The sequence below is a fragment of the Tamandua tetradactyla genome, chromosome 25 (genome assembly GCF_023851605.1).
Source record: "Tamandua tetradactyla isolate mTamTet1 chromosome 25, mTamTet1.pri, whole genome shotgun sequence".
NCBI classification, from domain to species: Eukaryota; Metazoa; Chordata; class Mammalia; order Pilosa; family Myrmecophagidae; genus Tamandua; species Tamandua tetradactyla.
This window is the reverse complement of record NC_135351.1, coordinates 20,844,703-21,348,043: the sequence shown is the minus strand read 5'-3', so window position 1 is coordinate 21,348,043 and position 503,341 is coordinate 20,844,703. Positions and strand designations below refer to the sequence as shown.

The 503,341-nt window shown below is 38.5% G+C and overlaps 4 protein-coding genes and 1 pseudogene across 19 annotated transcripts in view; 3 read left to right on the top strand and 2 right to left on the bottom strand.

Moving 5' to 3' along the window:
- The window catches only part of KDM1B (lysine demethylase 1B), a 59,879-nt gene extending 30,622 nt beyond the window's left edge, over positions 1-29,257 (bottom strand). The window contains exons 1-7 of one of the 5 annotated variants that reach the window (XM_077143459.1): positions 29,165-29,257; positions 28,807-28,847; positions 24,452-24,551; positions 23,453-23,580; positions 20,704-20,793; positions 20,065-20,176; positions 11,128-11,244 (exon numbers count right to left, since the gene is read on the bottom strand). In XM_077143459.1, the coding sequence (XP_076999574.1) occupies positions 11,128-11,244; positions 20,065-20,176; positions 20,704-20,793; positions 23,453-23,580; positions 24,452-24,538 (534 nt within the window). In that variant the 5' untranslated portion in view covers positions 24,539-24,551; positions 28,807-28,847; positions 29,165-29,257. The other 4 variants (XM_077143458.1, XM_077143462.1, XM_077143461.1 and 1 more) reach the window with 4 other exon arrangements.
- Positions 29,258-29,501: 244 nt separating this feature from the next.
- Positions 29,502-53,026, top strand: TPMT (thiopurine S-methyltransferase). 9 transcript variants are annotated; one of them, XM_077143453.1, is made up of 11 exons: positions 29,506-29,580; positions 32,059-32,181; positions 35,121-35,201; positions 36,486-36,668; positions 38,356-38,448; positions 41,107-41,239; positions 43,732-43,784; positions 44,473-44,547; positions 49,768-49,853; positions 50,748-50,792; positions 51,755-53,026. In XM_077143453.1, exons 4-11 carry the CDS (start codon positions 36,529-36,531, stop codon positions 51,868-51,870), a joined length of 741 nt encoding a protein of 246 aa, XP_076999568.1. In that variant the 5' UTR covers positions 29,506-29,580; positions 32,059-32,181; positions 35,121-35,201; positions 36,486-36,528; the 3' UTR covers positions 51,871-53,026. The 9 variants fall into 9 exon arrangements, 8 of the variants coding, with proteins under 8 accessions (XP_076999569.1, XP_076999568.1, XP_076999571.1 ...); XR_013168598.1 differs by lacking the exon at positions 32,059-32,181 and adding an exon at positions 50,202-50,370 and having other exon boundaries at positions 29,528-29,580; positions 51,755-51,820; XM_077143456.1 differs by lacking the exon at positions 35,121-35,201.
- Positions 53,027-73,721: 20,695 nt separating this feature from the next.
- Positions 73,722-78,868, top strand: NHLRC1 (NHL repeat containing E3 ubiquitin protein ligase 1). Its single transcript, XM_077143449.1, has one exon. It carries the CDS (start codon positions 73,722-73,724, stop codon positions 74,907-74,909), a length of 1,188 nt encoding a protein of 395 aa, XP_076999564.1. The 3' UTR covers positions 74,910-78,868.
- A 93,336-nt stretch (positions 78,869-172,204) lies between these two features.
- On the bottom strand, positions 172,205-172,781 carry LOC143668942 (glyceraldehyde-3-phosphate dehydrogenase pseudogene; annotated as a pseudogene).
- A 59,664-nt stretch (positions 172,782-232,445) lies between these two features.
- On the top strand, positions 232,446-500,561 carry KIF13A (kinesin family member 13A). 4 transcript variants are annotated; one of them, XM_077143437.1, is made up of 40 exons: positions 232,446-232,554; positions 232,850-232,940; positions 333,841-333,853; positions 372,521-372,581; positions 387,739-387,831; positions 389,182-389,362; positions 402,900-402,987; positions 404,787-404,921; positions 405,586-405,698; positions 422,840-422,951; positions 423,328-423,540; positions 425,681-425,791; positions 428,483-428,617; positions 430,793-430,923; positions 434,258-434,344; positions 434,441-434,607; positions 442,379-442,592; positions 446,499-446,661; positions 447,674-447,814; positions 448,499-448,648; positions 451,287-451,448; positions 452,407-452,580; positions 454,428-454,579; positions 455,735-455,867; positions 456,043-456,189; positions 460,519-460,557; positions 462,148-462,247; positions 463,619-463,745; positions 467,339-467,394; positions 470,541-470,665; positions 470,928-471,104; positions 472,023-472,115; positions 472,266-472,418; positions 473,429-473,506; positions 476,240-476,287; positions 477,039-477,150; positions 485,443-485,594; positions 486,097-486,201; positions 495,637-496,428; positions 499,169-500,561. In XM_077143437.1, the coding sequence occupies exons 1-40, from the start codon at positions 232,500-232,502 to the stop codon at positions 499,187-499,189; spliced, it is 5,400 nt and encodes a 1,799-aa protein (XP_076999552.1). In that variant the 5' UTR covers positions 232,446-232,499; the 3' UTR covers positions 499,190-500,561. The 4 variants fall into 4 exon arrangements, with proteins under 4 accessions (XP_076999552.1, XP_076999553.1, XP_076999554.1 ...); XM_077143438.1 differs by lacking the exon at positions 460,519-460,557; XM_077143439.1 differs by lacking the exon at positions 486,097-486,201.
- Positions 500,562-503,341: the final 2,780 nt, after the last annotated feature.

The following is a 503,341-nucleotide window of genomic DNA, read 5'->3' as shown; positions in this document are numbered from 1 at the left end:
CTACAAGAATGCATCTCAAAAATGTCATGCAAAAGAAGCTAGACCCAAAAGAATACACACCATATAATTTCATTTATCTAATATTCAAAAGCAAGCAAAAAAAAAAAAACCTACAGTGTTGTGTGTCAGAATAATAAGTGAGTAGTTACTGTAGAGAACTAAGCAAAGGAGGTTGTGACCGGAAGGGGGCACAAGGGGGCCTCCCCATTTTCCGGGGATGGAAAATGTTCTATTTTTTTATTAGGAAGGGGCTCCAAGGGTATAGTCACTTGGAAAATTCACTGAGCTGTCCATTTTTTTTCTTCTCTCTCTCTCTTTTTAAAACTTTTATTGTAATAACATATATTCAACTCAAAATTTCCCACTGTAATCACTTTCAAGTGTACAATTCAGTGATCTTGACTGCATTTAAAATACTGTGCAAACATCACCAGCATCTATTGCCCAAACTTTCTCATCACCGCAAACACGCTGCACCCATTATTGAGCTATTCGTTTTTATTTTGTGCCTTTTCTGTTTGCATGTTATACTTCGATAAAAGTTACCTAAATAAACAGAAGAATGGAATAGCATGTGGCCTAACAATTCTAATTCCTGGAATATTTCAGAAAACTCTTATGTGTGCACTAGGAGCGAGGTGCGTTTATGCTCCCGGGAGCACTGCAAACAAGAGCAAAAAACCAGAAACAACCTTTATCTGATGAACAGTACAGCCACACTGTCACACAATGCCATACCAGACAGCAGGAAACAAATGAACTAGAGCTTTAGGCATCAACTTGGATGCACCTCAAAAACTTTAATTTTGAATGAAAAGAAAAAGTTCACAGAGAATACAAATAATGTTATATAATTCACAGCCAATATAAAAATATGCAAAGCTTAACATGCTCCTTGGGGTTTCATAAATATGTAGAAATTCTGTAACAAAAAAATCAAGGGAACAATACATACAAAATCCAGAACACTGTTTACCCTTGTAAGGAAGGGAGAAGATATGCCTATTGAGGGGTGAGCCATCAGCAGTGCTCTATTTCTTAAACTGGGGAGAGAGGGTAAATGAGTTTCATTGTTTATTTTTAAAGAATTGTAAGTTTAAAGAAAAATCATGCATAAAATACAAAGTTCCCATATAACACCCTATTATGAACACCTTGCATGAGTGGGGCATATTTGTTACAATTCATGAAAGAACATTTTTATAAGTATAGTCTAACGTTTACAATAGTTTTTTACAATAGTTTGTTTTAATTCTTTATTCCTTACATACAAATTATTAATTCTCTTTTGTATTTATGATTTCATGTTAAAACAACTGTATATATTGACACAGAAATTTCATTTGTAGGAACTGATGTAACTAATATACTAAAAAATAACATACGAAGCTAATCACTGCACCAGTTTTAGTCATAATAAATGCTTTAAAGTACCCTAAATTCCCTTCAATAAGTATATTGTATACTTCAATAAGTAAATTAAGTATACCCGTCCAGTCAATGGACGTCATTAAAGAAAAAGAGAAGGTCTTTGTGAATTGATATCAAAACAACTTGAAGATCTTTTAAGTGGCATAAAGCAAACCCCAAAACAGTGTAGTTGCTTGCTACCATTTGTGAAACAATTTACGTTCTTCATGTTGTTCTACTAATACATCTTCCCTTCGTCCCTGAAAGAACCAAACTGAAAACCTAAATGACTCTAGATCAATAAACATCACTTAAATGAATATTTTACACTTGCGGCTAAGGATAGCACCCTATTCAGGCCGGGGCCAAAGGAGTCGTCTCAAATGAGGGTCTGTATGGATAGAGGGGGAAGAATGAATGCGACCTGATACAACCTTAGAAGCTGGAATTCAAGAGCCTAAAGACTTGAAGGCAGGGTGGGGCAAAGAAAGGCAATTAAGCTTTCAAAGCCTTAAAGAACTGACACCTCTGAACCCCTGGGGGAGAGGGACGTGTTAAAATACAGCCAACCAAGTGGGGAATCAAAATAAAGAATTTGGGGTAGAAGAAAGTGTGGTAAGAGAAATTCTAAGAGCAGTAAATCCTCATCAATATAAAAGTGAGAGTGAATCGCGGAGGTAGCATGGTTATAAAAAATAAATTACATAAATCTCAGAAAGCCCAAACCAAAAAAAAGGACATTAACAAAAGCTGGGAAGTAGGATAAAGGAAAGTAGACTCAAGAGTGATGAAGTTTACTCTTTTCTCTTTCACGGCAGTGTGACCAGGCAAAGACGTTGGATTCTTTTGCCCAATGTGCTCAATGACCAATTCCTGCGACGGGAGTTTCAGAGAGGAAGAGTTTATTGCTACGTGCAAAGCAGGTGCTCAAAGGGCCTATGGACCCCAAAATCGGTCTCCCCGACCTGCAGTCATCCTGATGGTTTTATTAGAGAGAAAGATGTGCAGGGTTTCGGATAATGAGCACAGTGGCCCCAGATGATGTAATTAGAAGTGATTTAATTATTGGGCGTGCGCAGACTGATGACACGCTTAGTCACAGAATGTGTGTAAGAAAATGTCAGCCTTCACATGATGATGGGCGTGATTTTTAGTATTATAGACGTATGGGTCACTGATAGGCTAAATTCTAAGCTACTGCCCTTGTCAGGTGGGCCCATTTTGATTAAATCCAGCTTAGGTTATCAAGATAATTTTGGACATGAGGTGGGTTAGTTCTGGGCTGACCCAAGACCCTTCTTTAATCAAAATTGGGGGCTGTTTTTGTGGTCACAAGACTCCAAAGTCACAAAACCCAATAAAATGGGTACAACTGAGGGTTGATCACAGGATTTTACAATCATAAGAGCACAAAATAAAGGCTATACAATCATCAAAGATCAATGCAACCCGATGATAGCTTGACGACTTCAGATATTCTCTTCTGGTTATTCCAAGATGCTTAGAAAGTAAAAAGAAATATCTATATAATGATTTAATAATCATAATCATTTGTTAATTCTTAACTTTTCGGTTACAACAGGGAGTCAATAAATACAGTCAAAAATTGAAATGTGAAATTTTTGAAAAGAGTGATTCTAACTTCTTAACATTTTCATAAAATATTTTCTTTCCCTTTAAGGGTTTTTTTTTTTTTAAGAGGCCACTGTTTCTTGATATGAAGAAATAATTATCCTATGTTCAACAATTGCCTAATTTTCTTTGGTTTCCTTTTCTTAAAGCCAGTACGTATAATACTATTCCTGATGACGAAGTTATTTGTCAAACAGGCCTTTTCCCTGTACACATGCAGGAATGTTCTCAAATGAACCTCACTCGATGGTCATTTCGTGATGATGACAAGAGGGAATTTTTTTTTTTTTTGGTAGCATCTTTTTTTCTTTCTATATCACTTGAATTGTTCAGTGATGAACACATATCCTTTGTATAAAAACAAAGTCATTCTAAAGAAACCTTAGACTTCTCAAAACTCACTTGAAGTTGGAGAAACTGAAAATGATCACCTCCAAATGAAAAAGCAAGAGGGGCATGGAAATTTAAAGCAATTAGTAGAGATGAAGTCAGAGTTGCAGATTCAATTATCATCAGGTAAAAGAGAGGAGAGATTATAGATCATTCCAAATCCTGGTTGCACCAAAGCTAGTCAAAGCACAGCACAAACTGATTTTCATATAAACTTATCACTTAAAATCATATCTATTATTACTAACATAATACTGCTTATAAATCATCCAAAACATTTTTTTTTTGGAAAATTGCTTAGCACCCACACACAAAATCACATAAATAGGTTGAGTTAAAATGTCCCAAAGGTAAGTTCCATTAAAAAAGTCTACTATTTTTTACTGCAACTTGGCTGAACTTACTTTAAATATTATAATGAAATGTCACTGAGTCTACTTTTCACTTGATAAGTAATCTCGGGCACAGCTGTCGATTAAGTTCATTACAACAAGATACTGTTTCTACTAACTGGACAGGATCTTCTCTGCCACAAAAGCTCAGAGTATCTTCATTACACAAAGCCCAGTTGCCATCAGAGCACCCAACCCAGCTTGCAAAGTGAAATCACCCACCCCTTCAATACTAGCCCTCCCTTGTTTTTTTCTTATCTACTCCTCATAAAGACCTACTCTGAGAGTTGAGCTAAGAATCAATCTAGGGCTAAACTGGGATTTATTATGATGATTTTTTTTTTTGGTGCATGATCCAGGAATCGAACCCAGGTCTCCCGCATGGAAGGCGAGCATTCTACCACTGAACCAGCCATGCACCTGGACTAGATTGAGATTCTTAAAAAAACCTGTCAGCTCCACAATCTTGGTCAAAGTCTCAGATCTGTGCTTTCCACCTCACATTCCCAAATTACTGACATCAAGAATAGAAGAAAAGGACACAGTGCTAAATCCCACAGGCATTAAAAGGAAAGAGTACAAAGAACCTTAAGTTGACAAATTTGATAATGTAGATGAAATAAACATTATTTGAAAATTACAAACTACCAAAACTGACAGAAATAATAAAACACCTGAACGGCCATTAACTCTTAAATTGAATTTGTAATTTCAAAACTTCTCACAAAAATTACTGGCTGAAGGGTCTCAATGGTGAATTCTACCAAACACTGAAAAAGAAATACTATCGACCTTCTATAAATTGTTTTTAAAAAAACAGAGAAAAAGGATGTATTTTTCAATTTGCTTTATGGAGCCAGCATAACACTAATAGCAAACTCTGGCAAGGATATTACAAGAAGAGAAAATTACAAACCATCCATCATTAATAGAGATGCAAAAATCCTTAACAAATTATTAGCAAATTAAATCCAGCAATATATAAAAAGGATAACATATCAAGAACAAGTGGAACTTTTTTCCAGGAATGCAAATCTGTTTCAACATTCCAAAATCAGTGTAATTAACCACATTAACAGAGTAAAGGAGAAATGCCATATGGTCATTATAAAAAATGTAGAAAAAGTTTGTGACAAAATCCAACATCAATTCATAATCAAAAATTCTCAAACAGGAAAAGAAAGGAACTTTCTCCACCTGAAAAAGAAAATCTACAAAAAACGACAGCCAACATCACTCATAATGGTAAAATATTGAACACGTTCCTCCTGAGGTCAGGAATAACGTGAGGATGTCTGCTCTTACCACTTTTATTCAATGCTGTACTGCTGGTCCTAATCAATAAATAAGATTAAATTCCAGTTTCTCACTGGAAATCATGGAGACCAGAAGGCAGTGGGTCAAAATACTTAAAAGTGATGAAAGAAAATAATTGCCAACTAAGAATTCTATAGCCGGCAAGACTGCCTTTTCAAAACTGAGGGCGAGATTAAATCACTCCCAGATGAACAAAAAGCTGGGGGAAGTTGTCACTGCTAGATCTGCTCTACAAGAAATGCAAAGGAGAGTTCTTCAGATCGCCAGGAAAGAACACTAGACCATGGATTAAAGTGGCACCAAGAAGTAAAGAGCTCACAAAGGCAACCCTAGGAGTAATTATAGACATCAGTACCGTCATATTCATTTCTTTGTATGGAACTCCACTTTTTACTTCTTACAGGTTCAAAAGTGCAAATGCATAGAAAGCAATAATGAAACTATGGTTTTGAACATACAATGTATAAAGATATAAAGATGTAATGTATAATGCGTAAAACAAAAAGGTGGGGGGAATGGAGGGTCACAGGAACTGTTAAATTGCTATAAAAGCAAATGTGACTGTTATAAAATTAGGATGTTATATTTAAGTTCCCTGGTAATCACAAAGAAATTTTCTGAAAAAATATATGCAGAAGGAAATGAGAAGGGACTCAAAGGGACTTCAAAAAATAAATAAATGTGAAAGTAGGCATTAACAGAAGAATTGAGGGGAAAAGGCACAAGACTTACAAAGATCAAACAGAAAAATGGCTAAGGAAAGCCTTATGATCATAGTTCTTTTACATGTAAATGGATTAAACTCTCCATTCAAAGGCAGCAATTGGCCAAATGGCTAAGAAAACATGACTCAACTGTATGCTGTCTGTAAGCAACTCACTTTGAATTCAAAGACATAAGTAGGTTGAAAGTAAAAGGTTGGGGGAAAAAATTCCATGCAAATAGTAACCAAAAGAGAGATGGGGTATATACTAATATCAGACAAAATAGACTTTAAGTAAAAAGCTATTACAATGGACAAAGAAGGACACCATATATTAGTAATGGGGTCAATTCAACAAGAATACATAACAATTTTAAATATATGTGCACTTAACAATAGCACCTCAAATATATAAAACAAATATTGATAGAACTGAAGGGAGAAACAGAAGTTCTACATCAACAGTAGGAGGCTTCAATGCACCACTTTTCACAATGGTTGAAACATCAAGACAGGAAATTAAGCAACTATACCTAACAACATAAACAGAGCACTACAACCAACAAGAGTAGAATACACATTCTTCTCTAGCATAAATGGGTTGTTTTCCACAATAGAACAGGTGCTAGGACTCAAAATAAGTCTCAATAAATTAAAAATTACTGAAATCATGCAATGCATCTTCCCCAACAACAACGAAATAAAGCTAGAAGCAATTAACAGAGGGACAAGTGAAAAATTCACAAATACATGAAAATTAACATGCTTAAACAATCGGGGGGGGGGGTTCAAAGAAGAAATCACAAGGGAAACTAGGAAATATATTGAGGTAAATGAAGATAAAAACACAGCACTCCAACATGTATAGGCTGCAGCAAAGGTAGTGCTGCAAGGCAAATTTATAGCTCTCCATATTTACACTGAAAAAGAAGAAAGATCTCCAGTCAGAGATCTACCATCATAAATGTAGGAACTAGGAAAAGAAGAGCAAATTAAATCCACAGAAAGCAGAAAGAAGGAAATAATGAAGATTAGAGCAGAAATAAAGGCAAAAGGGAATTTAAAAGAAAAGAGAAATTAAAAATTGGCTCTTTGAAAAAATCAACATCAACAATTAACCACACTGACAAAGGAAAAAAGAAGATGCAAATTGTATATTTGCATTTATATATACAATTGTATATTGTCTTGTATATACAGTTGTATATTTGAAAGTGGCTAAAAGGGGGAAATTTTAGGTTGTATATATGTTACTAGGATAAGAATAAAAAAAATAGGATTTACTACACGGAGAACTCTAATAAACCATGGATTATGATTAATAGTACAATTATAGTAATATTCTTTTGTAACTGAGAAATTAGGATTTAAGGGATGATTTTGATTGCTAAATCATTATACAGATATTCCTTTTTGCTTTCTGGTATACTGGAGTAGACAAAAGGAAATATCTGAAGTCTCTAAATTATAATCCAGCTGCCCTGATCTCTGATAATTATTGTATAGCCTTTATCTTGTGTCCCTGTGATTATAAAAATCTCATGACTAACCTTTATTTATACCCAGTTATCCAGTTTTTCAACAGTAGGGCCTTGTGATCACTAAAGACAGCCCCTCATGTGGATTAATGAAGGGTCTTGGGTCAGTCCAGAACTACCCACCCCAAGTCCAAAGTTATCTTGATAACCGAAACTGTATCTAACCAAACTGGGCCCACCTGATAAGCGCAGTAGCTTAGACTTTAACCTACAAGTCACCTCTACCTCATTATAATACTAAAAATCATGCCCATCATTATATTAAGGCCAACATTTTCTTACATATGTTCTGTGACTAAGCATGTCATCAATCTATGCATGCTCCATAATTAGATCAGCTCTAATTTACATCTACTGGGATTACTGTGTTCATTATCCTAAACCCTGCCCACCTTTTGATACTATAAAACTATCAGAATTACTGCAGTTTAGGGATCCACATTTTGGGGCCATGTGATATCCTGCTATGCATCTAGTAATAACATTTTCTTCCTCTGAAATCCCAGTGTCTCAGGAACGGATCATTTAAGCGCATGGGCAAAAGAGTATATGGGAATTATGCACAATTTTTTCTGTAAACCTATGACTGAGCTAAAAATATATATATTTTAAAAAGACCTATTAAGAAAATGAGAAGGGAAGACATAGACTAGGACACATTTTCAAAATACATATCATATATCCAGATCACCTACAGCACTCCTACCAATTAATAAAAAGACAAACCCAATTTTCAAAACTAGCTTGGAGAGATATTTCTCCAAAGAGTAACTATGAATGGTCAATAAGCACACAAAAAGACACTTAACATAATTGGTCATCAGGCATATGCATATTAAATTAAAAGGACAGTAAGATATCACTATGTAAGCACTAGAATGACTAAAATAAACATAAACCAAACAAACTGCACCATTGCAAAATGCTGGAGAGAACAGAATCTCCCATACATAGTTATCTGGAGTGTTTTATGGCACAACCATGGAAAGCTGGCAGCCGCTTAAAATAAACAACCATATACCCTATGACTCAGCAATTCTATTCCTATATATTTACCTGTAAAGAAAGAAAACAAGTCCACAAAAACAGGTCCATGAATGTTCACTAGCATTTTATTCATGAAAGCAAAAACATTTTAAAAACGTTAATGTTCATCAACCAGAGAATGATTAAATGGTGGTATGTTCATACACTGGTGTCTGCTCAGCAACAAAAAGACACAACTGACATATGAAGCACCATGGATGAAAGGCAGAAGCAATTTTACTCAGAAAAAGAATTCAGACACAAGAGAATAAATACTGGCTGGTTCCATTTTGTACAAAGTTAAGGGCAGGTAAAATTAATCTATTGGAATAGAATTCTGAAGAGGTTGCCTCGTGGCGGGGGGGGGGTGAGGGGGTGTGCTGGTTTGAAAGGATCATGTACCCGAGAAAAGCCAGGTTTTAATCCTGATCCATCTCGTGCAGGCAGCCCTTTCTTTTAATCCCTGTTCAGTACTGTAGGTTGGAAACTTGATTACATTATCCCCACAGAGATGTGAGGCACCCAAATGTGGGTATTAAAGTTTGATTAGATGGAGATCTGATTCTACCCATTCCAGGTGGGTTTTGATTAGTTTACTGGAATCCTTTAAACAAGGAAGCATTTTGGAGGGAGAGAGAGAGAGACAGAGAGCCACGAGAACCACGAGAGCCCATGCAGCCAGAGACCTTTGGAGATGAAGAAGGAACTCACCCCTGGGGAAACTTCATGAACAAGAAGCCTGGGAAGAAAGCTAGCAGATGTCGCCATGTTCACCATGTGCCTTTCCAGTTGAGAGAGAAACCGTGAACGTCATCGACCTTCTTGAACCAACATTCTCTTTCCATGGATGTCTTAGATTGGAACTCCTACAGCCTTGCTTTAATTTGGACATTTTCACAGTCATAGAACTGTGAACTAGCAGCTTAATAAATTCCCCTCTTTAAAAGCTGCTCTGTTTCTGGCATATCGCATACTGGCAGCTAGCAGACAAGAACGGGGGTGAGTGCCCCCAGGATGCACTCTGGGCTCCAGGTCACCCTGATCACCAGCACTGCACGTGCTCAGGCTCAAGTTCTCAACCCACCTGCACATCCCCCTTCACACTCCCTCCACGCTAGTGTCCCTGCGGAAAATCAGAACAAGGGGAACAGAATCCTAACTGTGGGGGGGCGGTGTGTGACAGAAATGTTGTATACAATTGATTGACACTTGTCAAGACACAATGAACTATGCCTTTAACATCTGTGCATTTTAAAGTACACAATTATACCTCAATAAAAAAAATTAAGATGGCTATTTTACATCTATTAAAAATACTATCACTCAGCATAAGTCAGGTTTTGATATTATGATTACTCTGGGTTATGGGTCTTTAAACCTTTAAGAAGTAGTGTGGATATTTATCTCAAGACCCTTAAAAATGTGTCTACAAAAATATGTAATTAAATGCATAAAAAATGTTCTAGTAGGATACACAGATTTTTAAGAGTGGCTACCTCTTAAAGGGGGAAGGAGGAGATAATTAAGAAAGACTTTTACTTTTGCATATTATGTTTATATCCAATTTTCTTTCTTAATATCCCAAGATTATATTCATGTAATACTTATGTAAAACTTTAAAAAAATTGAATTCTCTTTTTTCTCATCTCACTTTATCATATTTAACAAATTATTTTGAGTTGCTTTAAATAATTTGTTATTTAAATCAGAGGCTTTAAAAAACTTGATCATAAACTTTATTAAACTTTCAATTCATTTTTAAAAGGGAAATATTTGAAGTACAAAAGTATTTCGATGGTGACAACTGTATAACTTCGTGAACATACTAAAAACCACTCTGGGATTACAGTGATTCTACTATTCTTTAAAGCACTGATGTATTACTGACATTTGTACAGACTCACGCCTTTAACACACTAAAGCAATTACACATTTTTAAACACTATACAATTTCCAAATCTCAAAAAGGCAAAATATCAACTATAGCAGATTCCTAACTGCCAAAACATCTCCACTCATTCCTTCTTCCTTACTAACGGGATCCTGGTGTTTCTTGGTGTTGCAAGATGCTTGTTCATAAAGTATTTCCTTTCTTTAGTGTCATTACAGCTCAAGGCAGCTAAGCAATCCTGTTCTGTCCAATGAGATGGAAATGGAAATCCACCTGCTGGAACCTCCCAGAGAGCTTGTTTCCCCAGTATATGACTCAGTTGGCACAATCCCTCTTGCCCTTTGCCCTTCCCCTTTTTTCTACCTGGAACTTAGTCATGTTGTCTGGTGACAAAGCAACCATCTTGTGGCCTTGAGAATGAAAAATACCCTAAAGGTGGCTGAAATGGAAGTTAGAAGGAGAGTAGATCCTCTGACTTCCTTGAGCAACTATACCAACCATGGATTGTCTATTTTCACAAAGCATGTAATGAGAGAAAAATAAAACCCATTTGGTTAACTCATTGTAGTTGGGTTCCGTCACATGCAGACAAATATAATCATGATAAAACACCAATACAATGGGCGGGCCATGGTGGCTCAGCAGACACAGTTCTCGCCTGCCATGCCAGAGACCCGGGTTCAATTCCCAGTGTCTGCCCCAGCAAAAAAAAAAAAAAAAGACCAAACAAAAACAATACGACAAATGAAAAACATATACCATTACCATTTATTGGCAACTAAATTAAATGTACCAGTTGACTAAAAAAGTAACCAAGAGTGATCTTACCTTAACAGTAGTATTTGGCTTCATACCACATCGGTAAGTCTTTGCTATCTGTGGAGTAAGCTGCATTTCCTTTGTAAGTTGCCTCCATTTTCTACACTCAGGTTTTGTACATTGAACCTAGATGGCAAGTAATAAGTCAAGGTCAATATGCCAGCGAATCTACCATTTCTATCCTCCACCACTCACTTTACCATCTTCTCCAAATGGTTTAACCAACCTTTTGGCAATCCTAAGTATTTTCCCTCTCCTTTAAATTTCCATCACTCTTGATAATCCATTTTTACTCCATTGGTATAATTTCTGGTTCAATACTAAATCAGGTACCAGGAAATTTCAAAAGGGATCTAAATACTATTAACAGAAAGGTTTTTCAAGTCTAGCCTTAGGAAATAATTATAGTTACAGTTAGTCAAAGCATATGCACACTACAAGAAATGTGGTATCCTGGTTATGACCCTGAAACAGTAAATGTATGCTAGAGAAAAAAAAAACAAACTAAAATCCAAATAAAGTCTATACTTCAGCTATTATCACTATACCAATATTAATTTCTTAGTATGACACATAACCATGAAAATATGATGATAAATTTAAGGGGAAACTAATTTAATTTGCACATTTTAACAGTCATAGGATAATGGATATGGGAGCTCTCTGTACTATTTTTGCCAACTTTTCTGTAAATTTAAAATTACTCTAAAATGAAAAGTTTATTTTTAAAAGAGTGAGTGGATATTCACATACAAAAGAATGAAGCTGAAATTCCACCTCCCACCAAATGCAAAAATTAACACAAAATGAATCAAAACTTAAATTTAAGAGTCATAACTATAGAACTAAAAAGAAAACATAGGGAAAAGTCTTCATGACCATGAATTTGGGAAGGGATTCTTAGATCAGAAGAATATATAAGAAAACAAAAAATAGGTAAACCGGACTTCATCAAATTTTAAAACTTTTGTTCATCAAAGGATACTACAAAAAAATGTAAAAAGATGGGCAGGCCATGGTGGCTCTGTGGCAGAGTTCTCCCCTGCCATGCCGGAGATCTGGATTCAGTTCCCAGTGCCTGCCCATGCAAAAAAATAATAATAAAAAAATAAAAAGACAAAACAAAAAATGAGAAAAAATATTTGCAAATCCTTTTCTGATAAGGACCCAGGATATAGAATATAAAATAAACTCTTTCAACTAAAAAACAAAAAAGACAAACAACCCAATTAAAAAGTGGGCAAAATCGTGGGATCCACAATTCCAGGCTGACCAAAAGGGGGAAAAGAAGTGTAACTGATAAAGTATCAGTGGCAGAGAGAGTTCAAATACAGCCAAGAGGTTACTCTGGAGGCTGCTCTTACACAAACTTCAGTTAGACCTTGCTACCTATCATAACCTACCAAACCCCAACCAGGACCATTCTAGTCAATCCTAAAGAACACCTAGGGCGATATATGAGATTCCACAGGGGTTCCATGCACTAGAGCAACTTACCAGAAATCTACAACCTCCAGATGGGTCCCTGGATAAGTCTTGAAACCTAGAAGGCCCAGCCTCTCCAGAACATCAGCTAGTTCCATCTCCCTACCCCATATTAGTGACAGCCCCTTCCAACATGAAAAATTTAGAATGGCCATAGCCCAAACACCCCTAATGAGCGGGACAGAAAAATCAAAGGTGATGGTGGAGTTATACAGAGAAGGTAGGGTTTAACAAATGACTATGAATGCTGAATCATTAAATTGATATCTCTTTTAGTCTCCAGTATCTTACAGCAGCTGGAAAAACCTAAAATTGTGGAATTGCAACCCATGTCAAACTCTGAAATTCATTCTACAACTAACTGTGGTGCTGTGCTTTGAAATGTATAGTTTTTTTGTATGTAGGTTACTTTTCACAAAAAAAAGAAGGAAAAAAGTCCTTTTTTTTGTGATGATGAAAAAATATTTAAGCCTACCCTCTTATATTCTGGAGCAGCAAGAAGGAAAAATATGAGAGGATCGTATGGTAGCCCATGACAAACTCTGGGATCTGTCCTGTAACTACTTGTTGAAGAGTATTTTGAAAACTATTGCTTTTTTCTTTGTTTGCTTTGTATATATGTTATATTATACAATAAAAAAGTTAAAGACAAAAAAAGTGGACAAAGCCTTGGAGAGTAGCGTGGTGGTTCCACAGGAGACTAGGCGTGGGCTGCCTACCATATGATCTTGAAACCTCAATACATACCTGGAGGAACTGAGTGTGGGGACAGGAATGGACATTTGCACACCGGTGTCTCTGGTGGCAGTGTTATCGATCTACAATGGATGGAGGTAGCCTAAAGGTACAATGATTGAGGAATGGAAGGGGGAACTATGGTGTATGCATACAATGTATGTATACATACTGAGCAGCCACAAGAAGGAATGAAGTAGTGAGGCATGTCTGCCAGTCTGAATCTGTGGTGGACCCCAGAAAAGCCATGTCCTTTAATCCTCATTCAATATGGCTGGGTGAGAGTATTTTGATTGTTTCCATGGAGATGCGACCCACCCAATTGTGGGTGTTAACTTTTGATTAGATGATTTCCATGGAGGTGTGTCTCCACCCATTGAAGGTGGAGTTGCTCACTGGAATCTTCTAAAAGAGGAAATATTTTGTAGTGAGTCCCTTTTTGTAGAGTCACAAGAAAGCCAGCAGATGCTGCCATGTTTGCCATGTGCCCTTCCAGCTGAGAGAGGAATACTGAACTTCATGGGCCTTCTTGAACCAAGGTTTCTTTCCCTGGATGCCTTAAATTGGACATTTCTATAGATTTGTTTTAATTGGGACATTTTCTCAGCCTTAGAACTGTAAATGAGCAACTTATTAAATTCCTCCTTTTAAAAGCCATTCCGTTTCTGGTATATTGCATTCCGGCAGCTAGCAGACTAGGATAGCATGCAGCTAGGCAAATGAACCTTGAGGACTGTAAGCTGAATGAAATGTCAGGAACAAAAAGACAAATATTATCATGTCTTCATCATATGGACTAACTATAATATAAAAACACAGTGAACTAAAGTCAAGAGCCTGGGTTATGAGGTTGGGGCCTAAACTGTCAGCTCTTTCAGCAGTCACATATATTCAGGAGGTGTAACTGTTAATTCTAAATTCTGAGACACTGAGCTTTTTGTATATAAGCTGGTCTTTTCCAGAAACTTCAGGTACTTATGTGACACCTGAGACTCAGAGTTAGAGCTCTGCAGCTATGAAAGTCAGTAGTATCCCATACAGGACCTGCTGAAAAAGTGATCAGCCTTCGAATAGAGATATAAATGAAGCTCATCTGGATAGGACTAAGGTATATCAGACTACAGGGTAAAGGATGATATCATCCATATCTTAAAACTTCAACTTCTGTGTGAGACTAAAGGGAGAGATGTTTATTGGGTGCAAAATTTATGTGCTGGGTAGTGCATTTCCTAATTTAACTTGTATGGTCAGTTCAGTTGAACACCCTAAGTACATGGTATCTTGAATACGGCGTGAGATTTTCTTGGCTTTTCCAGGTTAGTGTGATGCCCCAATAAATCCCAGAGTAATTTGGGCAGAAAATAAAGAAGTATTTGCAAGGTCCCCTTGGGGCACTGAGGAGAAAGGAAGAAATATTCAACTTCCCCACTTGGAGAGTTTCTGATATTCTCCCAAGCAGTGGGGACAACCAGATCAACAGGCTGAGCCCTAAATCTTGGTGTTCACCCCTATGAAACTTATTCCTGCAGAGGATAGGCTAAGCCTAAATAAGCCTAAGAGTCGCCCCCAGAGAACCTCTTTTGTTGCTCAGATATGGCCTCTCTCTCTCTCTAAGCCAACTCAGCAAGTGAACTCACTGCCATCCCTCCTACATGGGACATGACTCCCAGGGGTGTAAATTTCCCTAGCAATGTGGGACAGAAATCCCAGAATGAGCCATGACCTGGCATCAAGGTATTGAAAAAACCTTCTTGACAAAAAGGAGGAAAAGAGAAATGAATAAAATAAAGTTTCAGCAGCTGAGAGTTTTCAAACAGAGTTGAGAGGTTATCCTGGAGGTTATTCTTATGCATTATATAGATATCCTTTTTCAGTTTATGGTGTATTAGAGTGGCTGGAGGGAAGTACCTGAAACTGTTAAGCTGTGTCCCAGGAGCTTTGATTCTTGAAGACAACTGTACAAAGGTATAATGTTTATAATATGACTGTGTGATTGTGAAAACCTTGTGTCTGATGCTCCTTTAATCCAGATAGAGAAAAAAATTGATGGAAAAAAAATAAATAATAGGAGGAACAAAGGGTAAAATAAATTGGGAAGATTTATTTTACTGCTGTTCAATGAGAGGGAGAGGTAAGGTGTTTAGTATGTATGAGTTTTTTCTTTTTCTCTTTCTGGAGTGACGCAAACATTCTAAAAAATGATCACGGTGATGAATACACAAGTATGTGATAATACTGTGAGCTACTGATTGTACACCATGTATAGAATGTATGTGTATGAAGATTTCTCAATAATAATAATACAAAAAAAGTGGGCAAAGGACATGTACAGACATTTCAAAAAAGTAGATACGACATATAAAAGTCAAAGAATACAGATCATATGGTAGCCCATGACAAACTCTGGGATTTTGTTGAAGAGTGCTTTGAAAACTATTGCTTTTTTATTTCTTTGCTTTGTATATATGTTGTTATACTACACAATTTAAAAAGTTAAAAAAATTGAAAAACACAAAATAAAAAAAAAGTCAAAGGATTCAATTGCTGAAGTACTGCCTTTACAGTAATAACACTGAATGTTAATGGATTAAACTCTGCAATCAAAAGACACAGGTTGACAGCATGAATTTAAAAAATATGATCCACCTATACGCTGTCTATAAGAGACTTACCTTAGACCAAAGGATACAAATATTTTCAAAGTAAAAGGCTGAAGAAAGATATTCTACACAAAAGTAACAAAAAAGGAGCTGAGGTAGCTATACTAATATCAGAGAAAATAGACTTTAAATGCAAAAATGTTGTAAGAGACAAGGAAGGACATTATATATTAATAAAAGGGGCAATCCACCAAGAAGGAATAACAACTACAAATATTTATTCACTTAACCAGGATACCCCAAAATACATGAGGAACATATTAGCAAAACTAAAGGGAGAAATAGATACAATAATAGTTGGAGAATGTAATACACTACTATCATCATTAGATAAAACATCTAAGCAGAAGATCAGCAAGGAAACAGAGAACTTGAATAAAATGATAAATGAATCAGACCTAACAGAAACAGAACACTGCACCCCAAAACAGCAGGATAAACATTCTTCTCAAGTGGTCATGGGTGATTCTCCAGGATATAGTGCATATTAGGTCATAAAATAGGTCTCAATAAATTTAAATTGAACTTATACAGAGCACTTTCTCTGAACATAGTGGAATTCAGCTAGAAATCAACAACAGGTGGAGAACAGGAAAATTCACACATATATATGGAAGTTAAGTAATCAGTGGGTCAAGGAAATTGCAACAGAAATTAGTATTTCAAGAGAACGAAAAAGAGAACACAATACATCAAAACTTAAGGGATGCAGCAAAGGTAGTGTGAAATTTATAGCCCTAAATGCCTACATTAAAAAGGAAGAAAGAGCTAAAATCAAAGCCTAACTGCACACCTGGAGGAACTAGGAAAAAAACCCACCACGATCAAGTGGGTTTTATCTCAGGAATGCACAGGTGGTTCAAGAAAATCAATCAATGTAATACACCATATTAACAAACTGAAAGGGAAAACCACATGATCATATTGATTGACTCATAAAAAGCATTTCATAAAATCCAGCATCCTTTCCTAATAAAAACACTTCACAGGATAGGAATACAAGGAAACATCCTCAACATGATAAAGGGCAAATGTGAAAAATCCAAAGCTAACAGCACACTCGATAGCGAAAGAATGAACACTTTCCGTCTAAGATGTGGAACAAGACGAAGATGCCCACTGTGCCCACTCCTACTGAACATCACGCTGGAAGTCCTAGCTAGAGCAATTAGATAGAAAAGGAAATATAAGGCATCCAGACCAGGAAGGAAGAAGAAAAACTCCCTATCAGAAGATGACATGATGCTATATTACAAAGTCCTAAAAAACCTACAACAAACCTACTAGAGCTAATAAATGGGTTCAGCAAAGCGGTGGGATACAAGAGCAATAAGGAAAACTCAGTAGTGTTTCTATACACTAGTAATGAGCAATCTGAGGAGGAAATCAAGAAAAAAAATTCCATTTACACTGGCAACTAAAAAAATCGAATACCTAGGAATAAATTTACCCAAGGATGTAAAGGAACTGTATTCAGAAAACTACAAAACATCACTAAAACAAATCAAAAAGTTAAATAAATGGAAGGACATTCTGTGTTCATGGATTGGAAGATTAAATATCATTAAGATGTCAATTCTACCCAAACTGATTTTACACAATTCCAATCAAAATTCCAAAGGCCTATTTTGAAGAAATGGAAATGCCAATTATTAAATTTAGTTGGAAGAATAACAGGCCCCAAATAGCCAAAAATATCTTGAAAAAGAATGCAGTGGAGGATATATATATTGCAAAGCTACAGTGGCCAAAACAGCATGGGACTGGCAAAAAGACAGGTGCACTGATCAATGGAACTAAACTGAGAGTTCAGAAATAGACATGCACAATTACGGTCAATTGATTTTTGATATGGCTAGCAAGTCCACTCAACTGGGACAAAATAGTCTCTTCAACAAATGTTGCTGGGAGAATTGCGTATTCAAATTCAAAAGAATGAAAGAAGACCTCCATCTCACACCTCATGCAAAAATTACCTCAAATTGAATCAAAGACCTAAAAATAAGAGCCAGGACCATAAAACTCCTAAAAGAAAATACAGGAAAGCATCTTCAAGATCCTGTGGTAAGCAATGTTTTCCCAGACTTGACACCCAAAACACAAATAACAAAAGAAAAAAAACCAGAAAAATGGGACCTCCTCAAAATTGAATACTTTTGTGTATCAAAGGACTTGTCAAAGAGGTAAAAAGGCAGCCTGCTAAATGGGAGGAAATACTGGGAAACCACATATCCAAAAAGGTTTATTAACCAAAATATGAAAAGAAATCCTACAACTCAACAATACAAAGACGTACAATTGAATTAAAAAATGGGCAAAAGATTTGAATAGATACTTTTCCACAGAGGAGATACATATGGCCAAAAAGCACATGAAAAGATGGTCAACATCACTAGCTATTAGGGAAATGCAGATCAAAACCAAAAGTAGATATCACTTCAGACCTACTAGAATGGCCACTATTAAACAAACAGAAAACTACAAGCACTGGAGAGGATGTGGAGAAACAGGAATACTTATTTACTTCTAGTGGGAATGTACAATGGTACAGCTGCTGTGGAAGACAGGTTGACAGTTCCTCAGGAAGCAAAGCACAGAACTGCCATACGATCAGGCAATTCCCCGATTGGAACCAGGGACACAAACAGACATTTGTACACAGATTTTCAGGGCAGCATTACAACTGCCAAAAGATGGAAACAATGTTAAGTGCCCATCAGTTGATGAAAGGATAAACAAAATGTCGTGTATACCTATGACGGAATATTCAGAGAAGGAAGGAATGAAGTCGTGACACATGCAACAATATGGATGAGCCTTGAAGACATTATGTTGAGTGAAATATATCAGATACAAAAGGACAAATATTGCATGATCTCACTAATATCAGCGAATAATAAACTCATAGGGTTAAAATCTAGATTATAAATTCCCAGGAGATAGAATGAGGGTAGAGAATGGGGAGTGGATGCTTAATGTGTGCAGAATTTTTAATTAGGTTGAAAAATTCTGAACATAAAATGTTCAGAAACAGATAGTGGTGATGGTAGCACATTACGGTGTACAATTAACAGCACTGAATTATGCGTGTGATTGTGGTTGAACAGGGAAACTGAGGGTCGTGTATGTCACTAGAAGGAAAGCTAGAGGATAAAACACGAGACTGTATAACCCAATGAACCCTGTCATGGACAATGACTGTGATTAACAACACAAATGTAAGAGGCTTCTTTTATGACCTGAAACAACTATATGCCACTATTACAAGAAGTTAATAATAGAGTGGTAAATGGGGAAAGTGTACCTAATGCAAACTATGGACTATAGTTAACAGTAATATTTTAATATTCGTTCATCAACACTAACAAATGTACCACATCAGTGCTAAGGGTTAATCATAGAGGGAGGTAAGGGGTATGGGATTTTTCCTTTTGGAGGAACAAAAATGTTATAAAATTGATTGTGGTGATGACTGCACAACTTTGTGATTATTACAAGAGCCAGTGACTGTGTACTTTAGATGGACTGTGTGATGTGTGAATAAAAATGTTAAAAAAAAGTATGCTCAGAATTATTTAGAATATCAAAAACAGAGAAAATAATCTATTAAATTTTGGAATATTTATATATAAAGTCTCTAAAATATATTTTTAAAGAATGGCTAAATGGAAAAATGATAATATAAAGTTCAATTAATTAAAAAAAAACTCTAAAAGTTAAAAAAATAATTATATCCAAAGTATGGTTTTAAAACCTAATTAGAATTTATATATTAAGGCACGAATTATGCTTAAAATATGCACAGAAAAATATAAATAGGAAAAAAATCAGAAAGACATGTACCAAACATAACAATGGTTATCACCACCTGGTGATGAGTCCAGTTTATGTTGAAACATGGACACTTTTTACAAAGTAAAAAACGTGACTTGCTTTAATTGTCACAGAAAGAACAGTAAATGTACTACAGAAAAGATTTCCAAAAAAATCAACATTTTCAGCCATCCCACTTGCTTTTAACTCCACAAGTGCTTTATGGAACAAGTAACACCATCATCCTTCTTACCCAAAAGGGGAGTTGCTGGTCTGCCATGAAAGCTTTGGGACTAGGTTCAGTTTTGCCATTGCTAGTCCATATTTTTTTCCATGTAGTATATTTGTCATATCCATCCTTATGGCTGCAAACAACAAAAATAAATAATATCAACCTACAAGATAAGTAGGTTTTCAAAACAGGAGGCCAATCAGTAAATCTCATGCAAAGGACTTAACTAGCCATATTATAAGAGGAAATTCATATGGCACTCATAAAACAGGCTCTCAGGATGGGTTCATTTCTTCCAGTCTTTTATTCTAAAAATTAGTATAAGAAAGGATGGTTACCAGTCTATCTACGCTCTCCAGTAATCATCATTCTCCCCACAAATCTCTGCACCCCACCGGGAGGAGCTTCTCAATTTTTCAGAACTTGCCAACCAAAAAGAAAAGAGTACACCTGTCTCATGCAGGTATTTCCCAAGCCCTGAGCACACATGCATAAGCAAGTACACGCAAACTACAGCGCCAAAGGCTGGTTCAAGTCCCTGTCATTTGGGGCATGGCTAAAACCTTCCACGAATGCAGTAAAGACCTGAAGCTAGCCTCACGTGGATGCAACCCTGTCGCCACCACTCTCTGCCACGAAAACCTCAATTAGCGAACAAACCTTCTGTAGTAGTGGTCAAAACATTCATTACAGAAGTGCTCCCCACAGGAGAGGTGGTACCACCGGGATGTGTAGCCATTTTTGGCACATCTGAAAATAACAAAAATATGTAGTTTTGGTAACGAATACAAATGTCTTCACACATTTTTTCTTTGGTAATGGATACAAATTTCTTCTCACATTTTTTCTTTTTTTTATTCACATCAAATGCCTTCAACGCGCCCATTTTGAATGATCTCCGCTTTGAATTTTAGCTAACATCAGGGGAAATGGAAAGGATGACGGGTACATAAAACAAGGTGATGGCGTGGACACTTAGGCCAGAGGTACCTGCCCCTCGCCAACTGCACATAAGAAGGCATGAAGCTTACGCGACTCCTTGAGCAATGAAAGGGTTTCATGACATGAAACGATGGATGCCACGGTTACTGCAAGTTCCATATGTGTGAAAAAAGCAGTCTCCAGTAGTAAGGTCTGCCCAACAGTGAATACTGATTGAATCTGGCCAGCTATACTTAGACCATCAAGCAGGTCATGTGGCAAATATAATCGTGTAATTCAAAAGTTAGGATGTAAAGGATGATTGTGATTACTGATCTTCCTTTTTACTTTCTGGTACATTGGAGTAGACAGAGGGAAACACCTATAATCTTTTTTTTTTTTTTTTAAACATGGGCAGGCACCAGGAATCGAACCTGGGTCCTTGGGCATGACAGGTAAGTACTCTTGCCTGCTGAGCCACCATGGCCCACCTGAAATGTTATACCTATAATCTTTAAACGGTGAGCCAGCTGCCTTGATTGCTAATGATTGTACAGCCTTTATCCTGTGCCCCTGTGCTTGTAAAAACCTCATGACTGACCTCCACTTGTACCCATTTACCCAGTTTTTCCACTTTAGAGTTTGTGATCACTGAAGACATTCCCTAATATTGATTAACGAAGGGTCTTGGGTCAGCCTAGAACTAACCCATTCCACATTCAAAGTTATCTTGATGACCAAAACAGGATCTAAGCAAAATGGGCCCATTTGACATGCATAGTGGCTTAGACTTTCAGCCTAAAAGTCGCTTTATCGCATCACAATACTAAAAATCACAACCCTCATCACATTAAAGCCACCATTTTTTTTATGAAAGTTTTGTGACTAATCATGTAATCTTTCTGTAACAATTAGATCACCTCTAAGTACATCATCTGGGGCCACTGTGCTCATTATCCTAAAACCTGCCCATCTTTTAATAATATAAAACTGTCAGAATTACTACAGGTCTGGGAGATAGATTTTGGGCTGATAAGCCATCTGCTCTCCTACTACATGCCTAGTAATAAACTCTTCCTCTCTTTGAAACCCTGGTGTCTCAGGATTGGTGTGCTGGTTTGAAAGGATGTATGTTCCCCAGAAAAGCCATGTTTTAATCAAAATCCCATTTCACTGAGGCAGAATAATCCCTATTCAATACTGTATGTTTGAAACTGTAATCAGATCACCTCCCTGGAGATGTGATTTAATCAAGAGTGGTTGTTAAGCTGGATTAGGTGATGACATGTCTCCACCCATTTGGGTGGGTCCTGATAAGTTTCTGGAGTCCTATAAAAGAGGAAACATTTTGGAGAATGAAAGAGATTCAGAGAGAGCAGAGCAGAACAAGATAGTCATGAGAAGCAGAGTCCACCAGCCAGCGACCTTTGGAGATGAAGAAGGAACACGCCTCCCGGGGAGTCTAATGAAACAGGAAGCCAGGAGAAGAAGCTAGCAAATGAAACTGTGTTCTCCATGTGCCCTTCCAGATGAGAGAGGAACCCTGACTGTGCTCACCATGTGCCTTTCCAGATGAGAGAGAAACTGACTGTGTTTACCATCTGCCCTTCCACTTGAGAGAGAAACCCTGAACTTCATCAGCCTTCTTGAACCAAGGCATCTTTCCCTGGATGCCTTCGATTGGACATTTCTATAGACTTGTTTTAATTGGGACATTTTCTTGGCCTTGGCCAACTAGCAACTTATTAAATTCCCCTTTTAAAAGCCATTCCGTTTCTGGTATATTGCATTCTGGCAGCTAGCAAACTAGAACAATTGGTCATTTGAGTATATTGGACAAGAGAATCCACCACCTTTGCTCACTGACAACCAGGCAAATAGTCAATCATAATGAATGAAAAGTAATGCCATTTATGAACCTGCTACCATCACCATTTAGTGTTTCAGAACATAAACGGGATTTTCCAGGGGTTTTTTTGTTTTTTTTTAAATCTTAAGGCTTAACAGAAAATATTCCTCTGGAAGTAAATAGGGCATACTTGTGTCATCTATTCCCAAAGGGCATGACTGCAGTTAACTACACAGTTTCAATGAGAAACATACATGTATTATTAGGGAGATGAGAGGGTATATGAGGCAGCAAAAAAAAACAGAGAAAAGAGGCTACAATGAGCTCAAGAATTCTCCTAACTGAGTCACCACGCCTTTGACCATCCACCCTCACCTCCCAGGGGAGGTACAGCTTCAAGGACAGTGTACTGGCAACTGTGCAGAGCTGTCTGGGGAGTGGCCTCGCCAGGAGGCTGGGTTCAACAGGGAGCTGACCTGGGAAGGGTGTGGTGTGTTGCGGAATGGAGACGTCATAGCCAACACCAGATACACATCTACTATGTCCATCTTTAGGACAACTATCTTTGAGGATGCTGTTCCCACAAAGAAGGCTCTTCCAGGCAGGACTGGGGAGCCAAAAGACGCTGTCCAAACAGACCTTTCAGAAGCACTTGCAAAACACACGGGACACGCTGCTGTACAGCCAGCCTTTTCACACTTCCTATACTTTTTTTCTGACCCAGTGTCTTCATCCTCATCTGTGGTCTCCGGTGCTTTTTTCTTTGCCTGGGGAAGAACCAGCTGAGGTTAAGCTTTTGCCAGAACAGCTGGGAGGTGGGGGAGGGGGGAAGATGGAGGGAAGGTTCACTATGGAAATCACTTCAATGTATGATTTATACACATGAATGCCAACGACACACCAGCAGTAGGTTAGGGCCTCACAACATAGTGATTTTCTTGAGGCTGTTCAAATAATTCACTAACTTGCTAATAACAACAACAACAACAACAAAAAAAAACAAGAAAAGAAAAGGCAGGGGATAGCACTTTATGTACAGGTAACTGAGGAGAGAACTAAAATTCACGTGAGCCTTTTTTAGGAAAAAGTTAAATCAATCAAAATAAAAGAGTCACTTTCAAATTAAGATTTTTTTTTTCTTTCTTTACTGAAAGCAGTTACAGGACTACAGATAGAACACTAGAAAAATTCTAGAAAAGGAATTATATCCTTCCATATATTCTTTTAAAAGAAAAAAAAATAATAAAAAAGTCTTACAAAGAAGACTGGAGCAAGTAACTCCCCAACAGCCCCAACCAACTATAAGCTAAAATTCAAATTCCTATGAATGGCACCCTAACCAAAAATGCTCTGCCCCCATCTCATATTCTGCAAGCAACCACATGGCTGCTATTCTTTAATCCCACCCTCCTGACCCCCCCCCAAAGCTGATTTATTCTCTCTATCAGATCACATCTTCTACATTCTATCATACTTTATTACACTCTAATGAGATTATCTTGGAGAATTTCTCAGCAGACTGCAAGTTCCTTGAACACTGGAGTTTTTAATCTCTAATTCTTCAGCTGCAACCGTAATAACTCAGGAAGGGTTTGTTGTACTCAAAATGGGTTTGTGGAATGAACATGTCAATGATACCTGCCTACCGGAGCTCCTCAAAGGAAGGTTATCTGGAGACTGGTCAAAAGACGCCTTCTTCTTTGTTCTCCCACGTGGGGTTGCCATCGTATTAGAATATCTGCAAAAAAAAAAAAAAAAATTACTACTAGCTTCTGCTAACATTTTCAACACTCTGGAGAGAAGTTATGATTCAGTTTAGCAGATAAGAGTGTACGCTTTGCAGTAGAACTGTATGAAAGTAAAACTACCACCTGAAAGGAACTTTCACATTACTTATACTCTCAGCCTCAGTTTCTGCATATGTAAAATGGACATAGAAAGAGTACACCATAATATTGGCATGAGGATTAAATAAGATAAGCTATTCGATCATGAGGCTTACTCTTGTGAAGCTTATGTAGGTAGTAGAGAAGCTTAGACTACCTATAGGCATGCCTAAGAGTTACTTCCGGAGGACCTCTTTTGTTGCTCAGATGTGGCTCTCTCTAAGCCCAACTCTGCAAGTGAAATCACTGCCCTTCCCACTACGTGGACATGACATTCAGGGGTGAAAGTCTCCCTGGCAGCATGGGAATGACTCCCAGGGATGAGTCTAGCCCTTGTACCATGGGATCAACAATTACATCCTGACCAAATGGGGAAAAGAAGTATAATTAATAAAGTATCAGTGACAGAGAAAGTTCAACTAGAGTCAAGAGGCTACTCTAGGAGGTTGCTCTTACGTAAGCTTCAGTTAGACCTTGCTACCTATCAAAACGTGCCAACCTCCAATCAGGACCATTCCAGCCAATCCTAAAGAACACCTAGGGCAATATATAAGATTCCACAAGTTCCCATGCACTAGAGTAACTTTTCAGAAACCTACGACCTCCAGATGGGTCCCGGGTCCAGGTAAGTCTTGAAACCTAGCCCATCCTCTCCAGAACATCAGATAATTCCATCTCCCTACCCCATATTAGCGACAGACCCTTCTAATATGAAAAACTTAGAATGGCCATAGCCCAAACACCCCTAAAGAGAGGGATTGTTTTTAACAAATGAATATGAATGCTGAATCATTAAATTTATATTTCTTTTAGTCTCCAGTATCTTAGAGCAGCTAGAAGTAAAAACCTAAAATTGTGGAATTGTAACCCATGCCAAACTCTGAAATAGGTTCTACAACTAATTGTGGGTGCCGTGTTTTGAAATTTATTGCTTTTTTGTGTATATGTTATTTTTCATAAAAAAGGAGGAAAAAAGTCTATTGTGATGATAAAAAAATACTTAAGCCTTCTAGCCTCCTATATTCTGGAGCAGTTAGAAGGAAAAATCTGAGTGGATCACATGGTAGCCCATGACAAATTCTGAGATCTTCCCCATAACTACTCGTTAAAAAGTGCTTTGAAAACTATTGTTTTTTTATTTCTTTGCTTTGTATATATGTAATACTACACAATAAAAAAGTTTTAAAAAATTAAGACAACCTATTTAAAGCACTTAGTATCAGGTCTGGCAGACAGTACACACTCAGTAAATGCTACCCATTAGTAGTATGCACATTAAAAAAATAAAACACTTAAATTTGTGCCTATTATGGTTCTCATCATCTCACTATGTCTTCTAAGCAGTTTCAGAAATAACCTTAAAAAGAAAGCTCATTCATTCCTGTATTGTAAAACTCAACAATTCCACCCCATGTATAAGTTATCTAGACACTACTGTATCTAGAAGTATGGATAACATAGAAGCACAAGTCTCTTCCACTGGAAAAATTTTATCAAACTAGTCTAATAATAGCATGGCTAAATTAACATTAAGAACCAAAGGTCTACAAGAAAAATATGCACAGTAATCATGAAAGTTTAAGATCCACCAAATCAGTATGTTTTATATTTAATTAGATAAGGAATGTAAAATGCTTAGCAAGTCTACCATTATCATTTCTCTCCTTTCCTGATCCATCACATTTACCTCCCTACAAACACATGCAAAATGAGAGAATGATAAATAAATTGGACATACCTATGCATGAGGAATTTGATATTGGAAAAGTCACATCATAAGATACAAATTCCACATTATAATTGTAACTTTGGAGAAAATCTTTGAGTGGCTTGTAATCCTATTGATTCCGATCTGTGAGTACCACCCTTCATAAAACTATCTTTCATGGATTATTAATATCATGTGGGAAAACTTTCAGTTTGCCATCTACATCAACTAAGAAAGCTTGACATATTACTGAAGAGTTTCCCTTAATTTATATTCTTCACTTTCTCAGAACTGATATTTTCTTAGTTGTAAAAATATAAACTCTTTATAATCTGAAATACATTATAGTTACTTAAAGTATTAACTTAGTCACCATTTAGTTCCTAGAGCAACCAATTTTCACTGGCTAAAGTACTAATAATTTTAAAAGCTCTATTATCTATTTATAATTGCTACATCCAAAGGAGACTTTCTAAATACCATTTGTATTTTCAAAATGCAGAAAAATTATAGGCTGTCCAATTTAACAAAGCTCTTTATATAAAATATATATCCCATATTTTTCATAAAATGAATCAGAAATATAGTACATTTACATATTGTAGCAAAAATATTTGAAGCCCAATATGGGGCTTAAGAACATAAATGAAATCAGCCTAGGCTCATGAAAATGTGACCCTGACAATGCAACCATTCCTAAAAGAGAGCAGTTTCTAGAAATTTCACCAAATATTTGTATTCCAGAAAATATGTACTGAGGCAATAAAATATATAATTCAAGAAATAGAGAAAGTAAAAACGAGCTATTAATGAATCCGCACTGTCTTGGGAAAACCTGGTTGAGGTGTTTGGGGTAAATTTCCAATTGCAATTAAACAATTCAGGGTTATGTATCCCCATATATATATATATATATATATATATATATATATATATATATATATATATTTTTTTTTTTTTACTTTTTATTTCGAAGTCATTTCAACGTACAAGTCAGTTGCAAAAATAATACAAATTACATACAAAAAACTCCAACATAACCCCAAACCCTATCTTTACTATAATTTCTCTTTTTTCACTGTTGCTAGTTTCTCAGTTTTCAAAATGAAGGGAAAAAATTTAAGATGAAAGAACTGCAGTTCTGCTTTCAAATATAATTTCAGAAATATTGACCAGTGTCATTAAAGCAAATTACTACACTGAAAGTGTTTCCCCACCTGATTCTTCAAATAAATAAACACTCCTAACTTTAAATCAACTTGTTTCATATTCAACATAATTTTAAATTCACAGTTTTAGTTTTCTTTTTTATGTGACAAAAAGGAAAAACTATTTTGAGGGGGTTTGTTTTCGTAAACATATAAGTAATTATATCAATTACTAGATTTCTATTTTAATAATCCCTGAGGCTTTTTTCCAAAATAAACTTTTCAAAAACAGAAAACGCAAACATGCTCACATTCATAAAAATGTATAATTTTTCATAAGAATTTGAATCAAAAGAAAAGATGGGAATAAAAATGTGTCATGAAGTCAGCATAAACCTAAAAATGGGACAAACTACTAGAAACTTCTTCAGAGAAACAGAAACAGGAATTTCCCTTTGGGCCACTTCAAATAAGGTAAGATTAGCACCTTAGTACTCCCACACTAATTAAATTTCCAGAACTATGGATCCAGTTCAATTGCCTGTATGTCTTTTGTTGACTTTCTCTGCCATTATTCATGGTAATTTTCTATATTACCTCCAAAGAAACCCTCCCTTCCGCTCGACCTCATTCTGTTAAAATACTAGATTAAACAAACACAGGCACAAACCTTGAGTCGAGTGTATGCATGCGAGAAGGGGATATCTCCCCAGCTGGAGGGCTCTAGTGTTTCTAAAAGAAGTCCTGCACGCTCCCTCAAGGGAAGACCGGGCCTCGATCTGGATGGGCTCCAGGTCACTAAACCCTAACTTTCTACAGCTGGGCCTGCCTCTTCCTTCCTCTTTCACCTGCCAGCTGCGAGGCTGTAGACTAACAGCCACCATAACCCGGCCGCCCCCGCCCGGGTTCCCAATCCCGGAGTTGTTACCCCAGCAACCTGGCGATGCCAAAAGCGTCTCAACGTGCGGTGGCCGGGCTGGAGAATTACTACAGCACCTACGCGGCTGTGCGGGGTCCTCGTGGCCACCCCATCCGCCGGGAAGAACAAGCGAGGGAGTTGCCAGTCCCAGACGTGGGCTCCCCCACCCCACCCCGCAAAAGACCCCCCCCCCCCAAGAGGTAGGGTTTTTGACAGTCCCCAGGTGGGAGCCCCAACGCTTCCCGTGCCGGCTGCAACCGCCTCGCCTTCCGAGAAGCTTTCTGGTCGAGTCTCCTCCGAAATCGGAGAAGCAACGGCCCCCCGGGGCTCACCTCTGAGCTGAAGTGCAAGGAGAATCCGGGAGAAGGCACCCCTGTACGGAAGGGAAACATTGAAGGGGGTTAGGAGAGACCCGCAGCATCACGACGAATCCGAGGGGTACCCCGCAGCCCAAAAACCTACCCCGGGAATTGCCCCCTGCTCGTCCAGGGGGCTCCTTCGACCCCACCCCGCACCCACCTCAAACCATGCGGGTGATACCAGCCCCCGGGACACCCGCCACCTCCCAGTCCGGCGCAGCAGAGAGAGAAGAGGGGCTTGCACCCCAAGCCAAGCTGCTTTGTGCAGCGCTGTCACCCGAAATCCGCCGCCGCCGCCCCCACACCCGTCTCGGGAACAGTGCGCCCCCACCTCCGAGCGCGGCCGAGACGGTGCGAGCCGCCCCGGGCTGGGGGCGCCTCTCCCGAGCTGCGAGCCGCGCGCACAGGTCGGCAGGATCCGCGCCGCGAGCCGCAGCCCCCGCTCGGCCGCCGCCGCCGCCGCCGCCGCTTCCGCCCCTGTCACGGCGTGAACCGGGGTGGGAGGAGCCGGCGGGACCTGGGAGGAGTAGGGGCCCCGCCTTCGCCTTCGCCGCCGCGCTCGCCCCGCCCTCGCCATTTCCGCCGCTGCGCAAGCCGGGGCGCCCAGGGAGGGGGCGGGGTCTGCGCGCCGCGGGGTGGGGCGGGCCGGGGGCGGGGGGCGGGGAGGAGTCGGGGGCGTGGCGATCTCCCGGCGTCTGCTGGCTGGTCTGAGACGGAGGTAGCGGCAGGCAGCGGGCTCCTGGAGAGGTGAGTTTCCCAGGACGTCGAGGAGGTGCGGGTGTGAGATGGAGCGGCTTTCTAGGAGCGGGTGAGCTTGTGACAGGATTCCGGGAGATGGGCTTCCTGACGAGCATCGACAGCCTCACAGTCCTCATCCTGAAATGGTGAAGCGGGAACTGGGAATAATGGAGGACGGTACACTGATCTTTTGAAATCCAGGATTTAAACTGCTCCCAAAGCATTGTTGTGTGGGAATGATTTTTAGGAAAAGAGAAGTGTCTGCTAGAATAAGTATTTTCCAGCGAGGGCATCGGGAGCGGGATGGAGAGTGGGTATGCCGCAAAGATTCTAGCCTTTCGTTGGGGGGGGGGGGGTCATTTGCAAAAAAATTCATTATACAGAGGTATGCATTCGCAAAAAGTTCCCTAAGATTTGTGCATTTGATAAGTAACTCCTCAGTTTAACACAATTTAAAAATAAAGCAGAACCTATCATAACTTGCCAAACCCCAACCAAAACCATTCCAGCCAATCCTAAAGAACACTTGGGGGATTATATATAAGATTCTGCAAAGGTTCCATGCACTAGAGTAACTTTCCAGAAACCTACAACCTCCAGATGGGCCCCTGGACGAGATAAGTCCTGAAATCTAGAGGGCCCAGCCTCTTCTCCAGAACATCAACAAGTTCCATCCCCCTACCCGATATTATTGACAGCCCCTTCCAACATGGAAAAGTTAGAATGGCCATAGACCAAATACCTCTTAAGGCTGGGATAGAAAGATCAAAGGTGATGGTGGAGTTATACAGAGAAAGTAGGATTTAACAAAGGAATATGACTGCTGAATCATTAAATTGATACTTCTTTTAGTCTCCAGAATCTTAGAGCAGCTAGAAATAAAAACCTAAAATTGTGCAATTGTAACCCATACCAAACTCTGAAATCTGTTCTACAACTAATTGTTGCAATGTGCTTTGAAATTTATTGCTTTTTTTGGGTATATATGCTGTTTCTCACAAAAAGGAAAAAAAAGTGGATTGTGATAAAACAAAAAATTTATACCTTCTAGCCTCCTGTATTCTAGAAGGAAAAATCTGAGATGATGGTATGGTAGCCCATGACAAACTCTGGGGTCTGTCCTGTAACTACTTGTTGAAGGGTGCTTTGAAAACTATTGCTTTTTTCTTTCTTTGCTTTATATATGTGTTATATTATACAGTTTAAAATGTTTAAATAAGGAAATAATGCTGGAAAATAAAATAAAGCAGAAACATAACAAAAATAATAGGTTGGTGTAGAGAGCACGCAAACAGCCTGAGAAGTCGGGCAACCATCCTAGTTCATGTTTTATTTCCTTGTGTCAACAGTGGTAAATTGGGAAACTTGCCTTTCCTAATTCTTTGAATTTACTTTTTTATCTTGTTATTAGAAGAAAACTTTTTCTTTCTTCAGAAAGGGATATGCAACAAGTTGAGTACAGGATGAGAACCTACCAAATGATTGTTGTGTTTCATGATGCTATTCTGATTTAGCTATACTGTTAATTTAAGCTATCATTTAATGGAGGCTATATCAAATCAGGGGACTCATAGATACATGGAAAAGGTGTTTGGTTCAGGGGTCTGAAATTGTAATTTTAATTTACTCCCTGTTGGTGAACTTAATGTTTGCTGAGATAAGTACATTTATTTTCCCAATTTCAAAACAGGAGCCATCCCCTAAAGTCCTAAAGAAAATGAAACCAAATTTTGCAACAAAATGAGAACGTTTCTTGAATACCTCCTTTGTGTTTGCTCTTCTCATGGATGAATCACTAACTCTAGATCCACCAATCATAATATGCTAGTATAATGAAACTACATTAGTTTAATGATTTAGGGGAAATGCTCATAGAATAGTGTTATATTGTTAATATTGTAATATTGACATTGAGAGCACATTTTCCTCATTCATTTGGATATATTTGTAGTTATGTTTAGTGGGTTTTTCTCTGTTATTTTTGCATGCATTTTCCATGCAAAAGAAAGACATAAGCCATTAGGATTATAAGGATGGGATAGGAAACAGCAGCAATAAACATTTGGAAGTTAGAAGGCAAGTGATAAGGATTTAGCAGATTTAAGAAAGCTGAATTCTAAACCCTCAATGGAGAAAACCAATCAGTAACCACAATTTCCATTATATTATCTTCCAGAGCCTCAAGAATTTTCCATACCAGATAGCCCTAAGAGATGAAAGGGTGTGGCTGAAACTAGGAGAATTGCTTGGGAGTCTGGTTCCAAAAAGGCTAAATCGTCATCTCTCTTTCTCAGCTCCTGGCAGCCACTCCCCACACCAGCAGAGCTCTGGGGCTTTAGTCATTGCAGAGTCACTGGACTGGGAAGATCCAATGCACAATTGGGAGTGGGCGTGCCAGATTGAAAATATGGGGATTAATTAATCATAAGCAAACTGAATACTGCGACCTTCCCCCACCTCTGTCTTCCTTTTCTCTTGTGGTTATAGATCAGTCGCCCCAAGAATGCAATTCTTAACACAAGAATTGGAAGATCCTTCCATGTTAAGTCTGATCAGCCCAAAGAAAATAAAGAAAACGACCTCTGGGCTTCTGCTACCCATCGAAAAGCGGTGAGTTCTTTGCCCGGTGAGCTCAAATGACCAATTCCTGAGACCTCAGGGTTTTGAAGAGAAAGCGTTTATTGATAGGTGTGAATCAAGAGATCACATGGCCTATAGGCCCCAAAATTTGTCTCCCTGAACTACAGTAATTCTGATAGTTTTACGGTCTTAAAAGATGGGCAGATTTAGGATAATAAGCACAGTGGCCCCCGATGATGTAATTAGAGGTGACCTGATTTATTGGGCATGTACAAATGGATTACATACTTAGTCACAGACCGAATATAAGGAAATGGCAACCTTCATATGATGATGGGTGTGAATTTTAGTTTTATAATGAGATATTGGTGATTTATAGGTTAAAATCTATAGCTTAAAACAGGTGGACCCATTTTGGTGGCTCCAGTTTAGGTTACCAAGATAGCTTTGTATTTGGGGTAAGTTAGTTCTGGGCTGACCCAAGACCATTCATTAATCAACATTAAGGGCTGTCTTTAGTGATCACAAGACTGTAAAGTCAAAAAACAGATAAAATGGGTACAAGTAATAGTCAGTCACAGGTTTTTACAACCACAAAGGCACAAGATAACGTCTGTATACAATCGTTATCAGAGATCAAGGCAGCTGGATTACAGTTCAGAGACGCTAGGTATTTTCTTGTATCTACTCTAATATGCCAGGAAGTAAAAAATGAGTATCTATATAATTCAGAAATCATAATCTTCCTTTAAATCCTAATTTCTCAGTTACTTTTCCATATGCAATCCACTCAAATAATCCTTCAGTGAGGTTTACAGGCAAAAAGTCCCTATATATTTAAATTTCTAATCAGCTTTTGGGAGCGTATGAGTAAATATGATCAGATAAGAAGAATCACTAGGCATTTGAAGAAAATCTCTAATTTGAAAGATTGAGGCCAAAACAGACCAACAGAAAGTGCAGCTTCAAGAATCTGTCCAGAATTTAAAGACATGCGCTTCCATATTAAATGAACTCAGCCAAATGGATGGAAATAGACCCAAAATAAGGCATAGCATCATGAGGATGCAATAACTTAAGAACAAAGAAAAGCTTCCAGTGGCAGGGAGCAGGGCGGGATGTCACTTAGAAAATGTCTTCGGACTTAAGCAGTATTCCTGGAAGTGAGAAGATAATGAGACAATTCCTTTCAATTTTTTGGGAAATGGTTTCTAACCAAGAATAATATACCTAGCAGAACTATAAATCAAGTAGAGGGAGTAGTACAAACACATTTTCATACATGCTCAGTCACATTCACCCTTTCCCAAGAAGCTGCTGGAGTTGTGTCATCAACCTAAGGGTGATATCCAAAAAGAAAAGAGGAAAGCATGGGATAAAAGAAACAGGAGATTCAGCAAAAGAGAAGAGAGAAAACCAGAGTCCTAACTGAGGAATTAGGACTTAAGGGATGATTATATAGATATTCCTTTTTGCTCTCTCGTATATTGTAGTTAATGTAGGGAAATACATTGTCATCCAGCTGCCTTGATCCCTGATAATGGTTGTGTACCCTTTTCTTGTGCCCTTGTGATCATAAAACCCTTGTGACTAACCTTCACTTGTAACCATTTATCCAGTTTTTCAACAGCCCCTAATGTTGATTAATGAAGGGTCTTGGGTCAGCCCAGAACTAACCCAACCCAAATCCAAAGTTATCTTGAAAACCCGGACTGGATCTCACCAAAGTGGGCCGGCCTGACAAGGGCGGTAGTATCCCTCATTATAATACTAAAACTCAATGCCCATCATCGTACTAAGGCTGCCATTTTCATACATATGTTCTGTGACTAAACATGTAATCCATCTGCACATAGTCAATAGTTCGATCACCTCTAATTACGTCATCTGGAGCCACTGTGCTCATTATCCTAAACCTGCCCATCTTTTGATTCTATAAAACTGTCAGAAGTACTGCAGTTCGGGGAGACATATTTTTGGACCATAGGCTGTGTGCTCTGCTTCTAACTAGCAACAGACTTTTTCTTTGAAACCCCCTTGTCTCAGGAATTAATCATTTGAGCACCTAGGGAAAAGAATCCACCGCTTTTGCTCAGTATCAGGAGCATGATAAAGAAATCCCAGAATACTAGCTGTATACCAGAAGTACAGTACAGCCAAGTCAGAAGGCCCCAGGGGTCTTCTTCAAGAAATTGACATTGATAGACTATCTGATGATTGAAGAGAGTAGGAACACTGTATGTTAATAGGAAAAGTGGCCAAATAGCAGAGCTTAGAGTTGAGCTAGTGATAAGTAAATAGAAATCTAAATAAATGAAAAGCATGACAGTTACAAACTACAGAGGGGAAATGTTACATAGGAAAGAAAAGGTAATCAAGAATACTACGTGGCTTAACTGTGAAAAGCATGTACCTAGTCATAGTAAATGCACTCCAAATATTTAGTAAAGGAGAAAAAAGCTGTTGTTATATCAAAATGGTAGGAAAGATGAGAAGGATGGTGTGTGTGTGTGTGTTGGGGAGTTGAAAAAGAGCTAAATACTTATTTTCTATATATGTGACTTAAAATTTAAAAATCCAAAAAGTGCCAAACAAGCGTGCTATTTTAAGATACAGAGGTAGATTCCAAGTCTCACATAAGTGTTTGGAGACGTTTACCTTTCTCATTGGGAATGGAGATTGCTGTTTCATAAGATGTCTTGTTCTTGAGCTATTTGACTCTAAGCTGTGTGCATTATAACACTGATGAAAAGAAAATCTAACCATTTTAAGAGAATTTAAACATTAATGATTCATGTCAAAAATTAGGGACACCCAAATCAATAGGCCAAGCCCTTGATCTTGAGGCTTGCTCTTGTGACGCTTATGTGTGTAGTGGAGAAGCTTAGCCTACCTATAGATATGCCTAAGAGTCACCTCTAGAGGACCTTTTTTCTTTTCTTTTCTTTTCTTTTTTTTTTTTTGCTCAGATGTGGCCTCACTCTCTCTCTAATCCCAACTCTGCAAGTGAAATCATTGCCTTCCCCACCTACATGGGACATGACAACCAGGTATGAACGTCTCCCTGGAGGCATGGGAGATGACTCTCAGGGATGAGTCTGCCCTAGCACCATGGGATGAGCAATGCTGTCCTGACCGAAAGGGGAAAAAGAAGTTATCAGTGGCTGAGAGAGTTCAAATTGAGTTGAGAGGTTACTCCAGAGGTCACTCTTGCACAGCTCAGTTAGATATTGCTACTATTATAACTTGCCAACCCCCAACCAAAACCATTCCTGCCAATCCTAAAGAATACTTAGGGCGTTATATAAGATTCTATGAAGATTCCATACACTAGGGTAACTTTCCAGAAACTACAACCTCTAGATGGGCCCCTGGACCAGGTAAGTCCTGAAATACAGAGGGGCCAGCCTTTCCAGAACATCAGCTAGTTCTATCCCCCATCCCATGTTATCAACAGCCCCTTCCAATATGAAAAAGTTAGAATGGACATAGTCCAAATACCCTTAAAGAGTGAAAGAAAGATCAAAGGTGATGGTGAATTTATACAGAAAAGGTTGGGTTTAACAAATGAGAATGAGTACTGAATCAGTATATTGATACTTCTTTCATTCTCCAGCACCTCAGAGCAGCGAGAAATAAAAACCTGAAATTGTGGAATTGTAACCCATACCAAACTCTCAAATCTGTTCTACAACTAATTGTTGCAGTGTACTTTGAAATTTATTGCTTTTCTTGCATATGTGTTTTTCACAAAAAAAAGAAAAAAAGAGAGAGAAGGGAGAGTATAATAGAGAAGATAGGATTTAACAAATGAGTATGACTGCTGAATCAATATATTGATATTCCTTTGGTCTCCAGTGTCTTGGAGCAGCTAGAAGAAAAAATGAAAAATCATGGAACTGTAACCCATACCAAACTTTAAAAGCTGTTTTATAACTACTTGTTAAAATGTACTTGGAAAATTATTGCTTTTTCGTGTATGTGTTATCTTTCACAATAAATTTAAAAAAATGTTTAAAAAAAGATTTACAGGAGAGAAAAAACTAAGCTTACAGGTTATAAAGTGTGGAATGTGTGTTTTTTTAAAACCTTCCCCTATTAATTTAAACCTCTCTACTCTGAAGTTAAGATATAATTCAATTTGAAGATCTATTCTATTGTGCTACATTAGGTATATTTGCACCACCAGACTCACTGAAAAGAATTTTTTGTATGACTTTTCCTTAGATGTTGAACTATTTTTAAAAACCATACTCTTAAGGATAAAGGTAGTGGTTGTTTTCATTCAGTCATGAATAGAATTGTAATGCCCTTAAATGATGCTTCCCATTTAGACTTGAAAATATCTGCTTGTGAGGCAAAGGTGTCTACAAAACTATGAATGATACAAGAACTTTACTGGAAATTAATGAGTACCCTGATAATGAGGTACAGAAAAATCGAGTACTAACTCTGGAAGAATGGCAAGAGAAGTGGGTGAGGCGCAACATTTCATTCCATCAGGAACAAGGACATCAGTAAGTAAGTTTTGTTATATAACTGAGAAATGCTCCATTAGAAGCTGGCTTTGGAAATAGAAGTGATGTAGATACCCATTATTTGACTGATGAGTTTTCTTCACCACAGTTTAGCATCCCTGAAGTCAGAATGCATCTGTGGAATGTCATACTCTGATTGGCCGTGTTTCTTGTTATCACCATGTTTAAACAATGGTGTGACTTAGGCTTGTGAAATACCTCTTTTTTCTTATCTGTGAAAAGAATTAAGTATCTTTGTATAGATCATGCATCTTTACACGTGTAACAGATGCTCATTCAACATTTATGATGTTGTTTTGGCTTTTGTTTTCTAACAGCATATGCTCAAATGTTCAATTATGACCTATATGGTGGAAGAAGAATGAGAGAAATGAATAAGGGAGCTAGGTGGTTGAGCAAAGTGGTAGTAGAAGTCTTCATAGCAACAATAAATCCTGGGGCCAGTGCTAAGTAGAGGGGCTGGTACAGACTTTCCTTGTTCCTGCAGGCAGCCCTCCAACCCTGACTTCCCATGAGATGCCATAATTACATTTGCTCACCAAGGAGTGGTTAGGGCTTCCTTCCAGAACCCCACTCTATGGGTTATTTCGCTCATGTGTATGGCCTTACAGGAGCCAAGTCTTTACAGAGAGGAACTAATTATAACAGTTAAAACTCTTCCGAGCTATTTCTGAATACACATTCAGAAAACTTACAGAATGAGTATTGAAATATTCAGGATTCCAGAGGATCCCACCCGATACCACACACACACACACAAAAAAGCACAGTGGCTGAGAGGCTACTCATGTGCAAGCATCAGCTAGATACTGCTAATAGCCACAGTTTGCCAACCCCCAACATCATTCCTATTTAACCCTAAAGAATGCCTAGAGCTGTATCTGAGATTCTACCTGTATCTGAGATTCTACAAAAGTTTCATGCACTAAGTTTATTTTCCAGAAACCTATGACCTCCAGCTGGTTCCTAGGCCAGATAAGTCCTGAAACCCAGAAGGGGCTGCCTCTCCAGAACATCAACTAATTCCATCCCCCTATCCTGTATTGTTGACCTGTTTTTTCAACATGAAAAGAATTAGAATGGAGCCCCCAAATCCTTAAACATTGGGAGAAGGGGGAAAGGAGAAGGAGGAGTTCTAACAGAGAAGATGGGACTTAACAAATGAATATGAGTGCTGAATCATTATACTGATATTTCTTTTAGTCTCTGCTATCTTGGAGCAGCTAGAAGGAAAAATCTGAAATTGTGGAACTATAACTCATGCCAAACTTTGAAATCTGCTGTACTTGAAATGTATTGCTTTTTTGTATGTATGTTATATTTCACAATGGAAAAACATTTAAATATATATATACATTCAAGGAACTAATCAAGAGTTTTCAAAACATCCTCCCCAAGAAAAAAATCTTTTTAAGATTTTAATCGCTAATCAAGAGCATCCTAGGTTTATCACTCACTAGCTGTGCAACTTTGAGCAAGTTACTTAACCTTCCTGTTTCTTCATATATATACACATTGGAGATTTTAATTATTACCTAGTTTTTAAGGTTATCGAGAATATTAAGTAAGATAATGCATGAAAAGCACCTGGTATTATGAAATTAGAGTCCTTTCCTCTGTGCTTTGGGCTTATTAAAAAAAAAACCTTTTCATTTTTTCTTCCCAGGTTATTAAAGAAGCATTTGGATACTTTTCTTAATGGCAAGAGTGGACTCAGGATATTTTTTCCTCTTTGTGGAAAAGCAGTTGAGATGAGATGGTATGAACAGATGCATATAAATATACTTTCTTGTCTGATAATTTCTTTTGGTTAATATTTAATCAAATATAGATTAAAAATTCCATTCTCAGGAATCTCAGGAATTCTTTACTTTCAGGAGACTATATATGAGTATATAATTATATTCAAACAGTAAGACATGCAGAAGTAACAGAAGTGTTTCTTTATTGAATTTTGAAGAAAAAGAATTAGTTTGGAACCAATGGAGGGGAAAACCCAGCGTTCCCTCCTGTATTTCCTAGAATTTTGTGTGCTTTGGTTTTTGTAGGTGGTTTAGGAATCTTAACTTAATTTTACATATTTGAAATAGATGAAGACAGAAGGATGCAAAATATAATATATACTGTCTTTTTGGCAGGACAGTATAAGGAGTTAATCTAGTTCACAATTCAGCTCCACTCTCTCCCTCCACTAGCATGTAGGTGTTTTAGTTATGCTGACTCATGTTATAAAACCAGAGAAGGTATTAGGATTTCTTCTTGTGAGTAATTCTCTATGAAATGAATTCACTTTAATTAACAAGCCACTATTATTATGGGTTTTCTAAAGTAGGAAACAAACCTGGAAATCACTTTCTATACTGAACAACACAAAACATACCATTAATTTATCATCTTAAATTTTGGGAACTCTGGTCATTATGCGAGAAAGAAAACTAAAAGCATGTATTTTAAAAAAAGGGTAGTATTAGTTTTTTTGGTTTTTTTTTACTTAGGGCAACCTATTTCAGAAAAATCCAGCCTCTGACAGGCTATAGTAGGCTCTGCTTCATTTTTCCGTATGTTAAATGGAAATAAAAATCTATATAGGTGGTTTGGATAAGATAATTTTGAACTCCTTGATCAAATCTGATATCTAAAATTCAAAGGATTCTTTTTGCTATCTCAACAATGTAGAGAATATATAGAGAAATGAAAAGCAATTTTTTCCCCTAAGTTTTATTTTAGGGCCGGACTCTTACCTTCACATCTTAGATTTTGTTTTTATTATACTTCAAAAAAAAAAAAAAACAGGAAACAAGAAATATTTCCTGTATGGGGTACACGAGTGGTTCAGTGGTAGAATGCTCACCTTCCATGTGGGAGACCCGGGTTCGATTCTTGGACCATGCACCACTCCCCCAAAAAAATCAAACCTGGGTCTCCTCCAAGGTAGGCGAGTCTTCTACCACTGAACCACCCATGCACCCAAGACAAGTTTTTAGTGTATTGCGTTTTTATACTATAAACATTTCATGCTCTGGTCACTTTGAAAGTGTATATTCTTGTGTAGATAAACAGGTACTGGCAGTTCTGCTATAATGCTTGCTTTGAAAATGCAAATTTGTTCCAGCTCAATTGATATATTAGGGAACAATTTGAGCATTGTGTGAATTTCTTGAATTTTGCACTTGCTTCTGGGTGGAAGATTAGGTGAATGCAGTAAATTGCACCTAGCTGAACTTAACCCCAGAGGAATGCACAAAATGGCACACCCACACACCACAAACATCTCCTAGCTGCCTTAGTTTACCCCATGTAAACCATAAGCCAGGTTTGTCCACAACTGCCATGTCAATATTCCATCTCATGTCAGGTTCCTCCTTCCACCCCTTCTTAATAACTCACAAGCTGCAACCCTTCCAGTGCACACTTCCACAAGGAAATGTCAAGTCTTTTTAAAAGTAAAGTGCCATGTTATAGTATTTATCTGTTGCTTAACCATAAATTATGTGTAAAAGTGTGTTACCATTTTTTTTAGGTTCCTACCTTTTTTTTTTTAATGTGTCACTGACAAAATTTTTGAATCTTATGCCCAACTCCATTTTTCCCATAAGTCTTATCAGTGCAGGATTTTACATAGGTAATTTCTAGGAAAGGATATATTACATTTCAGCAGAACTAACTATATGCTTTTATTTAATGTGACATAAAATTGTTACCATGACCAGGTTGTTTGTGCCACTGACGCTGTTTTTTCTTGGGTCCAAGACCCCAAGAATTCAAATTCTGTAGTTATAAAACTTACCAGGAAAATGCCAATTATGGCAATAAAATAAATGTTTGTCCAGTGTTTATTTTAAGTAAATGAAAATTACAAGATTATCATGGAAGCGGATACTAATATTCTAGAGCTGAGGGCTCCAATATAGCAACTACTTGCCGTATGAGGCTATTCAAATTTAATTGATTAAAATGAAATCTAAAAATTCAGTTCTTCAGTCACACTAGCCACATCTCTTGGATCACATTGGCTCAATAGCCATCCACACTGCACAGCACAGAGACATTTCCGTCACTGTAAAAAGCTCTAATGGACAGTGCTGATTAAAAAGCAATCTAAAGGTAATCTAAAGGTGATTTCAAATCAGAAATTCCTAGTCAAATTCCATGTATATTAAATCAACATTTTTAAGATATAAATTTCCAAATTCTTGATTTTTTTTCTAAGGTCAAGTCAATTTTTTGGAATTCCATATAACATGAGGTCTAAGACTGTATAGCTCTACTTTCCTACGTGATCTGTGAAACCCCGTGAAGTTAGATGCATATAAATTCTTTTAAATTAAAAAAAAATGTATGCTTATTGGGGCAGAACCCTTAATTAATACTGTATATGCAATAAAAATTTTAAATATAAATGTATAATTTTATGCAGGTTTGCAGACCGGGGAAACAGCGTAGTTGGTGTGGAGATCAGTGAAATTGGGATTCGAGAATTTTTCACAGAGCAGAATCTTTCTTACTCAGTAGAACCAATTGCCGAAATTCCTGGGACCAAAGTATTTAAGGTTTGTTTTATTTCTGTTACATAATTGTTACCATAACCCCCAGAAAAGTTTTTCTCAGCATATCCCAGTTGCAGGTGGACCCCTCATCAACACAGATTCTCCATAACTTCTGAGTATAAGGAGCTAGGCCTTAAAAAATATACAGTTAACAGGGAGATGCTAGCTAGCTATGGAGACGTGCATATCTGCATAAATGCACACACACACACACACACACGCACACACACACACACAGAGCCCAAGGTCAAAGCCTGTCTGTACTCCTGTATGTTGGTTTTTGTTTGTTTGCTTTTTCATTTATTAACCAGCATTTTCTGAGAACCTATCTTGTGATCTTGTGACAAACCCCGCATAAGACATGGAAGAGAGAGAGATAACCCGGTCCCTGCCGTAAAGAATCTCTTAGCTGAGGGGAGAAGAGAAGCGTGGGGAAAGCTGTGTGTAATACCTGGGCCAAATGTGATGACAGGACATTGTGGAATCAGAAGCAGAGTTGCCTCCCAGCCTGAGACTGCCTCCTGAAGCTTGGGGGAAAGGCGAGAGCTATGAGGATTTGAGAAGCAGCATGGCATGGACAGATTTTTTTTTTTTTTTTTTAAATAAACCACCTTTATGGTCCCATGGGAGGTAAATTTGAGTGGCACAAGCTTCGTAACAAAGACAAGGTCGGAGGCTGTGGGCCATGGTCCCGGAGAGAGTGGAGTGACCTGAACAAGGAGAGTGGGGGGTGTGCAGAGGCCCAGGTGGATTAAAGCAGCAGTTAGGAAGTCTCACTTTGGGATGTAGTAATGAACTGATCAGGAATTAGGGAATGGTGATTTCACATTTCCAGCTCCGAAGACTGGCGGGATGGTAGAGAATGAAGGAAAAGCAAGTTGAAGAGCACAGAAAATGAATTTTATTCTGGAGATGATGAGTTTAAGGGACTTGAGGAATGATGAATGGATTTCGGGGTTGGAAATAATAGATTTGGGAGTTGTCTTTGCCTTGTGATCTGAATGCACCAGTGGAGCTGCTTCATGAGCTAGCGGGTATAAATGTGGGATTTGGGTGGAATACCACCCAAATGCAAACAAACGGAGGCTATTTTTCAGAGTCAGCTACTTGCATTCGGCAGAGGGAGGGGAGTAGGAAAGCCTGAGAGTGGCGAAAGGAAAGGCTCAGGTGTGCTCTGATGGGAGGCTGTTGGCATGGGGAGGCTGGAGGCGGGCTGATCAGAAATGGGGCATCCTATGGGATTGGTTGGGGGGGCATACTTGGATCTCCCTGATGGATTCTGAGTAGTAATGGAGTGGGGAGGGCCAGGCTGTCAGTCCGTGATCCAGTCCTGCCCGTTCTGGGCCAATGGCCACAGAAGCTTGGTTTGGCTTCCCAGGCTGCTTGCTGGGAAGCAGGGACCTAAGAGTCCCTGTGTGGCAGAGGGACCTGTGTGGTAGACAGCACGGAGGTGCCCTTGTCCCTCTTAAACAAGATTGTTTGAGTCGGCCCCCTCTTCTTCTGCCACACTGGTCCAGGGCCCTTCCGCTCCCCTGTGGGGTTGGATGAGATAACTCAGGCAGCAGCTTCTTGGCTACTCTCCCTGAATCCAAGCCCATGGTCCCTGGGAGGCCTGTCATGATATTTCCACACTGGTCTTCAAAGATCCTCCCACCTCTATTTGTAAACCTTAGCTGGTGCCTCATTTCAGAAAAGAACCCCTTGTATCTCACTCCGTAATGCACCTCTCCTGTGCTGCCCTACACCCCCTACCCCAGTTCCCAGACTTCTCACACTCACTGGACTTGACCGTGTCCATGTCATGCACCCCCCCCTGGAGGGCCCCCCACCAGCCCCGCAGTGTTAGCAGGTGCATCACACCTGGGCCATCCCAGGTTGGTCCTTTCCGACACTCCCGGGCAGCTTACTGCTCTGTCCCCTCAGGTTCTCGTAATTCTTGGCCACGCATCCCTGATGGTACAGGCTGTTCTGTGTGGGATGTCGCTGTGCCCCATTGCCTGTCTGGTTGGCTGGGCTGGCCTCGCCATCAGCAGTGTGGCAAGTTCACATTCATCATCTGGGACCCAGGACGGTCCCGTGCTCAGTACATTCTCATTAGCCAGATGAGTGAAAGAGAGAGAAGAGGGGTCCTCACAACTGTACTTTTCATGAATAACTTGTAAAAAATCTGACCTTCAGTATATCAACATATATTTATCTTTAGCAGAGTCGGAATATCAGGGCTTCTGAAATAAATACTGCTAAAATTTTAACAAGCTCTGACAGGGGAGAAGAGCTAACTGCTCGTCAGTGATTTTCCTCTTTGAGTTGACGCAAAAGAATCCTATACAGGTTTAGCGGGGGAAAAAGGTGCCATTAAAGTGCAGTACAATTATTTACTTTGTTTACTATGCATTCTCTCTGAAACCTTTGCTTCACGGGGGCTCACATTTCTTTCCTTGACCATATAAGTCTCTCCTAATTAACTAGAATGTTTTTTCCCACTTTTTCATTAGAGTTCTTCAGGGAACATTTCATTGTACTGCTGCAGCATTTTTGATATTTCCAGGTAGGACTGAATTCCCCATGGGAACTTTTAAAAATGAAAGCTTGTGAGGGCTTCATGGGGTGGGGTGGGTGGGATGGGGTGGAGTGGAGGGGAGGGCGGGGTAGGGCAGGGCAGGGCAGGATGAGGTGGGGATCCCTTCACCACTCCCATCTCCTTGCAGTAGCCTCTACAAAGCACTGATTTGAGTCTTATTCTGCAGTTACTTTTACTGCATCCTTAATATATTTGTCTTTTGGAAGCCCCCAAACTATGACAGCATTGTTGTGACCCTAGGCAGGCAGGGGAGAGGAGGGAACACAGGACAGTGTCTCCCACCTCACACCTGGGCCTACCACAGAAATGAACTACAGGATGGAGAGCGAGGCAAGAACATGAGCTGAAAGTCCCTGATACCTGAGCCAGGGGCGGGAAGCTGAGTCATCACACACTGTCCTTTCTTTCTCCTTCAGGACCCTAAGTTGTTTCAGAGGGGGAGGCTGCTGCCACAGACTCCTAAAAGGAGATGACAGCTCCCCACGTCCATGTCTGCTCATCCCTATAGACTCTGTAAAAATGCAGAAGCAAATGAGATCCCAGGCCCTTAACTGTGACGCAGCACAGCAGGCACCTTGGGGAAAGCTGTCCTTCTTGTTAATGATTTGATTTTTCTTACATAAAATGTTGCACTTTTTTTTTCTTTCTCTGGTAGAGTAAATATTGGCGAATTTGACAGGATTTGGGATAGAGGAGCCTTAGTTGCAGTTAATCCAGGTGATCAAGAACGGTATGCAATTTGTTTTCTTTGATTATGCTGATATTCCTTTTTTAAGCCTCTTTTTTTCTGGGTTTCAGAAAATTAACTAGACTTTGATTAGTTGAAAATAGTTTATTATAATTGCAATTAAGAGGCCTACATCCAATACCAGCTTGGTGTCTAAAAAGTAAAGGATTTGCCTCCAGAGGATCTGGTTCAAGATTTGGGGCTCCATCACTTGCTGGGTGTGTGGCCTTGGTCAAAGTACTTAACTTCTCTAAGCCTGAGTTTATGCATCTTCAAAATTGGAATATTATCTCCTAACACCACCATCGCCAGCTCTACTACCAGTACCAGGTAACACTTGTTGGCTACTTGCCATGTGCCTGGTATTGGTCAAAGTACTTACATGGATAACCATATCTAGTCCCCTAACAGCCCTGTAAGGTATATGTTACCATCATCCCATTTTACAGATGAGCAGACTGAGGTCAAAGATATTAGGCTACTTGTTCAAAGTTAAGCAACTAATACATGACAGAGCTGAGATTCAAACCCAGGGAGTTTGGCTTCAAAGTTCTAATACTCATGATCCGTACATTAGATTACCTCAAAGGGTGATTGCAGGGATTAAAAGAAGTGACATGTGAAAAGTGCCTTGCCAACTCTAAAGTACTGTGTAGATAGCAGCTATTATTAGTGCCATAGCATTTGTTATCGAGGTTTTTGGTGACCATTCTTGTTCCTATTCTTGTTTATTTATTAGAAAATAAAACTAAAATATGAGAAGGCAAACTGAGTAAAATGTGGCCACCTTTATGTACTTCCCAATTCAAATAATATCATTCACATATTTGGGTACACCACATAAATATGGAATTATTTAATTATATGGAGGCAGACTCAACACATGGCAAAAAGTTGCATCAATGAAATAAATTTTTTATTATTTTTTAGTTGTTTCCTGAGTAAGGCTTGTTGCCAAGCTGAATCTTTTTAATTAGACCATGCCACATCTTATTTTCCTTCAGTGATAATGATAATTCATACTCCTATTTTCCCTTCTCTTTCTGTCTCTGTTCCTCCCTTATCTCTTTTTTGGAACATTTAACTTCTTTATCTGCTAAAAGTCATCCATCTCTAAGAGACCACCCTCAGCTTTGCTTTTCTCTTTTAAACTTTCTCCTTTCAGGTGATTCTGTTTTCCTGTTAATGCCACTCATTTATTCAACAAATATTTATTAAGCTCCTACTATATTCCAAATACATACCCTACTGGGTGTTGGAGACAACTGAACAAAATGTGCATGGTATCTGTGCTTGTAATTTTTATATTTCCAGATTTTTGCCCCTAGAAACCCACATCTCATTTCCATCACCTGCTTTGCATTACCTCTGTGACATCTGTCTCCTTTATCAGTTCACCTATCACCTGAGACCTCTGTGTCTCAGTGAAATGCCCTGTTTATACTAATTTGAATTCAGCTGAATGTGTCTATCTGCAGATGTTTCCTGCTGTCTCAGCATGTTCATCCTCCTCTTTGAGCTTAGTCCCTTCTGGGGCTTTGGTTTACATGGTTTGGTTTACATGGTAGAATCTACAGGGCAGTGTTGACGCAAGCACATTGAAAGGGCAGGCCATGCACATTTTGTTCATTTAGCGCCCCAACACTTGGCAAAATATGTTTTAGTACATAGTAGGAGCTTAATAAATATTCGTTGAATAAGTGAATGAAAGTAAGCTGGTCTCAGAGCAAGGGAAATACACTGTTTTCCAGCCATCTCTGCCTCCTTTCTCTTTAGAAATAAGGGCCATCTAAGTATCTGAACTATAGAAGGTATATTTAATTTATGATTAACAGAATAGCAAAGCCTTTTCCGCAGTTTTTATTTAGAGAATCTAGTTCTAGCTTTGCTACAGCCTCCAGTCTTCCCTAGTTTCACCACTCTTATCTCTTTTACCTGTCCCAGCCCTATGTGTGTGTGTGTGTGTGTGTGTGTGTGTGTGTGTGTGTGTGTGTGTGTGTGTGTCTGGTGTCACAGCTCTAAGCACATCTGAGAACGTTGTGGCTACTGCTTTGAGCCCAGTTCAAGGATAGATTACTTTGTAGTAAGTCATTAGTACTGGGTGTCTTCCTGCTTGCACTGCACATGAGCAAGTGGTGATTAACATTTTCTGCTCTTTCTAGTCTCTCACTTAACACACCGCTCTCATTTTCTGGGTTTTTAGAAACTGGCTGAGAAAGAAAGTCTACATTGTTCTAGTCTGCCAGACCTGCCAGAATGCAACACACCAGAGATGGATTGGCTTTTAATAAAAGGGGATTTATTTTGTTAAAAACGTATAGTTCTTCAGAGGAAAGGCAGCTAACTTTCATCTGAGGTTCTCTCTTACACAAGAAGGCACAAGCCCATCTCTGCTGGCCTTCTCTCCAGGCTTCTGGGTTCCAGCAGCTTTCCCCAGGATGATTCCTTTCTGCATCTCCAGAGATCTGGGCCGAGCTGTGAGTGCTGAGATGAGGCATGCTTGGGGTGTGCTGCATTGAGTTCTCTCTTTTAAACTTCCCATGAATTAAATTAAACATCATTCATTGAGGAAGGCTCTCCCCTTAGTGACTGCAGATGTAATCAGCCATAGATGAGTTATACAAGCTAATGATTCAAATCCACAGTGACAGAACTAGGCACCATCACCTGGCCAAGTTGACACCTGAACCTAACTACCAAAGCATTCTAAAAGGACTGAAGCCTACCTGTCATGGGAAACCCTGCCAAACCAGTATGGCTGATCACCTTCGTGGAAACAGCAAGTGCCTCCTTTACCTCTTCTGAAGGGTGGGGCCCAGCATCACAACCTTTGCAAGAAATGAAGGTTTCAGCTTGAAAATTTGGTTCTGAGTCTTTGGCTTGCAAGGAAGAGCAACCCACTCAAGCTAGGTTTTAGGAGGAGAGTTTATGTTGGGGATGCAAAGAGAATACCAAAAGCTAACCTCCATGGAGCACTTACCCTGGGCTGGACAACATTCAAAGCACTTGATGGGTATTAACTCAGAATTCTCATTGGAGACCTGTAAGGAGGGGGCTAGGCTTACCCCAGTTTTACAGATGAGGAAACTGAGGCACAGAGATGTGAAGAATTTGTTCAGACATATATAGTCAGTTTTCTAATTTGTAAGCTGCCGGAATGTGATTTACCAGAACTGGAATGGCATTTAAAAGGGGGCAATTTAATAAGTTAGAAGTTTATAGTTTTAAGGCCATGAAAGTGTCCCAATTAAAGCAAGTATATAAAAATATCCAAATAAAGGCATCAGGGAAAGCTACTTTGGCTCAAGAAGGCCAATGACGTTCAGGGTTTCTCTCTTAACAGGAAAGGCATGTGGCAAACATGGTGACGTCTGCTAGCTTTCTCTCCAGGCTTCCTGTTTCATGAAGCTTCCTCAAGGGTATTTTCCTTCATCTCCAGAGGTCTCTGGCAGTGTGGGCCCTGGTAGTTCTCATGGCTATCTTATCATTCTGAAGCTTTCTCCAAAATGTTTCCTCTTTTAAAGGATTCCAGTAAACTAATCAAGACCCACCTGGAATGGGTGGGGTCACATCTCCTCTAATCCAAGGTGAATACCCACAATTGGGTGAGTCACGGCTCTGTAGAGATAATTTAATCAAGTGTGCAACATGCACTAATGAATAGGGATAAAAAGAGACAGTTGCTCCCACAGATTGGAACAGGATTAAAACATGGCTTTTCTAGGGTGCATAATCCTTTCAAACTGGCACAGCCAGGAAATAGAAGAGCTGGGATTTGAGCTCAGGAATCTTCCAGAGCCTGTACTCCTAATCCCTACACTATACGGTCTCCCTAATTTCTCACAGAACTCAGGACAGGAATCACAGTCCAGCCAGGCTCTGTGGAAACTGGTATGCAAAGAGCCCAGGCTCCTCCCCCAGGGCTCGGCAGTTTGTCCTTTTTTTTGTCTGTCTGACTCTCACTGTCTCTGACCTTCTCTGTGTCTCCTCTCCTTCCCACTCAGCTTCTTCTGCTTATTCCATTTCTGTTCCAGCTTCGGATACAACCACCACAGCCAAATTGAATTTGGGTCTCTTAATTTCCCAGTGGTGTGATCTGATTGGTTCAGCTCGTCATCCTGTACTGGGCACAGCCCTGGCTCCAGGTCAGTCCAGTGACGAGCCTCCTTCCTTAGGTTCAGGTCAGGACCCCAGACCAAGCGGACATGGACTGCCTTGCTCCCTGAGGCAGGCCTACAGCACCTGGTGCCCCGCACTTAGAATTTTAATTTCATACTGTTTTGTATTTTTGCTTGTTCATCTTAGCTCTACCAACCAGATAGAGAAAAAGGACTGCCTCTCTCATGTGTCCCTGGGGTGTGCCCAGTATTTATTGGAAGTGTAGTACTGCAGGCCCCACAGCAAACCTACTGAATAGGAGTCCCAGGGATTGAGCTTGTTTCGGTTTGCTGAGGCTGCTATAACAAATACCACAGACCGAGTGGCTTAAACAACAGGGATTTATTGTCTTACCCTTTGCAGGGTTAGAAGTTCAAAATCAAGGTCTCAGCAGGCCTACTTCAGTGGTGGCCTGCCAGCCGGCTGTAGCCCAGTCTCTGTCTCTGTCACGTGACAGGCTGTCTTCCTTCTCCTCTGTCCTACTCCCGTGCCCATAGTTCCTTTGCTTTTAAGGGCTCCAGGAGTATTGGATTAAGGTCCACCCTGATTCATCTTGGCCTCTTCTTCATAGGATCTTCAAATGAGTTCACCTCCACGGGGTCAGGGGATAGGGCTTGAGCATGCATAACTGGGTTCAAGCATCCTTTCTTTTAGCAAGGACTCAGGTGACTTCACTATACCACCAGGTGTGGGAACCACTCTCCTAGAGCATGCAGAGACACAGTCAACCTCCAGGAAGTACATGTTCAAGGTCAACACGTCCCTGAGTCCTCCCCACGCTTGGAAGGAGCCTCTGCCCATCTTTCTGTGAAGCCTTCTGGTCTAGTGGTCTCTACAAGTGGCCTGAGTTTGAATCCCATCTTTACCATTTCCCAATTGATGACATAATTTGCTGAACACATTTCTTACTTTTAGAATAAGAATCCACTTCTTATGAATGTTATCAGAATTAAACTAAATAATGTAGATGAAAGTAAGTGCTGGTTTCCTTCCGTGCCTCTTACCCCTTCCAACCTGTTCCTGTGTAGAGAAATATAACATATTCCTTTTTGGGTTCTTTTTTAGCTATGTTGATATAATGTTGTCCCTAACAAGAAAAGGGTTCCAGTACCTCGCATCTGTTGTTTCTTATGATCCAACTAAACATGGAGGTAAAGCTTCTTCTCTTTTTCTAGTTGCCTCTTTTTAAAATGATGATTTAATTTTATGACACAGCATTGTTTTCTTCTAATTTATCATACTAGGAAGCCTACTGCTTGTATACATGATGATAATTCTATTCTAAATTTGTAAAAAAATCCCCTTTTTAAATTTTTAATTGAACTTCTTTTCAAGTGCCTTGTTTTATCATTCTTTACATGTGTTAGTACATATTTTATTTCTGTATGACTAAATCAGATCTTAGAAACTCATTAAAAAATGAGAGCCAGTGTCCATAATTAATAACTCCGAAGCAGGTAGATACCTACTAATCTAACTGAAATTCCATTTGTGAACAGGAATCCTAAGGAACAAAACAGTAGCAGGTTCCGTCTGAGAGTGGTGACTCAGTATACTGCTCTGGAAAAGGGGCCGAAGCTGGACAGTTACCATGACAGTGTGGAGATCAAGGTGCTCCCTAGAAAGCGCACGTCCAGCAGTAGAGTGGGAGGAGGATGTAGAGTGTAGGTATGTGCTGGGGACCTTAGAAAATCAATTCCCCAGAAGATAAAAGGAAATCCCTAAAGCATGTGCCGGTATTGCATTCTGTATTGCACACTTCCCAACAGCCATGGCTGGCTTGGCTAGTTCATCGAAGCTGGGGATGGACAAGTAACATTGCCGTCCCCTGAGTAAGCCAGCTCACTACTTTGGAATTTACTTCTTTGATATGAGATGTAAAAGAAAAGAAGAGGGATGTCACATCCTACTACTTGGATATCAAGTTGTGTAGAAAATAAGTACACCTAGGTACTTGGGAATAAGCTGAGACATGAGACTCTGTTTCTCTTTAGGATTGGAAGAGCTCTAGAAATTATTCTTTACCACGTGTTTCTTTTCCCCAGGCCCACCATTCTATATTCCAGACACTGAAATTAAAAGGCTGTTTGGTAAGTTTGCTATAACTGTTTTGAGCTGCTAGCTAACTGTTAATATCTAGAAGTATAGAAAATTTAAGACCATTTTATTGAAGATTATTTTATCCTAGAAAAGAAAACAGTCTCCACCTTTTTAGTTGTATACTTATTGTTAAAAACATTTGAACTTTTCTAGAGAGAAGCTCTAATAATTTTGCTCTTGGGAGTTATAAGTGATAATAACAGTTCAGAGTTCAGAAAATTTGCCTTTAACATTTCCTCCCCTTTTATTAAAAAGGAAAAAAAAAAACAACCCATAAGACTGTACAACAGAAACAGTGAACCCTAATGAAAATTATGGACCATAATTAATAGTACAATTATAATTATATTTTTTCATCACTTGTAACAAAGGTGCCATAGTAATCAAGGTGTTAACGTGGGGGGTATTTCAGAACGTATTTTCTGCATGATTTTTCTGTAAACTTATAGCTTCTCTAATAAAAAATTAATATTAAAAAAATACTGCAAGGAGCTAATCAAATGGTATATAAGTTAGTGTTTAATATTTAGAATTTAAGAAGTTTGCTATCTGAATATGTAGATTTATTCCTTGTTGCCTTAATTTTAAATTGGTTTATGAAACTTACTACACAAGTACAAGTTTTACAATGATTATATGGATACTTATTTAAATATGCCTATGGTTAAGCGAACTAAGATATCCATTCTTGGTGGCTCTAAGTATGTTTGTTTTCTTAAATAAAAAATATATTTAAAAAAATACTGTAAGGAAAAAGACTTATGAAAGAAATAGTTCATTACAAACTGTTCTAAAATCATTTGGAGTATTTTTAGAAACCTTTGATTTCATTTGCCATAAGACTTTTTTGCCCTGCCCCCCATTTTTTGCCATAAGGTTTTTTTATTTTTTTTGCATGGGCAGGTTCAGGGAATGCCATAAGATTTTAACTTACCTTTTCTTCTTGTTTCAGGCACAAAATGCAATATTCATTGTCTTGAGAAGGTTGATGCTTTTAAAGAATGTCATAAAAGTTGGGGAATTGACTACATGTTTGAAAAGTTATATCTATTTGTAGACAAAGTCTAGCACATCAGCATGTTTTTGAGCAACTGAAAATCATGCTTAGGCATGAAAATATAATGAAAGACTAAAAAAAATCATTTACCAATTACATCATAGAACTTCGTTCAAAAATGCATATAACTTTTTAGAGAACAACATAATAAAATGTTTTAAGTGACTGTCTTTTAGAGGAAAGTGTAATTAGTGGTATAAGCAGACTGTACTAGTTTGTTTTAATTACAGAATATAAAAAATTTTTTACCATGAGCATGTATTGCTTGTATAGTTAATATTTAAAAGAGAAATGCAAAGCATATAGCAAAGAAATACAGGAGAGAAAAATTGACATATTAAATTTTAATATGGTACACGGTAAAAAGAAAATAGTCAAGAAATTATATAAAATAATTTTTACTATAAATACTCCTTATGCAGCCCTTTTCACATTTTGTCTCCTTAGGTAAAAAGTTTATATGTAAGATAATTAAGAAACAACTTTAAAAGTTTAGTTAAATGAACTAATTTATATGGAACCAAGTGTTTTCCCAAAACTGTAAAAATTTTACAGGTTTTTAAATTAAGCTTTCTCCTGAATTTGGAAGATTTTTGTTTCCTATGGGTTAATCTTGTTTAAATGATAGTCTCATGAAGTATGGTGTCTCCAGACTCATGATTATTCACTATGAAAGTTTAGATTCAAATTTGTTTTTCATGCGAGTGCAAGGGTAGTTCAGTGGCAGAATTCTTAACCTGCCAAGTGGGAGACCTGGGTTCAATTCCTGGTCTGTGAACTTCCAAATTAAAAAAAAAAAAAAAAAATCAGGAAATGGTGCTGCAGTAACAGGATACTCACATGGAAAAAGAATGAAAATGTGACCCCTAGCATCCAGCCTGCAAGAAAAAAACAAATCTTTTTCATTAACACTCACATTTTATTAAATCAAACACTACCTTTTAATAGTACTACCTAATATCTAATAGGTTGTGATGGTTTAGCTCGTGTTAATAGAATGGTGAGTTTATTAAAAATGTTTTATTTGTGTGCTGTGCGTGTGTGTGTGTATATATACTGGATTAATGGTGGTGGATTAATGGGTCCCTTTAATTTTTTTTTTAAATACCAAAAAACACGTAACAAATGCAAACATTCCTCTTTTGATCATTCCGTTCTACATATGTAATCAGTAATTCACGATATCATCACATAGTTGCATATTCATCTTCATGATCATTTCTTGGAACATTTGCATCTATTCAGAAAAAGAAATAAAACGAAAACAGAAAAAAAAAATTTATACACACCATACCCCTTACCCCTCCCTTTCATTGATCACTAGCATTTCAAACTAAATCTATTTTAACATTTGTTCCCCCTATTATTTATTTTTATTCCATATGTTCCTCTCATCTGTTGACAAGGTAGATAAAAGGAGCATCCGACACAAGGTTTTCACAATCACACAGTCACATTGTGAAAGCTATATCATTATTCAATCATCATCAAGAAACATGGCTGCTGGAACAGAGCTCTATATTTTCAGGCAGTTCCCTCCAGCCTCTCCATTAGATCTTGAATAACAAGGTGATATCTACTCAACGCGTAAGAATAACCTCCAGGATAACCTCTCGACTCTGTTTGGAATCTCTCAGCCATTGACACTTTGTCTCATTTCACTCTTCCCCCTTTTGGTGGAGAAGGTTTTCTCAATCCGTTGATGCTGAGTCTCAGCTCATTCGGGCCCCTTTAATTTTGATGAAAGTTAGGGATGTTCTCCCCAAAGAGTGTCTTCAACATAAATTTTGCACATACTTCTTTAGCATGCAGCGTTGTTCGCCTCTCCACACCTCTGTCTCCAGTTTAGAAACTGCACCCCTCAGTGATTTTCACCCTGATCTTACTGTGAGATACTGAGAGGGCTGGTAATTTGGAGCATCTCCCCAGTTCACAATGATTCTTGATTCTCTGGGTCCTGCCTCCAGGCCACAGTGTGGACTCCCAAAAACCATGGCTACAGGACCCTGCTTTCTTAGCCAGTTGAATGGCCCAAGACTGGGCAACTGGCCAGAGCTGGGTCCATCAGATTCTCTTCAAAGATTTTCAGAATTGAGGTAAGAAACATGTTGGCTAGCCTGCTTTGGGTGGGTGACACTAGCACATAAATGCAAGCACTATGGGGCAGCCATATTCTACCCTTTGGATCTAAGAATTAGAGAAGGCTGATCTCCAGAGGCGGGAGCTAGGAGAGACCACAGTTGTCCTGAAACCCCCAGCTGCACTGGGTGGAGAACACCCTGTAACCCTGTGTTATAGACCTCCTGAGTCAGCTAGGATTGACTTCTGTAACTTGCCCCTTAGAGTCTCGATACAAATGAAATATCCTATGTAATGGATCTTTTATGAATCATGTGTCTGTAGAGGGAGAGTACTGACCTTTTTTAAAGTCTCCAGAAGGGAAAACCACTGCATATAAATTATTTTACAGCAACTACTTTGAGAATTCTCTAAATATATCTTTTATGGTAGGTTGAACTATGCACGTCATGAAAGACATTTTCTTAATCCTGCGTTCCTGTTGGTGTGAACCCATGGACCGCCAGATCTCTTGAAGATGGTATTTTTAGTTAAGGTGTAGCCAACTGGAATGGGGGTGGAGCTTAGTCCATATTCCTGGAGGCCTAATCAAGAGACGAAACTGGGAGCCAGAAGTCAGACGCAGGAGGAACCAGTAACTGGATGGCAGTCAGCAGAAAAGCAGTCCAAATAAAGGACAGCACCACGTGACGGGAGGCAGAGACAAAGCCAAGAAACCCTGAGGGGTACTAGCAGCCAGCACCAGAATGCCACAGACTCCAAGGAAAAAGCAAGCCCTAACAATTGTCTTGCTTTTGGACTTCTAGCTTCAAAACCCGGAGCCAAGAAATTCCTATTGCATGGTAGCAGCTCTGGTAAACTGAGACATCTTTTATTTATTTGTTGCCATTTAAATAATGGATTAGCTGAGCCTCTGTGCCCTGCAGGCAGTGTTTTATTAAATGCATTGTCCTGTCTAAACAGCAGGTACAAATGCACGTAGCACTTATATTTTTAAGGTTATCAGTGGACAGGAAGAAACAAAAGTATGTAATAATTCGATCTATTTAGATGAATGTAGAAAGAAAAATTTAAAAATATAACCAAAAACTTTAAAACCAATTTGTGTCGGACTGAGACTCAGACCCCTAAAAGGTTAATAGTATTTGGGACCATAGAAGAAGACTTGAAAGTTGTGTCTTGTGGGAGAAAGTCCCAAATGAAAGCAGATTCTTGGGCAGAAGAATGAAGTGGTAAATAGAAAACTGACCCATCAGAGAAGTTGGTCTGGGAGTAATTTTACCCATTCACAACTTTAGTGCCTACCTATCAGTGTTTTCTTCTAACAGAAGGGGGTAACTTAGATGTGTGTACATACATATATGTACATAGGTTCAAATTTCTACTGAATGTTTTTAAAAATAAGCCTTGTCTTAAATCCTTACAGCTTAGACATTCCATCTTTTCCCATGTGATTTATTTCTTATAAAGCAGTATATTGCAAATTCATTAGAGTGGCTGAGTTGGGGACAGGATAGAATCCACTGTATATACGTTAAGCACAGTCACTGCTAATTAGGGGCAAATAATCATATCCCAGATTTATTACTTATTATTCGTGCCATTAATGTGCAAACTAAAATGTATGTCTAAAAATCTGTGATCCCCTAACAAGTAGATATTAATAGAAATTCGATTCAATACTGGTGTTAATTCCCAACAGCAGATTGGAGGAGGATAATCAAGGGAAGTATCCACAGATAAAATATACCATAAAAATATTGACATTTATATTTAATTAATGCAAGATAATACTTTCTTATTATTGAAAATTTTGAAAGTCTAAAACAAGCACAAAAGCATATCCCAAATACCCTAAAGAGTGGGAGAAAGATCAAAGGTGATGGTGGAGTTATACAGAGAAGCTAGGGTTTAACAAATGAGTATGATTGCTGAATCATTATATTGATATTTCTTGTAGTCTCCAGTATCTTACAGCAGCTGGAAATAAAAACCATAAATTGTGGAATTGTAACCCATACCAAACTCTGAAATCTGTTTTACAATTGATTGTTGTGATGTAGTTTGAAATTTATTGCTTTTATATATATGTTATTTTTCACAAAAGAGGGAAAAAAAAGTCAATTATGATGATGAAGAAAAAAATTCCTTCTAGCCTCCAGTGTTCTGGAGCAGCTAGAAGGAAAAATCTGAGATGAAGGAATGGTAGCCCATGAGAAACTCTGGGATCTTGTTCTGTAACTACTTGTTGAAGAATGCTTTGAATATTATTGCTTTTTTCTTTCTTTGCTTTGTATATATATTATATTATAAAATTTTAAAAAGCAACCAAAATTCTATCAGTAGAGATAATTACTGCTAAAATGGTAATGCTTTCTTCTCATCCTTTTCCTATGCTCAGACGTGTGTGCTTTTGTAAAGTTGAGGTCATTACATATACAGTATATTTTACTATTATTCCGTGTATTTCTTCAGCCCTCAAAAACAAGATTCTTAATAGCTTGAGGTCATTACATATACAGTATATTTTTCTATTATTCCGTGTATTTCATCAGCCCTCAAAAACAAGATTCTTAATAGCTACATAATATTCTATCCTGTGGCGGTACCTTAATTATTTCATCTTTCCTCTGTTATTAAAGTCAGCATTTATTCAGCAAATGTTGGATATGCTAGAAGGTAAGGATTCCATGATTATTGAAGTCCTGTTCTCAGGAATCTTGGCTTCTAGTGGTAGAGGCTGAACTCTGAACATTACAACATTGTGTGGTAGGGCTGTCAGAGGTACAGGCAGGGAGCTGCCAGCTTATAAGTGATTATATAAATCAAGAGTTAGTGAGGATGCCAATATGACTGTGTGTTTGTGAAAACCTTGTGTCTGATGCTCCTTTTATCTACCTTGTCAACAGACGAGTAGAACATAGGGAATAAAAATAAATAGTAGGGGGAACAAATGTTAAAATAAATATAGTTTGAAATATTAGTGATCAATGAAAGGGAGGGGTAAGGGGTACGGTATGTATAAATTTTTTTTTCTGTTTTCATTTTATTTCTTTTTCTGAATAGATGCAAATGTTCCAAGAAATGATCATGATGATGAATATGCAACTATGTGATGATATTGTGAATTACTGATTATAGATGTAGAATGGAATGATCATATGCTAAGGATGTTTGTGTTTCTTTCTTGTCATGTATTTTTTAAAATTTAAAAATTAAAAAAAAAAAAGAGTTAGTGAGGATGCACATTTATATAGATATCCCCTTTTTAGTTTATGGTATATTGGAGTGGCTAGAAGGAAGTACCTGAAACTGCAGAGCTGTGTTCCAGTAGCCATGTTTCTTGGAGATGATTGTATAATGATATAGCTTTTGCAATATGACTATGTGATTGTGCAAACCTTGTATCTGATGCTCTTTCTATCTAAAGTATGGGCAGATGAGTAAAAAATATGAATAAGAAACAAATAATGGGGGAACAAAGGTTAAAATAAATTGAGAAGATTGAAATACTAGTAGTCAATGAGAGGGACGGGTAAGGGGTATGGGATGTATGAGTTTTTTCATTTTTTCTTTTTTATTTCTTTTGCTGAAGAGATGCAAATGTTCAAAAAAAATGATCCTGGTGATGAATACACAACTATGTGATGATACTGTGAGCCACTGATTGTAACCATGTCAAGAATGTTTGTGTGTCAAGAATGTATGGTTGTTGTTTACAATAAAAAATATTTTAAAAAATTTAGTGAGGATGACGTTGTAAAGGTGGGAAGAGAAAAAGACCACGGATGGTGGCCTGATAACATCCCAAAGTGATCTAATTTGAGAAACACTGAAATTTTCAGACCTCTATTGCCAACCATACGTCTCTACCTGACTCTTCTATAGGCACTCAAATTCAAAACCAAACCACTCTTCCTGCTCTCCCTGCCAAAGCCCTCACCCTTGAAAGTCAAAAACATGGGACAAGAAAGAGAATTAGGAAATTAGATAGGTGGTTAGGATGGAGGCTAGGAAGACAAAACACCCCAGGGGGCATGATGGGGGCATGGTGGAAAGGGGCTGGGGGTGGCACCCGAGAGCCAAGCCAGAGTCCAAGGAACCACAAAGGATGGAGATAAACCTGGGCAGGTAGTGCCCCAGTGGCTGGCCTGAAACACAAACCTGACACTCAAGAAGGCTTCCCTTTGGCAGAGAGCAGTTTTATGCTCCTTGTGGACTCACAGACCCATGCAAAAGCGCCCACTGTTGTTGCTCCTTCTCTTTTGAAAGGCTGTATCATTTCCCAGATTGAGAGGATTCTAGCCTGCATGGCTTGCTTCTCTTCCTTTCTCTGAAATCATTGTCAGGTACAGTCTGGGATGTAAGTGTCTCATTAGATTTGTTCTGAGATTCCTTCTCAACTGCCTGTGTCTGCACACTTGCAAAACCCAGAGCCCACCTTCCTAAACCCTGCCTCTGACCTGTTACTCCTCAGCCTGTGCTCCCTCCTATATCCGTCTGGAGCTGGGTCTCCATTTTCCCTCTGCTGTGGTGAGGTACTTTGCATATAGGTCAACCATCCACTGGAAACCGGAAGTTCTACCCTTCAGGCCATTTGTTCCCACAGCCCTCAAGGCTTGTTCTGGGTGGAAGCAGGAAGAGCTGGGCATGCTATTCCAAGACCCTCTAAATAAGGATGTTGGAGGGGAAAGCAGTGGGGAAATCCATGAAGGCTCAACCTCAAGGAGAGGAAAAGAGAGTGATAGGAAACTTGCAACTTCAGAGTTATAATCTGGGTATTTTTTTATAATCAATAACGTGTATAGATGTGATAAGGATTACATGCTATAAGGTATTTGAGAGTTGGCAGATAAATACTGTTTTCCCAGCAATGACCCCCATAAGCACTAGAAAACCATGAAAGAGAAGGCATAAACATTGATGCTTGCTGCTTGCAAGTAGTAACCTCTTAAGTTATTTTGTCATTCATTCATCAATAAATCTTCGTTGAGCTCCTACTGCGTCACAGGCATGGGCTGGGGACTAAGGACAGCGTTGAGCTCATGCGGACGTGGCTTCTACTCTCCCGGAACTTAATTCACCTCTTCAGAGATGGAATCAAAAGAGAGGAAGACAATAAAGAGCAACTTTAAGAATGGATAAAAGGGAAGTGGACTTCCACGTACTTGGTCAAGTAGAAAAGGACTAGCGTTCTAAAGGAGAGAGTGCCTGGGATGGGTTGACGGGAACTGGAACAGAATAGTAAGTGTGGTTAATTCAATAGGGAAGCAGCAGTTAATGAAAAAAAGGATTGCCAAGCACAACTGGGGGCCCAGGCTGGATCTCCTGGGTGTGGGGATCTTAAATTGTAAAATACTCAAAGCTAGTTTCTTTTTTTTTTTTTTTTTTAGCTATGAAGCTTTGTGTAATTGGGAAAGAAAAAAAAACTTTAACTCCCTATCAAATGCCACAGTTATATTTCTGTACTTTAAATTTACCATTAGGAAATCATTAGGGTAGAACCTCTGTGTATGCTCACAGCACTTTCGGACCTGCTGTTCTGTGTAACTATCAAGTGGTAGAGCAGAGCAACTACTGTGAACATTATTAAATATGTTGGATTTACTGCATCTGTTCCTGGTTTACCTCCTTTAAACACCTTCCCGCTCTCTGCACTCCTGTGGTACAGCTGCCCCCAGAATACAAGGCACAGTGTGAGTGCTTGCCCACAGGGGCAGCAAAGGGTCAAGAAGAAGGGAAGATTATCTCCAGCTGCTCTCCTGAGTCAAACAGGCTGGCAGAATATCACTGCAGGGTTGAAGGCCAGCAATAAGTTAAGATTTTGGATCAGCTTAAAACAACTGGGGCACCGACAAGTTGGAAGCAAGTCAACGATCAAGGAAGTCAGTCTGGGCAGGGTTTTGAGAAGGCAATACATTATAGCACAGAGTTGGTCCAGATCTGGGCTGTGCATGGAACAGCCACCAGCCATGGGCTACTGAGGGTTTGAAACAGGGCTGGCCTGAATTGGCAAGTGCTGCAAGGGTAACGCACACTGAATGCTGAAGACTTTCTAACAACAACAACAAAAGAGGTGCAAAATAGCTCATTCATAACTTTTTGTAGTGACTACATATTGAAATGATAGTATTTTGGATGTTTTAGTTGGGTTAAATAAAATATACAATTGATTTCACCCACTTCTTTTTACTTTATAGAACAGGGCTACTAGATCTGGGATCTGTCCTGTAACCACTTGTTGAAGAGTGCTTTGAAAACTACTGATTTTTTCTTTCTTTGCTTTGTATATATGTTATATTATACAATTATTTTTAAAAGTTAAAATAGGGCTATAAGAATTTTTTTTTTTAATTTTAGTATGGTAACATAAAAACATCATAACATTTACCGTTTTAACCACTTTTAAGTAAACAATTCAGTAATGTTAATTACATTTGCAGGATGTGCTACCATCTTTGCCGTCCATTACCAAAACTTCCATAACCTCAAACAGAAACCCTGTACCACTTAAGCATTAACTCCCATGCCTTTTCTTGGTGCCTTATAATCTACTTTCTGTCTCTTTGAATTTGCATATTCTAGTTATTTCATATAAATGAAATCCAACAATGTTTGTCCTTTAGTTTCTGGCTTATTTCACTCAACATAATGTCTTCAAGTTTCATCCATGCTATAGCATGGATCAAAACTGCATTCCTTTTGCAGCTGAATAATACTCCACTGTGTGTATGTACAACATTTAAAAAAATCTATTCGCCCATTGCTGGATACTTGGGTTGCTTCCACCTTTTGGCTGATGTGAATACAGCAGAGACGGACACTAATGTTCTAATATCTGTACAAGTCCATCTTTCAGTACTGTGGGGTATATATCAAGAAATATGACAGCCGGGTTTTATGGCAATTCTATACTTAACTTTCTGGGGAGCCGCCAAACTGACATCTACAGCAGCTGTACCATTTTACAATGCATGAGGATTCCTATTTCTATTTCTAGTCCTATTTCTCTGCAATACTAAAAATGTAATATTTCATACATGGCTCACATTTTATATCTACTAGACAGCACTGGTTTAGATCTAAATACTAGTTTACTACCGGTTTACCTGAAGTGAAGGGGAAAGGAAAATATTAAATGATGTCATCGAAATGCATAGAATAGGAAATTCTACAGAACAAACAACACAATAATCTTAACAAAATAGATTGTCAAAGGGGGGGAGGGGTGAAACTAAAAAGAAAAGAGACATTAGACTGCACTTATGGTGGTTATATAAGTGAATATCCTTGTTCTTAGGAAATGTACATGCAGTATTAAGTGCTCACGGAGCATGATGTATACAACCTGTTTCAGTTTGTTAAAGCTGCCAGAACGCAATATACCAGAAATGGAATGGCTTTTAAAAAGGGACTCTATTAAGTTGCAAGTTTACAGTTCTAAGGCCATGAAAATATCCAAATTAAGGCATCAAGAGGAAGTTACTTTCTCTAGGAAAGGCTGATACTGTCTGCAACAGCTCTGTCAGCCAGGAAGGCTATGGCGAGGTCTGCTAGCATTCTCTACCGGCTTCTTGTTTCATGAGGCTACTCCAGGGGTGTTTCCTTCTTCATCTCCAAAAAGTTTTGGCTGTGTAGCTTCTGTTGGTTCTGATGCTTTTTCTAAAACAGTTCCCTCTTTAAGTGCTCCAGTAAACAACCCACCTTGAATGGGTGGAGACACATCTCCATGGAAACCACCTAATCAAAAAGTACTACCCACAATTGGGTGGGTAACATCTCCATGGAAACAATAAAAAAAGAGCCCACCCAGAATTTTGAATTAGGATGAAAAAACTTGGCTTTTCTGATATACACAACAGTTTCAAACCAACACACAACCTATAGTTGAGTGTCCAGAAAGTGGATTGATAAGTAGATAGGCAGACAGAACTGATAGGTGGGTAGACAGATGGACTGACAGATTGATGGACAGAAAAAAGTTATGGCAAATATGACAAAATGTTAAAATTGGTGGATCTGGGTATCTGGGGGGAATAGTGGTATGATGGAATTCTCTATATGGAGTTTGTATTATTCTGGTAGCTGTAATGTCAATTTGAAACTATTTCAAATTTTGAAAGTTTAAAACAAATTTTTAAAAGATTGAGAAGAAGTAAGAGATCTATTAACCAAATACAGTGTTTTGACCTGGTTTGGTTCCTCAGTTGAACAAATCACCTACAAAAAAGCATTTCCTGGTCAATGGAGAAATGTGAATAATGCCTGGATATTAAGGAATTACATTAAAGATAGTAAGGAATTATTGCTACTCTTGTTTGGTATGATAACATTCAAAATTTTCATTTTTAAAAGACTTGTCTGTTAAGAGATTTACACAGAAAGCTTTTAAATATATTTGTACCAATTACTTATTCCCCACTCCCAACACCCCACAAAAACATTTTTTTTAAATAAAAAGAAAAGTAACTGGAATTTTTTTTTTCTAAACCTGAATAAAATAACCACTTTTTAAACAGGTAGTTAAAAATGGTTACAAAACAAGCAGGCTGTCAAGGAGTTAGGTTGTGGGAACGGGGAAAGACACTGCAACTGGAGCTGCGAAGGCTGTGTCGCCCCTCCCAACATGGCTTCTGGAACCGCCCCTTCCAGACACCTGACTTCCGGACCTGATGAACCGCCCCTTCCGGACACCTGACTTCTGGAGAACCTCCCCTTCCGGACCGCACCTGACCCTGTTGCTTAAAAACTGCTCACGCCACCAGCCTGGTGCTGACTCACCTCCCTCCATCTTGGATTTGGTGAACTCAGCCCATGACCGCAGAAATAAACCCGCCCACTTTAAATTTCCCGGTCTACCTTCCTTCTTTCTCACCCTTTCCTCTCCTAAACCTTTCACAAGATTTCCTGATTACTAAAAACGGCGGCTGCGGATTTTCTGGTTTCCACTGCCTCTCAGTGACAAGGGGCTTTAAGTTCCGTGTCACCCTGAAGCAAAGCTGTATCCAAATGACGATGCCGTCCAGCAGTTAGCAGGCGTCATGAAGAGGCTGAGGTCATGGATGTCCATCTTCTCTTGGATGATCAAGACACAGAAAGTTTTAAGGATGAAATGATATAATGTCTGCAAGTTGCTTTAAAATAAGCCGGGGGTGGGGGAGCGGGGGCGGGGGCGAGGGTGGCTCAGCGGTAGAGTTCTCGCCTGCCATGTGGGAGACCGGGTTCGATTCCCAGCCCATGCGTTTCCCAAAACAAGCAAAGAAAGAAAAAAAAAAACGCATACACAAAAATTCAACAAAGGGTGCTCTCATAACGGGATACTCACATGGGAAAAAGAATGGAATGTGATCCCACCAGACAGCATACAAAAAACAAACAAAAAACAACAACAATAAAGTAAAATAAACGAGAGGGTACAGTGGGCTAGGGTGCACGTGAAACAAGATTTGCCATATGTTGATAATTTTGGAAGCGGGTGATGGGTACAGGGTTTCATCAGGTTCTACTATTTGACGCATGTTTGACAGTTTCAGAAATAAAAATTTTTAAAGAGCACAGGGTGAGGGGATGATTACAAAGGGTACCATGAAAGAATTTTTTTGGGTGGGGGGTCGAGTGGGGGTGATACTTATAAGTCAACTTGGGCAGGCTCTAGTACCTAGTCATTTAATCCAACACGAATGTAGGAGTTGCTGTGAAAATATTTTGTAGATGTGATTAACGTCTATAACCAGTTGACATTAAGTAAAATTGAGATTATCCTCAAAAAATATGAGTGGGCCCTCATACAATCAGTTGAGGGCACTAAGAGCAAAAACTGAGGTTTCCTGGTGAAGAAATTCTGCTACAAGACCACAGCATCAAATCCTGTCTGAATGGCCAGCCTGTCAGGCTGCCTCGCAGATTTTGGACTAGCCCCCACAATCATGTGAGAGACTCAGCTCTCTGCTTCTGCTTAGACAGCTGTAGCCACACCAACTGATGACACCGCCGTCTCTGTATTTCTGCTTTCCATGGCATCTACTCACAGCTTTTGTTTCCTCATAGCTTTTGTTGTATTGTCTTCTCCCTCTATCTTTTATCCTCTGCTCCCTCTTCCAGCTGATTAACTCACTCTTATAACCTCTGATTTAAATTCCTGCAGAACCTTCATGGCTCCTGCTTGGGTGAAGCCTGCAAAACAGACCTCTGCTCTCCCAGAGGCTACTGGCTGCCCATTGTTGGGTGGACTGCCTAATTATACAGCTGTGGTCAAGGAGGCAGGTGATGGGCTCCCAACACAGGCACAACCCCCCCTCAGCAGGAAATCATGAACAAGGTTCCCTCAGAAAGAGATTGTGTGAGAAGTACATGGAGGTCTGACTTTAAGGTATCACAACCTGATTGAACATTTTTAGTGTGATGCCTAAATACAGAAAAGCACCAGGCTATTTTTTTAAATTTTATTATTATTATCACCATAAATATTATTGTCCTTCTTCCCTATATGGACCCAACAAGAAACAAAAGATCGCAACAGATAATTCCAAGGAAAGACAGTGAATCAGTAATCAAACACCTCTTAAAAAAAAGAAAGCATGGACCAGATGACCTCAGAGGTGAATTTTAACAAATATTCAAAGAAGAATTAATACCTGTCCGGCTCAAACTCTTCCAAAAAATTGAAGAGGAAAGAACATTTCCTAACTCATTCTCTGATCCAACAGCTCCTTAAACCAAAGCTAGAAAATGGTACCACAAGGAAAGAAAATTACAGACAATGTTCCTTATGAATATAGATGCAAAATCCTCAACAAAATACTAGCAAACAGATTCAGCAGCACACTAAAACAATTATACACCATAATCGAATGGGATTTATTCCAGGTATGCAAGGGTGGTTCAACATAAAAAAATCCATGGAATTAGGACAAGAAAAGGATGCTAACTGTTACCATTATTCAATATTGTATTAGAAGTTCTAGAAAAAGCAATTAGGTAAGAAAAAAAGTGGAAGACATCCAAACTGGAAAGGAAGAAGTAAAATATCCTATATTTTCAGATAATATAATCCAATATAAAGTACATCCAGAAAAATCCACAACAAAGCTATTAGAGCTAATAAGTTCAGCAAAAGACAGGCAGGGTTCAAGACCAACATGCAAAAGTGTTGCTATACTCTAGTAATGAACAACTGAGGAGAAAAATCAAGGAAAAAATTCATGCATAATAGAAACTAAAATCAAATAGGTAAAAATAAATTTAACCAAGGATGAAAAGGACTTGTACACAGAAAACAGCAAAACATGGCAAAAAGAAATCAAAGAAGACCTAAATAAATGGAAGGACATTACATGCTCATGGATTGGAAAACTAAATATTGTTAAGATGTCAATTCTACCCAAAGTGACTTACAGATTCAATGCAATCTCAATTAAAACTCCAACAGCTCTTTTTGTAGAAATGCAAAAGACAATCATCAAATTCATATGGAAGGATAAGGGGCCTCAAATAGCCAAAACTATCTTGAAAAGACGAACTGAGCTGGAGTTTGTTCCCAATCTTAAAACTTATTACAAAGCCACTGTAATCCAAATAGCATGGTACTAAATGAAATCAGAAGGAAAGATAGATGATAAAGACTGAGATGGTATAATCTAGGAATGCCTGGAGTATAAAATGATAGGGACCAAATGTACAAATTAAAAAATGTTTTTGCATGAGGAAGAACAAAGGAATGTCAATATTGCAGGGTGTTGAAAATAGATGGTAATTAATATTTTAAAACTTTAACTTATGTGTGAGACTAAAGCAAAAAATGTTTATTTTGTACAAAATTTATATTTTGACTAGTGCATTTCCTAATAAAACTTATATGGACAGGTTAATTGAACACTATAAGTACATGGAACCTTGAATAGGGCATGAAATTTTGTAGGTTTGTCCAGAATGATGTCCCCATAAATCCCAGACTGATTTGAACAGTGAATAAAAAAGAATTTGTGAAGTCCCCTTGGGGGAATGGCAAGAAAAGGGGAAAACTCAACTTCCCCATTTGGAGAAGGCCTGATATTCTCGCAAGCAGTGAGGACAACCAAATCAACAGGCCAAGCCCTAAGTCTCAGTGTTTGTTCATATGAAACTTATCCTCACAAAGGCTAGGCTAAGGCTACTTAAAATTTAGGCCTAAGAGTCACCCCCAGAGAACCTCCTTTGTGGCTCAGATGTGGCTTATCTCTCAGCCAACAATGCAAATAAACTCACCACCCACCCCCTCTCTATGTGAGACATGACTCCCAGGGGTGTAAACCTCCCTGGCAACGTGGGACAGAAATCCTAGAATGAGCTGAGACTCAGCATCAAGGGATTGAGAAAATCTGCTCAACTGAAAGGGGGAAGAGAGAAATGAGACAAAATAAAGTGTTAGTGGCTGAGAGATTTCAAACAGAGCCAAGAGGTTATCCTGGAGGTTATTCTTACGCATTATATAGATATCCGCTTTTTAGTTTAAGGTGTATTAGAGAGGTTGGAGGGAAGTGCCGGAAACTGTAGAGCTGTGTTCTAGTAGCCATAATTCTTGAAGGTGATTGTATAATGATATAACTTTCGCAGTGTGGCTGTGTGATTGTGAAAACCTTGTTCTGATGCCTCCTTTTATCTATGGTATGGACAGATGAGTAAAACATATGGATTAAAAATAAATAATAGGGGAAACAAATGTTAAAATAAAAAAAAGGTATGTATTTTCAGCACACTCAACATGCCTTGTGGAATTAACAGATTAATAGTTTAAGACAAAACAAACCCTACAATAAGCTTTACCAACAGTCTTATTGTACAAAACACAAATAAATAAACAAATAAATAGGGCGGTGCAACGGTGGCTCAGTGACAGAATTCTCGCCTGTCATGCCAGAGATCTGGGTTTGATTCCTGGTGCCTGCCCATGCAAAAACAACAACAACAACGTAAAAATAAATAAATAATAGGGGGAAAATGTTAAAATAAATTGGGTAGAGGGAAATACTAGCAGTCAATGAGAGGGAGGGGTAAGGGGCATGGTATGTATGAGTTTTTTCTTTTTTCTCTTTATTTCTTTTTCTGGAGTGATGCAAATATTCTAAGAAATGATCATAGTGATGAATATACAACTCTGTGATGATATTGTGAGCCACTGATTGCACACCAAGTATGGAATATTTTTATGTTAAGAATGTTCACGTTTTTATCTTGTTTGGTTTTATCAATAAAAATTTTTTTAAAAATAGCATGGTACTGAAACAAGGACAAGGGCAGACATATAGACCAATGGAATTGAACTGAGAATTCAGAAATAAAACCTCACATCGATGGCCAATTGATTTTTTAATCTATCTACTAGCCTATCAATCATCTCCCATTGAGGCATATATAATTAGGTTTATTTATTTCTGTTTATAATCAGTTTTAGAGTTTTTTAAAATATCTTTGCTGATTTTTAAAAATATAAAACATAAACAATATAAAATATATGTCAAAACTAGATAACAAGGTGTTCTTAGGGCAGTCTCAAACTCTTCCACCCTATTTTCCTGACCTTTTATGGGTAAACAAATACATTAGATTCTGGTTTATCTTTATGGCCAATTGATTTTTTTTCCCAACTAAGCAAGCAAGTCATTCACTTATTGGCAAATCAAGGTCTGACATACACATTTGTCTTACTTTTGTCTTCCTCATTAACATAAAAATATGAAGTAACATGCATATTGGAACTATACTCACTTGTCTGATGCAAGATAGTTTCACTACAGAAATATGAGCATTCAGTAAAAGCAAAAATTAACAAAAGCCTTCTGTGAGAATCAGCTGGCTATATGGAATGCACAAGAAAGAGGACTGCAATACTACATTTTATTATCATTTATAAATTATGTGCTACCCATCTTTTATGCTGGTAAAATTTATAATAAACTTATTATGCATATACCTGCATTTACAAGAAAAAAACTGGTTAGTAAAAACATATACTGCCTCCTTGTCAAAAACTAAACTTTCCTGTAGACTTTATAATTATTTGTTTTCTCTACAAACAGTAGAATAATTTTAGTCAATGAGGAAGTACAAGGAAATGACTGTATTAGTCAGGGTTCTCTAGGGAAACATAAGATATCTGTAAATATGGACTTTTATAAAGGGGCCTCATGCAATTGTGGGGATGCATGAGTCCAAATTCCATAGGGCAGGATGCAAGCTTGCAACTCTGATGAAGGTTTTTTGTTTTTTTTTTTTAACTTTTTTTATTAATTAAAAAAAATTAACAAACAAAACATTAAGATATCATTCCATTCTACATATACAATCAGTAATTCTTAATATCATCACATAGTTGCATATTCATCACTTCTTAGAACATTTGCATCGATTTAGAAAAAGAAATAAAAAGACAACAGAAAAAGAAATAAAATGATAACAGAGAAAAAAAAGATTATACATACCATACCCCTTACTCCTCGCTTTCATTTACCACTAGCATTTCAAACTAAATTTATTTTAACATTTGTTCCCCCTATTATTTATTTTTATTCCATATGTTCTACTCTTCTGTTGATATAGTAGCTAAAAGGAGCATCAGACACAAAGGTTTTCACATTCACAGAGTCTCATTGTGAAAGCTGTATCATTGTTCAATCATCATCAAGAAACATGGCTACTGGAACACAGCTTCACATTTTCAGGCAGTTCCCTCCAGCCTCTCTGCTACATCTTGAACAACAAGGTGATATCTACTTAATGCATAAGAATAACTGCCAGGATAACCTCTCAACTCCGTTTGGAATCTCTCAGCCATTGACACTTAGTCTCATTTCACTCTTCCCCCTTTGGTTGAGAAGGTTCTCTCAATCCCTTGATGTTAATTCTCAGCTCATTCTAGGGTTTTTCTCAGTCCCTTGATGCTGAGTCTCAGCTCATTCCAGGATCTCTGTCCCACGTTGCCAGGAAGGTCCACACCCCTGGGAGTCATGTCCCACGCAGAGAAGGGGAGGGTGGTGAGACTGCTCGTCATGTTGGCTGGAGAGAGAGGCCACATCTGAGCAACAAAAGAGGCTCTCTTGGGGGTGATTCTTAGGTCTAAATTTTAAATAGACTTGACATATCCTTTGTGGGGTTAAGTTTCATATGAACAACCCCCAAGACTGGGGGCTCAGCCTATAGCTTTGGTTGTCTACACTGCTTGTGAGAATATCAGGAATTCAACTTGAGGAAGTTGAATTTCTCCCCACTCCCACCATTCCCCGAAGGTGGCTTGCAAACACTTTTCTAGTCACTGATCAAATCACTCTGGGATTCATCTGATGAAAGTTTTTGATGAATTCCCCAACAGAGGCTGGCTGGCTGAAGGGGAAATGAAAATTCTCTCTTCTGACTACTAAAGTTATCACTTCTCCTTTAAGAACCTTCAAATGATTGAATTAAGTGTCTGTCGTTGTGCAAGACAATCCCTTTAGTTGATTGTAGGTGCAATCAGCCATAGATGCCATCAGCTTACTGATGATTTAAGTTCACAAAATGTCCTTGCAGGAAGGGTTAGGCCAGCGTTTGCTTGACCAGACAAGAGGGCACCACTACCTGGTGAAGGTGACACATAAACTTAACCATCCCAGTGACCAATCCTAAAGATTAATCTTTAGTTTGGATAATTTCTTACTTGGAAGAATACCGTTCAAGTCGATCAATTTTCTGACTGGCCCCTGACTGGCTCTGGGTTGTCTTTCATAGCTCAGGTGCAAAACTGCCACAAGTACCTTCATCAGAGTTGCCAGCTTGCAGCCTGACCTATGGAATTTGGCAGGAACGGTTTTGTTTGGGGTTTGGCAAGATACGATAGGTAGCAATGTCTAACTGAAGCTTGCGTAAGAGTGACCTCCAAAGTTGCCTCTCGACTATTTGAACTCTCTCAGCTACTAATCCAAGGGCATTTTCTTTCTGCATCCCCAAATGTCTCTACATTGGCTGTCTGGCCAATTGATTTCTGACAAGGCTGCCAAATTCCACTCAATGGGGAAAGAATACTCTAGTAAAAAAAACCAAACAAACAAGGTGCTGTTAAAATTTAAAAGTGGGAAAAGAACTTGAATAGGTATTTCCCCAATGAAGATATACAACAGGCTAATAAGCACATGTAGAGATGCTCAAAGTCATTAGCTAAATGAAATGAAAATCAAACCACAATGAGATACCATTTCACACACATAGAATGACTACTACTTAAGAAACTGAAAATAACAAGTGTTGGAGAGGATGCACAGAAATAGAAACACCCACTCATTGGTGGGAATGTAAAATGGTGCAGCCAACAAGCAGTGTGGATAACCAAAACTATAGGCTGAGCCCCCAGTCTTGGGGTTTGTTCATATGAAACTTAACCCCACAAAGGATAGGTCGAGTCTACTTCAAATTTCGGCCTAAGAGTCACCCCCAAGAGAGCCTCTTTTGTTGCTCAGATGTGGCCTCTCTCTCCAACCAGCACAACAAGCAATCTCACCACCCTCCCCCTGTCTATGTGGGACATGACTCCCAGGGGTGTGGACCTTCCTGGCAACGTGGGACAGAGATCCTAGAGTGAGCTGAGACTCAGCATCAAGGGATTGAGAAAACCTTCTTGACCAAAAGGGGGAAGAGTGAAACGAGACAGAGTTTCAATGGCTGAGAGATTCCAAACGGAGTTGAGAGGTTATCCTGGAGGTTATTCTTATGCATTAAGTAGATACCATCTTGTTCTGCAAGATGTAATGGAGAGGCTGGAGGGAACTGCCTGAAAATGTAGAGCTGTGTTCCAGTAGCCATGTTTCTTAAGGATGATTGAATAATGATACAGCTTTCACAATGTGACTGTGTGATTGTGAAAACCTTCTGTCTGACGCTCCTTTTATCTACCTTGTCAACAAACGAGTAGAACATATGGAATAAAAAGAAATAATAGGGGGAACAAATGCTAAAATAAAAAAAAAATTTAAAATGGTGCAGCCACTGTGGAAGACAGTTTGGCAGCTCCTCAGAAACCTAAGTATAGAATTACCACAAGACCTGGCAATCTCACATCTAGGTATATACCCCCAATGAACTGAAAGCAGGGATTCAACAGATATTTGCACGCCAATGTTCATAGCAGCATTATTCACAATTATCAAAAGGTAGAAGCAAGTGACCAGCAATGGATGTGTGGATAAGCAAAATGTTTGTATTCCATACAATGGAATGTTATTTAGCAATAAAAAGGAATGAAGTGCTGATACATGCTACAACATAGATGAACCCTAAAGACATCATGTTGTATGAAATAAGTCAGACACAAAAGGACAAACATTGTATGAGCTCATTGACATTGAATAATTAGAATAAGCAGATTCACATTGCTAGAATTCTACAAGGTTTTGTGGTAAGGAATGGGGAGTTAATACTTAATTGGTAAAGAGTTTCTCTTTGTGCTGAAGTAAAAGTTCTGGTAATAGATGGTGGTGATGGTGGCACAACATCGTGAATGTAATTAACACTGCTGAATTAATATATGAATTAGGCAAAAGGGAAATTTTAGTTTGTATAAATATTACTAGAATAAAAATTTTAAAGAAAACATAGGACTAAAAAAATTATTGTTCTTGGTTCAGTGGTAGAATGCTCGCCTTCCATGCAGGACACCGGGTTCGATTCCCAGACCATGCACAAAAATATATATATATATATATTGTTCTTAATTATTTAATAGAAAATTTAATCAATAATTAAACCATCTGAAGTAGCCAGACATCAGATCCCAGAGGTCAGGATGGTAAAAGTGAAAGGTTAAGGTATGGTCTCCCCATGCAAACAATCTGGCTCCTCATAAATCTAGTCTCCACATTATAACTGGAATGATCTGTCACAGGAGAAAATCATGTTGTATCTATCCCCATCCAAAGTTTCTCTTCAAGAAACTTAATAGCTACATGGTTTCCTCTTTAGTGAGGGAAATATTTTGGTACTAGATAGAGGTGATGGTTGCCCAACGCTGTGAATGTACGAAATGCCACTTAAGGTCCCCAGGCCGCAGTTTCTTTATTGGTCATGAGGATGAAATTACCTGAGGCTTCTGAAGCATTTAGCTGACACATGGTCAGCCTTCATGGGCATTTTATTCTGCTGCTGTTAAATCCCCCCATGGCAGTGTGCTACATGTTTTGATTGGTTTTATTTATGTTTTAGCTACAAAATACTCCAGTTTTGGTGTCCAGAATGTATTTCATGACTTCAAAATTACTTCAGAAAGAAGTTTCCATATCATATGGTTTTACTTGGTTATTATTTCTAATGAAATCGTACTGTAGCCTGAAATTTTACTTTTGTTAATGTGCCACAATACACGATCTTTGAATCGTGCAACACTTGATAAGGAAATGTTCTTTCTTATCTTACCTTAAAGCTCTCTCTAAGAGTTTTAACAGGACATAAAATCCCGTTTTTCCAGGAGTCTAGGTTAGAGGGTGAGTGATTGCGATTCTAATCTCCAAATGAAGAGAAATGATCTGATGTGCAGTGTTGCCAAACAAGATGCTCATATTATGCCCCCCCCCATATTGGGGGGAGAGACTCTGAAAATGAGAGATTTTGGTACCACAGTGGACTCCTGAGAGAGATTATGCTATCTCTTGTTTGAAGATATTTGAACGTTAGGTAAATTCTCTTTGCTTTAGGTCTTGACTGAGTTTGGGAGAACTGAACCTGGTGACATGTGAAGGGATGAGGACAGTGCAGGGGTTCTCAAACTTGGTTGCATGTTATAATCACCACCAGGGCTTTTAAAAATCCCAGCAGCCAGTCCATACTCCGGACATAGTAAACCTCTGAGGATGAGACCCAAGTGTTTCCCACGTGTAGCCAAGGGATAGGGTACCAGAGACTGTGGGCTCTGCCGTTGAAGTGTCTACCTTCAAAATCCCAGCCACCACCTAGTCCTGCTTCCTGGGTGAGATACTTAACCACCCCAAAGCGTTCCTAAAGGGTTCCCGGGTTGTTGAAAATAATAGTATCCTTACAGGATTTTTACGAGTTTTTAATAAGGTAGTCTATGTTTATCACTTAAAACAAGGCAAGCATGGAGTAAGTTCTATAACAATTGTTATTAACTAACAGCTTTCTTATTTCATATTAGTTCCTCTTGGAGATATTCCCAGGCATGGCTCCCCCCCGACACTCAGTTACCTAGCAGGTTTCTTGTATTCCCCTATAACATTCCTTCTTTCATACATATGAATTTATTTTATAAGTCTTTATTAAGCATCTCGTTTACTAGAAGTGTGGGTTAAGAAATATAAAAGAACTATGAACAACTGCCTCACCCCCTTAGAGTTTAACTTTGCTCGTGTGTTTTTGTTCTCTCAGTCAGATCATAAGCATCAGGAGTTGAGGCCACGTTTTATATCTCGCCAGTCCTAACACCCAACACCCAGCACCCAGCGCAGCAGATTGCAAAGACTGCTGGGCTCCAGGGTTGAAAGGTTCGGTTCCAGTTCTGCTTTGCCACATGCCGGCTGGGCTATCCCCATTTGTCCTCCACAGATCTTGTTTCCTCACCTGTAAAACAGAGATAACCCATACCTGAATCTTGTGAAAATGACTGAACGCCCCAGCCCCCGCCGAGGAACCAACTGCCGCGCGCGCCCACCAGGGGGCAGCAGGTCGCGGCCCCGCGGCCCGCCGCGCTGGACGTCAGGGCCGGCGCCCCGCCCTCTGGCCGTGACCGTGACCGTGACCGCGGGCGGCGTCGGGACCTCGTCGGGCCGCAGCCATGGAGGCCGAGGCCGCGGGGAGCGGGCCTGCGCTGGGGGAGCTCGCGCGCGAGGCCGAGACCAGCCTGCTCGAGTGCAAGGTGTGTTTTGAGCGGTTCGGCCACCGCCAGCAGCGGCGCCCGCGCAACCTGCCCTGCGGCCACGTGGTCTGCTTGGCCTGCGTGGCCACCCTGGCGCACCCGCGGACGCTGGCCCTCGAGTGCCCCTTCTGCCGGCGAGCCTGCCGGGGCTGCGACACCAGCGACTGCCTGCCGGTGCTGCACCTCCTGGAGCTGCTGGGCCCCGCGCTCCGCCCGCCCCCGGCCGCGCCCCGCGCCGCGCCCTGCGCCCCGGGCGCCCTCTCGTGCCACCACGCCTTCGGCGGCTGGGGAACCCTGGTCAACCCCACCGGGCTGGCGCTGTGTCCCAAGACGGGGCGGATCGTGGTGGTGCACGACGGCAGGAGGCGGGTCAAGATCTTTGACTCTGGGGGAGAATGTGTCCATCAGTTTGGAGAGAAGGGGGAGGGCGCCCAAGACATTAGGTACCCACTGGATGTCACCGTCACCAACGACTGCCACGTGGTTGTCACCGACGCCGGTGACCGCTCCATCAAAGTGTTTGATCTTTTCGGCCAGATCAAGCTCGTCATTGGGGGCCAGTTCTCCTTACCTTGGGGTGTGGAGACCACCCCTCAAAATGGGGTCGTGGTGACTGATGCAGAGGCGGGGGCCTTGCACCTCCTGGAAGTGGACTTTCCGGAAGGGGTCCTCCAGAGAACTGAAAGGTTGCACGCTCATCTGTGCAGTCCCCGAGGGGTGGCGGTATCATGGCTCACCGGAGCTATTGCGGTTGTAGAGAGCCTCCAGGCTCCGGGGACCAAGACCTGTAGCAGTAGGGTGACGGTGTTCAGCGCAAGTATGCAGCTCATCGGCCAGGTGGATACTTTTGGCCTGAGCCTCTTCTTCCCTTCCAAGATGACGGCCTCCGCCGTGGCCTTTGATCACCAGGGCAATGTGGTTGTCACGGATTCCTCCAGTCAAGCTGTCCTGTGCTTAGGAAAGCCCGAGGAGTTTCCAATGCTGAAGCCAATGGTCACTGAAGGTCTTTCGCATCCTGTGGCATTGACCTACACCAAGGAGAATTCACTTCTTGTGCTGGACGCCGCAGACCATTCTATAAAAGTCTATAAGGCTGACCGGGGTTAATGGGGTGCTCCTTGGATCCTGGGGCCCGGAAAGTAGAAATCCTGCCACTAGTGAATAGTTGAACCCTAGATAAGTCACTTAATCTCATCTGTCCAAGAGGGATAAGTATAACTGCCTAACAAAGCTAAAAAAGTTGGAGCAATTATTAAATAATAATTCAAGAAATGGTAGCTTACTCCCTGTGCCAATTTGCAAACCCTAGCTCCTTTAATCCTTGCAACTACCCAGTGAGGTAATTTCTATTTAAATCCCATTTTAGAAATGGGAAGGCTGAGGCCCAGAGAACTTAAATGACTTCCCCAAAGTTACATTTCCCGACTGTAACAGTCACAATTTGGACTCAATTCTGACTCCAAAACCTGGTCTTAGATAAGGTAGCAGCTGTGAAAACGTTTGTGAAGGCACAATCATTAGTTGCTGCTATGTGTGCCTTTTTAGAAGTTGCTAATTTATTTTAGTTGGGTTGCACAAAGAAAAGAGACTTTTTAGAGGATTGAAGGGGAGAGAGATTCTATCGTGGGCATCACTTTAGTTTAACTTACAACTCCTCTGATGGCATGTTAGATGGAGTTACTATTAACGCTGCATTATTTGGATACGAAAACCAACTGAACTGCTTATTATTTAAAAGGTGAAAGTGTCTTTTTGGTACCTGTATCTCCTCCACTGTAACACTCAGAAAATACCACGTGGTTGGTTGCTTGAAAAAGGCGTGTGTTGTCCTAAATTCTAAGCGACTGCAGAATTATTCTACATATTAATGGCAGAGGGTTGGATTATACTCCTTTTGTACAGTTTTGTAAATAAGAACATGTCACCTTAAGAGGTTCGTGGTAGAGATGATTTTGCCTGTGTTTTTATAATCGGTGATAACCTGAAGTATGTTGTGAGAGGATTTTTCTTGGTCCAACTTTAGTTTGTCCCATTTCTTACTAACACTGTGCTGCTGGTCAGCCGTTGCCCTGATTGTAAATCAGACATTAGGGCAGTGATAAATACTTCAATACCTATTAAACTAGAGGTTAGCCACAACCAAGATAGTGCCTGCTGAATGCTGCAGCTTCTTAAGCGACTAGGTAGAAATTCCAGGCAAAGTGGCCAGTACTTTACCAGTAGAATGTTTTGAACTAGTGTCAGCATTTTAGAGTTTAAGACAGTTTGAATACTACCAAATTACCAGGACCTCATACACGGCAGGAAAAATATTCTTTCTTAAAATTTTTGTTTGTATTAGAGTACTTGTAGGTTTACAGAAACATCATTCCCAAAGTACAGAGTTCACATGTAGCCCTCCTCCACTGCATTAGTGTGGTAACTTTGTTACAATTTGTTAAACAATATTATTATAATCATGCTATTAACGTCAGCACACTGTTTACATTAGGATTCACTCTGTGTTGAACACTTCTATGGGTGTGTGTGTGGAGGGGGTAACGTTAACTCCCCATCCCCCACCCCATTTGGCCCCCGCTAACCTGTATTCTCATTTCTGACTTTGTGGATATGCATATTCTTATTTCAGATAAGGGAGATCATGTATCTAAGTATCTGTCCTTTTGTGTTAGCCTTCTTTCACTCAATGTAATGTTTTCAAGATTCATCCATGTTGTGGCAAGTATCAGAACTTCATTCCCATTTACAGGCAGATAATGCTCCATTGTATGTATATACCATACTTTGTTTATCCATTCATTGGTTTATGGACATTCAGATGGCTTCCACCCTTTGGCAATTGTGAATAATGCCACCATGAACATTGGTGTGCAAATGTGTGTTTGAGTCCCTGCTTTCAGTTCTTCTGGGTATAAACCTAGTAGCGGCATTGTCGAGTCATATGATAATTCTATACTTAGCTTCCTAAGGAACTGCCAAACTGTCTTCTACAGCAGCTGCACCGTTTTACATTCCCACCAGCAATGAATGAGTGTTCCTATTTCTCCACATCCTCTCCAACAGTCTTTTTTTTCTTTTTGCTTAGTTGTAATAGTAGCCATTCTAATGGATGTGAAATGTTATCTCATTGTGATTTTGATTTGCATTTCCCTGATGACTAAAGACTTTGAGCATCTCTCTATGTGCTTATTGGCCATTTGTGTATCATCTTTGGAGAAATGTCTATTCAAGTCTTTTTCCTGTTTTTTAGTTGAGTCATGTGGCTGTTTGTTGTTAAGTTGTAAATGTTCCTTACATATTCTCAATATTAATATATAGAGTAGACCACACTTTGCTGAATTCGTTTATTAGCTGTAGTAGCTTTGTTGTGGATTTTCCAGGATCCTCTATGTATAGGATCATGTCATCTGCAAACAGGGAAAGCTTTACTTCTTTGTTTCATGTCTCGATGCCTTCTATTATTTTTCTTGCTTCATTATTTTGGCTAGAACTTTCAGTATAATGTTGAATAACAGTGGTGACAGTGGGCATCCTTTCCTTGTTCCTGATCTTAGAGGGAAAGCTTTCAGTCTTTTACCAATGAGTATATTAGCTGTGGGTCTTTCCATACATGTCCCTTTATCATGTTAAAGATGTTTCTTTCTATCCTTAGTTTTCTGAGTGTTTTTATCAGGAAGGAGTGCTGAATTTTGTCGAAGCCTTTTTTTTTTTTCTTTTTTGTCAATTAAAATGATCGTGTGTTTTTTTCCTATGTTATATTTATGTGACCCATTACATTAATTTATTTTCTTATGTTGCATATCTGAAATAAAAACCTCTTGATTATGGTGTATAATTCTTTTAATGTGCTGTTGAATTTTATTTGCTATATTGTGCCAAAGATTTTTGCATCTACATTCATGAGGGATATTGGTCTGTACTTTTCTTTTGATAATCTTTATCTGGCTTTGGTATTAGGGTGATGTTGGCCTCATGGAATATGTTGGAAAGTATTCCCTCCTGTTCGATTTTTTTGGAAGCGTTTGAGCAGGATTGGTATTCATTCCTTGGATGTTTGGTAAAATTCACCATTTATACTGTCTGGTTCTAGGGTTTTCTTTTGGAGGAGGTTTTTGATTACTGATTCAGTCTCTTTGCTTGTCAACTATTATTGGCCTGATGAGATCTTCTGTTTCTTCCGGGTAATTTGTGTGCTTCTAGGAGTTTGTCCATTTCATCTAGGTTGTCTAATTTCTTTGCATACAGTTATTCATAGTATCCTCTTATAATCCTTTTTATTTCTGTATAGTTGGTACTAATGTCCTTTCTTTCATTTCTTCTTTTGTTTGTTTGTTTGTATGCTGTACGTGGGGGTCACAATTCATTCTGTTCCATGGGAATATTCTATTATTAAAGCACCATTTTTTGAATGTGCTTTTGTTGTGGTGGTTTTTTGGAGTGCATGGATTGGGAATTGAACTTGGGTCTCCAACACAGCAGACAAGAATTCTATCACTGACCTACCTATGCAGCCCTCTTTCATTTCGAATTTTTAGTTGTGTCCTTTCTCTCTTTTTCTTTGTCAGTCTGGCTAAAGTTTTATCATTTTATAGATCTTTTCAAAGAATCAATTTTTTTTTAAAGGAAGCAGCTAGAATATTTATTAGGTACACGTGTGAGAGGATATGCAGGCACTCTTGCAAAGACAGAGGTGAGAAAGGTGAGAGGTAAGGGCCAATGTGGGGCCATTTGCTTTTATAGATTAGCTTTACTTACATCCCATTCCCCCTTCCTTGTTCAGGACTTTTTCTGCTACCCTCCCTTCTCTCCAAGCCAGTGCCTAGTGGTAGATAGTGCATCTGGGTGGGTTGGTTAGCTTTGTCCTTCTCTCTAGATGACTCATTCAGTGAGGGTCCTTTGGCTCCAGGTGGGTCTGCTGCCCCCGGGTGTTTCCTGTAAATTGGTAGCCCTGGGCGAGTTTTCTGCCCGGGACATGGGCCTCATGACTTTGATGAACTGTTCTTGCTCAAGGGCTCCTTCACGGTTTTATTTTCTCTCCCCTCTCCTCCTGTTCTAGGCTGCCTCAATTCCCCCCCCCTTCAGAGAGTTCTTGCCCCTTAATTTTTTAAATGCAAATTTATTGATATATTATATAGTCACGTACCATATAATCGTTCAAATTGTACAATCAGTGGTTCCAATATCATCATGTAGCTGTGCATCCATCATCACAATCTATTTTTGAACATTTTCATTACTACAAAAAAATAAAACTAAATGAAAACGAATACCCAAAGCATCCCATACCCCCCTCCATTATTTATCTATTTTTTGTCTTGTTTTTTTCTTGTTCATCTGTCCATACACCAGATAAAGGGAGTGTTAGTTACAAGGTTTTCACAGTCACATGGTTGCACCTTAAAAGCTCTATCATCATCAAGAATCAAGGCTATTGGATTACAGTTCAACAGTTTCAGGTATTTCCCTCTAGCTACTCCAGTACACCAAAAACTGAAAGGTGTAGCTATATACTATACAGAATAACCTCCAAGATGACCTATCAGCTCTGTTTGAAGTCTCTCAGACACTGAAACTGTATTTTGTTTCTTTTCTTTCCTGCCTTTTGGGCAAGAAGGCTTTCTCATTTTCACATTGCCAGGGAGATTTACACCCCTGGGAGTCAGGTCCCACAAAGGGGAAAGGACAATGCTTTCACCTGCTGATGAGGCTTAAAGAGAGAGGCCACATCTGAGCAACAAAAGAGGTTCTCTGGGTGTGACTCTTTAGGCATAATCATAAGTAGGATTAGCTTCTCCTTTGCAGGAATGAGTTTCATAAGGGCAAGTCCCAAGATCAAGGGCCTGGTGGATCAAATTGGCAGTCCCCAAAGATTGCAAGAACAACAGGTCTTCACCAGGTGGGAATCACCCTTAATTTTAAGGGTTGTTGAAGGATGAGAGTCAGAAACAACCTTTGATTTTGTTGATTCCCCCATTGGTTTCTTATTCTCTGTTTCATTATCTCTTATCTGATCTTTCTTATTTCCATTCTTCTGCTCACTTTAGATTTAGTTTGCTCTTCTTTTTTTTCTAGTTCCTCCAGGTATGCAATTAGGGCTCTGATTTGAGCTCTTATTTTTTAACGTATGCATTTAGGCCCATAAATTTCCCTCTGATCACTTGCCTTCACCGCTTCTCATAAGTTTTGATATGTTGTATTCTCATTTTCTTTTGTCTCAAGATATTTCCTGATATCATATGTGAATTCTTTTATGACCCATTGATTGTTTAAGAGTGTGGTATTCAACTTCCATGTATTTGTGGGGCTTCATTGCATTTTGTGGTTAGAGAAGATACTTTGTATAGTTTCCATCTTTTAAAATTCATGGAGACTTGTTTTGTGACCTAACATGTAGTCTATCCTGGAAAATGATCCAAGTGCACTGAAAAAGAATGTGCAACCTCCTGTTCTGGGGTACAGTTGTTCTGTATATGTCTGTTCTGTCTAATTTATTTATAGTTTGTTCAAGTTCTGTGTTTCATTACTGATCTTCTGTCTAGATGTTGTATTCATTGATGAAAGTAGTGTATTGAAATCTTCAACTGTTATTGTGGAGGTGTCTTTTTCCATTTATTTTATCAGTGTTTGCCTCATATATTTTGGGTCACTTTGGTTAGGTGCATAAATATTTATGATTATTTCTTCTTGGTGCATTGACACTTTTGTAAATATATAATATCCTTCTTTGTCTCACATGACAGTCCTTTACTTAAAGTCTGTTTTGTCTGCTATTTGTACAGCTTCCTTTTGCTTACTCTTTGCACGGAATATTTTTTTCCATCCTTTCACTTTCAACCTATTTGTGTTTTGGACCTAAGGTGAGTCTCTTGTAGACAACATATTGTTGGATTGTGCTTTTTTTCTATTCTGCCAATCTGTGTCTTTTGTTTGAGGAGTTTAAGCTGTTTATGTTCAGTGTAATTACTATTAAGGCAGGACTTACTTCAGCTATTTTGTTCTTGTTTTTTATATGCCATATCTTTTTTGTTCCTCTTTCTTTTATTGCAGCCTTCTTTCATATATAATTGATCTTTTATTATGTAACTGACAGATCCCTTTCACATTTCTGTTTCTGTAAATATTTTAAATACTTTATTTGTGGTTTTGCTGGGGTTTGTATTTGACAACCTAAGTCTATAGTTTACTAGTTTGAAAAAAATACAAACTTAACTTTATTAGCTTACACAATGTCAGCTCCAGCGTCCCTTTGTTTCTCCTCTTTATTTTGTTTTTGTCACACATTACCTTTTTAGTCTAGGAATCAAACCTGAGTGTCCCACATGGAAGGCAAGCATTCTACCACTGAACCATCCATGCATCCCTATATTTCTTATATGAAATAAGGAGTAGAGTCATATACTGAGGATGCAGTACTATTGGGTTTTGCATCCACCCATGTAATTCTCTTTACTGGACATCTTGATCACTTCATATTGCTCCAGCTATTGTCTCCTGTCCTTTCCTTTACCATTTCTAGCAGCACAAATATTCTTAAGAAATTTTCTCAGGGAGAAAATATTGACTTTGAATGGTGAGAGTTTGCTCTAGAAAATAGCCAATGCTTTATGAACAACAGGATTCCCAGCTCATGGCAGGAAATTCCAAGTCCCCAGAGCGTAGTCTTGAAGTGGGCCATGGGCCCCAGGAGAAAACATCTCCTCAGCCCTTTGGGCTCCTTGTGCCTTTGGTAGGGTCATGGTTTGAAGAGCCCAGGTCGGGGCTATGCCTGGTCTACAGATGGAACTCTCCACCGTAAGAAAAACTCACCATGGTGTGATTCTCAGTGAGGTTGCAAGAGTGGAGTTGTGAATGCCAGCCCAGGTAAAGTATCAGATCCACTGTGGATGGAGTTTTTGCTCAATTTTAAGGTGCTCATTTTAAGAAAGATAATGACAAGCTGGAGTATGTTCAAAAGGTTTGGGGGAGGGGTGGAGAAAGCTATGAGGAAAATTCTAGAAAGCATTTTTTTTTTTTTGGCTGCTTCCACCATCTAGAATGAAAACTCATGAGTGCAAACATATTTATTTGTTATGTTCACAAGTATATTCACAATGCCTGCAACAATGCCTGACACATGGTAGACATGCCAAAACTATTTGTTGGCTTAATTGCATGTTTTTCCAAAGAAAAATTTCTATACTATATGTTCCTTTTGCTGATGAAGGGGGAGTGGTATAGGTAGCTGGGTTGCTGGGGGAAGCTGGTTGAGAATCAAAACAATTTATAGTGGGTTTGGTGAGTGACCCCCAAGAAGTTAGAAAAGCATTATGGTTACTCTGGTTACCTAGTGTTCTAGTTTGCAAGCTGCCAGAATGTGATATACCAGAAACAGAATGACTTTTAAAAAGGGGGAGTTTATTAAGTTGCAAGTTTACAGTTCTAAGCCAATGAAAATGTCCAAATTAAGGAACCACCAAGAGGCTACCTTTATTCAAGAAAGGCCGATGAAGTTCAGGGTTTCTTTCTCAGCTGGAAAGACACATGCCAAATATGGCAACCTCTGCTAGCTTTCTCTCCAGGCTTCTTGTTTCTCTGACACCCTCTCACCGCCCCCAACCCCGCAGGGGCATTTTCCTTCTTTAACTCCAAAGGTCTCTAGCTGCATGGGCTCTTGTGGCTCTGAAGCTTTTTCCAAAATGTTTTCTCTTTTAAAGGATTCCAGTAAACTAATCAAGACCCAACTGGAATGGGTGGAGTCACATACCCCCTAATCAAAGTTTAATACCCACAATTGGGCACACTATATCTCTGTGGAGATAATCTAATCAAGTTTCCAACCTCCAGTGCTGAAAAGGAATGAAAATGACTGGCTGTCTCCCCAAGATGGATCAGGATTAAAACCTGGTTTTTCTAGAGTACATAGTCCTTTCAAGTGGGCACACCTGGGTTGGAATTGCTGACAAACTTAGTGTTTTTCATCACCACATTTCCATCTTCACCCAGGCATATCGGACTCTGAAGTTGCCTGAGTCTTCATGAGTGACGTCTTTTGTCTAACGATGAAGAACATATATGATAACAATATTCCAGCCCTCCCATATCAGGCAGCAACATCAACCTCAGCTGGAGAGAAGAGAATGAACTGTAAGTATTCCTGGATCGCTCACCTGGCTACATGCTTGGGGCATTGTTGAAGTCATCTCAGGGTTAGTAATTTAGATTTTCTTGTTGGAAATAAAGTATATCCAAACAAAGCTTTTGGCATGAAGAAAAGAAAAGACTTATGGTAGTAGAAAAGAATGATGTAATAGGGGACTAATTTCCTGATCGAGGATGCCGGTCAAATCAATTATTGGTTGACTAACAAAGTCATAAAAGTTGCTACAACCAAAATCTAGAATTACTTATAAAATGATAATATGGAATTGTTCTTTGAGCCAGAGAGTTTTAGGACTGGAAGAAAACTTGTAAGTTTTCTACTGCAAAGCCCTCAAATTATAAGAGCAGAAGCTGAGGCCTACAGAGGTAAAAGGACTGGTGTAGGTTATACCAGTAGTTAAGGACACATCCTGGGTTATAAAGCAGATCTTTTCATATTCCACAGTGATCACTACAAAGGGTCATTTTTTTGTTTGTGCTGGTTGGAAGCTGTTATGTGCCCCAGAAGAGGCTATGTTCTTCTAATCCATTCCTATGGGGGATAGACCTATTCGGGTAGGTACTTTTGATTAGGTTGTTTCAGTTGAAATGTGATCCATCCAATTAAAAGTGGGTCTTAATCCTTTACTGGAATCCTTATGAGAGGGTAAAAGACAGAAAAAAAGCCCAGAGAACTCAGAGAGAAAAATACCCAGAGAATGCTGAAAGAGAAAAGCTCGGAAAAGCATGCAAGGACACATGGAAGCTGAAAGCAGCGGAATCTGGAGAGAAGGACCAGCAGACACTGGCCATGTGCCTTCCCAGCTGACAGAGGAACCCTGGATGCCAGCAGCCTGTCATCAGAGAAGGTATCCTCTTGTTGATGCCTTAATTTGGACATTTTCTAATCCCCATTGTTAAAAGCCTGGTCCATTTTTGGTATATTGCATCTGGCAGCTTTAGCAAAGCAAAACATTACCCCTCTAGGTTGTCTGTGGTGCTTCCAAAATGCAAGAGAAACAGATGTTCCCAGACAATTCTTAAACCCAGATGTGCAAAAGGGATGGTGGGAAAAGGCTGGGAATACACGTGTGTGCGCACGTGCACACACACACATATACACTGGCACTTGATCTTTTACTGGTGAAGATCTTTTTTTAAAGGTTTTTAAAATAACATTTTCTTTAAACTTTTAATTGTTCAATATAGAAAACTGAAAAGCACAAGAAGCAAACAGCAAAGAAAAGTCATCCAGAATCATAAGCGGTTTATAGTTTGACATACCCTTTTATGTCTTTTATGTGTATACACACAACTGAGCATACATTTTTATGCGGTTGAGATCACACAGATTGTATCATGCTTTTTCATGAATATTTGCTAATTCAAAGTCCCAAAGCCATGAATATTGTGATAACCAAGAATGCATGACACCAATTCAATCGGGGAAAAATTGTATTTCTGTCTTTCTTGTGGACAAAAATTTCATAAAAAACAAAAATAGCAACAGCCCTCTCTAGATATTGGCAGAGTTACAAATATTGCATTCCCTTAATGCTCATTTTAAAATGAGACATAAAGCAAAGAGTACAAGAAGTATAATGCATCTAAGAGAATTCATTGTCAGAGCTATATCAAAATAATTACAAGGTATGTTTTCATTGAGTTATTTAGCAACATTTTCCTATAGTACAGCAAAGAAATTTGCACATACAGTGTTTATTTAAAAGTGGAAATATGAAGAGCACAGGTTGTTCAGTGGTAGAATTCCTGCCCAACATGAGGGAGACCCTTGTTCGATTCCCAGCCCAGACACTCCTGACATTCACCTCTCCCCCCCAAAAAATTTCAACAAATGATGCCGCAATAATGGTATATTCACATGGAGAAAGAATAAAATATGATCCCCACCACTCAGCATACAAAAAAGAAAGAAAATAAATGAACACACCTGCATACATCCCTTCCCCTGCACTTCGTTCTGCCCCTCTGCAGCCAACCTACTGAACAAGTGTTGACGCATACAGCTCAGACGTGGTCTGACAATTCCATGTCACAGATGCTTCCATTAACAACAATATATTTATACATTTGTTAATTCACGAGCTCTACTTTTTAATTTTTTTCATTTTTTTTCAATTCCTTTTTATCATATGTTGTCACCTCAAGATATCTAAGAAGCTTAGATGTGAAATAAAGACTCTTACCCACAATAAACACAGGTATTTTACCAAAAAAATGCACATAGAACTATGGCTATAATCTAAAATCATCTTCTAGATATTGAGATACTAGCAAAGAGCCCTTCCTCTTCCACCACTTCAGTGACTAAGTACTGAAGTACATCTAGCTCCGAGAGATGGATTAGCAAGGTCACTCCCAGGAGACAGTCCTGCCTATAAATGGACACCAGGCATTTCTATAGGGACTATTGTTCTACCTCTATTTTTAATACATTTTGGACATTAATACTTTAATACACAGCAGTAACTAAAATACCTATATAGAACAATGGTCAGATGATCTGAATATGTCTAACAACTCATGTGCAAAGAACCCTTTCCTCTGCAGTTCCTTCCCTGCCCCCCAACCCCCTCAGCATATTGTTCCAAGACATCTGGTTTACCAAGGCCATTCCCATGTATTAACAGAAAAAAAATTTTAAGTGTTATTTTACACTTTCTACTTTTAACATATGTTGTATACATCTAAGCATCTAGAAGGACTAGATGTTTCAAATAAGGACTTATATTTGTCCATGATACACACAATAACATTGAATAAACCATACACGTGTAACAAAAGATATCATCTGAAAGTGTCTTCTAAATAGGAACATTTTGGCCTAAAACCCTTCCCCTTCTCATCTCTATCTACCCAGTGGTCACATCTGCAATGCTTAGAGGTATTTTAACAATTTTGCATCCACAAGTAAAATTCCATTGTTTTCAGAACAAAGTCTTCCCTATAACTTTTTTTTATTAATTTAAAATTTTTTAAAAAAGATGACAACAAAGAAGCACAAAACTTCTTAACATATAATCATTCCATTCTACATATATAATCAGTAATTCACAATATCATCACATAGTTGCATATTCATCATCATGATCATTTCTTAAAACATTTGCATCAATTCAGAAAAGAAATAAAAAGACAACAGAAAAATAAAATGAAAACAGAAAAAAAAGTATACATACCATACCCCTTACCCCTCCCTTTCATTGATCACTAGCATTTCAAACTAAATTTATTTTAACATTTGTTCCCCCTATTATTTATTTTTATTCCATATGTTCTACTCGTCTGTTGACAAGGTAGATAAAAGGAACATCAGACACAAGGTTTTCATAATCACACAGTCACATTGTGAAAGCTGTATCATTATACAATCATCTTCAAGAAACATGGCTACTGGAACACAGCTCTACATTTTCAGGCAGTTCCCTCCAACCTCTCCATTACATCTTGACTAACAAGGTGAAATGAATTTTAACACAAAATGTATTAGTTTACTAACACTACATCAACTTCTTTAACATCTAGGAAGACTAGATGATAAAAAATTAGGACTTGTTTGTCCACTATATACCCTGTATACACATTAAAGTAAAACAAAATGCACAGAACATATAGGATGATGGTTTATCTTGCCCAACTATAAACTTACTGGTAAAGAGTCCTTGACGCATCTCTCTTCTGACTCCCTGAAACAGCACAGAGTATGTGCTGCTCAGGAGGTGGTTTGATCATTCCATTTCCAAAGGATATTTCATTTGAATTTTAACAAAACAATATCTACAAAATGTGTAATTTTACTACCCCAACTTTTAACAGACTTCGTGCACTTATAAACATCTATAAAGACTAGATGTTTCAAATAAGTACTTAAATTTGTCCACTATATACACAGTAGCATTGTGTCCTCTAGGCTAATCCATGTTGTCACATACTTCAGGACCCTTAAGTCTAACTGCTGTGTAATATTCCATCATATGTTTGTACCACTGTCATGGTCAGGTTCATGTGTCACCTTGGCCAAGTTGTGGTACTTGTTTGTCTGGTTGGGCAAGTGCTGTCCTGCCTGTTGCAATGAGGACATTTCATAGAATTAGATCATGATCACGTCAGCTGCATCCACAACTGATTCCATTTGTAATCAGCCAAAGGGGCGTATCTTCTGCAATGAGTGATGCTTAATCTAATCACGGGAAGCCTTTTAAGGAGGATTCAGAAGAGACAGATTCTATTCCTGCTTCGGCTGGTGAGCCTCTCCTGGGGAGTTTGTCCAGAACCTCCATCGGAGTCGTCGGCTTCATAGCCTGCCCTGTGGATTTTGGACTCTACATTCCCGTGGTCACGTGAGACACTTTTATAAATTTTATATTTGCGAGTGTTCCCTGTTGATTCTGTTTCTCTAGAGAACCCTAACTAATACAACCACGTTTTGTTTATCCATGCATATGTTGATGGGCACTTGGATTGTTTCCATCTTCTGGTAGTTGTGAATAATGCTGCTATGAACATTGGTGTGCAAATGTCTGTGTTACTGTTTTTAGCTGTTCTGTGTATATACTGAGTAGTGGTATTGCTGGGTCATAGGACAACTTGATATTTCTAAGGAACCGCCAAACTGTCTTCCATAGCAGCTGTACCATTAAACATTGACACCAGCTGTGCATAAGTGTTCCGAATTCTCCACATCCTCTCCAACATTGGTAGTCTCCTGGTTATTTAATAGCAGCCATTCTTATAGGTGTAAGATGATATTTCATTGTAGTCTTGATCTGCATTTCCCTTAAAGCTAATGAAAATGAGCATGTTTTCATGTGCTTTTTAGCCATCTGTATTTGCTCTTCAGAGAAATGTCTATTCATATCTTTAGCCCATTATGTAATTCTGTTTGTTATTTTGTGTTGAGTTGGATGATTTCTTTATGTATGCAGGATATCAAACCTTCATCCAATGTGTGATTTCCATATATTTTCTTCCATCGAGTTGGCTGCCTCTTGACCTTTTTGACAAAGTCTTTTGAGGCACAGAAGTTTTGATTTTGAGGCATTCTCATTTATCGACTGTTTTTTTTTTTTTTCATTGCTTGTGCTTTGGGCAAAAAGTTTAAGAAGCTACCTTCTATTACTGGGTCTTGAAGATGTCTCCCTATATATTCTTCTAGGAGTTTTATGGTACTGGTGCTTATATTTAGGTCTTTGATCCACTTTGAGTTAATTTTTGCATAGGGTGTAAGGTAAGGGTCCTCATTCATTCTTTTGGCTATTGATATTCAGTTCTCACATGCATTGAAAAGACAGTTTGGTCCTGTTCAGTGAATTTGGAATCCTTGTCGAAGATCAGTTGGCCATAGATTTGGTGTGTTCTTAACTCCATTGGTCAAGACTTCTATCTTTGTGTCAGTACCGTGCTTTTTAACTACTGTGACTTTATAGTAAGCTTTAAAAGCAGGAGCTTTTAAGCTCCGCAATTCATTCTTCTTTATTAAGATATTTTTAGCTATTCAAGATCTCTTTCCCTTTGAAATGAATTTGATAATTAGCTTTTCCACATCTTCAAAGTAGATTGTTGGAATTTTGATTGGTAGTACATTGAATCTGTAGACTAATTTGGGTAGAATTGACATCTTAACTACATTTAACCTTCCTATCCATGAGCGAGGAATGTCTTTCCACCTACTTACTTCTTCTTTCATTTCTTTTAACAATGTTATGTAGTTTTCTGTGTACAAGTCCTTTACATCCCTAGTTAAGTTTATTCCTAGATACATGATTCTTTCAGTTGCTATTTTGAATAGAATTTTTTCCTTAATTGTCTCCTCAGTTAGGTCACTGCTTGTCTATGGAAACAACTGATTTTTTGCACATTAATCTTATATCCCACCACTTTGCTGAATTTGCTTATTAGCTCAAGAAGCTTTGTTGTAGATTTCTCAGGATTTTCCTAGTAACATGTCATCTGCAAATAATGAAAGTTTTATTTTTTCCTTTCCTATTTGGGAGTTTTTATTTCTTTTTCCTTCCTGATTGCTCCAGCTAGAACTTCGAGTACAGTGCTAAGTAATAGTAGTGACAGAGGGCATCCTTATCTCATTCCCAATCTTAGGGGGATTAGCTTTCAGTCTCTCACCATTAAGTACGATGCTGGCTATGGATTTTTCATGTATGCCCTTTATCATATTGAAGAAGTTTCCTTTGATTCCCATCTTTTAGTGTTTTATCAGAAAAGGATGTTGGATTTTGTCAAATGCTTTTTCATCATCAATTGGGATGATCATGTGATTTTTCCTTTTCAATCTGTTAATTTGCTGTATTACATTGTTTGATTTTCTTGTATTGAACCATCCTTGCATTCCTAGTATTAACCCTATTTGGTCATGGTGTATAATTCTTTTAATGTGTTGTTGGATTCAATTTGCTAGTATTTTATTTTTTATTTTTTTATTTTTTATTTTTTTTATTAATGGAAAGAAAGAAAAAAAAGAAAAATAAAAAAAGAAATTAACACAACATTTAGACATCATACCGTTCTACATATGCACTCAGTAATTCTTAACATCATCACATAGATGCATGATCATCGTTTCTTAGTACATTTACATAGGTTTAGAGGAACTAGCAACACAACAGAAAAAGATATAAAATGTTAATATAGAGAAAAGAAATAAAAGTAGTAATGATAGTAAAAAACAACAACAAAAAAACCCTATAGCTCAGATGCAGCTTCATTCAGTGTTTTAACATGATTACTTTACAATTAGGTACTATTGTGCTGTCCATTTTTGAGTTTTTGTATCTAGTCCTGTTGCACAGTCTGTATCCCTTCTGCTCCAATTACCCATTATCTTACCCTGTTTCTAACTCCTGCTGGACTCTGTTACCAATGACATATTTCAAGTTTATTCTAGAATGTCCGTTCACATCAGTGGGACCATACAGTATTTGTCCTTTAGTTTTTGGCTGGACTCACTCAGCATAATATTCTCTAGGTCCATCCATGTTATTACATGCCTCATAAGTTTATCATGTCTTAAAGCTGCATAATATTCCATCGTACGTATATACCAAAGTTTATTTAGCCATTCTTCTGTTGATGGACATTTTGGCTGTTTCCATCTCTTTGCAATTGTAAGTAACGCTGCTATAAACATTGGTGTGCAAATGTCCGTTTGTGTCTTTGCCCTTAAGTCCTTTGAGTAGATACCTAGCAATGGTATTGCTGGGTCATATGGCAATTCCATATTCAGCTTTTTGAGGAACCACCAAACTGCCTTCCACAGTGGTTGCACCATTTGACATTCCCACCAACAGTGAATAAGTGTGCCTCTTTCTCCGCATCCTCTCCAGCACTTGTCATTTTCTGTTTTGTTGATAATGGCCATTCTGGTGGGTGTGAGATGATATCTCATTGTGGTTTTGATTTGCATTTCTCTAATGGCCAGGGACATTGAGCATTTCTTCATGTGCCTCTTGGCCATCCGTATTTCCTCTTCTGGTAGGTGTCTGTTCAAGTCTTTTTCCCATTTTGTAATTGGGTTGGCTGTCTTTTTGTTGTTGAGTTGAACAATCTCTTTATATATTCTGGATACTAGACCTTTATCTGATATGTCATTTCCAAATATTATCTCCCATTGTGTAGGCTGTCTTTCTACTTTCTTGATGAAGTTCTTTGATGCACAAAAGTGTTTAATTTTGAGGAGCTCCCATTTATTTATTTCTTTCTTCATTGCTCTAGCTTTAGGTTTAAGGTCCATAAAACCACCTCCAGTTATAAGATTCATAAGGTATCTCCCTACATTTTCCTCTAACTGTTTTATGGTCTTAGACCTAATGTTTAGATCTTTGATCCATTTTGAGTTAACTTTTGTATAAGGTGTGAGATGCGGGTCTTCTTTCATTCTTTTACATATGGATATCCAGTTCTCTAGGCACCATTTATTGAAGAGACTGTTCTGTCCCAGGTGAGTTGGCTTGACTGCCTTATCAAAGATCAAATGTCCATAGATGAGAGGGTCTATATCTGAGCACTCTATTCGATTCCATTGGTCGATATATCTATCTTTATGCCAATACCATGCTGTTTTGACCACTGTGGCTTCATAATATGCCTTAAAGTCCAGCATCGCGAGACCTCCAGCTTCGTTTTTTTTCCTCAAGATGTTTTTAGCAATTCGGGGCACCCTGCCCTTCCAGATAAATTTGCTTATTGGTTTTTCTAATTCTGAAAAATAAGTTGTTGGGATTTTGATTGGTATTGCATTGAATCTGTAGATCAGTTTAGGTAGGATTGACATCTTAATTATATTTAGTCTTCCAATCCATGAACACGGTATGCCCTTCCATCTATTTAGGTCTTCTGTGATTTCTTTTAGCAGTTTTTTGTAGTTTTCTTTATATAGGTTTTTTGTCTCTTTGGTTAAATTTATTCCTAGGTATTTTATTCTTTTAGTTGCGATTGTAAATGGGATTCGTTTCTTGATTTCCCCCTCAGCTTGTTCATTACTAGTGTATAGAAAAGCTACAGATTTTTGAATGTTGATCTTGTAGCCTGCTACTTTGCTGTACTCATTTATTAGCTCTAGTAGTTTTGTTGTGGATTTTTCCGGATTTTTGATGTATAGTATCATATCGTCTGCAAACAGTGATAGTTTTACTTCTTCCTTTCCAATTTTGATGCCTTGTATTTCTTTTTCTTGTCTAATTGCTCTGGCTAGAACCTCCAACACAATGTTGAATAATAGTGGTGATAGTGGACATCCTTGTCTTGTTCCTGATCTTAGGGGGAAAGTTCTCAATTTTTCCCCATTGAGGATGATATTAGCTGTGGGTTTTTCATATATTCCCTCTATCATTTTAAGGAAGTTCCCTTGTATTCCTATCTTTTGAAGTGTTTTCAACAGGAAAGGATGTTGAATCTTGTCAAATGCCTTTTCTGCATCAATTGAGATGATCATGTGATTTTTCTGCTTTGATTTGTTGATGTGGTGTATTACATTAATTGATTTTCTTATGTTGAACCATCCTTGCATACCTGGGATGAATCCTACTTGGTCATGATGTATAATTCTTTTAATGAATTTGCTAGTATTTTGTTCAGAGTCTTTGTATCTATATTCATTAAGGAGATTGGCCTATAGTTTTCCTTTCTTATAGCATCTTTACCCAGTTTTGGTATTACAGTGATGTTAGCTTCATAAAATGAATTAGGGTAGTGTTCCTCTACTCAAGTTTTTTTGATGAGTTTGAGCAGAATTGATTTTAGTTCTTTTTGGAATGCATAATAAAATTCCCCTGTGAAGTCATCTGCCCCTGGGCTTCTCTTTGTATGAAAGTTTTTGATTGAATCTCTCTATTTGTGATTGTTTTTCTGAGATCTTCTATTTCTTCTTGAGTCAGTGTAACTTGTTCATGTGTTTCTATGAATTTGTCTATTTGCTTAAGTGTCTTGTTTGTTGGCATACACTTATTCATAGTGTCCTCTTATGATTGTTTTTATTTCTTCAGGGTCCATGATAATGACCCCCCTCTTACTTCTGATTTTGTTTGTTCACATCCTCTCTCTCTTTCTTTGTCAACCTAGCTAGGGGAGCATAAATTTATTGATTTCCTCAAAGAATCTACTTTTGTTTTTATTAATTCTATTCTTCTTTTGTTCTTCAATTCTTTTAATTCTGCTTGAATCTTTGTGCTTCTCTTCTTCTATTTGCTTTGGGGTGAGTTTGCTGTTCTTTCTCTAGCTCTTCTAGGTGAATAGTTATGGCCCTGATTTTTGTTTTTTTTTTTGGTATGCTGTATGGCAGGGTCACATTTCATTATTTTTCCATGTAACTATCCCATTGTAGCAGCACCATTTGTTGAATTTTTTTTTTATTGTTCCTTTGTTTGTTTGTTTTGGGAAGTGCAAGGACTGGGAATCAAACGTGGGTCTCCCACATGGCAAGTGAGAATTCTACCACTGAACCACCCTTGCACCACCCCCCTCTTCTTTCTTAATGTAAGTATTTAGGGCAATAAATTTCCCTCTCAGCACTGCCTTTGCCACATATCATAAGTTCTGATATGTCATATTCTCATTTTTATTTGAATCCAGATAGTTACCAATTTCTCTAGCAATTTCTTCTATGGCCCACTGGTTGTTTCAGAGTGCACACAGGCCACAGGGGTGGGGGGAGGCACAGCACAGGTGCACGGGTGAGGGGGCATGGGTGTGGGTTTACACATGCACAGGGACACAGAATGGGGCAGGTCATGGAAGTGTGCATTTGTTGGGGTGGACAGGGGTGGAAGGGTTGTGGGGCAGGGGTGTGTGCATATGCGGGGCGTTGGGGGGTGGGGCACAGTTGTGGGGGTGGTGCACGTGGGCATGTGGACATGAAGTGGTCAAGGGGCATGGCTTGGCTTGTCTCCTTGTCCCCGCCTTCCTGTCCGTGCACTCATCAGGGCTCTGGGCCTCCAAATGGAAAGGTGTGTAGTAGGTTCAGTGCATTAGATGGATGGTCTCTATGAAAAGGGAAAATTCGTTACTGGCTTCTGGGTTCGCCAAGGGAGCTCTGGGCTGCAGAGGTGAGGGGTCTGAGATCTTAAGCTAGCTGCAGGGGCTGCAATTCCCTGGATGCTGCCTCTTGTCCCCAGTGGAGTCCTAATGGAGCCACTCACCCAGTTCTCTGCATCTCAATTCCTCAGTTTTTTCATCCAGGACCTTCTTATATAGGTCAGAAGACCCTCTCAGATCATTTGTACCCTAGAACCACTGTCCCAGCCATTTTTCTCACTTCTCTAGCTGTTCCTTGGAGCAGAAGTGAACTCAGTCTATCCTATTCTGCCATCTTCACAGAAGTCCCCTGAAGATCTTCTTTATAAATAGACTCTTTTGACTCTACTTGGCCTTAAGTCAACATTTATTTGATGTTTCATTGCATTTGCTGGGGTCCCTGTTTTTATCTCAGATGTCATCCAGGTTTGTACCCATCCACGCGGGCCCAAGAAAACACTAGAGAATTTACTAATTGACCTGTTAAACCATAAATTATAGGGCCAGTGTCTTCAATCATTGCATATGTAAGTCCTAATGAGGCCAAAGTGATGAAGTTCAGTCCCGATAGGGTCCAGGTAACTTCTTTCTGTTTCTTGTTCAAATGTATTCCAGTGGTGCCTGTACTTGTTATACACAGGTGCCCTTGGTTACAAGGGAGGTGGGCTGAAGAATGTAAACATAAAAAATATTTTCACAATTTTATTATGTAAATTATATTATAAATTATTGTAAATTCTTTCATAAAGCTGTTAATTTATTTGATCCTTATGACACTGCTTGAAGTAGACAGTGCATGTTTTATTAAGCTATTGTTACAGTTAAAGAAGCTGAGACTCACAGAGATAGACTGGCTTGTCAAGGTTATACAACTGAATCCTGGTGTTTTAGATTGGTAGAGAGCAGATACTTCTTAAAATCTTCGCCAGATGATTCTATGTGCAGGCTGAGTTTGTTACCTCTGTTCTAAAGAAGAAACAAAAATGGAAATCCTCTCATTGTCATGTTATCGCCACTTGTATGAGCGATACCAGGCAATTATTCTTTGGAAAGAAACATTTATCTCCCTTCCCAGGTTTCAGAGCCTCAGCTCACAATATGGACAGATCCTGTCAATTTCTGACCACGGCTTACCCCACTCTATGGTCCCTTCTTTGCTGTGCTGTGACCTGAGTCCACAGTTACAACAAAGGTTGTGACTGGGTCTTAGGAGAGTCTGAGTGATGGGAGTCAAGTTTTGATGTTTCCCTTAGATCAAATGCTTTTCTTAAAGGAAAACAAAATGTACTTCTGATTTTCAGAAATCAGTAGATGTAATTCTTCAGATGACTAAACCATCATGTATCTCTCTCTGATCTGATGTCCAGAATGTAAAGTATGACTTAATTCACAAGGTAGGAAGGGGCTTCAAGAGTTGACTGCCAAAAGGCCCATAAGAGGTCATGCTTTCTAAACATACTACAGCCCCAGAGTTCTCTTCCATTTCACTCTCCTTTGCGTGCCATTTCATGGTGGTTTCTCTGTAATTTTTTTTTCTAGATTATAGTAGTAATATATAGTCATTGTAGAACTGGAAAATGTAGATAGGTATAAAATGTTTAATCACTTTTGATCATAGCAAAAGACTATTACCATTTTTAAATTAAGTTGACTATTATTACTGTGGAATTAGTATTCCTGGAAATCACTTCATATATCTAAATTTTGTAAAACAATGTATCAAATGAAAGGCATATCATCTTCTACCAAAAAGAAATATTCATGGTATTCAGTGGAAGCTCAAATTTGGATATCCCAAAACATGGGAAACCAAAACTCTATGGTAGAAAGAGTGGTACTCATCTTTGCCTCCACTTTTCCAAGCCCCTTGTTCTAGTTTGTAAGCTGCCAGAATGCAATGTGCCAGAAATGGAATGGTTTTTAAAATGAGGAATTTATTAAGTTGCAAGTTTACCATTTTAAGGTGTGGAAGTGTCCAAATTAAAGCAAGGCTATAGAAATGTCCAATCCAAGGCATCCAGGGAGACACCTTGATTCAAGAAGGCCGATGAGGTTCAGGGTTTTCTCCCAACTGGAAAGGCACATGGCAGACATGGTGATGTCTGCTAGCTTTATCTCCAGGTTTCTTGTTTCATGATGCTCCCCCAGGGGTATATTCCTTCTTCATCTCCACAGGTCTCTGGCTGCATGGGCTCCCATGGTGCTTATGGCTTGCTCCAAAATGCTTCCTTTTTCTTAAAGGATTCCAGTAAACTAATGAAGACCCACCTGGAATGGGTGGAGTCACATCTCCCTTTAATCAAAGGTTAATACCCCTAGTTGGGTGTGTCACCTCTCCATAAAGATAATATAATCAAGTGTCCAAACTACAGTACTGAATAGGGATTAAAATAATGACTGCTGGGTGGACCACAGTGGTTCAGTGGCAGAGTTCTTGCCTGCCATGCCAAAGACCTGGGTTCGATTCCTGGTTCCTCCCATGTAATAAAAAAAAAAAATTAAAATAAATGGCTGCTTTGACAAGATAGGTCAGGATTAAATCATGGCTTTTCTAGAGTATGTAAATCCTTTTAAACCAGCATATCCGCTTTATGTTAAACAGAGGCATCTTGACTAGCTCTAGCTGTGAATAGAACCAAAGATGAGGCAGTAAACTTTCCTTGAGATGAGAACAAAGAAGGAAAAAGTGACGAAGGTATAGATAGATTTGGAAGCAAAGTAGAGAACTTCAGTTTCGGAATGAAAGTATAGCAATCTACAGCATTAAAGTATTGTACTCAGATGTTACACATTAAAAGATAAATGAACTCCTAGTTTTTCCAATCATACCAAAGTTTGCATTACAACCAGGAAAGTTCAGTTTAGCATATGTATTCAGGATTTAAAAAAATAATCAGGAGGGCAATCTGCACTTGCTTCTGTATAAAGGGGGCTCATATAAATATGTGAAATTGAACATTAGTAGCAGGGCCATACTCTGTGTGGGACACTAGGCAGCTGCGTGGTGAGGTTTTCAGAGCAATCTCCTGATCAGATTTCTTCACATCAGCCATTGTACCCTCTCCCCAGTCCACGTTCTAATGAGCAAGTTGTTCCCAAATAGACTTCAGCTTAATGATCTTTCTTCCGAGATATCCAGCCTCCTACAATCTATTTCCAATTTCAAACCAGTAATTGAAATGATGGATTGACTTTGCAATTGATGATAAAGGATTCCAATCCTATTATATTTTGGAGCTAATTAGTGTCCCTAGTAGATCCTAAAATATAAATCTTAAAATTAGTATTTCTCAAATTCAACTTCCCCAAGTTGAATTCTTGATATTCTCACAAGCAGTGTGGACAACCAAAGCTATAGGCTGAGCCCCCAGTCTTGGGGTTTGTTCACATGAAACTTAACCCCACAAAGGATAGGTCAAGTCTACTTAAAATTTAGGCCTAAGAGTCACCCCCAAGAGAGTCTCTTTTGTTGCTCAGATGTGGCCCCTCTCTCCAGCCAACACGATGAGCAGTCTCACCACCCTCCCCCTCTCTGCATGGGACATGACTCCCAGGGGTGTGGACCTTCCTGGCAACTTGGGACAGAGATCCTGGAATGAGCTGAGACTCAGCATCAAGGGACTGAGAAAAACCTTAGAATGAGCTGAGAATTAACATCAAGGGATAGAGAGAAACTTCTGGACCAAAAGGGGGAAGAGTAAAATGAGACAAAGTGTCAATGGCTGAGAGATTCCAAACAGAGTCCAGAGGTTATCCTGGAGGTTATTCTTACGCATTAAGTAGATATCACCTTGTTGTTCAAGATGTAGTGGAGAGGCTGGAGGGAATTGCCTGAAAATGTAGTGCTGTGTTCCAGGAGCCATGTTTCTTGATGATGATTGAACAATAATATAGCTTTCACAATGAGACTCTGTGAATGTGAAAACCTTGTCTGATGCTCCTTTTAGCTACTATATCAACAGAAGTGTAGAACATATGGAATTAAAAATAAATAATAGGGGGAACAAATGTTAAAATAAATTCAGTTTGAAATAGTGGTAAATGAAAGCAAGGGGTAAGGGGTATGGTATGTATAGTCTTTTTTTTCTCTATTACCATTTTATTTCTTTTTCTGTTGTCTTTTTATTTCTTTTTCTAAATTGATGCAAATGTACTAAGAAATGATGAATATGCAACTATGTGATGATATTAAGAATTACTGGTTGTATATGTAGAATGGAATGATATCTAAATGTTTTGTTTGTTAATTTTTTTTTAAATAATAAAAATGTTTAAAAAAAAAAAAAAAAGAGACGATGCATTTTGGAGAGAGAGGCAGAGCCGTGAGCGAGTTCTGAGAACCGTGAGAACCATGAGAGCTCATGCAGCCAGAGACCTTTGGAGATGCAGAAGGAAGACATTCCTGGGGGAGGTTCATGAAACAAGAATCCTGGAGAGAAAGCTAGCAGATGTCACCATGTTTGCCATGTGCCTTTCCAGTTGAGAGAGAAACCCTGAATTCATTGGCCTTTCTTGAGTGATGGTAACCTCTTGTTGGTGCCTTAATTTGGACATTTTTACAGACATGCTTTAATTTGGATATTTTCGCAGTCTTAGAACTATAAACTAGCAGCTTATTAAATTCCCTTTTTAAAAGCCATTCCATTTCTGGTATATTGCATTCTGGTAGCTAGCAAACCAGAATGGACAATAAATTCATGTATCATTTTTGTAATTAATTACAATTAGATAAAAAGACTATCAAATTGTCATGGCTGTTAATATAAATCTCTTTTTTTTTAAAGTAAAAAAACATTAGTATTTCTCAGATTGTGTGAAAATTCAGAAATGGATAGCACAATACTACCTATGGATTTTGGACTCTTCAATTCCCACAATTGCGTGAGACACCTTTATAAATCTTATATTTACAAATCTCTCCTGTTGGTTCTGTTTTCCTAGAGAACCCTGGCTAACATCCAAGGCATTTTTTGGTTCTGTTTTTCTGGAGAACCCTGGCTAACACACAAGGGATTTTTTCATTTAACCTACATTGTTGAATTTGTTGGAAATAGAGTTGCTCATAATATGCCCTTTTTAATCCTTTAAATGTCTATAAGATAGAGTCCGTGGATCATATCTCTCTAAGAAGACTACGGTTTTACTGGAGGTGGAAATCTTGACCCAGATTTTATGTTATTTACCACTGCATAGTTACAGATGCTCAAATATCAGCTAATAAAGATTTGCTATGTTGAAACTAAAAAAAAAAAAACTGCAAATCTAAAAACAATACTACCCGGTTCCCTTCAGGTACTGTTCCTTAACATATGGTCTGGCCTCTTTCTTTCACCTCACTTCTTACCATTCTCTCTTCTGTACTCCCTTACCTACCAAAATAAATCTTTTCTCAGTTTCTCTAATAAGCTTCTTCCTAGTTCAGGATTTGAAACCTGTTTTTCACTCAACCCCTAGCTTCAGAAGCTGGTGACTTCTCAACTTTAAGTTTCAACTTATCACCTTCAGGCCATTCCTAATAGTTCTATGTAAAATAGATTCCCTACCTTTTGTCTACTTTTTGCCTTCCTTCATTAAGATAAAGGTTAAGGAGGGCAGGTGTCATGTTGATGCTCTCTGCTATATGCCAGTGACTTGAACAGTGCTGAAGTGTTCGTAATTCAATGAATGTTTGCTAAATAAATGAATAAATGAATGAATAAAACTTAGTTTACCCCCCCCCCAAAAAAAGTCTATAAGATCTGTAGTGTGACCCTGCTCTCATTTCTGATGTTGGTAATTTGTATTCTTTATTCTTAATTGGTCTAGTTAGGGGGTTCTCAATTTTGTTAATCTTTTCAAGGAACCAGCTTTTGGCTTAGTTAATTTTCTCTATTTTTTCTCTGCTTTTCTAGTTCATTGACTGCTTTTCTTATTCTTTTCTTTCTGTGTACTTAGGGTTTCTGTTGCTCTTCTTATTCTACTTTCTTAAGGTGGAACTTTAAATCATTAATTTCAGACCTTTGTTCTTTTCCAATGTAATCACCAAAGGCTAGGAATTTCCCTTCCAGCACAGATTTAGCAGCATCTCACAGATTCTGATATATTTCTGCTATCATTTTTTCAAAATATTTTGTTTAAGACAGGCCACGGTGCCTCAGCAGGCAGAGTTCTCGCCTGCCATGCCAGAGACACAAGTTCAATTTATAAAGGTGTTTATCTGGTACCTGCCCATGCAAAAAAAAACATTTATTTTTGTTTAATTATCTGTGTGATTTCTTCTTGGGCCCACAGATTATTTAGAAACGTGATTTAATTTCAGAATATTTGGAGTCTTCCTAGATTACTTTGTAGTGCTATCTAATTTAATGGCCCTGTTGTCAGAGAACATATTTTGAATGATTTCGATCCCTTTAAATTTATTGAGATTTGTTTTATGGCCCAGCAGATGGTTTCTCTTGGTGAAAGTATTATGTGCATTTGAAATAACATATATTCTGAAGGATAGTAGTGTTCTACAAATAATTATTTTAGCCAATGTGGCATTGTTTATCTTACCTATATCTTTTCTGTTTTTTTGTTTTGTCTAGTTCTATCAGTTGCTGGTAAGGATTATTAAAACCTCCAGTAATGATTATGGAATATCTATTGCTCCCTTTAATTCTCTTAATTGCTGCTTCATGTATTTTGAAGGTCGAGTTTTTGGGCACATACACAATTATGAATTCTAATGACTTCCTGATAAATGGTCCCCTCTACATTATGAAATGTCCCTATATGTTATTAATTAATTTATTTTTTTTACATGGGCAGGCACCAGCAATTGAACCCGGGTCCTCTGGCATGGCAGGCAAGCATTCTTGCCTGCTGAGCCACCGTGGCCTGCCCCCTGTATATTATTGATAATGCTGTCTTAAAGCTTGTTACTTGATATTAATATATTGTCATACCAGGCTTCTAAAGGTTACTGTTTGCATGATACATCTTTTCCCATCCATTTACAGTCAACCTATCTGTGTGTATATTTAAATTGCATCTCTTGGAGACAGGATATAATTGGGTGTTGCTCTTTTTATTGATTTTGACAATCTGTATCTTTAATTAGAATATTCAGTCTATTAATATCTAATGTAATTATTGATGTGGTTCGATTTAGGTCTACCATTTTTGTTATTTTATGTTTGTCTCTCTATTCTTCCTTACCTGTTTTCTCATGGATTAATTGAATATTTTTCAGATTTACATTATCTATTGGATTTTTAGCTATATGTGTTTGTACTCATTTTCAGTGATTGATCAAAGGATTATAATATATATCCTTAAAAAATCTAGTTAGGATTAATATTGAACTTCTGCATGTAAAATATAGATACCTTGCAATCATATTGGTTCGTTTATATCCCTATGCTTTATGCTTTGGTTGTTATATATTTTACATATAAGCCTCATATGACAGTTATAATTTTTGCTTTAAAATCATGTGTTTATTAAAGAAATTAAGGGGCAGAAATAGTCTTTTATATTTACTCACATATTTACCATTTCTAGTGCTCTTTGTTTGACTCCAAATAACTGGGTTTCCAAGTGGTATCATTTTTTTTTCCTTTTTCTTCTCTTTAGAGAGTATTTTTTCCTTTATTCAAACTCTAATTTATTTTCCATAGTATTTCTTCATTGCCTTAATTCATAGTTTAGGTATATCTGTACTCATACTTTTATCTAGTTTTTCTTTTTGATATAGTTCATTTTTTATATCAAACAAACAGTTAATTTGAATATTTTTAGTGTATAATAGGATATACAATTTATTCCTAACTAGTAACTAAATTTTGAAAGTATTTTTCTGAGTAATACTTTTTCAGTTCAATGACCTGCAGTGCAATTTTGCTGCTAGTACTTTCTAAGAGTTAGCATTCTGCTAGAGTCATGACCAGAGCCATGCCTTCCATTCCCATGGCTATGGCCAAATTAACCCAATCTCTCTCCTTTTCTTAATTATATTTGTTCTGGATTATGGTACTAGAAACTTCTAGTGTTTTCTTAAAATAGTATTTAATAGATTAATATGTAGTTGTTAGCTCTAAATGGGTCATACCTTCATAGGTTGTTTCTGACTAGGGGATATAATATGCCACATATATGGAATAATCAAACTCTAGCGCCAAGTGGTATCATTTTCCTTCAACCTGAAGAACTTCTTTTAGCATTTCAGGTTGAAGCAAATTCATTTGATTTTCTGGAAACTCTTAATTTTGCCTTCCACTTTGAAGAATATTTTGACTGGATACAAAATTCTGGGATATCTGTTTATCTTCAAGCACTTTGAAGATGTTATTCCACTGTCTTCAGTTTCCATAGCTTATAGTGAGCATTAGCGGTCATTTCAATCATTGCTTTCCTCTTTGTAATGTATCTTCATCTTGCCTGCTTTCATAATTTTCTCTTTATATTATAGTATGAACAGTTTGACAATGATATTCTTGGTCTGGTTTTTATCCTACTTTGAGTTTCATAAAATTTGGATGGTTTTGGCCATTATTTCTTCAAATATCTCTTCTGTCCTGTTCTGTATCACTTCTTCCAGGTCTCCAATCATATATATGATAGACATTTGATGCTGTTACTCTTTTAATAGCTCGCTTCTTCATAATGGAGAATTCTATTTACCCATCTTCAAGTTCACTTTCTCTGTTATCTCCATTATACTGACAAGGCTGTCCAGTGAATTTTATTTTAGATGTCATACTGTATTTTCTAGAATTTTTATTGGTTCTTTTTAATTGTTTTCATTTTCTCTGCTAAAATTTCCTATTTTCTCATTCATTACAAATGTATTTTCCTTTATGTCATAGCATAATTAAAATAACTGCTTTAAATTTCTTGTCTGCTAATGGCAGTATCTGGATTACCTCAGGGTTGATCTAAATTGATCACCTTTTCTCTTGAGAATGGGTCACATTTTCCATGGGAAGAAGCCAGAGAGGAGAGACAGAGATTACCATGCGATGGAGGACTGCCACCCACAGAATACTGTAGCGTCCAGGAGAAAGCATGACCAGGCCTACATGTTGATTTTTTATGTCTAGCTTTCAAAACCATTAAACAACACATTCCTATAGTTATGCCAACCAATATGTGACATTTGCCATAGTAGCCCTGGCAAACTGAGAAAATGATAAATAGGGACTTATCCCAGGTATGCAAGAAATGGTCAACATAAGAAAATCAATTAATTTAATATACCATATTAAGAGAATGAAAGGGGGAAACCCACATGATCATCTCAGTTGACACCAAAAAGTCATTGGACAAAATCCAGCAACTCTTTTTGATAAGAAACACTGAGAAAACTAGGAATAGAATGATACTTCCTCAACATGATAAAGGGCATACATGAAAAGCCCATAGCTAACATCAGACTCAATAGTGAAAGACTAAAAGCTTTCTCTCTAAGATCAAGAAGAATACAAGAATGTCCACTATCACCACTGTTATTTGAAATTGTACTAGAAGTTCTAGCCAGGACAGTTAGGCAAGAAAAGGAAATAAAAGCATCCAAACTGGAAAGGGCAAAGTGAAAGCATCCCTTTTTGCAGAATACATGGTCCTATATAGAGAAAATTCCTAAGAACCTACAAGAAAGCTACCAGAGTTAATGGATTTAACAAGTGGCCAGGTACAAGATCAACATATGAAAATCAGTGGGTATGAAATTTATGTGTGTAAAGATTTCTCAATAAAAATATATACATTTTTAAAACAGTGCGATTTCTATACACCAGTAATGAACAATCCAAAAAGGAAATCAAAAAAACTATTCCATCTACAATAGCATCTAGGAGAATCAAATATCCAGGAATAAGTCTAACCAAGGAAATAAAAGATCTGTGCATAGAAAACTACAAAACATTTCTGAAAGAAATTTTAAAAGATGTAAATAAATGGAAAGACAGCCCAAGTTCATGGATTGGAAGAGTTAATATCATTAAAATGTCAATACTACCTAAAGTGATCTACATATTCCAATGGCTTTTTTACAGAAATGGAAAAGCTGACCCTTAAATCCATATGAAATTGCAATGAATCCTCAATAGTGAAAACTATATTGAAAAAGAAGAACAAAGTTGGAAGACTTAACTCATACTTTCCAATATCAAAAGTTATTCCAAACTATAGTGATCAAAACAATGTACTACTGGCATTAGAATGGATATATAGGCCAATGGAATCGAATTGATTCCCTACACATCTATGGCCAATTGATTTTTTTAATTAATTTTAAAATTTTTAAAAAAAAATATAACAACAAACAAACACAAACATTCTTAACATATGATCATTCCATTCTACCTATATAATCAGTTATTCACAATATCATCACATAATTGCATATTCATCATCATAATCATTTCTTAGAACATTTGCATCAATTCAGAAAAAGAAATAAAAAGAAAACAGAAAAAAATTCATACGTACCATACCCCTTCCCCCTCCCTTTCATTGATCACTAGCATTTCAATCTACTAAACTTATTTCAACATTTGTTCCCCCTACTATTTATTTTTATTCTGTATGTTTTACTCATCTGTTGATAAGGTAGATAAAAGGAGCATCAGACACATGGTTTTCACAATCACACAGTCACACTGTGAAAGCTATATCATTATACAATCATCTTCAAGAAACATAGCTACGGGAACACAGCTCTACATTTTCAGGCAGTTCCCTCCAGCCTCTCCATTAAGTCTCAACTAACAAGGTGATATGTATTTAATGCGTAAGAATAACCTCCAGGATAACCTCTCGACTCTGTTTGGAATCCAACAGCCATTGACACTTTATTTTGCCTCTTTATTTCGCTCTTACCCCTTTTGGTCGAGAAGGTTTTCTCAATCCCTTGATGCTGAGTCTCAGCTCATTCTAGGATTTCTGTCCCATGTCGCCAGGAGGTCCACATCCCTGGGCATCATGTCCCACGTACCCAGGGGAAGGGCAGTGAGTTTGCTTGTGTTGGCTGGAGAGGGATGGCCAATTGATTTTTGATAAGGGTGACAAGTCCACCCAAAGGGGAAAAATATTTTCTTCAACAAACAGTGCCCAGAAAAAACTGGATAAACAGAGACAAAAGACTGAAAATAGACCCATACCTTCCACCTGTTTTAGTTTGCTAATGCTGCTGGAATGCAATACACAGAAATGGACTGGCTTTTATAAAGGGTATTTATTTATTTATAGTTCCTCAGAGGAAAGGCAGATAGCTTTCATCTTCCTCTGTCACATGGGAAGGCACATGATGATGTCTACTGGCCTTCCCTCTTGGCTTCTGAATTCAAACAGCTTTCCCCAGGGTGATTCCTTTTTGCATCTCCAAATGTCTGGGTCTGAGCTGCTGAGCTCTCTTACTGACCACTCTCTTTTAAGCCTCCAGTTAATTAAATTAAAAGTCACTTATTGCAGAAGGCACTCCCCTTAGATGACTTACAGATGTAATCAGCCAAAGATGAATTTCACATGCTGATGATTTAAGTCCACAGCAACAGAACTAGGCACCATCACCTGGCCAAGTTGACACCTGAACATAAATAACTACTACACACCATATACAAAAATTAATTCAAAATAGATGAAGTACCTAAAAATAAGAGCTAAACTATAAAACTCTTGAAAGAAAACATAGGGGCATATCTTCAGGACTTGTATCAGGCAATGAATTTTTAGAATTTACACCCAAAGCACAAGTAACAAAAGAAAAAATAAATAAATTGGACTTCAACAAAATGGAAAACTTTTGTGTATCTAAGGGCATTATTAAGAAAGTGAAATGACTACTGCCCTAGTTTGCTACTTGCCAGAATGCAATATACGAGAAACAGAATGGCTTTTTAAAAGGGGAATTTAATGAGTTGCTAGCTTACAGTTCTAAGGCCAAGAAAATGTCCCAATTAAAGCAAGTCTATAGAAATGTCCAATCTAAGGCATCCAGATAAAGATACCTTGGTTCAAGAAGGCCGATGAAGTTCAGGGTTCTCTCTCAAGTAAAAGGGCATATGGCGAGCACAGTCAGGTTTCTCTCTCATCTGGAAAGGCAGTGGTGAACATGGCATCATCTGCTAGCTTCTTCTCCTGGCTTCCTGTTTCATGAAGCATCCTGGGAGGCATTTTCCTTCTTCATCTCCAAAAGTCGCTGGCTGACGGACTTACTTCTCGTGGCTATGTCATTCTGCTCTGCTCTCTCTGAATCTCATTCTCCAAAATGTTTCCTCTTTTATAGGGCTCCAGTAAACCAATCAAGACCCGCCCAAATGGGTGGAGACATGTCATCACCTAATCCAGTTTAACAACCACTCTTGATTGAGTCACATCTCCAGGGAGATGATCTAATTGCAGTTTCAAACATGCAGTACTAACTAGGGATTAGAAGAAACGGCTGCCTTTACAAAATGGGATTAGAATTAAAACATGGCATTTCTAGGGTACATCCTACATACAGTCTTTCAAACTAGCACAACTACTTGTAGAATGGGAGGAAATATTTGAAAACCATGTATCTGATAAGGGTTTAATAACCAGAATATATAAAGAACTCATGCAAGTCAACATCTAAAAGATAAACAACCCAATTTCAAAATGGGCAAAAGTTTTGAATAGACATTTCACCAAAGAAGCCATAAATGGCATTTTAGCATATGAAATGATGCTCAATGTCATCAGCCGTTAGGTAAAAGCAGATCAAAACCACAATGATATACCACTTCACACCTAGTAGGTGGGCTAGTATTTTTAAAAATGGAAAATAACAAGTATTTACAAGGATGTGAAGAAATTGGAATGCTTTTGCATTGCTGGTGGGAATGTAAAATGGTGTAGCTGCTGTGAAAAAAGTCTGATGTTTCCTCAAAAAATAAAGCAAAATTAGTATGTGACTCAGCATTTCCACTTCAGGGTATATACCCCAAAGAATTGAAAGCCGGACATAAGTAGATATTAATAAACTAATGTTCAAATCAATATTATTCACAGTAGCCAAAAGGTGGAAACAACCCATATGTCCATCAACAGATGTACGTGCCTTACAATGGAATATTATACAGCCATAAAAAGAATGGAATCATGTGAATGATTGAAACACAGTCCAGAATAAGAAAGAGATCCTTTAATCCTGTATTGAACATTGTAATGCCTAGATACATCCTAGAGTATATTAAGCAGATAATCAAAAAGTATTGACAAAGTCCCCTGAGGGATGGAAGAAAGAATATGGAACTATTAAACCTTACCCTCAGGGAATCCCCTGACTTTAGGGACAAACTTTAGGGACACCCAAATCAATAGGTCATGCCCTCGACCCTGAAGCTTACTCTTGTGAAGCTTATGTAGGTAGCGGAGAAGTTTAGACTACCTATAGGCATGCCTAAGAGTTACTTCTGGAGGACCTCTTTTATTGCTTAGATGTGGCCTAACTCTCTCTAAGCCCAACTCTGCAAGTGGAATCATTGTCCTCCCCTCTATGTGGGACATGACATCCAGGGGTGAAAATCTCCCTGGCAAAATGCTGAATCATTAAACTGATTATCTCTTTTAGTCTCCAGTATTTTAGAGCAGCTAGAAATAAAAACTTAAAATTGTGGTATTGTAACCCATGTCAATCTCTGAAATATGTTCTACAACTAATTGTGGTGCTGTGCTTTGAAATCTATAGCTGTTTTGTATATAAGTTATTTTTCACAAAAAAAAGAAGGAAAAAAGTTGATTGTGATGATAAAAAAATATTTAAGCCTTCTAGCCTCCTATACTCTGGAGCAGCTAGAAGGAAAAATATGAGAGGATCATATAGTAGCCTATGACAAACTCTAGGATCTGTCTTGTAACTACTTGTTGAAGAGTACTTTGAAAACTATTGCTTTTTTCTTTCTTTGCTTTGTATATATGTTATACTATGCAAAAGTTTTTAAAAATGTGAAAAAAAGTTGTGCCCATTTTGAACAAAACCCATGAATAGTAAAGTCAAGTAGTTCCCACATTAAGATATTTTATAAGTTTCCCCTTTTTTTGTCCTCTCCCATCATTCTGACAACAAAAGATATTATTGGAGGAAGAGTCAAAAGGAGATAACAGTTATTTCCCTAACTCAGAGATGTTTATCCTTTTTGGTGTTTGTTTTAGTTTCCTTGACTGCTTAAGCAAATGTCATGCAATGAGTCAGCTTAAACAATGGGAGTTTATTAGCTCATGGTTTTGAGGCTAAGAGAGAGTCCAAATTGAGTTGTCATGAAAGCAATGCTTTTTCCCTAAGACTGGCATTCTAGGACTGTGTGCCAACAATCCTTGGTCCTTGGCTTCTCTGTTGCATGCCAATGTACTTGGTGACTTCTCCTGACCTCTCCATTTTCTTCTAGATTCTGTTGAATATCAGCTTCTTGTTTCCTGTGGCTTTCTCTCCCTGTCTGTCTGAATTTCATTCCATTTATGAAGACCTCCAGTAATAGGATTATGACCCATCTTGACTGAGGTGGGTGTTTTAGTTTGTTAAACTGCTGGAATGCAATATACCAGAAATGGAATGGCTTTTAAAAAGGGAATTTATTAGGTTGCAAGTTTACAGTCTAAAGCCATGAAAATGTCCAAAGTAAGGCACCAACGAGCAGTTACCTTCACTCAAGAAAGGCTGATGCCATGTGGAATACCTCTGCCAGCTGGGAAGTCATGTGGCTGGTGTCTGCTGGGGCCTTTGTGTTCTGCACACCTCTATCAGCTGGGTAGACACACAGTGATATCTGCTAGCTTTTTCTCCTCATTTCATAATCTTTCCCAGGGGTGCCTTCCTTCTGCATCTCCAAAGGTCTCTGGCTCTGTGGACTCTGTTGATTCCCTCTTAAAGGGCTCCAGTAAACACCTCACCTTGAATGGGTGGAGACACATCTCCGTGGAAACCACCTAATCAAAAGGTACTACCCACAATTGTTTGGGTCTCATCTCCATGGGAACTTTAAAAAAGATCCTACCCAGCAATATTGAATGAGCATTAATTAATTAATTGTGTATCTGGGGTACACAACAGATTCAAACCGGCACAGTGGGTTACACCTTACCTTAAGTAACCTCATCAAAAGGTCTTATTTACAATGAGTTCACACCCACAGGAATTGATTAAGTTTAAGAACATGTTTTTGCTGGGGAAAATACAGCTTCCAAACACCATAGTGTTTGCCTTCTCCTTCTGTGCTTTTGGCATCTTTTGATGTTCAGCATCTGGCAGTAACACTGCCAACAGTGAGAGATCAGGGTTTTTCTAGATACCTCGACCCTGAGAGTTTCACTTGGGTCTTCCCAATGCCTGACTTTGGTAACTCAGGTGATAAAGCTCCTGCACATTAACCAAGGGACCAAGTAAAGGCAAAGTGTTCAAGACACTGAGATTGCAAGCTGGTTGCCCTGTCTAATTGATTGGGAACTGCATGTTAAAAGATGTCAGGGGCGGGCCGCGGTGGCTCAGCGGGCAAGGTGCTTGCCTGCTATGCCGGAGGACCTCGGTTCGATTCCCGGCCCCAGCCCATGTAACAAAAACGGAGAAACAGAATACAATAAAACAAGAAAATGTTTAAAAGATGTTTCCCTTTCTTCCTTCCTTCCTTCTCTCTGTCTTTCCTTTAAAAAAAAAAAAAAAAAAAAAAAAAAAAAAAAAAAAAAAGATGTCAGAAACATTGACTAACTTAGAAAAATAATGTGGGAAAAATATGAAGCCTTGAAAAAGTTTTGATTCCAGACACCCATCACCTGGTCGGGAAGTCCAGAATAACTTCTGCATTTCCAATGGAAGTCATACTCAATAATGTGTTGCTTTTGTGGGAAATTTCACAGCTCAGTTATGAAACACTTTTTGCCAAGGAGCATGTTAAATTTTCCATGTTGTGAAACTTGCCAAATAATTTATAATGTTTAATATCCATCTCTTTATGCAAGCATCATCAATGAAAGGCTTCCTGTTAGGAGATAACCTTCGCATAGGTTTTATACACTCTCTTCCAGCCAAGTTAACTCATTACCATCTACTTCTTGGGGATTATGTGCTCCATCTGCAGCTCCCCTGCTGACACTCTCTGGGGCTGGCTCCTGCCCCAGCAGGAGCAGTGCAAGAGGCTTCCAGTTAAAGGCTTTTCTATTGGCTCCCTGGTGTCTGCTGTCCAATGCACAGACCTCCTTACAGGTGGCTAGATCGACATCCTGTACCTGGTTCTTACTCTCAGCTCCATCTTCCCAACATGGATACTACATTTTGGTTCCAGCATTGCCCTAGCCCTAAGGCTTTGGACTTCCTACCCTATACCCTCAACTGTGATTGATTGTGACACTTTCTATTGTATCAGAGACCATGGTATGTATGAAGGTGAAAACTTTTGGACCCTTATAGGAAAGAGGCAGAGCATAAGAGAATGATAAAGGGAAAGGGTTCCAAGATTTATTGGCTTCTTCTTGTGTGCGGTGTCTCTATGTGGGGTACCAACAGTCTAACATATACTTATCTCCACAATGTCCTAGGAAATAACTGCTCCTGGCATTTTTAGAGATAAGGACACTGATGCACAGAAAGATTACATAATTTGCCCAAGGCTATCACATACACGAAAGGGGGTAAGTTATTTAATCTCTCTGGGCCATACAGTTTTCTGGTCTATAAAAATAGAAATTTCCTACTTTATAGAGTTGTGAAGACTAAATAAGTTCATACGTGCACATTAGAACTGTGCCTGGCATGTGGTGAATGCTCAGTAATTCTCAGAAATTATTATTCTGCTTGAAATATTTGTAGTAAGGCACTACTTTTTTTATGCATGGAAGCCAAATACCATGAAGCTTAGAGGTACAGGACACATCTCTGTTACAAAGATGAAAGCAGAGCTGAAAGGTGGAGGGAGACAATCTCCATGTCACATTATTTGGGTCCCCAGATCTTGTTCCCAAAGCTATATGCGCCCCTGGATGTCCTAATTATTTGAGTCAATAAATTCCCTAATCTCCTTAAGTAAGTTTGAGTTGGGAGTCTTTGACTTTCATCCAGAAGAACCTTAAGATTGAGTTCAAGACAGGGACTTCTAGATAACATCAAATATTGAAGAACGTTGCTTTACACCTTAAGTCAAAGCAGCACAAAGCTGGTTTTCGTCTGTCCATGTTCAGAGTTTCACAACAGATGAAAATATTTTGGTTCTCTTGATGTGTGAGTGGGAAGTCAAACTATTAATAAGCTATTTGACCTTTTCTTATGATAAGTGGGAGGACAGTTGCCTGGTACTGATGAAAGGATTTTTAAATTTATTTATTTTTTAATTATCAGAGCTCCTTTGATACATTATAGATTTAATGTTTGACATGGCCACAGAGACCCTGATGTCTAGCTTCCTTCACTTGATAAAGGAGTGAATTAAAGTCTGGAGAGGTTAATAAACCTTAACAATGTGATTAACTACTTAGGACAAATATAGGATTCTATTTTTGAGTTAAATTGATTAGATGGGCTTCACTAATGCAGTACTTCTCAGAGCCATTAATAAGCTATTTTGTATTATAAGTCATCAAGGTGGGTATATATAGAATATGATATTTTCAAACCTTATTTGACTGCAGAATTAGTGTTCAGAAAATGCTGTTGGAGATATGAATCTTCACATTTTTTTCTGAGCCTGAGCAATGACTTTTCTCCACAGTTAAGTTTAGCCCTTTTATTTGATGTTCTTTTTGGATCTCCATTTCTAACTCTCACCTTCAATTTTCAATTCTCATGCTCCCTTTCATCTATTTCTGCAAGTGTCTAAATTTGGTTGCTTATCTGATTATGGGTCTCTTTCTTAGTCTTTTTGTGAGTGGCCTTTGTTAGGTGGTGAAGAGAGTTGATGAGACAATGTCTCTGGTGGGTTTTATTTAAGAAAGACAAGCCTGGGTTCACTCAAAAGGGCACAATCGGCCTTGACTTAATTACATATCAGTATTCCTAAAGTGGGACATATGGATGCATTCAGAAGCTTGCCCAGAGTGCTAAGAAAGCCACTGTCTTACATCATAAGCCCTATTTATCTTTCCAGGCACAAATCAAGTAGGGGAACATCTCTGCAAATTACCCAAATATCAGAAGCCCTCTCTTGACTTTAACTATTTCACAAGCAAGGCAGCTCCAGGTTTGTATTTAGCCTTTTAGCTCCTGACAAGCTGAGACTGTACAGGATGGCACTTATGTTTTGGCTAGAAGCATCATCATCCCTAATTAACGTTTATGGTAATCATCAAGTGTGGTGTTGGGTTTTTTTATATCTAAAGTGTTTTGTGTTTTCTACATTAGCGTTGTCATGTCCTTGAAACTACAGCAGAAATTTTGCAAACATTTACCAATGAATGGGATTTATCTTCATTTATAGTCTTCACACTCAAAATCCCTTTATTTATTTATTTATTTTGTGGGCATGGGCAGTCTCCAGGAATCAAACCCAAGTCTCCAGTTCGCAGGTGAAAATTCTTGCCAGCATTTGCACTGCCCTCAAAACCCCTTTTTTTGTAAAGTTCTTCCCGAAGTTGGTACCATCACTGTGCTTCTTCTGTAGCTGAGCATTTGGAACCAACGTTAATGTGATCCCATTAAAAACAAATACCCTGCAAAGCCCCTTTGGGGGAATGGCGAGAAAGGGGGAAAAGTGAACTTCCCAATTTGGAGAACTCCTGATACCCTCTCAAGCAGTGGGGACAACCAAATCAATAGGCTGAGCCCTCAATTCTGGGGTTTGTTCATATAAAACTTATTCCCACAAAAGATAGAGTAATCCTACTTTTTAAAATTAGTCCTAAATGTCACCACCAGAGAACCTCTTTTGTTGCTCAGATGTAGCCTATCTCTCTCTCAGCCAACGCAACAAGCAAGCCCACCACCCTCCCCCTCTCTATGGTGGGACATGACTCCCAGGGGTCTAAATATCCCTGGCAACATGGGACAGAAATCCTAGAATGAGCTAGGACGCAGCATCAAGGGATTGAGAAAACTTTCTTGACCAAAAGAGGGAAGAACGAAATGAAGCAAAATAAAGTGTCAATGGCTGAGAGATTTCAAACAAAGTCAAGAAGTTATCCTGGAGGTTATTCTTATGCATTATATAGATACCCCCTTTTCAGATTAAGTATTAGGCTAGAGGGAAGTACCTGAAACTGTAGAGCTGTGTTCCAGTAGACATGTTTCTTGAAGATGATTGTATAGTGATATAGCTTTCACAATGTGACTGTGTGATTGTGAAAACCTTGTGTCTGATGCTCCTTTTATCTATGGTATGGACAGATGAGTAAAATACATGGATTAAAAATAAATAAATTAATAAAACAATGGAAACCTACAATAGTAGATTTCAAGAGACAACATAGGATTAGTGAACTAGAGGGTGGAACATCTGAAATCCAGCAAGAAAAAGAAAATATAGGGAAAAAATGGAAAAATATGAGCAGGGACTCAGGGAATTGAAAGACAATATGAAGCACACGAATATACGTGTTGTGGGTATCCCAGAAGGAGAAGAGAAGGGAAAAGGAGAAAAACTAATGGAGGAAATTATCACTGAAAATTTCCCAACTCTTATGAAAGACTTAAAATTACAGATCCAAGAAGTGCAGCATACCCCAAAGACAATAGATCCAAATAGACATACTCCAAGACATTTACTAATCAGAATGTCAGAGGTCAAAGAGAAAGAGAATCTTGAAAGCAGCAAGAAAATAGCAATCCATCACATACAAGGGAAGCCCAATAAGACTATGCACGGATCTCTCAGCAGAAACCATGGAGGCAAGAAGACAGTGGGATGATATATTTAAACTATTAAAAGATAAAAACTGCCAACCAAGAATTCTATATCCAGCAAAATTGTCCTTCAAAAATGAGGGAGAAATTAAAACATTTTCAGACAAAAAATCATTGAGAGAATTTGTGACCAAGAGACCAGCTCTGCAAGAAATCCTAAAGGGAGCACTAGAGACAGATATGAAAACAGAAGAGAGAGGTGTGGAGATAGGGTGTAGAAAGGAAGACTATGAGTAAAGGTAAAAGGAAGGAAAATTAGATATGACATATAAAATCCAGAAGGCAAAATAGTAGAAGAAAGTACTACCCATGCAGTAATAACACTGAATGTTAATGGATTAAACTCCTCAATCAAAAGACATAGTCTGGCAGAATGGATTACAAAACAGGACCCATCTATATGCTGTCTCTACTTAAAGGACATGAGGGCAAGGACATAAATGGACATTTGCACACCAATGCTTATAGCAGCATTATTAACAATTACCAAGAGATGGAAGCAGCCAAAATGTCCATCAACAGACAGTTGGCTAAACAAACTGTGGTATATACATAAGATGGAATATTATGCAGCTGTAAGACAGAATAAAGTTATGAAGTATGTAACAACATGAATGGACCTTAAGGACATTATGCTGAGTGTGATTAGCCAGAAACAAAAGGACAAATACTGTATGGTCTCACTGATATGAACTGACATTAATGAATAAACTTGGAATATTTCGTTGGTAACGGAGACCATCAGGAGATAGAAATAGGGTAAGATATTGGGTAATTGGAGCTGAAGGGATACAGGTTGTGCAACAGGACTGAATATAAAAACTCAGAAAAAGACAGCACAATATTACCTAACTGTAATACAACTATGTTAAAACACTGAATGAAGCTGCATGTGAGAATGATAGAGGGAGGAGGGCTGGGGCATAAATGAAATCACAAAGGAAGATAGACGATAAAGATTGAGATGGTATAATCTAGGAATGCCTAGAGTGTATAATGATAGTGACTAAATGTACAAATTTAAAAAATGCTTTTGCATAAGGAAGAACAAAAGAATGTCATTACTGCAGGGTGCTGAAAATAGATGGTAATTAATATTTTAAAATTTCAATTTATGTGTGAGATTAAAGCAAAAAATGTTTATTTGGAACAAATTTGTATTTTGACTAGTGCATCTCCTAATATAACTTATGTAGATAGTTGGTTGAACAACATAAGTACATGGAACTTTGGGTATGACATGAGATTTTGTTGGTTTGTCCAAGTGATGCCCTGATGAATCCCAGAGTGATAGGATCAGTGAGTGGAAAAGTATTTGCAAAGTCCCCTTTGGGGAATGGTGATAATGGGGGAAAACTCAACTTCCCCAAGTTGAATTCTTGATATTCTCACAAACAGTGTGGAATCAAAGCTACAGGCTGAGCCCCCAGTCTTGGGGTTTGTTCATATGAAACTTAACCCCACAGCGGGTAGGCCAAGCCTACTTAAAATTAGGCCTAACAGTCACCCCCAAGAGAACCTCTTTTGTTGCTCAAATGTGGCCTCTCTCTCCAGCCAACACAGCAAGCAAACTCACCACCCTCCCCCTGTCTACTTGGGACATGACTCCCAGGGGTGTGGATCTTCCTGGCAACGTGGGACAGAGATTCTAGAATGAGCTGAGATTCAACATCAAGGGATTGAGAAAACCTTCTTGACCAAAAGGGGGAAGAGTGAAATGAGACAAAGTGTCAATGGCTGAGAGATTCCAAACAGAGTCAAGAGGTTATCCTGGAGGTTATTCTTACGCATTAAGTAGATATCACCTTGTTATTCAAGATGTAATAGAGAGGCTGGAGGTAACTGCCTGAAAATGTAGAGCTGTGTTCCAATAACCATGTTTCTTGATGACGATTGTATGATACAGCTTCCACAGTGTGATTGTGTGATTGTGAAAACCTTGTGTCTGATGCTCCTTTCATCTACCTTGTCGACAGATGAGTAGAACATATGGAATAAAAATAAATAATAGGGGGAACAAATGTTAAAATAGATTTAGTTTGAAATGCTAGTGATCAATGAAAGGGAGGGGTAAGGGGTATGGTATGTAAAATTTTTTTTCTGTTTTTGTTTTATTTTTCTGTTGTCTTTTTATTTCTTTTTCTGAATTGATGCAAATGTTCTAAGAAATGATCATGATGATGAGTATGCAACTATGTGATGATATTGTGAATTGCTGAGTGTATGTGTTGTGAATGTTTGTGTTTCTTTCTTATAATTTTTTTAATTAATAAGAAATTAAAATAAATATATAAATAAATAATAGGGGGAACAAATGTTAAAAATACAAAATATATATATTGAATTAAAAAAACCCTATCACTTCTCTCCTCCTCATATTTTTTCCCCAAAATTTTCACATTCATTTGAAAACTAAGATACATTTTATGTAAAAAGTCTCTCTTTTAGGAGTTTTGGGAACATTTGTGTGGGTGTTTGCCTTCACTGTAGAGACCATAAAGCCAAACAAGCAATTTCAAAGGCCAGATGTGAAGTATTGATGGGTACAGAGCTGGCTGTGGGTTCCAAAGTTCCAGAACACACTTTACAAAGTTATGCTGGGTTGAAGCTATTATTTACCCTAGAAAAGTCATGTTCTTTTAATCCTGATTCAGTATTGTAGGGTGGGACCTCTTGATTAGGTGTTTTCCATGGAGATGTGACACACACAATTGTGGGTGTAATCTTTTGATTAGATGCAGAGGTGACCCTGCCCATTCAAGGTGGGTCTTAGTCTACTGGAATCTTTAAGAGAGCTCGTGGAGAGGGAAAGAGTTCAGAGCCGACATAGACTCGGATATTTGGAGTCACCTGGAGTGCTAACAGAGATACTTGAATAGCCAATACAGAGAAAGCTGAGATGCAGATGTTTGGAAATGCACGAGCCCCAGGAGAGACCAGGCGCTGAGAGAGTCAACAGAATCTAGGCAGGAAGCAGAACCAAGCAGACATCACCATGTGCCTTTCCATGAGATGCTAAGCAAGCCAGAACCTGGAGAGAGCTACAGGAAGCTAAGAAAGAAATCCAGAGTTGCTACCAAGAAACTAAGAAAGGACCAGCAGATGCTGGCCATGTGTCTTCCCATGTGACAGAGTCAAGGTATCTTACTCTTATTGTTGCCTTAAATCGGCCTTTTTTTTTTTTTTTAGCATTTTTTTAATTGATATATAATATATATTTACATACCATATAATTAGCCAGTGTACAATGAATGGGTCACAATATCATCATATAGCTGTGCATTTAGCATCAAAACTGACTTTTTTTTTCTTTTTTGTGAAATAGAACATATATATCAAAAAAGCAATAAATTTCAAAGCACACCACAATTAGTTATAGAATAGATTTCAAAGTTTGGTATGGGTTACAATTCCACAATTTTAGGTTTTTACTACCGCAGCTGGAGACTAAAAAAAATCAATATAAGGATTTAGCAATCATAATCTTTTGTTAAACCCTCCCTTCTCTGTATAACTCCATTGTTATACACCTTTGATCATTCTCCCACTCTTCAGGGGTATTTGGGTTATACCCATTGTGTTAGTTTGGAAGCTGCCAGAATGTGATATACTAGAACTGGAATGGCTTTTCAAAAGGAGAATTTAATAAGTTACAAGTTGACAGTCCTAAGGAAGTGAAAGTGTACAAATTCAGGCACCAACGAGAGGTTACCTTCACTCAAGAAAGGCTAATGGGTCAGGGACCCCTCTGTGCACTGGGTAGTCACGTGGCTGGTATCTGCTGGTCCCTTGTTCCTGGGCTCCGTTGCTTTCAGTCTCTGTTCCTATGGAGGTTCCTCACTTAACTTCTCCAGGGCTGACTTTCATCTCTTGACTTCCCTCAGCTCTCTCTAGATTCTGACATGCTTAACATCTCATGGCAATGTCTGCCGGGCTCTAAGCATCTTCCACCATCTGTGTCTCAGTTCTCCATGTGTCTGCATCTGTGTCAGCTCTGCTGTGAAGTGTCTTTCGGCTCTGAGGCTTCTGTCATTTCTCTATGCTCTGTTGTTTCTGTCATTTTTAAGCTCTCTCCAAAATGTTTCCTCTTTTAAAGGACTCCAGTAAATTAATCAAGACCCCCTGGAATGGGTGAAGTCACATCTCCATCTAATCAAAGTTAATACCCAGAATTGGGCATGTCACAGCTCCATGGAGATAATCTAATCAAAAGACTCCAACCTACAGTACTGAATCAGAATTAAAAGAAACAATGGCCTCCACAAGATTGAATCAGGGTAAAAACACAGCTTTTCCGGGGTACATAATATTTACAAACTGGAACTCCCATTCTAACTTTTCCATGTTGGAAGGGGCTGTTGATATTATGGGATGGCGGATGGAACTAACTGGTGTTCTAGAGAGGGTGGCTGGCCCCTCTGCATTTCTTATCTGATCCAGGGACCCATCTGGAGGTTGTTAATTTCTGGAAAGTAACCCTAGGGCATGGAACGTTATATGTAGAATCTCATATGATGTCCTAAGTGTTCTTTAGTGTTGGTAAGAATGGTTTTGGTTGGGGTTTGGCGAAATATGATAGGTAGCAATGTCTAACTGAAGCTTGTGTAAGAGTGACCTCCAGAGGAGCCTCTCAACTCTCTCAGCCGCTGATACTTTATTCGTTACACTTCTTTTCCCCCTTTTGGTCAGGATGGCATTGTCAATCCCATGGTGCCAGGGTCAGGCTTATCCCTGGGAGTCCTCTCCCATGCCGCCAGGGAGATTTTCACCCCTGGATGTTATGTCCCATGTAGGGGGGAAGGCAATGATCTCACTTGCAGAGTTGGGCTTAGAAAGAGAGAGGCCACACTTGAGCAATGAAAGAAGTCCTTTAGAAGTAACTCTTAGGCATACCTATAGGTAGGCTAAGCTTCTCCACTACATACATAAGCTTCACAAAAGCAAGCCTCAAGATTAGGGGTTTGGCCTATTGATTTGGGTATCTAATTGGGATATTTTTAAGGCCTTACAACTGTAAACTTACAACTTAATAAATCCCCTTTATAAAAGCCCTTCCATTTCTGGTATATTGCATTCTAGCAGCATTAGTAAACCAAAACAATACCCATCAATGTTCATTTCAAACTGTGATATGATCTACAAAATAGATGAAAAAATAGATTCTGAAAGGCTAATAGTAAGTATGCTTTTGATATTTTTCACATCAGTGGCTTTCCTAGAAACATAAATGCCCTTTTCATTATTTTATGTTAAACCAAACCTTCCTGCGGCTCGTTTTTGTCCCACATATACTGTAAGCTAGCAACTAATTGTGAAACATTATCATTTTTTAACATTTGGTTGTATCTTGGAGTTTGTTCATCTTGACTATATGCTCTAATTGGCACATAGGCAGAGAACTGTGCCCGGCCAACAGAATATCTCATGTGCCCATCCCCCAGCCTTGCCTTGGGGCTTATTGAATGGTGATATCCACTGGCTGCTTATAAGCCACCCTTACAGGTATAATTGAAAAAAGACAGTAGCAGAGATGAGTCCTTGTCTGATAACACCTAGATCTCTTCCAGAGAAGAAAAGGCTAAAGAAGTCCAGCTATAAACCTGAGAATCCTGTAACCTGACAAGTACTCTCTGGCTGGCCGTCAGCTTAAATAAGTTACCTGTTTGGGCTCAGGTATCACATCAGGGTGTTCAATTTCATCTCTAAAGACTTAAATGAAGTAAGTCTCATGAGCACATCTTTCCCTTCTCATGTTCATCCAAACCCTATAACTGACCCAGACTTAATGACTTGGCCTAGACCACAGGGCAAGTTGAGGCAGAAACAGGATTTAATTTAGGAATATCTCCAGTTCTAGTTCAGCTGTTGATTGCACAGCTTGCTCAACTTTCCTGGTTTCCTGTCTAACCAGGTATCTGAATGAATCCTAAAAACATTGAGCAGTAGAGGTTCAGAATTTCAAAATGAGAGTCCAGGGTTTAAATCTGTTCAAGCCAATGTTTAGTTCCTGTCTTCCATCATTAGAGATACTTCGTAAGGATAGCCCTGTGTCTTCCTGAAATTCCCAGCATGCAGTAATTGTATCAGTTGGGATACATCCAACTGTCAGCAACAGAAAATCCAATGCAGGACAACCTAAATAAACGTTTATTATCTTACATCAGAATACTAGAGGTAGGGTGGCTCCAAGCTGGTTCAAATCAGCATTTCAAAAACATTATTATCTACTCAGGGTCTGTTATGGCTTTCTGCTCTGACACCTTAAGGCTGGCCACTCTCACAGTTGCAAGAGAACGATCCTAGCTCTAAGAGTCATGCTTATTGGAAGAAGAGAACACATTTCAGCCCATCTCCCACCCCATCTGTACCTCATTTGAAGTAAAGTTCAGTCTTTCCTACCTATCACGTCACACTGGCTAGAACCAAGTCCTAAGACAAACCTAACCCAATCACTGATAAAGGTAATAGGACCTCTGCGACTGGTTTAGACCCGTGGTTCACAATCCTGGCTGCATATTTGAATATCTGGGACGAGATAGGAATTCTAAAGATACCAATGCCCAAGACCATCCCCAGACATTCTGATTTAATTGTTCTAGGGAGGGAGGATCATAGGTATGTTGAAAAGCTATCCCAGGTGTCATTAATTTGCAGCCATAATTGCAAACCACTGACTTAAACTAATCAGGATTACCTGTGAGTGATGTAAGGCAAGACAAGGGTTTAAACAAAATCAGAGCTCAGCCAGCCTGGAAGAGAGGAAATGGCTGTTGGCCAAGCAACAGGTGATCAACAAACATCCCTTGAATCCTGAGAATTTGTATCACTTTGCTCTACCAGTGGGCAGGTGTAAGTACTGCAAAGGCGAGGAAGTTACACGGGACAGCACAAGAGCCTTGAAGCATACCTTGAAGACAACAAATCATATTTCTTTAAGAAAGGCAATAATTTCCAAATTCCAATGATGTTTATAAATAGGGCAGGACAGGGATGGAAAATGAGAATATGGAGGGAAACTCCAGGAATAGCCCACATCCAGTTAGTTACAATACCTTGTTGGAGCTCCTGTCAGGTGTTTGGCAAAATGCCCCTGCTGAGCGCTGGGGCCCTCCCACGGCAGGTCTCTGTGGGCTTCTGCAGAAGGCAAGCGGAGCTGATGTCTTCTCATCTCTCAATTTTCCACCCAAATGAATCCTGCAAGGACTGGACAATCCAAAACGAACCAATGATGGTAAGTCTCCTATATTTGGCTGTGGGATATGTGTGAGAACTGATGCTTGAATTTGCTTAGGTCTGATGTAGAGGGAATTTACCAACCTTAATGTAATATAATAAAGCCGTGCTTCAAAACTCGGACTTGGTATATGCTGGAGGACTCCAGCCCCTCCTGTTCCCCTCCTGCACCTCCACTTGCAATATAGGCCATCTGCTCTGTTTCTCCCTGAGCCCCATGATCATGCTGTGTGGGAGTTCATGCTCTGCAGGCCGATGAAAAACACCAACTTTCCCCATCCCCACCATCTCTTCTCTACCACCTCCTCCACCCCCGCAGCTTACTGTCTGTTTTTCTCACCACTTCCCAGGATGGAGTATATAATGAAATATTTTGGCTTAAAGAGGTTTTTCTTGGGGCCATTGCTGATGAAAGAAAAGTAGTCTTAGTGTTAACATAAATAAAGACTGTAGTTTTACAATCACAGTTCTGGAGGTGCACAATGTGACTCAGAATCACCTAGGACAGTTGTTAAAAATGAAGCTTCCCAGGTATTGTACTCAGAGCCCGCACCAAAAGCTCTAGGGGTGGGACCAGGAAGCTGCACGTTTGAATAAGAATCCCAGGTGATTTTTAAGCCTTTGAAGATTGAGAACCATTATCAGAGCTCAACTGCTGTATGCGTAGTCCTGGGCTAGATAAGTGTGGATGTGAAAAAGGAAATTGATGAGCTCCTTTGGGTACCTTGTTTTTAAATTGTGTCATTAAACTTCACAACGATCTTACATTATTAGGTATATTATAATCCCTACTTCAAAGTTGAGGAGTCAGAGACCGAGCAATGTAACAAGGTGACAGTGACAGCTCTAAGACCGCTACGAAACTGGAATTTGAACCCAGTTCAAACTCCAGAGTACATCAATGTGTGTCAGCTTCCAGAATCTGTCCACTTTTGTATCTGTCAGTAAAGGCTAGAGGATGGTAAAGTGATGAAAACCAAGTGCTGTCTGATATTTATCTTCAAGCACAGAATTTATTTAAGTCCGTTATGCCAAGAGATCGATTATGAAATTCCTTCATACAGAAAGAGGTCCAGAGACCGTCTGGGCACATTCTTCTTTCTTCACTTAAGATAGAAACAAATAACTCCCCCTTATGGGGTGTAGTGTCTGGCAAAGGGGAGAGACATACTGTTCTAGTTTGCTAGCTGCTGGAATCCAACACACCAGAGACGGATTGGCTTTTAATAAAAGGGGATTTACTTAGTTAACATATAGTTCTTCAGAGAAAAGGCAGCTAACTTTCAACTGAGGTTCCTTCTTACATGGGAAGGCACAGGGCGATCTCTGCTGGCCTTCTTTCCAGGCTTCTGGGTTCCAACAACTTTCCCCGGGGTGATTTCTTTCTGCATCTCCAAAGGCCTGGGCTGAGCTGGCACGCCTCCTAGCCGACTGCAGATGTAATGAGCAACAGATGAGATTCACGTACCATTGACTTATGTCCACAGCAACAGAACTAGGTACCTTCACCTGGCCAAGTTGACAACTAACTATTACACATACCCTTGAATTAGTCAAGTCCAAGGGTGTGGAATGATTCCAAATGTTCCTTTCCAGATCACATTTGGCCTCTGACCAGCTGCTATTTTCTTTCACCAGGAAGCGTTTTTCCTTCTGATTTCTTTGTGTAGCTACTACCTTCGCCTTTGCCTCCACCTAGGAGACGCTCAGGTGGTCAGGGTTCTTTTGGGAGGACATCCTGTATTCCAACAAGCAGTAAGCCAACAGGATAGTCATTCCAGAAAGGTTTAGGAAGCTGCAACTATGGGTAAGGGTTGAAGGTGAATAAGGCAATACACCTGCCACCAAAGAGCTTAGAATTAATTTAGTAGGGGAAGCAGATGACTACATAGCCTGTTTGGTTTGGAAAAAAAAATTGGGACATGGGCAGGCTCTGGGAATCGAACATGGGTCTCCGGCATGGCAGGCAAGGATTCTGCCACTGAGCCACCATTGCAGCACCCTTTAAAATTTTTTATTGTGGAGAATATATCTAATGTAAAATTGTCAGCTTAACCACTTTTAAGTGTAGAAGTCACTAATTACATCGACAATGTTGCACTGCCAACACCACCATCCATTTCCAAAATTTTTTCATCTCCCCAAACAGAAACTCCATACTCATTAATAACACTCCTCCTTCCCTTGCCCTGACAACCTCTAATCCATTTTCTGTCTCTATGAATTTGCCAATTCTAGATATTTCATATAAATGGAATGATTAAAATATTTTCCATTTTTAGACAAATAATAGTGATAGATAGAAGCACATGCATTTGGGAACACCATGGCGGTTGCTTAAACATAGCAAGCCTCTCTGGGACTGGGCAGTGGGAAAGGGCAGGGAAGGCTTCTTGGAGGGATTCATGTCTATACAAAGGCTTAACAGGGGAGAGTAGGAGAAACCAGATGCAGGAGGCATGTCAGAGGAAACAGTGTGTGCTGGTTTGAAATTGTTATGTACCCCAGAAAAGTTATGTTCTTTTAATCCTGGTCCAATTTTGTGGCGGCAGACCACTTGTTAGGCAGTACCTCTTCATTAAGTTGTTTCTATGCAGATGTACCCCACCCAGTTGTGGATGGGACCTTTTGATTAGGTTGTTTCCACGAAGGCTTGATCCCATTCATTGAAGGTGGGCCTTAATTAGTTTACTGGAGTCCTTAAAAGAGTTCACAGAGAAGAGAGAGCTCAGACGTGATACATACAAAGAGCAGGTGCCTAGACACAGACACTGGAGATGCTTGGAGAGCCGACAGATCCTGGTTATATGGAACCAGGAGCTGAAAGCAATGAAACCCAGGAGTAAAGGGCCAGCAGACGTCACCACATATCTTCCTATGTGACAGAGTAACCCCAGAAGTGGTCAGCCTTTCTGAATGAAGGTATCCTTTTGTTGATCTGTTAATTTGGACCTTTTCATGGCCTTAGAACTATAAATTTGTAACCTAATAAAATCCCTTTGGTAAAAGCCAAACCATTTCTGGTACATTGCATTCCAGCAGCTTTAGCAAACCAAAATTCAGTGCAAGCAAAGGCAAGGAGGGACAAAATCACACAGTGTTCAGGACAAAAGAATGAAACTCTACAGCAGAGACCCCAGCAACCATTTCCTTATGGCTAAATCCACATTTGTTTTTCAGCATAAAGTACTTTTGGCTGTAGATGTTTGTTCTTTCCATGATCAGGATATCAATTCTAAAATTAGTAGAGGCTTAAGGTCCAGTGGAAACTTATGTGTGCTTAAAACATGGACAGTTCTAGTATGTGCCTCCTGGTAAGTTATATAAACCTTCTGAACCTGACTTTCTTTATCTGTATAACATGAGAGCATTAATACCTTCGTTAAATTAACGAGAGAATGCTTGTGGCAGATGCCTAGCCCATATTAAACCTGGGTAAATGCCAATTGTTATTTTTAGGTCTATTCACATTCATTGGCATTAAATTTATCATTCATTACACAACAAGGTCAAGTATGAATAAAATAGGATCATTTATCACAGCAGTTTATTCACCATCTAGAACAAAATCTGGAATCTTAGCGTTAGAATGGAGCTAAGAATCATTTGGTCTACCTTTGCTTCCAATGCAAAAAAGCTAATTTTTTTAATTTCAAGTTTAAGAAGTTCAAGTTCCACTTTCCACCTGCATTTAATAATTCCCTGATAGTTAGACATTCAGCTGGAGGGATATTTTTAGTTGAAAATGCTGAAACAGTCTTTTTTATTGTTGGGATATGAGAGAAAAGGAGAGATATTCTGTGTGTTCACAGAATATAAGGAAAGTACAGACGTTTAAGTTGGTGTGCTGGCTCTCTTAGTGGAGGGGAGATTCCCTGTTAATGCAAAACATAGCCCTCTTGAGCAGTGTGATAGGTGGGTTCAGGTGTCAACTTGACCAGGTGATGGTGCCCAGTTGTCCAGTCAGGCAAGCAATGACCTAACCATTACTGCAAGGATATTTTGTGGCTTGTTGCTAAACCAGAAGGTTGGTTTATTAAATCATCAGTCAGTTGATTGCAGCTATAGCTAATTACATCTACCGTCAACTAAGAATGTGTCTTCTGCCATGCGAGAATCCAATTAGCTGGGTTTAATCCAATCAGTCAGAGACTTTTAAGGGAAAGAGAGAAGTTTCATTTTTATTTCAGCCAGCTAGCCTCTCATGTGGAGTTCATCGAGAACCTTCAGTGAAGTTGTCAGCCTCATAGCCTACCCTACAGATTTTGAACTCTTGGATCCCCTTGGTATATGCACACCTTTATAAATCTCATATTTATAGATATCTCCTGTTGGTTCTGTTTCTCTGGAGAACCTTGACTAATAAAAACAGTTAAGTATGTGTTAATTTCTTTTTTTTTCTTTAATTAATAAAAAACATTTAAAAAAACAAACAAAAAAACAGTTAAGTGCTTTGGGTTGGCTCACAAAAAATGGGGAAGAGTTCCTCTTTTTGCGCAAGACTGAATTTTTATCTCATATTTGTCTTTTAGGACATGTCCAACTCCACTGAAAGCATCTCCCACATTTTTAAATCATTTCCTCATAAGCACAGATTTCTGGGGTTTGAGCCTATATTAGGACAGAATATGATGAGAAAACAGAGGAATCTGAACCAACTGATTATTCCCATATGAAATGCCTCCACACATTCAGGAATTGATTTAAAAGGCTGAGAAAAGTGATAAGTTATGGGAAAAAATCTGCAGGGAAATAACAGTCTGTAGAATTGCAATGATGAACACATGTCAGGTGGGGCATCGATGACACCATATTACAAATCTAACAAGCTCTCTTTGGAACTTTAAGGAATAATCACAATTCAAGCTATGTGATAACTGGTGAAAATCAAATCCATAGCCCAAAAGGCAAAACTCAGTATTTTTTGAGTTTTCAGTCATTAATTTTTAGTAAAAAGATGAGCCATTATTCCAAAAGCCAAGAATAAAATAAAAGGTACTAAAGATTCCCACCCTAAATGGAAATGCTAGACCACTGTTTTAGGCTGGGTTCAGGACTGACTATGTAACTTATGGAGCCAAGCACAAAATGCAAATACGGGGCCCCTTGTTCACAAATTATTAATAATTCTAAGATGGCAACAGCAAAGCATTAAACCAGGTGCAGGACGCTTCTGAGTGTGGGGCTTTATGGGACTGCGTAGGGCACACGCCTTTGGTGCCATCCTAAGGTGGCTTCCTGCAGTTGCAGACAGTTTTGTTGAAGGAAATTTCAAGTTAGTGTCAGTAGGAGGAGTAGGAAGGTGCAATAGAGATGTGTAACAAGCCAATTTAGGGTGCATTAATTAGCAGCTATAACCCAACCCCATGGGAACCTCTGGAAGGAAGATTAGAATATGCCTTGGGGGTTTCCCCAGGAAGAAGGCTGGTGATATAATCACCAACTACTGTTGGTTGGGGGTTACAACCAGGTGTGTTAACTTCCAGGCACTCTGGCTTTCCCTGCTTCCAACTTGATCATGTTCTCCCAGGCAGGGAGTCACAGGTGCTTGCTGCAGGAAACCATGGATGGGCAACCAGGAGGGCTGAGGGGCAGTGCACCAAAAACATCTGTTGCAGACATCTCTACAGAGTATGCTGAGAGATTTTAAAACAGGGACTGTTTATACAAGAATTCAGTCCAAGTTTATACAAGAATTGTGGTTGAAAAGGCTTTGGGAAATGGGATCTTTTGGAGAAATTATCAGTGTGCAGTGGTTTCCAATACCCCCTCCAAAGAGGAGGCCAAAGGGCTTCACCACATTAAGCTAAATGAAAATGGGACTTCAAGAGGATTAAACTCAAAGAACTTGACATGTTTCCTGGAATTAAGAATCACAGAACTGGTTTCTAGAACATACCTGAGAAGGCTAAAGGCGAGTATCCAGCTGAAGCTGGCAGACCCAGGAGGAGCTGCACTGGGAGGGAGTGGCACTTCTAACCACTACAGGGCAATGACTCATGTTTCCCAAGGGCTAAATGGGGACCTGCAGAAGAGAGCTCAGCCTTATCTTATCATAAGTAGATACTGCCAACGGGTCACTTAGAAGAGCAGAGAACCTGCAGCAGAGGTCGGAGTGGAGTGGGTCATTCTCTATAAGCCCAGGGATTGAGCTGGGAGCTCAGCTGGAGGGAAGGATCTGCCTGAGGGGCAAGTGTCCTCATGGACAGCCCCCTGGTATTTCTACCCTTCTGTAGTTCCCTCCCATGTTGTATAAGATTTGACTTGTGCAACCAACAGAAATGTGACTTCTGAAACTAGGTCCTAAAGAGGCATCATGGCTTCCTCCTTGCGCTCCTCTCAAACCACTTGCTCTGTGGGGTGGGGAGGGGGCAGGAAACAACCCCGAAAGAGGGCCATGTTGTGGGGAATTGAGGCCTCTTGCCAAAATCCAGAACTAACTGACAAGGGCTGTGAGAGAGCTGCCTTAGAGGTGGATCTAGTCCCCATTTAGACTTCTGATGACTGCAGTCCCTGCCAAAGTTTGACCGTAACTTCTTAAGAGATCCTGAGTCAGAATGGCCTAGTTAAACACAAACTGGATTCCTGATCCACAGAAACTCTGAGAGTATAAATGTTTCTAGTTTTAGACCACCAAGTTTTGGATGTGTATCAGCAGAGCTGATACATAATGATAGAGGTCACTGATAGGTTTTTCGATGGAGAGGGAGGAGAAGAGACCAGAAGTTGATCAAAGGAGCTTTATTGTGAGGCTGGGCATGGGCGGGCTGAAGCCTAAAATGGCAACAGCCCTGAGCAGGGGAAGAGGTACAGGTTATATAGGATGGTTGGTGGGAAATAGAGAAAAGGAGCTGGTGGATTTTCATTGTCTATTTTGGATACGGGAAATGAGCATGATCTTGTTGGTTGATTAAGAAGCGGAGGGCAAAGTGGGGAGTTGGCAGCTTTTCACTGGCAAGGATTAAAATTTATTTTCTGGCACTCTACCTATTATTGATTTCCAACTTCATTCCTTTATGATCTGAGAAAGTGTTTGTATGATTTCAATCTTTTTAAATTTATTGAGACTTGCTTTGTGACCTAGCATATGGTCTATCCTTGAGAATGATCCATGAACACTTGAGAAAAAGGAGTATCCTGCTGTTGTGGGGTGTAATGTTCTATAAATGTCTGTTAAGTCTAGCTCATTTATTGTATTATTCAAATTCACTGTTTTGTTATTGATCCTCTGTCTAGATGTTCTGTCCATTGATGAGAGTGGGGAATTGAAGTCTCTACTATTATGGTAGATATGTCTATTTCTCTTTTCAATGTTTGCCTCATGTATTTTGGAGCATTCTGGCTCAGTACATAAATATTTATGATTGTTATGTCTTCTTGTTGAATTGTTCCTTTTATTAATACATAGTGTTCTTCTTTGTCTCTTTTAACTGTTTTACATTTGAAATCTAATTTGTTGGATATTAGTATAGCTACTCCTGCCCTTTTCTGATTGTCATTTGCATGGAATATCTTTTCCCAACCTTTCACTTTCAACCTATGTTTATCCTTGGGTCTAAGATGCGTTTCCTATAGACAGCATGTAGATGGGTCCTGTTTTTAAATCCATTCTGCCAGTCTATGTTTTTTGATTGGGGAACTTAATCCATTAACATTTAGTGTTATTGTTAGTACTTTCTTCTACCATTTTGCCTTTTGGATTTTATATGTCATATCTCATTTTTCTTCTTTTTACCTTTACTGATAGTCTTCATTTCTATACTCTTCTCCACACCTCTCTCTCCTGTCTTTTCTTATCTGTGTCTAGTGCTCCCTTTAGTATTTCTTGCAGAGCCCGTCTCTTGGTCACAAATTCTCTCAATGAATTTTTGTCTGCAAATGTTTTAATTTCCCCCTCATTTTTGAAGGACAGTTTTGCTGGCTATAGAATTCTTGGTTGGTAGTTTTTCTCTTTTAGTATCTTAAATATACCATCCCACTGTTTTCTCACCTCCATGGTTTCTGCTGAGAAATATACATATAGTCTTATTGGACTTCCCTTGTATGTGATGGATTGTTTTTTTCTTGCTGCTTTCAAGATTCTCTCTTTCTCTTTGACATCTGACATTCTGATTAGTAAGTGTCTTGGAGTACATCTATTTGGATCTATTCTATTTGGGGTATGCTGCACTTCTTGATCTGTAATTTTAAGTCTTTCATAAGAGTTGGGAAATTTTCAGTGATAATTTCATCCATTAGTTTTTCTCCTCCTTTTTCCTTCTCTTCTCCTTCTGGGACACCCACAACATATATATTCGTGCACTTCATATTATCATTCAATTCCCCAAGTCCCTGCTCATATTTTCCATTCTTTTCTCTATATTTTCTTTTGCTTATCAGATTTCAGATGTCCTATCCCCCAGTTCACTAATCCTATCTTCTGCCTCTTGAAATCTGACATTGTAGGTTTCCATTGTTTTTTTCATCTCTTCTACTGTGTCTTTTATTTCCATAAGTTCTGTGATTTGTTTTTTCAGACTTTGAATTTCTTCTTTTTATTCACTCCTTGCCTTCTTTATATCCTCCCTCAATTCATTGATTTGATTTTTGATAAAGTTTTCCATGTCTGTCCAAACATTCTGAATTAATTGTTTCAACTCCTGTATCTCATTTGAATTGTTGGTTTGTTCCTTTTCCTGGGCCATATCTTCAATTTTCTTAGTGTGATTTGTTATTTTTTTGCTGGTGTCTAGGCATTTAATTACCTTAATTAGTTTATTCTGGAGACTGTTTTCACTTTTTTTTTTCCCCTACGATTTTCTTGCTGGATGACTTTGTTGTCTATATGTTCTCTGACATTCAGTTCAGGTTATTCTAGTCCTCCAGCTTAGGTTTTGTTTAATAGATCAGAATTTTTCAGTTCTTGTTTTTTGTTTCTTGCCCTGCCTGTATGGTGCCTTTTTCCTCCCACCCCTTAGGAGGGTCTACTTAGGTATTATAGACCTGAGTCATATTTTCCCAGACCAAACTGGTCTCCTCTCAGGAGGAAAGAGTCACCTGTATCAGTTTTCCCTGAGGGTGAGACCCAGCAGATTAAAAGGCTTTCCTATGAAGTCTCTGAACTTTGTGTTTTCCTATCCTGCCCAGTATGTGGCACTTTTCTGCCTGCAGGTCTCACCAGCATAAAGCGATGTGGTACCTTTAACTTCAGCAGACTCTCCCTGCTGGGGGCATGGTGGAGACAGAGGAGAGGTTATAGGATGGCTTTAATTGTTTCACTTTTCCAGATCCCAGGATCTGAATTCCTTGAGGGAGGGATTCCACCTGAGCTGGGTTCCACCCTTCTCCTGGGGAAGGCACTGGCTCCAGACAAGCTCTCAAACAAGCTCGATTCTGCCTATGCCTGGGGCAGTGGAGCCCAAGAAGCCTTGCAGAGTTCTAGGGGAGCTCACAACCAGTTCAGCTGGTCCAGACAGGGGTATACTGTGTGTCTGGTCACTGACGTGGCCCAGCAGTTGTTCTGTACCATTCCTGGCTATTTACTAGATGCTCTGGAGGATGAACTAAATCCCACAACTTGCTAAGCCACCATCTTGCCTCACAAGGTTTAAAATTTAAATGCTGCTATAGTCAAGTAGTGTTGCAACTGCCGGAGGGTGGATGGTGGGTAAGGGGAGCTTATCCCAAGATTACAGCCGTCAGAGGGCAAAAAGAGTTGTATGACTGTTGCATGGGCTGGGGTAGGCTCGGTGGGTTTCCTGGGAATCATGGGTGGGGGGCCTCTTGGAATATTTGCAAGGGGTTGGTCACATCATGGGGAAGGGGTTCTGCCTAATGGTCACCAGAAGGGGATCGCAAAGGAACTGGAAAGCTGCCCACAGCTGCCCCACTCTAAAAGGGCACCAATGCAAGGCCACAAATTACCCAGCCACTTACAGCTGTGGCCTTTTCCATGAATCTTCTCTCCCCGCTGTCTCTGGGTCTTATCTTTAGGGGTGGGGTGAGGTATAGCGGTAGAAGCAGACTCAGAAATATCCCCTCTCCAGTAGGGAAGAAAGCGAATGAGGAAGACAGAAACCTCATCTGTTTCCCATGTAGTTTCCTATTCTAAAGCAAGTTTCAGCAGAATGGGAGATGTTTTAACATTGAAAAGTTTTGGAGTTTTGATATTATACTGACTAGACTGGAGTTTTGTGATTATTAGGCAGACTGGATTCCAGGCTAGTGACCTGTGGACTTTTAATTCTCTAAATGAGAGGAAAAAAGTAATGTGATTTGTCAGAGACTTCCTTCAGGGATGGGGAAGAATGGTTCCACAGGCAAAATTTAATGGAGTGGGGTGATAAAAAGATATGTTGCTTATATCCATCCAATAAAATGGTTACGTTCATTTATTTATTATATACCTATTATGTGCCAAACCCAAAGCAACAGTGAAGAAGAAACCATCACTGCCCTCGAGCAAACTTACACTCTCTACAAGCCGAGGGGCATCTGGTTGTTCTTGTGCCTGGGGACAACTCTCTAAACTAGTGTTCCCTGAGGTGTATTCCTAAGAATGAAGAAAAATGTTCTGTAGTAAAACAAGCTGCAGAAAAATGCTGCACAATGTGGTTCTTTCATAGAAAATGATGGCCATTGTGCATTAGCATATTAAAGGCTCTGAGAACTCCTCAGGAAAGACACCTGTTCAGCTTTGTTTAACTTCACACTTTCCAAAGTTTTTGACCATGGAGCCCTTTTTTCCTTACGGATGTCTATTCATCTCCTGTGGATGTCATGCTTTGTGAAAACACTATGGAAACACAAATGAGGACTAGATGGAGAGAGGCTTGGTACTCCTGGAACCCAGAATCTTCTTCATTATTCAAGGAACTAGATTCTATTGGTAGCTGTTGAGTGGGACCAGAAATCAGTGTTTCCATTGTGCTCTGTTGGACCTAAACCTTGAAGTAAGCATTATTTCTACTCAAGTGGAAAAGATCCAGAGCTTTTCACTGGGGAAACCCTTTTCTTTAGTAATCTGTACATCCTCCTTGATTAGAGGTAGAATCCTGGTACAGGATCCCTCCCTTCCTTTTTTCTATAAACACTTATAATCATTTTATTGATTAAGCTGGACTTGGTGGAGATACAAACATAAAATAACTATACTTTTTCTTCCACTGTCTCTTCAAATTGTTCCATACTCAAGCTTTTCCTTGCCCCAGATGGGAACTTGGGCATGTCCATGACTTTTTCCAGTCACTCTCAAACAGTAAATGAAAAGCCTCTTGTTTAGGCATTAAAAAATAGCCTGCTTATTAATCACATAACTCTGATCTAGTCCAGTGTAAAAAGCTGAACTCCAGGCTTAATCCCATTAAGACTTCTGCCTGTCTCCAGTTTGGACATGGCCCAAACCAGCAGGCAGGGTTTGGGGTGTGGTCAGCTTTTCTGTTTCCCTTCACCCCTCGCTTCCCCAGTTACTGGCTGCTGTGTGTAACCCCTCTAGGGTTGGGTCCTGGGGAGAGGGGATTCAGGTCAAGGGCCCAGTCTCAGTCAGCTAGGCTGCTGTGCCCCTGCGGCTGGTGCCTCCTGGGTGGTGGGTGCATTCTCTCATGGTGTGCTTCAGTGGGCTCCTCGCAGATTTGCCTGCCTACTACCTCAGTGCAGACAGTACTTCTCCTCCATGTCGATCATGACCCATGAGCCTCCAGCATCCACCTCATTTGCCTGGGTCACATTGTCTGTCCAGACAAGCCTTCCGAGAAGGGTCACATTCCAGCAAATGCCAGGTGAGCTGACTTCAAATATAGTTCCCAGAAAAATGCAGTAGAAATAGAGCTATCTCTCCAGATACTCTGTCTTCATTCCACAGGCAGGGCAGCCCCAGCCATGCTTTCTCACCTTTAGAGGTCCTTGGTGTGAGTCAGACACTAGTCCCTGTGTCCCCCAAGGCCCAAGTTCAGCAAGTGGGCCTCTTGAAGTTCCTCCACCTTCACTTGAAGTGGGGATGGGAGAAAGCACATCCCTATTCTACTAGTGAGGTTGTAACACATAGCACACTAAAAATTCTCCCCCCAAACGACCTCCCTCCAGGATAGATGATTCAAATAAGCAGGTTGCATGGTTGACTAATGTTGGGACAACTAGTTGCTAAATCTTTTAACATGCTCTGTGTTGGGTAGACCAGAGCCCTTGTGCTGGTTTGAAAGTATTATGTACCCCAGAAAAGCCATGTTTTAATCCTGATCCAATCTTGTGGAACAGCCATTTCTTTTCATCCTAATTCAATAGTGCAGGGAAGAAACTTTTGATTAGATTGTCTCCAGGGAGATATGATGTGCCCAGTTGTGGGTGTGAACTTTTGATTAGACTCTACCCACTCAAGGTGGGTCTTGATGAGTTTACTGGAATCCTTTAAAAAAGGAAATATTTTGGAGAGAGCCAGAAATGACAGAAACCTCAGAGCTGACAGGGAGAGCAGCTGTAGATGCTTGGGGAACACTTGCTTCAGAGAACAGAGACATGGATGTTTGGAGATGCTTGGAGCCCAGCAGATGCTTTGCCACAAGATGTTGACCTGGAGAGAGCAAAGGGAAGCCAAGGGATGAAAGCCAGCCCCAGAGAAGCAAAGTGAGGAACCCCCGCAGGAACAAAGGTTGAAATCAGCAGAGCCCAGGAGCAGAGACCAGCAGATGCCAGCCATGTGACTTCCCAGCTGACAGAGGTGTTCCTGATCCATTGGCCTTTCTTGAATTAAGGTATACTTCCCTGGTTGTCTAAGTTTGGACGTTTTTAGAGGCTTAGAACTGTAAACTTGCAACTTATTAAATCCCCTTTTTAAAAGCTGTTGCATTTCTGATATCTTGCATTCCAGCAGCTTAACAAACTAATACAGCTCTCCTTTAGTGTTTGGGGAATATTTGGCACTATTGAATTGTTCTCAACTTTGGGAAGCTCAGCTGAAATCAAGACAGGGAGAGACTCATTTTAATGTCCTGTTATACATTCATTTAGAATTTTCTTCCTCTGAATGTCTTGCTTTAAAGTTTGAAAGCTTGCAATATCATTTCACATTGACAATATGCCAGATGTTAGACAACAGAGTCTTCCTTCGATGGAAACTACAAGGCTATAATCTCTAGAGACTTCATACTCTTGATTTAAGATGTCTTTAACATTAAAGACGTTCCATGTTGTTATCTTGGAGTATTTGATATTAATAAACATTGGTTACTGTTAGTGACACTAATTATTTTTTAGCATGTATCTTTCAACTCTTTGAACATTTTATTGTGGTAGCATATATATAACATAAATTTTGATATTTTAACCATTTTTAACTATACAATTCAGTGACGTTAATTATATTTACAAATTGTGTTGCCATTGCTACCATCATTCCTTAAAATTTTTCAACATGCTTACATGTTTACAAGGGTTTGATGAGGCTATTTCAGTTAAGATGTGACCCGTCTTGTTCGGGATGGGTCTCAATCCTATTACAGGAGTCCTTTATAAACAGAATGAATAGAGAGAGAGAAAAAGCAACAGAAGCAATTAGCTGAAAGCAAGGAAACCCAGAAGAAAAGGGAGAGACCAGTAAATGTCACCATGTGCCATGCCATGTGGCAGAAGAGCCAAGGAGTACTAGCAGCCAGTCTTTGGGAAGAAGGCATTGCCTTGATGATGGCTTAATTTGGACAATTTTCTGGACTCTAACTGTGAGTGAATAAATACCCATTGTTTAAACTGAACCGTTACATGGTATTTGCTTTGAAGTACCATAGAAACTGAAACATTGAGTCATGTGGTCGTTCTATACTTAACTTTCTGAGGAAGTTTCCAAGTTTCCAACTGGCTGCACCATTTTACATTCCCACCAATTCATAAGCAATCCAATTACTCTTCATCCTCACCAATACTTGTTATTTTCTTTTTTCAATAAGAGCCATTCTAGTGGGTGTGAAGTAGTATCTCATTGTAGCTCTGATTTGCATTTTCCTGATGACTGAGGATATTGAGACTCTTTTCATATGTTTATTGACCATCTGTTTATCTTCTTTAGAGAAATGTCTATTCAAGTCCTTTACCCACTTTTTAATTGGGTCATTTATCCTTTTATTGTTAGCCTGTAGAATTTCTTTATATATCTTCTATGTTGAATCTTTATCAGATATATGGTTAACAATTATTTTCTCCTATTCCATAGGCTGTCTTTTCACTTTCTCAATAATGTCCTTTGACATACAAAAATATTAAATTCTGATGAAGCCCATTTTATCTATTTTAACTTTTGTTGCTCATGCTTTTGGTGTCGTATCCAAGAAATCACTGCCAAATCCAAGGTTGTGAAAGTTCTCCATATGTTTTCTTTTAAGAGCTTTATGGTTTTATTTAGTTCTTACGTTTAGGTGCTTGATCTATTTAGAGTTAGTTTTTGTGTATGATATGAGGTTGGCATCCAACTTCATTCTTTTGTTTGTGGATATCAGGACCATTTGTTGAAGAGATCACTCTTTCCTTCAATTAACATACTTTCTCTCTTGTCAAAAATCAGTTGGCCATACATGTATGGGTTTACTTCTGAACTCTCAATTATATTCCATTGTATATATGTCTATCTTAATGCCAGAACTACACTATTTTGAGTACTGTGATTTTGTACTGAACTTTTTAATTTTTTTGGTCTGTGTGGGTTTTTTTAGTCACCTTAAGCCTTATGATAACAAAATTTACAAACTTGTACTGATCCTCTATCTCCTCCACCTAACTCCTCATGAGTTGGAAAAGCACCATGACCAACTGCACATAATTCAGCAGCTCTACAATTTTATGTGGTTTTGAATAGCAGTTTAAAGACAACCCGGAATTACAATTTAGTCTGACTTAACACAGTAAAGAATTTAAAAGTAAAATTTAACTTATCTTGTCACACTGACTTTTGGAAACATCCAGCCTTATAGATTATCTATAAAATGTGGGAAGTGTTCAGCATTCTTTACTTGCTATTGTATATAAACCATGCCAAAATGCCTTTGGTTAATTAAAAGGCAACATTTTAGATACGGGGAATTTTAATTAGATTTGCCTAGTTCAGACCAAAAAGATAAAGTGGCATAGCTACCTTATTTTCAGCACCTGCCTTTAAACAGGCTGATAAACACCAGTGGAAACCCAGGTGAGTTCTAGAAATCTAAATTTAAAACCAATCTCCTATAGGTTATGAGTTGGCATTCACTATCTTTGTGAAAAGTTGAACATTATTAGTTCAACCCAGGCTCAAGTACAATTATATCTTTAGAAGGGGAAAATAGTGATAGCATTTGCCAAACCATAATTACTATCAATAATCAGAAAGCTTGATTATATTCATTTAATAATAAGCTAATCTCATTTAACTCAGGATTATCCAACAAAAATGTCCTATCAGCCATTCATGATCTGAATTCTGATATATAAGATCAATTTAAATATGGTACATATAAAAAAGTCATAAGACACCTGTTTTATACTAAATAAGGCAGTGGCCAACTATTATTCATTAGCAGTTTTTTTGAGATAAACTACCAAGTCAGTCCTTTCTGTCCTCTTAGTGCCAGCAAAGATCATTTGTGTTCCAGGGATGTACTTCTAGGGATTCTCTAAATACTCCATCAGTGTCTCCTCTTCCCAAGTGATGCTTTTGTTCTTTTTTTATTTGTTTTTTTAAAAAAATATTTTTTATTGAGAAATTTTCACATTCAGTCTGTAAATGATGTACAACCGCTGGTTCACAATATCATCACATAGTTGTGTATTCATCACCATGATCATTTTTAGAACATTTGCATCATTCCAGAAAAAGAAATTTAAAAAAAACTAAAAACTCATACATCTCATACCCTTACCCCTCCCTCTCATTCACCACCAGTATTTCAATCTGCACAGTTTTTTTTTTTTTACCATTTATCCCTAGCTACTTTTTACTTATTTTTTTATCCGTATTTTTAAAATTCATTTGTCCATACCCTGGATAACAGGATCATCAGACCCAAGGTTTTCACAATCACACAGTCACATTGTAAAAATGATATCATTATTCAATCATCTTTAAGAAGCAGGGCTACTAGAACACAGCTCAACAGTTTTGGGTACTTCCCTCCAGCCATTCCAATATACCATAAACTGAAAGGGCATGAGACTGACCTCCAGGATAACCTCTCAACTCTATTTGAAATCTCTCAGCCACTAAAACATTATTTTGTCTCATTTCCTTCTTCCCCTTTTTGGTCAAGAGGCTTTCTCAATCCCATGATGCCAGGTCCCAGCTCATCCAGGGAGGTAGGTCCAACAGTGCTAGGGAGATTTATACCCCTGGGAGTTGTGTCCCATGTAGAAGGGAAGGCAGAGAGTTCACATGCTAAGCTGTCTTAGAGAAAGAAGTCACATGTGAGCAATAAAACAGGTTCTCTGGAGGTGACTTTTAGGCATAATTTTAAGTAGGTTTAGTCTATCCTTTGCAGGAATAAGTTTCATAGGAGTGAACCCCAAGATCAGAGCTCAGCCTATTGATTTGGTTGTCCCCACTGCTTGCAAGAATATCAGAAATTTGCCAAACAGGGAAGTTGAATATATCCTCCTTTCTCCCCAGTTCCCCAAGGGGACTTTGCAAATACTTTTTTATTCTCTGCCCAAATTACTCTGGGATATACTAAGCTGTACAAACCAACAAGATCTCACTCCCTATACAAGATTCCATGTAATTGTGGTATTCAACTGAACTGACCATACAGGTTTAATTAGGTAATGTGCTACCCAAAATATAAATTTTGCGCTAAATAAACATCTCTCCGTTTGGTCTCACACAGAAGTTGAAATTTTAAAATATGGACCGTATGATCACTTTTTCACCTTTTTTGAACAGTTCCTATATGGGGTAATGCTTTCATAGCTTCGGAGCTCTAACTCTGAGTCTCAGGTGCACATTAAATACCCAAAATTTCTGGGAATGACCAAGTTATATACAAATAGCTCAGTATCTCAGAATCTAGAAATAACAGTTACAACTCCTGAACATATGTACCTGCTGTCAGAGCCTACAATCTAGGACCCTTTACAATAGGCCTCAACCTGAAACCCATACTTTCAACTTCAATGCACCGATTTTGTTTATTATTGTTAGTCCATATGAGCGAGGCATGATAACTGTCTTTTTGTTGCTGACATCTCATTCAACATTCACTCCTTAAGATTCATTCACCTAGTTGCATGCCTCACAACTTCATTCCTTTTTGCAGCTGCTCAGTAGTCCACTGTATGTATACACATATTATATATATACGGCATATTACAATGTCACTGTTAACTATAGACCCTAGCTTGCATTGATTGTACTTTTTCCTGTATACCATCCATTTTCAACACCTTGTAATGTTGACATTTATTGTTGGTAGGAATGTAAAATGGGATAGCCACTCACTCTGGAAGGTAGTTTGGTGTTTCCTCAGGAAGCTAAGTAGCGAATTGCCATATGATCCAGCAGTCATTACTAGGCATATGTTCAGAGGAACTGAAGGCAAGACACAACTGGAAATTTGCACACCAATGTTTATAGCAGCATTTTTTTTTACGATTGCCAAGAGATGGAAACAGCCCAAATGTCCATAAATGGATGTATGACTAAACAAAGCTGTGGTATACACGTATGATGGAATATTACGCAGCTTTAAGGCAGAATAAAGTCATGAAGCATGTAACAACATGGATGAACCTTGAGGACATTATGCTGAGTGAAATTAGCCAGAAACAAAAGAACAAATACTGTATGGTCTCACAAATATGAACTAGCATTAATGAGTGAATGTTGAGAGTTGAAGTTAAGAATGCAGGTTATCTGGAGATAACCTGATAGGGTAGAGATTAGGCATTTGGTACTGAAGGAGTATAGATTGTGCAACAGGACTGAGTGTAAAAATACAGAAATGGATAGCACAATACTACCTGATTGTAGCACAATGATATAAGTACACAGAATGAAGCTGAATGTGAGTATGATGGAGGGAGAAGGGCTGGGTCATGTATGAAACCAGAAGGAAAGATAGAGAATGTCTTTGTTCTGCTTGGCATCTGAGTAAGATGATCCAGTAAGAGAATCTGACCTATCTTCTGCCAAAACAGACCATGCAGATTGGGCCCAATCTTGTGTTTTGCCTCCCTTTTTCACGGTGTGATATGGTGCACACTTCTGAACAAAAATCTTCTCTTCTCAACATCACCCATTTTGAACGTGCCTTCTTGTTGCACATGACATGAAGGTCCCTGCTCAGAAGCCCTACATCCCATTTTCCCGTGGTAAGCTTTTAAATAAAAAACTGTGAGAACTCCAGCTTTGTCCTTCTTCTTCAAAATGTATTTGTCTATTTGGGGCACCTGGTGATCCCATATAATAGCATCTCTCTTCTTTGGAGGATGCAACATAAAGCTTCTATATCAAATATCTACTGCTGAGTAACAAATTACTTAGTAGCTTTAAGCAACAAACATTTACTGTGTCAAGATTTCTGTTGGTCAGGAATGCAGCAGTGGCTTGTCTGGGTACCTCTGGCTCAAGGGTTGTCTTGAAGTTGCATTTGCAGTCAAGCTGTTGGCTGAGGTTTTGGTCTCATGTGAAGGCTCAGCTTGGGTGGAGGGTTATCAGTAGACCTCCATGCCTCACCAAATGGATCTCTCCATAAAGCCACCTCACAACCAGAAACTGGTTGCGTCACACAGAAAATTAATAAGATTGGAAGATACTAATTCTATTTTGTCTTAGACTCTTCCAATCATATTTATATAAATATACTGCTGATTTCTGGGAAAATTCATCTAGCCCAGGACCACAAGAAACCTTCAAGTTGAAAACTCAAATAACAATATTTTATAAAAGAGTAAAATATGGATTTAAAAAAATCCATTAAAATATTTTTCTTTAAACATTGAAAAAAAATAAAGAAAAAGCTTTCATTTAGGGTGGGCCATGATGGCTCAGCAGGCAGACTTCTCACCTGCCATGCTGGAGGCACTGGTTAGATTTCCAGTGCCTGCCCATGCAAAAAAAAAAAAAAAAAGTGAATCAGAAAGAACTTTCATTAAAAGAAATTTATTTTTAAAAAATAAACCATGAGAGGCAACGTTTCCCTAGTATTAAAAAAACACCACTTGGATTTTATGCTGAGACAAGACTACTTCTGAATAAACACTTCTTTTCTTCACTCACAAAAGGTTCACACATAAAAATGACTTCTATACTTCCTGGAAAAAAAAAATGCTTCTAAGCCTCATAATATGATTTGTTCCTTTAAAAATATACCATGTCCCCAAAGAAAAAGAAGGCAAAATAAAAAGCATTTAAGATGTCTACTATCTATGGAATAGTATTCGTTTTAAGAAGGAAAGGAACCCAAACAGTTTTCCTGTGACTTGATCCCATGATAAGAAATGAACTTTAGGAATTGGAGAGATTAATGAATTTTAAAGTATGACCCAAAAATATTCAGGGAATTTAATTCAATCAGCATTTTTTGAGTTAAAAAAAAGAGAAGAAAGAAGCCAAAGGAAATATAAGTTTGACCAGGTCAGTTTCTGCCACCAAGAAAATTAATATATGGTAGGGAGACCTGGAAGGTAGATGTTTGTATATGCCCCATTTTACACGTGCCAAAACTACAGCTTAAAGTAAATTGACCAAGGTCACACAGCTATGACAGAGCCAGGATTTGAACCAAGCCTGTGTCGTTATTGAGCCTTACCTTCTTACATATGTAATAACTAAAAGTCAAGGCAGGGTTTGAAAGTTCTCAGATCAAACTATTAGACGCATTGGAGAGAGAAAGATTGATCTTGAACTGAAAAGGTTTTCTGGAAGATTTGAAATTCACCCAAACTCTGGAAGTTGATTGGATTGGATAAAGAGTCATTCTAGGAATGGCAGGCCAGTTTGAGCAAAGAACTGAGAAAGCAGAGGAGTGGTGGCAGTACAATGAATGTAAATTATATGGGCCATGTGACATTGTAACAGGAGATAGTTCTAGAAGGGTATTTTGGGGTTGTACCCTGGAAGATTTTGATTATCTGGTTACATATCTGATATTCTATTCTATAGCAAATCGAAAGCCAGTGACTATTTTTTAACTAGAAGGTGGCATGCTGAAATTGCAGGCTTCTGAAAGTTATGATAAGCTTCAGTATCTCTAGGTTCTTTGGATAAAAGTCAGAGTTAAAATGTTTGCCTTCGTATGACTCATCTTGTCTGTAATGATTCTGCTCTACTCTGAGCTGAAGGAGAGAAGTGAAATGATAGAGTGGGAGTTATTCTGAGCCATTTGAAGGACAACAGACTGCTGAATTCAACGTTTAAAGAGAGTCCGGAGTGGAGATTCTGAGAGACAGTAAGAGATGTTTGGAATGATGGGTTATGGAGATGACAGTAGACCTAAAATGAATGTCAAGCTCAGTGGTATAGGCTTGCTGATATGGGCATTGGACAGCCTCCCTGAAGAGTTCCAAGTACTGACGAGATGAAATAAAGCTGTGACTAGAGAAATCAGATGAATTCATTTCAAACTAGGTTCTGTTTGTGCCTGCCTACAAACTGATTCATTAGTTACCCCTTTTGTCATTCAAGAAGCAAAGATTGTCCCTACTCCTAGTGAGTGCCCTTGGTTTTATGGATGCTGATGTACTTTTCATATTTCACTATTAGATTCCATTGTAGTTTTCTATTGCTGTGTAACAGAGTACCCCAAATTTTGTAGCTGAAAGCAATACCCATTTATTATCTCATGGTTCTGTAGGTCAGCAAGTCATGCCAACATCTGGTGGCACAGCAGGGCAGGCAGAGGAAACTGAAGGGGCAAAAACATTGAGCTGGGAGTCTGGTATGAGTAAAAGCCAAGCACCAGGGAGTAGAGGAGAGTGAGTAGAAGGGAAAGCGGAAAAGAGGAAACCTGGGAGGGACACATCACATGGGACCCTGTGGACTCTTATGTTGACTCTTGCTTTTTCCTAGAATATGACAGGAACTATCAGATGCTTTAGAGCAGAGAAAGGATGTGATCTGATTTCGGTCTTAAGTTTCTCTCTGCCTGCTCTGTTAAGTGCATGAAACAGCTTTGTTCTCTGCCCAGGTTCTCACAGGGCTGAAATCAAGGTGGTAGCTGGACTCAAGCTCTGGAGAAGAACCATAAGAATCTCCTTGTGGTTGCTGGACAGAGGTCCCCATTTTTTTGCTGGCTGTTGGCCAGGGGCTCTCTTAGCTGCTAAAGGCCATTCTCAGACTCTTGCCCTGTGGCTCCCTCTGTCTTCAAAGCCAGCGTCAGCAAAGCATCCTGGTGGGCAGTGCCTTCCAGACGTCAAATCTCTTCTTCAGGGACAGCCCAGCCCTTTTTAAGGACTCACCTGATGAGCTAAGCACCACCCAAGGAAATGTCCCTTTCTTACAATCAACTGTGCCATATACACAGGACTAACCACCCCACCATATTCATAATGCAGGGCATGTACGCCAAGGAGTGGGACTCTTGGGGGCTATCTCAGAATTCTCCCTACTGCAGATTCTAAGTCCCTCGAGGGCAGGGGTTCTGTAGAGAATCCTTTAGCATCTAGCACAGTGCCTTGCCCACAGAGAGAACTCAACAAATATTGTGGAGCTGAAGAAGTATATCGCTTACTATTCTATTTAAAAAACCCTCACCTCTGCCACTCAATGCCTTCTTACCTGCTTTTTCTTCTTAGCACCTATCACCAGTGAACACAACATATTTATTTGTTTATATATTACTTGCTCATTGGCTGTCCTCACCATTAGAATTAAAGCCCAATCGAGACATGGACTTTCATACCTGAAATATGATAGGCACCCCAATAAAAAATATTTGGTGAGTGAATGAATGGCTGAATGTCATTGTCAAATGTGCATATGTTAAAGAAAGTGCCATTTTAGGGCATAACATGGAGTTATGTGGGGAAATGCTCCAAATTTCAATTCAGTCAGAACTCGCCCGTGCTTGCAATTCTTACACCCAACCACAAACATTCACTGAACCCATGTTATGCACCCACCATGTGCTAAGGATTTTGTTTCATGCACTCAACAGAGCAGGCAGAGAGAAACTTTAGACCGAAATCAGATCACATCCTTTCTCTGCTCTAAAGCATCTGATAGCTCCCATCGTATTCTGGGAAAAAGCAAGAGTCAACATAAGAGTCCACAGGGTCCCACGTGATGTGTCCCCTCCCAGGTTACCTCTTTTCCACTTTCCCTCCTCCTCACTCTCCTCTACTCCCTGGTGCTTGGCTTTTACTCATACCAGACTCCCAGCTCAGTGTTTTTGCCCCTTCAGTTTCCTCTGCCTGCCCTGCTGTGCCTCCAGATGTTGGCGTGACTTGCTCACTTGCCTCTTTCAGCTCTTTGCTCATTTTCCACCCTTGCAATGAAACCTTCTATGGCTACTCTATCTATTGAAAATTGCAACCATCGCTCATCCCTCTCATGCAGAACCCCTCACCCAGAACCTCTTTGCTCTCCCTTGCTTTCGTTTTCTCTGTAGCACTTACCACCATGTGCCACTTGTGGTTCAAATATCTATTTTGTTTATCGGGTCTCCCCCACTAAAATGAAAGGGCAGGTGTTTCTCTGTTTGTTCACTGCTATAACCCCAGCATGTAGGATAGTGCCTGGCACATAGCAAGTCCTCAATAAGCATTTGTTGTAAATTAGAGAGCTGAATTTACACTTAACTCAATTAATTTTGATTCAGTTTTCCACCCCCCTCCTTAAATTCAGAAAAATTTAACTTCCAGAGCCTCTGCCTTCTCATCCCAACCAAATATACTACCCACACCCTACCCTTGGAACAATTTCTAAAATCCCAGGATCAAGAGCGTTCTTAGAAAAGAAAACTGGTGTTCTTATTCTTTTGAATAGGGCAGTGGTCAGCAACTGCTAGTAACATCTGAGCCTTGCATTGCCTGTGTAGTTGGCAAGGAGAAGTAGGTTAAACTAATTGAGATTTTTATCTGAGCTTATGAAGCACTTTGAGTCATTGTTTGCCATGGCTTGGCCCTCCTTAGGAGAATTGTTGAGCAAAAACACAAGGTGTCCTGGAAATTCTAAGGGAAGGTCAACAAAGGGTACCAGGGGGAAAAGGAGTATAGGAAACAGTGTGACTGTTATAGGGCCTGGACCTTCCTTCAGAATGGTTTAGGTTTGGACTGTGGAGCTGTATTTCAGTCTAAATACTGGCAGTTGGTGGTTGGTTCCCATTCTCTGCTCAGACCCTATTTTCATTTTATCAACCTTTGTGGTAACATAACACAACATTTTACGCCATGGAAGCTTTTTGAACTTCACTCACAGCGTGCCTTTATTCTAATCAGCTACTAACATGTAAGAGTTTCTAATCATTACTAAACAGTGGTTGAATAAATCTTCTAATTTTGGATTCAATAACGTAAAATAACCCATAGAGTCGTTAGTCCTACTGAGTCTCTCTTTGCAGTAGAGAAGCTCAGCACATACTCAGAAGCCTCGATACCTGAAGGACTAGACCCAGACATCAGTGTTTGCTCAAGATCTAATGCTGTTAGAGCTCCCTCTGGTTAGCTTCGATCCAGGTATCTTTCCCTAACATCTGGGCCAACCAAGATTTTCTTATTTAGTTATGAGCTAAAGCCATAAGAACTGAGGTCATTTGGGTAGCCTCAGGAGGTAGACAAACTAAGATAAGTGTTTTTGTGTCCTGGGGTAGAAAGAAAGAAAAAGGTGGGGGTGGGGGGAGGAACTGGTATGTTGTTTATAGAAACATTTCATATAAATGTCAACAATACACTTAAGAAAAGGCAAAACTATAGAGACAGAAAATAAACCAGTGAATGCCTGGGATTGGGGAAAGAGTAGGAATTGGTTGCAAACGGACATAAGGAGTTTTGGGGGTGTTACAACTAGATAGTGGATAGCGTTGCACAACTGTATGAATTTTCTAAGACTCATCAAACTGTACACTCAAAAGGGGTGAACTTTTAAGTTATACCTCAGTAAAGGTGTTTTTTAAAAAGTATGATATGACAAAATGATCCCATAATATTGGCTTTGATATTGAAATACATCCCCGATATCTTTTGACCAAGATTTTAAAACTCTTCCCAAGAAAAGTTTATAATTGTCTTTTTTAGACTAGGAAATAGACACATAATGGTGGGATTCATTTCTTCCTCAGTACTCAGGTTGTTCCCATAGTAACTGAGCTATGGAATAGATACTGTTAATAGTAATAGCTCATACTTACCGAGAGCTTACCATGTAAATGATTCTAGGAATTTTCATGCTTTAACTCATTTAATCCTTACAGCATCCCTGAGAGAAATATTCTTTTCTATCTCCATTTTAAAGATGAGAAAACTTAGGCACACTCTGAAAGTATCTAACTTGCCAAGGTCAACTAGCTAAGAAGATGTTGAATCAAGACCTGCATCTGGGTGGTATGAGATACAAGCTCAGACTCTGGACCACTTGGCTATATTCCATCCAGTTTGTGTCCTGTTCCAGGCCATGGGGAAGTAAAGTCTGGAGACTCGAGTGAACCACAGGTCTCTGGGGCTTTGTTGACATAGTACCTTCATCTCTCAACCACAAAGGCCATTATAATAACAGAAATCTCACATTCGTAGAAGTATGTAAGAGAGATAATTTGTTCTCCAATGATCACCTATAGTTCGTTGAAGAGAAAAGAGGTGAAAAACCTACTCAAAAAGCCTTCTTGGGTTTTTAGTCTAATGTGTCCTTTGAGGTTGACCAGGCTTGCTCTCCTACAAGCTTCAGAATCTCTGGAGTACTAGGAGCCTTTCACTGCATTTAAAGTTCTCTGATGAAAGAAAAAGAAAACTGTCTTAAGGAAAAAAAGACAGAGTAGTTTCATAGGTATGAGATAACTGGGTTGAGGAATAGAAGGGGGTGTAGAGAGACGTGTTCCCTGGTCAGGCCCTCAGTCTCCTCTCACCTGAATAGCAGCCTATCCTCCGCCTGGGCTCTATCCATAGTGTGAATCCATCCCACACTGTAACCAGGGCAATTGGTCTAAAACCAAGGGCAGTTCATGCTACCCTGCTTCTCCCGTCATCACAGTAAGAGGCCAGTGTTCAAGGCGTCCTGCAAACCAGTCTCACCGCTTTCAGAGCAGATCCCACAGTTTGCCTTTCTCCTGCTTGATCCATGCCATGGCACCTGTTGACTTTGACACCTGGAATGTTCTTCTTTGTCCACCTGGACTTGGGGATGTTTTCCTAGTCTCTCCAAGCAGGGGAAACAGTTGCTCTTCTTTACTTCCAAGATGATTCGTTTCTACCTCTAACACTATGCATCACTTGACTGGTATCATCATTTATTTGCATGTCTGTCTCCACCAAATTCTGAGCTTCATGACGGCAGGACTGGGGCTGTTCCAATTTTATACTCCCACCACCCTGCCACAGGTGCTTTGCACACAATAGGGGTTTAATAAGTATTGTTTGAAGGAAGGAAGGAATGGACAAAGTTCTTCACGGTAAGGAATGGAAAAGATGACATCACTAAATTATTTGACTAATACAGAAATATGACATCATTTTTGCCATAAGGAACTAGGAAGCCATTATAGGGTTATAACAGAAATTTATTATTTTATTACTATTATTGTAGTTATGGTTGCTGTCATTCCATGTATTTGCCTTCTTTTGTCATTGCCTCACCCTTACAATGAGCATTTACTATGTTTCAGGCACTGGGCTAAATGCTTTACATGGACTTTTATCATTTGACCTTGCCTCTTTAAAAGTAGCAGTTGGAAGATGATCAAGAAAGCTTTCTCTTAAGAAGAGATAAAATTAAAACATTTGAAGTATTACTATGGTTTAAAAATGGGTGATAGAAAAAAATAATTATGAGGGGAGAAGCCCTAAACTATAAATTTTTGCCTGGTAGCATTAATGGAGAGAAGTCTTCTAAGCAATAAAATGCTTGCCCAGAATGGATTTAGTGAGAGAAGAAATTTCTCTCTGTTGAAACAGTTTCTGGTCTGGTATGTGGCCAAAGCGCCAGAATTATGAAGATGGAAGACACTGGAATTTTTCACAGTCATAAATGATGACAATTATAAATAAAGGGCACCAATTAAAGCATTTTTCTTCTACTCATTAAAACAAAATATGCCCTAAAACACTGCCAATAATATTCAGATGTCAGCCAACAAATAACAAAATCACCAAATCTCTGCTACAGTTTATTTTTCACTCACATTCTTGCCAACTCAAATTTGTAGAACTTTGCATCTGCCATCTTTGGCTACAGAAAATTGTTCCCAAACTGATGATGGAATCTAGTGTCAGGCTCAAAGGGACACCTCTGTAGCTCATCTCGGGTCAACCATGCTTGAAGTCCTACTGAACCGAGAGTCATCTGCTCTACACAGAAAAACCATTCATTGAAAGAGTCTTACTTGTTTCTTGTTGCTTCTTGTTTTCCATGTTACAATATCCCTTCTGTAGGTTCCTAAGGGGTTAGGGATTACCTGAGAAGTTGGACATTTATTTCTTATTTGAAGTATCATTTTTATGTTTTGTCTGTTTATTATTATTTTTGCTATTGGATTTATGGAACCAGGCTAGAGTAGGAAGAGATGAGTCATTGGTCCTATCTAGCCACCTTACTTGGTTATATTTCCTATTAAGTTAACCTGGCATCCATGAAAGAGATGGTAAGATGGTGTTAGATGAGAAAAAGATTTATAAGCAAAATGCCTGTGGAAAAAAAAGGGGAGAGGAAATAGAAGAAGAATGGTGTTCTCCATTTTCATGACTGTGTCCTACCTTGGTCTACAATGCTGGTTTGACATGTGTGATGTGAAAGAGAAAAGGAGGGAGGATTAGATAGGAAGACCCTTAGACTACAGCACCCTGCGGGGAGTCCCCAGGCAGATACTGCCTATGAGAAAAGTTACTGAATCTATCTCAATTTAAAAAATAAAAGTAAAGGAAATACTTGAGGCAAAGCTGCTGTAATCCTTAAGGGATTTGCATTATGCATATGATATAAATTAGATTTATATATATACACATATACATACCATATATATGTATACATACACACACATACACATATACATATCTCACAACAGACATTTTATGAGCTTGCTTAGAATTCATTAAGACATGACTGGAATAACCATATAGCTAAAAATTAAGTTATTTGGTTCAAACTCAGCTAATTTTATTAATAAAACAAAAAGGAAGATATGAAAGCAAATCTGTAGATACAGAAAGTAGATTCGTGGCTGTCTGGGGCTGGGGATAGAAACAAGGAGTGACTACATATAAGCCTGACACTTCTTTTTGGAGATATGGAAATGTTCTAGAATTGGACTATGGTGATGGTTGTAACTCTGTAAGTTTACTAAGATTCGTTGAACTGTATACCTAAAACAAGTGAAGATTGTGACATGTAAATTAAAACCTCAATAGAGCTGTAAAAACAAAAACACAAAGCAATTGATCTGAAAAACCATTACTATATGTTCTTACATACTACATACACATACATAGGTACGTATTATATACATACAGAAGAAACGCTGAAAGGGGTGACATCAAAATTTTATTGATGGTAGTTTCTGGGTGGTAGAAAATATTTTTAGCTTTTATTGCCTTATTTATCCTTTTTGCTTTTTCTAAATTCTTCCATCTGTTTGCCAAGGAGGTATGCAATATTCTTTTTATGTGTGTGTTCTACTTCTCCAAATAACTTTCAGGTCTGTAAAATAGCTCCTCTGTATTGCTACATAGATACCTCATAATGGTTTTTGCAGCATAGATACCTCATAATGGTTTGCAGCGTAGATACCTCATAATGGTTTGAAGTTGATAATAAGAAAGAGGAGAAACAAGAGGAGAAAAGGAAAAGAAGGAGAAAGAAAAGAAGAAGGAAGGAGATATGCAACTTGGTTAGGACCACGTTATGCAATATGGACCTGAAATCCAGGAAATGATGCAGAGGATGGAGAGGAAAAAGGAGTGGCTCCCCACTGCAAGAGAATCAAATCCAAACTCCCTACAATGGGGGATCCCGTATGCTGGCTCCTGCCCACTTCTCTGGCCCCATTTCCTCCCACTGCACCCTGGCCTTCTTCTATCCCTCTTAAAAAGCCCTTTTTTGACCATGTATTTTTTTAAAGCAATTTTATTGAGATACATACCATACAATCCAGCCCAAGTATACAATGAATGGTTCATGGTATCGTCACATAATTGTGCATTTATCACCACAATCAATTGTAGAACATTTTTCTTACTACAAAAAAAAAAAAGAAAACCCAGAACATACCATACCCCTCCTGCCTCCCCATTGGTGACCTCTAGTATTGGTGTTCTACATTCATTAGTGTTGATGAAAGAAATATTAAGATATTACTGTTAACTATAGTCCAGAGTTTGCAATAGATACATTTTTCCCCATATACCACCCTATTGTTAACTCCCTATAATAGTGTCATACATCCATTCTAGTTAATGAAAGAACTTTTAAAAAAATATTTGTAGTTAGTCACAGTCATCGTCCACCACAAGATTCACTGAGTTATATACATTCCCATGTTTTCATCTCCATCTTTTCTTCTGGTGACATACATGACTCTAAACTTCCCCTTTCCAACACATTCACCCACAACTCAGCACTGCTAATTAAACTCATGATAATGTGCTACTATCACCTCTATCCATTTCCCAATGTTTAAGTTCAACTTAGTTAAACATTTTCCACATATTAAGCAACTGTTCCCCATTCTCTGATTTTTTGTCTACAAGTTTACAAATTATAATTAGTTCATATTAATGAGATCATACAATATTTGTCCTTTCGTGTTGACTTATTTCACTCAACATAATGTCCTCAGGGTTCATTCATGTTGTCATGTGCTTCAGGATTTCATTCCTTCTTACTGCTGAACAATTGTATGTATAGACCACATTTTATTTATTCATTCATTTGTTGATGGGCACTTGAGTTGTTACCATCTTTTGGCAATTGTGCATAATGCTGCTTTGAACATCAGTGTGCAAGTGTCTGTTTGCATCTCTGCTTTCAGATCTTCTGGATATATACCTAGTGACAGGATTGCTGGGTCGTAAGGCAACTCTCTATTTAGCTTTCTGAAGATCCGCCAAACTGTCCTCCACAGTGGCTGTATCATACATTCCCACCAGCAGTGAATAACTGTTCTATTTTCTCCACATCCTCTCCAACATTTGTAGTTTCTTGTTGTTTAATAGCAGCCATTCTAGTAGGGCTGAGATGATATCTCATTATGGTTTTGATTTGCATTTCCCTAATAGATAGTGAAGTTGAGCATCTTTTTATGTCCCTTTTACACATTTGTATTTTCTCTTTGGAAAAATGGCTATTCATGCCTTTTGCCCATTTTTAAAATTGGGTTATTTGTCTTTTTACTGTTGAGTTGTATTTATTTATATATTCTGGATATCAAACCTTTATCAGTTATATGGTTTCCAAATATTTTCTCCCACTGCCTTTTCACCCTTTTTGCAAAGTCCTTTGAAGCATAGAAGTGGCCAGTTTTGAGGAGGTCTCATTTATCTATTTTTTCTTTCATTGCTTGTGCTTTGGGTGTAGGATCTAAGAAACTACCACCTATCACTAGATCTTGAAGATGTTTTCCTACGTTGTCTACTAGGAGTTTAATGGTATTGGTTCTTCTATTTAGGTCCTTTACCTGTTTTGAGTTAATTTCTGTATAGGGTGTGAGATAGGGGTACTCTTTCATTCTTTCGGACATGAAGAGACTGTTCTGTCCCAGTTGATTGTATTGACAGCCTTGTCAAAAATCAATTGACCATAGATCTGAGGGTCTATTTCTGAACTCTCAATTTCATTCCATTGATCAATATGTCCATCTTTATGCCATTACCATGCTGTTTTGACCACTGTAACTCAAGAATATTCTTTAACGTGACCACATGTCTTAAGGTAAGGCTGCTCCATCCCAGTTACTCTATTGTCAAAAGTATTTCATATTTTCCTTAGCATTTCTCATTACCTGAAATTATTTCTATCTTTGTTGTTGGGTTGATGGTCGGTCTGTCACTGCAGAACAAAGTTGCCCAGAGAACTGGAGCTTTATGTTGTCTCACCACCTAGAACAGGACCTACAATAGCTGTACATACGTGGGGCTCAAGAATGATTTGTAATGAAATAGGTTCTCTTCTATACCCCATTTTACAGATGGGAAAACAAGCCTTACAAAGGATAGTAATTTAGCTGAGGTCATATGGCTTATAACTGGTAGAGCTGCAATTCCACACTGGATCCATATAGCTCCACAGTCTGGTTATCTTAACCCCTTCACTAAAATACTGCATAAATTGACATTGATCGGTAATTTTGAAGGTGTAAAAGAGGGGAAGGCTTCTGTGTACAACTATATCACTTAGAATTTCTTTCTTTGGTAAATCAGCCAAGGAGACCTTTAACTTCAAGAACAGTATGCATAGATCTCCCTGGAAACAGGTAGACTAAGTTAAATAGACTTATTTAAAATAGAGTTCTTAAATTCCAGCAAGCCTCAGAATTACCTGGTGGGTTTTTTGTTTGTTTGTTTTTAACTTTTTTTATTGTATAGTAAAACATATATACAAAGCAAATAAATAAAAAACAATATTGTATTTATAGTTTTCAAAGCACTCTTCAACAAGTGGTTACAGGATAGATCCCAGAGATTGTCATGGGCTACTATTTGAACTACTCACAATTTTCCTTCTAGCTTCTCCAGAATATAGGAGGCTAGAGGGCTTAAATACTTTTTTATTATCCCAATCGACTTTTTTTTCCCCTTTGTTTTTGTGAACAATAACATATACACAAAAAAGCTATAAATTTCAAAGCACAGCACCTTAATTAGTCATAGAACATATTTCAAACTTTGACATGGGTTACAATTTCACAATTTTAGGTTTTTACTTCTAGCTGCTCTAAAATACTGGAGACTAAAAGAGATATCAACTGAATGATTCAGCATTCATATTCATTTGTTAAGTCCTATCTTCTAAGTATAATTCCACCATCACCTTTGATCTTTCCATACCCCTCTTTGGGGTTGTTTTGGCTATGGCAATTCTAAATTTTTCATATTGGAAGGGTCTGTCACTAATATGGGGTAGGGAGATAGAACTATCTGATGTTCTGGAGAGGCTGGGCTAGGTTTCAGGACTTATGTGGACCAGGGACCCATTTGGAGGTTGTAGGTTTCTGGAAAGTTACTCTAGTGCCTGGAACCCTTGTGGAATCTTATATGTTGCCCTAGGTGTTCTTTAGAATTGGCTGGAATGGTGCTGGTTGGGGGTTGGCAGGTTATGATAGGTAGCCTTGTGCATTTTTTTAAAAAAAGACATCATAGTTCCCTACTCCCTCAATCGCCCCCTCCAACTTTTGGAGTCAGAAGATTTGGGGTAGGGCCCAAGAATTTGCATTTCTAATCCAGGCTCTGCTTTGAGAGCCATTGATGTTTAAAAAAAGAAAATGGCTTAATTAGTGATGGATAGATAAGTGTTAAAGCAAGTATACTAAATGTTAATAGACTTCAGGGGGGGAGTATATTAGGATGCACTGTAAGATTCTTTTTAATTAGTCTAGGTTTGAAATTTTTTATAATAAAAATTATTATAAATTTTTATTTATAGTAAAATAAAATTTATAATAAAAATTGCGCCTCCTGTGGGGAGGTGTAATAGAAGTTTTGACCCATAGTGGAAGGTAGGTAGCAAGTTGGCAAAGATTATGTTACTAGAGTGTTGAAACAACCTGCAAAGCAATGTGAAAATTAAAAACTGAAAAGTCTGTTTACACAGTACCGTCATCTAAAGACTTAATTGACTGCTTATCCAACATGACCTTTGCTTTCATTTGTGACAGGAAATGCTTAAAGAGTTTGCCAGTAAAAAAACATCAATCAATTCCCATTTCGTTCAGATTAAATCCTGTGCCGTAAACATAAAGAAGGACATTGTATTGCAAAGTGTTTTTTCAAATGCAGAATAAGCACTGACAAAAAAAGATTTGGATAATAAACAGAGATTATTCAGTAATCTTATACTGCAACTATGTTCTGTGGTGATTCACACATTTAAATAATCTGCCAACTATTTATTGGAAACTACCATGTGTGGGCAGTGCATAAGGTGCTGGAGATTTTTTTTTTTTTAAGCAGTCAGTTAAAAGTTAAAAATTCCAGCCCTCGTGGAGCTTACATTCTAGTAAAGAGACAGACAAAATCCAAACAAGTGAAATAAGATATGACACCTGGTGGCAAGCATGATGGAAAAAAATTAAAGATAAGGAAGAGGGTAAGGGATGTGTGCTGGTTTAAAAGGATTTATGTACCCTAGAAAAGCCATGTCTTCATCCTAATCCAGTCTTGTGGGAGCAACTATTTCTTTTCATTTATATTCAGTACTACAGGTCGGAAACTTGATTAGGTTAACTCCATGGAGATGTGACTCACCTAGTTGTGTGTGTTAACTTTTCATTAGAGTGAGATGTGACTCCACCCATTCCAGGTGGGCCTTGATTAGTTTAATGGAATCCTTTAAAGGAGGAAACATTTTGAAGAGAGAGTCTTGAGAGCAGCAGAGTCACGAGGCTGAGAGCCCATGGAGATGAAGAAGGTATATGTCCCCAGGGGAGCTTCATGAAACAAGAAGCTTGGAGAGAAAGCTAGCACACATCACCATGTTCGCCATGTGCTTTACCAGTTGAAAGAGAAACCCTGAACGTCATCGGCCTTTCTTAAGTGAAGGTAACCTCTTGTTGGTGCCTTAATTTGGACATTTTTATAGACTTGCTCTAATTTGGAGATTTTTATGGCCTTAGAACTATAAACTTGAAACTTATTAAATTCCCCTTTTAAAAAGCCATTCTGCTTCTGGTATATTGCATTCTGGCAGCTAGCAAACAGGATGCTGGAGTGGAGGTGGCACTGGCTTGCAATCCTAAATACGATCATCAGGAAATTATGTAACTTTGGAGCAAAGACCTGAGAAAAAGGAGTGAGCCACGTAGGACTCTGAGGAAAGAGCATTTGCAGCAGAGAAACCAGCCACGTAAAAGGCTGTCATGTGAGATCACACCCAGTGGGCTTGGGGCATAGCATGGAAGCCATAGGGCAGGATGAGAATTAGGAACAGATGAGAACAGAGAAGTGGGGATGGAGGCTGGGGGGATGTCACATAAGGCCCTGGAGCCCCTGTGTCCTCCGCAGAAGAAGGACATGATCTAACAGTAAACATTTGTGGGCTGCCTGTTCATGGTACTGAGATTGAGAATGAATGAGTAAGGTATGGCTCTCACCTGCCTGTGAGAGTTGACCCACTACTAAGAGAAGATGTATTCACAAAATTTATAACATAAGGCAGGATATGATGAATTATAAACTGGGAACCCAGAGGCAGGGTCGCCACCTCCAGGGAGATAATGAAAGGCTTTGCAGGGCATTTTTGAATGGACCTAGAGAGGTGGATGAGATTTTGGCTGGCAAAGATTAAAGGGGAACACATCAAGGGAAGGCATGGTAGAAGGAGGTGCTCGGAGATGAGAGCACAGTTAGCACATGGATCATGGAACCTGGAGTTTGGAGTGGTCAGGGAAGGCAAGACAGAAGGGGTGGATGCTTGGGACCACCTCCAAGAAGCCCCTGAATACTGTTCTAAGGAGTTTGAACCTTACAAAGTAGGAAACCATGAAAATCTATAAGCATAGAGTTTGATCGTCAGCTATAAAGTTAGACAACAGTCTGGGCAGTGACTTTATAATCCTATAGATTTTCCTCCTTCTCCTCCTACCTTTTCTTCTGCTTTTCTTCCTCCTTCTTTTTATTCTTCTTTTATAAATTGAAGTAGTTAGTATCCTCCAATTCCCTTCACCTCTTCTCATTTCAACCATCTCCATCTCTTACACCAAGTAGCGTTCCCCTCGCCTCTCCCATTTCTATGTTTCCAGAATCGGCCATAAAACACAGGCATTCAAGTTGGAAAAATTAGGAGGGGCTGATGTTTTTCCTTCCCCGCAAGTCACTACATTCCCCTTTACGTTCCGATTCTCATCAGGACAATTTACATAAGCTTTTCTTCTTTGCAAAGTCCTGTTAGCCCAATGTGTAATTTTTCGTATCATATTGCTTGTAACCAGATTTCTTTACCATAAAACCCTTCAGAAACCCAGACGAGAAATGCATTTTATTTGTGGTTCCTTTGAAAGTGAAAGTGGAGTCCAGAAGGAGCACCCAGCTTACCTTCTGAGCACAATCATAGCAGCCTGGCCAGAGTGTTGTTTGTAATGATCCACACTTACATTGTACCCCATTTTTATTGTTTCACTGTTAAGATGTGGGTCTCCAGTTGATTAGATAAGGGAACCTAAGCCAGGTGGTACAAGGGTGGAGGAGGAAGATGATAACATTAAAGGCTGTTCTGTATTGGCTCCAGCTCTCTGAGGCTTGCCTTCATCCTCCAAATTTCCCTCAAGGAGATACACTTAGTAACCACATCCTTGGCAAGCGTTGACCTTGTTTGAAAGTTTTCTGCTTTGAAAAAGTCTTTGATTTTTTTCTTCTGTTGTTTTTTTTTTTTTTTTTAATTGCTCTAGTAGAGTGCCCTGGGCCAAATTTTTATATGCTGGGTCACAAAGCAAGTCTCAATAAATTTTAAAAGATTGAAATCATACAAAACACTTTCTCAGATCATAAAGGAATGAAGTTGGAAATCAATCATAGGCAGAGTGCCAGAAATTTCACAAATATGTGGAAGCTCAACAACACACTCTTAAACAACCAGTGGCTCAAGGAAGAAATTATAAGAGAAATCAGTAAATATCTTGAGGCAAATGAAAATGAAAACACAACATATCAAAACTCATGGTACACATGAAAGGCAGTGCTAAGAGGGAAATTTATTGCCCTAAATGCTTATATCAAAAAAGAAGAAAGGGGGGCGGGCCGCGGTGGCTCAGCGGGCAAAGTGCTTGCCTGCTATGCCGGAGGACCTCGGTTCGATTCCCGGCCCCAACCCATGTAAAAAACAAACAAACAAACAAAATACAATAAAACAAGAAAATGTTTAAAGATGTTTCCCTTTCTTCCTTCCTTCCTTCCATCCTTCCTTCCTTCTCTCTGTCTTTAAAAAAAAAAAAAAAAAAAAAAAAAAAGAAGAAAGGGCAAAAATCAAGGAATTAACTGTCCACTTGGAAGAACTAGAGAAAGAACAGCAAGCTAACCCCAAAGCAAGCAAAAGGAAAGAAATAATGAAGATTAGAGCAGAAATAAATGAAATTGAGAACATGAAAACAATTGAGAAAATCAGCAAAACCAGAAGCTGGTTTTATGAGAAAATCAATAAGATTGATGGAGCTTTAGCAAGATTGACAAAAAGAAGAAGAGAGAGGATGCAAATAAATAAGATCAGAAATGGAAGAGGAGACATAACCACTGACCCCACAGAAATAAAGGAAGTAACGACAGGATACTATGAACAACTTTATGCTAATAAATACAACAATGTAGATGAAATGGACAGCTTTCTAGAAAGGCATGAACAACCAACTTTGACTCGAGAAGAAATAGATGACCTCAACAAATTCTACCCTTCTTTACTATTTCAATGGCAGTTGTGCCCATGTAACCAAGCCCTGAGTTGGATTCCATCACAAACATTTCATAATAACTTACATCTGTATACCATTTTATATTATAGAAAGTGATTGCATGCACATTTGCTCATTTGATCCACACAGACCCAAAAGCCGTGAATATGTAACAGACTCAGAGAGGTTGAGTGGCTAGTGCAAAGCTATGCATGGACAGATGAGATTCAAACTCAGATCTTCTGATTCTTAAAGCTGCATCAAGGAGGTTTTGGTTGGATGGTTGGTTGGTTGGTTTTGTGATTGTGGAATTATATATACACACAAATAGATCATTACTACAGTCCCATACTATGTACTGTGCTTTCAAATAATATGAAAAGTGTGGAGAGGCACATCATTAAGTGAAAATAGCAAATCTGTGAAATGCAGGACACAGGTAAGGAACCTGGCAAGAAAGCTTGGAAGGAATATAATAGACAGCAAATTACTGGAGGGCGGGGTCTGGGGCTTATTTATCTTCGTATTTTGGATCATCTCCAACGTAGCATCTTACACTTAGCGAATACTGCATGAGTGAGGGAATGAATGAATACACTTAACTAGAGTCCTAGAGTAAGCCCCACCTAAGGTTGGATGTAGCTGAGAGACTACCATTAAGTTCTCCCAAGGAAAATAGCTCCAACTGATTCACTGTAGCCTCTGCTTTTATGCAACCAGAGAACAGAGGAAGAGGAAGAAAGGTAGCTGTGACTATCCCTCCATCCCCATGAGAAGGATATGGTTAGTAAATGCAAAATTGGGTGGACACTGTGCTGGTTTGAAAGGATGTATGCCCCCTAGAAAAGCCATGTTTTATTCAAGATCCCATTTTGAAAAGGCAGAATAATCCCTATTCAATACCATGTGTAATTAGATCATCTCCCTGGAGACGTAACCCAATCAAGAGTGGTTGTTAGACTGGATTAGGTAGAGGCATGTCTCCACCCATTTGGGTGGGTCTTGATTAGTTTCTGAAGTCCTATAAAAGAGGAAACATTTTGGAGAATGAAACAGATTCTGAGAGAGCAGAATGCCATAGCCACAAAAAGCAGAGAGTCTACCAGCCAGCGGCCTTTGGAGATGAAGAAGGAAAACGCCTCCCAGGGAGTTTCATGAAACAGGAAGCCAGGAGAGAAAGCTAACAGATGACGCTGTGCTCACCATGTGCCCTTCCAGCCGAGGGAGAAACTGTGACTTTGTTTTGTTTTCCATGTGCCTTCTCACTTGAGAGAGAAACCTGAACTTCATTGGCCTTCTTGAACCAAGGTATCTTTCCCTGGATGCCTTTGATTGGACATATTTATAGACTTGTTTTAATTGGGACATTTTCTCGGCCTTAGAACTGTAAATTAGAAACTAATTAAATTCCCCTTTTTAAAAGGCACTCCGTTTCTGGTATATTGCGTTCTGGCAGCTAGCAAACTAGAACAAACACAAAAAAGAAAAAAAAGTCAATTATGATGAAAAAAATTATTTGTCCCTTCTAGCCTCCTATATTCTGGGGCAGCTAGAAGGAGAAATCTGAGGGGATCATGTGGTAGCCCATGACAAACTCTAGGATCTGTCCTGTAATTACTTGTTGAGGAGTGCTTTGAAAACAGTTGCTTTGTTCTTTCTTTGCTTTGTATATATGTTATATTTTATATATTTAAAAAGTTAAAAAAAGATTGGGTGGACAACTTGTGCCAAGAACTTCAATTTTTTTCTAATCCAGCCTCATTGTTTGAATATATATATATAGTCACATTAATGACCCACCAATTGATCTGAATATCTTGTAATCAAATGTGCTCATCTGGTACAGGGCCTTGCTGAGAAAATGTATTTCGTGAACATTATTGAAAGATTGAATGAATGACAGAAATTAAAAAGGAACCAACAAGAACAGCCTGGGGAAGCAGAGAGGCCTGTAGAAGGAGCAGCCCCATGCACTTTCCTCTATCACTGCCACTGAAAGTGGGCCCCTTGCTTTGGAGAAACAGCAAGCCTCCAATCATTCTCTCCTTTAGACCTAGCAAGGGAAAAAAACCTACAAATTACAAGACAAACCCACTGGCAAGACTTCCTTAGGGGATTGATTGCTAGTCCCATCACCAATGACATACACTGATGCTTCTGGAGTTCACTTTTCCAAATAGTTATAAGGATTTATGAAGGTTTCTGGTAAGGTAGATTGGAAACTTCTAAATGGAATTTTACTCTACATGTTTTGGGAAATCTGACCAAAGGAAACCTGTAACAATTCTTAGGTAAAATAAAGAATAAACATACTTCAATACACTGAAGAATTATTTTGTAGAATAAATAATCACTCCTTAAATTTATTGGTTTCTTAAGTATGTATTGTGATATATCCAGTTGTGTTTAAAGTAAACCTAAGCTATATTTTCCAAATGTTAGTTAGATACAGTCAATTACTAGTGATGTTCAGTCCCACAATATCCTTACTGTGCCAGTCTGAAAGGACTATGCACCCTACAGAAGGCGTGTTTTAATGCTCATCCATCTTGTGGATGCAGCCATTTCTTTTAATCCCTATTCAGTACTGTAGGTTGGAAACTTGATTATATTATCTCCATGCAGATGTGATTCACCCAATTGTGTGAATTAACCTTTGATTAGTGGGAAATGTGACTCTACCTATTCCAGGGGGGTCTTGATTAGTTTACTGGAATCTGTTAAAAGAGGAAATATTTTGGAGAAAGCAGCAAAGCCATGAGAACAACAAGAGACCACGAAGCCAGAAACCTTCATCACCTTTGGAAATGAAGAAGGAAAATGCCCCTAGGGGAGCTTCATGAAACAAGAAGCCTACAGAGAAAGCTATCAGACATTGCCATGTTCACCATGGGATACATTGGGGCATCACATTAATCTGTACAAACCAACAGACACAAGGTTTCACAATCACACAGTCACATTGTGATACTATATAGAATCGTCTTCAAGAATCAAGGCTCCTGAATAGAAATAGAGTAGTTATTGGGTATTTGGAGCTGAAGGGACACAGATTGTGCAACAAGACTGACTGTAAAAAATTTAGAAATGGATAACACAATACTATCTAATTGTAATACATAATATTAGTACGCTGAATGAAGTTGAATGTGAGAATGATAGAGGGAGGTGGCTGGGGCACAAATGAAATCTGAAGAAAGATAGATAATGATAAAGATAAATGATAGAGGGAGGCGGCTGGGGCACAAATGAAATCAGAAGAAAGATAGATGATAAAGACTGAGATGGTATAATCTAGGAATGCCTAGAATGTAAAATGACAGTGTAAATGTACAAAATTTAAGAATGCTTTTGTGTGAGGAAGAACAAAGGAATGTCAATACCGAAGGGTGTTGAAAATAGATGGTAATTCATACTTAAAAACTTTAATCTATGTGTGAGATTAAGCAAAAAATGTTTATTTGGTACAAAATTTATATTTTGACTAGTGCATTTCCTAATATAACGTAAGTGGACAGTTTAATTGAACACCATAAGTACATGGTACCTTGAGTAGGGCATGAGATTTTTGTAGGTTTGTCCAGAGTGATGCCCTGATAAATCCCAGAGTGGTTTGAACAGTAAATAAAAAAGTATTTGCAAAGTTCCCTTGGAGGAATGGTGAGAAAGGAGGAAAATTCACCTTCCCCATATGGAGAATTCCTGATATTCTCACAAGCTGTGGGAACAAACAAAGCAATAGGCCAAGCTCTCAATCTTGGGGTTTGTTCATATGAAACTTATCCCCACAAAGGATAGGCTAAGCTCACTTAAAATTAGGCCTAAGAGTCATCCCTAGAGAACCTCTTGTATTGCTCAGATGTGGCCTCTCTCTCTCAACCAACATGACAAGCAAACTCACTGCCCTCCCCCTCTCTATGTGGGACATGACTCCCAGGAGTGTGAACCTTCCTGGCAATGTGACACAGAAATCTTAGAATGAGCTGGGACTCAGCATCAAAGGATTGAGAAAAGCTTTTTGACCAAAAGGGGAAAGAGAGAAATAAGACAAAGTAAAGTGTCAACGTCTGGGAGATTCCAAATAGAGTCAAGAGGTTATTCTGGAGGTTATTCTTACGCATTATATAGATATCACCTGTTTAGTTAAGGTATAATGGAGAGGCTGGAGAGAAGTGCCTGAAAATGTAGAGCTGTGTTCCAGTAGCCATGTTTCTTGAAGATGACTATATAATGATACGGCTTTAGCAATGTGATTATGTGATTGTGAAAACCTTGTGTCTGATGCTCCTTTTATCTACCTTATGGACAGTTGAGTAAAACATATGGATTAAAAATAAATAATAGGGGGAACAAATATTAAAATAAATTTAGTAGATTAAAATGCTGGTGATCAGTGAGGGGTGGGGGAGGGGGTATGGTATGTATGAATTTTTTTCTTTTTTATTTCTTTTTCTGAATTGATGCAAATGTTCTAAGAAGTGATCGTGGTGATGAATATACAACTATGTGGTGATATTGTGTTGTGAGTTATTGATTATATACCAAGAACAGAATGATCATATGGTAAAAATGTTTGCATTTGTATGTTGTTATGTTTAAAAAAAATAAAAAGAATCAGGGCTCCTGGAATACAGTTCTTCAGTTTCAGGTATTTCCCTACAGCCACTCTAATACACATAAACTTAAAAGGGGTATCTATATAATGCATAAGAATAACCTCCAGGATAACCTATCGACTCTATTTGAAATCTCTCAGCCACTGAAACTTTATTTTGTCTCATTTCTCTCTCTCCCCTTTTTGTCAAGAAGGCTTTCTCAATCCTATGCTTTTAGGTCCTCTCTCATCCCAAGAGTCCTGTCCCATGTTGCCAGGGAGATTTATATCCCTTGGAGTCACGTCCCATGTAATGGGGAGGGCAGTGAGTTCACCTGCCAAGTTAGCTTAGTGAGAGAGAGGCCACATCTGAGCAACAAAAGAGATTCCCTGGGGGTGACTCTTAGGCATAATTATAAACAGGTTTAACTTTTCCTTTGCAGGAACAAGTTTCACAGGGGCAAGCCCCAAAATCAAGAAATTAACCTATTGAATTGGTTGTCCCCATGCTTGCAAGAATATCAGGAATTCCCCAGATGGGGAAGTTTAATATTTCCTCCTTTCTCTTCAGTCCCTCAAGGGTATTTTGCAAATACTTTTTTATTCTCTGCTCAAATTACTCTGGGATATATCGGGGCATCACACTAATCTGTACAAACCAACAAGATCTCACTCCCTATTCAAGATTCCATGAAAGTATGGTGTTAAAATAAGCTGACCACACAAGTTAAATTAGATAATGCACTACCAAAAATATAAATTTCGTACCTAATAAACATCTCTTCCTTTGGTTTCACAAAGTAGTTGAAGTTTTAAAATATAGACCATATCATTCTTTACTCTGTATTCTGATTTACCTTAGTCTTATCTAGATCAGCTTCATTCATATCTCTAGTCAAAGTCTGATCACTTTTTCAACTTTTTAAACAATTACTCTATGGGGTAATGCTGACTTTCATAGCTTCAGAGCTCTATCTCTGAGTCTCAGGTGTCAAACAGATATCCAAATTTCCAGGAAATGACCCATTTATATACAAATAGTTCAGCATCTCAGAATTTTAAAATAACAGTTACAACTCTGGAGTAGATAATCTAGAACCCTATACAATAGGCCCCAACCTGATAACCCATGCTCTCAATTTCAATTCTCCGAGTTTGTATATTATAGTTAGTCCATATGAGTGGGCATGATAATATGTGTCTTTTTGTTTCAGACATTACATTCTACATACTGTCCTCAAGGTTTATTCACTTAGTTGCAAGCCTCACATCTATTAGTTTTTGCCTCATGTATTTTGATGCTCTGTTATTAGAGGCATACATATTCAACATTGCTATGCTTTCTTGGAAAATTGCCACCTTTGTCATTATGTAATGTTCCTCTGTATCACTGATAGTTTTTCTTGTTCTAAAGTCTGCATTGTTGGAAATTAATACAGCTACTCCAGCTCTCTTTTGATTAGTCTCAACATAATATGTCTTTCTCTATCCCTGGGTTTTTATATTTAAAGTGGATTTCTTGTAGACAACATATAGTTGGTTCTTGTTTTCATATCTCCTCTGACAGTCTCTGTCTTTTAATTGGTGTATTTAGACCATTAACATTTAAAGTGATTATTGGTATAATTGGATTAATATTAATCATGTTTATACCTGTTTTCTATTTGTTGCACAAGTTTTTGTTTCTTTTTTACTTCCCTTTTTTTCTGCCTTCTCTGGATTTAATTGAGCATTTTTTATGATTCTGTTTTCTCTCCTCTCTTAGCACACCCACTATATATATATTACTTTTTTAAACTTTTTTTATTAGTTAAAAAAATTAAACAAAACATTAAGATATCATTCCATTCTACATATACAATCAGTAATTCTTAATATATTTTACTTTTATACTGATTATCCTAGAGTTTGCAATATACACTTACAACTAATCTAAGTCCATTTCAAATAACTATACCACTTCATAGGACTGCAGGTACCATATACTAGAGCATTCCCATTCCTTATTCCTGTCCCTTATAAAGTGGTTGTCATTCATTTCCCTTATCTACATGCTGTAATCACCCAATACATTGTTCTTGCTACTCTTTGAACAAAAAGTTATATATAATATCAATTAAGAACAAGAAAAAAATAATAAAATATTATGCCTTCATTTATTTCTTCTCTTATGGTCTTCCTTTCCTGATGTAGATCTGAGTTTCCTACCTATTTCATTTTCCTCCACTAAGAAGAATGTTCCTTATCATATCTTGTAGGCAGGTCTACTGGCAACGAATTCCTTCAGTTTTTATTTGTCTGAGAAAGTCTTTATTTCTCCTTTACTTTCTAAGGAAGATTTTGCTGAAATAGAATTGCGAGTCTTTCTTTTATTATTTACTTTTACCTCCAACAGTTTAAATTTCATTTTACTCTGCTCTCTTATTGCTTACATGATTTCTGTTAAGTCCAATGTAATTCTTATCCTTGTTCCATTACCAGACAAAGGCCATGATTCTTATGCCCAATTTGCTCGATAACCAATTCCTGAGACACCAGGGTTTCAAAGAGAGAAAAAGTTTATTATTAGGTGCACAGTAGGAGAGCACATGGCCAATCGGCCCAAAATTTGTCTCCCTGACCTGCAGTAATTCTAATAGTTTTATTAGAGAAAAAAAAAATGGGCAGGGTTTAGTAGGATAATGAATAAAATGGATCCAGCTGATGTAATTAGAGGTGATCTAATTATTGAGCATGAGCAGACTGATTATATGCTTAGGTCACAGAATGTACATAAGAAAATGGCAGCTTTAAGATGAAGATGGGTGTGATTTTTAATATTATAATGAGGTCTAGGTGACTTGTGGGTTAAAGTCTAAGCTACTGCACATGTCAGGTGGGCCCATTTTGGTTAGATCCAGTCTCAGTTATCAAGATAACTTTGGACTTGGGGTCAGTTAGTTCTGAGCTGACCCAAGACCCTTCATTAATCAACATTAGGGGCTGTCTTTAGTGATTACAAGGTTCTAAAGTTGAAAAACTGCTAACTGGGTACAAATTAAGGTTAGTCACAAGGTTTTTACAATAAGAGTGGCAGAAAATAAAGGCTATACAATCATTATCACAGATCAAGGCAGTTAGATTATAATTTAGAGATTTCAAGAATTTCCCTCTGTCTACTCCAATATACCAGAAAGCAAAAAGGAACATCTATATAATGATTCAGAAATCAAAATCATCCTTTAAATCCTGATTTCTCAGTTACAATTCCTTTATAGCTAAGCTGTCTTTTTTTAATCTGGCTTCTTTCAAGAGTTTCTCTTTCTCTTTAATTTTCTGTAGTTTGACTATGAAATGCCTAGGTGTAGATATTTTGGTATTTAGCCTGATTGGTGTTCTCTGAGCTTCCTGGATCTGTGGTTTGGAGTCTGTTGCTAATTTTGGAAAATTTTCAGCCATTACTATATCAAATATTCCTTTCTTTCTTCTTCTGCTATTCCAATTATATGTATGCTTCACTTTTCATAATCTTCTGACAGTTCTCAGTTCCATTCTGTGGTTTCCCTTATTTTTTCTCTGCATTTTAGTTTGGGAAATTTCTATTCTTGTATCTTCAAGCTCACTGATTCTTTTCTTGGCCATGTCCAGTCTACTGATGAGCCCATCATAGGCTTTCTCCATTTCTACTACAGAGTTTTTTATTTTTAGCGTTTCCTTTTGTTTCTTTCTTAGAATTTCCATCTCTCTGGTTATGTTACCCATCTGTTCTTGCCCTGCAAAGAAATTGTGTGAGAAAACTCTTTGACACAAACTCAGAAAGCAAGGAAGTCTCTGTCCCAAGAGAGAGCCAGAGCCTCGAGTTTATTTTCTGCTGGCTATTTATCGAGTAAAGGAACCATTTGGAGTTCAGCTATCCTTTGAATACCAGGGGAGGTTCCCATTTGCCTTGAGGAGGTATCTTTAATTTTAAGGACAAAGCAGGAGTTCCCACGAGTAGGAGGATATGTTCCAGAGAAGCGAACGTCACAGATAAACAAAGCAGACATATGCAAATGACACAGCAATGTAGACAAACATCTTAAGCTGTTTTCAGCTTCAAGTCTACAAACAGACAAACAGGCAGACAAGGGCAGTGAGTGGTTTTCCACTGCTTGAGGGCATGCAAACACAGAGCAAGCTTACAAATGCGTTAATCGTATCCTCCCCCATACTCCAGGTTAACTAATCTGGATTGTTAGCTTGCCTTGTCACCTCAATTCTCTGATAGATCTAAGAAAAGTCATTGATTTTCAATTTGCTTGGCTTTTTTTCTTGTTATGGCGATGGGTGTGATGGCTTCAAGCTCTCCACATGTCAGAGCTGAAAATAGACCTAGCCTATATTTTGAAAGATATCCACTGACCTATTTTCTCTTCCCTCTGGTAAAGAGCTGGGAAAACAAAGACACCAAGTTACTGGGGAAAGTGAGAAATGTTGGAATTCAAACGGCATCCTTCTTAGTTCCCAATTCATTCTGCTCTGAGCTGTGTGTGTCGGTCACATTTCTCCTTCACCTGGACTGGGTTAGTGATAGAATAAAATATTACCAGGAAAAGGGATTTGGAACAAGCTTCTCTACTCTGCCAAGGGTTTCATTTAAGCATGAAAAAAGCACTGTGTAGGTCAAGGGCCTCAAAATCTACAAGAGGGAATGGTAGTTGCCTTGTTAAAAGAGCCATTCGTGGAATATATATGATTAAAGACAAGAGGGGAGACAGTTGGCTAGATCTCAAGATTTGACCAAACCTGCTTCAGATGATGAGATTCCACTGTTTTCAGACAGAATAAATTGCTTTTCAGCAATTGACCTGGAGGCTAAGTTAACCTTGAGCCCAGGGGCACAGGGGCTTGAAGGGGGAGCAATGGGAGAAAAAACTGGAGGGTTTTACCTTTGGTATCCACATATGTTTTGATGATTCAGGCTGCCTTTCACCCTTCCTGGGTGGCACACCTGATACTGATGTCACTACTCTCTCCTCTGTCTCCCTAAAATATTTAGTATCAATTTTTAAAAGTCTAGTTCTCAGCTAGTGGTCAGGCACAGCAATCTTGACCCTTCCATTCCTACCACCTCCAGTTCTCAGAGCATGCAAAGATACAGCATTTATCAACAAAGTGTTTAAATGCTGACAAGGGATACCTTTTGTGTTAGTTTGCAAGCTGCCCGAATTTAGTAAGTTACAAGTTTACAGTTTTAAGGAAGTAACTAAGACATCCAGGGAAAGATACCTCAATTTAAGGAAGGCTGATGCATCTGCGACACCTCTGTCAGCTGGGAAGTTACATTGGTCTGTTGCTCCTGGGCTCCATTGCTTTTAACCTCTGTGCCTGTGGAGGTCCCTCACCTTACTTCTCCAGGGCCGGCTTTCATCTCTTGGCTTCCCTTGGCTCTCTCCAGGCTCTGGCTTGCTTAACATCTCATGGCAATGTCTGCTGGGCTCCAAACATCTGTGTCTCTGTTCTCCGCATGTTCACATCTTTGTCAGCTCTGCTGTGAAGTTTCTGTTGGCTCTGAGGCCTCTGTCATATCTTTGGGTTCTGTCCTTTCTGTCATTTCTGACTCTCCAAAATGTTTCCTCTTTTAAAGGATTCCAGTGATATCATCAAGACCCACCTAGCATGGGTGGAATCACATCTCCATCTAAACAAAGGTCACACCCACTGTTGGATGTGTCACATCTTTGTGAAGATAATCTAATCAGATGTTTCCAAATCACAGTGTTGGATCAGAATTAAAAGAAATGTTTCAGCAAGATTGGATCAGGATTAAAACCCAGCTTTTCAGGGGTACATAATAGATTCAAACCAGCAAACCTTTGAATGAAGAAGTGTTTAACATATTTGATAATCTAGAAAATGGAGGGTGTACCTCTGAAGCCACAACATTTTTTTGTAAGAATGATTTCATCATACCCCCTTTTCTTAGGGAAAGAGAGAGAGTGATGATCAATTAATCTCTTTAAAAGAAAAAAGCAGTTTTGAGAACATAGGGGGCGCACCAAAGGGTACAGCTCTGTAACAGAAAACACCAGGATACAAACCACAGGTATCATGCTTTTCCTTGCAAGGACTGCCAAATGCAGTTATTCAGGGGACACAACTTAGTATTTTTAAACTAATGGAGAAATTTCTCAGAAAAAAGAAAAACACAAGGGAACCATTAAAATCCAATGTACACCAATCGCACATCTCAGTCAGTCTGACTTTCCGGGGAACCAAGGTGGGAATTTACATGAAGGCAGGAGGTATGGGCTGTGTATCCAGATATACAGAATAAATATGCAGCAAATGAAGCATTCACTCTCCAGTTAGCAGTATGCAAAACCAATATATCCCTCACACCTTTCAGTAGTAAATAATCTCCTGGAAGATGCATATTGGGCATGTTGGAGGCAGAGATCTTTTCAAAACTACAGCTCACCTGAGCACAGAGACCCACATGCGGATCTGGTGGAGAAGAGTACACAACATGCAGAGATACTACATTTAGATCTGTAATCTGTGACTGGTAATCTTCCCAACCCCAAGAGAAGAATTATACTTTGTCTGAACCCAGTCATGATAATCCCTTTCTCCTTTGTTCCTTACTGGTAAACATGTTGTTATCGGACCTAGTTCTAGCCACTGATACATAAGTCAAATTTACTGAGGATTATGAAACAGGACTTCTTCCCTTATACAAGAAGAGCATGATAAAGGAAATAATAGTTGGTGTTGTTTATTAGTTTACTTTTTCCCCTCTCTTTTTATTTTGATACTCCCTTGGGCTTCTTTTGCATAAAGATGAGAAACTTGGAGCTGCGGCAGCTAAATTGTGACTATGAGAAGAGACATTGCTGATACAATGAAAATGGCAGAGCCAAGGACCCTGGATCTTAATGACATTTTTGAGCTACTGAACACCATTTTGGAACTGCCTATCTGCAGACTTCTTGATAAGACAACAAAAAGTTATATTTATCATTTATACCATTGTAAGTCAAGTTTTCTATAACTAGCAGCTAAAAGTATTCCTAACTGACATATCAACCCTTATGGGAATGCAGAAGAGACATGCTTTGCTTAAACATGCTATATACAAATGTTGAAAAATTACATTGGAAATGGTTTTGCATTGTTTATCCTTTTGCTTGGCCCATTAACTCAAGTTTCAGGCTAAAAGAAAAAAGTTCCAAGTAGGAAAGTTTTCTCTAACATCTGAAAAGATTTTTGGATTTGAGGTATCCCTGCTCTAGACTGTGCTATTTCATTAGGAAGCCCTCTTCCTGTATCTGAATGACCATCTGTCATGGATGCTACTGAAAGGATGTCTGTGCTGGCTGGGAGGTTTGATTAGATGACCTCTTCTACATTTTAATGCCTGTGGATTTCTAAGTCTTAAGACCATGGAAGTGGCCTTTCGATGACATAGGATCTTCACTGGGTAGGGCTTGGACAAATGACCTAGGTCCAGGCTTTGTTTTTTTTCCTCCAGTTTGTTTCCTGACTTTGAGAAAGTAGTTTCCCAGAATTTCCATTTTCTCTTCTATAAAATGAGGACTTTTTAATTTTTTTTATTAGCAGAACACTCCCTTTTAAAAAAGCATTTATTACGTGGAAGTCTATATTTAATCCCATTAAAAACGAACTGTTTTGGTCTCCTAGAGGCCAGCATGGGGGCTTGAGACTTTGGCTTCCCTCTTGTCTCAGTCTTCCTCTGCCAGCCTCTGTGGAACCAAATAGTCTCTAGAACAGTTTGAAAACCTCTCCTTTAGATGTTGCCAAGTCCCTTCTTACTGGAACCTTCCATGATTCTACTAGAGGGTGATGGAAGTATCAGAGCAGGAAGGAGAACACAGAATTCACAGCCACCATGAGAAGGCAAACTGACCTGTTTCTTTGTCTTTTCCGTTGTTGAGTTAATACTGCCTGAAGCCATTTTACCCACTGACCCACAAAAATAAACAATTTTTATCAAAAAAAAAAAATCCAATGTACAGTAACGTCCTGCTTTCCACCTTTTTTTCCTTTCTGTTTCGTTTTTCAAAACTAAACTCCCCTGCAATTGGGGAAAATATTAGAATTCAGTTTACTTTTTCTCTTATGGCTTTATTCTCTCACCCACCTCCAAAAGGACTTTGAATTGGGACTTCTGAATGTCAACCCTAGACAAAAGCTAATATTGTAGAAGGAAAAAAAAGAATCCATTATTTTTAACTAGAGAAGGAATTCCAAGAATTTTCGTCACTGAGCGGGGAAGAACACTGAGATGCTTGCCTTCCGTTTTGGCTGGGAGCCAAAACCTGGAAGGCTGCATGCAACCCCAGGTATCTCTCTTCTAGAAAGAGAACTGAAAAAAAGATAATTCAGGAAGAGTAACAATTTTAATAAGACTTCAGAGCTAGAGCTAAGGGAGAATATTAAAAGACATTTTTGATACCAAGGACTTATGTTTAATTAGTTGTTATTACTAGCATTGTGATTAAATAAAGAAATGTGAACATATTCTCAGATGTATATAGGAGTGTGTAGGGTGAAATTATATAACATTTGGATTTGCTTTAATCACTTCAGAAAAAAGACAAGAAAAAGGAAGGGAGGAAGGAAGGAAAGAAAAAGAAATAGATGAAAGAAATGTGACAAAATTGTGACTTTTGAATGGAGTAGTGGCCATTACTGTAATCGAGAAATCAGGATTTAAAGGATGATTTTAATTACTGAATCATTATATAAATATTCCTTTTTGCTTTCTGGCATGTTGGAGTAGATAGAGGGAAATGCCTGAATTGTGATCCAGCTGCCTTGATCTCTGCAAATGATTGTATAGCCTTTATCTTCTGCCACTGTGATTACAAAAACCCTGTGACTAACCTTAATTTATATCCAGTTATCCAGTTTTTCAACTTTAGAGTCTTGTAATCACTAAAAACAGTCCCTTATGTTTGTTAATGAAGGGTCTTTGGTCAGCCCAGAACTAACCCATCCCAAGTCCAAAGTTATCTTTATAACTGAGACTGGATCTAACCAAAATGGGCCCACCTGACATGTACAGTAGCTTAGACTTTAACCTACAAGTCACCTATACCTGTCTGTCACTTTCTTACACACATTCTGTGACTAAGATGTAATCAATCTGTACATGCTTAATAATTAGATCACCTTTAATTACACAATCAGGGTCCACTGTGCTCATTATCCTAAACCCTGACCATCTTTTTCTCTAAGAAAACTCCAGAATTACTGGAGTTCAGGAGACAGGTTTTGGACTACTGGGCCATCTGCTCTCCTACTGCACACCTAATAATAAACTCTTCCTCTCTTTGAACCCCGGAGTTTCAGGAATTGGTTATTGAGTGCGTCAAGCAAATGAATCCATAGCGTTTATCCAGTAACATTATGATGGATTGAACTCTATACCCCAATTTGGACATGTTCTTGATAATTATTCTAGATTCCTAGCTGCTAGAAAGCAAGATACCAGAAATGGAATGGCTTTTAAAAAGGGGAATTTATTAAATTGCTAGTTTACAGTTCTAAGGTCATGAGAATGTCCCAATTAAAGCAAATCTATAAAAAGTCCAAATTAAGGCATCAATAAGAGTTTACCTTCACTCAAGAAAGGCCAATGAAGTTCAGGATTTCTCTCTCAACTGGAAAGGCACAGGGTGAACATGGTGACATCTGCTAGCTTTCTCTCCAGGCTTCTTGTTTCATGAAGCTCCCCCCAGGGGCGTTTTCCTTCTTCATCTCCAAAGGTCTCTGGCTGCATGGTCTCTCATGGGTCTCATGGCTCTAAAAAAGGGACTCTCTCCAAAATGCTTCCTCTTTTAAAGGATTCCAGTAAATTAAGACCTACCTGGAATGAGTAGAGTCACAAATCCATGGAAGCCATCTAATCAAAAGTCACCACCCACAATTGGGTAGGTCACATCTCCATGGGAACAATCAATAGCTATATTGAATGAGGATTAAAGGACATGACTTTTCTGGGGTCCACCACAGATTCAAACTGGCACAGTCATGGTCTGCATTCTGGTTTGTGTGGACCCATTGTAACTAAACTCTCTTCAAGATGTTACTTCAGTTAACATGTGGCCCGACTGAATCAGGTTGGTCTTTCATCTGGATTGCTGGAGTTCTTTATAACCAAAGGAAATTGGACACAGAAAGAGAAGCCATAAACTGGAAGCCAGTGGAACCTGAAAGAGAAAGAAGATACTGTCATGTGATGGAGAAACCAAGGAACCCCAAAGATTGCTCGATAGTCCAAAGATGCCGAACCCTGGAAGAAGCAAGCCTTCTAGCCTCTGAAATCATGGGCCAGTAAATTCCTGTTGTTAAGCCAACCCATTGTACGATATTAGTTTTAGCAGCTAGGAAACAAAAACAGACATTTAGGGTGTATAATTTTCCTGTGGCTGTGTTTCATAATAAATTGCTACAAACTGGGTGGCTTAAAACAACAGAAAATTAATTTTCTCATGCTCCTGAAGGCCAAATGTCCTAAACCAAGGTGTTAGATGGCTGAACTCCTTCCAAAGGCTCTAGGAGAGACTCCTTCCTTTTCTCTTCCAGCTTCTGGTGGCTGACAGCATTCTGTGGCTTGTGGCTACATAATGCCAATCTCTGCCTCCATCTTCACACAGCCTTCTCTTTATGTCTGTGTCTTCTCTTCTGTCCCTTATAAGGACACTTGTCATTGGATTCAGGATCTACCAGATAATCCAGTATGATCTCATGCTAAGATTCTTAACTTAATTCCATCTGCAAAGATCTTTTTTCCAAATAAAGCACATTCACAGGTTCTGGGGATTAGACTGGATATGTCACTATTCAACCCACTTTAGAGCATATTGTACTCATACTATTCTTTCTATGTTTCCCTGTTTTAAATATTCACAGTAAAAAAGTTTTCTAACATTTTGGCTTGGGAGAGCTATATTTTGCTATGCTTTTAAACATGACAGAGTTCAAAGCAGAGAACTTCATAATCTGAAGCAGAAAGTATGGGGTGTGTTCAAGGAAGAGAGAAATATGAATTGATGAGAAATAACATGGAGAAGCAGTTCCCTTCCTCTTTGTCAACCAAACAGATATACAGATAAATATATATATATACATGTATATATACTGTACATAAAAGCTGCAAAGAAAGTATGGAATTCCTTTCCAGCCTCACCTGATTGCACTTCCAATGGCAATTCTTCTAACTTTCGAAAAGGGATGACAGAAAGTGCTGGAAAGGAAGGATGAGAAAACCTCATAGGTCTCTTTGTTGAACATAATTTCAGCCTCCTGTTCAAACCGTTTCTATCATGGGCTCCACTGATTCAAGCTGACTATCCTCATGCCATTGGTAGTTTGAAAATTCCTACACCAAGGGTGGCAAGACCGAAATTATACCGCAAAGTCAGATTTTTCTTCAATACGTCTTCCACTACGCTTTTTGACACCTTCATCACCCTGGGGAAAGAACCATTCCAGATCTGAAGTCAAGAGGCAGGTGGGTGACATGGACGGTAGTCAGGAGTCCCTCCATAATGCCAAAATTGTCATGGATGACCAGGGGGGCCAGGCAGTTGGTGGTGCAGGAAACATTGCTGAAGATCTTGAGGGAGTTGTCATACTTCTTACGGTTCACGCCCATCATAAACATGGGGGCATCAGCCGAAGGGGCAGAGGTGATGACTCTTTTGGAGCCATCCTTCAAGTGAGCCCCAGCCTTCTCCATGGTTGTGAAGACACCAGTGAACTCCACAACATATTCAGCACCAGCATCACCCCATTTAATGTCGATGGGATCTTGCTCCTGGAATATAGTAATGGGATTTCCATTAATGACAAGCTTCCCATTCTCAGCCTTGACGGTGCCTTTGCACTTGCCAAGGTGAAATAGTACTGGACCACGTTGACCATGCAGTTGAGGTCAATGAAGGGGTCATTGTTGGCAACAACCTGTACTTTGCCATGGTTTACTGCAGCCTTGGTGACCAGGTGCCAATACAGCTAAATTCATTTATCCCAACCTCCACCATTGTGCCTCAGAGATGTGGCTGGCATTGCACGAAAGGATGGGGCTGTCCATCGAGGAGGAGGAGCTGAGAGCCTCACTAATTTTTTTAACTATTTTTTATTGTATAATATAACATATATACAAAGCAAAAAAAGAAAAAAGCAATCGTTTTCAAAGCACTCTTCAACAATCAGTTATAGAAAAGATTCTATAACTTCTATAACAGAGTTACAGGACAGATCCCAGAGTTTGTCATGGGCTACCATACCATCATCTCAGATTTCAACTTCTAGCTGCTCCAGAGCACTGGAGGCTAGAAGGAATATGTATATTTTTATTATCACAATCAACATTTTGTGTGTATGTGAAAAATAATATATATACAAAAAAAACCAATAAATTTCAAAGCACAGCACAACAATTAGTAATAGAATAGATTTCAGAATTTAGTATGGGTTACAGTTCCACAGTTCTAGCTTCTCTAAGATACTGGAGACTAAAAGAAATAACAATTCAGTGATTCAGCAATCATATTCGTTTATTAAATCCTACCTTCTCTGTATAACTCCACCATCACCTTTGATTTTTCTCCCACTCTTAAGGGGTATTTGGGCTATGGCCATTCTAACTTTTTCATGTTGGAAGGAGCTATGAGTAGAATGGAGTAGGGAGATGGAATTAGCTGATGTTCTGGAGAGGCTGGGCCCGCTAGGTTTCAGGACTTATCTGGTCCAGAGGAGCCTCATTAACTTTTTTTTCTCATTAACTTTTAAGCGCTCATATTTAAAGCAGAAAGCCGTAACTCAGATTATTGATTTTATTCTAGTTGTCTATTGCATTTCATTGTTAATTTTAAATGGCCATTCCATATTTGGGAAGCCTTGTGGTTGACATCTATGTGATTAGTCAGATGAGCCTAAATGATCATCAAATAAGTTTAAATATTATTCTGTCATAAGATTTCATTACTTTAAGGTCTTAATTTGTAGGGTTTCCTTTTGGTCCTATGGTTTTATAATTTCATAAGCTATACATTTATAAATGTACTGGGGAGCATGTGAACCTAAGGATAGATGATGCAGTTTATTCCTAAATGCATTCAGTCTTTTTATTCTTTATGACATTGTTTAAATATTAACTAAAATAGTGAGTGCTTCTCATGTTAAAGCTTTGAATGTGTCATTAAAGAACTTAAAAAGCAAAAAAGAAGGTGCACGGGTGGTTCAGTGGTAAAATGCTCACCTTCCATCTGGTATACCCGGGTTCGATTCCCAGACCATGCAACCAATAAAAAAGAAAAAGAATAAAAATAAAGAGGCAGATGGGGAGTGAAATATACCAGACACAAAGGAACAGATACTGTATAATACAACTTGTATGAAATAACTATAATATGCAAATTCATAGAGACAAATTAAACTATAGATAACTGGGAAGAGGGAGGAGTTAATGCATAATGGGTGCAGAGTTTCTGTTTGAGTTGATGGTAAAGAGAGTCGCACAAGTTTGTGAATGTGATTGATCCCACTGAATGTGATTCACAAGTTAGGGGTGGCTGAGATGGGAAAGTTCATGCTTAATATGTTCCCTCAATTTAAAAAAGAAAAAGAGAAAGACTAAAGAGGTAATAAGAACTAAATGATCCTGAATTGGATGTAATAACAGAGGTAAATGCCCAAAAGGACACTATTGTAACAAATGATAATGGAATGTAGACTGTAAATTTAATATCAATGCTAAATTTCTTGAACTTGATAATTTTACTTAAGGTGATTACATAAGTGAATATCCTTGTTCTTAGTAAATGTACATGGAAGTATTAAGTGTTTAAGGAGCTTGATGTATATAATGTACTCTCAAATGTTTAGAAAATAGAAGAATATATAGGTGGTAGGTAGATGGGTGGATGGATAGACAGGCAGATAGGTAGGTGGATAAATAGACTGATACGGCAAATATGGCAAAATGTTAAAAGTTGGTGGATCTGGGTATATGGGTTAGGGTTAATTTTTTAAACTTATTTTTTTTTTTTTTTTTTTTTTTTAAAGAGGGAGGAAGGGAAGGAAAGACAGAGAGAAGGAAGGAAGGATGGAAGGAAGGAAGGGAGGAAGAAAGGGAAACATCTTTAAACATTTTCTTGTTTTATTGTATTTTGTTTGTTTGTTTGTTTTTTACATGGGCTGGGGCCGGGAATCGAACCGAGGTCCTCCGGCATGGCAGGCAAGCACTTTGCCCGCTGAGCCACCGCGGCCCGCCCTAAACTTATTTTTTTAAGTTCATTTTTTTAAAATTGGGTAGATGGAAATACCAGTGGTCAATGAGAGGGAGGTGTAAGGGGTATTGTCTGTACGAGGTTATTTTTTTTCCTTTTTATTTCTCTTTCTGGAGTGATACAAATGTTCTAAAAATTGATCATGGTATGAATAAACACCTATGTGATGAAATTGTGAGCCACTGATTGTACACAATGTGTGGAATGTACATGTATGAAGATTTATCCGTAAAAATCTTTTTTAAAAAGTTTATTTAAAAAAAAAGGAAGAGGGCGGGCCGCGGTGGCTCAGCGGGCAAAGTGCTTGCCTGCTATGCCGGAGGACCTCGGTTCGATTCCCGGCCCCAGCCCATGTAACAAAAAACGGAAAAACAAAATACAATAAAACAAGAAAATGTTTAAAAGATGTTTCCCTTTCTTCCTTCCTTCCTTCCTTCTATCCTTCCTTCCTTCTCTCTGTCTTTCCTTTAAAAAAAAAAAAAAAAAAAAGGAAGAGGCAGTTGGTGCATGCCAAAATTAACCTTCAGAGAGGCAGCCCTCTTACCATGTGCCCCGGACACACCCATAGCCCAGGGAGGATGTAATAGTCCACTGTGGGTCCATTTATAAGGAGGAGGACCTTTCTACCCTATAGAAAAGGTAGAATGGGCTGGAAAAGGTAAAAGGGCTGGAAAAGGGAATGGCCTGGGGGACAATGGTGGGACTAGGGTAAAGACAATGATGTGGAAAAGGTGCTATATAGAGTTGTGCCTTGCATAAAACACATATAAGGCATGCATGCTTGCTCGCACTGCATCACAGTAGGAGGGCCAGATAGGGATTCAGGGCTGCAGCAGCACTAAAGAATGTGCGTTTACTTTCTGTTCCTACCCTAGCCATCTATCTCTTGGAGAAGGCTGCTAAGCTATCTCAGTTTCCCCGGTTTATAGCAGTAACGTTGAAGCAAAAACATGCTCTTTGGCAATTTTTCGTGTAGGATCCCCACAGGGTGACTCACTTTGACTCAAGCCATGGAGGGGAACACTGGTAAAGTAGCTAAAATCTTCCCCTCTTTATTAGAGAAGCTGTGGGGTTACAGAACAATCATACATAAGACATAGGATTCCCATGTATCTCCCCACAGCAACACCTTGCATTAGTGTGAAACATTTGTTACAGTTGATGATAGCACATTTTTAAAAAATTTTTTTATTAATCAAAAAAAGAAAAGAAATTAACACAACATTTAGAAATCATTCCATTCTACACATGCACTCAGTAATTCTTAGTATCATCACATAGATGTATGATCATCATTTCCTAGTACATTTGCATCGATTTAGGAAAAGAACTAGCAAAACAGCAGAAAAAGATATAGAATGTTAATATAGAGAAGAGAATTAAAATAATAATACTAATAAAAATTATATATATATAAAAAAAGGAAAAAGAAAAAAACAAAAACAAAAGATACAAACAAACAAACAAACAAACAAAAAACTATATTTCAGGTGCAGCTGCATTCAGTGTTCCAACCTAGTTACTTTACACTTAGGTATTATTGTGCTGTCCATTTTTGAGTTTTTGTATCTAGTCCTGTTGCACAGTCTGTATCCCTTCAGCTCCAATTACCCATTATCTTACCCTGTTTCTAACTCCTGGTGGTCTCTGTTACCAATGATATATTCCAAGCTGATTCTCGAATGTCGGTTCACATCAGTGGGACCATACAGTATTTGTCCTTTAGTTTTTGGCTAGACTCACTCAGCATAATGTTCTCTAGGTCCATCCATGTTATTACATGCTTCATAAGTTTAGTCTGTCTTAAAGCTGCATAATATTCCATCGTAGGTATACGCCACAGTTTGTTTAGCCACTCGTCTGTTGATGGACATTTTGGCTGTTTCCATCTCTTTGCAATTGTAGATAATGCTGCTATAAACACTGGTGTGCAAATGTCCGTCTGTGTCTTTGCCCTTAAGTCCTTTGAGTAGATACCTAGCAGTGGTATTGCTGGGTCGTAATCCATTCTGCCATTCTATGTCTTTTGATTGGGAAATTCAGTCCATTAACTTTTAGTGTTATTACTGTTTGGATAATATTTTCCTCTACCATTTTGGCTTTTGTATTATATATATCATATCTGATTTTCCTTCTTTCTACACTTTACTCCATACCTCTCTCTTCTGTCTTTTCGTATCTGACTCTAGTGCTCCCTTTAGTATTTCTTGCAGAGCTGGTCTCTTGGTCACACATTCTCTCAGTGATTTTTTGTCTATAAATGTTTTAATTTCTCCTTCATTTTTGAAGGACAATTTTGCTGGATATAGGAGTCTTGGTTGGCAGTTTTTCTCTTTTAGTAATTTAAATATATCATCCCACTGTCTTCTAGCTTCCATGGTTTCTGCTGAGAAATCTACACATAGTCTTATTGGGTTTCCCTTGTATGTGACAGATTGTTTTTCTCTTGCTGCTTTCAAGATCCTCTCTTTCTCTTTGACCTCTGACATTCTAACTAGTAAGTGTCTTGGAGAACGCCTATTTGGGTCTATTCTCTTTGGGGTGCGCTGCACTTCTTGGATCTGTAAATTTAGGTCTTTCATAAGAGTTGGGAAATTTTCAGTGATAATTTCTTCCATTAGTTTTTCTCCTCCTTTTCCCTTCTCTTCTCCTTCTGGGACACCCACAACATGTATATTTGTGCGCTTCATATTGTCATTCAGTTCCCTGATCCCCTGCTCAAGTTTTTCCATTCTTTTCCCTATAGTTTCTGTTTCTTTTTGGAATTCAGATGTTCCATCCCCCAGTTCACTAATTGTAGCTTCTGTCTCTTTAGATCTACCATTGTAGGTATCCATTGTTTTTTCCATTTTTTCTTCTTTGTCCTTCACTCCCATAAGTTCTGTGATTTGTTTTTTCAGATTTTCTATTTCTTCTTTTTGTTCAGCCCATGTCTTCTTCATGTCCTCCCTCAATTTATTGATTTGGTTTTTGAAGAGTTTTTCCATTTCTGTTCGTATATTCAGCATTAGTTGTCTCAGCTCCTGTATCTCATTTGAACTATTGGTTTGCTCCTTTGACTGAGCCATATCTTCAATTTTCCGAGCGTCATCCATTATTTTCTGCTGGTGTCTGGGCATTTGATCAGATTTCCCTGGGTGTGGGACCCGGCTGGTTGAAAGCTTTTTCTGTGAAATCTCTGGGCTCTGTTTTTCTTTTCCTGCCCAGTAGGTGGCGCTCGTGGCGCTCGTCTGTCTGCGGGTCCCACCAGTAAAAGATGCTGTGGCTCCTTTAACTTGCCAATCCGAATCTCGCAGTCGGCCCGGGAAACCGTGCGTGGAGGGGGGGTCGCCGGCCGCCGCGGCTGGGGGAGTGCCGGTCCAAATTGCCCAGCTGGGCCGAGACGCCAAGCGTGGCGGGAGGGCCCCGCTATCCAACGTTCCCAGTCAGACCGGGGAGCCACGTGCGTGGAGGGGACCCCAGTCGCCAGCCGCCCCGGCCGGGGAAATGCACACCCCTCGGGTATCTCACCACAGCGGATTCTCCCTGCCCATTCAGCCGTTCCAGAATGGGGTACACTGTCTTTTTGGTCTCTGTCGTGGCTCCGGGAGCTGTTTCATATTGTTTCTGTTTCTTTAGTTGCTGTTCTGGAGGAGGAACTAAGACCCGCGCATCTTACTAAGCCGCCATCTTCTCCGGAAGTCACCATGATAGCACATTTTTATACTTGTACTATTAAAGTCTATGGTTTAACTGAGGGTTTACTGTTTGTGTAGTGTAATTCCATGGATTTTTAAAAAATTTTTATTCTGTTACCATATATACAATCTAACATTTCCCCTTTTAATTATATTTAGATATATATTTCAGTGCTGTTAATTACATTCACCGTGTTGTGTTACCATCATCACTATCCTTTATCAAAATATTTCCATCGTTCTAAAACACTTCCAGCATTCTAAAACATTTCCATTCATTCCAGGAAACCTGTACATTTTAAGCCTTGACTTCCCATTCCCTATCCCCCATAGCCAAAATCTTTACTATTATACTCATCATTACCTCCAGGAACAATAGTTCCGTGCCAACTGTGTTTCATGGAGCCTGTCCACTGATGTCCACTTGTCACAAGGCAAGGTCAGGTGGCCATGTTTTATGCCGGCCTCCTCTGTACATGGCTGATGGGACAAGGAAGTGGTCCATGACACAAATGGGTAGACTCCTCCATGGACTGGCCATGATGGATACCCTGGAAGTGGCCACCTTTCCCTGCCAGCAATTTGAAGTGAAGAGCAGTAAGAGAAGTAGTTAGGAGCAGGAATAGCAGAAGCCAAAGGATACAAAGAGTAATGTCCAAGATAAGTTGGGTCAAGATGGCACCAAGTCAAAGTTAAAAAAGAATAGAAACCATGAGGAAGCAGAAGAAACTTCCTGAGGAGAGAGGAGCAATTGTGAGGAGAGAAGCAGAGGGACCATATGTCCCCAAAGAGACCACAGGGAAAATCAGGCCCCTGGAACAGCCTCCATTGCTGACTGCTTTCCAGGTTCAGGACCAGTGCCTGGGTAGCTTGACAACAATTCCCCTTTTTCTCTTTCAAGGTCATTTTATTGCATCTTTCTTACATGTAAAGTATTCAAGCCAGAATAATCCTCCCTCAGCTCCATAGGGAGCTGGATGGTGCTTTCCTTGCTGAACCTAATTTCTGGTTTATTTCGGTAAAATACCTTCCGGTCCCACCTGAGACACCTTGACCTACAACAGAAATGGGACATTTGCGTGGAAGCCCACACTTTTGAAAAATTAATTTTTACCAATCTGTGTCCAGGTGGCTGTGGAAGGCTGGCTGGAGCATGGGTCTGGTGAGGGCAGGGAAGAGGGAATATCACCTGCACCTCTTGCCCTCACTTCCTGAGGGTCCACCTTTTCTCTCATTTCCAAACAAACATTGCTGTCAAAATAACGACAGTGGCAAAGCACTGAAGGTGATATAACCCAGGGAGCCTGAACCAGTGGGACTTCTGAGAAGCTGAAGTAGATTTTTATCTAAGAGACAAAGGTTTAAAAAGTTTGAGAAACTGTACCTTTATCTAAAGAGAAACAATGTAGATGCCACAAGTTCAGGTCTCAGCACAGAGCCAGACAAATGTCACTGGAGTCTCTCCAACCCCCTTATGTAGTGAATGCTCACTTCGGTTGCTTTGGCACAAAGTTTTCCTTACACTTTCTCCATGTCATCTCAATTTGTGAAATGATTTTCAACTGGGGATGCCTTTCCTTTGGATATATGGGGAGCAGGGTTTAAACATTTACAGGATCTCTTTCTTTTATTTTAATGACATTGGTTAACCTAAGAATGAAATATTTGTCCAAAATTTCATGTGAAAATTAGTAACGGAAGCTGTTGTTTGAAGCCAAGGAAGCACTAAAAATACAGCATTTGGAGGAACCAGATAATTTCAGCTGTCAAAGAATAAAAAATTCCTTATCAATCCAATTGAATTATGGAACTGTCCTCTATATTCTAACATCTAGTGATTGGAAATGTCATAAATCAACCCATGGTAATTCACTTGTTCTCTTTTCTCACATGTGGATGATAAAACTTTATTTTCTTACATGGCAAAAATTCCTCAAATTAGTCAACAATCATACTATGAATTTATATATCTCTTTTTTCTTGAAAACCAAAGACACTGTTCTAGTTTGCTAGCTGCCAGAATGCAATAAACCAGAAACAGAATGGCTTTTAAAAGGGGGAATTTAATAAGTTGCTAGTTTACAGTTCTAAGGCTGAGAAAATGTCCCAATTAAAACAAGTCCATAGAAATGGCCACTCTATGGCATCCAGGGAAAGATACCTTGTTTCAAGAAGGCTGATGAGGTTCAGGGTTTCTCTCTCAACTGGAAGGGCACATGGCGACATGGTGTCGTCTGCTAGCTTTCTCTCCTAGCTTCCTATTTCATGAAGCTCTCTGGGAGGCGTTTTCCTTCTTCATCTCCAAAAGTTGCTGGCTGGTTCTCTCTGCTTCTCGTGGCTATGTCATTCTGCTCTCTCCGAATCTCCCTCATTCTCCAAAATGTTTCCTCTTTTATAATATTCCAGTAAACTAATCAAGACCCAACCAAATGAGTGGAGACACACCTCAACCTAACCCATCTTAACAATCACTCCTGATTAAATCATATCTCCGGGGAGATGATCTGATTACAGTTTCAAACATACAATATTGAATAGGGATTAGAAGAAATGGCTGCCTTTACAAAATGACATTTAGGTTTATGATCCATTTTGAGTAAAATTTTGCATATGATATGGGGTAGAGATCCAAATTCATTCTTTTGCTTACAGATTCCCATTTGTCCCAGCTCCATTTAGTGAAAAGACTATTTTTTCTACAGTGAATTGACATGACACCCTTGTCAGAATCAATTTTGAAAATCTTAATTGACCGTATACACTAAAAGCATGAGCACAAAATAAAAAATTGATAAATTGGACTTCATAAAAAAAAGTTTGTACATCAAAGGAAATTATTGCAAAAGTGAAAAGACAATGTACAGAAGGGGGGAAAACCTTGATAAGAGTTTAATATCCAGAATATATAAAGAACTCCTACCACTCAATGACAGATAGACAACCCAGTTTAAAAATGGGCAAAGGACTTGAATAGACATTTCTCCAAAGAACATCTACAAATGGCCAACAGTACATGAGAAGTTGCTCAGCAATAATAGATATTATGGAAATTCAAATCAAAATCACAATGAGATACCACTCCACACCCACTAGAATGGCTATTATAGAAAATAACAATTGTCAGAGAAATAGGAATCCTCATCCACTGTTGGTGGGAATGTAACATGGTATAGCTACAGTATAGGTCAGTTTGGCAGTTCCTCAGAAAGTTGAGTATAGAATTAACATTTGATGGGGCAATCCCTCTTCTAGGCATCTACCCAAATGAACTGAAAGAACATACTCAAACGTGTATTTATACACTGATGTTTATAGGAGTATTATTCAGAATAGTCAAGTATCCATCAATAGGTGAATGGATAAACAAAATGTGGTGTGTACATACAACATGTTTCAGTTTTCTGGACTGCTGAAATACCATGAAATATTCGGCATAAGCAAAGGGAATTTATTCACTCACAGTTTTGAAGCTGGCAAAATGTCCAAATCAAGACACCATGAAGGCAATACTTTCTCCTCAAGACTGTGGCATTCTAGAGCTGGCTGCCAGAGATCCTTACCTTGTCACATGGCAACGCATATGGCGACATATCTTGGCCTTTCCCTTCTTTTCAGTGTTCAGCTTCTTTCCTCCTGTGACCTTCTCCTCTCTGTCTGAATTTCATTCTCTTATAAATGGCTCTGGTAGTAGGATTAAGACCCATCCTGATTGGGCTTTATCACATAGATCTTAACTATAGTAATATAAAAAAATGGGTTCACTCTCATAGGAATGACTTAGATTTAAGAACACCTTTTTCTGGGGGTACATACAGCTTCAAACCATCAGAAAAAGGAAAATTATTCAGTTAAATAAATGTATGAAGTTCTGTTATGTGACAACATGGAAGAACCTTGAAGATATCATGTTGAGTGAAATAAGTGAGACACAAGGAGGCAGATATTTTATAATTTCACTTATATGCACTAAGAATATGTAAATTCATAGAGACAAATAGTACATTTCAAGTCACCAGGGGTCAGGGGGTGAAGGTAAGAGGAAGTTATTAATGGGTGCAGAGTTTCTGTTTTGATGTGATGGAAAAGTTTGGGTAATGCATATTGATGGTAGCAACTCGATATTTTAAATGTAATTAATACCACTGGCTAGTACCTATGAAAGTGGTTCAAATGAGAAATTTTGAGTTGTATATATGTTAGTACAATAACAAGTTTTTTTAAAAAGTATAAATGTCATACTGCTAGTGAGCTCATCCATTATTTAGATTGGGGAATGTTGAGTTTTTGGCATTAATATAGCATGACTTCACCTGGGTGAAAGAAAAAGTACCATGACTCTGCAATGAAATACAGATTGAGGCTGTAGAACATTCCTTCCTCACCCTGTCCCCACAGACTAGTTATACCTAAGGTTTCTTAAATTAAAGATTTTGGAGAAGATTTGAAGAATTTTGAGGGGATTGGGAATAAACAGAATTTTAGAGGAACCCTAGGCTTCAACAGACTGTCCTCTCTAGGGCTCAGATTAATAGCAGTTTCTGGACTTCTTCTGAAGTCAGTGTAGACTCTGGCAAAACCAAGCTGAGCCCCTGACACCCTCCAACATGAACACCTTCACATCCAAGTGGTGTAGAGGAGAGACGGATGGGGAAGCAAAGAAGAATCCTATCATTACTTACAATGAGCTAGCATTAAATACATGTTAGTCATGTCTTCAATGTGGACAATTATTGAGAAAGATGACCAGAATCCAGGATTACAAATTCCTAAACCCTCTCCAGTTGCTAATGAAGCAGTGTCACCCCACGTTGGTTTCCTAAGAGAAGTTCATGTACAGCGACAAGCCTAAGTCAGGAATACTTTATGCCCCGAGGACTTTTTTTTTTTTAACAATTTTACTGAGACGCATTCACATACCATAAATCATCCAAAGTGTACAATCAGTGGTTCACAGTATCATCATATAGTTGTGTATTTATCACCATGATCCAAGAAAGTGTTGTGTATGATTTCAATCTTTTTAAATTTATTGAGACTTGGTTTGTGATCCAGCATATGGTCTGTCTTTGAGAATGATTCATAAGTACTTGAGAAAAATGTGTATCCAGCTGTTGTGGGGTGTAATGTTCTGTAAATGTCTGTTAAGTCTAGTTCATTTATCATATTATTCAAAATCTCTGTTTCCTTATTGATCCTCTGTCTAGATGTTGTACCATTAATGAGAGCAGGGAATTGAAGTTTCCAGCTATTACGGTAGAGGTATCTACTTTCCCCTTCAGTGTTGTCAGTGTTTGCTTCATGTATTTTGGAGCACTCTGGCTCAGTGCATGAATATTTATGCTTGCTATGTCTTCTTGTTGAATTGTTCCTTTTATTAATACATAATGTCCTACTTTGTCTCTTTTAATTGTTTTACATTTCTAATCCAATTTGTTGAATATTAGTTTAGCTGCCCCTGCTCTTGTTGTTTGAATATCTTTTTCCAATCTTTCACTTTTAACCTACTTTTGTCCTTGGGTCTAAAGTGAGTCTCCTGTAGACAGCATATACATGGGTTCTGTTTTTAATCCATTCTTCCAGTCTCTGTCTTTTGGTGGGGGGGTTTAATCCATTAACATTTAATGTTATTACTGAAAAGGCAGTACTTTCTTTTTAGCATGTTGCCTTTTGGGTTTATATGTCATATCTAAATCTTTTTCTTTTTACCTATATTTATAGTCTTTATTTCTACATTCTTCCCCAGGCTTTTCTCTCCTTTCTTTTCCTATCTGCCTGTAGTCCTCCTTAGTATTTCCTGTACAGCCAGTCTCTTAATCACAGATTCTCTCAATGACGGTTTGTCTGAAAATATTTTAATCTCCCCCTCATTTTTGAAGGATAGCTTTGCTGGTATAGAGTTCTTTTTTTTATTTCTCACAAAAGCAGTTTTTATTTGAGGCAAGAAGTTTGGCTGAAAGGATTATAATTCCAAACAATCCAGTCCCAGCTGTTAATGGCACTATAGTGACATTTTAGATTTTTTTCTCCTTGGTCAGAAAGGGGTATTCGATTTGGGTATCTTAGTTGGGAAAAAAAAGGAGGGGGGGAGTGGGCACAAAAAATGGGAAGAGTTTTCTAAACCACAGATATGACTCTTCATATCCCACCATCCAGCTGGGTTAGTCATCAGGCTGCTACTGAAATGCTGAGAACTTAAGTCACACAACACTTGCTAAAAAAAGGAGGCAGACCTCCCCCTCTGTACATGGGATATGACTCCCAGGGGTATAAATCTCCCTAGCAATGTGGGACAGAAATCCTAGAATGAGCTGGGACTCAGCATCAAGGGGTTGAGAAAACTTTCTCGACTGAAAAGGAGAAGAAAGAAATGAGACAAAATAAAGTGTCAGTGACTGAGAGATTTCAAAAAGAGCTGAGAGCTTATCCTGGAGGTTATTCTTAATCATATAGATATCCCATTTTTAGTTTAAGGTGTATTAGTGAGGCTAGAGGGAATTCCCTGAAACTGTAGAGCTGTGTTCCAGTAGCCATGTTTCTTTTAGATGATTGTATAATGATAGACTCTTTCCCAATATGACTGTGTGATTGTAAAAACTTTGTTCTGATGCTCCTTTTATTTATGGTATGGACAGATGAGTAAAAAACATGGCTTGAAAATAAACAAATAATAGGGGGAACAAATGTTAAAATAAATTGAATAGATGGAAATACTAGTGGTCAATGAGAGGGAGGGATAAGGAGTATGGTATGTATGAGTTTCTCCTTTTTTTCTGTTTATTTCCTTTTCTGGAGTGATAAGAAATGATCATGGTGATGAATGTACAACTATGTGATGATATTGTGAGCCAATTGATTGCACACCAAGTATGAAATGTTCATATGTTAGGAATGTTAGTCAAACATTAAAATAAATTTAGTAGATTGAAATGCTAGTGATCAATGAAAGGGAGTGGTAAGGGGTATAGAATAAAATAGAGGACATAAAGGCTAAAATATATTAGGTAGATGGAAATACTAGCAGTCAATAAGAGGGAGGGGTAAGGGTAAGGCATGTATGAGTTTTTTTCTTTTTATTTCTTTTTCTGGATTGATGCAAATTTTCTAAGAAATTATCATGGTGATGAATATACAACTATGTGATGATATTGTGAGTTATTGATTATATACCAAGAGTGCAATGATCATATCATAAAAGTGTTTGTGTTTGTATGTGGTTATGTTCAAAAAAACTTTTTTAATAAAAAAAAAATACAAAAAAAAAAGAGATTGGAAATTTTCAGTGATTATTTCCTCCATTAGTCTTTCTGCTCATTTTTCCTTCTCTTCTCCTTCTGGAACACCCATAACACATATATCCATGCTCTTCCTGTTGTCATTCAGTTCCCTGAGACCCAGCTCATGTTTTTACATTCTTTGCTCCATATTTTCTTTTGTGTGTTGGATCTCAAATATCCTGTCTTCTAGTTTGTTAATCCTTTCTTCTTCCGCTTCAAATCTATTGTTGTAAGTCTCCATTATTTTTTTCATCTCTTCTATTGTGCTTTCATTCCCATAAGGTCTGCAGTTTGTTTTTTTCAAACTTTCAAGTTCTTCTTTATGTTTGCCCAATGTCTCTTAATATCCTCCCTCAACTTGTTGATTTTTTGTTTTGTTTTGTGTTTTGGCATGGGCAGGCTCTGGGAATCAAACCTGGGTCTCCGGCATGGCAGGCAAGGCTTCTGCCACAGAGCCACTGTTGCACTGCCCAACTTGTTGATTTTTGATGAGATTTTTAATGTCTGTGCAAACATCCTGAATCAGTTGTTTCAATTCCTGTATCTTCTTTGAAGCATTTGTTAATTAGTTTGTTCTGGAGGTTGTTTCCACTCTTCTATGTAGGATGGCTTTCTTCTGTATCTGTTCTTTGGCATTCAGTTCAACTTATTCTAGACCTCAGCTCTGTTTAACTGGTCAGAATTTTTCAGATCTTGTTTTTCTGTTTCTTGCCCTGCCCATATGAAGCCTTTGTTTTTTAGGAGGGTCTCCTCAAATATTATCAACTCCAGTCAGGCTTTCCCAGACCAGATAGGCTGGTGTCTTAGAAGATAGTATCCAATTTCAAGTTTCCTTGATGGTGAGACCCAGCATGTTGTCAGACATTTCTATGAAGCCTTTAGACTCTGTGCTTTTCCTCTCCTGCCCAGCATGTGGTGCTTGTCTGCCCACAGTTTACCACTGAAGTGATGCAGTGTCTTTAATTTCAGCAGCCACTTTCTTCCAAGAGTGTAGTTGAAACAGAGGCTGAAATAGTAGGTAGGCTTTGATGGCTTCTGTTTTTCAGGCCCTGGGACCTGGATTTCCTGAAGGAGGGCCTCTAGTTGAGCTGGGCCCCACTCCCCTTTTCTTGGGGAAGATACATCCTTTAGAGAATTGTCCCCAGTCCACCTATTTACTTTGTCTCTCAGAAATGCCCTAATTCTGCCCTTGCCTGGGGCAGTGCTGGAACCTGACAGTTCTATCTAATAAGCTGTTAAGAAATTTAAAAGAGAAAGCTTTTTCAGAGCTGGACTGCCACTCCCTAGGTTTGCCCAACAAGAGCTGGTGTTGATATGTGGCTCTATGTACCCCCTTTTCTTGGGGCCCAGCTCTTTTCATCATTTTGTGCTGTTCAATTTAAAAAGCCTCTGTTGTTGTTTTTTTTATCAGCCCCACCCTGTCTGTGAAAACTCCTAGTTCCTTTAGTGCTTGCTCCAGGCTTATCTGTATTTGAGGCCTGTTTTCAGTAGTCAGAATTTGTTAACTAATTCTGCACTGGAGCTTGATTGAGTGAGGTCCTTGCTACTAATAACCAGCCTACTGTGCTTGTGCAGGGGGGTGCCAGCCTCCACAGCTTGGGAGACTTACCATTCTGTGTGCGATTTCAGCTATTCTACCCTTTCCAGACTGGTGTCCAGTCACCGATGTCCCCCCAGCAGTTGTTCCGTATGGGTTCCTGGCTATTTACTAGCTGCTTTGGAGGATGATCTAAATTCTATACCTTACTATGCCACCACCTTACTCCTTCCAATAAATATTTCTGAAGTCACTCAGGGAGATGGTCCTATCACAAGTCCCCTAAGTGGGTGTTTCATGAAGAACTGGAGCCCAGAAACGTAACTGCCACTCTCTGGGTCACCTGGCTATTCCAGAGGGAGCTGAGCTTTGAATCCTCACCTGTCCTGTCCCCAAACCTGAACCCCTGACCACTGGACACAGGCTTCCCTAAGTGGGATTCTCACTGCAGGCTCAGTATTGTCTTCAAGTGAGCTAGACTGTACCTTATATGTTGCGGCTATCTTACTTCTCTTATCCTTAAAGCAGGCGGAGTATCTTCTGCCTGGGCAGATATTATGAGTCCTTTGAAAACAACCCTCTAACTATGAACAAATAAGTGAGTGACAAACAAGTTGAAATCCTTTTGTCAACCCTGATAAAAGTCCTTATTTTAATATCAGTCCTCTGGATCTCCATGTCTCGTGCCAAGAAGAGTCAAGGAGAGACATGCCTGAGGAAAAGTGTACCAGAGAAAGAAGAGGGTTACATGTATTAAAGGCCTTGAACAAAGCCAGTCTAAACTGCTTGTTCTTAATTATCCAAAGGATCTCCTGTAGTGACAGACAGACCTGGGTGGGTCAGCTATGTAGGGGAACAGCTTTATTGCCTTTGCTTGCCATGCCAAAATTCCACTCCCTCACACAACGTGCACAATTATCCTCAGCCTTGGACATTCATATCAAGGTCCTCCAACTCTCCCCTGAAGACAACATTGTAGCAGACCAAATCATCCTCCAATTCAGACCTGTCCTTAATCTTAATCCACATTCCTCTGGTTGAGAACCCATTGTATCTAGAAAATCTTGATGATTCTATTTTAGCTAAGGGGTGGCCAAGTGAAACAGAGGTCCTTAATTCAGATTACTGCAGGCTTTAGAGAGAAGAAACTGGAAGTCATGGTCAGAGAAGGTCACAAGAAGAAGCTGGAAATCAGCAAGAAACCCAGAAGAGAAAGGAGAGGACATCACCATATGACAGGAAAGCCAAGGAAACCCCAGGATCGCTAATGGCTAGTACTAGAATGTACAGACCCCAGAAGGAAACAAGCCTTCTAGCCTCTGAAACCATGAGCCAGTAAATTTCCATCATTTAAGCCAACCTATCGTGTGTTATTTGTCAAAGCAGCCAGGAAACTAACACAAACCTAGACTGGGAATCTGATGACCTGGGTCTATTTCCAACACTTCCGTAAGAAGCTGAACATAAGACCCTGGGTGCTACTCATAATACTCCTAAGACTCATTGGTGATACAGTACGTGGTTCTGTGCACAGAAAGCAGACTGGGTGTAGATAAATTTGGTATTGATGGTGGCAGCATTGTTATAATATCAGAGTTGGCTTCTGCCTGGTCTCTGTGGTCTAACCAGACGCAGAAAAACATAATAGAGCTTGAGAAGACTAAAGGGGAAATGGAGGCAAGATGGTGACCCCATTATGGCCAAGTAACAGGTGCAAGGCTGGTGGGCAGGGCAGAAAAGTCTTCAGACAGTTCTTATGCGGCAGACTTTTTTGGATCTTGGTTAGTCCTATTGAACCTAACCCAGGCCTCATTATAGGTTCTTGGTCAAATCCTTCATTATCTGTGACCATTGTTTCTGAATTTATAAACTGAAATACATTTGTTAGAATTCTTTTGGTGTGATGTCAGAAACCTAATAGAAAATCACTTATATAGCCACCTTGTGGTCATATCTTTTTAACTGAACAATTGCAGAAGAAAGCAAGCTTCTGTCTCTAGGAGAGACAGTTCAGCAGGGATCATAGGCCCATCTCTGATAGAATCTCTGTGGCTGTTTGAGTCTATCCAGCTGTATTGTCAAGTCAGAGGAGATACTGTTAGTAGGTTTTCCACTGACAATGCATGGATTTAAGTAGAGTGATTTAACTCAAGGAAGGATGCTGATAAATAAAACCATGCTTACTACACAGATAATCTATTTCTTTTTACTGTTTGAACTCTACTGTACTAGCAGTCTATTGCTATGAAACAAATTAGCACAAAATTAATTGCTTAAAATAAAACAAATTTATTATCTCATAGTTTCTATGCATCAGGATTCCAGGTATAGATTAGCTGGGTCTTCTCAGGGCTTCACAGGCTGAAATCAAGCTATCATTTGGGGTTTGTGATATTATCTGAGGCTCAGCCTCCCCAGGGCCATTTAAGTTATTAGCATTATTCGGTTCCTTGTGATTGCAGGACTAAAGTCCTTATTTTCTTGCTGGCTTTTGGCCAGAGACCACTCTCAGCTCTTAGAGCCACCCACAGATCCTGGCCATGTGGCTCCCTCCATATATAGGTCATACCACGGACGTCTGCTTTCTTCCAGGTCAGCAGGAAAGATTCTCCCTAATACTTTACCTTGTTTTAAAAGTTTTGCCTGATTAGGTCAGGCCTACCGGGATATTCTGACTCTGGTTAACTAAAAAAAATCAACTAACTAATAACTTAATCATGGCAGTAACAGCCCATCATATTTACTGGTCTCACCCACAGCAAAAAGTAGGGAATTATACAAGAGTAGGGAATTATACACCTGGGGTGGGAATCTTGAGGTTCATCTTAGAATTCTGCCTTCCACTATTACTAAATGAATAACTTTTTTCAAAGAGAGGGAAGAAGTCCTTAAACAGAAAGACAGTAGAAGAGACAATAGTAGGTGAGAAATTTTTACAAATCTGTGTGCCTGAAAGTATGAGAGCTAAGGCTGAGGTTAGGTATAATGGTTGAAAGTCTATATAAGAAACACTAAGACATGCCCCAAGATCCTTCCCTAATCCCAAACTAACAGGTAAATAATACTCTCCCCATTGTCCCCAGATTCATTCTCTGGAGAAATTGAACCAGAATGGCTCTTGATGAGAACATCAGGTACAGTAGGGGAAGTGTTAAGTTAAAAAAAGAGGTAAAGCCTGCCAGGCTGGGGGCCAAGATGGCGGCTTAGCAAGGTGCGCATTTTAGTTCGTCCTCCAGAACAACTACTAAATAACCAGAAACAGTATAGAACAGCTCCCAGAGCCACATCAGTGACTGGACACACAGCGTACCCCAGTCTGGACCAGCTGGACCGGCTGCAAGCCTTCCCAAAACCATGAGTTCCCCAAACTGCGGCAGCTGGTGCCCAGCGCCCCTCCCCCACAGGCGGCTTCCCAGAGGGAAAGGAAAGAGACTCTAAACCTGGTCAAGGCGGAGTTCGCTCATTGGGCTCACGGAAAAAGAGGAAAGGGGAGGAAACAGAGGTTTTAGTGGCTGTGTTTCTACAGAGACTTGGCAGCCTCTGGATTCAGCGGCGGGACTTCTCTGGCTACAACTGCCCCAGGCATAGGCAGAAATGGGCTGCTTTCAGAGCTGTCTCCCACCTGTGCATTCCCCAGGGGAGGGGTGAAGCCCAACTCAGGTGGAATCCCTCTCTCAAGGAATTCAGACCCCAGGGCCTGGCAATTTGAAGCCATTAAAACCAGCCTACAACCTCTCCTCCGTCTCCACCACGCCCCCAGCAGGGGAGAGTCTTCCAAAGTTAAAAGTGCCGCATCATCTTTTGCTGGTGCAACCCGCAGGCAGACGCGCCACATACTGGATAAGAAAAACAGAACCCAGAGACTTCACAGGAAAGTCTTTTAACCTGCTGGGTCTTACCCTCAGGGAAAACTGATGCAGGTGACTCCTTCCCCCTGATAGGAGGCCAGTTTAGTCCGGGAAAACCCGGCTGGAGTCTATAATACCTATGTACACCCTCCTAAGCATGGGGAGGGAAAAGGCACCGTAAAAGCAGGGCAAGAAACAAGAAAACAAGAACTGAAAAATCACCCTCTGTTAAACAAAACCTAAGCTAGAGGTCCAGAAAAAGCTGAACTGAAGGTCAAAGAACAGATAGACAACAAATTCATCTAGCAAGAAAACCCTAGGTAAGAGAAGTGAAAGCAATCTCCAGAATAAACTAATTAAGGTAATTAAATGTCTAGACACCAGCAAAAAATAACAAATCACACCAGGAAAATTGAAGATATGGCCCAGTCAAAGGAACAAACCAATAGTTCAAATGAGATACAATAGCTGAAACAACTAATTCAGAATGTACGAACAGACATGGAAAACCTCATCAAAAACCAAATCAATGAATTGAGGGAGGATATGAAGAAGACAAGGAATGAACAAAAAGAAGAAATGAAAAGTCTGAAAAAACAAATCACGGAACTTATGGGGATGAAAGGTACAGTAGAAGACATGAAAAAAACAATGGAAACCTACAATGGTAGATTTCAAGAGACAGAGGTTAGGAATAGTGAACTGGAGAATGTAACCTCTGAAATCAGATAAGATACAGAAACTATAGGGAAAAAATGGAAAAATATGAGCAGGGACTCAGGGAACTGAATGATAATATGAAGCACACAAATGTACGTGTTGTGGGTGTCCCAGAAGGAGAAGAGAAGGGAAAAGGAGGAGAAAAACTAATGGAAGAAATTATCACTGAAAATTTCCCAACTCTTATGAAAGACTTAAAATTACAGATCCAAGAAGTGCAGCGTACCCCAAAGAGAATAGATCCAAATAGACGTTCTCCAAGGCACTTACTAGTCAGAATGTCAGAGGTCAAAGAGAAAGAGAGGATCTTGGAAGCAGCAAGAGAAAAGCAATCCATCACATACAAGGGAAACCCAATAAGACTATGTGTAGATTTCTCAGCCTGCCAGACTGGAGACCCGGGTTCAATTCCTGGTGCCTGCCCATGTAACAAAAAAAAAAAGAGTACAAACCTCTTCCTTTGCCTTGTTTCCAGAGAGCTGATAGCCAGGTTCATAGTCCTTAGGAAAAAGATTGGCTATTCTATAGAAAATTATCCCAGAAAAATGACTTCTAAAAACTGACTTTTGTGAGTTTTTCCAATGAAAAAGCTTGCTGAGCATATGGCCATCCCATGCTGAGGCCACCAGCTGAAAAGCAACATAAACACACATACACACACACACACAAGTAAATATTCACACCACTTCCAATCAGCTCTTTCTGGATTTACCTACCATCATATGGAAATCATATAGATAAGATTGACCTTGAGCACATCATGAAGCCACTGTAATTTGGATGTAATTTGCCATATACTCCTGCTTCATTGCTAGCTTTCTTCAACCCATACCAATGGGCCTCACTAGAGTTCCTAGTAAGCACAGACTGAGGAGGAAAAGTTCAGGTCTGGGTTTATAGATTGTTTCACACGATATGCTGGTATTAGCGACAGTATTCTGCTTGCATCAGGAGTGGCCACGGAGGATGGGGAAAGGAAAGCTTCCTGGTGGGCAGGACTTCAAGAAGAACATCTAGATACTCATGTTCGGATCTTAAACTGTGTTTCCTAGTTGCAGAAACAAAGTACATACAATTGGTTGGCTTAATAACAGAAATGCATTGGCTCATGGATTCAGAGGCCAGAAGACTTGCTTCTTCACAGGGCTGGTATCTTGTGGCTGGCCAGCAATCTTTGGGGTTCTTTGGTTTTTCCATCCCATGACAATGCATGTGGTGGTGTCTTCTTTTTCTTCCTGGTTCTGCTGATTTCCAGCTCTTGGCTGCTTCCCATAGCTTTCACTCTGTGGCCTTCTACATAAACTGTCCAGTTATAGGATTAAGACCCATTTTGAACCAGTTGGGCATGCCTTAACTGAAGTAAACTCTTTGAAAGTTCCTAATTACAATGATTCACACATGCAGGAAAGGATTAAGATGAAGAACTCATTTTTCTGGCGTACATAACTCTAAGTTACCACGATATCTATTCATGGGTAATGGGTACCAATCTGGGCATGAGTCCAAAACAAATGAACAAAATAACCCAGAATAAAGAGTCACCCCAGAGAACCTCTTTTGTTGCTCAGAAATGAGACAAAATAAAGTTTCAGTAGCCGAAACATTTCAAACAGAGTTGAGAGATTATCTTGGAGGTTATTCTTCCACATTATAGGATACCCCTTTTTAGTTTATAGTACATTGGAGTGGCTAGAGGGAAGTACCTGAAACTGTTGGACTGTATTCCAGTACCCTTGAAGACAGTTGGCTGGCCTGTATGGTGGGCGAAGATATCACAATAAAAATATATTAAAAAAAGATTTAAAAAATAATAATACAAAGGGCAGAACAAAATTTTTAAAAACAAAACTAGAATTAATCTAGGAGAAAGTACAAGGTGCTAAGAAAAAACTAAATTCAAAAACGGCTCTCAGAAATTAAAAAAAACAAACAGGCTAACCAAAGTTTTAAAATCCAATATAAATACTGTATAATAATGTTGGTAGAAATATCCCAGAATATAAACAAGATGGGAAATAGAAGTAAAAAGTTAAGAAAATTTGAAAATCATTCCAGGAGATCCAAGATATAATCAATAATTGAAAAACTAGAAAGGAGAAAAATTATCAGTGAAAGAAGGCATATTTCACAGAACTGCAAAATATAAATTTCCACATTGAAATGAACTACAAAATCCCTATGAGATGATGATGATGATAATCCACAATGAGGCACATCATCATGAATTCTCAGAAAATTGGGGATAAAGTGAGGATTTAGTTGATGCTGGGTACTCATCTTCAAAGATATTCCCTGATGAGAATGGAGATAACTGTGTCTAAGTTTTCTGCAAATGCTCTTATCTAAAGCCATTATTATTTCCCTTCCTTTTGTCCTTTGGATTCTGTTCCCCATAAAATAAGCCAAATACTTCAGTGGTTGGGGACAGCAACAAATTGCCAAAGAATCAGGGAATTTGTTGAGCAGAACTCTCAAAGGAAAGATTTAGAGGCCTGTGGAATCAGGCTTTAATAAAGTAGATGATGAACTCCAGTCCAGTGATGCTTTTAAATTCATAACTCAATTGGAATATAAAGGTATCTTTCTTTTGAAAGGCTATTTTTCAAACCCTCTAATGAAAAAGCTAGGGAATATTGCTATCAATTCTTCCTTTCCTCCCCAAGAAATAGCATTCCTCTGCCCTGGAACAGATGGGCCTCTGTGTGATAAATAGCCCAGTGTTTCAATCCAGCAGTGGATGGCACTGACATCTTGGCCCCAGTGTTTATAAACTGGGCTGTCCCTCCGCTTTTCTTTCCTTTAACTAGACTAGGGCAATGTTGAAGACTTAGACAATGCAAAAGCAGAGGTTCATTCCAGGCATCCTCACATTCCGGCCATTCTTTATGATAACGATGATTAGGGCGAGCAGCTTCTAGGAAGGATTTTGGAGAAGGTGGGCAGTGTGGCAGTGAGACAGGATGACAGAGCCTCGCGCTGCTGTACTGCTCCCTGATGCTCAGATGCTGACTGCTGCAGTTAATTACTATCCCCAGAGGATGATGCTGGTTTTCCATTTACTCCAATTTTGCAGATAAGAGAATCTGATGTTTCTTTAGGACATGGCTGATTTGAACATAGGGCAGTAAGACACCAAAGCAAATATTCACTGCTCACCAAACCAGGCAACTATAAATAACAACCAGGATGCATCCAAATGGAAATAGCTCTTCCTCACCCAGGCACAGCCTGATTATGCTGGCAGGGAAAACAATGTACAGACATCTCTGCTTAAAAACAAAACTGGAGGGAAACCTACAACCTCCAGATGGGTCCCTGGACCAGATAAGTCCGGAAACCTAGAGGGGCCAGCCTCTCCAGAACATCAACTAGTTCCATCCCCCTATCCCATATTATCAACAACTCTTCCAACACGAAAAAGGTAGAATGGGCATAGCTCAAATATACCTAAACAGTGGGAGAAAGATCAAAGGTGATGGTGGCATTATACAGAGAAGGTAGAGTTTAACAAATGAGTAAGATTGCTGAATCATTAAATTGATATTTCTTTCAGCCTCCAGTATCTTAGAGCAGCTAGAAGTAAAAACCTAAAATTGTGGAATTGTAACCTATACCAAACTCTGAAATCTGTTCTAAAACTAATTGTTGTGCTGTGCTTTGAAATTTATTGCTTTTTTGTACTTGTGTTATTTTTCACATGCAAAAAAAGTTGATTGTGATGATAAAATATATATGTATGTATGTATATATACATGTTCTGTGTGTGTGTATATATAAACAATACATATATATATACAATATACAATATATACACAATGTTCTGGAGCAGCTAGAAGGCAAAATCTGAGATGATGGTATGGTAGCCCATGACAAACTCTGGGATCTGTCCTGTAACTACTTGTTAAAGAGTGCTTTGAAAACTATTGCTTTTTTATTTCTTTGCTTTGTTTATATGTTATATTATACCATAAAAAAAGTTTTAAAAAAAATGGAGGGAAGGGGAGCAGGCTTGCAGCTCCTGTATATTCATCATGATGATAAATTTACAACTGTGTGATGATATTGTGAATTACTGATTATATATTGTTCTAGTTTGCTAGCTGCCGGAATGCAACACACCAGAGATAGATTGGCTTTTAATAAAAGGGGATTTATTTTGTTGGTTCTTCAGAGGAAAGGCAGCTAACTTTCCACTGAGGTTCTTTCTCCCGTGAAAGGCACAGGATGGTCTCTGCTGATCTTCTCTCCAGGCCCCTGGGTTCCAACAACTTTCCCCAGGGTGATTCCTTCCTGCATCTCCAAAGGCCTGGGCTGAGCTGCTGGTGCTGAGATGAGGAATGCCGAGCTGCTTAGCTGTGCTACGTTGCAATCTCTCATTTAAGCACCAGCCAATTAAGTCAAACGTCACTCATTGCAGCAGACACGCCTCCTAGCCAACTGCAGATGTAATTAGCAACAGATGAGATTCACGTACCATTGGCTTGTGTCCGCATCAGCAAGACTAGGTATGCTCACCTGGCCAAGTTGACAACTGAATCTAACTAACACATATATGTAGAATGGAATGATCATATGGTAAGAATGTTTGTGTTTATATGTTAGTATGTTTAATAAATAAAATAAATTTAAAAAATCAAATTGAGATTCCCCCCAAAAAAGAAAACATTTATTATAATCTTAGGCTTTGTTTTTCTAAAGTCCTTAAAAGTCAGATACATCTGAATTTCACTGCAGTTGGGTCTAGTTTCAAAATGGATTATCTGCAATCTGATTTACCTGTAAAATAAGGAGATGGGCCAGATTATCATTTCCCCCAACTTTTCTTCAAAGAATTATATCTGCAGGATGGTGGGACAGGTGTTATGCAAAAGGAAGATATGTGGATATATTAGCTGGGAAATGCTGAATTAACAAAAGTTAAAACTGGTTACTTTGGTGGTGGTGTTTTTAGGAACTTTATTTTGCTAATATGCATAGTTGCTCTCCAAGGGGGAAATATAGCATACAGCTTTTCTGAAACTTCTTCTGTTTTGTTTTTTTACCAGTTATTTACTGAGTGTCTGCTATGTGCCAGGCACTGTTTTAGATGTTGGGGAAAAAACAGTTAGTGAACTGCCAATGATATTGAGCATCTTTTCATGTGCTTATTAATCATTTATATATTCTCATCAGAGAAATATCTGTTCAACTCTTTTGCCCACTTTTTAATTGGGTTCTTTGGCTTTTTGTTGTTGAATTGTGGGATATCTGCATATATTCTGATTATTAAATCCCTCTCAGAAGGTGGGCCATGTTGGCTTAGTGGCAGCATTCTCGCCTGCCATGCCCGAGACTTGGGTTCGATCCCAGGTGCCTGCCCATCTGGAAAAAAAATCCCCATCGGAGAGATAGTTTGCAAATATTTTCTCCCATTCTGTGTGTTGTCTTTTTCCATTTTTAACCAAGAAGTTAGCATTTAAGAGATGATAATGATTACTGAATTATTGTATAGATATTTCTTTTTATTTTCATATTGGAGTAGACAGAGGGAAATACCTGAAATCTTAAAATTGTAATCCAGTTGCCTTGATCTCTGATACTGATTGTATAGCTTTTATCTTGTGCCCTTGTTATTATAAAAGCCTTCTGGGGTGGGCCACGGTGGCTCAGCAGGCAAGAATGCTCTCCTGCCATGCCAGAGGACCCGGGTTCAATTCCCGGTGCCTGCCCATGTAAAGAAGATAAAAAATAAAAAGCCTTCTGACTAACCTTCACTTGCACCCAGTTATCCAGTTTTTTTACTTTAGAGTCTTGAGTCACTAAAGACAGCTCCTAACGTTTATTAATGAAGTGTCCTGAATCAGCCCAGAATTAACCCACTCCAAGTTCAAAGTTAGCTCAATAATGGAAACTGAATCTAACCAAAATGGGCCTACCTGACATGCGCAGTAGCTTAGACTTTAATGTAGAAGTCACCTATATCTCACTATAATGCTAAAAATCATGCCCATCATCATATTAGGGCTGCCATTTTCTTATACTCATTCTGTGACTAAGTATGGAATCAATCTGTGCATGCTCAATAATTAAATCACATCAGATTATGTCATCTGGGGCCATTGTGCTCATTATCCCAAAACTACCCATCTTTTTTTTCTTTTATTTAATTATTTCAAATTTTTTTTTGTCATCAAAATAAACTTTGTGTGTGTGTGTGTGTGTGAAAAATAACATACATACAAAAAAGCAATAAATTTCAAAGCACACCACAACAATTAGTTGTAGAACAGATTTCAGAGTTTGATATGGGTTACAATTCCACAATTTTAGGTTTTTACTTCCAGCTGCTCTAAGATACTGGAGACTAAAAGAAATATCAATATAATGATTCAGCAATCCTACTCGTTTGTTAAACCCTACCTTCTCTGTATAACACTACCAACACCTTTGATCTTTCTCCAATTCTTTAGGGGTATTTCAGCTATGCCTATTGTAACTTTTTCATGTTAGAGGGGCTTTCGATAATATGGGAATGGAACTAGTTGATGTCCTGGAGAGGCTGGGCCCTCTAGGTTTCAGAACTTATCTGTACCATCTAGAAGTTGTAGGTTTTGGAAAATTACCCTATGCATGGAACCTCTGCAGAATCTTATATAACGCCCTAGCTGTTCTTTAGGATTGACAGGAATAGTTTTGGTTGGGGCTTGGCAAATTATGATAGTAGCAATGTCTAGCTGAAGCTTGCATAAGAGTGACCTCCAGAGAAGCCTCTTGATTCTCTTTGAACTCTCTCAGCCACTGATACCTTATTTAGCTACACTTCTTTTCCCCCTTTTGGTCAGAATGGCATTATTGATCCCAGGATGCTAGGGCCAGATTCATCCCTGCTGTCCATCATTTAATGCTATACAACTATCAAAATTACTGCGGTTTGGAAAGATGGATTTTGGGGCTGATGGGCCATCTGATCTCCTGCTTCATGCCTAGCAATAAACTTTTTCTCTCTTTGAAACCCTAGTGTCTTAAGAATTGGTCATTTGAGTGTATCAGGCAAAATAATCCACTGTCTTTGTCCAGTAAGACTTTCATGATGAAGTGTCCTCTAATGCACACAAGTTTTTCATTTCCATCAAGTTCCATTTAACTATTTTTTGTTGTTGTTAGTTTTGCAAAGTCTAAGAAACCATTGCCTAACACAAAGTCCTGAAGATGCTTCCCTATGTTTTCTTCTAGTAGTTTTATAATTTTGGTTCTTATATTTAGGTATTTGATCCATTTGAGTTAATTTTGTTTATGGTATTGTTTATCTTTTTTTTTTTTTGACATATAGATATCCAATTTTCCCAGCACCATTTATTGAAGAAACTACTACTCCCCCATTGGATGGACTTGGCACCCTTGTCAAAAATCAATTGGCAAGAATTGTGAGGACTTATTTATGAACTCTCCATTACATTTTGTTGGTCTATATGTCTGTCCTTGTGCTGGTACCATGCTGGCTTGAGTACTGTAGCTTTGTAGTACATTTTCAAATCAGGAAGTGAGTTCTCCAACTTGTCCTTCTTTTTCAAGATGCTTTTGGTTATTTGGGGTCCTTCCATATAAATTTGATGATTGGCTTTTCCATTTCTGCAAAGAGGGTTGTTGGAATTTTTATTGGGTTTGTGTTGGATCTGAAAATCACTTTGACTAGAATTGATATCTTAACAATATTTAATCTTCCAATCCATAAACCCGAATGACCTCCCATTTATTTAGGTCTTCTTTAATTTTATTTTGCAATGTTTCATAGCTTTCTGTGTATAAGTCCTTTATATCCTCAGTTAAATTTATTCCTAGATATTTTATTCATTTTGTTGCTATTAAAAATGAATATTTTTTTCTCGATTTCCTCTTCGGATTGTTCATCACTAGTGTATAGAAACACTGTTGATTTTTGCATGTTGCTCTTGTACCCTGCCACTTTGCTGAGTTTATTAGCCCTAGTAGCCTTGTTTTGGATTTTTCAAAATTTTCTACAATTAGAATCATGTAATCTACAAATAGGAAAAGTATTACTTCTTCCTTTCCAAGTTAGATGACTTTCATTATTTTTCTTGCCAATTTCTCTGACTAGAAAATCTTGTTAAGATATCAATTCTAGTCAAAGTGATTTTCAGATCCAACACAATCCCAATAAAAATTCCAACAACCCTCTTTGCAGAAATGGAAAAGCCAATATGGAATAGCAGAGGTGGAAGCAGGCATCCTTGTCTCATTCCTGATCTTAGAGGGAAAGCTTTCCATCTTTCACCATTAAGTATGTTGGCTGTGGGTTTTTCCTGTTTGCCCTTTAATATGTTGAGTAACTTTCCTTCTATTTCTATTTTTCTAAATATTTTCATCAAGAAAGGATGCTGGATTTTGTCAAATGCCTTTTTTGCATCAATTTAATGGTCATGTGTTTTTTCCCCTTCATTCTATTAATCTGGTGTATTAAATTATAATTTTCTTATGTTGAACCACCTTTATATACCAGGATAAATCCCACTTTATCATGGTGTATAATGATTTTAATGTGCTGTTGGATTCAGTTTAGTAGTATTTTGTTTTCAGTTTTTGCATCTATATTTATAAGGGACATTAGCCTGCAATTTTCTTTTCTTGTCTTATCTTTTTCCGACTTTGTTATTAGGATGATGTTGGCCTTATAGAGTGAGTTAAGGAGTGTTCCTCCTCCTCAATTTTGGAAGAGTTTGGGCAGAACTAGTGTTAATTCTTCTTGGGATATTTAGTAAAATTCACCAGTGAAGTCATCTGGTCCTGAGCTGTCCTTTTTGGGAGTTTTTGTTTTGTTTTTTTGTGACTGCTTCAAACTCTTTACTACTTATAAGTTGAGATCCTCTATTTTTTCTTGAGTCAGTGAGGGTAGTTTGTGTGTATCTAGGAATTTATTCATTTTATCTAGGTTCTCTAATTTGTTGGTACAGTTCTTCATAGTATCTTTTCTCTTTTTGTGGGGTCCGTAATAATGTCCCCTTTTTCATTTTGGATTTTGGGTATTTGTGTTCTCTATTTTTGCATGTCCATCTATCTAAATATTTGTCAATCAAATTGGTCTTTTCAAATAACCAACTTTTGATTTTGTTGATTCTCTCTATTTTTTTAATTCTTTATTTCTTTTATTTCTGCTTCTAATCTTTGTTACTTCCTTCCTTCTGCTCACTTTAGATTTCAATTGCACATCTAGAAAAGATTCTCCAGTTGTAAGGGTAGGTCTCTGGAGATCTTTCCTCTTTTTTAATATAAACATTTAGAACTATATATAAATTTCCCTTTCAGGACTGCCTTTGCTGTACTCCATATGCTTTGGGATGCTATGTTTTCATTTTCATTTGTCTCAAGGTAATTCCTAATTTCCCTGTGATTTCTTCTTTGACCCTGTGCGGTTTTGCAGCTATTAAGTATTCCAGAAAAGCCATGCCCTGTAATCCTCATTCAATATTGCTGGGTGGGATCTTTTTTTATTGTTTCCGTGGAGATATGACCCACCCAATTGTGGATGGGTAACTTTTGCTTAGATGTTTTCCATGGAGATGTGTCTCCATCCATTCAAGGTGTGGTCACATACTGGAGCCCTTTAACAGGGAACCATTTTGGAAAAATCTTTAGAGCTATCAGAACCAAAAGAACCCACATTGCCAGAGATCTTTGGAGATGCAAAAGGAGAACACTCCCAGGGAATTTTTATGAAATAAGAAAGCCAAAAAGAAAGCTAGCAGATGTCACTATGTAACTTTCAAGTGCTGACAGAAGTGTTCTGGATCCATTGGCCTTTCTTGAATCAAAGTATCTTTCCCTGGCTGCCTTAGTTTAGACATTTTCATGGCCTCAGAATTGTAAAACTTGGAGCTTAATAAATTCCCCTTTTTAAAAGCTGTTCCATTTCTGGTATATTGCATTCCAGCAACTTTAGCAAAGCAAAACAGACCCATTTGTTTAAATTTCCTCTTACTTGTCAACTTTCCACTTCTCTCTCTATCATTTCTAGCTTCATTCCATTGTTACTAAAGAAGGTATATTGTATAATTTCAATATTTCTTAATTAATTGAGTCTTGTTTTGCAGCTTAACATATGTACTATCCTGGAGAATGAGTCATGTGCAGTAGAGAAAAGCGTATACTCTGCTGATATTCAGTGAAGTGTTCTCTTTGTGTGTGTCAGGACTAGTTGGTTTATAGTATTGTTTCAGTCTTATTGAAACAATTGACATTATTGGTCATCGGTCTAGATGTTCTGTCCTACCACTGTCAAAGCTACATTTTCTTGACTTGGCACTTGTCCAGTTACTGCGACTGGAGCTCTGAGGAAGATGTTCTATCCGTTTTTGCTAGTTGTTGAAAGATTTTGTGGGGAAACAGCATCCTTAAGTGTCTTACATGGCCATTTTGGTTTGGAAATGTATTTTCTAAATCTACATATAGTGATGTTTATAGTAGCATTAAAAAGATTATTTAAAACTTAAATAATTGAAAAAAAAACTAAATGTTTAACCATTGGAATATGAACTACATATGAATTCTGTATTAAAAATAAATAGAGTTGTGAGGCATGCAACTAGTTGAAGGAATCTTGGGGGCAGTTATGTTGAATGAAATAAGTCAGAAATGAAAGACAAATATTTTCATACCTCATGTGTATGGACTAACTATAATATACAAACTCAGAGAATTGAAGTTGAAAGCATAGGTTATCAGATTGGGGTCTGTTGTAAAGGGTCCTAGGCTGTGAGCTCTTACAGCAGTCATATCTATTCCAGAGTCTATAACTGTTATTTCTAAATTCTAAGGGATGAGCTATTTGTGTATAACTTGGTCAGTCATTCCCTGAAACTTCAGGTACTTGTATGATACCTGAGACTCAGAGTGAGAGCTCTGAAGCTAAAAGTCAACTGTACCCTATACAGCAACTTAAAAAGTTGGAAAGTGATCAGACTTCACCTAGAGATATGAATGAAGCTAATCTGGATAAGACTAAGGTAAATCAGAATACAGGGTAAAGGATGATATGGTTCATATCTTAAAATTTTAATTCTGTGTGAGAACAAAGGGAGAGATGTTTATTTGGTACAAAACTTTTTAGGTTATTTATGTTTATTTGGTGCAAAATTTATTTTTTTGATAGTGCATTATCTAACTTAACTTTTATGGCCAGCTTATTTGAACACTGTAAGCTACATGGACTCTTGAACAGGGCATGATCTTGTTGGTTTGTACAGGTTAGTAGGATTTTCCAATACATCCCAGAGTAATCTGGGCAGAGAATGAAAAAGTACTTGCAAAGTCCCCTTGAGGGACTGGGGGAAAATGTGAAAATACTAAACTTCCTCACCTGGGAATTCCTCATATTTTCATAAGCATTAGGAATAACCAATTTAATAGGCTAAGCCCTCGATCTTTGGACTCACCACTTTGAAATTTATTCCTGGAAAGGAGAAACTAGGACTCCTTATAATTATGCCTAGGAATCACCCCCAGGTTACCACTTTTGTTGCTCAGATGTGGCCTCTCTCTCTCTCTAAACCAACTCCACATTGCCTTCCCCCTATGTGGGACATGATTCCCAGGGGTGTAAATCTCCCTGGCAATGTGGGACATGACTCCCGCTGATGAGTCTGGCTCTGGCATCATGGGATTGAGAAAGTTTTCTTGACCAAAAGGGGAAGAGAGAATTGGGACAAAATAAGCTTTCAGTGGCTGAGAGATTTCAAATAGAGTCAAGAGGTTATTCTTATACATTATATAGATATCCCTCTTTCATATTACAGTAGCTAGAAATAAATACCTGAAACTGTTGAACTGTATTGCTGTAGCCTTGATTCTTGAAGATGATTGTATAACTATATAGCTTTTATGGGGCAACTGTATGATCGTGCAAACCTTATGTCTGACACTCACTTCATGCAGGGTATGGACAGATGAGTAAAAAAATAAGGACAAAAAATAAATAAATGGGGGGATAAGGAATTTTAAAAATGAGTAGATTGCAGTACTAGTGGTCAATGAGAGAAAGGGGTAAGTGGTATGGGATGTATAGGATTTTTCTTTTTTCTTTTTATTTCTTTTTCTTGAATGATGCAAATGTTCTAAAAATGACCATGGTGATGAATACACAAGTATGTGACGATATCGTGAACCATTGATTGTATACTTTGGATGGATTGTATAGTGCATGAAGATCTCTCAAAAAAAATATTTTAAATATGATGGCTATGCCATAACAGTGTGATTAGTAAAATAGACAGAACACAATTATATATACTATGATCCAATGATCCAAGTATATGAAAGCTACATATAATATATATTTATCAGTACAGAGTGGAATGGATCTCACTGCTATAAATTAGAAATCAGTTAAGGTGATGTGATGATGGGTAGAGGGTTTTCATTTTCTTTATTAGAATTTCTTGATCATAACATTTTAAAATTCCTGCAATGGGTCATTGCCAAAGTCCTGGGGCAGTTTTGGAGGGTTGGTCTTTTCATGAATACTCTAGCTCATCTGTAGATGGCAATGCTTCTTCATGGTGTTCTCTTATGAGTAGTGGTCACTCAGGTATGAATAGCACTGGTTTGCTCAACAGGCCCCATAAAAAGGATAATGTGATAGAAAATTTAGTTTGGAGTAAGTATATCCCATTGATAATGGAGCATGAGGGCCAGGAAAAACAAATAAACAAACACAGGGTTGAGTTGCGCATCGTTTTAGTTGGGATCGTCAACAGATAGGAATCTTTGAGCCAACTCTGGTAAAATTAGTGGGGTAGATTCAGTTCTCCCTAAAAAAATTAGGACTGCATAATTTTTCACTCAGTAAATTCTGTTCCAGATCAACTCCACCCATATGTTGCTCATAATACATCCTCCTTTGCGCAGTGAAGGAGTCAGAAATTTTTAATGATGAGAGAATAAGTGTCTATAATTGACACATTAGGATCTGAGTCCTAAATATTAATCAGAGCTGCTGAGTAAAGCATTTAGAAATTCTTTTTCACACAAACAGCTCATCAGCAATGAAATGGACATGACTGATCTAGCCCCAAAAACACTCAAAGAAAAGACTCATTTGCAAAAGTCATCTCAGAGAAATTCGAAAATGATTGTACATTGCACATGTCAGAACATGAAAGGATTTGGTTAGCTGGAAGTCAACAGCTCTCCCATGAAATATTTCATGCTGGAAAAATAACAACGCTGATAATGTTATCTTGGCGCTCTGTGGAAGGATTAATGATTAAGCTTTATCCCTCAGATAACACTTGGTTTCTCCAGAATATCAGAGTCCCTGAAGATGAAAAGAGGAAGAAGGTTTGCAATTAAACTCTAGCACTGGAACTTCTTTGGAAAAGGTAGGAAGGGTGGATATTTAACCAGACTCAAGGGTGTGTCTATTCATCCTTGGGTGGATCAAGATGATGATGAACTAGTATTGCTTCACCTCCAGACAAAAGAGTGATCTCAGCCCCCAGGAAGAGCTCTGTTCTCTGGGTTCACCCTCTATGACGCTCAGGTTGAAATGATCACTTTGTATTATAAGGCAGACACCAATTGTTCTTAATATGAATATCCCATTCATTCTGCTTTTTATTTTTGTCACAACACACATTTATTATAAAACAAGGAAGATAGACAGTATGCAAAACATAACTACTTCAAAAACTTAAATGGAAAAGATAATAGTAGTAGAAATGACAGAAAAAAAGACAATTAAATTTTGTGGATACAGCCAAAACATCATTCTGCTTTTTGACCACTAAATTCTGAAAGTCCTAGCTTACTGATAAACATATTTTATAGTGTCTGACTCCATCTCTGGGGTTTAAGAGTCTGGATGCTCAACTGAGAAAAAAAAGATAGTCCTAATACATCACAGGAAAGTGAAAAGGGTGGTCAAGAGCCAGGGACCCAACATGCAGCTATTGCTATGATGGACATGTAGGAAAAGTACCAACAAGTACATTTATTGGCTTTAAGAACTGGAGGCATCTACATGGGACATGACTCCTGGGGATGAGCCAGGACCCAGCATCATGGGATTGAGAAAGCCTTCCTGACCAAATGAAGGGAGAGAGGAATGAGACAAAACAAAGTTTCAGTGGCTGAGAGACTTCAAACAGAGTTGGGAGGTTATTCTGTAGGTTATTCTTAAGCATTGTACAGATATCCCTTTTTAGTTTATGGTGTATGGTAGTAGCTGGAGGGAAGTACCTGAAGCTGTTGAACTGTATTCCAGTAGCCTTGATTCTTGAAGATAATTGTATAACTATAGTTTTTACAATGTTTTCATGTAACATGTTCATGTTATTATGAAAAACCTTATGGCTGATGTTTCTTTTATCCAGGGTAGGGACAGATGAGAGGAGGAAAAAAAGGACAAAAAAATAAATTAATAATAGGTCATAAGGAGTAGGACAGTATTGGGTAGATTGTAATACAAGTGGTCAATGAGAGGGAGGGCTAAAGGGTATGGGATATATGAGTTTTTCTTTTCTCTTTTTATTTCTTTTTCTGGAGTAATGCAAATGTTCTAAAAAACGATCATGGTGATGATAGTGTGAGCCACTGATTGTATACATTGGATGGACTGTATGTATGTGAAGATTTCTCAATAAACATTAAAAAAAAAAAAAAAGAACTGGAGGCATGTGTTTGTCCAGATCCCCCAAGAGCAGATGTCCAATTGGGATTAAACGCACAAGGATTTTACTAGAGGGAATGTCTGTACGAGAGAAGATGGAAAGTAAGTCGGGAAAGGCCTGGAGAATCGTCAAACCATAATGCACATCTGACCCAACGTGAAAGAGGAGGGAGGAACGGGTGGGTGGGGGCTCCTAGACCACCGTGGAGGCAAAAGAAGGTTCAGCAAAGCCAATGGGGAGACCTGGAGCTGAAGTTTGGCTGTGGGTGAGATTCCTGTCTCACAGCAATGACCTACAGTAGCAGTCCGGCAGCCCTCAGCCACTGGCTGGGAGTTGGGCCTCTGAACAAACACCACAATGGATTTCAGAACCCAGAAACTGGGGTCCTTGGTCACTTATAACGCCCACAGTCAGAGGACTGTGAGGCACAATCTCCTGGCTGTCTAGAAGCTACCTAAAAATCAAAATCCCCCTGGTAGTAGAAAGAGGATGATTTGTGGTACGGATATAAATTACAAACAGGGCAGGCCATGTGGCTCAGCAGGCAGAGTTCTCGCCTGCCATGCTGGAGACCTGGGTTCGATTCCTGGTGCCTGCCTATGCAAAAAAAAAGAAAAAAGGAAAAACAAACAAACAAACCATGCTTTAGGAAACAGTAAAAAGGTGAGCAGAAAATGATAGGATCAGTTTCTTACCCTAACTTTAAGCATAGTCCAACAACCCGCTAAATTGACCTATAGAAACAAACTAAGCTGACGCTATCCAGCTATTTCTCTATATGTGGTGGTTTGGAATTGTATGTACCCCATAAAAACATGTCCTCAAAGTTAATCCATTCCTGTGGGTGTGAACCCATTGAAAGAAGGAAATAAAACACCCTAATAAAAAAGTCAAGATTCAGTCACTAATACTGGTAATGATTATGGTTTGGATTTTAACCTCAACTCATAAAGCAGATTGGATTTTAGCAGATGTGGGATTTTAGAATATTTTCCTCCAAGAACAATTCATCTGTTGAATATATAACTATGGATAGAGTTTGAATAAATTTATACTAGAGTTTTGGGTACCTGCCTGTTTCATATTTTATAATACAAGACCAATAAAATATAAGCAAAAGCATCTATCTGAGATAGATCAGTAGAATCAAATGAAACACTGAGAAAAAGACCCAAGAGCAAATGAGAATTTAGTATATGATAAAGGTGACATTTCCAGTCAGTAGGAAAAAGATTATGTAATAAATCGTGTTGGAACAACTGGTAGCTAACTGGAAGCAAATAAACGTGGATTCTTACTATAACCAAGAAATTAAGATTTAAGGGATATACAAATATATATATATATATTTTTTAAACTAGGCACCAGAAATTGAACCCGGGTCTCCAGTATGGCAGGCGAGAACTCTACCACTGCACCACCATTGCCCGCCCAGGGATAATTTTAATAACTGAATCATTATATAGATATTCCTTTTTGTTTTCTGGTATATTGGACTGGTCTGAGGGAAATACCTGAAATCTTTAAATTGTGTTCCAGCTGCTTTGATCTCTGTTAATGATTGTAGATTACCTTACGCTCTTGTTGTAAAAACTTTGTGACTAACTTTCATTTGCACCCAGTTATCCAGTTTTTCAAATTTGGAGTCATGTGATCACTAAAGACAGCTCCTAATGTTGATTAATGAAGGGTCATGGATCAGCCCAAAACAAACCCATCCCAAATCTAGAGTTATTGTGATAACTGAGACTGGATCGAACCAAAGTGGGCCCACCTGGCACGTGCAATAGCTTAGACTTTAACCTAGAAGTCACCTAGACCTCTATACCCCATTCCGCCATTTCCTTACCCGCATGACCTTTGTCCAGTAACATTATCTTATAGGTTACACAGAATAAATTCAAGAAGGACTAAAGATTTAAATGCTAAAAACTAAAATAAAAGTAATGATGGGGAGACTTTTAAATCCTCTCTGAGAGGCAAAGGACTTTGAAAATGTGCAAGAAAACCAGATGCCATAAAGTAATAGAAAAATCAATTTGAAAAAAATTCATATGTATAAGTAATTTTGCATGCAAAAAATACCTTAAGGCAAACCTATAAAAAAAATTGCAACTCATATTATAAAGAGACCCTGTGCTGATTTGAAAGGATGTATGTCCCCAAGAAAGAAATGTTTTAATCAAAATCCCATTTCATAAAGGTAGAATAATCCCTATTCAATACTGTATGTTTGAAACTGTAATCAGATCATCTCCCTGGATGATGTGATTTAGTCAAGAGTGTTTGTTAAACTGGATTAGGTGACATGTCTCCACCCATTTGGGTGGGTCTTGATCGGTTTACTGGAGTCTTATAAAAGAGGAAACATTTTGGAGAATGGGAGATTCAGAGAGAGCAGAGAATGCTGCAGCACCACGAAGCAGAGAGTCCACCAGCCTGCGACCTCTGGAGATGAAGAAGAGAAATGCTTTCTGGGGAGCTTCATGAAACCAGAAGCCAGGAGAGAAAGCTAATGATGATGCCATATTCTCCATTTGCCTTTCCAGCTGAGAGAGAAGCTCTGACTGTATTTGCCATGTATCTTCTCACTTGAGAGAGAAACCCTGAACTTCATCGGCCTTCTTGAACCAAGGTATCTTTCCCTGGATGCCTTAGATTGGACATTTCTATAGACTTGTTTTAATTGGGATATTTTCTTGGCCTCAGAACTGTAAACCAGCAACTCATTAAATTCCCCCTTTTGAAAGCCATTTTGTTTCTGGTATATTGCATTCCGGCAGCTAGCAAACTAGAACAGACCCCCTACGTTTGTAAGAAAGACCATTAACCCAATAGAAAAATGAGCAAAAGATATGAATAAATACCTCATGAAAAAAGAAATACAGATGGTTCTAAAGTATATAAAAATGCCCAATTTCATTCATAATAAGAAAAATGCAAGTTGAGATTATACTAAAATAGGAAAAACAGAACTTAGTGGGATGCCAGCTTTCTCTCACAGTGCTAGGATCCACAATATGCTGCTGTAGTTAGGTCCCATAAGAAGCAGACATAAGATGGGATCAAACATGCAAGAGATGAATTTGGGGAAATTCCTGTGAAGAAAAACAGAGGGGAACTGGGAGGAGGCAGGGAAAACCTTCGGTCCATGATGCAGGAAGGAGAGAGGAAAGGAGGGAGGGTTGGACAGTGAGAATCTGAGACTGCAGGGTAGCTCTAAGAAAGCTTTGGCTAGGTGGATGGGGGTTGGGTGGGGGGCCTTGAGCTGAAGGCACCTGGCAGAAAGTTCTGCGTCTCCCCAAAATGACCCTTCTTTAGTTTCCCAGTGGCACTCAGCCAACTGGCTGGGAGCAATCCATGGGAAACCTGGCCTCAGTGCATACAGGGTGGCAGATCTGGAACGCAGCAGTCAGAACTTCCAGTTAATGACAACTTCTGCAGCAAGAAGTCTGAGTGGTACATTTTCAAGGCCGCCATATACACTTTATTAGCAAAGGTATGGAGAAAGTGACATTCTTGGTATAGTCTCTATGGAAGGCAAATGATATTCTCTGTGATATAACTTTAAATATCCTCTATGAAAATTTTAAATAAGCCAAAAATTTCCTAGACATCTGTTTACATGTATGAAATTGTATGTTGAAGGGTATGCATTTCTTTTTTCTTTAAATTTTTTAAATTAATTTTTAAATTAAAAAAATAACAAGAAACACAAACATTCTTAATATGATCATTCCGTTCTACACATAAAATCAGTAATTCACAGTATCATCACAGTTGCATGTTCATCATCACAATCATTTCTTAGAACGTTTGCATCAATTCAGAAAAAGGAATAAAAAGACAACAGAAAAACATTCATACAGGGTATGCATTTCTTAAGTCTATTTATAATTATGCTTGTCACCCCCAAAGAATCTCTTTTGTTGCTCAGATGTGGCCTCTTTCTTGAAGCCCACTTGGCAGGTAAACTCCCTGCTTTACCCCCTGCGTGGGACGTGGCTCCCAGGGGTGTGAATCTCACTGGCAATGTGGGATATGATTCCCAGGGATGAGCCTGGACCCAGCAGTATGGGATTGAGAAAGAATTCTTTTTTTTTTTTTATTAATTAACAGAAAAAAAGAAATTAACCCAACATTTAGAATGAGAGAGAATTCTTGACCAAAAGGGAGAAGATAAATTAAACAAAACAAAGTTTCAGTGGCTGAGAGATTTTAGAGTTGAGAGCTCATTCCAGAGGTTATTCTTATGCATTATAAAGATATCCCTTTTTAGTTTTCAGTGTATTAGAATGGCTAAAAGAAAATACCTGAAGCTGTTGAACTGTATTCCAGTAGCGTTGATTCTTGAAGGTGACTTTATAACTATATAGCTTTTCCAGTGTGACCATATGAGTGTGCAAACCTTGTGGCTGACACTCCCTTTTACCAGTGTATGGACAGATGAGTAAAAAAATAAGGACAAAAAGTAAATAAATAATAGGGGAGAAATAAGGAGCATTGGATGTTTTGGATGTTTTTTCACTCTTTTTTTTTTTTTTCATTTTTTTCACAGTGTTTTTCACTTGGGGGGTGTGCATGGTCTGGGAATCGAGCCCACATCTCCCACATGAAAGGCGAGCATTCTACCACTGACCCACCTGTGCACCCCTCACTTTTATTTATATATGTATTTTTTTTGAAATATGAAAATGTTCAAAAATTGTGGTAATGAATGAACAACCATATGATGATACTTTGAACCACTGATTGTACACTTTGGATAATTATATGGTATGTGAATTATCTTAGTAAAATTGCATTTGGAAAAAAGAGTATGCATTTCAGCATTGTTTGTGACAGTAAAAGATTGGTGATGTGCTGGTTTGAAAGGATGTATGCACCCTAGAAAAACCATGTTTTAAGCCAAATCCCATTTTGTAAAGGCAACCTTTTCTTCTAATCCCTATTCAGTTTGAATCTGTAATTAGATCATCTCCCTGGAGATGTGACTCAATCAAGAGCGGTTGTTAAAGTGGATTAGGTGGAGACGTTTCTCCACCCATTCGGGTGGGTATTGATTATTTTACTGGAATCCTATAAAAGAGGAAACATTTTGGAGAAAGAAGAGATTCAGAGAGAGCAGAGAATGCTGCAGCACCACAAAGCAGAGTCTACCAGCCAGTGCTTTGGAGATGAAGGAAAATGCCTCTTGGGGAGCTTCATGAAACAGGAAGCCAGGAGAGAAAGCTAGCAGATGACTCCATATTCACCATGTGCCCTTCCAGCTGAGAGAGAAACCCTGACTGTATTCACCATGTGCCTTTCCACTTGAGAGAGAGAAACCCTGAACTTAATCAGCCTTCTTGAACCAAGGTAGCTTTCCCCAGATGCCTTTGATTGGACATTTCTATAGACTTGCTTTAATTGGGACATTTTCTCGGCCTTAGAACTGTAAACTAGCAACTGATTAAATTCCCGTCTTTAAAAGCCATTCTGTTTCTTGTATATTACATTCTGGCAGCTAGCAAACTAGAACAGGTGACAACCTAAATGTGTATTCAGTAAGGAACTGTTAAATAAATTATAACATATTATTCAGATGTAAACAAAGGAGGACGCCCCCTCATGTACTGATACAGAGTAGTCTTCAAGACACAACATTAAGTAACAAAGCCAACATGAAGAACAGTATAATAACATGGTAAAATTTGTTTTAAAATTCTAAAAGGGGGGTAAGAATGTATACATTTGCTTATATGTGCAGAGGATATCTCTGGAAGGTGACATAAGAACAAGTGACATTTCTTGTCCTGGAGAGGGAAGCTAGGTAGGTGGCTGGGGGACAGAAATGGGAGTCAGTTTTCACTGAATATCCTTTTTCCCTGTTGAGTTTTAAATCATGTGAATTCAAAAGACAAATAAAAAATGTGAAAGAATTTAAGGATCTTTCTGACTTGATGTATGATATTCCTGTCTAAATGGTTAAAATTGGATATTGTGCACCAGCTCCAGTTTCTCAGAAAGTTAAATAAAGAATTGCTATATGACCTGACAAGTCAACATCTAGGGATATATACCCAAGAAATTTTGAAGCAGGGACTTGAACAGATATTTGCACCCTGACGTTCATAGCAGCATTATTCAAAATAGCCAAAAGGTGGAAGCAACCCATCTATCCATCAGCAGATGAATGGATAAAATGTGGGAGATCCATAGAGTGGACTATTATTCAGCCATAAAACAGAATGAAGTTCTGATACATGCAATAATATGGAAGAACTTCGAAGACCTCATGTCAAATGAAATACGCCAAAAGCAAAGAGAAAATATTATATGATCTAATATGAAATAAATAGAAAATGCATATTCATGGAGTTGGAAATTAGAATATATGTTACCAGAGGCAGGGGTGTGGGTGGGGGTAGAGAATGGGGAGTTATTGTTTAATTGATAGAGAATTCTATTTAGGGCAGTGAAAAGTTTTGGTAATGGATGGTGGAATCGAGCCCACATCTCCCACATGAAAGGCGAGCATTCTACCACTGACCCACCTGTGCACCCCTCACTTTTATTTATATATGTATATTTTTTTGAAATATGAAAATGTTCAAAAATTGTGGTAATGAATGAACAACCATATGATGATACTTTGAACCACTGATTGTACACTTTGGATAATTATATGGTATGTGAATTTTGACTTTAATCAACACAACTGAATTGTATATTTCTGTTCTAGTTTGCAAGCTGCTGGAATGAGATACACCAGAAACAGAATGGCTTTTTTTTTTTTTTTTCACTGGCAGGCACTGGGAACTGAACCCCAGAATGGCTTTTAAAAGAAGGGATTTATTAAGTTGCAAGTTTTCATGTTCTAAGGCCATGAAAATGTCCAAATTAAAGTAAGGCTATAGAAATGTTCAAATTAAGCCACCATCAAGAAGTTACCTTCACTTAAGAAAGGCTGATGAAGTTCAGAGTTTCTCTTTCAACTGGAAAGATACATGTTGGACATGGTGAAGTCTGCTAGCTTTCTCTCCAGGCTTCTTGCTTCATGAAGCTCCCCCAGGGGCTTTTTCCTTCTTTAGCTCCAAAGGTCTCTGGGTGCTGTTGGCTCTTGTGGCTCTCATGGCTCTGAAGATTTTCCCAAATGTTTTCCCCTTCTAAAGGATTCTAGCAAACTAATCAAGACCCACATGGAATTGGTGGAGTCACGTCTCCCCCTAGTCAAAGATTAAACCCACAACTGGGTGTGTCACATCTCCATGGAGTTAATCCATCAAGTTTCCAACCTATAGTGCTGATAGGGATTAAAAGAAATGGCTGCTTCCACATGATGGATCAGGATTAAAACATGGCTTTTCTAGGGCACATAATCCGTTCAATTTGCACAATTTAAAAGTCGTTAAAAAGGGAAATATTGTATTGCATATATGTTACCACAATACACATTTTTAAATGCAAATTTTGAAAAGGTTCTTTCTATTCATTTTATGCTGTTCCTGTCCTGAGTGAAAAATGGATACTGTGAACCTAGGGTTACTTATTCAACATACATTATCTCCCATCTTCTCAAAACAGATACTCTACCTCCTACAAAATCTGTATATTTAAAATTTATAGATAAATATGAAAAACTGTTAAATAAAATGTTTTAAGCATCTATCCTGAGAAATTTACCATCATCATGGCTTGGAAAGTTCAAATTTAGGATTTTTAGTTTCTCTAGAGTTTTAGTGAACAGTGTGAATGTATGGGGAGAGATGACCAATGGCCTGCCCCCTTCTTTTGCCATCTCCCACTCAGTCCTGCGTTGTGCGTGGCCTCACACACACATAAGTGAGCCAGTCTACTTGCCCAAATTCCATGTACACCTCTGAAAATAGCCATTCCTTGGTCATACCTCAGGACAGCATGATTGGTCCAAAGAAAGATGGAATCAGGAAAGAGGTCCCTGCAGGCCCTGGAAGTAGGGTGGGGGCTACTTGGGAATTTCAGGGTATCAGGTACTTGCAGAACCATCAAGAATAAGGGTGGTGGCTTTTTATTGTGTCACCTTGGTTAGGCCAATTACATTTCCTAGAATTCCCTTTCCACTAGGCTTCTTGTGGGCAGTGTGGTGAAGAAGTGTTTTAGTTTGTTAAAGATGCTGAAATGCAATAAACCAGAAATGGAATGACTTTTATAAAGGGAATTTATTAAATTGCAAGTTTACAGTTCTAAGGCTATAAAAATGTCCAAACTAAGGCATCCAAGGAAAGACACCCTGGCTTAAAAAGGCCTTTGGGTTTGGAACACCTCTGTCAGCTGGAAAGGCATGAGGTTGGTGTCTGGTGGGGTCCTTTACTTCTGGTTTCAAGCAACTTCCCTGGAGGCATTTTCTTTCCTCATCTCTAAAAGTGTATGGCTATATGAGGTCTGAAACTTTTTCCAAAATGGTTCTTTCTTAAAGAACTCCAATAAGCAACCCCACCTTGAATGGGTTGAGACACATCTCCATGGAAACCACCTAATCTCCATTTAAAACAATTTAATAAAAAATATCCCACCCAACAATATTGATTGAGGATTAAAGAACATGGCTTTTCTGGGGCACACCAGTTTCAAGCACATTCACTCTCTGGACCCCAAGAAAAAGTTATTGTCTTTCCATATAAAAAATACATTCATTCCATTACAATATCCCAAAAGTCTTAAACTATTTCAGTAACAATAAAGATGCAATACAAAATCAGAAACAGCAAAAAATCTCATCAAAATTTGTTACAGGCATAGTCTGTCCTAAGGCAAAATTATCCTTTGGCTCAGGATCTGTAAAACCCAGAACAAGTTATCTGCTGCCAGTGTTCAAAGGAGGGATAGTCATAGAATACATGCTCCCATTGCCATAAGGAGAAATCAAAAGGGACACGGGGGTCACCAGACCCAAAGTAATTTAATACTTGCTTAGAGCTTTGAAGGCTCTTGGTCTTGGCTAACCTAAGCCAAAGAGTTCCAAAAACCTACAGGGCAAATTCTATTGGATTTCAAAGCCTGAGAGTCATTTACCCTTGGGCTTTAGAAAACTGCAGTCCTGCCCTTTTCAAGGGCCTATGCAGCAGCCCTGTTCTCTCCAAAACCCTGGGGTGGTTGCGATCTTGGGGGATGTTGGGGAGACTACCTTTTTCCTCGGCTCCACCCTCGCCAAGCATGGGGGCAACACCTGGGCTCTCTGCAATTTCTGGGACACATGCTCAACCCCACCAGAACAATGGGGTGGCAGCAAGGTTCTCCCCAATCCCCAAGGAATGTGCTCTACCTTCTCTGAGGTCTGAGACCACACAACTCTTCCAGAACATCAAGGTGGAAGGCCCACCCTCTGTCTTCAGGGCAAATTCAACCTCTCCAAGTGCACAGGTGGGTCCATTCTCCTGGCCCATGGATTCTTTGCTTCAGACCTTAGCTTCCATGGTTCTGCCTTTGAAGTCATTTTCCCTTCAATCTGTCCCTGTTAGTCCAGATTGGCAGTGGTTCCATTTATACAGATCCCATAATAGTCTTGTTGATTTCTATGTAGTTTCCTTGGATCATATCTATCAGACAATAAGATGCCCCACAAATCCTTTCTGGATAACATTATCTCCAATCCTGGCTTGTCCTATAATAGCTGACTGGTTCTATGTTTGGTTAAATTTTCATGTGCGGCACTATTCTCTGGGATCTCTCATTCTGGAAACCCAGGATTTTTCAGACCATCAATTCCTGGTTTCTTTGTACCCAAGAGTTCAATTCTCAGCTCATCTCTTTCCTATTGCATTTCACTATAAACTGAAAGGAGAACCAGGATGCACTTTCCACATTTGATTTGGAAATCTTTTCAGCTAAGTGTCCCAGCTTGTGGCTTTTAAAATCTGCCTTCCATCCAAAACCAGTAGCCAATTTTGCCAGATTCTTTGCCACTTTAAAACAAGGATTGTTCCAATAACACATGCATCATTACGGTCTAAAGCCTCATCAGAGGTATTCGTACAGCCCACATTTCTGCCAACCATCTCTTCAAAGCATTGTAGGCCTTCTCTATCAAGAAGCTCACAACTCTTCCAGAATCTTCTCCTTATCCATTTAAGAAGCCGTTCCAACATGTTTGATATTTGCAAACCACAGCACCCCACTTCTCCAGTACCAAAATCTGTTTTGGTTTGTTAAGGCTGCTAGAATGCAACATACTAGAAAAGGAGTGACTTTTAAAACGGAATTTAATAAATTACATGTTTACAGTGGTATTGGACCAAGCGGAAAAGAATGTGAGCCATAAATCTGTTCTCCTGCAGATCCACTCGCCATGATTTCCACCTGATCTGGCTCTGTTGGTCTCTTCCCCCCTTGACTACCCATTGAGCTCAACTCATCACAGTTTGTCTCTGTCCCTGGACTTACCTTGAACTAACTGTAAAGGTCACTGCTCCTCTCAAGGTGCTTTTCTCTCCGCAACTCTCTCCATCTGCTTACAGTCATGGCTCATTCCTCTTACACAGAAGTATAGCCAGAACTCTTCCTAGCCCCAGGTTATTGCACTATCTCTGAGTTAGCCTTCACCCAACACACACCTTCATAAAAGTTCTACAAGTCTCAAGTCATCCTAATTCAAGGTGGCCCTTTGTTTCTTTTGGGCATCCCCCTGACTGATGAAGAATTAGAGCAAAACTTACTCTGTTCTATTCAAAATCCTTTCAATGATGAAGGCTTTTTTTGCAATTCCTTCTCTCCTCAGAATGATCTCTGTTGCAGGAGAGTCTTTAGTTTCATCTTCAAATATACATCCCTCAGGCTTGTCCTAATAAGCTTTCATAGAACATTCCTAGAGGTGGTGCCAAGGCAGTGGCAGGAATAAGGCTCTGGCTTAACCTGAAATCCTCACCAGAGTTAAATCTCCATGAAGAGCCTCCTGTCAGTGTGAAGTCAGTCATGAGGAAACTCTCTTCCATCAGCAGCATCCTCAGAGGCAACATGACCTGAGACGACTCCAAATCCTTGCAATAACAGCTTTCTAACGGGAGTCTCCTGTTCCATGTGTTAGATGCAAATGAAATAACCTCTCTCCCAATTTCTAGAGATTGTGTGACTCGGTTTTACTCTTCCATTAATGTAGAGTCTGTAAATTTAACTCATATATTAAAAATAAAATCAACCAAACGTGATGATATTACAATTACAGTTCACGTAAATTAATGAAAACAATTTTTATTACAAACTGTCAAAAAGATATTAAGACATACATAGAAAACACAGAAACATGAGAAAGGTACACACCAAACATAGGCATTTGATTATCTCTGTGTAATGAGTTTATATGTGATTTTTATTTTCTCCCTTACGTATTTCAGCATTCTCCCATTTTTCTACGGTGGCCTATTTATTACTCTATTTCCACCCCTTTAAGTATATACACAAAGGGAGAAATCCAAGAATACGAGTCAGCTGGGCATATTCTTGAGTTTTTAAGTTATTTTAAGAGGGCCGCATAATGTAATCCAAGGTAAGAAAAGAAACCGATGATTTCTAAGCAAAACAGTTTGAAGTTATGCTATTGGGGGAGGGAGGTATTAGAGTGGGAAGGTAGAAACAGTTGTCATGAAGACTCAATGGGGTTTTAGTGGTAAACTAGCTTTCAGTGCAAGATACGTGTACTATTTTCAGAGTATTCTAGGAAAAACAAATAAAATAAACAATATAAACAAACAAAAAAGGTATTAAGAAACAAAATCTGACTTTTCTTTCTCTTAACTTTTTTAACCAAAAGTGCATTTTGTGATTAGTGTGAGGGAAACATATTAAATATTATTTTAATCTTCTGATTTCTTTATCATGGTCATGCTTATCTGTTCAATACCATCTTTGTGTCTGATCATGAATTCTTGACCAAATTTCATCGAAAAACTTAATTTGCATTACAGTGGGTTTGCAAGCGACTACTGTGAGTTAGTTGGGTTTTATTTTTATTTGTGAAATGCATCTCATTTCTTTTGGAGAAATTACCTGTTGGTAATATTAGAGTCTTCCGTTTACATTTTTTATTTGTAATTATCTTCATTTTTAAAACATTCTATTCATAACATATTTGCAACATTTATAAATCAAGAGATTATTAAAATGAACCCTGATATATCCATCACATATATTATTAATTGGCATTTTACCATTTTTGCATCATCTATTATATTTATTTGCTAAAGTATTTAAAACAAATCCCAAGCATAATAATTTGCCCTTAACTTATTCATCTTTTTTTTTAAAAAGTGACATTTAATTACATGACCAAAATACTATTAGGGTATTTCACAAAATTAGCACTTAATTCCTTAATTATCACCTAATGCCCAATCCACGTGCAAATTTCTTTGGCCCCAAAATAACTGCGTAGAGTTTGTTTGTTGCAAGATCCAAACGTGGTCCACACAATGCACTAATTACAGGAAAAATTACTGGCACTCCTCTTCGAATATATGATGATATTCTGACCTTTTATAATAATGATTTCATAGACTGTGAGGGCAATAAATATTATATATAGCTAAAGCGTTTTTAAGGTCAATAGGTATTTGAACTTGGTTGAACTCTTTTTGAGAAGGCATTCACACAGCAGCAAGGCTCTTTCTCAATAGCCTTACAATACAAATGCTGTCTTGCCATCTATTTTTAGAAACACATGTGTCCACTGTCACTATGGAGCATTACTCCCACCACAAAAATGTGGAGTTTCCTTGTTCAAAAGGGAACAGGCATTTCTAAAGCCATATTTCTTCCACCCTCACAGAATTTTGGCAAGGTCTTTGGGAAAAGCCATACCTGCAGCCCTACCTGGAAAACTGAACCTCGAGCAGGAAATAAATCATCCAGCAGCAAGCGCTTTGTGTGAAAGCCTGAATTCCTCCTAGCTCACATGAAAGCACTTTCCCTGGAGAAAGATTTTGCAGGTTATTGTCTTCCTTTGTAGGAGATAACTACACTCGGTGCAGGCAAAGATCTGTAGAAGTGTATAATGAGGCCCTAGGAGGTTAAGGAATAATGGTTAAAAGAAGCAGATTCATATTCTCAATCTGAGGCAAAAAGGGGCTTTTTACTGCTACAAAAAAAGGAACTAACAATTTACAGCTACTTTTAACTGACTCCAAGCAAGATTAGTTTGATTTTTTTTCCAGGGAATTTTTACTAGTTGCCTTGATATTAAAGTGACTAAGGAAATTTTTATAAAACAAATAACTCAGTACTTCTTCACAGTCAAGAGCCTTGTCCTGACTGAGTGGGCATGGGGAGCACTGACTTGTAACCTGGGTGGCATGGAGCAAATTTTGAATTACAGGGACATTCCACCGCAGCTTTTTTTTTTTTTTTTAACCCAGTTCTCCAAGAGAATTAAGTCCTCACGCCCCAAGGCGTTCATTGCATATATAGAATTAACTTCTCTCCTAAGCATCTAGATAAATAAGATAAATAAGTCCCAATCCGCCCAGGAACTAACTTCTCTCCTATCTACCTAGAGTGGTGTTAGTTGAATCCCAACCTTGGGAGCATTGAGAAAAGAGTCACCCCAGTCATTTTCTGTGTTCTGTGCTTCAGAGGAATCTGGGTTGAGAAAGTCTACAATGAGGCAAACTAGACAGGGTGGGCAGAGAACCAGGCTGAGGCCCTGAAGCAAAGTGTCTATAGTTGAGATCAGATAAAACTTCCTAGGTTCTTCAGGTCTGCATGTTCACAGGAAGGGAATTTTCTGCCCTGGGACACTCCCCTTCAAGGAAGCCACCTTGGAAGCAGCTCATGCATTCTAGTGTTGACATCACAACACTTCTGGGACGCTTCTTTTGGCTTGTCTTCACTGCCTTGAGAGAAAGGCCGATTGGTTTCTTTTCACTCATACCACGTGTTTAAGCTAACGAGTGTTTCTCAGCTGTGCATTTCACCCATCTTACCTCCAGACTTAACTCCAAATGATGTTAAACTGTTTATAAAAATCAAGCCCATCTTCCAGGCTAGGTCGCTGAGCAGCTGTAAAAACTTAGCCACTTCACTTTATGTCTCAGGTGCTAATTTATCTGCCTAAAGCAAAGTGCTTGGATTAAATGAGCATATAATGATGTATGTGAACGTGGTTGAAAGGGGATGTTTTGGGTTGTGTATGTTACTAGGCTGGGACTGTAGAACACGTTGTCCTATTGTGGACAATGGACTGGGGTTAGTAGTGCAAATTTAAGAATGTTCTTTCATGAATTATAACAAATAGATGACACTCTTACAAGGTGTTAATAATAGGGTGGCATATGGGGAAAAAACACCTCATGTAAATAGTTGTAAATATTTACATGTAAATAGTTAATAGTACTATTTCACTATTCCTTCATCAATTGTAAAAAAGGTAGCCACTAATGCAAAGTGTCAACAATAGAGGGTTATATCAGAACATTGCGTTTTTTACATGACTTTTCTGTAAACTTACAACTTCTCTAATTAAAAACAATAATAACAATTTTTACAAACACCATGCATGGTGAAAGAAACCAGACACAAAGCAACACATGTTGTATGATTCCATTTATATCAAATGGAAATATAAATAAATCTGTAGAGATAGAAATAGACCAGTGGTTATGCTGGGGAAGGAGAGAGGGATTGAGAGATGACTGCTAAGGGTATGGGGTTTTTCTTTTTAGAGTAATGAAAATGTTCTAAAATTGACTGTGATAATGAATGCACAACTCTGCGATTATACTAAACGCCACTGATTGTACACATTGGATGGATTCTATGGTAAGTGAATGTATTGCAAGAAAATTGCTTTTTTAAAAAAAAGATCCCTACAATCCTTTCCAGCCCCCAAATCCCAGGACTATGTGATGGATGAAACGCTTCCAATATTAGAAATACTGAAGAGAATGTGCGTAAGGTTTGAAGGGAAAAAAAAGGAGACCTTGCATTAATCAGAGCATAGACTTCCATGCTGAGTATTTCGAAAATAACTTAGACCCAACAATTGAATTCATTCATTCATTGGACACTCCTTGAGAAGGTACTAGGTGCCAGGCACTGTACCCGGGCCAGTGACAGTCCGTTGAGTGAGGCAAATTTTCTACCAACGACAACAATGGTGATAATAAAATGGCTACCTTTTGTCGGGCTTCTTCTATGTACCAGTCACTTTATGCACATTTAACTCCTTAAGGAGCTCACGGCCCACTAGAGATAGACAATGAATGGAACCAGTGGATGAAGCTGCACTGTGACATTTATGGAAAGCTGCTGTGTGAAGGTGCTATGCTAGTCGCTTCACGTGGCTTCTGTCATTTAACCCTCACTTAACCCCATGAAGCAGTCCTATTATTAGAGCCATTTTGTAGCTGAGGAATCTGAAGCACAGGGAAGTTGTGTGATATGCCCAGGAACACTCAGCTGGTAGGTATGCAAGGTTAAAAATCCTACCTCTGGAACGTGGAATAGGAGGGAGAAAAGAGGCAATAAAGGGCTGGTGTTTTGTAAGTCTTTCTACACTGACATTTTAACGGTGTGAGCGTGGCATGGTGTGTGTGAATCACAAACCAAGAAACAGAGCAAGAATCCCTGAGGATGGAAGGGGGCAAGGGCAGCAGGTCAGTCCAAAGTGGACTGGGAGAAGCAAACAGGAGCACAGCGCAAAGCTGAGGGGTAGTTTTGCCAGCAAGGATCAATGGGTTGCAAGAAACAGCCTTACTCAAACTACTGAAGCAAAGAGGTAAGTGTATTGGAAAAATGCTTGTCCAGCCCCAGGTTTTCCTTGAGCCATTTGTCCCATCCTTCCAATTTATTGAGTTAAGATGCCAGGGCCTTCTACTCCTGGAGGCAGGAGATTTTATTTATTACCCACAGATGACAAGTCAGCTCAGAAGGGTCCCCCACCCCCATCCTGGGTTTTCTAGACCATTTATGGTTCATGGCCTCTGCTTACTCCACCACCACCGCAACCAGCAGCACTCAGCACTTAAAGAGGGCAGAAGTTCTGACCCAAGGATGTGTCAGTGTCCAATGGCCCAGTTTTTATCCCCCTGTGCACCTGTCCAAAATGGCCTTCTTTCTTAGACCAGCCACTCCTGTGGTTGATTTGTGTGGTTCACATCTAAAAGGAAAACAGCAGGCAGGATCAAAGGGACCGGAATCTGACTGAATGATTTCATGGTTGAAGGTGATGTCGAGATAACAACCAGTGTCTATTTTTCTGCCAAACTAAAGAAAATACCCTTTCTGGCTGAACCTCAGCAGGAGAGTAACTTCTGCCGGCCTAGGATAGTTAACTACCAAGCTCTAGCACACACGTAGGAACTGAAAACCCCAGATTCCATCCATGAGCTCCCTCTTCAATGCCCTGACCCCCTGACCATTCCCACGTCATAACTGCCCAGGAACAACCCCATACCCCCTCCCTCATCTCTGCTGCCCACGCCACTCCCCTGTCTCTCACCTCTTAGGCCCACATGATACAGCCTTTTCTTGAGTCTGTCAACACTTTTCGTTCCTCTTTTTCCCCTCCCCCTGCAACCTCCCCAAACTACCCCCTAACCCTCCCACCCCCACTATTTTACATTCTGGCATTTAATTGAACGTGAATTTATCCAAAAGACAAGCTAATACCCACTGCTCTGCCTGGTTAGTTGTTACTGGCAATTAGAGAAAGAAGGCCATAGACAAAGGGGTCTAAGGTGGCCATTTTTCATTATCTGAACAGAAAGGGAGACAAAGCTTGTCTGGAGAGAGAGAATAAATTAAAGACACGCAGAGAGAGGAGAGATGCAAGACCACAGGCCTGCAATGAGACAAGACGGTGACTTGGGTACCACTTTGCAGGCCCTGAATACAAATAGCCCCTCACGAGACTGGCAGGGTTCCCCTCTCCCAAAAGAGGTGCCTTCTTCCTACCTCTTTGCTTCAGTAATTTGAGTAAGACTGTTTCTTGCAACCCATTGATCCTTGCCTGGCAAAACTACCCCTCAGCTTCTAGACTTCAGCTCGAATGTACCCTCCCAGGTGAAGTCTCCTTTTAGGGTGGATATAAGTCACCACTTCCCACTGAACTGGGTCCACACAACCATGAGAGTGCTTCCCACTTTTAATTGCATCTAGCTATTCCCTGTTGCTCCTGGGCCTCCTGAAAGCAATGTCTGTTTCTGAGTCCCCAGCAACTCCCACAGTACCTCGTGAATGCAGTAGATATGTGATAAATGCATGGATTCTTTCATTGATGGGGGCAGGGGGCTTTTCAACTTTCCATCAGCCATCTCTATATAATCAAAACGAAAGCACACTGGTTTCTCCTTACTCCTTGAAAAGCAGATAACTGAGTAATTATCCATGCAACCTCCAACCTGAAGTCTCCAGATCTGGATAAATCCCTCAGGAAAGGCCTCCTTGTTTTGGCCTCTGTGTTAGAAGGAAAGTAGTCTTATCTAAAGAGATCAGGGAGGGGGCCACCCACACTCACGGTTTTGAAGTGGGGGTGTAGCCACACCAGAAAGATGACCCATGTGACTGCAGGGCTGGGACTTTGAGCCCTGTCATTATCAGCCCAAACTCTGGAGGAGGGGTGGGGACTAGAGACTGAGTTCACCCTCGTTGGCATCAATTTTAAAAATCCTGTAATGACGTCCGGTAGAAATTCTGGACACTGAGTGAGGCGCAGGTGAGCTTCTCTGGTTGGTACACATTGAACCCAGGAGAATATTGAAGTCTGAGGACATGGAAGGTTTGGAAACCTCCCAGAGTTTACCCTGTACACATCTTCCTTTGGCTGGTCCTAATTTATATCACATTATTACAATAAAACTGTAATTTTAAGTATTACACTTTCCCGAGTTCTGTGAATTGTTCTCGTGACTTCTTGAGCTGGAGGATTGCTGTAGGCACCCTGCATTTAATAGGCAGCTGGTCTGCAGTGAGGGTGAGCTTTTATTGTATAGAGATCACTGACAGAAGTTCGAAATGCCTCCTCTCACCCATTCATTTATCAGCTTGTGGGAACTGCTCCCTCCTTGTGGTTTGGCTAAATTCCTTTATAGCATTCTTCTCGCTCTTTTTTTTTTTTTTTGCTAATTCTAAATCAGCCCATGAGTTCAAGAACTAAGATTATACAGTAGCCGGGGACAGTCTCTCTCCCCTTACATCATGGGCTGCAGTCAGTGAGCCCGGGTGACACAGTTAAGCTATTCCTAGATGCCAGCCCAGGCATGGACTATTGCAGAATCGTCCCAGCCCAGACTTCCTGATTCCCTGTCTGAGGGAAGGATGTCCTTTAAGCAGGCTCCCAAGCCTGCTCAACGAGATTTGGGACCCACCAGTTGGGTTACTGGGTTTATGAGGCTGGGTTTTGCAACTGTGCAGAATGTTTTGATGAGCTCTGGTCCTGTACAGAAGAGGGCAGAGCAAGAGGCTTCTGTCTACCTGCAGTGTAGACAGAGACTTCCATCCATGGCTGTCTCTCGACCAGTCTCTTTCTCACCATTGTCCCTGTTCTCCCACTTCAGGCCCTCCTTACCTGTTGCTTGGAGAAGTCCATTCCCAGATCATTTTCAGTTATCTGCTTTCTCCTGTGGCCAACTCTTCCAGTGTACAATATCCAGTTATCTTCCTCAAGCACAGCATTTCATTGTCTTCTTGCCTACATGTTGTCTTCTGTTAATCCCTCTGCAATCGAATGCTCTTCCGTAAATATTTCCATTGAAATTCTATCTTTTCTTCAATGATAACAATTATAGTAATAATAACAAATACCATTTGCTGAATGTCATCGTGTATGTGCCAATCACTACACTAGGTATTCTATAACTTAATCTCACTTAATCCTCACGACAACGTTGTGAGATTGGCATTAGCGTACCCAGTTTACGAATAAGGGACTTGAGGCTTGAATAGCTAAAGTCAACACACCAAGTAGTTCCGGAGGTGTCAAACAAACCCTGGTCTGCCTGACACCAAGGTTTACTTTCCCTACTGTGCCCAATATCTGCAAATGCTTCTTTCTGCTTCCCAGATTACTGCTCCCAAAGGATTATCTTCTCTTTTATTTCCCATATTGTTTTTTTTTTAATTTTTTTATTGTATAATATAACACATATACAAAGCAAAACAATAAAAAAGCAATAGTTTTCAAAGCACCCTTCAACAAGTAGCTACAGGGCAGATCCCAGAGTTAGTCATGGGCTACCGTATGATCCTCTCAGATTTTTCCTTCTAGTGCTCAGGATATAGGAGGCTAGGGGGCTTAGATACTTTTTTATCATCACAATTGAATTTTTTCCCCCTCTTTTTTTTGTGGACAATAACATATATACAAAAAAGCTATAAATTTCAAAGCACAGCACCACAATGAGTTGTAGAACATATTTCAGAGTTTGACATGGTTACAATTTCACAATTTTAGGTTTTTACTTCTAGCTGCTCTAAAATACTGGAGACCAAAAGAGATATCAATTTGATGATTCAGCATTCATATTCATTTGTTAAGTTCTATCTTCTATGTATAATTCCACCATCATCTTTGATCTTTCCATACCTCTCACTGGGATTGTTTGGGCTATGGTGATTCTAAATTTTTGACATTGGAAAGGTCTGTCACTAATATGGTGTAGGAGATGGAACTATCTGGTGTCCTGAAGAGGCTTGGCTAGATTTCAGGACTTATCTGGACCAGGGACCCATCTGAAGGTTGTAGGTTTCTGGCAAGTTACTCTAGTGCCGGGAACCCTTGTGGAATATTATAAATTGCCCTAGCTGTTCTTTAGGATTGGCTAGAATGGTCCTGGTTGGGGGTTGGCAGGTTATAATAGGTAGGAAGGTCTACCTGAAGCTTGTGTAAGTAGCTCTCAACTCTATTTGAACTCTCTCAGCCACTGATACTTTATTAATCACACTTCTTTTCCCCAGTTGGCCATCCCATAGTGTTTTGTAATTCTTTTACAGAGGATACATATACTATTAAACTGTAAATGCTAATTTGAACATAGTATTATTATATTGCTCATCATAGTTTCTGTGCCAGAAAGTATAGACGAATCATGGAAAATCCATTTCCACCCTTAGGAAAGCCACTCCTGCACATTCCAATCATGTCTATTGGGAGTTTTATTTGGGAGGATACAGGTAAAGCAGTTACAACATAGTAGAAGTGAGGCTGTGGTTTTTGAAAACCAACATTCAAAACCCAAGGCCATCACTCACAGGCATGTGGCCTTGGGTAATTTACTTAAATTTGCTATCTTTGTGTTTTGCCCATCTTGTAATGAGGGATGACAATAATGGCAAATGCCTTGTTGAGAATTAAGTGTGATAACAGAAACTGTGCTTTGGTATTGGTCAAAGTTTAATGAGTTTTCACTCTTATTAACTACTACAAAGTATAAATGTTACTGTGACAGATTATTCTACCTGCTCCACTGATGTTAGACATGTCCATGTAGCTTGCTTTGTCCAGTGAAAACTGACCACAGGTGATGTGCATCATTTTGAGGCAGACACTTGAAGAGTCATTGTGTAGTCTGCCTCCTTATTATCCTTTCTCTCTTCTGAAAAATTGGTATTGCCTTGGCTAGGGATTGCTCCATCAGCCTCGGACCCAGATTGAAAATTATAGGAACAAAACACAACCAAACTGTGTTGGACAGGTCAGGTGAGTAGGGCATAAAACTCTGGTTTAAGGTTGTTGGTCATCATGATTTGAAGGGTTTTGGTCACCATGGCATAACACAGTCTAAGCTGATTGATACAGGTGTTAAATAAGATTTATAGAAAGTCTGTTATTTAAATACTTACCTGCTCCATGATTACTATTTGAGCCTCTGAAACTTTAAGCCATTTGCAATTTCTAGATTAGCCTGACAGTTTCTGACTTAAGTAGCTTTGGAACTTAGTCTCACAAAAAAACTGACAATCCCAGAGTCCCTGAGATATTTGCATTCAGTTGTTTTGCTGGTCCTTGAGAACCCATGGATTTCCAGTTTCTAAAATTCACAGATAGAGACATATCTTATGACTAGCACACACAGCCATGTATTTGGTTATAGTGGTCTTTGTGGTTGAAGCAGTTGAAAAGAATGTCTTGTCCAGGCCGTGTGATCAGAGAAGCCCCACCATCCTTTCTCTACCTCAGCCCCAGGCCAGAGCCTCTTCTCAGGTTAAGTCAGCTCTCCAACAGGCCTTTACTTTCACACAGCAGACCCACAACCTCAACCCACTGCCTGGCTGACCCCTGAGCTTATTTTACCTCAGAGATACTGTTCAGCTCCCAGATCTCTCCTTAGTGTCCCCTGAGAAAAGCACTTGCTTTTATTGCTAATCACTTCAAGCAAATAGGCAGGGATAGGAAAGGTGCCAAGCATGGGTAAATTAGAAAGTTCCAGAATGTTCTTAAGAAGTCTGTTCTGTTAAAATTCCTGGCCAATAGTGTATGACTCCTTCTAAGATGGATATCTACTTGGATGTCTGATTGAGGTTCCCAACATCTTCTCTCCAGCCCTTTGCAACTTTTATTCTAGGAAAGGACCCTGGAAATGTGCTATATCCCTCAGGCAATGTGTGTAATTTGCATTTCCAAGGAGATGAGATAGAGCTATAAACAGGAGGTTGAGGGATTACCCTCTTGGGGACTGTTTTAAGGAGGGCTATTCATTTCATACTGTGAAATACCCCAGGGACTTAAGGAATATGGTAGGATGGGGTCTACTGAATAATGTTGAGTAACTGGACCAAAGATGTCCTGGAACAATAAATAACAGTGACAGTGGTGAAGATGATAATGATGATGATGGTGATGATACGTTTAATCAGACTAAGTGTGTCTGACACAGCAAGACAAATATTATCATCATCACCATTTTAGAGATCAGGAAATGGTCATAGAGATAAGAGACTTGAATAAGGTCGCTTAGCCTGCGAGTGATAGAGCTGGAATTTAAATCCAAGCCCTGGGACCCCAATGTCCAGGCTTTCACTCTCTGCATTATGCTGCCTTTGGTATTCTATCATGCTTATCATCTATGATAATTCTAAATACCCCCTCTGAAACGAACTAATGACAGCTATGGTTTGTGAAATTTATTGACACTCCCCATGCTGACAAAATATAATAGCTACTGCTCATTGAGTCTTTTCCAGCTCCAGCCACCATCTGATTGCAATCTCGTGATAGAAACAGAGCCAGAATTGCCCAGATGAGCCCTTCTCAAATTACTGACCCACATAACCAGGATAGAGAATATGATTGATGCTTTAAGCTGCTAAGTTTTGGGGTGATTTGCTACCCCCAAATCGTAACCAGAACGGCATATTCTGAGAAACAAAAGTCTTCAGGAGGACATGAGACCTGTCTTCAAGTATGTAATGGGCTGTAGGCACAAGAGGAGTTAGACTTGAAGTGTGAAGCTTTAGGAGGCAGCATTAATATCAACAGGTAGCCTTTATAGGGAGGCAAATTTAGTTCTTCATGGAGGTCTTCAGTAAGTGTTGGAATTTTTAATAGAGCCACCTAACAGTTGTTTGGGTTCCTCTTCAAATCTGCCTGCTCTGCCACAAGACATATTTAAGCAGAGGGTGGGCAGCCAATTGGGGGGGGGGGGGGGTGGTGGTATTGTAGAAGAATCCAGAAGGCTCCCAAAAGACATCTTCCAACTCTAAAAATGAGATAAGGCAGGGATTGTTCTGAAGAAGAAATATTTAATAAACTCTCCTTAGAAGAGATGAGAACTAAGCTGGGTCTTTAAAATTAGAGATGGTTGGGAAGAGTGAAAGAAGGAAGGACCATTCAGCAAAGAACGATGGAAGATGCTTACATATCAGAAACACCAAATTACTCATCTCACCTCAAGATTTCTTCTTCTTCTCTATGGTGCCATCTTCTTACCAGGCCTCAGAATCACTTTCAAACCTTTCACCTACCTCAACCCCTAAATCCCATTGGATGCTCGTCTTTCCACTCTTATCTCTACAATGTCCTGCCCCTGTTGTGCTGCTCCAGTTGCACTTACAGGCTGAGTTCATGACTTCACTGCCTCTTCTCTGATGACTGTACCAGCCCTTTGCTTTGTCTTTCATAAGTCACTCCTACATAGAGTATTGCCAAATTAAGTAGCCTAAAAGAATTCTCTGAATGTGCCACTCTCTGGTAACCTTCATTCAGTTCCTATTGTCTTTAGCATTGGGATGACATTTCTTAGTCAGGCGTCCAAGGTTTTCATGATCTGGCAGAGAAAGAGAGAGAGGGAGGAAGAGAGGGGAAAAGAGGGAGGAGTGAGGGGGCAGGGTGAAGAGCTTGAGTCCTGTTTTAGTTTTCTAGGGCTGCCATAGCAAAGGACCACAAACTGGGTGGCTTAAACGCAATAGAAATGTGTTTTCTACAGTTCTGGAGGCTACAAGTTGGAAATCAAGGTGTTGGCAGGGCTTTGCTCCCTCTGAAGGCTCTAGGAAAGAATCTTCCTTGCCTCTTCCTAGCTTCTTGTGGCGTCTAAATATCCTTGGCATTCTTTTGTACAGATATCCTTGGTGTTCTTTGGCTTGTAGCTGCATCACTCCAATCTCTATCCCCATCTTCATATGACCTTCTTCTCTTGTGGGTATATCCATACTTTCCTCTCCTTTCTCTTATAAAGACACCAGTCATTGGATTTAGAGACCACTGTTATCTAGTATAACCTCATCTCAACTTGATTACATCTGTTAAGACACTATTTCCAAATAAGGTCACGTTCAGAGCCACCAGGGGTTAGGACTTCTATGTTTGGGGGGACACATTTCAACCCACTGCAATTCCCATTGGAAGAAACTGGCAGAACAACATTTACTATAGGGGACAGAATACTGTTTGTGAAAAGGTCCTGGAAGAAGTGAAGAATTTAAGGAACAGGAGGAGATAATCTCAAATAGGATAGTCTCTTAGGTTTGGGGAACATTACTTCCATAGGCTATATGTAGATTATTCTAATTTACAATAGTCCAGATGATCAGGCGAGTGTTTTGAACAACGAAATAGCATGCACGATCAAAGGACAACATTTTAATTTCGTTAAAATTAGTCTGGAAGCTGGGCATAGGAAAGAATTTAGGAGGTAAAGCTAGGAAGGCCAGTTAAGAGGATGTTTCAGTAACCCAAAGGTGAGGAAATTTGTGTAGAACTAGATCATTAGCTTTGTGGGACTGGTAATTTTGCCTCTTTTGTTTACATATATATCCCAAGAACAGAACAGTGCGACTCACATAACTGGTGCCCAGTACACATTTGTTGAAATGAATGAAGAGATGAGCTGGGATTGTGGCAGGATGAATAGAGGAAAACATGAAACAAACTTTTCAGAAAAGACCAACCCAGCTAATAGGGTAATTAATAATAACTGCAGGGGTGAAAAATGTAGCATCAGTTGGAACAGCACTTAAAGTCAAACCTTGGCACCTGTTGGACACAGAACGGAATCTCTCTCATACTACTCCACCATACACCGTAGAGCAAGCATCCCAGAGTCCGCAGGCCATTTCTCCCACCACAGCGTGTGCCTCCGGAGTATAGATGCATACCTTACAATCATGAAAAAAAATTCATGATTGTAACCTCCACCCCACCCTGGAGAGAAGAGACCCTCCATACAAAGTTTTAAAGTATGACTTTATGAATGAATGAATTTCCACATTCAAGCAAACTTGAGAGTCTCCACATCTAAGCTCTGGAGTCCAGACTTTGTTTGCACTCTTCAACATGCCTGGCACACAGCAAGAGTTAATAAGCACTTGGTGAACCAAGCAGAATAAATCAGATTCGCCCAGTTCCGCCCTGGCAGCAAGGTCTGTATTTGGCAGGACTACAGAATTCATTGCTATTAAATTCTTATGTAAGAGTTAATGACCCTCCCGGCCCTCTCCACATCACTCCACGACAAAGAGAAGTGGAAGGCAAGGGAAAGGAAGCGAGATGACTGTTGACAAATACATCTTTTGGTGGTAGAGCCGCAGATTAATTTCTAGCCTCGGTTCACCACAACGATCTTAAAATACAGCTGCAAGCTCTGTGCGAGGCAGCGGGGGGCGGGCGCCGAGGTTTCGGTTGAGGCGTCTTTAATTCCGTGGGTAAGGCCTGCCCACCTGGCACTGCGTGTCAGAACCCCGCACAACGCCCCGAGGCTGGGGTCTGCCGGTGACAGCGGGGCCAGAACGCGGCTCGAGTGCAAGTCGGGGTCCTTGGGGTCCCCGCAGGCGCCGGTGGCGGCTCGGCCCGGGAGCCCCCGCCCGGAGAAACAAATGCCTCCCGCCCGGGATTCCAGCTGCCCCTGAACCCCTCGCCGCTCGCCGTACGGAGCGCGCGGCGCTCAGGAAGGGCGCAGCGCGCTGCCCTTTCGGGCCTTCCCCAGAGCCACTACCCGGCCCCGGCGGGCGAGGCGCGGAAGATGGCGGCGCGGCTCGGCCCGCGGCGGCCGCGAGAGGCCGCGGTGCGGCGCGCCCGGCCCGGCCGGCGCGGCTAGAGCGGCGCCTGGCCCCGGGCGGTCCGGCCTCCTCCCCTCCCGCCGCCGCCGCCGCGCCCCGCCCCGCGCCCGCCCGCCCCTCCCCGGGCCGCGGCCGTTCCCCGCGTCGCGCTCCCCCGGGATGGCCCGCGCGCCTCGGCGCTGCCTCGCGGAGCACAGGGCGGAGCGGCTGCGGCCGCGCTCGGGGGGCGCGCGGCGGCGGCGGCGGCGGCGCGGCGTGTGAAGGGCCGCCTCGGGCCGAGGGAGCGCAGCGAGCGGCCCGGCGAGCGCCGCCAACATGTCGGATACCAAGGTAAAAGTTGCTGTCCGAGTCCGGCCCATGAACCGACGAGGTGAGGAGCTTTCCGCTCGTTTTGCTTTCTGGTGGGGTAGAGGGCGGGGGCGTGGGGGCAACTTTGGAAACTGCGAGGGTGCGGGCACGCGGGGCTGGGCGGCGAGAAGGCGGCCGGGGCCGGGGAGCCCGGGCAAGGGCAGCCCCCTCACTCGCCCCGGCGACCGGGACCTCCAGGTTCGCCGTCTCCCATCCGGGCCGCCTACCCGGAGAGAAGAGCCCCGCGCGGCGCGCCCAGGAGGGCTGGAGGACGGATGCTGGACTTTGCAAACGCTCGTTTTTCCTCTTGCTTTCAGAACTGGAACTGAACACCAAGTGCGTGGTAGAGATGGAAGGGAATCAAACGGTCCTGCACCCTCCTCCTTCTAACACCAAACAGGGAGAAAGGTAAAGCGGGCACGGGAAGGGAGAGGAGGAGGATCTCATCACGCAGTGTTCCTCCAAGTTTGAGCCAGGAAAAATGAGAGCGCTCTTTCCTATTGTTAGGAGGATGGCTTCAAGTTTGTCGCACGCTTCTGTCTGAAGCTATTGCAAGTCCAAGTTCCTCTCTCCTCCACCCCCTTCTGCTCCTCCCACCTAGAGCTCCGGCCCTAGGCCGGACTCGCTGGCCGGAGCCAGGAGAAGTCAGCTGTGCCCTCGACGAGCTTCCAGGCACCTAGAGAGTCAGGGGGCTGGAGGGAACCCGCGAGATGATTAGTCCAGCGGCCTCATTTTACAGATAAGAAAACTGAGGCCCGAGGCATGCAGGTGACCAGCCCATGGTCTTTCTGTTGGTGGACAGCAGCTCCCCTGATTCTTCCCACCTGCGCACAGTCGGTTTACTTTAGCAGAATTGTTGAGAGCTTGGGGAAAAGCACCCCCCCCCCCCCACAGTAAAGCAATCCAGTCTAGTACCGTGCAGGCTCAGGCCTGTAGCATTTAAAATCTGCTTTTTGTGTGTGTGTGTGTGTGTGTGGCTGTTGGGTTGAGATAATGCCTGAATGTAATGCGTGAATTTTGATTTCCTGGGACACAAAAGTATGCTCTGAACGGTGTATTCACTGGGTGCGGTGGGGAGGGGGGGGGCCCAGGGGGGATGTTTAAAAGGGGCCGCATTTACTAGATGGCAACATATTTGCATTTGAAAAGTGGTAACTGTTGGATCCTTATTAATTCTGCTGTTCCTTGCAGCTGTATGGGAAAATGCCCTAAAATAACTTGAATATTTGGCTTTTTTTTTTTTTTTGGGAAGCCCCTGAGAAGAAAACTGTTGAAATTCATTCAGTATAGCAATGCAGTAGTGTGTAAAAATACAAAAGAACAAGAGGGGGATTTTACAACATTAATTCTGAAAATAAACATGAGTTTGTGTTTCCAAAAGTCACCTGTTGATTGATGTCCTGCCCTTTAGTGAATTTTGCTCCTCAGAGATCTTGCACGGAAGACAAACTCTTAAATAGGGTTTGCTACTTTTTGGCTAAATGAAGCACGGCTACCACTCTATAATCATGCAGGTATTCAAGCACATTTTTGCTAGATTTTGGGGCAGAAGTTATGACTAGGTAAGTGTACCTGGTTGGGGATTCTATGCTGTTTGGGCTGAGCCTAACATGTTTCATATGGTTTACAAACATTCTACCACCTATAACAGTTTCTAATGGTGATAGTAAGTAGTAAGCTATATTTAAAAGTTGTGTTAAATGCTTTTCAGTTATGAATGTATCTTTGAATAGCATTTTTAGGTTCATTTATAGTATTCTTTTTAGAGACCTTTTTAGGGGTATAGTTGTTTACTTCAGGATGATAGTAAACTTGTGTAAATGAAAATATTCACAGATTAAATTACATGCCCACATTACACATTATTTTATTCCCCAACTGGATATTGTTAGAGTGTGTCAGAAAAAAAAAAAAATTCTCCTGGGTCAGATTCTTCAAAGTTGCCCGGAAAACAGGTAGAATATTTTAGCTCTTTTCATGTAGCTGCTGCTTCTGTTTTCCTTGCTGGTTTGACACCTGCTCCTTGTCACTCTCAACCATAAGAAGTGCTATGGTTTGCTGCTGGTTAAGGAAATGAAGCTTTGTCATTTGTGGAAAATAGCAGACATAATATGTTGGAATTTGGATAGAAATTATAACTGGACAGTTGGTTAGATGTGCTAAACAAACAGTTGATCATTTTTAGGGCTGTCATTATAGTTACTGATGAGAGTCTTTTAAGTCAAGATATATAGAGTGATTTCAGGATTTGTTTGTCTGCTTGCTTCTTGGAATGGTCTCTTATCTGGAGCTGTAAGAATAGCATTGAAATATGGGTGACCTCTTATTCTGTCCCTCTGACAGCTCTGATTTGTCCAGGGATGGAGGGGGCCTTTTATTTGGGATTCTCCCTATGTGTGGGTCATTCTGTTTATGGACAAACCGAGTGGAATCAACACAACAATGCTGCTTGTAGATGAGGATTACTGTCTTTGCAGGGATGAAGACATCAAATGCATTTTGATTTTCCTTATGCAGCTTGGTTTCATATTTCTGCACTGGGTTTTCCCTTAAAGCAACAGTACATTTAAAAATAGAAACAGTTCTTTCCATGGGCTCTTTGTTGATTAATTGTAGCAAAGCTTCATGTTATAGTTGCAATTTGTTTCTATTAGTTCTTTTACTTAGAACTCAGGGCAGGGAGGGGGTGGAAGTAGAAACCTGAAAAAATTGTTATATTGATTTTTTTTTTACCTTAAAGTTCAAAGGTTTGAAGTGTGAGAGGTCCTTTAATATTGGTAAGCCTGTGTCAAAATGAGCATTACTATTTTACTGAGAATTGCAAGAAAGTACTACTGTATTAGTCATGAGTGGAAGTTCAAAGTTACTGGGTGAAAGTTTTCAGTAAAAACAAGCAAGAATACAGTGATTTCTAGGAAAAGAAACAGGTTCAGCTTTCATTATTTTCCCTCCTTTAAGTACACAAAGCCAAGAGAACAGGATGGGGAATAGAAGATCACAGGGCTTGTGAAGTTAAAGCTATTCGTTTTGGTCGTAAAATTCTAGGATTATAATACACTACATAGACCCAGGTTAATAGTTGCAGTGTTCACTGACCACCGTTCTGAAACATGTATGAATTAATTTCTTAAAATGCATTGTTATGCAGTTACCATGCTTGGGACAGGGGATGCAAAGATAAATATGAACTCTTTGCCAACTCCAGAGGTTCTTACCTTCAAGAGGCGTGGGAAGAGACAGGAAAAAATGACTAAAATACAGTGGTAAATTATGTAGCTGTGTGCTTTTGTATTGCAAGTAGCATATTAAATGGAAATTACCCGTTTCCTTGTCTTTCTCCCCTTGAGGCTGTCAGCCCCCCAGGCGGGCGGCAGGTAACTTGTCCTGCTACTGTGTTTCATGCCTTCTGCAGAGTGTCTAGGACAAACAAGTATTTGTACTCCTGCTGGGTGCCCAGTGTGATGGGACCACCTAAGAGGGGGGGCTGTGGAACCTCCTAGCAGTCTGCAAAGACAGATGGCATTTATGCTTGTCTTGTGGGTGCTGAGAGTATAGGTTCATTTTTGCAGGATCAGGAGGAAATTCTTTGTCAAAGAAAGTGTAAGCATATACACTCCAAATTATTTCTGGTGATAGTGTGTATATGTTCATGGGGCGTAGAGTAGGGTGTGGGAAAATGGAAGGAGAATTCCTAATTTGCCAAAATGGGTAATAGTTAAAAAAATCAAGGTATAAGGAGATATATATTGATAAGTTTCCCTCCCCTGCTGTCACCCCTACTTTTCCCCTAGCCTCACCTCTCAAAAAAATGTAAACATATATATATACACATATTTTTTATTTATGTGTATCTTAAGAATATCTTTAACATCTTTCAAAATCAGCATATTAAGAGCTCATTCTTTCTTTCTAACATACAGTATGGATTGCTGGTTTATTGATCTGATCTTCTAACTTTTAAGAAGTAAAGCTTTATCATAAGAATATAATGGAACTTACTTTCTACAGAAGTTTTTGTTCTTGATTAGTTTACATTAGTGAATTCTATAATGCATTTTTTTCAAGTACATATCTAACCCAGCTAAGTAAAAAGGAAATATTAGGCTAACGTTCAGCTCTTGGTAAAAGGGCATTAAAATTTTTAGTTTCTTTCCAGTTTTTCCATACTGCAAGGTATGCAGTGTCAACAGGGGAGAGTTATCTCTTGGTCAACTGTATATTTTCTAGTTTATACATTATATATTGCAAGATTTTATTTCCAAGCTGATATCCGAAAGGCTTCTCAGATAGTATCTTCTGCTTAAGTCTTTCCATGGACCAGAAATTTAAATATTAGTGAAAGTCACCCAAAATCAGAAATATAAATCATCTAAGAGATTAAGATTCCATGCTATAAAATCATTTGTGTGACTTTAAATTCTGTTCTCTGTTGCCTGTGTTGTCTGTGCCTTAGTTAGTACCGTAGATTATAAGAAAGGAAAGACTATTAAGGTTTCACTAATATTGGAAGGAGCATTCTTCATGCATAATATTAGTGAGATTTTAAAGAACATTATAATGGACTATTTTCATAGTTGTGAACATTTCAACTATCTTTATTTTAAAATAAAGTTAGATTGAAACCTTTTATTATCAAAAACAAGAGTAATAGTAATTACAATGCAGTGTAGTGTAGAGTGGTGATTTTTAAATTATTTTGATCATAGTCCACAGTTGAAAATACATTTTATATTGTGATCCAGTGTGCATGTATGAGAGAGAGTAAAGGTTCATGAAAAACTACTGTCACTAAATGTAATGTCTTGTAATTTTCTATCCCGTTGTATTCTAATTCATTTTAAAATGATGATTGTGGGCAGGCCACGGTGGCTCAGCAGGCAGAGTTCTCACCTGCCATGCTGGAGACCTAGGTTCGAGTCATGGTGCCTGCCTATGCAAAAAACAAAAAATGATTGGGACTTACTAAATTGACTTCTCAAGTAATAATTTGAAATATACAAGTTTAATGGGTAACAGCAGGCACTCTTTTTTTTTTTAGTCAATGTTATATATGCACATAGTTACATATGCATATAATTTAAAGTGTAATCTAGTTATTTATAAAAGCTATTATTTTTAAATCCTCTCAGTTTCTCTCACCAGAGGCAAGCAGTTATAGCGCTTATAGCTAATTCTTTTAGACTATCCCTCCATATTTTTATAAGCTTTTTTTTTTTTTTGCATGAGCAGGCACCAGGAATCGAACCCAGGTCTCTGGCATGGCAGGCAAGAACTCTGCCTGTTGAGCCACTGTGGCCCTCCCCATATTTTAAAATGACATACTAATAGTGCTAGTTTCTGATTTTTCAGTTTTCTGCACTCTCAATACCAAGTTATGACATTAAAAGTGAGGAATTCTGTCCTGTTTTCACCCTACTCTTATATTCTTTTCATTCTCCATTTTTCTATTGTAATTATGTAGTAACTTTGGCTGGATGAATATTTGATATTTAGGTGATTTATGTGACTAAATCATATTTCTATGACTAAAGTTTATATAGAAACTTTACAGTTAAACTATGTACCATTTTATATATGATTCCTTTTCCTGTTATATATCCTTTTTGTTATATTGTTAACAATCGTTTCTTTTTGCTTTTTCTTTTTACTTTAATTTACTTCTTATTCTGTGTACTTCTCATTAATTCAACATTCAAACATTCAACATTTGAATTCTCTGCCACTTGTCTAAATATCCTCGCAAAACATTGAAACGTATGTGGTATTCTCTCAGTTTATCTTTCTTAGAGATATTGCTCCTTGACTCTTTTAACATGCTTCATTGTGGACTGGTAGCCTCTCTGCCTGGTGCAGCTTTCATCCTGGGCTTTCCTTTCATCATCATTTTGGGGATTCACTGGAGCTCTCTTCTGTGTAAAATCTCCTGTTTCTCTGTTTCCATTCTCTTCTTTCTTGGTTTACTACCGTGTGTTCCTAGAGCACGTCCTTCAGTAGACTACTGAGAAAGAGTGCTTGGGAAAGAAAGTTTTTTTTTAATGCGAAATATATATACAAAAAAGCAACAAATTTCCAAGGACATTTTATTATTATTATTTTTTTGTTGTTGTTGTATAATATAACATATATACAGAACAAAGAAAGAAGAAAGCATTAGCTTTCAAAGTATGCTTCAACAAGTAGTTGTAGGACAGATCCCAGAGTTTGTCATGGGCTACCATACCACCATCTCAGATTTTTCCTTCTAGCTGCTCCAGAAGATTGGAGGCTAGAAGAAACATATATACTTTTTTTATCATCACTTTTTTCTTTTTTGTGAAAATAATCTATATACAAAAAAGCAATAAATTTCCAAGTGCATTTTAACAATTAGTTATGGAATAGATTTGAAAGTTTGGTATGGGTTACAGTTCCATGGTTTTTTCATTTTTTTCTTCTAGCTACTCCAAGATGCTGGAGACCAACAGAAATATCAATATAATGATTCAGCAGTCATGCTCATTGGTTAAATCCTATCTTCTTCTCTTTAAATAACATATATATGTAAAAGCAATAAATTTCAAATTACATCGCAACAATTAGCTATAGAACAGATTTCAGAGTTTGGTATGGGTTACAATTCCACAATTTTAGGTTTTTATTTCTAGCTGCTCTAAGGTACTGGAGACTAAAAGAAATAGCAATATAATGTTCCAGCACTTATACTTATTTGTTAAAACCAACCTTTTCTGTATAACTCGACCATCACCTTTGATCTTTCTATCCCATTCTTTAGGGGTATTTGGGAAAATGCCCATTCCAAACTTTTCCTGTTGGAAAAGGCTGTTGATAATATGGAATAGGGGGATGGAACTAGTTGATGTTCTGGAAGGGCTGACCCCTCTGCATTTCAAGATTTATCTAGTCCAGGGACCCATCTGGAGGTTGTAGGTTTTGGAAAGTTATTCTACGTGGAACCTTTGTAGAATCTTATATAATGCCCTAGGTATTCTTTAGGATTGGCAGGAATGGTTTTGGTTGGGGGTTGGCAAGTTATAATAGGTAGCAGTGTCTAACTGAAGCATGTCCAAGAGTGACCTCCAGTGTAGCCTCTACTATATTTGAAGTCTCTCAGCCACTGATATCTTATTTGCTACACTTCTTTTCCCCCTTTTGGTCAGGATGGCATTGTTGATTCCATGGTGCCATGGCCAGACTAATCCCTGGTAGTCACCTCCCATGCCACCAGGGAGACTTTCATCCTGGATGTCATGTCCCGCATAGGGGGGAGGGCAGTGGTTTCACTTGCAGAGTTGGACTTAGAGAGAGAAAGACCACATCTGAGCAACAAAAGAGGTCCTCCAGAGGTGACTCTTAGACATACCTATAGGTAGGCTAAGCTTCTCCACTGCATACATAAACTTCACAAGGGCAAGCCTTAAGATCAAGGGCTTGGCCTATTGATTTGGGTGTCCCTAATATTTTGCTCAGTATCCAGGGTTTCCCCAGTGGTAAAGTTTAATGGTTCCATAATTTTTCTCCCATCCCTGAAGGGACTTTTCCAATACTTTTTTATTATCTGCTTAGTATATTCTAGAATGTATCCAGGCATTACATTAAGCTTTACAGGATTATAAGATTAAAGGCTCTCAATCTTATTCTGGGCTCCCTGTGTTTAAATGATCTATCACAGGTTGGGTTAGATTATGTGCTACAGAAAATGTAGGTTCTGGACATAATAAAACTTTCTTCCTTTGGTCTCAGATAGTAGGTGAAGTTCTAAAATACAGGCAATGTCTTCCTTCCTGCTGTATTCTGAATTACCTTAATCCCGACCCAATCAGCTTCATACTTATCTCTAAATACCAGGTTATACATATATAAAACAGCCCTTCAAAATCCAGAAATAGCAATTACCACTCTGGACTAAATGTGACTGCTATTAAGAGTTACACTCTAGGCTCCAGTATTTTCTAAATGAAATCATACAGTATCTGCTCTTTTGTTCCTGTCTTATTTTGCCTCACCAAATATCTCCCATGTTCTTTCACACATTGCATGCCTCACAATTCATTCCTTTTAGTAGGAGCACTGTGTTGAATCATCATTCACCAATCTACTTCTCAGTAAATGCATCTTTCAGCTATCTCCATCTACTAGGCACTGTGTAAAATGTCCAAAGTCAACAATCCATCAATACTCTAAATTTTAGATTATTTCATTGTTCCCAAGAGAAAGAAAACCAACAAACACACCCTAACCAAATAGAAAATCCAAACCTCCCCCTAACTCTTGTCCCTCCCACCATTATGTACCCCTGGTATTGCTGTGGTACTGTTGATGTTTTCCTGTTAAACATAGCCCATAGCATGCAATAGCATTTTCCCCCTATACATCATTTATACGTTCTTTGTACAAGATTCATACCTTTGGGAAATAAAATTTTTGAAACCATGAAAATATCCAAATTATTTTATTTGTTCTACTCTCATTGATAATTTGGTTGGGTATCAAATTCTGTTTTAAGTACATTGCTCCAATGTTTTTTAATCTTCCATTCTGTTGAGAAGTTGAAGGTTATTTGGATTTCGAATCATCTGGATGTGTTCTAGTTTTTTTCTCTCTTTGGAGTCTTGTAGGATATTCATTTCTCTCCATTTTTGTGAAATCACAATAATGGTCTTTTTGAACTGAAAACCCATGAGCTTCAGTTCTGAAAAAATTCTGGTATTAATTCTTTAATGAATTCTTTCCAGTTTTTTTCCTGTTCTTTTCTGGAACACTTATTGGACATCAGATTTCCTAACCTAATCTTCTGTTTCATTTTTTCTTTTTGGTTTTCATCTCTTTTTTTGTTTAATCTCCTGGGAGATTTCCACCATTTTATCTTCAAACCTTTATGTTTAATTTTCATTTTGTGGCATCATAGTTTTTCAAAAGCTCTCTTTGTGTGGTCTCTGACTTTTTTTTTTTTTTAAACAGCAGCCTATTTTTATTTCATGCTTGTAGTATCTTCCTTCCCCTGAGGACATTAATGACAGAGTTTTCTATATAGTCTGCTTCCCTAACTAACCCCACACCCCACCCAAAGTGCATTCATTGTTTTCTTTGTTTTGGTCTCTTTCATGTTAAGAACATTCATCTGATGTAGCTGTATCCCAACTAAACTCTGACTTTTCTCTATGGGAAGTATTATGTATATGATTTATCTTTGTGCTCTGAATGTCTAGATTCAAGTATGCCTCTCATACAGAAAGCATTCTGAAAATTCTCTTTGCTGTTTTAAAGTTATTATTATAAAACTCTGTCAAATCCCTTTTCTACTTAAATTCCAATGGCAAAAATAAAAATAATTGTTTTCTTTTTTTTAAGAGCATAACTAAATGCTAGAATTAAATGTGATAGTTCCTTCTCCAGACAATTCTGTTACTCAAATTAATAAAAATAATTTAGTTGCGGGTAGTCCCAAAAGCTGGGGGAAAAAAGTCATGCTTTGCATCACTACTGCAAACATTTCGGCTAAGAACAAATTTTCCCCTTTTATTCAAAAATGTCTTTGGGGCAGGAAAAAATATGCAGAATTCTCAAGATAATACCCTATTTGCCATTTTTTCATTCTTTCACGTAATTCTGCTTCTTCTGTCAAAATCTAGTTGGAGATAAGCTGAAGAACTTTGTTTCCAATTTTCAATAAAATTGCACTTGCACTCAAGTTTTTAGAAAGAGTTAGAGGAAAATTTCCCCCCAATAGTAGTCCATCTTCAAGACAGCAGAATTTTTCAGAGTTCTAATCAAAGGTACTCTTTCTCAAATATTCCCTGGAGCCAGATCAGAGAAGATTATGTGTTTAGAATTTAAGGGAGTTTCCAGAACTTTACCTGCAAAGTAAATAGAGAAACCAACACTTTCAAAAACACTAAAAAAGATCACTCTGTACCTTGATAGCATAAGAAATTAAGTTTACTGGAGCAGAGCTGTCAATAAGGAAATAATGTTAAAATTAAAATGAAAACATGCATTTTAAAACAGTCAAGAATAAATTATGTATGGGGTTGAGTTGATATCTTTTCAAAGAGGCTCCCTCTACAAAATATTTCTGGGAATTTAGGCTGGAAAAGGTAAGAAGAAATTCCTCCTTGGGTAATCAAGGTTATATGGTGCTTTCCCACCTAACAAAATAGGTTAAAACCCAATAATATTTTACTATGAGATTAACAACTTCATGAATCATGGATATAGTAGTAGAGTGATTTTACTAAACAGTCATTGCAATGAACTGTTCACATCAAAACACAACTGCATCTTTTTAAAATTGCATCTTTAGACACTAAAAAATGTTCATTGCATAGTCAGCCTTCTAACAAGTGTGGCAGAAATTAGAAAGTGGGAGACGGAAAATCATTTTCCTCCCAAGTCTAGCATATTAGTTATTTTTATTTTTCCTCTACCTTCCTTTCATCCTTTTCCATATAGTATACAAGTTTTACACTTAATTATTTTTGTTTTGCCTTTTTCAAGCCATTTATACTTTCTCATGTTACGTATTTTTCACAATTATAATTTTAAACATCACATAGTATGGTGAGTTTCATAATTTTTAACCATTTTTATTTTTAGAGATTAGGGTTGTTACCTTTAGCTGTTAATAACTGAGAATATCTTCATTAAACTTTGATTACTAATTAAAAAAGCATTTCTTAAGCTAACTAAAAAAAAAGCCCCACATCTTTGAAATTGTATGGCACATGAATTATTCTCTTACATTATAATGAAGGTAAAGTTGACAATTTTCAGATGCAAATATGAGATCAGACATGGTGCTTCTCAAACTTGAGTATGCATCAGAAATATTTGGAGAATTCTATCCCCAAGAATTTCTGATTCAGTAGGTCTGGAGCGGGCCGAGAATTTGCATTTCTAATAAATTTCTAGGTGAGGCTGATGCTCATTCAGGACCTAGCTTTGAGAAGTACAAGAGTAGAGAAGCACTGTTCAGTAGAAATCTCTGGGATTATGAAAATGGTCTTTATTCCCGCTGTTCAAATATGAATGGCACAACACATTTGGATGCCTGGGTCCCACCCCTAGATTCTGGCTTCATCAGTCTCTAGTGTAGCTTGGGTATTGGGACTTTGAAAAACTTCCCAAATATTTCAATAACTGTTGTTGCTTACCAACCACCCTACACTTGGTGGTCTAAAACAACCATTTGTGCTTCTAGAATCTGTGGGTCAGAAATTCGACCGGGCAAAGTAGATTTGTCTCTGCCCTATCATGTCTAGAACCCCAGCCAGGGCGAAGCCGATCAAAGGATCCTCCCAGGTTGAATGTCCAAGATGCTTAACTCACATGTCTGGTAGTTGTTAACGTGCAGCCAAGGTTGAAAGCCACAGGTCTAGTTTAATAAAGCAAGTTTTAAGGCTCTAGTTCACAACGTAAGGACTCTAAGCCAGGTGTATTTAATTAAAATGCCTCTGGTTATTTGTTTTCACTTGAACTGCAGCAGAGGGCTTAGAAGGAATTACTTGAATTACCTAGACGTGGGGTAGTTGCTGTTCGCTTCACCTGACACTGACTCGGTGGGAGGCACAGGTTCTTCAGCTTTCCAGTCTCAGCCTGGTGGACCCTGTAACCATGTGGTCATCCCCGCATCACGCTCCTGAGCCATTATAGTGCCCTGGAGGCTTCATCCATGCAGAGTGGGGACACCAGGATATGACGCAGCAGCATGATATAGTGAACGGGATGAGAAGTCTAGGTGCCTCCTGGTTCTGCCACTAACTTTGGTTTGTTTCCTTGAGCTGGGCATTAATCCTTTTGGATTTGCATGTCTTCATCTGTCAAATCGAAGGTTGGATTTGATAATCTGTAAGATTTTGTTGAGTTCTAAAATTTTCTACTTCCCTACAAAATTCTCTGTTAAATTCTCTTTAACTGTAGAGTTGATTCAAATAAGAGTGAATAGCTGACAATTCTAGGGGCTGAAATGGTTTGCATTTTAATTTGCTTCTAGTCAGAGTATTAAGAGAGCCAGGAGGTAAGGGTCAATGAGTTTGGGAGGCTCTGTTTTCCTGCAGTAGCTGCTGCTAGAACTGAAGGTGTCGAGTGAAATAAGACAGCCACTAGCTCAAGATCTCTGAGGTCATTATCAGCTAGCTAAGGAGACTAGGTTCCATAAAGACATTCTAAATGCCTCCTACTTCAGCCAAGAGAGCCAATTTTGTGGTGCCTGCTGGGCATGGTCAAAATCACTTGATTTGGAGGTTTCAATTAGTTTTCATATTCTATAGTTGTGTTCCTTCTGTGAACCAGTGTTTTTATTAAGGCTGTTCTCCCATGCATACAGCTCTTTTATGAAATAGGTATATATGTATGGGGGTGGGGATATGACATTTCCAGAGCTGTTAACTTGAAATGGAGCCCTGCCAAGCTCTGGTTAATTCTCAGTGTGGCCTGTCCTTGACTGAGGGACACTCAGATTAGTGTGTATTTCTCCTCAGGCTTGTGTCCTCTTTTGAAGGCAGAGCAGAGTTAGTGATTCCATGCAGCCCGTCAGAGCCTGATCTGTAGGTTGGATGAGCTTTGCTACTCAGAAGAGACATGAGGAAAGCATCTGTTTGCAATTCCGTGAAAGGAAGAAGCTTGGAGTCTTTTTTTTTTTTTAAGAGAACAGGAAGGAAGCCTTTGAGGAAAGGGAAGCTGTTTGGCCCTTTGTGTTGTCTTGAGGAGACACTCCCTGTTTTATACACCCACCATGGCTGACCACAAAAATTCATGTATCTCAAACTGGGGACCTCAGAGGAAAATCAGAAAGGAAAATCGCAGGCATCTGTTGAGAGGGCTGTGCAGATTTATCCCAAATCTTGAAAGTAGCACATACAATAAACCCATGTGTACTTGGTTGAGCACATCAGCGAGCCTTTTATTATACTCATGTTCTGTGGTTTAATAAACAAGTCCTCAGAATTGATGCTTTTTGCGTCCATCTATTTATCCCAGCTGCATAAAGAATGTGTAGAGACTTATAGCTGCCCCTTAAAAAAAATTTTGAATAACTGTTTTAGGATTTTTGTTCTCTGTTAAAAATCCTATGAACTATATATATATATATATATATATATATATATATATATATATTTTTTTTTTTTTTTCTTGCATGGGTAGGCAACGGAATCAAACCCGGGTCTCTGGCATGGCATGCGAGAACTCTGTCACTGAGCATCCGTTGCCCGCCCCTATTAACTACTTTTATTTATATAGTTAATTCAAGTTGAGTATTTACTATGCATATCATAACAGGTAAAGGTTACAATTATCACAATGAGAGAGATCCTTAAATTCACTTGTTTCCAGGGTAGTGTTTTACGTAAGTAGAGAGAGAAGTGTGGCAGTAGGGGAAGCTATATCAAGATAACTGTTAAATTTGAGCAGCCTTATCCCCTTTTAAGCATCTGCTCTTTTGATCTAGAGTTACAGTACAGACAGGTAACATTAGCATGGTAATGCCACTTGAAGTGTTTTTGAAGCCTCAAAGACTTGCTGGCTTTGATGGCTAAAATAGTATTCCTCTCTCTGGGATGATAGCTTAGCCTACAGTTTTATGATTAATTTTGCAGTGGAAGTAACTTTCCAAAAATTGCTCATCTATTTGGCTCCAAAGGGACTTTCAAAATTCGCTAGCCAGGTTATTATTTAACTAGTGTCTTTTGTTTTCCCGAGGGTGACTTCTGTCTGTCCCTCCTCATTGATTCTCAGACTCAGGGATTAAAAAAGAAGGAATAAAAATGTGGTAGACAGAAAGTTCCCAACTTCTTCAAACATGCCGAGTAGACCCATTAAAACAAAAACAAAATTACTACTCTATCTTGATATCTTTCTTAATAAAATGAATGGCATTTTAGCACCAAAAGAGGAGGAAGGATATAATCTTGGAATTTGAACATTGGATGGATTTCATTTCTTAAACTTACCACACTGTTCATTTTCTCCCTTCCTGGGTCGGATGGAAATGTCGCCGCAGACATTCTACCTGGACTGAGAAGTGGGGTCGGATTATCTTGAGTGTCGTCACGGCTCATGTTACTTCAACTTTTTGCCTTTTGTACTTCTTGGAATCCTTTGGGCCAATGTGTATACTAAAAATTGTTTAAATTCTTTAAAAGTGGAACACACAGTCCTGCCTCTTTGTGTGCATAATTGAAATTTTTGAATGGCAGACTACGGCTTTTCTTTTGTTGTTGGATATGTTGAAATAACGTCACCAACCTATTTAAATTTGATTCTAAATAAAGCCTAACTTTTCATGATTATTGTAAGTGACCTCACATCTGAACCAGACCTTTTGTCCTGGATGAAGGGAGATGTCCTGTTGGCCTCTTAGTATGTTTTTATGGACATTAGTTGGGTGTGAACAACAAGTTTACCAGACATTGTGAAGTGTGTAGCATTATAAAGAATGGTGTAGTATTCAGGAGCATGGACTCTAGAGCCGTACTGTTTATGTCTGAATTCCGACTCCACTACTAACTAACTAGCTGTGAAAATTTGGGCAATTTGCTTAACGCTCTCTGCCTTAATTTCCTCATCAATAAAATGGGAATAATAGAGGTGCTAAAGCTCATGGGGTTGTCGGGATTAGCATGGTGCCAGGCACATAGCACGAGCTAAGTGTTGACAGTTTTACTATTTTTATTACTGTGGAACACTTAGTTTGCTTCTTTCACGTTCCAGATTAAATTGATGAAAAATTAAAAAAAAAATCCTAACAAGCAATTAAAAAGAAGAGAGTTACAAAATTCTTTCAGTATCTATGAATTTTCTGATTACTGTTTATTTAAATGCAGATATTTAATGCAATATGAGTTTTTAAAAAGACCTTTATGATGCCCAGTCACGCATTTTGTACGTCTCAGCTTACAGACCACGAAACACTGCTTTGCTAAGATGGATGCAATGAATTTTGTTGAGAGGGAAATTCCTTATAACAGGTGTTCACTAGTCTGAGGTCATTTGGCAGTCATTCACTTGGGTGAAGAATTTGTCCAGAAATGGCATGTGAAATCCTGTAAAAAGTAAATGTTTTTTGACAAAAATTTGACATGTTTTCAAAAGTGTGTGTGCAGGAAGGGAGTGGGTAGAGAGCAAAGCCATATGTAATAAGATCTGATCTGAGGAGGAGGAAAACTTAATATAAATAGCCCTCCCTGGAATTTCAACCATAAAATAATCTAAATAATAAGGGAGGCCTGTTCTGAAATCCTTTCTGGATTACAGAGATGAGGCTTCATCTCCATTTGGGTGCTGGTCCTTTGTAATCTTAGATATAGTACAAGCATTCTCAATAAATGCTTGTACAGTTACATTTCTAATAATTGGAGATATGGGTCTAGGCTGTAGTGTAGGGATTCATAGACAGTTGGTACTGCCTAGTTGTAAGAATTGTAAGGAAATGATGGTCTTAAGTTCAGTAATGTTGGGCTTTATACTTTTTTTTTCCTGCCAGAGGCAATTTTAAGGAAGATAACATTCCAAATGCTTGGAATATTTATATGAATGAACACTAAGTGTGGTTTTTTGCTTTTCTTTTGCATGTGAATCCCCTCAGCAACCCTTCAGGCTGTTGGCTTTGTGAGAGGGGAAAGCACAGACTTGTGCTTCTCCACTCCCTCTCTTTGCTCTGAGCTGTGTACTCTGATTCCTTGTTCTCAGAGTTCATGGCTGCACCTCATTCCATCCCTACAAGAAAGAGTATGATGGGGAAGTGGGGCGAGGAGTGGAAGCCAGAGGATGGCATGGGGAGGGAAGGTCTTGATGAAATCGACTCCCGGCCCCTTCCTAAAGTTGACTTGGGACCCCTGTCTCTGGCCAAGATGGGGGAGACAAGGGCAGACCAGGTGTGGTCTCACTCCTTAGCTGTGAAACCTTTCAAGAATCTGTGGTATGTATTAGATTATCTGCAGACCATTTAAAATTGGTAACATAAAGCCTTTACTCGTCTAATTAGCCTTACTGGTTAGACTGCTATTAACAGCATGTATTGGATGCTGCTAGAAAGTATCATTCCAGGGACAATGCCAAGTACATAGGAACACTTTATTTAAGGATCCTGAGAGAGGAGATCTAATGACAAAGTGAAAGTAAATAGATTTCAGATCAGTTACATGCTGGCAGCATTCAGTATGCCTGCTTCAGTTACTAGGTGAGGTTGTTTTGTTTTTAAATGTTAATGCGGTCTTTGACTTAAACATCTGGATCCTCCTAGCCTTGGGGATGGGTCTTAGTGGCAGGAAGCACCTTCTCCCTAAGCCTCTTCTTCAGAGAATTATTTCTAGGAATGTTGGCGATAGGTAGGGGTTCTGACAGAATAGGCTGTGGCCATCTAAAAGCCTTGAATCCCTTCTCCTGGTTATCTTGCCCATCCTCCACTCATATGGCTGAAACCTGTTGCCTAGAAAAAAAAGACAAAAATAAGTTTTGCAGAAAGGCAGCTTGCTCACACGTGTTTGTCTAAGAGGGCCGCTGTGAAAATGCAGGCAGAATTAATTCGTGATCTGCTGTAGAGCCGGATAAGTAGAAGTCATCTGGTATTTGGGGGCACTCAAGTCTCTTCCTGTCATAATTTGAACATGTGGTCAATTAATTAAATGAAAGTTTGCTTTTTCTTGCATCTTCTCCTTTATTTACCAAGCACCTGGGTATAATGGGGCAATTTCAAAGTACTTGTTTCTTTACTGTGCTTGCAGTACAAGATGTGTGCCCTCCAGAGACTCTGGAGTCCTTTATATGGAGAGTTCCTCTGCATGCCCACAGGTGCTCTGTGTCATAGGGACACCCTGAGCCACACTTTGGGGAGTTAGGTAGAGTTGAGAGAGGCTGTTGTTCAGGAACTTATGTGTGTTTTGGGCCTTATACATTAGGGTGAAATAACACATTTCTAGTTTTCTGAAAAGTTATTTTTTGTAAAAGCTGTTGAGTTGCTTGTGTCTTCCCACTTGCTGAATGTGGTGCTGAAGGAAAGACTTCTCATTTTACAGCAGTGCGCAATCCTCATGGCGCTAGTGTCTCCTGACCGAGAATGTCATTGCATGAAGAACAGATGGGGCAGAAGCCCTGGCTGGTGTCTAGCCCTCAGGAGCTGTGTGCAGAGGCCAATTCTCAGTGGAAGCTACCTGAAGTCTCATACACTTTACAGGGCTTGTCAGACTCTGGAGACAGGGCTTGGTGCCACTTTGCACCAGTTTAGCAATCGTGTGGTGGGTTTTGTCCAAGAGTTCCTCCTACTTGATTCCTCTTTATCCCAAAGTCAGTACATCCTCTTGGGAGGGTAAGCAAAATGGGGCAGGTGTCCTCCAAGGAAGCTGCCTAAGGGATTCCAGTTGATGTGAACTGGGGACCATAGACGGTGAGGAACTGTTACAGGTTTCCTTTTTCAGTAGTTTCTAGGATATTTTACAGACTTGGGGCACAGCTGACTGTGAACACTTCCTTAGTAGTTTTTTATTATTGTAGAATAATACTCGTAAAGTACCTTGGGTTTTTCTACTGATGGTTCATTACAGTTCTGTGAGTGTATTCATGGAATGCCGAGTAAATGTTTCCAAGTACTTGAGTCTATTGATAATGACCAACTGTGTAGAATTTGGGCAAAAGGCCCATCCCCTGCTCTAGACTGCAAACTACTTGAGGACAGTTTCTTATCTGTTCTCTTCCCCAGAAGCTAGGGCAATGAAATATGGTTGAAACCTGGCTTTGTATGTTGTAGATGCCCTCTAGATATTTTATGATTGAGTATGATGAAAGATACAGATGCGAATCTGACAGAAAGCGTATGCCTACGTGTGTGTTTTTATTTCATCCTCAGTCATTGTCCATTATACCTCTTGTGGTTCTGCCACCTGTACTTTGGCCCCTCCGAGACCTTTAATTTGTACATTGGATCATCACATGATGATAGGCTCTATACTGTCCTGTGGCTTTTTTTTTTTTTGGATAATAGCAATACAAATGGAGCTCTAGACCCTCATCACTTGGACAATTGTTGTCTTGATGCAACAAAAGACACAAGCAGAAATGTGTCTTTTAGTATTAATTAAGCCAAGTAATGGTTGATCTTGCCAAGAGGAGCCACCCAGACTTTAGCAAAGTTCATATTTTTAATTTTCCTTGCATAACCTGAATACATTCTGTACAGGCAGTGGAAGAGCATTCCTTCCTAGGCAAAGTCATGAAGTTAGGTACATTTTTGTTTCCTGTAATGCCAGAGCTGTCACCTGCCTCAGAGCAGCTGGGACCACTGAGCCCAGGGAGCAGGCTTTGTCCTCAGACTTCATGGGTGGAGCGTCCACCAACCTGACTTGGGGGGACTCAGACCACGGAAAGGTTTTCCTCCTGTGGTCTTGGGGAGCAAGGAGAGTTGGAGGAAGAGAGTGGAGGGAAAGGGAAGACACTGGAGGATTGCCAGGGACCCTTCCTGCAGCCCACATGGGATCAGTTGCCATGTGAATCTGGGACAGCTCCGTCAGGGACAGAGGCTGCTGGTCTTCTCACTCTTCTTCTCCCTGGTAGCTGTGGGTATCTCTGGGTGTCCCTCATTCTCTGGCTTCTGAATGGCATTGGGGTTGGTGCTGGATCTTTCCATTACCCTCGCAGCAGCTGACAGGCTTTTCTCCCCTCTGTAGCACACATGGCAAATGATGCACTTAATAATGTCACTCCCCCAGGGGTTTCAGGGAGGTGGGCAAATCTCAGCGTGCCCCTGTCCAAGAATTCACAATGGAATGAAAGTCCCATGAGACTGGTCTTCTACTGGGATAACTTTGAATCTGTTTTTGTTTTTATTTTTAGATGAGGCATTTACAAGTATCACCACTTTATTAGCAGAGTACTTGTTCTACATCTCACAATGATGAAAAACATCATTGGGTTGTAGCCCCATTGTTGAGCCCTCTTGGTTCATAAATCAGAGCAGGAAGAGAACCAAGGGGCCAGCCAGCTGAGAGCCGCAGGAAACCTACCTTGTGGGGAAGTGAAGGTAGGGACAGCTTATAGGGAGCTTTTGTGAATAGCAATCTATATGGCAGTGGTATTTTATGATTCTGGAAATAAGCAGGCTCCATGGCTCCTAGAACCTGCAATTTTCCAGAAAGGCTTTAGATAGTTTTCACTGCCTTAGATGAGTTTAGTTTTCCAATCCTTAAGCTATTAACTGTGAGATGTGCACCTCCTATCTTTCCTTCTCCACGACCCTGTTAAAATGACAAAGAACAAAACATATATACTTTTATTACCACTTTCAAATCCAAGTTTCTGTGTGACCGACTTTTTAAAAACTTGTAGTTAACTTTTCTACGGCTCAGGGTTTCTTTAAGGAGGAAAGTGAGAAGCATGTAGTATTCCTTCTCTTTTGGAAAGCTCAAATAACTATTTTAATATAAATATTTTTTCTGATTATGAAAGTGATGGCTATTCACTGTTAAACAGTTGGAAAATACAGGGATTTTAGCAATAGAATAAATTTGTTCATACTGTTAACATTTTGGTGCATTTCCCTTTTTTGTGCATGATATTTTATACTGTCAAGATGAATAACTTATTTTTTAAGGTTATGAAAACAGAGCTATTACATACTACATCTAGGCAGAAATGCTATATAAAAATTTATGACACCAAGTTTAGCTAAGCATTCATTCCAGTTCAAAATTCTAGCTTGTGGAAAACATTTTTTTGTTTTGGTTTATCTTCAACCTTGCTCTCCTCCAGTGTTTTTCCCTTCTTGGACGACTTTTCCCCTGAGAAAGCTCCCAGTACCAAAAAGGAGCAGAAGGTATACTAAGCCAAGTTGGATCTTGATGGAATCTTTGGAATTTTCCTTCCCTAATTAATGAGGTAGCCATGGGAGCACTGACTCTGCAGCCCAAGCATCCTGGGTATGAATTTTGACACCTGCACTTACTAGTTTTGTGATCTTCGTCAAGCTGCTGAATCTCACTGTGCCTTGATTTCCTCCTCTGTGTGAAATAGAAAGAACTTAGAATAATATCTAGCACATGGCACACATTCAATAAATGATAAATGTTAGCTGTTTTTCTTAGTGCATCATGATTATTAATGCACTGTGAAGAGCCATAAGACAGAAGGGTGAGGCTAAAGTAGTATGATACGTAATGATGTAAGAACAAGCATATTCTTAGATAATTTCTCAAAATTATCCAATGGGGAAGATGCACTCAAGTGAATTGATGCCTGATCCATGTGGAAACAACCAAGCATTGTGTTTGTTGTATTTGGAACAGAGCTGTTAGATGTCCTTTTTATATTCACTCCTTTTTTTCTTTAATGGTCAAATTGTCATATCTTGACCTTCTTAATTGTGTCCTTTCAATCATTCTTCAGAACTTTTGAAAGCATCTTTGCTCATGGGCAAAAATATTTTCCAAATCTTGAATACTTATTGTTTTAATATATGAATCCTTTTAATGGAAAAGAACATTAGAGACATTCTAATGGATTCATCAGGTCATTTCTCATGGGTACAATGTTGCTATGTTAGGCTACTATAGACATTGAATTTTAGAAATATATTCTTAAACACATGCATAATTTTTATGAGTTGACATCGATAACTTTCGTTTTAACCTTACTTTTATCTACCACATACCTATTTGTAAGTTTTTAACCCCTCACTCAAACGATTGCACTGTTTTTGTAATTTGATGTACATGTTTTTATTTGCTGATCTAAGCTTATGATTAAAGGTAATATGCTGTCACCACAAAGATAAATGTTAAGTAAATTTAAAAGGTCAATAGCAACACTGATAAAGCTACCGAATAAAAAGATTTTTCATCACAAATGTCTTCATCGGCTGTGCTTTGAAAACATCCCACTAATGAAGCACAGTTAAATTACTTTGTCTTGAGTCACTTGCATTAATTTTTTTTCCCTTCCTGCTGCTAAAAAGAGAATGGAACATTTGATTCAGTAAAAGCTATGTGAAAATTTGTAAGGACCAGAGAACCATTTTCTGTATCTAAGCCCTGATTTTCTGTCTAAATGGTTGAAATTTTGGTCAACAAGCTGGCCTTTATGAGATATGAATTAAATACAACACGGGCCCAATTCATACCTACCTATAATTTTTAATATTTGAGTAGTAATCTCAGATAGTCAAAGTTTAGGTGGTTAATAAGGCTGACATTGATGCAAACTACATTTATCCTCTAATTAAATTTGCACACAGAACAAATCGCGCTGAAGCATGACTGAAATTAGGATCTAACAGAAAATTAATCCAGACTCCCAGGAAAGCTCACTGCCTTAAAGCTTGTTGCCTTTTCAGTTGGGGCATGCAAGTTTCTTTTGATTTTATCCACCTTTCAGAATTCTAAAATGACTTGTCTAAAATAAAATCAAGCCAACTTTGAAGCTTTACAGATGATGATCATCTATGCCCATGAAAAATTTGCTGGCTAGTACCATATTTTGGTCCAATTTTACATATCTTTACAAAACACTGGGTTTCTCTTAAAAAAAACAGCATCAATGTTAGGTCAATTTGATAAGATTCCTCTTATATTTGCTTCCATTTTCCAAGATTTTCTGCCACTTTTATAAATTTGATTTACTTGTGAAAGATCTGTGTATTTCCAGTAGTTGGGTTCTATATATATATATGTTTATCTTTGCTGTTTCTACATTGAAAGCAATGGGAAATAAGGTATAGTTTCCTGATGTCACCTTCTGATAACCACGGACAAGAACTATTGAATTTCCTTTTAGGCCAGGGAATGACCATTTCTTCTCAAAACTAAAATGGACTGATTTGAATATCATTTGCATTTTGTCTGCCATTCCTCACATGTGTTTTCTCACTAATGAGAATTACTGAAGTGGTTATATGAGCAGCTAACAGAGAAGGAAGCCTAATAACTCTGAACTGGATATCAGTTCCTGGATAATTTATTTTAAAATTAGCTCTAATGAGATACACTTTCCCTACAATAAAATCACGCACCTATTTTAAACATACACTTTTCTTGAGTTTTTATGGTTGTATTCACCATAGATATAGAACATTTCCATCACTCATCTGGCTCCCTTGCACTCATGTGCCGCCAATGGTAGTGCATGTTCATAACCCCATGTGCCACCCTTTCTCCCTCTTCACCCCATTTTTATTGGTCAGATATTTAGAAGGAAGCAAAGGCCTTTGATGTCTGGGACCACTGGTTATGAAATTGTATTAGATGGTATAAATGATTGTCTTTATGCAGTTTGTAACGTAGTAGGAGAGAGGACAGAAAGTCCTGCAATCAGACTCATTCAACAAGTACAAAGTTCCCAAAGGAAACTTTGGGGCTGGCTGATAACAGAAAGCTTGATTCTATTCATTTCACTATCATTACTAAGGCAGAACTAATTGGAGAAATCAAATCTGAATTGAACTTGAGGATGATTCCAATTAAATGGAAAAGAGTGAATTGGCTGGGTTATGTCTCTGACATATGGAGACTCAAGAGAAAGTGAGAGAGGATTGCAGGAATTTGGCCAGAAGAGTTATGTGCGACCTGGGGATGAGCTGGCTTAGGGTGCCTGAGAATGACCTCCAGACCTAGGCAGACTTGACAGCTGTTCCCTGTTCCCTGGAGGCTAGGGCCGAGGTTCCGATGCCTGTGTCCAACTCCCCTCTCCCCCCCCCCCACCCCCCCAGCAGCCATGCCTGCCCCCGCCTCCTCCGGCTGGGCTGGCCTCTGTCTGCAGTGTCTTTTCTAACCATCGCCCAGTTGTCACTCCTGGCTGTCACCACCCAGTACCACCCCGTTGTGGCTTATTGCTGCTCTGAGGACAAAGCTTGACCTTTTATGGCTGTTTCAAGCCTGTTCATCCATTTATTACTATATTTTCTTTGAATTTAACATGACGTCAGCGACAATCTGCATCAGTACTTAGGTGCCACAAAAGGAAGAAAAACTGCTGCCAATCCAACAGTTAAACCATCGGTTGTAAAATGTACCCCAATTCCAAAATGTTAAAATGTGAAAAAAAAATACAATATCACTAGCCAGCCACAGAGGACTCCACTGAACAAATTGGAGCACAGGATTTTAGGGGGAAGAAGACATCCAGGGTGAAGGGAGAGATGCCCACTGTGAAGGCTGTATGGTCGCCAAGGGTGGACCGCTTGTTTGTGATGGGCTACCCTGCCTCAAGGGGAGTCTTCTCTACTTGTTGAGGAGGTTTCTGATACAGAAGGTGTTGAGATGGCCTTATTTTGGGGTTGTTTACAGTGACTGCCTGTTGCTAACCAATTTATTTTTCTAAGACTACATTCTTTCCTCTCCTGGTTTCCAACTCTTGACTCTTTATTTGTTCTTACAGAGAAACATCTGGTATTCCGACAATTTTATTTTTGGTGGCAACTGAATATTTTACAAAACTCTTTCTGCATTAAGCTCCTAAATATAACGCAACACAGTTAACAAAGAACTTAAAAGAATGTACATAAAATGCATGGTTTTGCATGGGTGAGTTTTCCATGAGGCTCTGTAAACATAAATGAAAATGTCTCTAGATTGGAAGCCTCACGAGGCTTCCCCCATCATGCCAGTTTTAGCTTGTCGTTGTATACCTCGCACAGAGGCTTTCAGTAAACATTGAATGAATGATAAAGTCTGTGCAGCTCCTTCAAGAGTAACTTGCATATGGTTCACAAATATAATAAGCTTGTCTTTGGAAATAAATGGCATGGGTAACAGGTGGTTCAATCGTGGAATGCTCGCCTGCCATCCAGGAGACCTAGGTTCGAATCCAGACCCATGCACACACACCCCCATCAAAAAAAGAAAAACAAATATAAGCATTTTTTGGCGGAAAGGGTGCAGGGTCCAGGAATCGAACCCAGGTCTCCCGCATGGAAAGCAAGCATTATACCACTGAACCACCCATGTACCCGGTAGGAAAAATAAATAAATGGTATAACAATACTAGCATTTCTCAAATAATTTGGTAATTGGATTTTATATAATCAAGAAAATAAGTGGATGAAAATCAATACAGTGTTTGTGTAGAACCATGCAATGAATTAGATTAAGTGAAATTAAAGAGTAAATCATATACCAGAATGTAATTGAAGATGTCACATTATACATTAAAGATGAAAAGGAACTGAACAAAATTGTCAAATTTGGAATATAAGTTGATGGGAAAAAGTATATGGTTCTTAGAATCGCCAATTGTTGTCGTCTTTGCCTCACAAAATTAAAATAACAGCTGTACTACATTTATGGAGAACAGTTTTTACTATTTATAGCTTGTGGACGAATGTTATAAGCCACAAACTATGTATTGGGATATTTGTTGACATTTTACTGAACAATTTCAGATGCTTATAAGTCCAGTGTTCCTAATTTTCACCAGATAAAGAGCTGTATGTGTTCTGTACAGCGCACTATGCAAATGCAGGTGTTCTTAAAGAGTCATTGGATGACACATTTTTGCTGAAAAGAATGGAGGGCCAGAGATAGATTTTTCAGGGAAGAATTTTTGTAAGCTGCTTTAGTATTTTTGTTGTTGTTGCATGGTCTGGGAATTTGAACTTCAGTATTTTTTGAGGAATCGAGGTTGGTTTGATGATTCTAAAGATGTCACTGAACACAAATTGCAGTTGCTTAGTAGAATTGTTCAAGATTATCCTTGGATTAAATTCTTTATTATGCTGAGGTACAATGTAACTGTTAAAAAAAAAAGTGTAACAGCTTCTAGAGGAAGATGTCCATTATAGGAAGAAGCTTCTATTTCTGTTAGGTTTTTGGACAGATGGCTGTTTCTAGCAGGATTTGGCAATGGCATTTAGAGACGTTTCACCATTGTAAATGTTCATGGTCAGTGTTTCCTGGATGAAGTCTAGCCAAAGACCACAGGGTGATTGTTCTTTTTTTTTTTTTAATAAAACCAATCAACATACAACACGAACATTCTTAACGTATGGACATTCCATACTTTGTGTGCAATTGGTGGCTCACAGTATCATCACGTAGTTGTATAGTCATCACTATGATCATTTCTCAGAACATTTACATCACTCTGGAAAAAGAAATAAAAAGAAAGAACTCGTACATACCCCTTACCCTTCCCTCTCATTGACCACTAGTACTTCCCTTTGCCCTATTCAATTATTTATTTATTTTAAACTTTTTTTTATTGTATAATATGACATAAATACAAAGCAAAGAAATAAAAAAGCATTAGTTTTCAAAGCACTCTTGAAAAACTGGTTATAGGATTGATCCCAGAATTTGTCATGGGCTACCGCGCGATCCTCTCATATTTTCCCTTCTAGCTGCTCTAGAATATAGGTGCCTAGAGGGCTTAAATACTTTTTTATCATCACAATCAGGTTTTTTTCCTTCTATTTTTGTGAACAAGAACATATATACACAATAGCTATAAATTTCAAGCCACAGCTCCAAATTAGTTGTAGAACATATTTCAGACTTTGACGTGGGTTACAGTTCCACAATTTTAGGTTTTTACTTCTAGCTGCTCTAAAATACTGAAGAATAAAAGAGATATTAATTTAATGATTCAACATTGATATTCATTTGTTAAGTCCTATCTTCTATGTATAATTCTACCATCACCTTTGATCTTTCCGAACCTCTCTTTAGGGGTGTTTTGGCTATGGCAATTCTAAATTTTTGATATTGAAAGGGTCTGTCACTAATATGGGGTAGGGAGATGGAATTATCTAATGTTCTGGAGAGGCTGGGCTAGGTTTTAGGACTTATCTGAACCAGGGACTCATCTGGAGATTTTAGGTTTCTGGAAAGTTACTCTAGTGCCTGGAACCTTGTGGAATCTTATATATTGCCCTAGGTGTTCTTTAGGATTGGCTGGAATGGTCCTGGTTGGGGGTTGGCAGGTTATGATAGGTAGCAAGGTCTACCTGTAGCTTGCATAAGAGCAACTTCCAGAGTAGCCTCTCGACTCTATTTGAACTCTCTCTGCCACTGATACTTTATTAATTGCACTTCTTTTCCCCGTTTTGGTCAGGATGGAATTGTTGATCTGACGGTGCCAGGTCTGGATTCATCCCTGGGAGTCCTTTCCCACGTCACCAGGGAGACTTTCACCCCTGGATGTCATGTCCCACCTGGATGTCATGTCCCACGTAGTGGGGAGGGCAATGATTTCACTTGCAGAGTTGGGCTTAGACAGAGTGAGGCCACATCTGAGCAACAAAAGAGGTCCTCCGGAAGTAACTCTTAGGCGTGCCTGTATACGTTGTCTAAGCTTCTCTGCTACCTATACAGGCTTCACAAGAGTAAGCTTCAGGGTGGGCCATGGTGGCTCAGCAGGCAAGAACTCTTGCCTGCCATGCCCAAGGACCCGGGTTCGATTCCCGGTGCCTGCCCATGTGAAAAAAAAAAAGAGTAAGCTTCATGATTGAGGGCATAGTCTACTGATTTGGGTATCCCTGAAGTTTGATACAGTATCAGTGGATTCCCTGATGGTAAGGTTTAATAGTTTCATAGTCTTTCTCCCCTTCCTCAGGGGATTTTGCCAATACTTTTTGATTATCTACTTAATACACCCTAGGATGTTTCCAGGCATTACAATAATCTATACAGGATTAAAGGACCTCTTATTCTGTGCTTCCTGTGTTTCAGTTGTTCAAATGAGCTATACAGATAGGTTGAATTAGATTATGCACTACAGAAAATTTCAGTTCCAGATCAAATAAACCTTTTTCCACTGGTCTCAAAGAGTATGTGTGGTTCTAAAATATAGACACTGTCTTCCTTTCACCTATGTTCTGAATTACTTTAACCCCAACCTGTTCAGCTTCATTCTTATCTCTAAATATCAGGTTATATATATAAAAAGGCCTCTCAAAATCCAGAAATAATAGTCACCACTCTGGACTTAATGTGTCTGCTATAAAAGCTTACAATCTAGGCCCCTGTTTTCTTATAAGAACTTCAAAAGGTGACCATACCATTGTTGTTTTTTTTGTTTCTGGCTTATTTTGTCTCAACAAATGTCCCACCTGTTCATTCACAGCGTTGCATGCCTCTCGACATTGTTCCTTTTTGTAGCAGCACAAACTTCATTCATAAGTATACACCATTGTTCGCCAATCTGCTTCTCTGTCAGTGCATCCTTCGGCCACCTGCATTCATCGGGCATCATATATAGGGCCCAAAGTTCACAGTCCATCGACATTCTCAATTTTAGATAATTTCATTGTTCCCGAGAGACAGAAAACCTCCTCTTAACTCTTGTCCCTCACCCCATTATTTACTGTTTGCTGTTGCTGTGTTAGTGCTGATGGTTTCCTTGTGAACATAGCTCATAGCATGCAATAACAGTTTTCCCCCTGTAACCTGGACTTTAACGCTCTTTATACAAGAGTCATATCTTTGAAGTAATTCTTACAAGAACTCATTCATATTTCTAGTGTGGGTCAGTGGGACACATAGGCTTATACAACCCCTTTCAATGTTATTCATCTTCAATATGGTAGGATTACTTCTAGACCCACTAGAGAATCACCTTCACTCCTGTCTATTCCCTTACATTGGAATTCAACCTCATTAGCCAACGGTTCACCTATCTCTAGCTTCTATGTATCTCTAGGTCCCTATATTCTGTATTATAAGCCTGTGATTTTAGGTTTATGCTGGTCATAGAAGTGGAATCATACAGTAGCTATTCTTTTATGTCTGGCTAATTTCACTTAGCATTATGTCCTCAAGGCTCATCTATCTTGTCATGTGCTTCAGGGCGTCATTTTGTCTTACTGCTGCATAATATTCTATCGTATGTATATACTACATTTTGTTGATCCGCGTATCTGTTAATGGGCATTTGGTTTGTTTCCATCTTTTGGTGATTGTGAATAATGCTGTTATGAACATTGGTGTGCAAATGTCTGTTTGTGTCGTTGCTTTCAGCTCTTCTGGGTATATACCAAATAGTGCTATTGCTAGGTCATAGGGCAACTCAATATTTAGTTTCCTAAGGAACTGCCAAACTGTCTTCCATAGTGGCTGCACCATTATATAGTCCTACCAGCAGTGTATGTGTCCCAGTTTTTCCACATCCTCTCCAACATTTATAGTTTCCTGTTTCTTTAATAGTAGCCATTCTTATAGGTGTGAGGTGGTAGCTCATTGTAGTCTTGATCTACATTTCCTTTTAGCCAGTGAAAATGAGCATCTCTTCATGTGCTTTTGAGCCGTCTGTATTTGCTCTTCAGAAAAATGCCTATTCATATCTTTAGCCCATTTTATAATTGGGTTGTTTGTTCTTTTGTTGTTGAGTTGTATGATTTCTTTATATATACAGGAAATGAAACCTTTGTCTGATATGTGATTTCCAAATATTTTCTCCTATTGAGTTGGCTGCCTCTGCACTTTTTTGACAAAGTCTTTTGAGGTGCAGAAGCATTTGATTTTGAGGAGTTCCCATTTATCTATTTTTACTTTTGTTGCTTGTGCTTTGGGTGTAAAGTTTAGGAAGCTACCGCCTATTACTAGGTCTTGAAGATGTTTCCCTACATTTTCTTTTAGAAGCTTTATGGTGCTGGTTCTTATATTTAGGTGTTTGATCCACTTTGAGTTGAATTTTTTGTAGCATATAAGATAGGAATCCTCTTTCATTCTCTTTGCTATTGATATCCAGTTCTTCCATTCCCAATTATTGAAAAGACTATTTTGTCCCAGTTCAGAGGATTTGGGGGCCTTGTCAAAATTCAGTTGACCATAGATTTGGAGGTCTATTTCTGTACTCTCGATTCAATTCCATTGGTCAATGCTTCTGTCTTTGTGCCAGTACCATGCTGTTTTGACCACTGTGGCTTTATAATAGGTTTTAAAGTCAGGGAGTGTTAATCCTCCCACTTCATTCTTCTTTTTTTAGAATACTTTTAACTATTCAGGATCTCTATTCCTTCCAGATGAATATGATAGTTAGCTTTTTCAAATCTTCAAAGTACGTTGTTGGAATTTTGCTTGGTACTGTGTTGAATCTGTAGATCAATTTGGGGAGAATTGACATCTTAACTATATTTAGCTTTCTTATCCATGAGCAGGGAATGTCTTTCCACCTGTTTAGAGCTGTTTTGATTTCTTTTAGCAGTGTTACGTAGTTTTCTGTGTACAAGTCCTTTACGTCCCTGGTTAAATTCATTCCTAAGTATTTGATTCTTTTAGTTGCTATTTTGAATGGTTTTTTTCCCTAACTGACTCCTCAGCTAGGTCATTACTTATGTATAGAAATGTTACTAATTTTTGCACATTGATTTTATATCCTGCCACCTTGCTGAATTTGTTTATTAGCTCAAGTAACTTTGCTGTAGATTTCTCAGGATCTTGCAAGTATAGTATCATATCATATGCAAATAGTGAGAGTTTTACTTCTTCCTTTCCAATTTGGATGCCTTTTATTTCTTTGTCCTTCCTGATTGCAGTAGCTAGAACTTCTAGCACAATGTTACCCAATTTATTTTAAGAATTGTTCTCCCTATTATTTATTTATTTTTAATCCATATTTTTTACTTATCTGTCCATACCATAGATAAAAGGAGCATCAAAACAAGGTTCTCACAATCACACAGTCATTTTGTGAAAGCTGTGTCATTATACAATCATCTAAAAGAAACGTGGCTACTGGAACACAGCTCTACAGTTCCAGGCACTTCCCTCTAGCCTCTCTAATACAACTTAAACTAAAAAGGGGTTCTCTAGATAACACATAAGAATAATCCCCAGGATAACCTCTCAACTCTATTTGAAATCTCTCAGCCACTAACACTATTTTGTCTCATTTCTCTCTTCCCCCTTTCAGTTGAGAAGTTTTTTCTCAATCCCTTGATGCTGTCTGAGCTCATTCTAGGATTTCTGTCCTATGTTGCCAGGGAGGTTTACACCCGTGGGAGTCATGTCCCACGTAGAGAGGGGGGTGGACAGTGAGTTTGCTTGCATTGTTGGCTGAGAAATAGGCCACATCTGAGCAACAAAGGAGGTTCTCTGGGGGTGACTATTAGGTCTAATTTTAAGTAGGCTTAACCTATCCTTTGCAGGGATTTCATATGAATAAATCCTAAGAGTGAGGGCTCGGCCTATTGATTTGGTTGAGCTCACTGCTTGTGAGAATATCAGGCCTTATCCAAATGTGGAAGTTGAATTTTCCTCCTTTCTCACCATTCTCCCAAGGGGACTTTGCAAGTGCTTTTTATTCACTGTTCAAATCACTGTGGGGTTTACTGGGGCATCAGGACAAACCTACAAAATCTCATGCCCTACTCAAGTTTCCGTGTACTTATTAGTGCTCAATTAAACTGTCCACATAAGTTATATTAGGAGAAGCACTAGTCAAAATAGAATTTTGTGACCCTGCCTTCTCCATGCCTCAGTTTCCCACCTGTAATTGAGGTTGATAACAGTACCAGTTTATCTGGACGTAAGGATTATTAAATGAATTAATCCTTGAAGAATGCCGGGAACAGTGCCTAGTGCCGTGAACCTAAGTCAGCTTGCTTTGCTTGCTCCCTCTCTTAAAAAAAAAGAAAGAAAAAACACATTTTTTGCTTTAATCTCACACAAAAGTCAAAGTTTTAAAATATGAATTACCATCTATTTTCAACACCCTGCAATATTGACATTCCTTCATTCTTCTCATGCAAAAATGTTTTTTAATTTATACATTTAGTCACTATCATTGTACACTCCAGGCATTCCTAGATTATACCATCTCAGTCTTTATCGTCTATCTTTCTTCTGATTTCATTTGTGCCCCCAGCCCTCCTCCATCTATCATTCTCACATTCAGCTTCATTCAGTGTACTAACATTATTGTATTACAGGTAGTATTATTGTACTCTCCATTTCTGAATTTTTACAATTAGTCCTTTTGCACAATCTGCATCCCTTCAGCTCCAATTACCCAATATCTTCCCTATTTCTATCTTCTGATGGTCTCTGTTCCTAACTGAAATTCTCCAAGTTCATTCATTAATGTTAGTTCATTATCAGTGAGACCATACAGTATTTGTCCTTTTGTTTCTGGCTAATCTCACTGAGCATAACGTCCTCAAGTTCCATCAGGGTGATTGTTCTTATTTGGAAGTGTGTGAAGGCATCGTGATGTTAAGCTTCATGACAATAAGAAGAGAGAGAGGAAAAAAAAAATCATCTGGCTCTTGTCAGATACTCCATACATATCATGTGTTCAAATATTGTGATACACCCAATAGCATCTTCTTTATTAATTGTTTCATTCAAGCATAACATATCTCCCTAATTAGATCATAAATTTCTTTCAGAATGGAATCCTGTCTTAGATTTTGTGTTTCCATCTTAGCTATTCTTATAATGCTATGCATAAAGTAGATGATCGATAAGACGTAGCCGATTAATTTGAAGCGCAAGAGCCACGAACAGCTGATTCTCATAGCTTCAAGGATGACCATCTTTGAAAACATGTACTTAGTGGATTTTTCTGGACCTTCTTCACAGTGGACACACTTTTTTTTTTTTGCCTGGGCAGGCACCAAGAATCAAACCTGGGTCTGGCATGGCAGGCAAGATCTCTGCCTGCTGAACCACATGGCTTGCCCGATGTGGATGTGCTTCCATGAGTAGTACAGAGCTGAAGTTAAAGGCACAGACCCTGGACCCAGATTGTCTGAGTTCAAATCCAAGCCTTTTCTTATCCTACTGTCACCCTGCCTTCACCATGGCTCAGTTTCCCACCTGTAATTGAGGATGATAACAGTACCACCTCATCTGGATGTAAGGGTTATTAAATGAGTTCATCCTTGAAGGATGCGGGAACAGTGCCTGGTGCCCTGAACCTAAGTCAGCTTGCTTTGCTCCTCAAATTGCTAGACCCTAAGATTTAAAGCTTTAAAACAGTGTTAATAAAACTTTTCAAAAATTGTGTTTGTGATCTGGAAAGTATGGTAGTGTTTTCGGGCAAACTGATAAAGCAAGCGCAATCAGTGGCATCATCTCTAAATTTAAAAGACAGTGGTTAACGTGATTAATGAATTTGCATGTACTTAAATAACAACATAGATGCTGGAACACCAGATTGGAACACCTTGACTGTTAGGCAGGGAAACACATTGCACTTAATAGGTTTAACCTTATACTAGGACTTTGCAAGGAGTCACAATAGATAGGAATTGTCAGGGTTACACTTAGCATGCAACTTCTTTGCTTTCAGGTGCTATGTCATCCAAACAGCCAAACTATTAAGATTAATTCTGTTGGTATACTGAAATAAGATATATTTTAACCCAAAAATAGCTACATTCTTATGTTACAAGCAGTGCAATGAACACATATTGTTGTGTGTACTCAGGAAAAGCATTTAAAGTATGTCTGTGGAAATTATAGTTTTTGCTTAGTGAGTATGTAATTGATTTGGCCTAATGTCCAGCTTGGTGTGAGGGGGGAAAATATTAGCATGAGACTTTGCCTATCAAATACTCAGTTGGGCGCTTCAGAAATGAAATAAAGCAGAGTGGCTGTTAAATGAGTTGGCAGAATAGATTGAGTGTGTGTGTGTGTGTGAGAGAGAGAGAGAGAGAGTGAGAGTGTGAGAGTGTGGGGAGTGTTACTGAAATTAAAACGTGTGGGAAGCCAGGTCCTTGGTTCTAGTCTTGACTGGGGGCTGACCGAAGGATCTTGGACAAGTAACGTCTGTGACAATCAGTCCCAGTTTGGAAGTTGAGGAAGTCGGGCCGGATCATATCTAAAGTTCATCCCAACTCTCATGTTCAGTGAGTCTTAAAATAAAAAAAATTGTATAAAAATACTTGTGATAGCCAATTTAGCTTTGGTCATAGAATGAGTATATTTCTACCTTCTGTGAAAATGTCTTAAATATAATATAATGGAAGATCTGATATGGAAAGATGCAAAATCAGCTAATTAATATGAAAGCCAAGAAAAGTTTTTCCAAAGAAACCTAGTACTATGTATATTAAAATTATACTGTGTATCTTACTTAAATGTTACAGTAGTGGCATGTTTAGTCAGCAGCACTTGTTGTGCAACAATTGTAGACCTAAGGAATGAGGGGGGCTATGTGAAGACACTGAGAAAAACAAAACAAAAAAGGAAGATGTCCTTGAATCATAGGATTTTTTCCAAAAATGCTGATCTGATTAAATTGTTTTAAATTTGGTCCAAAGAAAATTTTACCATTTCAATTTTGTAGTACATAACACAAGGGGTTTTATTTAAGTATTTTTGAGATATCTTCGCACACATATCGTCCATCCAAAGTATATAATCAGTGGCTTACAATATCACCACATAGTTTTGTATTCGTCACCATTTTAGAACATTTTTTCATCACTCCAGAAAAAGAAATAAAAAAAAAACAACCCACACATCCCATACCCCATTACCTCTCCCTCCTCCCCTCTATTATTTATTTATTTATTTTTTACTCATCAGTCCATACATTGGATAAAAGAAGTGTCAGTCACAGGGTTTTCACAATCACATGATCACACCTTAAAAGCTCCATAGTTATTCTCTCGTATTCGAGAATCAAGGAATGTACATTTTGAGAGAGAAAATATTTGGTGTGTTTTTTTGGCATGTGTGTATATGTACGTATGCATATAGTTTTACATACATAAGCTCATCTCTGTGAACTGTTCTCAGCTGCCTTTTTTTGTGTGTGTATGCTGTGTGGTAGAGTCAACTTTGACTCTTTTTCTGTGTGACTGTCTTGTTTCGTTGTTGCAGCACCATTTGTTGATTTTTTGGGGGGGGGGGAATGCACAGGCTGAGAATCAAATCCGGGTCTCCTGCAGAGCAGGCAAGAATTCTACCACTGAACCACCCTTGCACCCTCTTAACTGCTTTTTAACTTAACAGAACGATGCTTTTTGTTCCGTGTGAATACTTAAGTATCTACCTTATTCTTTATAACTGTATATTGTATTTTATTATATAGAAAAATCATAATTTCCTCAGTCCCCTATTGGTAGATGTTTAGGTTTTTCCAAATTTCACCCTAACAGTATTTCAGTGAGTATCATTATATATTCGACTTTGCCTACTTAACTAATTATTTTCTTAATATAAATTATTTGAAGTGGAGACCTAGGTAAAAGATTGCTGCTAGAAAGGGCGTACATAAAAATTTTTTGGAAGATTAAAAACTCTTTAAAGAAAAAAATATTAAAAAAAATTTTTTTAATTTATATGTCCATCCCATATGTCCATCAACTGGTGAATGATAAATAAAAGGTGCAAAATCTTTACAATGGAATATTGCTTGGCAATAAAAAGAAACAGAAGTACTGATATAGGCTACAACATAGTTGAATTTTTTGTGTGTATATGTGAAAAATAGCATATATACGCAGAAGTAAAAATTTCACAGCTCACTGCAACAATTAGTTGTAGAACAGATTTCAGAGTTTGTTATTGGTTACAATTCCACAATTTTAGGTTGCTTCAAGACACGGAGACTAAAAGAAATATCAGGATAATGATTCAGCAGTTGTATTCATTTGTTAAAACCTGTCTTTGTTATAATTCCATCTTCTCCTTTGATCTTTCTCCCAGTCTTTGAAAGCAGTAGGCTAAGTGAATGAGGCCAAACAGAAAAGACCACATATTGTATGATTCCATTTTTATGAAATGTCCAGAATATATAAATCCATTAAGATTGAATGTAGGTTGGGAGAAATGGAGAGTGACTGCTAATGGGTACAAATTTTCTTTTGAGGGGATGAAAATGGTTCAAAGTTGATTGTGGCAATGCTTTTACAACCTTGTGAAGGTGAATTGTATGGCATGTGAGTTATCTCAATAAAGGTATAAAAGCAAGTGAGACATGGGATGAGTTGTATCAGAGCCAACGTGTAAAGAAGTGAGTGGTTGGCAAAGTGTTAAGTGTAGCTCCTTACGAGACGATCAAATGGGTTTGTGATTTCCCATATATACTAGTCATTTACAGTCAATAGTATAGTAATCTATAAAGAAAAATTTTTAAATCTTTCAGTAATTATTTAGAGGTGCTTCTAGGTGGATGCTTAAAGGGATATTTCTAATCTAAGCATTTAAAAAAATATTTCATTTAGATTTCTTAGGCATGTATTTAAGGACTTTGAGATAAATAAGGAAAAATTCTTAAGATTTAGAGATAGTTGTTCCTTTGTAGTTTTGTCAGATGCTCAATGATTGGATAAACAGTGCTTTTGTTAAAAGTCCGTGGGGGCACCCATCCAGAAAATCGGGTATAAGAAAGGAATGTATGTATGTGTACATATACTGGTACTATCTGTTGGTCCTAAAGAATGTATGAAGGTAAATTTTTTTTTTTCTTGCTTACCATGTGAGAAACATGCATTTATTTACCAGCCCATGCACCCCAAAACAAAGAAAGAAGCAAATAAATACAAAAATATCAAATGAGTTTTAGAGTAAATAATGATAAAAGTTTAAGTTTCAAAGACAATGGGAGAGAAAATTACAGAAATACTCATAGGGACTTAGAGAATCTATCCAAGATTATTATCTTTTAATTATTATTTTTAAATTTTTATTTAAAGGTAAAAATTTGATAATTAAATAATATAAGTAAGTGATATAATAGCACAAATTGTGCTGTCATAGTTTAGAAAAGAAATCAAATACTCTTGAAGTCACTTCAGGGAGAATATACACTTCATGGGTATTCAATTTTTGGTACAAAAACATTGAACAGGTGAGTTAAACTATTTCAGAAATGAAAAGAAATATGACAGGTCTTGAAGGTGCCAGGTTTTTCTATTGAAATTCTCAATTTTTGGCTAAAAAACAAGGTGTCAAACAGTGGGGAAGTTACTTTTGTGGGCTGAAGTATAGCACAACTACCAAAATTTTTCGTTTTTTCTTCTATTATGCCTCTAGGCTGCCTTTGTAAATAAGTTCTCCCCAAAACTTTCTCTTGTCTATTCTAAGTGGTTTTTGCCATTGAGGTAGGCAGTAACATCCCCCAAAACTACTTTATAGGCAATAGTAACTTAAATCTCATGAAGGGTATTTTGTTACCCTTGCATGTTAAATATAACTTGGAAATGGGACTGGAGAAGGTAAATTTGATGAGCAAAATCCATAATTATGGTGCTTTATTCGATAATCCATTAATCATTTTATAACAGCATATTTATTTGTTAGTAATTACATTTTTAATCTTCTGTTCTTCTAATCAAATATTAAGTTGACACTCAGATTTTTTCAAATCCCCTGTTGTTGCCTAGAATTGAATCAGATTACTATTAGCTTCTGTTTTCCTTATGTTAGGAAGCACAGGGATTTGTAATTTTGTATTTATGGAGATCAACAGAAAAGATCAGATACCTCAAACTCTTGAGACTCTGCCAGATGCAATTTGCGTTTGAACAAGGATTTACACAAGAATAAGAATTAAGTTAAACAATTAGGGCAGAATGCAACAGTCTATATCCTAGGAAAGCTATTTAGGTCAGTAGTTTTGTTTTCAACAGACTCTTGTATTGTGAGTGCCCAGTAAATTGATTGTAATTAATAATTGTCATCTTTGTTTAGGAAGGGAGCTAACTAAAATAAATTTGCGACTGCATTTTGTAGGAAATGTATCATTTTAGTTAACCATTGACTTTTATGAACATACAAACCACTATAATTTTACTTTTGAAGTCCACCAGTAATGTATTTGTCACCTCTTAACTGTATTTAGTTTGTTATTCTTTAGGCAAAAAGCTTGAGCTGGCATTCATTTCTTTACCTTATATGTAGTATTATGACAGCCTATGTGGTACAGGGCATCTTTTTTTTTGCATGGGTAGGCACCGGCAAACAAACCCAGGTCTCTGGCATGGCAGGCAAGAGAACTCTGCCTGCTGAGCCACTGTGGTCTGCCCTTTTTTTTTTTTTTTTTAAATTTCACATACAGTCTTCACACACAGTCCATACTTGGTCCATACAATCTGGCTCACAATATCATCACATAGTTGTATATTCATCATCATAATATTTTTAGAACATTTGCATCACTCCAGAAAAAGAAATAAGAAAGAAAAAATTTACCCCTCCCTCTCATTGACCACCAGTATTTCAGTCTATCCAATTTTTTACACTTTAATCCCCCCCAGTATTTATTTATTATACAGTTGTCTTCAAGAATCAAGGCTACTGGAACACAGCTCAACAGTTACAGGTACTTCCTCTAGCCGCTCCAATACACAACAAACTAAAAAGGGATACCTGTATAATGCATAAGAATAACCTCCAGGATAACCTCTCAACTCTTTGAAATCTCTCAGCCACTGACATTTTATTTTGTCTGGTTTCTTTCTTCCCCCTTTTGGTCAAGAAGCCTTCCTCATTCCCATGACGCCAGGTCCCAGCTCTTCCCGGGAGTCATGTCGCATGTTGGCAGGGAGATTTACACCCCTGGGAGTTATGTCCCACATAGTGGGGAGGGCAGTGAGTTCACCTGCCAAGATGGCTTAGAGAGAGAGGCCACATCTGATCAACAAAAATGTTCTCTGGGGGTGACTCTTAGGCATAATTATAGGTAGGCTTAGCTTCTCCTTTGCAGGAGTGAGTTTCATAGAGGCAAACCTCAGGATCAAGAGTTCAGCCTATTGATTTGGTTGTCCCCACTACCTGTGAGAATATCAGGAATTTACCAAATGGGAAAGTTGAATATTTCCTTCTTTCTCCTCAGTCCCCCAAAGGGACTGTGCAAATGCTTTTTTATTCTCTGCCCAGATTACTCTGGGATATATCAGGGCATCACACTAACCTGTACCAACCAACAAGATCGCGTACCCTATTCAAGATTCCATGTATTTATGGTGTTCAAATAAACTGACCAGATAAGTTAAATTATGTAATGTGCTACCCAAAATATAAATTTTGCACCGAATAACATCTCTCCCTTTGGTCTCACACAGAAGTTGAAGTTAGAAAATATGGACAATATTATTCTTTACCGGTACAGGGCATCTTAAACTGGGGTCAATGAATCCCTGAAATTCAGTGCAAAATCATGTGTTTTGTTATGCATATGCGGTTTCCAAAGGCTGAGAGTTAGTATCTTTGATCAAAATTTCAAAGGTTTCCACAACTCTAGAAAATTAAGCACACTGGTTTCAGCTGTATTTTATGATTGTGGTTAGAAACCTGTTTTACTCTTCCTATCCTAACTGCCTCCCCCCAACCCCCACTTTTGACTTGCACTAACTGCAAATTACATTTCTGAGACCCTCTATGGTCAAGACCTCCAGAGTGTTACAGATGTTTGTGCTAAAGCACTGAAATAGATTAGCAGCTACCTATTACTTCTCTAATTACTTATTTTAAATGATTTAGTCTCAGTAGCCAGAATTAAAATGTTGTGGGGTGGGTTTTTCTTAGCAGGAAGGCCTTTGGCTGCAATGATAAATATTAAGCAGAGCCTTCCCCAAAGCCATTGGCCACATGCTTTGTCTTACTAGTAATTAACTTATCAATGAGCTATGGTACACTCCGGTGAACTTTTCCTAAAAGATTTATACTTATGGCAAACCAGAGCATGATAAATTTTCCTATGCAAAGTGCCTTTTGACCCAGAGGAGAAGAATGTACATTTCTAATGAGGTATGATGTATGGTAGGCCAGTTGCAGCATCTCCTCTGAGATAGCATACTTTCTTTTCACATCAAGGCTTATTTTCTTTTCGTTAGGTTGTATTTCGTACTGTTGGCTTGTGTATTCATATTGAATATGCTATTGTAAAGCAAGGGGCGTTTGATCATTATTGGGAAAGGATTTATTAATATGTGTACATTTTACTCTCAAAGCATTTATATTCTCCTGCTGTTGCCTAGCCCTTCTATACTAGGGGTGAAAGAGGACATATGATAGATAGAACCTGTGTCAAGTTTGGAAACAAAAGTCATTTCCCTTTGGGTGTTCATGTAGTGTTATTTTGTTCTTGGAAAATCTGTAGTATTGAGTGAATTGATTTCTTTCATTTTGCTGAAGTCGAGAGACATTTAGTTCTTTGTACTTTTATTTCCTAGAGAAAAAAATACTCATTGTGACTCCAAAGTATCCCCTCTCTCTAGGTGCCATGTGAACCTTTTAGCTATATGGTGACAGCTGGCTTTAACCCAAGGCACTTTCATAAGGAATTCTTTTTGAGTCATGCCTTGTTCTGATGCTCCAGTATGGTCATTCCAGCACTTCTAGTCTCAGGCCAGTGGGAGAGAGCAGGTAATTTAGTCATGTGCCTCATTACGTTAAAGACGGTTATAGTAGAGGTCAGTGAGAGGGTAGGTGGTATGAGATGCATGGATTTTTTTTTTTAATTTCTTTTTCTGCGTGATACATGTTAATGAATACAGCTATGTGATGATACTGTGAGCCATTTATTGTATACTTTGGATGGACTGCATGGTGCATGAAGATATCTCAATGAAGATATGTTTAAAAACATGGTTAGAATATTTAAAGTTTAAGAAACTCTGATGTCTGTATCTATAGATTTTTTTCCTTCCTTGCTTTAATTTTAAATTGGTTTAGGAAACATATTGTACAAATAAGCCTTATGATGGTACTTAGATCTTTTTAAAAATATGCCTATGGATAAACTAACTAAGCTATCCATTTTAGATGGTTAAGATTTTCAAATGTTGATTGTAAAAATATTTGTATCTTTATATTTTCCTGGAATCAGGAAAATGTTGAGTAACATGGGTCATTATTGTAGCAGTGCAGATATTTGTAAAAATTTTCTACTTGGTCTTTTGAGAACATTCCCAGTTTTGACAGCTGATCAAATGGTATTTTTTAAGTTAGTATTTAATATTTAGCATTTAAGAATTTTGCTCTCTGAATTTGTAGATTTTTTCCTTGTTGCCTTAATTTTAAATTGGCTTATGAAAATTACTGCACAAACACGGGTTTTACAATGATTATGTGGATATTTTATTTAAATATGCCTATCATTAAGCTAACTAAGACATCCATTTTTGGTGGTTCTAAGTGTATTGTTTGTTTTCTTAAATAAAAATACTTTTTAAAAAGTAAGAAGACTTGTTCTTTTGAAATAAAGGTTGATAGAAAAAAAGGTTAGAGTAGGATAGAGGCATAAAAAAATAAGTTCTCAACATCAAATAATGTTTCCTGTATTGAGATTTAGTCTCTCCTTGGGCAACACAGTTTTACTTTTTTTTAATTGCTGAAAAATATGAACTTATAGGAAGGTTGCAAGGAAAGTTGCAAAAATAGCAAATTCACAGATTTTAAACCTTTAGTGCATTTGTTTTCTCATAATATTTTTATGATTTTATATATAATTTATTTTTTGAACTCTTTGAGAATAGGTTGCGTACATATGCATATGATACTGTGAGCCGTTTACTTTGGATGGACTGTATGGTGCATGAATATGACATTATATCCCTTTAGCTCTTTTCTTTTTTTAAAAAAAATTTGCTTAAAAAGACAAAAAGTTATTCTGTCACAGTTCTGGAGGCTAGAATTTGTAATCAAAGTGTCTGTGGGGCTATGCTGTCTCCAAAGACTCGAAGAGAAAATCCTTCTTTGTCTCTTCCAGTTTCTGGGGGGTGGTTCCAGGCATTCCTTGGCTTGTGGACACGCAGCAGCAGTCTCTGCCTTCATCTTCACATGGCCTTCTCTATAACTATGCCTTCTCCTCTCTTAAAAAGACTCTTGTGATTGGATTTGGGGCCCGCCCAGATAATCCAGGATGACCCCATGTTGAGATCTTTAACTTAATTGTATCTGCAAAGACGCTTTTTCCAAATAGGGCCTCTTTCACAGATTTTGGGGATTAGGATGTGGACATGTTTTTTATTTTTTGTTTTTAGTGGGTCCACTGTTCAATCCTCCATACTCCCATGAGGAGTTCACAGTTTTATGGGAGTGTAGCTGTTGAAACACATTAGCATATAGTCTTATTTTTCTTCCCTCACAATACTGGATTTTTTCCATTTTCTGAATGGTAAAACTGAGCTCCGAAAAGTTAAGCATCTTGCATAACATCACACAATGTCAGAAGCAGGAGGTGTTTCTCCAGCATTGTTCCAAGGTCTAGTCAGTTGCTGCAGGAGCAGGAGAGGTGGTTTCTGCAGTGATGGTGGCTTTTTGGTTTTTGAATGGCACCAACAGCACAGAGTCTTTGAGTTCAACAGTTCTAAGAATATAAATGAATTCAGAAAATTTAACAAATTAAGAAAAAAATTTAGAAAGTTTTGTGCTACCGTCCACATAAAGCCCCTTGTCTGGCCTTCCCAGTTCTACCCATTTCCATTACTTCTGAAAGGAAACTGCTATCCTGGATTTTATATATTTCCTTTCCTTAATTTTCTCTATAATTTAATTTTATGTCTGCCCGGTTTTGATCGTTTTGTAAATGGAATGGTATTATACACAATCGTTTCCACTTGTTTTTTTTTTTTACTCTTGGGGGAATCATGTTATTTTGAGATATGGTTAAAATGTACCCATTTCAAGTGCACAGTTTGATGAGTTTTGGTGATGTATGCTGTGTGCAACCACCTCTGCAGACATCTTTGTGTTTGCGATGCATTTGTCCATGTTTGAAAGTTTATTCACTTCTGCTGTTGTGTGGAATTCCCTTGTATGAATATACTTCAGTTTATTCATTCATTGCTGATGGATGTTTGGGTGCTTTCCAGGTTTGGGCTTTTAGGAACAATGCTGCTATGCATATTAGAATTGCTGGGTTATGACACCATATGTGCATGTTAAACTTTACTCTGTAATGTAAAATGGTTTTTCAGAGTAGTTACGTTATCACTAGTAGTACATGAGAGTTCTTTAAAAAAAAAATCCTCGATAACGCTTAATATTAGATTTAAGAGCTGTGCCAGTTTGGTACATATGAAATGGTGTCTCGTGGTTTTAATTATCATTTCCCTCATAATTAGTAAAATTGAACCACTTTCAATATATTTATTGGCCATTCAAATTCTTTTTTTTTTGTAAATTGCCTACTTTTCTATTCCCCATGTTTGTACTTCATTGTTTGGATTTCTAGTTTTTTACATTTTGTACATGTTAATCTTTTGATCTTATGCAATTGTCTTTTCCCAGCTTGTTGTTTCTGTTTTTACTTAGTTTTATTTCTTTTTGGTGATCAGAAATTCTAGTTTTAAAAATAGCCAAATTTACCCTTTACCTTTAAGGTTACTTTTTTGTGTGTCATGTTTTAAAAAATCTTAGAATAGGCATAGCCCAAATACTCCTAAAGAGTGGGAGAAAGGTCAAAGGTGATGGTTGATTTATGCAGAGAAGGTAGGGTTAACAAATGAGTATGAGTGCTGAATCACTATAGTGATATTTCTTTTAGCCTCCAGTATCCTAGAGCAGTTAGAAGTAAAAACCTAAAATTGTGGCATTGTAACCCATACCTAACTCTGAAATGTTCTACAATTAATTGTTGCAATGTCCTTTGAAATTTATTACTTTTTTGTATTTGTGGTTTTTTCTACAAAAAAGAAAAAGAAAGTCACAAGTAAAAAAAGAAAAACTCTTTTTTCTTGATATTTGTAGAACTATTTTAATGCTATTCAAAAGATCAAGTAAAAAATCCAGTTAAATAAAAAAAAGTCTTTTACTACCCCAATGTCATAAAAATATTCTCTTGTATATTTTGTCTAAAAGTTTTAACATTCTTCAGTTTGCATTTAAATCTTTCATTTAATCCTTTAATTGACTTCATTAAAAAATAGGACATTGAGGTAGGGATTCATTTCCCCTGTATAGATAACCTATGGTCCCAGCACTGTTTTCTGAAGAGTCCAGCTTTGCCACTACTCTGTGATACTATTTCTGTCACATCAAGTTTCCAGATAACTGAAGATCTTTTTCTGAGCTCTTTATTCTGTTTCAGTGTCCTGTTTGTGTATCTCTGAGGCAGTTACACATCATTTGAGTTACTGATATCTGCAGGGCAAGTTCCTCCATTTTATTCTTTTTCAGGGTAGCTTGGTCATTATAGATTTCCATTACAAAACTAAGTTGTGATTGCATAGGACATCTCCATTAAAAAGAACTGACATTTTTACAGTATTGAATTCTCTATCCTGAAAATGTGGTATGTTTCTCAGTTCATTTAGGTCCTTTAAAAAAAATTTAAAGCAGTTTTATTGAGATAAATTCATGTACCATACAGTCCATCTAAAGTGTGCAATCACTATCTTCTAGCATATTCACAGTTGTGCCTTTATACCACAATCAATTCTAGGACATTTTCACCCAGAAGATGGTTCACTATATTATACAGTCCCATGTTTCATCCTCTGGCTTTTCTTCTAGTGACGTATGCGACCCTAAACTTTCTCTTTCCACCACAGTTGCACCTATGTATTATTGCTGTGAGTTGCACTCACTATGGTGTGATCCCATCACCTCCATCCATTTCCAAAGATTTATAGTCAACCTTATTAACATATCCTGTACAAATTAAGAATCAATTCCCCATTTTGTGCCCTCATTCTGTCTCCTGGTGACCTGTGCTTTAGATATTAATACCATGAGTTTGCTAGTCATATTTAGTTCATATTAGAAAGGTCATACAATATTTGTTGCATAGGTCTGTTTTAACAATAAAAATTTAAATTAAAAAAAGTCTTTAAGTTCTTGCACATCTTTTACTAGATTTGTACCTAGGTACTTAATTTGCGCCTTTTTTTTTCTTAATTTTTTTTCCTTCTTATTTTTTTCTTAATTTGCCTTTGTTTTTGTTTTTTGCTTTTGGAAATCATATCTTTTATTGTGAAATATAACGTGGAAAAGTGATAAATTTAAAAATACAGTTCAACAAGTAGTTATAGAGCAAATTTCAAAGTATGATATGGGTTACAGTTTCACAATTTCAGATATTTCTTTCAAGCTCTTCTAATACATTAGAGACTGACAAGAAATATCAATATAGTAATTCATAAGCCACAGTCATTTGTTAAATCCTGTGTTCTGTTACAGCTCCTTCTCGTTTGATCTTTCTCCCAATATTCAGGGGTATTTGGGCAATGACCATTCTAACTTCTTCATGTTATAAAGGGACGTTGACATTATGGGGTACGTAATGCAGCTCGTTGATGTTCTTGGAGAGACTGGTACTTAGGAGTTTCAGGGCTTATCTGGCATAGGAACAACCTGTAACTTTTAAGTTTCTGAGAAATAAACTTAGTGAAACTTTTATAGAGTCTCAGATAGAGCCCTGGGTATTCTTTAGGGTTTTCAGGAATACTCTTGCTTGGGACCTGGCATACTGTGCCATTTTGCAATGTCTAACTGAAGCTTGCTTAAGAGTCTTCTCCAGAATAGTCTCTCAATCCTACAATATGAGGGCCAGTCTCATCCTAGGGAGTCACATCCCATGTTGGCAGGGAGATTTGCACCCCTGAAAGTCATGTCCCACATAGAGGGGCGAGTAATGATTTTACTTGCAGAGTTGGGCTTAGAGGCCACATTTGAGAACAGAAGAAGTTCTCTGGAAGTGACTTTCTGGCATATTTATAGGTAGGTTTAGCTACTTTGCTATAGAAAGAAGCAGAGCAAACCTCAAGCTCTAGGGCATGGCCTATTAAGTTGGGAGTCTGTAATGTTTGAGAGAGTATCAGGAGTTTCCCAGGGTGGGAAAGTTTAATGGTTCCATATGTTTTCTACATTCCCTCAAGGGACTTTGCCAGTAGTTTTTAATTATCTGCCTAACATACTTCAGAATGTATCAGGGCATTACATTAAGCTACACAGAATTACAAGATCTTACTTCCATTTCTATGCTCTATGTTTTTAGATTGTTTGACTCAACTGGCCCAACAGGTTAATTTAGATTGTGTGCCGCAGAATATTTAAGTTTTGGACAAAATAAACCTCTCTTCCTTTGATCTCATACAAAGGTAAAGTTCTAAAATACAGACAATATCATCCTTTACCCTGTATTCTGATATACCTTAGTCCCAACCAGATCGTTCTTAAATCTAATTGAAGTTTGATATCTTTTTAATTTGTTTTAACTTTTTTTATTGTATAGTATAACATATATACAAAGCAAAGAAATAAAAAAGCGATAGTTTTCAAAGCACTCTTCAATAAGTAGTTACAGGACAGATCCCAGAGTTTGTCATGGGCTACAACATGATCCTCTCAGATTTTTCCTTCTAGCTGCTCCAGAATATAGGAGGCTAGAAGGCTTAATTATTTTTTTATCATCAAAATCAACTTTTTTTTGTGAACAATAACATATATACAAAAAAGCTATATTTTTCAAAGCACAGCACCACAATTAGTTGTAGAACACATTTCAGAGTTTGACATGGGTTACAATTTCACCATGTGAAAGGTTTCTTAGGTCTTTACTTTTAGCTGCTCTAAAATACTGGAATAAAAATAAATAATAGGGGGAACAAATGTTAAGATAAATTTAGTAGATTGAAATGCTAGTCATTGATGAAAGGAAGGGGTAAGGGGTATGGTATATATGAATTTTTTCTGTTGTCTTTTTGTTTCTTTTTCTGAATTGATGCAAATGTTCTAAGAAATTATCATGATGATGAATATGCAACTATGTGATGATATTGTGAATTACTGATTATATATGTAGAATGGAATGATCATTGTTAAGAATGTGTTTGTTGTTTTTTTTTAAAAAATTAAAAAATTAATTAAAAAAGGAAAAAATATTGGAGACTAAAAGAGATATCAATTTAATGATTCAGCATTCATATTCGTTTGTTAAATCCTATCTTCTCTGTATAACTCCACCATCACCTTTGATCTTTCCATCCCTCTCTTTAGGAGTGTTTGGGCTATGGCAATTCTAAATTTTTTATATTGGAAGGGTCTGTCACTAATATGGGGTAGGAAGATGAAACTATTTGATGTTCTGGAGAGGCTGGGCTAGGTTTCAGGACTTAACTGAACTAGGGACCCATCTGGAGGTTGTAGGTTTCTGGAAAGTTACTCTAGTACCTGGAACCCTTGTGGCATCTTATATATTGCCCTAGGTGTTCTTTAGGATTGGCTGGAATGGTCCTGGTTGGGGGTTGGCAGGTTATGATAGGTAGCAAGGTCTATCTATAGTGAACCTAGAAGGGCACAAGTAAACTTAACTGTCCTGGGTCTGATCTATAAGACTCTAATTATATGGGTCAGTTGAAACCCCAAGAAATAAGCTGAAAATTTAAAAGAAAGGTAAAATTGCAAAAAGTCTTAAATCATAAGTTACATCGTGTTTTCTCAGAGAATGTCAGTAATAAAGGCGGTAAGGCTTATGCCTGAAGTCTCAACAGGGAATTTTTATGTCTGTAAATTAAAGCTAGATTGTTCACCCAGTATTGTGATATCATTATGGCCTGAGATGCTGAGCAGTGAGAAAAGACTTTGATAGGTATGTGGTTATTTGAAAATCACAAATTTCTAGCCCCTGATTCTTCTCACCTATGTCTTGGAAGTTATAAACATCAGCTTAATGCAATGAAAGATTTTAAAATGATCTCCATTTAACCAATTCACTGCATGAACTGCTGCTCTCTGGTCCCTCTGTCTCACAAGTCAACTGATGTCCATGTTGGATCTAATGCCTCTGGATATCTGAGTTGTAAACCCAAGAACTTCTACACATCCTGGTTAAATTGGAAGCTACCGCGAGTCAGTAGTATTTGTGCTTGAACTATGGAATTTTATTAGATATTTGTAAATTGATGAAATATAAATGCAGAAAAGAGCTGCATGTGTGGTTTCCTGGTCAGCAGCATCAGCCTCCTATGGAAGCTTGTTAGAAATGCAAATTTATGGACTTTTTCCCACACCTACTGAATCAGAAACTCTGGGGGTAAGACCCAGAAATCCAAGTTTTAACAAACCTTCCAGGTGCTTCTGAAGCACACTAAAGTTTGAGAACCACTGTGTTAAGATTCCTGCTGTTGAATTAAACACTGGAGGAAGAATTCAGCCTAGGAATGTTTCTGCGTTCAGATTGCTATTCATAGTTCTTTTAGTTCTCGCTCCCTTTTAAAGAAACAGAAACCAAAAACCGTTGGTGATGTATCGCTGTGTAGTTTATATATGAAAAACAAGTCAGAACTCCACCCAGCAGATAATTCTAAAAATGAGTGGATGAACTCTTATATAGTTAGCATAAAATCTATAGAAAGTAAATATATTAGTTTTTATGATTCCCTGCTTTCATCTGTTTTTTCAAGAAGGGCTTCGACAATGTTTGATAAACCTAATAACCAGGGCTGATAAGCATCCATTATGTGCTAAAAGAATAGGTCAGCCAGTGTCTATTCTGAGATGTATTATGTCGTTTAATCCTTACCATAATTCTTTGAGGTAGTTATCCATTTCACAGATGAGACAGGTTAAGTGTGGAGACTGTACAGCCAATAAATGATGGCACCAAAATCTAAACCTAGGGTGGGCTACACGTTGATTTGGCATAGTCTAAATGTCGGTCAGCAGAAATGTGTGTGTTTCTTTGGGATACCTTGCATTTTGAGTATGCAGTGAAGGAAGTAATTGGTAGTTATGGTGAGATCACCTAATACCCAGGAGTAACCCCCCACCCCAGTGTTTCTGTAATAATGAATGATACGGAGACACTGTCTCTTTTCTGAATCATATACTGAGTTTTTGCTGTATTTCATTCTGAATTGAGAATCAAAGCAAAGGGCAACTAAGATGTTTTTAGGTATACAGTTACTCTCAGAAGTCATGATCTTTGTCTTGAGGTTTGAATGCCCTTGACTTCACTTTCTTAAATAATTAGACAAGAGTTTATGGAGCAGGACTATTTTAAAACCCAGGTGAGAGCAAAGCACTTTCTTGATGGACCTTAGGGGGGTAATATTTGTGGAGCAGAGTGACTTCCATCCTTCAAAGACTATTTAAAGCTTCTTTGATGATTTAACATTACATATATTAAGTTCTAACCAATTAAAAAGTTTGTCATAACTACCAGAATTCTTGTTATAGGAAAGACAAATGTGTAGCACTTGAAATGCAAATGGTCTTGTTTTATATCAAATTAATTATGCAGCCATTAGTTCAAGCCCTGCCTTCAGCTGCCTTTTAGATATGCCACACCTCACCCCTCTTTGAGGTCTACTCTTGAATACTCATCAGCTGTGTGTTGTTAAGGGAAGTGGGCACTCGCCCTTACATCTGCTAGTGCACGTTGAAAAAAGGGAAACAGCGATTGCAGGGAGAATGTGTACACTATATATGATTTATTGCTGACCCCTAGTTAGGATTAGTCTGTAGGTTCACTAACGGTATTTTCCTTCCATGTGTAAAATCTGTTAAACCAGTAATGCTTTCTCCAAAACAAATACACTTTCATGTACTAATCTCTTCTTGTTTGTGGACTACCAGTGTGGGCATCCCAGGGGAGCTTGTTGGAAATGCAGAATCTCAGGGCCCATCCTAGAACTTCTGAAACAAAATCTGTACGTTCACAGGATTCCCAGGTGATTTGTGTCCATAATCAAAGTTTAGGAAACACTCAGTGCTCTCAGTGCTGATAGCAGCAGGATTCTAATGGATGCTTTTACAAAAATATCCCACAATGAATTTGTTGACTCTCTCTATTACTTTGTTATGCTCAGTTGCTCCAGGCAGAATACAGGAGTGGATAAGAGCTTAGGCTCTGGGGAAGATTCTCTAGCTCTCTTCACTTACTAGCTGCATAACTGCTTCCCTTCCCTTTCCTCATTTATCAATGAGACTTTTACCTCAGAATTGAAGGATTAAGGGAGTAAATGTATGTAGAGTTCTTGAAACAGTGCTGGGTGCAGGAATTGCTCAGACTTGTTGCCTGTTGTTGTCATTATTCATTATTATCACCCATCACCACTGCTGCCACAAACACACCAGATGGCAGTAACTTAGTCCAGCAAAATATCTGCTATGTAAGTGAATAGTAAATGTTGCAGTTGTTTTAGGATGAGCAGTTCTTATCATATATAGAGATACCGTACCAGGTCACCAGGTAATTCACCCAGGCACAAAAACACTGTAACAAGAATATTTAAAAGCTGAGAGGAGAAAAAGTGTCTAGGAACTGTGCATTTTTTTCTTGCCTATCTACCATGATGAAACTCAAGATCTTGGTGTTAGGACTTAGTTGTCTAACAGTTGTATCCTCACCAGGTGCTTTCTGGTAGTAACAGATGAGCTGGTCGGTGTGTACGTATGCTATTTACATTTGGCAATCCAGAAGCCCCGGGTCCGGTCTTGTCTGCCATTGACCAGCCGTGCTGCTGTGGACAAGTTACATACGTGTGCAGTGAGATGAGGCTCAATCATTGCTCGTGTTCTCTGACCGTGTGAGTTCATGTAGCATTCCAGGTCAGCCTCTATGAGACTTCATTTCCATTTCAAATGTTTAGGCTCTCAGATTCTGAAGTAAAGACTGTGTTCAGTGACAGCAAGAGAGATTTGAAGAACAATAAACTTGAATTAGATTGTCCTTGAGGAGCTATTATGAATAAAAACAAATCAAGTATAGCATATTTCTTTGTTGTGTCACGCAGTGAAGTAGATCATCGCTGCTTTGCTGAGCATTGGATTTCAGATGTACTAAAACATCTGTTACTAAGATATGTGCCATAATGTCTTCTGTCTTCCTTGCAGGAAATGTTGTTTATAGGTATCTTCTGTTGTTTCGGTGTTGTTAATATATAGCAGGTGCATGGAGTGGTGGGAGAGGAGGGCATCCTAGAGCACCGTAGAGTTTTTCTGAAATTTAAATTAGTTTCTCTTTAAACTTTATCCTATCAGAGCAAATAACGGAGGTTTTAAAGAAAGAATTTGGGCCTACTTGCTTGCATAGCAATTGCATATGTACTAGAGTTTAAGTGACTCTTGTTTTCATCATCATAGGATTTTGACATGCAAGCCTGTAAAAGTTCATGAAATTGGTTTACTTCACTGAACTGATTTTGCAGAATAAGTAAAAAAAAAAATTAACTAAGTACATCCCACATATAGTTATACCCTCTCCCTTCCCCCCCCTCCCCCCCGGGTAATGACGCAGCCTGCAAAGAAATGAAATTTTAAGATGTTCAGTTCCAAGATGATAATTCAAGGAAAACCTCTACATATGGCAAGAGAATAGAGGAAAAGAGATTAAAAAAAAATTCCATGTTGAATCCATTATAGCTCAGAAAACTGAGATACCAGTTTTTTGACATTTCAACAAGGTTTAGCTGCCAGATTTTTAGAGGGAAAGGATATTTAAAAGTTAATGCTTCTTTACTTTTTGCATGAAGTTTGTTTTAGATTAAGTCATGAGCATATGTTCCAAGGCTGCCATAATGTAAAAAGTCCTGTTCTTTATTAGGCGAAAGGGTAGGCTGGGAAATCCCCCTATTATTCAGGTCCAGTTTATATTCTGCCTTCACAAAACCCTTTATGATTTCTTCTGCAGAGAGCGGTGCCTCCACCTTCCAAACTCCAAGAACACTTAAGAGCTTTCTTTTTTTTTTTTTTTAACTTTTTTTATTAATTAAAAAAATCAGCAAACAAAACATTTAGAAATCATTCCATTCTACATATATAATCAGTAATTCTTAATATCATCACATAGTTGCATATTCATCATTTCTTAGTTAAGACCTTTCTTAATGCATTTATCTCGTTTTATATTGTTTTACCATGTTTGAATGCTTGTTTCATTACCATCCCTCCATTTATATCCATCTGTCATTCAGCAAGTCATTGTCAAGTGCTTGTGTCAGGCACTGTGTTTCCTAATTAGATTGCAATCTCTTTTAAAGTGGAAGAGGTTCTTGCAATTCTCATAATTATATAGCTAATAGTCACATGAACAATGCTGCTGAAAGTACAGCTGCCCTCTCTAGGATTCTATAATTTCACTTATCAAAACCCTGAATCAGTCACCCCAATGCTCCATATAAAAGACACCTTTGCTTCCCATAATGCTGAAGAGACCGCTTCATAAAGAATGTAATTAAACTTACTATGTCTTCAGAACGATGGGACGAGGTATTGCCAGCTCTCCTCACCCGGTTACTGTGTAGGGTATATTAGGGTTCTCTAGAGAAGCAGAACCAACAGGAGTGATATCTGTTAATATGAGATTTCATAGAAGTGTCTCATGTAATTGTGGGGATGCATGAGTCCAAACTGCATAGGGCAGGCTGCAAGCTGGCAACTCTGATGAAGGAAATTGATGAATTCCCCAGGAAAGGCTGGCTGGCTGAAGAAGAGATGAGAGTTCTCTTTTCCGACTGCTGAAATTGTCACATCTCCCTTGAAAGCCTTCAGCTGATTGGATCCAGTCCAGCTGATTGGATTCTCATTGTGGAAGGCACTCCCCTCAGTGGATCTTAGATGTACTCCACTGTGAATGCAATCAGCTCACTGTCCAGTGAAATGTCCTCACAGTAACAGGCCCGCACTTGCTTGACCAGCCAACTGGACACCATCACCTGGCCAAGTTGACACCAGAACTTAATCATCACAGAGAGTGAAGAACTAAAACAATTTGAAATCACTGTCAAGTTAAATGTCTGAAAGGAGTTAATTTATAGTGAATGCAAACTTTCCCTTGGATTTAGGACCAGCCAGCAATAATCTTTAAGTTATCAGAGATTTCCACTTATTGCTGCCCACTTTTAATGGCCAATCCTGAATACTCCCTTTTTCTTTTTACCTAAAACAATTTTCTGGTTGTTGCTACCCCTGTGTTCCTGAGGGAATCCAGATCTATTTAAATGTAACACATCAGTCTGCTTTGTAGAAATCCCATTGCTCATGTTGAAATGAATGATATATTTTCAAAGACAGTGTTAGTGTTACTCGTTAATATTTGCAATGACTTGCACATACAAACTGTTGAAATTGTTGCACTTCTGGCTTTAACCGTCCACGAGCCACATCAGTCAACTAGGGTCAAAATAGCTGCATTACAGGATTTATGTGATTCAGTGAAAGAATCTGTATAAAATGCCTGATACATAATACCTGCAAATCCTTTTTCCTCCTTTTTCTTCTTGCAGCTCTGCTTAGGTTTGGGTGGCCTAGAATGGCGTGTACATTTAATCTTCTTAAAGATGTGAGGGATGCATGTATGAGTTTAGTGACAGTTTAGGACTCAGCCTTCCCTCCCCAGATGGCTGATGAGCTTTTCTAATAGAGTCAAACTAAACATTGACTTTATTTTTTAATGTTTGTTATTGTGAAATATAGCATATATACAAAGAAAAGAAAGAAAAAGCAGTAATTTTCAAAGTACGCTTCAGCAGGTCATTACAGAACAGATCCCAGATTTGTTATGGATTACCATTTTACCATCTCAGATTTTTCCTTCCAGCTGCTCCAAAACACTGGAGGCTAGAAGAAATCTCAGTATAGTGATTCAGTAGTCATACTCATTTGTTAAATCCTGTTTTCTCTGTTAGAACTCCTCCTTCTCCCAATCTATAGGGATCTTTAGGTAATGCCCATTCTGACTTTTTTCATGTTGTGAAAGGGTGTTGGCACTAAAGGATAGGGGGATGTAACTAGTTGATAATCTTAGAGAGGCTAATCCCTCTGGATTTCAGGATTTATCTGGCCTAGGAACTTTCTGGAAATTTTAGGTTCTAGGAAAGCAAACTTAGTGCATGAAACTTTTATAAAGCCCTAGGTGCTCTTAAGAGTTGACAGGAGTGATATTGGTTGAGGCATAGCAAATCATGGCAGTTAGCACCATCTAACTGAATCTTGCCTAAGAGTAGCCTCCAGAATAGCCTCTTGACACTATTTGAACTCTCTCAGCCACTGATGCCTTATTTTATTATAGTTCCTTCCCCCATTTTGGTCAGGAAGGGGTTGTTGATTCCACGGTGCCAGGGCCAGGCTCATCCCTTGGAGCCATGCCCCACGTTGTCGGGGAGACTTTCATTCCTGAATGTCATGTCCCTTGTAGGAAGAGAGTAATGATTTTCCTTGTAGAGTTGGGCTTAGACAGAGAGAGGCCTCATCTGAGCAATAAAAGATTTCCTGGAAGCAATTCTCAGGCCTTGTTATAGGTGATTTTAGCTTCTCCACTACAGACATAAGTTCCATAAGGGCAAGCCTCAAGATCAACAGCTTGGCCTTTTTTCTTTTGAGTCCCCAGTGGTTGAGAGGATAGCTGGATTTCCCAGATGGAAAAGTTTAGTAGTCCTTTTTTTTCCCTTTGCACCCTCAAGGGACTCTACTAGTAATTTTTAATTGTCAGCCCACTGTAGTCTGAGATGCATCCTGGTATTACATTAAGCTATACTGAATTACAAGGCCTTATTTCTGTTCTCCAGGAGTTTGGGATGTTTAAATGAGCTATACTGACAGATTAATTTAGATTGTGTTACAGAAAGTTTAGGTTCTAGACATAGTAAACCTCTCTGCCTTTGGTCTCATATAGTATGTGAAGGTCTGGAATACATTCGCTATCATCTTTTACCCTCCATTCTAATTTACCTTAGTCCCAGCCAGATTGGCTTTTATTTTTAATTGAGGCCTGATAAACACTGACTTTTGAACTGTTGATAGTAAGCAATAAGCATTCCTTTGTATTCTCAATAGATTGTGTTCTGAATGAAAGCTTCTCTATCGCTAATTCTTTTGCTTCTCTGATTTCAAGTGATTTTCAGAGAAATGCCTGGAAAACTGGTACATTGCCATCTTTTATTTTTTCTGAAGTGTTTTTCCTTTGGGTGCAACCATTCTGAGTTAAGATTTATAGAAGACTCTTGCTGTTTTTAGCTATGTGTTTCTACTCTTGTACATTCACGTAAGTGATATGAAGTTGCTATTAATCATTCATATTTTTGTGAGTTAGACAGTTTGTGTGGACTCTTCATTATTCTCACTGAGGAAAATTTCTTTATGCTCTCATTTTAAAAGAACTTCTATGTATAGTCAGTGTAAGATGAAAACAGAATGTTTAAAGAATAGAGAAGTTATAGTGTACGTTAGCTTTTCAGTGTTAAAATTAACTTTTGTTATATACCTATAAAAAGCTAAGAAGATAAATTTTTTTTGTGTGTATATGAGACAGTCTTCTAAAACTGCCAAGGATAGTCTTCCCTCTTTTTCTTCCCCTCTGCCATTTCCCAGCAGAGTTGGAGCTAAGGCAGGGGTCAGGGGCACTCAGCCCACTTATGCATCCCCTCCAGGGCTTAGGGGTTTCTGCCTCCTATTGCCTCAGGCCGCAAACTGACCGTAGTTAGCAGGAATTACCTGCTCAGAACAGGAAGGGGTTAAGCAGGGAGAGAGTGAATATTTCTTCCAAATCTGAATGTAGCTTTTGAGATAGTGACCAAATTAAAAAAAAAAAAGTTATAACAAAAGCTTTATAATGTTCTTGTAGAAAATTTGAGAACTATAGAAAGCATAGGCAAGAATTGAAAAAGTATGTGCAGTCTTGCCCCCGAAGAAAGAACCATCATTAAAACGCTTTGGCCTTTTAGTGCCTCACTCTTGGGCAAATGATGAAAACAACCAAAGTAGCCTAAATAAGCTTTCATTTATTGAATATTTATTTGGGGCCTACAGATGAAGTCACTATTGACCTTGCAGTGAGAAGCCTGAGTGAGGCTCAGATGTAAAGGAACTTGGTTCAGGGATTGGATCTAGTAAGTCGATACAGATTCTCCCTGATGGTAAGACGAGGGATAGTAAATCCTTGAGAGTGGTATATTTATATTTGTTTGTTGCTAATAAAAACTGGACTACCCTCTACACCGAACAGTAACCGTATCATTATATTCATGCAAGAGTATAATTTTTTTAATGATTTCTTTTTTATTATGACATTATTGGGGAGTCTGGGTTTATGATATGAACATAAACCCAGACTACCTGCCAGAATATTTTATTTGACTTTTTAGCTATGGAAACAGGTAGTGCAGGGAGAGTGCTTAAATTAGGGATGGGGTGGTGTCAGCTGATCTTGTCTGTATAAGAACCTGGCTTAGGCTTCTGCTTGCTCATCTAGGAGTGAGTGCTACAAGCCTGGTCTCTCTGCTCTGACCCCACCAGGGTCGCTTATGGACAAAGTAAAGGTAAAGGCCCTTAGGCCTTTAGAAAGCAGCACATGAGACCAAAATAGGGCCTCTTTTGTAATTATGAAGAAAATCTGCCCTGTATTTTATAGAAATGCTCATTTATTCTTTTCCATTTAAATGTTTGTTTCTCCAGCTTTTTTTAAGAAGAAAAAAGTAATGCTAGTTGACCCTAAATGGCACAGTTAGATGGAATTGAGTTATAAAAGGCAGCACTCTTTGTAAGAGAAAATATAGCTCTAAATCTAGGTTTCCATAGTTACATTGCATTGTAATAAGATAAAAGTCGGACTAAGAGTTAGATCTGGAAGGCATTCCAGGAATTGACATAGATAAATGCGGTTCTAAAGCCACTGTGCCAGGATTTTAGTGAGCATCGAGACAGGCAGGTTGAATAGTTGAAATTTCCCATTGAAAGAAAAGCACTGCTAATGCTTTGTGTTTAAGGTAAAAATGAATCAAAGAAACTCAAAATGTTGCTTCTGTCTTGGCAGTTTATATTTCACCAATGCCTAGAAATATTATTTGGTGAAATCATTTCTTTTTTTTTTAATTTAGAAATTTATTGTTTAATCCACAAACTTTATATAACTTTAGTTTAAAAAAATGAAAGCAGGACACTATTTTGAAATTATATAAAAATTTTTTTTCAACATTATGTAAAATTTTGTTTTATGAAATAGCATGGCTCCATTCATAATTTTGTCTTGTTCTTCCATCTGGTATCCACGACTTTCAGAGCTGTTGTATTTGGAAGGCTGAAAGGGCCCAGACTTTAAAGCCATTCCTTTTGAAATGCCAGGTATGCTGGTTTGAAAGGATATATGGACCCTAGAAAAGCCGTGTTTTAATCAAAGTCCCGTTTAAAAAAGGCAGAATAATCCTTATTCAGTACTGTATGTTTGAAACTGTAATCAGATCATCTCCCTGGAGATGTGATTTCATCAAAAGTGGTTGTTAAGCTGGATTAGGTAATGACGTATCTCCACCCATTTGTGTGGGTCTTGATAAGTTTCTGGAGTCCTGCAAAGAGGAAACATTTTGGAGAGTAGGAGATTCAGAGAGAGCAGAGAATGCTGCAGGACCACAAAACAGAGAGTCCACGAGCCAGCGACCTTTGGAGATGAAGAAGGAAAATGCCTCCTGGGGAGCTTCATGAAACAGGAAGCCAGGAGAGAAAAGCTAGCAGATGACCCTGGGTTCACCATGCGCCCCTCCAGCTGAGAGAGAAGCTCTGACTGTGTTCACCATGTGCCTTCTCGCTTGAGAGAGAAACCCTGAACTACATCGGCCTTCTTGAACCAAGGTATCTTTCCCAGGATGGATGCCTTTGATTGGACATTTCTATAGACTTGCTTTAACCGTGACATTTCTCGGCCTTAGAACTATAAACCAGCAACTTATTAAATTCCCCTTTTTAAAAGCCATTCCATTTCTGGTATATTGATTCTGGCAGCTAGCAAACTAGAACACCAGGAAATCAATAAACTTAAAAAAAAAATTCTGAATTTCTGATTTGATCAGTCTGATTTTCTTCTTTCTAGCTCCATTCATTTTAATTATACTCTTTATGCAAAGAAGAGTGGAGAATTTAGTCTGAATCTGTATTTTACCTGGTCCAACTTTTTATTTTATTCTGCTTACTTAAACAGCATTGCTTTTCTTAAATGGTCACCAGTTGTTTAAAGAGCTTTTTTGACTAGATTACTGGAAATAGGAGAACTGGTATTGGGGAAAGGGTGGAAAGGAACATATTAAAAAAAAAATCAAGCAACGGTGTTACCTATTTGAAGGGTTTCTTGGTGGTTGGTGGTGGTTTTAACAGTAGAACCAGAAAGTATGAAGCTGTCCAAATTGTTTTATTTTTTTGCTAAATTTGACTGCAACTGAAAAAGGACAGAATCAGGATTTCAAATAGTGATTAAAAGTCTTTACTATATAATTGTTATAGAGTAGACCTCACCCACGTATTACTTTTAGCACATTCCTCATTGGACTACAATTCTTAGAACTGGTAACTGACGTTCATTTGCATGATTCTCCTTAAAGTTTGTGGATTGGTTTATGTTGCTTTCTGGGAATGGACCCGAAGTTCCAGACAGCCTCTCTCTATTGCACCACATCGCAATGCAGCCTGCAGGGTTCTCATAAGCCGTATCTGAGCATTTAATACCTATTTTGAATTTGAAGCAGAATTTGCCAATATCTCTTAGGCTATTGCTGAGGCTTTATCATTCATGAAGCTATTGATTTAATTGATTGCCATTAAAAAAAATGTCTCATTGGAGAATAGTTATTCTAATCTCCTGGTAAACTGAAGCTATTTTCTGTTTGGTTGTTTTATTTTGTGCCCTGCTTTCCACTGCTGTCAGAGGAAACGTACCATTTATTATCCACGTCATCTAGTTAAAAGGGAATATTAATAAAATAAAATGGCAAAGGGTAAAATATAGGGTTGGAAAACCTGATTGAATTACTTTCTGAAGAGGAAGGGTATAATTTTTTTTTCTGTTTCCTTTTTTTTTTTTTTTTATTAATTAAAAAAAGAATTAACAAAACAATTAGAAATCATTCCAATCTACATGTACAATCAGTAATTCTTAATAACATCACATAGTTGCATATTCATCATTTCTTAGTACATTTGCATCGATTTAGAAAAAGAAATAAAAAGACAACAGAATAAGAATTAAGACAATAATAGAAAGAAAAAAAAACAAAAAAAACAAAAACAAAAAACCTATACCTCACATGCAGCTTCATTCAGTGTTTTAACATAATTGCATTACAATTGGGTAGTATTGTGCTGTCCATTTCTGAGTTTTTATATCCAGTCCCGTTGTACAGTCTGTATCCCTTCATCTCCAATTATCCCTTCTCTTTTTTTTTTTTTTTTAATTAACGGAAAAAAAGAAATTAACCCAACATTTAGAGATCATACCATTCTACACATGCAATCATTAATTCTTGACATCATCACATAGATGCATGATCATCATTTCTTTGTACATTTGCATTGGTTTAGAAGAACTAGCAACATAACCGAAAAAGATATAGAATGTTAATATAGAGAAAAAAATAAAAGTAATAATAGTAAAATCAAAACAAAACAAAACAAAAACCTATAGCTCAGATGCAGCTTCATTCAGTGTTTTAACATGATTACTTTACAATTAGGTATTATTGTGCTGTCCATTTTTGAGTTTTTGTATCTAGTCCTGTTGCACAGTCTGTATCCCTTCAGCTTCAATTACCCATTGTCTTACCCTGTTTCTAACTCCTGCTGAACTCTGTTACCAATGACATATTTCAAGTTTATTCTCGAATGTCCGTTCACATCAGTGGGACCATACAGTATTTGTCCTTTAGTTTTTGGCTGGATTCACTCAGCATAATATTCTCTAGGTCCATCCATGTTATTACATGGTTCATAAGTTTATCTTGTCTTAAAGCTGCATAATATTCCATCGTATGTATATACCACAGTTTGTTTAGCCACTCTTCTGTTGATGGAGATTTTGGCTGTTTCCATCTCTTTGCAATTGTAAATAATGCTGCTATAAACATTGGTGTGCAAATGTCCGTTTGTGTCTTTGCCCTTAAGTCCTTTGGGTAGATACCTAGCAATGGTATTGCTGGGTCATATGGCAATTCTATATTCAGCTTTTTGAGGAACCGCCAAACTGCCTTCCACAGTGGTTGCACCCTTTGACATTCCCACCAACAGTGGATAAGTGTGCCTTTTTCTCCGCATCCTCTCCAGCACTTGTCATTTTCTGTTTTGTTGATAATGGCCATTCTGGTGGGTGTGAGATGATATCTCATTGTGGTTTTGATTTGCATTTCTCTAATGGCCAGGGACATTGAGCATCTCTTCATGTGCCTCTTGGCCATCCGTATTTCCTCTTCTGAGAGGTGTCTGTTCAAGTCTTTTTCCCATTTTGTAATTGGGTTGGCTGTCTTTTTGTTGTTGAGATGAACAATCTCTTTATAAATTCTGGATACTAGACCTTTATCTGATATATCATTTCCAAATATTGTCTCCCATTGTGAAGGCTGTCTTTCTACTTTCTTGATGAAGTTCTTTGATGCACAAAAGTGTTTAATTTTGAGGAGTTCCCATTTATTTATTTCCTTCTTCAGTGCTCTTGCTTTAGGTTTAAGGTCCATAAAACCGCCTCCAGTTGTAAGATCCATAAGATATCTCCCAACATTTTCCTCTAACTGTTTTATGGTCTTAGACCTAATGTTTAGATCTTTGATCCATTTTGAGTTAACTTTTGTATAGGGTGTGAGAGATGGGTCTTCTTTCATTCTTTTGCATATGGATATCCAGTTCTCTAGGCACCATTTATTGAAGAGACTGCTCTGTCCCAGGTGAGTTGGCTTGACTGCCTTATCAAAGATCAAATGTCCATAGATGAGAGGGTCTATATCTGAGCACTCTATTCGATTCCATTGGTCGATATATCTATCTTTATGCCAATACCATGCTGTTTTGACCACTGTGGCTTCATAATATGCCTTAAAGTCAGGCAGCGCGAGACCTCCAGCTTCGTTTTTTTTCCTCAAGATGTTTTTAGCAATTCGGGGTACCCTGCCCTTCCAGATAAATTTGCTTATTGGTTTTTCTATTTCTGAAAAATAAGTTGTTGGGATTTTGATTGGTATTGCATTGAATCTGTAAATCAATTTAGGTAGGATTGACATCTTAACTATATTTAGTCTTCCAATCCATGAACACGGTATGCCCTTCCATCTATTTAGGTCTTCTGTGATTTCTTTTAGCAGTTTTTTGTAGTTTTCTTTATATAGGTTTTTTGTCTCTTTAGTTAAATTTATTCCTAGGTATTTTATTCTTTTAGTTGCAATTGTAAATGGGATTCGTTTCTTGATTTCCCCCTCAGCTTGTTCATTACTAGTGTATAGAAATGCTACAGATTTTTGAATGTTGATCTTGTAACCTGCTACTTTGCTGTACTCATTTATTAGCTCTAGTAGTTTTGTTGTGGATTTTTCCGGGTTTTCGACGTATAGTATCATATCGTCTGCAAACAGTGATAGTTTTACTTCTTCCTTTCCAATTTTGATGCCTTGTATTTCTTTTTCTTGTCTAATTGCTCTGGCTAGAACCTCCAACACAATGTTGAATAATAGTGGTGATAGTGGACATCCTTGTCTTGTTCCTGATCTTAGGGGGAAAGTTTTCAATTTTTCCCCATTGAGGATGATATTAGCTGTGGGTTTTTCATATATTCCCTCTATCATTTTAAGGAAGTTCCCTTGTATTCCTATCTTTTGAAGTGTTTTCAACAGGAAAGGATGTTGAATCTTGTCGAATGCCTTCTCTGCATCAATTGAGATGATCATGTGATTTTTCTGCTTTGATTTGTTGATATGGTGTATTACATTAATTGATTTTCTTATGTTGAACCATCCTTGCATACCTGGGATGAATCCTACTTGGTCATGATGTATAATTCTTTTAATGTTTTGTTGGATACGATTTGCTAGAATTTTATTGAGGATTTTTGCATCTGTATTCATTAGAGAGATTGGTCTGTAGTTTTCTTTTTTTGTAATATCTTTGCCTGGTTTTGGTATGAGGGTGATGTTGGCTTCATAGAATGAATTAGGTAGTTTTCCCTCCACTTCGATTTTTTTGAAGAGTTTGAAGAGAATTGGTACTAATTCTTTCTGGAACGTTTGGTAGAATTCACATGTGAAGCCATCTGGTCCTGGACTTTTCTTTTTAGGAAGCTTTTGAATGACTAATTCAATTTCTTTACTTGTGATTGGTTTGTTGAGGTCATCTATGTCTTCTTGAGTCAAAGTTGGTTGTTCATGTCTTTCCAGGAACCCGTCCATTTCCTCTAAATTGTTGTATTTATTAGCGTAAAGTTGTTCATAGTATCCTGTTATTACCTCCTTTATTTCTGTGAGGTCAGTAGTTATGTCTCCTCTTCCATTTCTGATCTTATTTATTTGCATCCTCTCTCTTCTTCTTTTTGTCAATCTTGCTAAGGGCCCATCAATCTTATTGATTTTCTCATAGAACCAACTTCTGGCCTTATTGATTTTCTCTATTGTTTTCATGTTTTCAATTTCATTTATTTGTGCTCTAATCTTTGTTATTTCTTTCCTTTTGCTTGCTTTGGGGTTAGCTTGCTGTTCTTTCTCCAGTTCTTCCAAATGGATAGTTAATTCCTGAATTTTTGCCTTTTCTTCTTTTCTGATATAGGCATTTAGAGCAATAAATTTCCCTCTTAGCACTGCCTTTGCTGCGTCCCATAAGTTTTGATATGTTGTGTTTTCATTTTCATTCGCCTCGAGGTATTTGCTAATTTCTCTTGCAATTTCTTCTTTGACCCAGTCGTTGTTTAGGAGTGTGTTGTTGAGCCTCCACGTATTTGTGAATTTTCTGGCACTCTGCCTATTATTGATTTCCAACATCATTCCTTTATGGTCCGAGAAAGTGTTGTGTAAGATTTCAATCTTTTTAAATTTGTTGAGACTTGCTTTGTGACCCAGCATATGGTCTATCTTTGAGAATGATCCATGAGCACTTGAGAAAAAGGTGTATCCTGCTGTTGTGGGATGTAATGTCCTATAAATGTCTATTAAGTCTAGTTCATTTATAGTAATATTCAGATTCTCTATTTCTTTGTTGATCCTCTGTCTAGATGTTCTGTCCCTTGATGAGAGTGGTGAGTTGAAGTCTCCAAGTATTATGGTATATGAGTCTATTTCCCTTTTCAGTGTTTGCAGTATATTCCTCACGTATTTTGGGGCATTCTGATTCGGTGCATAAATATTTATGATTGTTATGTCTTCTTGTTTGATTGTTCCTTTTATTAGTATATAGTGTCCTTCTTTGTCTCTTTTAACTGCTTTACATTTGAAGTCTAATTTGTTGGATATTAGTATAGCCACTCCTGCTCTTTTCTGGTTGTTATTTGCATGAAATATCTTTTCCCAACCTTTCACTTTCAACCTATGTTTATCTTTGGGTCTAAGATGTGTTTCCTGTAGACAGCATATCGAAGGATCCTGTTTTTTAATCCATTCTGCCAATCTATGTCTTTTGATTGGGGAATTCAGTCCATTGACATTTAGTGTTATTACTGTTTGGATAATATTTTCCTCTAACATTTTGCCTTTTGTATTATATATATCATATCTGATTTTCCTTCTTTCTACACTCTTTTCCATATCTCTCTCTTCTGTCTTTTTGTATCTGACTCTAGTGCTCCCTTTAGTATTTCTTGCAGAGCTGGTCTCTTGGTCACAAATTCTTTCAGTGACTTTTTGTCTGAGAATGTTTTAATTTCTCCCTCATTTTTGAAGGATAATTTTGCTGGATATAGGAGTCTTGGTTGGCAGTTTTTCTCTTTTAGTATTTTAAATATATCATCCCACTGTCTTCTAGCTTCCATGGTTTCTGCTGAGAAATCTACACAAAGTCTTATTGGGTTTCCCTTGTATGTAATGGATTGTTTTTCTCTTGCTGCTTTCAAGATCTTCTCTTTCTCTTTGACCTCTGACATTCTAACTAGTAAGTGTCTTGGAGAACGCCTATTTGGGTCTAATCTCTTTGGGGTGCGCTGCACTTCTTGGATCTGTAATTTTAGGTCTTTCATAAGAGTTGGGAAATTTTCAGTGATAATTTCCTCCATTAGTTTTTCTCCTCCTTTTCCCTTCTCTTCTCCTTCTGGGACACCCACAACACGTATATTTGTGCGGTTCATATTGTCCTTGAGTTCCCTGATACCCTGTTCAAATTTTTCCATTCTTTTCCCTATAGTTTCTGTTTCTTTTTGGAATTCAGATGTTCCATCCTCCAAATCACTAATTCTATCTTCTGTCTCTTTAAATCTATCATTGTAGCTATCCATTATTTTTTCTATGTTTGCTACTTTATCCTTCACTTCCATAAGTTCTGCGATTTGTTTTTTCAGTTTTTCTATTTCTTCTTTATGTTCAGCCCATGTCCTCTTCATGTCCTCCCTCAATTTATCGATTTCATTTTTGAAGAGGTTTTCCATTTCTGTTCGTATATTCAGCATTAGTTGTCTCAGCTCTTGTGTCTCATTTGAGCTATTGGCTTGTTCCTTTGACTGAGCCATATTCTCAATCTTTTGAGCGTTGACAGTTATCTTCTGCTGCTGGCGTCTGGGCATTTATTCAGATTTCTCTTGGTGTTGGACCCAGCAAGGTTGTAATATTTTTCTGTGAAATCTCTGGGTTCTGTTTTTCTTATCCTGCCCAGTAGGTGGCGCTCGTGGCACACGTTTGTCTGCGGGTCCCACCAGTAAAAGGTGCTGTGGGACCTTAAACTTTGGAAAACTCTCGCCGTCCTGGGGGTTCGCTAGCCGAAGCGGCTTGAGCCGGCCCGGGGTCCGAATGCAGGGAGGGTGTCCGAACGCAGGGAGGGTTGCTGGTCGCCGCAGCCAGGGAAAGAGCCCGTCCGAATTTCCTAGTCAGCCCTGGGCAACAGGCGTGGCGGGAGCGCGCCAGCGGCAGCGGCCCGCCCGAGAGAGTGCACGTTCCCCGGGAGTCACGGGGTCACCGTTCTCCGCGGCCTGGGGTTTCCGATCCAATTCTCTCAGTTGGTCCGGGGGCTGCGCGTGGTGTGGGCGCCAGCCACCTTGGTTTCAGGGGACCACCTCTCCAATTCTCCCAGCCGGCCCGGGAAGGGGGAAGGGAGTAACTCCGGCCGCTTGCCACCCCGCCCGGTAAGGCCCGCGCGCCTCGGCGATCTCACCCGAGCTGCTTCTCTCAGCCAGCCAGCCGTTCCAGGATGGGGTACGCTGTCTTTTTTATCTCTGTTGTGGCTTTGGGCGCTTTCTGTATCGTTTCTACTCCCCTAGTAGGTGTCCTGGAGAAGAAACTAAGATCCGCGCGTCTTACTAAGCCGTCATCTTCCAGGAAGTCTCCTGTTTCCTTCTTTTTGTGACTAATTCCCGGGAGTTATCTGCTCTAAGTCAAAACTAGAACTCTTCATCTTTTCACAGTTCACACAAAATGTATTATAAGCATAGTTTAATTTTCCGAGCAGTGATTCCATTCCTTCTTTCCCATTTCTGTCATTTTTTTAAAGCAATTCTCCCTCTGGCCAGTCCTCATTAGTTTTATGTTTACATTAGTGTTGTGTTGGTGTTACTCGGGATTGCTGCCGAGATTGTTTTCAGGAGGCTCATTTCTCTTGAATTCTAAGTGATTGTACATGTCATTAGTCTGTGGCAGTAAAAACTACCATAAAAATAGAAGATTTCATTGTGGAATCCAATAAAATATCTTTCCCTGGATGAAACTCCTAATTATATCACCTCATGAAAAGAACCTCCTGAGAATATCAACCAAATTATGGATGGAGAAAACATTCATGAGAAAGGTACGAGTTAAATTTCCTAGTTACTTGTTATGGAAAGTGGTGACTTATGGGTTCCAGCATACGGAGTCTGCTATTATTGTATTACTATTATCATTAATTAAGGTGCAATTAAAATAAAAATCTTTAAGACACAAGAAACAAAGCTGTCAGGTTTTGCAATCTCAAGACAAAAATATTTCAGCGCACAGCTCTTTTTTTATTCCCACCAAAATTTTATGTATGGACACTAGAATTTGAATTCCATATAAACTTCATGTTTCGAGAAATATTGTTCTTTTAATTTTTTTTCCCCAATCATTCATAGATGTAAATTCGTGATTAGCTTTTGGGCCAAACAAAAACAAGTGCAGTGGTCTCATCTTGTGTGGTTCCATTTATAGCAACTGTCTAGAACAGGCAAATCCACAGAGGCAGAAAAGCGGATAGGTGGTTGCCAGGGGCTGGGGGAGGAGGGAATGGAGAAGGACTGCAGATAGGGCTGGGGTTTCGTTTTGGGGATGATGAAAATATTCTGGAACTATAAAGCAGTGGTGGTTATACAACCCAGTCAATGCCTCTGGGTTGTGCACTTTAAAATAATTAATTTTATGTTACGTGAATTTGACCTCAAAAACCACATACTCATATGTACTTGAATATATTAACATTGGAATATACATGAAATATAAAGAATATGACTATTGACTTTTTCTCTCTTTTTTTTTTATGGGGGGGTTGCATGGGTGGTGAATAGAACTCCATTTCCCACTTAGTGTGTGAGCATTCTGCCACTGACGCATGAGTGCACCCCACTATTGACCTTTCATGTAGTTTAAAAAAGCAAACAAAAAGCAAGTTGGGAGGTAGAGCTTACTCATCCCTGATTTAGATAAATAAAAATAGCTAACAGATTCTGAGGGCCTCTTTTGGGGCAAGTCTTTTATATATGGCATCTCCTATCTTTGTCATCAGGTGAGAAGGGCACCTGTTCTCATGTTCCTTTGATGGAGGCGAGACTGAGGCTTAAAAAGGAAAGGTCATTCACTCGAGGTCCTTTCAGTGTGTCAGAGCTGGGATTGGAACTAGGGCTTCTGCTGAAAACCCTGTTCTGTCTGCTGCTCACCATGCTGAAATGAACCACTGTGAAGTTAAATGGGGAAAACATGCAGCTGTTCAGTACGGGACCTGGCATACAGTAAGCAGTTAATAAATGCCGCCCTCTCCTCCTCTTCTGGCCCCATGTTTCAACAAGACTGAATGGTTGTGGTCTGGCTGGTGAGATGAATAGGGACTCTAATGGGAGTCCACACTGTCATTAACCAAATAAAGCCCCACACTTCCCCACTTGCTCACTACATAACTGTTTCTAAGAGCAGGCAGGTAGATTGGACAGGGTCCTTCTCAGGTTTCATCTCCCAACAGTGACAACATGGTGGTGGCTCGCGATGAGAAGCCCTGCATCACATGTTTCGGGGCACAACTTTTGTTTTAAAGGAGCTCATGCTGAGCAGTGAATCCTGTGGTCTATGACTTACTCTCTGCTTTCTGCATCAGAATAGAAAAATGTTGGATAGCCCATTATTTGTAGTTCTTCATCAATCATGACAATTTAACTGGAACTCTTTTATTGATAATGTTACCTCCCCTTTAAGGTGTAAAACCCTAAAATTAGGGTTTATTGATCACTTGTTATGTAGCTCACTCTGAGCTAAATGTATAATAATCGTGTTGGGTAGGTGAAAGCATATCGTTTTATGAGATGAGAGCTGTAAACCTCAGAGAGGTCAAGTAACTTGTTAAAGGCCATGTAATTCATAGTGGAGGCACTGGGATTGGAACCCAGGTCTACTCTGACTCCGTAGCCTTACGTCTTTCCTCTGAGCCACATTCCCCTGGAATTCATCATAAGGTTAGACCATCACCCACAAGCAATGTGGTAAGTAGTCTCAGCTAGGATTTAGGAATAGCTGGAATGCTTAACCGACTCTGTCCATGGTCTGCCTTTTTGGTAGTTTCAAGACATCTAGGCACATGGTTTATGTTTTCTGGCACGTATATAAAATTTAGGGTGGTGCGACAGTGGCTCAGTGGCAGAATTCTCACCTCCCATGCCAGAGACCCAGGTTCAATTCCCAGTTCCTGCCCATGCCCTCCCCCCCCCAAAATTTAGTGATGCTTCCAGACCATAACCAGCTCTTACCTTCCAATTCTTGATGATGTTCAATATTACTAGTAACATTATTGATAAAAATAATAGCTAACCTATAGAGAGAGAGATAAGAAATTGTTATGTGTACTTTATATAATCATTTTGATCCTCACAAAACCCTATTAAAGCCATTTTCTGAATGAGGGAACAATGGCTCAGTGGGATGAACTAATTTGCCCAAGTCACAAGGTGGTCAGTGGCGATGCTAACATGGTGCTCAGGCCTTCTGCTTCCAGCTTCGAGATAACCACTCCTCCCTGGTGCTTGTCTTTCTGAACCTGCTCTAACAAGTCTAACTCTACTCCTGAAGTTTCTAATGTAGAAAAATGCACTTGGAATATACTCTTCTGTTGAGTAGAGAGATTGCCATCCAGTAAATCTCTAACAGATGCTGTAAAGTTATATGTATTTTTTATTGTAAAATATGTATACAAAAAAGCTATAAATTTCAAAGCAAATTGCAACACTTAGTACAGGACAGATTTCAGAGTTCGGTATGGGTTAGAGTTCCACAATTTTAGGTTTGTGCTCCTAGCTACTCCAAGACACTGGAGACTAAAAGAATTATCAGTATAATGATTCAGCATCAGAGTTCTGTGAAGGTCTTTTTGGCAGCACACATTAAACAGCTATTTTAGGATTGCCCCTGAATCCTTCCTGTGAAGTTGAGTAGCTGTCACCTGTTTAAATCCACCAGTATAGCCAATATGTGAGGAATATATTTTTTGTTCCCAGAAACTTCAATGTGTCTTATGTTCATTATGACAACATGATCCCCACAATCACTCAGTTGATGGTACGTAAGTTTTTGCAATCCTTGAAACATTAATGATGCCTTGCAGCAAGTTTGCCAGGTGGGTACATTTTTGCATCTATGAGATACTGCACTTGAGCGAAAGTGGCCCATTGCTGGAGTGCCCTAGAAAAATTGAACATGTTTTTCTGTTAGCGGCTCGGTTGTTTTAACAGGAGCCATTCTTATAGGTGTGAGGTGGTATCTCATCATAGTCTTGATATGCATTTCCCTTATGGAAATGAGCATCTCTTCATGTGCTTTTTAGCCATTTATATTTTCTCTTTGGAAAAATGTCTGTTCATATCTCTAGCCCACTTTATAATTGAGTTGTTTATTCTTTTGTTATTGAGTTCTGTAATTAAAAAATATATATACAGGCTGTCAAACCGTTATCCAGTATGTGATTTCCATATATTTTACCCCATTGAGTTGGCTGCCTCTTCACCTTTTTTTTTTTTTTTTTTTTTTTAAGAGAGAGGGAGGAAAGGAAGGAAAGACAGAGAAGGAAGGAAGGATGGAAGGAAGGAAGGGAGGAAGAAAGGGAAACATCTTTAAACATTTTCTTGTTTTATTATATTTTGTTTGTTTGTTTGTTTTTTTACATGGGCTGGGGCCGGGAATCGAACCGGGGTCCTCCGGCATAGCAGGCAAGCACTCTTGCCCGCTGAGCCACCACGGCCCGCCCCCCTCTTCACCTTTTTGACAGTAAAATTGTATCATATTTGTATTGTCTTGGGTTTCTTTTGTTCCTTGCATTTGTCATCTCTTAAGTTCATCTTCCCCAATCCTGCCACTTTTATGAAATGAAAAGTTGAGGCCCAGAAAGGTTCAATAACTTGCCTAAGATCATAAAATTTATATTTATAATGAATTAACCATGATACATTTGAAATATCTTATCATACCATGAAGTGAGTTTTTTTTTTTTCCCAGTTAGAAACTTTTTGTGTGACATTGAGCAAATAAAAAATTTGACCTCCTTTGTTTTACTGTGGCTTCCCTGGGGCTGTCAGAGATTTTGGAGAAGTTTATATTCCAGAGCTGAAAAAATAATTTTGGGAAAATTAAGCAAAAACTCCGTGGGGTGGTTGGTGCTACTCATCTCGTTTCCTTCTTTTTCCACTCTCATGGACTTCTACCTTGCTTTAATCCTTGCTTCATCGTTTGAGACAAGATGCCCACATATGAACTGCCAAAACTTGCAGTGTAGTGCACAGCTTTTCTGGGATTTGTGCAGTAATGTCCTGCTAAGGTGGAACAGAGGTGACACAAGCAGCGATGTGTAGGCGACAGTGCTGGTGTGCAGAATGGCATGTCAGAACTGTTTGCTCCTTGCTGGAACGTTGGGAAACAAAGCATGTTTCTAAGTAATCCCCAAATAGACTGATGAGCAGGATGGAGAAGCTAATGCCGAGGTTCCTTATTTACAAATAAATAAATAAATAAATAAATGCCCTCCTGTAAACTCAGAGATCTTTAAAAAATGGAATTGGTTAGGACTCAGCTTTGCTAAATGACTTGTTTATTTAGCCAACAATGTTTTAGTCTGTCTGACTCTGGTGTTTAATTGCATTTGTTATATGACCTCTTTGATGATACCATGTACCCATGTATAAGACATGTAGGCATACAAAAGTTTGAGTATTTATGCAATATTTAGAGAATTTTCAAACATAACTTGGTATCATATATAGTCATTAAATTTTAATCAACATGTATGCATGCCATGGCCCCATATTTCGGGGGAAAAGGTCAGTGAGTGAGTGTGTGTGTGTGTGTATGTGTGTGTGCGCGTGTGTAGTGTATATCAGTATTTCCCAAACTTTAGAACTCATTGGAACCACCTGGAAGGTTTGTTAAAACATAAATCGCTGAGTCCTACCCCTAGAGTTTCCTTGTGCCAGTATGTCTGGGTGGGGCTGAGGAATTTGCTTTTCTAAAACATTTCCGCTTGATGCTGCTTCTAGTCTGGGGACCACATTTTGAGAACCATTGTGGGGAAAGGAGCATAGAAAAACGTGTAGAAGAGTAAGTCACCGTAATGTTAACTAGTTTTCTCAAGATAATGAGGACTGGAGAGTTCTTTATTTTTCCTTTATGCTTTTAAGTATTTTTTTTCCTTCAATGACTATTACTGTTATCATCAGAAGAAATAGCATTTAAATTCAATTATGAGACTCTAGTATTACACACGAGCACATAGTGTCTATTATACTCTAATGTCCAGCCTTATAATAGTGCCATTATAAAAACTAAGTTTCAAGAATGCAGTGTTTGTTCGCTTGTTCTCATTTTGTCTTTCCAAGATGTGAGCTTTCAGAAGGGCATATTTGACATTGAGTTCTTATTTTAGTACATGGCATTGGACACATGATTAAGCATTCTCCATATGTACTCAAATCACATCCTCTTATGCTACATCACTTCTATTAAGGCACCTTAGAGTCCTATTTTCTCAATACAGATTGTATTTAATATTCCTTTGGAAGAGGAAAGTAGCCTCAGATTTTAAAGAAGACCAAAGAATTTATCTAAGGTAACAAAGCAAGGCAAGAGCAAAATATAATCCAGTTGTCTTGACCTCAGAATAAATCAGCCAGTCAACCAACCAAAACATAGCTCTGGAAATAGCACTTTATCCTGTAGAAGTTGTACGGTCTTAGGAATGGTATGTGCATAACGCTATGTGCATAACCAAACATGAGAAGCAAAACCTGAAGAATCTAGTGTTTTCCTGTGAAAGAACAGTAAGGTATTACGCATTTTTGTGTACTTCATTGATATTTTAGGAAGGCCCTCTCTCTATTGAAAATAAGCTCAGATGTTGACTGGTTGAGAAAACACAGGACTTACAATCAAGAGATCCAGTAACTTGGTCTGATTCCATCAGATTTTAGGCAAGCACGTATCCCCTTGGATTAAGCCCTGGTCTGTAAGTGGGAATATCAGCCTGCGATGCCTCGGATTGTCACAATCATCAGGTGAGCTAAGGGGCGAGAAGACCGGTTATATATCTGTTATACCCTCTGGAACTCTAGGGTGGTGATATGACCTCAGCAGTGATACCACCACCACCTTGAAACTCCCCTGACCTTCTGCCTCAGGAAAAGTTAAGGCCAAGTTTGGGGCCCCACATCCTTCTTGTCTACCTCACATCCCGCCCTGCCAGTTTGGCAGTAACACTTGGCCTGTGTGAACTCTGAGGTCAGGTAACTTTGGGAAAAGCAAAGCAGTGTGTTCCTGATAACACGTAAGTTCCTTTCCTATTAGAGTCTCCAGGAAGTTAAAGTAGTTACTGTCTCTATGGAAATCCATGAATCTGTGGTATAAAAAGTGACCTCTCACCTGAGGAGTGTGCTTGTCACTTAATTGTTCATTGCCTGTGTTACGAAGGTAAAGAATCAAACATTTGCAATTGCTCCCTTATAAATTCTTAATGTGTGTGTGTGTGTTTGAAAACATAGTTGTCCTTTTTGTTTTTATTTTAAACAACAAGCATACGAACGTTCTTGACATACATTCTTGTGACACAGATTCTTATGGCACGTCACAGTTTCAGCTAAGATGAATTAATCTGTTTCCTAAGTAAATACTTCATAGTGGTTTGATGTCTATTGATCAAAAATTCAAAATAAATTGTGATTTTCTCAAGGAAAGGGGTAATTTTGCCGTGCTTTCTAGCTTCCATAGCACCACCTGCTCTAGGCACCTGCTAATTCATTTTATTCTTCAAAAAGCAAAAGAATAATACACCTAACAAATGGTATCTTTTGAAGTATTGCAGGCTGACTGTAACTCCCATTTTAGTTCCTTTTCTTTGTCTTAAGATTTTTTTGTGAGTTTCACCTAACAGTCGCCCCTTCGTGAGCTGTCCTGTGTATGGTGGAGCTGTTGTATATGGTTGTGGGATTACTGCTGTATGAAGGTCAGCTAAGGCACATGTGCAGTGCTTTATTCCTGTTAGAGAAAGAGGTCAAAAGACGAAACTAGTTGTGGTGGCTTGGCGTTAAGTACCAAGAAAAACGTGCTCCTAAATTTAATCCATTCCTGTGGGTGTGACCCCCATTGTATATAGGAACTTTTTTTTTTTTTAGTTTCACTGCATTTTGCTTTATTGCACTTTCCAGATAGTGTGTTGTTTACAAATTGAAATTTTGAAGCAATCCTCATCAAGCAAGTCCATTGGTGCCATTTCTCTGACAGCATATGCTTACTTCATTTCTTTGTGTCACATTTTAATTGAGATATGTACATTGCTTTTTTAAGACATAATGCCATTGCACACTTACTAGACTGCAGTATAGTGTAAACATAACTCTTTAAAGCATTTTTAGTGTGAAATATAACATATATACAGAAAAGTGACAAATTTCAAAGTACAGCTTAATAAGTAGTTATAGAGCAAATTTCAAAGTTTAGTATAGGTTACAGTTTCACAATTTCAGGTATTTTCTTCTGATTATTTATAGGAACTTTTTTGATGAGGTGACTTCAGTTAAGATGTGACCCAGCTGAGTCAGGATGGGTCTTAATTCTGTTACTGGCATCCTTTGTAAGCAAAATGAAATTCAGGCACACAGAAGGAAAGCCAAGGGAAGAAGCCAGAGGTCCATGGGACCCAGAGAATCCTGGAGAGGCCGCCATGTGCATTGCCATGTAGCTAAAAAGTCAACGACTAAGGGTGGCTGACAGCCAGTACCCAGTGCAACAGGCTTCTGAGGGAAATATCGCCTGGCTGATGCCTTGACTTTGGACTTCTACCCTGAAAACCGAGAACAAATAGCTTCCTGTTGTTTAAGCCAACCCTTTTCATGATATTTGTTTTAGCAGCCAGGGAACTAAAATATCAGTTTCCTGGAATATGTTTTTTAGCCTACAATGTACTTTATTCTCATTTTATAAAGCAATTAATGATTTATAAAATTAATTATGAGAGTACTGTACTTTTTTCCTTATAGAGCTGCTTTACTGAAGATATTCTTTTCTTTCGAGTTATTGCGTGTGATGTGAACTTGTTCTGGAATGCTCACAGGATCAAATTGTTTGTAATCTTGTGTTTGGCTTTTATGTTATTTATGGTATCAGAGTCTCAATATTTCCATTATACATCGGTCTTTCTAAGTTCATGTTCTGCTTATCAGTGTGATCCAAATGATGCTGAAGTTTAGGTCTTGATGTGACCTCCATTTTACTAAGTTCTTTTTTTTGTTGTCTTTAAATTTACATCTTGTAATTCAATTTTGAAATGTTTTCACACACACACAAATAATTCAGCAACAGCTGTCTAAAGGTAAAAGTCATCTTATCGAAAAATAGTTGTAAATATTTTCACCCAGGTTAAAAAAAATTGTTTATATGAAATCCTCCTGTAAGAAATTTAATAATATAAAATTCATTCTCTGATATTTTCCTTGAAATAGGAACGTACATTTGTTCTAGCTCATGAAAGAACATTTTTATGTTTGCATTATTAAACACAGTCATGTCTACCTCTGGGTTTTTGTGTTATACAGTTCCTTGTTTTATCCTCTATCTTTCCTTCTAGTGACATACTTGGCTCTAAGCCTCCCCTTTCAACCCACACATAATTCACTGCTGTTAATTGCACTCATGATAATGTGCTATCATCACCTCTATCTGGTTAAAACTTCTGCACACATTAAGCCTCTGCTCCCTGTTCTCTAACCTCCTTCTGTGTTCTAATAACTTATATTCTAGATCTTAACTCTATGAGTTTACTTATTATAATTAGCTCATATTAGTAAGGTCATAGCATATTTGTCCTTTTGTGTCTGACTTATTTCACTCAATGTAATGTCCTCAAAGTTCATCCAGGTTGTTGCATGCTTCAGAACTTCATTCCTTCTTATGGCTGAGGAGTTTTTTGTTGCATCATAGGTATATACCATGTTTTATTTATCCTACTAAGCAAGATTGCTGGGTCATATGACAGTTCTGTGTATATCAAATATTGAGGTAGATGCTGAAGATACTTCAGGGATGAGAGGTGGCCTGACCTTAAAGCACTTATCATGTAGATGCTGGGTTTTATCTTCCTTAGTCTGCTAAGCTTGATGAATCTTTAGGAAGGATTCTTGAGAGCTGTGCCCCAGTGTTAGCATGTAAGATAAGAAATGCCTATTCCCAGCTAAGACATGGGTGAAAATGTGATTGGAGAATTAGAGGAAGTTGGCAGAAAGGTTAAAGAGCTTTTGTTTGATTCTTGGTGTGTGTGTCATTTAAAGGATTTTGATCTGCTATATTTTTGGTGACTCTTTTCATTTTGTCTAAGTGGTTCATTTGAAAATTTTTTTTTTAAATTTTATTCTGTTACCATACATACGATTGATATGTATTCTATTTCATGGTTGTTAATTAGTCACAATATTGTGCCACCATCATCACCATCCATTCCCAAAACATTTCCATCATTCCAAATAGGAACCCTGTACATTTTAAGCCTTAACTTCCCATTCCCTGTCCCCATGCCATCCCCTGGTAACCTTTAGTTTAGATTGTTGATTCTCTGAGCTTGCTTGTTCTAATTATTTCAAATCAGTGAGCTCATACAATATTTGTCCTTTTGTGTCTGGCTTATTTCACTTAATGTGAAATCATCAAGTTTCATCCATGTTGTTACATGTCTCAATTCAGCATTCTTTCCTTTGCTGAATGATATTCCAGTGTACATTTATACCACATTTTATTTATCCATTTCATCGGTTGATGGACACTTGGGTTGCTTCTGTTTTTTGGCAATTACGAATAACGCCACTATGAACATCAGTGTGCAAATATCTGCTCAAGTCACTGCTTTCAATTCTTTTGGGTGTATACCTATAAGTGGGGTTGTCGGATCATATGTAGTTCTGGAGTTAGCTTTCGGAGGAACCACCAAACTTTCTTCCACAACTGCTGCACCATTCTGCATTTCTACCAGCAACTAGCACTCATGTTTCTCCACACATCCTCTCCAACACTGGTTATTTTCCTTTTTTTTTTTTTTTTTTTTAATAGCAGCCATTCTAATGGGCATGAAATGCTATCTCATTGTGATTTTGATTTGCATTTCCTTGATGGCTAATGCTACTGAGCATCTTTTCATTGCATATCTTCTATGGAGAGAGGTCTGTTTAGGTTTTTTGCTTGTTGCTTGCTTTTTTTTTTATTAAAAAAAATTAACAAACAAAACATTTAGATATCATTCAATTCTACATATACAATCAGTAATTCTTTTTTTAAACTTTTTTTATTAATAAAAAAATTAACAAACAAAACATTTAGATATCATTCTATTCTACATATATAATCAGTAATTCTTAATATCATCACATAGTTGCATATTCATCATTTCTTAGTACATTTGCATTGATTTAGAAAAAGAAATAAAAAAGACAACAGAAAAAGAAATAAAATGATAATAGAGAAAAAAAAAAACTATACATACCATACTCCTTACCCCTCGCTTTCATTTACCACTATTTCAAACTGAATTTGTTTTAACATTTGTTCCCCCTATTATTTATTTTTATTCCATATGTTCTACTCTTCTGTTGATATAGTAGCTAAAGGGAGCATCAGACATAAGGTTTTCACATTCACACAGTCTCATTGTGAAAGCTATATCATTGTTCAATCATCATCAAGAAACATAGCTACTGGATCACAGCGCTACATTTTCAGGCAATTCCCTCCAGCCTCTCCACTACATCTTGAACAACAAGGTGATATCTACTTAATGCATAAGAATAACCTCCAGGATAACCTCTCGACTCTGTTTGGAATCTCTCAGCCATTGACACTTTGTCTCATTTTACAGTTCCCCCTTTTGGTTGAGAAGTTTCTCTCAGTCCCTTGATGTTAATTCTCAGCTCATTCTAGGGTTTTTCTCAGTCTCTTGATGCTGAGTCTCAGCTCATTCCAGGATCTCTGTCCCTCATTGCCAGAAAGGTCCACACCCCTGGGAGTCATGTCCCACGCAGAGAGGGGGAGGGTGATGAGACTCCTCATTGTGTTGGCTGGAGAGAGGGGCCACATCTGAGCAACAAAAGAGCTCTCTTGGGGGTGACTCTTAGGCCTAAATTTTAAGTAGACTTGACCTATCCTTTGTGAGGTTAAGTTTCATGTGAACAAACCCCAAGACTGGGGTCTCAGCCTATAGCTTTGGTTGTCCACACTGCTTGTGAGACTATCAAGAATTCAACTTGGGAAAGTTGAATTTCTCCCTGCTCTCACCATTCCCCGAAGGGGGCTTGCAAATACTTTTCCAGTCACTGATCAAATCATTCTGGGTTTCATCGGGGGTGTTGCTTGCTTTTTTAAAAAAATTTATTTATTAATTAAAAAAATAAACAAAATAACACACATAATCAGTAATTCACAATATCATCACTTAGTTGCATATTCGTCATTTCTTAGAACATTTGCATTAATTCAGAAAAAGAAACAAAAAGACAATAGAAAAAGAAATAAAACGAACACAGGAAAGAAAAAAAAAAAGATTATACCTACCATACCCCTTACCCCTTGCTTTCATTGATCACTAGCATTTCAAACTAAATTTATTTTAGCATTTGTTCCCCCTATTATTTATTTTTATTCCATATGTTCTACTCCTTTGTTGACAAGATAGATAAAAGGAGCATCAGACACAAGGTTTTCACAGTCACACAGTCACATTGTAACAGCTGTATCATTATTCAATCATCATCAAGAAACGTGGCTACTGGAACACAGCTCTACATTTTCAGGCAGTTCCCTCCAGCCGCTCCATTACATCTTGAATAACAAGATGATATCTACTTGATACATAAGAATAACCTCCAGGATAACCTCTCGACTCTGTTTGGAATCTCTCAGCCATTGACACTTTGTCTCATTTCCCTCTTCCCCCTTTTGGTCATTTGAAAATTTGACTTCCTTAGTGGAGTAAGTGTGAAAAGGGTTTTCCACAACCACCGTGTATTGCTGTTCCAAAAACATGAAAAAACCTGGACTACAAACCACCAAACAAAACAAAACTGAAAGAAACCTAACAACAACAAGAATTCGTATCTGGCAACCTCTGGGTCTCTGGAAGAATACAAATGTAATGGAATTTCCTGTTTTAATTTCAAAGATTTACTGAATTCCAGGAGCATTCTTTTGACCTTACTATGCTTGACAAATCTCTTCTAATTGAAGTCTCCTGTCTTATCTACTCTATCACTTTTAATTGTTTTTAAAAAGACGTGAAGAGAATAACTGGTTACTTTTGAAAAAAGTAAAATACATCTTATATACAAAAGTGTGTAAAACATATGTGAAATTAAAATATAATAGTAACAATTTCAAACACACACGTACTCTCCATCCAGAAAGAGATTATCGATACCTTATGAGTGAAGAGGGATATGAAGGAGTATTGTTTCCCCCAAATAACCCTCACTTTTCCTGGGGTTTTTTTTGTATGTGTGTGTGTATGTGTGTATATCGTCCCTTTGCTTTATATTGCAGTTTTTATTTATATTTTCTTAGCATTTTATATTTTATATTCATAGTGTTTGTAATTCCCAAGCAATAGATTGTTTAAGACCCCTACCTGCTTTCTTTATTTTTGGAACTTTATGTCAATGGAATCAAGTGAAATAAAGTATTCAGAGACTGGCTTCTATTTTCCAATATCCTGTTTTTGAGTTTAATCTACCTTGATTTGCATGAGTGTCGCTCATATTCTTACATTGTTGAATTGCATTGCAAGGCTGCCACAGTTTGTTTTTCCATTCTCCAGGCTTGTTTCTTCATTGGTATTTGGAAAATAATATGGACCTAACATTTTGCAATTCAGTTTGCCATTTACAGCTTTGAGGGTTGAGTTTTTTCTGGGTAAATCCCTTATGTAGGGATTGGGAATTTCCAAGCAGTTTGCTTTCATTTGTGAAATAACTAGATGTGCTCCTTTCTGGTAGCTTTCTGGAGAACGGACTTGTTAGTTCTTGGCTTGAGTCTCCTAGGCCTGGAATTAAAGCCCAGTTTCTGCAGATTGTGAGTGAACCCTTGCCTGTGATCATAAACTCCTAGGGCTAGTACCAAATTCCTTTTTGGTTCTTCCAGCGCTCGGCTTTCCAAGGGCATTCTCCTCCCTTCCTCTCCTCCCCACCCGGTTTCTCATCAGTTTTTGGCAGTTATTCTGTTCCATTGTGTTTCCTAGTTAGGGAGTCTGTTAAGGACGCACCCACTGTTTAATTTAAAAAATGCTCCTGTGGAAGTTACCAAAGCTTTAATAAAAAGCTTGGTTGCTTGCATTTATTTTCAAATTTTGAAAAATTTTCTGGGAAGATTGCATTAAGGGGTTACTGCATGATGGTTGTGCTACTCTGGCATTTTTAAAAATAGGTCTTTGAGTTCGTGAGCATGCTGCTTCATAAAGTAGAAAGTGTTCGTGTATTTTTCTATATTAGCTGGTTATTGTTACTTAGGATTTGTTCAGCTTTCCTTGAAGTATGTTACCTTGAACTGACGTTAATGGTTGCACGTAGGAAAACACGGTTCTCGGTAAAAGAAAGGTATTTTCTTTACTGTAGGACTTCTCAGAGCCTTTGATACAGTATCATGCTTTGTGGGTCTTTAAGTGGGAAGCTAGTAGAGGTATTATTTCAAAAGCATACTTGATTATAGACCTACATCTACCCTTAATGTAACTTGCATTAATAATCTTCCTCTGAATACTCTGAAAAATGCATGATTAATATATTTTCATAGACACATTATTTACATTGGTTCCATCTACCTGGGTCTTAGGATTGTTGTGAGACTTTTCCAGTATCTCAAGATATGTCCAGATATCGTGAGGGAACTTTTAAGGGCAAATTTATTTTCAGTTCATTTACATTATTTTTTCCAGTGATTTTTAAATTGAGATATAACCACATAAAGTGTACAATCAGGGGTTCACAGCTGTACGTTCATCATTACAATAGATTTTTAGACATTTTCATTACCTCAACAACAATCAAAATGTAAGTTAAAAAAAACACCCGAAGCATCCTATACCCTGCTACTGTTTGTTTATTTTTTGTCTTTTTGTTTTTCCTACTCACCTGTCCATACACTGGATTAAGGGAATGCCAGTCACAAGGTTTTCACACTTACGTGTTCACACCTTAAAAGCTTAAAGTATACACATATGTAAAAATACAAGAATTTTATGTACAAATATATAAATATGATTTTGAATCTTATGTACAAACATAATGTCTTTGCTTGAGAGAGACCAAATAGATGTCAACATTGCAAGGTGTTGAAGATGGGATGGTACATGGGAAAAAATATAGTCAGTACAAGCTAGGGTGTACTATTGCCAGTAACTTTGTGATATGCTTCTGTTAAATGTAACAAAGGCATTATGCCAAAGCTAAATGTCAGTAAGCAGGGGATGTGGGGAAGAGGTATAGAATCCTTTGCGGAAGAAAGGAAAATGTCAATTCACTTTCAGTTTAAGAATGTATATGCCAAATAGTCCTTTTTTAAAAAAGGAGAGTCAGGTGAAGAAGTAATTTTGTAAATTGATGAGAATAAAGTCTCCCCTTTAATGGAAATTCATTGCCCTGGGAATTATATTCTGCAAAAGCAGGTGAGTAGCAAAAATGCCCCAGACCATAATTTCCTTTTTGTGAATGTCTCCAAGTAGACAGAGATTAGCGTTTAAAACCACTGATGAAGAATGTTCTTCGCAGTGGTTGTAGGACAAGAAAGTACCCTCCCTGTCTCCCCCTCTCCCCTCTTCCTCCCTTCCCTGTGGTTATGTGTATATTTATTTTTAAACTATTCAGTTTCATTTATTCATAGATAAAGAGAATCCTCCCCCATGTATATATACATTCTGATCAATTTCACCAGGTCCACTGGTGGCACTAATAATTTTTGTACAGTGGAACTATTTATTTGTTTGTTTGTTTGTTTTTGCATGGGCAGGCACGGGACTCAAACCTGGGTCTCCGGCATGGCAGCAGGAGAGAACTCTGCCTGCTGAGCCACCATGGCCCCCTATTTATTTTTATTTATTTATTTTTTTACATGGGCAGGCACTGGGAATCGAACCCCGGTCCTCTGGCATGGCAGGCGAGCATTCTTGCCTGCTGAGCCACCTTGGCCAGCCCCTATTTATTTTAAAAGATATAACAGGTAAGAGGCCTGCTGATTTGGCTGTATTAATTAAATTGCGTTTTTTCATTTTGTACCTTATAAGAGTATGCTTTCTTATGTTGGTCCCTCCTTTTGGAGTTTTCTTTTGGCTTTGAATGTATAATAGAGACTGAGACGGAAATGAAAATGACAGGTAATTACACCTCCCTTTCAATCAAAATAATATAATAAGAACCTGAGGAGCTCAAGCCTGAACAATTGAAAATTGGCTAGAATCTTATCTAATTCCTATTCCAGCGAAAAATTTTTTCTAACTCGACCTGCTGCTTGTTTCCCCATACCTAAGTATTTTAATGTAAGTTAATTTTCCAGATAATTGGAGCTCTTTCCTTCCTTCCTCCCACCCTCTCTGCATTTACTTTAGAGAGTCCATATGAGGCTTCTTCTTTCAAAAACCAGCCCTTTTACCCCTTTGCCATGTGTTCTCCACTGTCTTAAGCAAGGGCTGGACATCATCATGAGCGTCCATTATTCCTAGCATGGTGAAGGGAGCGTGCGTTCCTGCCGGGGCTTCTTGTGTCTTGTCACAATGCTAAGGTGCCAGGAGGCCGTCCTGCCTTCCCCCTGCCCCTTAGCCCTGCTTGTTGACTGTCCTGTCTACTGTGTACTGGGAAACTGAAGATAACAGAGCAGGTTAAGAAGGAGCTGGAAAAGGAACCACTGAGTGCATCAGGAGTGCAGACACGGCTGGGGCTGTAGAGCGTCTGTTTCTGGTGCTCATAGACTTTCTTACTTCTGAACCCCGGATGTTTGAAGTCCCTGGGACCAGAGTGACTATTGTTCTCAGGGCTCTGCAAAACCTAGGTGGGTCTTTTGGAAAATTATAGCCTTCTACTTGTGCGTGGGGGGCGGGGTTTCCCCCGCTAAACTGAATATGAATCCATCTTGGGTCTGGCATTAATAAAACTTTTGAAGTTCTGTAGTAGTTTTATTTCAGGAGCATTAACTATGCTTTGCTTGTACAAGACTGGCTATGTATTGTGAGTTGTGAAAGATGAGTTTGTTTTTGTTACGCTGTGCTCTGTTATGGTACGCTGTGTTATGTTATTCTGTCTTCGTCTGTATGTGTTTGAAATGTTTCCTAATAAAGCGTTTCCCAAAAGACAGCACTTTGCATGTAGGTTTGATTGCTCTTCCGACATACCCTAAAGTGTGGAGTATTCTGGAGAACATCATGTTGTCTCAAGTATTACTAGTAACAGGCAGGCCACAGTGGCTCAGCAGGCAGAGTTCTTGCCTGCCATGCTGGAGACCCAGACCCAAAAAAAAAAAAAAGAAGTATTACTAGTAACCCAGTGATGTGAATGGAGTACCTCATTTATTTCTTTGTATGTTTATTTATATTGTATAATATAACATATATACAAAACAAAGAAAGGAAAAAGCAATGGTTTTCAAAGCACTCTTCAACAAGTAGTTATAGGACAGATAGATACCGGAGTTTGTCATGGACTACCCATACCGTCATCTCAGATTTTTCCTTCGAGCTTCTAGAACATTGTATATATGTTATTTTTCACACATACCAAAAAGAAAAAACATCGACTGTGATGATAAAAAAATATTTATTCCTTCTAGCCTCCAGTGTCCTGGAGCAGCTAGAAGGAAAAAATCTGAGATCATTTATTTTTTTTTATTTATGAATTAAAAAAAAATTTAACAAATGAACTAAAACATCAACATATATAATCAGTAATTCACAATATCATCACTTAGTTGCATATTCATCATTTATTAGAACATTTGCATCAATTCAGAAAAAGAAAAAGGCAATAGAAAAAGAAATAAAATGAAAACAGAAAAAAGATTATACATACCATATCCCTTACCCCTCACTTTCATTAGCATTTCATACTAAATTTATTTTAACATTTGTTCCCCCTATTATGTATTTTTATTCCATATGTTCTACTCGTCTGTTGACAAGGTAGATAAAAGGAGCATCAAACACAAGGTTTTCACAATCACACAGTCACATTGTGAAAGCTATATCATTGTACAATCATCTTCAAGAAACATGGCTACTGGAACACAGCTCTACATTTTCAGGCAGTTCCCTCCAGCCTCTCTATTACATCTTGAATAACAAGGTGGTATCTACTTAATGCGTAAGAATAACCTCCAGGATAACCTCTCAACTCTGTTTGGAATCTCTCAGCCATTGACACTTTGTCTCATTTCACTCTTCCCCCTTTTGGTCGAGAAGGTTTTCTCAATCCCTTGATGCTGGGTCTCAGCTCATTCTAGAGTTCTTCTCAATCCCTTGATGCTGAATCTCAGCTCATTCTGGGATTTCTGTCCCACGTTGCCAGGAAGATCCACACCCCTGGGAGTCATGTCCCATGTAGACAGGGGGAGGGTGGTGATTTTGCTTGCTGTGTTGGCTGGAGAGAGGCCACATCTGAGCAACAAAAGAGGTTCTCTTGGGGGTGACTCTTAGGCCTAACTTCAAGTAGGCTTGACCTATCCCCTGTGGGGTTAAGCTTCATATGAACAAACCCCAAGTCTGGGGGCTCAGCCTATAGCTTTGGTTGCCCACACTGCTTATGAGAATATCAAGAATTCAACTTGGGGAAGTTGAGTTTTCCCCCATTCTCACCATTCCCCGAAGGGGACTTTACGAATAGTTTTCCACTCACTGATCAAATCACTCTGGGATTCATCAGGGCATCACCTGGACAAACCAACAAAATCTCATGTCCTATACAAAGTTCCATGTACTTAAGGTGTTCAACCAACCATCTACATAAGTTATATTAGGAGATGCCCTAGTCAAAGTATAGATTTGTACCAAATAAACATTTTTTGCTTTAGTCTCACACGTAAGTTGAAATTTTAAAATATTAATTACCATCTATTTTCAGCACTCTGCAGTAATGACATTCTTTTGTTCTTCCTCATGCAAAAACATTTTTAAAATTTGTACATTTAGTCACTATCATTATGCACTCTAGGCATTCCTAGATTATACCATCTCAATCTTTATCGTCTTTCTTTCTTTATAAATTTCATTTATGCCCCAGCCCTCCTCCCTCTATCATTCTCATATGCAGCTTCATTCAGTGTTTTAACATAATTGTATTACAGTTAGGTAGTATTGTGCTGTCCATTTCTGAATTTTTGTATTCAGTCCTGTTGCACAATCTGTATCCCTTCAGCTCCAATTTCCCAATATCTTACCCTGTTTCTATCCCAGTCATTTATTTTTTAACTGCTACTTATTCGGTGGCTGTTCTGTGCCTAACAGTGTTCTTGCCTTGGAAATATAGAAGGAAATGAGGCAAAGTCCCTTTTTCCAAAGATCATACAACTAGGGAAGCCAGGGGAGAAGATCTGCAAATAAGTAAATAAATTAAATAAAAAAGAAATAGTTTTACATGGTGAACAGTGCTCTGAAGATGATAAAGCAGAGGAATATGAGACAGAGAGGTGGTCACGTGGGGGTGGAGGTGGTGGTGGTGCTGTCTAATGACAGATGGGAGTCGGGGAAGGGCTGCCGTCTGAGGAAGAAGCCTTGGGGAGGGCGTTCCAGGAGGAGGGAGTCTCAGAGGTAGGTGTGCTGAGATGGGAATGCCTTCTTCTCTGAGTAATGCCACTCTTACTTGTAGGAAGGCTGTTCTCGAACACACCTATATTTGGGAAGTAACCTCCCTACTTGATACCTCCTGCTCTAAAAACAATTCGCTTATCCAACAATTAAGCCAGTACACACCATCCTTACTAAAAAGACCTTCAAATTAGTGGATACCCGAAATAAAATAATGACTTTTCTGCAGTAGTAAAATAACGACGCACTTCTTTGTGTCAACATGGGCTTGTCCTTCAATATGACTTGCCTTGCGTGGCCTCCTTGGTTTGTTCATTCTGTAGGCATGCAGCTATGAGATTTTTTTTATGCCTCCCTTTAATCAGTACACATGTATAGTCTGCTGCATATCAGCACCACCCCAGGCCTTGGGTAGGCTCGCAGGAGCGAGCCAAGGCGGAGTGGGACCCGCTCCTTACCTTTGAGGTGCTCAGAGCTAGGGGATCGATGGACTCCTGGAACCATGCAGATTGCTTATCTTGTGCCTGTCACTGGGCATGGAACGAACAACGCAGGCACTCGTATTTCCCAGGTACGGCTTCCTGCAAAGTGGAGCAGACAAGAGTAATTCACAACACTGGCACATTGCAATAAGGTCATGAGGAAAACTGCAAGCGGTGGGAGTGAATAACTGGGGAAGTGCCGGGATAGCGAGTTCAGGGAAGGCCCCTGAGGTGGTGGCATTGGTGCCAAGGGTAAGAAAGACCCAGTGAGGGGCCCAGTCTTCCTGGCAGAGGGAGAGAGCAGCATGTCTGAGGCTCTGAGGTGGAAAAGAGCTTTATGGGTTCATGGCAGGTGGACAGGAAGTGAGAGGAGGAAAAGGTCAGCCTGTAGGTGACAATAAGGAATTTGATATTTATTCCAGGTGTAACAAGGAGTCGTTGAAGGGTTTTGAGCCAGGGGGATGGTAAAAAATTTATTTTAGAAAGGTCGTTCTGGTTTTGGTAATGGACGGTGGTGATAGTAGCACAGCATCGTGAATGCGATTAACAGCAGAAATTGTGTATATGAACGTGGTTAAAATGGGATGTTTTATGTTGTATACATTACCAAAATAAAACATTTTAAAAACCGTAGAAACATACAACACAAACAGCGAAGTCTAATGTGAACTGTGATCTATAGTTAATAGTATAATTATAACATTTCATCAACTGTAACAAAAATTTAACACTAATGCAAAGTGTTAAGAATAGGGAAAGCTGTATGTGTTGGGGGGACTATATGGGAGTATATGTATTTCCTGTATGATTTTTCTGTAAATATATCATTTCTGTAATTGAAAAAAAAAAAAGCAGAAACAAAATCATTCTGGGGTGGTGCAACAATGGCTCAGTGACAGAATTCTTGCCTGACATGCCCGAGACTTGGGTTTGATTCCCCGTGCCTGCCCATGCAAAAAAAAAAAAATCATTCAGGACATTAAGGGAATGTACCAAAAAGACCCTGAGCCAGGTGTGAATCCCAGCTGCGCCGTTTACCTAGTCTTGTGCGCAGTCTGTGTGTCTGAGAAATGGGGCCAGTGGTTTCCACCTCACGTTGTAGAGAGGATTGAGAGAACGAGGTAAGATGGCACGAACCACGTGTGGGGAAGAGAATTTGCTCAGGAGCATTCATTGTCTCTTCCTCGTCCCTCCCTCCAGGAGCAGAAGAGATGAGTGAAATGTTCTCACACCACAGAGAAAGCACAATTTCTGGTGGGCTCGGGGACTGCGTCACTGAGCAGAAAGGCAGGTTATGGGTACGCTAGAAATTCTTTCTTTTCTTCTTTTGTGGTTGATCTGACCCATCTAAGTATTGGGATAGTAACAGTGGCTTTGGTGATTGCCTGTTCTAATTGAGAGTCTGAGTTTAGACTAACAGATTCTTCCTTTCTTCCTCATGGGTTTTGAGGAAGAAAGCTGAGTTGCTGATGCTACTGCTGATCTTTTTTTCAGTAGAGTCTTGGAGTTACATAAGGAGGAGAATCTGCTGACATAATGCCTCTTGCTCATACCTGGTTCTCTCATTTAGGTTGATGAACTTTTCTAAACCTGTCAGAATTTACTTGGATTTTCTTGCCGTTCTGAATCGCTAAGACATATCTTCCACAACCAATGGGTTTCCTATACAATTTTAAGGAGATGGTTTAACTCCTAAGAATTTTATCCCATTGGTGGTCACTGGATCAATGTTGTGAGTTTGCCTAATAAGTATATTACGTGTGTGTGTGTGTGTGTGTGTGTGTATTTAAACCATGTGAATAGTTTATGCAAAGAAAGGGGGCATGGGGGTAATGAAAAAAATGTTTTGGACGTGGCAGCTGTCCTCATGGTGTTTGTAGCATGATGAGTTTTAGCAGTCCTTCACGAATCTGGTCTCAGACTTGCCTAGAAGCGAATTCTGTTTGGGTGCAGGGAGATATTATAGGGGGTCATTGTAGGGGTCACGTACAGAGTGAGGTTACACGGGAGGCAGGCTCTTGTAGGACCCACACGTTTCTTTTATTCTGCACTGTGGTTAGATGGAATTTAAAATGAATCCCTTGTGGGTTTTTCATATATGTCCTTTATCATATTGAAGAAGTATCCTTTGATTCCTACCTTTTGAAATGTTTTTATCAAGAAAGGATGCTGGGTTTGCCGAATGCCTTTTCAGTGTCGATTGACATGATCATGTGATTTCTCCCTTTCAATTTGTGGATATGCTGCATTACATTAATTGATTTTCTTGTGTTGAGCTGCCACTGCATGCCTGGAATAAGGCCCCACTTGGTTGCAGTGTATAATTCTCTTAATGTACAAAATAAAAGTGGATCCATGGATCCCTCCTTAAATATTTCAAGGTGTATCTAGGCTATAAAATTAAGCTGTGGGTAAAAAAAATTGGATGGTTTGCAATACTAGTGGTTGGGAGGGGTGGGGTAAAGGGTATGGGATACATGTTTTATTCTGTTTTGTTTTTTCATTTTTCTGGAGTGATGCACATGTTCTAAAAATGGTCATGGTGGTGAATACACAGCTATGTGATGATATTGTGAGCCATTAATCATATACTTCGGATGGACTGTATGGTGCATGAAGGTATTGCAATAAAATATTAGAAATAAAAAAAAGAAGCAAATGGTTGCACATAGCTGAGCGCAATGAAGGCCTTTCAGATATCTCACCCTAATCTAGAGAAGAGCATTGCTATGACTGCTCACCAGTGAGGTGACTTTTTTTTTGTCACAGCGCATCACTGGCGGAGACTCACTTGCCGCCCCCAGGTCCATATTGGGATGGGGATAAGAGAATGGGGATTAGCCTGCCTCTTAAAATCTCATTAGTAACAGAAACAGGATTAATTTGAATGTAATTTTCCTGCCTCTGCTCAATGTGACTTTGAAACTAGATGGTTCTGCACAGATGTCTCACAGAATAAGTGGGCTGCTGAGTCAGGGGGTCTCGGTCCCTGAGTCCTCGAGATGGGAGGTCTTGTAGGCTCTCCAAGTCCACAAGCATCTGGCCGCAGCACCAGCAGCTGTTTTGATGGCAGGTGGAGAGAAAGGAGTTTATAAGGAAATTAAATGATGAAAGTGGGAGGTTTTGCATCAGGTTTGTTACTCTGATCCTTTAACTTTGTGTTTTTTGCTTGTTGACCTCCGGTTTTTGGTAAACACATGTATCACTCAGCTAGCAATTTGAAGCATAATTTAAGCTTCTGGGAAAGCACATTAAAAATAACTTCCACTTATTGAAACGCTTACCACCTGCCAGGTGCTCTTCCAAAGATTTTACATGTATTAATTCATTTAATCTTTGTAACAGCTCTGACAGGTAGGACAACCAAGGCACTGAGAGATTAAATATCATGTCCAAGAGCCCATTGCTAGAAAGTGATGGAGCCAAGGGTGGAACCCAGGCAGCTGGTTTCTGCATCCCTGGACTTCATCGCTGTCCTGGGCTGGTTCTCCTAAGAGGCCATTTGAATGTCTCTGCCAGGACAAGGAATTATTCAGCTAGTACCTCTGCTTTCATAAAGCATCCTGTAGCATGGTTTCTGAACCTGGCTCTCTCATATAGAAAATTCACATGTATTGTTTATGCTAACATAAGCATGCTGTCCTAAGCGTATGCTTTCCAAATGCAGGCTTTCACATAAATGGAAAATCAATCTTGGAAATAGGGGTAAAACTGGATAGTTAAATATATGATTCTTCTGTGCAGTATTCATTAATTGGAGTCAAGTTTTTAGTGTCTGCAGATATAACTGTGCATTTATTCTAAGAAAAACTTTACAGAGGTGCTTAATTCTTGATTTTTAAAAATCAGATCTTCTGAAAGCCTCATTGCTTGATCATTTGGAAGCCATAGCGAGAAAATTGCACAAGGGCCCTGCCTACTCTGATTTTTATCGCTCCAGTTAACCTAAGTTGAGTTCTTGCTGGGTTTGCCCCAGTGGGGATTGCTGCCATGGAGATCAGGTACAGAAGCTCAGCATAGCGGCCCGGCTAGTGCTCCACAGAGACAGCCTCTCCTGTGTGCTTCCCGGGGGCCCTAGGGCCCCCAGCTCCCATTGGAGAAATGATTCAGGGGCTACTCTGCCTGACAGTGTTTGGGGGGAAAGGCAGGGAGTTGTTACTGATGGACGGTGATTAAATCAAACTGCCTCTGAAAGCTTGTAGAACATTCCGCATGTTTGTGTAGGTGTTTAATTTGGGGAATACATCACTTCAGAACCTGTGAGCATCATCATGTCAGCTTACCAGTTTTGCAGGTATACATGTGCATTCAACTCAAGTTTCACATTTTATTGTAATCTTTTTATTTTAACCAGATGATTACATAGAAATGAAAATTTATTCTGAAGCACTTTTATTCAGCCTTCTGGGAAACAATATTTAAAAAAATTCACATGTAAAAATATCAATTTTCTAGTTTAAAAAAGTATGAGTAATATAGTTTAAAAGCCATAAAAATAAAAAAATTTAACTTAGTTTAGCATTCGGTAATGGGTACTTAAGATTTGCCTTCTAACCTGAACATTAAAAAAAAAGGATTTAATGTTGTTGAGCAGTTTTAGGTTTAAGGAAAACTTGCACAGGAAATACAGAGAGGTCCCCTACACCCCCCCTACACAGCTTCCTCTGTTATTAACATCTTGCATTAGTGTGGTATTTTTGTTACAAGTAATGAATCAGTCACTGATACATTGTTATTAACCAAAGTCTGTAGTTTACATGAGAGTTCTCTCTGTTGTACTAATCTATAGGTTTTGACAAATGCATGTCACTTAACCACCATTACAGCATGTTACAGTATGTGTAGATTCACTGTTCAAAATGCCCCCTTGTTCATCTATTCACCCCTGGCAACTACTGTCTTTTTACCATCTATATAGTTTTGCCTTTTCTGGGAATGCCATATAGTTGGAATCAAACAGTATATAGCCTTTTCAGACTGATTTATTTTACTTAGCAGTATGTACTTAATAGCACTTTTTTTTTCAGTCTACTAAATTTATTTTAACATTTGTTCCCCCAGTATTTATTTTTTTCTTTTAATATTTTTTATGATACATAACCACATACAAACACAAACATTCTTATATAATCATTCCGTTCTTGTTATATAATCACAATATCATCACATAGTTGTATATTCATCATCATGGTCATTTCTTAGAACATTTGCATCAGTTCAGAAGAAGAAATAAAAAGAAAACAGAAGAAAAATCAAACATGCCTTACCCTTCCCTTTCATTGATCACTAGCATTTCAATGTACTACATTTATTTTAACATTTGTTCCCCTTATTATTTATTTATTTTTAATCCATATGTTTTACTTGTCTGTCGATAAGGTAGATAAAAGGAGCTTTGTAACACTTTTTATTGCTGAATTTATTCCATTGTATGGATATACTACAGTTTATTTATCCATTCATGTATTGTAGAGCATGTCAGTTGCTTCCAGTTTTGGCAATTATGAAACAAGCTGCTATAAATAATCATATACAGGATTTTTTATGAACATGAGTTTTCAAATCAGTTCTGTAGATTTACAACTGTGCTAATAAACAACAATAAAAACAGCATCAAAAATCACCCACAGAAAAAAACCTGTTAATATGATGTTCCAGAAATCCACCTTGGTATTAGCTGCCTCTAGCTCTCTGCTCTTTCCCTACCCCTGTCCTGCCAGCTTTTGGCTAGTATGAGTTCTGAGTTAAAAGGGACCTTTCTCAATTTATTCAGAAGCTGCAAGGTTCTAAAAAAATATTTGATGTAAGAAAACCTGAGATTTTGGAAGAGTTCTGGGAAAAAGAGAAATCATAGGAGTTGTGCATTCAACAGATTCGTGAATCATCTTTACCATGAGACTGTATTTGGAGGTTTCTTTATGTAGGGTCAGTGCCTGATACTTCGAAAGGGTAGCCAGGGGATCTTCTCACTGCTTCCAAACATCTGTGTGACCATTTCTGTCCGTAAGCCACCCATAACCTGTTAGACTCAGTGTAAGATACTAAAAGAACAAACACATATTCAAAGATGGGGAAAAGACACTTGAAGATACAAGGTAAAACTCAAACAAGGCAGCATGTTACAGAGAAAGAATTGGGAGGCGGTGTTTTGGATGGTTTATTCAGTTGACATATATAAGGCATCTGCTGTGTGCTAAGGAAGTACAGGCACTGACTTCAGAGAGCTTCCAGTAGAGCTGCTGGCATCCTCCTGGGTATTCCCCTGCCTCCTGGGGGAGGATGAGCAGGCAGCAGCTGCTGCTCTTATCAGGTGCGGTACCACTTTGGGAGATGAAACTTGACTTGGGTCTCCTAAAGGGGAATTTTTTATTTCTGAATATCTCATCAGTTTGTTGATTGATGGCATCTCAGCAAAAAAGAAACACTTTGTATTTAGTTTTTAGGCTCAACCTGAATGACAAATGAAAGTGTTTCTGTTTTTAAAGAAATATGTTTTTATCCCATAAGAATTGTTATTAGAAGCATATTCACCGTTACCAGTGTCACAGTGGAGATGAACCTGGTTTTAGGAGAAGGTGGTATCATCTCCCCGATTGGTTGATCAAGTCCTTTAACAAGAGTTTGTTTAATACAGATTATTTACAAGGCATTTGATGCCTACCCTGAGAGCTCTGGTCAGGGCCAAGGAGAAGGTCACTGTTTCGTATGTGCTGCTCCCTCGGTGGACATGGTGTGGCCTCTGTGATTAAAACTTGAGTCCTTGCTGGGTGGCAGACAGCTTGAATGCAAGTGCTGAAGAATAAAAAGACGATTAAAAAATCGGAAGTTTATTTTTACTATACCCACAAACTCCTGTATCCCTAAAACATTTTTGGGGGATCATCGGAGTTTTAAAATAAGGGAATTAGTTTATAAAACCTAAATTGACCAAGAAAACCTCTGGTGAGATTTGTAAGACTTTGCTGTTATTCATTTTGCCTAAAATGTTTAATAATTCTGTTTCAAGTTGATACATCTTTATTGCAGAAAATGTTTTTAACAGACTAACAGAATGGACGTAAAAAAAAAAAAAACACCTTGTCTCACCATTCATTTCAGTGGACTTTAATAGTCCAACTTTCAATGTCAATCTTGGTCGCCAGAGCATTTTAACGTTGGTAATAAGATCCAGCTTTTTAGTATTAATTGAAAATTCAAAGCGTCATTTTGGGAAAGGGATCTTAAACCTGTTCGCTCCCTGGGGTTCTGTTTCTAACTCTGCCCCTCAACCCTTCACTGCAAGCTTTTCATGTCATTCAACAGAACTTCTGGATGTTCAGCAAGAAATACAGCAGAGAGTCACGACTTGCTAGACCAAGAAAATAGGTGGCAACATTTTAAATATTAGTTCTTTTTTTAAAAAAAAATTTACCTTAAAAATTTAAATCATTATTGCTCAGGTCACGTCGTCAGCTGCCTTAGCACCAGTTTTGCTGTCAGGAGTTTCATTGCACTCTGTAGTTAGGTGTGGCCATATGTGGGACCAGATGCCGGTGTGATCAGCCTAATGAAGTATGCTGAGGTGTTTGCAGTTATGCACCTGCTCTTATTTCCTAAATATACAGATGTAGATGGTCATTTAATTCTTATAAAGGTGTCCAACTTTATACATGTTTTCTTCTTTATTTCGAAGGGTTTTGTTCTCCCTCTCCCGTACTTCGTAAGTTTCTTAACATTTTTTCTTCTTTAAGGGAGAAAAGCTTGTGTTAGAAGTACACTCATTCTTTTGTTCTTTGCAGCCTTTTCATATGTTTCATGAATTATAGTTTCAGTTATGAGGACATTCTGCAAGCCTAATCCAGGAAGGCTGATGACAATGACAGTAGCATCTAATATTTACTGAGCAGTAACTGCATGCTAGTGGTGTATAGCATTTTCTCTGTCATTGCATGTAAGCCTTCAGTCGTCCTAAAGGAGTACTCTTCCTATGCCCATTTTATGGACTCAGAAACTGAGGTTCAGGAATAAAGTAACTTGCCTAAGGTCAACATAGCTGCATCATGCCCTTACTTGGGTTATTTTACTCCAGATCCTAAACTCTTAGTGACTATGCTATATTATTTTTTATAGAAATTTGAACCAAGTCTAGATATTCCAGAAGAATGTAGTCCAAATAAACAAACAATAAAAAGCAAAACCTTGGGCATTGCGACTGTAGCCCAGTGGTAGAATTCTCACCTGCCATACTGGAAACCCTGGTTTGATTCCCAGTGCCTGCCCATGAAAAAAAAAAAAAGGGTTTATACATCTTTCACTCCAGTACAAAATTATTTGCTCAGTGTTTGTTTTTTATTTTATTTTTGTGTGTGTGGATTTTTTTCATTATGGCAGCATTTATATGTAACGTATGTTTGCTGTTTTAAGTTTACAGTTCGGTAGCATTAATTATGTTTGCGATATTATGTTACTATCACCGTCATGCATTACCAAAACGATTAAGCAATAACTCCCATTTTCTCCTCCCTCTTGCCCCTGGTAACCTCTAATCTACTTTCTGCCTCTGAATTTGCTTATTCTAGATATTTCATGCAAGTGGGACCATACAACGTGTCATTTTGTATCTGGCTTATTTTACTAAGCATGATGTCTCAAGGTTCATACAGGTTGTAGCATACATCAGAACTTTATTCCTCTTTATGACTGAATAATATTCCATTATATGTATTTACTACATTTAAAAAAAATCTATTAATTTCTTGGTGGATACTTGAGTTGTTTACACCTTTAGGCGATTGTGAATAATGCTGCCTGGAACATTGGTGTATGAGTCCTTGTTTTCAGTTTTTTTTTTTTGGTATAAATCTCAGTGTTTCCTTTTCAGTTTTATTGAAAGTGAAAGCAGATTAAGTGGTATATTAATTTTATTTTCTTAAAATATGAGTATTTTTAAAGGTATATCAGGATCATCATTTTTTAAAAGCTGCAAATATATTTTGAATTAATTTTTCACCATCAGCCATATGATAAATATTAACATTATTGAGTAGTTTTTCCCTACATTCATCTTATCAGGTCTGCTTCAAGTTTTCTGATTAAAGTCCTACATTAAAAATCACTCCATGCCACGTGGCGGTGGTTTGATCTCTGCGGATATGGTATGAAGGCTGGATGGGGCACATCAGTCCACAAAACTTACTTCAAGTTGTCTTTATGGTCTTTCCTCTCCATCTGGCTTGTTCTCTGCTGTTCTGTACCCCTTACCTTAGCAGAGGTGTCCTGCCTTACATATCATGAGAGCTGTTGGTCCCTCCCAAGTAGAAGGTCCCCATGACACATCTAACTGCTTCCTCGGTAGAGATGGAGCATCTCTGTGGCTGAATCTGGAGTCTTCCTCGGTAGAGATGGAGCATTTCTGTGGCTGAATCTGGAGTCTTCCTCGGTAGAGATGGAGCATCTCTGTGGCTGAATCTGGAGTTTTCCTAGGTAGAGACGGAGCATCTCTGTGGCTGAATCTGGAGTCTTCCTCGGTAGAGACGGAGTATCTCTGTGGCTGAATCTGGAGTCTTCCTCGGTAGAGATGGAGTATCTCTGTGGCTGAATCGGTAGAGATGGAGTATCTCTGTGGCTGAATCTGGAGTCTTCCTCGGTAGAGATGGAGTACCTCTGTGGCTGAATCTGGAGTCTTCCTCGGTAGAGATGGAGCATCTCTGTGGCTGAATCTGGAGTCGTGCCCTCCTACCACATAGTTGGGTCATTCCCTTTTCACAAACCTTCCAAGACAGTTGCTTCTGGAAATAGTCAAAGTCAGCGTGATACTCAGAGCTTTCTGCGCTTTGACCTCTGTTTATTTCAGCCTCACTGCTCCCTATGACACCTGTCTATTTACTGTTCCCTAAGCATATCCTGTACTCTCCACCTGTATTTCTGTTGCTCTGCCTGCCTAAGGTTTGCTCCCCACACATCTTCCTGGACGTTTTCGTGGCTTTATCCATGGCCTTCTTGAATGGTGTTCAGTGTCCCCTTCCCCGGAGGGAAGTGGTAGTGCACAGTCTTTTTCTAACTTCGCTCCGCCATGTCATTCTCTTCTTTCAGGTAAAAACTTTTCTCCTGTGAAATTCACTCTAGGAGCGTTTCTCCTATACATTCCCGAGGCCCTTGACACAGACAGGACGAACTGATGACGAAACATCCCTGGGAATTGCCATCCAGTCCCCTACCCTAGGATCAAAGAGCCCTCACCAAATCCTTCTAGGGTCAGGAGAAGCAATGTAACAGCTCAGAGTGTGGGCACCAGAGTCCCACATCACCTTGATCCGAATCACGGCACTGCTGCCAATGAACTTTGTAATCTTGAGCAAGTCATACATTCTCTATACCTTGTATCAGTAGTTTTCATCTGAAAAACCTCCAGCATAATGTCTTGACTCTGTTTGAAATCTCTCAGCCATTGACACTTAATTCTGTCTCATTTCGCTCTTCCCCCTTTTGGTCAAGAAGGTTTTCTCAATCCCTTGATGCTGAGTCCCAGCTCATTCTAGGATTTCTGTCCCACGTGGCCAGGAAGGTTCATACCCCTGTGAGTCATGTCCCACGTAGAGAGGGGGAGGGTGGTGAGTTTGCTTGTCGTGTTGGCTGAGAGAGAGGAAGAGGCCATAATTTAAGAACACATTTATTATTGATTTGATTGAATCTGACATGTTTATCTTAGTCGTCCTCATTTGTCCTTTTTTCCTATACATATAGGTGTATATGTATGAAATCTTTTTCTAATGCAATTTTATTGAAACATATTTGCACATGATACAATCTGTCCGGAATATACTATCTGTATGAACTCTCTCATCTTCACATTGTAAAGCCTGTTTTCAAATGCTGACATTGTATTTAATCACCTTGGAGCATTTTTTCTTCATACTACTGAAGAGTGACATATACTCCCTAAGGATTGAAGTAACAACTGTGGTTCTGAACGAAAGGTAATTTAACTCCCGTCATCCACTTCAAACCTGGAGACAGGTTTACGGATGAACAAAGCACAGTTGTGATGCACTGAAGGATTTCCTTTTCCTTCTATTGCAAGGATCCCTGTTCTAAACCAAATAATGAGTGTATTTGGGTAGCAAAATACCCACTAAACTCATCTGAGTTTATGTCTCACTAGTGAGTTTCTCCCCCCACCCTGCTTTTCATTTCCCCATTCATTCTCAGTAAGAGGTCCTTAGAGACATAAAAGAAGGTAGCAGAATTATATTGGTGTTCCCATACAATGTGCTACCTTTCTAAGAAAAAAACGATTTACTTCTTAAGTACTTAAAATGCTAAAATGGGATTCGTTTCCCAAGAAGATAAAGAAAACCGTATGGGACTATTAATGAAGAAAGGATGGTTTCGTTATTGAATAGCTAAGGAGGGAAATGTGAAACGTATATTTTATTAACTTGATCCATATTGATTCCTATGATTGCCTTGTTGTAACCCTAGTGAGTTTTCAAGTCTTCTTTGTTGAATAAAGCAGCGATTTAAATAGCTTTTTTAAAATAAAGCAAGCAGGGAACTTCCGGAGAAGATGGCGGCTTAGTAAGACGCGCGGGTCTTAGTTCCTCCTCCAGAAAAGCAACTAAAGAAACAGAAACAATACGAAACAGCTCCTGGAGCCACGACAGAGACCAAAAAGACAGCGTACCCCATTCTGGAACGGCTGAACGGGCAGGGAGAATCCGCTGTGGTGAGATACCCGAGGGGCGCGCGTTTTCCCGGCCGGGGTGGCTGGTGACTGGGGTCCCCTCCATGCACGTGGCTCCCCGGTCTGACTGGGAACGTTGGATAGCGGGGCCCTCCCACCACGCTTGGCGTCTCGGGCCAGCTGGGCAATTTGGACCGGCACTCCCCCAAGCCGCGGCGGCGAGCCCCCCCTCCACGCGCGGTTTCCCGGGCCAACTGCGAGATTCGGATTGGCAAGTTAAAGGAGCCACAGCATCTTTTACTGGTGGGCCCCGCAGACAGACGAGTGCCACGAGTGCCACCTACTTGGCAGGAAAAGAAAAACAGAGCCCAGAGATTTCACAGAAAAACCTTTCAACCAGCCGGGTCCCACACCCAGGGAAATCTGATCAAATGCCCAGACACCAGCAGAAAATAATGGATGACGCTCGGAAAATTGAAGATATGGCCCAGTCAAAGGAACAAACCAGTAGTTCAAATGAGATACAGGAGCTGAGATAACTAATGCTGAATATACAAACAGAAATGGAAAACCTCTTCAAAAACCAAATCAATAAATTGAGGGAGGACATGAAGAAGACATGGGCTGAACAAAAAGAAGAAATAGAAAATCTGAAAAAACAAATCACAGAACTTATGGGAGTGAAGGACAAAGAAGAAAAAATGGAAAAAACAATGGATACCTACAATGGTAGATCTAAAGAGACAGAAGCTACAGTTAGTGAACTGGAGGATGGAACATCTGAATTCCAAAAAGAAACAGAAACTATAGGGAAAAGAATGGAAAAACTTGAGCAGGGGATCAGGGAACTGAATGACAATATGAAGCGCACAAATATACGTGTTGTGGGTGTCCCAGAAGGAGAAGAGAAGGGAAAAGGAGGAGAAAAACTAATGGAAGAAATTATCACTGAAAATTTCCCAACTCTTATGAAAGACCTAAATTTGCAGATCCAAGAAGTGCAGCGCACCCCAAAGAGAATAGACCCAAATAGGCGTTCTCCAAGACACTTACTAGTTAGAATGTCAGAGGTCAAAGAGAAAGAGAGGATCTTGAAAGCAGCAAGAGAAAAACAATCTGTCACATACAAGGGAAACCCAATAAGACTATGTGTAGATCTCTCAGCAGAAACCATGGAAGCTAGAAGACAGTGGGATGATATATTTAAATTACTAAAAGAGAAAAACTGCCAACCAAGACTTCTATATCCAGCAAAATTGTCCTTCAAAAATGAAGGAGAAATTAAAACATTTATAGACAAAAAGTCACTGAGAGAATTTGTGACCAAGAGACCAGCTCTGCAAGAAATACTAAAGGGAGCACTAGAGTCAGATACGAAAAGACAGAAGAGAGAGGTATGGAGTAAAGTGTAGAAAGAAGGAAAATCAGATATGATATATATAATACAAAAGCCAAAATGGTAGAGGAAAATATTATCCAAACAGTAATAACACTAAAAGTTAATGGACTGAATTTCCCAATCAAAAGACATAGAATGACAGAATGGATTACGACCCAACAATATCACTGCTAGGTATCTACTCAAAGGATTTAAGGGCAAAGACACAGACAGACATTTGCACACCAGTGTTTATAGCAGCATTATCTACAATTGCAAAGAGATGGAAACAACCAAAATGTCCATCCACAGACGAGTGGCTAAACAAACTGTGGCGTATACCTATGATGGAATATTATGCAACTTTAAGACAGACTAAACTTATGAAGCATGTAATAACATGGATGGACCTAGAGAACATTATGCTGAGTGAGTCTAGCCAAAAACTAAAGGACAAGTACTGTATGGTCCCACTGATGTGAACCGACATTAGAGAATCAGCTTGGAATATATCATTGGTAACAGAGACCAGCAGGAGTTAGAAACAGGGTAAGATAATGGGTAATTGGAGCTGAAGGGATACCGACTGTGCAACAGGACTAGATACAAAAACTCAAAAATGGACAGCACAATAATACCTAAGTGTAATGTAACTATGTTGGAACACTGAATGAAGCTGCACCTGAAATATAAAAAAATAAAAAATAAAAAAAATAAAAAAATAAAGCAAGCAGTTCTCTAGTACATTTATGCCTGTCAGCTCCCATTGCATGGAGCTGTATACAGAGTCATATTAGTTTATTCTCAAGTCTCTTTATACCACTCATAAGTGTAACTGTAATTATGTAGTTTGATTAAGCATTATGCCAACCAGTGGAATTCAGGTACAGAAAGAGATTCCATGAAAAGTTAAATAGAAGGAGGTGACTCAATAAAAAATGGGGTGCTAAATAATTCACTGCTGTTGAATTAAGTGTGAGCAGGATAACTATAAAAGATTGGTTAAAAAGTCGTAAAACCTAGGATTCTGCACTCACATTCCTTTCAGGATTTCTTTAGGTTCTCCCTCCACTTACATAAGTAGAAACTAGAAATTCATGAAAATGCACAACAGGTGTGGTTTATGCAAGAAAAATCCACTAAATAGAATTATACATAAAGATTGGTGAATGACATTACATATAAGTATGCATTTTAAGTTCCATAAAATGTTTAAAGTATGTAAAAAAACAAAATCAAACAGTTAATGTACCCCCAGTCATCATAGGATTGAGAAAGCCTTCTTGATCAAAAGAGGGAAAAGAAATGAAACAAAATAAAGTTTCAGGGGCTGAGAGATTTCAAACAGTTGAGAGGTCATTCTAGAGGTTATTCTTATAAAAATCCCTTTTCAGTTTTTGGTGTATTGGAGTTGAGCTATAATCCAATAGCCTTAGTTCTTGAAGATGATTGAGTAACTATAGAGCTTTTTTTTTTGGACACTCATGTCTCTTGATTTTATTGTTCTTTTATGAAAATAAAAGCACATTTTTCAGTAATACGGGTTAAGAATGTTTCTTAGGGGAACAAACCTGGCACTGCAGTTTTTCTGCTGTATTTCAGTAGCACTTAAAAAGCTAGATTTTTTACTCCAGCGTATTTTTGTTGTTCTGTGGGAAAATAATTTAGTAGCAAAAGGAAGGTAATTGAGCTGTGCACATGCTCCTGAAATTAGTGTGTCCTTTTTACTTGCATCTGGAAGTGTCAGTTCATAACAAGCAGTGATGAGGATACAACACACCTGTGAGTCTTGGAAGGGAATGAACTGTGAACTATAGTGCTTTTAAGGTATGAATGTGTGAATGTAAAACTCTTGTGACTGGCACTCTCTTTATCCAATGTATGGAAAGATGAGTAAGAAAAATAAAGACAAAAAAATAAACTGTAAGGGAGTGTGGGGGGAAGGGGATGTTTTGGTTGTTCTTTTTTACTTTTATTTTTATTTTTATGCTTATTTATTTTTGAATAATGAAAATGTTAAAAAATAGACTGTGAAGATGAATGCACAGCTATATGATGCTCCTGTGAACCACTGTACACTTTGGATGACTGTATGATATGTGAATATGTGATATATCTCAATAAAAAGAAAACAAACAAACAAAAATATTGGGAAACTGCCCTACATTCCATTGACCAGTTGGGAAATTTAGTCTTTTTTTTTTTTTTTTTAACTTGGCCTTGTGCCAGGGTAAAAATCAGCGGCTCTAATACAATGTAAGAAGAGGAGAAGAATATCATAGAACTAACAGTTTCTACCACTGCCCTGCCCCTGCCATCTGCAGCAGTCTCTCCTCCTTCCCTGGCATTACCCAGTCCCAGCTCAAATTTGAGAAGTCAGTACATGACCCACATAGGTATGTAGGTAGATAGATAGGTAGGAAAATAAAAGAAGACTTAATCAAGTACTGTACATGGAGTTTTCATTATTGTTTCACCAGCTTACAACAGATACCCTTCCAGAGTAGTGTGTTTTTTTAATTAATTTTTTTGTTTCTTAGAGCAGTTGTGGTTTTAGAGAAAAATCATGCAGGTAGTACAAGTTCCTACATTACACACCCTTCCCCAACACATCCAGATTTCCTTATTATTAATGTTTTAGACTGGTGTTCTTAAGGAGATTTTCATGCAGAAACTTCAAACTTTATGTGTCGAGTGGAAGTCCATGGCTTTCTTAGAATGAAAACACCTATGCTTTTTTTTTTTTGCACATGGTTGTTTTTTTTTTCCCCACAATCACACAGTCACATTGTGAAAGCTATATCATTATACAATCATCTTCAAGAAGCATGGCTACTGGAACACCGCTCTACAGTTTCAGGCACTTCCCTCTAGCCTAATACACCTTAATCTGAAAAGGGGATGTCTATATAACATGTAAGAATAACCTCCAGGATAACCTCTTGACTCTGTTTGAAATTTCTCAGCCATTGACACATTATTTTGTCTCGTTTCTCTCTTCCTCCTTTTGGTTAAGAAGACTTTCTCAATCCCTTGATGCTGAGTCCCAGCTCATTCTAGGATTTCTGTCCCACATTGCCAGGGTGGTTTACACCCCTGGGAGTCATGTCGCACGTAGAGAGGGGGAGGGCAGTGAGTATGTTTGTGGTGTTGGCTGGGAAATAGGCCACATCTGAACAACAAAAGAGGTTCTCTGGGGATGACTCTTAGGCCTAATCTTAAGTAGACTTAGTCTGTACTTTGTAGGAATAAGTTTCATAGGAATGAACCCCAAGACTGAGGGATTGACCTATTGATTTTTATTTTAATTAAAATTTTTATTGTAACATTTATAAATGTTAATTGAGCATTTAAAGGGTAAACTTACAGATGTTTATTGAGCATTTAAAGGGTAAACACTTATGCTGAGACTTGTTTGATAGCAGCCGGAGCAACAGTTATTCTAGGTATAGTTCCTCTCTAAAACATGAAGGCAGAAATCACATTCTGATTGTGCCTAGCTGCCTGAGGTAATAACACAGTCATTCATGGAATTTTAAGAAGATGATGCTTTAGTGCTTCAGTTTTACCATTATAGGAATATCATGATTTTCTTTTCCTGGAATCACAGGTGTAAAATTGTCCATCAGATTATGGAACCCATGGGCATTCTTTCCCTGGTGCTGACCTCTGGGTTTTATTTGGGGCCCTTAGAGCTCTGTGAAGAGTGTTGGACCCAATAATAAAACGAAAAGGCACCATGTTATTTTTTGCTTGTACCTTTGATTCCCATGCCCTCTGTTTTGGAAAACCTATTTTCCTATCCCAGTGATTCTCTTCCCTGTGAACAAGGATTTAAGAGCCATTGAAAAATTCCCCCATTTCTCAATTAACCCCATCGGGAAAGTCAAGAACTGTCCCGAGATCACATACCAAAGAAATCATATAGTCCTGCCCCTTAATATTGCATGTAAAGAAAGTACTTACAAATTAAGTCAAGTCAACATTTCATTACTTTGAAAACTGTTTCCTTCCAGGTGTAATTTTAGTACTTTCTACTAAGATGAAAAAAAAGAGAATGTTTAAAAAAAGGACGTGTATGGTTTAATAGTGGTTGAAATATGTGAAAATTATCATCAAGAACCATGGTTTTTAAATGTGAAAAGTGCTCACAGATTAGATTATATATGATCATCATGGGAAAATATGCATCTATTTAAAACAATTCAAGAAAACTTCTTTAAATATGAAAACTGATATAAAAATATTAGTTGTCCATGTGCACTAATGATTGATGCATCTTTCTTTGTTATCATGTTGTTCTGGTATTTCTTAGAATCATTAAAACTATCTCTGCTCTATTGTGTGGATCTCATTCTCTTAAACCAGGAAAGAAAATCATTATGCCCATACAGCGTTTTTGAACAAATATAAGAGTTTAGCACTCAGGCAGTAATGTGCTTGAATTTTACTTCTTGTCTTCATGAAAAAAAATGCCTTTCAGATCATGATATCCAGATGCTGAATTTACCTTATGTTTTCTCTCTTTCATTGCTTCCTTCTGACGTGGCTGCTGCACTGACAACCCTCCTTTCTTCTGCTGCTGAATTGTTTTGTTCCCATCACTAAGAAAACCTCCCAAGGTAAGCGTCAGTACAGAATTTGGCATGCATACTTTCTTAGTGTGCAAAACTCAAGAATTTAACCAACCACAGTAACCTGTATGGGACTTCTGTGCCCTGAGAAGAAAAAACAGCATTCTCATGCAAAGCTCAAATTGTGATCAAACAATTAATGTTGTGGTAATATAAAATTAGAATGTTATTGTGCATTTATGAAGCACTTTCACGTATGGTTTCATTCTCTGAATGAATGCACTGATCTTCAGAGGAAACCTGCCAGGTTATTGTTTCTGTTTTATTGATGATGAAATGAGGCTCAGAGAGATGAATTACATGTCCTAATTCACATGTGAGTAAGTGGAGGAGCTAGGACCATACAGTATCACTCCTTAGAAAGTAGAAGGACAAAAATGGTGATGTCATAGTATGGTAGTGTGGTAACTGTGACTATTGATCAAACTATCTTTTTTTCTGTGCCCTATGAAGAGTAGTTGAAATATCAGAAAAATTCTTTAAACTTTTAGATAGGGATTCAATCTTTTACCAACTCTGTGTGCTCCATCACAGTTCCCGGTTAATCACAAAATCCACTTATTGGAGTTGTCATCTACTGTTCTGCCCTGCCTGTAACGGTGTGTTTAACCTGTGAGGAGCCCAAAAGGTAGAATGTAAATGGGAAAAAAATACATGTGAGAAGTAGGAGAATGACAATAACTGAAGACTGATTTGGTAACCAGTTAGTATTTTATCGGGTGTCAGAGCAGCAGTTGATGTCAAAAGAAAGGAGAAATTTGACCACGCTCAGACTAATGATGCTGGTTATAGCTAGTGTGTGGTTCCTGAGATGGGATCAGTAACAGTAAACTGTTACTAATACTTTGTGGTCAAAATCTAAGACTTGCTGGGTAAGGGTAAGGAATCCAGAAAAGGTAAGGCTTACTTGCTGTACTGGTTTGAAACTATTGTGTGTCCCAGAAAAGCCATATTCTTTAATCCTGATTCAGTATTGCTGGGTGGGAATTTTTTGATTAAGTTGTTTCCATGGAGATGTAACCCACCCAGTTGTGGGTGGGACCTTTTCATTAGATGGTTTCCATGGAGATGTGTCTCTACCCATTCCAGGTGGTGTTGCTAACTGGAGTCCTTTAAGAGGGAACCATTTTGGGAAAAAACTTCAGAGCCCACACAGCCAGAGACCTTTGGAAATGCAGCAAGAAAATGTCCCCAGGGAAGCCATTTGAAGAAGCCAGGAGAGAAAGCTAGTAGACCTGGCCATGTGTTTTTCCAGCTGAGAGAGAAACGCCAAAGGCATCAGCCCTTTCTTGAGTCAAGGTGTCTTTCCCTGGATACCTTAGTTCAGACATTTTCATAACCTTAGAGCTGTAAACTTACAACTTAATGAATTCCTTTTTTTAAGCCATTCCATTTCTGGTACATTGCATTCCAGCAGCTTTCACAAACTAAAACACTTGCCTCTTGGGTTATGAAGAAATATCCAACTAGCTTTTTTGGTGTGAAAAACCCACTAAAATGCTGTTTCACTTATTTCCATTTGTTAAAGGCCTCCAGTATCTTTGACACTAATCATTTCAACTCCAGTAAGAAAGCCACCCCCTGAGCTCATAATAGAAATATGCCAAAGGAATCTTAAAAAGAACAGGATTGAATGTTTCACATTTCCCAATTACAAATTGTACTACAAAGGAATAGTAATTGGTACAGCGCGGTACTGGCACAAAAATAGACAAATAGATTGGTGGAATAGAATTGAAAGTCCAAAAATAGATCCATAGATTCGATGGCAAACTGATTTTTTAAAAACTTTTTTATCGTGTAGTATAACATATGTACAAAGCAAAGGAATGAAAAAGCAATAGTTTTCAAAGCACTCTTCAACAAGTAGTTACAGGACAGATCCCAGAGTTTGTCATGGGCTGCCATACCATACTCTCACATTTCTCCTTCTAGCTGCTCCAGAATACAGTGGGCTAGGAGGCTTGAATTTTTTTTTTTAATTTTTATTGTATAGTATAACATATATACAAAGCAAAGAAATAAAAAAGCAATAGTTGTCAAAGCACTCTTCAGGTAGTTACAGTACAGATCCCAGAGTTTGTCATGGGCTACCATACAATCCTCTCATATTTTTCCTTGTAACTGCTCCAGAATATAGGTGGTTAGAGGGCTTAACACAATCAACTTTTTTCCCTTCTGTTTTGTGAACAATAACATATTTACAAAAAAGCTATAAACTTCAAAACACAGCACCACGATTAGTTGTAGAACCTATTTAAGAGTTTGACATGGGTTACAATTTCACAATTTTAGGTTTTTACTTCTAGCTGCTCTAAAATACTGGAGACTAAAAAGAGATATCAATTTAATGATTCAGCATTCATATTCGTTTGTTAATCCTATCTTCTCTGTATAACTCCACCATCACCCTTGATCTTTCCATGCCTCTCTTTAGGGGTGTTTGGGCTAGGGCCATTCCAACTTTTTCATGTTGGAAGGGTCTGTCACTAATATGGGGTAGGGAAATGAAACTATCTGATGTTTTGGAGACGCTGGGCCCTCTGGGTTTCAGGACTTATCTGTATGGCAAACTGATTTCCGACAAAGGTGCTAAGTACATGCAGTGAGGAAAGAGTAGTCTCTTCAACAAATGATGTTGGGAAAACGGAATATCCACATGCAGAAGAATGAAGTTAGACCCCTAATTCACACCATATACAAAAAGCAACTCAAAATCGATCAAGAACCTAAAATAAGAACTCTTATAACTTGGGGCAAATTATGGGATTTGGCAGTGGTTTCTTAGATATGGCATTACAACCATGAATAACAAAAGAAACAATAAATAAGTTTGATTTCATCAAAATTAAAAACTTTTGATGATACTAGGAAAAAATATTTGTGGAATTCATAGAGTGAATGGTCCTGTTCTGACTTCTGCAGTCAGAAATAATAAATCACCTTTCCCCAGGTTAGACAAAAATGTAAAAACTTATGCTTGAAGACACTGGGAAATAATAAATTACTGAGGAATTACCATACCAACATCCAGAAGAAGGTGGGACTCTAGAGAGGTGAGCCTAGGTTTTCAGTGTATGGTATTCAGCACAGAGCAGAGCAATGTAGGGCCTGGTGGGACAGAAGTGTTGGAGATCAGGTGCTGCCAGAGGTGGGATCTTTGGTAAGCTCCTTATACTTTGGGTGGGCACATTCCAATCAGGCTGAGACCCAGCCTTCCATGGGATGTAGCGGTGAAGCAGAAATAAATCAGCCTTCACATTGATTTCAGTATGGTTTCAAGTCCTTTTGGTGACCCAGGAGTCTCAGTCACTAAAACTGGATCAAAGTGATCCCAGAGTGTAGAACCTATAGTTACTGAGCAGAATCAAATGTAGATCTAGACCCATGATGATTCCATAGACAATTTTTCTCTCTCTTTTTTTTAATTGAAAAATCTTCACACACATACACTCTATACATGGTGTACAATCAGTGGCTCACAGTATTATCTCATAGTTATGTATTCATCACCGTGATCATTTTTTAGAACATTTGCATCACTCCAGAAAAAGAAATAAAAAGAAAAAAGAAAAAACTCATACATTCCGTACCCCTTACTCCTCCCTCTCGTTGACTACCAGCATTTCCATCTACCCAATTTATTTTCCCCTTTGTCCCCCCATTACTTATTTGTTTTTTTAATCTTTATTTTTTTTATCTGTCCATACCCTGGATATAAGGAACATCAGACACAAATTTTCACAATCACACAGTCCACAGACAATTTTTAAAATATAAGATGAGGTGACATGAATAAGACCTAGCAGAAGTAATAAACAATAGAAGTAGAACCACATATGCTTTAGTTGTTCAGATTATTTGATACACACTTTAAAATAACTAATGTGTTATGTTCAAGAAGATAAAAGATAAGATTGAAAAAGATTGGTGAGAACTGGACATTATTAAAAAAATGACATAACCTCTGGATAATAACCCAATATAAATTTTCCATCTCAAAAACCAAAACCAAAATTAAGAATTTAGTTTTTAGCAAGAGAACAGATCCAGCTGAAGAAAAAGTTAAAGAACTGGAAGATAGATTAGCAGAAAATATCAAAGCACAGAAGAGTAAAAAAATTGGAAACCATAGGGGAAAGAAAGAAGCAGAGAGGAGGTTGTATGTATGCGTATAGGTAGATAGGTATGTATATAGATGGAATTTCAGAAAGAAGGGAAAGAAAAAGTGAGATAAAAATAATATTTGAGGAGATAGTAGCCAAGAATAATTTAAAAACTGATAGACATCAATGTAAAAATCCAAGAAACCCAACAGATTACAATAAGTTAAATAAAAGGAATCTTCATGGCTTAATGCAAAATTAATTGCAAAAAACAACAGACAGAGCAAATCTTAAGGGGAGTAAAGGGAAACAAATCTTCATATGAGTAACAGATTCTCAAAAGGAAGAAGGAAGCAAGATGACAGTAAAAAAAATACGGGTTAAAAGAAAATATTTTCACACCTAGAATTCTATACCTAGCAATTAAGTAAAGAAAACAAAATAAAGACATTTCTAGACTTATGAAAATTTTATCACTAATACTGAAATTAAATATAAATATACTAAATGTTCTAATCAGAAGACAAAGCTTGTTGTTTGAAGTGAAAACAAAATATCTGGTAATCCACACCTAAAACATAAGGATACAGAAAAGGCAAAAGAAAGAATAGAAAAAACTGAACTATGTAACACTGACTAAAGAAATCTAGTATTAGTCAAAGTAGTTTTAAAGCAAAAATCATTAATAGAGATCAAAAGAGACACTTTGTTCTGTTAAAAAGTAGAATTTTCTAGGAAGATTTTAACAAATCTAAATTTATATATGTTATTTAATAACATGACCCAGAATATAAAATGTGGAAAGTAGCAGAATTACAAAGAGAAACAGCTAAGTTCACAATTATAGTGAGAAATTTGAACACACCATTCTCAGTAACTGGTAGAACAATCAGATAGTTTCAGGAACAATTTTAGGAAGTTTATGGAAGATTTTAAATGCATGATCAGTTTGAGAAAATAAACATTCTTATTGTAGAACCTAACACTTCCAAAAGATACTTACTTTTCAAGTACACATGGAATATTTTCAAGTTTAACCATTTTGAGACATAAATAAAGTTTTAATAAATGATAAGGATTTAAATTTTTAAAGGATATATTCTCTGGCCAAAAGGCAAGAATGCCAGAAATCATTAAAAAAAGGTTTAAGCAGAAAATTGCTTCATGTTAGAAATTAGTATGTTCAGAAATAACCTGTTAGCTAAAGAATAGCTCATCAGAGTAAATTTAAAATATTTTTATCTTAATGGTAAGTATTTTGACTTGCTAAAGCTGCTGGAATGTCATATTACCAGAAATGGATTGACTTTTGTAAAGGGGATTAATAAATTATATATTACCATTCTAAGGCTGTGGAAATGTCCAAATTAAGGCATCCACAAGAGAATACTTTCACTCAAGAAGGCCAATTACATCCAGGGTTTCTTTGTCACATGGGAAGGCACATGGTGACATCTGTTGTCCTTCTCTCCTGACTTCTGGTTTCAAGCAGCTCTTTCAGCTTCTGGCGTCTCCTGGGGCTTCTGGTGCCTTCTGCATCTCTAAATGTTTGTGTCTTGGCTTCATCTCTCTGCTCTCTCTGTGGGTTCTGAGCTCTTTCTCTATCCTTCTGAGCTCTTTTAAGGACTCCAGTAAACTAAGACCCACCTTGAATAGGCAGGCTTACATCTCCATGGAAATAATCTAATCAAAAGGTTCCAGGCACAATTGGGTGGGTCACACCTCCATGGAATGTTTGCCTGCCATTCAATTCCTGGTCTGTGTACCTGCCGCCTCCCCCCCCCCCCCCCCCAAAAAAAAGATCCTACCCACAATAAGTCTGCACCCACAGACTGGAATAGAAGAACAAGGCTTTTCTGGGGTATATAACAGTTTCAAACCATCACAGTAAGAATATTATTATTTAATTGAAATGAGAATGACATGATAAGGAAGTTTTATAGTTTTAAATACTTCTAAGACAAAAGAAGAACAGTAAAAAATCAGTGTATAAGCTTCTATCTTAAGAGGGTAGAAAAAGAAGAGCAAATTAAACCCAAATAAATAGAAGAAAGGAAAACCATGAGCGCAAACATTAATGGTATAGAAAACTGCAAAACAATAGGAAAGAATCAACAAAGTCAAACTTGGTTCGTTGAAATGATTAATAAAAAATATAAACCATTAGTTAGAAAAGAAGAGAAATATCACAAATTACCAATATCAGTTATATACATCATGTCCAATTTTATAGCTGTTGACATTTAAAGGGTAATAAAGAATAGTTTGAAAACTTTATGCCAGTAAAGTTAGTAACTTAGATGAAATGGAAAAATTTATTAAAAAACATAACATGCCATGTGAAAATGATAGAGGGAGGAGGGCTGGGGACATAAATGAAATCAGAAAGAAAGATAGATGGTATAATCTAGGAATGCCTAGAGTGTATAATAATAGTGACTAAATGTACAAAATTTTAAAATGTTTTTGCATGAGGAAGAACAAAGGAATGTCATTATTGCAGGGTGCTGAAAATAGATGATAATTAATACTTTAAAATGTCACCTTATGTGTGAGACTAAAGCAAAAAATGTTTGTTACAAAATTTATATTTTGACTAGAGCATTTCCTAATATAACTCATGTAGATAGTTTGATTGAATGTCATAAGTACTTGGAATCTCAGGTAGGACATGAGATTTTGTTGGTTTGTCCAGAGTGATCCCCCGATGAATCCCAGAGTGATTTGATCAGTGACTGGAAAAGTATTTGCAAGCCCCTTTCTGGGAATGGTGAGAGTGGGGAGAAATTCAATTTCCCCAAGTTGAATTCTTGATATTCTCACAAGCAGTGTGGACAACCAAAGCTATAGGCTGAGCCCCAGTCTTGGGGTTTGTTCATATGAAACTTAACCCCACAAAGGATAGGTCAAGTCTACTTAAAATTTAGGCCTAAGAGTCACCCCCAAGAGAATCTCTTTTGTTGCTCAGATGTGGCCTCTCTCTCCAGCCAACATGACGAGCAGTCTCACCACCCTCCCCCTCTCTGCATGGGACATGACTCCCAGGGGTGTGGACCTTCCTGGCAACATGGGACAGGGATCCTGGAATGAGCTGAGACTCAGCATTAAGGGACTGAGAAAAACCCTAGAATGAGCTGAGAATTAACATCAAGGGATTGAGAGAACCTTCTCAACCAAAGGGGGAAGAGTGAAATGAGACAAAGTGTCAATGGCTGAGAGATTCCAAACAGAGTTGAGAGGTTATCCTGGAGGTTATTCTTATGCATTAAGTAGATATCACCTTGTTGTTCAAGATGTAGTGGGGAGGCTGGAGGGAACTGCCTGAAAATGTAGAGCTGTGTTCCAGTAGCCACGTTTCTTGATGATGATTGAACAATGATATAGCTTTCACAGTGAGACTCTGTGAATGTGAAAACCTTGTGTCTGATGCTCCTTTTAGCTACTATATCAACAGAAGAGTAGAACATATGGAATAAAAATAAATAATAGGGGGAAGAAATGTTAAAATAAATTTAGTTTGAAATGCTAGTGGTAAATGAAAGCGAGGAGTAAGGGGTATGGTATGTATAATCTTTTTTTTTTCTCTATTATCGTTTTATTTCTTTTTCTGTTGTCTTTTTATTTCTTTTTCTAAATCGATGCAAATGTTCTAAGAAATGGTGAATATGCAACTATGTGATGATATTAAGAATTACTGATTGTATATGTAGAATGGAATGATATCTTCATGTTTTGTTTAATTTTTTAATTAATAAAAAAAAGTTTAAAAAAAAGTTAAAAAAAAAAGCAAAACATAACATGCCAAACTTTACACAAGAAAATATTAGAGACCAAAGAGCTATATATCTTTTATAGAAATTTAGTTTGTTACTAAAAACTTTACCTCAAAATAAGGCCTCTGTGGTTTCACTAGTGAATTCTATCAAATGTTTAAGGAAGAAATTACTAATCTTATACAAACTCTTTCAGAAAACAGAAAGAATAAACATCTCCCAGTTCTTTTTTTTTTTCTTTTTTAAGAAGCCAGCATTACCCTGATTACCAAAAGCAGAAAGAAATTACAGGGAAGGGAAACTGTAGAATTGTATCCCTCATAAACAGAAACGTAAAAGTACTCTATAATATATTGGCAAATTAAATCCAACAATATATTTTTTAGAAAATAACATGACTAAGTGGGGTTATCATTCAGTGTAGTCTTATTGCTGGATGATTACAAAACGATGCATCCACTTTGGAAAATACTTTACCATTTCCTCAAATGTTTAAAAAATAGAGTTATATTGTTCTAGTTTGCTAGCTGCAATATACCAGAAATAGAATGGCTTTTAAAAGGGGGAATTTATTAAGTTGCCAATTTACAGTTCTAAGGCCATGAAAATGTCCCAATTAAAGCAAGTCTATAACAATGTCCAAATTAAGGCACCAGCAAGAGATTACCTTTGCTCCAGAAAGGCCGATGAAGTTTAGGGTTTCTCTCTCAACTGGAAAGGCACATGGCAAAGTCTACTTCCTCTCCTGGCTTCTTTCTTTATTTCATGAAGCTCCCCCAGGGGCATATTCCTTCTTCATCTCCAGAGGTCTTCAGCAGCATGGGCTCTCTGCTTTGTGGCTCTGCTGTTCTCAGATTTTCTCCAAAATACTTCTTTTTGTAAAAAATTCCAGGAAACTAATCAAGACCCACCCGAAATGGGTGGAATCACATCTCCCTGTATTCAAAAGTTAATACCCACAATTGGATGAGCCACATCTTGTGGAGATAATCTAATCAAGTTTCCAGTATACAGTGCCGAATAGGGTTTAAGGGGACCAGTTGTTCCCACAAGATTGATTAGGATTAAGACATGGCTTTTCTAGGGTGCATAACTCCTTTCAAACTGGCATGCCATACTAACAGAATTTGAAATAATCATACTCTTTTCTCAGTAGATGCTGAAAAAGCATTTGACAAAAATGATACAAACATTGAGCAAACTAGGAGTAGACAGTAATCTCCTCTACCTGAGAAAGGTATCGATGAAAGACCTACAGCTGATGTCACACTCTCCATCTGAAATAGGGAATAAAGCAACATTGGACTTGCATCCTAGCCAATGCACTAAGGCAAGAATAAGAAATAAAAGAAATTCTGATTGGAAAGGAAGAGGTATGATTGTCTTTATTTACAGACAGTGAGCAATTAGAAAATAAATAATAAAGCAGTATAAAAACATTAATTACTTAGAAATATATTTAATGAAAAAAATATGCTTATCATGAACTTTAAAAAAAAATTTTATAAACGAAATCAATCAACATACAACATGAACATTCTTAACCTATGAACATCCCTACTTGGTTTGCAATCAGTGGCTCACAATATCATCACATAGTTGTTATTCGTCACCATGATCATTTCTCAGAACATTTACATCACTCCAGAAAAAGACAAAAGAAAAAACTCATACATACCATACTCCTTACCCCTCCTTCTCATTGACTACTAGTATTTCCCTCTTCCCAATTTATCTTAACATTTGTTTCCCCTATTATTTACTTATTTTTAATCCATAGTTTTTACTCATCTGTCCATACTGTAGATAAAAGGGGCATCAGAACCAGGTTTTCACGATCACATGTCACTTGTGAAAGCTGTATCATTATACAGTCATCTTCAAGAAACATGGCTACTGGAACACAGCTCTACAGTTTCAGGCACTTCCCTCTAGCCTCTCTACTACACCTTAAACTAAAAAGGGGATATCTATATAATGTACAAGAATAACCTCCTGGATAACCTCTCGACTCAATTTGAAACTCAGCCACTGACACTTTATCTCATTTCTCCCTTCCCCCTTTCCATCGAGAAAGTTTTCTCAATTCCTTGAAGCTGAGTCCCATGAGAAAGCTGAGTTCATGGGAAATGAACTTTTAAACTACAATAATGATGTACATTAATTACGTCCAAGTACACAGAAGTCTAACATTACAGTTTGTTTTAAAAAATAAACGCAATTAGGACTTCTAGCAGCATTTTGTAATAAAGTAATTCCTAATTTTTCTTTGTAGATAGATCAAGTGTATTTTGTTTTTACTGTATGTTTTTACTGAATTACATTTCCTGTCCCCCAAGGCAAGCATGAATAAAATTAGATTAAATGTAAAAAAAAAAAAAAAAAATCAAGACCTCTTTATTAAAACCCCACATATATTCAGTCAATTAATTATAGAAGAATGTGCCAGCAAATTCAAAAAGGAGAATGTAGATGTTCAGATTAACAAGGCCAAGAGTTGCATTAAAGGTGCATAAAGAGGAGTCCTGGGTCACTCATTTCATAAGAGGTTGAACCCAAACCTGGCTGTGGAAGGCCTTGGTGCAAGGCTGGACTTTGCTACCTTTAGGGTCCTCCATTGCCTATTTTGAACAGAGCAGTGACCTCGTTGGGGCACCAGTTCAGAAGGTTAATCTGAAAGCACACGTAGAATGAATTGGGTTTGATCAGTAAGGAATCTGGAGACAGCATTTTTAATACAGTGTGCCAGGAAAGAGCTCATGGGGACCCACGTCAGAGCAGTTCTGGTGTGGCATGGAAAAGGGGAAGGGAAGAATTCACCAAATATTGCAGAAATTAAGTATCCAGGATTTGAATATTGCCAGCTTACAGGAGAAGATGGTTTAGAAAAAGAGTCAGAGGTGACTCTCGAGTTGGAAACAAAGTGATTGAAGAAATCAACAGAAACTAAAGGGCAGGTGTGGTACAGCAGGGTGTTAATAGGGACAGTTTGGGAGTGGGTTGAAGGGAAGAGGATAGCAAAGCATTGATACAGATGTCAAATCAGTTGTACAGATTTTGAGTCTCTGCCTCAGAAAGGTCAGGAGCGTTCTGGGGGAGAGGAGATAGCGGGGTTAGCAAAAGTGGTATCTATAAAGTTGTCAAGGAAGAAAATATTAAGGGGAATAAAAGAAAAGAGAGAATAAGGCTAGCCTCTTGGGACTCATTCTGCTTTGGGGAAGGGAAAGAGGAGGAGGGGCTGATAAAGATGAATAAGAAAACCCAGACATTCATATCTGGTGCTTCAGTTAGTGGTGGGGTTGAGGATGTGGTTGATGCTTACAGTGTCCTCCTCAATTTGGATTTCTCTTGTTCCTAAAAGTTTTTTTTTCCTAAGTGTTATGTTAGGGCAAGGAAAAGATAAAGATCTATTTCTTTTTAAAATTTTTTAAATTGTGAAATATAACACGTATATAAAAGAGCAATGAATTTCAAAGTACATTATAACAAGCAGTTATAGAATAGATTTCAGAGTTTGGTGTGGGTTACAGTTCCACAATTTTAGGTTTTTCCTCCTAGCTGCTCCAAGACACTGGAGACCAAAAGAAATATCAATATAATGATTCAGCAATCTTACTCATTTGTTAAATCCTGTCTTCTGTGTTGTAACTCCTCCTTCTCCTTTGATTTTTCTCCCAATTTTTAGGGGTATTTGGACTATAACTATTCTAACTTTTTTCACATTGGAAAGGGCTGTCAGTAATATGGGATGGGGGATGGAACTAGTTGATGTCCTGGAGAGGCTGGTCCCTCTCTGGGTTTCAGGATTTATCTGGCATAGGAACCCATCTGGAAGTTGTAGGTTTCTGAGAAGTAATCACAGTACATGGAACTTCTATAGAATCTCAGAGCCCTACATTAGGACTGTATTCAAAGTAGACGTCGCTCATTTTTGCCCCAGTGTCAAGGGGGCAGAGCTAAAAAAAAAAAAAAGAATGGTTTTGGTTGGGGTTTGGCAAACCATGGTAAATAGAAATATCTAACTGAAGCTTGCATAAAAGTAGCCTCCCGAATAGCCTCTCAACTCTATTTGAACTCTCAGCCACTGACCTTTTTGGTCAGGAAGGCATTGTTGAACCTCTGGTGCCAGGGCCAGGCTCATCCCTCGTGGTCATGTCCATATTGCTAGGGAGACTATTAGCCCTGGATGTCATGTCCCACATAGGGGGAGAGTTTTGATTTTCCTTGCAGAGTTGGGCTTAGAGAAAGAGAGAGGGAGGCCACATCTGAGCAACAAGGAGGTTTCTGGAAGTCACTCTTAGGCATAACTATAGCTTCTCCACTACATAAATAAGTTATCTCTGCTGAAGATATATTTCTGACTGACTCTTGCAAGCTTGAATTAAATATTTTCTGTAGCATGTAAAATATAGTGTATGAAAAAGGAGAATAGATTTGTATCAGTTGCTTTGTATCATATCATTTATCTCTTTGATAAACATTACATTATGTAAATTTGTGTTCTAGTCAAGAAACATTTATTTCAGCCTTAGCCACATTCATAACTTTTAGAATTTCCACCAGTTGCATATTATTATGTTTAAGAGAGTGTGTTCTGTTTCCCTTAAAAAGCAAAGTACACTTTTGAGAAACATGTAGCAACCTGCTTCATTCCCCCTCTGTAGTTAAAAAAAGAAAAGAAGACCTTTGTATCATAATTTTCAGAGTTGAAGTAGGTATAGCTTTCCTTTTCAGTGTAACCAGTTTTGAATTGGAGGTGTCTGTCTTAGAGCTATTGCAAATAGAGGAAAAAGGGGAACAATTGCTTAGCTTCACCACCTTCTGATAAACTTTGGATTTGGGCAGGTGGTGGTGCAGAGGGAGTGGGCGTAGTTGTGTGGCATCCCTCCCTCATTGCACCATTACGAATGCTCCTTTGATGAAATACAGGAAATTGTCCTTGCAGGCAGCAGCTCTGCCTTTATTTGCCCAGTTCTTGGACTCCCAGATGGCCCCTAGATACCTGCTGTGTCTAGGGCCCTCACTTTTTGTCATATCTGGCACTAGTATCTTATATTCCTCAGGACCCACACTGAAACACATGCATAGAAAAAAAATTCTTCCTCTATTTTTCGTTTTCCCTCCCTCACTATTTATTGAGCACCTTCCATATGCCAAATTGGCGCTACAAAGCTGGAAGAGGTTTTTGAATCAGACCTTCAAATCCTCTTAGGTGAAGACCAAAGAGATGGAGGCTTAAGGAATCAAATGGCCAAGACTATCCAATGGGAAAAGCTAGCCCGAGCCCAAGCTTGTGATTGCCAGGCTAGGATACTCTGTTGTAGCACATGGTTGTAAAGTGGTTTTTCTACTTCTTGGATTTTGTGGGGCAAGTTGGGAAAAAGAATAATAAGAAAGGGTTTGGGAAAAATGTAAGTATCCATGAAATCACTTCATTTTAGGATGATGTAATTGTACTCATTTTTTACTCCCGATTGTTGTGTTTAATATTTTCACATATTTTTGCTCATGATTATTGTGTTTTAATTTAGGGTATGATTTATTTTATTTATTTATTTATTTGATCTTTTTATGTAAATTCACTTTAAAACATTAAAAATTTTATTCATAGGCATGAGGTTAAGAACTGCTGAACTTCAAGGTGTTTAATCCCTCTTGTTTTCACAAATTTTGTTGGTTTTGTTGGCAAAATCTTGAATGGAAGAAATTACATTATAGACAAAATAAAATTGGGCTTTTGGAGGCACTATCCTTTAAAGAGGGATAAAGATGCATCAATATCTAGTTTTACCAAAATTGCTTGAAGGAGGGGAAAATTTTAAGCCAGTGATGCATGGTTTATTAACTCTTGTTTTACAAATGTGTGGCTTAACTTTTCATTTGCTTCTACTGCTTTGCTTTTGTGGATTTCTGAAACATAAAAGCTTGCCTCAAATGAGGTGAGTTCAGGACTTGTACTGTTTGGTGTGGTGGTCGTTGAAAACGTAGTACATAAAAAAAAAGAATGTAAAATAAATATATATTTTTTCATTTAATTTTTAAATTTTTTTAATTGACAAGCCGAAACAACATACAAACATGAACATTCTTAACATACAAACATTCCATACATGGTGTACAATCAATGCTCACAATATCATGGTGATGGTAGTATATTCATTGCCATGATCAGTTTTTAGAAATTTGTATGGTATGGTATGTATGATTATTTTTTTCTTTTTTCTTTTTATTTCTTTTTCTGGAGTAATGCAAAATAAATATTTTTGATTCATTGGGTGAAATAAAATATGTTGTTAAAATTACTTGTTTAAGCTATTTCTCCGCCGGCGGAGCTCCCGCCGCCAGCCAGCCCTCCTCTCCCTCTTTCTCCGCTGGCGGCGCTCCCGCCACCAGCCAGCCCTCCTCTTCCCCCTTCTCCGCCGGCGGCGCTCCTGCCGCCATCTTGCCCTCCTCTTTCCCCTTCTGCTTTGGCGGTGCTCCATCTGCCATCTTATCCTTCCCTTTCTCCTCCTGCTCCGGCGGCTCTCCAACAACCACCGTGCCCTCTTCCACCTTCACCGGCTCCTCCGCCACCGTCCTCGACAGCCTTGCCACCCTCACCTTTCGTCCTCCAGAACAGCTACTGGGGGAGTGGAGACGATACAGAGCAGCTCCCAGAGCCACGATGGAGACCAAAGGGACGGCGTACCCCATCCTGGAACGGCTGACTGTCTGGGAGAACCAGCTCCGATGAGATTGCCGAGGGGCGCGGGCTTTCCCGGGCGGGACGGCAAGCGGCCGGAGTCCATCCCTTCCTCCTTCCCAGGCCAGCTGGCAGAATTGGGCAGGCGGTCCCCTCGGGCCGCGGCGGCTGGCGCCCCCACCACGCACGGCCCCCCAGACCAACTGAGAGTGTTGGGTTGGAAATCCCCAGACCGCGGAGAACAGTGACCGGGGGGGGTCCCCTTCCAAACACGTGACTCCCCGGTCCGGCTGGGAACAGTGCACTCTCCCGGGCTGCAGCGGCCAGCGACCCTCCCCGCGTTCAGACCCCCGGGCCGGCTGGCACTCTTCCAAGCTGCTTCGGCTGGCGAACCTCCCCCACGGTGAGAGTTTTCCAAAGTTAAAGGACCCACAGCACCTTTTACTGGTGGAACCCGCAGACAAACGTGTGCCATGAGCGCCACCTACTGGGCAGGATAAGAAAAACAGAACCCAGAGATTTCACAGAAAAATCTTTCAACCTGTTGGGTCCAACACCCAAGGAAATCTGACTAAATGCCCAGACACCAGCAGAAGATAACGGATCACTCAGAAAATTGAAAATATGGCCCAGTCAAAGGAACAAACCAATAGTTCAAATGAGATACAGGAGCTGAAACAACTAATGCTGAATATACAAACAGAAATGGAAAACCTCTTCAAAAATGAAATCGATAAATTGAGGGAGGACATGAAGAAGACATGGGCTGAATAAAAGAAGAAATAGAAAAACTGAAAAAACAAATCACAGAGCTTATGGAAGTGAAGGATAAAGTAGAAAAGATGGAAAAAACAATGGATACCTACAATGATAGATTTAAAGAGACAGAAGATAGAATTAGTGATTTGGAGGATGGAACATCTGAATTCCAAAAACAAACAGAAACTATAGGGAAAAGAATGGAAAAATTTGAACAGGGTATCAGGGAACTCAAGGACAATATGAACCGCACAAATATACGTGTTGTGGGTGTCCCAGAAGGAGAAGAGAAGGGAAAAGGAGGAGAAAAACTAATGGAAGAAACTATCACTGAAAATTTCCCAACTCTTATGAAAGACCTAAAATTACAGATCCAAGAAGTGCAGCACACCCCAAAGAGATTAGACCCAAATAGGCGTTCTCCAAGACACTTACTAGTTAGAATGCCAGAGGTCAAAAAGAAAGAGAGGATCTTGAAAGCAGCAAGAGAAAAACAATCCATCACATACAAGGGAAACCCAATAAGACTATGTGTAGATTTCTCAGCACAAACCATGGAAGCTAGAAGACAGTGGGATGAAATATTTAAATTACTAAAAGAGAAAAACTGCCAACCAAGACTCCTATATCCAGCAAAATTGTCCTTCAAAAATGAGGGAGAAATTAAAACATTCTCAGACAAAAAGTCACTGAGAGAATTTGTGACCAAGAGACCAGCTCTGCAAGAAATACTAAAGGGAGCACTAGAGTCAGATACGAAAAGACAGAAGAGAGAGGTATGGAGAAGAGTGTAGAAAGAAGGAAAGTCAGATATGATATATATAATACAAAAGGCAAAATGGTAGAGGAAAATATTATCCAAACAGTAATAACACTAAAAGTTAATGGACTGAATTCCCCAATCAAAAGACATAGTCTGGCAGAATGGATTAAAAAACAGGATCCTTCTATATGCTGTCTACAGGAAACACATCTTAGACCCAAAGATAAACATAGGTTGAAAGTGAAAGGTTGGGAAAAGATATTTCATGCAAATAACAACCAGAAAAGAGCAGGAGTGGCTATACTAATATCCAACAAGTTAGACTTCAAAAGTAAAACAGTTAAAAGAGACAAAGAAGGACACTATATACTAATAAAAGGAACAATTAAACAGAAGACATAACAATCATAAATATTTACGCACCGAACCAGAATGCCCCAAAATACATGAGGAATACACTGCAAACACTGAAAAGGGAAATAGACACATATACCATAATAGTTGGAGACTTCAATTCACCACTCTCATCAATGGACAGAACATCTAGGCAGAAGATCAATAAAGAAATAGAGAATCTGAATATTACTATAAATGAGCTAGACTTAACAGACATTTATAGGACATTACATCCCACAACAGCAGGATACACCTTTTTCTCAAGTGCTCATGGATCATTCTCAAAGATAGACTGTATGCTGGGTCACAAAGCAAGTCTTAACAAATTTAAAAAGATTGAAATCATACACAACACTTTCTTGGATCATAAAGGAATGAAGTTGGAAATCAATAATAAGCGGAGTGCCAGAAAATTCACAAATACGTGGGAGGCTCAACAATACACTCCTAAACAACGAGTGGGTCAAAGAAGAAATTGCAAGAGAAATTAGTAAATACCTAGAGGCGAATGAAAATGAAAACACAACATATCAAAACTTATGGAACACAGCAAAGGCAGTACTAAGAGGGAAATTTATTGTTCTAAATGCCTATATCAGAAAAGAAGAAAAGGCAAAAATGCAGGAATTAACTGTCCACTTGGAAGAACTGGAGAAAGAACAGCAAACTAATCCCAAAGCAAGCAAAAGGAAAGAAAGAACAAAGATTAGAGCAGAAATAAATGAAATTGAAAACATGAAAACAATACAGAAAATCAATAAGACCAGAAGTTGGTTCTATGAGAAAATCAATAAGATTGATGGGCCCTTAGCAAGATTGACAGAAAGAAGAAGAGAGAGGATGCAAATGAATAAGATCAGAGATGGAAGAGGAGACATAACTACTGACCTCACAGAAATAAAGAGGGTAATAATAGGATACTATGAACAACTTTATGCTAATAAATACAACAATTTAGATGAAATGAACGGGTTCCTGGAAAGACATGAACAGCCAGCTTTGACTCAAGAAGAAATAGATGACCTCAACAAACCAATCACAAGTAAAGAAATTGAATTAGTCATTCAAAAGCTTCCTAAAAAGAACAGTCCAGAACCAGACGGCTTCACATGTGAATTCTATCAAACATTCCAGAAAGAATTAGTACCAACTCTCCTCAAACTCTTCAAAAAAATCGAAGTGGAGGGAAAACTACCTAATTCATTCTATGAAGCCAACATCACCCTCATACAAAAACCAGGCAAAGATATTACAAAAAAGAAAACTACAGACCAATCTCTGTAATGAATATAGATGCAGAAATCCTCAATAAAATTCTAGCAAATCGTATCCAACAACACATTAAAAGAATTATACATCATGACCAAGTAGGATTCATCCCAGGTATGCAAGGATGGTTCAACATAAGAAAATCAATTAATGTAATACACCGTATCAACAAATCAAAGCAGAAAAATCACATGATCATCTCAATTGATGCAGAGAAGGCATTTGACAAGATTCAACATCCTTTCCTGTTGAAAACACTTCAAAAGATAGGAATACAAGGGAACTTCCTTAAAATGATAGAGGGAATATATGAAAAACCCACAGCTAATACCATCCTCAATGGGGAAAAATTGAAAACTTTCCCCCTAAGATCAGGAACAAGACAAGGCTGTCCATTATCACCACTATTATTCAACATTGTGTTGGAGGTTCTAGCCAGAGCAATTAGACATGAAAAAGAAATACAGGCATCAAAATTGAAAAGGAAGAAGTAAAACTATCACTGTTTGCAGACAATATGCTACTATACGTCAAAAACACGGAAAAATCCACAACAAAACTACTAGAGCTAATAAGTGAGTACAGCAAAGTAGCAGGTTACAAGATCAACATTCAAAAATCTGTAGCATTTCTATACACTAGTAATGAACAAGCTGAGGGGGAAATCAAGAAACGAATCCCATTTACAATCGCAACTAAAAGAATAAAATACCTAGGAATAAATTTAACTAAAGGGACAAAAAAACCTATATAAAGAAAACTACAAAAAACTGCTAAAAGAAATCACAGAAGACCTAAATAGATGGAAGGGCATACCGTGTTCATGAATTGGAAGACTAAATATAGTTAAGATGTCAATCCTACCTAAATTGATCTACAGATTCAATGCAATACCAATCAAAATCCCAACAACTTATTTTTCAGAAATAGAAAAACCAATAAGCAAATTTATCTGGAAGGGCAGGGTGCCCCGAATTGCTAAAAACATCTTGAGGAAAAAAAACGAAGCTGGAGGTCTCGAGCTGCTGGACTTTAAGGCATATTATGAAGCCACAGTGGTCAAAACAGCATGGTATTGGCATAAAGATAGATATATCGACCAATGGAATCGAATAGAGTGCTCAGATATAGACCCTCGCATCTATGGACATTTGATCTTTGATAAGGCAGTCAAGCCAACTCACCTGGGACAGAACAGTCTCTTCAATAAATGGTGCCTAGAGAACTGAATATCCATATGCAAAAGAATGAAAGAAGACCCGTATCTCACACCCTATACAAAAGTTAACTCAAAATGGATCAAAGATCTAAACATTAGGTCTAAGACCATAAAACAGTTAGAGGAAAATGTAGGGAGATATCTTATGAAACTTACAATTGGAGGCGGTTTTATGGACCTTAAACCTAAAGCAAGAGCACTGAAGAAGGAAATAAATAAATGGGAGCTCCTCAAAATTAAACACTTTTGTGCATCAAAGAACTTCATCAAGAAAGTAGAAAGACAGCCTACACAATGGGAGATAATATTTGGAAATGACATATCAGATAAAGGTCTAGTATCCAGAATTTATAAAGAGATTGTTCAACTCAACAACAAAAAGACAGCCAACCCAATTACAAAATGGGAAAAAGACTTGAACAGACACCTACCAGAAGAGGAAATACAAATGGCCAAAAGGTACATGAAGAGATGCTCAATGTCCCTGGCCATTAGAGAAATGCAAATCAAAACCACAATGAGATATCATCTCACACCCACCAGAATGGCCATTATCAACAAAACAGAAAATGACAAGTGCTGGAGAGGATGCGGAGAAAGAGGCACACTTATCCACTGTTGGTGGGAATGTCAAATGGTGCAACCACTGTGGAAGGCAGTTTGGCGGTTCCTCAAAAAGCTGAATATAGAATTGCCATACGACCCAGCAATACCATTGCTGGGAATATACTCAAAGGACTTAAGGGCAAAGACACAAACGGACATTTGCACACCAATGTTTATAGCAGCGTTATTTACAATTGCAAAGAGATGGAAACAGCCAAAATCTCCATCAACAGAAGAATGGCTAAACAAACTGTGGTATATACATACGATGGAATATTATGCAGCTTTAAGACAGGATAAACTTATGAAGCATGTAATAACATGGATGGACCTAGAGAACATTATCCTAAGTGAGTCCAGCCAAAAACTAAAGGACAAATACTGTATGGTCCCACTGATGTGAACGGACATTCAAGAATAAACTTGGAATATGTCATTGGTAACAGAGTCCAGCAGGAGTTAGAAACAGGGTAAGATAATGGGTAATTGGAGCTGAAGGGATAAAGACTGTGCAACAGGACTAGATACAAAAACTCAAAAATGGACAGCACAATAATACCTAATTGTAAAGTAATCATGTTAAAACATTGAATGAAGCTACATCTGAGCTATAGGGTTTTTTTTTGTTTTGTTTTGTTTTTTACTATTATTATTACTTTTATTTCTTTTCTCTATATTAACATTCTATATCTTTTTCTGTTGTGTTGCTAGTTCTTCTAAACCGATGCAAATGTACTAAGAAACGATGATCATGCATCTATGTGATGATGTTAAGAATTACTGATTGCGTATGTAGAATGGTATGATTTCTAAATGTTGGGTTAATTTCTTTTTTTCCGTTAATTTATAAAAAAAAAATTACTGGTTTAAGATTTCTAAGAAAAGATTTTTAAAGTCCTTATATATCTCACTGTAAGTATCTGCTGAAAGCACTGTTTTGTATCCCAGCTCTCCTATAACCCCTTGCATTTCTGCCTTTATATCCAAGTCTGGAGTGTTGCACCTGCATGAATTCACGCACAGCATAACCTTCCTGATAGGCACTTTTCTTAGGATTCGCTTTTTAATTTATTCATTCTAAATGCATTACTTAGGCAAACATTAATTGAGAAGTTTGTGAAAAGTGTTGTATGAGGAGTTTATGGGGCTTATGAGGTGATTAAACTAATGTTCCTGCTCTCTAGAATTAGTAATAGGGTGAGGAAGATTAACACATACAGTACTTTAAGTAACGGAAAATAAATTATTATAACCATCATCGTTTACTACTTCAGTACATTGGGATTTCAGAGGAGGAAAGACTTCATTGCTAAGAGTGAAACTTTAGGAGGGCCTTTAAACATGGGTAGGTTCCACATGGTGGAAATGTGGGATAGAAATCAAGGTGTATGAAAGAAACAGAAACAATAAGGTAATTGATGTGTTAGGAAGTGTCATCTTACATACTCTAGTTACAGTACATGGTATGTTAAAGGAAGTTGGGTGTTAAAAAACTGGGAAAGTAGAGGGCTGTGAGTCTGAACTTATTTACTTGTTGGCTATGAAAAATCACTTAGGATTTTTGAGTGGAGAAGTTACATGATTGGAATTATACATTCCAGAAATTAATCTGGATTCAGGATTCAGGATAACTTGGTGAGCAGAGAAAATTATAACATGGGGGGGTAGAGTGGCAACCTGGGCTCATCTTATAATAAATACTTGCTCTGTAAGTCTGCTCCTGGTAAGCATTAACCATTCAGCAGCTTGAAACAACAAAGGTTGCCTGTTTCTCTGATGTGACATGTCAGCTGAAGTGTGCTCTGGTTTTACACTATGTGACTACATTTTGGGCTCAGTCTGAATTTGCAGCCCTTCTCTGGGACTTATAGCTACTATGGGAGAAGAGAAAAAAGGACATTAAACCATGCAGTGGCCTCTTAAAGCTGTTATTGTAACAGGTGTACATCAGTTTGTTAGCATTTCATTGGCCAAAGCAAGTTGCGCAGCTGAGCCTGATGGCAGTCGGGTCATGACTTAAACCTCTCCCACCCGACATGGCAGGCAGTAGGCAGAGGTGTGAATCTTCCTGCAGGGAAAGCTGCAAGTTATTTGGAGCCATGATACAATTAACCACACTTTGCTATTCTAAATCACTATTTTTTTTTTTGGCTTTTAAAAAGGGAAATTTAATAAGTTACAAGTTTATAGTCCTAAGCCTATAAAATTGTCCAAACTAAGTCATCCAGGTAAAGATACCTTAATTCAAGAAAGGCTGATGGGTCAGGAGCACCTCTGTCAGCTGGGTAGTCATGGGGCTGGCATCTGCTGGACCCTTGCTCCTGGGTTCCATTGCTTTCAGCCTCTGTTCCTATAGGCACTCCTCACTTTGCTTCTTCAGGGCTGGCTTTCATCTCTTGGCTTCCCTTGGTTCTCTCCACGTTCTGGCTTGCTTAGCATCTCATGGCAGTGTCTGCTGGGCTCCAAGCATCAAGAGACACAGATGTTTGTAGATGCTGAAAGTCACGTTTTTTTAATTCATCAATTTGGTTTTTAATGTTTGATAAATATTTTAAAATATATTTTCTTGAGATAGCTTCATGCACCATACAGTCCATCCAAAGTATACAAAGCCTCACAGTATCATTACATAGCTGTGTATTCATCACCATGATCATTTTTAGACATTTGCATCACTCCAGAAAAAGAAATAAAAAGAAAAAACTGTTACATCCCATACTCCTTATCCTCCATCTCATTGACCGCTAGTATTGCAGTCTGTCCAGTTTTTTTCTAAATAACATTTTTAATAAGTCCTAAGGATTCCCCTCTCCCAAAACAAAAAAAGAATTCCTCAGAAACATAAGACTGTTCTTACCGAGCAAAGGCTCATTGCCCGACATGCAGAGGTTAATGTTTGACACCAGAATTTTGAGAAAAGAAAGAGCTTTAATGCTAGGTCATCCAGCACGGAGACAGGAAACTGGGCTCGAATCTGTCTCCCCAAGTCTAAGGAGTTTAGGGTTTTATACAATTCAAAGAAAGGAAGCTGGAGTTGTTACTGAGCAGTGTAAAAAGGTATAACAACTACAATTATAGGTAAATAAATGAAAATAAGCTAAAGTAATGATTACAATAACAAGTATAAATCACACAATGGAGAAGATAACTACAGTATCATGTAAATAAATGGAAGTAAGCTTAAGTAGCCACTACAATTACAGGGAAAGGTATGGAAATCAGTTAAAATAACAACAACAACTGCAACACCATAAAAGAATGGAAATAAGAAGCTAAAGTAGTGACTACGATTACAAGTAAAACCTCTTTGGTCATTGGTTTCAGTATTTCTGTGCTGGCATGTGTACACACTCTAGTCCTCTCTCCTTTCCTGCCTGGCTCTCAGAACCTGATATTCCCACTCAGTGTGTGTCTACCTACCCAAAGATGCCTCTGACAGGGTTTCATGGATTAATACGTCCCAGAAAAAAAAAACCTCCTGCCTTTAGAGTTGCTCCAGAATTTCAGAACCATGGAATCCTCTTGGACTGGGCAGACGTCCTTGAATTCCCATGGGCCCTGGGTCATCCCCGTGAACCCTCTGTCAAGCCTTCCAGTTTCATCTGACTGCAGAGCAAATACGTACAACCCCTGGGCTGCCTGAATAGCTGCAAAGCTAGTGAGACCTCAGGCCCTTTAGTGTCTGGTGTCCTATGGCTTTGGAGTCAGCCCAGCCTCCTCTCTTTGCTACTGGACAGACCAAGGCTGGTCTGGCAGAGGTGGTGAGAAGATGAGGTGGGGTACTGGTTTGGGATCTGTAGACCAGACCCTGAGGTTGCCCACCATGGCTGAATGTCATAGTGACTCATATTTAATCTGGGTCTTACTTTTCAATTTTCTTTCCCCCTCCCCCACCCCAAAATCAAGGTTGTATTTGTATTGAAACATTCTTTTCCCATGCCAGTCAGTGAGAAAAATGAATTTTCTATTTAATGAGCAAAAGTGATCTTTATTAGGGACAGCAGACAAGAGCATACAGCACATGCTTAGATCTTCGCAGTTTAGTTTGGTGGCTGATTTTCATGGAGGAGATATTTTTGTGTTTGAAAACATCCACATTATCTTTTATATGTGCGGTTGAAGATGTAATTTGGGGGGCTACGGTTTTTGAGATGAAGTAATCAGTACATGAAAGAACTGGAAATACCAAAGACTATACATTTTTGTTTCCCCACCCCCACCTTTAGCAGTAAGTGAAGCAGGTTTAAGAAAAGAATGATACAGAATTAAACATGAAAAGAGTGGAATATTTTAATGAGTTGGAGTAGTGCCTTATGGCATATGCACCACCAGTTTATACGTGTGTGGTGTTAAATATAAATGGAGGCTCTTCACTTTACTGCTATCTGTTGGCCTGGAATTTGAGAAACCATGTTCCTATTTTCAAATTTATTGAAACTCTCTGAATGGCTTTTAGGACACTTTTCCTTTTGGTACCAAGCTTTTCCCTGCATTTTTGAAGAAAAAAGGGGGGCTGTTAAATATTTACACCCTCCCTTTAGTCTTCTAGTCAAAGGATGACCAAGTCTAGTTATTTCTTCCTTTAACATCTGTCATTTTTTTATTCTTTTTTTTTTGTCTTCCTGTACTAGTTGGCTGCTCCCTTAGTTAAAAGTGAGGGGAAGTAAAACTAGTCAAACCCAAAGATGAATGCATCATCAGGACTCTAGCTTATCTCAACTCAAGGACCAAAAGTGACTGGACTTCGAATGTGTCGCTCTCCGTCTCCCCATCACCCTCTTGTCTGTCTTCAGTACCCAGATGTGTCTCCTTCCTCGTCTGTCTCTCTCACTACAGACCAGCTACCATAATATACCCCAGGTTTTACAGCATCAGCCATCAGAAAAAAAAGGACTAGTTTGACTTAAGTCCCCAAACCAAAAACCTTGAGTTGGATGCTCACTTTGGAACCAGTTCACTGTGGACAAGGGATTAGGGGACCTGTGAGTGTTCAGCTTGAGTTGGGTGCCACAACCCCTGTGCCTCCTCCCTGCCTTCTCCCCTTAATAGTCAGGACATATGAAAACATGGCGGCAACCATGGGCACCAAATGGCTAGAGTGGAGGTTAGGACAATAACCAAAACGAAATATACCATTTCTAGGATACCTTTGTGTTCTAGGCAAAAAAAAAGAGTCCTTTTCCTACAGCATCCCTTTATCTCCTCTGGAACTGGTTAGTAGAAGCTTTTATCGTTGTCCTGATGGTCTGCCAGTTGGCCTCTTTGTCCTATACCCATTCATTTCCCCTTCCACATTGCTGACCCACTGACTGATCCAAAATGAGAATTTGGTCCTGTATTTGCCAGCAAGTTAAACTCCAGATTTCTCAATAAGACTCATAGTCTTACCCCATCTGGACTCATCCTCCATTGAGGACTCAGCCATTAACTTTCAAAATTCAGCCCCACTTTTACCGCCTCTAGAAACCATTCCTGAGTTTTCCCCATCCCACTGCACTTATTTCATTTTTGTGTTCCTGCTCAAATTTTTATTAAAAATTAAGAATGGTGAATTTTATTGTATGTAAATTATACCACAATAAAAATAGCATATTTGTTATTATTCCATTTTTGTAGAAAAATTAAAAGGAAATATTAATATTTTTGCTTTTGTGTTTCCGAATAATTTCTGAAAGAACACATAAAAAGTTATGAATGGTGATTAACTCGAGGGTACAGGCCAGGGGAAGGAGGCATCAGAGGGACAGAGAAATTTTTACTTTTTGTTTTCTGTAGTATTTGAGATTTTTTTTTCTTCTCCTGTGTTGTGTGTGTACACACACATGCACATATATTGATTTTTACATCTCTGATGCTTTATTGCACTCTTTTCTCTTTTTAGTTGCTTCTCTCTAAAAGCGTGAGATCCTTACAAGTAGAGGCACTGTTTCTGTCCTGACTAGCTCATAAAGACTACTCAGCAAATGCTTATTAAATGAATGCAAAGATGAATTAGCTCTTTGTAGAGACACTTACTCCATGCTTCTTTAGAAACATGAACTACAACAACATTGTTTTCTACACTTAAATTCCCTGAGATCAGGGACAATGCCTTATTCCCTGTAAGTGTTGCAACAGATGCTGTTGACCCGCCTTGAATCTTTAAGGTGGTTTGACATCTTCACAGGCAGTGTTCATTGTGTAGTTCAAGGCATTGTATGGTGTATAGAAAGGAAATGATTAATTACATTTCAGAAGAACTGCAGTTACTTGACAGAGTTTTAAATGGGAAGGTATCTGTCAGTGGAATTCACTGGAGATAAAGGAGGATCCTTCTGCAGTCGTTTTTTTTGGGTTTTTTGTGTTTTTTTTTTTAATTTTTTATTAATTAAAAAAAAAATTACAAGAAACACAAACATTCCCAACACATACACTCAGCAATTCACAATATCATCACATAGTTGCATATTCATCATCATGATCATTTCCCAGACATTAGCATCAATTCAGAAAAAGAAATGCAAAGACAACAGAAAAATATAACAAAGACAAAAAATTTTACATACCATACCCCTTACTGATCCCTTTCATTGATCACTAGCATTTCAAACTAAATTTATTTTAACATTTGTTTCCCCTATTATTTATTTTTATTCCATATGTTCCTCTCATCTGTTGACAAGGTAGATAAAAGGAGCATCAGACACAAGGTTTTCACAATCACACAGTCACATTGTGAAAGCTATATCATTATACAATCATCATCAAGAAACATGGCTACTGGAACACAGCTCTACATTTCCAGGCAGTTCCCTCCAGCCTCTCCATTACATCTTGGATAACAAGGTGATATCTACTTAATGTGTAAGAATAACCTCCAGAATAACCTCTCGACTCTGTTTGGAATCTCTCAGCCATTGACACTTTGTCTCATTTCACTCTTCCCCCTTTTGGTGGAGAAGGTTTTCTCAATCCCTTGATGCTGGGTCTCAGCTCATTCTAGAGTTTTTCTTAATCCCTTGATGCTGAATCTCAGCTCATTCTGGGATTTCTGTCCCACGCTGCCAGGGAGATCCACACCCCTGGTAGTCATGTCCCATGTAGACAGGGGGAGGGTGGTGATTTTGCTTGCTGTGTTGGCTGGAGAGAGAGGCCACATCTGAGCAACAAAGAAGTTCTCTTGGGGGGTGACTCTTAGGCTTAATTTTAAGTAGGCTTGACCTATCCCCTATGGGGTTAAGTTTCATATGAACAAACCCCAAGACTGGGGGCTCAGCCTATAGCTTTGGTTGTCCACACTGCTTGTGAGAATATCAAGAATTCAATTTGGGGAAGTTGAGTTTCCCCTGTTCTCACCATTCCCCGAAGGGGATTTTGTGAATACTTTTCCACTCACTGATCAAATCACTCTGGGATTCATCAGGGCATCACCTGGACAAACCAACAAAATCTCATGTCCTATACAAAGTTCCATGTACTTAAGGTGTTCAATCAACTAGCTACATAAGTTATATTAGGAGATGCACTAGTAAAAGTATAGATTTGTACCAAATAAACATTTTTTGCTTTAGTCTCACACATTAGTTGAAATTTTTAACTATTAAGTACCATCTGTTTTCAGCACACTGCAGTAATGACATTCTTTTGTTCTTCCTCATACAAAAACATTTTTTAAATTTGTACATTTAGTCACTATCATTATACACTCTAGGTATTCCTAGATTACACCATCTCAATCTTTATCGTCTGTCTTTCTTTGTGATTTCATTTATGCCCCAGCCCTCCTCCCTCTGTCATTCTCATATGCAGCTTCATTCAGTGTTTTAACATAATTGTATTACAGTTAGATAACATTGTGCTGTCCATTTCTGAGTATTTATATTCAGTCCTGTTGCACGATCTGTATCCTTTCAGCTCCAATTACCCAATATCTTACCCTATTTCTATCTCCTGATGGTCTCTGTTACCAAGGAAATATTCCTAGTGTATTCACTAATGTCAGTTCATATCAGTGAGACCATACAGTATTTGTCCTTTTGTTTCTGGCTAATCACACTCAGCATAATGTCCTTAAGGTCCATTCATGTTGTTACATACTTCGTAACTTTATTCTGTCTTACAGCTGCATAATATTCCATCTTATGTAAATGTCACAGTTTGTTTAGTCAACCGTCTTTTGATGGACACTTTGGCTGTTTCCGTCTCTTGGTAATTGTTAATAATGCTGCTATAAACATTGGTGTGTAAATGTCTATTTGTGTCCTTGGCCTCATGTTCTTTGAGTAGAGACAGCATATAGATGGGTCCTGTTTTTTAATCCATTCTGCCAGACTATGTCTTTTGATTGGAGAGTTGAATCGATTAACATTCAGTGTTATTACTGCATGGGTAGTACTTTCTTCTACTATTTTGCCTTCTGGGTTTTATATGTCATATCTAATTTTCCTTCTTTTTACCTTTACTCATAGTCTTCCTTTCTATACTCTTCTCCACAACTCTCTCTTCTGTCTTTGTATCTGTCTCTAGTGTTCCCTTTAGTATTTCTTGCAGAGCTGGTCTCTTGGTCACAAATTCTCTCAGTGATTTTTTGTCTGAAAATGTTTTAATTTCTCCCTCATTTTTGAAGGACAGTTTTGCTGGATATAGAATTCTTGGTTGGCAGTTTTTCTCTTTTAATAATTTAAATATATTATCCCACTGTCTTCTTGCCGCCGTGGTTTCTGCTGAGAGATCTGTGCCTAGTCTTATTGGGCTTCCCTTGTATGTGATGGATTGCTTTTCTCTTGCTGCTTTCAAGATCCTCTCTTTCTCTTTGACCTCTGACATTCTGATTATTAAATGTCTTGGAATATGTCTATTTGGATCTGTTCTCTTTGGGGTATGCTGCACTTCTTGGATCTGTAATTTTAAGTCTTTCATAAGAGTTGGGAAATTTTCAGTGATAATTTCCTCCATTAGTTTTTCTCCTCCTTTTCCCTTCTCTTCTCCTTCTGGGATACCCACAACACATATATACGTGCGCTTCATATTGTCTTTCAATTCCCTGAGTCCCTGCTCATATTTTTCCATTTTTTTCCCTATAGTTTCTGTTTCTTGTCAGATTTCAGATGTTCCATCCTCTAGTTTAGAAATCCTATGTTCTGTCTCTTGAAATCTACCATTGTAGGTTTCCATTGTTTTTTTCATCTCTTCTACTGTGTCTTTCATTCCCATAAGTTCTGTGATTTGTGTTTTCAGACTTTCCATTTCTTCTTTTTGTTCTTTCCTTGCCTTCTTTATATCCTCCCTCAGTTCATTGATTTAGTTTTTGATGAGGTTTTCCATGTGTGTTCGTATATTCTGAATTAATTGTTTCAGCTCCTGTATGTCATTTGAATTGTTGGTTTGTTCCTTTGACTGGGCCATATCTTCAATTTTCTTAGTGTGATTTGTTATTTTTTTGCTGGTGTCTAGGCATTTAATTACCTTAATTAGTTTGTTCTGGAGATTGCTTTTACTTCTTTTATCTAGGGATTTTCTTGCTGCATGAATTTGTTGTCTATCTGTTCTTTGACATTCCATTCAGCTTTATCTGGACCTTTAGCTTAAGTTTTGTTTAACAGAGGAGAATTTTTCAGTGCTCGTTTTCTTGTTTCTTGCCCTACCTGTGTGGTGCCTTCCCCCCCACACACTTAGGAGGGTCTACTTAGATATTATAGACCCCAGCCAGATTTTCCCAGACCAAACTGGCCTCCTATCAGGAGGAAAGAGTCACCTGCATCGGTTTTCCCTGAGGGTGAGACCCAGCAGGTTGAAAGACTTTCCTGTGAAGACTCTGGACTCTGTTTTTCTTATCCTGCCCAGTATGTGGCACTTGTCTGACTGCAGGTCCCACCAGCTTAAAATGATGCAGTAGCTTTAACTTTGGCACACTCTTCCTGCTGGGGGCATGGTGGAGACAAAGGAGAGGTTCTAGGCTGGTTTTAATGGCTTCAAATTACCAAGCCCTGGTGTCTGAATTCCTTGATGGAGGGATTCCATCTGGATGGGGCTTCACCCCTGCCCTTGGGAAGGCATAGGCTCCAGATAAGCCCCCAAAAGAGCTCACTTCTGCCTATGCCTGGGGCAGTTGCAGCCTGAAAAGTCCTGCCACTGTATCCAAAGGCAGTCAAGCCTTTGTAGATACACAGCCACAAAAACCTCTGTTTCATTCTTTTTTTCCCCCCTTTTTCTGTAGTCCTGCCCCGTTGGCACCAGGGCAAAAATGAGCAACCTCTGCTTTGATCAGGTTCACCTAAGCTGGGGGCCTATTTTTAGTAGTCAGAATTTGTTAATTAGTTCCGCAATTGGCGTTTGATTGTGCCCAGTCCCTGCTGCTGGTAAAGTCCTTTCCTTTCCCCTCTGGGAAGCAGCCTGTGGGGGAGGGGCACTGGCCACCACAGCTTTGGGAACTCACGGTTCTGTTGGCCTCGCAGCCGGTCCAGCTGTTCCAGACTGGGGTACGCTGTGTGTCCGGTCACTGACATGGCCCCAGGAGCTGTTCTGTACTGTTTCTGGTTATTTAGTAGTAGTTCTGGAGGACAAACTAAAATGCACACGTTGTTAAGCCGACATCTTGACCTGGAACTCCTGCAGTTGTTTTTTGATGCTCAGTAACACATGTGCTCAGGTACAGGCTGAAGTTAGTGCTCGCAGAGCTGCTTTTGCAAACAGCAGCAGTGGAGACAATTCCAGTTATAAGACATTCTTTCTATGTCACAGTTTCCTTTCAATTCCAGTCTGGCTTCTTCAAGATGAGTGAAGTTTGACTCATTTTTTTTTTTTTATCTTTTTGTTTTGAAATACTTCCAGGCTTGCAGGACAATTACAAAGATACCAAGAACTCCAACTTACCCCTACCTCCTTAGACACCCATTTCCACTAATTTTAACATTTTGCCACATTTGTCATTTCATTGTTCCCCTCCTTCCCCCTTCCTTTCTTTTAATCTGTGTATTAATCCATTTTCAAAACACTTGAGTGTAGACTGTATGCATCACGCTCCTCTACACTTAATACTGCCATGTACATTTCCTAAGAACAGGGATAGTCACTTGTGTTTCCACCTGAAGTAAAGCTATCAAGTTCAAGAAATTTAACACTGATACAAAGTTAACAGTCTATATTCCAATTTTTTCATATGTCCCATGAATGCCCCTTTGAGCCTTTTCTTCTCCCTTGTTAAATCCCATCCAGGTTCATATATTGCAGGTAATTGTTAATTGTCTCTTTAGTTGTTCTTTCTTTTTTTAAACTGTGGAAACATATATGACATAAACTTTTCCATCTCATCCACTCCCAAGCATACCAGTTGGTGGGATTAAGCACATTCACAGTGTTGTTGAACTCTCATCACCTTCCGATAACGTTCTCATCTCTCCAAACAGAAACCCGACACCCATTATGTATTAATTCGTCATTCTCCCTGCCCCCCGCCCCTGGAAACCTGTATTCTAATTTCTGTCTGCGTGAGTTTTGTGTGTTCTCTGATATTGTCTTTGTGGTTTCCAGGGGGCTTAAATTTAATATCCTAAATCTGTAACTATCTCGTTTACACTGGTACCAACTTAACTTTAAACCAAGTCCCTATACCCTTCCATTTATGTAGTTCTTGTCACAAATTAGATGTTTATATATTGAGTCCCAATCCACTAGTTTATCATTACAATGGATGCATTTGCCTTTTAGACCCTGAAGTAAGTAAAGAACATAATTACAAACCAAAAGTATAGTAGTGTTGACATTTACATTTGCCATGTTGTTACCCTCACTGGAGATGTTTATTTCTTCACCTGGTTTTGATCTGTTGTCTTTGTCCTTTCCTTTCAATCTCCAGATCTCTTGTTAGTATCTCCTGTCAGATTGGTCCAATGGTGATGAACTCCCTCAGCTTTTATTTAACTCTTCACTTTTTATTTATTTATTTTTTTTAATCATAACAACATACAGACATGAACATTCTTGCCATATGATCATTCAATTCTTGGTATATAATCAGTAGCCCACAATATCATCACATAGTTGTATATTCATCACCATGATCATTTCTTAGAATATCTGCATTATTCTTAGAACATTTCTTAGAATATTTCTTAGAGCATTTGTATGTTCTTAGAACATTCTCATAACATGGTGAAAAAGGAACAAATCTGATATGTCTTTCATATTAATTTATAATTTATAAATTATATAAATTAATTATATATATATTATATATATATATATAATTTATAATTAATTTATAGGCCTTCAAATATAGAGTTGAAAAGTAACCACAAAACAAGACATTGGTGATCGGTGTTCCTAAAACCAGAGAAATTGTGGTTTGCATGGAGATCTTGGGTGCCATTTTCAAAGCGGTTAGTGTCCAGAGCAGGCTGTTAAAATCAGCTGGTTTGCAAATGTGAACCGTGGATTTTAATAGTATAAAGGGAGAAGGAAGACAGTACAGAATGAGACAGCAGAAAGCTGTTCCCATGCAAAGTCCATGTAGAGGGGATTATTTTTTTCTTCAAGGGTAGCCCACTTGATTCTGGATTTAGGAGTTAATAAGTAGTATGTTTTGCATTGATGCTTTTGTGTGTGTGTGAAAATAACATGTGTACAAAAAAAGCAATAAATGTCACACCACACCATAACAATTTAGGTTTTTCCTTCTAGCTGCTCCAAGACACTGAAGACGAAAAGAAATATCTTTATAAGAATTCAGCAGTCATACTCGTTTGTTAAATCCTATATTCTCTGTTGTTGTAACTCCTCCTTCTCCTTTGATTCTTCTTTCAATTTTTAGGGGTATTTGGACTATGCCCATTCTAACTTTTTCACGTTGGAAAGGGGTATTAATAATATAGGATAGAGGGATGGAACTAGTTGATATTCTGGAGAGTCTGGCCTCTCGGGGTTTCAGGATTTATCTGGTCTAGGAACCTATCTGGAGGTTGGAGGTTTCTGGAAAGTAATCATAGTGCACGGAACCTTTGTAGAATCTCAGATGAGATTTTTTATGATTGGCAGGAATGGTTTTGATTGAGGATTTGCAAGTTATGATAGGTAGAAATGTCTAACTGAAGCAGGCATAAAAGCGACCTCCAGTGTAGCCTCTTGACTCCATCTGAGCTCTCCCAGTCACTGATACCTTATTTGTTATACTTCTTTCCCCCTTTTGGTCAGGATGACATTGTTGATCCCAAGGTTCCAGGACCAGGCTCATCCCTGGGAGTCATCTCCCATGCTGCCAGGGAGATTTTCATCCCTGAATGTATGTCGCATATAGAGGGGAGGGCAGTGGTTACACTTGCAGAGTTGGGCTTAGAGGAAGAAAGGCCACATCTGAGCAACAAATGAGGTCCTCCAGAGGTGATTCTTAGGTATACCTAAGGGTAGGCTAAGCTTCTCTACTCCCTACATAAGCTTCACAAGAGCAAGCCTCAAGATCAAGGGCTTGGCCTATTGATTTGGGTGTCCCTAATGTTTGAGACAGTATCAGGGGTTTCCCCAGCGATTAATTTTAATAGTTCCATATTTTTCCCCCATCCCTGAAGGGATTTTGCCAGTAATTTTTGATTATCTGTTTAACATACTCAGGGATGTATCTAGTTGTTCTAGTTTGCAGGCTGCCAGAATGCAATATACCAGAAACAGTATGGCTTTAAAAAGAGGGAATTTATTAAGATGCAAGTTTACAGTTCTAAGGCTGTGAAAATGTCCAAATTAAGGTACCAACAAGAGGTTACCTTCACTCAGGAAAGCCCAATGAAGTTCTGGGTTTCTCTCTTAGCTGGAAGGGCACGTGGCAAAGACTGCTAGCTTTCTCTCCAGGCTTCTTGTTTCATGAAGTTCCCCCGGAGGTGTTTTCCTTCTGCACCTCCGAAGGTCTACGGCTGTGTGGGCTCTAAAGCTTTTTCCAGATGGATCCCTGTTAAAGGGCTCCAGTAAGCAACCCTACTTTCAATGCATGCAGACACATCTCCAAGGAAACCATCTAATCAAAAGTTACCACCCACAATTGGGTGGGTCACATCTCCATGGGAACAATCAAAAAGCTCCCACCCAACAATATTGAATGAGGATTAAAGAACTTGGCTTTTCTGGGGTATACAACAGATTCAACCAGGCATTACAGTAAACTATACAGAATTATAGGCCCTCATTCCCATTCTGGGTGCCAGGTGTTTGAATTGTTTAAATGACCTAGCCAGTGTTTCTATCTACTCAGTAGATTTTAACCTTTGTTATAGATTAGTGGTCAATGAGAGAGAGGGGTATGGAGTATGGTATGTGTAAGTTTTTTTCATTTTTCCATTCTGGAGTGATGCAAATGTTCTAAAAAATTATCATGGTGATGAATAACTACTATGTGATGATATCGTGAGCCATTGATTGTACATGAAACATGTAATGTTTGTATGTTAAGACTGTTCGTGTTTGTATGTTTTGGTTTGATACTACAAAATAAAATATTTTTTTAATAGACAGTATAAAAATAAATAAACAAACAAACAAACAAACAAATAAATGACCCATTCAGACAGGTTAAGTTAGAGTATCTGCTACAGAAAATTTTGGTTCTGGACAAAAAAATCCTTTCTTATTTTGGTCTCAGCCAGTAGGTGAAGTTCTAAAATACAATGTTTTCCTTACCCCTGTATTCTAAATTACCTTAATCCCAACCTGATCGGCTTCTTTCTTATCTCTATGTGAAGCCTGATCTCTTTTTCAGTTTTCTTGACAATTGTTTTATGTGGCAATACTGACCTTTAGAGCTATAGAAATCTGACTTTGAGTCTTAGGTGTCACACGGTACCCAAAGTTTCAGGGAAATGCCAGGTTATTCATATATATATAGCACAGCCTTTCAGTCTAGAAATAGCAGTTATCACTCTGGACTAAATGTGACTGCTAGAACTGTCTAAAATTGAGCATGTTGGATTGTTGGCTTTGGACATTATACATGATGCCCAGTGGATGGAGGTGGCTGAAGGTACACTGAGAAGTAGAATGGTGAATGATGATATGTAAAGGAGCAAAATTGTGAAGCATGAAACCTTGTGAATGAGCCTCTGGGACATTATGTGTTGCAAAATAAACCAGAAAGAAAAGAACAACTTTGTATGGTCTCATTTAGAAAATACTTTTAAGAAGATTGGGGTCTAGATTATAAGCTCTTGTTGCATTGATGTTTTTGACACAACTAAAGTCTATAGCAACTCTTCTGCTCACCTCCTGTGCTGGTTTGAAAGGAAGTGTGCCCCCTAAGAAAAGCCATGTTTTAATATAAATCCCATTTCATAAAGGTAGGATAATCTCTATTCAATACTGTATGTTTGAAACTGTAATGAGATCATCTCCCTGGATGATGTGATTTAGTCAAGAATGGTTGTTAAACTGGATTAGGGGATGACATGTCTCCACCCATTTGAGTGGGTCTTGATAAGTTTCTAAAGTCCTATAAAAGAGGAAATATTTTGGAGAATGAGAGATTCAGAGAGAGCAACACTACGAAGCAGAGAGTCCACCAGCCAGCGACCTTTGGAGATGAAGAAGGAAGACGCCTCCTGGGGAGCTTCATGAAACCGGAAGCCAGGAGAGAAAGCTAGAAGATGATGCTGTATTCGCCATGTGCCCTTCCAGCTAAGAGAGAAGCCCTGTGTTCACCATGTGCCTTCTCACTTGAGAGAGAAACCCTGAACTTCATCGGCCTTCTTGAACCAAGGTATCTTTCCCTGGATGCCTTTGATTGGACATTTCTATAGACTTGTTTTAATCGGGACATTTTCTTGGCCTTAGAACTGTAAACTTGCAACTCATTAAATTCTCCCTTTTAAAAAAACCGTTCTATTTCTGGTATATTGCATTCCGGCAGCTAGCAAGCTAGAACACCTCCATTTGACCTATTTTCGCCCTTTGACTTTTCTCTTTCTATGTAATTCAGCAAATGCTACTGTCTCCTGAATTTGTAGGGAGCAAAGAAATGAATGATATAGAGTTAGAAATTAAAATGCATGTTACTAGGTGCAGGGGTCAGGAGGGAGTGCAGGATCAATGCATAATTGATCTAAAGTTTCACTTGGGGTGACAGTAAAGTTTTGGTAATGGATGGTGGTAAGCACAACGTGGCAAGTGTAATTAACACCACTGAATTGTATACTTGCAAGTTGTTAAAATGGGAAACTTTATGTTGTATATGTGTTACCACACTAAAAATTTAAAAGCAAACACGAAAGCCATAGAACTGTACAACACAAATAAGAAACTTTACTATAGAAAGAAAAAAGGCTCACAGCTTGGTTAGAATATGAAGCATTTAGCCTGGCTTGATATGTAATACATCCTCCTTAAGCAGAACTGTATCTTTTGAATGGGGAGAGGAGCCACCAATAGCGAATGTAATAGTGATAGTAACAGCTGCCAAATACTCAGTTACTTCTCTGTGCCAGTAGGCATTTTACCCAAGGTCCCACAGACAATCCTAATTTAACGTAAAATGTGTAATTACGTCTATGAGTGTATTTGAGAGAGGTGCAGCTATTGGCTAAGACCGCACAGAGGGAACATTTTACAGAGAGGAAATTGAGGAAACGTGGAGGAAATGACTTTGTGCAGGTTTTGAAAAATGAGTTGTAAGTTCACTGGGCAGGGAGGTGAGAAGAGGGAGGGAAACGGAGAAAATTTCCCTTATTCTCTTCTCTTCTCTCCCACCCACCCCCACCTCCCCTGCACCCAGAGGACTCCTGGGTGGAGGAGGCTTTCAGAGCTGACGAGGAGGCTGACCCTTGACCAAACATAAAGATGTATAGGGGCGCGTGCTCCTGTCTTTTTAACAGAGGGGTGGGAGTCCAGTAAATGCGCAAAAAATGTCCGGAGGGTGATACCTGTCTTGTCCGTGCTGTGGTTGACATGAAAACAGAGGCGTTGACCAAGTACTGCTGCCATGTCTTCTATACTGTCAGCACCATGGAAGGAATTACTGTATGTGCTGTTTTTTTTCTTTTTTTAATTAATTAAAAAAAAAATATTACAAGAAAGAAACACAAACATTCTTAGCATATGCTCATTCCATTCTACATATGTAATCAGTAATTCACAATATCATCACATCGTTGCATATTCGTCATCATGATCATTTCTTAGAACATTTGCATCAATTCAGAAAAAGGAATAAAAAGACAACAGAAAAATAAAACGGAAAGAGAGAAAAAAATTGTACGTACCATACCCCTTATCCCTCCCTTTCATTGATCACTAGCATTTCAAACTAAATTTATTTTAACATTTGTTCCCCCTATTATTTATTTTTATTCCCTATGTTCTACTTGTCAGTTGTGTATGTGCTGTTTTAAGCAAGCATCATACACGAAAAATGAAGGTTTTTACAAGATCATTTAATTATAAGGTAGTTCACCTGGGAAGTTGCTTTGAAAAGTAAATTCAGTGTATTTTTTGGTAGAATTTTGAGCAGTGTAAATGTAAGGAAAACCAAGACCTTATTCTCTGAATTAATAATATAGCAGAACAAAGGGAATTAATTATATATATAATAGTATTTCCATACCGAGTAAGAGAGGTATGGAATTCAGAGCAAGTAGTAATATCCTTAAGAAAGTTTTCATGAGGGAGTGATGTTATCTTGATGTATAAGTATTAAATAAAGACTATGTACTTGGGAAAGGGACAAGAGAGGTATTAAAATGATTTTGGAAAAAGTATGTCTCTTCTCAGTAATCATTTATTTGTTTTGCCTTTGTAACTAGACTTTAAGAAACTAGAGGACTGAAAACAAGCCTAATACATATCTGAGTTCCCTCCAGCACCTAATCCTGAGAGGGTTAATAAATAGGTGTTTGTTAATTGCTTTTTGGATTTATCATTTTACTGTTGAAGAACATATTAGTGAAAGCATGTGACCAGAAAGGATAGAGGAAAGGATACAGAGGTAATGCAATTGAAAGTACTGTCATTTTTTTTATTTAGTCACATTTCTTAGAATAATGATGTTTTCTGTTTCTTTGAGGGACGTAGACTATTCCTCTTTTTTTTTAAACTAAGAATTGAATTATGCTGAAATGCCATCAGAAGTAGCACTTTTATATAAGAGTGGAGTTTGTGCTGCATCCTGCTCGTAAATCCTGGGACTGCATTGCCTCAGAATATATATCACTCAACACATTTGTCTTATTGAAAACAGCTTGCATTAACTTTACTAGCTGTTCAGTGGTTCACAAAAATGCAGAGCTAACATTTTTAAGAGACTGATGAAGGTGGAGCAGATGTGTACAACAAGCTGCAGGGAATTAAATGCTGGTATGGGTTTTACAAGTTGCAAACTAAGAGGAAGGAGTGGGCTTCTGCGAAGGTGGAGTCCATTTTTGTTAGAAGCAATGAAGACAGTGGCTTTCAGATTTTAAAAACGACTACAGAATATCTGTACTTTTGGCTCTTGCTCTCGGAAAGTATGAGTGCCTTTACAAAAATATGTTCTGACAATGTTGATTGGTGTTGATGAAGTAGAAAATTTATACTTGGTTTCCAAATGTGATTATTAAAAAGTTGGGTGCATTAAAGTCCCCTGTCTCCTATACTCCAATGAGAAGATACTCGTGACATCAGAATTAAATGGGCATTTAAACGTTTTAATGAAATTTTAATGAAAATCTTCAATCACACATTTCCCTCATAATGGCTTTGGAAAGAGGATTTCTTTTTTGTTTGAAGTGGTCAGTTTCCAAGGAATAACTTACAAGAAAATAGCTCTGTTATCTCTTTTTAAAATGTCAATAGAGTTTATTTTGGAACATCAAAGCGTCTACAAGACTTCAGAAAATCATGGTTACCAAAACTGTTTCTCTTTTTGTTTCAGACCTTTTAATTCTCAATTATAAATTAAAATTTGGCAGTGAGTAGAAGGTTTAATAGTTTGTGCACAGTTTGTTTATCGTACTATACAAGATTGCAGGGAAAATGATTGGGCTGCATAAGACGAAGACATTAAAACAGTTGAACAAGTAATGGTTCTGATTTTATTTTTCAGTCCTATGTACTCATAAGAAGTTAATTTTTTAAGTTTAATATTTGTTTCTTTCATTCAGGTATTTGCCTTTGATTATTGCTTTTGGTCCATGGATGAATGTAACACTACAAAATATGCTGGTAAGTTGGTTATTTCTCTGCACTTGACTGTTTGGCCTCTGGCCTCTTCTTCCATTACATCTATTTTTCTTAATTATTCTGGAGTTTTGTCTTTCTCTTGAAATTTGTACTCATTTTTTCCAGTTCTGACAAGTAGGCTTTGAAGTCTGTGAGATTTGGTTTCAGAATCTGTTTCTTGCCACTCAAAAGCCTCAGCCAGTTTTTTTTTCTTTTTTTTTTTAGTTAGAGAAGTTGTAGGTTTACAGAAAAAATCATGCAGAAAATACAGAGTTCCCGTATACCTTCTCCCCTATTAATAACAACTTGCATTAGTGTGGTATAATTACTACAATTGATGAAATGGTATTATTATAGTTGTACTCTTAACTATAGTCCATGCTTTATAATATGGTCCCCAAATTGTGTGTACAGCCCTGTGGTGGTTTTTTAAAAAACTATTTATTCTAATATCATATATGCAACCTATATGCAACCTAAAGTTTCTCCTTTCATTCACAATCAGATATATAATTCAGTGCCGCTAATTACATTCACAGTATTATGCTACTGTCACCACCGTCCATTACCAAAACTTTTCCTTCACCCCAAATAGAAATTTAAGTATTAACTCCATATTCTCCACCCCTACCTTGGTCCCTGACATACTGTATTCTAGTTTCTGGCACTGTGAATTTGATTATTCTAATTATTCCATAACACTGAGATCATATAATATTTGTCCTTTTTTTCTTTCGGTTTTTAAAAAGGGAAATTTAATAAGTTGCTAGTTTACAGTTCTAAGGCCGAGAAAATGTTCCTGGAAATGACCAATCTAAGGCATCCAGGAAAGGATACCTTGGTTCAAGAAGGCCAGTGAAGGTCAGCGTTTCTCTCTCATCTGGAAGACACGTGGCGAACGTGGCATCATCTCCTGGGAAGCTTTCTCTCCTGGCTTCTTCCTGTTTCATGAAGCTCCCCAGTTGACGTTTTCCTTCATCTCCAAAGGTCGTTGGCTGGTAGATTCTCTGCTTCTCATGGCTGTGTCGTTCTGCTCTCTCAGAATCTCTTTAATATTTGTCCTTTTTTTTTTAACCATACTAAGCTTCGTGCTCTTTACCTTTAAAGGGGGGTATCCATATCTTCAGATGTGTTCCCAGGATTAGAGATAATGGGAACCACCCACGTCGTAAATGGCAGCTGTTATCTTCGCATGAAGGAGAGATTTAATTTGCTGTGCGTTTCCTTTCACTGATGTTCGGGGATCACTCTGCTTTGTATAGCAAAGCACAGGATGCTCTTTTTTAAAATGTTTTTTTATTGTTAAGTATAACATATAGACAAAGGGAAAAAAAATAAGAAAAGCAATGATCTTCAAAGTACACTACAGCAAACAGATACAGAACTTCAGAATTTGTTACGGAGTGAAATAGTAGAATGGTGACCCATAATAAACTTTTGGTGTTTTTGTAGAACTCACTCAGGTCCTGAGGTTCCTGAGCAATGAAGGGTGATGTGAACTAAAACTACACAGACCGTGAGGAAACTTTTTTTTCCTGGGTCCGCATTTGCTAGTGTTCCTTCCTTGAAGTATTTTTATCCCCATTCTATGATATGCGAACATGCTAATTTTATTATTTATGAATCTTAGGCTTTCTTAATTGTCAATCACAATTGTTTTTAGTTCAGGAAGGAAGGATTTGTTTTACTGGTTCTTACTTTTTTGATTGTGTCCCCATCCCTGCCCCCCCATACCCCCTCCCTTTTTCTTAGATATTTCATCTCAATATGTATTTTCTCTTTATATCTCCTTTTTTTTTAATACATGGGCAGGCACCAGGAATCAAACCCGGGTCCTCTAGCATGGCAGGCAAGTGTTCTTGCCTGCTGAGCCACCATGGCCAGCCCTCTTTATATCTACTTTTAAGAGTAACAGTTGAATGACCTTCCTATTTAGTTAAATAAAACAAATTTTTACTCTTAAAATATTTGAGAGTAAAAGAAAGTTACTTGCTATAGGGAATTAATTTTTTTCTTTAATAGTATTTTCCTTGCCTTGAAAGACAAACTTCTTGAGAAGCCATTTGATGTGTTTTCTTTTTTATTATTTGATGCATATTTTTTTTTGTAAGTTAAAAATCTTGAACTAGGAAAATTTCTTCAGTTGCTCACATTGAGTAAACTAGCATTTCTTTCCAAACATCATTCCTGCAACTTCATCCATATAATTCTATTAAAGTAGTTTCTTAGTTTGGTTATAATTAATTTGTCTTCTTATTGGCCTTTTGGGACTTTCTGTAATAAATTCTAGAGTCTAGAACAGTATGTCTTCAAAAAGCCTTAGTCTATTTTTCTGCTGGATGTGTGCTTTTAGATTTAAATAAACAATAAGAGTAAAACATTTCCTATTGTTACAGAGACAAATAGGGACAAATGGTTTGACTATACAACCTCCAGTCTCTTGCCCTGTTCAGTTGCTACCAGATATTTCTTTCTGAACTAGCACTCTTCTCGTGCCTTTTTTTTTTTTTTGCATGTGTGATCAAATGTATTTATTAACTTCAGAGTTTCTAACATGCTTTAATATATTATTGTACGCTATTTCTCCACAGGGTTGGAGAAGGTAGGATAGGCAAGGGTAGAGGACATACACAACAGCATTTTAAAAACTGATTTGACCATAGAGCCTGTTTATTAAGGGAATCCTGGAAGGATTGGTGTTCTGCAGAAAATACTTTGGCAAAAATGATTCCAAAATATTAAAAGTAAGAGAGTTTCTCATTCCTGTTATTGTTCAAGGGCTCTGTAGGGTGAAAGCCCACCTCTCAAAACATTTTGAGATATTTACTTCTCTCCTATATCGTCAAGTAATGCTGTTCTGCACTCACTTAAGAATTAACTCCACTGATGCTTAAAACACTCTGACGTTACTCCATAATGATGTTGAGGCTCAATGAAATGAGAAGGGCTGGTATCCTGACCTCATCTAATAAATGAGAAAATGGAGAGAGGGGAAGGAATTATTGGAAAAGCAGTAACTATAATGGAATATGGTAGCCAGAATCCTAAGCTGGTTCCTCTTGTTACTCCTGTGCATATGTTATTTTATAAGGTCAATGGGATTTTCTGTTTGTTTGTTTCCAAATTTTTTTATTGATATATATTATATATTCACATATCATGTAGTTATCAAAAGTGTGCAGTCAGTGGTTCACAATATCATCACATAGCTGTGCATTTTTCATCACAATTGACTTTTTTTGTGAAAAAGAAATAAAACAACGAAGGGTTGAATAGATAAAGTCGTGTGCCGATTAACAGAAGGTGTCCATAGATGGTACTTCTTTTGAAGACGTTCCATTAAGTGATGACAGAGATGGAACGGAGCAGATGGTGCATCCTGGGCACGAGCAGTGGGAGACCTATTTGCACATGTTGAGTAAAGCCCGATAATAGGAAATCCTACAAGCTAGACTGAGATGTTTAGACGGATAGGTAGAAAACAGGGGCTTGTTGGAGTGATGTGGTTGAAATAACGATTAAGAAGGATTATTCCTCTCTTTCTTTTCCTTGTCTTTTGAAATCACATCCTCCTTTATTGACCAAAGAGATCCTGTAGCTTTCTGCAATATGTGTTCCTGTTTATAAGGCATACTTTTTCTTGTTTCCCAGAAATAACTCTGTCAACTACAGCTGATAAAATCAAATGTGAAATTCACAATTTCTGTAGCTTTTTATTATGGTTTGTATGTTCATAAATATTAAAAATTATAAAAATGATTTTTAAACGTGGAATACTGATGGGCATATTTAGTAAATTTTAGGTTGCATGGTCACATCAAATATTGTATTCTACTTAGCCCTGAAATAGAATTCTTCCAGCTCACAGTGCAATATCTGTTTACAAAATTTGGGGATGGGAGGGATTTTTTTTATTCTTTAGCTAACCCCTCATTGTTGTACAAATACTGTGACAACTTTAGCAAAAAGCAAAATACTTTTTTTTTTCTCTTGGATTTGTTTAAATCCATCATAAATAATCTGTCTAGTAAAGATACGCTAGTTAATTAGTTGATTGGTTTCCATACTAATTTTATTTCCTCTCTCTTCATTAAAAAAATGAAAAGCAATTCCTTCTTAATGGTGAATAGAAAAACTAAGATAGAAGCATTCATTCTCTGGTGGGAAATACAGGAAATGAAGAAGGGGAAGCACAAATTTCCTGAAACCGACCTATTTGTCAGGCTTAATGAATAATGGCATCATTGATACTGAATCAGGGCTCTCAAGGCAGCTTTCAAAACTGGGGGGATAGAGAGAGGAAGAGAAAGTGAAGTGCATGGATTGATTGAGCAAACAAAGAGAAGCCAGGGCTCTGTGTCTCTTGTGGGGTGTAACAGTGTTAAGTTCTCAACTAGGTTTTGCTGTTTATTTAAAGCTATAGCAAGAACCTGCAGTCTCAGGCTTTCTGATCTAGAAAAACATAAGTCTGTAGCATGTAGCATGTATGATGGCATTGCAGTAGGTTGTTTAAAGTGGTTGCAGAATATGGGCTTTTAAGTCAAACAGCCAGGGTTCAAATCCTGGCTCCACCACTTTCTGTGTGTGTCAACATTGGACGATTGCTTAATCTCACCGTGCTTTTGTTTCCTCAGTGTTAAATAAGGGTCTCCTAAGGTTGATATGAGAATTAAAGGCCCGTTCATGTAAAGTACTTAACCCAGTATCTGGCACACAGGAAGAGCTCACTTAATATTTATCGGCATCCACCATTGTCTCATTGTGGCAGTACGAGGGTAGCAGCACCAGTACTTTGGAAAGAAAATGGATTGCACTGGGATTTACGAGACCTGGTTTTGTCACAAGCGGCTAGACTTTGGGCAAGATAACCTTTAGAGTCTGCTTCCTCACCTGTGAGAGGAGATGTGGCCTAGAATGGTCTCAGATCCCCTCCTGCTCCTTGATTAAACATGAATCTGCCATTTTAAGCTGGGTGCACAGCTGTTGCAGTAATCATAATCGGCGGCAGGTCAAAGGCTTGTTTAGCCATTTGAATTATATTGAATAGTGTTTTGAAGCTTTTCACATTTAAATATATTATCTCTTCCTTCTGTTCCTTTTGACTAGGTAGTGTTGAAAATGCTTGTCTGGCAGAGAAGTCTGTCTTTGAAGAAAAATGTCCTTGAGTTAGGGGTAGAAAAAAAAATAAAACGGAAGTAATCTACAGAATTAAGCACGTACTGTGGCATTTCTACATAAATCCACGTTTCTGCCCCACCCTATGTATGCATGCACCAATAAACACATGCCATATACATCGACACTTTGAGGATTGTAGAGCAATTATGTAATAAATACTGATAAACTTGAGAGCTGTCATAACATTTGAAAGGTCTTTTTAAATGTCTCAGTTACTACTGATGGTTATTAAGGCATTATCTGTGATCAATTAATACGTATTTTATCATTGCTTAAAATGTGTCCATGTGGGTACGTAACAGTGACTTCCAATAACCTCGATTCTTATTTTCCCCATAGGGACTATTTTTTCATGACTTTATTTTCTTCAAAATCCTCATACCAAAAATAAAAACCAACCTGGTGATGGCAGATCTGGGGATCAGTGGGGACATGACCATTTCCTGGCCTGAGAGAGTCTGAGCTGTTGACTTAGAATTATGTAACAGTCCTTGCCATATGGCATGCTGCTCAGATTTGCCGAGGCCATGTGTTTTCAGGCTTTGTTAATACCCTGCAATTCAGGAGAAAGGTTGTCCATCTGATTCTTGATTTGCTAGCTCTGCTTTATTCGGAAAGGCGAGACATGAGCACCTACCCGCAGCGGCCTGTGGCTGCCAGTGGAGCTGCCATGTTTGTTTCTATTCCCTTGATGAGAGATTTCGTTTCCCCAGAGGTAGAAGTGACTTCTCCTTCACCTTGTTTAACTCAAGTGAGAATATAAAGGGACCAAACATTTTTTGCATCAAAATTTACATTCTAAAAGCCAACGATAGCCAAAGTAGAACCTTTTTTTTAGCACAGCTCTACAATCTTAATTTGTTTTAGCATATTGTTTTGGTTCCTTATTTTACTATTATGGGGCTTTATTTGAATAAAGTCAGATTTCTAGTGGTTCAGAGAACAGGCTCTGGACTCATACTTCCTGGGTTCAAATCCTGGCTCTGCCACTTCGTATATGACGATGGATGATAATAACTGTATTTTCTTAATTGTAAATCTTAGAAGAATCAAATGAGATTACGCATGTGAAGCCCTCAGCAAGTACCTTGCACAGAGTAAACACTCAGTAATTTTTAGCAGTTTAAGTTTATCAAATACCATTGAAGTCTCTGCAGTTATGTAAAGCAGTAGTAGTTAACTATTTGAAAAGTTTGTTAAAGTAGGGATCATTATAAATGATCCATGCCATCTTAAAAGCACTTATGAAATGATGTTAATGCAGAATCCTTCTGGATTTTTACTGCTTTTCCCCAGTCTTTTCCAGTTGTCTTACCCTTGCCTGATTTGACAATTCTTTGATAATTCACCTTTAGTGTGTTTTTTCTAGCCCCTCATCTTAGTTTTTCTTAGAATCAGTGTCTCCCTTTTTGCATTTGTTAATTAAATTATATAATTACAAAGAAGTGCATCGGACATAAACCAATTTAAGAGGAAACACAGCTTACCTTTGTAAGGCTGTGACTCAGCTGTTGGGAGTTCATAGAGTAGCCTACCAGCTGGGGTGACCTAGCATGCAGTGGACACCTATCCGTGTATTTTATGGATGGAAGGGAGAGTGTTATTTAATTGAGAGAATTGGATGAGTGAAGAGAATTGGATGAGTAAGTTTCTTCTGTAAGAATGTCAGAAATAATACTGTTAAATCTCTCTCTTTCTCTTTCTCACCCTATTTCTCTCTCACCCAATCCTACCTTCTCCCACACATCTCTTTCTTTGTCCATGTCTTTTCCTTTGTTGTTACCCAGAGACATTTAACTTAATTAAGGGTATTTAGAGGAGCTGGATAACAATAACAACAGTGTTCAATATAGTGCTAAGCACAAAAGTTCCTAGTACTGTGTGCACTGTTTACAGGCAGTAGGTAATTTAATTATCATAAGCACCCAGTCAGGTAAAAACTATTGTTGCCCCCATTTTACAGATGAAGAATCTGAAGTTCAGAGAGGCCCTGATGTGTATGGGAGAGCTAAAAGCAGTTAAATGTGTACTTTGATCAATGATGATTTTATATGCTAGTAAAAATGATTCTACTTCAGTCCCGGCTGTCATCTCTTCCCTCATTGTGGAGAGACAGGCTGTGTTAAGGAAATCATACTGGAGGGCTCTGGCTGGAACCCAGCCAGGAAATATCCTAAGCGCAATCTCCCTGCTGTCAGAAGTTCTGAGTCCTGAATGCCTGTGTTTGGTTTGGGCTTTGTTTTAACTTCCCCTGCAATGCTGTAAATACTGTGTGCCCCAAAGTCCAGAAGAGAGCCGAGTTTAGTCTTCCTTTATCAAAGAAAGGCGTCGTGAATTAGTCACTGTTTGAAGCAGCATGCTTCCCTAAATGGTACCAGAGTAAAGATGAAATGAAGGACATTTACTATTTTCATCCTGGTTTTATGTGAAAGACTCCAGAATGCATCCTTTGTAAGACAGTCTTCACAGGTGAGTTCTTTATTTTCTTTTCATCCTTGGCTCTGGTGCTGAGGGCAGCAGTTGCACGGCCCCTCCTAGGTGAGTCAGCCGCTTTATCCTGCAATAAACACAGAGCCCGGATCCCTGCCAGCTCATGACTAGCCCAGGGCTGGCGCTGGGGTGGAAACATTTGTCTGGGTGTGTCACCCCATGCCATGCCTCCACTAAGACTCCCGAAGACTGAAATGCTGATCGCTCTTGGACGCCAATATGGAAAACGGTCCCGTGGTCTACCTGTACCCCCATGGCTCAGTTTCATGGTATCCACTTACCAGGCCTCGTAACTGAAGACATCTGTCATTGATTAAAACTTAAATCTAGCATCACCAGGTCAAGCTTTATAGCCTTAGTTCCTTTGTCTGCACTCTGTGTAGTTTTTGCCCTTTTTATTTAAACCACATTTAAAGTCACTAGAGATAAGTTTTCGAGAGCTGTACTTCCACACCCCCGAGGTATTAGAGAGATTTACTTAAACCTCGTCCAAGTAGGGCCTTCCTCGCCCCTCAGGTGTGTATGAGTGAACTTGTCTGGTCATGCACTGTCCAGGTGCACAGAACTGGAGCTGGGCCACCTGCCGAGTCCAGACGCATCAGAATCACCGAGGCTGTCAGCACAGTTTAGAAGTGGAAAAACACCCCACAGAAGAGCAGGCCAGGACGTTCAAATCACAGAGATTGAGTCCAATCATTTTTTTTTTTTTCCTTTTTCACATAACACCAAAGAGAAAAGAGGGAAAAGAAGGAGAACTGGGGACTCTTTAAACTGGTAAAATTACTGATGGTGTTAAAATTCTGGATACCCTTCCATGTAGCTACGTTAGAAAAATGCGAAATGTTCTGGTCGTATGCCATGTCTAGTCTGCGCATTGCCATGGTGAGTGGTTTGTCCAGTCGTGGTGTATATGTGTCTGCCTTGTTTAACGCAGATTGTAAACGAAGGCTGGGGTTATGCCCTCCCAATTCATCCTCCCGTTTCCTAGAACCTAGACCGCTGTGACTTTTAACCCTGTGTCCCTTCGTAATGAAGTTAGGCGAATGAATGATAGATGCCTTCTCCTTTCTCATCCCTCTTTTTTCGTCTTCCTTGTTTTGCTCTCAGAGCCATGCTGCAGAGAGAGAATTGCTCTGGTTGCTTAGCTCCGGATACACACCTGTAGTAGTGTAAATTGGTTCTATTGCTGCTGTGCCCACCCAGAAGGACAGCTTGTGCACAATGTGGCGAGTCAAGGGTGTGCGTTGCTCAGAGATCTGTATCACGTGTGACTCAGTGTTGGGCGACTCAAGGCTATGACTTTGCTTGCAGAAATTCCATATGGGAGCTCGCTCTGTTGTTGGGACAGTGTGTCTCGGGTAGCTGTGTTATTACCTTGGGCATGCTGGTGTCCCAAGACTTGTCTACATGATTATAGGAGGCCTCATCATAAACTCTGCAGAGGAAATGGGCATCGTGGTCATGGTTTTTAACGAGTAAGGCCAGGTTTGCCTTGTGGATTCACCAGGCTAGGCATGTGGCGGTTATGCCTGCAGAGGGGCTGTGACTGCCTTCTGTCTGGCACTGGTCCTGCTGAAAGGCCACAGCCCCCTTGACTTTCACAGTGTGGTGGCTTTGCTCAGTTTGTGTGGGATAAAAACAAACGCTCATAGATCCTCCTGCATCCCACAGGATTTCTGAACTTTCCTTATGAGCCAGTGCACTTTCCCCCAGACCAACCACATTTCTTCTATTAGAATATAATCTGCAGCTGAGAAACTTCAGGTTGGGGATCGTATATCTTTGTAGAATCCATCCATGCACTGTTTGAATTCTCTGATTCCTACCACCCAGCATAAACAGCCTCTTTTTTGGGGAACTGAGATTCAAAAAGCATTTGGGAGGTCATTTTTTTCCTATGCTGTAAAAGGGATGTGTTATGTTTGAAAAATAGAAACATAACAAAAATCTTTCAGTCTTTTGAATAAATCAGGGTCTCCTTTAGAGACCGTGTAAGGGCCTTTGGTATTCAGTATTTTCTCTCTATCACAGAGAGACTATAACCATTATTTGTATTTCATGGAGAACTGATTATATTAAGGAAGATAGAAAGCTGTGTAAGGAATCTGCATTGATTTTTTTTTTTAGCATGGGCAGGCTCCAGGAATCAAACCTGGTCTCCAGCATGACGGGGGAGAATTCTGCCACTGCGCCACCATTGCCCACCCTGCAATACATTTTTTAGACTTGGGTTGACCATTTGGCCATTTTTTGTCATAGTCTCTTACTGAACCAGTGGTGTCCTACAGGTCATCCAAACCAAAGAATTAAATATGACCACAACCAGGGTCTCATACAGCTAAAAAGGCACCGGGCTATGGAAAATTAAGAGAATTCTGTAGAACCTGTCTCCATTCACAATTTTATCAGTGTGATTTTTTTATTACATAGTTTTATTTCTGTACCTTTCTGAGATACCTTAATATTATGAGTCTTAATTTTCCTCCATGGGACAATTTGAGTTGATATAGCCTGGCCCCAATAATGATACTTGTTTCTTCCTTTCCTCATCATCCCACCCCCAAGAAACACGCGTGAGCATGTACGCACGCACACACACTTTGTGCTCTCTTTCTCTACTGTTCTTTTATGTGTGAGCATGCACCACCTTTATATGTGGTCAGTCGAGCTTTAAAATAGGTTCTCTAGGGGAGCTAGAGAGAGGGAGCCAACAGTGACTCCTTTCAAAAATCAGTCTTCTCTCTTTTATTTTTTGAAGTTGGATTTTGTAACAAATCGAGGAACTGTTTGGAGGTAAAAAAAAAAAAAAATTAGATGATTACCTCCTTCTTTACACCAAAATTGATTACGATTGATTGATTTAAGGGATGATATTAAATAATAATTAAAATATGTTCTGGCCAGACACTGTGCTAAGTGCTTTGTCCACATCACCTTATTAAACCATCCCAGCAACCCAGTAAGGTAGCAATTGTTATCCCTATTTTACTAACGGAGAAACTGACATCATGCCCAAAGTCATACAGCTGGTAAAAATAGAGTTAAGATTTGAACCCATGAAAAGCAAAACCACCAAAACTGGAAGCAAATATGGGTGAATATCTGTATAATCTGAGGGTGGGAAGGATTTTGGAAACATTATACCAGAGGCAGTAATGATAAAGGAAAAGGAAAGACTAAATATCCACAATAGGGAACTGATTATATCCCAGTTATGAGGCATTCATACAATAGAATGCTAAGTAGCTTTTTAAAATGCTTAATGTTAATGTATATTTATAGAGGTGGGAAAATGTTCATGATTTCTTCTGGTTTTTTTTTTTCTTTTATGCTGCAATTTTATTTCAATCACACAAAGTTAGCATATAGGAAATTTAAATGAAACAGTATGGTAAAAATAAAGAACTGAAAAAAATACAACTAAAAAGGAAGTACATCTAAAGCATGAGAATTCAGCATTCATTAATGTTTCATCTTCAGTTTTTTTGTTTTTTGTTTTAAACATAACATACAAACACGAACATTCTTACCATATGATCATTCCATTCTTGGTATATAATCAGTAACTCACAATATAAATAAATATAAATAAATAAAAGAATAAATTTCCTTTGAGACTTGAAGCCATAGTGATGAAATGTATTCCAGTCTCTCTAGAATCTAATCTTGCTTGAATTTGTAAAAATGAAAATACTTTATGTTAGTTTTTCGTGCTTTATCCTTTAGTAGATTATGCTTCAGTATAGTTGTTTAAGGATGGGAAAGAGAAAAATTCTTTTCAGAAGCACAATATAATCTTACCCTACTCTTTTTTCAATCTTAAACTTTTTATTTTGAAATAATTTCAAATTTGCAGGACATTTGCAAAAATAGTACAAAATCCATGAAGAGAATTCCAACATACCACCGCTGCCACTAGCAGATACCTAGATCCACCAACTTTTAACATTGCCACAGTTGCCATATCATTCTATGCATTGGTCCATCCATCCATATATATGGAAATTATAGAAACCAGTTAACTTTTTTCAGTCACATATATTTTGTTATATTGTCCAGGAAGTTACTGTGAGTGTCCATAAAAATGTACTATCTATTATAAAAATTATCCAATTAATTGATACATGTTATGTTAGCCCATTCATTCACACCCCAGTGGCTTATTTAACAAAGGCTATAATAATCTTTAGGAATTCATTAGAATTTTAAAAAGTCATGCTTTTATATACTGGGGAAATCTTTGATCATTTGCATTTACCTTCCATGCTTGTTACAGATATATATCCTGATTTTTTCTCTACCAACATATCATAAACATATTTCATGCAGCTTGTTAGCATCCATCCTTATTTCTTCCCCAAATTAACAACCTATAGATTAAAAGCCCATTCCTCCAGTCAGTGAGCGGATAAACAATACGGGCTACACACATACCCACACACAAACACAGTGATATTCAGCCATACAAAGGAATGAAGGTTTTATTTTAATTTACAGACTTTGAGTCCCCCGTTACTGGGACTAAAAGGAGTAGTGCTGTATCGTAGGTGAATTTGTTTCAAAGAAATGAATATTTGGTTCATGCTACATCATGGATGAATCTTGGAAATATGCTAACTGAAAGAAACCAGACACCAAAAGACACACATTATATGATTCCATTTAGATGGCACATCTAGAATAGGTAAATTCATAAAGATAGAAAGTAGATTAGAGATTACCAGGGACTGGAGGGAAGGGAAAATAGGCAGTTTTGCTTACTAGCTATAGCATTTATGTTTGAGGTAATTACAGTTTTTGAAAATGGTGGTGGTTGCACAACATTTTGAGTGTAATTAATACCACTGAATGTACACTTACATAAATTGTTAAAGGCAAATTTTATGATTAAAAATAGTTGTTCCTACCAGGTAAAAATAAACGTTGTTTGGTTTCCCGGAGCCTGCCCATGCCAAAAAAAAAAACAAATGTGGCTTGCCCTTGAAAAAACATAAGGAAAAGAATTCCTCCTAATTCCAGCCTACCTATCACCAGGAACAGAAACCGAAAGTACTGTATTTTACTACCTGATACAGAAACTGATATAAATTCTTGGTTGGTTACTGAATTCAGGCTCTGTGTAGCCACGATAAAACCCTTTGGCCATAGTATTTCTCTGCAGTTGATCAATTCAAGCTCTTGCTTTTTTCTGGGTTAGTAAATACAAATTGAAATCATGAATTACGGTGAGGATGCCTGACCTAGCCAAGTCTTAAATATTTTCTCCCCTTCCTTGCTCTATCCCCTTCCTGGGGGCTCGTTAACCAATGTGGACAATCAACCAGGATCATCCATTCATCCACTTGTACCAAGAAAGCATTGCCATTGAATGGCACCTGGATCTGGCTGTGGACCACAAGCGACTCTAAAACGCCTGAGTTCAGGCAATGTGTTTAAATCAGCTCAGTTCCAGGGTTGAGGTGTGCCTTTCGGCATGGGACGTGGGAGTACACGTGAAATAAGGGAGGTCCTTTGGAAAACTTTTGAGAAAAATGTATTGAGGTATATGAAAGCTCATGGGATAGTATGGTTCAGATATTTTCTCAGTGAGCACAAGACTTTCTCATACATGACTGCAACATAAAATGGATTTTGAGAGTGTTCATTTAGTGAATAGTAATTTTGGCAATGCATTATTCTCTGAGTATTTGTGTATGTGCATTCACACACACACACACACATCTTTAAGAAGTCTTCCCAACAAACCTGTGTAGGGCTATGATGATGATATCCCATTAATACTTCCATATTTACAGCCAACATGTTTTGAGTACCACTTAGGTACCAGGCTCTTGTGCTACATCATGAAAGTCAGAAATGGAGAAATAAGGTTTGTAAGTTTGGTATATTTTCTTCCAATTCATTTTTTAAAATATATTTTAACATCCATGGGCCACATACATTATTTCACATGAATTTTTATATTATATATGTACAGTTCTGAACATGGGTTTTATTTTTCATTCAACACTATTTTTAAAGCATAACATTTGTTTTACTTGCTTTTTTTACAGTTGTATGATATTCCATTGTATAGAATAGTCACAGTTTACTTACCTACTCCCATACGAATGGATATTTTACTTGGATTCCAATTTATGGTATAAGTAATGCCACCATAAACATCCGTGTACAAGATTCCTTTGTGTTCTTTTAGGGTAGAAGCCGAGAGGTAGGTTGGAGAGTGTGGACACGTTCCTTTTCAATAGGTTCTGTCAGGTTGACATTCAGACTGCCTGTTTCATTTTTTTTCACACCAACAGTATATGAAAATATTTATTTCTTCAGTGGTCATTGATATTTGATATTGTTAAAAATCCATTTTTTACCAACCTAATGGTTGAAAATATGTTTCATGTCAACACACTTTGGAAGTTCCATTCTGCAGACATGACCAAAGTCACAGCATGTCAAGGAATTGCTAAGATCAGATCCAACTTTGTATTAAAAAAAAAAAAATCCAAGAATTTATGTTGCATCTTCTCAAATGTGAAAGGGATTGGCACTTATAATAACATGTAGGATAACGAGGTTAAATGGACTCATTCTTTCAACAAACATTTGTTAAACATTTTGCCCTAGTCGCTAGGACTACAAAGATAAACAGATGATTGTCTCCTTTCCCTTGAAAAGCAGATACTGAACCCTGTAGTTTTTGTAATTGCTGTAATGTAAGGAATGTTCTAAGAATCAAGAGCATGGAGGAAAGAGAATATTATTGCAATTCTCTGAATGATGGGAAATGCATGTTACGAAGTCACCGAATTCAGAGTACATGCTGCCTTAAGTGTTTTAAAAAAATTTTACACCTTTACTCTCCACCCCAGTTCTAACCTAGTGTAGTGTGTGATCTCCAGACAGGTTTGTGTACTAGAGCATGTCCCTGCACCCAATTCCATGGCCTGTGTGTCTTCACTCAGCACATCCTGTGCTCAAGACGTACCCTACCTTCAGCAACAAACAGTTGCTCAGCCCTTGGTGAGAGTGAGGTTCTGAGGGCAATTCCAGGATATGCGTGACATGGGTCCTGCTCATTGGAAGCTCAGATGCAGAGTTCAGATGCAGAGATTAGACGGTCCACATTTAAAGACATTTTATATACTTAGCCATGAGAAACTCAGCCCAATTCTAAATGATGTTTCCGTATTTTCCACTGGCAATAGAGCAGAAGGTTAATGCCTAGGGAGATACCTTAGAGGAAACAGTGTGTAGAATCATAAATTTATGCAAGTATTGGACTACAGTTTAGAATAAATGAATTGCATATATTAATATAGAGCCCTTTACACAATAGACACTTAATGCACTTTTAACATTACTTTGGATTTAAAGGATGTTGTTAATGTGTTGAGAAACTTAGCTATTACTAAAAATCCATCAAGAAAAATCATTCCCTTTTTTGTTGTGTACTTTTTATTTTACTTTTTTATTTTTTATTTGTCTTGTTTTCTAGGTCAAGAAGTGGTTTTCAAGTGCCTTGGGGAAGGAATTCTTGAAAAGTCCTTTCAGGGGTATAATGCTTGTATTTTTGCATACGGACAAACAGGTAAGAAGCTGCTTTTATTTTACTATCTATGGTATTAAATATGCAGTTTTTTAAAATTCAGAAGTAAGAACCACTTTGGGAAGCAGCAGGCAAGTGCTTCTGACTATAGGTTTTACTGAGTTACACAATCAAAAGTAACTCTCTTTTTGATGGTTGAACAGTTCGGGTAATTGAGCAATTTCACCGTTCATGAACAAAATTAGTTTCAAGCTATTAAGTGTCATTTTCCTAAATCATAGTTTTAACCTATATTTAAATTAGAAATACTTATTTTCTGAGTAAAATGTAATAGTAGAAACCATTGAAAAACTTTTAATATCATTCTGTTTTGAGGAATTTCACTAGGGTACAACTCAGTGATAATAAATTGTTAAACCTAAACTCGTGGCACATTTAGTTGAAACAAACAAAACAAAAGTATTGGTGACTCAGCTGTTAACATTCTTTAAACAATAAATGAGAATAAATCATAAATCATAATAGTGCTGCCTAATATCATATCACAGGATAATCAGGAATCTCAAATGTGGGGATATATGTATGAAAGCAGTTTTACAAACATGAAATGGTATTTAAGAGGAAAGTGCTAACATTACTTAACAATCTTTAGTTAGTATTTTACTGAACATTCCTTTTTTTTTAAATTTTTATTGGTAAAACCAAACAACATACAATCACAAACATCCTTAACATATGAACATTCCATACCTGGTGTGCAGTCATTGGCTCACGGTATCATCACATCGTTGTATATTCATCACCTTGATCATTTCTTAGAACATTTGCATCGCTCCAGAAAAAGAAATGAAAAGAAAAAAGAAGAAACTCATACATACCATACCCCTTACCCCTTCCTCTTATCGACTGCTAGTATTTCCCTCTACCCAATTTGTTTTAACATTTGTTCCCCCTTTTATTTATTTTCAATCCATATTTTTTACTCATCTGTCCATACCATATATAAAAAGAGTTGAACATTCTTTTAAAGATTATGTATATTTTTTTGGCGTGGTCAGGCACCAGAAATCGAACCCAGGTCTCTGGCATGGCAGGCGAGAATTCTGCCCCTGAGCCACCGTTGCGTTGCCCAGATTATGCATTTTTAGTGGTTATGTTTATCCATTAACCATCTGTAAACAAGGTGCCCTCCAGATCTCACAATGAGAATCAAACTTGGAGGCTGTAAATGTAATGAAAGAAGGGTAACCTTGTCCCCCGAGGGCCTGGGGTTGAAGGCTGTTTCCCACTTTCTATTTGTGATCTGGGCTGATGTATACAAACTTGTATGGTTGGAGGATTAGGTTTTGCTTCCTCTTCTAATTTACCCTCTTTCTATTTGCTCTTCTCCAGGTTCTGGAAAATCCTTCTCTATGATGGGCAATGCTGAACAGCTGGGTCTTATTCCAAGACTCTGCTGTGCTTTGTTTCAAAGGATCTCTTTGGAGCAAAGTGAGTCACAGACCTTCAAAGTTGAAGTCTCCTATATGGAAATTTATAATGAGAAGGTCCGAGACCTTTTAGACCCTAAAGGGTAAGTTAGTGGTTAAAATGAAGCCTGAAGAGAGGTACCAATGTTAAAAATGATCTTAAAGTTGAAATAGACAAGTTTTTAATTGAGCCCTTCAGTCATTTACTGAGAAATCCTCCATCCTTTCAAAGCCTTTCAGTTTATCCTATATATGCTAACAGGTCATTTTATGAAGATGTTTTTACTATTGGTATTATTTTTGCCACCAGACACTATTCGTAAAGAATGATTTAAGACTTTTCCTTCTAGCTTCTCCAGAACATTGGAGGCTAGAAGGAATATTTTTTTTTATTATCATGTGACAAACTCTGGGATCTGTTCTGTAACTACTTGTTAAAGAGTGCTTTGAAAAGTGCTGCTTTTTTCTTGCTTTGCTTTGTATATATGTTGTGTTATACAATAAACAAAGTTTAAAAAGGAACAATTTAAGAACGACACTTGGTCCCTCCATTTATATTGGGCAGCAGCACATCTAAATTGGAGTAAAGTGGTTGAAAAATTGCAACAGCCCAGCCTAGTCAGGTAGTTCGCTCACTGTGCATTGAAATCAGGTGGGGTCCTTTTTAAGCATCCACTGGCCTGAGCCCCACCTAGAGGTTGTGATTCGATAGACTGAGGGTAAGACCCAGGTATCTGTATTTTTTTTAAAAACTAGATGATAAAAACTGAATTAATAAGAGTGGGCGATTTACATTTTTTTTAATTAAAAGGTCTTTTGGCTGCTGTAAAAACAATGTATCTTTATAGAAAATTTAGAAGAAGCATAAGAAATTAAAATGACCTGTATTTCCACTATGCAAAGATAGCCACTGTTACAATTTTGGTGCATTTCGATTATGTGTTTCAAAACTGTATTTTGTGTGTGTACACGCGTGCATCTTCACTTTTCCACGTAACATAATGAGCACGGAAATTCATTAAAATTCATTAAATTAAATTCATTAAAATTCATTTAAATTCATTAAAAATTACTTTTTAAACATTTTTAAAAGCTGTATAATATGTTATGTTTCAGAATGCTTATAAGGTCACACCTTAGATGAACTAAGGGGTATCAGATAAAAAGTATTGGTAGCATTGATGTGACTTAGGTATAGGAAATGTTTATATTTCCTTTAAAAATTTGTTAATAAGTTAAGGAAGGGAACAGTTCAACAAGAAGACATAACAATCATAAATATTTATGCACCAAGCCGGAGTGCTCCAAAATACGTGAGATAAACTCTGAAAAGAGAAATAGACATAGCTACCATAATAATTGGAGACTTCGATTCCCCATTCTCATCCATGGACAGAACTTCTCGACAGGGATCAATAAAGAAACAGAGAATTTGAATAATACAATTTGATTCAAATAATGAAATTTGAATTTCAATAATACAATCAATGAACTAGACTTAACAGATATTTATAGGACATTACACCCCACAATAGCAGGATACATCTTTTTTTTTTTAATTTTTTAATTTTTTAATTTTTTATTTTTTATTAATTAAAAAAGAATTAACAAAACAATTAGAAATCATTCCAATCTACATGTACAATTAGTAATACTTAATAACATCACATAGTTGCATATTCATCATTTCTTAGTACATTTGCATCGATTTAGAAAAAGAAATAAAAAGACAACAGATAAGAATTAAAACAATAATAGAAAGAAAAAAAAAAAAACCCATACCTCACATGCAACTTCATTCAGTGTTTTAACATAATTGCATTACAATTGGGTAGTATTGTGCTGTCCATTTCTGAGTTTTTATGTCCAGTCCTGTTGTACAGTCTGTATCCCTTCAGCTCCAATTATCCCTTCTCTTTTTTTTTTTTAATTAACGGAAAAAAAGAAATTAACCCAACATTTAGAGATCATACCATTCTACATATGCAATCATTAACTCTCAACATCATCACATAGATGCATGATCATCATTTCCTAGTACATATGCATTGGTTTAGAAGAACTAGCAACACAACCGAAAAAGATATAGAATGTTAATATAGAGAAAAAAATAAAAGTAATAATAGTAAAATCAAAACAAAACAAAACAAAAACTTATAGCTCAGATGCAGCTTCATTCAGTGTTTTAACATGATTACCTTACAATTAGGTATTATTGTGCTGTCCATTTTTGAGTTTTTGTATCTAGTCCTGTTACACCGTCTGTATCCCTTCAACTCCAATTGGCCATTATCTTACCCTGTTTCTACCTCCTGCTGGACTCTGTTATCAAGGACATATTCCAAATTTACTCTCGAATGTCTGTTCACATCAGTGGGACCATACAGTACCTGTCCTTTAGTTTTTGGCTAGACTCACTCAGCATAATGTTCTCTAGGTCCATCCATGTTATTACATGCTTCATAAGTTTATCCTGTCTTAAAGCTGCATAGTATTCCATCGTATGTATATACCACAGTTTGTTTAGCCACTCTTCTGTTGATGGAGATTTTGGCTGTTTCCATCTCTTTGCAATTGTAAACAGCGCTGCTACAAACATTGGTGTGCAAATGTCCGTTTGTGTCTTTGCCCTTAAGTCCTTTGAGTATATTCCCAGCAATGGTATTGCTGGGTCGTATGGCAATTCTATATTCAGCTTTTTGAGGAACCGCCAAACTGCCTTCCACAGTGGTTGCACCATTTGACATTCCCACCAACAGTGGATAAGTGTGCCTCTTTCTCCGCATCCTCTCCAGCACTTGTCATTTTCTGTTTTGTTGATAATGGCCATTCTGGTGGGTGTGAGATGATATCTCATTGTGGTTTTGATTTGCATTTCTCTAATGGCCAGGGACATTGAGCATCTCTTCATGTGCCTTTTGGCCATTTGTATTTCCTCTTCTGAGAGGTGTCTGTTCAAGTCTTTTTCCCATTTTGTAATTGGGTTGGCTGTCTTTTTGTTGTTGAGATGAACAATCTCTTTATAAATTCTGGATACTAGACCTTTATCTGATATATCATTTCCAAATATTGTCTCCCATTGTGAAGGCTGTCTTTCTACTTTCTTGATGAAGTTCTTTGATGCACAAAAGTGTTTAATTTTGAGGAGTTCCCATTTATTTATTTCCTTCTTCAGTGCTCTTGCTTTAGGTTTAAGGTCCATAAAACCGCCTCCAGTTGTAAGATCCATAAGATATCTCCCAACATTTTCCTCTAACTGTTTTATGGTCTTAGACCTAATGTTTAGATCTTTGATCCATTTTGAGTTAACTTTTGTATAGGGTGTGAGATACGGGTCTTCTTTCATTCTTTTGCATATGGATATCCAGTTCTCTAGGCACCATTTATTGAAGAGACTGCTCTGTCCCAGGTGAGTTGGCTTGACTGCCTTATCAAAGATCAAATGTCCATAGATGAGAGGGTCTATATCTGAGCACTCTATTCGATTCCATTGGTCGATATATCTATCTTTATGCCAATACCATGCTGTTTTGACCACTGTGGCTTCATAATATGCCTTAAAGTCCGGCATCGCGAGACCTCCAGCTTCGTTTTTTTTCCTCAAGATGTTTTTAGCAATTCGGGGCACCCTGCCCTTCCAGATAAATTTGCTTATTGGTTTTTCTATTTCTGAAAAATAAGTTGTTGGGATTTTGATTGGTATTGCATTGAATCTGTAAATCAATTTAGGTAGGATTGACATCTTAACTATATTTAGTCTTCCAATCCATGAACACGGTATGCCCTTCCATCTATTTAGGTCTTCTGTGATTTCTTTTAGCAGTTTTTTGTAGTTTTCTTTATATAGGTTTTTTGTCTCTTTAGTTAAATTTATTCCTAGGTATTTTATTCTTTTAGTTGCAATTGTAAATGGGATTCGTTTCTTGATTTCCCCCTCAGCTTGTTCATTACTAGTGTATAGAAATGCTACAGATTTTTGAATGTTGATCTTGTAACCTGCTACTTTGCTGTACTCATTTATTAGCTCTAGTAGTTTTGTTGTGGATTTTTCCGGGTTTTCGACGTATAGTATCATATCGTCTGCAAACAGTGATAGTTTTACTTCTTCCTTTCCAATTTTGATGCCTTGTATTTCTTTTTCTTGTCTAATTGCTCTGGCTAGAACCTCCAACACAATGTTGAATAATAGTGGTGATAGTGGACATCCTTGTCTTGTTCCTGATCTTAGGGGGAAAGTTTTCAATTTTTCCCCATTGAGGATGATATTAGCTGTGGGTTTTTTCATATATTCCCTCTATCATTTTAAGGAAGTTCCCTTGTGTTCCTATCTTTTGAAGTGTTTTCAACAGGAAAGGATGTTGAATCTTGTCAAATGCCTTCTCTGCATCAATTGAGATGATCATGTGATTTTTCTGCTTTGATTTGTTGATATGGTGTATTACATTAATTGGTTTTCTTATGTTGAACCATCCTTGCATACCTGGGATGAATCCTACTTGGTCATGATGTATAATTCTTTTAATGTGTTGTTGGATACGATTTGCTAGAATTTTATTGAGGATTTTTGCATCTGTATTCATTAGAGAGATTGGTCTGTAGTTTTCTTTTTTTGTAATATCTTTGCCTGGTTTTGGTATGAGGGTGATGTTGGCTTCATAGAATGAATTAGGCAGTTTTCCCTCCACTTCGATTTTTTTGAAGAGTTTGAGGAGAATTGGTACTAATTCTTTCTGGAACGTTTGGTAGAATTCACATGTGAAGCCATCTGGTCCTGGACTTTTCTTTTTAGGAAGCTTTTGAATGACTAAATCAATTTCTTTACTTGTGATTGGTTTGTTGAGGTCATCTATGTCTTCTTGAGTCAAAGTTGGTTGTTCATGTCTTTCCAGGAACCCGTCCATTTCCTCTAAATTGTTGTATTTATTAGCGTAAAGTTGTTCATAGTATCCTGTTATTACCTCCTTTATTTCTGTGAGGTCAGTAGTTATGTCTCCTCTTCCATTTCTGATCTTATTTATTTGCATCCTCTCTCTTCTTCTTTTTGTCAATCTTGATAGGGGCCCATCAATCTTATTGATTTTCTCATAGAACCAACTTCTGGTCTTGTTGATTTTCTCTACTGTTTTCATATTTTCAATTTCATTTATTTCTGCTCTGATCTTTGTTATTTCTTTTCTTTTGCTTGCTTTGGGATTACTTTGCTGTTCTTTCTCCAGTTCTTCCAATTGAACAGTTAATTCCTGCATTTTTGCCTTTTCTTCTTTTCTGATATAGGCATTTAGGGCAATAAATTTCCCTCTTAGCACTGCCTTTGCTGCATCCCATAAGTTTTGATATGTTGTGTTTTCATTTTCATTTGCCTCGAGGTATTTACTAATTTCTCTTGCAATTTCTTCTTTGACCCACTTGTTGTTTAAGAGTGTGTTGTTGAGCCTCCAGGTATTTGTGAATTTTCTGGCATTCCACCTATTATTGATTTCCAACTTCATTCCTTTATGATCCGAGAAAGTGTTGTGTATGATTTCAATCTTTTTAAATTTGTTAAGACTTGCTTTGTGACCCAGCATGTGATCTATCTTTGAGAATGATCCATGAGCACTTGAGAAGAAGGTGTATCCTGCTGTTGTGGGATGTAATGTCCTATAAATGTCTGTTAAGTCTAGCTCCTTTATAGTAATATTCAGATTCTCTATTTTTTTATTGATCCTCTGTCTAGATGTTCTGTCCATTGATGAGAGTGGGGAATTGAAGTCTCCAACTATTATGGTATTTGTGTCTATTTCCCTTTTCAGTGTTTGCAGTGTATTCCTCACGTATTTTGGGGCATTCTGGTTCGGTGCATAAATATTTATGATTGTTATGTCTTCTTGTTTAATTGTTCCTTTTATTAGTATATAGTGTCCTTCTTTGTCTCTTTTAACTGTTTTACATTTGAAGTCTAACTTGTTGGATATTAGTATAGCCACTCCTGCTATTTTCTGGTTGTTATTTGCATGAAATATCTTTTCCCAACCTTTCACTTTCAACCTATGTTTATCTTTGGGTCTAAGATGTGTTTCCTGTAGACAGCATATAGAAGGATCCTGTTTTTTAATCCATTCTGCCAATCTATGTCTTTTGATTGGGGAATTCAGTCCATTAACATTTAGTGTTATTACTGTTTGGATAATATTTTCCTCTGCCATTTTGCCTTTTGTATTATATATATCATATCTGACTTTCCTTCTTTCTACACTCTTCTCCATACCTCTCTCTTCTGTCTTCTCGGTTCTGACTCTAGTGCTCCCTTTAGTATTTCTTGCAGAGCTGGTCTCTTGGTCACAAATTCTCTCAGTGACTTTTTGTCTGAGAATGTTTTAATTTCTCCCTCATTTTTGAAGGACAATTTTGCTGGATATAGGAGTCTTGGTTGGCAGTTTTTCTCTTTTAGTAATTTAAATATATCATCCCACTGTCTTCTAGCCTCCATGGTTTCTGCTGAGAAATCTACACATAGTCTTATTGGGTTTCCCTTGTATGTGATGGATTGTTTTTCTCTTGCTGCTTTCAAGATCCTCTCTTTCTCTTTGACCTCTGACATTCTAACTAGTAAGTGTCTTGGAGAACGCCTATTTGGGTCTAATCTCTTTGGGGTACGCTGCACTTCTTGGATCTGTAATTTTAGGTCTTTCATAAGAGTTGGGAAATTTTCAGTGAAAATTTCTTCCATTAGTTTTTCTCCTCCTTTTCCCTTCTCTTCTCCTTCTGGGACACCCACAACACGTATATTTGTGCGGTTCATATTGTCCTTGAGTTCCCTGATACCCTGTTCAAATTTTTCCATTCTTTTCCCAATAGTTTCTGTTTGTTTTTGGAATTCAGATGTTCCATCCTCCAAATCACTAATTCTATCTTCTGTCTCTTTGAATCTCTCATTGTAGGTATCCATTGTTTTTTCTATCTTTTCTACTTTGTCCTTCACTTCCATAGGTTCTGTGATTTGTTTTTTCAGTTTTTCTATTTCTTCTTTATGTTCAGCCCATGTCTTCTTCATGTCCTCCCTCAATTTATCGATTTCGTTTTTGAAGAGGTTTTCCATTTCTGTTCGTATATTCAGCATTAGTTGTCTCAGCTCCTGTATCTCATTTGAACTATTGGTTTGTTCCTTTGACTGGGCCATATTTTCAATTATTTGAGCGTGATCCGTTATCTTCTGTTGGCGTCTGCGCATTTAGACAGATTTCCCTGGGTATTGGATCCAAAAGTTTGGAAGATTTTCCTGTGAAATCTCTGTGTTCTGTTTTTCTTATCCTGCCCAGTAGGTGGCGCTCGTGGCACACGTTTGTCTGCGGGTCCCACCAGTAAAAGGTGCTGTGGGACCTTAAACTTTGGAAAACTCTCGCCGTCCAGGGGGTTCGCTAGCCGAAGCGGCTTGAGCCGGCCCGGGGTCCGAACGCAGGGAGGGTTGCTGGTCGCCACAGCCCGGGAAAGAGCCCGTCCGAATTTCCTAGTCGGCCCTGGGCGACAAGCGTGGCGGGAGGGCGCCAGCGGCAGCGGCCCGCCCGAGAGAGTGCACGTTCCCCGGGAGTCACGGGTTTGGAAGGGGCCTCCCCCACCCGTCACCGTTCTCCGCGGCCTGGGGGTTTCCGATCCAATTCTCTCAGTTGGTCCGGGGGGCCGCGCGTGGTGTGGGCGCCAGCCGCCTTGGTTTCAGGGGACCACCTCTCCAATTCTCCCAGCCGGCCCGGGAAGGGGGAAGGGAGTAACTCCGGCCGCTTGCCGCCCCGCCTGGTGAAGCCCGCGCGCCTCGGAGATCTCACCCGAGCTGCTTCTCTCAACCAGCCAGCTGTTCCAGGATGGGGTACGCTGTCTTTTTTATCTCTGTTGTGGCTTTGGGCGCTTTCTGTATCGTTTCTACTCCCCTAGTAGCTGTCCTGGAGAAGAAACTAAGATCCGTGCGTCTTACTAAGCCGCCATCTTCCAGGAAGTCAGGATACATCTTTTTCCTAAGTGCTCATGGATCATTCTCAAGGATAGACCATAGGCTGGGTCACAAAGTAAGTCTCAATAAATTTACAAAGATTGAAATCATGCAAAACACTTTCTCAGGTCATAAAGGAATGAAATTGGAAATCAATAATAGGCAGAGGGCCAGAAAATTCACAAATATATGGAAGCTCAAGAACACAGTCTTAAACAACTAGTGAGTCAAGGAAGAAATTACAAGAGAAATCAGTAAATATATCAAGATAAATGAAAACAAAAACACAACATATCAAAATTTATGGAATACAGCAAAGGCAGTGTTGAGGGGAATTTATTGCCCTAAATGCCCATATCAAAAAAAGAAGAAAGAACAAAAATCGAGGAATTAACTGTCCACTTGGAAGAACTAGAAAAAGAACAGCAAACTAACCCCAAAGCAAGCAAAAGGAAAGAAATAACAAAGATTGGAGCAGAAATAAATGAAATTGAGAATGTGAAAACAATTGAGAAAATCAGCAAAACCAGAAGTTGGTTCTATGAGAAAATAAGATTAATGGACCCTTAGTGAGGTTGACAAAAAGAGGAGAGAGGATGCAAATAAATAAAATCAGAAATGGAAGAGGAGACATAACCACTGACCCCACAGAATTAAAGGAGGTAATGAAAGCGTACTATGAACAACTTTATACTAATAAACTAGACAATGTAGATGAAATGAACAACTTCCTAGAAAGGCATGAACAACCAACACTGACTCGAGAAGATATAGACGACCTCAACAAACCAATCACAAGTAAAGAAATTGAATCAGTCATTAAGAAGCTCCCCAAAAAGAAAAGTCCAGGATTAGATGGCTTCACATATGAATTCTACCAAACATTCAAGAAAAAATTAGTACCAATCCTGCTCAAATGCTTCAAAAAAAATTGAGGAGGAGGAAAGGCTACCTAATGAAGCCAATATCACTCTCATAACAAAGCCAGACAAAGATACTACGAGAAAAGAAAATTACAGACCAATCTCTATAATGAATATAGATGCAAAAATCTCAATAAAATTTTTGCAAATCAAATCCAGCAGCATGTTAAAAGAATTATATACCATGACCAAGTAGTTATTCATCCCAGGTATGCAAGTATAGTTCAACATAAGAAGATCAATTAATGTAATACACCATATCAACAAATCAAACCAGAAAAACCACATGATCATCTCCATTGATGCAGAAAAGGCATTTGACAAAATTCAACATCCTTTCTTGTTGAAAACACTTCAAAGTATAGGAATAGAAGGGAACTTCCCCAACATGATGAAGGAAATATATGAAAAACCCACAGCTAACTTGATCCTCAGTGGGGAAAAACTGAAAACCTTCCCCCTAAGATCAGAAACAAGAGAAGGGTGTACACTTTCACCATTGTTATTCAACGTTGTGTTGGAAGTTCTAGGCAGAGCAATTAGACAAGAAAAAGAAATACAAGGCATCAAAATTGGAAAGGAAGAAGTAAAACTATCACTGTTTGCAGATGATATACTATATGTCAAAAACCCCTAAAAATCCACAGCAAAGCTACTAGAGCTAATAAATGAGTACAGCAAAGTGGTAGGTTACAAGATCAACACTCAAAAATCTGTAGTGTTTCTATGCACTAGTAATGAACAATCTGAAATCAAGAAAAAAATCCCATTTACAATTGCAGCCAAAAGAATAAAATATTTAAGAATAAATTTGACTAAGGATACAAAAGACCTATACAAAGAAAACTACAAGGAACTGCTAAAAGAAATCACAGAAGACCTAAATAAATGGAAGGGCATACCATGTTCATGGATTGGAAGACTGAATATAGTTAAGATGTCAGTTCTACCTAAATTGATTTATAGATTCAATGCAATACCAATTAAAATCCCAAAAACTTACTTTTCAGAAATAGAGAAATCAGTAATCAAATTTATCTGGAAGGACAGGGTGCCCAAATAGCTAAGAATATCCTGAGAAAGAAAAATGAAGTCAGAGGTCTCACACTGCCTAACTTTAAGTCATATTACGAAGCTACAGTGGTCAAAACAGCATGGTACTGGCATAAAGACAGATATACTGACCAATGGAATCAAATAGAGTGTTCAAATATAGACCCTCTCATCTATGGACAATTGATCTTTGATAAGGCAGTCAAGCCAACTCACCTGGGACAGAACAGTCTCTTCAATAAATGGTGCCTAGAGAACTGGATATCCACAGGCAAAAGAATGAAAAAGGATCCATATCTCACACCCTATACAAAAATTAACTCAAAGTGGATCTAAAACATAAACATTAGATCTAAGACCATAAAACTTTTAAGAGAAAATGTAAGGAAATATCTTATGAATCTTATAATAGGAGGCAGTTTCCTAGATATTACACCCAAAGCACGAGCATTAAGAAAAGAAAGAGATAAATGGGAACTCCTCAAAATTAAACACTTTTTTGCATCAAAGAACTTTGTGAAGAAAGTAAAAATATAGCCTACACAATGAGAGATAATATTTGAAAATGATATATCAGATAAGGGTCTAGTATCCAGAATATATAAAGAAATTGTTCAACTCAACAATAAAAAGACGAACAATGCAATTAAAAAATGGCAAGAGACATGAACAGACACTTCCTAGAAGAAGAAATACAAATGGCCAAAAGGCACATGAAAAGATGCTCAACTTCACTGGCTCTTAGGGAAATGCAAATCAAGACCACAATGAGATATCATCTCCCACCCACCAGAATGGCCATTATCAATAAAACAGAAAATGACAAGTGTTGGAGAGAATGTGGAGAAAGAGACACACTTATCTACTGTTGGTGGAAATGTAAAATGGTAAACCTGCTGTGGAAGGCAGCTTGACAGTTCCTCAGGAAGCTAAGTATAGAATTGCCATATGATCTGGGAATATCATTGCTAGGTATCTACTCAGAGGACATGAGGGCAAGGACACAAATGGACATTTGCATACCAATATTTATAGCAGCATTATTTACAGTTGCCAAGAGATGGAAACAGCCAAATGTCCATCAGCAGACGAGTGGCTAAGCAAGCTGCGGTATATACATATGATGGAATATTATACAGCTGTAAGACAGAATAAAGTTTATAAAGTATATAACATCAAGGATGGACCTTGAGGACATTATACTGACTGAGATTAGCCAGAAACAAAAGGACAAATACTGTACGGTCTCACTGATATGAACTAACATTAGTGAATGAACTTGGAGAATTTCAGTTAAGAACAAAGACCATCAGAAGGTAGAAATAGGGAAGATATTGGGTAATTGGAGCTGAAGGGATGCAGATTGTGCAATAGGACTGGTTGTAAAAATTCAGAAATGGGTAGCACAATACTACCTAACTGTAATACAATAATGTTATCACACTGAATGAAGCTGAATGTGAGACGGATAGAGGAAGGAGGGGCACAAATGAAATCATAAGGAAAGATAGACGATTAAGACTGAAGTGGTATAATCTAGGAATTCCTAGAGTGTACAATGATAGTGACTAACTGTACAAATTAAAAAGTGTTTTTGCATGAGGAAGAACAAAGGAATGTCAGTATTGCAGAGTGTTGAAAATGGCTGGTAATTCATATTTTAAAACTTTAACTTATGGATGAGACTAAAGCAAGAAATGTTTATTTGGTACAAAATTTGTCATTTGAATAGTGCATTTCCTAATATATGGATGGTTTAATTGAACACCATGAGTACATGGAACCTTGAGTAGGGCATGAGATTTTGCAAGTTTGCCCAGAGTTTTGCCCCGATGAATCTCAGAGTGATTTGAACAGTGCAAAGTCCCCTTGGGGGAATGGCAAGAAAGGGGGAAAATTCAACTCCCCATGTGGAGAATTCCCGATATTCTCATAAGCAGGGGGGACAACCAAAGCAACAGGTCGAAGGAAAAAAAAGAGTTATTAACTATTTTGTACATATAAAAGGACGTTTAAAATACATGTAAGGTGTAAATAATAATAACATCAGCAACTGCCTATTCACTACTTGACTTAATTAAATGGAACATGACTACTAATTGAAGCCTTCTATATCCTCCTCTAAGAGCCCATTCCACTGTCTACCACTTTCCAGGGTAACTACTATTAGGAATTTTCTTTTCATTCTTTCCCTCTTTTTTAGGAAGTTATGTACAGTTTTTAATTTTCCGTAAGTAGCATCATAGTATATGTTTTCTTTGGTAACTTGCTTTTTTTCCCTTCAATGTTATGTTCTTATGTCATTTATTTTGACATATGAAGTAATAATGCACTAATTTTTACTGCTGTTTAGTATTCCCTCATGTGATTATGGTGTAATGTATTTATCCCTTCTCCTGTCAATGGACATTTGTGCAGCTTCCACTTTTTATTAGTGCAAACAGTGATACTCTGAGCATTTCACACAGGTCTCCTATTGTGCGAGTGTGGGAGTTTCTGGGGAATATGTCTAGAGGAAACTGTAGTATCAACTTAATTAGATAGTGCCAAACTATTTTCCAAAGTGGTTGCACCAGTTTACACTCCCACTCTAAACGCCATAGCAAACTCTTGGTTTTGTGCAAGACTTACCTTTTCTTGCTACTGAATAGCATTAAAGAAGCTCTGCTCGTGCAAGCAGAGCAAGCTGAGCCTGGATCCACGGGCATCAACATCACACTTTTGAAGATGTACGAACTGGTGTGCCTCTGTTCAGAGGACAGAGGAATTGCTCACTGTCTTATTGTCACATGGAGTTCTTCATCCTTAAAGTAAAGTTAGTAAAGCCCACTTTGTAGATTTACTGAGATGTTAAATGGGATAATTGTGGTATGAACTTGGGGAACAATGCTACCACTTTGGGAAGTTCTTTGTGGTTCTTCGTTCTCTTTTACTTACTTGATGCCAAACATTGGCATATTATCTGATGTCATAGAAAGGATAACATACGTAAGATGGTCATAGCATATATAGATTTTCCTTTTGTCTCAATTCTTTGTTGATACCCTGCTCAAGTGGACCCCAAACTGGGTTTGCCATTTAAAAATTCAAAAGATCCCTAAAATCTTTACCAGCAGAGTCAATTTTAAATACAGCAAAAATATCACCTATAAGCAATAACTGTACCATAATGCCACTTTCTGTATAAAATTGTTATCATCAGAGTAGCATACACCGATGCATATTTGAAGTTAAAACATTTTAATGTTGTTCATTGCTTGTTCAAAAATGTCAAGTTGTTATTTACCAAGAATTTGCTTATTTATAAACTAGCCTTAATATTAAATTCAAAGTGGGTTTGTTTTTTTGCTCCCCCCCCCCCTTTTTTTTTTTTAAAAAAACCCCTGTGTGCTGTAATTCAGTTTTTTGAAGTCAGTCACTAAAGCAAGTTAGCCTAACCTAGTATTCTGTAGTGCTGGCTGTTTAGTTTAAGACTAGAAGTAGAATTTTTTAAATAGTAAGTTTCTTTAAATAGAAATCAGAGTATAAGACATTCCTCATATGGAATGCTGTTTTGCCAGTCCAAATAAAATAGCTTTTAGAATTTTTTCCGATGATTAAAAAAAAAAATTCTTTTGAATTTGCCATCTTAATTTCTGACTACCTAAAAAGAAGCTTCCAAGTTTGGTCTGATTTATTAATTCCTTTTTTTTCTCTCTCCTGAAGGAGTAGACAGTCTCTTAAAGTTCGAGAGCATAAAGTTTTGGGACCATATGTAGATGGTTTATCTCAGTTGGCTGTTACAAGCTTTGAGGTAAGTGTCACTTTAAAAAAAAGTCACAAAAAATTTGATAAATCAAGTGTGTAAGTCATGTTGACTGTATTATTATGTTGATGCTTTATAATATGTTGATATCATTCACATCTTCAGAAACCCAGTATCAACACACCCCAAAGGGAGAGAAAGGGTTTTTAATCACACTCTTTTAGCTGCTGTGCTATGAAGGTTTCATTGTGTGACTGAAAACCCCAATGTTTTGAGGTTGCTGGATATTTTCTCTAAAAGTTAAAACTTTTCTCCCTAAGTCTGCCAGTGATGTCCTCAACAAACTTTTTTTTTAATTTTTAAAAAAATATTTTAATTGTAAACAACAAACATACAAATATTCTTGACATACAAACGTTCTATACATGGTATGCAGTCAGCGTCCGCCCCTTCTTTTTAACAGGGTCCTACTGTCTTAATTTCCAGTACTTTTTACTGTATTAGCTCTTCTGATTGTCTGAATCACTCCTCTCCCTACTGACTGAATGTTTTTCCTTCTCCTATTCCTCAACATTTGCCTTTTTAAGGCCTGCCTCAGTGATCTAATCTTATTTCTGTAGTCAGTGCTTTGCAAATCTCGTGGTAGGAGCAGGTATCTCTGTTCCCAATCAGGACGAATGAATGAATGAATGAATGAATGAGTGGTTTCTTATTCTCTGTGCTTTATTGCTGTCTGTGTTATGTACCTATCCTATCACCGCCTCGCATTCAGCATGACTACAATTGATCTGTGAGATAATTCTCTCCAGCAATTTCCGTGAAGACATTCTGGTACTGCTCAAATGAAAAACATGGTACAGCCATCATTTTGAAAACACTTACAGGACGGTGCAACGGTGGTTCAGCGGCAGTTTTCCACCGGCCATGCCAGAGACCTGGGTCCAATTCCTGGTGCCTGCCCATACGAAAGAAAAAAAAGAAACCCTTGTATTCTGAAAGGAAAGGAAACCCCTGTTGCCCGAAGATCCTAAGTCATATAGGCAGGATCAGCAAATGCCCTGCCGAGTTGCCTGGTTTCTAGCTCAGGGTGGTCCAGTGCAACGTCCACCTTCTCCTGCTCCTTATTAGTAAGAAGCAGGGCCTGGTCAAGGTGGCAGAGTGAGTGGGAAGCTTCAGAGCTCGGTCTTCCCACAGATGCCTTGAACAACCAGCAAAAACTGGTGGAAGCATCCTTCTCAAAGCTCGGAGACATGGTGAAGGGCTTGCTGAAAAGAGCAAGCACCAAATCAAGAAAAAGCCTTCTTAAAAGCCACAGGGGATGCGTGGGTGGTTCAGTGGTGGAATGCTCACCTTTTATGCAGGAGACCCGCATTCGATTCCCAGACTGTGCTCCTCCCCCCTAAAAAAAATGAAAATAAGCTCTAGGATCTCCTGGTATCCCAGCTGGCCTGCCCCCCACTCCTTATGGCCTGGCATGGCGCCATCCCTTTCTCCCAGTCAGGATCCATGGTCCCTAGTCCCAGGGGGAGCAGAGTACCCCTAGTATCTAGAGTACTCAATAAATATTCGTTCTTTAATCCCCTAGAGACTTGCATAGGATGAAATAGGGACTTAACAGAGAAAGAAGCCAACTAGGGGTGCGATGATGAATGGAGGAAACGTTTCATACACTGAAAACACCGAGGGAGGTGGAAGTCTAAACCATGTCTGATGGAGGAGAGGCAGGGGCGTCTTTATGAAAGGTGTTGGCTCAGGCGTCAGAGGGATCTTAATTAATAGATACACCTAGTGGGCAAGACCATGTCCTTGTTTTTCCTTATAGTGTCTTTCTTATGCTTTGCCTTTAGGATATTGAGTCACTGATGTCTGAGGGAAATAAGTCTCGAACAGTAGCTGCAACCAATATGAATGAAGAAAGTAGCCGCTCCCATGCTGTGTTCAACATAATAATCACACAGACACTTTACGACCTACAGTCTGGGGTGAGTGAGTGGGCAGGAGCTTGGTGGAGTGACTCATGGGTAGGTTCAGGAGCAGGTGACTGTATGCCAGCTCTTCTGTTTACGAGATGAGCTGCATTGCTTAAACTGTTCAATTTGTTGTCTCCCTTTATGTATAACTTTGTTTTAAATTGCATTTCTTATGTAAAATCCCTAAAGAGTGTGATAATGTCAGCACACAGCTTCTAACCTGTACCCTTTCACACCAAATTTCCCCTCAGAACAGTAGCGTCTACCTTATTATCACTGAACTGTATGAAAGCAGAAACCACAATAATTAGCCTAAAGAACATTTTTGTAAAAGAGGAATTTGACATATCAATGCAGGAATATCTTTTTCTTCGTATTTTCTCATGGGCAAATAAAATCTGTCAGCTGTCTGAAAATTCTCTGGAATGTTGATTGTACTTGCTACTCAGCTGCAAAACAAAATGCTGCCTTTCCAAACCAATTTAAATGTTGACTGTGAAATGGATTGCTAATCCGAATAACTCTTAGGACCCATCTAAAATCTTGTGAATTTTGCCTTGGGATAGTGGAATGGATAATCAAGTTACTCTCTTAATTATAGCGTTGGCACGTTTGTATACATCTGAGTGGTTTTTATGTTAATTTGCATTGTTTCTCTCTTGTTTGACACAACTAGAACTCGGGAGAAAAGGTCAGTAAGGTCAGTTTGGTGGATCTGGCGGGCAGCGAACGAGCATCTAAAACAGGAGCTGCAGGAGAGCGACTGAAAGAAGGCAGCAACATTAACAAGTAAGGAGGCCGGTGCAGAATCATCTGGGCACTTTGAGAGTTATGCTAGAGCATCTGATTTGTTGCATGTTTGGGGGACTTGTTGCATTATCGGGGTGAGATGGTTCCCATGTGTAGACTGTTCAAAGGCGATGTAACTTCAGTAGACTGAGCTGAGGAAAAACGCAGCTGCCCCTGTTAAGATGCATGAAGTTTATGTAAGTAAAGCTTCATGGCCCAGCTCTGCTAAAAGTTTATACACACACATACCTGTACACGTGTCATATAGTACGTTTCTTAGAAAGATAAATGCAAACCACAATTTTGTAAGTAAAATCTTAACTTAACTTGGGGAGCTTAATCTGAGAGAAAATCTGCTTTAAATCCCCCTCCTACAGTTAATACTGTTTACATATCAGTACCTTTAAAATGAATTACAGGTTTTGAGGAAGTACCATAGTGAAATCTCACTATTTGCCTTGAGTGCATGGAGTGATGCAGTACAGGTTGAAAGGGAGCAAGTTTTGAGGGATATGTAGAAGTTTGCAAGGTAGACAAAGGAGATCCAGGCATTCCACAGAGAGAGAGAGCAGCAGAAGCACAGACGAAGGATTTGTTATTTTTAGTAATGCAGTGAGCCAGAAAGCATGGACCAGTGTCTTGAGAATGCACAAAGGAAGGGAAATAAATGAGGCTGAAAAGATATGCTGGGATCATGTTATGGTGAGTTGGGGAATTCAGTGTACTCCTGGTATTCATGTTATACAGAAGGCTCTTTGCTTTTCAACATGAGAGGAAACAGAGTTTGTATTTAAGAGTGTGCATACAAGCTAGACTAAGCTTAACCCTGGCTCCACCATTTACAGGATATTTGTATCATGGCGTAGTGATTTAACCTCTCTGTGCCTCAGTTTCTCGTATCTGTAAAGTGATGATAGTAACAGTACCTGTCTCGAAGAATTGCTGAGAATGAAATGAGGATTATAGTGTTCTTAGAGCATTGCCTGGCACATAGTAGTCGCTAAACCAGTATTAACTGTTGTGACCTTTCTTTTTATAATCCTCATAATCATTATCATCACCATCATTTCAACTTCAGCAGAAAGCTTCTTAGTCTATGCTTGTGAGCTTTTCTCATGTTGAACTATATAACTTGAGGGTTAGTGTTGGATGGAAAATGACAAGAGGAAATATATTCAGGAACACGTTTGCACAGCTTGCATTTTAAAATACAAATGTTAAAATAAAAAATATTGTCCTTCTATTAGATGTACACAGCCATACTCACTGGGGAAGACTGTGAGCTAATCTTCCAGTCATCCTGTCTCCAACTCTGATAACAAAGGATTTTGCTGTATTTCATGACAGAGCACTGTAAGAACTCAGCTGGCACTGTAGCTCTGTATTCCAAAATGAACTCAGAAACCAGGATGGGAAAGCAGAAACAGGAGAGTGAGGGAGCAGGTACCAGAGAATAAAATGTTCACCCTCCTAGAGATTTGTTTATTGGTGCTGGGCCATGCCAGCCCTTTGCCTACTGCCTGTGCTGGTGAGAAAACACTGGAAATTCTCTGCTGTGAATTTGTCTGACCGTAGAGCATATTTATATGGCTGGCCTTGTTGAAGAATGTTCACTAACTTTATTGAATTCTTACTATGTGCCAGGCACTATTTTCACTTTCTGTGTGTGATAACTCAACTGATCCTCACATCAGTATCATGGGATAGATGTTATCCCCATTTTGCAGATTAGAAAACCAGGGTAGAAAGTAGTTAAATAGTTTGTCTGAGGTCACACTATGACCTGAAGCTCTAAATGCAATCTGATTCCAAAGCCAGGCTCAATATTTGGATCTTTAAATTTAAAGTATGTGTGTGCACTATTCTTAGGGTGACCAGACGTTCTGCTTATCTGGAAGAGTCCTGATTTCAATTTTTGACCCACTATTAAATATTGATAGTGCCCCCGTACATTTTCAGAAGTGTTCTCATTTGAACACTAAATCATATAGTCTTTCTGACTGGATTAACTTATGGTCACATAATAACATCATTTAGATCCTTTAACAACTGGCATTATTCCATCATGACTTGTTGAATTGATTGGGTTCTTTCAGCACCATACTATCTTTCTTTATGTACATACCAGGAAAGAAATGTGTATGTTTAGCCCATGCTAATAGATAGTGAGGTGCAATTTTTATAGCTCTTTATTATTCTCAGAGTAGTTTCCAGCGCCTTATTTTTTTAATTTATTTATTAATTTTAAAAAAATTAACAAACGAAATAAAACATTAACATATATAATCAGTAATTCACAATATCATCACTTAGTTGCATATTCATCATTTCTTAGAACATTTGCATCAATTCAGAAAAAGAAATAAAAAGACAATAGAAAAAGGAATAAAACGAAAACAGGAAAAAAAAACATTATACCTTCCATACCCCTTACCCCTCGCTTTCATTGATCACTAGCATTTCAAACTAAATTTATTTTAACGTTTCTTCCCCCTATTATTTATTTTTATTCCATATGTTCTACTCCTCTGTTGACAAAGTAGATAAAAGGAACATCAGACACAAGGGTTTCACAATCACACAGTCACATGGTGACAGCTGTATCATTATTCAGTCATCCTCAAGAAACATGGCTACTGGAACACAGCTCCACATTTTCAGGCAGTTCCCTCCAGCCTCTCCACTACATCTTGAATAACAAGGTGATATCTACTTGATGTGTAAGAATAACCTCCAGGATAACCTCTCGACTCTGTTTGGAATCTTTCAGCCATTGATACTTTATCTCATTTCCCTCTTCCCCCCTTTTGGTCTTAAAGGTTTTCTCAATCCCTTGATGCTGAATTTTAGCACATTCTAGGGTTTTTCTCAATCCCTTGATGCTGAGTCTCAGCTCATTCTAGGATTCTGTCCCACGTTACCAGGAAGGTCCACACCCCTATGAGTTATGTCCCACGCAGACAGGGGAAGGGTAGTGAGTTTGCTTGCTGTGTTGGCTGGAGAGAGAGGCCACATCTGAGCAACAAAAGAGGCTCTCTTGGGGGTGACTCTTAGGCCTAAATTTTAAGTAGACTTGACCTGTCCTTTGTGGGGTTAAGTTTCATATGAACAAACCCCAAGACTGGGGGCTCAGCCTATAGCTTTGGTTGTCCACACTGCTTGTGAGAATATCAGGAATTCAATCAAGCACCTTATTTTTATTTGAAGATCATAATAGATATTTTAAAATCTTTGTTTAAAGAGGAGGAAATTGATGCTTGTAGACATTGGGTGACATAAATAAAAGCCTAAAAAATATTTATTCAACCTTATATGTCTGGCTGATACTACAATAAGTTGCTAGGAATTTAAAAGTAATTTAGACGTTGTGGAATCAAAATAATGCTTCTCGAGGGAGGGGCCAAGATGTCGGCTTAGCAATGTGCACGTTTTAGTTCGTCCTCCAGAACAACTACTAAATAACCAGAAACAGTATAGAACAGCTCCCAGAGCCACGTTAGTGACCGGACACACAGCGTACCCCAGTCAGGACCAGCTGGACCGGCTGCAAGCCCCCCCAAAACTGTGAGTTCCCCAAGCCACAGCGGCCGGCGCCCCTGCTCCACAGGCGGCTTCCCAGAGGGAAAGGAAAGAGACTCTAAACCTGGTCAAGGCAGAGGTCGCTCATTGGCTCACGGAAAAAGAGGAAAGGGGACAAAACGGAGGCATTAGTGGCTGTGTCTCTACGGAGACTTGGCAGCCTCTGGATTCAGCGGCGGGACTTCTCTGGCTGCAACTGCCCCAAGCATAGGCAGAAACGGACTGCTTTCAGAACTGTCTCCCACATGTGCCTTCCCCAGGACAGGGGTGAAGCCCAACTCAGGTGAAATCCCTGCCTCAAGGAATTCAGACCCCAGGGCTTGGCAATTTGAAGCCATTAAAATCAGCCAACAACCTCTCCTCTGTCTCCACCACGCCCCCAGCAGGGAGAGTCTTCCAAAATTAAAAGTGCCGCAACATCTTTTGCTGGTGCGACCCGCAGGCAGACGCGCCACATGCTGGGCAGAATAAGAAAAACAGAGCCCAGAGACTTCACAGGAAAGTCTTTTAACCTGCTGGGTCTCACCCTCAGGGAAAACTGAAGCAGGTGACTCCTTCCCCCTGATAGGAGGCCAGTTTAGTCCGGGAAAACCGGCTGGAGTCTATAATACCTACATAGACCCTCCTAAGCGTGGGGAGGGAAAAGGCACCATGCAAGCAGGGCAAGAAACAAGAAAACACGAACTGAAAAATCATCCTCTGTTAAACAAAACCTAAGCTAGAGGTCCAGAAAAAGCTGAACTGAAGGTCAAAGAGCAGATAGACAACAAATTCATCCAGCAAGAAAGCCCTAGATAAAAGAAGTGAAAGCAATCTCCAGAATAAACTAATTAAAGTAATTAAATGCCTAGATGCCAGCAAAAAATAACAAATCACACCAGGAAAATTGAAGATACGGCCCAGTCATAGGAACAAACCAATAGTTCAAATGAGATAGAAGAGCTGAAACAACTAATTCAGAATATACAAACAGACATCAAAAACCTCATCAAAAACCAAATCAGTGAATTGAGGGAGGATATGAAGAAGGCAAGGAACGAGCAAAAAGAAGAAATGGAAAGTCTGAAAAAACAAATCACAGAATTTATGGGGATGAAAGATATAGTAGAAGAGATGAAAAAAGCAATGGAAACCTACAATGGTAGATTTCAAGAGACAGAGGTTAGGATTAGTGAACTGGAGGACGGAACATCTGAAATCCGACAAGATACAGAAACTATAGGGAAAGAAATGGAAAAATATGAGCAGGGACTCAGGGAATTGAATGATAATATGAAGCGCACAAATATACATGTTGTGGGGGTCCCAGAAGGAGAAGAGAAGGGAAAAGGAGGAGAAAAACGAATGAAAGATATTATCACTGAAAATTTCCCAACTCTTATGAAAGACCTAAAATTACAGATCCAAGAAGTGCAGCATACCCCAAAGAGAATAGATCCAAATAGACGTTCTCCAAGACACTTACTGGACAGAATGTCAGAGGTCAAAGAGAAAGAGAGGATCTTGAAAGCAGCAAGAGAACAGCAATCCATCACATACAAAGGAAACCCAATAAGACTATGTGTAGATTTCTCAGCAGAAACCATGGAGGAGAGAAGACAGTGGGATGATATATTTAAATTACTAAAAGAGGAAAACTGCCAACCAAGAATTCTATACCCAGCAAAATTGTCCTTCAAAAATGAGGGAGAAATTAAAACATTTTCAGACAAAAAATCACTGAGAGAATTTGTGACCAAGAGACCAGCTCTTCAAGAAATACTAAAGGGAACACTGGAGACAGATACGAAAAGACAGAAGAGAGGGGTGTGGAGAAGAGTGTAGAAAGAAGGAAAATTAGATATGACATATAAAATACAAAAGGCAAAATGGTAGAGGAAAGTATTACCCAAACAGTAATAACACTAAATGTTAATGGACTGAATTCCCCAATCAAAAGACATAGACTGGCAGAATGGATTAAAAAACAGGATCCTTCTATATGCTATCTACAGGAAACACATCTTAGACCCAAAGATAAACATAGGTTGAAAGTGAAAGGTTGGGAAAAGATATTTCATGCAAATAACAACCAGGAAAGAGCAGGAGTAGCTATACTAATATCCAACAAATTAGACTTCAAATGTAAAACAGTTAAAAGAGACAAAGAAGGATTCTATCTACTAATAAAAGAAACAATTCAACATGAAGACATAACAATCATGAATATTTATGCACCGAACCAGAATGCCCTAAAGTACATGAGGCAAACACTGCAAGCACTAAAAAGGGAAATAGACACATCTACCATAATAGTTGGAGACTTCAATTCCCCACTCTCATCAATGGACAGAACATCTAGACAGAGAATCAATAAAGAAACAGAGAATTTGAATATTACAATAAATGAGCTAGACTTAACAGACATTTATAGGACATTACACCCCACAACAGCAGGATACACCTTTTTCTCAAGTGCTCATGGATCATTCTCAAAGATAGATCACATGCTGGGTCACAAAGCAAGTCTCAACAAATTTAAAAAGATTGAAATCATGCACAACACTTTCTCGGATCATAAGGGAATGAAGTTGGAAATCAATAATAGGCAAAGCACCAGAAAATTCACAAACATGTGGAGGCTCAATAGCACACTCTTAAACAACCAGTGGGTCAAGGAAGAAATTACAAGAGAAATCAGTAAATATCTCAAGGCAAATGAAAATGAAAACACAACATATCAAAACTTATAGGATGCAGCAAAGGCAGTGCTAAGAGGGAAATTTATTGCCCTAAATGCCTATATCAAAAAAGAAGAAAGGGCAAAAATGCAGGAATTAACTGTCCACTTGGAAAAACTGGAGAAAGAACAGCAAACTAACCCCAAAGCAAGCAAAAGGAAAGAAATAACAAAGATTAGAGCAGAAATAAATGAAATTGAGAACATGAAAACAATTGAAAAAATCAATAAGATCAGAAGTTGGTTCTATGAGAAAATCAATCAGATTGATGCACCCTTATCAAGATTGACAAAAAGAAGAAGCGAGAGATGCAAATAAATAAGATCAGAAATGGAAGAGGAGACATAAAGACTGACCCCACAGAAATAAAGGAGGTAATAACAGGACATTATGAACAACTTTATGCAAATAAATACAACACTGTAGATCAAATGGACAACTTCCTAGAAAGGCATGAACAACTACTTTGACTCAAGAAGAAATAGATGACCTCAACAAACCAATCACAAGTAAAGAAATTGAATCAGTCATTAAAAAGCTTCCCAAAAAGAAAAGCCCAGGACCAGACGGCTTTACATGTGAATTCTACCAAACATTCAAGAAAGAATCAGTACCAACCCTGCTCAAACTCTTCAAAAAAACTGAAGTGGAGGGAAAGCTACCTAAGCCAACATCACCCTCATACCAAAACCAGGCAAAGATATTACAAAAAAAGAAAACTACAGACCAATCTCTCTAATGAATATAGATGCAAAAATCCTCAACAAAAGTCTAGCAAATCGAATCCAGCAACACATTAAAAGAATTATACATCATGACCAAGTAGGATTCATCCCAGGTATGCAAGGATGGTTCAACATAAGAAAATCAATTAATGTAATACACCATATCAACAAATCAAAGCAGAAAAATCACATGATCATCTCAATTGATGCAGAGAAGGCATTTGACAAAATTCAACATCCTTTCCTGTTGAAAACACTTCAAAGGATAGGAATACAAGGGAATTTCCTTAAAATGATAAAGGGAATATATGAAAAACCCACAGCTAATATCGTCCTCAATGGGGAAAAACTGAAAACTTTCCCTCTAAGATCAGGAACAAGACAAGGATGTCCACTATCACCACTGTTATTCAACATTGTGTTGGAAGTTCTAGCCAGAGCAATGAGACAAGACAAAAAATACAAGGGATCAATATTGGAAAGGAAGAAGTAAAACTATCACTGTTTGCAGGCGATATGATACTATATGACGAAAAGCCTGAAAAATCCACAGCAAAACTACTAGAGCTAATAAACGAGTACAGCAAAGTGGCAGGTTCCAAGATCAACATTCAGAAATCTGTAGTGTTTCTATACACTAGTAATGAACAATGTGAGGAGGAAATCAAAAAACAAATTCCATTTACAATTGCAACTAAAAGAATAAAATACTTAGGGATAAATTTAACTGAAGAGACAAAAGACATATACAAAGAAAACTACAAGAAATTGTTAAAAGAAATCACAGAAGACCTAAATAGATGGAAGGATATACCGTGTTCATGGATTGGAAGACTAAATATAGTTAAGATGTCAGTTCTACCTAAATTGATTTACAGATTCAACGCAATACCAATCAAAATCCCAAAAACTTACTTTTCAGAAGCAGGAAAACCAAAAAGCAAGTTTTTCTGGAAGGACAGAGTGCCCTGAATTGCTGAAAGTATCTTGAGGAAAAAAAACGAAGCTGGAGGTCTCATGCTGCCTGACTTTAAGGCGTATTATGAAGCCAAAGTGGTCAAAACAGCATGGTACTGGAATAAAGATAGATATATTGGCCAATGGAATCAAATAGAGTGTTCAGATATAGACCCTCTCATCTATGGACATTTGATCTTTGATAAGGCAGTCAGGCCAACTCACCTGGAACAGAACAGTATCTTCAATAAATGGTGCCTAGAGAACTGGATATCCATATGCAAAAGAATGAAAGAAGACCCGTATCTCACACCCTATACAAAAGTTAACTCAAAATGGATCAAAGATCTAAACATCAGGTCTTAGACCATAAAACAGAGGAAAATGTAGGGAAATATCTTATAAATCTTATAATTGGAGGCGGTTTTATAGACCTTACACCTAAAACAAGAGCACTGAAGAAATAAGTAAATAAATAAATGGGAACTCCTCAAAATTAAACACTTTTGTGCATCAAAGAACTTCATCAAGAAAGTAAAAAAACAGCCTACACAATGGGAGACAATATTTGAAAACGACATATCAGATGAAGGTCTAGTATCCAGAATTTATAAAGAGATTCTTTAACTCAACAACAAAAAGATAGCCAATCCAATTACAAAATGGGAAAAAGACTTGAACAGACACTTCTCAGAAGAGGAAATACAAATGGCCAAAAGGCACATGAAGAGATGCTCAACGTCCCTGGCCATTAGAGAAATGCAAACCAAAACCACAATGAGATATCATCTCACACCCACCAGAATGGCCATTATCGACAAAACAGAAAATGACAAGTGCTGGAGAGGATGTGGAGAAAGAGGCACACTTATTCACTGTTGGTGGGAATGTCAAATGGTGCAACCACTGTGGAAGGCAGTTTGGTGGTTCCTCAAAAAGTTGAATATAGAATTACCATATGACCCAGCAATACCATTGCTAGGTATCTACTCAGAGGACATGAGGGCAAAGACACAAACGGACATTTGCACACCAATGCTTATAGCAGCATTATTTACAATTGTACGGAGATGGAAACAGCCAAAATGTCCATCAACAGACGAGTGGCTAAACAAACTGTGGTATATACATACGATGGAATATTATGCAGCTTTAAGACAGAATAAACTTATGAAGTATGTAACAACATGGATGGACCTCGTGAACATTATGCTGAATGAGACTAGCCAAAAACTAAAGGACAGATATTGTATGGTCTCATTGATATGAACTGACATTAGTGAATAAACTTGGAATATTTTGTTGGTAACAGAGACCATCAGGAGATAGAAATAGGGTAAGATAATGGGTAATTGGAGCTGAAGGGATACAGACTGTGCAACAGGACTGTATACAAAAACTCATAAATGGACAGCACAATACTACCTAACTGTAATATAATTATGTTAAAATACTGAATAAGCTGCATGTGAGAATGATAGAGGGAGGAGGACTGGGGACATATTGAAATCAGAAAGAAAGATAGATGTTAAAGATTGAGATGGTATAATCTAGGAATGCCTAGAGTGTATAATAATAGTGAAATGTACAAGGTGCAATTTTAAAAATGTTTTTCCATGAGGAAGAACAAAGGAATGTCATTATTGTAGGGTACTGAAAATAGATGGTAATTAATATTTTAAAATGTCACCTTCTGTGTGAGACTAAAGCAAAAAATGTTTATTTGGTAGAAAATTAATATTTTGACTAGTGCGTTTCCTAATATAACTTATGTAGATAGTTTGATTGAACGCCATAAGTACTTGGAATCTCAGGTAGGACATGAGATTTTTTTTTTTTTTTTTTGAAAGACAGAGAGAAGGAAGGAAGGATAGAAGGAAGGAAGGAAGGAAGAAAGGGAAACATCTTTAAACATTTTCTTGTTTTATTGTATTTTGTTTTTTTGTTTTTGTTACATGGGCTGGGGCCGGGAATCGAACCGAGGTCCTCCGGCATAGCAGGCAAGCACTTTGCCCGCTGAGCCACCGCGGCCCGCCAGGACATGAGATTTTGTTGGTTTGTCCAGAGTGATGCCCCGATGAATCCCAGAGTGATTCGATCAGTGAGTGGAAAAGTATCTGCAAAGCCCCCTTCAGGGAGTGGTGAGAACGGGGAGAAATTCAACTTTCCCAAGTTGAATTCTTGATATTCTCACAAACAGTGTGGACAACCAAAACTATAGGCAGAGCCCCCAGTCTTGGGGTTTGTTCATATGAAACTTCACCCCACAAAGGATAGGTCAAGCCTACTTAAAGTTAGGCCTAACAGTCACCCCCAAGAGAGCCTCTTTTGTTGCTCAAATGTGGCCCCTCTCTCCAGCCAACACAATGAGCAGTCTCACCACCCTACCCCTCTCTATGTGGGACATGACTCCCAGGGGTGTGGACCTTCCTGGCAACGTGGGGCAGAGATCTTGGAATGAGCGGAGACTCAGCATCAAGGGATTAAGAAAAACCCTAGAATGAGCTGAGATTTCGCATCAAGGAATTGAGAAAACCTTCGAGACCAAAAGAGGGAAGAGGGAAATGAGACAAAGTGTCAATGGCTGAGAGATTCCCAACAGAGTCGAGAGGTTATCTTGGAGGTTATTCTTATGCATCAAGTAGATATCACCTTGTTATTCAAGATGTAATGGAGAGGCTGGAGGGAACTGCCTGAAAATGTAGAGCTGTGTTCCAGTAGCCATGTTTCTTGAGGTTGATTGAATAATAATACAGCTGTCACAATGTGACTGTGTGATTGTGAAAACCTTGTGTCTGATGCTCCTTTCATCTACCTTGTCGACAGAGGAGTAGAACATATGGAATAAAAATAAATAATAGGGGGAAGAAATGTTAAAATAAATTTAGTTTGAAATGCTAGTGTTCAATGAAGGCAAGGGGTAAGGGGTATGATAGGTAAAATCTTTTTTTGTTTTTTTCTTTCCTGTGTTCATTTCATTTCTTTTTCTATTGTCTTTTTGTTTCTTTTTCTGAATTAATGCAAATGTTCTAAGAAATGATGAATATGCAACTAGGTGATGATATTGTGAATTACTGATTATGTATGTTTTATTTTGTTTCTTATTTTTTTAATTAATAAATAAATTTAAAAAAAATAAAAGGGAGGCATACAGGGTAAAATAAAAAATAAAAAAAAAATCAAGTATCCTTACATCCAACCCAGTTGTCTTTCAAAAATGAAGGTGACTTAAAGACTTTACCAAATAAAGAATTTGTTGCTAGCAGACCCACCTTACAACAAATACTGAAATAAAATTTTCAGGTGAAGCACGAATGACTCCAGATGATAATTTGAATCCATGCAAAAATGAAGGCAACTGGTAATGACAATTATATGAAACACAAGAGAAATGCGTATTTGCTCCTTTCTCCTCATAACTAATTTAAAAAGCAATTGTTTAATGTGACTGTGTGATTGTGAAAACCTCGTGTCTGATGCTCCTTTAATCCAGGGTATGGACAGATGAGTAAAAAAATACGGATAAAAAATAAATAATAGTGGGGATAAGGGGTAAAATAAATTGGGCAGATGGAAATACAAATGGTCAATGAGAGGGAGGGGTAAGGGGTATGGGATGTATGGGTTTTTTCTTTTTTTCTTATTTCTTTTTCTGGAGTGATGCAAATGCTCTAAAAATGATCATGGTCATGAATAGACAATTATGTGATGATATTGTGAACCATTGATTGTACACAATGTATAGACTGTATGTATGTGAAGATTTGTCAATAAAAATATTTTTTAAAAAGTAAAAATAAATAAATAAATAAAAAATAATGCTTCTCCCCCCAAAGAAAAATAAGTTGTAGTGAGTCAGATGGTATCCCCCCAAAACATATGTCCGAATCCTGTTCTCTTGAACCTGTGATTGTGATCTTATTTGAATAAAAGGATATTTGCAGATGTTATTAAGTTAAGGATCTTGGGGATAAAGAGATGGTCCTGGATTACCCAGATGGGTCCTAAATCCAATGACAAGTGTCCTTATAATAGACACACAGAGGAGAAGCCCACGTGAAGGTGGAGCAGAGAATGGAGTGATGCATCCACAGGCTGAGGAACTCCAAGGAATGCCAGCAGCTACCAGAATCTAAAAGAGGGAGTGAACAGATTCTCCACCAGAGCCTCCAGAGCCTCCAGATGGGAGGATGGCCCTTTTGACACCTTTGATTTTGGCTTAGAGAAACTCATTCCAGACTCCTGGTCTCTAGGAATGAGGAAATCCATTTCTGTAGTTTTAAGCCAAGTTTGTGATAATTTGTTTATGGCATCCACAGGAAACTGAAACAGATGTTCACATCCCAATTCTTGAAACTTGTGATTGTGTTACCTTACATGGCAAAAGGGATTTTGCAGATATGATTAAGAGAGGGAGATGCTATCCTTGATTCTATAGGTGGGATTATCCAGTATCATCACAAGGGTCCTGCTAAGTGAAAGAAGGAGGCGGGAGCGTTAGAGTCAGTGAAGGAGCAGTGATGGTGGAGTTAGAGTTCAGAGTGATGCAACTGCTAATTTGGAAGATGAAGGAAGGGGCTGTGAGCCAGAAAGTGCAGGTGCAGTAAAACCCATTCTGGGATTCTGACCTCCAGAACTCTAAGATAATAAATTTGTGTTTGTGGTAATTTGTTACAGCATAATTCCTACCCTTTAAGAACACATCAGATAAAACAAACAAACAAGCATATAAACCAAAAAAAAAAAAAAAAAAAAGATAGTTCCATCTCCCTACCCCATATTAGTGACAGATCTTTTCAACATGAATAAGTTAGAATAGCCATAGCCCAAACACCCCTGAAGAAAGAGACAGAAAGATCAAAGGTGATGGTGGAGTTATACAGAGAAGATAGGATTTAACAAATGAATATGACTGCTGAGTTGTTAAATTGACAGCTCTTTTAGTCTCAGTGTTTAAGCACGAAACTTTTTCATAACTCATTTACCATCCCACGGTGCTTGCCAGGTTGGTCTTGTGCTTTTCCCAAGATCACTGGCTAGAATGGGTGGAGCTGCCTCTGAACCCATTCCCTGAATCGTAATCCAGGCTGTTTTCTTTACCCAAACTGTCTCTCTGATCTCCCTTGGTCAACACCTTCATGCCCAGTGTCCAGGGTAGATCCAACGATCCCTTGGCTTTCCTCCTAGTTCTCTATGGAGTCCTTTATAGTAACCAAATGAATGAAACCTCTTCACCCAGTTGGGCATGCCATGGAGTCTGTGCAGGTGTCTTAAGAGACCTTCATGGAAATATAGGCCCACAATTTCACAATCCAGAAAGCTCTGAAAACCAAATGCTTTTTTGTTTTCATATCCACCTTGTTGGTAAGCCCTCATCTGAACTCTCATGAGGCTATTTAATCTTTATGTATAATTATAATCTTTATGTGTTCTCTTAGTGTGAACATTTATAAGTTTAGCTATGTAAGTATTAATGTGTTTTATTTTGGGGTGTTCAAAATCCTGCTCAGATCATGTATAGTGTATGCACAGAATTAACTTTCTGAAGTCCAAAATAAGCTGAATTTCAAGACCCATTGGACCCATGAATTTCAGATAAGAGTTTATAGGCCTGCACTTTTTGATCCATTTAACAAATGTGGGTTGAAAATGGGCCAAGCACAAGAGCCCAGTGATGAATAGGATGGTGCATGACCTTTGGAAGTTCAAGGTCTAGTGGGGAAGAAAGACCTTTGGAGTGGTTGTATCGATACATGGAGTGCCACAGGAGCAAATACGTAATAAATTGAAACTACTGCATGATAGCTCCGCAAATATAATCAGTGTGTATGCCCCAATGAGTGCTAAAACTAAAGAAATCTTTGTCATGTCATAAGCATTCTCTCAGTCTCATATTTGGGCTTCTTTTGATAGAGCATTAATAACCCTCTTAATCAGACCTGTCAGGGATTCATACAGACTTTAGTGTCTGTTTAATGGCCTGTGGTTTTAGGAGCTTCAGCTGTCCTTTTAAGCTTTTCAGAGCTTTGAAACACATGTTGTTCCTTTTCTTTGAAGAGCCATGGCATGTTCAGGGCAGGGGAGGTGTAGATCACCTGTAGGCCATCTTTCTAGGAGTGAATTGGAGAAGTCAGCCCTCTGCTCCACTTGTCTATTGAGAATGAAACGAGGAAGTCTTCTCCCTGCTGCTGGAGTCTGGCTGGTTCAGCTTCTCCGAGAACTCACTTAGAGCATGGAGCACACCTCTTCTAATGTTCCTGAGAATGTCAGTGAAGATCATTTCATTTCTTTTTCAACAATGGCCAGCCTTTCGACACAATTTTCATCTAATGCGTATCATTCCCAGTTTCATTTCCATTTCAGTTGTTACAGTGTAAGAAAGTCTATACTGACATTTCCAAAAATGAGTTCTAATGAGCACTCTATCTAGATAAATTAATATTGCTCTTAGCATTCTGTCTCATAATTTATAATATTCTAATGTAGAAGCATAATACTAATGTAGAAGCATAATATTTCTAATGTTTCATGTGACTCAGTCCTCTTTTATTCTCTTCTTTAGTGCTTTCTGTGACGCTTGTTCGTTTGCTCTTGGATGGGTATCGTCCCACTAGCCAAATACAGGCGTGTATCTAAGGAGTATAAAAATGACCTCCCTCTGTCTGTTATTCAAGGGAGGGATCCTTGTTACGCCTTGTGTATCACAGAGTCCAAGCATGTGAAAAGAAAATCTAAATAAATCTCTTTTCATTTAGCATGAGAGACCCACAAGGGACAGGCAAAAATCTCCGTGGGATGCAATAGCTATGTCCTTGTTGGGGGCAACAGTGGTACCAAGTATTTTCCAAGGCATTTTTGTGAAACACAAGAGGTTCCTCAAGAGGCTATGAGAAGAACAGGGTCCCTGGAGACATAATTTTGAGAAAAGCTATTTATGAAGCCTTTCCATGGAGAGTCACAGTAGTAAAGTCATTGAGAGGTCCTGCAGTCATGAATTCTGTGGAACTTTAACTCATCATTCCCCAAACTTATTTGAGAACAGAATTCAAGGTATAACCTGTTAATATCCCTAGAACCAATGTTCAGTAGAACCCACTTCTGTAAATGTTAGCATATACTTTATTATTACACCAAAGCAATTGAAATGGAAATGAGAGTGAGAATGATACTTATTAGATGCACATTGTTTGAGTTTAATGATTGGTATTAGCCCCTGGAAAATGTTGATGAATGGAAATGAGGCCCTCGCTCTGTAGGTATCACTATTTTCTCTCCTCTCCTGTCATTTAATGAGACTGTCCTTTTCCCATTGTTCGCCACACACATTCTTTTGAGTTTCTCCTTTATCATTGCAAAGGAAGAATTAGTGGGGAGGAGCAGTAAACACAAATCCACTTAACCCTGTCACCTTTTGAATAATTCTTTAAAAGCCAGGGGTTGCATTTTGCTGCAGAGATAAATGATGTGTTAATTTTTCTCACTTAATAAGGAATCCAGAGGCTGATGCAATGGCTCAGAAGGGCTTACAGGGACACGAGCTGTACTCCCTGTGTGTTCACGTCATTCTCAGAGTCTCAAGGTGGTGGCTTCACAATTCCATGCCTTGTCTCCATGTTTGTGTTCCAAACAAGAAGAACCACAGGCTTCCATCAGCTGAATATGTATCTTTTTTCTCAGGAAAGCAATAGCTTTCTTGGGAGCCCCACTTAGAAATGTCTGCCCGCATCTTTTTTGGCCCCAGCTGTGTTTCCTGATTATCCACTAGCAGCAGAGGATCTGGAAAGTGGAGTTTTAGCTGTGCACATTGTTCTCCAGAAAAGTCAGGAATTCATTAGCAAGTAAGAGTGGGAGAATATATATATATCAAGCCAGCATCTGCAGTGTGTGCCACAACCATCACTGAATTAGTACAGATAGCTCACATGACATCCTTTCCATTCCCAAGGAAAGGAACTTGGTGATTACAGTTTCAAGGGAAACTAGATTGGAGGAAGTCCAGAAAGTCAAAAGCAGAAAAAAAGTTTGAACTATGAAACCACTTTTTTCTCATTGATGACATTATTATAGAGAAACTTCAATTTTGTTTTTGATCCTCCTAAGTTTCATTTTGATCCTGAATTCCTAATTTCTATAGACTGGTAGATTTTTAAAACTTTCTATCCTCAAATAGGGCTCTCTGTCTATGAATGTCCTTTCCTAGCCTCATCCCTCCCTCCTCTCCGGTCACCCTCTCCTGGCCTCCCACCCCACTCCCTTAAAAAGTTGTGGTAAGAGGAATTGCTGTAGTAGAGGTTTAAAGGTTAGAAGGTGGCTTACCACTTTCACCTCTGATAGGTTTGGGGAAGGAGCAGTGTCTTGGAAGAATCAGAGATTCTAGGAATAATGTTTTTAGCCCTTGAAATTAGGAAAGCACTCCCATCCTGTCTGAACACCTGTGGGGCACATGGTCTTCCCGTTTGCCTCTAGCCTGAGAAGACAGTGCTAGAAGCAGCTGTATTAGTAGTTTTGTTATATTTTTTAAGCTTCATGGGCATATAATTCCCATTAAAATATGTGAGCATATGATTCAACTTTCAGACATGTAACTTTCAAATAATTTTCAGGATTGCTTTGAAATACATCTGCCAGCTTTAAGCAGATGAACAGGGTATAGTTTGCATCATGTAGTGAAAAGGGGTCCTATAGGTACACAGTTATTCTGAGAAACAAAATCGGAGGCCAGCATGGTCCGATTTAGACCAAAAGAGTAAATGCTCCAGACTTCTTTGTTGTTGTTGTTTTATTTTTATTGTAAAAACTTAACATACAAACGTATATCCTTGACATAAAAGCATTCCATACATGGTGTACAATCAATGAATGCTCTAGACTTTTAACCATAACATTTGAAATAAAGTAAAATTCTCTATAATGTGATCTTTTAAATTTTGCTTCTAGATTCTGAATTTGGTCTTGTGAAAGAACAGAATAGAGTGTGTAGAGATTCTAAATTCATTCCGTTAAATTAATGGAGTTCCTTTTTTTTCCCCTCAGTTTTTTGTTTTCTCAGGTTCTTTTAGACTTGACTGTATCATTTTTAAAGCTTTATTATTCTGCATGTTTTGTACTTACTACTTAGAGTGAACATTCACTAAAACTCTTTTTTTTTTTCTCTTGCCAGGTCCCTTACAACCTTGGGGTTGGTTATATCATCGCTGGCTGACCAAGCAGCTGGCAGGGGTAAAAACAAATTTGTGCCTTACCGAGATTCAGTCCTCACTTGGCTTCTTAAGGTAATGCATCATTCTAAGTTTCTTTTCCAACTGGAAATTGGCTGTTTCAGATGTAACAGCTGATAGGTGTGTGCAAAGCTAACTGAATACACCAAGAATTCTCATGACAATAGTTATCTCGATTCCTATATGAAAATATTTTCTATTGCTTTTTAGTCCATCCTTATGCCATTTGACAGGCATTATTCATTATTGTGACTGTGGAGAGGCTGCATACATCATGTCATAAAATTACTTGTGAAATATAAACCCATTTTCACGTAGCGTGTTCCTCGTGGAGAGTAGTGTCATATGAGCACACGTTGTGCTTTCATCATACGCACTGCCTGTGCAGTGGGATCTTGTTTCCTAAGATGCTACTTGAAATTCTCTGCAGGACAATTTGGGCGGCAACAGCCAGACTTCCATGATAGCCACCATCAGCCCAGCAGCAGACAACTACGAGGAGACCCTCTCCACGTTGAGATATGCAGACCGAGCCAAAAGGATTGTCAACCATGCCGTTGTCAATGAGGACCCCAATGCAAGAGTCATCCGAGAGCTGCGGGAGGAAGTAGAAAAACTGAAAGAGCAGCTCTCACAGGCAGAGGTAAAATCAGCCTGGCGCTCCCCATTTTTGAAGTTCTCTGGTGAGGACATGCTTGTTTGAGCTCATCATCTCATCATGTCATCATCTCGGTGTAGCTCAGGGTCACGGCATCTTGGTGCCTGCTGTGTGCTAAGCAGTATGGAGACTAAGTCAGTAAATCAAGTGGCCCTTGAGTACAGATCTCACTGTGTGAAATCCTCAGGGCCATGTGTATTGTTTTTATAATTTGTTGTCATTGTCGGCTGTATTTCCATAGCATCTTGGACTTTTCAGAGAACCTACGTATGTGACATCTACTTGTTAAGCTCTGGAGAGAGTATGATTTAAGATAATTAAGCATCAGGAATAATCTAGAATGTCCTTTTATTTTTTCATTTATATCCATTCCTGGCAGGGAACAGACTCAATGATTTTGTATCGTTACCATATTTCTTTGGCTTTACCCGTGCTTTAATAATCACACATTATTCCAAATAGCTGTTGCTTTATGCAAGTTACTGGGTGAGGCACTATCTCATTTATGATAGGCAAGTGGGCTGAGATGGAGGCCAGGTAATTAGTTTAAGCCACATGTCTTCCATATGTCAGGACTTGGGTCTGAATCTGAAACTGCTACTTCTAAGTTCGTATTCCTTTATACCACTCTATTGTTATCCCAATTTAGGAGAGTATTAAGTTATGGGGTAAAAAACACACAGGCAATAATAGCTATCACTAATTGATATTTATGTACCAGGCACTATCTAAATGTTTTTTTATTCATCTTATATAATAAAAAATATTTTAAAAGAGGTAAAGCCAGGGATCTGATTCTCTGTGAACTGGTGATGGTGGCATTTCATTATAACTTTGTTTGTGTCTTTCCTATCTTCCAGGCTATGGGTTCCTAAAAGCATAGGAAGCCTTTTTTTTTTTAATTAATTTTTTCATCCTTAACTCCTACTGCAGCATTTGGTACTAGAAAGCACTTAGCACATAGCCTTGTACATAGTAAGTGCTCCATAAATGTTGCTATTTTTATTATTACTATAATCATAACTTAGTGCATTGTGTATGATTTTTTTTGTTACTGATGCCATGTTGGCATCAACAACAAAAGGGTAGCAAAATACCTAAAAAATCAAAATGCTGATAGATGTTGAAGAGAGTCATGATCCTGAGAAGAAAGTGTAATTGTTCTGGAATTTGTTTGTCAATGGATTATCTAGTTACTTCCTCTTATTTCTGAATCTGCCTTTCTGCTGTGATCATATGATCTAGGTCATATGGTAGAGGAATAGCTAGCCAAAAGAAAGAGAAGAGCAGACACGGCAGATTACCCTAAAACTGTTCACACGTAGCTCCCTGAACCCAGCCCTCAGTTTACTCTCTGGCTCCACTAAACCCGCGAGCCCCAAGTTTACCCAGTGAGTCTCCAGACCGTCTACTCCAGCTTCTTATGCAAGCTCCACCATCTTTCTTTTTCATAGGGTTTCACTTTGAAGAAGCATATTGTTGCCAAGTAAAGTCCCCCCAAAATTTTAAGCTGCGTATGTCTGTATTTAAGCTCCATAGATATTCACTGAATGAACATAGAGGAAAATTACTTCCATTTTAACCAGATATCCTCCTTCCAAGTGAATAATAAAATATGCTAAATTCATTACCATTAATAGAGACAAGTAACTACCAAGGGCCCAGATTCAATTTTGCAAAAAGAAGAGGGACTTTTTCACCTTTTCCTAGTAGGTTAATATAACTGGAATGCATTTATTGTTAATGTGTCCTTATCTCTCTCAATGAATAGGAACCCTGCTTAAGTAACATTTTTGTCTTCTTTTTAATTTTGAAGATGAACTTTAGAAACTTTTAGGCCTTTAAATGGGAAATTTAAGTATGATGGATAAAATTGCTCAGCAGTAATTTGTATCATTTCATTCCAGGGCACTGGTACTACTTTTTCGGGTTTTACACAGTAACAGCCATGTACTTTTGCATCTCATTTGATTAATAAAGGTCGAAGACCCACCCTGACACTGTGTGACTTGATTGCGGCCAATAGATTATTGATAACTGCTTAAATAAAGGACAATAAATAATTGTATTGTACATAATGTTGGAAGATTTTTGACAATCAGATATCTTTGCTTTTACTCTAAAGGCTATGAAGGCCCCTGAACTGAAGGAAAAGCTAGAAGAATCTGAAAAGCTAATTAAAGAACTAACAGTGACTTGGGAAGAGAAGCTGAGGAAAACAGAAGAAATTGCACAGGTAGCTTGATAATGTAGGCCTAAAGTACTGGGATTCTTTTCATTTTCTGCTTTTTTTGTGTAGACGTTAGTCATCCTCAAAAAGTCTTTTAAGGGCCTCTGCCTACTGAATAGAGACTGTAAAGATCAGTTTAGTCACTGATTTCTTGTCTTTTATCAACCTTCCATCTGATCCATATATTTGCCAGAAAACACAGCATTTGAACAGGCTGGATTATGGAGAATATCTTTAAATTTAAGCAGAAATCACAAGGCAGGAGTTATACAAAGAAGATAGTGTTTAACAAACAAATATGATTGCTGAATCATTAAATTGATATTTCTTTTAGTGTCCAGTATCTATGAGCAGCTTAGAAGTAAAATACAAAGATTATGGAATTGTAATCCATACCAAACTCTGAAATTTGTTTTGTAACTATTGTGTTGTGCTTTGAAATGTATTGCTTTTTTGTGTATGTTACTTTTCACAAAAGAGAGAAAAAAAGTTGATTGTGATGATGAAAAAATATTTACTCCTTCTAGCGTCCTATGTTCTGGAGCAGTTAGAAGGAAAAGTCTGAGATGATGGTATGGTAGCCCATGACAAACTCTGGGATCTGTTCTGTAACCATTTATTGCAAAGTGCTTTGGAAACTATTACTTTTTTCTTTCTTTGCCTTGTATATATGTTATACTATAAAAAAAGTTTAAAAAAAAAAAAAACAGAAAGCAAGACGAAAGAAGACGGGCATTGCCGAAAGATCCCCGTATGTTAGAAGGATTAAAAGGGGAGAAGGTATAACAGAGAAAATGGGATTTAATAAATGAGTTTATCTCCTGAATCACTATATTAATATTCCTTCTTGTCTCCAGTATGCTGGAGCAGCTAGAAGGAAAAATTTGAGATGGTGGAATGGTAGCCCATGACAAACTCTGGGATCTCTTCTGTAACAACTTGAAGTGTGCTTTGAAAGTAATATATATGTTAATATTTTACAATTAAAAAAACATTAAAGGGTGGTGCGAAGATAGCTCAGTGGTAGAATTCTCACCTGCCATTTCGAGACCAAGTTCGATTCCCAGTGCCTGCCCATGTAAAAAAAAAAAAGATGAACGTTAAAAAAAAACATAAATCAAGGACTAACACTGGGTTTTTATGTGTGAGTGTGCTTATGTAGCTCTACACCATGCAGTAAATGAAGAGTTAATCTCATTGACCACTTGGACATATTTTATATTACCAATCAAGTAGCTTTAAAGCCGCAACTTAAACATAGATCAGGCTTCTGCATTTATGTTTCTTATAGAAAGTCCTTCTGCTCCCAACTCCCTACTTCTCTTACCTTATTTTATGTTTCTCCATAGCATCTATCACCGTTGGAAATTCTGTGTATCTTCTAATCTAGGTATTGTTTCATGGTCTGTCTCCTCCCACTAAAATATACATTTTATTGAAGGAAACAAAAAAAACTTTGTTTTGTTCTCTGCTGTATTTCCAGCCCTAGATCTGTGATTAGACATTGTAGATACTAATACATATTTCTGTAATAAATGAATGAAGGAATTCAAGGCACTGTAAAATATGGACCCAACATGACTTTCCAGCCCATTCCCTCACTGCTTTCCCACATATACTAAAGGTTCTTGATGTGTGAAATCATCCAGTATGTCCAGCACCTTTACTGTGCTTTCCTATGCCCTGTCCTTAGAATGTCCCGCACTTATCTTACTGCATTACCCCCATTTCTTCCTTTTGAATTTCTTATAGTTCAAGAACTATCTCAATTGTATTCTCTTCCTGAAGCCTTTACTGGTCCCTCACTCTCTCTTTTCTTTATAGATGAGTTGAAATTCATATAACATAAAATTAACCTTTTAAAAGTGACCATTTCAATAGAATTTAGTACATTCACAATGTTGTAAAACCACTATCTCCTAGTTCCAAAACTTCCTCAACCCAAAATAAAACCCTGAACACATAAATCAGTTGTTCTCCATCCTTTCTTCTCTCCCTCCAGTCCCTGGCAACCACCCATCTGCATTCTGTCTCTATGGATTTACCTATTTTGGACATTTCATATAAATGAAATCATACAGTGTGTGCCCTTTTGTGTCTGGCTTCTTTCGCTAAGCATAGTGTTGTCGAGGTGCAGCCACACTGTAGCATAATTTTTATGACCATGTAATATACCATTGTACGGATATACCAATTTTGTGTATCTGTTCATCAGTTGATGGACACTTGGATTGGTTTCATATTTTGACCCTTTCCTGGTCTCTATCACAATCTCCCTCCTTTGATGCCCCTCAGCACTTTGCATCTCTCCAGTGGCATAATGCGCTCCTTCTTTACACTCTAGTTGTGGGGGGTTTATTCCCTCTACTAGACTCTAAGCCCTTAGGGCTAGGATGGTTTCTGGTTCCCTCTCAGTGCCCCTGTAACACTGCACAGGAGCTCACACACTGCAGGTTCTTGGTAAACTTTGGTTGAACTGAGTATATAGGATGGTTTCTGGTTCCCTCTCAGTGCCCCTGTAACACTGCACAGGAGCTCACACACTGCAGGTTCTTGGTAAACTTTGGTTGAACTGAGTATAATGTGCAATTTTATTGGCATTGTCCCCAGCAACAGAGACTTAAACTTTCCATGGATACATCTTGTGACTAGAACAACAAACAGAGTTCTTGGCTTTTTTTTCTCTTTTGTCCACAGGAGAGGCAGCGGCAGCTTGAAAGTATGGGAATTTCCCTTGAGACATCTGGCATCAAGGTGGGAGATGACAAGTGCTATTTAGTTAACCTAAATGCAGACCCTGCTCTCAATGAACTCCTTGTTTATTATTTAAAGGTAAGAGAATAAATAAGTTGACAGTTGAAAATCCTGATCGAATCATGCACAATTCCCAATTGGATCTGGGTGCCTGTCTGCTTTATTTTGCTGTTGTATCAAGTTTGGCCTTCATTGAAAGTAAGAGAATTGAAGAACAGTTAAGTTAGGATTAAGAATGAAAAATAGTTATTTTATATTATCCTGGGTCTTCGCAATTGGGGCTGATTTCCTATAGGTGCAGGCATCAGAGGGGCGTGGGTGGCCTGTAGAGGTGTCCAGGTGACCCCTGTCTTTTGGGGAGGCCTCAGATGGGAAGTGACAAGGATTCTGAGATGCTCCAGGTTCAGCCACAAGGATTCTGGAAAGCTCTGCAGGTTCTCAGTTAAGCTTCCAAGTCATTCTAAGGAGATCAAAGTATCGGCGTAGGCCTACTAAAAATCCTCAGGCTGGATGAGAGGGGAAAGGTTCTTCCAAGTCTGTCCCTTCTAAACCTGCATCCTTAGGAAATGATGTTGGTTCAGTAATCACTTGTCAAGCATGACCTTTTGAAGTTGGCATTTTGATTTCAGGTTTTACCACTGGCTGGTCTCAGATTGGGTAGCTTATTGCAGCAGTTCTTAAGCTTTCTGGATTTTAGGACCCATCTGTACTCTTACACAACATCAAGGACCTCAAAGAACTTTTGATTATATGGGTTATATCTATCTATATTTGCTGTATTGGATTATTAAAGGTGAGGGATATTTAAAATATACAAGCACACGATTTGTTAGTTTTGAGAGCAATGACATCACATGTCCTGTAGCCACTAGAAAACTCCACTATACACTTGTGAAAAATAGTGCAAAGGCCAATAACATACCAGTGTTCTTACTCAAGTTGTTTTAAGCTTATGGGCCTTCTGGGGTTCTTGGACCATGCCTGCAGAACTTCTGGATTATTTATTAAGTGACAAACAAGACATCTATTTGACTTGGGTCATGAAAATGACACTGACACACTCCAACTTACACAGAACACTCTGCTGACTATAGGGGCATTTTTAATCACAATCACACAGTTTCTGAATCATGATCACATATAAATGTATGTGGTAATATTAAATTAACTATCAAGGATTGGAGACTTAGGGAACTCAAAGACAACTTACATGTACTATCCGAAACCCTTAATATCTAAATGCAGAAGTATTACCCACTTCTGGAAAGAGTAGATAAGCAGTTTGTTAAGAGTGCTGATATGCCTAGAGAATATACAAAATGCAATGGAGAATAAACTAGAATTGAAAAAAGAAGGCTTGATTTTCTCTCATCCTTTTTGTTCAACTTTTTCCAGAGACGTAAGTATGATCCAAATAGCCCTAACTGAGAGTTCGCCAAAGGACTTTAGATCTGTTTATTTAGGAAATGATTAAAGGGTAAGGAAGTCTTTCTGAAATCTTATAAAAGACAATGCTTTACATTTTCTCCTTTGAATAGGGATGTAGTATTAATAATAATGATTAAACAATTTTCAGAGTAATTGAAATATAGAGGGAATTAAACTGTGAACAAATTGACCCATAAAGTTCATATGTGTCTGAAACCTCAGGAACTTAAATTCATACTGATTTGTATATTGTATAACCCACCAGCTTCAATACTCTACAGAATAGTGTTATTAAAAATTCTGCTGTTTTTAATGTTTTAAAAAGTTAAATTAAAAAAAAATACAACTTTCATTGAGACTGCTTTTAGTGGCTCTTGAATTTATATAGAACAGAACTATTTTTCAAAGCACTTTCATTGTTACTGCAGATGATCCTTTAAAGAATCCTGTCAAGTAGGTCAAATAGATTAAAAAAATAAATAAAAATAGATACAAGCCTAGAGTGAAATGGCTTATGTACAGTCACATAAAGAATATGTGGTTGAGTCAAAATTGGAACTCAAGGTATTCTATGAAGTTTGGTTTCTTTCTAGTTTAAAGCAGTCTCTAATCACGGATGATCAAGTTTTTTTTGTAGCAATTAACTATTTTAATTTAATGTGCTAAGGTGCACTTTTGAGGATAATGCCCGAAATATCTAGCATCTCCTGTGTGATTCTGATTCCCTGAGTATTGTTGTATGTTGGGTTATTCAAACTAATTGTGGTAAATTTTGTGGACTGACTTGTATGCTTTTCCTTTCTCTCCATGATGACTTATCACTAGGATCATACCAGGGTGGGTGCAGATACCTCTCAGGACATTCAGCTCTTTGGAATAGGAATTCAGCCTGAGCACTGTGAGATTGATATAGCCTCCGATGGGGAGGTTTGTCTTACTCCAAAGGAAAGTGCAAGGTAAGGAAAAAAAAAAATAATGTACCTTGCATGCTTTATTTCCAGAAGGAGAAGAATGACCCTTTCTGTTTGTTTGCTTCACTTATATCAAATGAAGACTGTGCTGGATTCCCAGGGGGGTTTGTTTTCTAGCTGTAGAAAGGGTATAACAACTATGTAAGAGATCACTCTGATTGTGACTTGACTGGCTGTGTGATCTGGAGAAGACAATTCTTTATCTAAATTCCAATTTCCTATTGTAGTAAATGGAGTTAATAGCAACTACTTCATAAAGAGTTGTAAGATTAAATAAGATAAAACATCTTATTTAATCACTTGGCTCAGTGCCTGACACATATATTGAATATAAAGTTATTCAGTGCAATTCATTGTGTAAAAAACAGTTAATCATAACTTGTATGAAAGATTCCTAAAGCAAGCTGTATAATGTACAAATGTAAGAATTGGCAGGATAATGTGTTTATTATTTCATTTCTATCATGTGGTGTCTGGAATTATTTTATAATCAAGTATAAAGTTTAAATGAAGTTCTATAAAATATTCATCAACCTACAAAGTAATTTATAACACTGTCATTTTTATGAGGAAGATATTACAGTCATTTCAAACTTTTTGTTAGTATGGGCCATATAAATTCTAAGTGATGCAAATACTACATACTATATGCATGCTGTATTTATGTGAAATGTAATATAAAGCAATAAATCTATGGAGACAGAAATAGACTAGGTTATTCCCTAGGTGGAGATGTGTATTATCTTCATCATAGCTGGTTGTCTCTTTCTTTTTTTAACTCTGTATGTATGTGTGAAATGTAACATATATACAAAAAAGCAATTAATTTCCAAATACATTTTAACAAGTAGTTATAGAACAGATTTTAAATTTTGTTGTGGGTTACAGTTCCATGATTTTTTCATTTTTCCTTCTAGCTTCTCCTACTCTGGAGACCAACAGAAATATCAATATGATGATTCAGCAGTCATACTCATTGGTTAAATCCTAATATACTCCTCCTTTTCTTTAAATAACGTATATATAAAAACAATAAATTTCAGAGTACATTGCAAGAAGTAGTTGTGGAACAGATTTCAGAGTTTGGTGTGGGTTACAATTCCACAGTTTTAGGTTTTTCTTTCTAGCTGCTCTAAGGTACTGGAGGCTAAAAGAAATATCAGCATAATGATTCAGCACTCATGTGTTAAACCCTACCTTCTCTGTATAACTCCACCATCATCTTTGACCTTTTTCCCACTCTTTGGATATATTTGGGCTATGTCCATTCTAACTTGTTCATGTTAGAAAGGGCTGTCCATAATAACAGGATAGGGGGATGGAACTAGTTCATGTTCTGGAAAAGCTGGTCCCTCTGCATTTCAGGATTTACCTGGTTCAGAGACCCATCTGGAGGTTGTAGGTTTCTGGAAAGTTACCCTAGTACATGGAAGATTTGTAGAATCTTATATAATGATCTAAGTATTCTTTAGAATTGGCAGGAATGGTTTTGGTTGGGGTTTTGCAAGTTATGATAGGTAGCAATGTCTAACTGAAGCTTGTGTAAGAGTGACCTCCAGAATAGCCTCTCAACTGTATTTGAACTCTCTCAGCCACTGATAGCTTATTTGTTACACTTCTTTTTCTAGCTTGCTAGCTGCCCGAATGCAATATACCAGAAACAGAATGGCTTTTTAAAAGGGAAATTTAATAAGTTGCTAGTTTACAGTTCTAAGGCTGAGAAAATGTCCCAATGGCAACAAGTTTATAGAAATGTCCAATCAAAGGCATCCAGGTTAAGATACCTTGGTCCAAGAAGGCCAGTGAAGTTCAGGGTTTCTCTCTCAAGTGGAAGGGCACATGGCAAACACAGTCAGAGTTTCTCTCATCTGGAAAGGCACATGGTGAACACAGTCAGGGTTCCTCTATCATCTGGAAGGGCACATGGCGAACACAGCGTCATCGGCTAGCCTTCTCTCCTGGCTTCCTGTTTCATAAAGCTCCCTGGGAGGCATTTTTCTTCTTCATCTCCAAAGGTCACTGGCTGGTGGACTCTGCTTCACGTGGCTATGTCATTCTGCTCTGCTCTCTATCAGATCTCTCTTATTCTCCAAAATGTTTCCTCTTTTATAGGACTTCGGAAACTAATCAAGACCTACCCAAATAGATGGAAACACGCCTCCAGCTAATCCAGCATAACAACCACTCTTGATTAAATCTCATCTCCAGAAATATGATCTAATTACAGTTTCAAACATATGGTGCTGAATAGGGATTAGAAGAACTGGCTGCTTTTACAAAATGGAATTAGGATTAAAACATGGCTTTTCTAGAGTACATACATCATTTCAAACCAGCACACTTCTTTTCCCCCTTTTTGTCAGGGTGGCATTATTGATCCCACAGTGTCAGGGCTAGACTCATGCCTGGGAGTCATCTCCCATGCTGCCAGGGAGACATTCATCCCTGGATGTCATGTTCCACATAATGGGGAAGGCAATGATTTCACTTGCAAAGTTGGTCTTAGACAGAAAGAGGCCACATCTTAGCAACAAAAGAGATCCTCCGGAGGTGACTCTTAAGCATACCTATAGGTAGGGTCAGCTTCTCTGCTATATACATAAGCTTCACAAGAGCAAACCTCAAGATTAAGGGCTTAGCCTTTTGATTTGGGTGTCCCTAATGTTTGGCACAGTATGCCGGGTTTCCCCAGTGGTAAAGTTTAATAATTCCATAGTTTTTCTCCTAGCCCTCAAGGAACTTTGCAAATATTTTTTGATTATCTGCTTAATGTACTCTGGGATGTATCCAGGCATTACATTAAGTTATACAGGGTTAAAGACCCTCTTTCTTTTTCTGGGCTCCCTGTGTTTGAATTGTTAAAATGCTCTATCCAGACAGGTTGTGCTAGATTGTCCTAAAGAAAATTTAGGTTCTGGACATAATAAAACTTCCTTCCTTTGACCTCAGAGTGCCCCTGTATTCTTAATCCTGATCAGACCCGATCAGCTTCATTCTCATCTCTAAATACCAGGTTTTACATATATAAAACAGCCCCTCAGAATCCAGAAATAACAGATGCCACTCTGGACTAAATGTGACTGTTCTAAGTAGGAGCTTACGATCTAGGCCTTCTTTTGAGGGATGCTAGCAGCCCTTCATCACCATTGCCTAGATCCTGTGTTTCAATAAGACTTACGAATAATTCTGTTTTTCTTTCATTTTATATTAGTTGGAATACATCTATGAAGGGAAAGTTCCTTCAGTTATCTCTTTGGCTAGCAGGGCTGGGTTTTGAGTGCCTTCCCATCACCTGAGGTCTTCCCTTGTGTTCCTACAGGTCCTGTGTAAATGGCGTCCCTGTGTGTACCACCACCCAGCTGTGGCATGGTGATAGAATCCTATGGGGAAATAACCACTTTTTTAGGTAATGTCTTTGTATTCACTGATGTTTTCATATTTTCACTGTGATCTGTTGAAGTGCAAAACAAGCTGATTTTCTCTAATGGTGAAAAATCCACAGAATTAATTTGCCTAAGAGGAAACGGCGAGATTGGTTGAAAGACTTTGAAAAGGAAACGGGCCTGCCGGAGCACGACCTGGATGCAACCAGTGAAGCTTCGTCGGAACCAGACTACAACTATGAATTTGCACAGATGGAAGTCATCATGAAAACACTGAACAGCAATGGTGAGAGGCTGACTCGGTACTCCCTTGTCTGTCGTGGGAGGTCCCATATCGTGTACCCTTCAATGAGGGGTAAGTATGTATAAAGTTAGTGTCCTTCCAAGATGTAGACACACCAAATCACTGCTTCCTGTAAAGTGCCATTGATAGGGTCTGAAAGGACCCCAGCAGGTGGTTTGTTCCCTTGGGCATAACAGGGAGATGAATGCTCCCTGTTTGGAGGCTCTTTGTCCCCCAGCCAGGCATGGTAACATTCCTAGGATCCTTGAGTCTTGGGTGACTGTGATGAAATTGCTTATCAAGTTTTCTGTGATTGAGCCTGTCACTTTTAAATCCATCAGAGAACAAAAATCCATGGGGGCGTATGAATGCAGGAATTTCAAATAGAGCCTAATGGTGAGATAAAGGTCACAACATTTTATTATAAATTTAATTGGAAACTAAGGAGACTTATTTAATAGACCCAGGTAACTTTTATAAAAATAATAGTAAAAATGAGGCTCATATACAGGCTTTTTGTTTGGTTTATAGACCAGCCTGTCTCGGATCTTTCAGGAAGAGATTCTCCTTAAAGCCTTCCTTCTAGACCCCTCTCTCCAGAAAGTTCTGACGTTGTATTAGAGTCAGCATTCCTTTAGTTCTTCTTTCTTCCTCACTGCTCACATGCTCTTATGTGCACTCAATAAAATACACACCATATCCTTTTCCTTGCTTTCTATTTTATAAATCTGCCATTTCCTTTTCTCATATCCCAATCTCCTAATTCCCAGGCACCAGAAGAAGGACATAAAAGTTTCGCTTACCAAACACTAGACAACATATACGAGACTTAAAACTATTTTGCAAATATGAAGTTGAGGCTATATTTGGAGACATCTGGGAAGATGTTCTGTTAGTTTCTAGACTTGATCCAACCTCATTTTCCCATTTATCTGCTCTTTGGGTACCTAAGGACACCTAGCTTCAACCAGGAAGGATCTCCAGGGATCCTGAGAGCCTTTAGGACATGCAGCTTCTAGCTGACAGGATACTTGGAGAGCATTTTGTTTTTCACAGTTGTGCTTGAACGCCTGCTTTCTCATTCCAGTCTTTGAAGTGAAGAATGTCAGCATATATTTGTTCTAGTTCATGAAAGATCTTTTTTATACCTGTTTTGGGCTGTTTGGGGTTTTGTTTGTTTGTTTGTTTGGAGTAATGAAAATGTTCTAAAATTGATTGGGGTAAGGAATGCACAAGTATGTGCTGATAATGGTGAGCCACTGATTGTATGCCTTGGATGGATTGTAGGGTGTGTGAATATTTCTCAATAAAACTGCATTAAAAATATAAGGAATGTGAACATAGCTAGAGAATTATGAAGCAGACTTCTGGCATATAACTTTGAGATTCCATTGCAGGAATAAAGATTTTGCCTTTTTAATTTATTTCTGTTTATGCATTTTTAGCTCCATGGACTTCTTTTTGAATTTTAAAAGTGAAGCGTGAACAAAAGGCCAGACTGTGAAAAACAAATGTAATGTACAGATATGAAGAGTATGAAACAACAACAAAAAAATGGAAAGAAGTTTGTTAATTTCTTTCTTTAAACATCATTAAGGTTAGGGTATTAAGACGAGCTCCTAGGGCTTTTGACACAGGAGTGCAGAAAACAATAGCTAGAAATCAAACTTCAGTCCTCTCTGCTACTTGCCCACCAAGCTTCTGAAAGTCCTTCCAAACTGATATTCAGACATCCAAATTACATGAAAGCATCATTTAACAACATATCTGAGCCATAGAGCTCCCACAAATGATTTAGTGGATGCCTGAGTTGGTGCCTGGTTGTGGCAGAGTGTGGCAGGAGGGTATAGGTTCCCTACCCCAGGAGAAAGAAACACCCATTTGGAGAGAGATGATTTCTTTAGAGAAAGACATAGAGTTCTAGATATCTCTATTCTCTAATTCTGCAGAATATCCAAGTGCTGTTAATGTAATCACTTCCCCATCCCAGATCACAGGTTTCTAATTTTACCCCATTGCAACCTTCTTAACGTATCTGTCAAACTCCTGAATAACCGATCAGTATTTAGCATTTGTTAATTCCTCCAGTCTCCTGTTAGTCTAACCAATTAGGGTCATCAGTCTCCTAGCTCATAGTAGTCGCTTGAGCTCCCCATTTGTATTCCAGATTGGGTTTTCTCTCCGGGTTGAGTTTGTCTCTGGAAGTGGTGTTTCTGCACCCCACCCGTCTACACCTGTCCCTTGGTGAATGACACGTCCTCGGGGGGCACACGGGTGTGAGTGTTGGAATGCTGGAAGTCACAGTGCCACTCACTGTGCTTCCCCTCTACTGCTAGGTAGCTTCCCGGTCATAAGCCTGCCTGCCTGGTGGTCATCCCCTTGGTGGTCTTATTTGAAGATTCTCTTCCCTCTCGTGTGGTTTCAGACGAAGCTCCTCCACAAACGCTGGGAGAAAGGTTTTTCATGGATGGGCCTTAGCATGAGGGAGCTTGACTGGATTTTGGCCGGGCTGTTGGCTGATGCTTATGCTACAGACGTTGGCAAAATCTAACATGATTGAGAAGAAGCTGAAGTTTCCTGCCTGACAGAGCTACTCTGTGTTTTTGATTGAGAAATGTTCCTTTTCAGTGATGACCCCCTTATGTTCCAACTCCATTACCATCCCAGTGTTCAAAATGTAGTTGCTCCCTTTTCCCATTATACCCAACAGCACTGAAAGGTATTATTGGGGTGACTGCTATTCTCACTAACGACGTTTATTAACAGCCCACACTCCAGGGCACTAGTAATTCCAAATATGTGTTCACATGTGTATCCTGATAATAGACTAGAAAAATATGAGGTTTTGAAAATGTTTTGTTGTGGTAATATATATACAAAGTATTTTTTTCCTTTCTTTTTTTTTAGAGAAGTTGAGTTTATGGAAAAATAATACAGAAAATACGGAGTTCCCACTTATCACCTTATTGTCAACACCTTGCATTAGTGTGCTACATTGTTACAATTTATGAAAGGATATTTTAAAAATTGTACTATCAATTATAGTCCGTGGTTTGCATTCGTGTCCTCTAATTGTTATACAGTCCTATGTTTATTGCTTATTTAAAAATTTTTATTCTAGTAATGTGTGTATAATCTAAAATTTCCCATTTTAACCACGTTCAAATAGTTCTCTGCTGTTAATTATATTCCCAGTGTTGTGCTGCCTTCATCACCATCCATTACCAAAACTTTTCCATCACCCAAACTCCAAGCTCTGTATCAATTAAGCACTGATTCCCATCCCCTACCCCTACCCCTATCCCATCCCCTAGAATAATGTGTTTTTGTTTATTTGCTAGCTAGTCAGTTATTGTGTTCAGTTTTTCAAGCAGCTGTAGGTTTACAGAGGAAATCATACAGAGTTATGCAGGAGTTGCCCAGTGTTAGAATTCTTGCCTGAAATGCCAGAGACACGGGTTGGATTCCCGGAGCCTGCACGTGCCAAAAAAAGAAAAAAATACGGAGTTCCCATGTACCTCCCATTCTCTATTAACATTTTACATTTAGTGTGATACATTTGTTAAAACTGATGAACCAGTATTATAATTATGTCATATTGTATATTATAATTATTTCCTTATATTATGTATATACTTTATACAGTATAGATTGTTATAATTATTTCATTATATTATGTATACACTCTATGCAGTATACATTATATTATATATTATAATTATTTCATTATATTATGTATATACTCTACAGTATATGTATATATTATATGTATTATCTATTTTATTACATATTAGAATTATATCTTTATAATTTATCAGTTTTGAGTCTCTAGAATAAATAATGATCTAAAATTCAATTCATTTGAATTAAAAATAGAAGAAAATCTAGTATCTACGGACAGAATTCCTTCTTCCTAAAGCTTAAAAATAGGAATCAGATGCTCATCTATTTTCATAGTGTAAAGTTAGTTCTAAAGTAAAGGACAAGTCAGGAGCTGTCTGAGCATCGCTGAACCAGCTTATTTCATCTGGGATTGAAAGGTGGTATTTTGTTGTTTATTTGTTTTGCTTTCCCTGAATTTGATTCTTTGGGTGTTTTGGTGTGAATTAATTTTAATTCTCCTTCTTACATAATTGCTCAGTCACCATGTGCACCATCTTCTCTTTGCCATTCTCAGAACTGATTGGTTCATTTGAACTCATTTAATAGCTAGATACCGAATAAAGAATAATCAATTAGAGACAAGAAAGTGCTATTCCCAAATTAAATGTAGTTCCTTCTCTCTTACTAAAATATCTGCCTTTTTGGTATTCTGGGCATAGATACCAGGCTCAGTGAATTTTTTTTTTTATTAATTAAAAAAAATTAAGAACAAACAAACAAAAACATTAACGTATCATTCTGTTCTACATATATAATAAGTAATTCTCAATATCATCACATAGTTGCATATTCATCATTTCTTAGAACATTTGCATTTTTTTAATTCAGAAAAAGAAATAAAAAGACAACAGAAAAAGAAATAAAACGATAACAGAGAGAAAAAAAAAGATTATACATACCATACCCTTTACCCCTCGCTTTCATTTATCACTAGCATTTCAAACTAAATTTATTTTAACGTTTCTTCCCCCTATTATTTATTTTTATTCCATATGTTCTACTCGTCTGTTGACAGTGTAGATAAAAGGAGCATCAGACACAAGGTTTTCACAATCACATAGTCACATTGTGATAGCTGTATCATTATTCAGTCATCCTCAAGAAACATGACTACTAGAACACAGCTCTACAATTTCAGGCTGTTCCCTCCAGCCTCTCCACTACATCTTGAATAACAAGGTGATATCTACATTTAATGCATAAGAATAACCTCCAGGATAACCTCTTGACTCTGTTTGGAATCTCTCAGCCAGTGACACTTTGTCTCATTTCACTCTTCCCCCTTTTGGTCGAGAAGGTTTTCTCAACCACTTGATGCTGGGTCTCAGCTCATTCTGGGATTTCTGTGCCATGTTGCCAGGAAGGTCCACACCCCTGGGAGTCATGTCCCACGCAGACAGGGGAAGGGTGGTGAGTTTGCTTGTTGTGTTGGCTGGAGAGAGATGCCACATGTGAGCAGCAAAAGAGGCTCTCTTGAGGGTGACTCTTAGGCCTAAATTTGAAGTAGACTTGACCTATCATTTGTGGAGTTAAGTTTCATATGAACAAACCCCAAGACTGGGGGCTCAGGCTCACTGAATTTTAAAACAGTTCATTGAAGAAGAGGAAAGTTATGGGGTGGGAAATAAAACTGTGTGTAATCTCCGAATTTCTGATTGGCTGTTTGTGAACAGGCCAGATCATATTTGGATTCTGCCCTGTACCATATAATATCATAGAGTCAGGTTAATTGTCTTGCTGATTAGAATGATTGCCTATTTTAAAATATGCTGTTTAGTGGTGAAAGCTGGAAACTGGTTCGTCAATTTGATAAGAGTGTGTTATCAAATATTTCTAAGAGAAAGCTATTCCAGACTTTTATTGGGATCAGCAATAAAACAAAAAACAGCCCCTGTAGTTCCACAAGGAATGTGAGTAGTAAGAACACACCAGGGAGTCCCCCTGGACAGGGCTTCAGTGCTGTACTCTGGGGAAGCCTGGGGGCGGAACACATCGAGCTGCTCTCCTTCTATATCTGCCTTTATTTTGTAGCCACTGGTAAGGTATGGAGAGCAGAGATGGTGCAGGGTCATGGCAGCTACTATAGCAGCTTAGAACAGCCTCAGTCTCTTTGTCTCAGCATTGGCACACATCCTTAGGGTCAACTCCCCTCTACCTCATCCATTTGGGTGTGTAACTACACCCATGATTAATAAATAGAAATGAGGATTAAATGTCTTATTTAGAGTCTTTTAGCAAAATCCCTGTAATGCAAGTTTAGAAAATGGTTGTGTTTTGCAGTTTTCTTTCTCTGGAAAAGATCCATAAACAAAAAGAGCCCTTGAAATAAGGCTTTTTATAAATATAAATGCATGATGAGCACCCTGTCCTTTCTTTTTTACACTCAGAACCTGAACATAGGATATATATATATATCTTTGGGGTATATCTGTGTGTGTATTAAGTACTGAATTATAAAATTTTATATCTGCAAAGAATAGTAATATTTTTGTAGGCATCTAGTCTTTAATAGAGCACTAAATTTGAGCAAACCATTGAGGATAAGACTACATCAGTTTGTTACAGAGCTAATGTCCTACCCCAGGTAATTAGCTCTGATCTTAGTTGAACACCTGGCTATATCATTTATTAGCTTTGTGATCTTAGGTATGCTACTTAGCCTTTCTGAGTCATAATTTCCTCATATTTAAAATGAGGTTGATACCCGCCCTTAGCTTTGTTGCAAGACTTTGACAAGATCACCCATGCAAAGGGTATAGTACCTCTACCTAGTTGGATCCAGAAGCTAGTAGAATTATTTTTGCCATTGTGGTTGTCATTTTTATTAAAACAACTTACCTGTACTGTGCATATCTCATGATTTTTTACATTGCTTCCTACTTTTTGTTTTGTTAACTTTTTAAAAAACTAAGCTGCTGGCTTTTTCTCGTGTTGCTTTCATTAAAAATTAGCACAGTTTACATGTATATTTCCCAAATTTGTAAGGGTCTTTTGGAACAGTCAGTCAATAGCCATCATCTGTGATATAAAAATTCCTCTTGAGTCATTTTATGTTTCTACTCTTCTGAAAATTAGCACCGAATAGCAAGCAATGCACAAGGAGGATATTATGTCTCAGACGAGTCTGAGACCTCATCTCCTCTAGATCCTGTATGCTTCAAGGAAATACTTTTCTGTCTGTGATTTTCTTATTCTGTCATCCAGATAATCTAACATACTGATTCCCTACAGTCTACTCACTTAGAGATACCAGTACCTTTCTTTTCTGCACGTGTGGCCAGCGCTTTAATTTTTCTGTGTGGCATCCAATTCATTTAGTAAATTCTGAGCCAGTCTCCTGCCCCATTCCCACCTACAGCAATACCAGGACTTGTTGTCATAGTGATACCTTGAGCAGGATCCATTGGCGTCTCTAAACCTGCACCCATGAGTATGTGGTGAACTCTCGGTCAGCACCAGCTCGGCTTTGGAAGCAATCTCTTGTTATTTCTGCAAGTGAATTGCTCTCTTAGATATTAGTACCTGAGAATTTGCCAGATGATATACTCAATCCATGTTTTCTATTTCAAACATGTGTTGTGATATGGAAGTTTCTTCCTACTTTAGAGAAATCTAAGCATAATAAGATTTGTGGTTAAAATCATAACTATGAAGAAACACTTTGTCATGTACCCATACCTAAGCTAAATGGGCATAGAAATCAGTTGCTATACAATTAAATCTTGCATGGCTCTGTTGCTCTGAATCTCATGATAATTTTCTTCTCTACGGATGTGATCACATCCTCTTTACTTCCCCACCCCCACCCCACCCCCCAACCCCGCTTGAGTAGATTAATGATCTGTCTAAACATTAGGATGAGCTCATTAGAGTAATGAAAGCAAGTTGTGGACTTGGCGAATGTTTACATGTAGGTCCTTTATCTACAATGTTAGCTGAAAGAAAATCGGTGATTTCATTGATGGGACCCCTCATGTCTCTCAGAGAAAACAAACTGAAGAGCCGAGCTCTGGAGGAGGCCGATGATTCATGCTGGGAGAAGAAACACTGACAGGCTGGCCTGTCTTAGCCACCCATCACCCACACCTTCTCTTGTCTCTTGGCTCACCAGACCCAGTTCAAAATGTGGTTCAGGTCCTGGAAAAGCAATACCTAGAAGAAAAGAGGAGTGCCCTCGAAGAGCAGCGGCTTATGTACGAGCGGGAACTGGAGCAACTCCGCCAGCAGCTGTCCCCCGAAAGGCAGCCCCCGAGCAGTGGCCCCGACCGCCTGGCCTACAGCAGCCAGACTGCCCAACAGAAGGTGACCCAGTGGGCGGAGGAGAGGTGAGCCAGGAATGAGCCCCCAGGGCAAGGCCTAGAGGCCGTGGGCTTGTGGGGAGGGGCTCGTGAGCGCAAACCTAGCGAAGAAGAACTTTCAGCCCCCTATCTGGGTTGTTAGCAGTTGGCTTTTCCTTCCAACAATATTGTCCATCAAAAGTATGTTCACTACTGTGTTAGGTGTAAAGACTCTCTGCTCCCTTACCCCTTGGAAAAATGGTACGAAGTTAGACAACATAGACTGCTTGGCATTGAAGTAAAGGAAGTGTGACTAATTCTTCAGCATAAAAGCACTTTTCCTAATTTTTTTATTTCCCTTTTTATTCTGTTTAAATACAACTTTAGTGTGAAAAATCTAGTGAATGTGAATTTTTCACATGAAATGACTTCAAAAAATTCACATCACAACTCTCCAAGGGGGTAGTGATGGAGGAAATGGTAATGGTGATACTAATTACAGGATAATAAATTATTGCTGACTTTTATTGTGTTCTTACCACATTCCAAGCATGGTACTAACTTTATTATGCCATAGCAACCATTATCCCTATCTCATAGAGAAGACAGTAAGTTTAAGAAAATTGCCTTGATCACCTATCCAGTAAATGGAAAAGCAGAGTTTGAACTCAGGCCGCCTCCAGGTCCACTCCTGTTATTATAATAATTAACGATAATAATAAATGTAGTGGCTGACATTTCTAGAGCATTTGCCCTGTGCCACGCTTTAAGTGACTTACAGAGATTCACCTAATCTTCACAACTACTGCTAATTTTACCATTTTCACCCCCATTTTACACATGAGGAGACTGAGGCTGTGAAGTTAAGTGAGTTGCCCAAGTCATTTAGCTGGGCAATGGGATAAAGACCATGGCAGGCTGACGCCAGAGCCCCACTCCATCCATACGTCACTGCTCCTCTGTCACTACAGCGAGATCCTTAATGTGAGCCACACCCAGGGAAGACGATCCACAGAGGATCTGCCAAGAATGGGAGGCTCTACCCAGCATAGAAAGGCGTATTGTCTGTTTTTTGTTATAAATCGACAGAAGAGTCAGTTCCATTTCCCCCAGGAGCTACCTGCTCATATGCCTGGATGCTGAACTAGGAAGCCTTACCATACTTAGGATATTGCTCTTTGTATTTTATCGTGCCTGGGAAAAACAGGCAAAGGTTATCATATGGTGCATTTTCTGAAAAGCTGCCTTTTCCGCATTGGCTATTAGCTGGTGGCTTCCCTCTAAGCCACAGCTAGCTTAAAGGTATTCTTTAGGGTATAATTTTACTCTTTGTCTTCCTTTATTCTAGAACGTAAAAGACAAAAACAGAAAATATCCAGCAGAGAAGGTTGATCATTTTTAAATTACACTGTCTTGGAGTTAAATGTTAAAACATTTTGTCATTGTCTTTATTTCCAGATTGGTTATTAGGGGGGGCTTAAATTTTTAAAAAGAATCAGAATAGAAAGAGCTGTTTTGTGGATGTCAGGCAAAGAGATAAGAAGGGTTGCAATACTGATTTGTCAAGTTTCTCTGGTTAAAATGAAGAGGGTACTGATGGTGGGTAGTTATATAGGAGGCCAGGACTCCCATCTAAGGAAATGTTGTTGAAATGTGAAATATTAAAGAACTTGTAAGTGTTGAGAAGTTAAAAATCAGTTGTATTTAAGAGCTAGCGAGGATTACAAAGAAAGCTAGAGATAGAGATTGTTTTCTCAGTACGCTTATAATGGAGAGTGCAGCAAATATATGAAAAATTAAGTTATGATAGTAAACTAAGAAACTGTTTAGTACAACCATAGTAAATTAGAAACTGTTTATGATTATGTAGTCCTTTTTTTTTTGGTTTTCTGTCTCCTCCTCTAGAAAATAAGTTCCAGGGAATTAGTTGTATTCATTGAAATACCCCCAGTGCCTAGAACAGTGTCATTATATAGTTGGTGCTTAGTAAATATTGATTGCATGAGCTTATGGAAGTGACACACAAATATATGATTGTCAGCCTCAGTACTGTGGTTGCTTAGAGGAGGGCGAATCCCCGGGGAAATTCAGTCTTCTGCAAAGATTTCCTGGAGAAGGAAGATTTCAACTCAGTTTGAGGGGTGAGCTTTGTAGGCAAAGAGATATAGGGAATTTTGGATTGGCAGATTGACCTAAAATGTGAAGCAACAGAGAAGGGTAAGAAGTGTTTGGATGATTGCAAGAGATCTGTTTTGTTTAGTCTAGAAGGTGATTTATAGAGGAATAGGGAGAATTAAGTCCAAAACTATTAGACAGGACAACTGGGAGGTCTGCAGACTGTGTGTGGGATTTGCCTGATGGGAGAAGAGGAGCCCCTGCAAGATTTTAAGCCAAAACAGGGCCTGAGAAAAGCAGTGGTTCACGAGAAATGTCTCAGTGTAGTGGAGAAGGAGATAGAGTGCCATGAGATTATCGGGAGGTTGTTAACAAAGGAACAAAGATTTAAGGACATGAATGAGGAGTAATGAAAAGAGAAAGAGATTTAGGAGACATTTCGATGGAAGAATCAATAAGGCTTTTTGCCTAGATATTCTTGAAAAAGAAAAAAATGATCTGGCTGCAAGAACTCAAACCTGGACAACTGAAAAAAATGTGATAAAATTTAGAAAAATAAGGAAGGCAGTATCAATATGTGATACCTTTTAAGTCACCTTATTAGCATCCTTGCAGCACATCTCCTGTGTCATTTCTAAAGCAGTGAAAAAGGAGTAGATATTTTGGTGTTCCAAGCTCATCATTTTCCAAGGAGATATATAAATGGTGGAAGAGAGAAGATATATAAGGTATAGAGCAGTCTGCTAAACTGGGGTTACCTCTGAACCCAAATTCAACTGAAATGCAGAAGTGCTGTTTTCTTTCCTTCATTGGGTATTTGTTGGTGATCCTAAGATGAGCTGAGCAGTTGGTTAAGAACTATGTGATGTGGCAAGCAAGAAAGCATGATCTCTGCCCCAAGGGAGCTTATTCCCTAAGTGGGGAGATAGACATTGATCAGACAATTACACAAAAACATGAAAAATTGTAGCTATGAATAAAAGCTACTGAGGTAAAAGACATAGGCTGGGGAACGTGTACTATGATTTTGACCTAGGCAAGGTACGAGATATCAAGAGGTGATGTTTCTCAGAGTTGGAGAGGAATTGCTGCTGCCGCAGAATTGCCCATTTCATACATTTTATCAATGAAGAACTTATGTAAAACCCTTTTACACCTATCTCCAGCTTGCTCCCCTGCTGCCCAAACCCTTCACCTAATCACACACCAAGTCATCACCATCACTTCTTTTTCCTAAAAAGTTCTTTTATGTATTTCTTCTGCATCATCACATTAAAATCTAGCCAATTTTATAAACTGTTATTATAGCTTAAAGCATGGTTTTTAGTCAGGTCACTCTACGTTTAGGTAAATTGGTTGCTGGTTCCCAACAAATCGCCCACAGGCCCCCAGCAAGGAGGAGGGAAGGATAGGAAGTAGTTTGGTAGAAATAGATTGGGGATGTTCTGGAGCAGCTGGAAGGATAAATCTGAGAGACGGTATGACAGCCCATGACAAACTCTGGGATCTGTTCTTTGACTACTTGTTGAAGAGTGCTTTGAAAACTATTGCTTCTTTCTTTCTTTTCTTTGTATGTATATTACACAATTAAAAAAAATAGATTGGGGATCTACCAGCTTCAGGCACGGATGGATCCGTCTGGAACACAAGTCTCTTTATCCCCTGGACTTTTCAGTTATATGAACCAATAAATCCCTTTTTTGCTTAAAAAAAATAGATTGTGAATGCTGGCCTGAAAGGAGTTTTCTACCATTTTCTAATGATTCAACTCACTTAGGAATAGAATTGCAGTTTTCTTTTCTGTTTGGTTTTCTCATTTCCTTCTCTCCTATGCCTCAGGGATGAACTCTTCCGACAAAGTCTGGCAAAACTGCGAGAGCAGCTAGTTAAGGCTAATACCTTGGTGAGGGAAGCAAACTTCTTAGCTGAGGAAATGAGCAAGCTCACTGATTACCAAGTGACTCTTCAGATTCCTGCTGCAAACCTCAGTGCCAATAGAAAGGTAAGATGCATTCTTAAAGGAAATGAGACCAAGATGTACATCAGAAAATACTGTGAAATGGAAAGTAAAATGTACATCCGAAAAAGTCCATGAGATCCAATTATGAGCCAGAGTATATGTTCTTTTTAAGACTTCCTCTATGGACCTCATCAGGTAAGAATGCTGTTTAAAAATGTCTTTAAGTATGTTATAATCAGGATATGTAGAATTTGGATGGCAAAAGGACTTTCTAATTTGGATGTTTTCTTTAAAACAGTGAAACCAGAAATATCTATAAGTAATCTTGCTTGTTTTTCTCTTTCATATATATATGCCCCCTTCTTAAATTTTTAAGTGATTTCTACAAGCAAGGAAGACTTGTATGATACCTGTCTTTGCATACATATGTGGAATCTTTGTAACCTTTTAGAAGTTTCCTGCATATCAGCTTGAAGATTTTTTTTTTTTGTAAGGAGAAACTTTGAAGTAGAAAATATTTTAATCTATTCATTTTTTCCTCCAGCATGCATGTTAAAACTTGAGTCAGGGAGAAGTTGAATCTAAGGCCATAATTATAGAAGAGCACATAAAGATTTATGTATTTTTTTGTACAGGGAGGCTTATTATAGTGACCTTTATAAGACCAAACAAGTTGAAACAACCATAAGGTTGAATAATAGGAGAATAGTTAGTCAAATGTGTGGAAAACCTATATGATGGAATGGATACATCATATTTATGAAGAACATTTATTGACACAAGAAAATGATCACATTATAAAAAACGTGGAGGGAGGATTGGGATAGGAACTTACTTTTGTGTTTGGTCCTGATTGTGATAAAAATAAAAAGCATATTCATGAGTGTGCATAGAAGATGGAAAATAAACCACAACATACCCCAAGTGGTAAAATTTTATCTTCTTTACTATACATTTATGTGTTTTCAAACTCACTATCTTACTATGGTATGTACTGCTTTAAGATCCCAAACAGAAATTGTAACAAGGATTTTTCTCTCTCTTGATTATGCAGAGAGGAGCAATAGTGAGTGAGCCGGCTATTCAGGTGAGGAGGAAAGGAAAGAGTACCCAAGCTTGGGCCATTGAGAAGCTGGAGAATAAATTAATTGACATGCGAGACCTTTATCAAGAATGGAAGGAGAAAGTTCCCGAGGTAAAAGACACAAAACGTAGAGGAGATCTGCTTATGTTCATACTAGAGAATATGAGTGATCTAACTAACAGAGAGTACACACACACAGGTTGCCGATGAATATTTGTAGTGATTCTGTGAACATTTATATTAGGGAGAGCAAGTAAAAGTGGTCTTAGCATGAAAGGCATGCTAAGTTGACTCAATGAAGTATCATGTGATCCCCACACAGGTGGAAGCTAAATGAAGAGAAAATATTATGTATTCTTACTTGACTGCATTTTCTACTCCATTGTAAGCAAAATGAAGGAGAACAAAGTAAATCTGCGCTCTTTTGTCAGTGCTGTGAAGAATCAGCTTGAATGGAGCCAGCATGCATTTTAAATTCATTAAATGTATGTTCGTGCATTCCTAGCTGTTATCGTGCTCTAGATGACTTAAAGTGATTTTAGGGAGCATAGCCCATTTTTCTGGGCATTAGTAATAAGTAGGGAATGAAATGTCAAAGGCTGCAGGTGGGATGTGATGGGAAAGAAAGCACAGAAAGAAGGCTCCTCCATGAGGGCATCACTTAGTGTCCCAGCAAGCAAGTCCGTCCAGTGTGCTAATTTCGCTTTATTGATGCGATATGCCTCTAATTGTACTTCCTGTTTATTTGGGTAAATACTTTCATAAAAACATTTTGTTTTTCCTCCTATCCCTTAGGCAAAGAGACTCTACGGTAAACGAGGTGACCCCTTCTATGAAGCCCAAGAGAATCACAACCTCATAGGCGTGGCTAACGTTTTCCTGGAGTGCCTGTTCTGTGACGTGAAGCTTCAGTACGCAGTCCCCATCATCAGCCAGCAGGGGGAGGTGAGGGCAGACCCCGGAGAAAATGGCCACAGTTTAAGTTGTGTGAGTGTGTGTGTGTGTGTGTGTGTGTGCGCGCGCGCATGCGTGTGCATGCACGCGCCCATCCAGTTTGTTATTTTCTTGAGGTAGATCAAGAAGCTAATGTGACAGTCAGAATTCACATTCTTTTATCTCTATTAAGAAACATGAGGGTGGGCCATGGTGGCTCAGTAGCAGAATTCTCGCCTGCCATGCTGGAGACCCAGGTTCGATTCCCCTGCCTGTCCATGTGAAAAAAAAAAGAAGAAACATAGAAACCATCAGAATTAAGTCATGGTTTGAAAAGATTATTATAACAGGTTTTATATTGGTAGCTCACACCTTTTTTTTCTTTGTTTCAGTGGAATGAGAACTTGTTTGGAAACCAGATTCACTGCATGCTCCCTATTAATTTCTCTTTTAATCTCTTACCTTTGTGATGTGTGGAACTTCCTTCCTCAGTTCTGCTCCAGAGTGGTCTTTAGAAGATATAACTTGGGAGGAATATTTTGAAATCCAAAGTACTCAAAGAAAATAAGCTTAAATATCCCATTACTATTCCTTTTAAACCCTCATTAGACATATTGGCCTTATGTGAGCCTGAAACATTTCAGAAAATGTTCAAGTTCAAACCTTTTTTTAAAAGTGTAACCCATTTCATCAGTTGGCGTTTTAATTTCATTTTGGTAACATCCTTACTTCCTAGCTCATTCTTTAGAAGCATACAAATCTAAATTACTAAGCTGTTTCTCCTGCTTTTTAAAGTAAACTTAAGATAGGCTAGCATTCTGCCTACGGTAAAGCTGAGAAGCAGACCCTGGCTTCCCAAATGTGGGATTATAAATACACAGTCCATATTCTAAGCATTATGAACCCCCTGTGCACATTTGCTACTGGAGACTGGTGGCTTGGGGTCCTTTTTCCCATGTTGAAAATGGGCACACCTCATCTGGTGAAGTGATCAAATAGCTGAGTCCCTAGCTAGAGTCTGTGGTAGGCTTGGGTGTTCTATGAGTCCCTGTGAAATTATATAAAACTGTGTTCAGTTCTCAAAAAAGCATCCCAAAAAGCTTAAGGACTACTCTCTTCAAGCTGATTACTCTAGTTTCTTTTAGCATTTTTTTTCTTTTACGGCTTCCCCCATTTTTGTCTAACTTGTCAAATGTCATTTTTCTTAGGTCCTTGGTGCCAGTTACGATTGTTGTGTGGAAGTTGGAGCTGAGCTAACTTTAAAAAATAACCTCCATTATTTACTCCCAGGTGACAGCAGCATTGCCAGAACCGTGTGTCATCTTTACCACCAGCCATCATTGCATATTTAAATTACATTTAAAAAGATAACCCAGCCAATTAAAATGCTTAGGGAATGCATATTTCCGGACACTCCCTATACTTTACTCAGCTCTGTGCAACCAACTTTAAGAGCAACACTGCTAAACTAGCAAATATCCACAGACCCATGAGGATATTTGAAGCCGTTTTCTTAAAAAATGGTTTTTGAATAACTGTTTTCTCATTCTTCATAGTTTTGTGTGTGCTGTGCCTCTTGGAATAGGTTTGGCAGCACTCCCTCCTGCAGCCTTTCTACACCTACTTCCAACCCAACATGAGTAACATACCACAGTCTTAGTTTCCTAAGGGCTTCTGTATAATAAAATACCACAAACTGGGAGGCTAAAAAGAAGAGAAATATATTCTCTCACAGGTCTGGAGGCCAGAAGTCTGAAATCAAGGTGTCAGCAGGGCAGTACTCCCTCTGAAACTTGTAAGGACAAATCCTTTCTCATCTCTTCCTAGCTCTGGTAGCTTCCCAACATCTTTGGCAATCCTTGGCTTGCAGCTACAGCACGTCAGTCTCTGCCTCCATCATCTCATGGCCTGTCTTCTCTGTGTCTGTCTCCTCTCACCGTCTTATAAGGACCTCGTTTTAGTTTGACTAATTCTATCTGCGCTAGTCACATTCATGGAACCTACGGTTAGGACTTGAACATGTCTTTTTGGGAGGCATAGTTCAACCCATAACAGATACCCGTTCTCCACTCCCATGAGAATAGACACACCACGAGGCCAGTGACGATGTGTGTTGGTTTACTGTTGTAACACAGTGCCTCGCACAGTTCCTGGCACAAAGTAGGTTCTTGACAAATTTATCCACAACAACCAAAACATAACTCCATTATGGTGGCTAGTCTACACTGTTCTTATTGTGTTTTTACTCCTTTGTCTGCCCCCAACTTAGTGTGTTACCTGGCAATGGAGACTGTCTTTATCTCAGTATCCCCATGAGGCAAGGTATCCAAGAAGCATTTGGTCAAACAAATGTAGAAATTAACTTACAAACAAATGTGGGGAATAGATGGCTCCACGTGGAAAGGGAGAGTTGCCTTTAAGCTTTTTCAAGTCTGTGATGTAGAAAGATAAGATTGGGAGTGATTCCAGAAGGCAGGATGTAGGGAAGCCATTCAGTCTGGTTTAAAACAGGGCAGGACGATTACAGGGACAGGCAGCAGGATGTGAGTTTCCCGTTGCTGCAGAGCTGGCACCAGGGAGGCTGGACAGTGCTTTCTGGCTCAGCTTGGCCTTGGATGCCTTTTGACTCAGAACTGTTTCCTTGACCCAGGTTGCAGGGCGTCTCCACGTGGAAGTGATGCGTGTTACGGGAGCTGTTCCCGAGCGCGTGGTGGAGGATGACTCCTCAGAGAACTCCAGCGAAAGTGGGAGCCTTGAAGTCATAGACAGCAGCGGGGAGATTGTTCACAGGGTCAAAAAACTGACGTGCCGGGTGAGCAGACAGTCGTGGGGGGAGGCTCATGTAAATGACCTTTTTAATGCAAAAACGGTTTTACAAAAATAGTACAAGAAAGTTTCTCAACCGCATAAGAAAAGTTTTCTGGCAATAGAATGTTAGACAGTACTTTTCCAGAAGTATAAAGCACCTTTGGTTGTTTGCTTATTTGTTTTTTTTCAATGCAGTGTTCTTGAGATATATTCACACACCATAGAAACCATCTGAAGCATCTAAAGTATATAATCACTAGCTCACAGTAGCAGTACATAGTTAGTTGTATATGCATCCCCATGATCAAATTTAGTACATTTCATTACTCCAGAAAAAAAAAAAGAAGACCCTAATCCTTACATATGCCTTATTCCCCAACCACCACCGTTATTGACCCATAGTATTGATGTGGTACATTTGTTACTGTTGATGAAAGAGTATTAAAATATTAGTGTTAACTGTAGTCCACACTTTGCAGTAGGCATGTTTTTTTCCATTTACCCCTCTATTCCTAATTCCTTGTAATAAAATCATACATTTGTTCTAGTTCATGAAAGAACTTTGTTATATTTGTATAAAATGTAATCATGGACATTGAAGCACTTTGATGACAGTTGCATCAAATTTCAAAAATATATACATATTTGGCATGTAAGGAATGTATGTTTTTTAGTTAATTATTTTCTTTCTAGTAAAGGTTGCATCTATATCAGAAAGTCAGTAAGAAAATTCTAGAGGAATGTGTGCATTTGTTGCCAAGTTTATATACCGTAGTTGCAGAGTTATGCTACAGATCTCATTCGATAGAATGCTTAATAAAACAGTAACCCAGTATTTTCCGACGTGTAAAGGAGTTGACTGATTTCTCTCATCATTTACTCTTAAATTTTAGGTAGTTGAAATAAAAAATATGTTCAATGTTTTCTTTACAAGAGTTGTATTTTCATTTTTATCTCTTTAGGTAAAAATTAAAGAGGCAACTGGGCTGCCCTTAAACCTCTCAAATTTTGTCTTCTGTCAATACACGTTCTGGGACCAGTGTGAGTCTATGGTGGCCGCTCCAGTGGTGGACCCAGAAGTGCCTTCCCCTCAGGCCAAGGATGCCCAGTGCACAGTCACTTTCTCTCACTGTGAGGTACAGATGTCCTCACTAAAGGAGCCAAGCGGGAGGCAACAGAATGAGGCTCAACTTGAAAATCTACTTCTAACTGAGAAATTTTCTGCTAACAATCTTTAAAATTAATATATTTATTGGGTTTTTAACCTCAAGATGTACTTCATTACAAATTCAAATAAATTGGAAACATTTAAAATTAAATCTGAAACTTCTACTTAGAATCTTACCCCCAGACGTGTAACAGCCAATGACAGTTTCCTACCTATTTTCATAAATTTATTTCCTCTACAGTTTTTATGTGTATGTGGTGAGCATAGTGCATACACATAAATGGACATAGATGTACGCTTTTAGGCTCATACACACTCACAACTTCTTAAAATATTATTTTGAAAAAATGGGATCACATACATTCTATAAAGTTGGTTCTCATTATTTTAAAAGAGGTGGGCATCTCCTCATGTAATTGATTTAGACATTTCTCATTCTTTTGAATATACCATAGTATTCTAATGTACCACATGCATTTTAAGAATATATATGTTTGTATATAATGGGAAAGATGAATCTTTGGTGACTCTACTTTGATATGTCATCTGGTAGGCCTTGTTTTCGCGAAGTGCTGCCAACAAGTAATTTTTGACAGTTTATCCTCATCATAATTTTGGTTTTCCTTGCAGTCCTTTGATAGATACTCAGGACCCTTTCTTTTACATGTTGTGTCTCGTTCTCTCTGGTTCTGCACTCGGAAAACAGATCCACATCCCCGCCCATAAAATTTCACATAAATAATGTCCGGTCTTTGTCTGATAACAAATAACTCAGACTTCTTTACCAGTATTCACCAAGTCTACTTCTCAGAATCTTTATTAACCACCTTATTGTTCTCTGGATACCCTTTTAAGTATTCCCCATCTGTCTTTGAGATCTTCAGATCTGCTTATTTAAAAAGGATGATGTCTGGATTTTAAACACACCCTAGTTACAACACTTTTTATAAATACCAATCCTAGGACTCCTGGATTCACCCTGTGACCCTAAGAAGCTACACAGCCTCATAGGGTCACTGGTTATCTTTCTTCATCTCTAAAATGTTTGAGTAGGTTGTACTTATTATTGCTTGTTGTTTCTTTTCCTTCTAAAATTCCAGCTCTGATTCCAAATAAAATAAGACCATAGATAGTGTATGTTAAATCAGTATAGCCTAGCTGTTTCCAGAAGTTCAAGTCACAGGACAATCACCACCTGAGATTCCACCGAGAGGCTAATGGGAAGAAAATTGGCATGGTTCCTTGCCTACAGATTTTTCTGAATGATTTGCCATACTTCTTGGTGAATTCAGTATTTATTTTCTCACACTCATCTGTTTGCATTTTAGAGTAAGGAATTAGATTGGGAGTGTTCAAGAGCAAAAGCACAGAATCATAAAGATCACTTAAAATTTAAATCTGTTATTAATCTCTTAAACCATACCAAAGAAGAATCAGAAGTTCGTTTCTTGATGTGCTGAATTAATCTATGCCAGCTGAAAGTCAGACAGTTCTTCTGGAACTAAGAGTGAACTAGGAGAAAGGAAACGTGGTCCTATGTTCAGCTCTGCAACTAATAAGCAATTTGACTTTGGATAAGCCACTTTCTTCTTTTAAAAATGAATGAGGTTGAATTGAATCACCTAATAATTTCCCTTCAAGATCTCATATCCTATAATACTTTTTGTTTTTGTATAAAACAGAAGAGGTGATTTTAAGATTAGAGTCAGGTTTATATACTCTAAACTGAATCCAAAAGCAATTGAAAGGTAAAAAGGAAATTTAACAGACTTTATGCATAATTATTCTTATTGTTTCTTTTTCCCCTTGTCCCAGGACTATGTGGTAAATGTAACAGAAGAATTTCTGGAGTTCATTTCAGATGGCGCACTGGCAATTGAAGTGTGGGGCCACCGGTGTGCAGGAAATGGTAGCTCCAACTGGGAAGTCGATTCTCTTCATGCTAAGACCAGAACGCTGCAGGACAGGTTGGTACTTTGCTGTAAAGTTAAGACATAGTGTCAGGTCTGGTTCTTGACCTGTGGATAAGAATACAAGCTTTGAACCTTGGGTCTGCTACTGTTAACTTCAGGCAAGTGGTTTAAGCTCTGTGAGTCTGTTTCTACTTTGCTAAATGAGGATGTTAAAAGGAACAGCCTGGCACAAAAGAAATTCATTGAGGAAAGGAAAGTCTTTTCAACAAACGGGATTGAAATAATTATACATCTATATGGAAAAAAAACAACCTTGATCTGTACCTCACACCACAATACAATTATTAATTTGAGATGTTCATAACCTTAAATGTAAAAGCTAGAACTACGTAACTTCTAGAAGAAAACAAAAAGATATCTTAGTGATTTGGGGATAGTCACAGATTTTCAGAGAGGCCATGGAAAGAAGAAACCATGAAAAATAAATTTATAAGTTAAACTCAATAAAAATTAAAAACTTGTGCTCATGAAAAAACACTATTATGAAAAAAAAGAGGCAAGCCCCAGTCTGGGAGAAAACTGAAAATTCCTGATCAAGTTCGTCATTCGCCTCCTCTGTGACCCGGCATTCTTACTCCTGGGTATTTGTTCAAGAGAAATGAAAACCTAAGTCCACAGACAGACCTGCATATGAATGTTCATGGCAGCTTTGTCATAATACCCCAAAATAGCAAACAACCCAAATGTCCTTCAACAAAAAAATGGCTAAACCAATTGTGCTACTATTCTACATAGAGTTGTCAGCAATAAAAAGAGAAGAACTCTTGTGAAACACTTGGATGAATCTGAAAAACATTATGCTGAGTGAAAGAAGCCAGACACTGATGAACTCCATAAATTCTGCAACATATTGTATGATTCTTTTATGTAGAGTTCTGGTAGGGGCAAAACTAATTGGTGAGGTTACATGGCTGCTGCTGGGGATTGAATGGGATGGGGCATGAGGAAACTTTCTTAGGTAATGGTGGTGGGAATTCATTCATCGAAATCATCCAGCTTGGTGAGCAGGACATGGGCATTTTGCTGAGTGTAAGTTCTACCTTGTACCTGGCACAAGACCTGGCCCATAGTGAGTGCATCTTGCCAATGATGCCCCTGGTACTGTCCCTGGATGACACCATCATTGCTTACTGAAATGTTTTCTTGCAGGTGGAATGAAGTGACTCGCAGAATAGAAATGTGGCTCTCAATATTAGAATTGAATGAGTTGGGGGAATACGCTGCAGTGGAACTTCATCAGGCCAAAGATGTCAACACAGGAGGCATCTTTCAACTAAGACAGGTACTTAGTGGGTTTTTTGTTTGTTTTCATGCTTCCCTCTCTCCCACTCTTGCACTCTGTTTCTAGGCATGTTCTAATGATTTGTCTGTTCCCTAATTCTTTCCCCTGCCATTATCCCCTCCACTTTCTTCCTGTTGACACCCACCCCGCCTTATCTCCCCTGCCACCTCTCTAGGGTCATTCCCGTAGAGTGCAAGTAACTGTGAAGCCTGTGCAGCACTCGGGGACGCTGCCACTCATGGTTGAAGCCATCTTGTCAGTGTCTATTGGCTGTGTAACAGCCAGGTCCACCAAGCTCCAGAGAGGGCTGGACAGTTACCAGGTAAGACCGACAGACTTGAAGTAGTGTATGAAAAAGATTGGTTAAGGCAGAATTCAAACAGTTAATGATCTACGGTGGGAACCTATTTGGGTACAGTAGATTTTGTCCTAACCATGTAACTGCCCCCAGTTCACATTTCCGTCCATTGCCTTATTTCTAGATTTAAAATCCTGTATTTTCTTTAGAGTTGAATAATAATAATTGTATTTATCAGCCCATAGGTATTAATGCTATAGTACTCATTCACTTTGTTTTATTTTATATCTGACCCCAAGTTGTATTGAATTTTTGGCATTGCTTCCTGGCCCGGATCCACTTTTAGTAATGTTATAAAATTTGGCATAACTATCCTGGCATAATGAACCAACTCTTTGAGGCCTTTGCTTATTTTTTTTTAGTAAGAAGTTGGCCCTTATGATCATTTTTGTCTACTAAATTTCCACTTATTAAATTGAATAAATCTTATGTTCTCATTTAAAAAAAGAGATGAAGGCCTCTAATAATTGATCTTCATATCTAATGCCTCTCCAGTAATAGCTGAAAATAAATTTTAAGATAAGGATCTTGACACCCAGTTGCCTAAAAGAGGGCATATGTTTCACTAAGTCCCCCAGTTTACTACCAGATATGAATGATGGAAGAGTCAGCCTGTTAAATTCCAATTCCTTACTGCCATGTGTGAGAGGGACCACTTTTCCTGCTTTGAAGAATCATATTTGGAAGAAAATATTTCTTGTGTGGTTTCTGTGGAGTCCGGACATAGCCTAGCCAATCTTAAGAATGGTAAATCTTCTTTCTTAAAAAAAAATGGTGCTTGCCATGGGATCAAAAATGCCATCCTGACCAAAAGGGGGGAAAGAAGTGTAACAAATAAAATTAGTGGCTGAGAGAGTTCAAATAGAGTTGAGATGCCACACGGAGGTCACTCTTACTCAAGCTTCAGTTAGACATTGCTACCTAGCATAACTTGCCAAGCCCAACCAAAACCATTCCTGTCAACTCTTAAAGAATAACTAGGTCATTATATAAGATACTGCAAAAGTCCCGTACACTAGGGTAACTCTCCAAAACCTACAACCTCCAGATGGGTCCTTGAACCAGATAAGTCCTGAAATGCAAAGGAACCAGTCTTTCCAAGACATCAACTAGTTCCATCCCTCTATCCGATATTATGAACAGCCCCTTCCAACATAAAAAGTTAGAATGGACCGTAGCCCAAATACCCCAAAAGAGTGGGAGAAAAATCAAAGGTGATGGTGGAGTTATAAGGAGAAAGTCAGGTTTAACAAATGAATATAAGTGCTGAATCATTATGCTGATATTTCTTTTAGCCTCCAGTACCTTAGAGCAGTTAGAAACAGAAACTGTGGAATTGTTGCCCACACCAAACACTGACATCTGTTCTACAATTAGTTGTTGTGAAGTTCTTTGAAATGTATTGCTTTTGTCTATATATTTATTTAAAGAGAAGGAGCAGTATAACAGAGAAGGTAGGATTTGACAAACGAGTACGATGGCTGAATCATTACATTGATATTTCTCTTGGTCTTCAGTGCCTTGGAGCAGCTAGAAGAAAAAATGAAAAATCATGGAACTATAACCCCCATACCAAACTTTAAAATCTGTTCTATAGCTACTTGTTAAAATGTACTTGGAAATTCGTTGCTTTTTTGTGTATATGTTATGTTTCAAAATAAAAAATAAAATAAAATAATAAAAATAAATAGGATAATAACAAATAATATGTAAAATAAGAAATAAAAATAATAAAATATTTTTTAAATGGTGCTTGAAAAACTGGAGAGCCACATGTAAAAGTAGACCCTTCCTCACAGTATATACAAAAATTAAAATGTGTCAGAGACCTAAATATAAGAACTATAACTGAAAGAAAACTCTAGAAAGAATGATTCCTCCTTTATCTCAGTTTCCTTTTGGCTTCATGGCATTCAAGCAAAGGTTTTTTTTGAAGGCTAAAAATCAGTATGGCTCTAAAGGAAGTCACATCTTTGTCAGACACTGCCTTCCCTATCCCAAGCTGGATTTGCCTTCAGCTCTCAATGCCTGGGAAGAGAATGAATGAATATCTGAGGACAGGGTCTGTTGTGTTTGGGGAGAGGCTTCTCCACCAGCCCTTTCCTCATGTGTATGCAGAAAATTAGTTCGTGGGCATTCTCGTTCAGTTCAGTCACTCATTTGTTAATTAACTAAAGAGCACTAGAAATCAGGAGACCTAGATTCTTAATTCTAGGTCAGCCCAACTAAATGGCTACTTGACTGAGTAATTTAAATGTTGAGTTCTTTTTTCTTTTCTTTAAAATGATGAGGTGGACGTAATAATTCTCTGAGGTCCCTTTCTGCAATAAAATGTTGTGGCTTAATATGTCTCTGATCTTAGAGAAAACATTGAGTATGTGTATCCTAACTCGTATCTTCCCTACAGAATAGGGACCATCCACCACTGACTCAATCCCCCCCCCCCTTTTTTTTTTTTTTTCTGCAAAGGGTAGGCTCCGGGAATCAAACCCGGGTCTCCGGCATGACAGACAAGAATTCTGCCACTGAGCCACCGTTGCCTGCCTGACTCAACTCCCTTTTGAAGAACATAAGGATTAATGGATTATTTGCATTTTTTAGACAGCTCAACCTGAGTTAAAAACTGATTTTATCAAAATTTGAGCTCTAAATTATCAGCCTTTCCCCAGTGCTACAAGCTTTATTAAAAACACAGAGCATAGTAACAGCCATGTAATTTTTATTTATTTATTTTTTTAGTTGAACATATTAATATATTAATAGAGAAAAACCATACAGTCATCTCAACAGAGGCATAAGAGCATTCAGCAAATGTTTATGATAAATTTAAATTAACAATACAAAGAAACTCTGAAACATGTATATCCAAAACTAGCACTAATGTCGTTCTTACTGCTGAAATTTTAGAAGCATTTTCATTTACAATTAGGAATTCATTTATAATTAAACTCTAGATTTTTTTTTTCTTTGCCACCATGCTTAAGGTCATGTCCAGTAACCTTTTTTATTGACATAAAACTTTAGAAGTATTCTGATACATCAGCTCAAACCAACTGAGAATGTACTGACTTGACAAGAATTTTACATTATGGAAGCCCATACCAGTACTTCTACTATCATAGAAGTAGATCATTTGCCTAAAAATTAACGATAAATTAGAGCATTTTGTACTTTTATAATTAATATGGAACATTAGGTCAAGAAGCATTACTTCATTTGATAAGTTAGAGTTATTTAAATGAAAATGATGGTTACCAAACTAAAACAAAATAAAATGTGTTTTTCATTGTCTAACTAGACATATCATTTTTTACTACCTTTTATAACACTTTAAAAAAAAAGCATCCAGTATCTTTTCTATAATTTGACCACTTCACTGCCTGTTTGAACTCTGCCCCTCCAATAGCCATAGAAAAATGGTGTGGCTCAGCATTCATTTTGAGCAGACCCTCACTTCTATGGATGATTATTCTTTCCAAATGGGGTTTCTAAAGAAAATAGTCTCACCTGAACTCTTCTGTTTTCAGCATAGTGATTTTCAGTTTTACCTAATGTTTTTGCCACAATCGTTATCTTAGGTAATTATTGTAAAAGGTAGACATGAGTTTGGAACAGTCACAATTTTGTCAACTGACTCCTTATGGTCAACGGTGGCTGTCGATAGACCCATATATTCAAAATAGTTGGCTGTGCCCTTATTGCAGAGGCGTGGAGCAGAACCCGGTGTGTGTGTAGCTTTGCGTTCCTAGCCAGCTTTCACCTGTAGTAATCACTTTAATGAGGGCAGGGTGCTGCTGTGAAAAGAGACTAGAGTTCCAGCTTCTAGTCCTGACCCTGCCAACTTCTGTGTAATCCTTGGATTAAAGTATTTAATCTTTCAGGCCTCAGTTCCCTCATCTCCAAAATTATGAGGTTGCGCAAAAGGATCTCAAACATCCTTTTAGATTAACCATTCTGTTTTTCTAAGTCTATCCCAAATCCGAATCAAATAGCTCCCCCATAAAAATGTCTGCTGAATATTTGCACAGCAATGTTGGTTCCTATCCCCTTAAGAGAGAGAACTCTTGTTTTTAAATGACTGCTTTCTTTATAAAATCCATAAATTCTCTAAATATGTGTAGACAAGTAAATTAAGTCCGCTAAACCTTTTGTTATATTATGCTGATTTTAATATGCTGATGTTGTGTTGTGCTGTCCATTATAACATGTGTGGTTAAGCTAAAGAATCATTTTCTTTGTGTGCTGTCTGAGAAACAAAATGCATGTCCTTTGTGTTTATTTTTTTCCTACCAGAGAGATGATGAGGATGGTGATGATATGGATAGTTATCAGGTATTGCTGCTGCTGTCAGTCCTGTGGCATGGGGCACAGCTACTGCTAATCGCCAGCATCCGCAAGGCAGAGGGCAGGGAGAAGGAAACAGAACAGTAGAACAAGACTATCCAGTTTTTCACTGGCTTTTGATTTGCTTTAAATGCCATCAGGGGTACAGTACTATTTCTGTAGATTTCTGTGTCAGTTGAAGATTTATAACGCAAATACTGCATTTTTGCTCTGCCATCTTAAATTACTAGCTTGTAAAACCTCGTTCATTATTTAAATTGGTGAACTTAAAAATCACAGTTATGCATCAACAGTCTTAAGCTAGATTCTTGTCTTTACTATGCTTTTTGCTTGTTATATCCACAAGATTAGTATTTTTCTATGGGCTGTTGTACTTTAAAAGATTTTTGCTACATAGGAAAACTGGAGACTTTTTATGCACATGATTTTTTTGTTGCTGATTTTGAGCCCGTTTTCTTTTCTATTTAGGGCTAAGGTTAGTTATACATGGTCTTTTCTTTTTGGGAATCTAGAACATATGTGCAAATGTGAAATTTTACCTAGTCAGGACTGAATGCCCTGACATTATGGAATGTGGGGTCAGAGCAGCAAACCCAGATGAAGTTTTCTGTGTTTGGGTTCCAGTCTTTGTACTGATTATCCACACAAGTTTTTTTTTTTTTTTTTTTCATAAGGAAGCTAATGTGACTATATTAACGTCAAACCACACAAGTTTTAAGAGGATGGTTTCCCTGGGTGCCTTCCTCTCTATAAAATATGGGTGTATTGTAGGTAAAGTTTCAGAGGTCCTCAAAGTAGATGTCTACCCTTAATGTAATGTCTTAAAGGTTAGACCAGGACAGAGCAGTCATAGAGCATTTCTCATAATTTTACTGAGAAACAAAACAAACTTTAGGGGAAATTTTCAGTGTCCCCTTCGATCTCAGTAAAGCCATTTACTAACTACCTGCTGGCTGTTTGTGTGCTTCCTGCCATGTTGATCACAGTGAAGTCCTCCAGATGCTTTTGTGGTTTCTTAGAGCATGGCTGACTGCATGCTGGGTTCCTGCATGGGAGATTGTTGGCTAGCCTCAAGGTAGTTGTTGGAAGTAAAATCTTTGCAGCAAGTTTGGAAGGTCCCTGTTGACCTATTCCTTACATTTCAGAAAAGGCATGTTATCAGGCCTCTGAACCATGAAAACGCCTGTCCTTTTCCTTTCCGTTTGCTAATAGATGTTTTGGGCTCTGTTCATGGTGTCGGTTGCTTGGAATCACAGATGCTTCTAATGAGCAGCAATGACTTAAACACACACATATACACACAGCATAAAAAATCATCCAACAGCTGGTGTAGTTTAAGCTTGTCTTGCTTTAAGTGTGATTATCCTTTTGGAGATCCAAGGGCTCTGATTTCTGAGTAGCGTGGTTCTTGATCAGCATGCAGTGTTCCTGGGAGATCTTTGCTTTTTTGCATATTAATCACACAGCAATGTTCAATGGCCTTTCATTGAAAAGTTTCCTAATCAATTTAAATATCTTTTAAAAAAAAAAAGTTATCCATGTACTATACAGGAAAATCTTTTCCTTCCCTGATGTCAGGAAGAAGATTTAAACTGTATAAGAGAGAGATGGTCTGATGCACTCATTAAACGACGAGAATACTTAGATGAACAGATTAAAAAAGTCAACAATAAAAAAGGTATGTGAAATTATTTCCTGTAAGTAGCTTTTTCACTTCTACTCTGTGGTGGTAGTTTGTTTTCATCTCTTGGTTGAACAGTGGTTTCTTAGTTTTTGAACTGGTAACAATCAGAGAGAGAATCATTTCATACAATGTTGGTTTAAGAAGGCTTTTAATGTGAAAGTATAAAATTCTCATAGAACTCTGAGTTAGTTCTGACATTAAATGTTAACTTCAAAATTTGTTTTAATGAATGCAAGATCAGTAAAACCAATAGCTCAATATGACATATTCTAGTCTCAGAACCTGGGACTGACCATACTAAGTGGTCAGGTCTAAAACCATACCACTTGGCAGGTGATGGCAGTTGAGCACCCACCTGCTATTTGGCCATAGCCATACCCTCTGCTACTTCAGAATGGCCCCTGCAGCTCTATTGTCTCTCATCCGGCTCCAAGGATACAGCTTACAGATGCTATCAGTGGCTTACTCGGATTCCAGAGTAGAAATTTGCTCTCAAAATCATCCTGATTTTTGTGATTCGCTCGTTGTAGTTGATTCCGCACCAAAGGGTACATCATGACAGTTAATCCATTGTTCATGTAAAAGTTAGCAAAAAGTCTCCATCACAAATGTTCTAAGAAATGATCATGATGATGAATCTGCAACTATGTGATGATATTGTGAATTACTGATTATATATGTAGAACGGAATGATCATAATTTAAGAATGCTTGTGTTTGTTATATTTTTAAAAACAAATTAAAAATTAATAGAAAAAAAATCTCCATCAGTGAACCATAAGGGTATTGGTTTATGTATATGCTCAGCTACTAATGAAAACTCAGTTTCATTATATACAGGGAGTCCCAGAATTGAATTATGGATAAGAGGATTTCAAAATATATAAAATAAAATCCCTTTCATAATGAAAATGAAGGAAAATAAGGTGGGTTTTAGGGAGTGGTATTTTTAAATTATCTATCTTTATAAATTAGTGTTTAATTTTATAAAACAGTGACATCCATTATTTCATTTGACCCTTTCAACAAGCACACAGGTTAGACATGGCCAGTATTATCCCTGTATGACAGATTGGGGAACTAAGATTCATCTATATAGTGCCTTTCCCAATTTAGAGAACCAGTAAAATCACCTAAGTTTTTTCATTTCTGTTCTTGATTTACGCTACCTTAAGCTAGGGTCTTAGCCTCTCTGAACTCATCTGGGTACTCATGCTTGAACTTAGAAAACTCAAATCCTCTTTAGAACATAGTGGATATTTAAATCACTTGTGGAAATCACTGAGTGAAAATCTGTTTATTTATTTTAAATTTAGGCCTTGTGCTTTCTCTCTTCTCAGCGCTCATGTCTTATTTTGTTCTACAGAGAAAACGGAGGACGACATGGAGCGTGAAGCCCGGCTGGTAGAACAGTGGGTGGGATTGACAGAGGAAAGGAATGCTGTGCTGGTCCCAGCCCCAGGCAGCGGGATCCCAGGGGCTCCAGCTGATTGGTGAGTCTCACCATTCTTCTCTTGGGGCCTGGCAGGTGGTGGTGAGTGCCTAGGATTGGAGTCAGACAAGTGACTTTCCAGAGTCTTCTCAACAAATGTTAACCAGAGCTGCTCGGTAAAGGGACACCCATCGCAATGGCTCTCTTCCCTGCTGTTCTGCCCAACTGCAGCCACCTTCCTCCCTCATCAGGCCAGAGACCATTTGATCTGGCCAGGAATCAAATACTAGGCTCCTCTATTTATACGTGTGAACAACCTGAACACTGTTCCCTGGTGTTCAGAAGTTCTCTTTTGGCTCCGAACAAAGGTTTCCAGAGAACACTTGAAGAAGACAGGATATATATCATCTTCTTATTTAGTGTGGTGCCTACCTAGTTTTGTAACTAGCATAGAGTAAGTACTTAAGGACCATATAAATAATGAATCGATCGATCAATCAACCCTATGTATGCTCGCAGGAAGCAGCATAGTATCATAGGCTTCAAGTTAGGTAGATCTGGATTTAGTTTCCAGCTTCAGTTCTTCACTGTTTCCTTAAGCTAGTTGCTTGACTTCTCTTGAGGCTTTATTTCCTAATCTGTTAATGGATCTACCTTTTTGGTGTTATGAGGATTAGAAATAATGTATATAAAAGCCTATTCATAAAAAAAGCACCTATTCATTAACGATGGCGGCTGTTTATTTCCATTTCCATTCTCATTCCAAGAATATGTCCATTTAAGATAAATCAGATTCCTTTTATACATAGAGTGACACACCCAGATAATGTTTTGGACAGGCATAGAAATATTAGTGGTGGTATTCGTGTCGATAAGGATAAATAGAAGTGTAATCTATTTCGTGATCTTTGAAAATGTGAATCTGTGGGCATATGATTTGTAACTTGATATTTGTCTCCACAGATGCTCCTGTTGTGCCTGGGTTTGTAGACCTATGTATGGGTCATGCATTATATCTGCCAGCTACTTACTATGGGTAGCCATCTCAGTCCCATTTTTTTTTTCTCCTCAGGCTCTCTCTCTGGGCAGTTCCTCTTCTTACAGCAGCCTCTCTGAATTACTGTCAAATATCAGCTTGCCTAAGATCTTCTTGAATGCTACCAAAATGTAGCCTTCTGGTTCCCCAATCTGGTTATTCTGATGTGATAAAGAATGGGGCCCAGGACTCTGCTTTTTTATCTTTTTAACTTTTTATTGCTAAAACAATGTACAAACACATACAGTCTTTTTTCTTTATTGTTTTGTTTTTTGTTTGGTGTTTTTTTTATTAATTTTTAATTTTTTAAAAAATATGACAAGAAAGAAACACATTCTTAACATATGATCATTCCATTCTACATATATAAACAGTAATCCACAATATCATCGTATAGTTGCATATCATCATCATGATCATTTCTTAGAACATTTGCATCAAATCAGAAAAAGAAATAAAAAGACAGAAAAAAATTCATACATACCATTCCCCTTACCCCTCCCTTTCATTGATCACTAGCATTTCAATCTAAGTTTGTTTTAACATTCGTTCCCCCTAATATTTATTTTTATTCCATACGTTCTACTCGTCTGTTGACAAGGTAGATAAAAGGAGCATCAGACACAAGGTTTTCACAATCACACAGTCACATTGTGAAAGCTGCATCATTATACAATTATCTTCAAGAAACATGGTTACTGGAGCACAGCTCTACATTTTCAGGCAGTTCCCTCCAGCCTCTCCGTTACATCTTGACTAACAAGGTGATATCTATTTAATGCGTAAGAATAACCTCCAGGATAACCTCTAGACTCTGTTTGGAATCTCTCAGCCATTGACACTTTATTTTGCCTCATTTCGCTCTTCTCCTTTTGGTCAGGAAGGTTTTCTCAATCCCTTGATGCTGAGTCTCAGCTCATTCTAGGATTTCTGATCCACGTTGCCAGAAAGATCCACACCCCTGGGATTCATGTCCCAAGTAGATAAGCACATACATTCTTAACATACAAACATTCCATACACGGTGTACAGTCAATGGCTCACAATATAATCACATACTTGTATATTCATCACCATGATCATTTTTTAGAACATTTGCCTCGGTCCAGAAAAACAATAAAAAGAAATAACTTGTATATACCATACCCCTTACCCCTCCCTCTCATTGATAACTAGGGTTTCCATCTACCCAATATATATATTTTTTGAATTTTAACATTTGTTCCCCCTATTATTTTTTTATTTTTAGTTCATATGTTTTACTCTACAGTATGGACATATGAGTAAAGTTTTTTTTAATGTCATGTTATTGATATATATATATATGCAAAAAAAGCAATACATTTCAAAACACTGCAACAATTAGTTGTAGAACGGATCTCAGAGTTTGTTATGGGTTATAATTCCATAGTTTTAGGATTTTTTTTTTTTTTTGCGAGTCAGAGCTTAATGGGTTTATTGGGGTGAGGGAGCAAGGAAAAGGTAGGTGGGAAAGCAAAAGAGAGAAAGCAGGTGGGAGCTTGAAAATGGCTTGCGCCTGGGAAACCAGGGAAAGGAAAGAGAAAATGGCTCCTGCTCTCTGTTCTGGGAGCTGTGTTTTAAAGGTACAGTGATGTTGGGAGGGGAGGGTGCCTACTAGGTGGTGTTTCATCCCTTAATTGGATGGGGGCTTGTTAACTTATGATTTGATTGGTTGCTAGGGTTCTGACACACTGCTCTAAGATACTGGAGACTAAAAGAAATATCAATATAATGATTCAGCACTCTTCTCTATATAGTTCCACCAACTCCTTTGATCTTTCTCTCACTCTTTAGGGATATTTGGGCTATGGCCATTCTAACTTTTTCATGTTGGAAGGGGCTGTCACTAATAAGGGATAGAGGGATGGAACTAATTGATGCCAGGATGCTACATTTTAAGAAGCCCCCAAGGTGGTTCTAATGTCAAAGGCCCAGCCAGTGTTACATAAAGCTCTGCTTCCAGCTCTCCTGCACACACTCCTCCTTCCTCTCACATCACTTCTCATTCTTTTCCCCTTTTGATGTTTTTACATGTTACCAGAATAAGAATTTTTATAAACCATAGGACTATACCACACAAGGAATGAACCCTAATGTCAACTATGGACTATAGTTATAGTGTAATTCCAATAATATTGTTTTATCAGTTGTAACAAAGGAACCACACTAATGCAAAGTGTTACCAGGGAAAACTTGGGGGTTGGGGATACATGGGAACTCTACTTGCTGAATGATTTTTCTGAAAACCTACATTCTCTCATTAAAAAAAAGAGAACCAAACAAAAATTGACCTTTTGGTTCCTTCCTCTACGTTCTGATCCTATCCCCCATTTTCATTCTCTAATATCATCTCTCTTCCTTTTCCCCCATCAGTAGAAATGATTTTCGAAAGGCTTCAAATAATCTTTCTTTTAGTGAACCAAGTGCAATTCGGTAGTTGTTGTTGTTTGTTTTGTTTTGTTTTGTTTTGTTTTATTTTAATGTAAGTCACATATTTTCTAGGAAAGTCAAGAAATGTGGCTCTGCTTCCATGACTCTGTGGTCTTTTATTAGTTAACTAATAAAATGTAAAACACAAATTTTGCTGTCACATTTAGGATCCCGCCTCCAGGAATGGAAACCCACATACCGGTTCTCTTCCTTGATTTGAATGGTAAGTAGGCATTTAAAACAAAGGTCTGATGGGCTGTCACATTTCACTTAAGGTTTGCAGTCTACTCAGAAACACATAATTTTGATCTTTAAATCACTTTTTAAATCTCTCGTACACCATATCTAGGTGACAGTTTTAGTCCAATCAGATATTTTTTTTAGTCCAAAATGTGTGTTTGTGTGTGTGTGTGTGAAATCACTGGAAGAGAGATGTGGCTATTTAATCTAGCAAAGAGCACTTGGGGAGATTAAGAATTGGTACAAAACATGAAAGCTGTTGCTCTGTTGCTCTCAAACATTAATGGACATAGAAATTACCTGGAGAAATAATCAGTCCCAGGGATTCTGAATCTTTTGTCCTAGCCAGTGCTCAGGTATCTGCCTTTCTCCCTAGTATGCCAGTCGCAGCCCATGGTTTTGATGATTGCAGACCCTGCTCGAAGTTTGTTCCTGTAGTGTAGCAATTCAAGGAAACTGGCTAACTCTACAACATTGGTTTTCGATGTTTGTTTGTTTGTTTGTTTGTATGGGCAGGCACCAGGAAACAAACCCAGGTTTCTGGCATGGCAGGCGAGAACTCTGCCTGCTGAGCCACTGCAGCCCACCCTTTGCTGTGTTTTAACAGCAGTAAGATCCTTTCACAAATGAAATCTTAAATGGGCCCCTATATGTCGAAGATGAAAGCAGAGTGTTGAATTTGGGAGAGAACAGGACCCTAGGGCTCCTCAGAACACAACCTAAGAAACACTGTTCTGGTGGGAAGGCCACTATCAGATGGAGGGAGGTACGAGGAATTTTATTTTGGCTCTTCACATGAAGAATGTTTTAAAACCCTAGAAGTGGAATGGTTGCTTCAGGAGGTGGTGAGTTCCTCTTATTGGAGGTGTACAAGCAAAGTCTGGGTGTCCACCTACAAAGATGTGTGAAGGGTAAATCCCTTGTTGGCCTTTGAGTAAGATGATCTTCATATTTCTTAGGCTCAATATGCTTAAAACTTTGATTCTAAATTGATAATTTAGGTGCTGAAATCTCTCACTTACTATAAGTTATCTAAGTAAGAAAGCAAACCTAACAGGAGGAACTGACATGAGCTAGGAACACAATTCTAAGGCAAGTTTATCTAGTGAAAATATTTATTCCTAGAACTACATATAGAATATCCTCAGCCCTATGTGGGGTTTTTTTTTCCCCCAGGTTCTATATCTTTTTTTTTGGGGGGGGGGGGTTAAATTTAATTCATTTTATATTATCAAACCAAAACAACATACTAGCATGAAGATTCTTAACATACAAACATTCTGTGTATGGTGTACAATCAGTGGCTCACAGTATCATCACACAGTAGTATATTCATCACCATGATCATTTTTTAGAACATTTGTATCACTCCAGAAAAAGAAATAAAAATTAAAAAACTCATACATACCATACCCCTTACCCCTCCCTCTCATTGACCACTAGTATTTCCATCTACTCAATAGATTTTAACCTTTGTTCCCCCTATTTTTTCTATACCCCTTACCATTCCTTTTCATTGTTCACTAGTATTTCAATCTACTCAATTTATTTTAACATTTATTCCCCCTATTATTTATTTTTAATCCATATTTTTATTCATCTGTCAATATCGTAGATAAAAGAGCATCAGACACAAGGTTTTTATAATCACATAGTAACATTGCAAAAGCCATATCATTATACATGCATCTTCAAGAAACATTCAGCCTATGTTTTATCTTTTAATTTTTATTCTAGTAATATATACATTCTAAAGTTTCCTCTTTTAACCATGTTCACATATATTGTTCAGTGCTATTGATTACACTCACAATAATGTTCTACCATCACCACTACCCATTTTCAAATCTTTACCATCAACCTAAGTAGGAATTCGATACAGGTTAAGCATCAGCTCCCCATTCTCAAATCCCAGTCTAACTCATGGTAACATATTCTAGATTCTAACTCTCTGAGGTTGCTTTTTATAATTAGCTTATATCAGTGAGATCATATGATATTTTCCCTTTTGTTTCTGGATTATTTGACTCAACATGATGAACTCAAGGTTCATAGGACCGTACAGCACAGTTAACTTTATTGTAAACAATGGACTATAGTTAATAGTTCAAATATAAGAATGTTCTTTCACAGGTTATAACAAATGTATGATACTAATACAAGGTAGTAATAATAGAGTGGTATACTGGAAAAATAGACCTAATGTAAATAATGGGCAATAGAACTATTTTAATAATTCTCCATCAATTGTAGCAAAGGTAACTACTATTAAAAACAGTATAATTATTTTAAAAAGTGCTGTCATTAATAGTAAAAAGGTTCCTCTCCAGTGCAAGTTGTTGGCTGTGCAATGATGTGCAGGAATGCTATATTTTATGCATGATTGTTTTGTAAACTCACAACTTCTGTAATTAAAAAAAATGAACGAGTAAACCAAAAAAGAATATCCTTAGCACATCTGTTTCTTTTTTTCTGCCTTTTTTATTGTGTGTGTGTGTGTGTGTGTGTGTGTGTGTGTGTGAAAAATAACATATACAAAAAAAGCAATAAATTTCCAAGTACATTTTAACAAGTAGTTATAAAACAGATTTTAAAGTTTGGTGTGGGTTACGTTTCCACGACTTTTCATTTTTTCTTCTAGCTGCTCCAAGACTCTGGAGATCAACAAAAATATCAATATAATGATTTTGCAGTCTTACTCATTTGTTAAATCCTATCTTCTGTTATACGCCTCCTTCTCTTTAACTAACATACATATGTAAAAGCAATCTCAAAGAATACTGTAACGATCAGTTGTAGAACAGACCCCAGAGCCAGGCACAGACCACAGCTCCACAACCCCAGGTATCTACCTCAGCCCATTTTATAGATGACTCATAGAGGCACTTCTTTGGCCTTCCTTTCCAGTATCAGTAAAGAGTGAAAGCAGTTGTGATTCTTGGCCCCTCTGTTTGAACTACAAGAAAAAGAATGAAAGAAAAATACGTTATATGTGAACTTTACCTATAAAAATTGTATTTGTAAATTTTTATGATTGCTTTAAAACTGATCCTCTACTCCATTTCCCCTTCCCTCCATCTTTTTCCTTGTATTTATTTTTTTTTTTGGTTGTGTCCTGGACTCGGTTAGCGGATGACCTCAGTGCTAATGAGCAGCTTGTCGGCCCCCATGCGTCGGGTGTGAACTCCATCCTGCCCAAGGAACATGGGAGCCCATTTTTCTACCTGCCCATCATAAAGCACAGTGACGATGAGGTAACTGACCCCTCAGGTTCTCTTTCGGTTGTGTGCACAGCCAGGTGCGCACATCTTCCCATTAAGCTGCTGTGATCAGATTTGGTGTTATAGGCTCAGGGGCTTAAAAAAACAAGAACATGTATGTTTCCATTCAAATAAATGAGGAAAGCAGTCTGTTGTTTAAATAGAGTTGGATTTATTTTCTTCTCTGGTGTGTGATGTCAATTGCTGCACCTGAGTTGTGTCTTAATTACATCTCCCCATCCCTCTCCATGCCTAGGTTTCAGCCACCGCCTCTTGGGACTCCTCCGTCCATGATTCTGTTCACTTGAATAGGGTCACACCACAGAATGAAAGGATTTACCTAATTGTGAAGACCACAGTCCAACTTAGCCATCCGGCTGCTATGGAGTTAGTACTGCGAAAACGGATTGCCGCCAATATTTACAACAAGCAGGTAGTAACGGGCCAGGTTCTGCCATTGTGAACCTGAGCTTAAAGATTTTTTCCTTTTCTCCATCACAAAGAGTAGTCTTCTGTGATATTTATGCAGTAGATATGCAAAATGTTATTACACGGGCCAGGCTGTAGTCTGTTTCTCATTTATCCAAGATAATGGGACTTGAAGATAGCAGAGATAAATGTCATCTGCCAAAGGATTTTTCCACCTTAACTGATTTGAGATCCATAATGCTGGAATTCAGTGAAATGATGGTATTTTGCTGCTTGAAAAATGGAAAAACTGAGATTGAAGTGCCAGGTGCCAGCAGGTTAATGACAGAGCCAGGGCAAAATGCAGGCTCTGAATAAATCCGTGTCCTGCTGCTTCCCCACATCTCATCCAGAGGTGCTGTCAGCAAAACATCCTCTCCAGTTTTCTTCTGTCTATCCCTGGATAGATTGATTAAACCCTGAAAAAAAAACATCAAAAGGAAGACAACAGATAGGAGAGAGAAGCAGCCACAAAACTCTCAATGTGTTGCAAATTCTATAATCTAATCCCAAATAACAGCTGAATATTCTTGTCCCTTAGGACTGGAAAAAATCATTTTTAGGTTCAGTTTTTTTGGTTGTTGTTTTACATGATATTGTGTGCATGAGTCAAAAACATAGTAATTGATAATACCTTTACAGTGTATAAATGTATCTGTAATGTTAGAATTAAACATATTTCTAACTATATACACATAATGTCATATCCATGCATATATACTTATAACTGAAAGATACGTAGTTCAGCATATGTATGCATGCATATATTGAGAGAAAGCTTTGAGTGATTTGAGAAATAAAGGCACTATTTATATACCAAAAAAAAAACTAAATTACTCAACATTTTTCACAAGGCTTAATTCAGCTTTCCTTTTTTTATCAGAGTTTCACCCAGAGTTTGAAGAGAAGAATATCATTGAAAAATATTTTTTACTCCTGTGGTGTAACCTATGAAATAGTATCCAATATACCAAAGGTAAAACCTGTACTACTTTCTTAAAATATCAATGTATATGTAATGGAGAATGTGCTGAATCAACTAAAACATTTACAGCATTTCTCAACAAAATTTTGACAAAGACATTGTTCATATGAAAGGATGGAAATAGTTTCCCTCTCCCTTAAGGCAACAGAGGAGATTGAGGACCGGGAAACGCTGGCTCTCATGGCAGCGAGGAGTGAAAGCGAAGGCACATCAGACGGGGAGACATACATTGAGAAGTACACACGTGGCGTGCTGCAGGTGGAGAACATCTTGAGCCTCGAACGTCTGCGGCAGGCAAGTCACTAGCATGTCTGGGCTGGAAGATGATAGCTCACAAGCCTTCAGCCCCGTGGGGACAAAGATAAATGTATTTGTCAACCACGCTTCTCTAAATCCAGCAGAGAAGAGGCACTTGGGTAACTGTCTCATTAGAGAAGAGACTCTGACAAAACTGTAACAAAAATAAGTATATATCAATTTTTAAAAATGCTAAAAAAAAAAAAAAAAAATGAGTATAGCCAAGTGCTGTGCCTGAGTAATTTAGATCAGTTTATTTCACTGAATCTTCAAAATATCCTTATGAAATAAGTACTCTGTATTTACTGTTTTCTGATGAGAAATACTGAGGTTGAGAAAATTTCGCTAAGTTGCCCATGGTTCCATAGCTAGTAAGGGGTACAAAATTAGGATATAAACCTAGACACTTTAACTCCAAAGTCCACAGACTTAACCATGGACTGTTACTGTCCCTAATTTTTGGACACAGATTAACATTTGATGGGGCAGCAGGATGTTCAGGTGGAGGTAATCCAGCAGTCAGCAACCAATGCCAAGAAGTAGAGTCATTCCATAGGGGGACAGGCAAGAATGATGTTAGGGTCTATTAGAAAAATCTTCCTTTAATGGAAGTTTCATCTAAAGTTGCTATATGAGTAAAACACAAACCACATAAAAACTTAATTGTAGTTTTGCAAGTGAGATAATTATATAGTGACAGGAATTTCTTCTTCATTTTCTCTCTGCCCATCTATATAAAAACTCACAATATAAATGTCTTTATCTCAGCAGTTTTCCTGGTTTTATTTATGGAAAGGATGTTTTTGATATATTGTTAAGCAAAAAAAAAAAAATGCAAGTGAGTACAATAAGATTTCAGTTTTGTAAGTGTGACTACTTGTGTGTGCATGTAAGATGGAGCCATTTTTATTTCTATATGTTCTAAATATTCTACAATAAATGTATGTTACTTTTGTGATCAGAGGGAAAATAACAAATGATATTTTTGAACTATTACATGTGGACAGGCCGTTACTGTCAAAGAAGCACTTTCCACCAAAGCTCGGCATCTACGGAGAAGCCTCAGCACACCAAACGTTCATAATGTGAGCTCCATCCTGCCTTGGATCTGCCTCTTGTGTGACATATCTCAGGACTGGGGGCAGGGCACATGAGGGAACATGAGGCTGGGGTTTCCAAGGAAGGAATAGAATGTAATGCACTGGGCGTGGACATTCCAAAGTGCCAAACCTGCTTCTCTGTATTAGGGTAGCACTCCAGAGGTATATGTATTATAGATGCATGTATATGTACTTGTGTGTGTTTCTCTCTATATATAATAATATGCAGATAAATATATATGTACATACACACATATGTGTGAGTTCTGTGTAACATGATCCAACCTTTAGTGGAATCTTACTAATTTCTAAAAAGCTGCTTCTTGGGATAGAAACACAAAGAGGGCTTGAGATGTGAAAGGGGAACGTTTTGGGGAGTAGTCCCTTATCATTTCTCTTCAGCTAGCCTCCACTTGAATTTAGTTAAGGATGGTGAAACCAGCTAAATATCCTGGTTGCAATGCTTTTCAGTCAGTTTATACGTTCTGGGATAGTCGCCAGGAGTTTTACCCAGCTGCCCCACAGTGTGATAAGGAACAAGGCACCCAGGTGCTTCCCTCCTCCCCAGTCTTGTTTTTGAGCATGGTGATTATCTTCCTCAGCCAATTAGTCTAGAAAAGCTGCCTGGCAGAAATTGCTTCTTGCTGAGGGGAACACTCTTGTGGGAAGAAAGGACAGGTTAGTGCATGGACCACTCAAAGCAGTCTCTTTCCAGAAGCAGCAGAGTAAAAAAAGTAAAAATCCCTCCAAGGAAAAGTAGATTATTGTTTGCCTTTCTAGCCATCAGAATTGACAAAATATGGCTAAAAACATTGAACATTTACAAAAATTGTCATACAGTAAAGCACAACAAAGCAAATCCCAATAAATACCTATAATCATCATACAGATCACTTCTGACCACAGTGCTATCATTAGAAATAGATGAAACTCACAAAATTGAAAACTACAAAACACACTGATGATTAATTCATTCATCAAAGAAGAGATCATAATGGAAATTAGCAGGTATTTAAAACTAAATGATAATGAAAATAATACACATACAAATACTTGTAGGATGTAGTTAAAGTAACATAGAAAGGGAAATCATTCACAGCATAATACTATACAGTAAAGAAAATGAAAGGATGAGAGGTACTACTCAGAAATTTGTAGTACTTTTATGTAGAAAGGAAAAGTTTGAAAAATGATGAGTTAAACATCTAGCTTAAAAAATAAAGAAGAAATACTACCAACAAAAACAAAAAATTGAGTCTAAGTCTGATTAAGCCTCTAGATCTTGTAATATTTACAAGGGACAGAGGAAAATGTTAAATGATACTACAGGGATTCAACCAGAAAAGTTCAGATTGTGGGAAACTTTACAAATTAAATTTCAAGAGAAAAGAAAAAAGGGCTAACTCCTAGATTAAAATTGACTAAAATTAGATCAACCAGTTGTAACATGAGCTGTTTTGATCCTGATACAAATGAACTAACTGTGAAAATGACTATGAGACATTTGAATACCAAGTGGATATTTGACAATACTTAGGAATCCCTTAATTAAAAAAAAATTTATTGTGATACTGTATATAAAATACAAAATTTCCCATTTTAACCATTTTAAGTGTGCAATTGAGTGCTGTTAATTACATTGACAATGTTTTGCTCCTATCACCACCATCCTTTACTCACAGCCTTTCCTCATTACCCCAAGGAAGCACTTAGTTTTTTTTAAATGTGATAATGGTATTGTGTTTATGATTTTTTAAAGGAGCATGGAGGGCTCCTTATCATTTAGAAATTCATAGAGAAATATGTATGGATAATATTTTTTTGAAGTTAGAAAAAGAAAATCAGAATAATTTCAAACAAGGAAATAAATATTAAGCAGAAATATAATAGATTCAAAGACAAAAGAAATAAAGGTTAGAACAAAGATATATGAAATAGAAAATTAATGGAGAAGATCAGCAAAGCAGAGAAGCAAGTTTTTAAAAAAGTGGTTAAATGGACTGACGTCTAATTAAGATTAATTGGGGAAGAAAAAATACAAGAGAAGATATGAAAATTATTGGGAATAAAAAGAATGTTACTACAGAGAGTACAGAGATTTAGATATAAGAATAAATCATAATTAATGTTATGCCAGAATACATACTTGATAAGCTGATCCTAAAATCCTCATGAAAGAGCAGAACTGAAGGTGCCCAGACCTTACCTACAATGCAGAAATCCCATTCCTTACCTATATACTCTATATATGAGAAAGAATATCTAGGTTGTATTAGAACAAAATGATAACTGAAATTAGTACCCTTACCAGTATTTGTGGGACGCAGTTAAATTGGTATTTAGAGCATACTTAGAGGCAGTAACAAGTTCATTGTGTCATATTTTGAAATAGAAAGCAATTAGATACAGCCTAGATATCAGTTAACAGGAGTACAGAACAAATGAATTATTAGACGGTTGAGGATGATTTATAATATGATAACACTTATTTAAAGTATAAAAACATGCAAAATAATAGTATATATCATTTATGCATATATACACATGCAATTATATAAAACATGTATGGGAATGCTAAACACCAAATTTAGGGTGATTGTTACTCCTGGGAAAGGAAGAAAGAGGGGAAAGAAAAGGTCGTTTCAAGCTTCTGTATCTATGACATTTATTTATATTAAATAAATAAAGTACATTGATAAAACCTTTCATCTCTCATAGATCTCTTCCAGTCGAGCAGACCTTTCTGGCTTTGATGACGATGATAAGGTGTGTATATGTGAACATAGCTAGGTTATTAAATGTAAGGACAGTTTGCATCATCTTACTCAGCAAATATTTCTTGAACATATATGTTACAGTGCTAGGAACTGCAGATGATTCAGAAGATTTAAACACAGATTATGTCTAGTCCTTAGAGCCAACTCCTAAAAAATTGATGTAAGACTAAATAAGCTTATATGACATAGAAGAGGCGTTTCCTCCCTTTAATATACAATATGCTGTACTTACGCATGTTTGATGGTTTTAAATCTCTGATTTAACCACACCACTTGATTTGCCTGAGACAGATCCAGCTTATCCTATAATCAAGGCAAAACTATTAATAGAAGCATTTATGGGCAGGTCACAGTGGCTCAGCAGGCAGAGTTCTTGCCTGCCATGCTGGAGACCCAGGTTCGTTTCCTGGTGCTTGCCCATGTTAAATTAAGAAAAAAAAAGAAGAAGCATTTACTCTCTAAAGTGTTTCTGTTTTGTCTTTAAATCATTTAATCATGCTAGCTATAACCACATTCATAAATATGATTGCATCTGGGGAGGAAGGAAGATGAATGGAACCATGTAGAGAGACAAAGGATTTCCACAGTGTTCATAATGATTTTTTTAAATCTTGAGCAAATACAGCAAACTGTTACGAACAGTACATACCTCTATTAAAAATAGAAATAACTCATATCTTGGTTTTATTTCTCATTGGAAAGGGATTTAATTATAGCTAGCTCATATTTTTACCTTGTAGGTATGGTCAGAGAACCAGTTAGACATGTCTGACCACAGCTCCAGTTACCAAGACGTAGCGTGTTATGGAACTCTACCCAGGGATTCACCTCGAAGGAGTAAAGAGGGTAGTGGTAAGATTGTTTTTCATTGATATTTATAATTACTTAGGAAAAGCAAGACAAAAAATGTCTTCTAGAGATGACACATAAGATATGAAATTGAGATTCTAAATGATCTACAACTGTCTTCTTAAGCAAAATACATCATATTATCTTATTTTCTTATTTGATTTCTTTCTTTTCTTTAATCAAATAAAGATATTTATGTATTTGTGTAAATTGAAGAGGATGAGGGGCAACTCATACACTCTTGGTGAGACTGGAAGGCAGACTAGAAATATCATTATCATTCAAATTTAGTGTGTATAGGATCCAGGTACTTTTCTTCTAAAATATCTTTTAATCAGAGAACTGAACAAATATACAAAAATTTTTGAGCAATGATATTTACCCTACCAATATTTGAAAAGATGGAAGCCAAAAAAAATTAAATATGCATCTGTAAGAGGTCTATTGAATAGAATAGGCTAATTCCATGCATATGGAAATATGCCTTCAAAACTCTATGTATGCCTTGAAATATTCAGGCCACACCCAGTACGTAAAGCTTATAAAATAGCAGGTGTTAAGACCACAAAGAACATCAGACCCCCCGGTGTGGTTTTGGGTCATAGTACCTCACATTTGCTCTATGTGTTAGTTCAGAACCTCCAAAGAGCAGATGTCAAAACAGGAGTCAAAGTACAAGAATTTATTAGGGGAAATTCTGAGAGTGTATCAGAATCCAGGGAAGGTGGTAGAGCCAACAGAGCATGAAGCAGGTCTGAACCTGTGTGACAGAAAGAGAAAAAGAAGTAATTAAGGCTGGATGGAAGCATCTTAGATAGCACAGCAGGCCTAATCAGAGTTTGGCAAGGTAATTGGGGAGTCCTTGAGCCACAGCTGGCCATCAACTTCAGTTTCTAGCAAAATTGGAGTGTGACTGAATTTAATCTCCCACTTGAAACAACCAAAAAAACCAATAAATTTTATGAAATGATGGTTTGCAAGTCACTGGACATAAGGTAATGATAAACAGTGATCCCTGAAAGAGAAGAACAAGGGGGGAGGCCAATGGATACCCGGTTTACTGCCTTGAGAGGGTTTTGAGGTACAGGCGGAGCCCAGTCGACTTCTTCAGTTGAGAAGACAGCTAAGAACCTGGGAGGTCAAGGTGACTAGAGTTGGGAGGGTACCAGAGAAGAGAAAACTGCAAAGAGAGAGAATCCAGGGATATTGGGAGAGCCCCACTCAGCACCTGTATGTGGGGTTACTTCCAGAGGCCAAGGAAAGAACTATCTAAAAGGACTATGGGGAATACTGCCTAGTGCTTGCCTGGGAAGTCTGTTCCTACTGGCTAGACTGGAAAGCTTCAGACTCACAAGATAACTGAGGAGAGTCTTTATTCATTAGTAGGGAGTACTTAGCTTTAGACCAAGCACTGCTCAAGTCCCACTTAAAAAAAATCACAAAAGCAAGACCCAAAAGAATCAAATGGTTTCAAGTAATTTAACTGTATCCCACAAAAAGCTCAAGAATATTCACAGAAACACAAGTGTCCTACATTCAACAAGGTGCTATTCACAGTCAGACATCCAATCAAAAATTAGCAGGCATGCAAATAAGCAGGAAAATACAGTCCATAGTAGGAAGGTAAATCATGTCATTGAAAGCAATCTAGAACTGACACTGCTTTCAGCAGACAAGGACATTAAAACGATTAATGTAACTAATGTGCATTCAAAAGTTTGAGGAAAGATATGGAAAATATCAAAAAGATACAAATTGAATGAGAAATGAAGGCTGCAATGTGAAAGATGAAATCTCTACTGGATGGGATTAATGACAGATTAGACATTGCAAGAAAAAAATGTTGACCTTTAAGACACAGCAACCAAACTTAACAAAATATGAAAGCAAGAGAGAAAAGACAATTTAAAATGAACAGTTATCAGTGAGCTGTGGGATACCTTTAAGGAATCTACAATTTATACAATTGGAGTCTCTGAAAGAGTGAAGCAAGAGGTGGGGTCATACATAATTGATTCATTGCTGCTGTTTACACACTAAGTAATGTGCTACCATTACCTATCCATTTCCAAATGTTTATAATCAAAATTATTTGAAATATTTTGTACACATTAAGCACCAGTTCCCCATTCTCTATCCTCATTCTTACCTTCTGGTAACCTATATTCTAGATGTTAACTCCATGAGAATGCTTATTATACTTAGTTCATATTAGTGACATCCTACCATATTTGTCCATCTGTCTGTGTTTTATTTCACTCAACATAATGCCGTGAAGGTTTGTCCGTGTTGGCCCATTCATCAGGACTTCATTCCTTCTTATGGCTAAATAATAGTCGATCACATGTATAAGCCACATTTTGTTTATCCATTTGTCAGTTGATGGACACTTGGGTTGCTTCTATCTTTTGGCAACTGTGAATAATGCCATTATGAACATCGGTGTGAAAATACCTGTTCACATCCCTGCTTTCAGTTCTTCTGAGTATATACCAGTAGCAAAAATAATTCACCTGTGAAGCCATCTGGTCCTGGGTTTTTCTTTGTTGGGAGTTTTTTTATGACTGATTCAATCTCATTACTTGTAATTGGTTTGTTGAGGTCTTCTGTTTCTTCTCGTCAGTATAGATTGTTCATGTGTTTCTGGGAAATTGTCTGTTTTATCTATATTGTCTGATTTGTTGACATACAGCTGTTCGTTGCATCCCCTTAACGGTCTTTTTTATTTCTAGGGTACAGTGGTAACAGCCATCCCATCATTTCTAATTTTGTACATTTGTATCTTCTCTTTTGTCTTTGTCTAGCTAAGGGTTTGTCAATTTTAATGATCTTGGAGAACCAACTTTTAGTTTTATTGATTCTTTTTATTGTTTTTTTGTTCTCAATTTCACTTATTTTTGCTACAATAATTTTTTATTTTTTTTTATTTTTTATTTTTCCTTCTGTTCACTTTGGGATTAGTCTGCTGTTCTTTCCCTAGTTTTTCCAGGTATTCAGTGAGGACTTTGATTTTAGCTTTTTCTTCCTTTTTTAATGTAGATGTTTAGGGCTATAAATTCCCTCTTAGCACAGCCTTTGCTGTATCACATAAGTTTTGATATATGTTGTTGTGCTGGTTTGAAAGGATGTATGTCCCCTAGAAAAGCCATGTTTTAATCTAAATCCCATTTCTGTAAAGACAGAATAATCCCTATTCAATACTGTATGTTTGAAACTGTAATCAGATTATCTCCTTGGAGATGTGATTAAATCAAGAGTGATTATTAAACTGGATTAGGTGACGACATGTCTCCACCCATTTGGGTAGGTCTTGATAAGTTTCTGGAGTCCTATAAAAGAGGAAACATTTTGGAGAAAGAAGATTCAGAGAGAGCAGAGAATGCTGCAGCACCACAAAACAGAGTCCACGAGCCGCAACCTTTAGAGATGAAGAAAGAAAACGACTCCCGGGGTGCTTCATGAAACCGGAAGCCAGGAGAGAAAGCTAGCCGATGACACCATGTTCACCATGTGCCCTTCCAGCTGAGAGAGAAGCCCTGACTATGTTCACCATGTGCCTTCTCACTTGACAGAGAGACCCTGAACTTCATTGGCCTTCTTGAATCAAGGTATCTTTCCCTGGATGCCTTCAATTGGGCATTTCTATAAACTAGCTTTAATTGGGACATTTTCTCGGCCTTAGAACTGTAAACTAGCAACTTACTAAATTCCCCTTTTTAAAAGCCATTGTTTCTGGTTTATTGCATTCTGGCAGCTAGCAAACTAGAACAGTTGTCTTCTTGTTTTCATTTCTCTTCAGATATTTACTAATTTCTCTTGCAATTTATTATTTAGCCCACTGATTATTTTAAGAGCATGTTGTTAGCCTTCATATATTTATGAATTTTCTAATTCTTCAGCTGTTACTGTTATCCAGTTTCATTCCATTATGATCAGAGAAAGTGCCTTGTATAATCCTTGTATAATTTCAGTCTTCTAAAACTTAATGATACCTTTTGTGACCTAACGTGATCTGTCCTAGAAAATGATCCGTGAGCACTTGAAGAATGTGTATTGTGCTGTTTTTTGGTGCAGTGCTCTGTATACATCTGTTAGATTAGTTCATTTATCATTCATCAAGTTCTCTGCTTCCTTATTGATCCTCTGTCAAGATGTTCTATTAATGAAAGTGGTGTATTAAAGTCTCCAACTATTTTTATAGAGATATCTATTTCTCCCTTCTGTTTTGCCAGTGTTAGCGTCATATATTTGGGAGCATCCTGGTTATATTTCTTCTTGGTGAATTGCTCCTTCAGTAAAGTAATTCATAAGCTCTTTGTTTCATAACATTTTTGCATTTAAAGTCTATTTTTTCTGATTTTTTTTTGCCTCTGTTTGCATAGAATATTTTTTCCATCCTTTCACCTTCAACGTATGTGTATCTTTGAGTCTCTTGTAAAAAGCACGTAGATCATATTTTTTATCCATTCTCCCAATCTGTCTTTTGATTTGGGAGTTTAATTCATTAACATTCAATGTTATTACTGTAAAGGCAGAACTTCAACCATTTTATCCTTTGGTTTTTATTTGTTGGGTTAGTTTGCAAGCTGCTGGAATGTGGTACACCAGAACTAGAACAACTTTTTAAAAGGATAATTTACTAAGTTATAAATTTACAGTTCTAAGCCTATAAAATTGTCCCAACTAAGGCATCCAGGAAAAGATACCTTAATTCAAGGAAGGCTGGTGATTCAGGAACACCTCTGTCAGCTGGGAAGTCACATGGCTGGCATCTGCTGATCCCTTGCTCCTGGGTTCTTTTGCTTTGAATCTGTGCTCCTGTGGAGGTTCCTCTCTTTGCTTTTCTGGGACTGGATTTCATCTCTTGCCTTCCCTTGGCTCTCTCCAGGTTCTGGCTTGCTTAATGTCGGTTGGGCTCCAAACATCTATGTCTCTGTTCTCTGAAGCAACTGTTCTCCAAGTGTCTAATTTGCTCTCTCTGTTGGCTCTGAGGCTTTTGTCATTTCTGGCTCTCTCCAAAATGGTTCCTCTTTTAAGGGATTCCAGTAAACTAATTGAGACTCAACTGAAATGGGTGGGGTCACATTTCCATCTAATCAATGGTCATACCCACAATTGAGTGCGTCACATCTCCATGGAGATAATCTAATCAAAAGTTTCCAGCCTACACTGTTAGGATTAAAAGAACCTGCTGTTCCCACAAGGCTTTAATTAGGATTAAAACATGTCTTTTCTGCAATACATTTTTCTCTTTTTGTATCCTTTAGTTACCCTTACTGTTTATCTGTGAACATTTTAAAGTCTCCCTCATTTTTGAGGACAGCTTTGCTGAATAAAGAATTCTTGATGGCACTTTTTCTGTTTAAATATCTTAAATATATTGTACCATGGCCTTCTTGCTTCCATGGTTTCTGATGAGAAAATTGGCAATTAGTCTTATTTGTCTTCTCTTATATGTGGTGTATTGCTTTTCTCTTGCCGGTTTCAGAATTCTCTCTTTGTCTTTGGCATTGACAGTCTTTTTAGTTATGTCTTTTTTTTTTGGCATGGGCAGGCTCTGGGAATCCAACTCAGGTCTCTGGCATGGCAGGCAAGAATTCTGCCTCTAAGCCACTGTTGTACCACCCTAAAAGAGTTTTTAATATAGAAGGGAAGCGATAAGAATATTTAGAAACACACACACATATAGTCAACTAATTCTTGGCAGAGGTTCAAAGGTGACTCAACGGAGAAGACAGCCCTTAACAAATGGTTTTCAAGCAACAGGCCATCCACAAGCAAAGAAATGGGACCTAGACACAGACCACACACCTTTCACAAAAAAATTAACTCAAAATGGATCATAAACCCAAATGTAAAGCCTAAAAGTATAAAACTTCCAGAGATTAGTTCTTCTTTAAAGTAAGTTGTTTGGATTTATTCTCTGGAGTATATTGTGCTTCTTGGATATGCACTGGGAAATTTCCAGCCATTATTTCTCTAAATATTCCTTCTGACCCTTTTCCCTTCTCTTTTCCTTCTGGGACACCCATGATGAGTATGATGGTGACTTTATGTTGTCAGTCATTTCCCTAAGATCCTGTTCAAATTTTCCCACTGTTTTCTCTATCTGTTCTTTTGTCTGTTCAAATTCAAATGCTTTGCCTTCTAGAGCTCACTGATCCTTTTTTTTTTTTTGCCTTTTCAAATCTGCTGTTGTCTTCAGTGTATTTTTTATTGCATCTATTGTGTCTTCCATTCCCATGTTATTTTTCTTTGTATGCTTTCAAGTTCTTCTTTATGCTCACCCAGTGTCTTACTATTCTATATCTCTCTAGCCATCTCCTTGAATTGATTTAGGGGATTTGTTTGAACATCTTTGATTAGTTGTTACAAATGCTGCATCTGCTCTTTTTAATTTGTTGCTTTGACTGGACTATATCTTCCTGAGTCTTAGTATGGCCTGTAATTTTTTGCTGAGATCTGGACCTCTGATTAACTCAATGAGTTTATTCTGAAGGTCAGTTTCTCTCTCCTCACATCTAGGATTTCGTGTTGGTTGGGTATGTGTTAAGGCTCTTCCTTTCCAGGTGGTTTGTCAGTATTTCCCAGCCAAAACAGGGCCAGGTATACCTGTGCAGGGAGTGCAGAAAAGATCCAAAGGGCATGGGGGAGGGACACAAGAGATTCCAAAAAGCCCTTTTTTTTAACCTCCCTCTTTAGAAGACTGCAATTCCCAGCCTGCCCAGAAGATGGCACCCATCAGGAACCTATTCCCCTCAGCCCTAAGACAGCAAGCAAGCTGTTATGGCCCTTTGCCAGTTTTGATTCTGACATGGTCTAAACAATGGTGCCCAGTGGCGTCTGACCAGAATGGGCTAGAACTGTGGGGTATAGCATACTAAATTCGCTGGCCAACATCTTGCTCAGAACTGTGCCGTGTACCCCTTTGTACTTCGGGCAGAGGACTCCCATGGCCGTCCCAATCTGCAGCAGTCCACAGTCAAGGACTGGACTATCTTCCAGTGAGTAGGGCCCTCAAAGGTGGGGAATAGGTGCCAGGAGCTGTGGATGGAATTATTCACAGTCTCTCACCATGGTTTCTCAGACTCTTCACCCTGCACTTCTGTGGATGTTTTACGGAACTCCCCTGGTCTCCAAAGCCCCAGAACATTGGATTCAGACAGTTTCTGCCTACCTACTCGCTGCTTTGGGGAGAGCAGATTCTCCAGCTCCCTTCCTATTCCTCCATTTTCCCAGTATGGAACCCTGTGATTTCTTTTTGCATTGTATTGTAGCCAATATATCATCCAAAAATAACAGGAAACTTCTTATATGAGAATTTTCAAATCATTTTTCATGCACCATTTCATCAATTTGAAGTTTATTTCAAGACAGATACACACAAATCCTATTTACCTTGCAGTTAGACTTTAGTGTTGACCAAAAGAATATCCACCTCCTTTATGTTTATTTGTTTTAACTCAAATTAAAGGATTGCTTTTTTAAAAGAACATGTCTCTGATACCTAGAGGTATTTTAAAAAATGATACCAGAAATTAGTTTCACCAGTGACATTCTTGCCTTAATATTATTGCCTTTCCATGCCTTAAAAGGAATAGCATTCTTTGAATATGTAATTTTACTTTGCTATCTTAGACCTCATGTTTTATCTACTAAAGTGCCATTGTACCAGGGAGTTGGAATGGAAATATAGAAGAGGGTAGAGAGGCCAAAAGAAAAGAAACGAGTAAGTCAAGAAAGAACAGTTGTTCTTCTTTAGTCATATAGAGCAGGGTGACTTCAGGAAAAGACTTCCTTGCAAGAGCATTCACACAGTATTCAGTAAGTATTTATTTAGCCTTTACTTGGCTGTGTGTGTGTTGGTGAAATATGAAAAAGGTGCCCTCCTAGATGGTAAAATCTGTCAAAATATGATATATAGAAAATAAGATTTTTAGATGATGAAGCAATAAAATCTGTGTGCAGATGGTAAGAGCTCTGAGCATTCAGAGAAATGGAAAATCATCATGAGTTGAAATGTCTGGAAAGGGGTGCTTTAACTGGATCTCGAAAAACTGGTTAAAAAAAAAAAACCTGGTTTCTTATTTCTTTCAGGTGACCAGCCGTTTAATATCCTTTTTTACTTTGTGGTTGCTCTCTACTCTTGCCTGCATCTATTTTAATGCTTAGCCAAATATTAGCATATAGACTTCTTTGTTAAACCTTATATTCCTGTGGTTAGGTTATCTGGCTTCCTGTGTATCGGTTAAAATGCTCATTACCTATAAACTCATGCTTTTTCATCTCCCCCAGGTTGTGCGTCAGAGAATCCTCATGCCTTAACAGTCAGTGCTTTTAAAGCATTCTCTCCTCAGCCACCAAAGTTCTTCAAACCCCTAATGCCTGTAAAAGAGGAGCATAAGAAGAGGATAGCTCTTGAAACAAGGCCTCTTCTAAGCCAGGAGGTAAGTGCTTGACTTGCCTGCACTATGCAAAATGGACCAGATCAGTATTGCCTGTGGCTGAGTAGCAACTTGCATTAACTAACAAATTGGATGCTGCATGTGGACCTATGTAGATTACCACTCCATGATGGATTCTCTTCTGGAATACCTTTCTCAAGCCTGCAGTGTCTTGGTAGAATTTATTGTTTGTTGATATTTTTGTTTTATTTTTCTGTTTATGGCTTTTTCAAAGTATTTTTATAATTCATGTAAGAATGTTCCTTGAATCTTTTGAAATGCTACATGCCTTTTTTTTTTTTTTGATGAATCCAAATATACTTTGTGCCACAGAATTTCATGTCATCTTGCTTCATCAGTAGTTTAACTCCGGGCTGCAGAATTGGTTGCTGTGCTGCTCACATGTAGTAAAAGTGTGTACACTGCTTTTCTAACTTCCATGTACTTAATATGTATTTCAGCTGTCTTTTGTGTGTGATGCATCTGTGTGTCTTAACCTTTGCAGAGCATGCCTCCATCTCAGGCACATAACCCTGGCTGCACTGTATCTTCTGGAAGCAATGGCAGCTGCATGCCAGTAGAACACAATAACAAACGTGAGAAGAATATTGTAAGTTTTGGAACCATTTCTGTCATATTGCCTGGTGGTGGGTTGAAGGCCCTTTCACAACAATCATCCACATACTTTAGAAGGAATCAAGATATGAATTGTGTCATTTTTCTGTTTTTAATGTGACCATCAGAAACTTGGCAAGAATGTGGCTATGACCTGTGATTTTTCTAATTGTTCATCCTATTTTATTTGTTTGCTTAGAGTAAGAGGAAAGGGCACTTAAAATGATTCTGGACTGTATAAAAAGTATAGCAAAGAGATCACTTTAACTAATATTGAAATCTTTCTAATGTACCTAAACATATTGCCCAGATTCTGAAGTTAATCTACCTAGAGGAATTGAACTTACTTGGAGTAAGTAATCATGCATTTAGCTGTGGGTATGTTTGAAAGCTTTTTTACGTTGCCTGATGTCTGTCGCTGCACTACAGTCCATCATCACTCATTATTATCTCTATAACTCAGGTGGTCTTTTTTAATTAGCTGTCAAAATATATTTCAACCCCCTGGGTGCCAGCCTTGCTTTCAGGATGGCTTATCTTTACCACATATCAGTTGAAACTGCCTGTAAAACCTCATTCTCCAGTACTTAATTTTATTACAAATTTTAGAAATCGTTTCTAGAACACAGTGTACTGTATACTTTAAATGATAAATTATACCTCAATTTAAAAATGAAAAAAAAATCCAAACATGTGTGTCTTCTCAGGCCTGGAAAGAATTTTTTAATTTTGTGTCTCAGCTTTTACTTTCCTGAGGCTTCCTAGGCTTTGAAAAAGTCAAGCCAGCTTGAAGCAAGTCGAGGCTGCTTGGTGTTTGCTTTTGCATAGGGTCTGTTGTGTTGGGCAGAATGTGGGACATTTCGTTTCCCCAAATATACCATGTCACATCCATTCCAAAGGCTTGTTAGTGTGAGATCCTTTAGCAGTTCTAAAATATGTTGCTAATGTCCGCTGTGTGAAAACTAACTGGAACTTAATCCAGATACGCAGTTGGCTACTCTCCTGCATGCTTGTGGAGTAGCTGGTGGATATTTAGAAATAACTTTCTTATCCCTAGTCTCCACTGAGGGGAAAAAGGAAACATTTCTCTACTCCTTTTAACCACCTTTTTCTCTGTGTTCGCCCTATCCCTCTATCCCAAAGCCCATATTCTAGTTCTTCTTAGAGAAGAGTGTGCATATCTACAGCTTCCCTTTCATGTTTCCAAATCTTAATGAGCTGCTCAATCCCTTATTTGATTACCCTCTGCTTAATTAATAAGGATAACAACATGGGCTATAAAAAAGGCCAAGAGGCTAATTTATTACCCCTTAAATTCTCTGGCTGTATGGCTGATGTAATCTGTTCATTGACATGGCATTGTCACCTTGTTGCACAGGTACTGAATTTAAACCTATTTTTAAAATACATTTGGGTACAAAACAGCATATTATCAAGAAACTGCTGGGTAATCCTTCTGAGGCTTCCCACAAGATAGTTTTGCAATTCACAGAGTTTGCCTCATAGTTGTTTTCTTTACTTTCCTTTTAAGATACTTAACCTTAGAGCAGCTAGAAATAAAAACCTAAAATTGTGGAATTGTAACCCTCCCCCCCAAAAAGATATTTAAATAAAAACCAACTCAAGACACTCAGCTAGCAGAGGGTAGGTCGGAACCAGATTCTTTTGATCTAGGAAGTCTCAAGCAGCAGTTAAGACACTGGGACCACATACACTGTGATAACACTCAGCAGGGGTCAATGACCATTTTTCTTGCTGGGGTCTTTGAGACTCCTGCCTCCACTCTCTTTAGAACACTGGCCACTGTATATTCTTCATCTCTGAGGTTATTGGACTGTTTAATTTATTTCAGGTAGCAGCTTTTCTACAATATTTTTGTACATTTTATGTGCATTGCTTGATTTGAGGTTCTGGTTTCTTTTGGGGAAGATTAAATTTATTTCCCCTCTTACAAATGGATTTAAACTGTTTTCTTCCTTTTAACTTTTCTTCCTAATTAACTTTTCCTTTCCTTTCTCTTCTTGAAAATTCAGATGGTGATCAAGGGAGTTTGAAATCACTTTTAAATGTAATACCAAGAAATTGTTCCAGGTTTTTTTTTTTTTTTTACCAACTTAATTACTATAGAAATGTCTATAGTTTCACATAAAATACAGTAAATCTAGTTGTTTCAGTCTAAAGGTGAGACTTTGTTATCTGACCAATTTGGGAAGGTACTTCGTCTAGTATAAATAAGATAAAGTGAATGTAGCAACAATATGCCTTCGGAGTCTGTGTTTTTCAAAAAGGCAGAGAAGATATCAGAAAGTCAGTTGTTTCTCCCAGTATCGATACTGCTCCTCTCTGAAGTCTTGTATAGGCAGAAGGGAGTTCATTTCTCTCATTTTACAGAAAAACAGAGGTCTAGGATTGTTGAGTAATTTGCCCACAGTCTCGTGGTTAATGAGAGTATAAGAACAAAAAGCCCCATCCCTCAGCAGAATTGTTTCCAACAGTTGCTTCAACTGCTTCCAAAGGTAATGTAGTTTCCAGTATATCCTGCTGCTCCTTGTTTTCTAGCTAAGTGCTTTCCACTCCTAAGTACCATGGACAAAAGTACTGGGGTCCCTTGGCTCTAGTCCCAATGAATTGATGGACTCTGATGGACAGCACGGACCTGATTATAAGTGGGGGTGAAAATTACTCTAATCATGTGAAATTCGTTGCAAAGATTCAATGCTTCAATGAGAGTTTTGATCCTTTTAATATCAAGGTGTTTTATCTACTGGTAAATATCAGCAAAAATTAAATCATTAAGAATCTAGCTACAGAGAAGCTTGAAAAATTGAATTTATCTTCTACTTTCAGGTAGGGCTTTAATACTTTAAGACACAGTAGGAAGGTGCTTGGTCTCCTTTAAGATACAATGACAAATAATACTTCTGATATAAAGATACTAATCTCCCTCGATATGCAATTTAAGCCAATTGAGTCTTCTCTTTTCTCCTGGGAGGCAATAAACTGTAAACTTTCAGTGTCCTTTTAAACATTGGAAGATGTTTAATTTCCTCTCAGTTCTCTTTTTTTCTGGAATAAGTTGTTTCTACTCCTTTAGTGTTTCCTTCTCCCCTCCTTAAGTGCATTACCAGGTTTATCTCCCTGTTGGAACTTAATCCCTTGGAGTATTGTAGACTCTTTGATTTTACTATGTTATTCTAATACTTAATGAATAATTTTTTAAATCTTTGTGAGTTTAATAAAGTCACACTTACACTTTTTCCTACTTGATAAACTCATGATTGACTATCTCATTCATAGAACTTGTATTTTAGGATACCTTGACCTTCCTCAGTCTTCATCAGAGGAGATGAGACATAAAAGGTCTCCACGATGAGATTAATTCTCATCTTCCAATGTGGTTTCTTCGTAACAAACTTTTCTTATAATTAACTGCATCAGGTGCTCTTGGGCTTGGAGAGTTGTGTTGCTTTGCCAGCTTAAATCGAAAGGATTAAGATCCCACAGTCACTGGTGCATCACTCTTCTATGAGTGAATGGGGTTAGGTAACTAGGCAAGGAAAGGCGTGAGGCAGGTCTACCCACAGAGTCTAAAGTGTACTTATAAATTTTGAAGAATCAGTAGTAATGGGGGCTCAGTCTTATGCAGTCCTTAACTGACGGTTGAAGGTGATTGAGAATCACTGTTTATCATTTAATGGTGTGTCTTGAGAGCATCTGAACAGTTGAACACATCCTTAAAGTGTAATTGTAAATGTAATGGATGCCTTCAATTTAAGAATTGCCTTGCACCTTCCCAGTTCACTTATATCAGTTCCCCCAATTAACACAAAGGTGGGGGGAGGAGTGATAAGAAAGAAAAAGTCCGGACATCGAGCTAAATTAAAAACTCTTAATTATATGTACCGTATTATTGTTATAGCTCCTTACTGCGCCGTAACTCTGATCATTAAAATCCGTATACCCGCCTGTGCGAGGCCTTCCGGGGCGAAGATCACAGGGTGGCGGTGGTGGCCTTGGTTTGGCTGCCTGTGGTCTGTCAGGTAGGCACAGGTTGAGTTCTCCCTCAAGAAGAACATGGTCGATGAGGGCCTTCCTCCAGGCGGTAAGAAGTGAGAGTTCTTTCCATCACTGCGCAGCGATTATGTGTGCTCTGAACCCTGCCTGGACCTGCCGTCCCTAGGTGGCGTGAGGCACGCAGGCTCCGCACCCTGCGTAGACGTGCTGTTCCCAGTCGGCACCGCCTGAGTGCGCAGAGCCCCCCCCCCCACCGCCGGACATGCGCACTGCGTCACCTCGCACATCAGTCCCAGGCTCGGTGCCGCGGGACTGACATTGCCACCACGGCCAACCTGAAGGGCTAGCTTGGGACTAGGTCATTCACCTAAGAAGAGTTTGACTTGGTTTCCCATACCTGGAGGATTATGTAGCACCAACAAATAGAACAAAGCCCTGCAATTGCAGCCTGGTTTTTTGGGCGGGACTAGAGCACCATGAATTTATTTTACTTTTTTTACCATCCCTCGCTGCTTAATCCTTCACTAAAGGTACCTCTTGCTTATATTAATCAAATTTAGTGCTGTGTATCAGTCCACATCTTTCCATCTCAATTGCCACTCTTAATTCACCCCCTTTTCCCCCTTAGGTCCTTTTTCTTTTCCTAACATTAAGGTGTACTACCTTGGTTCTTGTTTTTCTTCTCTCTGTGTTTTTCTTGGATCCTCTTATCCTCTCTCAGAATCTGAACTGTCCTGTCCCAGCTTTAAAAAAACCCTCCATTTAAAAAAAATTTTTTTTATTCATTATTTTAGCCCTCCTCTATTTTCGTCTGACTCCAAGACCTACTTCTGTGTAACAGTTTCACAGTTCAGATTACCCGCTATCTGTCTCCCACAAACCTCATCAACACTCTCTAAAATAGAGTTGATAATGGCCTTTTGGCTGTCAGCGGGGCACTGTGGTCGTTGGCAAGAACAAGTGCCTTACAAAAAGTGGCAAAAAAGGAGCCAAGAAGAAAGTGGTTTATCCATACAGGTGATGTCACCACTACAGATAGAAAAGTCATTGATCATTCTGGTACCACAGGCAGTTTGAAGAGAACACATGAAGAAGATGATTTGGGAAATGTGCCAGTGGCACTGTACAGAATGGCTGACTGAAGAGCCACAGTATAGAAGATGTGAATTTCTATTTGGAAAAGTGAAATTACTGGAGACAATAATAATGTAAAATGGTTTAAAAAAAAAAAAAACCCAAGTAGTTTCTTTTCAACTGTATGTTGCTTCCAGGGATGTTTCTCTTTACTTGTTGAGCAATATTTTAAGATGGTAAACTTCTGCAATAGATGGCACTGATGGTTTTTTTTAAGTCTTATTTGTGGGGAAAAAAAATTAGAGTTGATAATGGTACATATACATACGCTTCTCTCCCAACTTATTCCTTTTCAAGAACTTTATCTTCCCAGCTACCTAGGCTTGAAATCATAGCATTATCTCTGGTTCCTTTCTCTTCCATTTTTTGCATATCGTAATAAGTTCAGAATATTCTGTTTCAAATAAAGCTCTGAGATGTTTTCTCCATTCCATTCATTCCCCTGTGTTCTGGTTTGCTAGCTGCTGGAATGCAACACACCAGAGATGGATTGGCTTTTAATAAAAGGGGATTTATTTTGTTGGTTCTTTAGAGGAAAGGCAGCTAACTTTCCACTGAGGTTCTTTCTTACGTGGAAGGCACAGGATGGTCTCTGCTGGTCTTCTCTCCAGGCCTCTGGGTTCCAACAGCTTTCCCCGGGGTGACTTCTTTCTGCATCTCCAAAGGCCTGGGCTGAGCTGCTAGTGCTGAGATGAGGAATGCCCAGCTGCTAGGCTGTGCTACATTGCGTTCTCTCATTTAAGCACCAGCCAATTAAGTCAAACGTCACTCATTGCAACAGACACGCCTCCTAGCCGACTGCAGATGTAATTAGCAATAGATGAGATTCACGTACCATTGGTTTGTGTCTGCAGCAACAGAAATAGGTATGCTCACCTGGCCAAGTTGACAACTGAATCTAACTAACACACCCTGTATCACTGTTGCACTCCCCCACATGGTCTCTTTTTCTTAATCATTTTTGCTGCTGCTTAATCTTATCTTTCCAAAGTATAGCTCCCATTTCCACCTGTGGCAAAAATGGTGGCCTTTTCAAACTGGATCGCCATCTCATTAGTGTGGCGCATGAAATCAATTTAGGGTGTTATAGCAACCTAAAAAAAAAAGTATCAGAGTGCATGGCAGGAAAAATAAAAAAGGTCCCCATAATTACTACTACACATTAATTTCAGAGAAAAACTAGTAGGTAATCTTTTTTTCCCCAAGTCCTGCAGTAATTGCAACCCATGGCCACACGATTTCTGTATTCCCATAAGTAAATTGCCCTATTTGCTTTTCCTTCTCTGGTAAGCTAGCAGTGTATTTCACAAAACTTTAATTTCTATGCTACTACAAGCAGAGAAATAAACTGTCCTTGAGAATGAGCTAAGAAGAAGGCTAAGATTATTGACAAAAAAAAAGTGAACTTTTTCTATTCAGTGCACTTTATTTAGAAATAAACTGAAGACAGAAGAGGTTCCTCTCAAGAGTGCATTTCACCTTTTGCTCACCACCAGAGATGTACCAGGACTAATCAACGATGGTGCCATCCAATTAAGAACAAAGTGAAAGGTCAGCAGCAGCTAAGGAAAAAGCACGAAGCAAAGAAATCAGTCTTCATCTCTCTTCACTCCCTCTAAAGTTCACCAGCTCCCTCTACTTTTCGCTCTTGTCTTCCAAATGTTCCTTGGGGCTCCCTCTCCCAAGGTCCACCCGACAGAATTCTGGCTGGAGGTAGCGCCACACTGGGGATTCAGAAGTTCTGGGCTGCAGTGCACTTCAGAGAGAACTGCTGAAGCAGGAGAGGTGTCAAACTGGGGCAGTTGGAATGTCAGTTTCAATAGTCGTCTGGTCACAGCCACTTATAAAGGAAGTGGGAAGTTGAAATGATGGGTGGACATTTAAGTTTCTTAATACAAGAAGAGTCTTAGCCAACAGGAGCAGATGGGCATAGGTTAGTATGACATACTTAGCCGCTTCTGATAGCCTATCTCTAAGTTAACCAAAAACTGGCTTATTACTGTCTAAATGATGTTCAAACTGTAGTTCTGTTGGGTCTTGCAAGGTCCGATCCCTGTAAACATTTGTTCTGTCTTTTGGAAAATCACCGACCTTTTTTGGACCAGGGTCACTGCTCACAACACCCAATGCAGGATGTGAAATCCATGGCACTCCTGATGGAATTGTCCAGAAAGGAAGAACAAAATACCAAGATTCTTCAGTAAACTAAGAGCACCTGAAGATTGTCATGGTGATCACACCATGTTCTTAAATGAACATGTTAAATGAACTGGCAAGACCTGAAGGGAGGCAATTCAGCGTACATTTAAAATGAAGGCCAGTTTATCTGTACATGTTGAAATCACCACACATACCTACAACTTGTTATCTCTACAACAGGTTATCTGAAGCTCTCCAACCTTGCACAATGTCAGAATGACATTCTTTGAACCTGGGTTTTGAATTCTCTGAAATTAGTGCTTTTGTTCGGTGGGGGGGTGGGGGTGGGGGATAAGTTTTGTTAGTTAGTATTCCTTCCCTTTATAAGGCTTGTTTTTCTTAATTTTTGCTTAGCCAATCATATTTTTCCTTGGATAATCTTATTGTATTTTCTGTTGAACACTTTTGCCTCAGCATAGAAGGTTCCCCAATTTGCATATTGTCTCCTTTTGATAAATAAATGGTCTCTCTTTTCTAAAAAGAATATAAAAGAAATTGAAATTCAGTTTTGAGTCTAAACATGACAAGTAGAGATCTAGAAAATTTTGGCAAGGATACAGATTCATACAATTCTGTCCAATCTTTCTTTCTTTACAAACATTTCATACCCCCCTTTTAACAGTACTCCTTAATTTAGAATGCAGCTAAAGATAAGATGGCAAAAGATTAGTGTTGCCAGAAGTTTTGCTTTGCTCATTTCAGGAAGCTTCTTACTGACACTTGATATTTTAGCTTGATTAGCAACCAAAACTTTTTTAATTAAAAGTTCTTTTTTTAAACCCAATGAAAGGAATTAAGACTTTTCATGCTTTTTAATAATTTATATTCAACTTATTTTTAAAATTAAGAAACATTGAAAAGTACTGCACCAATTTTGAGGTGTTTAATCATGAGATGCAAGAAAAAATTACTATCATATTCAGCACATGAAATTTAGCTGTAATCTGCCGAATCTGTGGATCTTTCTGTCTCTGTCCTTATTTTAGTTTGAAATACAGCCTTAATGAGTGAAGCTGATATTTTGGTTCCAGGTGTGTGAGCCACCTGATTATTATGCACAGAAATATACAGACATTTTTATTGACTTTCTGAAACAGATGACCAATGGAAGAATCTAACTCTTTCTGTGGATTTTAAGCTCTAGTTTGAATGAAATTTCCATCCACCCAATCACAGTGCTCAGTATGGTTTTAAGAAGAAGGACTGCCCCCCCCCGCCCCCCCCCAGAGTGGTGCCTCCTTGTGGAGCTGTGACAGTTTTCTTCACCAAAGCTATTCCCAGTGCTTAGGACCATGGCTGGCAAGGAGCAGGTGTTCAATGAATATTTGAAAGAAGATGATGTTTTTAAAAAGAAAAGGAATATTTGCAACATTATCAGATGTTTATAAGGTTATTAGAAATGGCTAGGTAGTAATATTGTTTATTTTTATTTGAACATAAAATACTCATATGTTGAATCTTTTCCACCAAATATAAAGGAATCGTTCATCTGGAGAAAGATGGGGAGTTGATGACACCTGAGTTTGCATCTTTACCTATCTTTATAAACAGGGCTCTAAAGCTGCCATCTTCACCTTCTAGTCAAATACTCTATCCGTGCTTCTCAAAAACCCTAGAAAACTGTAATTATCAGATTATAGCTAAGAATGGTTATTGAAATTGTGGGCCCTTTTCCTCAGAAAATTTTCACAAATTACCCTAATTTCCTGCAGTTTCCCAATGCAATGAGCAAATTAAATGTCCATTTAATTAGAAAAGGGGAAATGTCACAGTTGAAGACATTTAAAAAATAGCTGAAGATGTAATAAACGTCCACTACATTTTCAATGACATCCGTTCTCTTGAACCAGCAGAAGAAAAGTTTTCTGACTAGCTTTAAGGGAACACAGAGAAAATAAATCTTCATATTAGATGATAATGAGTTTATGCTCCCAGGTCTCAAAATATACCTGTGTGCCTTCATAGGTGACAAGATCTGACTAAACGTGAAAGTGTAAATGCAAATGCCTGTAACAGTATTTACAACTTGTTTCAACAACATAGTTGCTCTCAGGAGCTAATGACTTTTGCTTCATTTCTGTAGGACTCGGAGGATGAGGAAAATGAGATGGAAGCTATTAACAGGAAGCTGAGTGGTTCCCAGCCTTATGTACCTGTGGAGTTTGCGGACTTCAGTGTTTACAATGCCAGCTTGGAGAACAGGGAGTGGTTTTCATCTAAAGTAGATTTGACAAACTCACGGGTCTTGGAGAAAGAAGTGTCCCGTAGCCCTACCACCAGCAGTATCACCAGTGGCTACTTCTCCCACAGTGCCTCCAACGCCACCCTGTCTGACATGGCAGTCCCTTCTAGTGACAGCTCAGATCAGCTGGCCATTCAGGTGAAGGATGCCGACACCAGTGAGCCTTCCGGGCCATCACTTGTGCATGATTTGAGACCTTCCTCCAACAAAGAGTTGACAGAACTGGAAAGAGACATGGTAAAGGAGAATATCATCAGGGTGCCACTCAAGGAAAATAGTGCCTTAGCCAAAGGGAGCCCATCGTCCCAAACCAACCCTGGGAAAAACTCTAAAATACTCTGTAGGACTGGCTCAAGTTCAGAACCAAACGGCTGCCCCAGCAAAAATGGCCAGCCAGCCAGGGAACTCCCCCTCAGGGAAGTGACCGTAGAACACACCACAAACATCCTTGAGGACCATTCTTTCACGGAGTTCATGGGTGTGTCTGAAGAGAAAGATTTTGATGGTTTGACAGATTCTTCTGCTGGAGAACATTCATGTAGGAGGAACCTACCAAGTAAAACTGACAGTAAGGGTGTCTCAGATGGGCTCCAGGACCCCTGCCAGTTGCATTCAGCGTCAGAGAATGACCAGGTAATGTGAGACAGCCCCTTGGGTTTTGTGCTGGCAGTGGAGTTGTGCAACACCCCACAGAGGCCCCTTCACCACCCTGAGTTAGTAGGAAAGGTTCATTCGGGCATTTTTGACAAGAAAGATGGGTCCATGGGGGAACAGGCTCACGTCCTGTCCTGCCGGCTTGCTGGTAGATAGCAAGTCTGCTGTGGGAACAAGGGTAAAACCATGAAATACATTGGACTAGTGGATTTTTTTAGCTGGCATGTGGATTAATATTGAATTAAACATTCAGATGGGTAAAAACCAGTCAATCTCATAGTCATTCTCTGAGGTGTTTACTGACTGGCTACTCCAAGATATCCTCATAACATCTAATGTATTTCATCAAATCTGTGGTTCCTTTGGTTTGATTTTTTCTCAAGAGAGAAAAAATTCTGCCAATTAAACTATGCCATGTTAGCCATTGTGAGAGACATTCCAATTTCAGAGCTGTTAAGATGTAGAGGAAGATATGCATTGTGAAATTGATGAAGTACAGTAATTTTGTGTTCATAGGTGAAAAAGTACTTGTGGGAGGAATTGGCAAATATTCTGAGCAGTTGAAGGTTAGGCTTTGAAAGTTACCCAGGTTGGTTAATATTAGTCTTTAATTTTCATATTGGAACAAAAGGGATTTTTACTCATATACCTAATGAAAATAATGAATTATATAATAAGAGATTTTTACTTCTCAGTACTCTGCTACTGAGTTCCATTTCTTCCCATTCCTGTTCATTTTATTGGTTTACACACTCCAGTCTGCAGCTTTGTAAGGATAGCCATTGCCTTTTTGTTTTATTCTGGAAGTTAAAATCCCCGTCATCTTCACCCCCCAAAGCTCTTCCCCTGTTTTCAGTACTAGCGTTTAAAATTTCAGAGTGTGGTTAATTATATAGCATATTCATTTAAAAACTGGCAAACCTAAACAGTGATCTCTTTCCCCACCAAATTAAGAATAATAGTAAAATCACTCCTCACTGTTTTTGCAAACTAAGCATTTTTTTTTTAAGTCTTCAACCTCCTTACACTGATATTGAAGTAGAGTCTGCATAGCTGGCCTCCATCAGCTTTTCAATCATTCTTCTAAGAAATCCAAGGTGTGTGTATGGTAACATATATACAACATAACATTTCCATTTTAACTACTTTTAATTATATTCACAATGTTGGGTTACTATCATCAATGTCCATTATCAGAATTTTCCATCTCCTCAAGGTCAGTTCCTCTTTATTCTCCACCCTAAAACAGTGCTTCTCAAGGTGCATTAGATCGCTGGAGGGGAGGGGAATGTTTGGGGCTGAAAACGTTTTAAAAATTCAAAGTCCTTGAACTTTGTCCTCCACCTCCAAGATTTGGCTTCAGGGCTGAAGCAAAGGGAGCTAAGATTTCCCCAGACACCTCATGTAATGCCAGGTAAGGATGAGAGCCACACCATGAGAAGCAAGGCCCTCAGAAGAGGGGCAGCTGTGCCTCCAGTTTCATTGCCTAGATTATTTAGAGCCTGTCAGATAGGAGAAATGTCTGTTTAGCTTTTTCTAGGTTCCACAATAGCATGTCCCCGCCAAAGATCTTGGTATTAAAATGAAATTTACAAAAATATATATTGTATCAGGTTCGTGGAGATTTTTTTTTTAATTAATATCTTTGTTGTACTGTTTTTGTTTTTTCTGCCACAGAACATTTATTCAACAAACAATTACTGAGTACCTACAAAGAATCACAGTTCTAGGCACCAGAGACACAAAAATGATTAAGGCACTTTCTGACTGGGGTGATCTTGAGGCTTGCTCATTTGAGACTTATTTCTGTAATGGGAAGCTAAGCCTACTTATAATTATGCCTAAGAGTCACCCCCAGAGAACCTCTTTTATTGCTCAGATATGGCCTCTCTCTCTAAGCCCAACTCTGCATGTAAAATCATTACTCTCCCCTCTTCATGGGACATGACTCCCAGGGTTGAAAGTCTCCCTGGCAACATGGGACATGACTCCCAAAGAAGAGCCTGGCCCTGGAATCCTGGGATTGAAAATGCCTTCTTGACCAAAAGGGGGAAGAGACATAAAACAAAGTTTCAGTGACTAAATGATTTCAAATTGAGTCAAGAGGTCTTTCTGTAGATTACTCTCATGTAAACTCCAGCCAGATTTTGCAAATTTCCAGTGTGCCAAACCCCAACCAACAGCATTCCTGAAAACCTTACAGAATACCCTGCAGGGGGGTGGGGGGGTGGTACACGGTTGGTGCAGTGGTAGAATGCTCGCCCACAGTGCGGGAGACCTGGGTTCATTTCCCAACCCATGTATTCCCCCCCACCCCACAAAAAAAAAAAAGAATACCTAGGCTCTATCTAAGACTCTATAAATGTTATATTGTTTTTATAACCTGTTTTGACAGTGTTAAATTTTATCAAAGAACTTTTTAAGTACTCAAGTTTAACTATTGTTTGAACTGAAATATGATCCATTGTGGGCCCAGAGATAAAGTTTGTATGTTCACAACTTTGGGTGTTGCTGTTATTACTTTTCCTAGAAGTTTCACCTTAAGGCTAGGTTTTTCCCCTACATTAAATCCAGAACTGGATTCCATAATTAACCTGATCTCCTGGGTCACTTCGGGAAAAGAGGACCCCCTTATGTGTGGGTTGTGCATGGGTCCTGGTCATGGGGATGTTGGAGTAGAATGTGAACCGCCTGAACTCACTGAGCCTCTGCATTCCAGGGGAGCCTGACTGCCAGGTGAAAGACTGCAAGCTCTTCCACATCAGGCCACGTGGTAGCGTTTTGTTTCTCCTGATGGCCTCGAGAAAGCACCAACCCCCATCTTTAAAACAAGTTGCAGCTCTGCCCAACCTCAGACCAGCTCCTACTCCAAGAAGTGAGAAGCATGCTTCCTGGGCCACCTCCTTTCTGAGCTGGAGATGTGGCACTTTGGCACTGGGGGTGAATCAGCAGTCTGCTTTTCCCAGAAAGCAAGAAAACCGAAATCCTGAATTATTTAAGTGGCAGTATTTTTGTTTGCACTCACTACACACCCCGTTGTGTAGAAACCTCTAGAGATTCAAAAACAAACTTTATTCTTGTACAATTTTAATCAGTTCTTACTGTAGAATCTGGAGTTAATACTCTGGTTTTTTTTATAAATAATATATATTATGTATATGAAATGTTTATCTATAGTTTGTTTGGAGACAGACAAGGCTGCGCACTAAAATGCAGATAAAAGGTGATCTGTAGAAAATCTTAAGGTACTGGACTTTGTTACAAAGCAACTTGGGTAATTTCTTAAACATGAGCAAATGAAAAATACTGTATTTCATAAGAATAAGGTTACAAATCCGTCATTGCAGAATAGGTTACAGAAAGCTGTTCTTTATAACCAAAGAACTTATAGCAGACTGAACATTTTTGCTGTCCACTCGTTTTTCATGTATACGTATGTTTGACTGCAAGTTTGGTGCCATACTACCCCTGGCTACCAAGCCACACGTCCTGCCGTTCTCTGTCCTCTGTTTCCTAAGCACACTGAAAAATCTCACAGTTCTGTCTTGATCTTCCACCTGACCTGCCACCTGCTGACTTGATATTGTCCTGTAACTTGACAGTGGCTGGGCGCTGCCTTGGCTCACCCAGCCGGGCAGGTGGAATGGAGAGAACAGTATTACTATAAGAAAACACAAGGACCTACCAAGGGTTGGGGGGTTTGGTTTTGCTTTTTTGTTTTGGGTCAGTAGGTTTTTGTTATGGTGTGGTTCTTGTCGTTGTTATTTTACTTAATTCTGAGTAATGCAGAAGAGATGGCTTGAGCTATGAAGTTCATGCGTGCGCATTTCACAGTGGTTGCAGGGAATGATAAAATGCAGATGCCCCTGCTGTCCATGACTTCATTGGTAAGATTCTCCCACTCATGGAGATCCTGAAGGATTATATATGTGGAACACTTTTACACAAGTACTTTATGTATCTAGTCTGTAGATGCGTGTACAATTGGTCTGGATGTACAGCTGTAAATGTGTTGTTAGAACAGAGAGAGAATGTGTACAGCCTCCTGTACCTTTTTTCTTTACATTCTTAGAATCAGTAAATAAGTAAAATATCGGAGACTTTAATGAAAAGCTGCTGTTCATGATTTTGTGTATAGTGAGCTGACTGTAGTATTTTACTATTGTCTGTTTTAAAAAAAGAAAAGACTGTAATTTATATTCTTTTCAACTTTGTTGTATTTAATTGGTACAGATTTTTTTTTTGCGTGTTTTAGAATATAAACTGTTTAATTCAGATTTGACAGCATCAATTGTTTGTCTTTCATAACTCTGCCATTAGTTTCAGGTCTCATTTGCCATATCTAGGTGTGTGCATGTCCCTGTGTTGTTAAAGAGTAACAGCTGCCATTTATTGAGGGTTACTGTGTGCCAGGCACTCTTCCGAACATTTGATATTTATTATCTCACTTAATCCTCACGGCAACAGAAGCTATTACTATTAAGTGTTTGAGAAATGGAAAACTGAAGCACAGAACACATAGAGATTGTCAGCGAAGCCAGGATTCAGCCCACGGTTCTGATCAGTCTCTTGGTATTCCGTGACATATAATGGGAGGGCGGACTTCGAGAAGAGTTGGCACCTTCTGAGAGTTAGAAGGGCTTGTGAGTGTGCGCAAGTCCAGACTGACCAATATCCAGGGGTGCATCTTGAGCAAATGGGACATGGGCTGTTTGTTGTGCGTGTTCATGACACTTAAACAAATCTGTAGAGCAGGTTAGGAATGCCCATCAACCCATGAAATGGTGGCTAAAGCTCAGGTTAATGTGGAAATATCTAAAACCAGTATTATTATAGAGTTTTATTCCCCCCCCAAAACTTCAGTTGTTCATGATAGCTTTCTCAAAGCCATCAATAATTAGATCTAGGCTATTCTGGACAAGAGAGTATCTTATATAGACTTCTGGGAGACAGTAGAAAGGGACCAAAAGAAAGAATTGAATTTTACAGAATGGAGGGGAGCTCTTTGATATTTAAATAAATGATTACAAAAATATAGTTCAAGACGAACAAATTGTCATTCCCCTTAGTAGGAGTTATGAATGGTATTTGGGTCATCAACATTGTCATTTGTCATTATAATTATGAGAACAAACTGGCTTTAGGACATATTTTATTGGGTAGTTAAATATAGGTATGTGTTTAAGTTAATTTCCAAACTATAATATTACCGGTGCCATCACATTTGTTTGTAGTTATTTGTATACACATTTTGTCATAACAAAAATAAAATCTTGGAACCGGGATGAATAACTGTTTATGAAAATATTCTTAGGGTTAGGTGAGGGCAAAAAACTATCCTCTTATAAATTATACTGCTCTAGGCAATAATTGCTTTTTAAATTGTAGTATTTACGTTTTAGAACTAAGTTTGAAAAAGACAACCATTTACATGAGTAAGCTTTAAAAAAGTAAAGCTTTCAGATCACGAAATATTCTACAATGTTAACAAGTCTATAAAGAAGATGTAATTGAATAAATTCTTGCTCTCCTTTTCTGGACCAAGAGCTAGAAAAAAAAAAGTATGCCATTGGTAACAATCATATAGAGGGCTCTTTGTATTCAGACTTGAACTTACTACAGTAACACTAGCACAAGTGTTTTTTTCCTGTAATTTTGAGCCTACCTTCCAAATTAAAAAACAAACAACAAAAAGCCAATCTGTAATACATAATGGGTTGACTGAGGTTTTTTTCCCTAGCCAGGGAGAAAGGCAGTTTGCATTCCACCAGACAGCTACAGCCTCTTGCTGGTGAGGCATGAGGCATGCAGAAGGCTGCAGGAGTGCTGGAAGGAGAGATCTGGACTTTAATATAAATTATGAAATGGAGCTGAGGGGAATGAAAGCAAAATCCCAAAGTCTAAATTTAACCTACTTGTCATTTGTCCCTAATTCCTGAAGGGGATGGGAGGAGATGGGTGGAGATGAGTTGTAGTTTTGAGTGTCATTTAGTGGTCACTGTTTCCTGAATACAGTGCCCTGATTTCAGCTGAAAGGCAAGCCCTCAGTTTCATCTTTCAGAAGTTCTGGAACACATACACACCTCTGTATTGTTGGGAAAACAAGTTATTTTTCCCCTCTGAGGCTCACTGGGTACTGTGAGACTGCGTGTAGTACTCACACTTAAAAAGACTGTAGCTCAAGAAAATTATTTTGGTGCCACAATCTCTAATCCGAGCCCAACTTGAAACAACCCCATCTTGGAGTTATTGCAGGTTTTCTCAGGGCCAGATTGTCACGGAGAAAGTAATTGCTGAGTCCTTATGGGACCCTATTCTTGAAACCACAAGAGGCTGATTAATAGAACAATGAATGATTTTTTTTAAAAAAAGGTAGGTTTTGAAACTGGAGTATCTGGAGGAATAAAAGGTCAACTTAAGCAGGGAAAAAAGGTCCAGTTGGTTTATAATAGTACAAACCAACTTGACCCTTTCACAGTACCTAAAATGCTGCGAACCATTCATATTTTAAAACTGGAAAATTTAATGTTATAACAGCCTTAAACAGATTTGGGGGCTTTCATCGCCTGAAAACCTGTCTAGATCAAACCATAGAAGTGTTCTCAGATTTCTTTGTAATTGTTTGTCTTTCCTTCGTCCAGCATGAGGCAAGATGTGTTTTCCTAAGGTTTTTAGTCCCAGAAAGATACATCTGAACCAAATTGTCTTTCTGAACCTCTGTGTGATTGACTAGTTAATACTGTTGAATCAGTACAAGCTTTATCTAGCGTGAGGTGAACCACCAATAAGCCAAAGTTAAAATGCTTAGCCACAGCAATTGCCAAGAAGAGAGCAACTCACCAACAGTGAGTATATAAGATCTCACCTTAGTACAGCATGTACCCAAGGCTGT

Coding starts and splice junctions, on each gene's coding strand:
- TPMT (XM_077143454.1), top strand. CDS start 36,529: ATGAATGATACAAGAACTTTACTGGAAATTAATGAGTACCCTGATAAT. Junction 43,785..44,472: donor AGCATTTTTGATATTTCCAG/GTAGGACTGAAT, acceptor TTTCTCTGGTAG/AGTAAATATTGGCGAATTTG. Junction 50,793..51,754: donor TGAAATTAAAAGGCTGTTTG/GTAAGTTTGCTA, acceptor TTCTTGTTTCAG/GCACAAAATGCAATATTCAT.
- NHLRC1 (XM_077143449.1), top strand. CDS start 73,722: ATGGAGGCCGAGGCCGCGGGGAGCGGGCCTGCGCTGGGGGAGCTCGCG.
- KIF13A (XM_077143437.1), top strand. CDS start 232,500: ATGTCGGATACCAAGGTAAAAGTTGCTGTCCGAGTCCGGCCCATGAAC. Junction 425,792..428,482: donor AAACAGAAGAAATTGCACAG/GTAGCTTGATAA, acceptor TTTTGTCCACAG/GAGAGGCAGCGGCAGCTTGA. Junction 470,666..470,927: donor TAAAGCACAGTGACGATGAG/GTAACTGACCCC, acceptor CTCCATGCCTAG/GTTTCAGCCACCGCCTCTTG.